The following is a 576,716-nucleotide window of genomic DNA, read 5'->3' as shown; positions in this document are numbered from 1 at the left end:
AAGCTACAATGTCATCTTTTGCTTTAGTCAAAATAGTGGTTTAGAATATTCCTTTCCACATACTCAAAGAATCTTGGTTTTCCTTTGGTCAGTTATTTAATGTAATCCTTTGGAAAAATTAAAACAGATACACCCCCCTCACCCACCCCCCCCGCCCACCACTGGAGTGGAACGTGCTGCCTGCCTCTGCCACCACCGATTCAGTGGCAGCTTTAATGTCGGCCCTGCCGCCTTGCTCTGCTTGCCATCTTTAAAATCAACAAATGCCAAAACATTATACTCTCCTGTCTCAGGCTAAGTGATCAGAGGAGCTACAATAACCGCCTGCAGTTATCTTTGTCACCTATCAATATCGCATTGTGTAGCAATGGAGCACACAAACATTGACTCAACTGTTCTTGGCTGAGATTTAAAAGCCATTGTTATAGGAACCGAAAAGCTCCCGCTCACACATTGGGTTTATAAAATATGAACAAAATGGTGTCACCTTTAGTGAAGGGATGTACAGCACCTTTGCAGTTGATTGTGACCAATTTCTTTTTTTTGTCATCATGATGTTGGAGTAATGCGGCCCACAGAAGTGTACTTGTGCAAGGTTATTTATTGTAATGTTACAGTGAGAGCCAGTCATTCTGGCAGTTGACCATGACATGTTCTCCAAGTAGCCTTTCTTTTGGCAGACACAATTAAAAGGATGACGTTGTAATTTGTAAAAAAGAACATTATGCTTCGGTTTCTAAAACTATATCCTGCTGGGCCTTCCTTTTCCTTCCAAACAGCAGAATAAAAAGAGCATTGACTGCAAGTCTCCTCCTAGCTGTTGCTAGCATTACTACAATATACTACATGGTGTGTACGTCAATTAGGCTTTTAAAGGTTCAGTACATATTAATGTTTGGCCTGATTCACAGCACGTCTTCCTATGGGATTGCGCCATTATAAAATGCTTGTGTGAATAGGGAACTTAATGTTCTCAATTGAAACGTAGCATTACATAGGCCCTCATTACGACCCTGGCGGAAAGGGGTTTACGCCGGCGTAAAGCATGGCGTACCTTTCCGCCTGACTACGAGTTCCCGTAGCGCCATGGTGATTTTTACGCCTGCTTTTTGCAGGCGGAAAAATCCATGGCGCTACGGGACTTGTTGTTAATTACGCCACCGTAATTTACGGTGGCGTAATTAACGCCTTCCCCACTCCCATTATACCCTATGGGGCAAAAATGGGAATGGGGAAGGGTAAATGGGGATTGGGGACTTACCGCCCCGCCAAGGTCGGAATGGGGCGGTAAGTCCGCCAACCACCATGGCAGAGTTGGCAGCTTAGCGCCATGGACCATGGTGCAAATTGCACCATGGTTCTCCGCCAGGGTCGTAATGAGGGCCATAGTGTTTAGATTCACTGATAGGTGATATAGTGTCAGACAAATGCACAAACATTGATTTGGACAAGTATCAGCAGGAGGCTCAACATATAAATCTGTCACTTGCTTTAGTCCACATATCTGCTGAAGACCAGGTAGAGGTCAGAGAATTAAGCTGGACATTAAACATGTATTAGCAACCCGCAGCGAGGGAGCCAGCCAATCAGGAGGCTTGGAACACAGCTGAATCTCCCAATGTTAGCTTGTGTTCCAAACCGCATGATGGCCGCTTCCTCCACTCCCGATCCCCTTTTATCTAATCCCCCTCCCCACTTACCTCATTGTGGCAGTGGCAAGTGCTTCCTCTTCGTCTTGTGAGGCTGCAATGGAAAAGGAAGAAGAGATCTGTACGGAGCCCCACCTTCCCTTTCCATGTCGGCCATCTTTGAAGAGTCTTTTTGTTCAGGGAACGGGACTCCGCGAGGCGACCCATTCACGGAACAAAAATACTTAACATTTTTAAATTAGCTCTGTCCCAGCCTAAGGCGTTAATCACCCATTCCAAGGACAGGGAAGGGTGGTTAACACGGTGTGCAGTCAAACAGTCAAAAACATTATGTTAAAAGACATAATGTCGAAAAAAAAATCGAATGTTTTATTTTTTTAATTATATGTTTTTTTACTCCCGGGTTCCGGGAGTAAAAAAAAAGTGTAAAACACAAACAAAATATATAAAAGGGGGGTTGGGGGTGTAACCCCCCCCATTTCGAACAAAAACTTTTTTTTCGACATGACTTTCGACATGTCATTCGATTTTATCACTATAAACCGGTTAACACCATAATCTGACCTCCCACTTATTGATCTCAAGTGATCCCAGGAGTTTTTTTAAAATTCATTTTCGTTTTGCATTCAGCTACATTATGTTCTATGATTAAAATGATGATATGCACCAGACGTTTCAATAAAACTGGCCTGCATGAACAGTTCACATGGGACAATTAGAGATCTGCTTATTAATGGTTTGATTTCACTGCAAGTGAGAGCCTCTACGTGAGTGCCATTTTAGATAAGCACGCGTCGAAAGACCAGAAACCCAAATGCAGATTTAAACAACAGACTGTGATGTAAAGTGGCACATCATACACATAGAATGCGCAGTGGTCTTCAGTAAGCCTTCAAGTACTCCCAGTGTGCGCAGATATGAGATGTGATGCATAGGTTGCACGAAGCAGTCTGAAACATCTATACTCTCATCTTGATGAATCAGGAGACCTAAATCCACCTCAGAGTTCTTCTAACAAGTCCTGTAAAAATGTATCAGACTATGTAGGTAACACAACTCACCCGCAAGGGCTGCCAATACAATGCGCGAGTGAGGGAGGTTACCAGAATGCTAGCATTTGCATTCCACCTTGTTTAATATGAGGCGGTATAAATAATCTGGTTCTCTGTACTGGGAATCACAGTATACCCACTCTTCTTGAAGACTCCTCTAAACTCCCAAATTGTATTGCACTGCAGCACCTTCTCACCATCGTCACACTTTTTTCACTCCCATGCTTCACTTTCTATGGCCTGGACACCGACCCCTTAGAAACAGACTCTCACACTCTCATAGCTCTCAACCATTTGTGTAGCAAAGTCGGGTGAAATCACCCGATTTCGTTTTTGGCGGGTGAGACGCCCATTGGAATGAATGGGCGTGCAGGAGGCTTGGCGGGTGAGTCAGCCCTTTACAAGGCGGGTGAAACCCGCCAAAAGCGTGTGAGTTGAGAGCTATGCACTCTACTGTATACTCCCAGGTAGTATCAGAACTATCTTACATTTTCCCTCTCTCTCCAATAACTTAACCTCCCAGCAATTTTGCAGATCCACCAGAGCAACCATGCAAAAGTCAGTGGTGCATGGTATGACTCCCAGTAACATAACATAACACAACTTATTGTGAAGGCGGATGCAGGGTTGAACCCCACCCAACCACAGCTGGAAAGCAACCACACCTCAAATATGCATCATCCACAAAGGCACAGTTTTTTGTTATTAAAGAAATTCTACTTCTGGAAGCAAAGCTGCAAATGGATGGACAGTGGCCCATCTCCTGAGCTCTGAAACCAGTTGGGACGGGAAGGCAGAGCCCAACCGTGTAAATGACAGAGGTAGGGAGAAAGACGCCTCGGCCGTGCTCACTGCCCGACAAGTGGCACTGTAGCTGCTGTGGGTGTGGCCAGTGGTCGAAGTGGGCGGGCGCGGTTGGGAGCAGTGCTCCTCTACTAATTACGTTTGACTGTTCCAATACTTTTATTTTAAAAAGAAACCGTTCCGGAATCAATTCATTTAAAAATAAAAGTGTAGCAAGAAATTGAAGCTTGCACTTTTGCTCCCTTTAACGGCAGGTACATGTGTTTGGGGGTCTGTATTGTGTGTCGGAGGGGGCGTGGTGATGGGGTTAGTGGGGAGCGGGGGCAGGTCAATACTGAACATTGTTCCACTACTTACTTTCGCACACTTCGACCACTGGGTGTGGCCCCCGGGAGAACAGAGGCTGGAAGGGAAGGCAGCAGGAGGCGGGGAAGGCGCTTGATCTCTGGCTCAGGACAGGTAGAGCTGAGAAGGACGGGGAGATGCAATACACGCACTCACACACTCCTCTGCTTTGCGTGTGCTTTTCATTTCCACTACTTAGCATGCAGCAGGATACACACGCCTCTGTGCTCTCAATGAACATGACAACAGCTGGGAGATTGGTGGCTCTGCCGCCAATCAGACGAATCTAAGAAGGACTTAAACCGATTATTAGTCCTTGTGTACTCTGCTAGCCAATTAGAGTCTACCAACTCTTTCACATTGTTAAGCATTTCACCGACCAAAAACATTACAGAAAATTGCACATTTTTCTAACAGACATTCTCCAGGCGTTGCAGAACTCTCTAAGCGAATAGCCACCTTTGCCATGTCAACCTGCAAACCTGGCAGATCTCCTACCACTTTATATTCTCCAATTCGGGGTTGTTCCAGAGAGCCAGTCTCCACCAGTCATCGTGATTGGACTGCAAGAGGCCCTTTCCTCTTCCACTTATTCGACCCTTTCACTGCCCTTATGTACACCCTGTTCAAATCATTGAGCTACCGGCAGTGAAACTAAGGAATGAGTGTATGAGTGTTGCTATTTATTGCCAGACCAAGTGTGCATGCTTAATTCTTTCATGCTGTAGGGTAGGTTTGCACTAGATTCGAAGTTAGAAATAGGGCTGTGGTGGTCCTCTCAAGCTGGGTCACACGTTATGCATTTGGACTTCTCGGTCCTAGGGCTTTAAATAAAGATGGAGCCATGTGAGGTTACAACCTTCCTTTATTTCCCTCTACATTATACTGGTCTTTCCCGGGCTCTCATAGCCCCTCCCCTTCCTCCCCTCTCCCCGTGCTGCCCCCTTCTGTCTGATCCTTAATGTTGTTCATCCTTTAAGGTCGTTTCTCTGCCATTCCACTTGGAACATCTCCCCCCTGTTTAACATCCTTTGTGGGGTTGATCTTCCTTTGATAGGTTCTGGGGGTCTCAGCTGTATTCTTCTTGGACTTCCCTTCTGTGGTTCCTCTTCACCTCCTCTTCTCTCCTGGGACCACTGTGTCGATTCCTGACCACCTCTTAAAGTATGGTCTTCACTCCTACGCTGTCCTGCCAGCTGCCCAACTTCTAGTGACCTGTCGATTTGTCCCGAGTTGGAGGGGGGTCAAGGTGCAGACCACTGGTCTCCCCTCTTCATCCTTGCTTCCAATTTCAATGATAAGCTCGTTCAAAGGTTCACCCTTGGCACGTTGGCCTCTTTGCCCTTCACTTGTTTCTTGGTTAGCACTGCTGTTCCTGTGCTCTTCCACTTCCGCATGTGTCAGTTGTTATTCCCCATTCCCTGATGCTTCTGCACATTCTCAGCTCTTTTCACCCGGGCACTGGATCTTAGTTGTCCTTCCCTGGCTATTGTATGTATTCCAGCCAGCCCTAGTCCTTCTGCTACTGGGGCCTTTCTTCTCTTGCCACATGGCATTCCTCTGCGGGTCATGTCATTCCGTGTACATGGAAGAGGGGTATCATTCCTTCTAGTTTCACCCTCCTGCATCCTCTCTTCACCCCCTTTTTCCTCCATCTTTAGGTTTCCACCCACTTGGGTTATCTCCTTTATTTCCGCTGTGTTTTGTTGGACCACAGGGTCGTCTGTGATATTCATGAGACATTTACGTTTCGTTGATGGCATCTCTTCCAGTATTTCCAGTTTGCTGTCCTTGACGTTCTCTGTCCTTTCTGTTGGTTCTACCATCTCCTGCTCCAGCTGTTGTTCGACTACCACTCTGGTAATCCCCTTCCTGCCTTCTTGTCCTCTTTCTGCTCCTTCCTCCTTTGTAACTATGGGTATACTGCATGAAGGCAGGCAGCTTCCCTCCTGCTATTGATCTCCTATTGTGATTTATAACGGATTTAGTGGGCATGCAGCAGATCTGTGTCGCAGCCACCCCTGTCTGCTGTGGTTCCTAGTTGTCCTGTCTTGTCAGGGTGCATGTCATTTTGAGGCCGTTCTTCTTCCACAGTACTGTTGACATACATAGGGGTCTTTGGGATTAGGTTGGTGTACCAGTGCACAGACAGAACTGTCACTTCACCAGGGAACTCAGATGTACCATGGTCTTCTGGGTGATAAGCCCCCCTGCTCTCGCCCCCACCCCGGGCACCACCATTTCTTTGTAACCCGTGTCCTCGAGGGTGTCTTGCAGCATCTTTCCTGTTACTTGCATCATAGCTTCCTTTCAACGTTTAATGAGCTCCCTCTCTTCTGCTTTACCTTTGTGGGATGCATTTGTCCCTGGTAGCCTTTCCTTTGGACCAAGCTTGCTCATCTTTCGTCTTTAGATCTGGTTTGGTCGTCTTTTTCGTCGGACTAATTCCCGGTGCTGAGCTCTGTTTTTCTCCATATTCAGCAGGGGTCATGCTCCTCCTGTTCATGTGGGTCTCTTCCTTTGACAATGACTTGTCCCTGGGAGATGTTCTGGGTGTGCGTGATACATTCAACCTCTTTCTCCTAGCCGTATCTCTTCCACGTGCTATTTTACGATGGGCCCGTTTCGTGGTGGTGGCTTGTTCTACTTCTATGGTCGGCTAGTGAGCTGATTTCCTTGGACTTTCGCCAGGATGAGTCCCCTTCCTCGTATGCTGTTGGTGGATGTCTTTCACTGTGCACTGCTCGGAGTGAGGGTGGATCTGTCTTCTGGTGTTTGTTTGGAGTATTGGTGGTTTCCTTGTGTTGTGCACTGCTTGGGGTGACAGTGGCCCTGCCTTCCGGTGTTGTTCCAGAACCTGCGCTCCTATTGACTCCATTGTGAGGTGTTTTTGGTGGCTGGTGGGTATGGAGTGCCTGTGGCGCGGGACCTTGCTCTGCAAGCTGGTCAGCAGGTCGCTGAGTTGCTGTGAGAATGGAACGGGCCATGTGAATTCTGATATACAGGTTCCCTTTCCTCTTGTCCAAGTGGTCGAAAGGGCTGTGGGTGCGCGCTTTTGTGTGGTTACCCTTGTAGTTTCCTTTGTTGATCTGGCTGTTAATGATTGGCAACCTTGTTTGGATGTGGCCTCCTCTGACACCATCTTGGCACTGTTGGTCCTCGTGCCGGTGCATTTTATTTTCTGCCCCCTGGTGTGAGCACTTGCACTCCTAGGGTAAGTGTGGCGTGTGGCATGTGTGTGCTTTGGCGGGAGTCTTTTTCTGTTGACTATAAAGAGGGGGGATTTCTCCCTTTGTCACCCCTGTTGTCGTTATCTCATGTGCCTATTAAATAGGTGAGGGAAATTTTACAGCAAATGCTTTCCGAATCTGCTAAGTAGTTGTCTTGAAACAGAAAACTTTAAGGGAGGCATTGTATGATGGAAGTCACACCTCCTGTAAATGAATCACAATCAGTGTTTCCCATGAACGGTAAATGGCTTACTGCACCTCCTCACAGCCCTGTGAAAGTTGACGTGACTTATTTGAGGACCTAATTCTATAGAGATGACGGACTAAGAAGTTAAACTTGGATGTATCTTGAGGTGTGCACACATTTGGGTCAGAAATGCTTCTTGGTTGTTATTTTTGAGTCGTCGGGTTGCATGGGGATTCTTCGAATCTTTCTGGTAGTACTCTGATGTTCTCTGTTCTTTTGTTTGTGGCTTCCGTATGGGCCAGTCTGCAGGCGGGTCTCCCCAACCTCCTCAATTATAGCCACGGTGGGGACCAGCAGGCGGCGCAGATGATGGATTACTTCTGTTGCCTTCCTTGCTGTGTCGTGTGTGGTAAGTAGTAGCAATCTTTCCATGGCAAAGCGCAGCCCACGCAAGTGATGGGGGTCAGGACCGTCGGGCAGTCTTAACACAGCCTATTGATTGTGGTGGTATGGTCCTGAAACTGACTGTTTTCCTAGATTTGGCTTTGCCTGAAACTCCGTTCTGCCCATCCCTTGCTTGTTGTAGCTGAGAAAGGCGAACCGAGCTCGTTGCTCTCCGTTCTTTTATCTTTCTCTGGTTGCTGCCCGCGGGTATGCTATGTCGCCCTTTGCAGGGCACAGAGAATGCGGCTCATTGACAGGGTTGTTGATTTGTGACATGTATGTCCGTCCTCATGCAGGCAGCGATAAGCAGGTGTTTTCGGGGTGTCAGGGATGGAGCAGAGATGGGGTTTAAGAGGGTCAGGATCCAGATTGCATATTCTTTTGGTACTGGGAGGGAAGGATGCTGGCTATGTGCATCTTCCCCCGTTTTTCTTTCCTTATGTTGCTACCGCCGGCTTCCGCAGAGGTCGGATACCCCCTTAGTGGTGGTCTTGGATTTTGGACGCCGGGATCGGCAGAGGGCCGAATAACCCATCTCTTGTACGCCGAGATCAGCAGAGCAGGGCTGACTACCGCGTTTTTGTTTTTGCTATCTTCACTTTTTAGGATGCTGGGATCGGCTGAGGGTGAAGTGCCCCTTGCTATTTTCACTTGTCCGGATGCCGGGATCGGCAGAGCATTATTCAAGACGCCGGTATCGTCGGAGGGAGGAGTGCGTGTTGCTATCTTCACTTGACAGGACAGCCGAATCGACGGGGGGAATCTCTGGGGGGTGGCTGGACTCCCTTGGACCCATGTGGGCATGCATGGGGCACATTTCTCCTCCTCACCAGTTGTTGTGGTCCTCTCCAGCTCAGTCTCATGTTATGCATTTTGACTGCTCGGGCCTAAGGCCGTAAATAAAGATGGAGCCATGAGAGGTTACAACCTTCCTTTTATTTCCCTCTACATTATACTGCTATTTCCTGGGCTCTAGTAGCCCCTTCTCTCCCTCCCTTCTCCTCTTGCTGACCCCTTCTGTCTGATCCTTAAGGTCGTTCATTCTTTAAGGTCGTTCTCTGCCATTCCACTTGCAACAAACGCCAATGTTGCCAGAAACGTTGTTCCCCATCTTCTAGGGCATGTGCAAAGCCAGGTCAATAGGTACAAAAATCAAACGACTATCACCAATAACCAGACATCTACGCCTGCCTGACTAAAGCATGTGACTGACTTGAATAACATAAGCAAGCTCTCCCACTTTTCCCTACGTCTATTCGGCCAATTGTGCAAGCAGCATTTGATGTTCTGAATGTTCACAATGACGAGGATGCATTATTGAACGTTATGAATCTAAGGGATCATGCATCAATATAGGCCGCTGCATCCTCCATTGTTATCTCGTTCTTTCTGTTCTAAGTGCCTAGCAATTGCATGTGGTTGGCAGCACTTTCTACCTTAAGGCAAGCATCTTGTTGAACACACTCCCCCCCATGCCCCTCACCCCCTCAGATCATGTAATGTTTATAAACGAATGAACATGTGGCTTTTTTGCTACACTAAAGGCCCGGAGATCTGTTGGATGCAGGAACATGCCATGTTATATTTTCCTTTTGTTGCTCTTTAGTTATTCTTTAACTCCAAGAATCCATTCATGGTAATAAAGTATACTAACAAAAAATTGCCAAAACATACCATAGTTCAGTAGTTTTGCATATTCCTATACTAGCTTACATTACACAACATATCAGTGATCGGCAAAACTGGATCCTTGTTCATAGAATTATTTGTATTAGAAGTTTGGTGTTTCTTTGAGTGGGTTAGAGTGCCAGGTTTCATTATTTTTAATTTATTTATTTATTTATTTATTTATTTATTTATTTATTTATTTATTTATTTATTGCATTTGTGTAGTGCCCACACCCAAGAGTGTCATAGCGCTTGTACCAGTACAGTGTGAAGAGTGTCAGAAAAAGGGTACACATACAGAGAGCGGCCAGGAAAAGATTTGGTGAGGATGAGAATGGAACATCAGTCATATTTGTTGAATGGCCAGTTTTTAGGAGTTTCATGAAGGTTCATCTTTGATACTTGCGGGGGAGGGAGTTCCAAAGGATGGGATTGGTGACGGTAAAGCTGGTGCAACCTGCTCGTTTCTTTTTTATCAGTCTAGGGAATGGAGACAGAGGGGGAGGAGGATGAACGTAGGGTGCGTTCAGTGTCTTTTCTGGAGTTACAGTGGTTGAGGTAGGAGGGTGCATCACTGTGGATGCAGCAATGCACGATTGTCAGGATTTTTAATATGATACAGGCTTTGATGGGTGCCAGTGGGCTTTTTGTCTGGTGTGAGAGATGTGTTCTGTGTATCCTCTGCCCCAAGCTGCTTTGAGCACATTGTTTTGCAGAAGATGAAGTTTGGATAGGTTCTTGGTAGAGGTACCCATAATTAGGGCATTGCTGTAGTCAAGTTTGCTGCCTATTATTGCTTTGGCGAGAGTTAGGCAGTTGTCAGGTGACAGAAAGGCCTGCTGAGATTGATAGGTTTGGTTGTGTAAGTGATGGAAGACGAGAGGGCATTAACATGTTTGTACATGTTGAGGTGAGAGTCCTGAAAAAACCCAAGTGTTTTTACATGGCTCGGGCCAGGGATGGTGTGCCATCTATAGTGAATGATGAGAATGGAGGATCCAGGTTTTTCAGGTGAAGGGTGGACCCCATGATGAGTAGTTTGGTCTTTTCATCGTTGAGGCAAAGGTGTTGACTGGCCATCCAGATCTGGATGATGGCATAGACCTGAGTGATAGTGGAGGAATGTTTGCTGTGATTGCTGTGATGTGTACGAGGAAGTTGAGCAGGAGATGCCCAGATTGTCTAGGAGGTCTAATAGGGGTACAGTGTATATGTTATAAAGAGTGGATGAGATGCAGGAGCCTTGAAGGATGCCATAGGGAACCTGAGTGAGATCAGCAGACGCTTTGTCGATAAATATTCTGGTTGGACGTCAGACGTGGCCTCTGGGGTGAAGTGGAACTTGGTGTTGAGGTGCTGACAGAGGTTTTCTTGGTCAACAAGAACAAAGGCAGCAGAGAGATTGAGATGTAGCTGGAAGGCTAGTTTGCCTGAGGCGTGGATGCTGTCTAGTTGTATTTTAAGAACCAGGACTGTTGTTTCAGTGTTGTTTTTGGGTATGAAGCCTGACGTCGGGGGATGAGCATGTTGTGGAGCTCGAGAAGGGATTGGAGTTGAGTATATGCTATGAGGTCAAGTATTTTGAGGATGAAGGTGACTGTGGTGATGGGGTAGTATTTGGTGGGCGGGTGCCATTGAGGGTGGGTTTCTTGAGCAGTAGGATGACCCAGGCTTCTTTAATGGATGAGGGAATATTTTCTGTGGTAAACAACGCATTGTCAAAGTCAGTAATGAAGAGGGTCAGAGCTTCAGAGCAGTGTTTATTGATGTATGCTGGGCAAATATCTCCTTTACAACTGGGTTTGAGAGGCTGGATCGTTTTGGTGACATCTGTGGGGGTGACTAAAAAGAATTGAAAGGAGGCTGAGATGGGCAGGCCCAAATGCGAGTCAGAGGGTTCGTAGGCGAAGGGGTCAACAAGTTGGGATTCTTTGGAGACGGTTGTAACTCTGAGCTCGCGTGATTTGTTGGAAAAAGCTGCGATGCACAAGTCTTTATCTTTAGGGAAATTGGAGGTGGATTGTGCTAGGTGCTCGAGCTCCTTGAGGATTTTGAAGAGCTCTTTGGCATTAGAGTTGACTTCTGAAATTCTGGAGTTATACATGTTGGACTTGTTGGAAATATTAGCAGATTTGTACGTTTTATGAAATGAAGTGAAGGCATCTTTGTTGGATGAAGTGGAATTCTTTCTCCAAAGATGTTTAAGAGCGTGTTTTTTTACCTTTAAATGGAATACAATACTTTGGAGCACCAATTCTTGTTGCCCCACGCTTTTTTAGGTGTCATAGTTTTGAAGGGGGCATGCAGATCCAAATCTTCTAGAAGCATGGAGTTGTAAAGATTGGCAATGACTTGTGGATTTCAGAGGCAGTGTGGGCTGTAAGTAACGATCCTGTCTATAGAGCGTCCTTTGATGTGAGTAGGAGAGGATACCAATTGGCTGAGGTACATCTCTGCAAGGATAGCTGTGAGGGTGGTGGATTTAGTATCAGAGGAGTTGTTAAAACCAAGATTGATGTCACTGAGAAGGATGATCTTGGTGGACGGTTGGATGAGGGGCTTTAGGAGATGGGGTATGTCAGATTCGGGGGCGCTTGAGTTGTTGGTGTGTCGGTATAGAAGAAGGAGGTTAAAGGTGTAAGCATTGATATGGGGATCCCTCTGATGGGTAGGATGGATCTGAGGATGGGGATACACATTCTCCTGGTTTGGAGAGCCGGTCGGATCTTAGGACTGTGTATTCGCTAAGAATGGCTAGGGAAAGGGCTAGGCCTGTTGTGTTGTCTAGCCAGGTTTCAGTGTTGGCTAGAATATCCAGGTGTTTTTCTTTGATGAGATTGTGGATGTCAGTGGCATGGGCACATAGGGAACGTGCGTTAAGGAGAGCGCACTTGAGGTGCAAGATGTTGGTGGGAGATGGGGGGTTGTGGGGCTGGAGAAGGGGGCGATGGGCTTGAATAGGTGGTTGGGAGTTTGTGGTGGCAGGAGAGGAGAGGAGGTGAGGTGCGAGAAGATAACCTTTCTTTCCTGAGTGATCCTGAGGGTGGTAAGTACCCACGTGGGTGGATTTCTGATGCGGGATTGGCAAGGGTGCATAGTTTGGATTTGGGGCTTTGTGCCTAGGCTTGGCTGGGATAGTTTGTGTTTAGTGGGCAAGTTAGAGGGTGGTCTGTGGTGGATGATGTGAACGGAGATGATGGTAAGTGGCAGGAGGAAGAATGTGGGATTTTGTAGAGGGCATGGAAGAGTGCATTGACGAAGAGGTGGGGGTGATACACTGGCATGCTGAGATGTAGGGGGGTGAAATTACAAGGGCTGAAGCAGAATGCATGTATTGGCTGGTAACTGTTGTACTGTGTCAGGGGCTTGACTGTAGATGGTGCTCAAGGAGGTTAAGGAAAGGGTTTGGTGGTTGGGAGGAGGAGGGGTGGTAGGAACCACGTTGGTGGTGAGTGGGGGCTGGAAGAGTAGGTAAGGCAGCAGAAGGTGTGCATCCGGCAGCTAGCTGTAGCTATGGCATTTTTACCTGAGGCCAGAAGTTGGGCGAAAGGCTGGTTGCAGGTGAGTAGAGAGCAGGTGAGAGGCAAAGGGGCTGCCTGGTGTGGATCGGGCTCAAGCTTAGTGATTTGACCACTGGGTAGGACGGAGGTTGGAGCGTGAGGCAAGGGTGGGCCGTGAGGATTGTAACCGTTCATGCCCAGACAGGAAGGGGCCTTATTTGAGGTGATTGCTGATGGGCCAGCTTTGCCTGTCGGTTGGTCTGAAGCTGCAGGATTAGTAGAGCGAGTGTGGTTGTCGATGGCGGCAGACTTGTTGGAATGGCACATGTGCTCCTGTGCACCCCATGTGTCTGAGATAGGATGCTCTTGGGGGTGTGGCATGGGGGAGCGAGGAAGTGATGTTTCCTCCGTGGGGGATGCAGTCTTCTGGGTAATATCTCAGACAGGCAGGGGACTCATTTGAGGGCCTTTCTGTTGGGCCAGCTTTGCCTGCCGGCAGGATATTAGATCAAATGACCTTTTTCTATTTCCCAAAAGGACAAAAGACTGATTTAGAAAGACAGCTCTGTGATTTTTCTAAATCGAGCTGTCAGCCCCTGCACTGCACACGAGTGCGTACAGTGGCTGGCGGGCATGGCGAGACAGAGAGGCCAACCTGGGGAGTCAGAGTTAAGTGTGTGTGTGTAAGAGAGAGAGTGTGTGTGTGCATGTGTGCCTGTAAGAGCTATAAAATGTGTGTATGCATAGTGGGGTGGGGGTGGCACAGAGCAAAGGGGAGCTTGGGGAGGTGAAACTCCCCTGAATTAAAATAAGTTGTTATGTCCCAAAGTACTCCAGTACACAGGATTGCAGAGTAAAGTTATTTATTACTTCTTTTTAGTAATAAGGTCAACGACCCCCGGGAGGGTTTCAACCACCGTCCACCGTCTCTCTCTCAACTCACTCTCCTCCTGGAACCTCGAACCCCCGGGGTCGAGATCCACATTCCAAGCGCATGCTAACCATGACAGTGACAGCATGTTTGCTTACTTGCTTGTATGATACACTGATATCCTAACACCACCATGACAGTGACAGCATGTTTGCTTACTTGCTTGTATGATACACTAATATCCTAACACCTCCTTCCTTTCTGACATTTTTGAAAACCATAAATATTCTTATGATGACTAACAGATGTTATTGATTAGATTGTGATAAAATCTTAGAACATAGAACATAACTAAATTTGAATATTGATGTACAGATGTGAAGAATCTAAAATAAGTTAACTTCCAATAGTGAAATTGAACTTGTATGTCAATGGTGGGGCGAATGACAGAACCTTATTTTTTCCATCATTCTCTTCCTCTGGAACATTTGATAATTGCTACTCTCTCCTTGTTCCAAATACCTCCACCTCTGACTAATACTGATGAACCTAAATCTTTTACCACTTGTTTGGGCTCAGAATACAACGATGCCCCTTTGCGTACCTTAGTCGGTAGCTTAATTTTTATCCAATCACCTTCATGAATCTTAAATTCTTTGCAACAATTTTTTAGATCATACCTTACCTTGGATTTAACTCCTGCCTCAAACATTCTACTCCTCACTCTTCCCACATCCACATCAACCATCCTAGATTTTTCCCATCCATCCGGGACATAAATGAGAATTGGGTTTCCTACCTCTCAACATCTCAAATGGTGTCAATCCTGTAACACTATGAGGCGTAATTCTGTACTGAAATGTCCTTTCCATTGCAGTTCTGAACCAATCCCCACCAGTTGCTACTGCAATTCTTATAGCTTCCATCAACGTCCTGTTGAAGCGTTCAACACATCCATTACTTTGGGGATGATAGAGAGACGTGTTTACCTGTTCAATACCATTCTTATCTAGAAAATCTTTGAACTCCTTGGATGTCAATTGAGACCCGTTATCCGATAAACATTTCCTGGGAAAACCTTCCCTCCAAAATAATTGTTCTAGAAATTTGGAAATACTGCTGCTAGATATATCTTTAAGTAAACAAATCTCTGGCCATTTGGACAATAAATCTATGACCACCAACAAGTAACTGTCACGAGTCCCTCCTATATTAAATGGTCCTAATAAATCTATTGCAATCTCATCCCATGGTACCCTCGGTGTTTCCCTAATGACCATGGGAGTTTTTTGTATTCTCAAGCCTTTGTTTCCCTCCAGACATTCTGTGCAATCCCTGACTTGCTCTTCAATCTCTTTGTCAATTCCAGGCCACCAGAACTCAGCTCTTATTATGCCTTTGGTCCTGGCTATACCTAAATGTCCTTCATGAGCTATCTCAATTACTTGTCTCCTCATACCCTGAGGAACTATCATCTGATGCCCTCTATATAGATACTTATCATTGATCCATAGATCTTCTTTAACTCTGGCAAATCCACCCATATCACCTCTGTAGTTCATCACTCCATTCTCTCTTACTAATGCTAATACTTTCTGATATTTTGAATCTTCACTACACGCTTTAACCCACTCATCTTCCTTTAAAGACTCATGCACCTGAAAAATTTCACATGTTTCTTCTTGATTTGTTTGCTCTACCCTGATGTGACCTTCTCTATGAACAGATCTTGACAAGGCATCTGCTACGACATTAACTTCACCTCTAATGTGAATCACTGTGAATTGCAAACCTTGAAGAGCTGTTACCCACTTCATTATGCGTCTTGATACACCTTCCAGTCCACCCTTAGTAAAAATGCCAACTAACGGTTTGTGATCAGTACAAATCTCAAATTTCCTTCCCCACAAAAACCTTTTGAATTTCTCAACACCCCAAATACAAGCGAGAGCTTCTTTCTCCACCACTGAATATCTGACTTCAGGATCTTTAAGTGATCTTGAAGCAAACGCTATGGTATGCAGCCCCTCTGAATCTTCTTGCATAAGCACTGCACCTATGCCATAGTCACTGGCATCTACAAAAAGTAGTGTGGGCTTCCCTTCTTCAAATGTCTTTAGAATGGGAGCTTCAACCATGGCCTTTTTTATCCTTTCAAATTCACACTTACACTCTTCACTCCATTTAAATGTCACACCTTTGCGCGTGAGCTTCCTCATGTATCTTGACATGTCTGACAGATTCTTGATGAATTTGCCATAGAATTCAACTAACCCTAAGAATGATAACACTTCTGCTTTGGATTTGGGCTCTTCCATTTTCCTTATAGCTTCGATAGCCTCCTCTTTAGGTTTGACTCCCTCAGCAGTGATTTCGTGGCCTAAATAAACCACTTTACTTGCTTTGAATGTACATTTTTCTGACGCTATCGTTAAACCGGCTTCTCCTAATATGTTTAGCACCCTCTTTAACCGCCTGTCATGTTCCTCCTCATCTCTGCCACAAACTAGAACATCATCTTGGTAGTACATTACTCCTTTCTCTCCACCTAGTAACTTGTACATAATACTCTGAAATACACTCGCCGCCGACACCAAACCAAACGGCATTCGTACACACCTAAATAAACCGTTGGGGGTAATAAATGCGGTTAGATCTCTGGAATCTGGATGCAACTCAATTTGGTGGTAAGCTGATTTGAGATCCAAAATTGAAAATACTTTAGATCCGGAAACACCAACCAGTAGATCATCTATCCTGGGTAGTGGAAATCTATCTGCTACTACCATACTGTTAAGATGTCTTAAGTCAATGCATATTCTCAAAGACCCAGAGGCTTTCCGAACTACTACTATGGGGCTCACCCATTCTGAAGATTCAATTCTTTCAATGACCCCTTCATCTTCCATTCTTTTTAACTCACTTTCTACACCCTCCTTAAGTGCCAGGGGAATGGTGCGTAATTTCGCAATCTTGGGAACTGCCCCTTTTTTTAATCTTATTTTGTGAACAAATCCCTTCATACATCCAAGTTTGTTTCCTTTCTCACTCACACTCTCACTGTTTACTGTTAAGACTTGTTCCGGATGACTTGCTTCAAGTCTGATTTTTAGTTCAGCTTGGTCACTCCACGATAATAACTCTCCTCCTTTGTTGGCAACATAAATATTCGTGGTGGCTTCTCTATCTTTAAACTGCAATTTGGCCTCAAAGTATCCTATTATTTCTATGGGTTTGTCACCATATGCATTCACCTTAATTTTGTTTTCTCTCAATGTACAGCACTTAAATCTCTCCTTCCATACCCGTACTCCTATTAGTGTGTAGTCCGCCCCACTATCCATAAGCATCAATATTTGTATCCCATTAACCAAAACCATGGCGTATGGCTTTTTCTTCTTCACTTGCCCATCAATGGCATTCACCATGAAAACTACCTCTCTGCCATTCTCAACATACTCATCCTCCGCATTATTTACATTGACATCAAAAACTTGACCTGAATTGGAATTAACATTTCTACAACATCTAGCTATGTGTCCACGTATACCACAATTATTGCATATGACGTGTGTTGCAAAACATTCCTTGTCCGATGCTACATGTGAGAAACTCCCACACCGGAAACACCTTCTTGATGAAACATCTCTATTTGTCACTGCTTCTTTTGGAAATCGGGAAAAATTAGTCTCACGTGAGAAATTCTTATTGTCTTTGACCCACACTTGGCGATTCCAACTTTTCCCCGCTGGAAGTCTACTCTCCTGTCGCTCCTCGCCTTTTTTCTCATACTGTATCTGTCTTTTTGAAAAACTTGAGCCCATCCTCGCCTTAACTTTTGATACTTTCTGAACTGTGCCCTCTGTTTCTTCCAGCTTGGATTTATCTGTGTTCATCTGATTGTCTGCTTGTAGTAGCTTTATGCATTTATCAGTGTGTTCCACCATCTTTGCGATCTCTATTGCTCTATCTAATGTAGGATCCTTCTCCTTCCAAAGCTCTTTCCTAATATTGTCATTGTTGCATTTGATCATTAATTGATCCCGTATGTGTTCGTCTTGACAGTGAGTAAATCTACACTTCACTGCTAAGCCCCTCAATGCTGTGATAAAGTCTTCTATGTTCTCTCCGTTCTTTTGTTCTCTGGTGGCAAATTTGTATCTCTCTAAAATAATGTTCTCCTCTATTTTGTAATGTTTGTCCAACTTGGTTAGTGCCTTCTCATATGGACCTGTGTCTGGTGCATCTGTAGGCTCTGGTAATTTCCTTAGCACTTCCTGGCCTGCTGTTCCTAAACAATGAAACAATAAGGCTTCTTTCCTTTCATTTGAATAATTAGGGCCAAATACTGCTAACGCGTATTTATGAAAACCTTCCTTCCAATCTGACCATCGTACTCTGGGTTCTCCAGGTGAAGGCAAGAAAAATACTGGGGCCGGAACATTTGCCATTGTAATCTAATACCAGGACTTATATATGTTATGCTGTGGTACGGTTTAATATTTCCCTCATTACAACCATTTAAATATCTGCGTTGTGAAAGCTATGCTGAAGAACTGTTTTTCAAATTTCCCACTTCAACCGTGTGAAGCCTTGTGAAATATGACTCACCCGCAATTTGTGCAGCGTAGCGCTGTGGATCTGGTGTTGGGTCACGTTCTCATTCAGTGTCCTGCGGTATAATACACTGCTTCCTTCTCGCCGGGTCGGTGAGTTGCTTTTAGATTAATCTGTTTCCGTATTACGTTTGCGATCACTGGCCCGCCTCCGTGTTTCTCTTGTTGCGTGAGGACGTCGGTTGTGGCGTCCGTTACGCCGTAGGGTCCTTTTCTCAAATAATAGTTGCGTCCTTGAAATTGTATTCCGAACGCTATCAGTGCGTATTCCGGAATGGCGTTGGGGCGCGCCTGCAGATATTTGAAAGTAAACTTCTTTGCACAATGTCACTTAGTGTGCTTGATTGAAGTGTCGTCGATGTCTGCGTCAAGTTGATTCCTTTCTTTTTATAGTAGTCCTGGTTAATGTATCATAGCTTCCTTCCTTTCCTGAATCGTGGCTATAAAGTTGTAGCTTGATACTGTGCCGGGGGTCGTCTTTGAAAATCCTTTATCCTCGTCGCCAGTTGTTATGTCCCAAAGTACTCCAGTACACAGGATTGCAGAGTAAAGTTATTTATTACTTCTTTTTAGTAATAAGGTCAACGACCCCCGGGAGGGTTTCAACCACCGTCCACCGTCTCTCTCTCAACTCACTCTCCTCCTGGAACCTCGAACCCCCGGGGTCGAGATCCACATTCCAAGCGCATGCTAACCATGACAGTGACAGCATGTTTGCTTACTTGCTTGTATGATACACTGATGTCCTAACACCACCATGACAGTGACAGCATGTTTGCTTACTTGCTTGTATGATACACTAATATCCTAACAGGGTGGCACAGAGCAAAGGGGAGCTTGGGGAGGTGAAACTCCCCTGAATTAAAATAAAAAGAAATAGCAGTGATGTACCTTTCCCGTTTTCTGGGGTTCGCAGGAAATCGACTGAAAAAAAAAAATCAGTCTTTTTGATATGGACTTCCAGAAAATGGTAAAATGGCATAGAACCACCGGTGGATGTTTGCGTCTGGAGTTTCCTGGCCTTAAAGCCAATCGGCAGCATCAGAGGACAGGGTTCTGGGATAAGCTGGACTGTGTTGTTCTGAAGCTGCAGGGTCAGCTGTCGTTGATAGCGCCGGCTATGTTGGAATGGAGCATGTGATTCTGTGCACCCCTATGTGGCCCAGATAGGCTGCTCTTGGAGGGGTGGCAGAGATCAGCCAGGGAAGGGGGGCTGCAGTCTTCCATGTGATCATATTGTGATCATGTTGGAGGAAAAGCATCACAACACTTTATATTGATCGGTTTGTAGATATCTCAGTGCATCAGCATGGACTTATTTTTACAAAGCTTCACTTGCAGTCAGCATGATTTGTAATTTTCACCTGGCCTCTAAAATGGCATTATTGTCCCATTACGCATATATCGCCTATTATAACTTTATTAGTATTTTGTATATATGCCCCAATGCTCTATTCACAAGGCTGTCATGACTGTACTGTACTGATGATCCCTAATATGGTGAAACCAGGTATGTAGTTGTCTTGACGGCCTTGCAAAATGTCTGTCTCATGTTGACTAAGCTATGTATAAAGTAGCACTGCCCTCTAAGACACTGACAAATTCCTGGAGAAAAAAGCCTGTATTTGTGATAATTTACATACCGACAAAGCCTTGCAGATGTGGATCAGAACTGGAGGTGAACTTCCACCATAGCTTTATTGGTATTTTCTATACATGTCCCAGTGCTCCAACGACAAGTCTGTCAGGACTATACTGCACTGATGATTCTTAATAAGGGTGAAACCAGGAATGTAGTTGTTGTACCAGCCTTGTAAAATGTCTGTCTTGGGTTGATTAAGATATGTATAAAATAGCACCGCCCTCTAAGCCAAAGACTATTTCCTGAAGTAAAAGGTTTAATTTGGTTAATTTGCATACCCACAATGCCTTGCTGATGGTGCTCAAAACTTGAGGTGAACTTCTATCTAGAGATGACTCCTAGGTGGTGTGTGGAATGTGCAAATGGGCTATTCTACTTTCACATTTCAGAAGAAAGTGTTTTTTTCAAGCATTTTAAACTCATCATAACTTTATTGGTGTTTTCTGTACATGTTGTAATGTTCCAACCACAAAGCTGTTAAGGAAAGCTGTTAAGAAACCAAGCTGCACCTCACTGAGGAAGCCCAGCAAGGCCGAAACATGTCTGAACATGGCAGTGGTTAGAGCTATGGAGAAACGGCTGGCAAAAGTAGAGGTATTTTGGGAGTTGTTGAGTATGTTACAAGCTATAAAGGAATGGAACGGCGATAGAAAATAAATTGTGTTGCGTATTAGATAGCAGCTGGAGAAATGCACAGTGGGTGGGATAGGGATTGAGTTGGCATGGATCCCCAGACACTTTGGGATTTTAGGAAATGAGTTGGTGGACAGCTGCGTATGAGACCAAGACTAGGGAGGAAGTGGATATAGACATCCCCTTAAGTGATTCTGAGGTCCAGGAGGTGGTGAAAAACAGAGTTAAGGGAGAATGGCATGTGGGATATGAGCAGGAAGGGGAGGCACTTGTACGCAGTACAAAGCAAGGTTCAGTGTAAAAGATGTGGGGGAATGCAGAGTTGGCACACAGAGAGGAAACTATTCTGAATCTGCTAAAACTGGGCCATGCAGGTTTCATAGGATGGAAGTTTAAGATGGGTAGAGTCACTTCTGCAAATTGTGAGGCATGCGGAAGCCCAGAAATGGTGGATCACTATATAATAGGATGCAAAAAGTTCTGATTGCAGAGGGAATTGCTAATAGCCAGGATGAGTAGCATTGGGGTGACAGTGAAGTGTATAGTTGAGTTGCTTCACCTCAAAAAGGGGTCAGATGATAAGCAGTGCAGGTTCCTCCTTCAATATGTTAGGGACACTGGGAAGTGGGAGGAGCTTTAGCAGATTTGCGTGACTGACAGGGGTGACTAACGGCAAACATCATCTCTCCAGATGGAAATTAAATTGCCAGCTCCCGCCCTTCAGGAGCCATCCCAAGAAGAAGAAGAAGAAGGCTGTTAAGACTCTATACTGCACTGATGATTCCTAACACGGGTGAAATCAGGTATCTATTTGTCTTGACAACCTTTAAAATGTTTGTCTCAGGTTGATTAAGCTATATATATATAAAGTAGCACTGCGTTTTAAGACAAAGACAATTTCCTGGAGAAATTGCTTGCATTTGGGATAATGTGCATACCCATGATGCCTGGATGATATGGCTCAGAACTGGAGGTGAATTACCAGTGATGGCTATTAGGTGGAGTTGTGAAATGTATAACTTGGACAAAATCACCTATCCTACTTTCACATTTCAGGTGAAAGTTTTGTTTGCCCCATCACTAATGCACAGACATACTTAAAGAAATATCTGTCTATTCAGCGGGTCATCAAAGGGGTCATAAGTGATGTCATAACTGATTTCTGATCTGATGTCATCACTGAAGAGGGAACTGGGACATGGAAAAAGGAGACAGATGATGGAGAACTCATACAAGGAAGAGAGAGGTGTTGATAATGTAACAGATTACTAATGGTGTACATGAGCTAGTAAGAGGCACATGGGGAAAATTCAATGGATTATTATTGGGGTACTTGGAAGAGGGACATGGGGGTAATGCAAAGGATTACTGATGGGGTACTAGGATGTAGAAGAGCCAGGTGGGCTAATGGAGTACTGGAATGAGGTAGTGAGAGGTAGATGTAATCGTGAACAGGGATGAGGAAGATGGAGAGGAGAAATGTGATAGATTAATAATGGTATTTTGTGGCAAGTAAAAGGGGGGTGTCAGTAACGCACCATATTACTAATAGTGTACTGGGACGAGGAAGAGAGAGGTGGCAGTAATATACTGGATTGCAAATGGGGTGCTTCGACGAGGATGAGAGATGCAGGTGTAGTGGAGTAGTGGGACGTGGAGGAGGAAGGTCGTAGTAATGTAACATAATTGTAATGGGTTAATGTCTTGAGGAAGAAGGAGGTTTCGGTTAAAACATCAGCTAACCATTGAGGCACTGGGCTGAGGGAGAGTTAGGAAGAGGGAGTTGGAGATAATTGGGTACTTGGACAATGAAGAGGATGTGTGGGTAATGGAGCACTGGGATGAGGAGGGTGGAAGGTAGAAGGGGTAATGGACTACTGGTACAAGGAAGAGCGAGATGGCAATAATGTTACTGCTGGTTATCAGGACAAGGAAGAGGGATATGGGGTAGTTCAATTGATTACTAATGGTGTACGCGGATGAGAAAGAGGTAGGTGCTGGCAATAAAACAGATTAACAATGGGGTACTGGGACAAGGAAGAGGGGGTTGAGGGTAATGGGGTACTGAAAAGAGGAAGATAGAGGTGGGGTAATGGAGAACTGGGATAAAGAAGAAGGAGGTGGAGGTAATGGAATGGATTATTAATGGGGTTCACAAACAAGAAAGAGGGATGTGGGGGTAATCAAATACTGGGATGGACTGGATTGAAACAGGGGTAATGACGTGCTTCTATGAGCCAGAGGGGGGTGGTGATAATGTAACAGATTACTAATGGGGTTCTGGGATGAGGAAGAGGGTTGTGGGGGTAATGCAACAAATTAATATTGGGGTACTAGGATGGGTAAGAGAGAGGTGGGGTTAATGGAGTCCCTGGATGAGGAAGAGAGATGTGGATGTAATGAAGTATTGCAACGAGAATGAGGGTGGTCGGGGTAATGTAATTACTAATAGGGTACTGGGATGAGGAAGAGAGGTTTGGGGGTTATGTAGTACTGCAATGAGGAGAGAGGCAGGGGTAATGGAGTACTGGAATGAGGAGGAGGAGGGAGGCTGGGGTAATGCAGTACTTGTAAGAGGAAGACGGAGGTGGCAGCAATGTAAAGGATTACCAATGGGGCTGGGACGAAGATGAGGGAGGTGGGGTTATGAAAAGCTCTTTACTTCTGATGTGCTGAGAAAATCGGGATCTTCCCTGTTAAATCATGTAACGCTTGTCCAATCAAAACAAAGGCTAATGAAAACATACTTCGACACCACTTGAGCTTCTGTGGCAGACGTCTTACATTGACATTAGCAAATTAAAGCTTTTAAAGCTAATCAAACACCTCCCAACACTAGCAGCCTCCTTATACCACAAAATGAATATTGTGAAGGTTTTTAAGAGAGAGGCTGTTTACAATGCCAGTACAATAACATAATGAGAAAACAACATGTTGTTTCTTAAAATATCCTTCCTTCTTGGAAAGGGCTGTGCTCTGACTAAAGATCGGTTTCTTCTGTGAACAACAAAGCAATCATTAATTGTATGTACTGGCCACTGATTGCTGGGTAGTGCTGTTAAAACCCACAATTGTTGCAGTAAGCAGAAACGCTAACAATGAACAGAAAATAGAAAATAACAAATGTAGCTTTAGACACTCCAGTTTGGCCCTCTCATTAGCTCCAAGGTCTGTCAAAACCCCACCAGCCCTGCTGAGGTCATCCATGTCCCCCACACCTCCTGGCATACAAAGGTACCCTCAACATGACACAACAATTCCTGCAACACACATGTATGACAATGTATCTCTCCAAAAACCAGGCCGTCCCCCATCTCAGGGACTGCCTCATTTGCTGCAGCTGACATTCTACTTTTAACCACCTCTTTTATAATGTCTGTGTTTTCTCTATGTCCATGTTGCTGTCGGCAATGGCTGGCCTGGCTCTAGCAAACATCCACATGGCAATTTAATTGTCACCTAGACAATGGCAACGGCATAGATTTAGACAGAGAGATATAAAGGGAGAAATAAAGTGCGGAGGTCAGAGATAGCAAGAGAAAGAGATAGGGTGAACACGAGAGAGGAGGAGAGAAGGAGAGAGAGAGAGAGAGAGAGAGAGAGAGAGAGAGAGAGAGAAAAAGAGAGAGAGAGAGAGAGAGAGAGAGAGAGAACGAGGGCGAGAGGGAGGGAGGAAGAGTGAGAGAGAAATAGAAAGAGATAGGAAGAATGAGAGAGGGAGGGAGAGAGAGAGAGAGAGAGAATTTTATTGACATTCAATACACAGGCCCTCATTTCGAGTTTGGAGGTAAGTACGTCCCTTACCGGCATGGCGCAAATAGCGTGTCCGAGCTGGCAGTAGCCTGCTAAAAGCGCACTATTACTAGTTCGCGGGCACAAGCTTTGTGCCATGCCGGTAAGGGACCTAGCGCCATGCCGCAAAAGGGCCCGAAAACCCCCCTACCGGCATGAATCGCACCAAAGACAATACTACCGCCATAGACCAACACGGCATTAGCAGTGACGGTAAATAGCGGTCACCGCTATTTATGGTCACTGTTAAATTGCAGAACCGGAAATAGCGTCATTGCACAGGAACGGGAAGGAGCACGGCGGCCATCTTTAAAAACACAATCCATTGCGAATCTCACCACACAGGACCCCTGGCACACTGGTGACCGACCAGAAATTACCTACAACCACCCAGGAATGCCCAAAGCACCAAAGAAGCGAGCTGCCCGCCTCCGAAAGGAGCGGTTCAGCCCAGATGAGCTGCAAATGCTTGTAAATACCCTACACAAGCATGCTGGGAATGTTTCTAGAAGCAACATGCGGAGGGAGGTGGTGCAGAAAAAAAAGAATTCTGGGCACTAGTATGCCAGAAGGTGAGCGGAGTGGGCAACACCCCCCGCACCGTAAAGGATTGCTGCAAAAGGTGGGATGACCTGCGGCTGAGGGTGCAGAGCATCCTTTCTGCGAACAGAAACCAGGCCTTTGAGACCGGATGAGGCCCAAGTTCGCCAATAAAACTCATGCAGTGGGAGGAGACATGTGCGGCCATGATAGGGGCCGAATCCATTGAAGGGGTCGGAGAAATGGAGTGTGGCGCAACATCATCCGCTGATGGAGGTGAGTGTCTAAAGTAAATACTGCTAAGGCAAATGTGATGAAAGTCACTGCTAACGTCTGGCCAAAGAGTCACGCCATGGTCAGCCACACCCCCCCCTGTAAATCATGCCGAAGCAAGTGAGACCCAAGCCAGTGCCAGGTGCAAGGCCGTAACGTACATGACACATACTACACAAAGTTGCTCATTCCATGAGGCACACAGGGTAGTTAGTGTAAACAGTGTGCAGGTTAGACAGTACAGTACCTGGCCAACGGTATTACCCAAATTGGTCGTTTACAATTGTTCGAATGAACAATTGACCGAATTTAAAGGGTCACAATTGACCTTTTCACAATTGACCGAATATATATATATATATATATATATATATATGTATATATATATATATATATATATATATGGGTTTTGGGGGGTTTGGCGTTGGGTGGGGGGTTGTGGGGGGTTTCCCCCCACATATATGGTACAATTGACCTTCACAATTCGGTCAATTGTGAAAAGGTTAATTGTCATTCGAGCAGTTGTAAAACGATCAATTCGTATACAACCTGGCCAACATGAGTGACACCGACATATGCATGCATTTACCACCCAAGTATGGAATGACGTGCTGTTCCCTACACAAATGCTGATTACCCAAAATTGTCTGAATGTTCTATCGTAGCCATGTATGAATGCTGGCTATCCAAACATCACTCATGCCGTCCCTCTCTTCCACCCCCACAGGCAGTGAGCATGACAGTGAGGAGCAGAAGAGCAACCGTCATAGCACATCAAGGGCCAAGGTAGGGGCCGCCTTCTCCCAGCGACAAAGACAACACTGGGACGTACACCACCAGCACCAGCAAGGCCCGTGGAAGGTGCACCACAACCACCCCCACCCCTGCCCCTCCCTGCACTGCCTGCAGACACCTGCGCAACGCCACAGTCCGAGGAGTCCAGTGTGGCTGGGGCGGTGGCAGCCACGGTCCCCCTCGAGGTTGAGGACAGCCCCAATGACATCTGGGGAGCAACTGAGGACGACACTGTGGAAGTCGTGCACACCCCTGAAGACTTCTCAAACTCCCAGGTATCCTTCAGTGACTCTGGTGAGAACGACACACTGGAGCAATCTGGCCAAGGACAGACACAGGGACATGGCAGTCCTGTGTACAGTCCCATTGAGGAAGCGCCAGCAGGACATGTCAGCCCGATCCCCAGCAGGGCCACTGCTTCATCCGCCGATGCACAGCGGGTTGATCAGCTCACTGCCCTGATAAAAGAATTCGTGCAGGACATTCGCCAGGCCAGGGAGGAGTGGCGTGCTGATTTGAGGGCACTGGGCCAGTCCATAACGGAAAACACTAACCGCCTCTGCGAGGTGCTCGGCCGCATAGTCGATGCTTTGGAGGCTGCTCATCCTGGCCAACAGCCTCAGCATGAGGACACACCCTCCATGAGCAACTCCACCCAGACCAGCCCGCTCCGTCAGTCGCTCCGTGCGCAGCGCCGATGGGACATGCCTCCCTCTGGCTCCGGGAGAGCAGAGTTACTATACTGGCAGCCACATATGGGCTACGTGGACCCTATGGGACCAGTGTGGGGTTGTTGGGGTTGTTGTGGTGGGAGGGAGAGGGTGTGTGGGGGAGTTGTGGGGGCAGGTGTAGGGGGGTGAGGGTGTGTGGGGGATTTGTGGGGGAGGGGGAGGTGGGTGAGGGTGTGTGGGGGAGTTATGGGGGGAGGGAGTGAGGGTGGTGAAGGGTTGGTTTTTCACATTGATATTTTCACTTTTAATACACCGGTTGTGTTACAAAAAAATAACCAGAGTGGACATTCATCATTGCGCATGTGTCATTTAATCTTGCACAGTGCATAGTGTACATGTATCCCCACACCCAGTGCCCTACATCCTAACATTATGTCACCCTCAGCTGATTTGTGTTTCAGAAATATTGTGCAATCAATGACTGCCGCACGGCACGTCCCTCCTGTGCATCAGCACCATGATGATGTCCTGCCACATCTTCCTCCTCCCCTTCATCATCATCAGGTGGTAGCAGTTCCATGTCAGGGGGCAGGGGCACGTTCCGACGGATGCACATATTGTGCAGCATTACACATGCCATGGTGATCTTGGCCACCTTCTCATGGCTGTAGAGGAGGGCCCCACCCGACCGGCTGAGGCAGTGAAATCGTGCCTTCAACAGGCCAAAGGTCTGCTCTATCACCACACGTGTACGGGTATGGGAATGATTGTAGTCCTCCTCCTCCCTGTTCTGTGGGTTTCGGACAGGGGTCATGAGCCACGGCTTCAAGGGATAGCCACCATCACCTGCATGAGAGTGGAATAAAGGTAAGTGTTTGCACATTCATGTAGGACAACTGTACTTGTCTCACATGGTAGTAGGTAATTTGTGCCCACACGCACATGTCCCTGGATGCATTGACCCCATTTCTGGCCCCGCTATGTGTCCTGTGCAATGGACTAATGGTGTGCGTTGCATCTTCAGGATGGGTCATGGTGTGCACTGACATCTTGTTGCACGTGCATTGTATATGCATACAGCAGTGTTGGTGGAAAATCAGTGATGAGTAGTGTTCTGTGGAATTTGGTAGTAGGGAGCGTTGGCTGCAGTCAGTTCTATATTGGGCATTCTGCACTGTTCAGTTCCATGGTAACATGCAGCACTCCTATGGGTGTGCCGAACCAGTGACACACTGTGGTATCCCTGGTCGACTCAGTTCAATGCATGTCCAGGGATGACTGTCCCGTGTGGTGATATGCTGAAGACAGCAACATAGTGCATATGCAGTGCATAGTGCAGGATGACCTTACGGTGTGTGAGGACTGCTGATGAGTGGTGCATGTGTTGTTGGATGTGGGCTGGTTACCTGTTAGTCATGTAGTGATAGGTGTCGGCCTTACTTCATCACTATGGGATTTGGTTGTCATGTACCATTTCAGTTGCTTTGGGGCACAGTGTTCGGTGATGTGCACATCGTGCACTGACATCAACATTCCCACCCAGGTGGAGTATGCATCCCCCCCATTCCCACCCAGGTGGAGTATGCATCCCGCCCCCATTCCCACCCAGGTGGAGTATGCACCGCCCCCATTCCCACCCAGGTGGAGTATGCACCCCCCCATTCCCACCCAGGTGGAGTATGCAGCCACCCACCTCACAACCCCAATGCACTGCCATGGCCCAGTCAGGCAACTCACCAAGCAGCCAGGCACGTCATCCAGCATGTCGCTCCATGTAGCGTGGTAGCGTGGAGTTCCACAGTACCAAAGAGTCATGAGTTGATCCTGGATATCAGGCACAGCAATGTGTGATGATCTTGCTGGCGTTGCATACCATCTGCACATTGATGGAGTGGTATTGCTTGCGGTTGCAATACACCACCTCCATGGCATGCGGGACCACCAACTCCACGTGGGTGCAGTCGAGGGCACGTACACAATTTGGCATGCCTGCCAGTGCATGGAAGGCAACTTTTGTATCGAATATCTCCTGGGGAGTCCGTGGTAGGGATATGTAGTCCCTTGTGTGCTTGAGGAGGGCTTCCAGCACTTGGTTCAGTATCCGGGAAAATAAGGGTTGTGATATGCCGTGCATGTGCCCCACTGTGTGCTGGTAGGTGCCTGTGGCAAGGAAGTGGAGCACAGACACTACCTTCAGTAGAGGGGGGATGGCGGTGCGTATTTCTATGAGGCTCACTATGTCGTTGTGTATCAGGTCCACTATGGTGGTGATGGTGTCACGGTCAAGCCGGTACAGGGTGTGGATCTGCTCACATGTTAGGTTGAAGGGGGTGGCTCTGATGCAAGGGATTGGTGGCTGCCAGCGTGGTAACGGTGGCTGCACTGGTGGGGCAAGCTGGGCCTGTCTCAACCTCCTTCTCCTACTGCGTCTCCTCTGTGGTGGCGGCTGTTGTTGTTGTTGAGGCATTGCAAGCAGGGCCTCCAGCTCCAGTAATGCTACTACTATTGGTATCCTCTTGGTGTGGGAGGGGTTGTGGTGTGTGAGTGTGCTCCTTTTGTACTGACCCTGACTCCATTGCCTCCACCTGTGCTGATTGTGTGCACCTGTGGCTCTTGGAAACACTGCTCAGGGTTCTTAACGGCTGGTCGGCAATGCCGGTATTAACACCATGCCAGTAAGCACTTTTTCGGCCTTCAGGAGGCTGTTTTTTGCATGTCCGCATCACTTGTGATCTTATCCTGTTCATGGCATGCCGCTAATGCCGGCATGGTGTGTATCGTGCACGCGCCCTGACTGCTATTTATGGCATCGTACTTCACGGTCCCGTAAATAGCGGTCTGGTTGGTCAGAATTGCCGGTAGCGGTAGGTGATGCCGATAATCCTTTACCGGCATCGTTTTTCCCTTACCTCCAACCTCGGAATGAACCCCACAGTGTTCAGCTAGCTTTTTAATGTTATATTGTTAAAAAAATTACGCTTCACAATATTTGAAACCCTGAATTTAGTGAAATGTTCTGCAAGAAGGTAGCCCAATAAGTGATATCAATATTGTATTTTCATTCAAAATTGTCATTCACAAGAACGTGCCATTGAGATTGTATAGGACATTGGTTTAGTTTGGTTCAGAGAGGCAAGCAAGAGGTGTATTTTTCCAAACAGGAAACCGATTATTGAAAGCAAAACATTGCAAACTGTTGGTTCCTAGCTCCATAACTATAGGAACATAGTACAAACAATACTTCGTGTTTGTGATTCTACAGGTGGAGGTTTACAGAAGAAATGTTTTGTTTAGCTTACAAACGACCGATTTTAAAACTATGCTGTCCTTGTTCGCTTCACTGCGCAGAAAACAATGAACATGTTTAAACTTACCGGCAGGTCCCTTACATTTTCTGTGAAGGTAGGATGCAGTTTAAAATAGGAGGTTGATTGGAATGGTTCACAGCTGTTGTCTTCAATGGCCTGTGCATAATGTGCAGCAGCCAACGGCTATTGGCATGGAGGGCTAATCATGTGCTGCGTTCTGATTATGCAAATTGATTGTAATGCTTAGAGAACAATGACCCTAATTGACCAACTTGTTATTCTGTGCTTTCCATTGGTAAGAGTTGAAATCCACAGCTCAAGAGAATCCTATCATTCCTGCCAATTATGAAAAATAAATCATGGATATTAAAATCATCCCTATAAATTATTGGATTTGAAACGACTGTGGTTTGTGACATAAATAAATATTCCTCAAAATGCACAGCTCAGCTAAATCAACTAGCCCACACAAATAAAGAACTACCACGTGCGCATGATGAAAAGGCTAGCAGCATTCTGCTAATGCTTCACACCATCTGACTGTATTTCTTTCCCTTTCCAAATAAAATCACACCTAAAGAACAAATAATGCTTCCTGCAAAATCCATTCCTGCTTGCAGGTACGCATCACAACAAACATTTAAGTTTGAGTTATTTTCATGAAAAGCACAAACAATATTTGCCTTAAAACTCTGACTTCCTGCTAATTGCACTTTTGTAAATGGAGCTGCTTTGGGATTTGCATCTGAACTCACTTTGCTCGGCCCACATTTCAGTGCAGTGTCCAATAAGGGCTGACAGAGTTCAGTGACACAAACCCAGCTCTCAAGGCCAGTGATGACTAATTCGCTGACCCAGTCAAACGCAAAGTACTCTCCACAAAACACAAAGGGGCTTATTTACATAGGCATTTTATAATGACACAAGCTCATTGAAAAACTCTTTGTAAAGGCGGAATCTCTGTGGCCTCTGCCAAAGCAATTGGTAGTTTTCTGCAACATAATATACAGTGTAGCCTGTAATATGTACCTGTAAGGGTAGAATAGATATGTAGTAAGAACATGTAAGAGGTGGGGATAGTGTAAGGTATATCTGCATACACGAATAGGTCTACATTGGACATGACAGATGGGTCCAATATAAGGTGAGGAATAGGATCATGGCTTTGACAATGCTTGTGCTGTCACAGAACACTCATGTCTTAGTTTTCCTTCACTCCGAGTTACAATGCTCCAGCTCAGCTAAGCTTCCAGCCTGGTTTGTCTGCAAGACTAGGTGTATTTCTGGGACTGGTGCAGAGCATGCTCTCATGGCGCCTTATGGAGACTGTAGTCCCATGAGAAGTGCATATCTAAAGGAGATACCTTGGTCTTGGGATGTCTGAGACTAGACCCGTAAGAGGCCTACAGGCAAACAGAACCTATTGTTTAGCAGTGAGGCGCTAGGCAGCCATATTTGTTGCTCCTGTGTGCTTATTGGATGAACACAGGGGAGATTGGGGTCAGCCTACAATCACTTCCGGTGCACGAGGTGTGACTGGGAGAAAGGAAGCAGAATGGACTACCCCTTCATGCTCAGACCTGTTCCTAGGGAGAGTGGACTCCGATAAAGTTGTTTACCTCCAACTCTGCTGTTTATATTCTGTCAAGTCTGACACAGACAACCAAAAGCATGTTAAAGCCATCATTTCAATCCAAGTGGTTTTATTCTGAAAGTTAATTTTGATAAGCACAGAAAACACAAATAAAAACAAACAGACATCCTCTTTAAAAGTGTCAAGAGTGCGCACGTTTCTACATTCTAATAGTATTTACCAGCTTCAGTCTAGGGACCTGTAAGGGCAATTGCTAAAAACTCCATCGATTAATGCATTTAAAGGCTCAAATTATGATACAGAAGTCGTATATTCAACTCCCTTCAACCATCTTGCATAGAGCAATAATTCAACTACTGAGGTTTCAGAACGTTCTTATTTTTTAGATTATGGAGATATTAGAGAAGCTCGACCCTCAAAGCAAGTACATTAACCCAGCTCTTCAGATCCGAAATGTAAACATTTCCCCTCTGCACATTTCAACACAGTTATATGCTGGGGAGACCCCCGCCGCGCCCCCGCTTAGTCCCCTCAAATTATGTATTACACTGACCCTTCACATCACATATAATTGCGCTGAAATGTGCACTAGCATTTTTCAGCATTTTCAGCATTTTCGGATTTGGTATTTTGGGCCGCAAACATTTACTGAATCCTCAAATTATATAAATGATATTTCATTGCTCTCAAATCTCGATTCCAACTCTCCATCCGTTCTTATCCTTCTGGATATTTCCTCTGCCTTTGAAGTGTCAATCAGGCCACTCTGACAAATAGGCTCTGTGAAACCCTTGGCATGGTTGACCTCATCCTCTCTGACTGACCTTCCCAGGATCAACTGGGCCCTTTTCTCTCCCCCATCACACATTCCACCTATGGTGTCCCTCAAGACTCTATTCCCTCACAGTGGCTCTTCAACATCTACCTTGCTCCTCATGCCCACCTGGCCTCCTCCTTCTCTCCTCCGTTCCAGTGTTATCCAGATGATACACAGCTCTCCTTTAAGCTTCCCTCTGCTGCCTCCTCTTCCTCCTCTCTCATCCCTCACTGTCTGGCCCTTATTCAGGGAACATTTTCCAATGGGGATTTGCCATTATAAAACACTTCTGTGAATTAGGCCCTCTGACTACTATTCAGGCTTCGTGTGCTGACAATAATCTCTGCCTTAATGCCAAAGACTGAGATCCTTCTCAATGGGACCCCAAGCTACCTCATTACCGCCCCTCTTGTGAGGCAAAAAAACCTTGGTGTCATCTTTAACACCTCTCTCTACTTCTCTCCTCACATCACAGACCTTGCCAGGAAGGCCCACTGTCACCTGCACCTCCTCAGAGGCATTCTCCCCTTCCTCACCTTCCCCCAGAAACTCAATGGCCCTCATTCCGAGTTTGGAGGTATGTAATGTACCTTTCTGGCATGGCGCAAATAGCGTGTCTGTGCTGGCACCAGTCCGCTAATAAAGGACTATTACCACTTTGCGGGCACGAGCTTTGCGCCATGCCGGTAAGGTACCTAGCGCCATGCCACAAAAGGCTCCCAAAAAGCTGTTACCGGCATGAAGCTAGGCGCAGATTACACTTCCGACATAGTGCAATGCATCATTAGCGGTGACCGTAAATAGCGGTGACTGTAATTAGCGGACACTGCCATTTACAGTCACTGCTAAATAGCGGAACCGGAAATAGCGTCATCGCACAGGAACGGGAAGGAGCACAGCGGCCATCTTGAAAAACACAATCCATTGCCATCCTCAGCACACAGGACCCCTGGGAGACTGCTGATCTACTGAAAAGTACCCCTTACAAGCCAAGAATGCCTAAAGCTCTGCAGAAGGGATCTGCCCACCTCCGAAAGGAGAGGTTTAACCAGGACGAACTGCAGATGCTTGTGGACACTTTGCATGAGCATTCTGGCACAGTCTTCAGCAGCAACATGAGGAGGGAGGCAGTGCTGTGTAAAAAGGAGATCTGGGCACTTGTTGCCCAGAAGGTTAGTGCAGTGGGCAACACACCCTGCACGGTTAAGGATTGCTGTAAGCGGTGGGATGATCTGCGCCTAAGGGTGCGCAACATATTATCGATAAATTGCACCCAGGCCATGGGAACCGGAGGAGGACCAAGTTCACCCATAAAGCTCACCCTGTGGGAGGACACATGTGCAAGCATGATTGGCCCTGAATCGATTGAAGGTGTAGGAGAAATTGAGTGTGGCGCCACGACATCTGCTGATGGAAGTGAGTGTCCAAAGTAAACACTGCTAAGCCAAATCTGATGAAAGTCAATGCCAATGTCTGTCGAAAGAGTCACGCCATGGTCGGCCACACACTCACTTCCTGTAAAGTATGCAGAAGCAAGTGAGACACATGCTGATGCCTGCTGCAAGGCCATATCGTACATGACACATACCACACAAAGTAGGAAATTCCACGAGGCACACAGCGTACATGACCAAAATAGAGAGCATGTCAGACAGCACTGTTCCTGGCCAACATGAGTGACACCGTCATATGGCTGCATTCACCACCCATGTATGAAATGATGTGCCCTTCCCACCACAAATGCCTATTACCCACAATTGTGTGGATGAGCAATTGTCCCAATGTATTTATGATGCCTATCCAAACATCACTCATGCCCTCCCTCTCTTCCACTCCCACAGGCAGTGAGCATGACAGCGAAGAGCAGGACACCACCTCTGCACAGGCCGCACCCAGTAAGAGGTACCAGGAGGACAGCAACCATCCGTCTACTTCCAGGGGACAAGCCAGGGGGCGCTGTGTCCCAGCAAGCAAGCCACCGCAGGGACACATAGCACCTGCACCACCAAGGCCTGTGGAGGGCACACCAGCCCCACCCCCCCACCCACTGTTCTGCCTAGAGACACCTGTCAGACACCCCATTCAGAGGAGTCCAGTGTGGCTGGGGAGGTGGCAGCCACGGCACCCCTCACAGTGGAAGACAGCCAGGATGACATCTGGGGCACCATTGAGGATGATAGAATGGATGTGGTCCACACCCTAACCCAAATTGCATCCCCCCAGGAATCTACGAGCGATACCGTTAACACCAACACCCCAGAGCAGTTTGCGCATGACGACACCCAGGGACCGATCAGTCCAGTATCCAGTGCCCACTGCAGTCATCTGGGAATTTGTAGAGGACAACTGTCAGGCCAGACTTGAGTGGCGTACAGAGTTGTCAGCACTGGGCCGGTCCTTTACAGACAGCACCAACTGCCTCTGCGAGGAGGTCTCGGCCCTCTGGCAGGTGCTAGGACACATCGCTGATGGAGTAGATCACAAGTGAGGCGGACATGCAAATAACGGCCTCATGAAGGCGGAAAAAGTGCCTACCGGCATGGCGTAAATACCGGCATCGCCGACCTGCCGTAAGGAGCCCTGAGCAGTATTCCCAACTGCCACAGGTGCACACAATAAGCACAGGTGGAGGCAATGGAGTCAGACCCAGTACAAAAGGAGCACACCCACACACCACACCCCCTCCCACACCAAGATGATACCAATAGTAGTAGCATTACTGGAGCTGGAGGACCTGCTTGCAATGCCTCAACATCAACAACAACAGCCGCCACCACAGAGGAGACACAGGGGGAGAATGAGGGTGAGAAAGGCCCAGCATGCCCCACCAGTGCAGCCACCGTTACCACGCTGGCAGCTCCCAATCCCTCGCATCAGAGCCACTCCCTTCAACCTAACCCCTGAGCAGATCCACACCCTGTACCGTGTGGACCGGGACACCATCACCACCATAGTGGACCTGATACACGACGACAAAGTGAGCCTCATTGAAATACGCACCGCCATCCCCCCTCTACTGAAGGTAGTGTCTGTGCTCCACTTCCCTGCCACAGGCACCTACCAGCACACAGTAGGGGAGATGCATGGCATATCACAACCCTTATTTTCCCGGATCCTGAACCAAGTGCTGGATGCCCTCCTAAAGCACACAAGGGACTACATATCCCTACCACGGACTCCCCAGGAGATATTTGATACAAAAGTTGCCTTCCATGCACTGGCATTTTTTGTAACCTTAGGGATAGCCTGTGGTCGGGCAGGACGTAAAGGCTGGAATGATATTTAGTACAGGGGGATAGTCCTGACCTCATACAGTTAAGCTACAGTAGTTTGCTGTAGTGAAAAATTCTAACACATCTACATATTATGTTTAATCCATCTTCATAAGTATGCATCATAGGAGGAAAGTACAAATCCAAATTCTGTAAAAACTGAAAAAAACTGTTGTTGAGACCTTTATTTACTTAGGTTGCATATTTCAGCGTAGATAATTCAATATTGATGGCTGAAATAATTACACATAGAAAGAATAAACAATCAACAATTAACCTGACCACCAGCTTGGTGAGTTTTGTAAACAATACTGGACATATATGTTAACAATGTATAGTGCATCTTTGCATAGCATTACATGTCCACTGGTGACAGGAGGTCACTAAATTAAGCCTGTTATAGTCCATACAGCGCAGAATTCAAAAAGTGACTTTTTAACAATGTGCCTACGTTTCCAAAACGGCACGTTTGCAGGATTAGTATAGGGTGTTACCTCAACACTCCTATACTAGTACTGTGTTATATTGCCTGTGTGCAATGTTACTAAATATTACTTCATATTTGTTAACCTAATAATGTCTTGTCACAGTTACAACCCATATTTGCACAGTACAATGTTATTTGCTTCAAGAAACCTAAAAATAGGCTATGCGACCTAAGTAAATAAAGGTCTCAACAACAGTTTTTCTCAGTTTTTCCAGAATTTGAATTTGTACTTTCCTCCTATGATGCATTCTTATGAAGATGGATTAAACATAATATGGAGATGTGTTAGAATTTTTTACTACAGCAAACTACTGTAGCTTAAATGTATGAGGTCAGGACTACCCCCCTGTACTAAATTCCATGCACTGGCAGGCATGCCAAATTCTGTGGGTGCCCTCAACTGCACCCACGTGGAGTTCTTGGTCCCGCATGCCATGGAGGTGGTGTACTGCAACCGCAAGCAATACCACTCCATCAATGTGCAGATGGTATGCGACGCCAGCAAGATCATCACACATTGTTGTGCCCGATATCCCGGATCAACTCATGACTCTTTGGTCCTGCTGAACTCCATGCTACCACGCTACATGGAGCGACATGCTGGACGTCGTACCTGGCTGCTTTGTAAGTAGGTGGACTGGCACATGGCATTGAAAAGGGGGGAGAGATGCACACACCACCATGCTGCCAATGTTGATGAGACTGCACGATGTGCACATCACCAAATTGTGCCCCAAACCATCACATACCGTACAAGACACAACAATCCAATATGAATGAAGTAAGGTCCACACCTATCACGACATGACTAACAGGAAACCATCCCACGACACGTGCACCACCTATCAGCGACCGTCACCCCTCCGTAATGCCATCCTGCACCATGCAGTGGATATGCACCATGTTGATGTCTCCACCATATCACCACACAGGACATGCATCCCTGGGAGTGCATCATACTGAACCTACTAGGGAATCCACAGTCCGGAACAGGGCCAGCACAATCACAGGCGTGCTGCATGTCACCATGGGAATGCCAATGCTGATTGCCCATTATTCCACAGACTACTGCCAAATCTCACAGGACACAATACCTCACTATTTTGACACTTACACAGCTGTATGCATACACCATGCATGTGCAACTAGACGTCAGTGCACACCATCATCATGAAGATGAAACCCACACCATTATACGATGGCACAGGATACATGGAGGGACAGTGAATTGCAGCAATGCATCCAGGGACATGTGCATATGGGCAACCATAAACTGCAGGCATGTGTGTCTAGTACAGCTGTCCTTCGTGATTCCCCTGACATTTACCTTCATTTTTATCTCATACAGGTGATAGTGGCTATCCCTTGAATCCATGGCTCCTCACTCCTGTCTCAAACCCACAGAACAGGCACGAGGAGGACTACAATCGTTCCAATAACCGTACACGTGTGGTCATCGAGCAGACCTTTGGCCTGTTGAAGGCACGATTTCGCTGCCTCAGCCGGTCGGGTGGGGCACTCCTCTACAGGCATGAAAAGGTGGCCAAGATCACCATGGCATGTATAATGCTGCACAATATGTGCATCCGCCGGAATGTGGCCCTGGCCCCTGACATTGAACTGCTACCACCTGATGATGATGAAGAGGAGGAGGAAGATGTGGCAGGATCTCATCACAGTGCAGATGCACAGGAGGGACGTGCTGTGTGGCAGTCATTGATCGCACAATATTTCTAACACACATGTCAGCAGAGGGTGACATAATGTTTGGACATAGGGCACTGGGTGTGGGGGTACTTGTACAGTATGCACTGTGAATGATTAAATGACACATGCGCAATGATGAATGTCCACTCAGGGCTTCTTTTTCACACAACTGGTGTATTGAATGTAACAATAGTAACGTAAGCGTCAAAACCCTCCACCACCCTCACCCCCTCCCCCCACAACTCCCCACACACCCTCACCCCGTCCGCCTCCCCCCACAACTCCCCCACACACCCTCACCCCCCTCCACCTCCCCCACAACTCCCCCACACACCCTCCCCCCTGCCCCTCCCCCCACACAGGTCCTATTGAGTCCATGAAGCCCACATGAGGCTGCCATTACATTCACTCGGCACTCCCAGAGCCAGGGGGTGGCATGCCCATCGGCGCAGTGCACGGACCGACCGGTGGAGCGGGCTGGTTTGGGTTGAACTACTGGAGGATCTACTCCGGTTTACGGCATGGCGCTAATGCCAGCATGGTGGGTCGCGTGCACGCGCCCAGCCCGATATTAACGGCATCATACTTTACGGTGCCGTTAATAGCGGTCTGGTTGGTCAGAATAGCCCGTAGCGGTAAGCGATGCCAGTAATCCTTTACCGGCATCGTTTTTCCCTTACCTCCAAACTCGGAATGAGGGCCAATGTCTCCAGAGCTCTGGTCCTCTCTGGGCTAGACTACTGCAACAACCTCTTCATCAGTTTTCCTTTATCTTCCCGTCGCCGCCATCAACTAATCCAGATTAGGACTGCAAGACGTATCCTTGACCTCAAGCCCAGGCACCGCATCTCTCCAGCCCTAAAACCTCTCCACTGGCTCCTGGTTGCTGCGAGGATCAGGTTCAAGACCCCCTGCATCATCCACAAGGCTTTCCTGGGCCTGGAACCTCACTACATCCAACTCTCTTCCTAAGTACCTCCCTGCTAGAGCCCTTCCATCTTCTACCTCCAACTCTCTGCAGATCAGATGCTTCTCTAAGCAGAGAGTGGTGGGTAGATCACTCTCCTCCGCAGGAGCCTCCCTCTAGTATGGTCTCCATACCTCTCTTAGGCTTGAGTTGGATCTCCTTAAATTCCAGAGGTTCCTCACGACCCTCCTTTTCTCTTCTTCCTTCCCTCTCCCCCTCCCCTGCTAGCACCCTGGTTCTGTCACAGTAACTGGCTAGCTGGTTCCCTCTGTATTCTACAGGACACCAGGCCCCCATCCTCGCACCTAGCACGTGGACCCTCACCTCCTGCACCCCATGAAATCCTTGACACTTGACCTCCTGGCCTCCCATTATCACTTACCTAGTCACAGTGGTCCTTTCCCCCACTCCTCATGCGCTTCCCCGCCTTCTCACTTGCACTTCTTCACTTTACACTGCACTTCCCTTCCCACACTTGCACTTGCCATTTCACACAGACCGGCACCCCCTCTCGCACTCGTGTCACTGCACTTGCACAATCCGAATGTCACAAGGCCTAGTAGGACTGTTAATGTTATCTTTCTCCCGTGCTCCCCCTTTATTGTTGTGTGGCGCCTTGAAACACCATTTGTTGTATCAGCGCCATACAAATATCCAAAAAATAAATAAAAATATATAAGATTCCCAATGTTATAATTTTGTTCAATGCAGCTTTTTTTCAAGATTATTATCCGCGAAACAAGTGGATTTAAATTGAGGATGACATTAATAGAGGTCACAACCTGTTCTTCTCGCAGAAACATTTTGGTCACTGTTCCTTCATTTAAAACCCAAAATGGATGTGAGAAATTAATTTTCCACCATAACAAAGTGTTCTGTGTTGGAAGATCCCACTAGCATTTCAACCAAGAGATAGCAAGAGATCATATCATAGCAAGGAATTTGCCTTCAATCAAAGTTATGGCCGAATTTCCAAGGTGTGCAACTAATTTACTTGCAAATCTCTGGGTTCCTTCATTAGCTTGTACCTTCATTTCAGCCAATTTTTCCACAGGATTCCAAACCAACTGAGTATAGAAGCGGGCACCTAAGCATTTGAAATAGAGTACTGATTCCAACACACTCCCATTTAAAAAAAATGTGTGCTTACTTATAAGGGTACATTTTGGACTCACTAGCATAGTATTTGACTTTGATACATTCCCACTCAGTTTCCTAGTCCCCATGAAGTACAGTTACCTATCAAAATCTCACAAACTGCTCGCCATAAGCACAGCAGCATTTGCATAGAGTAAAATAACCAATCTGAAGTCAAAATTATCCGAGCCACTTTCAGATCATTAAGATATAGACTAAACAGCAATGGTGCAATGCCATAGCCTTGAAGTACTGCAGAACTCAACTGGAAATAGTTTGCCATTGAGCCCACCATATCCGCTCAGGGTTTGAACTCAGCATATCTTTGTGAAAGGCAACTCAAGAAGTTGGTCTTCTTTCTTGTGTTTGTCAATACAGACAATCATCAAATCCATCTTATCAAAAGCTGTTGTGACGTAATGAACGCCACGAACATCATAACCTCTAGAGATACTTGTTCATGATCAGTTGAAAGTTCGTAACATTATCAGTAAGGGACTATACAGATGTCATAAAACATAACTTAAATCTTCTTCCTATAGCTAACAATATTTTTAAAGTGCAGTAGCATCTCTATTTCTGTTTAATTGCAATGGTCCATTTTTTTTCCCATTACAAATGGTGGTTGTTACGTATGCTCTTTATCTATCAAGCAACCTGTTTCCCATTATTCCTATTAATTCAAGTGACTAGTGAGGCGCATGTTTCAAGCAACACTCTATTATTGGACCTCACGTCTGCATTTTAATAAAAACACTTGCAGAGTACAATTATTTCTATGCCATTGCAGTGATCTGAATTTAAATGAATTTAGGTAAACGCAAATCTACGCTGAAAACACAAGATTGACTGCAATTCTAATTATACAAGTGTGAGCTCTATGTTGTTGCATTTGATTGATGGCCTGATATGGCTAAATTCGATCTGCCTAAGCATACATATATTTCTGTTTTGGCACTCGTCAAAATACTTTGGCGGGTCGGATTGCCTTTTCCTATCCCTCTTGTAAGCACCAGTATGCATTTGTTCAAATTTCTCTAGCTTGCATCAAGGGTAATAGTTTGTAATGCTTCTATCAACTCATCATATGGTACATTATTATATTTTGCTTTGTATTCCTCGGGTGAAAACTGTTAAAGTGTAAAATGGGTCTGAAACCTTTGGCTCTCCTGATTTTCTGGACTGCAACTTCCACTAGCCCTACTGAACGGGGACAGCCGACCCAGCCCTTTAAGACGAGTTAGCAATACTTTGAGATGAATGGGGATGCAGAAGATACTCAAACATCAATAATCAAAACAACTCAGGAAGTTGGCAAAATTGACTGTTTTAATATCAGTTATATAAAACAGGGAATACAACAGACATCAACGGACGTCTCACAGCATTGTCTCTCAGAGAAGTTTATAAAAAACATTTGTTTAATAACAAAAATGCGTCACTACTGACGTCTACCTAAGTACTTGCTAACGTCATCCTACATGGCAAACTACAAAAACCTAGTGGCAAATGCGATAGGCTTAAAGGGAACATATAGGTATACATTCCATACTAGTCTAAGAAGGTGATAGGCCCTTTAACGTCAGGCGGGAATACTAAGTCCACCCCTCAAACAGGTCACTATGAACGTCACTAAATACACAATGTCCCATTGCTTACACAAGCAATAGGGCTCTTAACTACATGGCCCCCTCTAATTGGTTGGCACCCTAACATCTGTCAGTACCTTTCCACTCATGCCAACAGCATGCAGGCTGGACTACCAGGTGCTGGTGAGCTGGTCATAACCATAGCTTCCCATCAATTAGCATATCATCTATCATCAACTCAGTGGTCTGCACGCCAATTAAGGCTTTGAACTTGGCCTTGGTGATGTTCCTTGCTCTGGAGAATTCAAGGGAGTGGAGGCACGCTCTGCCTCCGTGCGTAGGTGTGGTTTGTCATGTTTGTCCAGTTCCATCCCTCCACATGACGAAGACCACAAATTTGAGCTCTGGTGCATTTTTAAATACTCATATTTAATGAACCTCTGACGTCTTCCTTGTTTTCGTTCATGTCATCTGAACAGGAGTTTCATTCTTTCACACAATTGTAACTTCTGTCTGATCATCCCAGCCCGACACGACCTTAGCTTCTTGGGGCTGATCTAGCCTCGCCCTTATGAGATTCACTCCTATAATTCAATTGCTTTCTTTAACGGCAACACACTGGAAATGAGGCCTTCCTTTTCTTGTCCAGCTCTGCTATAATGTGTAGTGGAAGCATCCACACTTTACTTACTCCTATATATATATATATGTTGGTGCTTGCCACAATCTGTTCACTACAAAGCTAGCCTCAAGAATACTTTGTCTGCTTGCGTTTCTTTGCATCTGTACACGTGTAAAATACTTGATATCTTCATCGTTTCTGTAGCATAAGCCTCTTCATCTCGAGCCTGAGATGTCACTTATCTTTGATACTTTCTTGATGCCTTATGGACTATCCTCACTTTCTGTTCTCTGCATCTCTTCTAGGTGCATCAGTTATACTTTGCATGACGTCACCAATCTGCTCTTTTGCTCTCTTTTCATGCTTCTTCTGGGATTTCATTTAAATGGCCATCATACTGTCCTGAATGCAGGTATGGCTTTCTTAATGGGAACCTTGCTTCCAGGATTCTTCTTGGTATTGGTATTTTCACTGGTACTACACGTGATTCACACTCTGGTTTCCAACAAATAGGCAATATGGGCGAGATGCTTGAGGTGGGGGTACTTGGCTCCTTCTCTACACTACCCTGCATAGTCAATGGAAAGGATTCTGGAAGTTGCAGACCACTACCTTAAAAGGTGCTTTTTACAGCTGTCAGTTATCTATGAATTCAAATGTAGAGTTATGGGTCCTGGAGACCGAGTTAAAGGTCCGCGCAAAGCAAGGGCTTTTAACAAGGTTTGCGGGTTCATAACTCCAGGTATGGCCCAAGGGCAATGTCTATCAAGTTATTATGGCCTGCTCAAATTTGGGATTATGGTGTGTGTGAAAAAAAGCCAATCTGCATGGAGTGGTTGCTGGGAACTCCGTAATTCCCAGCAACCATGTAGAAACATGATTTCTATTTCTATTTTGTGTCGCAAAAGGCACTACAACCAAAAGTTTCACAGTGCTCAACCCAGACCACAATCAGAGATCATGTAAAAACCAATCTCTAGATTAGAACAGTTTGGTTTTCAGTTGTTTCCCAAAATATTATAAGATTCTGTTTTTTTACAAAGGTGAAGCAGAAGTCAGTTCCATAGTTTAGCTGGCAACACATCACTAGATGTACCAAATGCTCTCGAGTGCTTTGAGGCATGCATATCCATCAGTCAGCTATAATCAGACTGTTGTGGCATAGAGGATGCCAGCCACATAAAACGCTGCTTGGTTTTCAAGAGAGAAAAGCTGCAAAGAGCTTTATGGGCTAGAGTAAGTAATTTAAAAGAAATTCTGCTCTTGACGGGAAGCCAATGTCATCTCTGGAGTACAGGGGAGATAGGAGCAGATCTAGAGTGTTGATAATAGTCCTAGCCATGGGGTTCTGCAAGATCTGCAGCTTTTTAATAGAAGATGTGTTGGAGCCAGCATATAATGCATTTCAATAATCCAGTCTGGAGCCCACTAAGGCTCTGACCAATGAAGCACAATGTGGATCCGAAAGGAAAGGCCTAACTTGTCGGAGTAAAATTAGGAACAAGTTTGAATTTTTCAAAGTGATGTTCATTTGGGGAGCCATAGATAGACTATAATCGAAAGTCATGGCTAATGATTTAACTTTTTTTTAACTTGAATGATATGTTCCCCTAATTTGAAATCCAGATACGTAAGTAATGCCTTTGAAAGTGCTGGAAGGAGAGGTCAGAAACAGAATTTTAGCCTTGCCTTGTTTCAACCCAAGCCAGTTTTGGGCCATCCATGGATCGATACATTTAAAAATAGACTGAATGTGGTCATGATTGATGGCGGGTCTCTATCAAAGCAAAATACCAGTTGATTGTCAGCGTCGTTCTGAAATACTACTCCCAGTTCAATCAATAATTCATGAAGAGGTTTCATATAAATACTAAAAAGTGTAGGAGAGATGCACGTCCCCTGTGAAACCCCAAAGTTCACTGATCATGCTCTCGAATTTTGTGGGCCGACTATAACACATGATTTGTGGTTATTCAGGAATGATGATAGCCAATCAACTGCTGACTTGGATTCTCCAACCAACTTGCAGATAGATAGTGCTGATAGAGTAAAGAACAATTGTTAGTGTCAAACACAGCTAAGATGTCGAGGAATATCAGCAGACCCACCTGACCATGGTCCGTTATCTGCAGAAGAGAGTCCTTAATGTCCAGCAGGGAAGTTTCTGTGTCCCTACCCAGACAGAATCCAGATTGGTGATCACTCAGCAATTGATGAGGTTCCAGGTGAGCATGAAGTTAAAGAGCAGCGGTACAATACAGTATTTTAAGCAAGAAAGGAGAGTTAGTGTTAGGACAATAATTAGCACAGTGTTTGGGAGCCAATGATTCTTTCTTTAAAATAGATGTGACCCAAGTTTGTTTTATTATGGTGAGGACTATGCCCTCTCTGAATGAAGTGTTAACGATACGACAGATGATAGGCCCAAGTGAGTCTGGATAGTCCTTAATGATGTAAGCAAGACATGGAACATATGGTCATGTCATAGGAGTGAGAGAAGTAAGAGCCTTCTTGATATCTAATTCAGAGAAAGGGAGAAAATTAAACACTGGTAGAATTTGGTCTGGTGTATATTCAACTGGAGAGTTAGAGGGCCCTTGAAAAATATGGGTCGTATAAGCAGAGGATCTGATCTCTTATCTTTACTAGTTTATCATTGCAAAAAGTTTGACTTCTATTGGGCCAGGATGGAGAGCTAATCATCGCTAATGGAGGGATACAGCATTTTTCAAATTGTTTAAGACCTTGAACAGTTAGTTCCGAGAGTTAGCTGCAGCTCCAATCGGGTGGGCATAAAACAGTTTTTAGCCATAATATTAGCTAGTTTATATGCTGCTCTTGCTTGTTTAAGATTCTTGTTAGTGAACCAATTGGAGCCTCTTCTCCATCTGTGCTTTAGCCATCCAAGAGCCATTTCAAGAACCATACGTACAGGCAAAAAAAAGATTTTTGCCAAAATGTTTCATTTTGATCTTGTTGGTATTTAAAAGGGGGCCAATGAATTCATTATCTTCCTAATCTGGATGTTAAAGACGTCCATTTGGGACTAAGCACTGGAAGCTTTAACTTGATTAATGCCATGGAATGGAAGGCTTTGTCAAGGGAGCAGGCCGTAAGCTTATGTTTATCCAGATAAATGATATGATGTGGATGGCAAGGAGGCAAGTGACTTTGTAAACAGCTGGGCTGTGTCTCCCAGGTGCAACCTGACAAAGTAATGGGGGCCGGAAGGTGATATTAGGGGGATAGGCCGGGCTGCATATGCCCGGTTGTAGCCCGGAGAAGAGTAGGCCCGGCATCTGGCAGAGCCTAATTTAGGTAAGGAGTGGTGGTAGGGGGGATTAGGGATTTATGGTGCCCCAACTCGACACCCAGGTATGGCTCGGGCAAGAAGGGGAGTGGTGGGGGTAGCAGGGCTGTCAGCACAGTGCTCCCGTGATTAGAGGGAGCACTGTGCTATCTATCATGTGCGGCCGTGGTGCGGACGGCTGGGCTGTCAGTGTGGCACTCCTGTGATGAGAGTGAGCACTGCACTAGTGAGTCACGTGGCTCCGCCTCTCATTGGGCAGTTTGGGTGCCTTTTGTTTGATTTCCAATCTATACCAGCTCTTACGGCTCATTAATTGATGAATGCAGGAGTGCCATGTTACTCCCCCGGGTCAGAATATACCTTAACGAGGTGTACAGTGCTTGCACCTCTACACCTACACGTAGGCACTAAGGATGGGGGTCTGTGCTACTCAAACATGACATGACATCATGCAGAACTCAAGATAAGAATATGAGGTAATAGCACTTTAGTCCCTGCTTTTGGAAGATTGGAGTAACATTATTTATGGGCAGTAGAACGTAATTTTCATTTCTGGCGGGTGTATAGTTAGGCAAGTAAATATATATTACTTTAAAAAAATTAAGTGTGGGTGAAAATATCAGTGATCCGAGTTACTGCTGACAAAGATCAAACCTCTGCTTTGTTTCAGATTTTGGTCGCATCACACCTTATAATCCCTTCTTTCTCAACAGTGATTTTCAAAGCAGAGGATTTCTAAGAAGCAAGCCTGTTCACAGTGCACACCTTATAAAACCACAATAATTGAATAAGAATTGAGGAAGATTGATCTGGCCGCATTCATCAGTAAGGCACAACGGCGTTGCTAGGGTAGGGGGGGCTGAGGGGGCTACAGACCTGGGTCTTTTGGTTGTAGCCCTGGATAGAAGCTCAGGGGCTACAGCCAAAAGGATAGCCCGAGTCCCGACAGTCCTGGCATTAGTGTAGCCCAGATCATTTCCAGACCTGGAAACACCCCTGGTAAGGCAGTCTCTTTCGTTCAGAGAGTCCCATTTGTAAATATAGGTTTTCATCCAGCATTTATAAGTCATGAGTTTGCATGATCCCAGGTTGTACTTTATTCTTTAACCACAACAGTACTTAGTGCCTCATCACGAGTTGGGAGGTAACGCTATTACCGCCACATTTAAGGGTCTGCCCAATCATGAGTCTGGCAGCATTTACCCCCAGCTATAAGCTGAGGGTATATACACCAATATAACACCCATTTTCGGCACAATTAGCGCACGCTAATTGTGCCGAAAATGCTCCATAATGGGGAATGGGGGCTACCCATTACCGCCCAACCCTTGATCCGGCGGTAATAGCGCCAGACCGGTTGGCGGTAACACTATTAGCCCAGGTGGTATCCTGGCAGTAATACCGCTGGGATACCCCCCAACTCGTGATGAGGCTCTAAATGTTTTATCTCTGGGTGCCATTTTGTTTGGTTTTTCAGTAATGACAATATTTCTTTTAACGGGTATTAGGGAAAGCAGCTCGTAGTTTGTGGTGCATGGCATGTTTATTTTCCATTTTATTATCTTGTTTTACAAGAATGTATCTTGTTGCCTATTCCCTTTTGTTCTCAGTTTGCCGGAGCTGGTTGGGCTTTTGAGGGGGGTCTTGTAAGTTATTTCGAAAAGGTGTTGCAGTGGTCTCATCTGGCTTGCCTCCCGTGCATGGGCTTTCATCACACATCTGCACCCTGCTCTGTACTAAGACCCTGGTAGAAGTTCCAGAAGTTTGGATTTGTTTTTTTGTTAACTAATATGTCTTTGGTTCACTTGGTCACTGAGTTTTGGTATTCCGAGCTTTCTTCAGTAAACAAGCCATAAAGGATATGAGGCTTTTGCAGTTTACGTAAAGCTTCTTTTCTTGATTGATTATTGTGTAATCCCATTTCAAATGTTCAGATTCTTCAGCCTGGATATTTCTCCCTTTTCTCTCTCTAAGCATTGAATCAGTACTTATGATTGACAGTGCATGCCACCGATGCTGTCAGATTTCTCAGTGGGACTACAATCATTCACATTTCTCTTAGTGAGCTAATTGATTTGTGTCCAGCTAAAGTTCCATGGTTGTCCAACTCCAGCCCTTGAGAGAAAGGATTGTGATGGGTTTTCAGGATATCTCTCATTAATATTCATGAGGAAAAATGTGCATGCATTTAGAATCACTGTATGCACATTTTTCTCATGAATATTAATGAGGGGTATCTTGAAAACGTGACATGGATACGACCCTTGTGGCATGGAGTTGGACAACCCTGATTAACTGTAGTAGAGGTGTAACTGTCCAGAGATGTGCACCTGACACGCTTGGTACATGCAACATTCTGAGTGTTCTGTGTATTGTACAGAGAGGGATTAGGATTTAAAGTGAGTGGGGAACTTCTACTTCTCCGGAAACTCCCGGATCTTTATACCTCTCCCATCCGTCAGCCTCTTTCTTCTGCTTTGGCTCCTGACCAGCACAGCTTTGAAGCAGTTCTGGAAGAAAGGCATCTCTGGGGGCTTTCTTTGAGAGGTCTTTGCTAGTTTTGAACTCTGGACAATGCAAATGCACTCCCTGCCCACATGTGGTAGAGGGCTGATTCCAGCCCACTGCCTGCGTGGTGTCTGTGATGCAATCAATGGGCCTGATAGACATGCATGGAGTGGCTGGCTGCAAGATCTTCGCTCCCACAGCCAGCCTCTCCAACATCTTTTAAGCCACCTTTCGGAATCATAGATTTGCAAGATGAGATCTGCACACGAAGAGGTGTGAGGGCGAAGTCTCATAATTGTAATTTGGGCCTATAATATTTGTCCTCATGGAACAAGAACCGAGCAATATACATAGCCCACAATTTGCCGCAAATGCTTAGGCAATAGTTATGTCACTCTCCCCATATATATACGACTGAAACCTGTTATGGAAGTTGCAGAGTGTGCAAAAGGTTGTTGCTTTTTCTTGAGCTGCGAAGCACATTTATTAAATGCAGCAAAAACGTGTTTATGATTTGGAACTCCAAATTCAATAGTTAGTAACTTCATTGGCATTGTTTTATCCCATGGCCATTACTTTCCTTTTAATGCATTTGCTGCAGGCCTTTCAGCAACCGAATAGGTTTATAATGCAGTATAGGTCCTCAGCGCATGGACTGCTCATCTATGGGCTTGGATGTAAACTAAAGCATATCCGTTGGACTGGCTGCCTGGCTGTTGATTCACGTCATACATTTAATGTTGTTAAAAGGGTATGATCAGGGTCACATCTTTGACTTTCTTGGCCATCCTTTTCAGCCACAGTCCTCCTCACATGTAGACATGTAGCAATACTTATTGCGCACCTAGCTCGTGCTTTTCCTCAGACAGCCAATCCTGAATATGCCAGAACTGTAATCTAGGTCTGAAAACCTTTAGGAATCAGTAAATCTACCTACAGCCCAATAGCTTTAATGACTCTCCATATTCCAGGCTTCGAGGTGGCCCATGTGGTATGACCCTGCATCTAAGAATTCAATGTGGCAAAAACCCATCTAATGGGGTGTGGTCTAGTGTTATTCAGTCTTCCGTCCTTCCCTGAAGCCAATCTTTTGGGACTCATTTATCATGTACAGACTCAGAAGCTTGGCTCAAATTCTTTGAAAAATAATTAAACAAGGTCATCCTGTTAATGTTGATCGTGTGCTTGGGGTGAAAGCAGTAGCTGCCCAACTCACCACCGCAGTTCACCGCATTTGGTGAATGGCCATTTTACCACTTTTGTCTATTGTATTTTTTAGGGGCGGGAATATCGGGTAATGGTGCATTCCTAATTTAATTTTGATATGGTGGTGGGGCCTACGGGAGGCGTACAAGGGAGGCATGGGTGTCTTAGCCTACCATAAAAATATGCTGGAAATAAATGTGGTGAAATGGCTGCTACTGTGAGTTGTACCAGATCCGTTAAAGCTCATGAGATGACATGTTCCAAATAGTTTTCTTGTCTTTCTAGGACTTAAAGCACTTAGAAGTCCACACCAAGAGTTGGGGCACTATATTAAGCAAGTGCTGCAGAGCCAACAAGCAATTATGACAGCAACCATTCGTTTTCCATTGGAAGGGAATCATTTTGTACCTGAGCCCTCCTCAAACTACCTTTAGAATGGGAATTTGCACACTTTTTTCTTTCATTAATGCAGGGTAAGCACTGCTGCCTGACCTATCATACAGAGAATTAAATGCAAAAAACCTTGACTGCACATAGTAAATATCCTTCGGAGGGAGGAAGCAAACAATATGGAGCCTGAAATTGCAGCAAGTTGAGGGCTTCATTGTTTGCTCTAGCAGGGTTTATAGACTTGCTCTATCTGTTGTAAAAGTGATCACATGTCCATTATACTAACCCCTTTGCCTATTACAGAAGCTCTTCTCTGTCAGATATAATTGTGCAACAAAAAACCTTTGAAAGCTGACCTATTGTGGGGACCACTGGCACCATGCTGCCCTTGGTGGATCCAGAACAGCAGGTTGCTCATTTGTAACATCCTGCAGATCATAGCCGGCATGAAACCCACCTCCTGCCTGGGCGACAGCTGTCCGTCCATGCTCCTTATAGGTTGCCAGGATATTTTAGGTCCATGGGTCCGATTTATGAAATTCTCGTCAAAAAGGTTCTCCCCTGTTCCTATAAAACCATCCAGGACCACATTGACACCCTGCCCTGGCTGACTTCTGCAAAAACTCCTTCGACACTGGAGTCTTCCCTTCCCCCCTGAAGCACTCGCTTGTGAACACTCTTCTTAAGAAGCCCTCAGCCGACCCCCCATGCAAACTACCACCCAATCTCCATCACTCCTTTCATGGGCAAACTCCTGGAAAAGATGGTCATCTCCCATCTTAATCTTCATACTGAATTGGGTGGTTGTCTCCATGACCACCAGTCTGGCTTCGGAGCTGCCAGAAGCACGGAAACCGCTGTCCTGAACATCCATGAAAACCTGCTCTCCAACCTTGACTACAATACCCCCTGTCTCCTCATCTTACTTGATCTCTCTTCTGTCTTTGACATGGTCAACCACGCCATACTGCTCAACCGTCTCCGTGATAACCTGCGTATCACCTATCAGGCCCTGGCTTGGCTGACCTCTTTCCTCTGCGATCGACCCTTTCAGGTCCAACTTTGGGCCTTCCTCTCCTCTATCTCTACCTGTGGTATTCCGCAGGGGTCAAACCTCTCTCCCTGGCTGTTCAACTAATACCTGCACTTCTTGCCCACCGCATTGCCGCTCTCTGCCCCAAATTTCAATGCCATGCGGACGACACTCAGCTCATTTTCAGGCTCCCTTCCGCCATCTCATCTCCTTCTCTCATCTCTGACTGTTTGTCCACTATCCAGGAGTGGTGTGCCGCCAACGATCTCTGCCTTAATGCCAGTAAGACTGAGATTTTTCTCATCGGCTCACCTGCTCACTCCTTTCCTGTCACTCTCTGGCCGGCCTCTCTTGGCCCTCTTCCTTCTCCCACTTGTGAGGCTAAAAACCTTTGGGTCATCTTCGGCTCCACTCTCTCCTTCTCTCCTCACATCTCTGATGTCTCTAAGAAGTCACACTACCAACTGCACCTCCTCAGAGGTATTCTTCCTTTCCTCCCCTTCCCCCAGAGGCTCACTGTCTCCAGAGCTCTGGTTCCCTCTAGGCTAGACTACTGCAACAGCCTCTTTCTAGATCTGCCTGCTTCTACTCTCTGCCCTCTGCAACTCATCCAGACCAGGACTGTGAGACTTGTCCTTGGCCTCAAGCACAGGGATCGTATCTCTCCAGGACTGAAATCTCTGTACTGGCTCCCAGTGGCTGAGAAGATTAAGTTCAAAACCCTCTGCATTGTCCACATGGCCTTCTGGGGCCTGGGCCTCAATACCTCCAAATCTTGCTTCCTAAATATCTTCCTTCTCGAGCTCTTCGCTCATCCGCCTCCAACTCCCTCAGGGTCAGTCGCTTCTCCAAGCAACGAGTTGGTGGTAGATCTCCTTCTTCGGCTGGGGCCTACCTCTGGAACAGCCTCCCTGTCTCCCTGAAAATTGAGGGAACCATCTCTGGTTCCGGACCTCAAGACCTTCCTCTTTGCTTCTGCTTTCTCTCTCCTGCTCTCCCCTGCTAAATTCCTGACTGATACTGCACTGGTCTCCTGGCTACCCTCTGATCTCTTGCACATGTCCCCTCCCCCACCAGCTGCACACCTGCACTGCCTCTCAGGCAACTCCCGCACCTGGGGGCTGTTTCTGTATCTCTACAGTCCCCCCTGCACTTCACACTTGATGTCTGCATTTACCCCTGCACTTGCCACAAGCTGGCCGCACTTAACCTACTTTTTAATTAATTGTATTTATTCATTACTGTTGATCCTATGTATTGAACTTTCCCTTTCCCCCTCCCCTGCACTTGCGCGATCTCAATGTCACCTGGCCTAGTAAGATCGTTGTCTTTGGGCCTCATTACACGGAATGCGGTAAGGCTTTACCGGTACCGGTAAGGGCACCGGTACCGGTAAACCCTTACTGCCTTACTACGAGGTCCCTTTGTGGGACCCGACCTCAAAGGCTGGTTTTACCAGCCGTTAAGCAACGGGCCCGCAAAGGGACCTTGGTGCTAATTACGGTACCGCAATTTGCGGTAACGTAATTAGCTCCTTCCCCATTCCCATTGAGCCCTATCGGGGCAGAAATGGGAATGGGGAAGTGCCTTGGTGAATGGGGAATTACCGCCCCCGCTCACCTTGGAGTAGGGCGGTAATTCCGCCATCCACCAAGGCGGACATGGTAAAATACCGGCGGCAACCATAGCGCTAATAGCGCCATGGTTACTGCATACCGTGTAATGAGGCCCTTTGTCTTCCCACTGTTCCCCCTCCCTTACCGCATCATGCTTTGAAACACTTGTGTATAGGCGCGTTACAAACTGGTGATTCTCTCCTTTAGTGAAGGCCACGTCCCCTTTCTCCTTAAAGAGGCATGGATCACACCTTTATTGAAAACGAATAACCTTGCTTCTTGCAAAGAATTACCGCCCAATAACCAATGTGCCTTTCCATCTTAAGATCCTGGACCACGTGGCCTACCCTAAGTTCCAGAAATGTATTGAAAGTAGCAACATTCTGGGCCCATGGCAATCTGGCTTCAGAGCCAGACATGGCACTGAGACTGCCATGCTGGAGTTGAAATCCAATCTGTCTAGCATTGTGGACAGAGGCCAGCCAGCTCTTTTGATGTTGCTCGACTTTTCCACAGCCTTTGACCTGGTTGACTACTCATGGTTGGTGGCCAGGTTAGGGGCCCTAGTGGGTTGTTTGGGAGTTGCAGCACGGTGGGTCATGTCCTTCCTGGGGTCCCGCAATGCGAGAGTCGCCACTGATTATGCCAGTGGCTATCTCTTGCGAGGTTCCACAGCGTACCTGTATTTCACCCAACCTCTTTAATATTGACATCTTACCTTTTCTGACACTCCTTGATGACCTGGGTGTCCTTCACACCAATTATGCTGATGATACTCAGGTAGTCATGGAGCTCTCAGGTATCTATTCACAGGACGCCTTGGGTATTAATACCATGTATGCTACCATCCAGGTGTGGATAGCAGCCAATTGCCTTGCTTTGAAAACCGACATGACAGAGCTCTTCATCGTCACCTCTGGACCTAAGTTAAAAGAACTTGCTTCAGATTATAAAAGCTTCAGTATCGCTGAAAGCATTATCACTGTGGCAAAGAGTGTGAAGAACTTGGACGTTGTTCTGGATGCCGAGATTACGATGAGAAATCAAGTCGCTCACACTCAGGCTTCTTGTGGTTTCATTAATAAATTACTCAACCACATTTGCCCATTTATCTCGCCCAGGAACAGTTCTCTGTTGGCTTGAGCCCTGGTGAATTCTCGGCTGGACTATTGAAACAGTTAATTGACCGGTACATCTCAAGCAAACATCCCAGCTCTGCAAGTTACTCAAAATGGGGTGGCACAAGCTATCCTTGGCCTTCCAGGTGTGATCACATCACCAACACCAGGAGGAAGCATTGCCCATTAAACATTGCATTATGCATATAGTCCTGACCTGGACACACAAGTGCTGGATTCATGAGGCTCTCATAAACCTCATTGATCGCCTGATGTGGTACCAGCACACCTGCACTGTCAGTTCTCAGTACCAAGCCAGACTTCTCCAGCCTAGATTCAAGTTGTCTAAATTTGGGGGTGCTGGCTTTGATGTCCAGACTCCTGTAGCCTGGAATGCCCCCCTACGGCCCCTGACCTGATAAAGATTAAAAGCTAAAAAGACTTTAAAAAGAGTATCAAGATCTATCTCTTTAATTGTACACTTGGCTGAGTTTTACTCTCCTTGCTTAATTGACATCTGCTATATTTTTGGGTGTTTTGTTCGTTTGTCTTGTATTGTTTTCTGGTGTGCTCTGAGGCCTATGGGCATGCAGTGCTTTACAAAAGTTAAAATAAATAAACATGATTGCAATGGGGGGAGTGGGGTAGTCGACTGTACATCACAGGGCGCATGCCAGAGACATGTTCATGTCAAGTGAGCATGAATGGACCATTGAGACCCTGCAGGACCTCCCAGGAAATTAAATAAAGGCATTTAGTTGTGTGTATCTTATGTAATATGTTAGGAGGAAACCTGTGCAGTTCCCTCTGGGACCAGTGCAAAAGATTTAGGACTACAGGTGTTTGGCGGTGAACCCACTTGGTAGCAGTCTGTACCACACAGATTCACTTGGTAGCTGTGGCTGAGCAGTCAGACTTCCCTCAAGAAGAGTTGAGCAGTATGTGGAGTATACAATATAGGACAATTCTTCACAGTAAGACAAGCAAACCTGCAACAAGGCTTCAGTGTAAAGATATTAAGGTATTTATTTATAACGGAACATCTATAGAAAACACTATGGCACTATCACGGCAAAACACTTCAATTACAATTACTCTACGCAGAAGAAAATGATCAATCCCCCTAACAGTATTTCGACAAGTCTAGGTTCTACCGGTATCACTTATTTTCAAACAGAGGTGCCTACCTCAATCTAGATGGCACTCTAATATTAGTTAGGACGGGAGAGAAAAATAGGCAGGTTACGAAATCAACACAGTTCAATACTTCACGGATAAAATGCAAGGCAAGAAGGCAAGAACCACAACAGAGCATAAAGTTCAGAGGCCAGGCCCACTCGGAGAGAGGCAAGCCGATATGTTCCGAAAAGTCTCTAGTGGAAATGCATCCGAGTCTTTGTAGCAAATTGTTATCGGCAGATTGAACCAGTTCAGAACAATACGTGAGAAAAAGCTTGGAGGCGACCCAACGGAAAGGCGAGGATTAAGACACCTCACTCGAACCGATCGAAAGGGAAGCCAGGCGGACACGGTACCTTGTTGTGGAGAGACAGCTCCGGTGGGGGCAGTTGTTCCTGGTGGTGGATGCTCGACGGGTCTTTGCCAAGAGTAGAGATGATCTCGTCGTCGAAGAAAAGTGAAGTCCGGTTCACCACCAGGGAAGAGACCAGCCGCGGAGTGCTCCGTCACAAGGCACCACCTTTTGGTCGCGGTACAGGGGAAGTGGCTATCCGGTTGCCAGGGTGCTTCTGCACAGGCAATTCGACCACCGCGTCCTGAGGCGAAGAAAAAGCAAAGGGGACTGGTTGTTCCCACCAGTCAGGGGAAGAGACTCTCCGGCAGGGAGATCTCCTCTGTCGTCGGGAAGTGGTGAGTCGGTTCCGCAGGGCTCCACCGGAGGTGTCGTCGTGCAGGTCAGCTCAGCGTTACCCTCGTCGGATTCTTAGGTCCTGTGGCGACTTCTGAAGATCCAGTCCCAAAAGCCCTGCTTTTATGCAGAAAACCCCCATTCATTCAGCCTAGCTGTCAATCAACACTCGCTAAGTGGTAAGCGGGGAGGCTCACCACTTGGGCCAATCACTCCAGAGTGCGACCGGAGTTGGCAAGGCAACTCGGTCCAGGGTGCCTAAACCCCCTCCCACTCCCCTGTGGTAACCCAGACAGAATGGCACCACTTTGGAGGGTCTCTGTAGAGAGGCCCGCCAAAAGTGGAACAAAGGGATCAACCTTTGGTTTAGGAGTCACAGAGACGAACACAGACGCCATTTTAAAAACCGAGTTCTGGCAGAAAATACCATCCGATAAACTTATTTAAGATAAGTAGACCGGTGGTACGTTAGAGATTAACGAGGAAAAGTATCAATCTCCAACAATGGGACTAATACCATAGGGTTATGTCCGGGGTCGAACATAACAAGTAGTTTCCACTGCCACCATCCAAAACTCGACGAGGGGGGACGGGACAGTGCCCCCTCCAGTAACAGACCCAGGAGTAATCGAATTACCCCTACTAGCACGTCCACAATAAGATGGTTGGTACTAGTTCTGTTAGTAAATTTAGGTCTAGTAAAGCCAATGGTGACTTTACATGCCCAGGGAGAGAGTAGTCAGTCCCCGGGTATGGAGTCTATGGTGGAGGTCCGCTAGGACGCCACAGTGTTACGGCACGTAGGGTGCGGTGTAACACACATAGAAAAACATATGAGACCCTATGGAGTAAAAGACCCCATAGCCCATAGAACACATTGACATTCAAAGGAATTACACACATTCATGTCCAAGAGTGGGGGGAAAAGAGTCTCACTCTTGGCAGGATGGAAAAAACAAACTCCAGAAATCCAGCAAAGCCGCTGGGGGACTCACTAGGTTAGGAAATTCAGCCTAAACAGAGAATTCTCCCTAACATAATACAACTACACTTGGCTTTTAAAGTCATATTCACTTTTTACGATGACTATTGCGAACTTAAACTCTAAAGGTTTCCCAGTAGTTGTTATGCACGCTAAACATGCACTGTGCCATCAAAGGCTTCCACATCGATTTCCCATGACGAAGGCAGTATAACTTTATGCACACGTAGTGGTGTCCTGGGGACAAAGGGCTAACCATATATTGACGGCGTCTGTACAGAAACGATTCTACACTGTTTTAAGTTTCACGTCAGCCAATCCGGTGCCTCAGAACATGAGCATGAAAAACAGTGAAAGTCTGAGTTCTTTCCTGCCGATCAACGCCTTCCCCTCACTGCCTGTCCCTGCCTCCCTGCAGCTGCCGCCTGCACTCACACACTCCCACATTCGCCCTCGACATTCACGGCGAAGAGCCTTTGCCAAGAACGTTGCTTCACGCGGGCCTACTTTGGCTCGGGCTGGCGGGCAGTTAATGGCAAAGCCAGCCCACCTCTGCAAGGTTTAATGCTTCAAAATACCCTGAAATATAAATTCACTTTAACGAAAATTATGCAAACATTATAATTTCAATGCTTAATGAAATCCTTGTAGACCAGGGCAGTTCTTATTGCTGCATAAATACCCACCCCAAGTTATGGCACAAGGCAAAACTGTGGGTCATAGAATGGCGAAGGCAGGAGTCCCATTTTATAATGGCCCGCCCGATGGTCTACGAGGCTATTAGCACATTGTTCTAATGGCAATATAGGTAATCGAGTTGTGTTGGAGCAGTGCCATTGTTAGAAGTCAATCCCAGATATTTTTGTCTGCATTGTAAACAATCAGATTGGCTAGAAAGCAGTCAATAATAACTGCTGTGCGATCGGTATAACAATGATCAATTGTCAACCTCAATCTCATCATTGTGTGCACAGCTTCTAAAGCAGATATGTGGAAATCGAAAGCATATATTTTGACACAAATATTATTTGAAACTGCAGACTTTATCAGTCCTTGGCTAAAGCCTGTTACCTTTTCATGCATTGCAAATGACACAAAGCACACATGTTCTTGTTGACAGCAGGATACGAGTGCGAAGTGGCTGTCCAAGTTGGCAATTTTTAGGTTGTGTGATTTTTCTATTAAAGTGCAACCTGCAGTCCTCAGTCTCTAGGTATCTTCTAGCGCAAGTAGTTGAAAGATCATAAAGTTTAAAGGTGCCCTTTCCAGACTCAACATATCGTAAAGATGTACAAAGAAACATCTCCACAGGGGTGCTCCTAAAGATGAGCGGTATTGAGAGTAATACTCCACATAATGTACTCTCTTGCAGCCTACCTTGCCTGGTCTCGAAATGACACCCATTATTATGCACTTTCCCTTTTGAGTCATGGCCAATAAAATGTCTTTCATACCACGGTATGTCTTCCCACCACACTCCTTTGCTACCATGGTCCGTCCATGAGCTGGCTGTGCCTCCCAAAATCATCTAATGCCCAACATTTGTCATTCTTTGGATCTCAATTTCACGTTGCCATTTGAAAGCGATTCAAAAAGGGGAAACATAGTGGCTGACTTGCTGAGAATAGGACAACTTGATAAAATCCTCACACGAAAGGTAGCATTTGCTTCTCTCTTCAAAGCTTGTCGAGCTTCCTTCACGCTTGCTACTTCCTCTTTCACGTCTTACTTTCCGATTAAGAACGCTTCCAGAAAAGGCTTCTGCGGCACATATTCCTTTTTTGAGCCCTGAAAGGATCTCACATTTTATGTCAGTGAAAACGAACATCAAAATCTATCGAGTGATTTTTTCATGTTCTCCTTCATGGACGCAGACCTAAAATGTGAGAAGCATTTGAAAGATCAAACTATCACATGAATAACATGGCGGTCGTTGTGTTCAGGTCACATGTTTCTCTGGCCTGAATTGAGAGGTTGCTAACTCGTAAACACTGCCTAGAAAAAGGAATTTAAAAGCTGTTAAAAAAAGTATAATTGTATGCATAATTTGTATAATTGGCGTGTCTGTGCGTTTTGTTTTTTGTGCGCCGTGAGGCCTAAGGGAGGGTGGCACGTTATATGAATTAAATAATAATAATATAATCTCATTTTGAGTAAATATGACCGAGAAGAAATCATTTGTAACGTCCTTAATGCGTTCTTCCCTGATTTGACAAGCCCAATCTCTGACGGTGATGACCACTTCTTTGCCTTTAAGTGGAAACGCTGATTATGGGCCTCATCACGACTTGGGCGGTAACCCTTAAAATCGACGGTAGCGCTCATAGCGTCGATTTTAAGGGTCCATCGGATCACGACTCCTAATACCGCCGGCGGATTAACAGCCGGCGCAAGGACAGCCGGCTGTACAAGCGCCGGCCATAACAGCGCCAGGAACCCTTAGCGCTAAAACATCATCGATCAGGAGTCCGGCGTAAGCGCTATTAGCGCCATGAAAGCGGCGGATAATCCGCCGAAAATACCTCCAGCAAAAAGCTGGAGGTAACAGTACACAGGCCACAGCCATGAGGGCCCAGGTGTAAGCAATGCAATCCAGAGGCCTACAAAGGACCCACCCATGCACAGCACCCCCTCCCCAACACCATGCTGCCATTTGGAACCGGGAGCCTTGATGCCGACTACTACCTGCTGCGCCTGGAGCTACAGAGGCCAGTCAACCAGGCCAGCGCCCTGGGAGTGCAGGGGGCAGTGGGGATGAGGAGAAGGAGGAGGAGAGCAGCAGCAGCAAGATGCCCAGCCATCCCCAGGGTCAGGCCAACAATTTAGGCCCTAACTGATGGTCAGTTGGTGACAGAATATCTGCTGGACAGGGCAACCATCACCCAGTTGCTGGACACAATCCGGGGGACATATGCAGCCGCATATCCAGCAGCACGGCAGTACCTCCACTAGTGAATCTCGTGTCTGTGCTACTATCACTTGGGACTGGCAGCGACCACCATACCGTTGCCATGATGCATGGAATGGTCCAGTCCACATTCAGTGCCATGCTGGTACCGGTGCCTGATGCACTGTTGAATCATGTGAACGAACACATTGCATTGCCAGCCACACAGGCACAGGTGCACCAGCTGAAGGGTCAATCCCATGCCATTGCCCAAGTACCAAATGTAATAGAAGCCCTGGACTGCACACATGTGGCACTTGTACCACCCCAGGCACATGAGGCTGCCTACAGAAACCGGAAACAGTACCATTCCCTCAATGTGCAGGTGACATGTGGCCCTGACCTCACCTTCAGCCACTGCTGTGCCCGCTACCCAGGATCCACCCACGACTCCATGCTCCTACGCAACAGTACCCTGCCAGCGTACATGGCAAAACACATGTCTACTGGGTGAGTACAAATGTATACCACAAAGCATGTCAATCCACAACTGATGTTACCTGACACCGAATCCAACATTCCCAAAAGTCAGTAGCATCACAGCAGCATACACATACAAGCAGAAAGCACGATGAACCTTGGACATGTCCAACACAGCAGAACACACTCATGCAGGATGTAAGTCGTGTAGTGGCACCGTGACATATGGAATACCCACCACAACAAAGCCTCCAGTGTGAGTAGCACCATGTTTCCCAACACTGACACACTCCAGACATCCCACCGTGGCCACCCGACAGCAAAGAAATACCAAACCATCACCTGGCACATCCACGAATGCTCCACACATAAGTAAGCCGAGTGATGACAATGCACATCCCACAAACACTGTCCCCAAAATGGCCATGGGAATGCATTGAGAACAGTACAGAATAGTGAAGAGCAGCAAATGCAACTGTAGGCCAATGGATTAGCAATGACACATGAGGCAGCCACTTCTGTCAAGCAGAAGTAGATGGAAGGGCCCCCTCATCCTGCGACATGTGAATGAGTACTGTTACATATCGAAACATAGCCATACCAAGTTGAGACTACCCCATTGATTCAATCGTGCCCATAGGACAGCGCACTCCACAATGTCATAGGCCAAATGAGAAATATGGCAAAATCACACTGATGACAGGGCTCTGTACACCCACTGGATTTACCTTGTCCCCATACCGGCTTTCTCTCCCCTACAGATGACTCTGGATATCCCCAGTAGGCGTGGCTCATTACCCCTGTGCGTCACCCACACACGGCTGCGTAGCGGGCATACAACCTTGGCCATGCCCGTACACGGATCTGCGTGGAGAGGGCATTTGGACTTTTGAAGGCACGCTCCCGGTGCTTCGACTGCACAGGAGGTGCTATGATGTATGCTCCAGAAGAAGTCGTGAAATTTCACTGACATGTGCCATGCTGCACAACATCTGCTGTTGCAGATATGTGCCACTGCCCCCTGATGCTCATGTGCAGCCACCTGAGGATGGCAGTGAGGACGATGAAGTCCAGAAGGTGTAGCACATGCACAAAGGGTGGTCCTGAGGGAAGGGAGGTTGGCCAGACAGGGATTGATTGATGGATTCTTTTCAAAATGGGTAATAGGTAAATACAGAATATGTCACTTCTAAATTGAATTGCATTTGTAACAATCACCACTGTCCATGCATTGTGATTATTTTAACGTGATTTATTTTCCCCTCAAACAATCCCCCCTCCCCCCAGTGAACACACAACAATCCCCCCTCCCCCCAGTGAACACCCAACAATCCCCCCTCCCCCCAGTGAACACACAACAATCCCCCTTCCCCCCAGTGAACACCCAACAATCCCCCCTCCCCCCAGTGAACACAAAACAATCCCCCCTCCCCCCAGTGAACACCCAAAACTGTGCTGTTGCCTAATCAGTCCAACACCAATGATGCCATGCACCCCTATGATGGGCGCGGGCGCTTCCCTCTCCCAGGACCCTCCGGTGTGTGTGCCCTCAGGTGGCGCAAGGACCAGCGCCTTGGAGATGGGTCCAGTGAACCCTCTGTTGGTGTTGTTGAGGTCGAGGGCACGGAAGCACTGCCCATCATGTGTTGGCGCTTGAGGGCATTGGCCTCACGTTGTTGCTCTGCTAGGGCAGACACAGCCTCCGTTAATTCACGGACCCTCTGGCCAAAGCCTGTGAGGGCAGCGGTGCATTGTTGCACGACATGGCGCGTGCGTGCATTGTCCCGGGCAATGTACTTGCAACCATGCCAGATTGAGTTGCTCACAGCCTTGATATGGCGGCTCTGGACTTTGGCCATTGCTTCAACACGGGCCTGTTTGGCTTCAATTATGTCCAGGCAGCCCATTACTGCTGCCCCAGTGACAAGGCCCTCTCCTGGCGCGTCAGGTGGTGGACCGCGAATTGTGCGCTGTTGGGGGGGGGGGGGCTGCATGGTGACATGTCACCAGACCGGACTGGCCTGCTTGGCTTGCAACGATGGCCCTCAGGGCTCCCATATGACGGGGTGTCAACATTGGGCTGGGGTGTGCTGCAGCGGGGCACAGCCACATGCCGACTCACTGCCTGCTGTCTGCCAGTGCTTGGCCTTCCAGGGGCTGTGGATGCCCCTTCCCCATCACTGCCGCTGTGGGTGTGTGCTGCGGTGGCATGATGCTCACGTGAAGGTGTCACTCCCACATCCGGCTGCGAATCCAGCCTCTCTCCCTCAGCGTCGGGGATATGGAGTTAGGGTTCTGGTGAGCTGCCGGTAGCCTCCCTGCGGCCATGTGGCTGCCGCTGCTGCCTGGCGGGGCTGAGTTGGGATGAGGAGGGTGTTCCACAGTGTTCTCTCCCGTGGGTGCGGCCTCTGGGGGGGGTGCTGGTGGAGGCATGGTGTCGTGGGCGCATTGCTGGTGTGGCCTCATCATCATCATCAACGGCCTCTTTGGATCGAAGTGTGCCTGTGGGGGCACATAGGGGGTGGCTTGAGTACAATGCTACATACATTTGTGTGATGCAGGTCATGCCAACAAGTGTGAATGAAGACAGTGACAATGACGCATTCAACTTGCATTCTGTTCAGTCAACATGTGGGGCTTGTTGTGGATGTGCATGGAGGGACACAGCATGGCTAAGCGTGGTTGGGGTGGACTGTGCTCAGGCTTTTGTGGTTGTGTTGATGCACAGTACCACTCTACGTAGCTGTCCTATGGCTATGGAAGTCTATCCCCTGCCCCTGTCATTCATGCACTGCACGTACAGGGTCGTCTAGGCAGCACTGACGTTCTAGGGATGTGGCCCTCACTTGCGTGTGTATGCAGTGCCTCAGACACGTCTTCACTCTCATTCAGATGCATGTATTCGGGGATGGGACGCACCTGCCGTTGGATCAATGCCAGTCCCTGCCTCCGCTCCACCGATACCCTCAATGGTCTCAACATCAATGAGGCCCGTCAGTTTCTCCTCCCATAGTGTGAGGTCGGGGGGGGTGGGCCTCCTCCTGTGGCCCTGCTTTCACTCCTGTGCTGGGACAGGATGCCTCTCACCCGAACCCGCAGGTCATTGAGCCGCTTGCGGCAGTCTTCACCATCCCGGGGCAAGCGGCCAACTGCACTGACCCTTTGTGCCACACTTTTCCATGTTTGCCCTCTGCGCATTGCGCTTGTTTTGCGCTGCTGCAGCTCGTGGTGGTGAGTCAGTGCCTCATCCACAAGGACCTCAAGTTCTTGGTCGCTAAACTTAGGTTTTCTGACCCTATCCATGGCAGACTTGCCCCTGGTGCGCTCCTGACTCATTACTGCCTTCGGATGGAGCGGATGGCTTCCAGTGCCTGAGATATCCGACGGATTGTGATTTCCAAAATGGCCGCCGCTTTATTTCCCGTTCTGGCGTTGACACGTTTCCCGCGCGCTCATACGCGCGCTATGAGCGCCACCTGGCGGTAGCGCACAGTGCACCAGATTTAAGGGTTCGCGCTAATCGCGCTTACGCCTTGGACCGGGGCGCGTGCACGATTAGTCGTGATCTGGCGGATTATCCGCCGGGTGCCTTGGTGTTAGCGCTATTTAGGTCCGGCGGATAATCCGCCACATTTACCGCCCAAGTCGTGATGAGGCCCTATGTGTGTAGAGAGCAGCTTTCATATAACAAACCCAGCAGACATGTACACAAGAGAAGTGGTTTAGAAAACCTACTGTGGCTGCAGATGCTTCCGGCGCAGAAAACAGCCAAATTTCTTCTGTGCTTAGAGATTTGGTGGAAGTTTTCAAAGAAGCAGGCGTGCATCTTCCATCAAGATCCAAGGCTCAAAGCCTTTTGTGATACCCGTTTTAAAGCCACCCCTGTGCATTCCATCCATATCAGCGGAGAAAGCCTAAACGAAAGAAGACATTGGTGAACAGTTAACCACCAGGACAGAGGCACAGGCATCATCTGGTTGCCAGAGACATCAGTAGATCACTTATGTGCCTGTGTGCCTGAATCCTACAGTGTGATAGCATAATCCTTGAAGCAAAGAAGCTAACAAAGTGCTTTGTCTTGCATGGGAATTGTGCTTTGCACATTGGTATTAGGCAGCTCGTATGCAAGCTCCCGAGCTCTTAAACCTCATTTATGGAGAGTGAATTTGGATGCTCAATCCCCAGTGGTTTGAGGACCAGAGTAGAGTTTCATCTGCTGCAGACATTGGGCCTCATTACGAGTCCGGCGGTAAACTGCCGGTTTTTCCAGCTCGGTTACCGCCAGACTCGTATTACCATTCCGCCTCTGTGATTCCTGGAATTACCGGGGAATTACAACCCCGGTAACCCGGGAATTCCAGAGGCGAAATTTGGTAAATCCTCATTCCCATTGAGTCAGTTAGGACTCAATGGGAATGAGGACCATGGAAACACATGCACCATCTCGTGATGGTGCCAGTGTTTCCACGTCAGCCCGCAGGCGGGCGGCGTTAAACCCGCCAGGTCAGACCTGGCGGGAATGACACCTCCCGCCTGAAGAAATCGAGATCACGCGGTATGGAAACAACGGTGGCAGCTGTTTTACCACCACCGTTATTTCCATACCGAGTGACTCGTAATGGGGCCGACTGAGTTTCATTCCCACCAACATATGTCTCTTTTATCCATTGTGACCAGGGTGAGGTAAGAATTGATGTATTAACACTGTGTGACACTACACAACACGTATCTGCTTGGTATTAGGTAACCCACCTTTTGGTATAGGTCTGTACTACACAAGTTGGTAGCATGACTGAGCAAAATAATTATTTATTTATTTAACATCAATTTTTAAGTAAACGTTCTTTAAAAGGGCAAGATATGTAACAATCAAATATACTTTAAAATTATTTTCCAGAGTCAGCAAAAGTTGTTTGATACTCTTTAGAGATGCTTTTTACACGCTTCCTACACCCGGAGGTGACTTCATTCACAAGAACAGTAATGGCATTTATATATCACTAGTTATACTTTGCAGATCCCAAGGTTACAGAAAGGAAAAGGTTAAAGGAAGGAACAAGGTTAAACAGGTTCTCAAGGCATGTGAGTATACTTATATCTTCCAATGAAGTCTAGACAAGCCTTTCCCAGCAATAACAGTCTAAAAACAAGTTACCACCTATGAGGGTCAGAAATATCAAAGGCAATGGACTAGAAGAGTTTGCAGGGAGCCAGGACAGCCAAAGTCAATTGGAGCACAGTCTATGGAGCTGAAGCACTACTTAGTTAATAAAAGTCTTGCACAAAGTTAGAGAGTTTTGTAGAAATCACTTGGCGGGTCACAAGCTGTTACACTTGTGGAAAGCAGAGTTGGAATCAACTCTTAGGTAAGCCAATGCAAGTCTCAACTGAGCAAAGCACAGCTCAAAAAGACACTGAGGTAAGTACCCAAAGTCTAAACAGTACCTCTGGTTTGAAGAAGAGTGGTCCAGCTGGATTCTGTCCTGTTGGAGCGAAGCAGATCCTGAGTTCCTGAGCCTCAGACGTGGGGACAAGAGGGTGGACGTCTGGAGGACTCCTGCGGCAGTTATTGGGAGGTTGTCGGCAGCTACAGGCTCTTTTCAGATTAGCAGCACTTTTCAGTTTCAGCGCGCAGTAAATAGCACCGCTGCAGATCTCGGACCGGTTGGGCTTTGTTCACTCCTTGAGTCCTGCACTCTGGTGAGGGGACTCAAGCTCTGATCGTCCTGCTTCTGGAGGGTCCCTACGAGACTCCTGGAGCTTCTGGCCAGATGGCAGAAATTGCACTCAACTACGTATTTCTCGACTCCTGGTACTCGCTTCTTGCAGCAGCGAAGATGTACAGCCAATCAGAGAAGATGGTCCAGTGGAGCTCGTCTCTGGGTTAGTTGCTCCCACTTACCCAAGGGAAGAAGTCGTCCCTACCGGAGCTTTTCTTGTCGATCAGAAAAAGGAGTTTCAGCATAGCAGCAGGGCTTCACCAGGCAATTCAATGGTCCAGTAGGATGCAGCAAGCTTCGTTCACGATTTCTTCATCGGGTGTTTCTCCCAGTGGTCGACTCTGACTCTAGTCCCAAAACCCTTGCCTTTTAAGCAGGTTTCTCCCATTCACGCACAGCCTTGGCTGTCACTCCAACAGCAAGGTGGCTGTCCTGAGAGGACAGCCAGCCAGCCAATCAGAACTCCTAGAGACAAAGGACAGGGGAGTTTAGGGAGCTTCCTTAACATCCTGCCTTTTCAGACACTCTGGATGCAGAGGCGGGTCTCAGGACTGAAGCCTGCCAAAGGCAAAATGAACAAAGTGCTCTAACCTGGCTTGGCACACAGAGTAAAACCCAGGAAAGAACTCACAAACAGAAAATGGCAAAAAAAGAAGACCAGGGCCATTTTGACAAAATGGTCACCTAAGGGTGCTATACTGCAGTTGAGGATTCAGCCTGCGGTAGGAAAGCACAATGGTAGGACAATAAAACCACTGCCACCAGCCATTTAAAATAGTGAATGTAACATAAAAAAATTAACAGGCGAATGTAGGAAATGGGGCTACTACGTAACCCTCCAGCACTCCCCATAAAATGGGGTGTGCTGGACCCACAAAGAGAAAAGGTAAGTAAAGTCAATTTCACTTTGCTATTCTTGGGAACAGTAGTTCACACACGATAAGGTATTTAAACCTTATAAGTAATCTAAAGGATTTCTCTGTGACACTGCAGTGAAGTTGCTGTGTGTCATCATACAAAAAGTAGATGCCTATGTAAACTGCTGGACCGATTTGCGCCAAATATTGATATTGATATTTTAGTTCTATCATGCTCATACACAAGTGTTTCAGAGCACGACAAAGCAAGGGAGGGGCACAGGGGAGGACAAAATAACGATCTTACTAGGCCCAGTGAAATTGAGAATGCGCAAGTGCATGGGAGAGGGGGATGGGAAAAGTGCATGGAAGGGGAGAGAAGTGGAGAGTGCAGAGCAAAGGAGAAACAGATAAATAATTATAAATATATAATAAAGGCAACACACAGTGGTAGTGCGGCCAGAAATTGGCAAATGCTGGGTTTAAGGCAGCAGACAAGGTAGGTCTGATAAGTGCAGGAAGAAAAAAGGGGGGGCTGTATGGGTACAGATACAGACCCCAGTGCAAGGGGTGGCCCAGAGGTAGTGCGGGAGGGTAGCAGGGTGACCAGGTACCTGGGCCCAGAGGACAAAGGGTGGCCAGGTGCACGGTGCTAAGAGAGAACAGATCAGAAGGGGAGAGGGGGAGCGAAGGTAGAAGCAAAGAGGAAGGTCTTGAGGCGCTTACGAAACCAGAGATGGTTCTCCTCAAGTTTTAGAGTGGCAGGGAGGCTGTTCCAGAGGGAGGCCCCAGCCGAAGACAGAGATCTGCCCCCAGCTCGTTTCTTTGAAAAACGACTGACCCTGAGGGAGTTAGAGGTAGAGGATCGAAGAGCTCAAGAGGGGAGGTATTTGCGGAGGGATAGCTGAAGGTATTTAGGACACAGGCCCCAGAAAGCCTCGTGGACAATGTAGATAGTTTTGCATTTAATCCTTGCATGCACTTGGAGACAATGGAGAGATTTCAGAGCTGGAGAGATACGATCCCATGGCTTGAGGCCAAGGGCAAGTCTCGCAGCCCTGTTCTGGATTAGTTGCAGAGGGAGGAGAGTACAGCCAGATAGATTTAGAAAGAGGCTGTTACAATAGTCCAACCTAGAGAGAACCAGAGCTTGGGAGACCATGAACCTCTGGAGGAAGGAGCGGGAAGGCAGAGTACCTCTGAGGATATGTAGTTGAAAGTTTGACTTTTTAGAGACATCAGAGATGTGGGCGGAGAAGGAAAGTGTGGAGGATGCTCTCAGTCTGTTTCTCTTCCACCTCTACTCTCGGATGATCTCTCTTCTCTGTGGTGTTCCTCAAGGTTCTTCTCTGTCTCCCACTTTAATTAATTTATATATTCAACCTCTTTTGGCTATAATCCATGCTTTTGGCCTGCTATGTTATTCCTATGCAGATGATACCCAAATCATTGTGCAGTTGGATCTTACTAAATCTGATTCCGCAGGTCAACAAAAAAACTGCTTGCTAGCCATTGATGAGTGGATGGCGAGAAATTGGCTTAAGCTCAATGGTGAAAAAACTGAGGTGTTGGTGGTGGGTACGGCTACTCCCTCTTTGTTTTGGACCCCAGAGTTTTGCCCAGAGAGCCTTGGCTCTTTTCCTCAGCCAGTCTCGTCTGTGAAAGACCTAGTCGTCAAAATCTCGTCCTTTCTTTCTATGGCCGACCAGGTCTCTCTTGCATGCCAAAAAGCTCATTTTAAGCTGCAGACTCTCCAGAAAGTCCTACCTTGTATTCCTGCTAAGTTCCACGCCCCTGTTGTTTCCTCCTTAGTCATTAGCAATACTGACTATTGCAATGCCATCTACCTGACCCTTCCGAAACATCTTTTGCAGCGCCTCCAGCTACTGCAAAATGCGGCTGTCAGGGCTGTTCTTGGCCCTCCCTGGGGTGTTCACATGACCCCGCTGTTGCAGCATCTCCACTGACTCCCCATTGAGCAACATATTAGGTTCAAGGCATTGTGCATAGTGCACAAGGCCTTCTATGGATTAGGTGCCGAATTTCTTCAGAATAAATTTGGTCTGTATATACCTTCCAGACCTCTTTGTTCACAAGATCTGAAGACTATACGGCCCCCGAGGGTCAGGCTTGCACGTATGGGTGGGTGTGCGTTCGCGTGCTGCTGCAAAAGCCTAGAACAAGCTTCCTTTTCTTCTGCACAGTACTGAATATCACTCACTGTTTTGTCAAGCACTTAACACTTTCCTGTTTTAGTTTTTTCCTGTGGATTGGACGGATCTTCTTTAGCTTAGCGCCAAGATGCCTTTGGGCTTATGTTTCATTAAGATAAGATAAGATAGTGGGCCTCAAAACCCACCATGAACCGTGACCCCTACAAAATGCTGAGAGAATACTGGGGAGTGTGGGTCGAAGCCACCAAGAAAAGCTTACATTTCTCATGAGGCACATTTTGAGATGTTCAAGAACTCCCTCTGGCAGCCAAAGGGGCTGATTCATGGAATTATGTGCGCCGAAAAACGGGCTTTGTGCGCCATTCTGCCCGCAAATCCCTGTTTCACAAATGGGGATTTGCGAGCAGAATGGCGCACAAAGCCCGTTTTTCGGCGCACATAATTCCATGAATCAGCCCCAAAATATGCATAATACATCTCTATTCATGTTCAATAAGTTGAGCTAAAATACAATTTTTGACAAAAGTATATCATTATATTAAAACATTATGTAAACATGTTTGCTAATCCATAAGAAATAATAAATCAATATGAATATATTACATTAGTCATTTAAGTATGAGGCAAATCACATATTGATTACAAATAGAGGATCTTTTAAAGTGTACTAACTTGGTAATTGTTCTAAAATGTTTGTTGTGTTATATCGGTTTATGTTCAGATATTTGCAAAGAGCATTAACTCCATTGCTGTGGGCCTCCTTGCTGGCTTGTCATTTGTGGATGTGTAAATGAAGAAGTGAACGCAAAATCTGTGAACGTTGAATTTATTAAGGTTTGATCTGTATGCAGGCCTTCATTCATGTCAAAAAAGACTCAAGGATCAAGACCACGTTTCCTGGTTTACTGGTATGAGTTCTGATATCTGTTTCAAAGCCTGCAAGTCACAGGCTCAAGTCCTGGAAGCTACTCTTCCTTTTCAACCTTCTCGGTGGATATGTCTAGCTCAACTGAATTAGTAAAATATAAACACGCTTTGTTCCATTAACATGCTTGCAAAGTTGTATAATAGGGATTTCTTGTCAAAGCCATTTCAATGCTGGCAGGCAGAATACCCTTGGGATTTGGCTACTGGAAGGTCCAATTGGACTTTTCATACTCAAATCTGGTGAATGTGATTGAAGTATTGATTATCCATCTGAGATCGTAATTTGTTAGCGTTCATGTTTATTGTTCAGTGAATTACCTTGTTATTTAGATTTCTAAAAGATGCTGATGTTTCAAATAGCCAAAAAGCCAAGTAAAGGAAGCCATGACTCGTGCCTTTGGTGCAAATGTTGCTGGTTCACTTGTGTTAGCTACGTAGAATCTTAGATCTGGGAGCGCCTCTACCAAGAACAAGCACAGCCGAATAACCTGTTCTATGGGAAGGTGCCCTCTCCGGAGGGTCTACACCCACATTTCAGCTCAATGTACCTTTCACAGAGGAGCAGTATCCATTTGCATATCAGTCTGGTCCCACCCACTTATTCAGTCCAGCACCGAAATGCTAGGCAATTCTCCTCTGAACAAGAGTACCAATGGCAACCCCAGACACATGTTTTGGCCTTGTGGGCCTCATCAGTGAGGTGACGCTGTGCCTCTCCACAGGGAGAAGAGGTGTAGAATCTTCTTTATTTGCATCATTAAGGGGAGAAATGATATATGTGATAAATGCTTTTTACACTAGTCATAGAAAAATTATCATTATTATAATTACTATTATTACTAATAATAATAATAATAATATTACAGTACTCAATGAGTGTGTACCTAGCTTTGGGGGAGCAACAGAGCGCTTTACAATCATAGGGGGGAGAATACAGTGAGGGAAACAGAGAAAAAGAGAGCAGGGAGCTAACAGGGGAAGGTTGGGGGGCAATTGGCAGCATGGGATCTACAAGCAACCAAGGTAGGAGATAGTGGGGAACAGATCACTGAATCCCAGGTCGGTTGGGAAGTGCAAGGTGTGTGGAGCTAGGTTTTAGGGAGGGGCCATTCCTTGAAGAGGAAGGTCTTAAGCTCTTCCCTGAACTGTAGAAGCGATGGGGGAAAGTCTGATTTTGAGGGGGAGGAGGTTCCAGAGTCTTGGAAAATAGACAGAGAAGGCCTATCTTCTGGTTCTTTCCTTTCTGCACTATCCAGAGCTCAAGTCTGCACAATTCCTTACTTCTGGTGGATTGCAGGCTTCCAGAGATGTTGAGTTTCTCAGTGAGGTAGCTTTGGGACTTCAGGGTGACAGCCTTGCAGATGATGCAGCAGGATTTGAAGATAATGTAGGCTTGCAATGGGCAGTGGGAGCCAGTGCTGTTTGATGGGGATCTGGGTAATGTGGTCAAATTTACAGAGTCCTCTAATGAGTCTTGCTGCAGCAAGCAGGACACATCTCAGGGTTGCCTGGGTAGTGGCTGTAAGGCCTTTCAAAAGGGCATTGCCACCATATATGTAAGTTAGGACAAAGACTTAGACAGCAGATCTAAAGTTGTTTTCTGGAATGAAGTGTTTGATTTTCTACAGGAGAAAAGTTTGTACCAAGCCATTTTTTGTCTTCCTTGGTATGTGCTGTTTGAACGTGAGCTGACTGTCGAGGTTGAAACCAAGGGATTTGGCACAGGTGACCAGCTAAGGTGTGAAGCCCTTGAGGTTGACAGCAGAGAGCCAGACCTGGATTTCCAGGTGATCGGTGTTGTTGTTCAGCAATAGGAATTCAGTCTTGAAGGAGTTGAGCTTCAGGTAAGCACTGGACAACCAGGACTGGATCAATGTGAGGCAGGCCTTGTGCCTGTGGATGTCTTTGAATGAGGATATCTTGGGGTAGATCTGCGTGTCATCTGCATATTGGTAGATGTGGATGTTGTGTGGAGCGAGGGTGGTTCAGAGAGGTTCCATGTAAAGATTGGATGACACCACAGGTGATGGGTAGTTGGTGGTCTGAAAGAATCCATTTGTACAAACTGTTGGTGATTAGTAAGTTAGTATTTGAACCAGTTGAGGATTATCTCGCTTATCCCCATGCAGCGATGTTGATTGTCATTGAGTGTCTGGTGGTCTACTGTGTCAAGGAGAACTAGGAGGCAAGGATGGCCATCATTGAGGATTTGAAGGGCATTGTTGATCACCTTGATGGTAGCCATTTCTGCGCTGCATCTGGGTCTGATTCCAGATTGGCAGGACGGAAGCAGTTTATTGGCTTTGATGTGTTGGAGTAGTTGTGTGGCTAAAACAGCTAATACTCTTTGCATTGCACTCGGTTTTTCAGCATTATTTTCAGTTGTACTGTGCTGGTTTTCATGTGTACTCTAATCTAAAGCTCCTCTCTTAAGGCATTCAGACGAGGTTCCCCATGTAAAATGTCAGGATTGTTCCTTTCCCTAAGGCATGGTATTTGGCATAGTCAAAGCTGGAATCCTTGCATAGGATTATACATTGATGGGGTTGTTATGCACCAAAGTCTGTGTTTTACTGATTAAAAATGACAGAAAAAAATGGCCTGTCCCGGATCCAACTAAAATGGCCACCTGAGATTCTCTCTCTGCTCCAACCTGTCTTTGTTTGGAAATGTGCCCTTGTAACTTCTATGTTCCTCTTTTGAAATGTCTCTTGTTAAGCAGTGCAACATTCTGTGAGCCAAATGTTACCCACAGGTGTTGCCTGATTCAGTATTTATTAGGAACATAGTAGTTTGTTGTTTGGTGATTTGGCACCTCAGATGGGCCTGGAGACCTGTAGAATGCAGGTGGACCAAGTTGAAGTGATGCACAACACTTCTAAAATGGCACTGGGCAATGGCGCCCTTGTAAGGTAAAAGCTTGCCTACCCAGGTTCCCTCTAGGCAAGCATTAGAGGAAGTTGTGAGATAGCACATTTAATGTTTCTGTATTCATTTATGAGGTGTTTTATAATGTGCCACTAGTATACAAGGCACCTCGGAGCACATATTCCTTCTATTGAATGCTGTCTACGACGCAACTTAAATATAACTGAATAATCACTAATGGAGCTCTCCCTTTGTGACTACCAAAGCACCAATAATAATATGAAGGATATTAAAATATCAGCTTGCTGCTGAACTTACCTCCTGACAATCAGTGATAATCCTCCCACTCTGACCGATCAGACGTCATTTTATATATTCCTCTAGCTCACTGTTTATATTGCTAAGCTTACCATGTTGTGGTGATAAAACTTTTCTCAAGAATGTGTGCCTGCAGTAGGTGCAACATGCCTGTTACCCACTCTCTTTGCCGAATTTTGTTTGTGTATTTAAGAGTTACTGCATTAGTAATTACTGCTACTCGCCATATTCATCATAATAAGCTCTATGCTGGCGATTCAAACCACAACTTAAAGGTCATCACTTCTAACATCCCCTCCTATATGAATTGAACATTTTGCTAATTCACCATTAATCGGATACGTATCAATCCATCAGGTGCTACTGTTCTCAGTTCTTTAATTATGCTAGTCAGGGGTCCAATCCTAAAAAAAAGTGGGGGGACTCATTTCCATACCAATTGAATGTGGTGTCACCAGAAATTAGCATATCAAGGTTTCCTCTGATAAAATGGGGGGACTTCTGAAAAAAGTGGGGGGACTGTATCCTCGACTTCAGCCATGCTACTAGCGGAATGACCTGAAAAAAGTATGCAGAATCTGCCACTGAGGTGCACTTCACGGGCCAGATGTGACTCTCCTCCGTCTAACTCTGCCTGATCCAGTAATGGTTAGCATTCATACTGAATTAAAGCAATGACACTTTTTATGGAAGAAGTCAATATTAAATTGCAACAGCTAGATGAGAGATGAGCCTCCTTTGGGTTCATGATTGGTAAGAGAAGGAATAATGCGGAAGACAGTTCCAATAAGGGGATTGTTCTGGAGGAAGCTATCCTACACCTCCAACAGCACCAAAAATATCTGGGAAATCGTTGGCAGACAAAATAACTTCCTTGTCATGTGTCTGGCTGATGGAAAAAAGGTGACAACCTAGTTATATTCCTGGAAAACACGCTGCATCGGCTTTGGCGCCTTCCTTAGAACTAATGAAGCACTCAGTTTAAAAGTGTTTTAAAAGAGAGGGAATGTGCATTATTCTAAAATATTTCCTCTTTTACTTGGCACCGATGTCTTAATCTGTTTTATTAAGAGATGAATTTAGTGTTTTGTACCTAAAGACATATATTTGCGCCGAAAAAAACAGGATTTGTGCGACATTCTGCCTGCAAATCCCCATTTGTTAAACAGGGATTTGCGGGCAGAATGGCGCACAAATCCTGTTTTTTTCGGAGCAAATAATCCATGAATCAGGGCCTCAATGTCGAATAAAGTTTGTGATGATAATGAAAAAAAACACTAATGATGATGAAATATGGTTAAACAAATGCTGAGAGGAGATCATATCCCACAGCCCTAATCTTTATACTTCTGAATTTAACCATAACTCCAGATGACAATGAAAAAGGACAAAGAGGTCAAACAATTTAACTAGGATGGCCATAAAATATATATAGCACAAGATGCTGAGTAAACCCCTGAATGGCTCAGAAAGGCGTTGTTATCACTTTGCCCAGCTCTAAGACAGCTAAGTGCCCCTTATGGTCTTCTCCATTCGACACATGTAAAGTGACATTCAGAGGCAGTGCTCTCTTTTTAGAATTCTTTTTTATGTTTTCTATTATTAAATAATAATTAGATACGTGTTTAGGATATCTTTGCATGCTTTAATGATTATTTATATCGACTAAGGCTGGGAACCGAATGCTTAATAAACTGAAAAAATGACATTCATAGGCAATACTTTTGGTTTGAGATCCCTGCGAAACTGTAATTACACTGTAAGAAGTAGACTATGGGCACTTTTCGAACAGTGCAAGGATCCGTTGTATACAACTTCTGATGTTGAAACATCAGAAGTTGTATACAAACAGCCTCAGATGAGAAAAGTGATGTAGACCCACTGGCTGAACATTGCAGTTTGAACGTTTTTTCCCTCCCCTCTGCTCCTCTGCTCTTTTCACTGTTTTTATTATTCTCTTCTCCTCTCCCTTTGCCTTCGCTCTCACTCTCCTCCTCCCTCCCCTACTTTTTTCTGTGCACTTACTCTATCAGAATTGTCCCTGGACCTAGTATGATAGTAACAAATGTTTGTCTCCTCTCCCCCTTACTTGTTATCCCCTTGTCCCCCTCCAGCACTATCTGAAATGTCGTCAGGCCTAGTACGATAGTTGCTTATTTTGTTCCTCTCCCTCCTCTCTCCTCCGCTCTCCCTCACCTCGTGTAATTCTCAGCTCTAGCAGAAATGTTATCAGGCCTAGTACGTAGGCACCTGTCTGTTCCCATTTCCTTCCTTTCTGTGTTTTAGCACTTGCACTCTGAAATGTTGCTAGGCCAAGTACGATAATTAATTAAACATTCTTGTTCATGGCCTGTAAGCAGTCTCCAGATAAGATTTTGAGGTGGGAGTATTTTACTCACTGTTTTTAAACTTTGAGAGTAAATGTGATTTTAAGGGAGTAAAAATGACTTTTCTCCTTTGCAAGAGAGTAAAATGTATGTGACATCCAGCGAACATGTGCAAAAACTGTATGGAAATCATTACCATGCAGCAGTTTTCTGCATTGTCACAGAATACACCTTTCATTTGTTCTCTAAGGTCTAGCCATTTGATCTCTCCTGAACATATTTAAATGTTGAAATTGCAAACGACTAGCCAATTACATAGTAAAGCAATCATTAATTGTATTGTGTGTGTTTTGAGGTTCGATAGCAGAATTGTCTTTTGAGGTTTAACGAAAGACCTCATTTTCTGGAGCTATTACTACCTAACGGTAGGCTAATGTTATGATACTACAGTGCAGAGAGGCAAGGACTCCATGCTAAATTCTATATTTAATCTAAAGGTCAAATGGTTATTTATATAACGCTTTTGGCAAAGCGCTGTACTTAGAACATATTTATCACAATTATCACCAAACCAAAGTCAGTACTCCTTTATCGACCTCGAAAGGATGAGTGCTCAATTGGCTAAGCTATCTTAATGGCTAACATCCTTCAGAGGTCGGTTACCTGAGTATAGACTGAGGTATAATAATCACAGTACCTAGATGTTGGACGAACCATTCATGAAGCGCTACATAAAGTTAAATACCTATCTGGATTATCACAGGGACAGGTTTTGCTGAGTTTCTATTTCAATTACCAATGTAACTCTCATTTGTTTATTTTTGAACATCGCTTGCACTTCCTGGAGAGTCAAGTTTTGGATGTTTTAATTGTAGTCTTGAAGATTTGAGAGGCTAGAACATCTGTCATTGGTGTAATGACAATCACTCACCCTGGAGCAAAGACTCTGCTGCCACTGACCATTTATAGTAATGTCCCCCATTGACTGCAAGGTTGAATGGATGCAAACTATAATGTGCATAGTCCTCATTTTACACACTGTTTTTATTATTAGAGTGCAAATTAAATTACAAGTGCAAAAATGATGTGCCTCCGCATGATTATGCCCACAGCACCGGAACTCTGAAAAATACAATTGTGCAATACTGGTTTGCTTTCGCTGGGGAAAAGAAAAGCCTAATTTGTTACAAAATATTAATTCTCAATTGCAACTTAGTTTTCCAGCTTATTAATTATACAATCCTAAAATTCTAGGAAAATAAGTACGCACCATGCTCTGTCTGCTCCATGAGCATCAACCCAGAAACGGAACAGACAGAAACCATTCCTTTTATCACAGTGTGCAGTTTCTTTTTTTGAAAGGCTTGAAAGAAATACATTCTGTTTCAGAGGTGGCTTGCAATTACATCCATGTAGATAAAAATCAAAAGAAGCCTTCTGGTTTCTGTCAAGTAACCCGACCTTTGCGCTGCCCTCTGCTCTAAACCTGTGTGTAAATGTACACTGGAAAACAATAAAGCAGTCGAATTTACCAGATTTTCATGCGTAAAAAGGCCAGGTAACACCTTATCTGGAGCCCTGCCTGTAAGAATGTTTTGTATTTTCCCTTGTTCCCTCCTTTTTCATAAAGCGCTTTGAAATTATACGTGCTATTTAAATGAACTATCATATCATACATATCATTTCATAACTATAAACCGTACTCGCGCTCCTACCAATATTGAATTAAATAAGACGCAATATCCCATGAACTAATCTGTTGGAGAAGTGGGGATGGGCAACATGTGGCCTTTTCCAGCTCTACCTGGTATTGCTCTTACATTTTCTATCCAACCTGGCCACACACAAAAAGTGTCTATACTTGTTCCTTTACGGTCACATCGTTTGTTATTTTCTCTTTCTCTTTGTTGTATTATTTATCACATCCAGGTTCTATCCCTGTTTGTTCTCCTTCCCTGCCACATGTGTCCGTCCCCCTTCTCTCTTGTGATTCATAGCAAGGGTCAAGCATGGTTTGATTGTATAGATCTGTATGTTGTAGCATGATTAATTGCATAACCTGATTATCCGTTGCAATTATTAAATACGCTAGTTGATGTTTGATTGAATGTCATTAAAATGTAATCCAATTCAAGGACAAACAATGGTGGCTCACAAGGAAACATGTAAAACACTTAATGAAATGCATGTACAACATTTAACACTAAAACAGGCAGCTAAAATGAAAAAATAAACTATGGGTTGTTGATTTTTGTTCTGGTCTAGCTAATGGGAAATTGAATGGTTTCAAAATATTGATTAATACATCTCTAAAACATACCCAATCTGATGATAAATGATGGGTGCTTTTAAAAGAAAGTGTGATTTTATTATGATATCATTCATTATTACGTATGGGCCTAGAACCTCAGAGTCCGCCTTCTGGTCATCATTAAAGAAAGTCATATTGAAGTCTGACTTTCCCAATTTAACTCTTTGTTGGGATTTCAAGCACATGATTATCCTTTCATGGCTAGGAAATCCACATTCAAGTTTAACACAGATAGAACACATGGAGAATATGCACATTGTATTAATAATCTGGGGTTGGTATATTCCTCTAGAATGGCACTTCCCTCTGATTTTGAGTTTATATTTCACTCAGTTCCCCACCTCAGTCTATCGATGTTTGCAACCAAATCCCTAATACATGTTATTTCTCATGCACAAATTAAAAGCATTGTTTTGTCTCTCATTCCACCACGGATACATCTTTGGACAATCAAAAAGAATGTACCATGTCTTTCCTATGCAACCTTTGCAGCATGGGTCTTTACTGCAAAGCACTTGCATTAGAGTTTTCACGTTGATGCAAAAGCGGTGTGGGTCAGCATGGGCTCTGGGTGCAGGTGGCTAGTGGACGGGGAGTGGGTGGGTAAGGGGTGGGTGGGTTAGGAGTGGGGCGGCTCACTGACGATGCACAAACCGTAAAGATGGACAAGGAGGACGCTGCAGAGACAGATAAGTGAGCGGATGGTTGGGACGGTGGTCTGGTTTGGGAGAGTGAAGGAGGGGATCATTGATTACTACTGATAAGGCCATCATGAAGGTGTTCAGTGGTTTTGTAAATATCTCTAAGTCTGAGCACACTACAACTAAAACAGATATTGCAATTCTCTGTCAAGACCGGAGGTGCACATTATGCTTCTCTTTCTTTTATTAAACATATGAAAGAAGCTCAGCAGCAAGTATTTTATGCACCTGACTGCGAGCAAAGAGTATGCATAACAAAGGTGCATTAAAATATCAATAAAACATCAACAAAAGCTTTAGTCCATAAATGTCTCTGGAGAAACAAAACTCCTTTTCCCATGAGGCTTAACTGGAGTTCATGACAGGTCACCAACATGTGACACTGGTTCACCAATGGGCATCCAGCTGCCCTTCCAAATAGCCCTGTATGTGATGCAACTTCCTCTTTCTTTGCTGCTCACAGCAAGAGATAAGTACACTGCATATATACATTGTTAATATATTTCTAACATATTTATTATATATATATGAAGTTTTATTTCGATGTATTTAATCATCATTTTTTTGCATGATTAGCAACGTTATGCTAGCGTATTAAGATTATATACAAATCTTACGTTTGTATTCTGTGAGAGGATCGCTTGTTTATGTATGAGTTATCCGCCTTCGTGGAAGGTACGGTTCACCTCCCCGGCCCAGCTCAGGTCTTCCGAGGCGAGGCTTGGGGGGGCAACGCAGAGTGATACAGTGGCTGTGGTGACACCCTGTGGCCACTAGAGGGCGCTCCGGACATCAGGTCTCTTTCTCTGATGCAGACGCTCGCAGCTCGCATTTCCGTTCAGTTTTTCTAACAGAGTTGCGAGCGCGAGTGTCGGAAGCAGTTTCTCTCAACATTTTTACAGCATTTGGATACCATCTGTATATCTATGCAATACTATTTGCATATTAATAAAAAAAGATAAAGAAGAGGAAGAAAGAAGAAATCAGGAGGTTTAAATACAGCTGTGTTTACACACTCCCCCTCTTCCGGTGACTACAGTGGGCTTGAGAGAAGGCAGTCTATTGCCCACAAGAAAAAAAAAGTGTGAAAGGTGCATTGAAGATTTACTTTAATAATTATGGCAGCTCAGTAGTCCCCTGAGGCAGACCAGGAGTGGTCCGAGGATGAGGAGGACACCTATCAAATAGATGAAGTGGCTATGGCGCACAGCCTCAATGGGGTACTGGGATCTTCTGTGGAGACCAGCATCAAGAGAGCTGCTGCATAAATGCTCTTGACCATTCAGAAGCGCCTCGACAGTATGGAGGAGCACTTGCAGACAACTTCCCTGACAGGAAGGAAGAAGACGCAGGAAAGAAAGCAACTTTCTGATGGGGGATGAAATCAGGCCCGCAGGAGTAAATACTCTCAGACCCCCCCCCCCCCGAGCCAGCCAGAACTAGCCACAGCTGCAGTATCAGATGCCTTCTCTAGGCTTAAAAAAGCCTTTCTGACCAGGAAAGGAAAAGAAACCCCTACCAACGAAAGACCTCTCACCCCGAGGAAGACAACAGACCCTCGAGGCCAGAGGGATACCGACAGGGCACTGACGACGAGCAGGACAGGGGGAATCAAGATAACTATGACCAGACCCCCATCTCCTCGTACAAGGATGATCAGACCATAGGGTCAAGACCATCCACCTCTGGGATTGCGGCAGCCCCATCCCGAGAGAGGCAACCAGCAAACTTCCCTTGCTAGGAGGGATGATTACGCTGGAGAACCTAGTACATCCCAGATCTACGGACTGGAAACCATTGTCATGGACAACAGAATATATCAAGGCCAGACTACGTATGCCTCTGGATAAAGAAGTCTGAGCCAGACTCAGGGCAGAATGCCTTCACCCAGAGATACCAGGAAAAGTGGCTCTAACCCCAGAATTAGACCCCAAGATGATCACCTTCCTTGGGAAGAACGCAAAAGATCTGAGAAAAGGCATTGGCCGTGCCTGGAGATCCTGCCATGACAGGGTCCTGGACTTCACTGGTCCTCTCGCAAAAATAATGGACCTGACTGAAGCAGCTATTGAAACTGGCAATGCCATGGATCCCGTAATTCTTTCAGGTTGGGTTCATCGGGCACTCTGTTTTCTGGGAAACGCCAGCTGTGCCATCTCCGCTGAACGCTGGAAAGGGCATTCTACTAAAAATGGATTCCAAGCTGGGCAAGCTGGCAGATACAGAATCCGGCGCAGCAGCCCAGGGTTTGCTATTTGGGGACCCATTTATGAAGGAAATGGCCAAATTTGTCGGCACCTTTACCGCCTTGGATAAGGCTCAAGCATCCATTAAGAGAGTTTTTGCTTCCAAAATGTTTTCCCGGGCCGGACGAGGTAGGGTTTCGCTCCTCCGGCCGGTATTCATTCGATAGAAGACCTCAACAGTCAAGAGACCAGCGCTATACCTGGCAAGACCACTCAGATACCGTCTTTCCATTAAGAGGGCGAGGCAGAGGTTGTGGCTGGAGAAGAGCCGCCAGATATCCAGCTCAACAACAACCAACAGGTCAGTGTACGAATAGCAGAGCCAGCGCCGCAAATACCCATAGGAGGGAGATTAGCTCTCTTTGTGCCAGCATGGGATTTCTTATCGGGAGACGCCTGGGTCAGGGACGCAGTGTGAGGTTTGTGCCTAGAATTCTTTGCGCAACCCTTTCAAGCACATCGGCCTGCCCCAATAATTATGTCCGAAGCAGTCCAGCGTTAGACAGCAAAGTACGCAGTCTACATCATAAACAAGCAAATTCGCCCTTGCTCAGGCCAGGGGGGTTTCTTCCGTCCTATATTTTTAGTTCACAGTAAGCAAGAAGTACGCTTGAATCTCAGGGCTCTGAACGATTTCATAGTCTACGGCCATTTCAAGATGGAAGGGATAGACATGCTCAGAGACATCTTGAGACCAAACGACTGGCTCATTCGCCTGGATCTCAAGGACGCTTACCGCGCCATGCCCAAACACCAGTCACACATGAGTGATTTGAGGTTCTCCTGGAAGAACCAGGACTGGGAGTGCACAAGCTTGCCTTTCGGGCTCTCCTCAGCACCTTGGGCATTCACCAAGCTCCTAAAGCCCGTGGTAGTGCATCTAAGAGAGCAAGGTGTCAGACTCATAATCTATTTGGACAACATCATTTTCATGGTGCAGTCCCAGGCCTTGGTGAAACAGCAGGCTAGACTCGCCATAGATCTGTTACACAGTCTCGGTTTCCTCATAAATGGGGAGAAATCGATTCTGTGTCCATCCAGGAACCTAGAATTTCTAGGATGCATAGTGGATACACAGATGTCACAGTTCCGTCTCCCCGTGGCCAAAATTCATTCTACTCCTCGGGAGATTCACAGACTTCGGCAGAGGAACGTCATATCTCTCTGAGATTTAGCGAGAGTGATAGGTCTTCTATCCTCCTCCATCCAAGCAATATTTCCCGGTCCTCTTCACTACCGATAGTTATAAAGACTGAAGGGACAGCACCTCAGGCGCAGCCTTTCCTACTCCCAGCGTCTGACACTTTCGCCTCCGGCGAAAACAGAACTCATCTGGTGGCTGACGCACATAGAAGCCTGGAAGGGCAGAGCCATCTTCGGGTCCACCCCAGATATTGTTATCGAGTCAGACGCCAGTCGCTCCAGTTGGGGTGCGAGATGCGACACTGTTGCCACAGGAGGGACTTGGTCACCTCAGCGGCTGGAAATGCATATAAACTTTCTGGAGCTCCTCGCTGGCTCTTTCGTGGTGCCCTCATTTGCCAGAGGCAGAGTGTGTTGCTGTATTTTGCTGAAAATGGACAACATTTCAGCAGTGAGATACATTAATCACCTGGTTGGCACCAAATCAAGACCTCTAGCGGAGCTAGCCAAAGACTTTTGGCATTTTTGTCTGGAACATTGGATTTCTGTCACGGTGGAATACCTCCCAGGTCTCAGAAATGTAGTGGTGGACTGGCACTCCCGCCATTCCACCGATTACCATGACTGGAGGCTCAACAGAGATATATTTCTTCACCTCCAAAGTGTATGGGGCCCCATGTCCAGCAATCTTTTTGTCTCCCACCTCAACACTCAGCTCCCAAAGTTTTATGGCTGGAGACCGGATCCAGCAGCAATCGCATCAAATGCGTTTCTGCAACAGTGAAAGGAGGGGGTACTTTATGCCTCCCCCCATTTACCATGATAACGAGGACCCTGGCGAAGGCACATCAGGAGCGCTCAGAACTAGTCCTCATATCCTTGGTCTGGACATCTCAGACGTATCCAGTTCTTCTGGAAATTTCCTTGGATTTTCCAATCCTTCTACCCCAGTTTCTAGATCTGTTATTGGATCTGTTAGGACAATGTCACCCCCTTCACCTCAATGGGTCTCTGACCCTAGCAGCCTGGAGGATTTCAGGGCAAGATGGAGAGTTCCAGGGATGTAACTTAAGGCCATCAGTCTCATCGAGGAGAGCTGGGCCCCTGCTACCCTCAAAAGGTACTCCAACTCCTGGAGCACCTGGACAAGTTGGTGTCGGGACCGGGGGCTTCATCTGGTTTCAGCTCCGATAGAAGAAATTCAGAATTTTCTAACCTCTTTAGTCGAGAGAGGTCTCGCCTGTAGGATGGTCAATGCTTACTGCTAGGCGATCTCTGCAGGCCACAACCTAGTCCAAGGGGTCCCAGCAGGAGAGCATCACCTTGTTTGCAAACTACTCAAGGGCATTCGCCCTACGGCACCAGCTCCATCCCGTTATGACAAGCTCTGGGATGTGAACAAGGTACTCAACTTTTTCTTTCCTGGCCTCATAACGAAGAGTTATTCCGTACTGCGCTTTCCAGCAAGATGACTACATTGCTTTGCTTGGTCTCCTGCGGGAGGGTCTCAGATGTCAGAGCTCTCGATCTAGCAGGTAGGACCTTTTCGCCTGATGTCAAAGTGTTCCACATATACAGAAGAGCTAAATACAATTCCAGGGAAATTTCTTACCCCGCCTTTAGACAACAGCCCAAGCTTTGCCTGGTCAAGTGCTTAAAGGTTTATGAAAAGGTGACTGCGCCTCTTCGAACCTCTCCTAACGGACAGCTATTGATAGCACTGTGCAAACCCCACAAAGCAGTTTCAGTTCCAACATTGGTGTGCTGGGTGCATTTGTGGGATATTTTAACCCACTCAGCTGTGCTATGCTACATCACTTTACGGCATTGGTACAAGAAACAGCACAAAATGGCCACGCTGACTCCTGTGCGTACCAAGATCCCTAAACTGCGTTTTGTAACAACCAGAAAATGGCTGCACCGCCCTGCCAACACACATTTCAGGTGGGGTGGAACAGAGTACTCACTGCAGGAATGTGCCAATGTGCTCTGCAACATTTAACATAGAGTGGAGTGGAAGAGACAGCATTATTGTGCTGAAAACCCAAAATGCCTCTTTAAAATGACACTTTCCCAATCTAGTACATGCTTTCTCATGAACCACTGTGATTAAAGGGCCATGCAATGCCCAGGATCATTAATTGTTTCTCAGAGTAACTGGGCCTCATTTGAATGACAGTTCCTGTCAAAAGTATCTTTGGAAAAACAACCAGGGACTGTGTTTTCATTTTACTTTGCAAGTGTATCTAAAGAATCAGCTGTGAGAGAAAGACTCTAAACAGATGCCTGATACATGTAGCCATGCTGCAAACAACTCCAGCACCCAAGGAAAGAACTAGAGCTGCACAAAGTGTGTATTTGCTGCACATGAAAACCAAATTTAAAGAATTAAGTTAAACATGCTTATTCCTGAATGAAGAGCAAAAGTGCATTGTTGTGTAAAGGCATGCTCATTTAGAAATGTAAAAATATTTCTTGCTGGTAAAAGCACTCCTATAAACTATTTTGATTCCGTAGGTTTCAGTCAGGATTTAAAATGAGAAAATAAAAGCTAAACCCAGGATAAGTTGGCAAACTATTTTTTTTAAAAACTGCCCTGCCAGTTCTAGTCCTGAGAAAGGGTGACACCTCATAAACTGCTGGCACAGGAAAGGCTAATTGCTAGCTTGGAGGCTTTGAATACCAGGACAAAAGGGGAATTCCCCATCTCATCAGACATTCGTCTTTGCTCCAGGCTGAGACAATAGCAGGCTAAGACTCTCACCTTTCAAGTGGGAGGGGCAGTAAAACTTCAGTCAAGAGAGAGGCTCCTCATCCTGCTTCAAAGGAATTGACATTTGCTTACAGTTGGGGAAAAGAAAAAAAAATGATAAATGACAATAGACTTCCTGTTGGTTTTAAAAAGCCTATTTTGTAACTGAACTTTCAAGACATTTAACTTTGCATCAAGAATGAGGACAAATATGAAAGTTGGTAGTTTTAAGTTGGTAGTTTTAAATCTCATGTTATGCTTTTTCTGTGAAGACTTGGTAGAACTCACTACTGCATAAGGAACATAAATGGTAAAGAATGACAGATTGTGGGGGAAGTATTGATATTGCGCACATATCATTTTGTACACACATCATAGGGGTAAATGCACATCTATGTACAAAATTGGGAAATTTTAGGCCAAATCTTTCATGGTTAAAATTGCCAAAAGTAGCAGAAAGGCTAAACCAGGTCCCACAGATTTGGGGTTTGCATTGAAATATGACCCACAAAATATGTAACATATGTATCTTATTTTCTCAGAGGTTATCACTGTATAAATATATATTTGTGGTAAAATTAGATTTTGGTTCTAGGAGCTGGGGAGATTTCTAGACATTGTGAAAATAACAGCATAAACATGATATCCTTTTCTGTGATCCAATCTGAGAAGAGCAAGGGGGAAAGTATGCTCTTGCCCAATCCTAGCATTATGGGTGTGGGCAGTAAGCCTGCCCCTGCCATATACTTTAGTGATGTCATTTGGCATGATAAATAAAGGAACCTGACAACACACAAACACACTGATTCCTGACTTTCTTCCTGAATTCCTGTGTGGGGTCCTGTTCCTGATTTCTTCATCCTACCTTCATCCTGATCCCAGATTTCATTACAAAGCCAAGGCCTTTGCATTGTTGAACCCTTTTCAGCTAGCCCTCACATTCTAAAAATCCCAAAAACCCAAGGAAAGCATTCTGATCCAGCTGGCTTGCTACTACTACTAGATGCATGCCTGCAAACTCACCATCCCACTGATCTCCAGTCTCCGGTAATCAGAAGGACCAGTTCAGTGCAGTCCAGTGATCAGAACAGTCCAGATGATCCTGTCACGCTCTAGTTGCCCAGCTGTCCTTAGTTAGACTTGATCCATCTGATGAACAGAACCCTTGACGGTCCAAAATCCTAAATTAAAGTGGACTGTAAGTATTAATAGGAATCATAGTAAACCATAGCATACCCTGCCTTGCCTTTTCCTATCCCAATCTCTAAACCATCCTATCCTTACCTTAATAACTTATAACATTGTCAGAATCCTTCTTGCCATCCTGTCTTTGATTTATCTTGCTAAGCGCCATTTCTTTTGTCATTTTTATCTTGTGTATATCTTAAGTTACCCATCCTACTTCGAGTGATACGACTGGTTCTGCTGGGACGAGCACTGGGGATTTGGTGTTGAAGTCATGAATCAACTCCAGATCTTACTTTGTCCCTCCTTGATATTCTAGCCAGAATGCTCTAGTCATAGATTAAAACTATAGCAAATAGTTTCTTTTCTGTTTTCACTACCCGATTTTTCTAAAAACGCCTCTCATTTAACCTTGCATATCTTCATCAGTTTAATAGCTAGAGACTTCATATCAACTCTCGATTATACATAAGACCTATAGCTACATTCCAACCCAAATCAGTGTATTTCATCCGTTTTTCTTAAAAAAACGTTTGGTTAATGTGTAATTTTTGTTCTAAATTATTTTCAACCTTCCATTCAGATTCAAAGTGTTTACTTTTGCTCATACTATAGCTCATGATTGTTAGTTTCTTTCCAATGTTGCTCCCATAGAGATTTGTAGTGATTTAAGGATTTTTGCACACATTCATTGTTTTACACAGCCATTTCCGAAATGTAATTTTAAAAGTGTAAGATTTCAAATCTGTTTTTTTTTCTTGTTTGTGGAGGGAAGGATAGATTTGAATTCTATTTTCCATTCCTTATTCCTGATTACCTGCTGCTTCCTTATATATATTTAGAATTGTTTGTTTGGGGGTTGAGGAATATTGCAGGGGGAAATCCTAACTTAAATGCTATCTTTCCAAATAAGCCAAAAGTGTTGTTTTCACTGGTGTTTTCATTCTGTGTTTCTAAAAAGTGAATTTAAATAGATGACACACCTTCCTATTTGTTATTGTCCCCACATGGGTGATTGCTGCTCCCTATTAAAAGTATATGTTTGATTTTAATTTTAAATAAATAAATAAATATTAACTTTACCAACCAGCCTGATTCCTGGTCCATTGTGACCTGGATTATTTGAGAAGGGGTGTGATATGAGTGGTATATCACTCAGAATATTGAACCTATAGACATAATAAAATAAGCATTTCAGCTGTGCACTGCATACTAGGCTGATACCATTGATTGATTGATATTTTATTTCTATCGCGCCAATACACAAGTGTTTCAGAGCGCGACCAGGCAGGGAAAGGGAACAGGGGAGAAAAAAACAATGATCTTACTAGGCCCAGTGACATTGAGAACGTGCAAGTGCAGGGTAGAGGGAGAAGGGGGAGAAGTGCATGGAAGGGGGAACAAAAGGAGAGGAGGGTGCGGAGCGAGAAGGAAAAACAAACAAAAATAATAATAAAATAATAAATAAAAAGGCAACAAACAATGGGAGTGCAGCCAGCAAGTGGCAAGTGCTGGGTTTATGGCAGCAGGCTGTGTAGGTCTGAAAGTGCAGGAAGAAAAGGGGAGGGCTGTATGGGTACAGATACAGACCCCAGTGCAGGGGGTGGCCCGGAGGCAGTGCGTGTGGGTGGCAAGATGAGCAGGCACCTGGGCCCAGAGGACAGAGGGTGGCCAGGTGCATGGTGCCGAGGGAGAGCAGAATCAACAGTGGAGAAGGCAGAAGGTTTTGAGGTGCTTCCAGAACCAGAGATGGTTCTCCTCAAGTTTTTAGAGTGGCAGGGAGGCTGTTCCAGAGGGAGGCCCCAGCCAAAGACAGAGATCTACCCCCAGCTTGTTTCTTTGAGAAACGACTGACCCTGAGGGAGTTGGAGGTGGAGGATAGAGGAGCGGAGTGCTCGAGATGGGAGGTATTTGCAGAGGGATAGCTGAGGGTATGTTTGACCCAGGCCCCAGAAAGCCTTGTGGACAATGCAGAGGGTTTTGAATTTAATCCTTGCATCCACAGGGAGCCAATGGAGAGATTTCAGAGATGGAGAGATATGATCCCAGGGCTTGAGACCAAGGACAAGTCTCGCAGTCCTGTTTTGGATAAGGTGCATGGTGCCGAGCGAGAGCAGAATCAACAGTGGAGAAGGCAGAAGCAAAGAGGAAGGTTTTGAGGTGCTTCCGGAACCAGAGATGGTCCTCCTCAAGTTTTTAGAGTGACAGGGAGGCTGTTCCAGAGGGAGGCCCCAGCCAAAGACAGAGATCTACCCCCAGCTTGTTTCTTTGAGAAATGACTGACCCTGAGAGAGTTGGAGGTAGAGGATAGAGGAGCAGAGTGCTCGAGATGGGAGGTATTTGCAGAGGGATACCTGAGGGTATGTTGGACCCAGGCCCCAGAAAGCCTTGTGGACAATGCAGAGGGTTTTGAATTTAATCCTTGCATCCACAGGGAGCCAATGGAGAGATTTCAGAGATGGAGAGATATGATCCCAGGGCTTGAGACCAAGGACAAGTCTCGCAGTCCTGTTCTCGATAGGTTGTAAAGGGCGGAGAGTAGAGGCAGGTAGATTAAGAAAGAGGCTGTTGCAATAGTCCAGCTTAGAGAGAACTAGAGCTTGGGAGACAGTGAGCTTCTGGGGGAATGAGAGGAAAGGAAGAATACCTCTGAGGAGGTGCAGTAGGAGGTTTGACTTTTTTGATACATCAGCGATGTGGGCAGAGAAGGAGAGTGTGGAATCAAAGGTGACACCAAGGTTCTTGGCCTCGCAGGTGGGGATAGGAGGAGGGCCAAGGGAGGCTGGTCAGAGAGTGAGGGGAAAGGAAGGTGATGGTATGCCAATGACGAGGATATCTGTCTTGCTGGCATTAAGACAAAGATCGTTGGCGGCGCACCAATCTTGGATGGCATTTAGACCAGGGTGTATCGCCTGATTGAAATACTTAACACGTTGGACACTGTCACAAGCAGGAATAGATACTGATCACTTCGGCACCCACTCCGAGAGAGGGGCCATGGCTTCCAAAGCCTTTGAGGTCGGAGTCCGTTTAGAGGACATCATGAGACTGGCTGATTTTGTAGGTGAGTCAATCTTCAAGCAATTCTACCTGAAACCGGTAGAGCAACCTGCATCGATTGTGGTAAGTAAGCTTTAAACAAGCATAATATGAGCCGCCGCTCTTGACATAGAAGAAAGATTTTCCATAATAACTTACAAGAAAGTCTTAATTCTATTAAAGACACGGAGGCGAGCATTATCCCAACCAGCCAGAGAAATAGTGGCAGTAGACATGCTTGAAATCAGTCATTATTCGCATTGCTCTGGGGGGTAATTACCATTCTGCATGGCATGTGTATTTACTTATAACACACTGATTTCTCTCCCACCCTCGCAAGGGGAACTAGGGTTGTCATACACATCAAGTAACTCTGGTTATTTTCTTCCTTTCTCCTCAACATCGTCTACAGACAAGTCCGCCTGACCTCCGGATCGGCTCGTTTCTTTCTGCCCTCAGACGGTCCCAAGTTACAGTTTCATTCTGATGGTTTATGGACAGGCAAGTTCCCAGCCTCGAAAAAGGAAGTTACTTCACATACCGGGCTATTTGGAAGGGCAGCTGGATGCCCATTGGTGAACTAGTGTCACATTTTGGTGAACTGTCATGAACTCTAGTTAAGCCTCATGGGAAATTGAGGTTTTTTTTTTTCCAGAGACATTTATGGACTAAAGCTTTTGTTTCTGTTGATGTTTTATTAACATTTTAATGCACCTTTGTTATGCATACTCTTTGCTCGCAGTCAGGTGCATAGAATACTTGCTGCTGAGCTTCTTTCATATGTTTAATAAAAAAAAGAGAAGCATAATGCTCGCCTCCATGTCTTTAACAGAATTAAGACTTTCTTGTAATTTATTATGGAAATCGTTATTGTATTAAATAAACTCCATAGCAGTAACTTTAAAACTGACATCGTATCTCACTAGATTAAAAGTGCAATCCACAAGCCCTTAAAAGATCTTAAGAAATGTAAAGCAGCAGGTTCAGTAAGCCACTCATCAAACTATTACACACAGCTTGCTAAAGAACTATGGCCCGATCCATGGAAAAGTGCGCATTTATCCCACAAATTCCAACGACCCAGCGCGAGCCTGCGCAAATATGTTTTTCTGCATGCTCCAGGTATACATGGATCCAAACGCGCATTTCAAATTGACCCACAAATCAAAATGAGATGTGCAAGGAACGCCCCCAACACGCTCCCGCGCAAACCAAAAACCAAGCCATATCCCAACCTAAGCGCAAACATCCGCGTCCATCCCTGACCAGCCATTCAGCACCCCTGTGAAAATGTGTGACCTCCCTCGTAAGTCAGGGCCGCACCCCTGCGAAAACGCAGGAGAACCCTTGTGACTCAAGGTTTCACCCCTGCAAAAACGTGTGAGCTCCCTCATAAGTCAAAGCTGTACCCCTGTGAAAACGCGTGAGCTCCATTGTGAATCAAGGCTGTGCCCCTGCAAAAACATGGAAGCAACCTCCTAAATCAAGGCGGCACCCCAACAAAAACGCAGGTGCACCCTTGTAAGTCAAGAGTGCACCACCTGCAAAAATGGGAGCGTTTCCACATAGGTCAATGCTACACCCCTATGAAAACACGTGAGCTCCCTCGTAAATCAAGGCTGCACCCCCTGCGAAAACGCGAGCCCTCCCTTGTAAGTCAATGCAGCACCCCTGTGAAATGTGAGTACACCCCCCTACTCCCCAGGCACCCAGACTGCCACCATATACCCCTCAGGTTAAATGGCTGTATATCTGGTGATGCTCCACCTTCTAATACCTGGCATAGAGGCAATCAGACAGCGCTGATAGACTACATAAACACTGACACGAATCTATTTGCACTCTCTGGTAATTTTCAAATCATTCCTCAAACTTCTAGTGACCACAACCTTCTCTCTTTGACATGGCACTGGAACAACCTTAAAAACTCCAGGATCTCCCTGGCACATAACCTCACAGTTACTAATGCTAAGAACAGATTTAGATGGACCCCTAATTTATTAGAGGATCTGAATTGGCCTTTTAAGTATACTTCCCAAGTTTTATACCCAGAAATGAATATGTGTAATGATTCTTATGTTGCTGTATTGCACATTTTTAAAATTACACCCCATGTTAGCTCAAAGACATCCAGTACAAACACCCATACATTTGATTCTGATCTAGTGGTCAGGAACTCGCAATATCGAGCTGACCGGCGCGCCACGCAGAGTTTTCCTTTAGCTATGAGAGAATTAAAATTCAAAACTCTTAAATGCCAGTACAAAAACTGGATTAAATCCAGAACTGTGCTTATGTACCAACATGATGCTGAACACATGCTAGCTGCTCTAGCTTTAAAGAGCTCTGCCCTAATTTGGGGTCTTCTAAACAACGCTACAGGAGGCTCTCAGCAAAGAGCCCAAATCAATGCTGAGCCAGAAGAGGTTGTTCCGACCTCATATGACCCAAAGAATTGTCTTGGACTGGCTCCCTTTCAATCCGTTTTGACATAGAGGATATCCTCTATTACATCAATAAATTATCCTCCTCTCGAGCTCCTGGTCCTGACAGACTCTCTAACCACATGATAAAATCTCATCCTCATGCCTGGGCCAAGATTCTCTTGACAATATTCATCCAAACCATTCAGAGCCGTCAAATCCCTCCCTCTAAGTGTCTCGGGAGGATAGCTCAGGGGCAACATGTTCGCCTTGGAAGCAAGAGGACACGGAGCAACACAGGTTCGATCCCCAGGTCCGTGCTTAGAAACACATGGGTATTAAGCGTGTTATAAATATCATATCATATCTTGGAGACAATCCATTATAATTCCGATTTACAAAAAAGGGAACCATTTGGCACCAGAAAATTATAGGTGCATTGCTCTGTTGGATGTGCCTGGCAAACTCTTTGCCAGACTTATTCTCAGAGACTTGGCTTGCCACTACAGATCATCCTGACCCAAACCTAACTGGATTTGTGTCTGGGCACAACAGTAAACCTCCATACTCTTCACGCTATCAAATTACAAGATTGAAAAAAAAAAGATGCCTTTTTACATGGCTTTTATAGATTTTCAGGCCACGTTCCACTCGGTTGCTAAGAGATGTTGCTTGAAAAACTCAATAGAGCCGCTTGTCCTAGTCATTTGATATAATGGATCAGTCAACTCCATTCCAACACATCCATTAAATTTGGTTATCCTTAGATGGCAATCAGCTCCTATTGCCACATAAAGGGGACTAAAGCAAGGGTGCATCCTTGCTTCTACCCCTTTTAACTTTTTCATTGCAGACATGCAACATCGGTTTTTGAAGTTTTCTCTAACTCTCTGAAGTTGGGAGGGCAATGCATCCCCTGGCTGTTTTATGCGGATGACCATGTGCTTTTTGCTAAGACACCCAGGGGTTTACAGCCCTCCTAACACAACTGGGCGCTTATGCAAACTCTAACGTGCTGATAATCAATCAATCCAAATGCAAGATCCTAATTGACAGTGACAAGCGATTTCTCTCCAACCCTAAATGGCCACTCCAGCAGAGACCACACCAGGTTGTTAATGAGTACACATATTTAGGATTGCTCATTAGCAATCATGTTTCTGATTTGCCCTGTCTACAAAACCGCCAAACAAAATGTAAAACTGTTATATCCCAAGATAGGATCCTACAAGTCAAATATGGTAAATTTAGAGGGGGGGGGGGGCGCTGTTGAGCAGCCTGAAAATGGCTGCCTAGCTTTACAGCTCCGTGAGGTTTGGGCACATATCCGGCATCATCGGTGGTACGCGCTACAATCACCGCCCTTAAAGCATCTCAGATTGTTCCTGATACTCTGCCGAGGGTCCTGACTTGATTCCAGCCAGAACCGTGACTCCGGGAACCCGCTGAGACCGTCTGAAGTTTTTTGGGCCTGAACACTGACCCAGACCCCGGCGCTGCTGGAGGCCCAGCTGGGGGCTGCCCTTGCGGGCTGATCGCATCGTGCGCTGCATCACAGCGGCTCCATCCCTCCCTGCTCTTGTCATCTGCTCCTTGCACCGAGCCCGGCTGCCTTGGCTGGGCTTCCCCCTGCCTCCCCGTGTGCGGCCGAGGCTGTGCCTGGAGCCCGCGGCCGCCCCTCCTCTTCACCCTGTGGCGCTTTGCCTTGATCCTGCTGACCGAGGGAAGTCGGGCTGGTGCCGGTGAGGGCCCGATCACGGGGGCATTGCGCCTGACAGCCGGAGCCGCTTCAACTCCTCGCTTCTCGGGGACTGACGACCCCTGACCACTGCTGCTCCTGCGGCTGCCCCTCCTCCTGTGCCTTGATCCTGCTCGTCGTGGGAAGGTGAGCTGGTGCCTGTGGAGGCCCGCTCAAGAGGACATCGCACCTGGCAGCTGGAGCCGCATCAGCCCCTCGCTTCCTGGAGGCGGGCGGCCCCTGGATACTGCTGCCGCCGTGGGACAGGGTGGCACACCCTGCGTGTGGAGGCCCGAGATTGCGGTACAGGTGAGGAGCCGGGAGGGGGGCTGACACCTGTGGAACTCACCGGCGCTTCTCCACCCCGCACCATGGCCCCCATGCAGGTGCCCCCCTGGTCCTCCTCATCAACTGGTTGTGTTAGTGGGCTCTAGTCCTCTTGGCCCCTAAACGTCTCCTGGGCCCTCTGTGCGCCTACAGGGCTGCGGGCCGCACGCAGTCTGGCCACTTTCTCCCAGAACTACCTTGACCTGTGCCACTCCTTGGCTACCACATACCTCCCTGGAGGGCACCACATTGATTCCCCCTTCGGCGGACCTGTTGGGGCAGGCGCTGGAGTTATATGGCGACTGAAGCCTGGCTGTACTTTCAGGTCTGTGTATCCTAGCTGTGCTTTGGCTATCACCTAGGGGGATCACCTCAAAATCGCCTTCTTAGCGCTGGCTTGTTTGCTGGGCTGTCATCGTGCACCTTCTGCTGCGCATCTTACCCATCTGGTGCAACGTAACTCTTCACGGCCCTGGCATCCTCTGTACTGGAGATTTATTCATCCGACTGTCCTCAATGCCTCCATACCTCGGCCCAGTGGCTCACGTGGGTGGTTACAGAACATTGGGCCTAACTAGCATTGTCCCCGACCAGGCATTATCAGCAATCTATTCATTAGTGGACATCTTGTTCATCCCACCCAGGCTAACATCACACTGGCAGTGCTATATGGTGGTCCCTCTCTGCCCCGGCACCTCCCACATTGGGCGGTTGGGCGGTCTGTTGCTTTAGCTTTGCTTGCATAGCGGCCCTCCAACTACCTGGACCCCGAACGCATCGGCTGCCTCTTGCCGCCTCCACATCCCCTCAACTTCAACGACTCGCATCTGCTGGACGGTGGAACTTAACCCTATACCCCTGCTCCTCATATTGGGCCGGGCCCGACTGGTCGGGTCACCTCCTGTGTCGCATTAGCTATGTCCGGCAGATCCAGAGGGTCCAATAAGGTGGGCGCCATGGACAAATTTGCAAAGGCAACCCCACGTGCAGACCAGGGTGCTGCGACATCCGCCCAGGTTGATCTTGAATCCGACTCCCTCCCTGGAGCAGTGGCCCCTGACCTCACTGTCATGATGGAGTCAATGGCCAAGAACTTTGCCTCGTTTCATGAAAAACTGGACGATATTAATGCCAACGTTGCATCTCTGAAATCCCGAGTCGATCAGGCCGGAACAAGGATCACCGAGGCCGAAATCAGAATCGGGGCTAACGAAGATCAACTACACACTTTGCAGGATGCAGTGGCCACCTTGACTCATGACATGAAAGTGGTAAAGTCAAAGTGCGATGATCTTGAGTCCCGCTCTCGAAGGAACAACCTACGCATAGTAGGGGAAAATGCCTTGAAAATGCCCTGAAGGGGCGCACTCTACTTAAAGACCTACTGGGAGACCCTGCGCTATCCCCCTTCTTTACAGTCGAGCGAGCTCATCGGGCCCTGTCCCCGCGGCCCAAACCGGGAGACTTCCCCAGACCTATTATAGCCAGGATCCTCAATTACAGGGACCGGGACCTCATCCTACGCTTGGCACATGAAAAGGGAGACCTACGCCTTGACTTAAACACCATTCGGATTTTCCCCGACTTCTCCATTGGGGTGACGCAGGAGAGACGCCAATTCCTGGGAGCCAAGAAACTGCTACGTGAACGGAATGTCCCCTACGCGATCCTCTTCCTGGCCCGGCTCAAGATTACTTTCAGAGAAAAATTGTACTTTTTCACAGTGCCGGAGGAGGCTGTCAAATTTATAGAGACTCAGATACCACTGCCCAATCCCAATGGTAACCCTAGGGTCGATGACTAGGCTCATGCCACTTTGTAGTTCAACCCTCAGCTGACTAGTGCTTGTTTATTCATGTGTTGATAGCAATGCAGCCTTGTATACGCAGCCTTGTATACGCATTGAATACCTATGTCGATCACACTTGCATAGTTCACCTCCAGCGACCAGGGGTGGATCTTCGCCATGCATAATGTATGTTCAATGTACCGCTGGTAACCTATTGCCATTTCCATTTTGCCAAGTGTCCACCACACGGCAATAGCGCACACCACTGCGATTGCAATGTATATTCATGTTAATTTGAAGTTGCGTATTGGCCCCGGTTGGGCCATTAGTATTGCGGGCCCATGTTGAGAACCGCCTGTTGTCCCCCTTTTCGTGGGACTTTCTGGTTTTCTTGGATGGACAGAGGGGGCTCTCACTACCTGCTTGGATGGGAGGGTGCAGGAGGGCGGTGCTAGGGGTTTCTTTTGTATTATGGGAAAAGGCGGAGGCGGATTGGCAGATCACAGCGCATCGGGGGACCCTAATTAGGGTGGGTTCCACCCTGAATTTACCTTACGACAACGCTGGTGGGATGTCACTTAGGTCATCAACATGCCTGTAACAGTGATGTCCTGGAATATGCGTGGCTCAGGTAACATGGCGCATGTCGACAGGCAGTGGGGTGATATGGTTCTTCTTCAGGGAATGCTTTCCATGGGCTCTCCGGCTTTGGGTATACTCTTTAGATCATTGAGATGCCGGTGACGGTGATAACCTGGAATGTGCAGGGCCTGAGCAATTACACCAAGGCTCGTAAAATGATGGCATACGCCAGCAGACACGGCTGCAAGGTACTGCTACTGCAGGAGAAACATTCCACGGGCCCTCTGGCCAAAAGTATAGCGCCAACTTGGGGTCCACACAGATATTTCACTTCATATTCAACGCGTGCCAGAGTGGTATTAACGTTGATATACAAATAACTTAAGTTTGTCCTCCACAAGAGTTATATAGACCTCGAGGGAAGGTACATTGTGCTGCATTGCGCCATAGCCAACAGGGATTATTTGTTGGTGAATACCTATGGCCCTAATGTGGACTCTCCCGATTTTATTGACCAGGTGGTTTCTATACTACTAGGATACGTGGGGGTGCAGATCATCTGGGGTGGAGATATGAACTTTATATTTGACACCGCATTGGATAGAACTGGCACAGCCCCTAGGCCCCTGGCCAGCACAGCGCGTAGACTCCTGACCCACTACGCGACACTTGATATCAGGATGTGTGGAGGGCACTACACCCGCAGGCATGCGAGTACACTTACTACTCCTCGGTGCATGACAGCTCCTCCAAGATTGATGTGTTCCTAATGTCCGGCCCTATGCTGGGCAGGGTTGAGGAAACTCGTATACTTGCGTGCACACTGTCTGACCACTCTCCGATTGTGATGACCCTAGACCTGGGAATACCTTCCCCCACCCTCAATACATGGCGCTTTAAATTGGCCGCACTGCAGGACATTGTATTTAGAGCGGACATCCTCTCTGACATTCAATCCTACTTTGAGCACAACACGCCACGAGCCACCACCCTGTGGGTCCGTTGGGATGCTTTCAAGGCTTTCATTTGAGGGGCGTCCATCTCTAGAGAGTCGGGGGTCCTCAAAACTATAAGAGCCACGCTGCTCTGCACTGAAACTAAACTTCGGGACCTGGAGCGCACTCATCCGGCCTTGGTCGACCCGGGTGTCCTCTCCCAGATCAGTGAGGAGCTAAAGACCTTCAATGAACAAGCCAATAGGGAAGTGCAGTATTTCAGCCGCCCGCAGGCTGTGCGGAAATACGGCGAAGGGGACAGACCTGGCAAAACGCTTGCCGCCTTGGCGAGGGGTGAGTAGGGCCAATCCCAGATTACTTGCGTTAAGGATGGTCAGGGGACTATACAGTGGTCTGATCAACATATCCTTGAGATCTTTACATGCTTCTATTTGGAATTATACTCCCAACCCCCCGAACATAGTGACTCCCAGATGCAGGAGCTACTGGAGCAGATTCCCAGCACTGTCGTCTCCTCCGCAACGAGAGACCTATTGGATTCCCCCATTTCACTGGACGAGATAGTAGAGGCCATATCTAGTCTCCCCAAGGGGAAGGCGCCTGGCCCCGATGGGCTAACGGCTGAATTTTATCAGGAACATGTAGCAATATTGGCCCCCGAACTGCTCGGGGTCTGGGATGAGTCACTCCAATTGGGTTCCCTCCCCCCGTCATTACGAAAGGCCGTTATCACGGTTCTTCTCAAGCCCGGTAAGCCTAGCGACGACTGCGGATCATACCGGCTCCTCTCATTGATGAACTTGGATACTAAAATCTTTGCCAGGGTGATCGCAAACCGCTTCCTCCCTGTTATGTCATTTATGGTACACAATGACCAGTCAGGCTTTGTACCCGGTATGTCCACGTCCCATAATATAAGAAGGCTCCTCAACGTTATGTCACGAATCAATCAGGATGTGAGTGCGGTTGCGGTCACCCTGGACGCCCAGAAGGCCTTCGACATGGTGTCCTGGAAGTAAATGTGGCTCGTCCTTGAGACCATGGGTATTGGCCCCAGAATTATAGCATACATCAAGCTACTTTACACCTCCCCGGTTGCCAGGGTTCGTGTCAATTCCCGAACGTCCGCCCTGTTCCCTCTCTTCAGGGGCACCCGTCAGTGATGCCCATTCTCCCCAATCCTATACGCCCTGGCCATCGAACCCATTGCGGACTTTGTTAGGGAACGGCACGCATGTAAAGGGATACGACTTCAGGATACCCCTCAGATCATCACGCTCTACGCAGATGATGTCTTGCTGTTCGTTAGAGACCCAAACGCCCACCTTGACCCAATCCTGCATGACATCACCCGCATTGGTACATACTCTGGCTTCACCATCAATTATTCTAAGTCTGAACTCTTCCCTCTCACGAGCTCCACAGTCCAACCCGCCACGGAGTATCCTTTACGCTGGTCCCCTGACAGGATTAAATATCTGGGAATTCAGGTATCCCTGACCAAAGACGCCCTCCTAGCTGACCACTACCGGGCTGCAGCTGAACTGGCGGAATCCAAGATAGCGCGCTGGCGCACTCTTCCGTTATCACTACCGGGTAGACTATCACTGGTGAAAATGATGCTGCTCCCTAAACTGCTGTATGTGTTCACAAATGCCCCTCTATGGCCCGGCGGGAAGTACTTCGCAGATCTACATAAACTGTGTGCTCAGTTTCTATGGCACTCGGGAGCTGTGCATAAAAAATGGCTGGCCATGACTCTTCCGTATGACAAAGGTGGGTTCACCGCTCCGGATCTGACACGGTACTGGATCGCAGCGCAGGCAAAGTTTGCCTCCTACTGGTATCCTGGCCCCCCCAACCCCCATGTCAAGCTGGAAACCCTAGCTGCTTCACGCAACAACATAATGTCTTTGATCATACACCGACGATATGAACCAGACTCCACCATAGACCCGGTCCGAACCTCCTTGCTGGCCTGGGGGAGGTTATTTTCTGCGGGTGCCGAGGAACACCCATACTACAAGTGGCTCCCAGCTTGGTGGTTCCCAGGGCTGGAAGCCACAAGCGACATAGCCCTGGCACGACACAGGTAGGCCCTGGGATACCTAGCCTTAACAGACTTCTACCCAGATGGGCTGTTCATAACACCGCAGACATGGAAACTGGGCCACTCGGGATCACCAATGGAATTACTACAATACTACAGACTTTGCGCTGCCTTCCATGACGCATGGCCTGAATTCCCTAATGAACCTCCTGATTCCCCTGGGATTTCCTATATTGCCAACTCGGGTGGGGCCCGCGGGGTGGTGTCCTCCCTATACAAACTCCTCCTCACCGCTGAACCCGTTACAGCCCTCCAGGGCCCGGGATGACTGGGCGTCTGAATTTGATGTAGAACACACGGACCAACTATGGGGGAAAATGTGCTCCCACACTAATAATTCTCTCTGAACTTTCGATATCGCACCATCCAGTATAAATTGTTAAACAGGCTATACTACACCCCGCGTAGGATATCGAGATTTGGCCATTCTGACCCAAAGCTCTGCCCTCGCTGTGGTGTAGAGGAGGCGGGCCATTTGCATATGTTCTGGGGCTGCTCACGGCTAGCTGCATTTTGGGAGGAGATCCTGAAAACCCTGTCGGAAATTTGTGACACTGTTATAGAGCCTGACCCGCTGGGAGTACTGTTTGGGGAATGGGAGGCCGAGGGAGCCAGAGGGGAGGCTAAGTTCCTAAATGTGAGCTGTATAATTGCTAAAAAGTGCATTCTGCAGAACTGGAAGTGCTCTGCCCCTCCTACCTTCCAGAAATGGTTGAATATATTGACTTGGTCTCGGAACTGTGAGGAGGACTACCTCAATATCCTCTCGAACCGGTCTCGGCCTAAAAACATCTGGACTACCTTTAACAGCTATCTCAATGACCTGGATAATCCCCCCTCTGCAGATGACTCACCCTAATCATCTTCGCTATATGCCATTATACCGGATGCTCTGAGCTTCCGCATTTCCTACGCGGCCATCTCCCAGTGTCCTTATGTTCCACTGTACCTTGTTGTGTAATAATTGTGTCGTTTATTGCTGCTCTGATGCGTGTGTATGTCATTTGCCCCTGCCAACAAAAATAAAAGTAAAAAAAATATATATATATATATATGGTAAATTTACATTAAAACCTGTAATAACGTTTTATATGCAAAAATATATACTGATTCTTGTTTATGGTGCCAAAACTAGAACATTGCCCCCCGAGATATTTTGGTTAAGGATGGAGGGTCTCTTTTGGAGGACAGTTCTAAACGTTCCTAACTCTACTCCCATGTGTGCTATTAGACATGAACTAGGAGTTGCCTCATTAAATTTCATGTATATGTAGAAGCTTCTGTCAGCATACAGGAAATATCCCTTATATCCAAAGAAAAACTGTCTCATGAGTCCCATTTTGAATTATGTAATCACTTCTAAACATAAAAAAAATGCAAATTTGGAGAGAAAAATACAGGCCTCTCTGGAACTCATAGGTATCTCAGAGGTCATTCTACTCAGTAATCCAGAAAGAGCTAAAACTAAACTCTGGTTGTTTGACTGGATCACTACTAGAGTAAAATACACTAAATTGCATCTATTCAAGACACACCAATTCTTGACAAAAAGCTTTAATAAACCAGAACTTTACCTAATCAAATTTCCAGCACCCTCTCTGTGAAACCTATTTATGAGATTCCATTTAGATCTTTGGTATACTAAAAATGTTCTTGCAAGACGCAAGTAGATCAGCACACCTCAAAATATATGCAGGTTTTGTCTAAATGCAGATCAACGTCAAACCATCAGACATCTGATCTCTGAATGTCCTACTTTGCTCCATGAAAGAAACAAGCATTTTTTTAAATTCTTTTCCAACTACTGTGTCTTAACATCTGATATTTTGCGGGAAGCTATATTCAACTCTCAACATGTAATTAAGCAATATGACCCGAGCGGCGGGGGCATTACTGACTCAGGTAGTGCCCCGGGGCCCATAGTTACCTGAGTCAGTAATGCTCCCGCCGCAAGGGTCATATTGCTAGTACCCCGGCCCGCATTATATGCGAGACCGGTGCACTAAAAGCACTTTTTTCTGTCCAGAAAAGCCGCAGTGTTTCGGGACAGAAAAAAATAAAAATAAAAATACGACCAAGAAAATGGCCGCCGGCAAAGGGAAAACCAGTGTTCCCAGCGTGTCCGCTCCTGAAAAAAAAGAAGCAGAAGGTAAGTGGGGTTGGGAGGGCGGGATGGAGGGGAATGGGTGAGAAAAAAAAGAAAAAAAACATACCTTTGTCCCTGCCAGGGGACGATGGAAGCTTCCAGCTGTGTGGAGGCACAGAGTCTCCACACTGCTGAAGGCTGCCATCGTCCCCCACCAGGGATGCAGGAGCAAGAAGGTAAGTGGGGTGGGATGGGGTAGGGAGGAGGAAGGGAAGAAAAAAAAAAAAAGCTTAACCGAGTCCCCAGCGGCGGGCAGAGGCAGCCTCTCAGCCGTGGGGAGGCTCGGAGCGGGGATGGCCCCGCTTCGAGCCTCCTCACTGGGTGAGGGGCTGCCACGCCCCCCCGCCGAGGACAAGGCAGCTGGAGTCCCGCCGAGAATCAAAGGATTCTTGGCCGGGTAAGGACCCAGCGAGAGCCAATCAGAATGCGTGTTGCATTCTGCTTGACTCTCGCCGGGTACTAATGATGAATATAGCAGCCATTAGCTTTCTGCAGACTTTCAATTTATAATGAATTAATTTGGAGCAGCATAGTACTTTCTTTATCATAAACGTTTAGCACATCTTTATCTGGAATGTAAAGTTTTGATGAATGTAATTGTTTTTAACTCTTGAGGGAAACGTGTTATATTTTATATGAATTATGTTAAATGTGACATTTTGCACTGCTATTTCCTTTTGCCTTTCTAATTATTTTAATTTGTATTTGTAGCGCGCACCAGAGCCAGAGGCATCCGGGCGCGAAAACTTAATAGGCAAAGTTACAGAACTGAACAACATATGCAAAATATACAACATAGCGTGAATTACAGTATAGTACAAGAAATTGTATATATATAAGGTATATTATAATAGACATAATTAAGGAGGTAGGTAAAACCATAGTGTTACATAGACAATCATATTGGGCAGTTTATCATAGGAACATAAATTAAGCGAGACAGAGTTAGTGGAGGCAGATAACTCTAAGTGAATGCTACAGGCAGAAGGCTGAATCAGATTTGAGCGAGAAGCCATGATTTTGTTGTCAGTTTGAAGGAATTGAATGAGGGCTCAGATCAGATAGTGGACGGGAGAGTGTTCCAAAGCTTAATGACTTTGTTAAATGGAAGAATGCTATTTCCTTTTTCTTTTACTTTATTGCTAATATAATTATTTGAAAGGTTGGTTTTGTTCAGCTGAATCAAATTAAATGAAAAAAACAAAATAAACACCACCAGCTTGCCTCACCTCCAACACTACCCCAGGCACTACCCTGACAGTACCCCCCCTCCCCACAACGCACTCACCTCAGACACTACCCCTGGCAGCCCCCTCAAGTCCAGACACCACCCACCAGCCCCCCTCACCTCCAACACTACCCGAGGCAGCACCCTGACAGTACTCCCGACCCTCCCCACAACACCCTCTTGCCAAGGACTACCCCAGGCAGCCCCCTCAAGTCCAGACACCATCCACCAAGCCCCTCACCTCCGACACTACCCCATGCAGTCCCCTCAAGTTCAGACACTACTGGCCAGCCTCCCGCATCGCCGACATTACCCCAGGCAGCACCCTGGCAGTCTCCTACACAACCAGTCAAATGCATGGCTGCCTCACACTTGAACCTCTGAGGTGTGCCTCTAGCATGAAGCGCACCTCCAACATGTCCACCGCCAACACGATCAACAGGAAGCACTGAAGATCAATCCAGGTCCGGAGCATCCACTGTCATTCCCCGGCAGACCTGAATCTGCAGCCCCACAACCAAACAGCACTATATTGTACCAACAACACTGTGGCCACCTCATCCCCATGTGACAAGTGAATGCGATGGAAAGTGCCATGTGCATATTGGCCATGGGTAGTTGCAAAGACTTCAAAGCACAGCAACTGAATGTGTGCTGAGTACAGAAGTAAACAAAATCAAACATCAGCCTGATCCAGAAATAATGACCTGGCGTGTCACAGTATAAATGACCCAGGTGGAAGGGGTGGCAACGTCCCTGGCAGGGAGCACAACGTGACAGGCCTGTGCATGGGTGATGGAAGGGCAATCAGAGAATGCATGACTCACTGAGACAGGAAATGTGGGCTGCCATACAGTAAGAGCAAACATGGGACACAACTGAATCCCAGTGGCAAAGGGGGAGCAAGACATGAGAGCAGGCATTGGGTGACTGAACATGCTGGCGGGTGTGTGAGCATGACATGAGAGTGACACAGCAATGAAAAAGAAATGTGTGATGTGCCCAGGCCACCCATACACAGTGAGCCCACCTCTCACCACAGTATCCACAATGCCAAATACACACTACAGTCAATAGAGTGTGGGCAGATACATAATCAAAAGCATTCCATCCACCATCAGAGTTAAACAAAAAATTCTAAATATAGCCTCACATCACTGCAACCATACCCAGATGTACAGCATCTCACACTCACCAGAACCCTCATACCTAACCACACTGACACACTGATGCTAAACACACAGTGATGCTGCACATGTAAAGGAAAATGAAAAAATCCAGTGCAGTCTCCAGTCTCCTGATGGCCTCACCCCCACATGTCAGATACATGTGCATCTGCCCGCCCACAAACAGCACAGCAACAGTATCACACACACAGGCACGCCACAATACACATGACCTGCATTGAAGAGATGCGCAGGGTGAAATGTCAACAATCAAAGGTGCAGACACACAAATGAACTGCATGAATCGTGGAATGTAACCATATAAAACCTGTATTAAATAAAACGGAAGGAAGGTCAAAGAAGTCTGGGGTAAATAAGGAAAAAGGAAATTAACCCTATACCTAAAGAACTATATATGTGAAAAACAGGGAAGGAAAGTCATTGGACTCTGGGGAAAAAGAAAATACATCAATGAAACCTATACCTAAATAACTATATACAAAGGCAGCGGGTTAGTCCTCATCACCAGTCTCTCCCAACCTGTCAACCGGGGCTGATTGACATGCCACGGCCTCCTCCATCAGACGGGCCACCATTATTTTCCTGGAGGGCTTGCAGAGTGGACAGTATCTGTTGGTCGGTGTCTCGTGCCAACCTGCAAATGGCCTCCAGGATGGCAGCCCTCCTCCTGACCCGATGCAGCGCAACCTCAGCTCTGGCCATCATCACCAGCATCTCCCGTGCCCGCTGCCTCACTGCCAGCAGCTGCCTCTCATAGTCGCGGAACACAGAAGATATTGTGTTTAACGCACACACATGGTCGTCCTGCCCCAAGGTCGCCACCTGCCTCCTTGGTTTGGTATGCCCTGCACCAGTCCGCCTCCTCCTAGTTGCCACCTGCTGCCACTGTGCTCAGTGTTCTGCCAGCAGGGTCATGAGGCGGTACAGTTCATTGTGATAATGGGCGAGCATACCACGAGTAGCCTTCCCATCATCGTGTATGACTGCAGTCTGCCTTGTCAGGCCGGCCAGCAGGGGCAGCACCTGATCCCTGATGGACACATCAGCTGGCAAGGGGATGCTGGTCCAGGTGGAGGCATCCCAGAAGGCAAGCACTGCTAAATCCAATGGTCCAGGGACAGGATTTTGCACAGGCACCTGCATGGTGGCCTGTGCAGCCTACTGCCCCTGGGACAGGGTTGCAGCATGCACACCCACCTCGACACCCCCACCTGACCCCATGGGCTGGGCTGCAACTGCCACCACCTCAGCTCCCCCGCCGTCAACCGGGCTGACTACAGGGTGTCTTTCATCATGAATGGACCCTGTGTAACATCACCCTGTCCCACCACTGCTGAGGAGTTCCCTGCCACCTTCATCTCCTTGGACTGCCCCCCCAGCAGCCATGCCCGATGGTACAGGTGCTATCTCAGCCACATTGCTCTCTGAAGATGAGCTGTTACGGGGGAGTGGCTGGGGCCTGCACTTTTGTCTAGTGCAATGGTCCCCGCATCCATGCTCCACAGCACTGCCTCTGCCCACTGTGGTAAAGGAAACACAGAACAGAAACATCAGTGTGCTGCATCAAAGCTGGTGTGGCATCAACAACATTCAGAGGAACATGAATTGTGAAAGGCACAACCAGCCACATCCACACTCACACACATGGATATGCAATTCACATCCAAACAGAAACAACAACCCAGGCTCAATGTCAAGCACATTCATGACATATCCACATGTAAACACAGCACAATGAGGGCAGTGGACAGATACATACCAAGAGAAATGACATGCACCAAAGGGACAGTCTATGTGATCCAACTGCAACCTGATGCATATTCATGGGAGACATGCCACAGGGGCAAAGAGGTGAGTCCGGAGTAAACTTGTAGGATGGCCATTCAAGTAAACCATGTATGCACATATATGCTGGGCCACCACCATGGACACACTGTGGGCAAGACACACAGTGGATTCCTGGCCACCAGTAGTCAACCATGATTGTACCACTCACAGCATGGCCATGCCAACATCTGCGTGGGCTTCTCTCCACACAATCACATCAAACAACATGCCTTTGTCACAACTAGACCTGTGCGCATGCAACACATACATGCGTCATTTGCACAAGTACACGTGAGTATGCCATAGCCCCAAGAACAAACAAATGGCATGAACACACAAACAGCGCCATGACAGATCACATCAAAGTCGACAAAACTGGAATGCCCCAACTTGACTATGCCAAACATCCAAATGCATAGTCATACATTTCTATTGTCGGCACAACATCATGTCCATCATGCATGAACCTGAGATGGGTACCACATTCTCCTCTGACACCCTTTGCATCCAGGCATGCCTCAGCCACACGTGACATTGCATGTGTACACTTTGCCCAACTGTACAACAACACACTCTGCCAATACCAGCACATGTCCAATCAACAGATACCACACCTCACACATGGGGAGCATTGTCTGGGGCCTGCATGCTGCTGTCATTCGCTGAAACACACATGCTGCAAACAAAAGTGTGTCACTACAAACCTGCAGGCACATGCACAACAAAAACGCACCGTAGAGCACTGTAGCACATGCCTACTCACCAGCAGACTCCAGACATTGGGCCTCATTACAAATCACCCGGTATAGAAATAACGGTGGCGATAAACCCGCCGCCACTGTTGTTTCCATACCGGATGATCCCGAATCCTGCAGGCGGAGGTGTCATTCCCGCCAGGTATGACCTAGCGGGTTTAATACCGCCCGCCTGCAGGCGGACGAGGAACCAACGGCACCATCACAAGATGGTGCCGGTGTTTCCATGGTCCCCATTCCCTTTGAGTCCTATGCGACTCAATGGGAATGGGGATTTACCGAATTCCGCCTCCGGAATTTCTGGGTCACCGGGTTGTAATGCCCCGGTAATTCCGGGAATCACAGTGGCGGAATGGTAAAACGAGTCCAGTGGTAAACGAGCCGGAAAAACCGTCAGGTTACCGCCGGACTCGTAATGAGGCCCATTGTCTCCAATCACAGACCTGGGTATGCAGATCTGGGTAGAAGCTCACCAGGACCTGCATGTTGTTGGAGGAGAACTTGCACCTACCCACACGGTGCACCTCCATAGTTTCAGCTGCCTTTAGGCACACAGGGCCTTGGTGTGGGTCCTGGATTTCAGGTCCTCCCAGCACTTATGGACAGTCTTGATGCAGCAGACTGCCACCCGCTCTGCCTTCATGGCAGCTGTAATGTTCCCCAGATATGCTGCCGTCCTTCCTTGCCACGTTGCCTCACTAGGTCGAAGAGGCCCTCAAAATTCTCCAGTACCTTATCCACCAGGATGCCATCTTCCTTGGAGCTGAAGTTGACACCCCTCTGCCTCAATGCTGTGGGGTTGCTGCTCTGGTCGGAGGAAGATGGTGTGTACACGACAACCCCAGAGGCAGGTGTGGGTGGGCAAGGTAGTCGTGGAGATGGGATGAGGAGCAGTGGTGGTGGAATGGTACGGTGGGATTTCCGACACAGCAGCTGAGGTGGTTACAGGGCCGGAGACAGGAGCCCAGGCAATGGCTGGACAGCAGGCACTCCCAACACAGTGCAGATGGGCAGCAGGCACCCACACCGGACATGTAGCAGCAGATGGCAACGTGGGAGGCAGCGCAGGGCAGGAGGAGGCAGGTAAAGTGGCATGGAGGCAGGAGAGTGCGTCTTCCATGTGTAGCTCGAAAGGCAGCCGAAAACAGAGTGAAGGCCCGCAGTTTAATTTTGGGGTACATTTGAGCCCTGCTGGACCACACATCTACGTCGCCTTACTCATATTTCCCAGGACAATAACTTAGTGTGCCTTCCATTCATCCCTTACACCTGCAACATGAGTGGAAAGGTCCCAAGAGGGAAAGGGGGCAGACGGGTTCAGGGACGTGGTGAGGAAACATCTGCCCCCAGCCCCATGGGGTCAGGGACATGGTGTGGAGACATCTGCCCAGCCCCAGGGGGTCAGGGACATGGTGTGGAGACTTCTGCCCCAGCCCCAGGAGGACATGGCAGGCCCCAGTCCACAGGTGGCCCAGCACCCAGATGCTAACATGGTCCCAGCCAGACAAGGGCAACACCAGCACCCTGTGCCACTCAGGGCAGGAAGGAACACCCTACACAACGGGAAGAGGCTCAACCCCAAGACACAGCACAGGACACTGGCCCACAGAGGAAGAAGAACTTCGCTGATGAGAAGCTCATTGCCTACGTGACTGATCAACATCGTAACATGTGCCTGAATGCGGGGAGCACCCATACACCCGCACAATGTGTGGTGCATTGGCAGTTTATCATGGACCAGATCAACATCTTAGGCGTGGAGATGTGCACAGCTGAACGAGTTTTGAAGCACTTGAATTATCTCATCTGTCGGTCACCAGAGGATGAGCAGCTGAAATTGCATTAAGATGCCACAAGCCAATTCATCCTCCTTGAGCAGGTGCATGGCGTGGGAGGCCTTGAGAATTATGAGGACACATCTGATGTGTGGCTGTCAATGTACATCATATGTTTCACCAGTCATGCATGACCCACCTTATTGGTGTAGTGGCACAGCTGGCTGCAGTTGTATGACATCCCTGGATAATGCATGTTTTCTGAAGTATAGACTCATGTCACCTGGCCATCATACTGGGAGTACCCTGTGTGGCGGACATGTGTGGCACATGTCTGCGTGACAGTACACATCAACCATTGGGTACTCCCCTGTGGCATGGGCACCATGAGACACCTACAAGTTCTCTAGTGTGCTACATTCTTGTGGCGTGTCACTCTGCACTGCTAGACAGGTGCATGCGATCGATGTTGAACTATCACATCATGTCATGCTGAGTTGCATGTTCCATTTGACACCTGCTTCCATGGGATGCCTTGTCATGATGCATATCTGAGCTGTATGTCACTACACCTTGTGGTGTGCCCAGACTGAAGGTGCATAAGTGCCCACAGACAACAGCCCCGAGTTACATGCATGATGTTGTTGCTTATATTAATGAGTGTAGAAAGGGGTTATACCATCCACTATAAGGTGGACAAAAGTTGATGTTGGGCTGTAATGCAGAGGTTGGCATCCTTGCAAAAATCACTTGGCCGTAGACAGCATATTTGGTAGGTCATGCACATCATGAACTACAATGAGTGTGCATGGCTGCATTCCATTCTATGGATGTGCATGCCATGACATTTTTCTCATTGTGCTGTGCAGTTGCACAGACATTGGTTTGTCTGGGAACTGGAAACATGCACAGTTCCCCACACCTGTGTCATCTGTCTGGTAAGGTCAGACATGCCAGCTACACCGCACACCCAGATGTGGCATGATGGCTTTGTTGCAACATGTGTAATGTGATAGGTTCTGAGGCAGTGCTGGTACACAGTCTGAGCATTGTCGGATGATGTGCATATACAGGGACCACATTGCAAACAAGAACATCCATGCCAGAGTCATTGCTGTGGGGATTTATTGTTGCACATACATGGCACTCATGGACCTTGAATGACATTCATCACCATGTCCAAATACCGTGTCTCAGGATATGTTGTATGCACTTGACATTTGCACATACAGAGCCTCCCACCATCATGGCTGGAGCAGGAGCAGATGTAATGCAGATGACAAGCAGCTCTCAAACAATCCTCACTTCCCGGCTCCCCCTCATCCTCTCTCATACATTACTGTCTATCTGCTATACAGGCATGGTGTACTGGTACCAGTCTCTGCCTCAATGCCAGTGACACAGAGAGCCTACTCATTGTGACCCCCCTGCTCCCTATTTTTCTCCCACACTCTGGCTGCAGTCCATGGGCCCACTCCTCTCGCCCCCTCCTGTGGGTCAATGGGCCTTGTTGTTGTCATCTTTGAATCCTCTTTGTTTCTCTCTTCACTTCACGGACCTTGCCTAGAAGGCCCACTTTCAGCTGCACCTACTCAGAGGCATTTTCCCTTCCCTCACCTTCCCCCAGTATCTGAATGTCTCCAGTTCTCTGTCCCAATCCTAATGTGTGTGTCATGTGTGGACTGTGGTGGTGTCTGTGGATATGGGTGTTGACTGTTGCCATGTGATGTCCTTCAGAATTACAATGTCACATGTGCAGTTCTTTTATCTGGTATGTGTGGTGCCATGACAGTTGCATGACCCATCATTGTGCGTTTACACCACTTTTATATGTCAATGTGTCCACTGACGGCATGGACATGATCACGAGGGGGGTGAACACTGGTCAGCAAACGCCATGCATCCGTTGCTCACAGCTCATAGGGCCTCATTACGAGGTGGGCAGTAAGGGATTACCGACACTGGTAAGGGCACCAGTGCCGGTAATCCCTTACCGCCCTACTACGAGTTCCCTTTGCAGGTCCTTCCTTAATGCCTGGTTTTTTCAGGCGTTAAGGACGGGACCCGCAAAGGGACTCTAGAGCTAATAACTGTACCGCAATTTGCGGTACCGTTATTAGCGCCTTCCCCATTCCCATCGAGCCCTATGGGGGCTCAAATGGGAATGGGGAATGGCCCTGGTGAATGGGGAATTACTGGTCCCGCCAACCTTGGGATGGACCGGTGATTGCTCCATTCACCAGGGAGGAGTCGGAACGAGTTTGGAGGCAGCCATGGCACTAATAGCACCATGGCTAACTCCAACCTCGTAATGAGGCCCACAATGTGTGATACCTGCATGTACTGCCACTTGTTGTTTGACTGCACTTTGATGTAAATGTGCATTTGTGTCTCGTTGCACATGGCTCAATATGTCTTTCTCTGTCCATGTGCAGGTGAGGTTGCACCAGATTCAGAGGGGGAGGAAGAAGAGTTAGTGGTGCATCAGACCACCAAAGTGAGTATGTGGTGTTGTACCCATGAAAACCCACTGGTGCTCCAGACAAAGCTCAGTCGTGGTGCGTACTCTTTAGACCCTTCAGACTCTGATGCTGAACGAGATGTTTACGCCTCAAAGAGGGCGAAGTTGAGTGCTCCAATGTGCGGATCAGATGGGGCCCCTGAGTCTGCAGCGGTGCAGCTGGCTTCATAAGGCCAGTCAGTTGTGGGCCCCCATCTGTTGTGGTTACGGCTGCAAGGCCACCCTCCAATGAATTGGCATCAGGTCCTGAGGCTGATGTCCAAGTGAGGGTTGCAGACCTGCAGCCAGTGTCCAGTCATTTGTTTGAATGCAAAAGATTGAATGACAAAAATTTCGAAGCAAAAGGATCGAAAAACATTTTTTCGAATGCATTTTTTTTATGTTTCGGTTTTTTAATATTTAATATAGTTAAAAAATGTTTTTGTAAAGAAAACAGGGGGTTGTGGGGGAACCTCCTGAAAAAATAAAAAAAAATACAAAAATGCATTTGACCCTTTTTTCCCCAATCCTTTTGCCTCGTAAAAATGGCATTTGATCCTTTGTATTTTGACCCTTTCACCTATAACCCCTGCAGCCAATGACAGGGGCACCACAGCAACAGGTATGGTCCCTTGCATCAGGCCTCTGTGCACCACGCACACGTGGTGGACATGTGTAGGCCTGGGGAGACAGAGTGGGAGCAGCAGATGTTACGTGCCGCCATCTGACATGGTCATGGACAAGATGGCCAAGACCATGACCCCACCAGCAGCCCAGGTAGAGCAACAGCTGCAGGTCATCCACTCCTCATGTGGCTCCCACAGACTGTGCATGGAGGCAAACATCAAGGGCCACGGGCTGATCTAAGATGTCTGCAGGGGTCCCTGCATGCTGATGATCAGCCACACATGGAGGTCCTGAGACTTGAGATGCAGGCCATGAGGACTGCAATACATGACAAACTCACAGCCACAAGGACACTGATCCACGAGGAGATGGATGCCTTCAGGCAGACTCTCTCTGAGCAACTCAATGCATCATGGGTGAACGTCCATACAGACGCTGCAGCCATCTGTGAGGACATGCATGGAGCCCTCAACTCCCTTACTGTGCTTACCAGGCCTATGTACTGCATGCTAGGGCTCCAACACAACAGCCACCTGCAGATCAACCGCAGGATGGGGGTACCAGAACAGACCCGCCTTCCTGGTCCACCTTTGCTGTGCGGTCCTTGAATCCACGGAGGGGAATAATTATTTTATTTTTTTCCCACTCATGTGGATATTGACATGTACCCTACCCATTCCCCATCCAAGGTGGACTCCCCCATGTCCAGTCCAGGATGGACTTTTTCTTTTTTTTTTTTTTTTGGCCCTTGATTCAGCATGGACACTTTTTTGTTATTTTTTAATACCCCTGGCCTGGATGGTGGCATGTGTTTTTATTTCACCCTTTCCAAGGTGGAATATTTTTTTTTCATTGTGATGTGCAGTTGCCCTCTCAAAGGCATGATAAATTCAGTTGTGGACATGCAGTCATGCACAGTGATGTCAACTTCCTTGGTTTCCTTGAGGTCGACGGGATGGGCAGGTAACAATGGGTATATGAAATCTTGACACATCTGTGCTGTATGCATGATTGTGAACTATAGCTGTTGAAATGCAATGTCCCATGTTGTTACAGTGATCCTGATTCATCCGGTGGCTGCACTCCATGGAAGGTCCACCCTGCACCCTTTCACATCCCTACTTCCCATGCCCTCTGCCAGGCACTGGCCCTCCTTTCATGTATTTAGAGGTACAATTCTCGGTGGAGGTGATGAGGGAATAACATCATTCCAGCTTTGTCAGCAGGTAATCATGTGCACTGTCTATCGTGTGGTGTCTGTTTATTGGTCGCCATGGTCTTTGCTTGTATGGCACATTTCTATTAGTTGGGAGGGTAATCCATGAGTCACTTTCAGTGCTACGCGGATGATACCCAGCTCATTTTCAGGCTACCCTGGGCCTCCTCTTCCCCTTCCCTCATCTCTGACTGTCTCTCTGCTATCCAGGAATAGTGTGCCGCCAACGACCTCTGCCTTAATGCTAATAAGACTGAGATTCTACTTATCGGCACACCCACTCCCTCCTTCCCTGCAGCTCTCTGGCCGGCCTCCCTTGGCCCTCTTCCTGCGCCTACCTGCAAGGCAAAAAACCTTGGGGTCATCTCCGACTCCACACTCTCTTTCTCTCCTCACATATCTGATGTCTCTAAGAAGTCACACTACCAGCTACACCTCCTCAGAGGTATCCTTCCTTTCCTCTCCTTCCCCCAGAAGCTCACTGTCTCCAGAGCCCTGGTTCATTCGAAGCTGGACTACTGTAACAGCCTCTATCTAAATCTTCCTGCCTCTACTCTCCGCCCTTTGAAACTCATCTAGAACAGGACTGCTAGACTTGTCCTTGGCCTCAAGCTCAGGGACCGTATCTCTCCAGGACTGAAATCACTACACTGGCTCCCAGTGGCTGTGAGGATTAAGTTCAAAACCCTCTGCATTGTCCACAAGGCCTTCTGGGGCCTTGGGCCAAAATACCTTCAACTCTCTCTTCCGAAATATCTTCCTTATCGAGCTCCTCGCTCATCCACCTCCAACTACCTCAGGGTCAGCCGCTTCTCCAAGCAACGAGCTGGGGGTAGATCTCTCTCCGCAGCAGGGGCCTCCCTCTGGAACAGCCTTCCTGCCTCCCTGAAACTTGAGGAGGACCATCTCCGGTTCCGGAAGGACCTCAAAACCTTCCTCTTTGCCTCCACTTTCTCTCCCTCTCTCCCCTGCTAAAATCACTGAACCTGCACTGAATCTGCTACTGGGCCACTCACCGATCTCGGTCCTTGGCCCAGCCACTCTTCCCTGCACTGCCTACCTGCACTACGGGACTGTCTCTGTATCCTACAGCCTCTTCTCCCGGCACTTACCTTGCACTTGCCACCAGCTGGCCCTGTTATTTATCTTGTATTCTACTAACCATGTACTGCACTTTCCTTGCACTTGCCACCAGCTGGCCCTATTATTTATCTTGTATTCTACTAACCATGTACATCACTTTTCCCCCTCCCCCCTTCCCCTTGCACTTTTCCCAGTCCCCTCTACCCTTGCACTTGCGCGATCTGAATGACACCTGGCCTAGTAGGATCGTTGTCTGTCTCTCCTTGTTCCCCCCCTGCCTTGTCACGCCTTGAAACACTTGTGTATAGGCGCGTTACAAATGCCATATCATATCATATCATATCATGGTGAATGTCTCTCCAATTGCATGTGTGTATGTGCAGTTACACTTCTATGCGGGTGAATTGTTTTGGTGCATGTGTAACCCTGGCAAACTGCTTCTGTGTTACCCAGTGAGGCCACTTTTGTACAGTGTTTGTTTCTTTTGGTTATCTACACCGGGGTGTGTTGCATGTTTCTTGGTTTACATTACTTGTTCATCTCATCCAGCACTGTCAGTGAGTGCACATTGTGTGTGCACATTGTTCTGGCCATGCATTTGTAACATTGTTCACTCCATACAGCTTGTCTTCATCTGTTCTCCCCGTTTGAGTTGCAAGTACACCCTGGAATCCATGCACACTTTCTGGGACAGTCTCAAGGGGTGGAGTGAACAGCTGCATGTTGTCCTGTGTTCCATTTGCAGAGGTGTCCAACAGGAGTGAATGTTGGTTGGTGTGGGGTATAGGTAAGTGGTTGTAGGTACCTCTTCGCAGTGCTGTAGCATACATGGGTTTTTTTCTGATTTGCATGCCATGTTGGTTTTTGCCCGGTGGTTTGACGCTGATGACTGACCATTTACATGTGCCCATTCTTTGCCAGTCTGCCCTTCTCCGTCAAACCACTTTTGTCATTCATGGCCCACTATATGTGGTACTTTTCTATCTCTGTTACTTCAAAGGCTCTCTGACCAGGCTTCTTCTTGCAAAGGTGTTTATGTCTCTGTCTTCCTTGCTTGGATAATTTCTCTTTTCCCTCACCCACTGTGACGTAAGACATATCCATCCTCATCTCTGCTCCACCCAGTCTCCTCCTTGCAGTGCTTTTCACTTGTCCCTCTCTCTCTCTCTCTCTCTCTCGCGCTCCACTCCACTGCTAGGGAATCATCACTCTGTGTCCTGTCTCCCTCTTGCACTCTGTCATATTTTGACACTGGGTGGTCCATGCCTCTTTTCTTGTTCACTACAGGAGTGTCATGGATGACCAGTATCTTTATGTTGTTGCAATGCATGTCTTTGTGATTTTAAATTGTATTTCCAGGTGGGATGCAGTGGATGCAAGCCAGGTGGGTACCCTGTGCAGGTAAGTGAAGGGCCCTCAGGGTGTCACTTGTGTTGTGGTCTGTGGCAGGGAGTCTGGTACTGTGTGGGGTCCGTTTTCTTTTACTTGAACTGAGGTGAACGGGTCCAGCTTCATGGGTGCATGTGACACATGGTGATGGTAGGCTGGTGTGCCTATAGATGCTGTTTTATCAGGACAATTAGGGTGGCACTGGTTGTGGGTTCATAGTTGTGAGGGGGCTGTCACTGTAGGTCATTTGTTGGTGAGTTGTCATGTGACACATGATGATGGTTGTGGTGGTAAGTGTTTGCTTGCACTTTTCACATGTCTTGCTTGCCATATGGCATCCCATACAATTATTTTTCAATAGTCATGTCTACCCATGCATGAAGTCCAATTTTGGTCCTTCTTCCCCCTCTGGGGGCGCTGCCCCAAGACAAATCCACACACACAAAAGCATTGCTGGTCATTTGAGGGATGCCATGTTCTCCACAGACGCCAGGCACACACCATTGTCCAGGGGTTGTTGGTTGCCATGGTGAACATGTACCATACACCCACACATTTTATGAGGCTTGTTGACAGCTGCTGAGTGCATGTCAATGCTCCCTTCAGTTCAAAGGACAGTTGACCCAATTCAATCCAGTCCCTGTGAGTCTGCCTTCTCTTGCACTATCCTGTTGCCTGCTCCCTTTTGTGTGTCCTTGGCCTATGTTTCTCATTGCTTTCTCATGTCTATTTGTGTGTTTCATGCCAGTTGCCTCAGTGACCTGCCTTCCCATATGACAGCTGCCTCTGTGAAATGCTGCCTTCTGCAAGATCCTGTCTTCTGTACAATTGGTGATATTTTTCAATGGCATCTTCTTGGACTTTGCATCATCAGCTCCAGCGTTTACTGCACTGCCCCAGTGCCAAGTTAATGAGGGGATGTCATATTGTGGCCCTGGGAGTACCTCCAAGCTCTCAGTGGTCTCTTTTTGGGGGTACCTTCAGTGTCATACTGACTGTGGCCAGATGCAAGTGTTCAGAATGTCTCATCAGCATGATAATGGATAACTGTTACATGGTCCAATGCATGGCACTCGGGGGGTAAGGCAGTGCAGGTGTTGTGGGTGGGTAAGGTGTCACTGTGTGTAGTGTTCATGTTGCATTGGCGTTAGGTGGATGGATCTGGCTGCATGGGTGCTGGGACACATGGTGATGGGTGGCTGGTGAGTTAGTGTTTGCATTTGTTGCATGTCACTCAGGGGGGCACATGTAGCTGTATGTTTGGGTGCATGGAAGTGTTGCCTGCCCTCACATTGTTTTGTCTTTCTATACAGAGGAATTCTGCATGTTTCTGCATCCATTTTGCACTATGCCTTACTACTTGTGGTCTCTTGTGTGTGTGTTTTGGTGTCTACATGCAGAACAGTTGTTGTTGTCCATGTGGCGGTGGTCAGGGACTTAGTTGCTTGTGCTGTGTGCTTTTTAGTGTACTACATAGACCTGCTGGTTCAAGTTACTATGACTCTGTTGGTGATTTTTGCACAGCCATACAGATTAGGCGCATGATTCACAGGGTGTTTCCCTGTGGGTTTGCAGCATTATTTGACGCTTCTGTGAATCAGGCCCTTGGGGTGTTTGACCCACTTGTTCACACTTACAAATTGGCTTGGACTAAGTGGTAATTCTGATATGGGATGCTGAGTCTCCCTATTCACAGTATGTATTTAACATGTGGAATCTTGAGGCCCTGCTTTCACGCTGACAGCAACATGGATTGGTTTGAGCCTGTACTGCACGCAGCCCCACATGTGTACAATAGTATTTAGAGTGGCTGATTGGAATTAGTGAACATGTTGCTTTTGATCTCCATGAAAGACTAGGTGCTAAGAATTGAATGTTGCAATTGATGCATTTTTCTGTTCCAACATGTTTTTACTTGTTTATGTATTTTTCCCATTTGTACATTTGTTCTGCCTCCAGAATCATTTTACTCCCAACTTTGCAAAGTGGGAGTTGGATACTTCCACGTACAAATCTCTTTTGGTGCTCAGTTTTTGCATGTTGTTTTATGTCTAATGGATACACAAAATGTTGCCCTCCAAGAGGCACATTCTAAGGATGTTGTTGTGGGCATGGCGGATAGGCCCCAATTCATCATTGATTGGCACATGTGATGTGGCTTCAGTCTGTGTGCTCCACAGGGGCTGGATTTTATGTGAAGCATGATTGCACCAGCTGGGTGCATGCAGCCTCTCCACCTGCCCTTTGGCCAACCTTCAGCAAGGGTGGTGGGTGTGGGTGCGGGTGGTGTCCCACCTGCATTACCACTGGTACACCACGCTGTGTGGCAACATTGCGCAGTACATAAGCAGTCACTATGATTTTACATACTATCAGTGGGGCATATAGCAACACCCCACCAGAGTGGTCGAGGGAGCGGGACTGTGACTTGAGCCCTCTGAATGTGTGCTACTCTATTGCCCTGGTAGCTACATGTGCTGTATTATATCCCACCTCTGCTGGTGTTGTTTGATTCCGGATTGGTGTCATCATGAATGTTGACAGCGTGTAGGCACTGTCCTCTGTAAATGTGTACATGGTTGTCATTGTCATTGAGTGTCAGGGTCAGGGTATATTGTTCAGTGTGTCAAATGCATGAATGTGAATGACCCTTCATACTCACTGATGAGCCATGCATTTCAATGTTTTCCAGATGCCATGTCCCGGAGCAGTGGTGACTGGCGGAAGATGTAGCTATCATGTGTGCTGCCCAGGAAATTGGCATACACTTTCATGATGATTCCATTGGCATCACACACCACCTGCACATTAATGGAGTGCGAGTGCTTACGATTCTGGTAGATGTGCTCTGTCATTTGGGGTGGCCATAGTGCAACATGTGTGCAGTAAATTGCACATAGTACACAGGGGAAGTGTGCTACTGCCTAAAAATCCTGGATCACTGTCTGCATTTCCACCACGCTTCGGGGCATATATATGTGGAGTGCACATATGCACGTGCTGTTATGCATGACAATACCTGGTGTAGAAAGCGGGATTGGGTGGCCTGCGATATCCCACCAACTATTGCAGTGGTTCGCCGGAAGGGCCAAGTTGCAATGAAATGGAGTTCAGTGAGCACTTTTTCTATGGGGGTAAGGGCTTGGGAGCAGATGGTGGGTGATGCTAAGTCATCTTCCCACTCTGTGACAAGGTCATGGATTATATGGGGGGGGACCAGTACCTGGCTTATACCTAGTTATCCCGTATCCCTAACAGCGTGGTACGTGATGTGAAAATCCGAGCCCTGGGCATCCTCCTCCTGCAGGGTCCGTGCCCGATAGCTCCTACTATTGCTAGGTTCAGCATGGCTGTAGACACTGCTTTGGTGTGCATTGCGTGCTTTATTCGCATTGGTTCCTATGCGCATTGAAGTTTACGCCTGATATCATGTGGCAGATGGATCACAGGGTTTGCGTGAGTTTTTTAGCAACGCAACGTTCTGCATTGAAATCTATGAATACGGTTGGATTTGCATTGGAATGGGCATGCGATTGCTTGGCCGTGGACCGTCCCTTAATACGCCCACATTTTTACATGGTCTTCTTCATTCTGCAAGTTCCGTGCCTATTTGGGTCGCTGAGTGGGCTTGGACCACACTCTGCTTGGAGTTTCATGCAAGGCGCTCAACCACTCGCAGAGATGTGCCAGGCCTGCGTGAACTACACGCAAGTCCCGTAAAAGTCCAGCGCAGTCGGTTCCATGAATCGACGAATCAGGGCCCTAGTGCTTAATTTATTTCAGCTTAATGCCAATTTCACACCCGAGGGTAAATCCAGAGGATCCCTTCCAAAAGCCAGTTAATATACTTTCCTCATGAACTTCCCTAAATACAAATGTCCAATAAATAAATAAATAGGGTGCTGCTGCTGCAGGAAGGAGAGGAGCTCAAGAATGTTTTCAAACTTAAGCACAAAGTGATGCAGAGGATTCCTCCATTTCAAAATATACCAGCCCACCGTTATACTTTAACAAGCACAGGCATGGTTCCTACCTGATGATGCAACTGATCACCCTTTATGGTTAATGGAGGAAAAATAAACAATTTCTCATCTTTTTTACATGGCTAATTTTAAAACTCTCCTGCAACAAAATCAGGGGAAAGTAGTGCAGACTCAAGCCTAACACATCGGAGAAGGTTTTTTTTTAGCAGAAATTAAGAGCTACAAGAAAGGTAACTCATCTAATTTCAATTCCTCATTTACTAAAAAGGTCTGTTTTCAGATCCCTTTAGGACAGAGTACCACAACAGAAACCACTTCTTTCGAGGAAGAAGAGCAAGAGAGTCAAGGACTAGACACAGACAGGAGTACAAATGCAAGGCTAACCAGGTCAAGGACCAGGAATCTCAAGACCAAGCCAATTCTGAAAACTTAGTATGTAACTTGTCAAATAGAACACTTTCCATGTCTGAGTTATCTCTTCTGAATAAAGGTCTTTCTTTTGCACCGAGTAGCCAGTCTGACTTAATAGAATTTCAGATATATCTTTCTAAGTTTGTAAGAAAACTCAAACTCAAAAAATTCGTTCACAATCAGGTTATGACTTACCTCCATCAGAAAGACAGGAACCTGTGAGTGCCTTGACAATGTCAGACATTGAGAATACACAGTTGGTATTGTCTTTGAACTCAGACACATTACCGTCTTCGATATCTATACAACAAGAGCTGGGAGCGCATCAGAAGGCGGTAGGGGGTAGCCATGGCGCTAATAGCGCCATGGTTACCTCCTACCGTGTAATGAGGCTCTAAGACTTTTAGGAAAACTACGTCTGTTAATGTGACGTTACAAGCCAAAAGTTTCCGTAAGAGAACAGTTATTGCTAAAATCCCAGTTGGGGAATTTCATCGTGCAAAAAGAAATTGCAGTTTGCAGGCAGCTTATGAGCAGACGTGCAAACACATCAAGCAAAGTTTCAAGGAGCAGGGGTGTACGTCTCAGTGTATCCACAAGGCCCTATACAAGACCAATCTCCTTACAAGATATTCCATGTTGGATCAGACAGGTTCCAAGGCTGCTCAGGCTACTCAAGATGTCAATTTTATTACAAAGTATGTACAAGATAGTGACTTGTTATAAAAGCTACTGAACAAACATTGGCATCTTTTAAAACTGGATCCAGACTTAAGCTCATACATTACCAATAAACCAAAACCTATTTTTACCAAAAATAAGACCTTGAAGAATCAACTCAATCCCTTTCTTTGAACCCCAGCCTGATCAATGTAAATATTTGGGTTGGCTCAAAAGCAGCCCTTCTGGTTTCTATAAATGTGGCACGTGCAATTTGTGTCAATATGCACTCACACCAACAACCAAGTTCATATGCCATCATGGCTTGACAATCCACATACGTGACTTTATCAACTGTAAATCTAAATGTATTGTTTTTGCTATTCAATATGTTTGTCAAATACTATATGTTGGCAGCTCAATACGTGAACTCCGAATCAGGATACAAGAGCACCTCTCACACCATAATAAACAGGACCCGAAATTACTGTTGCGGTACATTGGCAAACCTACTACCAATGGGACAACAAAAAGGATATTCCCTTTTTTGGATTGCAGTAGGCACGCGCAAATGCGCATACGCCAGTTACTGTTACGTCAATTAGAGGTGCAGATGATTTGTAAAGTAAGATGCACAACACTCGGCTTCAATAAGGAATGTTTTTCTATGATAACTTTATTTGGCTGGAGATTCTATCAAGTACCTAGTATCTGTTTTGCCATTCAAAATTTGTTTTATTACAATGTATGCGGTCACAAGATTTAAGTAGGCATTAACAGAGAGAGTAAACTTTGACTCAGAATGAATTGGTTTTCTATAGACAATATTGTGAAATTCTATTTTAGATATGTTAGGGAAGGGCATTTTTGGTCTCCAATGCAGGAAATACCCATAGAGCATCAAAGGCTCATTCATCATGACCAGCGGTACTGTACATTTTGAAGGCACTGAAAATATTGTAAGGCTTTGAATATGAATAGAATTATGCATTTTTGTAACATATGGTTTTCTGTCATAAATTACCAATTTTAATTTAATCAATTCTTGAATAATAATGTACTAACTGGGTCATTAACGAAAATTACACAGACTCACATGAACTCATGGCATAAGGAGTATATCACGTGACTCATCTGAGACGTATGGGGGTATTCACTCCCAACACATAACAATTTTTCTCTTTCTGTAATGCATCTTTGACATGAGTGTCATCCTCTTCAATCCATTTATTAGATACAAATAGGGACAACGATGTGACCGTGAGTGGGACTTTTTTTCATGAATGAGGATATCCATGTGACTGAGAGTGGGCACAGGCCATTTTTCCATTAAGATCATGTTCTTTAATTGCACTGAATGTGGGTGCTAAACCTTTTAATAATTTGTTTACATTATACACGGTATTGGGTCACGTAATCACTAATGGACCAGGCGTAGGGGAACACAGTCATGTGATTGGACCTAATCACGTGACATGGCTCGCCAATCCAAAAAAGCAAATGGGAAATAGGGTCGTGAGAATTACTGCATTTGCGGAAGCACGAGTACACACACTATTCTGAAGAGGAAATATGGCGCCTTAGACGTTGTTCAAACGAATGAAAGGTAATGGAACTCAGGGAACCATCTGATGATATATTCGTTCTCTGAAGTGTTTCGATAATTTGGTAACGCAAATATCGGACACACACTCTAAACTATATAATCATTTATTTTAGGGAATCGACTCTGAGTATAATTTGTGATTATCCATAGATGCACACAATACAGGCACGCTAAAATGTTCTCAAGATACGTTTCTACTACGCATACTTTTGGTTGCAAGGAACAGACGATACAGCGGGTTGGACCGCATGTGGAATACCAACACTAAACACGGTAACTCAAATTTCTGAATTAGTCTGTGCACCCAATACCCCAGAGATTGCTTGACACTTATTTGGTTCTCTTGTGGTTTTACTTTTGCAGATTTAAGTATTGTGACAACGTTTTCTAGTTCTGCTACGTGCATCTCGTGGGTAGACCTTTCAGAAGATACAAATTTGCCTAAGAGTTTAAGCAGAAGGAACCTCTTGTCCTAACCAAAGGATATGTAATTCATGACATGACTCCCTTTTAAGTGGGATTATATTGTTCCCAAGCACCTATAGCTATAATATATATTTACCCCCTTTTCCTCGTTCAGGGTTTTTTTACCCCTCAAAAGGCACAAATCATGTGCTAACAGTCTAGTGAACTTACTCTACAATGAGGAGAGGTGATAACCTGTTATACGTTTGATTTGGAAGGGTGTGGGAACTACCGATATGTTCAGAATATGTGTAACCTGCCCCTGTCTAAGAGTAAGAGTAATAACAAAGGGAGCCTATGGTTAGATATCCTAAAGGAATGGAATTTGACTGTACTAAATGGTCGCACAAGAGAGGACATACCGGGAAAAGAATCCTGGCAGTGGGGAAAAAGTATTCTGTCCTTGATTATGTGGCCGTGTCAGAGTGTATCCTACCCCATGTCATGCAACTAAGTATTAGGCTGAATAATTTTAGTGATCACGGAACCCTCACGCTGTGTGTAGAGGGTGGTGGTGACACGGTGGAGGTTGGCTCCTGTGGAGAGTTGGTACCTAATCATGCAGGAAACAAGATTAGATGGACCCAGAGAAACATTGAAAAAATGCTCATTATGTCCTTCCCCAGTCATAAGACCATTAAACAACTAATGTGGGGTAAGAGCCCTGAGGAAATCGAATGTTGGATTACACACCTAACACATTCACTCTTTAAAGTTAACCCTACCCCGGGGATAAGCTGGAAGAGTGGGGGTACCCAAACCTTTGATGTAAATATAAGAGACCAGAAACGTGCTATGCGGCGAGCCCTAAGAGCCCTAAGAACGCAAATAACATCAAATTCTGAGGTGGGTACTTTCAATCTGGAGACCCTAGAGATAACACAAAAATATCGCAGCTCGCTAAGAAGGTACCGCCAGACAAAGAATTAAATGGCAAAAATTTGCAGAAGCCCTATGTAGTAAAAATAGCCGTAGGATCTGGCAAATATTGGCACGGACGGGGGAGAACAGAATTTGAAGGTCCTAAATCACATCCCGGGAGAAAAATGGTCTGAATACACCTCTAATACATTTTATAGAGAGAACATGCCAAACACTCAAAGTATCATGGGGGTTTCAAATTGGCCACTCCCCCTTAGCTATAAGAGTATAAAACAGATCATTTTGAATTTAAAAACCTCAAATGCTCCTGGGCCAAATGGATTAGCCAATGCGGTACTGAAGCAGGATCCACATAACTGGGCGCAGATATTGCTTACGCTATACGCTAGGATATGTAGATCCTGCCAAATTCCATCATCCTGGAAGAAATGTGTCCTTATACCAGTTTACAAAAAGGGGGAGCAAATTCTACCTGCCAACTACCGCCAACTCTCTATGCTAGATGTAACTAGCAACATTTTCAACACTTTGGTGCTCAAAGAGATTGAAAATTGGGTCACTGAAAGACAGATCTTGCACTACGCACAAACTGGCTTTAGGCCGGGGGCAGGCACTACCCATAACATCAGGGTCCTAGATCAGCTAATTAACAATACCATGAGTTGCAAGGACGCCATACTGTATATTGTCTTTGTAGACTTTACCAGTGCCTTTGACCTGGTGGGCCGCGACATCCTGTGGTCAAAGCTGAAATACATGGAGTGCCCAAGATGGATCCTAAACATACTGATAGCCCTGCATAGTGAAACCAGCACTAGGGTCCGCCTTAATGACTGGGGGGAGGTCTCAGAGGAAATCTGCACTAATATGCGAGTTAAGCAGGGGTGCGTTACTGCACCCATGCTGTATAACCTATATATAGCTGATCTGCTGGACCGTATGGCATCAAAGTCCAATTGTCCTCCCAAATTGAACATAACACCAATTACAGGAATGCTATATGCGGATGACTTGATCCTATTTGACCGTACAATGTCTGGCATCAAGAATTTACTTAATGAGCTACAGGTATACTCTTCACAGTTGGGCTTGGTTATAAACCTGGAAAAAACAAAAATAATGGCTATTGCAAGAAAAGGGCCAAAACGAACTGTTATTGATACTAACCTGGGAACAATTGCGGTGGTTGAGCAATATCCATACCTGGGTTTGGATTTCAAGGCTTTATCCGACTATGAAGCTATAATCAGAAACAAAAAACGGAGAGCAAAATTGCTCACCCTCCAGGCCTGCAGATTCGCAAAGGGGACTGCAGGTTTTAGTATGGCCGGTATTATGAAATTGTACCAACAATGCTTTGTACCCGCAATAGTATATGGCTTGGAGGCATTAGCCATGCAAGATCTAACTTGGCTCAATATTCTAGAGGGACACTATTGGCGCAGTGTTTTTGGCCTGGGACCTTCTTGCTCAGTACAATACCTAAGACTAGAACTGGGGTTAATCTCCCTGAGAGGGATGGCACTGCGTGCGCAAGGTTTCTTCTACTTGAACGTGTTAGCAAGTCCTGGTTGTGAATTGCTCAGGTTGGCAGGGCAAAGCTACGATTCAGAAAAACACCCCAGGGGTAGGTCATATAAAGACTTGCATGAATCATTATTTGAGGAGATTGACTGGCCTTATGAAAAGCTAAAACATTTACCATATATCCACCAGAAAAAAGCATTTCAAGATAAACTAAATAAGTGGGACTGGTGTATGAATACAGACCACTTAACTACGCTCAGTGGATACAAGGCAGTCTCTCACGTCTCCCACAGATATTTAAAAACTCAGGTGTACCTTTTGTTATCACCAGCACCTGAAGTTAGACGCTTCTTGTTGCAATTAAGAACTAACCAGCTACCGGTCCTTACCATTATTGGGCCAAGGTTGAACATCCCCCGAGCGGCCAGGATCTGTCGAATTTGCCAGGGGACAGGAGTACTAGAATCTGCTCCACATGTCCTAACACTCTGCCCAAAACTTGGTCCGACATATATGTGCGCATACGAAAAATTGGTCCATAATTACGAGGCGATAAAAGATGAAGCCTTTTGGTATGGCTGCCTGAATACAGTCTCTTTAAGTCTGCAGCTAGCTCTCTTTAGGGTATGGACCCATACAAAGCCCTTACTCCAGTTGTAAAGTCATACTTATCGGGAAGTCGATATACTGCTGATTTGGGACTGTGTGAATTTCATGGTCGGTTTAACGATCGTAACAATAGCATTATATTGCTTTTATGTTTTATATTGCAGTTTGTATGGCAGTTTATATCTTTTATGTTGGTGTTTGCTATGTGATGTACTCTGTATCTAATCGAAATTATTGCATATATATATTTTGTTTGAGATGTATATGTGATATGTATGAGTTGTGTAAAATGCAATTTTTGGATTGACCCACAATAAAGTATTTATTTATTTATTATACGTTTGAGTGAGTTAATGGATTTAGACAATGCATGTTTACTTGGTGACTTTTGGGAGCGCACCAAATCGGGGATGCTTATGGGGTGAACTTGCACCGACTATTCAGAAACTATACTTTAAACATTTCTAAATTTTGGTTAACTTGGTTACTGCACTGTATTGGGGACCGACCCCAACCCTGATACACAACAATGCTTTTGGTAATAATGGCATAAATATGCATGTTCTCACATATTTGAATGTCTGGTACCTATTGCGATTCTGATTACTTTTCTGTTGACATAACCATCATTGAGTATAACTAATCAGGTTTTGTGTTTTGTTTCTCCTCACCCTTGTTCCTGTCAATTTTTCTCAATGTTCCTCTGTGTTCACTGTTTCTTTTATTACTTGATATGTTTACCGTTTGTGTTTGGCATTGCTATAATGTACATGATTATTTTGATGCGGTTGAAAAATGTGTATTTTCCTTACCCTCTTTTCCCTCTGAAAAATGTTATTATTCGTTTGTTCTTCTATTATTTATCTTATTATTTTATTTTGTGATGCACATTGATTCCATTGGATATGGATTTAGTGGTATCATAACAAGCCCAGCCTTGAGAAAGACCGAAGGCGGTCGAAACATGTGTTGGCAAAAGATTGGGCTAAGATTTGAAAACAGAGAAAAATAAATCACAACTGTGATCCGCACACAGACTGTATAGTTGGATTTTTGTATCTGTTTCTTATACCAAACAGTTAGGACAGCGCATCTCCTGGAAACAACCAGCTTGTTTTGTATTTTCATCAGTAGGTTGGGGTGACCTAGAGATTCTCAGGACTGCAGCAGTCCGTGTATATCCTCTAAATTGGTAGCTTCTTGATCCATTTACCAGAGCGCTCATTTACCTGGTACCCCAATGTTTTGTGTAATTTTAAAGCATGTTATCTCCTTGGAGGTACATTTTCTGCATATCGCTTGGCTATCATTCATCAAAGAACTTATGACTTAGGAGACACAAACATAACCAATACTTCCAGCACTAACTGCATAACTGCTCTGAATAATTTCGAGGCAATATTCATCATGAATCATGAACAAGTTGAATTGAATAAATTGTCAAACCGCTCTCACATAATTTTGATAATTAATAAAATCTCATATTACCTTATATAGACTAAATATAGTCACAAACAGGCATTGATTACCAGGGCAAGATTCAATAATTTACCATTATGGGTAGTCATGAGTAAGGGCCTATAAATAACGATGTCCAAACAAATGAATTACGTTGTTTATTTGGTCATGGAGAATAGGAGGACATTTAGTACTATTTATTTTTTTGTCCAACTTTTTCCAATGTTAGGACTAAAACTATGAAGCAGTTATTACGTCAATTTGGCTTTAGACAGTATGGACCAGCCCTAACCTACTTACTATTGGTTAATTCTCCAGTGATAGCTTGGACATTGCTTACTTATTTGCAAAATGCCCTAAAAGGGAAGAATGCGCTAATGAATGTCTTGTAGTGATTCACTGTTTGTAACATTTAAATGAGATGATTTTATGTATTTTTATATTGTTTGTATATTTAAATATGATGTTGGCAATGACGTTTTATGCATTTGTACAACATTTTTTCTCTCTCTCTTCTAGAGAAAGGACTGGGAGAACAAAAATGAACAATGAGGTCATGTTTAAATTACTTCTCAGGACTCTTCATTACTTTGAATCCAAGTGTTTCTTGTTGCAGTCCATGCTCCTAAGACCCTCTGGGGTTCTACAACCATGGAGTCGATAGCTTGCCATCTAAAACAGGAAATCTTGGTAAGTCGGTAGAGAGATCGTCTCCTGGAGTGACGAGTAGCTTCACTTTAAAAAATAGCACAATTCAGTGAAGAATGTTGAGAAGAATCTTTTTTTTTTATTTTTAGGGGGCAAGCTAGTTGTTTGTTTCCAGGTAAGGACTCATGCAACAGAGCAAGTACTGGAATGGGGAAGTCCAGCATAATATTGCGCTTAGTTCAATAATGGGTATCTCATCCTGGATTCTATGATCTGTATAATCAAAATACCTTTAGCTATCCTCTGCAAATACCTCCCCTCTCGAGCTCTTCGCTCCTCTACCTCTAACTCCCTCAGGTTCAGCTGCTTTTCAAAGAAACGAGCTGGGGGTAGATCTCTATCTTCCGCTGGGGCCTCCCTCTGGAACAGCCTCCCTGCCACTCTAAAACTTGAGGAGAACCATCTCCGGTTCCGGAAGCACCTCAAAACCTTCCTCTTTGCTTCTGCCTTCGCTCCCCTTCTCCCCTGCTGATCTGCTCTCTTGGCACTGTGCACCTGGCCACAGTCTGTCCCCTGGGCCCAGGTACCTGCTCACCCTGCCACCTTCCTGCACTGCCTCCCGGCCACCCCTTGCAATGGGGACTGTATCTGTACCCATACAGCCCCCCCCCCATTTTTCTTCTTTTCTGCACTTATTCAGACTTACCCAGTCTGTTGCCTTAAACACAGCACTTGCCACTTGCTGGCTGCACTACCACAGCTTGCCTCAATTGTCTATTTATTTTATTTATCTGCGCTCCTTGGCTTATGCACGTTCCACTCTCCCCCTTCCATGCACTTTTTCCCTTTTCCCTTTCCCATGCACTTGCGCGTTCTCAATGTCACTGGGCCTAGTAAGATCGTTTTTATGCTGTGCTGTGTTCTCCCTTCTTCCCCTCCCTTGCCTAGTCGCGCTCTGAATCACTTGTGTACGAGCGCGATACAAATAAAATATCATTTCATATCATATCATATCATATATCATATCAAATAACTACTTATATGGCTTGTAAGGGGGGTGACAACGGTGACATCTCGGGGCACAATCATATATAATGAATGTCATCACAGGGATGGTCATCACAGGAAATAACACCACAGGAAACAGCATTGCAGGCATGTGCCTGTGGATGACTTGTTGGAAGACATCATTTGTGAAATGACACTCCAATTTCTTTCTCCAGAATTACATTTCATGTGTGTCAACCTGCAGGTGTTCCAAGTGTCCTGATGCAGGTAAACCCGCAAAATAGATCATGTATACCTAACGTGCAGTGTAGATTAGGTGGCTGAGGAATCTGTTGCAGAATTCTGCATGAAGCTGTAGGTCACAGGTTTGTAGCCTGAATATTTCAGCCATATTCCCCAGACCGCTGACATAATAAGCATGATTGAAAAGCAAACCAAAACCATATTAACATGACAAGGTATTTCTGATAACATCTTGTTGGTCAGATACTTCTCACACATTGTTTTTCGTTTGTGCACATTTCAGTGGCAAGTGAAGTGGATGGGGTGCAATCAGCAATTTAGATCAGCACCTTGTGTGTCCATTACTGGTAAATAACTGGGGTCAGTGGGCCCCTTTCTGATCCTAGTTATTCCAGAGTTCTCAAATTGGATCATAGATTAGCTCATTCCATTCCGGGTTTTACTTCGCATTCTGGGACACCTGACGCGTTTTATTCTGCGTAATTACCCTGAGCTTTTGTCTTTCTTCAGCAGGGATGTTGCTTCCCATGCACTGATCATGGCTTAATCTCCTGCATCTCATCTCCTTGCTAGCAGCACAAGTTCTGCTCTCAGGAAGAACGCTCTGAGGCTAACGCTCCATTTGATCAAGTTGTCTCCAGTAGTCTCTGTGCTTGATCCTATGCTACAGATCTCCCCCACCCTCCCCCCCCCATGTTTGTCCTGTTTGTTCATTACCAAATATGTGGGAATGTGTAAGGAGTGGGCACGCAATATAAATGTCATATTATGGGTCTTTTCTCTTGATGACTATGCTCCTCTAGGATTACCACATGAGGTTATTTGGGGGCTGCCATGTCACCTCCAAACTATTCTATGCTCATGTCAACTGATAAATGCGATTTATTTTCTGTCGTGTCCGGCAGGGACACGACAGAACCCTGCATGATGAGTAACCCTTGTCACGCCGGGCATTGGCCAATGAAGTTCGCACATGCTCGCGCATGCGCAAAGGGGTTCTGCCGTGTGAGGCAGAAAGGTAAAGTAGAATAAAGTGTTGAGAAATACGCTGCCTGGCTGTGTGTCCCTCATTGTGGTGCTGCTGTGCATGGGGGTGGCACACAGGGTCACATTCAAGCCGTCTGGTGACTGCAGATGGGAAAACTAGCGACGAGGATGGGATTTCAACAGTCCCTCTCATAGAGAAAGACAGAAGGGAGAAAAGGAGAAAATACAGTCAAGATTCCAGTAACAAAGTGCGCAACAAAGGGTGCCTGATTGCAGCAGAATGCCGGCGAGTGATGAAAGATACAGTTAGAGGCGAACAAGTGATGCATCTGATAAGGAAGGGCCTAGTGCAAATGCATTTTGCCGACCAGTCCCCTTTGACATGGGTGATCAACAAACCCTAGGACAGAGATGGGAGAGATGGCTGGGCAGATTCGAGAACTACATGGCCGCATATGATGAAAAGGCTCCAGGCATGTTTGCCAGGAGTTTACTTATCAACCTGGTTGGTGACGGCGTTGAGGGCCTCATCCCCACGTTCCCACCTGAAGACGTCAAAAGATATGAGGGGCTCATGGAGGCACTGTGTGCATACTTTGATCCTCAATGCAACATAGACCATGAGAGGCACACTTTCAATACAACCTGCCAAATGCCTGGTGAGTCCATGGATGCCTTTGCAAACTCGATTGCGCAAGTTTGTGGCTCATTGTGGCTTTCATACATTCTCAAATGATGAGGCCATCAGGAGAGGGTGCTTATCGTCCACATTCAAAAAGAAATTATTCCCGGAACGGTTTCCTCTCATCAGCATTCTACAAATGGCATGGACACAAGCTAGAGCAGACTCAGAAGCCACACAGAAGGAAACCAGCAAGGGACCAGTGAAAGAGCAAGCGTATTTCATCAGTCAAGGTGGCAGAAGCAACAACAGTGCTTGTGCACTGCAGAGAAGGTTTGGCTCTGTTGGAAAGTGTTACAGGTGTAGCCTGCCCTTTCCCCATGAGGAAGACACCCAATTCCCTGCTTTTGTACAGAAATGCACCAACTGTGGGTGGGAAAATCAAATGGCGAGAGTATGCAATGCACTGCTGAACAGGGCACAAGTTGGTGGTCCAAGCAGGATGCGACCGGAGCACAACCCATGTGCCCAAGGACCCCAGAGAGATACCTACGCGAGAAGAGACGTAGTCAGCCATGTTCGGCAAATCACTGGATGGTCACAATTGCCCCCTCCAGGGCAAGGGAGAAGTCATCATGAGTATGCAGATATGATGACTCATGTAGTGACTGTCCCAAAGGAGATATCAACATCAAAGTAGGGCAACACCCTGCCAAATTTGTCATTGATACAGAAGCCACCCTGAACATCATGTGCATCTCAGAGTTTCGTAAGATGGCACATCCACCGGATTTGGAACCATCAGACCAGAAAGTATTTAAGTGGGCGGTGCAGGGGGCAAGTCTGAAATCACGGGAAGTTCTTGATACAATTGAACTATAAAGGGAGAATGGCCATGGCAGAACTGCATGTTCTTCAAGGAGAGGTTCCCGGGAAATAACTTACTGGAACAACCCACAGCCCTTGAAATTAAGATTGTGGCGGTAATGTACATAATGCGGCATGAAATCATAGTGATGTGACAGTTTCTAGAACTTTTCAAAGGACTTGGGTGTTTGAAGGGAGAACCTGTGACCCTTCACATTGATGGCTGACAAATAAGGCGCACTATTGCCTTTAAGTGTACTTAACGCTTATCTAATGTAATATGAAGAAACAACTCAACACTATCACTAATAAAAGCAAATCCTGTATCGCATTAACTACAGTGTTAGAACGATTATTTCAACCATTGAAGCAAGATAGCCGGGAGAAAAACTTCTTTTATCCTTCACATTGATGGTTCAATACCTCCAGTGGCACAATATCCCTGGCTGATACCCATTCACCTGCAACCGCAAGGGGTTATGCTCAGGAAATTGCCCAGGTGAGACGCGGTACTGTACTGAGGAAGAAGGAGTGGAGGACGAAGTCCCTGAGATTTTCTTTGATTATTCCACATCTACCTCCCTTCTGCACAAAGAAGATCCCTTAATAAAATCCTATCTCCCCTACAACTCTGATAAACCAACTAGAAACCCAAACCCTGTTACCTTCAAAACCACAACTACCAGAATCCTTGTTTTCCTGTTTTCCACCCAGGTACTCCCCAACATTCATCTCCACATTCTTCTGGTTATTCTTTTCTAAACACCCAGTCTACTCTGACAAAACACTATTGTTCCCACGATCCCCCCTTGTTTATTTCAAGATAGTAACCCCGGTTATTCCTGTTTACTTCACAAACATTACCAATCTCACCCTTCTGAATTTACCAACCTCCCTAGGACGTAGAATATAATTCCTCATGACAAACCCCCATGCTTTTCACAAAAACACTTTCTTATCCTGTGGAAGACAGCAGACTAACTCTAGAGCCGTTTATCTGACATGTCCCGACAGCAGGATCAGGCAGAGTCAGGCAATTGACCAGAATCACACACAACTGGCAATCCTTTCCTTACCCCACAGGTATAAAAGGTGGAGCACAAAAGTACAGTATGAGCAAGACAAACTGCACAGTGAGACAGCTATCCATGCACAGCAATTCAAGAGGACTAGAAAGGTGGCGAGTATCGAAGGGGCGACAAGGAGTGAAGCGACCTTGCCCTTTTCCACCCAGACCCGCAAAACCTCTGCTGAAGGAAACATAAAACCGCAAACAATAGCCCAAGTGTGTTGCAGCAGATGTCAACCATACACATAGCATGCCTATGCTGATAAGCAGGACAGAGGGAGACACCTGCTAATGTGGTACTGGCCTTGCCTCCAGATAAAGTGAAAAGCCAAGCAGTTCATCACAGGCGGTGAGTTGAAGGGCAACCGATAAAGAAACCGAACTGTGTTCAATGCAAATCGCAAACTGGCACGTTGAGGAAAGTTCAAAGAACTGTAAATTGTTTAGGGAAGACCAGCTGCATAATGGATCATCACCATGTGGGTGTTGACTCGAGAGACTGGTTAATTCCATGTTGATTGAAACTACTGATACCAGACGGCTGTAGGAGAGGGAATCGTACAGAAATGTTGACCTGGGAATTGCAACGGCCGAAAATGCAGACTTTTATTTTTTGTTAACCCCCATTACACCACATATATATGTGGGGGGGTTTAGAGTATAATATTAATATGGGGGCCTGCGGAGGGGGGGTCTCCCCCGCATATATATATGTCATGTAAAGGGTTAAAAAAAAAGTCGGAATTTTCAGCTGTCGCAATAATCACATAGATCCTAGGAGAGCTGCAGAGAAAGGTCAAAACACCCTTGAACTGTGATCACTCGTGTTTGTCTATTCTTGATACCATGTCATCCTTACAAGAGACATCGATCCAGGAGGCCGACAGGGAAATCAAGAGATGTGGAAGCAAGAAATAAAAGCCTTCAGACAAGTGAAAGATGAACTCTCAGTCACAATGGAAGGCCTGGCGGTTTGTGCGGGAGGTGGATCATCATACCCACAGGTCTGAGACGGCAAGTAGTGGGCCTGGCACATGAAGGGCATTAAGGCATGGTCGCCACTAAACAGCAGCTAAGAGACACCATGTGGTTCACAGGCATCGACATGATGGTAAAAGAGACTGTAAAAAAATGCCACCTGTGCCAGTGGACATCGAAGCCCAGTAATCCAGAACCACTCAGTGTCGGAACTGCCAGAAGCACTGTGGACCCATGTGGCGGTTGATTTCTTTGGGCCATTTGGTGGAGGAAAGCATTGGATGGTGCTCATGAACGAATTCTCCTTGTTCCCCCTTGTACAGATGATTTCGTCCACGCCAGCCAGCACAATAGTCCCAGAACTAGACATAATATTCTCTGCGTGGGGCATTCCTGACACGCTAAAGTCTGACAATGGGCCTCCATTTAGCACTGCAGAGTTTGCCTGCTTCATGCGTCACATGGGCATACGTCACCAGAAAATCACGCCATTGTGGCCACAGGCTAACGGAATGATCGAGAAATGAATGGGGAGTTTGAAGAAAGTACTTCAGCAAAACAAGCTGAGCCCAATGTCACTGAACCAAGCCGTATGCAGCATGCGCCGGGGATACCGAAACTTGCCACATGGGACAACGGGAAAATGCCCCTCTGAGTTGCTGTTCCAAAGAAAGGTGAAGACTAGACTGCCCCATAGAGCGGATCTTCGAGACCTTGCAAAGCTACAGGTGGAGGACGCAAACAAGAAACGTGAGATGAAAAGGTATGCCGACAAGAAGCAGGGAGCCCAGTCAGCCATGCTGCAACCGGGGACAAGGTCCTCATGTGTCAGAAACAAGAACGGAAATCAGAGTCAAGATTTGATCCTGGTCATCTAGTTATTAGGCAGATCAAGGGACCTATGGTGACAGCCCAATCCCCGGGCTAGGTGATCACACGAAATGTGTCATCGTTCATGCTCTACCGATAGGCAGAGAAGGAGCTGGATGAAGAGAAGATGGGAGAGAAAGCTTGTTGAGAAAGAGCTGAGAGTGATGATGCGGTGGTGACTGACAGTGAAGCACCTGTGGGGTGAACCATGAGATTAAGGCGATGTATTAAACGGCCTGTGAGAATGAAAGAAGAAATGTGAGGTGAACTGGGACTAATAGGACTTTATTTTGCCTGGGGGTGATGTTGTGTCCGGCAGGGACACAATTAACCCGGCGTGATGAGCAACCCTTGTGACGCAGAGCATTGGCCAATGGGGTATGCGCATGTTCGTACATACGTGAAGGGATTCTGCCGTGTGAGGCAGTAAGGGAAATTAGAATAAACAGTTTTGAGATATGCTCCGTGGCTCTGTGTCCCTCATTTTGGTATCACTGCGCGTGGGGGAGGGGGCACACAGGGTCACATTCAAGCTGTCCGGTGACTGAAGACAGGAAGCTTTAATTCATATGCCAGGTCAGTTTTACAATAAGGCATTTCATTGTAAGTGACTCAGGGCCTCATCACGAGTTGGGCAGCATCCCGGCTGTAATACCGCCCAACTGTAATAGGGTTAGTGCCCACCAGTCCGGCGGTATTACAGCCCGATAATGGTTTGGGAGTTAACTGTAAATCCTCCTTCCCCATTGGGCCCATCGGACCCAATGGGGAATATTCGGCACTAATACCGCGCTAATACAGTCGGCGGTAATACAGGCCGCTAAATGGGATTTTCACCCCCAGAAAAAAGCTGTAGGTAAAACAGCCCATTTAGCACCCAGCTCTTGATGAGGGCCTCAGAGTGCCAGGTTGTGCCGTATTGACCCTTAAACCTAAAAATGGGCATGTATGAAGGGAGCTGCTAGCTCCAAAATGAAACTTTATTTGAAGCGACATAAATAATTATATCGTAACAACTGGTTTTCAATATTAAGATGTGGCAGCATTCTTTGCATACATGTATAGAAATCATTTGCTTGCAATGCACAGAAATGTCCCATCTCACACGATTTTAAGAGATCACAGGGAAATATTGTCTAAATCAGAAAATAAAATGAAAAAATGCAATTTTCCCTCATGACTGCCATCTAGGTATTAGTAAAAGGGTTTCCTTAATGGCACGGAACACTCACATTGCCATGTTTCTTATTTCCTCATCTCTCCTAAAGGTGACACTGAGGGGGCAGGCGCCAGGCAGGAGATTGGGTGACTGGCGCTTATTTTTCCTGAAAGGGTTGGGGTGGGAATGCCTAGAATTCAGCATTATAGAATGATGTTTAGACACTGGAGGGTCCATATGAAATTACCAGCCATGTTTTGGACACAGCAATCCCGTCACTAGCCTACAGGCGCCTTCATGTTTCCATGTTGCCAATCCTGCAGCGAGACAAGGGGGAACCCACTTGTGGCACATCTGTGTAGGCTCTCATAAGTATTTAAAAGGTTTGACAGAGGGTCACAATAATGAGTTCTGCATTGGCCTATATAGGGCAGTCAGAATAAGGGTAAAGCTATAGACCTATTATGCTCTTCAGGTAGAGTGTAGTTCAGGAGACAGTTCTCGCTACACATTGATGCCAAGTGCTGCTGGATGCCGATTCATGGAATTATTTGCGTGGAAAATCAGGGATTTGCGTGCCATTCTGCATTCAAAACCTGTTCTTCGATTCATGGAATCGACTGCGCAGCACTTTTTCCTAACTTGCATGGACTTCGCTCAGGTTCGCCACATCTCTGCGAGTGGTCAGTGCATGCTCAGAGGACGGAGTAGGGGGCAGAACTCAGAAAATTAGAAATAACAAGGGAAAAAGTGGGCGTCATGAGGGATGGGCTGCAGGAAGTCCATAGCATGCCCACAAATGCGCACAACAAGGCGTATTCATGGATGTGACCCTGCAACCTCCCACCTGCAAAATGCCTTGGCATAACCCTCCATCTCTCTGCCACCCAAAGGTAGGCGTAAGTACACTTGCACATAGCAATCGCACAGCAGAGGTGGGTTTGCAGGTTAGATTTAGGGGTGTGTGTACACAGTCAGGGATCCCATCGGCCTTACGCGTGGGTGTACGCAGTGTAGTGTGGAGCAGGAATGGTTTACGGGTATTCACAAAAAGATTTACTGAGTTTTACCTGAGTTATGATACATCGTACTCATGTTGTGGGGATGCCAGGAACAGTAACGCCGGACCCCATGCAGGGTCCTTGAGATGCAGGCCCGCTTGTGGGGGACCCCTGGCACTGTTTGAAGGGTGAATCTATTCGCACCCAGGAGAGCACGCAAAGGTATCTCTACTGGCTGTTTTTGCTTTGTGTAGGGGCATGTAGGGGGGCATTCCATCCGCGACTTGCGTGTACAGTTACTTTGCGCAGAAAATTCTATGAATACTCAGGACGTGCAGTTTTTATCTGTATGCAGGCTCGCGCAATCACGTTCTCAGCACGCAGCCCCTGCAAGATTAATGTGCTCTTTTCCATGAATTGGCCCCACAGTAGCAGCATGTGAGCACAATGGGCAAATTTATACAAGAAAATGCAATTCTATTGCACAAGCGTTCCCATAGGCACATCACACCAAAGTCTATGTTCAGGTTTTCTGATACTGTGTGTATGGTGATTCTCACGGGAGTCCGCGGCACAAGGAAATTGTGATTTGTCTCCACTTTTTTGGAAAATAGCTAAAAGATAACTTATTTGAAAAGTTTTTACTCTCAGACTAGTGTATAACAACGTGTTTTCCCCTCTGATGAGGTGTAGCGTCTTGCACGGAAGAAACGTATGCAGCAAGATGTGAACATTCTCCAACCTAATATGGAGCGATTATTGAAGCCTCTTTGAAAGGCATTGAAGCTGAGTGGGTACGTGCAGAGTCGAAAGAGAAAACTCGAACCGTCATAGATGAAAGATTGGGTGGCCTGAGGTGAAACATTGGGGGTCTACATCAGACAATATAGGTATGTACCTTCTCAAATAAAAGATGGGTGTTCTGAGGTGAAAGGTTGGGTCTCTGCAGCAGAAAACATAGGCTTGTGCAGGTGAACCCATGCTTTGCCATATGAAAGCTTAGACCTTCTCATATAAAAGATAGGTCTTCTGAGGTAAAAGGTTGGGGCTATGCAGGAGAAAACATAGGCTTTTAAAGGTGAAACCATGCCTTGCCATGTGAAAGTTTGCACCTTCTAAGATAACAGATGGCTGCTCTGAGGTGAAAAGTTGGGGCTATGCAGGAGAAAATGTAGGTTCCTGCAGGTGAAACCATGCCTTGTCATATGGAAGCTTAGACCTCAGATAAATTATGGGTGCTATGAGGTGAAAGGTTGGGACTCTGCAGCAGAAAACTTAGGCTTCTGCAGGTGAAACCATGTCTTGCCATATGAAAGCTTAGGCCTCAGTTAAAATATAGTTGTTCGGGGGTGAAAGGTTGTGGCTCTGCAGCAGAAAACACAGGCTTCTGCAGGTGAAACCATGCCTTGCCATATGAAATCTTAGACCTTCTCAGATAAAAGATGGCTGTTTTGAGGTGAAAGGTTTGGGCTATGCAGGAGAAAATGTAGGTTCCTGCAGGTGAAACCATGCCTTGTCATATGGAAGCTTAGACCTCAGATAAATTATGGGTGCTATGAGGTGAAAGGTTGGGGCTCTGCAGCAGAAGACATAGGCTTGTGCAAGTGAAACCATGCCTTGTCATGTGAATTCTTGGACCTTCTCAGATGAAAATCTTTCTTTGTCTGCAATGGTTTAGTGCTGCAGATCTAATCAGCTGTGCTTTCATTTTTCATACACACTTCCTAGATGTCAAACCATAAATGTCCACAGCACAAACAAACTGCAACCGAATGAAACAGAACATCCCAACTGATTGAATACAAAACTAAGAACAAGCACAAAAGGCTTCTCTTCAGGGTGCAAACAATTTGCATAGAGAGGAATCTCTTAATATAGTGAACCACACAACACATGAAAAGTACTTGTGAGTAGGCTGCTCTCTTCTGCATTCTTGTCATCGCTTCTGAACACCAGCTCAGGTGCTGCTGTTCCCCTGCAGCATTCATTGGGCTTCGCCCTCAATGCTCACTAGGGTCACTTCACTGGATTTTCTGATGTTTCAGAATGCCATCCTTGGTTGTGCTGTCCCCATCCTGCATGCACTGTCCTGCCCCTTCACTACGCCAGAGACACACTTTATATTTCTAAATAGCATCAAGAATAAATCATATTGCTAGTTCATTAACACAATATATTGCAGCTTGTAGCTATTGCGAATATCGTCATTTGCAACTTAACTGTACACAATGGGAGACGTATGCATTTGCTGAAGTAAAGAATTAGAGTGCACACCATGCTGCACACATAATGCACGCCACTTCATCTGTGAAGAAGGGTTAGCAGGGTGCAGTTTGGTTGGCAACAAGTGTTCTCCCTCCTTTTCGCTCTCTCTTTCCAGTGCTGTTGCAAGGATTTTTGACACTTTAGGCAAACGACGAAATCACCACCCGCAACTAGAGTCTGGCACGTGCCAAAAATCGTGTGCAGTGTAAATACCTTACCTACTCTTTGAGCTTCCCTCTGTTAACATAGCTATTGCATGTGTCCCAACAGCCATTGTGGGAATGCTTGGACTTCAAGCTTCCTCACGTCAAACAGATGCAGCATAGACCAAATTAGTTATTGTTAATGTTATTGTTATTTTGCATTTATATAGCGCTTTATATACCATTGGTATGGTCTGAAGGCGCTGGTAGGTTGAACGCCCTTGGGAACCGAAGTTCATATCAGTAGAGAGAGTAGAGAGAGTCAAAAAGGGTGCGTGTGAGCACCGGGTATGTGTGCAGCTCGTGCGGTATCCGTGTAATATCTGCATTCTAGCGGTAGGTGTGCTGGTTGAGAGGTCAGGAGTATGTGTTAATTCTGTCAGGATTTATCCAGATCGGATGTGGCTGCGTTAGGTCTGAGGAGAACGCCTGGTTGGGGTGTGTGTTACCAGCAGTGATTACTTAGAATGATGTGGAGTGAGCGGCGAGTGTTGGTATGAGAACAGTTATACCGAATGGTGTCATAGAATCACTGTGTTCTAGTTGAGTGGTGATATAAGGAGAGAGTAAGCGTGGTGGTGGGATAAGATGGGTTATATGCCCTTTCAGATATTCTCTGCATTCCAAATCATACTATATACGTCGCATGCTCCAGTCCGTTCCATGCACTCCTATCCACTCCATGCATCCCAGTCAGCTCCATGTATTTCGGTCACGCATTCATGCATTCCGGCTTGCCGCGGGCGTTCGAGTTTGCTCCGTGTGCTCCAGTTCACCATGCGTACTCCAGTCATTGTGGGTTATATGCTCTTTAAGCGTTCTCTGCATTCCAAACGATACTTTATACGTCACGCAATTCTATGCGCTTCAGTCCATTCCATGCCCTCCTATCCACTCTTGTCTGCCCCACGCGTGCACTCTTGTCTGCCTCAAGCATGTACTTGTCTGTCCCATGGATGCATACCTGTCTGCCTCACGTATGCACTCATGTCTGCCCTATGCATGCACTCCTGTATGCCCCATGCTCTACGCATTTGGCAGCTCTACGTGTTCATCCATTCTACGCACTCATCAGTATGCAGTCCGTGCTTGTTCGTTCTACGTACTCATCCGCTCTATGCAACATGTCCGTTCACTCTTGGCACTCGTTCGCTCTAGGCACTCGTTCGCTCCGGCATTCATCCGCTTTATCCCCTCACATGTGCTAGCAATTCACCTGTTTTACGCACTTATCCTTCTATGCACTCATCCTCTCTACGCGCACACCTCCTCTACGCACACACCTCCTCTGCGCACTCACCCCCTCTACGCACTCACCCCCTCTATGCACTCACCCCCTCTACCCACTCACCCCCTCTACCCACTCACCCCCTCTATCCACTCACCCCCTCTACCCACGCAACCCCTCTACGCACTCAACCCCTCTACGCACTCAACCCCTCTACACACTCAACCCCTCTACGCACTCAACCCCTCTATGCGCTCAACCCCTCTACGCGCTCAACCCCTCTACGCACTCACCACCTCTATGCACTCACCCTCTCTATGTACTCACCCCCTCTATGCACTCACCCCCTCTATGCACTCACCCCCTCTATAACCACTCATCCCTTCTACACACTCATCCCTTCGACGCACTCATCCCTTCTACGCACTCATCCCCTCTACGCACTCATCCTCTCTACGCATTCTTCCTCTCTAAGCACTCAACCCCTCTATGCAATTCAACCCCCTTTACGCACTCATCCCCACTACGCACTCATCCCTCTACGCATTCATCCCTTCTACGCACTTATCTGATCCCCGCACTCATTTGCTCCCCGCACTCATCTGCTCCCCGTACTCATCTGCTTTAAGCACTCGTGCCTTTCACGCATTCAGCATCAATATCGTGTCCTATAAATTCATCTCTACACTCATCTGTTCTATTCCTTCATCCGTTCTGTACACTCATTCACTCTGTACACTTATCCACTCATACGCTCTAACACTCATCCGCTTTATCCACTCATCCACTCTATTCACTCATCTGCCGTATCCACTCATCCGCCCTATTCACTCATTCTCTCATCCGCTCTGTCCACTTGTCCGTTCTATCCTCTCATCTACTCTATTCACTCATCCGCCCTATCCATTCATCCGCCTATCCACTCATTCTCTCATCCGATCTATCCACTTGTCCGTTCTATCCTCTCTTCCACTCTATCCACTCATCCACTCTATCCACTCATCCACACTATCCTCTCATCCGGTCTATCCGCTCATCTGCTCTATCTGCTCATCCGCTCTATCCGCTCATCCGCTCTATCCACTCATCCGCTCTATCCACTCACCCCCTCTACACACTCACCCCCTCTATGCACTCACCCCCTCTACGCACTCACCTCCTCTACCACCCAACCCCTCGACGCACTCAACCCCTCTATGCACTGAACCCCTCGATGCACTCACCCCCATGACGCACTCACCCCCATGTCACACTGACCCCCACGACGCCCTCACACCCTCTACGCACTAACCCCTCTACGCACTCACCCCCTCTATGCATTCACCCCCTCTACACATTCACCCCCTCTACATACTCGCCCCCTCAACGCACTCACGCTCTATACGCACTCATCTCTTCTACGCACTCATCCCTTCTACTCACTCATGCCTTCTACGAACTCATCCTCTACGCTTTCTTCCTCTCTACGCACTCATCCCTCCTACGCACTCATCCCTCCTACGCACTCAACCCCTCTATGCAATTCAACCCCCTTTACGCACTCATCCCCACTACGCACTCATCCCCACTACACATTCATCCCTTCTACGCACTTATCTGATCCCCGCACTCATTTGCTCCCCGCACTCATCTGCTCCCCTTAGTCATCTGCTTTAAGCACTCGTGCCTTTCACGCATTCAACAGCGATATTCTGTCTTCTATACTATATTCATCTCTACACTCATCTGTTCTATACCTTCATCCGTTCTGTACACTCATTCACTCTGTACACTTATCCACTCATACGCTCTATCTACTCACCCGCTTTATCCACTCATCCACTCTATACACTTATCCACTCATACGTTCTAACACTCATCCGCTTTATCCACTCATCCACTCTATTCACTCATCTGCCCTATCCACTCATTCTCTCATCTGTTCTATCCACTTGTCCGTTCTATCCTCTCATCCACTCTATTCGCTCAGCTGCTCTCTCCATTCATCCGCCCTATCCACTCATTCTCTCATCCGTTCTATCCACTTGTCTGTTCTATCCGCTCATCCACTCTGTCCTCTCATCCACTCTGTCCACTCATCCACACTATCCACTCATCCACACTATCCACTCATCCGGTCTATCCACTCATCTAGTCTATCTACTCATCCGGTCTATCCGCTCATCCGGTCTATCCGCTCATCCGGTCTATTCGCTCTATCCGCTCAATACGCTCATCCTCTCTATACGCTCCTCTGCTCTATATGCTCCTCCGTTCTATAAGCTCCTCCGCTCTATACACTTCTCCGCACTATACACTCCTCCGCTCTATACACTCCTGCGTTCTATACACACCTGCGTTCTATACACTCCTCCGCTCTATACACTCCTCCGCTCTAAACACTCCTCCGCTCTATACACTCCTCCACTCTATACACTTCTCCGCTTTGTACACTCCTCTGCTTTGTAAACTCCTCCGCTCTATACGCTCATCCGCTTTGTACATTCGCTAGGTCTACACATTCTTCACACTTCCATATTCATGTGTTATCCATATTGATGTGCTCTACATACTCACCAGGTTCACATACTCGTCTTTTCTCCACACTTATCCCGTATACGCTCATCCGTTCTGGACATTCATCTGTTTTACGCACTTCTGCGTTCTACTTGCTTCCCTGTATTACGCGCTCATCCGCTCTACACGCTTGTCCATTATACACATCCAGCCGCTCTACACACTCATCCACTCAATATGTTCATCCATTCCATACACTCATCCGGTCTACATATTCATTCGATTCCTACATTCATTCAAACTATATAGTTATCTGTTCTAAGTAATTCATCCACGCCATTCATTTTGTTCACTCCGCATGCATTCTATCCATTTCGGGAGTTTAAATCTCTTTCCTGTTCCCGTATGATTTACTCTTATTAACCATTTCAATGCTTTGATCTACTTTATTAATTTAATTCTGTTTGCCCTTCTAGTTTACATTGGAGGTCGTTAGCTGTCAGTTTCTCGCATCAGGTTGTTTGATGGATTGGTGTCATTGAGTTGCTGTTGGTCTGTTTGGGTTAGTTTGGTACGGGTTGGTTTTAGGGGAAGAGCCAGGTTTTCAGCAGTTTTCGGAAAGCCATTAAATCCTCAGTCTGGCGGATGAGGGTGGGAGTGAGTTCCATAGCGTGGGGGCCATGGCTGAGAATGATGATCCGCCTAACCTAATTGAGTTTGTCTTCGGAATGACCAGGAGGCCGGCTGAGCTTGATTTTAAGGTGCGTGGGGGGTTATAGGGTTTTAGCTTGTCTTGAAGATATTGAGGTCCGGTTTTATGCAGTACTCGATGGGAGATGCACAAGGTTTTGAAAGTCACCCTGCGGGCTACTGGAAGCCAGTGCAGTGTTTTAAGGGCTGGGGAGATGTGGTCTCTTGGGCCAAGCGCAAGAAGCAATTTGGCTGCCGCGTTTTGTGCCCTTTGGAGTTTATTCAGTTGGTACACGTGGACTCCGAGGTATAGAGGGTTTGCGTAGTCCAGTCTTGATATAACGATTGATTGGACCGCTAAGAGTCTGTTGAGAAAGGAGAGATATGGAAAGATGCGCCTAAGGGTTTTAAGGTGGTAGTGGCAGGACTTTGAGACGTTGTTGACTTGGCGCGAGAGTGTTAGGTCAGAGTCAAGGGTGCATCCAAGATTTTTCACTGAGTTGGAGGGGGTCGGAGACTTGCCCATGGTGGATGGCCAGGGTAGTGGTTGTGGAAGAAATTCCAGGTTGCCACATACCATGATTTCCGTTTTGGAGGGGTTTAACAGGAGGTGGCTTTGGGTCATCCAGAGTTCTATGTCAAGGAGGCAGGAGGCCAGGTCAGATCTGCAGTTGGGTTTTGAGTTCAGGAGTTTTAGAATTAGTTGAGTGTCATCGGCGTAGTTGTAGCACAGGATGTTGTGCAAACAAATTATTGGTGGGAGGGTGATCAAGTAGAGATTGAACAGGAGGGCGGATAGGCATGCTCCTTGTGGGACTCCTGTATCGACTGGTCGGGCTTGGGGGGTATAGTTGGAGAGTATTGTTATTTGGTACCGATCCTTGAGGAATGAAGCTATCCATTTAAGAGCGGTTCCACGAATTCCTAGGGAGTGGAGGCGGTCTAGGAGGATTGGGTGATTGATTGTGTCGAAGGCGGCGGATAGGTCAAGAAGGATTAGTGCCGCGCATCCCGCGGAGTCTGCAGTCATTTTAAAGTCATCCTAAATTGAGGTTAGGGTGGTTTCAGTTCTTTGACGGGCTCTGAAACCTAATTGAGCGGGGTCTAGGAGATTGTTGGCTTCGACAAAGGCATTTAGTTGGGAGTAGGCAGTTCGGTCAATGAGTTTGGCAAGGGTGTTTGAGATGGGGCGGTAGTTTTTGGGCTCAAGAGGGTCGAGCAAAGGTTTTTTAATTAGAGGTTTGACATAAGCCGTTTTGAATACGTCGGGAAAGATACCAGAGGAAAGGGAGGCATTTATGATGGATCTTGCGTGTTCAACTGCGCAGGTGGAAATGAACATTTCTTTGAGGGTTGTGACTGGGCAAGGGTCCAATGGCGAGTCATATGTTTTGCGGGCAGATAGAAGTTTGTGAAATTGCTCTGATGATATTGGACTAAAGGATTCAAACGTTGGTTGCGTAATGGTTGCATCTGGTGGGGTGGCGGTATGGGGGGAGAATTGCTTGGAGGATGTAAGGGAGCTAGGTTGGTGGCTAGAGTATTTGTTCTTTTGAGAGCCGTGGTGAAGAAGTGGAGGGAGAGTGAGTCGCACAGTGATTGTGAGGTAGTCGGGACGGTCGTGTTGCAAGCCGGATGGGTGAATTCGGAGATGATTTTGTGGAGTTCTTTGCTTGGGTTTTTGCAGTTTTGGATTCAGGAGTTGTAGTGGGCTTTTTTTGCTTTCCGGATTTCAGCCTTGTACTGATAAAGGTGTTGGGTCAAGGTGGCCCTATTCACCTGGGTTTTGTCTTTCTGCCATTTGCGTTCTAGGTATTTATATAGTTGTTTAGTGATCTTCAACTCAGGAGTGAACCATCTGCGGAAGAGGCCACGGCGGGTTGATGGTTTGCAAGGGGGTGGGAGCCGCATCAGAGATGCATTGAGCCATGAGTCAAAGGCATCAGGGGTTAGTTGTTTGTTGAGTAGGCAGGTAGGTGGTGGAGACTGGAGGAGTGTGTCGGCTAGGTCCCGTGACGATTATTAGTTTTCTCCAGCATTTGCGTAGATTCGGAGGTTCAGATTCGAGTACGGGAAGGCAGTCGGGTGAGTGAATGGTGAACGAGAGAATGAAGTGATCGGGGGGCTTTAAATGAATCAGGGTGTTGGAGCTAAATATGGCATCAAGATCGTGTCCTTTATAGTGAGTCGGGCCGTTTGTGTGGGGTTGGAGGTTAATTGCGTCCAAACCGTCGACCAGAGAGTGTGTTATAGGGTTGGTGGGGATGTCGAGCCATATGTTGAAGTCTCCAAGAAGGGTGAGGTTGGGGTGGTTTAGTTGAAGGGTGGCAATAGAGTCGCAGAGGTTATTTGCAAAATGTCTATCGTAGCCAGGGGGTCTGTAGATTATTAGGAATCTGTGTGAGAGTGACAGGGAGAGGGATAGTCTAAAAAGGAGGGATTCGCAGGATGGAATGGAAGGTTGGCTGTCGATGATTGAGGCGTGGAAGAGAGACTTCAAGACGAATGCTATTCCTCCTCCTCTAGAAGGACGGTTCAGTGGGATGAGGGAGTTTTCGGGGGGGAAGGCTTCACTGGCGATTGGGGCGAAGTCGTCCGAGAACCAAGTTTCGGTGATGAAAACAGATCTGGTTTGTCCGAGGTGAGGAGGTCAAAGATGCAGTATCTGTTTTTTGCTGCGGAACGGGCATTAAATAGGATGCAGTTCACATCGGGAGGCGAGGTTGGTCTCGGAGCAGGAGCGGAAGGTGGTGGTGGCGGAGGGAGAGGAAGCTGGGGAGGGAGAGGGGTAGGGAGGGAGATGATCGATGGGAATAGTGGGCGAGCAGCGGAGTTGGGGGGTTTCGGGTGGGAATGGGTGGCTGCGTGAGTTGGGAAGCTCAGGATTGGCTCGGGGGATTTGATGGTAGGGTGTGGGTGGTTAGGACTTTCAGTTGTAGTTGAAGAGAAGTCGAGGGAGAGGGGTTTCAGGCAGGGTGAAGCTATGGGGGAAGGAGGTGATTGGGGTACAAAGGTTGCGGGTCGAGACAGGGGAGGCAAGGAGTGCTGAGAGATTGAGGGGGACCAGGTACGGTTCCTCTTTAGTTTCTTTATTGCGATTGGAGTGTGGGAGAGGGTAGGAGGGTCTGAGGGGGAGAGGGATGCGGCTTCAGTTCTTGCTAAGGCTAGGCATGCAGTTTTTAGGGAGGGGAAATGGTGTGTTCGGGGAGCGGAGGCGGTGGGGGTTTGTGGGCAAGGCAGGGGGATGCTTGCAGGGCGGGGTGTGCTCGCTATGATAGTGAGGGGAGCGGGCATGGTTAATGTGGGCTGATCGGTGGTGATGTTCGGGGGGAGTGTTCTTAGGATGGTTGGCTCGCCATCGTGCCCCTCTGGCTTGGTGTTTGGAGAGGCGGATGGTAGGAACTGCAAAGGAGGGTGGGATGATTTGGGAAGGGGGACACGGGAGGGGAGGCAGTTCGGGGAGTGAGGGTAGATTATGGTGGTAATTTCTGACGGACTCTGGAGGAGTGGGTGCACTCATGCCTAGTACAAGCTTTTAGGTGTAGTCTCAAGTGCAACTTACAGTTTATTGGATTTTATAAGTTACACTGTTTCACTGGCTGTGAGTAGTCTTGTACTCAAGGTTCCAAGAAGTCGTGTGATATTATTCACTTATTCTAGGTTTTAGTGTACTATTTGTACTAGCTTGCAGATATTAGGCCATTTGAGATATAGCTAGATCCTAGGATATTCTAACTGGGCGGCCTATTTAGTTGTAGCTACAGCACAGTTACGCTGTTGGGTAGGCTTTCTTCTAGTAAGCTGTAATACAGGTAAGCTTATTATTATTTTGGGCGGAGATTGAGAGGGCTTTCTTATTGTAGTTCTAAATTCAATTGGGGCACGCTATTGGCACACTTCCAAGTTCAATTTGTACAGAGATGATATTAGGCTATTAGGAGCACTTCTAGCTTCAACTGTATACAGAGATGAAATTAGGCTATTAGGTACTATTAAGTAGATAGTAAAATTCAAATACCTTATTGTCGTTCTGAATTCAGTAGATAGTAAAATTCTAATACCTTATTATCGTTCTGAATTCAGTGGGGACACGCAATTGGCACACTTCCAAGTTCAAATTGTACAGAGATGATATTAGGCTATTAGGAGCACTTTTAGCTTCAACTGTATTTGGGAGGGCTTACTTATTGTAGTTTTAAATTCAGTGGGGGCACGCTATTGGAACACTTCCAAGTTCCATTTGTACAGAGGTGATATTAGGCTATTAGGAGCACTTCTAGCTTCAACTGTATACAGAGATGAAATTAGGCTATTAGGTACTATTAAGTAGATAGTAAAATTCAAATACCTTATTGTCGTTCTGAATTCAGTAGATAGTAAAATTCTAATACCTTATTATCGTTCTGAATTCAGCGGGGACACGCAATTGGCACACTTCCAAGTTCAAATTGTACAGAGATGATATTAGGCTATTAGGAGCACTTTTAGCTTCAACTGTATTTGGGAGGGCTTACTTATTGTAGTTTTAAATTCAGTGGGGGCACGCTATTGGAACACTTCCAAGTTCCATTTGTACAGAGGTGATATTAGGATATTAGGAGCACTTCTAGCTTCAACAGTATGCAGAGATGAAATTAGGCTATTAGGTACTATTAAGTAGATAGTAAATTCTAATACCTTTTTGTAGTTCTGAATTCAGTGGTGATACGCAATTGGCATACTTCCAAATTCAATTTGTACAGAGATGATATTAGGCTATTAGGAGCACTTCTAGCTTCAACTGTATACAGAGATCATATTAGGCTATTAGGTACTATTAGGTAGAATAGTAGATTCTAATACCTTTATACAGGGAGGGTATTAGGCATGATTCTAAGGTCACTTCGCACATTAGGGTTATTAGGGAGATTAGTCGGTTCAACTAGGCACGGACGGAATTAGATTATTCGGTTATTGGGCGCACTTCTAAATTTGACTTTCGTAGGGAGGCTATTGGGCACACTTCTAAATTCACAGAGAGGCTATTAGGCACACTTCTAAATTCACAGAGAGGTTATTGGGTACACTTCTAAATCTGGCTTTCCACAGAGAGGCTATTGGGCACACTTCTAAATTCACAGAGCGGCTACTGGGCACACTTCTAGATTCAGCGAGGCTTTTGGGCAACTTCTAAATTCAGTTTCTAAATGCACATTTCTAGAATCACAGAGAGGCTATTGGGTGCACTTGTAAAATTCAGCTTCCAAATGCACTTCTAAGTTTAACTTTCACAGAGATGCTAAGGGCGCAATTCTAAATTCAACTTCAAAATTCAACTGTCACCGGTATGCTATTATGCGTACATCTAAATTCAGCTTTCACAGAGAGGCTGTTGGGTGCACTTCAAAGTTCAGTTTCCCCATAGAAGCTAATGGGCACAATTCTGAATTCACAGGGAGGCAATTGGGCACACTTCTAAAATTTGCAGAGAGGTTATTGGGTACATTTCTAAATTCAACTTTTCACAGAGAGGCTATTGGGCCTACTTCTTAATTCACAGAGAGGCTATTGGGCACACTTCTAAATTCAACTTCTAAATGTGCTTCTAAATTCAACTTTTCATAGAGATGCTATTGGGCGCACTTCTAAATTCAACTTTTCACAGAGAGGCTATTGGACATATTTCTAGAATCACAGAGAGGCTGTTGGGCACACCTTTAAGTTCAGTTTCCACCTAGAAGCTATTGAGCACACTTCTGAATTCACAGGGAGTCTATTGGGCACACTTCTAATTCATGGAGAGGCAATTGGGCACACTTCTAAATTCAAATTTCATAGAGAGGCTATTGGGCACACTTCTAAATGCAACTTTCACAGAGATGCAATTGGGCACACTTCTAAATTCAACTTTCACAGAGAGGCTATTGGGCACACTTCTAAATTCAGATTTCACGGAGAGGCTATTGGGCACACTCCTAAATTCAAATTTCACAGAGAGGCTATTGGGCACACTTCTAAATTCAACTTTCACGGAGAGGTTATTGGGCACACTCCTAAATTCAACTTTCACAGAGAGGCTATTGGGCACACTTCTAAATTCAGTTTTGCACAGAGAGGCTATTGGGCACACTTCTAAATGCAACTTTCACAGAGAGGCTATTGTGGAAATCGAAATAATATTGTACCTCCTATCGCATTGTTTGAATGTATGTTGGCCTACGCCAAGTTGTCTAAAAACATCGTGTACATAGATTCCGCGGCAAGGTCTTGACCTTAATGTATTGTGCAAATCGCCATCTTGGATTAAGCCGCCATTTTAGGTACTCTTGCAGTGTGACATTTCGAGTGGGATTCTGGCCGTTGTGACCTCCGCACACATGAATAAGTAATATGCCCGCAGGCCACTTGTTGGAGTCGCGAACTGAGACCTTGTCCTATCCCTGACCTATGTGTAAATGAACAACTGTATCAGCGGAACCGATCAAATTGCATACATTATGGGATTGACCTGGCAACGAACCCTAGGCCTGGTCCAAAGAATGGTTAACCCGCGAGGGGGTTGGCCAAGGCTGGATAAAAAGTATAAAAACCCGTGTATCCCAATGTACGCTCTCTCACACTAACACGGCGAACTACCGTTGATGGTTCGTCCTGTTACTCTGGGGGCCGAATAGCTATCCGTATGTCAATTGACTTTTGGTAATTGTTGTAACTTTGAATAAAACGCTTTGTATGTCCTTTGTAACCTGTGTTGGTGTGTTTCCTTTGGGCTTCCCGGCCTCATATCAATTTTTCTGTTTCCACAGTTGGCGCCTGAATAGGGACCCTCAAGATTGATGCCGGATCATTGAAGGTTGACGCAGACTATCGAACCGGGATCGGACGGTGTGATTCTGCGGGCCCGACCGATCGAGACGTGATACCTCGGCAGCGCTGCACGATCCGATCCTTGGACGATAGTCGTGTGATCTGACACGGCATCTTGACGAGGGTCCAATTTTGAGGCGGCAGATTTGCCGAAACCACCAAACGCAAGGTAATATTCGTTAGGTAAGTTCTTTGTGAACCGTACGGTCCTCCTTAGGTTTGGCCAGGTGCAGTCGTGACCCGGCTCTTAATTTAACCCTGACACTTTCAATTTGGCGTATTGTATCTGCAGACACAATTATTGGACCAGGTAACACCAATTTTTTGAGAAATGCCTGGGAAATTGTCTAGCTGTTTTAGGGCTCTGTTCCGCAGCGATCGGCAATCATTGGAATTTAGCCGCCCGGCACCACAGGAGGGGTCGCCGGCGTGTACTATGTACTGTAAGTATGGCATTGGAAGTATAGTATTTAATGATATTTGGCACAGACAGACCAGACATGCCTCCGAATTTCAGTGGCCAATCAACGGTAGTTTTGAGATCCCCCGTATTGAATACTTAGAATCAATCTTGTTAAAGAAAAAGGCTAGACCAGCAGCCTTTGATGTGTTACAAAATTGGAAGAAAGAAGCATTGCAGCAGCTTAAAAGTAGGATAAACATGCACATTGTCATAAAACAAACGCTGAAAAGGCATTATTGTATGATAAAGAAAAGCGGTCAGAATCAGATAAAAATATGGATAGAGCCTTTTCACTCGGGATCCAGAAAATGTATCCCTCTAAAGATTTCCATGTGTCTAAGGAATTTATTGAGAAATTATTAAATGAACGCAGGCCCGATGCCTCAGCGCCACCTCCGTATGCTCCTGTTTTGGGCACTCTCCCCATTCCTGCTGTTGTTCCTGTTGCTATTCCTGTTCCCCCTGTACAGCCTATTGTTCCTAGTCCTTTGGTTGTCATTCCTCCGCCTATCGCACCAGCCCTTCCCCCTGCACCTGCACCTTTGTTAAATTTACCTATACCTCCGCTCCCGAGTGGCCCCGTATTGATTGGAGTCGATCCCGGTGCAGGGTCAAAGATTGTGACTCATAGTACTGTTTCTGCAGATAGGAAACAGGAATTGTTTGCATGGGCTAAGCATTGCATGGAGAAAGGTGATCAAGCTAATGTTTTTTTTACATTATCTAATTTGAATAGTTTTCCCGAGAAAAATGATTTTATCAAAGGTTTGGGGACTCATTTGTGTGTGATGTGGGGTAGATTACAAAATTCGGATCTTCCACAAGGGGTGAGAGATCTGAATACTTTGGCACTTTCGAGGGACACAGAGCAGAAAGTATATGGACATGTTGAAAGATTGTTTGAGTTTAGGAAAGACTTTGAAAAATCACAAGATGAGGATGATGAAGACGATAGAATATATGTACAGAAACGGTTCCTCCCGTGCCGTAGAGCGACACCTGAGGAAGTACAAATTTGTACCAAAGATGCGGTTCGATGGATCTCGGATTCATCGATACCGCCAGACGAAGTGTATGACACGTATAGTCAGTATACAGTAGAGATGCAAAGAAAAGTAATTCAGGTGATGGTACAGCACCTGCAAGAGGAATGTGTAAGGAAGAAGGTTAGTTGCCCCATAGAACTATTGGGGATTTGTAAAAGGGCTTTTTCGCCCGACACTTCTACAGCTGCATTAGCGCTCGACCTGGCTCTATTGCTTAGTAAGCGGCCAGAGGTACCTATATCTCAGTTGCCTATGAGAAAGGTTCCTCCGACCTTTGTCCCAAAAGTTGAGATCCCCGCCAACGCGGCGACTGGTGTCCCCGCGGTGGATATCCCTGCATATTATGTATCGCAATTCGTTCACGTCCCGTTTTCAGGACAGGAAGTGAACACAATTAGACAATCAGTTCCCGATATTAGGAAAAACCCGACGGGGTTTTACAAAGAAATAGAGTCCGTTCTACAGTCCTCTGTGTTCACCTTGAGTGACATTGACTTGTTATTTCCTGTACTCCTACCCGTAGATGTATGGAAACAGGTTCGGACAATAGACGATGTGCCGGGGCTGGGAGATACGTGGGCAAATATGATTAGAATTGATGGAGAAAGACCAGCTGGTGAGAAACTGCCACAGGTAATACTTACTTTACCTGATAAGATTGTCACTAAACTAAAAGCTATAATTCCAGAAAAAAGGATTATTTGGGGCAAGCTTACGGCCTGTGTTCAAGGGAAAACTGAAGGCGCCACTGAATTTTTCAATAGATTCGAGCAGGTATTTTCTGACTTCAGTGGACAGGATTTAGGTACAGAGTCGGGGAAGAGGTTGTTTGTGGACAAATTTGTACGTGGATTGTTACCTGACATCCAGTCACAAATTATGTCCTCTGAGAGCGCTTGGCAGGCAAAATCTCAATCTGAGGTTTTGCACATGGCTCAGTATTATGAGAACCATGTTAATAATGAGAAGGAAAAAATTGAAAAGAGAAAGGGAGATTTGAAAACCAAAGTATTATTACAGCAAATTATTAGAAACCCCAGAGGAGGCACGACACAGACTAGAGGTCAGTACGTTCCAAAAGGAAATGCTCCTCTGAGTACTGTGAATATTAATCAATGCGCTTATTGCCGCCAGGAAGGTCATTGGCGAGCACAGTGCCCTGTCCTTCGCCAGAGGTCAAACAGTGCGTTTGGGGGTATGGGTAGACGACCTAGGGGCCGCCCTGGAGCAGGGGGCCCTGACAGAGGTCAGCTTTTACAGGATTCTCAGCAACCTTTTTCACGGGAAAATCAGACCTCGAGTATGGACTCGAGAAACATATTTGATCACCCTTCTGCTGCCTACCTTTCTGAAAGCTTCCTTCTGACGAGGCTCCGTATTATTAGGATTGCCCGAAGCAGGGTTTGGAACCTTTGCCTATTCCTGTTAATCAAAAAGCCCCCTACGTTGAATTATTAGAGGGGAATAGGAAACACCAGTTTTTGATTGACACTGGAGCACAGAAGTGCTCAATTGATCATTCCAGGGTTCCAAACATCCCACTGTCAGGGCAAACAAATGTTTCCGTAGGGTTTTCTGGTGTACCAACTGTCTGTCCGGTTTCTATGCCGGTATCCGTTTCTTTGGGTCCCTTTATAGACCATTGTCCTTTTCTTCTCACTTCAAACTGTGGAGAGAATTTATTGGGGTTGAATTTGTTAAAGAAATTGAACGCAGTAATTCATTGTTCTTCGGATGGAGTACGGCTAACGGTTTCACCACAGCAACTTCCTAATTCTCAGTTCTTGATTCGACCTTTACCTCCCGAGTGCAGCATTGTCCCGGAATGTTTGTGGGCGGTGGACGACAATGATGTCGGAGTGTTACAGATTGAGCCCGTTAAAATAGTCCTGAAACATGGGGTGAAACTGCCACGCATCCCGCAGTATAAAATATCAGTAGAAGGTGAACGTGCTTTGAAATGCATTGTCTCCGATTTTGTACATCGTGGGGTGATCGAGGAGATTACAGGTAGTTTGTGTAACAGTCCGATCTTACCTGTATATAAGAAAGGCGACAATGCAATTCCATACCGGTTTATAATTGATCTTCGTGCTATTAACCGAGTGGTCGCCCCACAATTTCCAATTGTGCCTGATGTGACGACGATATTAACAATGATCCCTGCTTCGGCTACGCACTTCAGCGTTGTGGATCTAAAAAACGCTTTCTTTAGTATCCCTATACATAAAGAAAGCAGATATTTGTTTGCGTTCACCTTGGGGGGACGCTCATTTACATTTACAAGGGCACCTCAAGGGTATACTGAAAGTCCCAGCATTTATAGTAGAGCTTTCAAAGAGCAGCTCGACACTCTTGAATTGCCACCTACTTGCACGCTGCTTCAATATGTTGACGATTTACTTTTTGCCGCAGATTCTGAGAAGGCCTGTAAAGAAGGCACTATACTGTTGCTTGTTCATCTAGCTAAAAATGGTCACAAAGCTTTGCTTAAAAAAATTCAATATTGTTGTCAGGAGGTTGCCTATCTAGACTACCTCCTGTCAAAGGAGGGGAGAAGATTGACACCTGAAAGAATAAAACACATTTCTGGCATGTCTGTTCCAAAAACACAGAAGGAAGTCAGAGCCCTGATAGGGATGGCGTCCTACTGTAGGTTGTGGATCCCGAATTTTGCACTAGTGGTAAAACCGATGTTGGCTTTGACGAAGAAGGGCATTTCTCTGCCACTGCCATGGGAATCGGAACATCAATGATCATTTGAGCTTCTCAAAACCGCGCTATGTTCGGCACCGGTTCTGGGTACTCCAAATTATGACAAGGCCTTTCTGTTGTTTGTGCATGAATGAGATGGATGTGCTTTGGCTGTGTTAACACAGGAACACGGAGGGAAGAATAGGCCGTGGGGCTACTACTCCTCCGCCCTTGATCCTGTCGCATGCGCTTTGACAAGATGTTTGCGCGCTGTTGCTGCTGCTGCCGCGTCTGTAAAACAGAGTGAGGGAATGGTCCTAGGCCATGATCTGATTTTGATGGTACCTCACTCTGTTGATATCCTATTGAACAAAACCCAAACGCAACACCTCACGGTTAACAAGGTATGAACTAATTCTGTTTGCCCCTCACATTCAAATTAAGAGGTGTTGTGTTCTCAATCCGGCTGAACTCTTACCTTTCCCGCAAAACACTGTTTGCGGTGACGAAGAATCACATGACTGCCTGTATACCACCGAGCAAGAAACGAAGGGCAGGATAGATCTCATAGATACTCCTTTGGATAATGCGGAAGGGGAGCTGTTTTGTGATGGCTCCTGCTTCAAACTTTCGAATGGTACATCTACAGCTGCTTATGCAGTTACTACATTGAGCAAAATTGTTGAAACTAAGAGAATTTCGCATAACTCCGCGCAGGCCGCAGAGATTATAGCGTTGACCCGAGCTTGTGAACTTTCCCAAGGGCGAAGAGTAAATATATATACCGATAGCCAGTACGCATTTGGGGTGGCTCACAACTTCGGAAAACTTTGGTCGGAAAGAGGGTTCCTGACCTCACATGGGACCAAGATTCAGCATGGCCCTTTGATAGTGCAATTACTTTCGGCTCTCTCACTCCCTAAACGGTTAGCGATCATGAAATGTGCAGCACATCGCAAGGTCATAGATGATGTGGGCAGAGGGAACGCTTTTGCGGATTTGATAGCCAGACAAACGGCCACAGACCTTAGCACGGACATGTATACCTCGAGGGAAATGAGAGACGTTTGCATAATGGATGAAGGTATTGGGTCTGTGCGAGATATTCAGACTGATGCCACGATGGAAGAATCTAGAAAGTGGGCTGAAGGAATGGGGAAACTGGATGACGAAGGGTGTTGGGTGGATAAATCCGAAGGGAAATGGTTGCTTCCTGATTCTTATGTATTGGCGATGGTTACGATGGCACACGGTCCTACGCATGTGTGTGCCCAGCAGATCACGAAAATGTTAGAACAGGTTTGGGTGAATGACAAAATTCTGGAAACTGCAAAGAGGCACGTCCAGAACTGCATGATCTGCCTACAGCACAATGTGGGTAAAGGGACAGTGACTCCAAGGGGAAGTTTCGGGCCCCCCTCTATCCCTTTTGAGGTCATTCACTTTAATTTTATTGAGATGCAACGATGCAATAATCTAAAATATGTTCTTGTCATTATTTGTGCCTTTAGTAAATGGGTCGAGGCTTTCCCCGTCAAAGATGCTACCGCCATGACCACTGCAAAGATTATGGTAAAAGAATTCTTTCCTCGATTTGGGCTCCCGAGGATAATCTGGTCGGACAATGGTCCTCACTTTATCGCAGCAGTAATTTTGCAAATATGTACAGCCCTAGGTATTGAGAAACGATTTAATTCAGCTAGGCATCCTCAAAGTGCTGGGTTGGTAGAAAGACACAACAGTATTTTAAAGAATAAACTTGCAAAAACATGTGCTGATACCAAACTGAAATGGCCAGATGCTTTGCCTATTGTGTTATTAGCTATGCGTACCACACCTCAGACTAGAACTGGGCTTTCTCCATTTGAAGTAGTAATGGGGAGGCCTGCTAACATTTGGGGTCTCCCGAAACCTAAAGCCCTGAGGGAGGTGGAGAATGTATTGCTTGTAGACTACTGTAACCAGTTAACTAAAAATCTGTATTTCATTTACCACCAGGTGAATTCTGCTTTACCTGTACGGTTCACGGGCCCAGGACACGATATACAGCCTGGAAGTTGGGTCCTCATGAAGGCCTACGAGAGGTCTTCCTGTCTCGCGCCTCGCTGGCGGGGACCCCACCAGGTATTATTGGTCACCAGGACAGCAGTGCGGGTGGCTGGAAAGAAGAACTGGATTCACGCGACGCACGTCAAGAAACTTCCTCACCCGACGCCACACGCTACAGATGAAGCAGAACCCCTCGCTGATGCTACAGTCTCTGATCTTGGAGTAGCAAACAGCGCTGTGAGTGCGTCGGGGAAGGTCTCTGAGCCTGAGAAGTTTGGGGAACAGTCCATCTCGTCTCCACACTCTCTTGAAAAATCACTTCGGAAAACACTGTTTCGAGCTCTGCGACTTCCGTCGCCACCGACACGTCGCTTCCCTCAGGAAGTGACGATACTTTGCTTCTGGACCAGACAAATTTGGGTACCATCAGGTACAACCTTCGACCACGGAAATAGAACTACGGCACAAGTGTCGTACATCTGGAAAAGGAAGTGATCGGAAAATTGTTTTGTTTTATTGAACAAAAAGGGATTCTGCTGGCTAGGGTTGGGAAGGACTAAGAAATCACGCGATCGTAGTGTCGCCAGCAACGAACATTGGGGCCGTCGATCAAGGAACTACGATGCCTGCCACCTTCACTGCTGCTCCCCGCACTGGACTTTTAGATAAGGGGTGACCAAATCGAACAATGAACAATGTGCCTGGGCCCCGAAAACGTACTGTTGTGTTTTGATTTTGATTATTGTTATTTTTGCAACTGCTGCTGTAGGACTTTGGTATTTCGAAGAAGTCTATCCTTTGAAACCTTTATTACCGACCAAAATCGTACCAACCGTTTTGACTCCCTCTGTACACCTTCACACTCTGTCCCCTAGAGAATCCCAACATACACAGAAGTATCATAATAACACTCTGATGATAGTAATGAATGCTACTCATGCCATTTTTAATAAGAGTAATTGTTGGATTTGTACTCACTTACCGCAACATGGGAACAAGGGACTGGGATGGTATATACATCCTCTACCTTTAACGACTTCTTGCTATGCCTCTCTTAGAGCACTATTCTTTGGCCGATGGAATGATAGCATCTCAGGGAACTTTGATGGAACTAATTTAAATGATTTCGAGAAACGTGAATTGACTCACCTGGGATGCTCGCTTTTCGCAAATAGAAGTAAACCTAACGTTGCTTCTATTAGGCCGTCTGACAAACTATCTCTTCCTTTTCAAACTCTGATTTCCTTTAAAATGGCTCCGATAGGCAATAAGGACGCTGTACCTCCTTCTTATTCTGTAAATCATAGTCCCGATTCGGTTCCCTTCTGTGTACAGAGAAATGGCACTAGGCCAATGGGAGATTTTGAAACTTGTAAAAATATTGTAAATGTGACTGGGGAAAACAGGCCTCTGTATGTAGGAGGGCCTGTTTATTTTGTTTGTGGTAGTTTAGCATTTCCCTGGTTGCCCAAGGATTGGCAGGGAACCTGTTATTTAGGAATATTGTTACCCGGGGTATTTGTAGCTAGTACCTTGGAGGTTTCTAAGGCTCGACCGCGGCGAGACAACAATGGAGATACCCCTGGGCAAGTATTGGGGGACATAGCTAAATCGGTTGTGCCCTTTTGGGGACAAATAGCAAACTCAGAGAACATTAGGGGATTAGCAAGGGTATTGGAGAGAACGATCAACCGGACCACGGACATACTCTACAATATGACTTTAGAGCAAAAGGCGATAAGATTGGTAGCACTTCAAAATCGGACGGCATTAGATGTCATCTTGGCAGAACGAGGTGGAGTATGCAAATTTCGTACCAGACTCCTCACAAACAATTTTTAAAGCAATTCAGAACTTGCATACTCTCAGTTCTGAAGTCCATATCTCTGTAGGAGACTGGAACCTTAGTACTTTGGGATTCTCTGCGATCTTGGGGTTGGAAGGTGCTTTCCGTCATTCTGGTTATTTTAGGGATTCTGTTATTCCTTTGTTGTTGTTTTCATTGCCTCCCAAGTATATGTGGAATGATAGGGGGGTGTTGTGCTCAAGCAGTGAGCGCAATAGGGCATAAAATATATACCCCAGATACAGCATCTAAAGAATTCATGTTACAAGAGGTTCTTATGAACGACCTTAAGGCTATAGACATTACAGACAATGATGCGGAACCTATGGATGATAATACATGGAGTCATTTTCGAAAGTATTAGGGATGATGTTTAGCACTTGGCATAGGCCAAAAGGAGGGTCTGTGGAAATCGAAATAATATTGTACCTCCTATCGCATTGTTTGAATGTATGTTGGCCTACGCCAAGTTGTCTAAAAACATCGTGTACATAGATTCCGCGGCAAGGTCTTGACCTTAATGTATTGTGCAAACCGCCATCTTGGATTAAGCCGCCATTTTAGGTACTCTTGCAGTGTGGAAGTCATCCTGAACAACAAAATGGAGGCCGAATCACATTTCGAGTGGGATTCTGGCCGTTGTGACCTCCGCACACATGAATAAGTAATATGCCCGCAGGCCACTTGTTGGGGTCGCAAACTGAGACCTTGTCCTATCCCTGACCTATGTGTAAATGAACAACTGTATCAGCGGAACTGATCAAATTGCATACATTATGGGATTGACCTGGCAACGAACCCTAGTCCTGGTCCAAAGAATGGTTAACCCGCGAGGGGGTTGGCCAAGGCTGGATAAAAAGTATAAAAACCTGTGTATCCCAATGTACGCTCTCTCACACTAACACGGCGAACTACCGTTGATGGTTCGTCCTGTTATTCTGAGGGCCGAATAGCTATCCGTATGTCAATTGACTTTTGGTAATTTTTGTAACTTTGAATAAAGCGCTTTATATGTATTTTGTAACCTGTGTTGGTGTGTTTCCTTTGGGCTTCCCGGCCTCATATCAATTTTTCTGTTTCCACACTATTGGGCATACTTCTAAATGCAACTTTCACAGAGAGGCTATTGGACACACTTCTAAATTCAACTTTCTCAGAGGGGCTATTGGGCACACTTCTAAATTCAGCTTTCACAAAGAGGCTATTGTGCACACTCATAAATTCAACTTTCACAGAGAGGCTATTGGGCACACTTCTAAATTCAGTTTTGCACAGAGAGGCTATTGGGCACACTTCTAAATGCAACTTTCACAGAGAGGCTATTGGGCACACTTCTAAATTCAACTTTCACAGAGAGGCTATTGGGCACACTTCTAAATTCAACTTTCACAGAGAGGCTGTTGGGCACACTTCTAAATTCAACTTTCACAGAGAGGCTATTGGGCACACTTCTAAATCCAACTTTCACAGAGAGGCTTGGGCACACTTCTAAATTCAACTTTCACAGAGAGGCTATTGGGCACGCTTCTAAATTCAACTTTCACAGATAGGCTATTGGGCACACTTCTAAAGTCAGCTTTCACAAAGAGGCTATTCGGCACACTCCTAAATTCAACTTTCACAGAGAGGCTATTGGGCAAACTTCTAAATTCAGTTTTGCACAGAGAGGCTATTGGGCACACTTCTAAATGCAACTTTCACAGAGAGGCTATTGGGCACACTTCTAAATGCAGCTTTCACAGAGAGGCTATTGGGCACACTTCTAACTGCAACTTTCACAGAGAGGCTATTGGGCACACTTCTAAATGCAACTTTCACAGAGAGGCTATTGGGCACACTTCTAAATTCAACTTTCACAGAGAGGCTATTGGGCACACTTCTAAATTCAGTTTTGCACAGAGAGGCTATTGGGCACACTTCTAAATGCAACTTTTACAGAGAGGCTATTGGGCACACTTCTACATGCAACTTTCACAGAGAGGCTATTGGGCACACTTCTAAATTCAACTTTCGCAGAGAGGCTATTGGGCACACTTCTAAATTCAACTTTCACAGAGAGGCTATTGGGCACACTTCTAAATTCAACTTTCACAGAGAGGCTATTGGGCACACTTCTAAATTCAGTTTTGCACAGAGAGGCTATTGGGCACACTTCTAAATGCAACTTTCACAGAGAGGCTATTGGGCACACTTCTAAATTCAACTTACACAGAGAGGCTACTGGGCACAGTTCTAAATTCAGTTTTGTACAGAGAGGCTGCTCGGCGCACTTCTAAATTCAACTTTCACAGAGAGGCTATTGGGCACACTTCTACATTCAACTTTCACAGAGAGGCTATTGGGCACAGTTCTAAATTCAACGTTCACAGAGATGCTATTGGGCACACTTCTAAATTCAGTTTTGCACAGAGAGGCTATTGGACACACTTCTAAATGCAACTTTCACAGAAAGGCTATTGGGCACACTTCTAAATTCAACTTTCACAGAGAGGCTATTGGGCACACTTCTAAATGCAACTTTCACAGAGAGGCTATTGGGCACACTTCTAAATTCAACTTTCACAGAGAGGCTATTGGGCACACATCTAAATTCAACTTTCACAGGGAGGCTATTGGGCACACTTCTAAATTCAACTTTCACAGAGAGGCTATTGGGCACACTTCTAAATTCAGTTTTGCACAGGTATAGGACAGGGTTTCTAAATGCAATTATGTCACAGATATAACACGTTTACAATGGTGCATGCTTCCCCCACATAGAAAGGTTCTAGTGTGGGCCTCAGCTGAAGTAGATGCACTCATATGGAACAGGCACACAGACGACTCTTACGCAAAAGTTAAAACTCCAGACTTTAGAGAAGGCCCTCTGTCCCAGGGTTCTGAATGTGCTTTGCTCACTGACCACATATGGCACGCCGTGCCTCCAAATGAATGCCACAGTCCATGTGGGGCCTCAGGAAACGAGGCTAAAGCACAGCCTGTGTGTTTTTTCTTCCAGTGATGAAGTAGAAGTCACCCATACACTGCCACGAATGGCCTCACAAGGAACGCAGAGAAGACACATTCACACATGGCATTGTGTGGGAGTTCCACATACCTCTAGCACTTACAGTACAAGTATGTGCACACACCCAACACCATAGTGCCATTGCACCACATCTGCTGAAATGTCTATACATATCTCCTTAATGTGTGTTCCTTCAGTTGTATAGAGTGAAGTTCACACATGGTAACATGGGGCTTATACTGCATTTATTTCACATAGCAATCATATATATATATATATATATATATTACTGTGTACATATTTGTGGGTTTTTTGTTAGTTTTAGCTATTCACCACCGCCTCAAGGTAGATAACCGAATTGAAAACGCATGTGAGCCAACGCTATCTGATCTGTACTAATACTTGATTAAAAAAAGTAAAGTTTCTCCAAAGAGTAAGAGCACAGATGGAGGAGCACAGAAAAGATATTTAAGTTATCTATTTTTGTGGGGAAAACTACTCGGTTTCGTATAGTGTATGAACGATTTTCTGAGTGTTTTGTTGTCCGAAAATATTTCAGGGTTTTATCTGGCAATTTTATTAATTTAACTTAATTCACGTAAAATTAAGTAGAGGCTAAATGGGCCACTGTCAACCACTGTGGAGGCTTTGTAATTCCCCTTTCAGGTGTGTTTTGCGTGCATGAGCTGTGAAACGTGGCTCATTCAGAAGCTGGCCTAAGCGTCATGAGATGCGTGGTAGCCGGCAGTTAGTCAACGCTGTCTCTAGAGCAATTTGCAGTCTAGTACACAAACTGGCCGATTCATGGAATTAATGTGCGCCGAAAAAACGGCGCACGCGTGCGAAAACGTGCGATTCGCAATGAAATAGCGAAAATCGCAGTGCAAGTGCGATTATCGCACAGAAAACATCGCACATCTATTCATGGAAGTCCGTGCACGCGCAAAATGTGGGATGTGCGCTGAAAAAGTGCGCGGCGCACGCTGGCGCACAGGTCATCGAACGCCGTGCGATAAGGCCACAGCGAATTCGCACATAGCGCGGCGCACATAACAAAAGTAGGCGTAACATGGGGCGTCACACGCAGAATAGGGAACAACTCGTGAAAATGTGGGCGTCACGGAGGAAGTACAGGAGGCAAGTGCGCAGAACGCCCACACGCTCGCCTACAACACGTATTCATGGAATCAAATAGGGAAAAACAGCGCACGGCCAAAGACGCGCACAGGCCCATACATGTCCGCCACACGAAAGCAGGCGGTAGCGTCCCTGCGCAGGAAAAAAATGTGCGCCAAAGTTCTACACGCGCGAGAAGGCCCACACGCGATCGGGCCTGGGGGAGCGTGTGCGTGTATCTCAGAGGTGCGTGAGAAGTTTCACACGCGATCGCGCCTGGGGGAGCGTGTGCGTGTATTTCAGAGGTGCGCAAGAAGTTCCACACGCGATTGGCCTGGGCACGTGTATTTCAGAGGTGCGCGAGAAGTTCCACACGCGATTGGCCTGGGCGCATGTATTTCAGAGGTGTGCGAGAAGTTCCACACGCGATTGGCCTGGGCGCGTGTATTTCAGAGGTGCGCGAGAAGTTCCACATGCGATTGGCCTGGGCGCGTGTATTTCAGGGGTGCGCGAGAAGTTCCACACGCGATTGGCCTGGGCGCATGTATTTCAGAGGTGCGCGAGAAGTGCCACACGCGATCGGGTCTGGGGGAGCGTGTGCGTGTATTTCAGAGGTGCGCGAGAAGTTTCACACGCGATTGGCCTGGGCGCGTGTATTTCAGAGGTGCGCGAGAAGTTCCACACGCGATTGGGCCTGGGGGAGCGTGTGCGTGTATTTCAGAGGTGCGCGAGAAGTTCCACACGCGATTGGGCTTGGGGGAGCGTGTGCGTGTATTACAGAGGTGCGCGAGAAGTTCCACACGCGATTAGCCTGGGCGCATGTATTTCAGGGGCTCGCGGGTGGTTTTACAAGCAATCAGGCCTGGGGGAGCGGGGTATGTGTATTTCTGTGGCTTGCGGGTGGTTTCACACGTGATCGGGCCTGGGGGAGCAGGGTACGTGTATTTCTGGGGCTTTTGGGTGGTTTCACACGCGATCGGGCCTGGGGGAGCAGGGTACGTGTATTTCTGGGGCTTGCGGGTGGTTTCACACGCGATCGGGCCTGGGGGAGCAGGGTACCACTCACCCGTCTGCCTTGCGTGTAGAAGAATGCATAGCCAACACCCACCCGCTGTGAAGTGATAGCGTGTGAACCCCAAAGCCTGCAAAACACACGCACCGCACCCCACGAAAAGCAACGCCCGTGCGCGATACGTCACAGACGCGCATACGCGCTAAGGGCCTTTGGTCCAATGGAATCGCGTATGCGTGCTTACACGCTTACGCGCTAAGGGCCTTTCCTCGAATTACACGCTGACGTGCAGAATTTTCACGTGCCAAATCACTCCGTATCAAGCTGGCCACGCGTAAGCACACGGAAGACCACGCTCCTGCCCAGAAGGCCGAACTACTGCCCACCAGAGCCCCGAGCACGCTCCCACCTGCCATCTGCTGCTGCCTGACTGCCTGCTGCCCACGTGCCCTGCCATTTGCTGCCTGCACATCAGCCAGGGGTGCTGTTGCTGTGACCACCCCTGCTGGAACCGAAGACTCCCGACTGGGATTCCATCGCTCCACAGCCCAGCCCCAGGACCCAGTTGCCCATCCACTCCTGCCTCTGGGGTTGTCATGTCGGGCACTGCAACATCTGGCACCACTGACAACCCCCGGCCAGAGAGGCAGAGGGGCACCAGCTTCAGTGCCACCGAAGTTGGTGTCCTGGTGGAGCAACTCCTAGGGCAGTATGATGCCCTCTTTGGAAGTTCCCGCGCCGACAAGGAAGGACGGACTCGGATCTGGACTGACATCGTGACTGCCATCAACGCGGAGGTGGTGGCAGTCCGCGACTTCCAACATGTCAAGAAGCGCTGGGAGGACTTCAGGTCCAGGACCCTGAACAAGGCCCGGCGCCTCTTGAAGGCAGCGGATGCCAAGGGGCGCCGGGGCCACTTGTCAGAAGATCAGATGAGGGTCCTGGAACGCATATCCCCAGCGCTCCATGTCCAGGTCCTTGAGAGGCAGACCCGTCTGGAGTCGAGCGGTAAGTGTACATGCATCCTGATTGTGAGCTGTGCGTGTGGTGATGTTTCAGTAGTGTGCAGGTTGCACATCTGTTTGTATGGGGTCGAGTATGGGTGGGGGTGTACAGAGCCATGGGGCTAACACATGCGAGGGCTGTAATGTGTGAGACATGGATGGTGCTTGTGTGTGTAGGCTTGCATGCCAAATGCAGTTGTGTGGGCACACATGTTTGGATGAATGTGTATGTAAGTAGACATGTCCGTGATGTCACGCATGTATGTTGTTTTCAGCTGCATGTATCAGCACTGTGTACATGTGCATTTGTGTGTATTTGACAAGGGTGCAACAGTGAAGCAACATGGATGCATGTGACAGCGGGATGTGGAAGCCTGATTGGCAGATGTGACATGGATGCCCATCTGAACACTGCGACACTTGGCAGAGGTGTACACATGCATGCAAGTGTGGTGGTGTGTGTACATGTGTGGTGCACTTCCTGTGTTGCATGTGATGTCTGGCTCAGCTTTGCCTGCTCATGCTGTTGTATGGGTATGGATGGTGCTGGCAGTTGCGATATGGCTGTGGTATGGCTCATGTGTGTGAGTTGAAATGACATGTGTGTTGGGGATTGTGATGGCATGTCTGAGGTTTGCCAATGCCACTCATGTACAACTGTCATGTGTGTATGTGTCCATTGTCCAGTGCCCTGATGCCTGTGTTTTATTTCTCCCTGTCTGCAGCGTCAACTGATGAAGAGATGAAGAGGGCGGAGAAGGTGCTGTGGAGCACAGCGGCGGGGATCCCACGCCAGCCGGAGACGCAAGGCCCGGCTCCCCTCCCATGTTGCCATCTCGTCGGGGAGTGAGGAGTCTGGTGCCGCGTCCCAGGCCGCAGCTGCCGGGGGGAGGTCCAAGAGGCGGAGGTTGGAGTTGGACTCCTCGGCAGCAGAAGGGGCAGCTGTGACCCCACACGGCCCAACGGGGGAAGATGGCACAGAGTCATCCAGGTTGGTGGGGGGTTTGGTGGAGGAGGAGGCCGTGCAAGCAACAGAGACGGGGTCTGGAGGTGGGGATCCCACTGGTGCTAGTGGTGCAGTGCAGGACCAGGGACAGGAGGCAGCACAGGCCGCCGCGGAGGTGCCTGTGTGCAATCCTGTACCTGATCCTGTCCCTGCATCATCTTGCACCAGCAGGGATGCCTATGTCCAGACCCGTTTTCAGGCAGGGGATGAGCAAATGACAACTGGCCTTCCTCTGCCTGCGGACGTGGCTATCCGGGTCCGGGTTGAGCCTGTCCTGACTGGTGTGGCGTTGCGTCAACGGGCCATGCGAGGTGACCTGCAGTCTTTTCATGAGGAGACTGCACGTCATCTCGAATGGCTCATTGACCACGTCAGCCTGCTGGGACAGGTCACCCAGGCCGGATTCCTCCGTTTGATGGGGCTTGCTACGAACCCCTCCTCAACTGAACCCCCTACGCGCCAGTCGTCCTCCGTGCCATCTTCCCACCCATCAGTCACCTGGGTCCCCTGTGGAGCTGCCTCTGACGGTGCGGCCAGGCTGGTGGAGGAGGCATCCCTGCCACAGTCGGGAGTCGGACGTCCAACAGGGGTGGCCACATCAACGACTGCACCCCAGCCGGCGGAGGATGTGCAGGCAGTGGGAGGCAGTGCACGGGCAGAGGCACAGCAGCAGCAGCAACGTGGTGGGAGCCATGAAGGCTCGGGGCCTTCAACATCGGAGGGGCAGGCATCGGCCGGAGGGCAGGAGGACCCAGGACAGAGAGTGTCTTCCGTGTGGCAGGGGTTGGGCCACGCCATAGATGCGGAGCGGCAGCGGGCAGAAGAGGCACGGCTCACAATGGTCAGGGCCTGAGGCGGGCCGAGTGCCTTGAGGCAATCCGCAGGGGGTTGGAGGTGGACACGTCGACGGCCCTGCGGACCCTCGGGGCCATGGAGGAGGACCGCCTCCGGGACATTGAGCAGGAGTTCGATGATGCCCTGGCCCGTGACATCCAAAAGTGAGCCGTCAGACTAGCCCGCTGCACTTGTACATAGTTATGTAGGTAGTGTTAGGTTTCCTTTGTTTTTTTATTTATTTTGGACCTTTTGGACATTGGCCACATTTTTGTATATAGTTTATTTTATTAGTTAGTGTTGTTAGATAGGTTTCATTTCTTTTGTTGGGATAATGGACCCTGGCTTGTCGTCTGTACATAGTTCACTGTTGGATTTAATTTTTCTTTCACAATTTACCCATGGAGCAATGGCTTTCAATTAATATTTCCCATTAGATTTGCTTTTGTGGACAGTGACTTTGGACACCATTACTTTGGATTATGATTTTTGGTTTTGCTTTTTTTCACGGACATGCTTCTTTTCATATTTGTACATTCCCATTTCTGTTTCTTTATTTTTGAATCTATTTATGTTTCCTTTAATACATATTTTTTTATCGAACTTCAATGTGTAGTATCATCTCATTGGTTTCATGCATATCATGATATGGGTTTTGAGATTCACTGACACCCATTGGGTGTATGTGAGGGACATGTGTTTGTTTCGAAACTTGCAATTGGTGTTCTGTCATGTAATTGTCATTTCTGAGTGGGTGGATGCAATACTCGGGTGGGTGTTTTGCATTTGGAGGCTGACCATAGGGACCAAGGATCTAGATTGTGATGACATGTTGGCTGGGGAACATGAGTTGGGGCCTGCTGGCAGGTGCCCCACAGTGCTGGGGGGTGGGGGTGGTGGGAGACATGGGTGGGGGCCTGGTGGAGGGTGCCCCTGCACTGCTGGGGGGTGGGGGTGGTGGGAGACATGGGTGGGGGCCTGGTGGAGGGTGCCCCTGCACTGCTGGGGGGTGGGAGTGGTGGGAGACATGGGTGGGGGCCTGGTGGAGGGTGCCCCTGCACTGCTGGGGGGTGGGGGTGGTGGGGAACATGAGTTGGACATGGGTGGGGGCCTGCTGGCAGGTGTCCCACAGTGCAGGGGGGTGGGGGTGGTGGGGACATGAGTTGGACATGGGTGGGGGCCTGCGGCAGGTGCCCCACAGTGCTGGGGGGTGGGGGTGGTGGGAGACATGGGTGGGGGCCTGGTGGAGGGTGCCCCTGCACTGCTGGGGGGGGTGGTGGGGACATGAGTGGGACATGAGTGGGGGCCTGCTGGCAGGTGCACCGCAATGCTGGGGGTGGGGGCACAAGGGGACATGAGTGGGACATGAGTGGTGGCCTGCTGGCAGGTGCCCCGCAATTTTGGGGGTGTGGGTGCAAGGGGACATGAGTTGGTGATCATTAGTGCAAGGAGACATGTGCCTTTGCTGGGGGCATGCACATGTTCGGTGGGCTGCCTGCGGGACATGACCAGGGATGCAGGGTAGTCCCCTGTGGTGTGGGCTGCCTGCAGGGGCCGTGGAGGGTGTACAGGGAACACCTGGGAGGACCCACACTGCCAAATCACATGTAGGACTCCCCGGCACCCCTGAAATACACGTACCCTGCTGAAATCGCGTGTGAAACTTTCCGCGCACCCCTGGAATACACGCGCCCAGGGCAATCGCGTGTGGAACTTCTCGCGCACCTCTGAAATACACGCGCCCAGGCCAATCGCGTGTGGAACTTCTCGCGCACCTCTGGAATACACGCGCCCAGGGCAATCGCGTGTGGAACTTCTCGCGCACCTCTGAAATACACGCACCCAGGCCAATCGCGTGTGGAACTCCTTGCGCACCCCTGAAATACACGCACCCAGGCCAATCGCGTGTGGAACTTCTCGCGCACCCCTGAAATACCCGCACGCAGCCCAATCACGTGTGAAACTTCCCGCGCACCCCTGAAATATACGCGCCCAGGGCAATCGCGTGTGGAACTTCTTGCGCACCTCTGAAATACACGCGCCCAGGCCAATCGCGTGTGGAACTTCTCGCGCACCTCTGGAATACACGCGCCCAGGGCAATCGTGTGTGGAACTTCTCGCGCACCTCTGAAATACACGCGCCCAGGCCAATCATGTGTGGACTTCTCGCGCACCTCTGGAATACACGCGCCCAGGGCAATCGCGTGTGGAACTTCTCGCGCACCTCTGAAATACACGCACCCAGACCAATCGCGTGTGGAACTTCTCGCGCACCCCTGAAATACACGCGCCCAGGCCAATCGCATGTGCAACTTCTCGCGCACCCCTGAAATACACGCACCCAGGCCAATCGCGTGTGAAACTTCTCGCTCACCTCTGGTATACACGCACATGCTCCCCCAGGCCAGATCGCGTGTGGAACTTCTCGCGCACCTCTGAAATACACGAACACACGCTCCCCCAGGCCAATCGCGTGTGGAACTTCTCGCTCACCCCTGAAATACACCCGCCCAGGCCAATCACGTGTGGAACTTCTCGCGCACCTCTGTAATACACGCACCCAGGCCAATCGCGTGTGGAACTTCTCGCGCACCCCTGAAATACACGCGCCCAGGCCAATAGTGTGTGGAACTTCTCGCGCACCTCTGAAATACACGCGCCCAGGCCAATCGCGTGTGGAACTTCTCGCGCACCCCTGAAATACACGCGCCCAGGCCAATCGCGTGTGGAACTTCTCGCGCACCCCTGAAATACACGCACACGCTCCCCCAGGCCCGATCGCGTGTAGAACTTCTCGCGCACCCCTGAAATACACGCACACGCTCCCCCAGGCCTGATCGCATGTGAGACTTCTCGCGCACCCCTGAAATACACGCACACGCTCCCCTAGGCCAGTTCGCGTGTGAAACTTTTCGCGCACGCGTGTTCCCGACACCCGTAATACGTGTTCCCCGCTTTGCGTTTGCTGTTTGCCAGTCCGGTAAACTGGTACAGGGTTGGCGCAGCCCTTTGCGATGGTTTTGCGATCTTGATGGCTTTTCCTTGCGCGAGGGCGTTCTTGGGGGCGTAACTGGCGCTGCTGCAGGGTCGCTGTGCCTGTCTGCGCCACGTCTGCTTTTGGAGGCGAGAATCCATGAATACGCTGTGCGCGGAAATTGATTTTATCGCACGCGGCTGGCGCAGACATTCGCACGGGCACGCTGTGCGCCATCACGCGTGCGACACTTTTGTGAGGAATTCCATGAATCGGCCTGATAGTGTCATCCTCCTCCTGATTATAGACCTACATGGTACAGCACAAAGGACTGCTTTCCAAAATATCAGAACATTCAAAGCAAGACTTATATGACATGGGGCTACATAAGCAGTTATACAAACTACATGCATTATTCACCGAGTGGAATACTATGATGGATTTTTCATGGGTGATCATGTTTTACCTGAGGCGTGCCTATGACAAAACCCTGAGTATTGGGTGGTTGGTGATCTATTACGCCTGCCCCCCCTTTCTAATATACTCTTGAGAGTGGTGGCTGTGGGGCAAGTCCATTTGAAACACTGTGTGGGTGCACGTAGACCACTCACTTAAGAATCTGACAGTAATGTGTCACATCGAAAATGACCATTGCAGGCATTTTCACAGCACTCATTTGGGTGGGAGTGCCTTGCCAGCACTCTGCCAGGAATCCCAGTTTGTAGACCAGGTTTTTAGGACATTGGTCTTAAGCTGTTTTTCGTGTGGATTTAATTCCTTTATCCAACGTAACTACTACTTAACGCTACTTACTTAACGCTTAGCAAGTATGATGTCATCCTGTTACAGGAAACGTGGGTGACCACTTGCCCAGTATTTCATGTTTTTTTGCTGAATCACAAACCAGCAAAAAAGGGACTACGGGGTCGACCATGGAAGGGATGTTAACGGCCATTTCCATTTAAAAACATAGCTCCTTCAAAAATTGGAATTGTAGGTCCGAGGCTGTCCTGGTAACTGGAATGAAAGATACAAATAACAACAATCTGTCCCATACCCTGTTTATAAATATCTATTGCAATCCAATGCGGGCTGTGATGGATGCATTAATAGGTGACATTGAAAATATCTTATTTGAATGGCAGCATAAATTCCCTTCTAACCCAATAATTGTGGGTGGGGATTTCAATTACGAATGCAATGCCACTGAAAGTGAGTCTGTGCCACTTGATGACAACTGTGAGACTATGGTGCAAGCAAGTGACAAATCTAAGAGGAGTTCACAGGGCAGTATCTGGTCTGGTGGGATACCTTGTCAGATGACAATAAGCACACTTTCACTCGGCCAGAAAACCTTTCCCTGCTTCTAGCTAAATTAGAAATCCCGGTGAAGGAGAAGAGTATACATTTTGGGGGTTTCATTATGAGCCATCGCTACGTCTTTGATATCGAAATAAATTATTAAAAAAGGAATTGGGGAACTATATAAAATCCCTGACCGTCACAAACCCTAGATCATCTAGGGCAAAAATAACACAGGGTAAAAAACTCTGGAGACAGGCGTATTGTAGTTGGTTAAAAACGCACAGACTGCAGATGTACATTGGTAACAATCAGACACTATTTGTAAAACTGGTAAACAAGAATACTAGGTTCATTTGAAGGATTCTAAATGGGACGGACCGCTTCCAGGCAGATCTGCAGTCATGCTCTGTGTCGGAGGATATTTGGGTGGAGTACATATCAGAAATATTCAAAGCTGGAGAGGGCTACACAACGTCTGATGAAGGGAGTGGGATGCAGGCTGCTGTATGGAATTTTCCATTTGACAAACTGGACATAGAAATAATAATTGGTGCCTTAAACAACTCTAGAGCATGTGGCCCAGATGGACTGTCCAACTTGACATATAGGGAAAACCCAACATTATGGTCTGAAATATTATGCAGACTCTTCACACACATTGCGGAACATGGTCCTTGTCCGAGCTCCTGGCAGAGCGCCCTGATTGTACCTATATTTAAAAGAGGTGATAGCGTTGAGCCACGTAATTGCCGCCCAATTGCGCTAATAGATTGTGCAGCTAAGATCTTTGCTAAATTAATATGAAAAGATCTAACCAGCTGGGCCAACTCTATTAGGGTATTGAGCCCCCTTCAAACAGGTTTCCGGAAAGGGGTGGGGACCACCTTGAGTGCGCTGGCTCTTCATGCCTACTCCTCGGACAGATACGGGGAGTATGGGAAAGTAATGTGTATAGCAGTAATTGACCTTGAAGCTGCCTTTGACAATATCGATATAAACAAACTGTGGAGCAAACTCATAAAAGGGGTATTGATAAGTGTTTATTACGTATGGTGCAGCTTTTCTATTCCAACAACACGGTTAAAGTAAGATTGAACAGTCAGGGTGATTTATTCCTGGGCAATTTCTATGACTAAGGGAGTTCGCCAGGGATGTGTCGTGGCCGCCACCTTGTTTAAGCTTTATCTTGCGGATTTGTCGGAAGTAAATAAGATGTGGAAGTGTTACTCACTGAAATGGAAAGGTGTGGGGCAAATATAATTGCCTACGCAGATGACCTTGTTCTGTTGGATTACACAGAGGCAGGCCTGCAGCCATTACAAGAGGGTTATGAAAATAAATTGGCTAGTAATAAACTCACAATGTATTCCACCAAATCCTTTGTTATGGCCTTTACAAACCGGCGTAAAAGGAAAACCTTCACTTGGAAGCTAAATGAGCTACCGGTATCTAGGGCCACGACTATAACCTATTTGGGCTTTCCATTTTCTTCTAGAGCTCAATTTAGCACACAGTGTATTTCTCTCATGTGTGCATTTTCTCTCTTTCATTAATTGAGATGTATAAGTTCAAAATAACCGCCATGATATTATACGGGTGCAAACTGATTCCTTTTAAGAACAGGACATTTCTAGATGCACTAGAAGGAAACATTTGGAAAGCAGTGCTGGGGTTTCCGAAGTCGACCCTGATTAGTGTAATTTGACTGGAATTGGGCATGACCGCATAATGGGCCCAGTATATAAAAAGACGTCTGGTTCTGTCACACAAGATAAAGATGGCAGAAGAACCTAATCTGGGGTATTATCTGCATGATTGCTTAACAAATAGCCCTCACTCATTACCTTTCTTGAGTAAATTTAACAAACGCTGTTTGGTCTTTGAAGAACTAATGGTGTGGAAAGCTATAGATTCTGACTATGTAAGGAAAAAGAGTATACTCCGGTGGGATAAAATCATGGATGGGGCAGACTTGGAAAGATTAAAACTATTCAAAGGAAAACAAATCTATTATGCCCCCAGGATGAAACTAATACAGTGTCTGGCCAAATTCCTGTCACAGAAGAGTAGGGATTGCTACTTTAAATTCGATCTTAATGCTTTTCCAAAAATTAGTTGTTTTTGGCCCTAGTCTTGCCCTCCCAGTGGAAATACGAGGGTGTAGAGCATGTGGACAGGTTCGATTGGAATCATTATCCAATCTAGTATTGGAATGTCTGTGTTTCCTGAGTGAGAGAATCGGGCTGCTAGGCCCTTGTTTGCACTAAACCACATCAGTTGTGACGTCCTCACTCTGTGATAGGCTCCTGATGACCTCAAACTAGACACTGATACTCGGTCTGACTAAACCACTGGGAGCAATTTTCAATGAGCTGGGAAAGATCCTTCATCAGGGAGAATGTAATCCGTGAGAAACTTGGGATGGTGAATGGTAAAACATGAATGCATTTTGATTTACTCCTACTGTGGATGACTAAGTCTGGTCAAGTTTTGTATTGTGTATATTTTATGGGTTTTAATATAAAATAATGTAGTGTAAACGTTTAGTGTAAAATGACACTAAAAATGTTTTTTTAACATTTAGAAATAGACACATGTGATGTAATATTGGCTCTGACACCATCAGCATACAGCTACCTGCTGGTATAGGACTGATGGTCGCAACACATGAAAAGTGGTGGAACAAAGGAGCCAGCATTTCTGCTGCACTTTGAATTAATAAAATTAAAGAAACATTTAAAAGATAAAAGCTTCTTGGGCGTTTTTTTAAACAAAGCTGTACTTCCAGATCGGGTACTCGATTTCCGCATTTCTTCATGCACCCACTTCTCCAAATCAGAAGCATTGTGCTGTAGTTGGCTGAATGGCGCTCTGCACATCTATTAATTTGCCTGCTGCTGAATGGGGTTTAAGATAAACTGCACATATTCTTGCCATTCACTCTGTGGTACTGGGAACAGTTTGCTACCTTAGTACCGAACACATTGCTCATGCTATTGATGGCTCTATGTGCCTGGGACTTAACGATCCGGTAGATTAAGTACATGTTTCATCAGGCAGGGTTCAAACACCTGCTGCTGAGCAATGAACCAGGCACCCTGACCTGCAGCACCTCTGGCTCCAAAAGAAGGCTGCAGTGGATCAGAGGGAGAGATGAAGCAGCAGAAAGTAAACAGAGCTCTCAATGCAGGGACGTCATTTGGGGGTCGCCAGAGGTCGCAAGAGCGACCGCTGGCGATTGGCCAGCGACCCCTGTCAATCTCTTGCGACCTCTGGCCATTGACCAATCAGAGGAGGAGGGGGCGTGGCCACAGCGTGCTGCGACGCTTGTGTTGGCCTCCATTTTATTTATTGCACGTGCGAAATCGTCTCGCTGCTGAGGCTGAGTTTGTTGTGTCCAGGCGGACCAGGCAGGCTGCAGTGCATCCACGTCGATCCATCCCTGAAGAGGAGGCCAGGCCAGTGACTTCGTTCGAGCAGGTGAGTCAGTGAGTCGAGTGGTGGTCGCCGCCGACGGCAGGCAGCACCAAATTCATTTCACTGACGTGCAAATATTTGCCGGCGGCGGCTTGCAAGCTGCCGCCGGCACATATTCGCAATGTAGTAAAATTAATTCAGTGCCGTCGTGCCGACGGCAGGCAGCACCAAATTAATTTTACTAACGTGCAAATATGTGCCGGTGGCAGCTTGCACGCTGCCGCCGGCACATATTTGCACGTTAGTAAAATTAATTTGGTGCCGACGGCAGCCGCAGCACCAAAGCGGTCTGTGCTTCGCCGTCCTCCCCAGGGCCTGAGCCACTGGCATCGCTGTGGTGCCTTGCCGCACCTCTCTCCCCCAAGCAGGAGGGCACTGTGATGTGGCAGGGCCAGGGCGTCTCTGTTTTTTTCTCCCCCGGAGGAGCAGCCTTTCGTTCTCCGAACAAAAAAAGAAGAAACAAAGAAATCGGGAGTCCTGATTTCTTTGTTTCTTCTTTTTATGTTTTGCATGTGCGGTGGGACCACCTGCCGCACACATTCTATGTCCCATCGACACTTATCTCTGTATTATATCTGTGCCTAGCAAATCATTTAAAAAATATTCATTCTTAAAGCGGAAAGCATGTCTGTTCATGCACTCACTCATGTATCCATGCACGAAATGCATGCATTCAATCATCCGTTCACACACGCATGCTTGAATAACCCATTAATTATTTCTCAAAATTCACACACATCACTATATCCTGGTGCGCGACCTGTTCTTAGAGCTCAGCCGCCCTGATGCGCAAATGTGACACAGCAGAAGGACTTTACCATGGACCCTTCACGGGGATGTCTCATTTGACAGGTGGCTGGGACCCTTTCCAGTGACTGCTGGCCCAAAGGGCATTCATTCGGTGCTTGCAGTTTTACTTTTTTTTTAGTAGACAAAACAAAAACGTTTTTTTAAAGCTTTTTCTTCGTGAAAAGTTGCACAGGACTGTTTAGAGACCATTTCTTCACTAGCATTTGAAAAAACAAGTTAGCTATTCAAAAAACATATATAAAACTATTCAGAAGAAACATTAAAACGTGCCACTTTTGGCACAAGTTCAACGTTTTAAATGTCATTGGAGGTGGGAGTTTTCATATAATGAGAATTGTGCGCAGAAGTGATGCCGCTCTCCATTCGCCTTCCGGTGATGAAAAGATCAATGAAATGGGGAATTTGCACTTTAATGACTGTGTTGGATGGCAATGCTATCTCTACAGTTTCAGTGACAGCTGATAGACACTGCCCACCTTTGCGGTTGTGCTCGCAGCGATGACACATCTCGGAGCGATGACAGATCATGTGAGTGACAACGCCGTCTAAGTGACGGGCATGGAAAAGTTTCAGTAAGTTTCCGTAACACAGCTTATTTACGCTGTTGGTACTCTTGATCAGAGGAGAATTGCCTAGCATTTCGGTGCTGGACTGCCCCATTGCAGGACAAAGACTGATATGTTTGGGATATTTCTTCTCTGTGAAAGATAGTGAGCTAAAGACTCTGGGTAAGGCTCTTGTAACCAGGACTCATGTCTGACAGAGAGTCTCCCAGGACCCCCCTTGTTATCTGCATATTTAAAGTAACTTTGGGTCTCACCCTAAGTTACTAGGGGAATCCAGACGTGGACCCCTTGCTCACTATTCTTAGAGAGGCACAGCTACACCCTACTGATGAGGTTCAACCAGACCGAAACACGTGTCTGGGGTTGCTGTTGGTACTCTTGTTCAGAGGAGAATTGCCTAGCATTTCGGTGCTGGACTGCCCCAGGGCAGGACAAAGACTGATATGTTTGGGATATTTCTCCTCTGTGAAAGATGGTGAGCTAAAGAATCTGGGTAAGTCTCTCACAACCAGGACTAATGTCTGGCAGAGGGACTCCTAGGACCCCCTTGTTTTTTGCATATTTAAGTACCTTTCGGTCTCACCCTAAGTTACTAGGGGAATCCAGACTTGGACCCCTTGCTCACTATTCTTAGAGAGGCACAGCTCCACCGTAATGATGAGGTCCAACCATACACGTGTCTGGGGTTGCTGTTGGTACTCTTGTTCAGAGGAGAATTGCCTAGCATTTCCTGCTGGACTGCCCCAGGGCAGGGCATAGACTGACATGTTTTAGATATTTCTCCTGTGTGAAAGATAGTGGGCAAGGCTGCCTTACCAGGACTAATGTCTAGCAGATGATTCCCAGGAACTCCCTTGTTTTTTGCATCAATTGGGGTGTTTCATGTGTGGACCGGCAGAACGGAGTGTAAATTCTCCATTCTTACCACATTTTTCGGACTTTTTTAAATTTAAAAAAACACAAAAAGCATGATTTCAACCCATTATTATAAACAAATACTAAGGGGGAAGCACTACCCAAAACATTATTGGATTAATGCAGGTGCTCTCCCTCAGGTCAATCCAAGGAGAGGCTTCACTCCAGCCACTTTAGAAATGCCATACATACTCCCCCTTCTAAGATATACCCTCCCCTGTGCGTCATAAGGGCAGCAACTGAGGCTTGCAGACAAAGACAGGGCGCCTTGGGCTAAGTCAGTTAAGAGCCCAGGTCGTCAGGTCCCCTATGTGACATTTCATTGTTACTTGCCTCACCACCGAGCAGTCTCGTTTGAACACCTGGGCTTTCAAGAGTTTCCGGAAGGTCAGGTGTATTGGTCGTCCCTTCGATTGGACGCTGAGAGCTATTGGGGGTCTGATCCTCAGAGAACAAACTCCCTCGTAGAGAGAGTAAGCCTGACGAGCATAGATAAGAGACATGAGCTCACTGTGTGGGCAGGCCGACGGCGTGCAACATGAGCTCCTTTCGGTCCCCGCCCAGCGCAGCGCTTAGAAGAGCCCTGCATGAAGCGCTACGTAAATGGCCAACAGTAACATGAAGCAGTGAGAGAGAGGGGTGTGTGTTCAGTATACTTCGTTCAAGCCATTGATATCCTTTTAAGTACGTGCATCCGTTAGCAAATGCACACGGTATGATGTGATTGGTTATTTATAACGCACTTAACACCCGAGGTTTCTAAGCGCGGACCCGGGATCGAAGCTCTGGTGCTCCTTGTTGTCTTGCTTCCAAGGCGAGCAAGTTGCCCCTGGTATGTTGTTATTGTGGGCGTTTTCTCTTCGCTGGGTGTATCGGTACAAATAGTGCAGCTCTTGATCTCGTAGGCTCGTATCATGAAAGAAGGTTCGCTTTCTCTGCGATGCAGCTTAGCTATGCGAGTAATGACCCGATGGGCGGACGATATAACAGATTAATGACACTGGAATGTTGCCAAACAAGTGTAAAGACTGGAGTGTTGCTCCTACCTGGACAAGAACGTGCACAGCGCAGCTCTTAACTTGCCAAACCTATAAGGAGGATCCTACAGCGAGACGATGCTGGCCCACTAGGGGCCTTCCTTGCCGGAGGAGCCAGCCGTTGTCGGCGTCGGCTGCCCTCATTCCGTCTCGGTGCTGTGCCTGAAGTGCAAGCTCACACATCTTCCAGGGTCGGATAATTGGGGAATCGGCCGTTCGGCCCGTGGCCGAAACAATTGGAGGCTCTGGAGGCCCTGGCTGGGCCGGTTTCATTAGTCACCTGGGGCCGGTTTTGAGGTGTATACTGTAACTCGTGTTACTTTCAGCACGTTACGCACATTGTTTCACTGTCTGCAGGCTGCGGCCCTCCAGCAGCCAGGTCGCAGAGCGGATGGATTCATCAAAGAAAGTTAACACCTAAGTGTTACCTTTCCTTTGATGAATGCTTCATAGCTAGGTTGTGCTGGTACTGGCAGTGCCCCAGCCATCCGCTGCGCCAGCGCCAACGTGGTGCCAATCAGGATGCCGAGGCAGCGGCTCCTATTGGTTTTCACATCATTATAATAGTAACAGGTGCACTTGCAACAAATTGTTCTGGGCAGGGGGTAGGGGTGGGTCTGGGCCGGTGCTGAGGTTAGTGAGGCAGGCTGAGCTTGTGCCTCTCGCTCTCTCAGCTCGTGCTGATCAAGTAAGTTTGCTGCTTTGGGTTGAGAGGGTTCTCCTGAGGCTGACCCTTGGGGCTGGAGCAGGGGCCCAGGGCTTGCCTCTTACCTGTTGTTTCTAGGCCACTACCGCAGGCTGCTGCGGAAGCCAGTCATGCGCCTAGCCGGCCTTGACGCAGCACCAAATGTCCAGTCATGCACATGGTGTGGGGTGAGCCTGGGGCTTGGGATTCGGCCACTTGAAGTCACACAACCCACCCAGCACGAGGCAGAAGCAAGGACACAAGGAGTGGTGACTTAAGACAAGAGCAGATTGTGTCACTCACTGGACATGTGATATTGCACTGTTTCTATATATACCTTACTTACTAATTCTGAGGTGCTTGGTTTTCTTCACATTATGGCAGCAGGGGCCCATTTTCCTCATTGAAAGCATCCCCTACAATCACAACATATGTGGCTCTTTGCTACAAAACGGTGATGTCTTCAGTCTGCTTTGACTCACCACCAATGAGGTGCATGGCAATGATGAGTTACAATTTTTTGATCTGCTGCTTTAACTATTATAGTTTAGCTAAATTTGAGGCACTTTGCTCTTGTTTTTACAGTGCTACTTGTGGTAATTAATCCTGTTTCTGAACACACTCTTTCTGGGGCCAGTTCGCTACATTAGGCTTCCCATTGCCACTCAAATAACGGAGAAACTGAATGTACACTTTCCTTCTCACCATTTTTGAGCGTGCATAGCATAGGCTAGCAGCTGTAGCTGTTTCAATTTAGGAGTTCCAATAGGTCCCCTTAGAGTTTGGCAGACTATATGATAATGATGCCAGCCTCAGTTTTTAACTGATGTGTTTTTTAACACTTGTTACGTCAGTAATAATGTCTTAGAGTGTACTTATAAGTTGCAAAAAGCACAGCGCAATAAAGCCACATGACAACATGTAAATACTTATAGCAATGTTAAGCCAAAATAATATTATTTTGGCTTTCATTTTCACATCCTGAACGATGAACTATGAGTCCCAGAATGCAAGATAATGCCAACCTGAAAAATCTAGTTATCTTCACTGTGTTTTCAGTGATTTAAAACATGCAATGAATGAAGCTGTGTAATAACAAAGATAGATGTGCAAATTATTTGTCCCAAACTTCCAGCTTCTTGTTATACATGATGTTGAAACAACTTGATTAGCAACTTTATAGTTTTGCATATTAAGAAAGTAGACATCATGGATATAACATCTTTTTGAATGGGTGCTAGGAACAGAAACCTAGGCATATAAAGAGTGTTGGTGAGTGTGGGAGTAATGCAAAATGGAGCCAGGATTTTTTCCCCCATAAAATATGGGGAATGGACTGATGAGGCTTTTGGTACTGAAGTTTGTATCACTCGGTAATGCACTGTATGTCTTGAACACATTTTGAACTAATCTTTTGGCAGCCAAAGTAACACAAGCAAAAGTCATTAAAAACTGAGGATGCCATACATGTTTTCTGGTGAAATATTCTCCCTCTCCCCTTTTATCCTGGCTTTCCCCTATCCCTGTGCCCGCCTATCCGTCCCTGTCCCCCCAGAATGTGATTTCGCTCTGTAGTCCTGTTGAAATAACAGGGCAGATCCACATAAAGAGGGGATTGGGGTTCATACACTTCACGTGGCAACACGGACCTTGACACTGCTACATATGATGATCCATTCTTGTATGAAATGTCACAATACACTGATATTGTAACCATTTTTTTCTTAATGCACTGAGGGATAATGCTTTATGAGGCCACTTCCTGTGATGTCATGGTGGGGGCATGGTCTAATGACATCACTTCCTGTTGGGGGTGTGCTCTAATGACATCACTTCCTGTGGGGGTGTGGTCAAATGACATCACTTCCTGTGATGTCACTCTTGGGGGTGTGGCACTGTGATGTCACTTCCGCTACCCCTGGCATTTTGGTGAAATGACGTCCCTGTCTCAATGGAGCATTATTACTTTTATTTTCATGTTTTTTTATTGATTTTATTTATTGTATTTGGTTAAATATAAACCTTTACAATGATGATATAAAAAATGTCACAAATACATCTAAAACTTATATCAACAATTCATCGTCCTCATTTTAAAATGCTATATACAACAATTCCTTCCAGGAAAGAAAAATTAAGTAAACTTCACATCTTTTACCTTACATAACAACTAAATTACAATAATTAACAAAATAAAACAATAAAGATTCTTCACTCACTTACATATAAATGTACAGAAAGCAAGATAGCATTAATTATCACACGTTAGACAAGTTATAAAACAATAATGCTACTTACACAAACACCGATTCCATAAGGAATCCCTACATAATTCAGAACCTGTCTGCAAGTAATGTTGAAAAGAATTAACCCTTAAGACCTCAAAATGTTCACAAAACATCACTAAGTCTTTAAGGGTTTCAACTTCACTTTCGTTCTTACAGAAACAACAACCACCTGTCTGATTGAACCCTTCTTTCCTTTCCCAGAATTGTACACGTTCATTTATTGGGAATTGGTTTAGTTTGTAACGTAGAAATAAATTGCGTGCAAACATACATGGAAATTGGAATATATGCCTCGGTTGATCGCCCCATTTCCTTGTGATTTTGCAAATTCATAATATGCTTTATATCCGCCAATTCTGTCTGACTGCATACACCAATAGAACCTTTGAAACTTCTGTTTACTGCTAGGAAGACCTGCAGCTAATTCCTCGTGTGATACCATAATCAAATCCTAAATTGCATTCATTTTCACCGTAAATTTAGACAACAAATTCAAGGATCCTGCCTGAATCATACATTTAAGGACCTCATATAGAGAATTGCTTGGTGGAAATACCATCTAAGCGTACTTGTTAAGAAGGCGCCAGTGCCACTTCACTGATAAAGGAAGTAGGCCTAGTTCAAGGCATATAATGTCATTGCAAATTACGGGAGATACGCCTAAAACCTTTTTCCACATAGTTCCTTGCAAGATATCCAATATTTCATTAATCTCAACATTGCATATATCCAAAATATATAAAATAGAAGGTTCGATTTTTAACAAATAAAACTGGATAATCGGAAGCAATGAAAATGCACAATATTTTTTGTTTATGATTCTCATTTGAGACGTTAGGGGTTTACATTTATCAATCAACAGCTCTTTCCGCCACTTCTTAGAGTATTGATCAGATAATGTATATCCCAAATACCTCAATGATTGCACAAGTTCAATTCTTTCTCAAGCTACTGACCATTCCAACCTTTTAACTCTTTTTCTTTCCAACTGAGAAAATAACGATTCGTGATTTTGCTTGGTTCACTGTTAGGTTATGCGATTCCACAAATCCAGCTAAAAGGTTCAATTTGGTTTGTAGACCAAAAGGAGTTTTATCAATGATTAATAGATCATCTGCAAACCCAAGCCAATTTATTTTTAAATAGCTAAATTTTGCTGTGAAAATAATGGCATCATTCCAATGCTTTCAACATTCGAAATATATAAATTGAAAAGAACAGCTGCCAAAGTACAACCTTGTTTGAGCCCAATTTCCATCGATATTGGTTCAGTTAGAGCTCCCCCTTATTTAACTGTACTCTATAGGAGGTAGAAGAGTGAAGTAGTGTAATGAGTGCCACTAAATGAAGTGGAAAACCTAATTGCAGCAGCTTTTCCCACAAAATCTCCCTAATTACAGTGTCAAAGGCTGAACTTAAGTCCAGAGCCGCCATATAGATTGCACCTGATTGTGAACACTTTGGGCCTCATTACGACCCTGGCAGTACAGAGTGAACGGCGCCGTAAAAGGTGCCGGAGCCATTCTCTCCGTCCGGCCGCATTACGAGGTCCCTTGCGGGACCCATGAAGAAACGCCCAGGCGTGCTTACCGGGTCCCGCGAGGGGAAGAGGGAGCAAACAACGGGCCATCTCGTAATAGCCCGTTGTTTGCTCCCTCTCCCATTCCCATTCAGCCCTATCGGGGCTGAAATGGGAATGGGAATGGGGAAGGACCGTGTCCGGGTCCTTGGAGGGAGGAATTACCCGGCCTTCCGAACTCGGAATGGCCCGGTAAGTCCTCATTCCGAGGACCCGGACCCCGACGCGATTTCAGCGGCAGCCATGCCGCCAATAGCGGCATGGTTACCGCCAAACTCATAATGAGGGCCTTTGTCTGACACTGAAGCAGGGACACGATTGTTGCATTCACAGTGCACCCCATCAATTTTCTAAAACCTGTTTGAAATCTTGACAATATGTTATGCTTATTCATAAACTCCTGTAAATCCTTCAAAATCAGTTGAGAAAAAAACTTTTGATGAAGCATCGGTCAAGGCAATTGGTCTAAAGTTGGAAGGGTCACAGACCAAACCTTTTTTATAAATAAGAACAATAATTGCTGAGCACCAGGTTGTAGCAATCTGCCTAGTCAAAAAGATGTTATCAAATGTATGCTTAAGAATCATTGCCCAAAAGTCCAGATCCGCTTTTAATATACAAGGCGGAATCCCATTGGACCCAATTGCCCTTGACTCATTAATTTTTGCTATAGCACATGCTATGTCGTCAATTGTCCATGGGGACTTTTCCAATATTGCTTTTGCATAATCCATTTGACTTTTTGTCTCAAATTGACCTGGCATTTTATATTTCTGCTTAATATATTCCATCCATACCGGGGCCAGGATAGCTGGTTCCTTCATCCCTTCAGTTCCACTATTTAAAATTCTCAGTATCGTCCAGGTCTGCCGATTATCATGTTTCAACAGATGATGCATCATACGTTGATTTTCAGGTAACATTACCAGCCCCTTTAGTCCCATTATTTTATTTGTATGTGCTAGTATTATATGCTTTTTCTCTAAGCAAAGTACCGAAGCACCAAGCTGCATGTTACCCATTTGGCGAAGCTTATGTTTTTTTTCAATTTTAGACTGGTGTATCACTAGATTAAAGGCATGCCTATGCAAATTCACTTTATATACACACTTGGGAATTTAAAGCAAAACTATTGAGATGATCCTGTAACCTAGATGTCATCAATCTTTCCAATAGAGCACTGGAGGAGAAATCAAGATCTCATTTGGCCCAAAAGATCGGGTCAGTACTAATTCTACACATCAACTGATGACAAGTAGCCGGACTCCTTCTAATGGACAACAGTGGTCTATCCATTTCCATTAATTCAAGCATTGGATTTTCCCTAATATACCAGTTGGGTAACAGCAAGCCTATTGAAATTGCAAAATGATCCCCCAGTCCAAAATCATTAATTTCAACAGGTTTGCTTTCTTTAAAAAGAGATGTAGACAAGACAAAGTGATCTCGATAAGATCGTAGACCTCCACGTATCCAGGTAAAAGGAGAAAGCTGTGTTTTAGGAGGTACCAACTGAATGTCTCAGCTCAAAAAACTCGACCCATCTCTGCCCATTCCTTACAGACAAGGGCTGAATATATACAGACCCAGGTTCCCCACTGAACAGTGCTTGATAACATGTGGAGTTGAATTTGCCACCAACCACTATACCAAACTTATAAGATTGTAGAAGACTGTAATAAGTATGTTGATGGCATATAGGTTCTTAGAAAGTTCTTATTATTGTTAAAAAAATCGCACTATTTTCTCACAAGTTCTTATAAGCTATTTATAAGAATCTAAGACATTTTTTGTATGGGTTTCCCTGCCATTAAAGTTGTGACAAGGCAAGCACAATTGTGTATACCTCTGTGAATCAGGGTTTTGCACTCACTAGAGCTCATTACACAGCCTCTGTCTCAGTCCACGTCTGGTGCAATGTGTCTGGAACACAGTGCAGGCACAGGAAAATGTGTGCACACGCCATCAATTGTGCGCACGCAAAGCGCCCGATTCATGGAATTACTTGCGCAGAAAATAGGGAACTTGCGCCCCAAACGGCATGCGTAATCCCGTTCGTCGATTCATGGAATCGACTGTACTTTTTCCTAACTTGCGTGGACTTCGTGCAGGCTTGACATGTCTCTGCGAGCGGTCGAGTGCCTTCCGCAAGATACCCTGCAGAGCGTGGGTGAGGCTTGTGCAGAGGGCGGAGGAGGAAAAATGGGGAAGAACAAGGGAAAAGGTGGGCGTTACCGGGGATGGGCCACCGGCAGTCCCTAGCATGCCCACAAATGCGCACAACATAGCGTATTAATGGGGGTGACCGTGAAACCTCTTGCCTGCGAAATGCCCACGCAAATCCCTTCATCTCTCCGCCACCCGAAGGCAGGCATAAGTACACTTGCGCATAGGAATCGCAGCACAGCGGTGGGTTTGCATGTCAAATTTAGGGGTGCGTGTTCACAACCGGGGGTTCTCATCAGCATTAGGGGTGCGCGTACGCAGTGTAGTGTGGTACAGGAATGGTTTACGAGGGTTCACACGCAGATTTTCCGAGTTTTACCTGAGTTACGATACATCGTATGCATGTTGGCGGAGTGCCGGTAACAGTTACGGAGGACCCCGCGCGGGTTCCCCAAGATGCAGGGCTGCTTATGGGAGACCACATGCACAGTTTGAAGGGTGTGTGTATTCCCGCCCGAGGGAGCATGCAAACGTAGCTGTTCTGGCTGTTTTTCCTTTGTGTGGGGGAGTTTCGGGGGCATTCCGGCCGCGACTTGCGTATACGGTTACTTTGGGCAGGAAATACCAGGAATACACGGGGCACGCATTTTTTATTCTTGCGTGCAGGCTCGCTCAGTGTCGTTCTCGGCACGCAGACTTTGCGGGAGAAATGCACACTTTTCCATCAATCTGCATCAAAATCTCTTGTGGTAGCTACAGGCACAAGTGCTGCCTACTTCCTAGCTTGCATTAACACTTTGCATACAGAAGTTGAAATCCATTTGGAAAATGGTTTCAGATTTCGCTTTCTGAAATCTAGACTTACATGCGACATACGAGCCTTTGAACTGAATTGCAGGTAGCCTCTGTCTTAAAAAGTTGGAATGTTGCTTTTGCTTAGGAGTTGTCACGAACTTTAGGGACTGGAAGATATCCTTTGTATGTTGTCCATCCTGTGATGTTGTCCATTTGATCAACATTTGTGTTGATTCACATTATAATAGAATGAAAGCGACGCAGAGACCATGAACATGTAACTTTGAGTTCTCTGTTCTATGACGCCATACATTTGATCAGCATTCCTATTGTTTCATCACATAATGGAATGCAAGGGGCACAAAGAAAATGACCATAAAAACCTCCAGTTCCCTTTCAGAGAAGGTTCCTGACATTTAAAGCTTCATGAAATGACAGAAATAGAAACGTTCGTGGAGATCAAAACATATACATTCCAAATAAGAAAGGTGCGGGACTTGGGTAGCCGGTGCTCTGCTTAGCACAGCGTTTAGTGAAACATGTCCCGTTGGTGGGGTGTTTAGGGTTCCTGGAAGTCAGGAGGATCGGCGAAACCCTTGAGGCTCCCAAAAAGAGAGATTTATCAGCTGACCAAATCCACATTAGATTCAGCCATAAAGCAATGGTTCATGTTATTGTTATTATTATTGTGATTATTACAGCGCACACCTACTTCAGAAACAACGGAGCCCTGCTAGGCCATACCGCAAAATATCCTTCCTGAAACATTGTGTCATTTTAAATGTCACTTTCACGTCAGCATATAACTCCACCAACTCTCAAAGAGTATTAGAAAACATATACATTCATTTGTAGATCCAGAACGACTGAGTAATGCCCCAATACGACGTGCTTACCTAAGTCAGGTTGTGTAAATCAATTCAACTGGCAAGCTCCCACCAGCCGATCGTTCCTTGCTTTTACGTGGAAAAAGAGTAAAAGTCAGGAGCAACATGTACCCCTCACCGCCGCCTTGTGGCGTTGCTCCGCACAGGCGGTTCAGGTACACTCAGCTACGTCCGAGGCTGGTGCATGAAAGGGGCTGGCCATGATGCTGTGGCGCAGCGGAGGGCAACGCAGTGACACACACGGTGGCAGTGGCAACGGGGAGCTCGTTGGATCTGAGTTCTCATGCAGGAGAAAGTGCGCTGACGTCTCGCAGGTCTTCTGCGCCCATCCCCTCCTGAATGGCTTTGCAAGGGGAGGCGGGAACGCACGGCATCACCCAGGTTTACGGCCCAGTCTAGGGTTCCAGGAAGCGGGAGCCCTTTATCAATTTCACAGAGGATCCTTGTTACTGGGAGAAAGCAGCACCCTCCTCCCGCCCAGCATTCACACGGTATAAAGCCTGGGTGTGCCATGTATTTATTGCGTGGATTTATTTGTGTACTCGAAGGCCCCCTGGCTCACAAAACACTGCACCTTTCAAAGGAAAATAAAACCCAGGTATTAGGTCATATAAGAGCCAGTTTACCTATAATTATAGATTAGAGGCCATCAAGACGGGCATTGGCCAAGTAAACAGTGGTGGCTTTGCCACAGGCTTTATGAGTCAGCTCATAACACTACATACTACATGAGTGGGAGGGGAAGGGGGTAGCATGTTAACAGTGGTGGCTTTGCCACAGGCTTTATGAGTCAGCTCATAACACTACATACTACATGAGCGGGAGGGGAAGGGGGTAGCATGTTAACAGTGGTGGCTTTGCCGCAGGCTTTATGAGTCAGCTCATAACACTACATACTACATGAGCGGGAGGGGAAGGGGGTAGCATGTTAACAGTGGTGGCTTTGCCACAGGCTTTATGAGTCAGCTCATAACACTACATACTACATGAGCGGGAGGGGAAGGGGGTAGCATGTTAACAGTGGTGGCTTTGCCACAGGCTTTATGAGTCAGCTCATAACACTACATACTACATGAGCGGGAGGGGAAGGGGGTAGCATGTTAACAGTGGTGGCTTTGCCGCAGGCTTTATGAGTCAGCTCATAACACTACATACTACATGAGTGGGAGGGGAAGGGGGTAGCATGTTAACAGTGGTGGCTTTGCCACAGGCTTTATGAGTCAGCTCATAACACTACATACTACATGAGCGGGAGGGGAAGGGGGTAGCATGTTAACAGTGGTGGCTTTGCCACAGGCTTTATGAGTCAGCTCATAACACTACATACTACATGAGTGGGAGGGGAAGGGGGTAGCATGTTAACAGTGGTGGCTTTGCCACAGGCTTCATGAGTCAGCTCATAACACTACATACTACATGAGTGGGAGGGGAAGGGGGTAGCATGTTAACAGTGGTGGCTTTGCCACAGGCTTTATGAGTCAGCTCATAACACTACATACTACATGAGCGGGAGGGGAAGGGGGTAGCATGTTAACAGTGGTGGCTTTGCCACAGGCTTTATGAGTCAGCTCATAACACTACATACTACATGAGTGGGAGGGGAAGGGGGTAGCATGTTAACAGTGGTGGCTTTGCCACAGGCTTTATGAGTCTGCTCATAACACTACATACTACATGAGTGGGAGGGGAAGGGGGTAGCATGTTCAAATCTCTGGGCATGTGTTAATAAGTGCCCATGTGTCTAGTGATTGTTTAGAAAATACGATTTGTAGCATAGGCATTGTATTGTGTTGTGGGCATGAGCTTAAAAAGTCGTGCTATCATCTATACAAATATGAACATTTGACTTGTTTAACTATCGAAATGAATTGTGAGGAATAACACATTAGAAATATGACACATTTAAAAAAACACTTTTCTTAGGTGATCGGTTTTTCGTAAACCTGTAGCGATGTGTCAATGTGCATTGTACATTGACATAAAATAAATGAATTTCTTTTGCATTCTGTAGTATGTTTCCATTCTGTTGCAAACGTTGCATCTGACTTCGGAATGACAAGCAGCCTACGGGTTTGTTTGCATCCTGTTGCTTGAGGTCATGGATTTATAATGTGCAACGCACAACTATGAGTCCCAACCATAGCACAATGCAAAGGGAAACTACAGGTCGGGACCGTCCTCTAAAACGTGAGCAACCCAGGGGCCTGTCCCTCCGAGAGACCAACATGAACGTTACACAGAGGTCTTTGGGGGGGGCGGGGTGCGGGGGGTGGAGGGAGCGGGCTCATTAACTCAGAGAGCAGTTTTTTTTCCCCATTACTCCATTCTTCACATAATTCTATATGTAATTTCATATATACCTACAAGTGTTAACCGATCACGCCTAATTATTCTAAAATCCATGGTCCTTAGAACCATTTACAATCATTTGAAGTGCATTTCGCGACAAGCTTACATTACAATACAGTTCCGTTTTTTAGTGCACACGTTGAAATGGAAATCGAAATATCCATTCATGCCAGCATGCTCCATAATTCGGGATATTCTTGCCCATTCTGGGAGTTGTAGTTTAGCTTGTCGCATTATAAACCCAGGACTGCGCGCCCCAGAATACAAAGGGAAAACAGGACTGGACAATCACACGCTGATTGGATCGGATCATCTTGGCAAGGATGTGAGACTGTTTCCAATCCAGGCCCTGGCCGGAGTAAACAGAACGCTTGAAGATAATGTAGAATAATTTTAAAACACCTGGATCCTGCTTAACAATCTTCTAATTTCTTGGAAAGAGTTTGTAAGAATGTGTTCAGGAAGCCCTGTTGTTTTATTCCACCTTCCACGTGCATTTCTATGGCAACATAGCACGTGGAGAATTCGAAAGGTGTGGGGTAATTACCACACATATATCAACAACATAGGTTAATGCTTTATAATATTTCTGTTAAGAAACAATAATGTGTTTGTTGTGTGGGTAACACGCAATGGCACAACAATGTCATGCGCGCAACATTTATAGTGTATTACATGCAGTGCCATCTTCACCACTTTTGGGGCCCTGGGCACGGGCATCTTTGGGGCCCCCTCCACCAAACCAAAGGAATTAAGTGATCAAAAATATCTGGTCGCACCCCCTCATACTGATCACAACCTATAGGTTGATATGCTGCTGTCGAAATAAGCATGTTTACTCCCTTTAAGTCGCCTTACCCTCTTCATTCTTGCTCTAATCACAATAATAAACAAGTATCATTTGAAGGCCAACATTAGCAGTCTACGAAGAGGTTACTTCGGTTCTGGTAAAGATACAGGATACTTTTTATCAATAGCACCCAGGAAGGTATGCAGCCTGTAGTATTAATGCAGGACCTATGTAAACGGTACATGTGACCCAGAATAGACAGATCATGATATAGAGTGCTTTATAAATGCCAAATAACATAACATAACAGAGAACTCACATTAGCTGCCTCACAGAATGCAAAAGTGCTCAAGCATGTATAGAGGAGACCAATTGGAAGGAAGGCGAAATCTACACATACCATGGCATGGATAATGGATGCAGATTAGAAGCTACCAGGAAGGTGTCTGTATCCAGACAGACTGAGATAAGAAGTGGGATATGGGTTTCAAATAGTTTTGTTATTGGAGATCAAAGGAACAAGTGCTGTGGTGTGCAATATATCAATGCTCACTATTATAGTGGAAGGAACACCATAGCCTGTGAACCTATGAGTGAGACTTTTATGACAATCATACCCTGCGAACGAAATCACTCTGAAGGGCTGACAATTTTGAAAGGTTTAGGGACTGGCAATTTTGAGAGGTTAGGCAATACAAGATTACATGAGATTCCAAGGATCCCACATTGGTTAAGGAGTGGATTTGCACTCTGCAATTTCTGCATTTGAACACTTTCTTTTCCAGTTCTTATAATGAACTAAAACAATCTCATTTTATAAATCTGTATTAGAAAGTACACAAATCACATTACCAAACATGACCATTTGTAAAAACAAAATATTATAGAAGGGTGTTATGCAAAATGGGAATGATTCTACCTTCATTCTCTCCATAATAAAGGGAAGTATAGAAGTACTGGCATACCAATTGATGTGATTTAACACATTTAACCTGGGTTTTTCTTTTGTATTTTAAAGCTTTAAATACTTCCAAAACAATGGCTTGTGACATTGTCATTCATAAACGTGCATAAAAAACTTTGACTTTTACAAAAAAGCAAACTGTGTTTTCTGTCCAACGAGCAGACCTTAAAATATGCTTGTCCGAGGCCTGCAGCATCTGGTCTGCTCTCTTCTGTCTAAGGCCTATATAAGAAGATAGATCAAGTAATGGGCTAAACAATGCCATTGCATGCAAGAAGGCAAAATTCACATAAGACAATGCAGTAATGTAAAATATATTAGATGATTTGACCTAGATCACTGTATCGTCTGCTGACAAAGCCAGGATACAAGAAGGAACGCTTTTGTTCCACAGTCTTGAATTTGGATACTTATTCACCTCTTGGACTAACAGTTTATGCTCATCGTTGGAGGTGATTGCCTGGGTTTTATCAACACCCCATCTGAACAAACCAATTTCTAGACCTTCCCCATACAGATTATATGTTCGCTTTTATAGCCACCCCTATCTGGTGCGGGTACATTGCTGATAATAGCACCTGTTGTGCAATAAAACCAAGTACATATGCAGGCAGGTTTATAACCTTCAAACATAGGAAAGGCTTAGCCAGCTTTGCTGGAATGTGCTATTCTTATCTTGCACACTAACACATATCTCTGCAATGAGTGCTTGATACACTGAGCTAATTTCTAAACGATTGTGCCATTTAATTTATCAATATGCATTTCAACTTTAGATAATGCACATGAGAAACATAATTCCCACAGGAAGGAAAGAATTCCACAGAGGTGCGCCGATACCACAGTGAACACAGAAGCCATTACATGAGGACTTGATCAAGGCAGAATGTACTTGTCAAAACAGACAGGCAATGGGCTTAGAACCTCAGTAGCATGCCATACAGTATCCTGAAACGTGCTATTTAAAACTGTGGAATCTTACTTCTTTAGATCAGGCCCCCTTGTGCCCCGTTTGCCCTCCCATAAAACGTCTCTGATTACATGCTGTACAGTCGTGTAATTTCTGTCTTTCACCAGAAACATTCAGACATCGCGAAAACAATTGACAACCATTACGTTAAATTCATGGCTCATTTTTAACATAGATTGTTCCACCTTCCAAACACGCATTAAAAGGACAGATTATTATCTACACCTTCCTGTTAAAGCACCAGCCACCTTCCCCACAAAAAATAAAAATACATAACACACGAAGGCAGGCAATAAATGCAGTCATGTAGATATCTTCCAACCTAAATTAAGCATCAAGACTCATTACAAAGCAAAACCTCAGGAATCTGACCAACATGACATGCTGATCCCAATGAAAACAAACACCAACACACTAATGAAAACAGCTGGTGAGCTTTATGCCCAAGTGTGTCCCCATCGCCAGCTAATACAAAAGGCACAACATATTTCATGATGTGTCATGCAAACACTCCTAAAAAGAGCAGTCTAAGAGTGAGGACAAGGAGGGAAAAGGGATGTATGTACCTCTATGTCAATACAATGTCCCCTACGCTCTATTCATTGAATACTGTTACTTTTGCCTCACACTAGGTGGCTATTATGAGCCAGAATTGTGCAGCTTGAAGTACTGCTGGCATTTCGAGGCATGCGCTTCGAGGGACCCCAGGTGAGATTGGCTCAATGCAATGAAGGCTTGTATCCAACAAATCAAATAGGCATGACCACCTGATGTGTAGTCTATATTTCGGTAGTGGAAGACATGCTTGGTCCCTCAACTCCAGGTTGGCTGCCTTCAGTGCCTTGGTGCTATTGGGAGAGATGTGACATGCTGTCACTTGGCATATACTTGAAGGAATGATTAGTCAATACATTCAGGCTTATTGTTAGTTTCTGGATGTCACACATGTTGGTGAATGGTGTTGACATTACAATGGGGTATCTATGACCAGGGTCAGAGCAACCCCTAGACAATTTAGTTGACTTCCTTGGTCAACACAATTTCTAGGGGGACTTTCGGGGATACAAATGAAGTACACATAATTTATGTCAGGCCAATGGCTGCTTGAATTATGTAGTGCTCTGAGTAAAAGGAGTAGGGGTGAGACACTGGGCACTCACACATAAAAGTAGTGGCTGCTAGAGAAGATTCCTCCAGACTCCACTGATGTGGTCAGACTTTTCATCTGCAGTGGTTACTATCGTAGGGAAATGTATGCGAAAGAAACTTAGGGCCCGATTTTTGGAAATATTTGCAGGGAAAATAGGGGATTTGCATGCCAATCTGCACACAAATCCCTGTTGGTCGATTCATGGAACCAATTGCACAGGACTTTCCTGGGACTTGCATGGAGTTTGCGCAGGACTGGCACGTCTCTGTGAGTCGACGAGTGCCTTGCGCGAGACTCCACACAGAGTGTGGGCTGGGCCTACGCATTGACTAAAATAGGGGGTGGAACATGAAGCATGAGGAAGCACACGCAGAAATGTGGACGTGTTGAGGGATGGTACACAGCCAAGCAATCGCACACCCATAGCTGCACAAATGTAACCGTCTTCATAGATTTCTACTCTGAACGTCGGGTCACAAAAAAGCCCATGCAAATCCTGGAACTCAAACGCCACATGATAGCAGGCATAAATGTTAATGCGCATAGGAACAAATGCGTATAAAGCATGCAATACACACCAAACAAACGTTAACAGCCATGATGAATCCAACAGCCACCCAAACACACTGTCTACACCAGGTACAACGTAGGCACATATGTATGCCCCGAACACCAGCATGCAGGATTTCTATGCAGTGGCACGCTTCCCCCGTATACTAGGTGCTATAGAGGGAACACATGTAGTGCTACGGCCACCCCGATTGACAGAGCACATCGACAGGAACAGAAAGCACTGGCACTCCCACTCCATTAATGTGCAGGTAGTGTGTGATGCCAAGGGAATGATTATGGAAGTCTATGTTAATTTCTCAGGCAGTACACATGGCAGCTACATCTTCCGCATTTCACCACTGCACCGGGCCCTGGTATCTAGAAAACATGGCAATGCAAGGCTCATTGGTAAGTGTAAATGCTCATGAACATGCATGTATGTCACACACTGAACAATAGACTCTATCAATAAATCACAACAATAACCTAGTACACATTAACAGGGGACTGTGCTTACCCGCTGTCTACCTTCATGATGACACCCATCAAGACCACCAGCTGAGGTGAGGTACAATACTGCAAATGTAGCCACACGCGGCACAATGGCGTGCACATTCGGAGTGCAAAAGTCACGGTTCCACTCCCTTAACCACTCTGGTGGGGTGTTGCTACATGCACTACCAGTAGTCTGTAGAATACTTGTGGCTGCATGTGTCCTGCACAATGTTGCCACACAGCGCAGTGTATCAGTGGACATGCAAGTGAGACACCAGCCCCACCCACAGACACCACCCTTGCCCTTGGTTGGCCAAAGGGCACATGGAGAGTCTGAACACACACAGATGGTGCAATCATACTTCACATAAATACCAGCATCTGTGGAGAACACACAGAGAAGCCACATCCCAGGTGCCATTCAATGATGAATTGTGGCCTATCCTCTGTGCCCACAACAACGCCATGAGAATGTGCCACCGAGAGTGCAAAATTGTGTGTGTCCATTAGACATAAAACGACATGCGCAAGGCAAAGCCCCAGAAAAGACTTGTAAGTGGAAGTATACAACTACCACGTATGAAGTGAAATCCTTCTGGAGGCTCAACAACTGTAAACATGGCAAAAATATATCAACTAGTGCAAATATGCTACAGAAAAATGCATGAACTAGGCAACATACAAATCGTAATACCTAGCTATTCATGGACACCAATATCAATACTTCCACACATTCCTAGATGCAAACCATAATCGTAATGAAGACCTTTTGGACCATTTGAACTACAGGCACACACATATCCATATTTCTGTGAGTGTGAACGCAGGGGTGAAAGATTAAAGATGTGACATACATACTGGGAATAGGGATCCATTGCACTCCATATACAAAAACAGAATAAGGGCCAATTTGTAACTGAGCAAAAGTGTTTGACACACCCCAAGGGCCACATTCACAGGAGCGTCAAATAATGGTGCAATCACACATGAAAACAGCCTGTGACTCATGCAGCCTAATCTACATGGCAGTGCACGACTGAACAACAAAGGCATATCAACTTGACACAACAGTGTCCATGTAGTATACCTAAAAGCATATATATCATAAAAGAAGGATAAGATGGTAAACTTTCTCTACTTGAAACCCTCTTTCTCCCCCATCAATTAGAAACCTCTGAAAGATTTTCCAGGCACTACAAGTCTTGACAACATAGACTGCGTGCAACATTCCGAATTTCGAAAAACATTCTTGTTTTATTCAAAATATAAAACATAAAAACTACCCTCACCTAACACAGTGTAAATACTACCACTAAAACCTACAAAATCTAAAAAGCTAAGCTTCAAATTAAACACGTACCCAAGACACAAACGAAATCACATTTCACAATACATAGAAAAAACCTAAATGTGTCAATAAAACAACATATAATCCCAACATGTTTCTGTTCTTCAAAGCCCCTTTCGGGCGAACATTCTTCAGGGGAAACTTTAAAACATCCACAATTCTTCTCAACACCATGTTGAATGGGTAGTTTCAGGCAAATAGCCTGCAACGAAAAGAAAAGAGGAAACTAATCAGACCCACAGGGGAGGGGGTATTACCAAATGTAAAAGTGGAAACGGCTCAAAAAAGGGGAGCAGCTCCACAGCAAGGTCTAAAAATCAAATCAGACCACTTAGATTTACCTTAATATGGTGAACCTTCAATGCACGTCCGTAAATGACTGATAAGCTACTTTTTCTTCATTGAAAAACCAAAACTCTTCAAAAGGCGTCCCAATTCGCCGAGATATCGTCACACCTAAGGTAGACACATCAAACTACCAATGAGCCATCCATACTGTCACAGCTACAGGTCATTACAGAATAACAGTCAAGAATGTTACAAATATGACAGAAATTACCTTCACGCAAGTGAAGAAACCCACAACGTGGGGCACAGGGAAGAACTCCCGTGTTCAGACAACCGAATACAGACATCAACAATGTTACAGTAAGCAGGTATGTACAAGGAGAGGTCAAGGAACAAGGTGAGCGAGGTACATGCTCCTGCATAGTCATAGGAAAGTTATATACAGTTATGTACAGTGTGACATATCAGGTCAAGCAGTTAGTGTAGTTAGCTGTCATTGGCTCTCAGCCACCTAGTTAGGTTCTGTCTAAACTTGGCGAAAGGCTGAGGTTCTCTGATGTCATGGGGGAGGGAGTTCCATGAATGCACAGCCTTAACAGGGAGAGTTTGAAGCGCAGAACTTGGAGGCAGTTTGCGTTGGCTGTTTTAGTTGGTCTGGAAGAGGTTCTTTAACATAACCTTTCCATGAGGTAGGGTGGAGCTTTATTATTGAGGCATTTGTGGGTGAGGGAGGCGATCTTGAGGTGAATTTTATCAACGGTGGAGAGCCATTTATATTCTCTTCTTATGGAGGATATATGCTCATTTCTGTTAATCTTGAGTGCTGGTCTCAAGGCATTGTTCTGGAGGATTTGAATTTTGTGGATGGTCTGTTTATTTACCCCAATGTAGAGTCCATTACAATAATCCAATTTGGATAGTATCAAGGCTCTGGCAAGTGTAATGCAGCTGTCCGTAGAGAGGAATTGTTTACTCGCTCTGATAACTTTGCATGTGTATGCTGTGGCAGAGGCTAGAGAGTTAACTTTTTTGGTAAAGTTCATGGTGGCGTCTAGGTAGAATCCTAGGGTTTTCACTTTGTTAGCTACTTTTAGGTTGTTCCCATCAATAATGAAGTTGGCTTAATCAGGGCTGAGTTTGGATATATAGGTAGGGGTGCCTAGGATGATAAGCTCAGTTTTATCATCATTCAGGCATAGGCCGTGTGTGGCCATCCATGCCTGAACAATGCTATAGATTCTGTTCACTAGGGCCAGGTCCTTGGTGTAAACTCCCGAGAGCGGGAGGAAGATCTTGGTATCGTCTGCGTAGTTGGTGTAGGCGATACCCAGATGATCCATTTCATCAAAGACGGGCTTTGTGAAAACATTGTAGAGGGTGGGTGACACACAGGATCCTTGTGGTACACTGCATGTTGTGGGGATAGGATCTGCTGAGGCTGATGGAGCGAAGACTCTCATAGTCTGGTTACTCAGAAATGACTTGATCCATGTTATAGCCTCTTTTGAGAAGTGGGCTGCAGAGTCGAGGTGACTACATAGGACTGTGTGGTCAACTAAGTCGAATGCTGCTGATAGGTCCAGAACGAGGAGTAGGGCTGCTTGGCCATTATCTCTGCATTCGTCTATTTGGGCCTTAAGATCTATTAGAGCTGTCTCAGTCCCATGTTGCGGGCGGAATCCTGATTGACGGGTTCCAAGTAGGTGGTTGGACTCTAGGAAATTTTGTATTTGCATGTAAGCCACTTTATCTAGGATTTTTAGAAGAAAGGGCACAGTCGTGATGGGCCTGAAATTAGTGGGAATGGCCGGGTCGAGGGTTTGCTTCTTTAATAGTGGCAGTACCCAGGACTCTTTTAGGTTGTTCGGTACTGAGCCTGTGGTAAAGGAGGTGTTGATAAGTTTGGTTATAAATGGCGATAGTTCTCTCGCAGCATCCTTGCTAAGTTGTGCTGGACATTGGTCGCCTTTGCAGTTAGACGGTTTAAGTCCCAGGATGACCTTTTCTACCTCTATGGTCGATACCTTAGAAAAGCCGAATCGGGCTTCTTGATTAGGCTGTGGTGGTGGCGCTAAGCTCTGAGGGATGTGAGGCATTAGGGATGCCTTATTGAGAGCAATTTTAGTGAATAAATTAGCTACTTTATTTGTTAAGGCAATTTGTATACTGGAGCACCATTTTTTGTCCTTGGTGCAGTTTTCTTGAGGTACAACAGGAGTTTCCAATTCTTTCAGAATGCTAAACAGTTCTTTGACACTAGATTTTGAATTAGATATTCTAGTATTGTAGGTTTCTTGTTTGGGTAATAGTATTTCTTTCTTGTATTGGGAGGAGGCTTTGGAAAGGTTGAGTTTATTTTCGACTGATGGGGAGAGTCTCCAAATAGTTTCAAGTTTTCTTTTGGTCAGCCTGAGATTTTTTAGATGAGGCGTGAACCATGAGTTGAGGTGTTTTTTCGGTTTGCTATTTCTTAGTTTGAGCGGAGCTATGTGGTCGAGGGCTGAGTTCATAGCTTCATTATACTGTTCAACTAACAGATTGGGGTCCACAATGTCTGGTAGTGAGTTCAATTTAGTTATTATGACGTGCATCAGATTTTCTGCTGTCATGAGTATTTTGTTCCTCGTGGGCAAGGGTGTGGCAAGTGAGGACAAGGCAGTAGCAGGGTTGGTCGTCACTGTGAATAGTAGCAGGTGGTGGTCAGTCCAGTAACATGTGCCCCCCTGAGGTGCATGCTACAAATGTATAGAATAACTCACCAGCCACCCATTGCTATGTCTCCTGGCACACATGTAGCCACATCCACCCACCTCAGGCCAAGGCAAAATGAGCAACACACAGTAACACCTTACCCACCCACAACCCCTACACTGCCCACACACCCCTGAGTGCCATGCAGTGAATTAACATGTTACACTTAACCATCATCAGGCTGATGGTACATTCTCAACACATGAATTTGGGCACAGTCATCATGACAGTGAGAGGACCCCCCAAAAAGAGGACACTGAGAGGATGGAAACCCAGGAACACCTTCATAGTATTGTCAATGCCATGATATGCCATCCATTCACAACATGGCAGTGTGAAAATGCAGTAAACACTTTCAGGGCAGCCGATGATGCTAAGCCCAAGAAGAAGTGAACAAAAAATCTCATCAATTGCACAGAAGACAGGATCTTGCAGAAGACAGCACTTCACAGAAGCAGCTGTCAGACTCCAAGACAGGTCACTCATGCAACTGGCATGAAACACTCAGACATGAGAAAGCAATGGTAAACAGAGGCAAACGATAAACACACACAAAAGGTAGTATGCAACAGGAAAGTGCAAGGAAAGGCAGACTTCACCAGTAATGGATTGAAATGGGTGAAATGTGCATTGAACTGAAGTTAACATTGAAATGCACCCAACAGCTGTCAACACGCCTCATAATAAGTGACGGTGCACCCTGCATGGTATATGGTCACCATGGCGACCAACAAAGAATGGGCAATCATGTGTGCCTGGTGTCTGTGGAGTACATTGCATCCCAACAATGTGCAGCAATGCTGGTACGTGTGTGGATTTGTCTTGGGACTGTACCATGAGAAGCAGAAGAAGTACCAAGGTTGGACTGCCTGTGTGGGTAGGAATTACTATTCAAAAATCTTTGTACGGGAAGCCATGTGACAGCCAAGACACATGTGTAAAGTGCAAGTAAACACCACCATTACCTCAAAGACTTGTCACAGCACACAAACAGCAGTGGCAGCCACCCTCATGACAACTCACCAACTAGGGCCCTACATTGATAGCCACCCCCAACTAGGATCCCGCAACCAGTGCCACCATGATTATCTGGAAAAAAACAGCATGCATACACAAACCAGCCTAACAGCACCATGTGTCAAATGCACCCACAAAGCTGGACCCGTTAACCCCAAAACAAGTAAAATAACAGTGACCCCGCACAGTGCCAGACTTCATGCCACAAAACACAACACAAATCACACCCTGAGTGCCCTTCACTTACCTACACATGTTATCCATCTGGCTTGCATCCACTGCATCCCACCTGCAAATACATTTCAAAATCGCAAAGACATGCATTGCAACAACTTCCAGATACTGGCCATTGTGGAGGGTTTTGACCCATGTGGAATCATTAGACGGGGTAAATATGGGGATTAAGCTGTCGCTGCCCATCATTTTACCCCAGAACAAAAATAAATCATTGGAGTGCGTAAAGATGGGGATGCGCTGTCGCCGCCCATCATTTCATCCCAGAATCCAGGAGAGCTGCGCAGTTGTGCGCACACCAAAATGGTTACCTAACTTGCCACCACCAGTGTAAAGAAAGGTCTTTGTTAACAAAATCCACTGTTACTGATGTCAAAAAGTTGCTGAAATCGTGACTCATTGGACCACTTTAAAGATTCAACCCTTTTGTGGGGTTCCACATAACCATTTTACTGTAAGGAGCCCCATCAAAACAATGTTAAGCAAGGATTTACTACCATGTAAGAACCATTCCTGTTTAGAATGCATTAATCCAAGAAAATCCCAAAATTGCATGCAGTACCAACAAAATCCTCAAGGGGGCGCTGGCGGTCTAAACTCTGACAGGAGAACTGAGTGCAGTAGCTGACAAAGGGATTTGACTTAGCTGACTTCAAAGGCTGCATTTTAATTAAAAATTAGCCACATGCTGTTCCCAGAGGCCTGAAGCCTGGGAAACCCTCTCACCTCCAGAGCTTCACACCAGGAGTTAGAATCTCACATGACCTCTTGATTGATAGAAGGCAGACTGGCTGGGAGCTTCCCAGAGACCACACAATGGCCCCTTTCCTCTGAAAGGAATATGTTGATTTTGACTGTTTAATGTCAACAAAGCCCTGCCTGCCCAGAGGACTGACCCACCCAAGTCTTGGAGGCGGACTCCAACACTCTGAGAACTGAATTGAAAGAAAAATATATATTTTACAAAAACACTGATAACTCTTTGTAATCAAATGACAGAAATGTATAACTTTGAGAGCTTTAATTTAAAAAATGTACCTTTAATTCAAGCCCAAACTCCAATTTGTGTGATGTTCTGGGGCAAAACCCCATTGTTTATTAATATTACAGACTCCCTGTTTCAGCTAGACAAACGAAAATGCATTGGTATGTGGGTAGATATGTGAGGAACAGTTGTATAAAATTTAATGAAGATCCAATGTTGTTCAGCACATGAAAAAGTGCTAGAAGTTGCCATTTTTGAATGCAAGCTCCTAGAAACAGCAGATTTGGACAGAGACATGGCTAAATTCAGCCACACCATGTATATGTAATTTCAAGCAACTGTGTAACTGTGAAATATGTCTTTTATTATCAAATATAGAATGTGTGCAATCTGACAGAGGAGTGTCCTATCTGCAAGCCATAAAATGACATCCCTCTGACTCACAGTTCATTCCCCAATCAAATGATAAATGGAAGTTTGACCAATTAGAAGCTGAGAGAGAGGTAGGGTCAGTGATGCTAGAACACACCCACATTCTAAACACATAAAAGCAGACAGACAGGACAGATAGGGACCTTCAATTCCATTTGCTGCAATGCGCTCTGCCGGACCATACAACATCCAGAGATCCAGACTTTACCTCGATCAAACCTCCAGAGAGCCAAACTAGAGACTTCAATCTATCCAGAACTAGAGACCAGACCAGAGGGAGAAAGCAGTGCTGTACCCAGAGAGAAAGCAGTGCTGTGCCCAGAGAGAGACCCGAGTCCAGTCCAAAACCCTGACCAGATCCGTGATGAGGCCCATTTAATTCAAGAATATAGTGTGAGTACCCAGCAGAACTGTGTAGAACCAATCTCTTAGTTTAAATTCATCTAATTCAATCTATTTAACCTAAGTAGAACTGCAGCTTAGCAATTGTGTTATTCTGCCATCATTTTTAAAGCTGAAAAAGTGTGCGTTTAAAATTTGCAAAAACCAAAAACGACCTCTAGTAAATCGGTCATATCTCCGCAACCGTTTGGGCTAGAGACTTGCAATAACTTTCATTCGGAAGCTGAGATCCTAGGCTTTCCTAGGACCCCAAAACGATAGAGATAGTCCTTGCGGTTCCTCTGTAATAGCGCTCGGCGCATCCGCGAATTTTGCCGCGATTTGCAAATTTCTTCACATGTAAAAACTGCTGCTGCTTGCCTTCCATTTGCCAGAAATTCGTTTAACCTGCTAACTATCCCTGCATCATTGCTAGTGTGAGCCTGGACTAATATTAACTAGATACCACTCACCCTGAACCTCTGAAAAGGGAATTAAAAGCATTTTAGCATATTTTTTAATTCATTGCCAGCACATATCAAAGCAATTTGGGCCTGTGTTTTCAAACTTCTGTCGTGTAAGCTTGCTGGGGTGAACTGATTTACATTGATTGCATTTCTGAGAACTGTGTGTTTTCCTTCCACTTCCTTGCCTTGCATCAAAGGGGGGGAGGGGATTGCCAGAGAAAAGTGATCACATTGTTTGGTTGAAATCATATTGAGTATTTTCTGTACTGCATTCATTGAATATTGCATCCACCTGAGCTTACATAAAGCATCCTCTACCACATTATACTTTTGTTCCTATTTACCAGTGTGCTACCTTATCCATTTCATGTCAACTCATTAGTGATTATAAGAAGTGTGCTAGTGCCAGATTCTCCATTGTTAATCTTTATCATATCAGATTAAGGGTGATCTTCAATTATTAATTTATTATAAAGTGGGATATATATACCTATTGTTTAAATTATCAAATAAACCTTTTAACTTGCAAACCAGAACTACTTCTTGGCTCAGTGGGGTCAGGGGGATTCCAAGAGAGGGGTGTTATATAGGGGTAGTCATCCAGAACGCATGAACTGGACCTAAAGATATATCAATAAGGGTTTTCATTCAGTATTCTAGACTAGGCGTTAACTTAGCTGTAGTGCTGAATTGAATCCTCTTACAAATTGGGGGCTCGTCCGGGACGTTGGGTTAGATTTACCATTTGTGCAGCTTAATACAGTGTGCTAACTGACGGGATACATACATTCAGTCGGATCACCACGCTGCATTACGCTGTGAAGCATTCCTCAAAAGGGACACTCCAAGAAAAGTTCTGTTCTGCAAAAATAAAATACAAACTTCTGTAAGTCAGGACAGAGACCAATCTCTAGAATGACGACCTTAGTAGACATGAAAATAGCCAGAGAGCACCTCTTGCATAAGCTATTTGTGAGAGGTGAATGGACCGAACAGGGCCAGGATGTGTGGTTGCAGGCCATCACACAACAGGTCACTGAAACAGGGTCAGATATATATAGAGATCAGGGTCCCTTACATGTGGCCCTGAGTGAACTATATATGGCTCCTAAAGCCAAAGAGGAACACAATAAAATCGCCAGGATAGCAGCATACCTGTACCTATATATGGGAGACATGCAGGATAGATGTGCTGAAAGCCAAAATCTGGCAAATAGGCAACAGATGGTGTTAGAGAAGGTCCAATCTGACCTGGTCTCTTCTGAGCAGAGGCTGCAGAGGAGCCAGGAGTCAGAAAATGACAGCAGACTGTACATCACTAAAATAAAGGAGGATATGGATGTGCTGCAAAAGGAAAAGTCAGAACAGGATACCAGATTTCTGGCCTTGCAGAAGGAACACCAAGAAGGTTTGGACTCCCTACTGCAAAGCCAGAAAAAGCTGGAGCAACAACTAGACTTCAACAGGGTATGTGCTGAGCAGGTAGTCACCCTGCAAGGCCACCTAGATAGAGTGAAGGCAGAGAGCAACAAACTAATTCTGAAAGACCTGGATACCCAGGCAGAGTTTGATCAGGAGCGCCAGAATGCTGGTGCCTTCCAAAGGCAAAGGGACGACCTGGCAGCACAGATGCAGGCTCTCAGTCAGGAAAGGGATACCTTAGGCCAGGAAGTCTGCCATTTAAAAAGAAAAATGGAAGAAAATCACCTGACCCACCAGGGGGTGGGTGACCTCCAAAAAGAAAACCAGAACTTGGTAGAGCACACCAGAAGGGTGGAAGATGCTCTAGCAAGAAAGGAGCAGGCCAATAGGGACATTGCCCAGGAGGTAAACCTCCTGCAGCAAAGACTGGCCCAGTTCTCCAGGACCAACCAGGAAGCACAGAGGGAGAATGAGGCCCTCTGTCAACACAATGATAGGCTCCAGCAACAGGTAGCGATGCAGGAGAAACTGATAGAGTCGAGTAAGGCCTTAACAGAGGAACTGAAGGCACAAATGCAGGCTCTTGCATTGCAACAGGGAGCAGGGGCGGATAGAGATGAGGTTCGCTGGGAAATGGAAACTCCGGAGCATAACCTCAGGAGCCCTAGTACCAGAGGCCCTCATACTTCTCAGTCCCTGGACTCTGCCACCCCCATGTCCCCTGGTGCACATGAGCACAGGGCCACAGGGATGGCAGATTACTATCCAGCTAAAAGTATGGGGCTCATAGGCCAGTACCACTCAGGAATGGAGGGGTGGGCATCCGGGTATGGGCACCCAAGTACAGTACAGTTCAGTGGGGAACCCCAGGAGAGTAGGCCCATTAAGGGCATCCTGAAAACCTCTGCCCAGTTAGGTCAGTGGAGGGGGTACCCATCAAATCCTGGCAGCAAGGAGGAATCTGAAGACTCCTCTGAACTGCGCAGGACACAGGAGACCAGGTCCCCACATTCTGCCAGCCATTCCCAGGCTCGCAGAATCCGGGAAAACCTGGAAGATCAGACGGGAACCTCTGGGAGCAGTGCCTCTGAGTCCGAGGATGAATGGACAAGGGTTACCCGAACCAAAAAGGCCAATAAGGCAAAAAGGGCCTTGCTTAAGGACCCCTTAAAGCAGATTAAGGCGATCAGGAGCGTCATCACGCCTTACCATAAGAACGCTAAGTATTCTGTTTGGGAGCACTTAGAGTTGTTTGAACAAATGATGGAGACTTTCCATTTGAAGGACAGCCAAAGCTGTATTCAATATGTAAAGTGGACATTCTCCCCGGAATACTCCAGTTTCTTTGCGGGGCTGGAGGATCAAAATCATTTAAGATGGTCCACATATACGGCGGCCATCCTGAAACATTTTTCTGTTCACAGAAATCCTCAAGAGGCTCGCAAGGCAGCCTACAATTTGCAATGTGGGGAGGATCAGGCCCCACAAGAATTTGTGCAGGAGTTAAAGCGTGCTTTTGCACAGACCACAAGAAGGGTGCGCACAGACAGTCGAGAATTCGTTAATACATTTTTTCATGCCTTGCCCAAATACATCATGACCCAGCTCGTGAGGGATTTTCACGAGAAAAGATCCTTAGACTGGGTCATTGAACAGGCTACCCGGATCTATGAGGTGCAGAAACCGGTAGATAGCAAAAGTAATGCCCAGAAAAACCCCAAAGCCAACACCACCCCTGCTGCTGCCAAGGTGGCAGAGGTAAAGGTCACCCCCGTTTTAGATTTGGAGATGGGGGGGCTTAAAACCTACCTGCACCTAATAATGCTAGGCCCAGAAGGTCCTCGGGCCAGTCACAGACAGGGAGCCAAGGAGGCAGCCCCACAAATGGGGTCCCTCGCTCTCCTGATTATGTAAGTCCCCGTTACAAGGGAAATCGACCCATCCTGGGTTATGTGTGGACTCCTCCAGCCCAAGGGGGGGGATCCAGCCAAGCACCTAACCCAGGGAACTTCCCTCCAAACTTCCCACAGGAGGGCAGAAATTTACCAAACCCTGGGCAGAACTTTTTCCCCAGATATCCACCCGACTTTCAGCCCCAAAACCATCCATCCTTCTTTCCCCAATTCCCTGAACCCAGACCACTGAATCCGGGAGAGGGGAGGCCAAGGGTGGAGGGGTACCCAAATCTTCCCAACCCGGGGTATTACCAGAGGAGGGACAGCTACCCTTCCCGGGATCAGCCCAGGGGAGAAAACAGGGCCCCGTATCAGCCTGAGCGGGTTTCCCAGTTAGAGCGCCAGGTTCAAAACATGGCGCGGGACCTGGGTCACATACTGAGGGCTCAGCAGAACCCTCAGATGGGCGTGCCGGCACAGAACGCACCCAACTCTGGACCTGGGGCTCCAGAACAATGACGGGGGCAGCACCCCGATAACTCACCGGTTCCCAGGGAGGAGGCACAAAGGGAAGGGGGGTGTAAAGCCTTGGAGGAAGCTTCCTTCCTCACTTGTAAACAGCCCCTGGAAACCCAGGAACCGGAAACAAAATCTCTTGCCCCTGAAAGTCTGCCTCCTAAGGAGCAGAGGGGGGGTAGGAGAAACAAAAGACCCAAACGGACTCAGTTTGAGGAGGAGGTACAGATCTTCCAATTTGAGGGAGAGGGATCCTCAGAGGATCCTGGGAAAAGGATCTTCTCCTTCAGAGAGGGGGGAACTCCTCCCAAAGAAAAATGGGTCCCTAGGAATGCAAATCCAGACTGGGGAGATGTGGAGACTGAGCTACCGCCGCCCACCATCTCATCCCAGAACCAACAGCAAGAAAATCCCCGGGTTCAAACCCATACTGGGGACTGCCTCCAAAAAGGGGGGGGCGGCCCAGAACTGGAACCAGGGGAACCCACAATGGCTCTGATCTCCAGTTGCCAAATTTTTCTTTCAGATTCCCAAGACTCTCCACAGAATTCTGCCCAAATCTCTTCGCTAGCAATGTCCAAAACCAGAAAGTTAGCCCACCAGTTGTCCAAAAATGTACATTATCTGTGCCCCCTTGAGGAGAAGGAGGGAAGATATTATGCCCCGGTACAAGTACAGGGGCAGGGTACAATCTCGGCACTGGTGGACACTGGATCTCAAGCTACCCTTCTGTCCAGAAGGGCCTTTGACGAACTGAATGCAGGAAGGGGAGAGAATTACCAAATTCCTCTCACCTCTCTTCCGGGACAACTACAGAACTTTGACGGGAAGGAAATTCCCGTTGAGGGGACTGCAGACTTGGACATTAAAATTGGGCGACATAAGTTGAAACACCCGGTCATAGTTGTGAGCCCGGAGGGCACCCCTTGTTTACTAGGGAATGACCTCCTGAGAAGGTTGTCACCCCTAATAGATTGTGTAAACAAGGTCCTCTGGACCCAGACTAGCCGACCAATAAAATTAAAACAGAGTGTCAACCATGTTAGTTTAAACGGCACATGCCACATGGTTGAACAAAAATCTGACCAAGTAGAATTTCACTTCCAGAACAACCAGATTCCAGACGTGACAGTAATAGCAGTAGGACAACAGACTAGTGATGGGGGGTCCTCTCTATTTCTGAAAATCAACCTTCCTTCCAGTTTAAGGTGGTATTCCACGCTGGAAGGAAACACTCTGAAATTCTATACCAATCCACAATCTGAAACTCCCACTCCTATAGTCCAGAAAGATGTGAAATCAGCTCAGAGCCTGGCTGATATTCAGCAAATTGGAGAGCAGTTGTTCATCCCTGTTCAGTTAAATGATGGGAAGGACTCTGTTCTCGCTCGAGTGTGTGTGAACAACGGTAAGAGCTTCATCAGCGAAGCCATGTTCCGCCAACTCCCAAAAGATCCAGCCATTCCCACCTTCAAACTGATAGACAAATGGGAAATGGATCTGGAAGCACCTAATTCCAAACATCTCCTGCCAAGCAGGTGTATGCTCAAAATCTCCATTGGCAACAAGAGCATAGTCCACAATTGTTGGGTCGTGCGAGACGTCCCCGCCGCCTTTTACTTAGGCAGTGACATTCTCAATCGCTTTGCCATTAGTTTGGACCTAATAAACTTCAAAGCTTGGTCCCGATTAGCGGATAATCCCATGGGCTTTGATGATCCAGAAAAAGCATTTAGGTCAGCTCAATTGCTACCTTATGCAGTTGAAATTCAGGTTAAAGAGGAAGTCACCATCCCAGAAAGGACCCGACAATTCTCCCTGGAAGTGAAAGTTAAAAGGGGACAAGAGTTGAAAAACCCTGATGCTTACATACATCTAAATGCTTCTCTCCAACAGCAAGGGTTGGGGGTAAACCCAACTCCATTAGTCAACATAGAACATGACACCATTCTAATAGAGGTGGATAACAGCGACTTAAAGAGTATTACTCTAGCCGCAGGCACCATTATTGGAATGGCGGTTGATGACCGACATTTTTCCATCGACTTAGTAAATGAACTGTTAGGACCAATCCCCAAGGACTGTTTTGACAGTGACAGTGATGACAATACAACACCAGACAGGATTTTTACCCGGCATGGGGGGAGATTCCTGGTGTACACTTCTTGCCCTTATGGTAAGGAAGATGTGACTTGTGACTTCAGGAGGGATGAGGTGATTTTCCAGGTTCATGAAGGCTGCCTTTCCCACCTGAAGCCTCCGGTCCAAATCAGCACTCTGACCAGGGACTTCTCCACCCAGCTGGAGGAGGCCGCTGAAATAGCCAAACCAGAAGTCTTTCCAGGCTTCAGGCAGATGGTGGAAGAGAGAGTCAACCTAGCTGATGCCTGTGTGACTCTGGAACAAAAGCAAAAGTTGAAACAAGTTTTCTTGGATTTCCAAGATCTCTTTGCGGTAGACTCATATGACTGTGGTCGCACTGACATCCACACAACCACAATCCCCACAGACCCTGGCATGACTCCTGTGTTTGTGAAGCAATATCGCTTGCCTCTCGCATCAATGGAGTCCCTTACTGAAATAATTAAGAACCTTGAGACCCGGGGAATAATCCGTCCAGTCCACAGCACCTTCAATAATCCGGTGCTGGGAATATTGAAGTCAAACGGCCAGTGGAGACTCTGCGCCGACCTCAGGGAGCTCAACAAACGGGTCCATACTTCCCGATGGCCTCTGCCCTACATTGACCAAGGGCTGGCCCAGATCCAGGGGTCACAGGTATTCACTGCAATAGACCTGACCAATGGATACTGGACTGTGCCTGTCAGTAGGGAGGACCAATACAAGCTGGCTTTTACCTTTGGGGGCCAGCAGTGCACCTGGACCCGGACTCCCTTCGGATACCTCAACTCCGGCAATGAATTCAACATTTTTCTACACAAGGTCATGCCTGACTTGGGTGCAAGGGGTAACCTGGCTTATGTAGATGATGTCCTCATCAAAAGTTCATCTGTGGAGGAACACATAGCGGAGATCCGTTATGTTCTGACACAGTTGAGGGCCGCCGGAGCAAAACTTTCCTTTCAGAAAGCACAGTGGTGTAGAACCCGTGTTAATTTCTTGGGGCATGAGGAAGCACTTCAGAAACTGAAAGACCCCACAACTCTGCGGGAACTAAGGAGCCTCCTTGGACTGACTAATTACAGCAGAAAGTTCATTGAGGGCTACGCAGAGATCACCAGACCCCTGATTCATCTCCTGAAGGGGGGGGTCAAGTGGGAATGGGGTCCAGAACAAGCCGAGGCGGTAAAACAACTCAAGAGAAGCCTCTCACAAGCGCCTTGCCTAGCTTACCCTGTCAGAAACAAGGAGTTCTTCCTGGAGACAGGGTTCTCTAATAGGTGCTTGACGGCAGTATTATATCAAAAGCATGACAAGGTCAATAAAGTAATCTCCTATGCGAGCAAAACTTTATCCTCTGTGGAGGAAAAATTCAACGATTGTGAGAAAGCACTCCTGGCAACGGTGTGGGCATTGAAGAATTACCGCCCGTTTATCCAGGAGGAACACATCATAGTGGAGACTCCACACCAGCCTCTGCAATATCTCCAAAGTGACAGAATCCGGGCCGGAAATGTGAGTAATTCCCGAATTACTTCCTGGATTCTGTCAATGCAAGGCTTTCCTGTGGAGGTCAGATATGGCCAAAACAAGAAGAGTCCCCTCGCGCAAGGTCTGGCTGACTTGCATGATTGTGCCAGAGAAAACTGTCTCGAGGACGAAAGTCTAAAAATAAAGGACAACATGGAGGCATACCTGAATTCCCCCCACAAAGTCTTTGAAGAGGACAAGTGTGAGGGAATGCCCACTGTCTATGTGGATGGATGCTCTTACCATGTTGACAACCACGGGGAGAAAGAACTGGTGGCTGGCGTAGGGAATGCATGGGTGAATGAGTCCCCAGAACCCTCCGCTGGATACAAAATTGGTCCCCGAAGTAGTCAGGTGGCAGAATTGATGGCTGTGCATCAGGCCATCCTCACTGCTGTCCAGCATCAACTCCGCGAACTGGTCATAATCACAGATTCGGATTATGTACGGAACGGGTTCGTGGAGCACCTGGTTAATTGGAAAACCAGAGGCATGTTATGTGCTAACAACAAACCCTTGAAACATGGGAAGTTGATCCAAAACATTGATGATCTGGTCACCTCGAATGAGATGACCATCTATTGGAAGAAGATCAAGGGTCATTCCAAAGTAGAGGGACCAGACAAAACTGGAAATGACTTAGCTGATCAGCTGGCCAAAACCGGGGCCATCCAAGGGGATCTAATTGAGATTGAGTCCCTGTTGGGGGAAATCCAGGTCACTGCTATCACTAGGTCCCAGACAAATGCTCACAACGACCTTTCAATTGCACAATGGAGTAAGGAGACCCCTGATGCTGATTTGATTACCGCTCAGAAGGGGGATCCAGTTATTGGTAAATTTTACCAGCACCTTGAGGACCCTGAGAACTTTCCCCTGACGGATACCGATTACATTGGGAAAGAGGACCTAAGAGTGTTGATGAAATGTCCAAAAATGTTCCGAATCCAAGACGGTTTGCTGGTAAGGAAATCCAAAGCTGGCCACGACCAGTGGGTGGTTCCTACCTCATTCCGAAGCCTGATGTTAAGTCACGCCCATGATGCAGCCACCGCCGGTCATAGGGGGTTTCACACAACATTGGAAATCTTAAGAGAGGTTGCATACTGGCCACACATGGGGCAGGACCTCGACCAATACTTGAAGGGGTGTCTTGTGTGTGCACAATTTCAGCCATCATCCCTCACGCACCGGGCGCCTTTACAAAAGAGGGGAATGACACTGCCATGGTCAGATTTACAAATCGACTTTGTAGGCCCTGTGATTCGCTCGGCTAGGGGGAATAAGTACATGTTGACTGTGACATGCTTGTTTACCAAGTGGGTGGAATGTCTCCCAGCCCCAAAGTGCAAGGCAGAAACGGCAGCTGCCTTGATGATTAACCACATCTTTTCCCGTTTTGGTCTACCTCAAAGGATTGAGTCAGACAGAGGTAGCCACTTCACCAGTGAAGTAATGACAAAGATGTGGGAGATACTGGGGGTCAAGAGAAAGCTGCATATTGCTTATAGACCAGCTTCCTCTGGGGCAGTAGAGAGATATAACCGGACAATTGTGAGCATATTAAAGAAGTTTGTGGCAGATTCTGGGCCAAGTTGGGATATCCGATTACCTCTGGTCCTAATGGCCATCAGATCTACCCCTTCATCTGCAACCAAAATGTCACCATTTGAGTTGATGACTGGGCGCAAGATGGTGCTTCCTCAGCATTTGCTCTACAGGACCCAAGAGCAGACACTGATAAATGCCTCCACTACTCATGAGTATGTGGAGAATTTAAGGAAACACCTCCAACATGCTTTTGCTTATGCTCAGCGGAATCTAGAAAGATCAGCTGATAGCATGAAGACCCATTATGACCTGAAAACTTCCAGGAAGGAATATCAGGTGGGAGACCGGTTCTATCTATACAACTTCCAAAGGAACCAGGCCAAGCAGCGCAAATTTTTGCCTACATGGAAAGGACCCTTTGAGATCATCGACAAGATCTCCCCTGTGGCCTACAAGATCCGCATCCCCAAAGGCGGTTCGGCAGAGGGGGAAGACAAGTGGGTCCACATAAACCAGTTGAAATGTTGCCATCCCAGGCACACTCTGCAACAACTGGAGGAATCCTCTGGAATCCTAGCGGGTACTGTCTCAGACTAATTCAGTTCCAATCATAAAACATACCACATCTAGTCTCTAAAATATTGTGATTTGCATGAAACTGTCTCTTAGTTATACTGTTTTTTTATCAAAATAAGAATTTAATGTTTCGTTATGATGAAATGCATATGCCGCCCCACTATCTCAACAGTGGTGGAAAGACGTCTATGAGTAGGTATTGCCGCTCTTCCTTTGTCGTCCTAGGAGAAAGAAAACCGGGAGACGGGCCAAGGAGGACGATCCGGAGACCGGGAGCAGAGACGCAACGGGCCCGGGGTACCGCCCAATCTTCCCATCAGGACCGGCGAGGAGAACTGATCGATCTGACCGGATGGAGAGGAAGATGCTGAACTGTGCCATCTACAGAATTGGAAGAAGATAATGTGGACATACCAGCGCCAGGGTTCAAAACCTCCCTTGCAACCGACTCCCCCTCGACTCAAGTCAAAGCGCAGTCGGGCGGGGGGGTTTGTGGAGGGTTTTGACCCATGTGGAATCATTAGACGGGGTAAATATGGGGATTAAGCTGTCGCTGCCCATCATTTTACCCCAGAACAAAAATAAATCATTGGAGTGCGTAAAGATGGGGATGCGCTGTCGCCGCCCATCATTTCATCCCAGAATCCAGGAGAGCTGCGCAGTTGTGCGCACACCAAAATGGTTACCTAACTTGCCACCACCAGTGTAAAGAAAGGTCTTTGTTAACAAAATCCACTGTTACTGATGTCAAAAAGTTGCTGAAATCGTGACTCATTGGACCACTTTAAAGATTCAACCCTTTTGTGGGGTTCCACATAACCATTTTACTGTAAGGAGCCCCATCAAAACAATGTTAAGCAAGGATTTACTACCATGTAAGAACCATTCCTGTTTAGAATGCATTAATCCAAGAAAATCCCAAAATTGCATGCAGTACCAACAAAATCCTCAAGGGGGCGCTGGCGGTCTAAACTCTGACAGGAGAACTGAGTGCAGTAGCTGACAAAGGGATTTGACTTAGCTGACTTCAAAGGCTGCATTTTAATTAAAAATTAGCCACATGCTGTTCCCAGAGGCCTGAAGCCTGGGAAACCCTCTCACCTCCAGAGCTTCACACCAGGAGTTAGAATCTCACATGACCTCTTGATTGATAGAAGGCAGACTGGCTGGGAGCTTCCCAGAGACCACACAATGGCCCCTTTCCTCTGAAAGGAATATGTTGATTTTGACTGTTTAATGTCAACAAAGCCCTGCCTGCCCAGAGGACTGACCCACCCAAGTCTTGGAGGCGGACTCCAACACTCTGAGAACTGAATTGAAAGAAAAATATATATTTTACAAAAACACTGATAACTCTTTGTAATCAAATGACAGAAATGTATAACTTTGAGAGCTTTAATTTAAAAAATGTACCTTTAATTCAAGCCCAAACTCCAATTTGTGTGATGTTCTGGGGCAAAACCCCATTGTTTATTAATATTACAGACTCCCTGTTTCAGCTAGACAAACGAAAATGCATTGGTATGTGGGTAGATATGTGAGGAACAGTTGTATAAAATTTAATGAAGATCCAATGTTGTTCAGCACATGAAAAAGTGCTAGAAGTTGCCATTTTTGAATGCAAGCTCCTAGAAACAGCAGATTTGGACAGAGACATGGCTAAATTCAGCCACACCATGTATATGTAATTTCAAGCAACTGTGTAACTGTGAAATATGTCTTTTATTATCAAATATAGAATGTGTGCAATCTGACAGAGGAGTGTCCTATCTGCAAGCCATAAAATGACATCCCTCTGACTCACAGTTCATTCCCCAATCAAATGATAAATGGAAGTTTGACCAATTAGAAGCTGAGAGAGAGGTAGGGTCAGTGATGCTAGAACACACCCACATTCTAAACACATAAAAGCAGACAGACAGGACAGATAGGGACCTTCAATTCCATTTGCTGCAACACGCTCTGCCGGACCATACAACATCCAGAGATCCAGACTTTACCTCCATCAAACCTCCAGAGAGCCAAACTAGAGACTTCAATCTATCCAGAACTAGAGACCAGACCAGAGGGAGAAAGCAGTGCTGTACCCAGAGAGAAAGCAGTGCTGTGCCCAGAGAGAGACCCGAGTCCAGTCCAAAACCCTGACCAGATCCGTGATGAGGCCCATTTAATTCAAGAATATAGTGTGAGTACCCAGCAGAACTGTGTAGAACCAATCTCTTAGTTTAAATTCATCTAATTCAATCTATTTAACCTAAGTAGAACTGCAGCTTAGCAATTGTGTTATTCTGCCATCATTTTTAAAGCTGAAAAAGTGTGCGTTTAAAATTTGCAAAAACCAAAAACGACCTCTAGTAAATCGGTCATATCTCCGCAACCGTTTGGGCTAGAGACTTGCAATAACTTTCATTTGGAAGCTGAGATCCTAGGCTTTCCTAGGACCCCAAAACGATAGAGATAGTCCTTGCGGTTCCTCTGTAAAAGTGCTCGGCGCATCCGCGAATTTTGCCGCGATTTGCAAATTTCTTCACATGTAAAAACTGCTGCTGCTTGCCTTCCATTTGCCAGAAATTCGTTTAACCTGCTAACTATCCCTGCATCATTGCTAGTGTGAGCCTGGACTAATATTAACTAGATACCACTCACCCTGAACCTCTGAAAAGGGAATTAAAAGCATTTTAGCATATTTTTTAATTCATTGCCAGCACATATCAAAGCAATTTGGGCCTGTGTTTTCAAACTTCTGTCGTGTAAGCTTGCTGGGGTGAACTGATTTACATTGATTGCATTTCTGAGAACTGTGTGTTTTCCTTCCACTTCCTTGCCTTGCATCAAAGGGGGGAGGGGATTGCCAGAGAAAAGTGATCACATTGTTTGGTTGAAATCATATTGAGTATTTTCTGTACTGCATTCATTGAATATTGCATTCACCTGAGCTTACATAAAGCATCCTCTACCACATTATACTTTTGTTCCTATTTACCAGTGTGCTACCTTATCCATTTCATGTCAACTCATTAGTGATTATAAGAAGTGTGCTAGTGCCAGATTCTCCATTGTTAATCTTTATCATATCAGATTAAGGGTGATCTTCAATTATTAATTTATTATAAAGTGGGATATATATACCTATTGTTTAAATTATCAAATAAACCTTTTAACTTGCAAAACAGAACTACTTCTTGGCTCAGTGGGGTCAGGGGGATTCCAAGAGAGGGGTGTTATATAGGGGTAGTCATCCAGAACGCATGAACTGGACCTAAAGATATATCAATAAGGGTTTTCATTCAGTATTCTAGACTAGGCGTTAACTTAGCTGTAGTGCTGAATTGAATCCTCTTACACCATCCATGACAACTCGTAAGGAACAAAAAGTAGGCATGCACCACCCAGTGTAAAAGGATCACAGAGTGCAAGATAGAGACAGGACACAGAGTGACGATTGACGAGCAGTGGAGTGGAGCAGGAGAGAGTGAGAGAGAGGCACGGGAAAAACATTGCAAGGATGAGACTGTCTGGAGCGGAGATGAGGACGGACATGTCTGACATCACAGTGTGTGAGGGCATAGATAATCCACCCTAAGGAAGAAGATGGAGACATGAACACCTCTTTAAGTAGCATCTTAGTTGAAGAGCACGGAAGGAACCTAGATGGACAAGAACCACATGTAGTGGTACATGAAGGACAAAAGTGGGTGATGGAAAAGGGCAAACTGGCAAAGAATGGGCAAATGTGAAAGGTAATTCATTAGCTCTACATCAGAAAAAACACCAGCAACACCCATCATGACATGCAAATCACAAAAAGACCCATGTACGCTACACCCCTACAAACAAGGCACTCCAAATATATAGCCACACCCTACACCAACCAACATACACCCCGGTACTACAACACTGCAAATGGACCTCTGGACAACATGCAGCTGTTCCCTCATCCCCCACCACACCACACACCCTGATTGAGACTGTCTGAGAAAGTGTGGATGGATTCCAGGGTGCACTTGCAACTCACATGGGGAGAACAGATGAAGACAAGCTGTGGGGTGTGGACAATCTTACACATGCATGGGTCCCCAATGTGGGAATGCAGTGTTCACTCACTGACAGTTGAAGATAACATGAAGAAGGAATAAAAACCAAAGAACGTGGAACACACCCTGGTGCAGATAACCAACATAATCAAACACTGTAAGAAAAGTCTCATCATTGTGTAACACAAAAGCAGTCAGTCAGTCAGTGAACACATGCACATATTTGTCCTACCCGATATGCATCAAGTGTGACAAACATGTCCTGTGGAGTCAATGCACACAAAAGACTGAATGATTATCCATATTCTTCATCATGAAGCACTGCATCAGAGGATGATGATACATGAGAATCAATGGGCCGCATTATAAAGCTGGCGGTAAGGCACCGGCACTGTTCATACTGTGCCGCCGAATTACGAGTTCTGCTCGCGGGTGCCAGACATCCCGCCAGGTCTGACCTGGTGGGCTGTGCGGCACCTGCAAACAGAACTCGTAATTGCACCAGCACCATTATCAACGGTACCGGTGCAACCATGCTCCCTCCTTCTCTGGGGCAGAATGGGGATCGGGAGCCCACATATACCGCCACCCGCAAATGGGCAATTCCCGGCCCATTCAACTTGTAATGGGCCGGTTATTGCCCAATTGCGGGTGGCGGTGCCGGTAGTGAGTTTGGCGGTAGCCGTGCCTGTAAAACAGGCACGGCTACCGCCAAACTCATAATGAGGCCCAATGTGCGTGGCAGGCACACGTTGAACAGTGGCATGCCTGGGCAGGTCATGAAAGTGTAGAAGGGAGTGGATTGGGAAGTGGCACAGGTCAAAGAGAAGTGTGCACAGGGAGTACACCTGCAGGGCACGGTAGTAAAAATGGGGACAAGGGGAGTAGACAGGTGGCAGTAAGGACACATCATCATGGTTGGTTATGCAGATGCACAGTGAATGCATGCCATTAATCAGTACGTGCATTCAGACTAAATTAAACACTGCCAATGGGTAAAGTGTGTATAGTGCTGTCCATTCACTTCCTATTATGGCATTGTAGAGGAGGTCCCAAGGACGACCTGCTCTCAAACCGCCCATTTTGAAGTACCAGGAATGTTCACGCCGAAATATGTGACGTATGATGCGCAAATAAACTAGCAGAGCGCTGCAGTGGGGCTCTGCCCAGTGCCTATCGGACTGACAGTACCTATTGAAGTACCTGCACATAAGAAACCTCGGACAGTAAGGTACCCATTGAGGAAACCATATCGACAAGTGAGACAAAACTGACGATTGCCAAAACACAATGCCTGAAGAAGCCAAGAAAGTCCTAAAGGAAGACGAATGTTGATGTCACAAGAACCCGGACTGACTCACATATAGAAGATAAGACAACCTGCGAATGACGAAAAGAGACGAAACACCATTGATAAGGGACATCATGAACCTAAAGTGAAATACTGATGTCAATGGTATGAAGCTCATGCCATGAGCACAATGAAGATATTCAGCCAGTTTACATGTGTAAATATGCTTGGAACCGCAAAAAACTAAGAAAATCGTGTGCCTTGCTATGCTTAGTAGTAAGATAGATTGCGGCAAGCGCCACCTATACATATCTACCTCAAAGAGGAGCATTCTATATAAGTATACTTCCACTATGCACAAGAGCAGAATCAACCAAAGGTTACTAAAGGCCTCAGGAGAAGAACCCATCAGCACGTAAATAGAAAACTAAAGACAGAGAGAAACTCAGACGCATGCAAATCGTGCCAAGAAGCCAAGGTCGTATCGGTTGAAACAGACCAACAGTAGATAGAATTAATGAAGCAAAGAACAGAGTATCCTGTTCAGAGAGGTCAAAATAAGCCGCAGAAGGCAGGCGGTGGGCAAAACAAAATCAAATACACAAATTGCATGGAGAATGAGACAATTTCACTGTGTCTGAATCACATGACCAGCCAAGCAAGAAGAGATGACACTTTCTCACCTACGCGTAGCCTTGTGCCATGCATGGATATCTGAACTTTTCCATACAGAGAGGCACTCTCAAGGCCAACCACAAAGAAATAATTGACACATGACCACTGAGGTGATGATTGATTGTAGCAATAATTGGAGGAAGGCTGGGGGAGCAGATGAGCACCCTGCACCTGGCTGGCTATTCTGCACGCCGCTAAGCTAGTGAAACGTATTAGTGTGGTTGGTGCCAACCCAATAATAGTGGACCAAGTAATCTAGGGTCCTATAGTTAAAATTAGTAGAACCAATGAGAGGTCGTACTTTTAGTGACGTCCACAGTAGCCATTTTGAAGGAAGGGCTTAGATGCCCCACCTCACACTGTTAATCCAATCCCCTCACTCGGTTACCATATACAGATATAGCACCTATGTTAAAGTTACATTCCTATAACCAATAGAATTTCATGCAACATTTTAAGCGTTACACGTCAGTGATGACAAATTTTTAGTATAAAAGATGTGTTTTTTATGAAGTTTATTGGAGTTGTTGAAGCGAGAAGGATGCTCAAGCAATAGCTGATGTTCATGAACTCCCCGTTTTTTGTACTTATCATTGAGTTGTCATTATTGATTTGATGCTAGAGTATTAACCTGCATCCCCATCCAGCTCACGGGTGCTGCTACTCATTATAAAGTGCTATGGTGCAACCCCCAGCTTTATGGGCTGGTTGGGGTCTTAGTGCACACTTGGTAGCAGAGGATGGTTTATCGATTATCGATTAGACAAGACACCCATTGACCGTCCACATAAAGTAACTGTAGGTCCTCTGCAATATCACAAGTCCTTTGCCACCCGGCTGAGTAAAACCGAGAGGCTCTCCTTAGATAGTGGTTAGATTAAAAAGTGTACAATCTGCAGGTTGAGGTCTGAAGGAACCTGTGCTTCACCCACAAACCCCTTCCCACTTCTACGAGCAGCAGACAGGAAGAAAAGCAGGAGAGGCGGTCATCAAAACGGTGATCCCAAGGATCCAGAGAGGAAAACATGCAAACGGTGAGTGAAAAAGACTGAACGCTTTGGCAAAAAGTTGCATGCCTTAGAACAAGTAAGGGAAGGTAACGATGGGAGGCGGGACAAAAATAAAGAGTAGAATGTATTTATATAAGGGGAAGGAAATAACGACTAGAGGGTGACCGAGCAATACATACAGGATACCGGGAGGATGCCCGAGCATAGAGGAGGATACCAGGAGGATACCTGAGCAGAGAGAGGATACGCCCAAATACCTATGCTTTAATACAGCGGTTAGAAGAAGCCTGCATTGAAAGTCCTGAGCAAAATAGGACGAAATAGGAGACCAAAATGGTTAAAGACATTTTTGAAAGGAATGGGCTTACTCTCCATGTTGGGGTAAATCATAGGGGCAGGAGATATGTGTAGCCGGCTGGAGTCTGTCTAGTCTGACACGTCTGTTTTATGTTTTTTTCTTTTCTCATCCCTTTCTCTTTTTCTTTCCTTTTTCTCTCTGACGTCATAAAAATAAGACATTTTAGAGGAATTAGCACAATAATTACATGATTGTTTATCTAAAACGAAGGATTATACCCGCTAACGGAACTTAAAGCAGCCAGGGTATATAGTAACCCAGCATATGAGTCATTTATGCAAAGTAGTGACAAAATCCCAGACAAAATCCCCCCTCCAAAGTCCTGAGGGATGAGGAGAGGCGCAAGAAAGAAAAAGGAGATCAAGCGCAAGTAACTCCATCTATAGATACGAATAGAGAGGGCAAAAGATGGAAAGGAGATGAGGATAGAACTGATGAGATAACATTCACACAGAACGAATGGATGGGAGGTCATATTCTATTGAAACTCGATGGTAAGGGCATTGAGGATGTGAGACAAAAGGGAGAGCCAGACGATTTACAAAGAAAAGAGAAGGAAAAGGAAAAAGGATTGAGAGATGAAAGGATCAGGAAAAAAGATAGGCAGAGACGAGAGCAGTTGTATCACGAGGAGCAAGAAAGGAAACATGATCACAAGCAAAGAGCAGCTAATGATCAGGACAGGCAGGAACAGCGGAGAATAGAAGAAGAAAAACAAAAGATAGGGGAGAAAAGAATAAAAAGATGAAGGGATGAGGAAATACAAAGGGCAAATTAACGTAGAGATGCAAAGAAACGGGAAGAAGATAGAGTCAGGGAGGAAGCGAGAAAGCGCAGAGAATTCGATGATGGCATAGAACGTAAGCGAAGACAGAGAGCGTGTGATCTTGACTATCTGGAAAGAGAGGTTAAAAACCCGATCCAGTAGTAGATTGGGAAGACATAGAAGAATTCTTTCCTGAGTACGATTCAGTACCAGGCACGTCTAGGGCAAATATCGAGGATGACTTCAACACCAGGAGCATCAGAGAAATGATCAATAGAATATGATGAAATGGGGCTAGAACAAGTACCCCAAGGGAGAGGAGAGGACGAGCGTCTTGAGAGCACTCAGCTGTACGATACTGAGGAGGCCTCTTGAAGTAATAGAAATAGAGAGCTGTCCCTAGATAGGTTGACACTAAAAAGGAACGAGGAAGATAAGAGGAGTTGCATGAGTTGGGCACAGGCAATATCAGATGCAGAAAGAGAGGAATGTGAGCAAAAGAAAGAAGGGAGTTGACGGGAAAAACACTTCTCCGGAGGAAAAGAGATAAGATGGTCAGATTCTAGCGAGTCTGCCCCTAAGGCATCAGAGTCAGCCACACAGTCAGACCGACATGAAGGAGTATTTTACGGTCAGAGGGTGGTGTCTCCACCATCCTATGTGAGACGATTAAGGACATTGCCAGGTCAATGGCGATGCAGGACTATCATCCCTGCAGTGGATAGAATAATGATGAGAGAGGAAAAGGAGTGCCACATATTACAATTCCCGTTGCTCGAGAAAGAAGGAATGAGGCCACAGTATATTCCATGGCCACACATGGATCGGGAAAATCTGAAAAATAAGCTTCCAATGTTAGCAACGGGAGCTCTAAAATGGATACATGAGCTAGAAAAAATGACGGGTGGGAACACATTGGCTATTGGAGATATTAAGGGTCCTTTAATTGCCATATTTGGTGATCGAGCTGAGGATGTGTGGACACGTGCACGTTACCCTGGCGTGACTACAGTTAATACTGCACATGATGGGGCTCCATTTAACAATTGCAAAGCCACGGTATGGAAAGCATTACGATTACTATACCTGGATACATCTGACATGGGAGCCAGAATGACACAAAAAATGAAGGAGTCAGAGGATACTTTGCTTTACATTCAGAATTTCCAGACGCTTGAGTATTGGAAATGTGTGAATCTTGGGGGAAATCCATACCTGTGCTTTACCATGTATTATGCAAAGGGCTGCCAAATCAGGTACAGAAGCAGCTCAAGAAATTGGTAGAAATTGATGCCAAACCGTGGTCTGAAATCCAGTTGACCATAGCTCGTTATTGCAGATTGCTGCAGGAGAAAAATTGCAAAAAAAGGCTACATCAAAAGCCGGAGAGGCAAATTTAGTGCAGAAAAAACTGTCAAAGCATGACATTGAAGGGGCAATGATAACTAGCACAGACGGATCGAACATACAGCAGGTCAATATTCAACAGCAGGTTAATCAGGGCATTAATGGGTTTTACCCCAGAGGGAGAGGCTTTCAAGGAAGACAATGGCAGAGTAATCAGGGAGGTTTTCAACACATGCAAAACATGCAAAATGTCAATCGGGATATATCAAATGGGCAAATAATCAGACCACCACCAATATGTTGGACGTGTGGGATGACAGGGCATCTAGCACGCACATTTAGAAGTGAAGGCATGGTGCAAAACGACCAAGGAACAAGAATTGGGATGGTGAATCCACCTGTGTTTTTACAGCAAGGAGGAAATGGAGTTGCACAGAATCACACATTGCAACAGCAAGCGCCAGGAGCACAGCAAAGCTTGCAACCTCAGAACTTGATACGTTTTCCAAAAGGACAGTCTCAACAGTCGCTGATGCAACTGTCACAGACAACAAGTGCAGGACAGGCATTGAACTCTTGAATGAGAGCTAACACTGGTGATGGGGGAAGTCCATTCACGCAGCATGGGACAAAGTTATATATGGACTAACACAGCTCACTGGGAAACCTGATGTGTTCTATCCTATCAGTGACACCTAACCCTCACGAGGAACCAAGGGTAGATGTCATTATACAAGGGTAGATGTCATTATAGGGGATAAAGAATATTTCTTCTAGTAGACACAGGTACAACATGCTTGTGTATATGTGAAGGCAAGTTTTCCTTGTCCGGCGATGCCATGAATACTCAGGGCTTCACTGGATATAGTGATGTTCCTTTTACAGATGAACTTCCAGTCTCTATAGGAGAATGTGATATGAATGTGTCACTGATATATTCAAGACAACCCCCAGTAAATATCTTGGGACGAAACCTAATGACGAAGTTAAACATGACAATCTCATTCACGGAGAAGGGCATAGTATGTTCAACTCCTGGAATGCATTATTTGAACGTATGCAAGATGATTAGAGCATACGCGGGACAAACAGCTTTGAGAGCTATCCCTTTTGAGCCCGAAATATTTGCATATGGAGTAAGTGTGTTAATGGCAGGGCTACCAGGCCTTGCAGGCAAAACCACGAGGACCCCAGATGAATTTCTATTTAGGTCAAGAATAACTATGCACGAGGAAAAGGGACAAGTATTTCCCTTGGCAATACACACAGCCATAGTGAGAGGGAAAATGGCACTGATCAATGATTGCGATGATGAAGGCAGACAATGGTGCACAGTAATCGCCATGGAGGAAGGGTACGCATTGACTGGCATCACCAATGATGATCTGTTTGACTAACAAACAGATGGGGAGGAAACAACAGTTGAGGTAAATCACATTTTTTGGGTGAGGATGATCAAAAGAGAAGTGCCCTAGAGAATGATGCTGGCACAGAAACATCCTGAATATTTTGATGACGACTTGGCCCAGGTGCCTGTCTACTGTGGACCAAAGGCCCCTATGACATAGGCTTATTGAAAGGAGTTGGAGAAGTGAGGATTAAATTGAAACCAGGAGCAATTTTGCCAAAGGCACGACAGTATCCCATGTCTAGGGAAGCAGATGAAGGAATTTTCAAGACAATTTCCGCTATGATAGAACAGGGCATCTTCGTGACGTCAGAGTCCTCATGCAACACTGCGGTTTATCCAATTAAAAAATTAAAGGGAGGATCGTGGAGACTAATTCAAGATTTACGCACAACAAATGAGATTGTAGAGGCCAAGTTCCCTCTAGTCCCTAACCCGGCCACAATCCTATCTAATATACCTGTTGAGGCACAAAATTTCAAGGTGATTGACTTGAAAAATGCATTTTTCTCAATCCCATTGCACAAAGACTCACAAGATTTGATGTCATTTACATTCAGACAGATGTGTCTGAAAAGTACAAGGTTACCCCAGGGGTACTGTGAGTCTCCTTCAATTTTCAACAGAGTATGGAGTATTTTAATCCACGCCAGTGCATCACACTGCACCCCTTTGCCAATGGGGAAAGGAAATTGGCAAGAATGGAGGCCATAACTCTGGTGCGCACTAAGTCTGCAAAATTGCGCAGAGTTCATAACCTACCAGGAGAGCTGCATACCCTGCCACATACACCGGCAAAGTGGTGTAAAAGCAGGAATCACTGCTGACATCTGCCATCTGTCATCACTGCTGTCATCTGTCACTGGAAACAAGCCCACAGCATGGCTAAAATCCAAAAATTCCCCTAAATACAGTTTCCTAATCAGTGGCAATCTTCAAAGTGCTGTTTTGGTGCAAAAATCAGTTATTTTCCCCAGAGAATTATTGAAAGGAAAGTGTGCTGGAATCATGGATCCTCCAGGCAGTCAGAGGAATCCAGGCATCACAGCCTAAAGAAATTGGCTGTAAAACTCAGATTAAATGTGTTTTCGTTGTCCTGAAAAATGCAAAATCCACTATTTCAAGCATGTTGGTGAAGGGCTAATTCTTTTAATATGTTTAAATCCTTCATACACTGTGCTTATAGTTTATATTTGAAATGAAAATACTTTAATGTCCAAGAGACCAGTCTGGGGCCAATCCACATGTGAATTCTGATCTGACAGTGCCTGGCCTGGGAAAACTGACATCTCCGTTTGACACTCCCTTGAGAACAGGAAGGCTAATGGCTGTTAATGGTTTACGCATAACCCCAGCAAACCACTCAATGGGGCTGCATTAGACATTCGTCTGCTGACTGACCAAAGAACAAAGGACATGCTGAGAATTGGTCTCTGCAAGGAGGAGCAGGATGTGGGGGAGGTTTCTCAGTGAACTACAAAGGACTGGCCATCTGCTCACTTTGGAAGTAAGAAAGAAAAAACATGGACTGGATGTTGAATGGAAATTACTTGTTTTGGCCTCAGAACTTTATGACATTCAACATGACAACCAAAATAAATAGACAAGTGAAAAATACAAACTTATAAATCTGAACTAATGCTAGACAGTTGAAGATGTGGTAGGAGTTCTTACTACATAAAGAACCAAATATGCACTAAAACACCGATTGTGGCAAAACTATTAATGTTGCAAGCTTAAAATTGTATTTACACGATCCACTGATCAGCGCCCAGAGGTGTATCAAATTCGAAATTATTAATCCAAAGTGTTATGGGTAAAATTGATAAAAATCCATAGAATTACCAATATAGTTCTCACAACGATGGAAATTGAATGTAAATGTAGACAATAAATTTGAAAAATATATGTCGAATTTTATGAGGGTACAGAATGGTATAAATGTATATTTGTGCAAAAGTATGTTTTGAGTAAAAATCTAGGTGGCAGTTCCTAAATGACAGCTCTGTTTAGGCTGCCAACCAAAACAAAGTGCACGCCTGTAGCCACTCACAGACATGGGGGTATGTTTTGAAGTTCTGCCCACGTCATTAAATTTGTAATGGATAAATATAGGAAGGGCACTACACATAACGATACTGCTTCCAGAACACACTGCTTCCTGAACCCATCCAGATGTCCGCACAGCACGTTATTGCAGAAATTTTCAACTTGTAGCTGACTCCAGAATTCTTTGAAAGATCCAGATTTCTTTGCAGAATCCAGATTCTAGCATTGCAAAATTATTGCTAGCCTGACCCATTGCAAAAATCCCAAACTTGAAGGGACTTAAGTTTAATTCAGCTTGGCTGGCTACCATTAGGCTTGCCTGCTGAAAACTTGCATCCGACAATCTACCATGTCCACTAACCAGAAGGGGCCCTTCCAAATCCAGTCTCAGGTGAAGTCCAAACTTGACCAGAACCGCGCTGCTGATCCAAATCCCCACAGAGGTGCCTGTTTGTCGGTAGATATGCCCAATCCAATGACCAGAACTGACGGTCCAATTTAATTACAAAGGACTGTCAGTATGAATAGGAAGAACAGTGACCCCTAATATATCTAAATTGTATGATCCCAATCTCAAACCCATCCCATCTTTAATTCAGAACCATAGTATTGTTAAAACTATCCTTGCGCTGACTTTTCTCTCATCTGTGTTGCTAAACTATAACTATTGATTTAATTAAGAAAAGTAATTCCCAAACCAAACGGAAACTAGAGTTTCACGCATGAAGAGTTATGATCGGCCGTGAATAACTGATTCCTGTGTGGAATTCTCTTTTTTGTAGTCCTTAATATAGTATAAGAAAACCTATCTGTCATTTTTAAACCCGAATTTCTGTTTTCCATTTTCGCGCCTATTTTGCAAAAACGCCTTTCACGAAAACCTCTATAACTCCTTCAGTTTTAAAGATAGAAATACAATTTCACCTCTCAATGATACCTAACATCCTCAACTAAAAACCACATTGCGGAAAATGTAATTGACCCATTTTTCGCCAATATCGCATAAGTAAAAGTTTGTCTCGAATTTGCAAAGTTCAAAAATGTACACGTGTCTTTGTACCATTTCACAGTGCTTTTTCCATCCCATCCTGATCTGAAGTGTGTATTGTTGTTGATATTATCGCTCATGTATGTTAGAACCTGATTAGTGTTGCTTTCTGTAGAACTTGTCTCCATTTAAGCATTTTGCACCTTTTGCAGTATTTCACTAAGCCATTTTTCACGTGTCATTTCAAAGTGTCATTTGCCAAATAAGGTTTTCTCTCTTGTTTGGGAGGAAGGATTGCCTATAACTCTAGACATTGTATTTCATTCCTAAAAACCTGCTGACTACTCACATTGGTGTAGGATTGCTCATTTGTATTTAAACAAAACTTTGCAGGGGAAACATTAACCTAAACGCTATCTGTGTGCAAAACAAACTGTTCTTTTTCCCTGTGTTTTCTATTTCGCCTCCTTATAAGAGAATTCAATTGCTTGGCTTATTTCTGAATTGTATTGTCACCCTCTTGGTGATTGCTGCCCCATATACATATATATCTCTAGTAAACTTATGTGATTTGAATAAATAAATAATTAACTAAATATTTACCCTTACAAACTAGCCTGATTCCTGGTTCAGTGTGACCGGGGGGTCTCATGAGAAGGGTGTGATATGAGTGGTATATCGTTCAGAATATTGAACTAAAAGATAAAAACAAATAAGGGTTTCATATGTGCACTACATGCTGGGCGAGAATTGGGTGTGTGCCAGTTTGAAATCACTTACAGCTTGGACTCTCGGTGCCGGGATCCTGAATTTGACATGCCACTTGTGACAGCCTAATACAGCATACTAGCTGGCGGGGTACATACACCTTGTTGGGTTGGCATACTGTACTACACTGTACAAGCACCACTCAAAAGAAATACTCAAAGGAATTGGGCCTGTTTGCAAAGGTAGAGAAGCAGAGAATCAGAGAAAGAAGCTGGACAGTATATCACCAAACTCCAAGAAGATCTGGCTCTCTTACAGCAAGAGAATTGCGAACAAAATACTCAAGTACAGACACTGCAAAAAGAGTGTCAGGAAAGGTTTGACTCTTTACAACAGAGTCAACAAAAGCTGGTGCTACAATTAACTTTTAATAGAGTTTGCGAAGAAAAGGTGGTCATCATACAGGACCAGATAGACAAATTAAAAGAGGAAAATAATATATTAATCATCAAAGACATCCACTCTCAAGAGGAGTTTAATGAGGAACACCAAAAAGCTAGTGCATTTAATAAACAGAAGGACGACCTGGCTGCACAGAGGGGCGCTCTAACTCAGGAGAGGGACGCCTTAGGCCAGAAAGTCAGCCAATTAATAAGTTGGAGGAAAGAAAGCTGGCCCTTCAGGAGTTTGGTGAAATAAAAACTGATTATGAAAAGCTTCTAGAGCACACCATGCGGGTGGAGGATGCTTTGGAAAAGAATACTCAGAACAATAAGGACCAAACTCAGGAGGTGAGTCTCCTGCAGCATAAATTGGCCCGGTATTTCCAATCTAGGCAGGAAGCACAGAGAGACAATGAGGCTCTCTGTGAAAAGAATGACAGGCGCCACAAAAAGATAGCTGTGCAAGAACAAATCAGAGAGACCAGTAAGGCCTTAATAGAAGAGCAAAAGGGTCAGATTTTGGCATGTCATTAGGGAACAGGGGCTGAAAGAGATGAGGTAAGATGGGAAAGAGAAACCCCTGAGCATAACCTTAGGACCCCTGGCATCAGGGTCTTTAATCCCTTCAGTCGTATGGACTCTGCCACCCTCACGTCCACTGCTCATATGAACCAAGGGCCACAGGGATGGTAGACTTCAGCACCATGGGAAATATGGGACTGACAGATCAGCGCCTCCCAGAAATGGATGGGTGGGCATCTATGTACAGATTCCCAATTATTGGGCCGGCCTCTCTGATCAGGAAGACTCCAGTGAGGGGAGAATCAGAGAATTGGATCCTCAAAAATATCATCTACCAAGGGATCAGACAGTCACATTTGGAGGGGAATTCCAGGAAACTAGGCCCACAAAGAGCATCTTAAAAACCTCTTCCCAGCTAGGCCCGTGGGGGGGGGGAGTACTCAGCCAATCCTGGGAGCAAGGGAGAATCAGAAGACTCTTCTGAGTGCCATAGGTCTCAATAGACTAGGCCCCCATATTCTGCAAGCCATTCCCAAGCCCGCAGAATCAGGGAGAGCCTAGACGATCAGACAGCCAGTGGCAGTGACTCTGAGTCAGAGAATATGAGTGGACAAGGGTGACCAAAACTAAAAAGGCCAACAAAATTAAGAGGGCCCTACTGAAAGATCCCTTGAAGCAAATCAAGGCCATTAGGAGCGTCATAACGCCCTTTAATAAAAATGCCAAATATTCAGTTTGGGAGCACCTCGAGTTGTATGAACAAATGATGGATACTTTCCACCTGAAGGATAGCCAAAGTTGCATTCAATATGTCAAGTGGACATTTTCCCCTGAATACTCCAGCTTCTTTGTGGGGCTGGAGAATCAGAACCACTCAAGATGGTCCACCTATAGGGTGGCCATTTTAAGGAAATTTCTCAAAACATAGAAACCCTCAAGAGGCCCTTAAGGTGGCCTACAATCTGCAATGCGGGAAGACCAGGCCCCACAAGAATTTGTACAACAGCTGAAACATGCCTTTGCACAGACCACCAGGAGGGTGCGCACAGACAGTAGGGAGTTCATCAATACCTTCTTTCATGAACTCCCTAAATACATTATGACCCAGCTGGTGAGGGACTTTCATGAGAAGAGATCACTAGACTGGGTCAGTAGAAAATAAAAATGTCAATAAAAGCCCAAAACCAACCAACACCCCTGCTGCTGCTAAGGTGGTGGAGGTGAAGGTTGCCCCCATGTTAGATCTGGAGATGGGGGGGCTTAAAAACATTCCTGTGCAAAATCCTCCTAACCAAAGACCCAGAAGGCCCTCGGGCCAATCCCAAACAGGTAGTCAGGGAGGTAGCCCCATAAATGGGACCCCTAACTCCCCTGACTATATCAGCCCCCATTACAAGGGCAGCAAACCCATCCTAGGCTATGTGTGGACTCCCCCAGCCCAAGGGGGCGATCCAACCAGGCAGCTGCCAACCCAGGAAACTTCCCTCCTAACTTTGCCCAGGAGGGAAGTAATCCCCCAAATGCAGGGTTGAGTTTCTTTCCCCGGTATCCGCCAAACATCAACCCCCAAAACAACCCTTCTTTCTTTCCCCACTTTCCTGAACTCAGACAGCCCAATCCGGAAGAGCGGAGGACAGTGGTGGAGGGGTACCACAACTATTCCAACCAAGGGTATTATGGGAGAAGGGACAGTTACCCTTCACGTGATCAACCTAGGGTAGACCAGAGAACCCCGTACCAGCCAGAGCGGGTGTCCCAACTGGAGCGCCAGGTCCAGACCTTGGCACAGGATCTGGGTCGCATGTTGAGGGCTCAGCAGAACCCTCGGATGAACATGGCGGCCCAGAACCCCTCAAATCAAGGGTCTGGTACTCCAGAGCAATGACGGGGAGAGAACCCCGATAACCTACCAGTTCCCAGGGAGGAGGCAGAGTGGGAAGGGGGGGTGTAAAGCCTTAGAGGAAGCTTCCTTCCCCACTTGTGAAAAGCCCCTGGAAACCCAGGAACTGGAACCAGAATCTCCTGCCCCCGAAAGTCTGCCACCTAAGGAACAGTGGGTGGTTAGGAGAAATAAAGGGCGTAAAAAGACCCATTTTGTGGAGGAGGTTAGAATCTTCCAATTTTAAGGAGAGGGGTCCTCAGAGGATTCTGGGAAAAGGATCTTCTTTACCAAGTTACAACCGCACAGAATTGAACCCCAAAATGACCAGCAAGAAAATCACCTGGCCCAAACCAATTCTGGTGACTGCATCCAAAAAGGGGGAGGGCAGCACAGAATCAGAACCAGGGGATCCCAAAACTCCCCCCATATCCAACTATCACATTTTTCTTACAGGTTCCCAAGATCCCAAACATAATCCTGCCCAAATCACCCCTTTGTCAGAATCCAGAGCAAAGAAATAACCCACCAATTGGCCCAAAATGTGCATTCTCTTTGCCCCATTGAGGAAAAGGAGGGAAGATTTTATGCCCCAGTACAAATACAGGGGCAATGTACATTTTTGGCACTGGTGGACACCGGATCCCAAGCCACCCTTCTGTCAAAAAGGGCCTTTGATCAGCTGAATTCGGGAAGAGGGGATAAAAACCAAATCCCTCTCACACCTCACACCTCTTCCTAGACAACTTCAGAACTTTGATGGGAAGGAAATTCCTGTCGAGGGTACTGCGGATTTGAACATTAAAATTGGTCAACACAAGGTGAAGCACCCGGTCATAGTTGTGACTCCAGAGGGCACACCATGTTTACTAGGGAATGACATCCTGCATAGATTGTCCCCCCTCATAGATTGTGTAAACAAGGTCCTCTGGACCTAGACTAACCGACCAATAAAATTAAAACATAGTGTCAACCATGTTAGTTTAATTGGCACATGCCGCATGGTTGAAAAAAAACCTGACCAAATTGAATTCCATTTCCAAAACCACCAAATCCCTGACATGATAGTAATTGCAGTAGGAAGTCCTCTCTATTTCTGAAAATCAACCTTCCTTCCAGTCTCAAGTGGCATTCCACACTGGAAGGGAATACTCTGAAATTCTATACAAATTCACAATCAGGAAATCCCACTCCTATAGTTCGAAATTATGATAAATCAGCTCAAAGCTTGGCTGACATTCAGAAAATTGGAGAGCAGTCGTTCATCCCCATCCAGTTAAAAGGGGGGAAGGAATCTGTTCTCGCCCGAGTGTGCGTGAACAACGAGAAGAGCTTCATCAGCGAGACCATGCTCTGAAAACTCCCCAAAGATACAGCCATTCACACATTTAAATTGTTAGACAAATGGGAAATTGACCTGGAAACACCCAATTCCAAACATCTCCTGCCTAGCAGGTGTATGCTAATGATTTCTATAGGCAACAAGAGCATATTTGATAATTGATGGGTCGTGCAAGATGTCCCTGCTGCATTTTATTTAGGCAGTGACATTCTCAATCGCTTTGCCATTAGTTTGGACCTAATAAACTTCAAAGTCTGGTCCCGATTAGTGGGTAATCCCATGGACTTTGATGACCCAGAGAAAGCATTTCGGTCAGCTCAACTGCTGCCATGTGCAGTAGAAATTCAGATTGGAGAGGAAGTCACCATCCCAGAACGGACCCGACAATTCTCACTTAAAGTAAAAATTAAAAGAGGACAGAAACTGAAAAATCCTGACACATATGTTCACCTCAATGCCCTTTTCCAACAGCAAGGGTGGGGGTTATACCCAACACCACTAGTCATTACAGAACACAACAACATTCCAATAGAGGTGGATAACAGCGACCATAGGAGTATCACTCTGGGCGCAGGCATCATTATTGGAATGGCTGTTGATGACTGACATTTTTCCATAGATTTAGGTAACGAACTGGTAGGACCAATCCACAATGACTGTTTTGACAGTGATAACGACAATGACACAACAACAGACGGGATCTTCACCCGGTAAGGGGGGAATTTCCTGGTGTACTCTTCCTGCCCTTATGGTAAGGAAGAGGTGACCTGTGACTTCAGGAGGGATGAGGTGATCTTTCAAGTCCACCAGGACTGCCTTCCCCACCTGAAGCCATCAGTCCAAGTCAATACTTTGACCAGGGACTTCTCCACCCAGCTGGAGGTGGCCACTGAGATAGCCAAACCAGAAGTCTTTCCGGGCTTCGGGCAGATGGTTGAAGAGAGAGTCAACCTAGCTGATGCCTGTGAGACTCTGGAGCAAAAGCAAAAATTGAAACAAGTTTTCTTATATTTTCAAGATCTTTTTGCGGTGGACTCATATGACTGTGGTCGCACCGACATCCACACAACAACAATTCCCATGGACCCTGGCATGACTCCAGTGTTTGTGAAGCAATATCGCTTGCCTCTCGCATCAATGGAGTCCCTTAATGAAATCATTAAGAACCTTTAGTCCCGTGGGATAATTCGTCCAGTCCACAGCTCCTTCAATAATCCGGTGCTGGGGATTCTGAAACCAAACAGCCAGTGGAGACTCTGTGCTGACCTAAGGGAGCTCAACAAATGGGTCCACACTTATCGATTGCCTCTTCCCTACATTGACCAAGGGCTGGCCCAGATACAGGGGTCAAAGGTATACACTGACATTGACCTGACCAATGGGTTCTGGACTGTACCTGTCAGTAGGGAGGACCAATACAAGCTGGCCTTTACCTTCGGGGGCAGCAGTACACTTGGACCCTGACTCCCTTTAGATACATAAACTCCGGCAATGAATTTAATATCTTTCTGCATCAGCATCTGGGGTCTCCTTACTCCATTGGGCACAATGAACTCTCAACTGCCTAATGGAGTAAGGAGACCCCAGATGCAGATTTGATTATGACTCAAAGTTTTATAAACACATTGAGGACCCTGAGAACTTTCCCCTGACGGATACCGATTACATTGGGAAAGAGGACCTCAGAGTGTTGATGAAATGTCCAAAAATGTTCTGAATCCAAGATGGTTTGTTGGTGAGGAGATCCATATCTGGCCATGACCAGTGGCTGGTCCCTACCTCAATCCGAAGCCTGATGCTAAGTCACGTCCATGTTCATTGGGGGTTTCATACAACATTAGAAATCTTGCAAGATGTTGCATACTGGCCACACATGGGGCAGGACCTCGACCAATACTTGAAGGGGTGTCTTGTGTGTGCACAATTTCAGCCAACATCACTCACACACTGTGCTCCCTTCCAAAAGAGAGGGATGACACTTCCTTGGTCAGATTTGCAAGTCGATTTTATCGGGCCTGTGATTCGCTTCTCTAGGGGGAATAAGTACATGTTGACCGTAACATGCTTGTTTACTAAATGGGAGGACTGTCTCCCGGACCCAAATTGCAAGGCAGAAACAGCAGCTGCCCTGATGATCAATCACATATTCTTGCGTGTTGGACTACCCCAAAGGATTGAGTCAGACCGAGGTAGACACTTCACTAGCGAAGTGATGACAAAGATGTGGAAGATATTTGGGGAAAAAAGGAAACTACACATTGCCTACCGGCTGTCCTCTAGGGGTGGAGTTCAGAGGTACAATAAAACTATTGTGAGCATATAAAAAAGGTTTGTGGCAGATTCTGGGCCAAGTTGGGACATTCGATTACCCCTTGTCCTGATGGCCTTCAGATCTACCCCTTCTTCTGCAACAAAAATGTCTCCATTTGAGCTGATGACTGGATGAAGGATGGTGCTACCCCAGCATCTGCTCTACAGGACCCAGGAGCATACCTTGATAAATGCCTCCACAACTCATGAGTATGTTGAGAATCTGAGAAAACACCTTCAACATGCTTTTGCCTATGCTGAGCGTAATCTAGAAAGATCTGCAGACAGTATGTAGACCCACTATGATCTTAAGACAACTAAAAAGGAATATCAAGTAGGAGACCGGGTCTACTTGTACAATTTCCAAAGGAACCAAAACACAGAGCGCAAATTCCTCCCCACTTGGCAGGGTCCTTTTGAAATTGTGGACAGAATCTCACCAGTCGCCTACAGAATCTGCATCCTCAAGGGCAGTTTGACAGAAAGGGAAGACAAGTGGGTCCACATAACCCAGCTAAAGAGTTGCCACCCCAGGCATACTTTGCGGCAGATAGAAGGGTTTACCGGAAACCCAGAGGGGGAAATTCCAGACACCTAGTAAAATTATTAAATGTTCATTGATTATACCTTAGAAAATGAGTAAAGGATCTCTGAATAATAGAGGGGGAATATTGCCAATTGTTAAGGAATGCACGTGTCTTTCTCACTGCTGACATCCCCGAAGATGTGTACACAGTAGTGGGAACATTTCCATAACCATGCTATGTTCTGTCTTCTAGTATTTGAATTAAGAATCATCCCAAGAATCACCAAGGAGGACTCCTCGGGGACCGGCTCCACGCCCCCAGCCAGAACCAGCAAGGAGAGCGTGTTGCATCTATCGCTGAGAGGAGAAAAAAACAGATTTTTCCACATGGATGGAAAGAAAAATAATACCACTTGCCCAACTACCCCATGACTGGATGTCACAAGGGAGTTGGGGGGTATGTGAAGTATTTTATCCATGCCACTGTGCCATACTGCACCCCTTTGCCAATGGGGAAAGGAAATTGCCAAGAATGGAGGCAATAACCCCGGTGCGCACTAAGTCTGCAAAATTGCACAGAGTTCATAACCCACCAAAAGAGCTGCAGGCCCTGCCACATACACCAGCAAAGTGGTGTAAAAGAAGGAATCACTGCTGACATCTGTGATCTGTCATCACTGCTGGCATCTCTCATCTGTCACTGGAACAAGCTCACAGAATGGCTAAAATCTGAAAATTCCCCTAAATACAGTTTCCTAATCAGTGGCAATTTTCAAAGTGCTGTTTTGGTGCTAAATTCAGTTATTTTTCCCAGTGAATTATTGAAAGTAAAGTGTGCTGGAACCATGGATCCTCCAGGCAGTCAGAGGAATCCATGCATCACAGCCTGACAGCTGCCTAAAGAAATTGGCTGTAAAACTCAGCTTAAATGTATTTTCTTTGTCCTGGAAAATTGCAAAATCCACTATTTCAAGCATGTTGGTGAATGGCTAATTCTTTTAATATCTTTAAATCCTTCATACACTGTGCTTATATTTTATATTTGAAATGAAAATACTTTAATGTCCAAGAGCCCAGTCTGGAGCCAATCCAAATGTGAATTCTGATCTGACTGTGCCTGGGGATTAGGGGGATTTAACAGCGGGAACACAGACTGGGAACAGCATAGACGTGCACCATACGCGTTACCATTATTTACAGGTATTACAATATACAGTTATTTGAAGTGTGTGGGAAAACTGACATCTCCGTTTGACATTCCCTTGAGAACAGGAAGGCTAATGGCTGTTAATGGCTCACGCATAATCCCACCAAGCCACTCAATGGGGCTGCATTAGACATTTGTCTGTTGACTGACCAAAGAACAAAGGACATGCTGAGAATTGGCCTCTGCAAGGAGGAGCAGGATGTGGGGGAGGTTTCTCAGTGAACTTCAAAGGATTGGCCATCTGCTCACTTTGGAAGTAAGAAAAAAAACCTGGACTGGATTTTGAATGGAAATTACTTGTTTTGGCCTCAGAACTTTATGACATTTAACCTGACAGCCAAAATAAGTAGACACGTGAAAAATACAAACCTATAAATCTGAACTCATGCTAGACTGTTGAAGATGTGGTAGGAGTTCTTACCAGATAAGGAACCAAAGATACACTAAAACACTGATGGTGGCAAAACTATTAATATTGCAATCTTAAAATTGTATGTACACGATCCACTGATCAGCGCCCAGAGGTGTATCAAATTAGAAATGATTAATCCAAAGTGTTATGGGTAAAATTGATAAAAATCCATAGAATGACCAATACAGCTCTCACAAAGATGGAAATTGAATGCAAATGTAAATAATCAAATGTGAAAAATATGTCTCTAATTTTATGAGGGTACATAATGGTAGAAATGTACATTTGTGCAAAAGCATGTTTTTGGTAAAAATCCAGGTGGGAGTTCCTAAAGCCTGTCATAAAATTACAGCTCTGTTTAGGCTGCCAACCAAAACAAAGCACACGCCTGTAGCCACTCACAGACATAGGGGTGTGTTTTGAAGTTCTGCCCACGCCATAACATTTGTAATGGATAAATATAGGAAGGGCACTACTCCAGAACACACTGCTTCCAGAACACACTGCTTCCAGAACCCATCCAGATGTCTGCGCAGCACCTTATTGCAGACCTTTTCAACTTGTAGCTGACTCCACAATTGTTTGAAAGATCCAGATTTCTTTGCAGAATCCAGATTTTAGCATTGCAAAATTATTGCTATCCTAACCCCATTGCAAAAATCCCTACTTGAAGGGACCTAAGTTTAATTCAGCTTGGCTGGATACCATTAGGCTTGCCTGCTGAATACTTGCATCGGCTATCTACCGTGTCCAGTAACCAGAAGAGGCCCTTCCAAATCCAGTCTGATATAGCCAACAAGGAACTGGCCCTTCCAAATCCAGTCTGAGGTGAAGTCCAAACTTGACCAGAACCGAGCTGCTGATCCAAATCCCCCCAGAGGTGCCTGTTTGCCAGTAGACTTGCCCAATCCAATACCAGAACTGACGGTCCAATTTAATTACAAAGGACTGTAAGTATGAATAGGAAGAGCAGTGACCCCTAATATATGTAAATTGTATGATCCCAAACTCAAACCCATCCGATCTCTAATTCAGAACCATAGTATTGTTAAAACTATCCTTGCGCTGACTTTTCTCTCATCTGTGTTACTAAACCAGAACTCCTTATTGATTTGATTAAGAAAAGTAATTCCCAAACCAAACGGAAACTACAGTGTCACGCATGAATGGTTATGATCAGGTGTGAATAACCGATTCCTGTGTGGCATTCTCTTTTTTGTAGTCCTTAATATAGTATAAAAAAAACCTATGTGTCATTTTTAAACCCGAATTTCTGTTTTCCATTTTCGCGCCTATTTTGCAAAAAGGCCTTTCACGAAAATCTCTATTACTCCTTCATTTTTAAAGATGGAAACGAAATTTCGACTCTCACTGATACCTAACATCCTCAGCTACATCCTCATCTAAAAACCGCATTGTGGAACAAAGTATTTGACGCGTTTGTCGCCAATATCGCATAAGTGAAAGTTTGCTGCAAATTTGCAAAGTTCAATAATGTACACGTGTCTTTGTAACATTTCAAAGTGCTTTTTCCATCCCATCCTGATCTGAAGTGTGTATTTTTGTTGATATTATCGCTCATGTATGTTAGGACCTGATTAGTGTTGCTTTCTGTAGAACTTGTCTCCATTTAAGCATTTTGCACCTTTTGCAGTATTTCACAGGTATTACCCGAATTGTTTGTTTACAATTGTTCGAATAATAGGGGTCCTAATTGACCTTCTGCACAATTGACCATATGGTCATTTTAATATATATTATGGGTTGGGTTGGTGTAATAATAATATAAGGGGGTTGGGAGGGGGGTTGGGGTCGGGGTTGGATTGGGTGGGGTGCTGCGGGGGGTTTCCCCCTGCATATATATCCTAATTGACCATTTAAATTTGGTCAATTGTGCAGAAGATCAATTGTTATTCGAACAACTGACATTCGAACAATTCGTATACAACCATTTCACGAAGCCATTTTTCACCTGTCATTTCAAAGTGCTATTTGCCAAATGAGGTTTTCTCGCTTGTTTGGGAGGGAGGATTTCCTGTAACTCTAGACATTGTATTTCATTCCTAAAAACCTGCTGACTACTCACATTGGTGTAGGATTGCTCGTTTGTATTTAAACAAAACTTTGCAGGGGGAACATTAACCTAAACGCTATCTGTGTGCAAATCAAACTGTTCTTTTTTCCTGGGTTTTCTATTTTGCCTCCTTATAAGTGAATTCAATTGCTTGGCTTATTTCTGAATTGTATTGTCACCCTCTGGGTGATTGCTGCCCCATATATATAGTAAACTTATGCGTGATTTGAATAAATAAATAATTAACTAAATATTTACCCTTACAAACTAGCCTGATTCCTAGTTCCTGGGGACTCAGGAGAAGGGTGTGATATGAGTGGTATATCGTTCAGAATATTTTACTTATAGATAAAAATAAATAAGGGTTTCATATGTGCACTACATGCTGGGCGAGACTTGGGTGTGTGCCAGATTGAAATCACTTACAAGAGTCCTGCAGATGGACTTAAGCAATGTTGCATTAGAGAGTATTGTCTTGCAATATGTGGATGACATCTTAATTTGCGGCACGACAGAGGAAATATGCATACACAATTCTATTCAGCTATTGACTATATTGGCTGAGAAAGGATATAAAATTGACAAAGAAAAGTTACAATTTTGTCAGCAAGAAGTTCTGTACATAGGTCAGCTGATCTTGCATGAGTGGAAAAGGGGTACCCCTGAAAGGGTTGAGGCTATACTGAACACAGCCCAGCCACACGTGATAAAACAGATGCAGAGTTTTCTAGGTCTTTACAATTATGTCAGGGCATGGGTCTTTGACTACAGCTCATATACCAAGCCCTTGTTACAGGTCCTGAAGAAGGCACAGGTGACGAAATAAAAAATGGAGTGTTCTGAGACCATAGAAGAAGGGTTTACTAAACTCAAGAAAGCCATTTGCAGAGCACCAGTTTTAGGGATTCCTAATTATGCATAGGAATTATATTTGTTTTCACACACGAATGTCAGTGTTATGACGGCAGTACTCACACAAAGAACCACATTGGGGTACAAGACCCTGGCATACTACAGTGGGAATTCGGACCCAGTGATGGGAGGCCACTTCCCTTTGCGAACAAAGTTTAGCTGCCGCAGCGTTCACCGTAGAAAAAGCTACAACCTTTGTGATGGGATGCTCCATGATGTTGTTCATGGAGCAAGCACTATTACCATTCTAGAGAAACCAAAGGGCACATTGACATCATAGAGAGCTTCTTCATATGAAGTGTTCATTTTGAATCCATCAATTAAGATAATTCCATGTAAGATAGTGAACCCGCTATGTTCATAGCAGAGCCAGTCACTGAAGGAGAGCCGATCCATGACTGTGCAAATTATGAGGAATTCTATGATGAATTTCCCTGAGTGAAAGAAAATGCATTAGCAGAAGAAGAAATTGTCTTCATTGACGGTTCTTTGAGAATATATAAAAATGACGGGCAGAGATATTCAGGCACTGCTGTGGTAAAGCACACAGCAAATGGAGAATTTTGTGTACTCATTAGTGCATGATTACCATCTCACTATTCGCACAGGCTGCAGAATTATTGGTGTTGATCCTCGCTATCGAGAGTCACGCAGACCAGAAAGTGACGGTGTACAGTGACTCTGCCTATGTGACATCTACAGTGCACGAAGGCCTAGCGTGCTGGAAAAGGAGAGGCTACCTTCGAGCGGACGGCATGCCAGTGCAGCACGCAGACCTATTGGACAGGCTCATTAAGGCACTACAGCTCTCAGTGGGCATAGCGGTCGTGAAAAGCACTACCCACACGAAGGGGAAATATTTTGTCTCACGAGGAAATCAAGCAGCAGACACAGAGTTCAAGTGAATGGCATCCAATGGCGAAACCATAATGGATGTGGAAATAACTGATGTAAATGAAAAAATTATTGTTGCACGAAGTGAACCTGAGGGTTATAGTAAGATGGAACTCCAAGGTATACCAAACTTAGTGAAACACATTGCATTTTTTATGGTGAACTGTATAATCTGCCAACAGTTCACGGCTGGGCATACACTTAGAGTAATTAGAGGAGTCATCCCAAGGCCCAATGGACCGTTTCAGCAGTCGAATGCCGATTATGTCGATATGATTCAAGTATATAATGGGTACAGGTATCTAATTGTTGTGGTGTGTCCATTCTCTAGATGGATAGAAGCAGGTCCATGTACACACCCCGACTCTACCTGTGCGGCCACATTTCTGGTGAGAGACGTATTTCCCAGGTGGGGAGTATGTGAGGTCATCAGGTCAGATAATGGTCCTCACTTTGTTAATGCATGATTTGAGCAAATCAGCTTGCTGCTTGGTATAAAACACAAGTTCTCGTCGGCATATCACCCACAAGGTAATGGGTAATGCGAGAAATGCAACGGCTTGTTAAAGGAAAGGATAGCCAAGTTGAAGCTTACTCTAAAGAATGGATGGCTACACTGCCTTCCATTGGCACTGTACGCACTCAGAAACCAGCCTGGTTCTGACCATCATCTTACGCCGCACTGAATAGCAACAGGCAGAAGGATGCACACTCCACTGACACCCCAAGAGTTAGATGTGATGCCCAGCCAACAGGAGAAATCTTAGGGTTTGAAATGCAAAATTACTTGAATTGCATGACATCTTGTCTTACTGTAATTTCAGGACAGCTGCAGTGACGACAAAAAGTGTGCAGGGCAGCACAGAACACAGAAAGAGATATACAGCAAACTCCATTCAGAGTTTATGTGTACCATCAATCTTCCCTGGTGAAGAATCACACGAGAAAGAAGTGGGTCGAGGCAAGGTTCAATGGACCCTTCACAGTGGAAGACATCACTCTCTCTGCAGTCAAGCTACAAGGGAGAAGAGCTTGGATCTTCCTGGGTGACATCAAGCCATACATCGGAGAAGGGCCCTTGCCCGCACCCCAACGCGTAGAGACTACAGATGACGGGGAAGAACTGCAGAACGTGCAGACAACATCCATGACGAGGAAGAAAAACGCATGACCAGCAAAGCAAAGGCAAAGATCTTTTGTGCAAGGTTGTGGCTTAATTTTGGACATCTCCCCTATGCAATAAAGGGATTAAGGACATAAAACACGGACACTCTGTGCATCCTAGTTGCAGGGTGAAGAAGATAATTGCATGCATAAGCCGCAACATAACTTATTAACTTTGTACTTTGGACTGAGGCACACTGAAGTCTTGATAAATAAAGGATGTGCCGATTTTTTGATCACGGACACACGAATTGGAAGAAAATACAGTATCCAGACTCTTTCCAAACAGGAGCATTGTTTGGACTCACTTATGGTGTCCCATAGCAGCGACATTACTAAAGACGTTCTGAACTATTTTGACCTAGTCTTGAGGTCATACCCGTCACTAGTGGAAAGGCTCACTAGCATCACTGAATTTCTTCAAGACCCTGAAAACAAAAAGACAATAAGAAGGTTGCTCACCGTGATCGCCGAGCAGTTCCTCCTGCTTCCGGAACAGACTGTGAGCTTGTGTATTTTGAACATGTACAGTGAAAAAGGACTTGTTGAACTTATTTCCTTAATCAAGATTTTTTGAATATAGAAAAGGGAACTGTATCCAGAGACAATAGACAATCCATTATCCAGGCAAAGGAGGACATTTGTTCCAATACCTGCAACCTACAAGCAGAGACATCAGAATCTAGAGATATTGTTGCATAGAATATATTAACATTAGTCTTTTTTCCCTTAGATGATAGAAATGGTAAATCAAAACAGCAGCATCATCATCCCTCAGGAGGAGAGACGTACTTATTGTTCCAGAACTAAGTGTTGCTGCCTAACCTACAGAGGCATAATGTATGTATACATTGTAGTCATCGTTGTTTTATTGTCACGGACAATTTGAACTGCATTTTTCATAGGTGAACAAAGTGTTCCGATTCCAGTGCACCCACCTAATAATGTACACATGGCACACACAAAAGCACCCAGGCTCTTTATAGTGATCCCAGTTCTTAGAAGGTCTGCAAAGGAGTGAGTGAACTTCAAATGGATGTGATTAGCAATGACACACATGCAGTGACAAGCAAGTTGAAAAGCCAGAGACAGGGTCGGCAAAGTAAGAATGAAAGAAGGTTACTGACAACCACACAAATGCACACACACCAGGTCTAGTATCAATAATTGCAGAACCACAGGCCGACAATGAGAAGCTATCCTACAAGAGAAATGAAAAACAAATGGAAAAAGCTGAACTGTTAAAGAGACAAAATGAGTTGGAGAAGAAGCCAACTGAGACAGCATTGATAAGCACCCCTGATCCATCACTGAAAAGGGCAAGTGCAAGTCCAGCCAAAATCTCATGAGCACAGTTGAGAGCAGAATCAATATGGCCATCCATAGCCAGAGCCAGGTAAAGGCAAAAGGAAAAAGAAAGAATTGCCAGGCTTTTGCCTACTCAATTGGTACAGAGGAAGAGGCCTGAACCATGGATTGAGGTACCTGAGAATCCGCCAGCAAGAAGAACCCATACAGAGGTGTTCACGGACCTGGTTATAGCAAACTACATGAAGACCTTGAGGATCAAGAGAAGCATACAAGGAGATGACAGTGAACTAAATGACTACTTGGACAACACAGCACACTTGGGAAATAACATAGGGTACCAGCATATGAAAGAAGTTGGAACACGGAATTCAGAAGAGAAATGCTTTGTTTGTGCACTCCTACCTTACAGTATGGGGAAGTCAAAGATCTTCGTAGCTGTGGAAATTAATGTCCAGAAAGCACACTGTCTATCACACGTAGCAATGTGCAAGACCAGAGGCCAGTTCATAGGAAGTGATTCCTCACTGAAATGGGCAACTGAAGCTACTGATCCAAATGAAAACGATTGTGGCCAGGAAATAAAGACAAGGAACAATGGAAAGACAAATCACATTGTGATCAGATACGAGAAGCCTGGAGTTAAAGGAGTGGAGATCAGAAGAGAGGCAAATCAAAAACTAAACGTCCATGGAAAAACTCCAGAAGGAGCCAGAAAATGGAAGAACAGAGGTCAAAGGCAAATCTGGGGAACAGTGCTGTTACCAGACAGATGGGAGAAAGGAGTAGTGATCTGCAGAGCATGGATGGTCTTCGGTCTCTACGAACCCACCATCAACATAGTGCAAAATGGATGCAAGCCATTATGGCCAAAACCTGCTAAATTATTGACATGGGTCGAAGACAGGGGAGGACCCTTGCCGATAGTGCCATTGGCAAACCCAAAATTCTGCTTCAGGAATAATGGCACAAGAAAAATGGGGGAGAATCAAAACTGTGGATGAGTTTTTGATGCTCCAGGAAAGGTACATGGTACCGAAGTGATCATGGATCATTATTGGGTGTGTGGATCCAAAGCACATATCAGACTGCCGAGAAACTGGGGAGGTATATGCACAATAGTGAATGTCCATGTTCCAGCATTGGTGATTCCAGAAAGTGATCTGAATATTGACAGTTTCCCGAAAGCAGATGCTCACCTGAGGAAAATGAGATCTGTGGAAATGATGAATAGAATAAAGGGGGAGAATTACTTTTCGGCTAAATCGGAAGAAGCTTTTCATGCAATCGCGTATGAACACAGACTGTTCAGCCTGACCTCATCAGTGTTCATGACAATTTATATGCCACAAGTTCAAGTTGGAGCAAATACTAAATGGTTGCAGGTAACCACATGGGAGTTACTGCAAACCATCAACATGACCATAAAAGGATTCAACGCAATCAAAGAAGAGTTAAGGGCAAACCGACTAATGACTCTCCAAAACAGATATGTCTTTGACATGATCACAGTTATGGATGGAGGTGTTTGTGCAAAAATTGGAGAATCATGTTGCACATTTATATCTTCTCATGACGAAGAAAATGGAATTTTGACAGAGGCCACAGGTATGCTGACAAAACTACAGAATCAAATGATTGATGAAACTAATTAAGTAGACGATGACAGTTGGTTTGGAGCACTATACCCATGGGTTCCACGATGGATGGCAGATGCATTCAAACTCCTAGGAGCTCTGCTAGTGATGGTACTGCTCGGATTCTGTGTTATCAAGATAATAATCTCTCAGTGCCAGAAAACTGTGAAAACGGTCATAGGGATGAAGATCATGATTGATGTCGAACCAGGATGGAAGCCCAAAGACCTGACTGCTGAAGAAATAAGAGACTTTGTGAAAGCTAGCATTCATGCTCCAGATGGAACCAAGTTTTGGTATCCAAAGAAACACAGAAATTATGTGGGAAGATGGATCTATTGCAGCCCAAATAGACAATGTCAACTAATGATATGGAACAAAGACAAACACGTGAGAACAGCAGGAAACTTGAAGAGAGTCGTAAAAATATGGACCCCAAAGAGACATTTCTTCAGACCTTCATGTGTGGACCCAGAAGATGAAGTAAAAGTGGATACAGAGGATGCAGGAAAGATGGATACAAAAGAAGAAGTGAAAGCGGTCGATGAATTGCTCAGAGTGGGAGTGTAGAGGAGGTCCCAAGCACGACCCGCACTGAAACCGCCCATTTTGAAGTACCAGGAACGTTCACGCAGAAATATGTGACATATGATGAGCAAATAAACCAGCAGAGAGCTGCAGTGGGGCTCTGCCCAGTACCTATCAGACTGACAGCACCTATTGAAGTAGCTGCACATAAGAAACCTTGGACAGTAAGGTACCCATTGAGGAAACCATATCGACAAATGAGACAAACTGACAATTGCCAAAACACAATGCCTGAAGAAGCCAGGAACCACAAGAAAGCTAATCGTGCGGATTGCTATGCTTAGTAGTAGGATAGATTGTGGCACGTAAATCGAAAACTAAAGACAGAGAGAAACTCAGAGGCATGCAAATCGTGCCAAGAAGCCAAGGTCATATCGGCTGAAACAGACTAACAGTAGATACACTTAATGAAGCAAAGAACAGAGTATCCTGTTCAGAGAGGTCAAGATAAACCGCAGAAGGCAGGTAGTGGGCAAAATCAAATCAAATACACAAATTGCAAGGAAAATGAGACAATTTCACGGTGCCTGAATCACATGACCAGCCAATCGAGAAGAGATGAAGCTTTCACACCTACGCATAGCCTTGTGCCATGCACGGATATCTGAACTTTTCCAGACAGAGATGCAGTCTCAAGGCCAACCACAAAGAAATAATTGACACATGACCACTGAGGTGAGGATTGATTCAAGCAATAATTGGAGGAAGGCTGGGGTTGCAGACAAGCACCCTGCACCTGGCCGGCTATTGTACATGCTGCTAAGCTACTGGAAATGTATGAGTGGGGTTGGTCCCAACCCATTCATAGTGGACCAAGTAATCTAGGGTCCTATAGTTAGTAGAACCAATCAGACGTTGTACTTTTAGTGATGTCCACAGTATCCATTTTGAAGGAAGGGCTTAGATGCCCCACCTGACGCTGTTTATCCAATGCCCTCACTCCGTTACCATATACAGATATAGAATCTAAATTAAAGTTACCTTCCTATAACCAATATAATTGCATGCAACATTTTAAGCATTGCATGTCAGGGATGATGAGTTTTTAGGATAAAAGATGTGTTTTTTTTGAAGTTCGTTGGAGTTGTTGAAGCGAGAAGGAAGATCAAGCAATAGCTAATGTTCATGAACTTCCCTTTTTTGTACTTGTCATTAAACGGACTACCTTTGCCAAACCATTCAGTTGTCATTATTGACTTGATGCTAGAGTATTAATCTGCATCCCCATCCATCTCCCGGGTGCTGCCACTCATCTTAAAGTGATATTGGGCAACCCCCAGCTTTATGGGCCGGTTGGGGTCCTAGTGCACAGCATCATTTATCGAAGTTCATCCACACAAACAATGCACACAGACAGAAGTGTAACTGCCCATACACACATGCATGTGTACAGACACATATCCGCAGAGACAGTACCAAAGACACAAGGTTAATCCACCAGTATGTCAAGATGTATAATGCATGCAAATATCATGGTGATCAATAACACTGACACAACATGCACAACATTGCGCATGCTTACCTGCTGACTGAGCTGGCATGATCTGATTCCCTCATCACCTCTACCAGGAACTGTGCCTCCATATGCATGAGAGGAGAGCCAGTGCCTAGCAGAGGGGATGGGGACTAGGGATGTAAAAGAGTGCAGTCACTGCATGATTCTGTAGCGCTGCAAAAACATGAGACAATGCATTGCAACATCTGTATTTCACAATCATGCATACAGCACACATGGATTAAGATTCATTCAACTCAATGTTACCTGCATATGCCCTCCCTTTGACCATAAGGCAACCCTGGCAGCTGACGTCACTGTGCATGGCTGCTTGTCCACAACTGCATTCATCATGCCCCCGAGAGTGCAACTGCACATCTCAATGGAGCCAAAAAAAAACAAACAAATAAAATCCATCTGGAAAGGACAAAGCAAAAACACATGCCAATATCAGGGCCAGGAGAATAGAAAAAAAACAACACAAAATATATAAACTCTGGCCATGAACAACAAATAAAAAGAAATGTCCATCATGAACAGGGGGCGGGGTACCACCCTGGAGAGTGGAGAGGTAGGGTGTATGTCAATGACTCATGGGCCCCATCTGATCCACTCATTGGACCACTCACCTTTGCCCTCTTTGAGGTATGCACATCAGGTTCAGCATCAAAGCCAGATGAGTCAGAAGAGTTTGAGGAGTCTGCAGCACGACTCAGAATGGTCTGGAGCACCAGTGGGTTCTCACGGCCTACCACACCACGTCCCACACTTGTGGTGTGACACACCATTAACTCTTCCTGCTCCTCCTCCTCTGCATCTGTTGCATCCTCACCTGCACATGTACAGACATATTGCGCCATGTTCAAATAAGATAACAATGCACATATGCTTCAAGGTGCACTCTAACAACAAATGGCAGGACACACATACACATACACACACATACACATCCGACATTGTGCAGTCACTCACTTTCTTCAGTAAGCAAGAGATGCATTCTTAAGTAAGCAAGAGATGACCCCCCACCCATCATGTCCATGTCCATGCAAGTATTGGACACATTGACATTCAACAGTGGGGTAAACACACAATGAGGGGCATGCAACTTTCAATTTGCCACACATACCAGGGAAAAGTAATGCACAGCCAACAATCCATATCCAAAGACACCACCACGGTCAACACATGATACACTAATCAGGTCTAGGACAGGGAATTGGAGTGAATGAGGACCGGCAGGAAGGTGGGGAAAGGATAAAAGCCCATGAGTAGATACAGCTGAAAGTAGGCCTTGTAGTCAAGTTCTGTGAAGAGCAGAGAGACGGAGAGTGGATTGGAAAATGTAAACAAGGTCCACTAATGCACAAGAGGGGGTGGGGAGTGGCCTCATGGAGCGGGGCCAGAGTGTCGGAGGCTAAGAGGGAACAGGTGTCACAATGAGTAGGCTCTCTGTGTCACTGTAATTGAGACATTGGGGATGTGGTCTGTGGGCACTTATGCAACTTCACTCTGGCAACAAAACAAGGTGCGTTGACAGACAGCTTAGATGTGCATTGTGACAAGGCAACCCATAGGAGCAGGTGACAAATGGAACATGCAAATCTGCTTGCCATGCCGTGAAACTTTGTTTGCATGCACCTGACTAGTAGTGTAGCATGACACACAACACGAAAGTAGCATTCAACAATATATTTTGGTGTCTCATGGTGCCCATGTACTAGGGGAGTGCCCTGTGGGGGATGTATACTGTCACACAGAATTGTCCTACTAATGGCCTACTCCCATTGCGATGGCCTGACATGATCTGGAGCTCCTCATCAGTGAAGTTCCTCTTCCTCTGCAGGCCAGTGTCCTGTGCCGTATGTTGGGGTTGAGCCTTTTCCTGCTGTGCAGGGTGTCCCTTCCTGCCACGAATGGCAATGGTGTTGGTGCTGGCCCTGTCTGGCTGGAACCACGTTGGTGTCCAGGTGCCGAGGCTGCCTGTGCACTGGGTCCTGCCATGACCTGTTGGGGCTGGGGCAAATGTCACCACACCGCGTCCGGACCTCCTGGTGCTGGGGCAGGTGTCTCCACACCACGTCCCCAACACCCTGGTGCTGAGGTAGGTTTCTCTACACCACATCCCAGACCCCCAAGGGCTGGGGCAGATGTTTCATCACCATGTCCCTGACCTCATCTGCTCCCTTTCCCTCTTGGGGCCTTTCCACTCAGTTCACAGGTGTGAGTGTAAGGGGTCAATGGAAGGCACGCCAAGTTATTGTCATGGGCAAAATTGTTAAGGAACAAGTCTACGTGATGTGCAATGTAGATGTGTGGTCCAGCAATGCTCAAATGTCCCCGAAAATGACAAAAAATGTGGTTCGCAATATGCAGTGGCACCCAGGAAAACAAAAATTGCTTACGCGTTACCCGGAAAGATTACAGAAAATGAAAAAGCGATACACAATACTCAGTAGTACCCCAAACACAAAAATGACGTACGTGATACTGGAAAGCTTCTGTTAGGTCAGAATAAGTGGTACGTGATACACAGAGGCACCCAGAGACACAGAAATTGCATAAGCGACACACCGTATGCCTCAAAAAGTTCACAAAAATATGCACATATGCGCAGAGTCAATCCCCCCAAAGAAAAATGGGTATGCGGTACATGAGGGAAAGGATTTTGTAACACTACAGAATGCTTTTACGTAACTCGTCAGGATTGTAACCTTCTCGTGCACAACTATGGATGCGTGTCACGTGACTAATATCACCTAGTCATTGACATGAGCCACATAGGCGTGACGCATAGGTGCGCAGCATAATCACACGCAGGACATACCTTACATGTAAAGGGCCTTTAATCTGCTATCAGCTGCTGCAGATGCAAGACGCACACCACTGTTCCTCCTGCCTTCCTGCTTCTGCATTTGCCTCTGCTGGCTCTGCTTTGCCTCAGTCACTCCTATAGTGCTGCTGACTGCTCAAGAGTGAGTGCCTGCCTGCAACCTGCACTATCTTCATGTGCCAGCTGCCCCACTTTTTCCTGGACTCCTGTGTTGGGCCTACGACCACCTCCTCTGTACCTGCCAGGCCTTCCACCTCTGCCAACACCACTGAGTCTCCACAACACTGACCCAGGACCCTGGAAGCCCATTCCTGCCTCTGGCTTTTCATGTCTGCCCCATCCACGTCAAATGGGGCGAGGAGCACCCCCACGTTGAGGTACAGGGCTGTCAACTTCACCAACAATGAGTTTAGCAACCTGGTGGATCGAGTCTTGGACACCTATGATGCCCTCTTCAACCCAGCCATGCAGCTGGGCACCACCGCAAGGCAAAGGATCTGGGACGACATCACGTTTGCCATCAACTTGGCGGGCGTTACGGTCTGGCTCAAGGAGATGGTCCAGAAACGTTGGGGCAACCTCAAGACCCGTAGCCATATCCAGGCGGTAGCAGCCCTCTCCACGGAACCCACCATGGAGGTGTACCATGCTGGCTTCCACCGGTTCAGCCAGATGCAGCTGCAGGCACTTGAGAGGTTCTATCTGAACCTCCACTCCCGGATCTTGGCCTGGAAATATAATCTGGATGCCCCTGGTGATTACCTGTGTGCGACAATGCTCTAGGGCATACGTGTGGCATTCATGTTTGCAGATGCCACATCCTATTTGTGGCTTGTCTGTGTTGTGAGATTCAGCTGATTACTGACTCATGCCAATTCAAGCCATTTGTGGCATTAGATATATGCTGGCATTTGCGTGAGGATCAGCAAATTTTGCATTCCTGGCTTCTTGTTGTTGTGCACATGCAGTCTCTGAGCATGGAGCAAGTGCCTGGACATGTCAGATGTGGCCATGTAATATTGTGGGCATGTGAGTGACGTGCATGATGTCAGAGTCTATGTGTGGCACAACTGACAGTGCATCCATGCAGGCACATCTCATGATTGTGGCACATGATGCGTGTGTGTGTGGAGTTCATGTATTTGGGCTTCTGGGCCTGGGATGTGACCTATCATTCCACTACATTTGTCAAACAAGTGTATGCATGTACATAAAACATATGTATGGTTGGCCAACTGATATGTGCAATTTATTCATAGATATGTGTGGCGCCACACGTTGCTTGCTTGCAGGTCATGCTGTTGCATGTTGGCATTGGTGACTGTATATGTGGGAATGTGCCCCGGTGCTGTCCCCATGACCATGGCTGTCATTCTTGTGTTGGTTGGTCATTTCTATGGTGGGGTTGCCTGTTTTAGATGATGTGTTGTTGGGCACTGTACAATGCGCTTTGTTCACATGTGCATGGGTCATGACTGTTATTGACCCTTCACACTGCATTCATGCAACATTTGTAATGCAGTTTGGCAGGGCACATATATATGTGTGTGCATTGTGTGTCAATGTTTTTCTCCTAATTTTTGACAGTTGCTGCAGCTCATGAAGAGGGCAGAGACATAGTTGTGGATCATAAAGGCAGGGACACATCCACCAGACAAAAACGCACACCGCGGCCAGCCTGACTTGAGCCAACCTCTTCCAAGGGCGAGCTGCTGGCGGTACGTCCCAGGTGATTGTTGTGGAGGGGGACTCCTCAGTGGCTGTGGGCCAAGGTGAAGAGACAGAGAGGCCATCCAGGGAGGAAGGTTCTCTGGACTCACCCAGGGAGATTGGGGTGGCCGTGGAGGAGTAGGAAGATGAAGGCCAGAGCGCAGGGTCGGGTGGGGGCATCCAGGATGGTGTTTAGACTGTACCGCTGGGGCTGGGACAGGGACAGGAGGATGGGCAGTGCACTGTGGAGGGAGATGAGCAACTTCCTGTTCCTAATCCATCTGATGGAGCTCTGACCACTGTCGTAGATGCCTCCATCCAATCCGGCGCCCTTTTTGGGGCCACTGAGCTTTCACATGCCATGCTGGCTGGGACTGCAAGGCGGACAGGCTCCATTCGTAATGATGTGAGAGTGATTTTTGAACTGCTCTCATATCATCACCGTTGGATGTTTGTCTTCATGGCCCAGTTGGCACGTGTGCTGCTTTCAGGTGATCTGTGTGCACTGGTGCATTCACCTGCCCCCTCCTCCACTGCCTCCTCTGTGTCCCAGTCGTCCTCCGGGGGGCCTTCCTTGCCAGTTCCCATCACATCTCCCTCTACTCCTGTTCTACCCACACCACCCAATCTGGTGGTCAGCTCCTCCCTGCCTAAGGTAGAAGTCCAGAAAAGTACAGTAGAGGTGGTCGCTGTGCCTGCCCAGGCACCTACACAGGAACCGGAATCAGTGGGGCAGCTGGCACATCAGGACAATGCTGGTACTGTATCCCCCCCCATCGTGCTACATCCAGATGGCGGGGGTGCATGCACAGGGTATGCTTGGCCAGACAGCAGCACTATAGGTGTGTTCAGATGCAATCAACACAGGGCCCTACTACATCGGGGAGGTAAGCTACGCAGTGAGGTTCAGACACCTGGCAGGAGGAGTGCTGCATCTTTAAGCAATTGTGTGTCAGGATGGATTTGAGGATGCACCTGATGGAAGAGAGGCAGTGGGCGAGGATGGCATGGGTTGCCAGGCCACATCAGAGGTGGTCGATAGGAGAACACTGAGGCGGGTTGACATCCTGAAGGAGGCTTGCAGGATGTGGGGGAAGAGGAGAGGAGGATGAGGGACAGCCTGCAAGCCATCCAGGATCGGATAATGGCCCACCTCCAAGTGGAGGATGACGAATGCGACTCTGCCCTGGAGGACGTATTGGCAGAGTATTGAGCCTTATGCCTATGTAAATTGTTATTTGTGTTATTTTTAATGTTTTCCCTTGGACATTTCCCCCTTTCCACATAGTAGTATTGGATCGTGTAAATATTGTTAATACATTTTCCCGTTATTCATCACACGGTTTGCTTTGATTTTGCTGTGCATTTGTTATGTGACTCTCACATGGATTGGGGCAAAAAGGTGGAGGTGTGGCATACACTCATCAATTATGCAGGTGGTGGTGCGCCTCACAATGCATGGACACCCACCAACACACATCAGCTACCATACAGTGTGTGCTCTCATGTCATGCTGCATATCTGCCACTGTAATGCTTCTTCAACACACCTGAGTTTGGTTATATGTGGCGGAACACATCATCCATCTGATTGGCCCACACACTCTCAGACTTCCTTTGCATCACCCCAAAACATGCCTGGTCAATTTATGTTAGTTGCACGGGCTTTGAATGCAGTGCTTTCCTGCCTCAGTCCCTTGATTCGTTGATTGTTGTTTTCTAATATTCCCTGACATTAGATGTGACTCTGTCCCATCAGTGATGTTTTGGACTACTGTCTTCCTACGTCATTCACTTATGGCACTTTGAGACAATTGCAATGGCACATGTGCAAAATAATATGTCACATTGCATCACATTGCTTTACTGTGTGACTTGTACATGGTGCTTTCACTATGCAGCTGCTGCTAAATTCATCTATCCTTTTGCTTTGCCACTGCCTGTGATATACCACAGAGTCCTGTGATGAGCTACAAATATTTGATTCTGCATCTGTGCACCCAGTTGGTGGGTGTATGGGTGGGTATGTGGCTAGTGTGCTTCATGTTAGTGGCAGGGTGGAGGAATTGAGCTGAATTGTTGTTCAATATTGCACTGGTATGGGCGTCAGGTGGCAGGGCGAGGCTGATTTGGTGTCAGAGGTGAGGGCGCTGGTGGGTGGTGTCAGAACCTTAGGGGCTGCCTGGGGTAGTGTCAGAGATGAGGTGGCCTGGTGGGTGGTGTGAGGACTTGAAGGGGTTGCCTGGGGTAGTGTCGGAGTTGAGGTGGCCTGGTGGGTGGTGTGAGGACTTGAGGGGGCTGCCTGGGGTAGTTTCAAAGGTAAGGGAGGCTGGTGGGTGGTGTGAGGGCTGCCTCAGGTATTGGCGGAGGTCAGTGGGGCTGGTGGGGGGTATGAGGGCGGCCTGGGGGTAGTGTCAGAGGTCAGGGGGGCTGGTGGGTGGTGTGAGGATGTGTGGGGGCTGCCTGGGGTAGTGTCAGAGGTCAGGGGGGCTGGTGGGTGGTGTGAGGACTTGAGGGGGCTACCTGGTCTGGTGTCAGAGGTCAGGGGGGCTGGTGGGTGGTGTGAGGACTTGAGGGGGCTACCTGGTCTGGTGTCAGAAGTCAGGGGGGCTGGTGGGTGGTGTGAGGGCTGCCCGAGGTAGTGTCAGAGGTGATGGAGGCTGGTGGGTGGTGTGAGGGCTGCCTGGGGTATTGGAAGAGATCAGGGGGCAGGTGGGTGGTGTGAGGGCGGCCTGGGGTAGTGTCAGATGTGAGGGGGCTGGTGGGTACTTTGAGGGCTGCCTGGGGTATTGGCAGAGGTCCTGGGGGCTGGTGGATGGTGTGAGGGCTGCCTGGGGGGTCGTTCCAGAGGTGACAGGGGGCTTTGGGTGGTGTGAGGACTTCAGGGGCCTGCCTGGGGTAGTGTCAAAGGTGAGGGGTGCTGGTGGATGATTTCAGGACTTGAGGGGACTGCCTGGAATAGTGTCAGCGGTGAGGGGGGCTGGTGGAAGGTGTGAGGACTTGAGGGGGTTGCTTGGGGTAGTGTCAGAGGTGAGGTGGGCTGGTGGGTGGTGTGAGGACTTGAGGTGGCTGCCTGGTGTAGTGTTAGTGGTGAGGTAGCCTGATGAGTGGTGTGAGGACCTGAGGGGGTTGGCTGGGGTAGTGTTGAGGTGAGATGGCTTGGTGGGCATTGGTGAGGGAGGCTGGTGGGTGGTGTCAGGACTTGAGGCAGGCTGCCTGGGGTAGTGTCGGAGGTGATGGGGGAATGTGGGTGGTGTGAGGGCTGCCTGGGGTAGTGTCAGAGGTGAGGGGGTCTGATGGGTGGTGTGAGGGGTGCATGGGGTATTGGCATTAGTTAGGGGGTCAGTGGTGGATGTGAGGTTTGCCTGGAGTAGTGTTGGAGGTGGGGAGGGCTGGTGGGTGGTGTGAGGGCTGCCTGGGGGTAGTATCGGAAGTGAGGGTGCTGGTGGGTGTATGAGGGCTTGAGGCGGCTTCCTTGGGTAGTGTCAGAGGTGAGAGGGCTGGTGGGTGGTATCAGGACTTGAGGGTATTCCTGGGGTAGTGTCAGAGATGAGATGGCCAGGTGGGTGGTGTCAGAGGTGAGGGGGCTGGTGGGTGGTGACAGGACTTGCGGGTCTTCCTGGGGTAGTGTCAGAGATGAGGTGGCTAGGTGGGTGGTGTGAGGACTTGAGGGGGCTGCCTACGGTAGTGTCAGAGGTGAGGGGGGCTGGTGGGTGGAGTGAGAGCTGCCTGAGGTGTTGGCAGAGGTGAATGGGGCTGGTGGGTGGTATGAGGGCTACCTGGGGTAGTGGTGGAGGTGAGGGGGTCTGTTGGGTGGTGTGAGGACTCGAGGGGGCTGTCTGGGGTAGTGTTGGGGTGAGGTGGGTTGGTGGGCATTGGTGAGGGAGGCTGGTGGGTGGTGTCAGGACTTGAGGGGGGCTGCCTGGGGTAGTGTCAGAGGTGAGGGGGGAATGTGGGTGGTGTGAGGGCTGCTTAGGGTATTGGCCGAGGTCAGGGGGGCTGGTGGGTGTTGTGAGGGCTGCCTGGGGGTAGTATCAGAGGTGAGGGTGCTGGTGGGTGGTGTGAGGACTTGAGGGGGCTGCCTTGGGTAGTGTCAGAGGTGAGGGGGCGGGTGGGTGGTGTCAGGACTTGAGGGTCTTCCTGGGGTAATGTCAGAGATGAGATCACCAGGCGGGAGGTGTCAGAGGTGAAGAGGCTGGTGGGTGGTGTCTGGACTTGAGGGTCTTCCTGTGGTAGTGTCAGAGATGAGGTGGCCAGGTGGGTCGTGTGAGGACTGGAGCAGGCTGGCTAGGGTAGAGTCAGAAGCGAGGTGGCCTGGAGAATGGCGTGAGGATTTGAGGGTGCTGCCTGGGGTAGTGTCAGAGGTGAGGGGGGCAGGTGGGTGGTGTGAGGGCTGCCTGGGGTAGTGTCAGATGTGAGGGGACTAGTGGGTGGTGTGATGCTGCCTGGGGTATTGGCAGAGGTCCATGGGCTAGTGCATGGTGTGAGGGCTGGCTGGGGGTAGTTTCAGAGGTGACAGGGGGGTGTTGGGTGGTGTGAGGACTTGTGAGGCCTGCCTGATGTAGTGTCAGAGTTGAGGGGTGCTGGTGGATGCTTTCCAGGCTTGAGGGGACTGCCTGGAATAGTGTCAGAGGTGAGGGGAGCTGGTGGAAGGTGTGAGGACTTGAGGGGGTTGCCTGGGGTAGTGTCAGAGGTGAAGTGGGCTGGTGTGAGGACTTGAGGTGGCTGCCTGGGGTAGTGTCAGTGGTGAGGGACCCTGGTGAGTGGAGTGAGGACTTGAGGGGGTTTGTTGGGGTAGTGTTGAGGTGAAGGGGGAATGTGGGTGGTGAGGGCTGCCTGGGGTAGTGTCAAAGGTGAGGGGTTCTGATGGGTGTTGTGAGGGCTGCCTGGGGTATTGGTGCAAGTTAGGGGGGGTCGGTGGTGGATGTGAGGTCTGCCTGGGTAAGTGTCAGAGGTGAGGGGGCTGGTGGGTGGTGTGAGGGCTGCCTGGGGTATTGGCAGAGGCCAGGGGGGCTGGTGGGTGTTGTGAGGGCTACCTGGGGGTAGTATTGGAGGTGAGGGTGCTAGCGGGTGGTGTGAGGACTTGAGGGGGCTGCCTTGGGTAGTATCAGAGGTGAGGGGGCTGGTGGGTGGTGTCAGGACTTGAGGGTCTTCCTGGGGTAGTATCAGAGATGAGGTGGCCAGGTGGGTGGTGTCAGAGGTGAGGGGGCTGGTGGGTGGTGTCAGGACTTGAGGGTCTACCTGGTGTAGTGTCAGAAATGAGGTGGCCAGGTGGGTGGTGTGAGGACTTGAGGGGGCTGCCTAGGGTAGTGTCAGAGGTGAGGTGGCCTGGTGGGTGGCGTGAGGACTTGAGGGTGCTGCCTGGGGTAGCGTCAGAGGTGAGGGGGGCTGGTGGGTGGAGTGAGAGCTGCCTGGGGTTTTGGCAGAGGTGAGAGGGGGTTGGTGGGTGGTATGAGTGCTGCCTGGCCATAGTGTCGGAGGTGATGGGGTATGTTGGGTTGTGTGAGGACTCCAGGGGGCTGTGTGGGGTAATGTTGGAAGAGAGGGGGGGTTGTTGGGTAGTCTGAGGACTTGCAGGGGCTGCCTGGGGTTGTTTCGCAGGTGAAGGGTGCTGTTGAGTGGTGTGGGGACTGCTTGGGGTAGTGTCAGAGGTCAGGGCAGCTGGTAGGTGGTGTGAGGGCTGCCTGGGTTATTGGCAGAGGTCAGGGGGGCTGGTGGGTGGTGTGAAGGCTGCATGAGGTATTGGTGGAGGACAGGGTGGCTGGTGGGTGATGTGAGGGCTGCCAGGGGGTAGTGGTGAAGGTGAGGGGGGATGGCGGGTGGTGTGGGGACTTGAGGGGGGTGCCTGGGGTAGTGTCAGAGGTCAGAGAGTCTGGTGGGTGGTGTGAGGACTTCCTGGGGTATTTGTAGAGGTCAGGGAGGCTGGTGGCTGGTATCTGCACTGAGGGGGCTGATGTGCTGTCGGGATATGTGATATGATATGATATGGCATTTATAACATGCCTATACACAAGTGTTTCAAGGCAACACAAGGCAAGGGGGAAAACAGAGGGAGGACAACACATAACAATCTTACTAGGCTTAGAGACATTCATATTGCTCAAGTGCAGGGGCACGGGGAGGGGAGAAGTGCTGGGGGTGGGAGGATGGAGAAGTGCAGGCCTACGGAAACAACAGGAACACCAAGTAGTGCAGGCAATGGGTGGCAAGTGCGTGTGCTCAGAAGTGCGGATGAGTGTCTAATAAGTGCAGGAGAGGGGACTGTAGGATTACAGATACAGTCCACAAGTGCAGGGGGTGCCAAGAGACAGAGCAGGTTTGTAGGTGGACAGGCAGGGACCTGGGCCCAGATTCAGAGGGTGGCCAGGTGACCAGAGCATGGATCAGACAGGAGATCAGCAGGAGAGAGGACGAGAGAAGGCAGAAGTGAAGAGGAAGGTCTTGAGGTGCTTCCGGAACCGGAGATGTTTCTGCTCAAGTTTCAGATAGGGATGGAGGCTGTTCCACAGGGAGGCACCAGATGAAGAAAGAGATTGTGTGCGGTTTGAGTAGGGGGGACGGTTAGCAGGGGTGCACCCATAACTTATGTGGTACCTCGCGCAGAGTAGCTGGGGTGTAGCAGTTACTTATGTGGAACCACGCGTAGAGTGGCTGGGGTGCAGCCGTTACTTACGTTGGACCTCACGCAGAGTAGCTAGGGTGCAGCCGTTACCTATGTGTGACCTTGCGCAGAGTGGCTGGGGTGCAGCCATTATTTACGTGGGACCTCGCACACAATAGCTGGGGTGCAGCTGTTGCCTACGTGGAACATTACGAAGTGTGGCTGGAGTGCAGCCGTTACTTACGTGCGACCTTGTGCAGAGTAGCTGGGATGCTGGATGTTGTGTTAGAGGTCGACTCAGAGGTTTGCACAAAGGTTGGTCTTCGGCTATGTTTTTGGTTTGCTTGGGGGCGTGTTGTGGGCATTCCTTGAGCAGCTCAGTTCCCTTTGCGTGTCAGCTGGAAATGCGTGTTTGGATCCATGTATATCTGGAGCGCACAGATTTACTTATGCGCCCAGGATAGGGCAATGCTGTTCTCGGCACGCCGTCCTTGCAGGATTAATGCACCCTTTCCTCTTTTCCGTCTGCCGTCCGCCGCAGAGTCATGCCACTCCTGCAAGGTAAGGAGTCTGGTACCCACCCACTCCATCCCAACCAATGCCCTACCTCTAGACTTCTTCGAATACGTGCAGGCACTCATGAGGCCACATTCAATTCCCAGCCACAAGCCACAAGCGCCCATAACGCTCGTCTACGGTCCCGAATCTAGATCCCAGCACTGTATGTAAAAACGCTTCCTGTAATCCCCCAAAGCTCTCACAAAGTAACAACCGCAGCCCCAATCACATCAAACACTAACGAGGAGGACCTCAAACCCACACCCATGGCCCACGCCACCAAGACCAGAACTCTGCATCTCTCCTCCCCCTTTTTAAACCGCAATGTACAGAATGCTACCTTACTTGTGTCTGCCACCCCTGAAAATGGGACCCCCAATGCAAATATTATAATGCCACAATCTTCTATCCCCATTTGTATTGTGAATGTACCGAATGCTGCCTTACCTGTGTCCGCCACCCCTGAAAATGGGACCCCCAATGCAAATATTGAAAGGCCACAATCTTCTACCCCTATTTGTGTTGTGAATGTACCAAATGCTACCTTACCTGTGTCTGCCACCCCTGAAAATGGAACCCCCAATCCAAATATTAAAATGCCACAATCTTCTACCGCCATTTGTAATGTGAATGTACTGAATGCTACCTTACCTGTGTCTGCCACCCCTGAAAATGGGTACACTGCAAGATAGGCCTACCTGAAGTTAAAATCCCAGGCCTTCTTCAGTGGGAAAGACAGAGGCCCAAACACAGAAAGACAGGAAGCAGACTGTAGAGGGAAGCTGACCCCATCTTGCTGACTCATGCTCAACTGTCCCTGATGGGGAGAATAAAACCAGTCCTTAAGATGGTGCCCACCTGTCTGTGAGACTCCAAAAGAAACAACAATCTAAATATAATATTAAGTGGAAATAATCCTGAGGAGATCCATACTCTAAAGGGGAATAGATTAAACCATAGCCCCTGCCATGTTTAAGTACTAAGCGGTTGGGGTTTATAACTTGACTATACATCCTGAGAAGTTAGAGAATATTTAAAAGCGTAGGTGCTTCTAGAAATATATATTTCAAAGATTAGGCCCTATGGTGTGTATACGGGGTGATCTCCTGGCTCCTTCTCTGTGTAATGATCAAACACAGAAGAGTATTCTGTGAGCCAAACGGATGCAGCACTGTTTATATACCTAGACGTATAAGCTAGCTAAAGTTATGTCCTGGATACATCACCAGGCAGATACATGGTATTGAGATGATTTGCCCAAGACAAGAGGGAAAGGGGGATTAACTGCTACCAATTTTTTCACCTTTAAGTTGTGCATTGAAAATGAGAAAGAGACACGTTTACACAGTAATGCAGTAGACTTACCATTAGGGAATCTAGCAAACAGGCATTTTAAAAAGACATTTTCCTCTCCATAGGTGATTTAAATGCAGGAATGTCAAGTATAAAGTATTCATGTTGAATTTTCTAAAATGCTGTTTAAAAATCTGACATGCCCGTGGAGTGAGGGGGGATGTATCCATTTTCAATAAAGGGGAAGTAGAGAGACATAGACAGACAGGGAAATTCTGATTCAATTTTGATTTATCAAATTAAAGCTGTATCCGTTGTCCTCATTCATTTTTCAATCCATAATGGATGGGCGCTCAGGGTAAACCAAATGTATAGGTGGTGACGTGACAAGTAAACGAAGTATAAAAAAAGTGAGTCCACCAGTGTATTGATCATTCCTCTTGAAGTTGGAATTTCATAGACGCATAATTTGTTTATGTTTAAATTGATTCAATTATTTCTCTTTTATTACTAAATAGATATTCTGTGCAACCCTGCATGTTTCTTGCTCTGAAATTGGAGGGGGGCTTTAGGGAATCAATATTGTTAAATTGGGGGTACCAGGTTCATTAATAAAACATTATTAAATAAATTTGATTTACAATGAACATTTGCTTTGGTAATATTACACTTTAGGTCCATAGTTTTTGGCACCGTCGTTAGCATGTTATGCAACATGCTGCCCAGGAACCTCCATGTTCTCACGTACAGTTTTAGTAGTATTGTGATAGTGAAATTGCTCCAGAAATGTGTTTTGCAAATTGAACCAAAACATTGTGATGTAAATGTATGTAAATCTAACCTTTTTTTATTATAATACTAGTGTACAGGCCTGTGTACACGGGCCAAAGAACAGGTTTTCATTAACACAGTAGGATCACAATGTAACCTAAGCCAACAGCTCCCTCTAGTGGTGGCAACAGACAAAGCTATGCATATTGGACCACTGTATTTCCTAAGGCAATAGCTCCCTCTAGCAGAGTGCATTCGGGCAGCATCCACTGTTCATGAAGGCTTTGGATAAACATACATCAGGCCTTTTGTTATATAGGATAAACACTACATAAAACACACACTTAAAAAAACCCTTTTAAACGTACCAATAATACCAAGTTGGTTATTTTCGAATTGAATGGCGCTTTAGGTGGGTTCTATTGAGTGGAATTTCCTTAATATTTGAGCAGAATAGAATAGAGCAGCAAGATTGTTCTTTGACTAAGCACTTTGGGTGTACAGGTATTAAGGCAGCCCAGCTGTGAGAGTTAGCAGGGAGAGGCCATCACATATAGGAAATACTTAGCCATCAGACACATGCCAAAGCAGAACTAGTGCATACGATGGTAGCATATGAGGTTAGGAGGTGGTGTGTTTCAATTAAGGATCGGTGGACAGTCATAAACAGGAGGAGGTCGGGTTGCACCACCCCGGGGAAGGTGTAGGTGACAATGGGAAAATGTGGTCACAGTAAACGGACAGGTGGTGATATACAGGAACAGAAACAGGAACACGTACAGGTTCACTTGTTACCAAGCGCCAATGCGCATTACCTTTTGCCACAAATGGTCGACAACAGGTGCAAGCAACATAAGGGTGCATGGCTCATTGTGTCAATAAACCCAAGGACCAAGGACACTTCCCTATTATTCGTGTTTCTCGCCCCATCTCCCATTTGAAAGTGATGGTGGGGCACTCACCTCCTTGGGGCCACCTTGCCATAGTGGAGGCGACACTCACATCCAGGGAGTCAGCAGTGAATGCCAGAGTGGTGATACCTGAAGCAGAATGCACGGACAAGCAGCAGTTGAAGTCAGTGCGTGCCTCCTGCCATCACATCTGAGCCACCAGAGAGATTGCCTTTCTCCACAGATAACAGAAGTGACAGAGGAAGCTGCGCAGTCCCTCCACACATAAGCTGGCAAAGAGTGTACGTGCTGCAGTGGAGTCATTGTCAGTACCGTTCCACATCAGTGGGTGAAATCCTCAGAACTCCAGGGTCTAGTTTGAACATTCAGCCTGCGGGTCCGATCCAGGCTGTGAGTGTAGCTAGATCAGTCTGCAGGGTCCAGGCTGTCAGTGCGTGCGCTCAGTCTATAGGTCCAGGCAGGGCTGGTCTTAGGGCAGGGCCACCCGGGCGATGGCCTGGGGTGCCATTAAACCCCTGCTACACCAGCTCTGGGGCGTCTTTCAATTGAAATTAAATGCGCCCGCTCTTGAACAGGAGTTAAGATGGGGTGGAAACTCCTGGGTTAAGCAGAAAGGACAGGCTGGGAAATCCGACGCCCAAAAATTGAAGAATTTGACAAAGACCTTCATTGACAATCCGAATAAAACAGGGACAGCTATGAATATAAAAAAAACAAAATCTCCACGCTCTCATCCTCCTCAAGCATGACAACAGGTTAAAAGGAAAAATACATCACAACTGACGTCTCATCACATTCTTGATTACAAAAACCTATGGGGTAAATGTATTGGTTAGGGGAATCATCTGTGTATGAGATCCATAGGGGTTGGTGTTTTCATTGGTCATGCATCTGATGGCTGCGCCTGAGACCATTGCCTACATTGATACAGGTAAATACATGTCATCTCTACCCTTCTGGATTGGCCCATGCAACAACTGTGAGGCAGCTTATTGGAGGATGCGGATTGGTTGGCATTGACTTCACCATACTTTGCATATTTGGAAGGTTATCAGCACATGAGCAACAATGATAGCCAGGGTGAGTGGTACCAAGGTACTGCTTTTCCCAATTAGGATACCATTGCTCATTCTCTAGGCCACAAGCCAGGACATTTAACTTTGAACTTAGTATCGTCTTGTATCTTTGTCCTGAGATCTCAAGGGGAGTGAAGACCTCAGCCTGTCTGTCCCTGAAGCTAATGAACAGCTATTATTCTCCAACTATAAGACACGTGTGTGGAGACCATGTTTGGGATTATTCTGCTCAGCGTTTACTAGGATTTTAGCCCTTATTAACTCGAGTGTCTTTACCCTTCCTGGCCACCAGAGACTTGTTTGGGCTACTTTCTTCTCAATATCAACCCTTGATTAATGAGAACATGACCTTCTAAGACTGTTTGTTTCTTTGCTTAATCCAAGAGGAATGTTTCTCACGCTTGATAACTGTTATCTTCAGTTTTCTTGGGTACCAATCCAAACCTCCCTTTCCACTGCAACCTTTGCAAGTGTTATGCAGCTATTGTTTCATCTTTTCGGGTCTGAATTTCCTGCTAATTCATTGAATCAGGTCTCCCTGCAGTTTAGAGGTTTCTTGATGCTTCCCATTCACTCGAACGTGGCTGCGCCATCCATCATATCCAGAATGACCCCTCATTTTTGTTGCATTTTGCCTTAAGCAAGCTTTATGTGTATTCTTATGCATCTTGCCTTTCAGTGTAGAAATGGAATATATGTTTTCCAGTGTCTATTGGATGCAGGTAACATTCTTCATGTCTAAGTGCAGTTTGACCTATTGTTCGCATATCTCCATTTTTTTCTGCATATCTGCTTTGTGTCTTATGCATCTAAGTGTTTCAGTTTTAGCAGTGATGTCATTTGCTTTCATCATTTTGCTTACAGCATGTACATATTCACCAGATCCACCATAGGTGTCAGATTAATCTCCTCTCCGATGCCTCAATGGGTAGTGTCTTTCGTATCTGTGGTTTGACGGTGCAGAGGAGGCAGACAACATGAACGATGCACTCCTCTTGTTTATATAATATCGAGAATGGGAGGGGCTGACGAAATGAGTGACAAATTAATTTGCCTCTCATCACTGGTGCCAGGCTTTACAGCGCAGGAGCGGACACAATTAATAACAATAGGGATCAGGTGAGTGATTAACTCCCGGCTCCGGCACGGGAGCAGGGAGTTAATAACAAACTTGAAGGTGCCCCCTGCTGGCATTGGCCAGGGGCAGGCAGGGTGGGCACATTTTTTTCTCTGCCTAGGGCGCCGCCGCCGCTAAGTTGTGTGGTGAGTGTGGCATGTTTGGGACTCTACCTGTAGCACCCTCTGCTCAGTTCTCCCTTGTTACACAGCAGCGGCAGGGTCTAGGAAAGCAGGCCAAATATAGCCCAACTCCCTCTGGCTTTGAAAAGAGAGATCACTACACGGCCTCCAGACACTTGAGATGGTACAGTACTCCTGACTGGGTTGTCCCTGACCTGTTTAGTTCTCATAGGAGCTTATTGGTCAAGCATTTTGGAGTGATGGAGATAGGTAGATAGCTTGCAGGGCAGGAAGGGTCAAGCAGACTGCTTTTCTAAGAGTGGGTGCACAAGGGAGTGCTTGAGGGGATGCGGGAAAGAGCCTGTGGAGAAGCAGTGATTACAGAAGTCAGCCAATGCAGGGGCAAGGGAGGGGATGTTGCCCTTTAAAGTTCTGGAAGAGCATGGGAGCACCTGTTTGGAGGAGACTTTCATAGAGCGCACTACTCTAGAGACCTCATGTTTGCTTTGCATTCTCATCATATCCAGTCCATCACCCATGCAAATTAAATTCCCACTCTTCATTCACACAGCACACAGGCACACAGGCACACATCACCCATTTTGTATGGAAACAATCTAAAAAAAGTGACCATTTTCTGCTCGGAAGACTATCTCACCTGTGGTGTACACACATTTCACAATATCGGGTCTTTCAGGTTATAGCACATTTTAACAACAAAGGCTGCATCAATGACTAAAGATTTTATTTTCTAATTGCCTGCATCATTACCTGCCGCTCAATGCAACTCTCAGACACACATATCAGGTTCCCATTCACTGCATGTCTCCTCTGCCCTTAGCTTTGACTTCATTAGCTGGGAGCTGCTAAATGAATTTCATATTTCTGAATTGTAAATAAAACCGCTGGAGCTTCTTGGAAGTGGATTTTGATGAGTTGCGGTTCAGGGGGCTGTGTCAGCAGTTTGGGCACGGAAACTCTTAAATGTACAAAGTTCTTCTACGCCAGGAAAATCAATACTGCAATATTGTAGGATAAGTTTAAAGCAAAAAGGAAAGTCATGTTAGATATTTAATCCTTGGCGTTGAACGCATTTTATTCAAATTTGTTTTGTGGCTTGCCTTTCTATTTGTTCCTATTAAAACTACTTTAAAAAAAAATATTGGCTAATTCTTACTTATTCACAAGAAAAAAGAAGAAAAAAACAACCATTTACATTACATACATCCTCCTATTTAAACCAAAGAAAAGCATCACACTGTTTTTAAGAAAGAAAAGCAATGTTAAAACAAACAACGAGAAAAAAAGGGGGAGGCATAAAGAAACCATGTGAAAGTCAAATCACAAAGAGATTAAAAAACGGGCAAGTCAGGGTTCATCAACTTTTACATTGTCCTCTGTTAAAACCAGGCCATCTGTGCCTATCATTAAATCTGAAGCAGCACAAAAGCTTTCATGAATAGCTCCATTCCCTTCCCCGAATCCTCCACTTTTGTTCACGTGACATTCAGCAACTAATTACTAATCACTTCAGGGTCTGCTATCCCACATTCCACCAATTTCATCACCACTATGGTAAGACGTTGTCTTTCCCCCAGCAATATCCAGTCCCACCATTTTCTCACTGACATTGTTGGCGATTCTGGAGCGAGCGACTTCAACCTTTCCTGGTGCAATTTTGTCAATGTTCTACAGGAAGTGGCGAGGTGGAGAAGTGTTTCCACCATTCCTATGGTCCTACAATGCCTACATTGGGCATCTTGTGGTATAATCATCCTTCTCGATAACTGTACCTCTTTGGTGGCCAAGATGTTTAGATGACATCTAAGTGGGAGGTCCCTGTATTGTGGAGAAGGAAATTACAAGAGATATATGGGGGAATCACTAAGACCCCTGCGTTCTCTATCAACACTTGGTCTCAATATGTCCATGTTTCTCCTATTACATGTTTCGATACAATCAGTCTCCTGAAATTCTTTCTTCACCTTCTGTGGGTTTCAGATAAGGCCATTAATCTCAAGCCCCCTCTCATTCAGAATTGCCTCTATCTTTCCTCTCCACCTAGTTAACCCCTGATCAAGGTTGGTATTCTCTAATTTGAAGATATCAAATGGTGCCATCATTTCTGCTAACCTACATTTCCTGTACAGAGTTATCGACTTCCAAAGCATTATTGACTCCAGTGACTGCAGTCGAAGTTCATGCCTGAGCGTTGTCTTGGCCAGGAAACAGAGTCTTAGAATACTGCGCCAAAATAGACCCTCCAATACGGCACATACTTTTCAATGCATACTAAGCATTGTCTCTGATCCATATGTCAACACTGGTATCACTTTCTTCCAATAGAATGTTAAGATTGGTGATAAGGAGCATTTACAATATTTATAGATAATCACCTTCCCTTGAGTCGCCAAGTTCGTGGGCTTCAGTCTGAGCTCTCTTGTCTATGTTTTTCTTGATGGTAACCCCTAGATATACCATGGTTTCCACCACATCAAGGGCCTTATTCTTAACATTCCAATTCAAACCCCTTTTGGATTTCCCATACGCAGAGTTCGATTTTCTAACATTGATTCTCATTTCATGAGCCACAAGATATTCACTGAACTTGTTGACCCTTCTCTGGAGTCCTACTGGGGTGAGCCCCTTTGTTTCAGAATGCCAAGTGTAAAAAGATTGAGAGATGTTCCAACACCTTTTACAAATCCAGACTGCCTTGGATCTAGTCTCCCAGTGTTGCTGACCCATGCTTCGAGATCTCGTCTCTCCAGTGAATCAAGAACGCTGATCGGCAATAATTCCAAGGATCACTTCTTGCAAATTGGGATTATAATGGCTTCACGCCATGTCATTGGAAGGCACTTTGACTGAAACATTTGATAAAAAATGGACATTTCCAAATTCCCCCCAGCCACCACGTTATATTTAAGCATTTTATTTGAAATGCCATCAGGGCCTGCCACCCTTGAGGTTGCTGAGTCTTCTTATCATCCGCTCTAACTCCTCTCTATCCACCTTGATGGTCCAATTACGGCAGCACTCTTTCAGGACGATATCCCTCTGGGACCTAGGACCAGCAAACAGGGCAGAGTAATGGGCAATCCACGATTCCCCGTTAACTTGACCAAGCATATAGCATGATCTAAATTGACCGCCATTGTTTAATAATTCCCAGAGGTTACGTGGATTAGGTTACGTGGATTATTTTTGCACTCTGCTTCCAGCATAACCTCGGCATCGCTCTGGGCTCTTAAACTTCTAGTAGCTACATGCCAGTTTCGGAACTTCTGTTTATGCTATCATACTAGTTCAAGTATATTCAGATTTCGAAAGGACTTGATTGTTCTAATATCCGCTCGACGTTCTTTCCTCGCCCTAATGTCCCTTGGGTCATAGGCATGTTTAGAACTGATATCTCTGTTTTTATTATGTCTGGATGGCACCGTATAATCTTTGGGAAGTCACAAGTAGTCAGGACTAGATGAATTTCTTTTAATAGCTTCCACATATAGGCCGGTAATGGCATTGATCTCTTTCCTTCCCATCCTTATATGATTTTTGGACTGAATTACCTCTACCTGAGTCATCTCAGTCCAGGGGCCTAATTTCCAACAGCCCGTTAGAGAGATAGCTACCAGGTCGTGGTCACTTAGGGTCTGCTTGATTATTTCAAATTTCGTGACTCTCTCTGCTATGTTTGCCAACATGAAGCAGTATAGCAGTATAAGGCTCTGCTCCAGGTGCAGGCTCCCGGTATGTCGCCTACTGTCTGTCCATTTAACATAAATAGACCACGTGAATTCCTTTGCTGAAAACAATGCAACACTCTACCAGATAGCTCACACTCTCTCTGGGGCACACATTCAAATCTCCTCATAGAATAATGCTCGTTGGGGCACTTTCACACTGGATTTTATTGATCCCATCCATAATTAATTTATCAAAATTCAGAGAGAGAGAGAGAGAGAGAGAGAGAGAGAGAGAGAGAGAGCTTTATAATCTGGCTGTAAGGGCTTAGGTTTTCTTGACTCATCACTGTGAAACCAGCATCTACTTTTATCAGGGTTGGAATTCCCGAATAGGGCCGGGCCAGGATACCCTTGCCTGCAGGTTTTAAATGAGGTTCATAACCATCACAGGAGGGAGATGTTCAAAGCCAGGCATAGTACTGGCCCAGGTCATTAGGCTTTTTGTTAAATAATGGTTTAAATCCATGCGTGTTCCACGAGCCAATGCGAATATCAGGCTCCTCAGTAGTAGGGACAGTGTACTTGTTGTTCTTAGTGGCCAGAGCTCCAGCTAACCAATCCCAATTTGTTTGCACCACTCCATTCACTTCGCTATTAATACTACATCTTCCAGAGCAAAGCCTTGTTCAATATTTGCAATATGGTCGATGCCACGTGAAAGGTCAGTTTGCTAATGCCACCTAAACAGCAGTCCATAGCTACAGAGAAACCAAGAGCATTGACTAAAAGGACAGACACTTTTTTTACAAAACCTTTTATGAAGAAGACACAGCTGACATTATCAGGGTCAGGTGACCATGCTAAACTAGGGATGAAGATAAACATCATGATCAGGGTGGAAACCAAGTTTACGGAAAGCGAAGGAAAAGGGAGGACATACAGAAAGGGCAGAGGGCCAAACTACACAGGACCAGAGAGATGGAGAATCCCAAAAACCATAACCTATGTTTTGTGAGAATAAAGCTTTAGAGAACTGCAAGCCATCCTTTTTGAAACTTCAGATATAAAATGCTGAAACTGATTGGAGGACGCCTGCAAATTCCCATTCAGTTGAATGGGAACCTGAGTTCCGGCTGCATTGGAAAAAAGGTTGAATCCACAGGATTCCATTAAAACTGGTGGGGCTGAACATATATATTAAACAAAAGAGGAGAAATGGAAGAACATCGAGGAACAACACAAGTGGGATGAAAGGAAGAGGGGCTATATGGCACAGGAGAACGTGATTTTTGGAAGTTAGTAAGGAAAGAAGAAAAACAGTTTACTATGGTGCTCGAGATTCCCGCCCCACAGATACAATTGATTAAGATGCAATGGTCAACCATGTTGAAGGCTGCAGAGAGATCAAGAAAAACAAGAGCTGTAGGTATCTTATTGTCAGAGGAAAAGCTAAGATCACCCACCACTGCCGTAAAAAACATGTTTAGTGCCCCAGCCACGGCAAAACCGAGCCTGGCATGTATATAAAATGTAATGAGATCCTAGAAAGTCATGCAGTTGCAATTTGACTCATGATTCCAGAATATTTGCAGGGCCAGGAAGAAGGGAGAATGGTAGGAATTTAATGTCTTGAATATGAAATTGAGATCACAGAATTTCCTCACTGGTTCCTTCGCCATTATTTTGGTAGGGCAGTCATAATTTGACATGTTGAATATATTCTTTGCACTTTTTGCATCAATCTTGCTTATTTCATTTTCAGACCATTAGAACTCGTTGGAGCTGTCCCATTGATGTTTTACAATTGTAAGAAAGAATATGTACAACTTGTCAAAGTAAGATCGCAATAACAAAATAATGGCAAAATAACTTGTGAGAAGACCACACCGTCTACATACACATTTTCACATACGCCTCCGCAACCTCAACATATTGTCAGCATCATAAATGCAATTTGTATATATACCCATACTATGGCATATGAGGGTGGAGGAGGGGAAGACGGTTAATTTTCTATTTTGCTGGTGGGGACATAGAAAGAGTCACACTCTCAGTTGCTTGTCATTTTTGGGCTGTGTTGTGTGAGTCCTAGGTGCATGCATGTATTGGCATTTCGCTTTTGATGTAGGTTTTATGAGTTTGCCACTCGAGTGTGTGTTTGAAAATTGTGGTTTGTACATGTTGTTGTCTATGTTTCTTGTATGTCCCAACAGGCAAGTAATACCCAGTTGATACATACTGGGATCCCTTGCAAATCACACAACTGGCATTAGTGATATCTCCATGTCGTGGAATGTCAACATATTTCCATGCGCACAAGCAGATGTTCCCACTAGGTATACCCTGGGTAATAAATAGCTGCTGGTGTACATGTTTGTGAATAGTAGCCTAGTGAAATATTGCCCTTTGTTTGCCAGATGTTACAGGACTTGGTTTACCTGCAATCACATTGAATAACAGTTTTGATGATGTGTAAATCCTACTTATTTTGAAATTAAAATGGTTAACGTAGGGCCCAGCTGTTGTACCATTTGCAATTTGTTTCCACAATTGTATTAGTTATTTGGACATGGTTAACATTATGGAAAGGGTTGATATTATCACATTAAATATGCTTGTGTTTATCATGTTGTGAGATTATCAATGGACGCACTTTTATGGAACTATAATAAATGCGTTGGTGTTTCCTGTATATAACATGCCTATTCTAACATGGTAAACGTTCATTCAGGACACATTCCTATCGTTGAAGATCTATGTGGGCGGAACAATGCCACTCTAAGTCAATTTAGTTGTCTTCATTCGGGAAGGTGTTTCTGTGCAGCAAGAATGTAGAAGGGGGGCCATGTCAGATGCTGTTACTATAATTGAGTCTTGAGGGGAGGGGGCAATCACTACAATCACTCTGTGTGGTAACATGAAGTCGTGGAGGAGTTTTGTTTTGCAGTGATTAAAAAAAAGCAGGAGTTGGCTAACACATTTATTTGGGGGCTGAGTGGGTGGTCAGCAGAACAGTTATGCTGATGCTTTTGACTGATTGGGAGAGGGTATGGATGGAGAAAAACAGGCCAGATAGAGGGCTAGACATCATTATGTGTGTGTTGGGGTGTGGTGGAATAAGAACAGTTGTGTGGTTTCGCTCCTTCATCTGGGCCAAACTCTCCCACGCACAAATACAACTTATTCCCTGAAAGCTCTTGGATCATGCATTCCACCACACACAGCTGCAATTGCTTCTCCATCCAATAATATGCACCTCCAAACTGCCAAAACTATGTCAGAACATCTGAGCACACTTTGCCTTCAGCATAGACACCCAAATCCTCTATTATTGGGGGGCTTGGTAAGGAGCATCTGCCTTGTGTTGCTGTTGGGTTTGAGCTAATAATTATACATCAGTTCATGGATGACAAACTTGCAGAGGTGGAACTAGTTTGAGGTGGAGTAAAATTTTTTACGCCATCTGATCACGATCCGGGTGTTGTTATCTTAGGTATATAAAGTGAAACCAAATAAGCGAGTTAAAGAAGAGGGGAGAAAGCTAGGAGACTTGGGAAGTGCTAAAAGTGAGGGGTAGAGGCATATACTGGAAAGTTTGAATAGCAAAGATCTGGGATCTTATGGACCACAATGAAATGATGCAGGAGAGTGCAGAGTGAACCCCAGAACAACTGAGGCAGGGGAGTAGAACATGGTGGTCAACTGTGACAAACACAGCCAACCCGCCAAGCAGTACAGGGGGCTGACTCCTCTGTCAAGTGTCTAAAGGCCTATTTTATTTATATTTGCATTTATATCACCGCACAAAACCCTCAGGCATCTAGGCGCTAGTTGCAGAAAGGACATAGTACAGTTTGTAGAGTGCAAGAACAAGCATATTGGTTACAGTCGAAATAGGTGTCTGTGTACAAACTGACAAAGCCTCACCTCATGTTACATGGTGCTACTTCAGGGGTGCAAGCAAGAATGCAAGCCAAAATCGGTAAATGGTTACAAACTAGCAGAACTTCACAATGTTACAAGGGTCTGCATCAGGTATGGAAGTATAGGTTGGATATAGCAACATTGGACTGGGTGCGCAGTCTGGCAATCCTCACCTCATGGAACCGGGTGCTGCTTATGGTAAGCAAACAGACAGGACAGGTTTCATATGCAACAGGATGCTGCCAGGACAAATCAAGTAAAGCATAGTCACAAACGAGTGTGCATGTAGCTCAAGGCTGCCAATCTGGGCAGATATGTTGACGTTGCTGATAGTGTTTACAGTCTTATAAAATGGGGCCACAGAAGTCAGCAGGCGAATATGCACGAGGAAGGAGAGAGCTGAAGGAACGGCTGCATATGGGTGGTCGCCAGCAAGGGTCCCACAAATGAATTGAATATCAACTCAGTGAAGGAGCCAGGCGTGGTTGTGAAGAGGCTCGAGGCTGACCGCATAGGCACTGACAAAGTGCAGTGTACAACCCGTGGGACGTGCAAGGAGCCAGGGATGGATACCTGGGCTGCAGGTTAGAGGGGATGCAGAGACGAGACGTCAATGAAGTAAGAATGTGGCAGGAAATGTCGTGGGGAGTTAAAGGGGGCCCACCAGAGACAACGGAAGAGAAGGAGTTTGAGCGGGGCTGCGCAAAGGGATCCCAGCACAAGGACATGTTTGGCTCGGAATGACGGGTGTTGGTTTGAGAAGGAGACTGCTGGCCAAGATCATTGGAACTTAGCTGGGGGTTGGAATCGCAGCCCTGCATGATGGTGCATTGGAGTTGCGGCAAGGATAGGCAAATCAATGTAAACAGGTGACTCGGGGGGCACAAGTGCACACGGGAGAAGGGAGCAGCGAGGTGCAGGTGCACCCATACCGTGTGTTGAGAGATTACAGTCGTGCAGGTGTGTAGGAGCATAAATTGAAGTATCGGCGCCAAAGGTCATGGACTGGGCAGCTGCCATGGCTCACTTAGCCTTGGGCCTGTGGTCGGGGCCGACTTTGCCTGCTGGCTCGGGCAGGGCTCCTTCATAGGTGGGGAGGCCAACCAATTGGTACTATCGGAGACAGGCTCAGGGTCTGTGGAAAGGCTGCTGGAAGCCTGGCAGACATCCTTAGGAGGTTTTCAACCTTGTAGTGTGCAACGGTGTTGACAAAGGACATGAGTGGCACTGGAACTTCCAGTGGATCTTGAACCCCTCCAGTGGAGATGCAGGATGAACAGGACATGATAGGCTCGAATAGCTTTGTGCCTGGGCCTTTGGTCGATGCCAGCTTCGCCTGCCAGATCGGGCAGGGCTCCTTCATGTATGTCATCCATAATGGAGATAATCACAGATTCAGTTTCCTATCACTGTTGGAAGGAAGTCTGATTGCAATTTCATCTAAAAGGTTGTTGGCCTCGAAGTACGTAAGGAGCTGGAGGGTCACTTTCTTTACAGGGCATTGGGGTGGGAAGCAGAGATTTGCAATTGGGTAATGCTTCTTGTAATGATGGAGCCAGGAAAGGCCTTTTCTTGGGTCGAAAGTGACTAAAGTCTGCTTGAATAGGAACAGTGCAGCACCAGAGGGAAGTGAAAAGTTGAGGGGGAGATGCAGCCTACTGTGGAGGCATTAGGACATCTACTTGAATATGGAGCTAGACGGAATTCCAGTGAAGATCCTGAGATTTTGGAAGAGAAGAGAATATGATTAATTCATGATCTCAGAGAAGGTTAAATAGGGGGATTTGGGAGTTGTGGGTAGAAGCCGGGAAGTGTGGGGCTGTCCTGAAAGTGGGCCTGCAGAAATGCTTTAGTGAGGGAGATACTGTGGAAAATGGTGGGCATTTTGTTAATGAAAGAACCTGAACACTCTTACAAAAGGCAATATGGGGGTGCATGGAGGTTGAGTGTTCAGACACAAGAAGAGCTCTTTAGAGGTGCTGTTCAGATTCAAAGATCCTCGAATTGAAGTCAGCCTTCTTGCATTTCAGATCAGTTTTGTGCAGGTTTCTGAGTGATAGAGGTAGGCACCTTATGCATGGGAGTTGTAGGTCTGACACCAGGCTAATTTCAGAGAGGCGTTTACATGTTTGTAGTTAAGGATTGATTTAGAAAACCACTTGGTCACGTTTTCTTGATGGAGAGTTTGATCTCTTTGTAAGGGACATTGTGTCCAGAATCGTGTCGAGGATGTTACTAAGGGTAGCCCACCAGGAGTGAGAGTTAGGATCAAGAGGGGCATTGGCAGCACAATTACAAAGGGGAGGAGCTAAGGGGCAGGAGGATGTTTTCTTCCATTTCATGAACAAGATGAAGTTAGGAGACGGGATTGCGATCAGCTGGCTACTGAGAGGTGGAAGTTAAAGGGGATGCTAAAGTTATGGGATGTGGTGCATAGTTGGAGATTGAGGAATTGGTGTACATAATGGTATGATCTTTTGAGTGAATGAGGTCAAAGATCTGGTATTTGAGTCTAAGGGCATTCTGTTTTTAGGTAAACAGACTGTACAAAGAAATATTGTGGTTGTCAACACAGATTTCGGAGACTACAAGGATGTAGGAGACAGTGTTGGGCACCATTGTCTGCAAATGTGGAGTTGAAAGTTGAGTGGGGATTCAATAATTGGTTAACAATGAGGAGGCGGAAGGAGAAGGTGTTGGAAGGAAAGTATCTGATTAACATGCTTTCAAGAAATATGTTTAGGGATAGGCTGTCAAGGTGTTTTTCAGTCAAAAGGCTATGGATTTGTGTATTGTGTTTAGCAGAGGAGAGGGTGTTGAGTAAAATTGGAATCGGTGGTATCGGGGAATGAGGAAGTATATATGTATTGGGGTGTGGTGTGGTGGAATATGAACAGTCGTGTTGTTTCTCTCCTTCATCTAGGCCAAACTCTCTCATGCACAAATACCAATTACTCCCTAAAATCTCTTGGATCATGCATTCCACCACACACAGTTGCAATTGCTTCTTCTTCCAATCGTATGCACCTCCAAACTGCCAAAACTATGGGCCTCATCACAAGGTTGGCGGTATCTTGGCAGTAATTGCGCCAGAATACCGCCAACAAAAATAGCACTACCGCTACTCGGTCCCACGCTATTAACGCCGGATCACGAGTAGTGGTAAAGTGGTAAATCCTCATTCTCCATTGGACCCAATGTTTTTTTTTTGGTACTATTACCCCCAGTGCAATTAGCGCTGCACTAATAGCGCTGAAATAGCCCTTTGCTTTTGAATTTAACCACACTAGAATTGTACTAACATGCTGCCTGCTGCTTTAGAATTTAGCCACAGTACAATTGTATTGAATTAGTTAACAACGATTTTAAATGTATTCACACTAGAATTGTACTAACTTGGTTCCCACCACTTTTGAATTCAGCCATACTAGAATGTACTGATTTAGCTAACACCACTTTTAAAATTTTACAATGTGTACACTAAAATTGTATTGAGTTAGTGAACGCAGCTTTTCAATTAAGCCACACTAAAACTATACCGATTTGGCGGCTGCTGCTTTTGAATTTACACACACTGGAACCGTACAGATTTGGCAGCCACTGCTTTTGCATTTCCCACACTAGAACTGTACTGATTTGGCATCTGCTTCTTTTGAATTTAGCCACACTAGTATTTTGAATTTAGCCACAATATAATTGTACTGATTTTCTTTATTGCCGCTTTTGAATTTAGCCACACTAGAATTTAATGAGTTAGTTAGCACTGCTTTTGAGTTTCGCCACATTAGAACTGTACCCCACTGCTTTTTAATTTAGCCACACTAGAATAATAATGATTTAGTTTATGTTGCTTTTGAATTTAGCCACACTAGAACTGTACGGATTTGGCAGCCACCGCTTTTGCATTTAGCCACACGAGAAATGTACTGATTTGGCATCTGCTCCTTTTGAATTCAGCCACACTAGAAATTGTACTGAGTTAGCTAACGCTGCTTTTGAATTTAGACACACTAGATCTCTACTGATTTGGTATCCGCTGCATTTGAACTTAGCCACAGTAGAATTGTACTTATTTAGTTAACAATGCTTTTGAACTTAGCCACACTAGAATTGTACCTTAGTAAATGCTACTTTTGAATTGTAATCACTTTGTTCCCACTGCTTTTGAATTTAGCCACACTAGAACTGTAATGAGTTACTTAATACTGCTTTTGAATTTAGCCACACTAGAATTGTACTAACGCTGCTTTTGAATTTAGACACACTAGATCTGTACTGATTTGGCATCCGCTGCATTCACATTTAGCCACACTAGAATTGTACAAAATTTGTTCCCACTGCTTTTGAATTTAGCCACGATAGAATTGTACTGATTAAGTTTAATGCTGCTCTTGAATTTAGCCACACTAGAATTGTAATGAGTTAGTTAACACTGCTTTGAATTGAGCCACATTAGAACTGTACCCACTGCATTTTAATTTAGCCACACTACAATCATAATGATTTAGTCTATGCTGCTTTTGGATTTAGCCACACTAGAATTGTACTGAGCTAGTTAATTCTGCTTTTGAATTTAGCCACACTAGAACTGTACTGATTTAGTTAATGCAGCTTTTGAATTTAACCACACTAGAAATCTACTGAGCTAGTAAACACTGCTTTTGAATTTAGCCACACTAGAACCACACTGACTTGATTCACACTGCTCTTGAATCTAGGAACACTAGAAAGGCAATTATTTGGTACCCCTTGCTTTTGCTTTTAGCCACACTAGAACTGTAGTGACTTGGTCTCCGCTGCTTTTGAATTTAGCCTCACTGGAATTGCCCTGATTTAGTTAATGCTGCTTTTGAAATTAACCACACTAGAAATGTACTTAGTTAGTTAATGCTGCTTTCAAATTTAGCCACACTAGTACTTTACTGATTTGGCATCTGCTGCTTTTGAATTTCACAACACTAGAACTGTAACCCGCTGCTTTTGAAGTTAGCCACACTAGAACCACACTGCTTTGATTCACTCTGCTCTTGAATTTAATAACACTAGAACTGCACTGATTTGGTTCGCCTTGCTTTAGAATTCAGCCACACTAGAATTGTACTAACTTGGTTCCTGCTGCATTTGAGTTTAGCCACAATAGAATTGTACTATTTTAGTTAACACCACTTTTGAATTTATTCACACTAGCATTGTTCTAACTTGGTCCTCATCACTTTTTAATGTAGCCACACTAGAATTGTACTGATTTAGCTAACATCACTTTGGAATTTAGCCACACTAGAATGGTACAGATTTAGTTAACACTGCTTTCTAATTCAGCCACACTAGAACTGTAATGATTTTGTCAACTCTGATTTTGAATTTAGCCACACTAAAATTGTATTGAGTTAGTGAACGCAGCTTTTGAATCTAGCCACACTAAAACTATGATGATTTGGCATCTGCTGCTTTTGAATTTAGCCGCACTAGAATTGTAATTATTTAGTTTACGCTGCTTTCGGATTTAGCCACATTAGAATTGTACTGATTTAGTCAACACAGCTTTTGAATTTAACCACACTTGAAATGTACTGCGTTAGTTAACACTGCTTTTGAATTTAGCTACACTAGAAGTGTACTGATTTGATGTCTTCTGCTTTTGAATTTAGCCACACTAGAATCGTACTGACTTGATTCACGCTGCTCTTGAATGTAGCCACACTAGATATGCACTGATTTAGATCCCCTTGTTGTTGTATTTAGCTACACTAGAATTGCACCTACTTGGTTCCCACCACTTTTGAATTTAGCCACATTAGAACGATGCAAATTTAGTTAACGCTGCTTTTGAATTTAGCCACACTAGAATGGTACTATCTTGGTTCCCGCTGCTCTGAATTTAGCCAAACTAGAATTGTAATGATATGTGCAATGATGTTTTTGAATTTAGCCACACTAGAATTGCATTGAGTTAGTAAACGCTGCTTTTGAATTTAGCCACACAAAAACTGTATGGATTTGGCATCCGGTGCTGTTGAATTTACTCACAATAGCACTGTAGTGATTTGGCATCCACTCCTTTTGAATTTAGCTACACTAATATTGTACTGATTTAGATGTCTAGACTTTGTTTATATGTGCTTGTACAAATCATAAACCTGGCCAAAAGCAAACACGGTACAATACAGAATGAAGAACTGACAATAAAACTACTCAACATCCCAGAAATGACCTGAAACCAACTACCCACCCCACTTCTCCTTTCCACATCCTCACACCTCTCGAGTACTACACAAGCCCAGAGGGCTAGTGAAACAACCCATCAAAGACATAAAAACCGGATACCCATCTCAAATTCATCCTACAAACCCAATACATACAGACAACAAGAAAACAAACAACTCGGACACTGGACGCCATGCTTAAAGAGACAAAAAGCACAGTGCACATAACAAAGCACACCTAGAAAGCACACACACACACACACACACACATGCACGCACGCACGCACACACACACACACACACACACACACACCCCCCACTCCCCCGGTTCCCCTGGTTTTGTACACTTCAGCAGATGATTATAACCTCTAATCTATCCCTCTCTCCCTCACTAACCAACATACCCACTTTTCTTACAGAGTCACACAAGTGCCTGGAGACAATGTAAATGGGAGCAGTGTGTGGAATACATCAACATAACATAACATATTCCTTTCTTTTTATCTCCTCAGTCCCGTGGACCGAAGCACTGTGTCACAGGGTCACAGGTTTGTCTGCAAATTGTACTCTGCTCCCCTGCAATGGAGAAGTCTATATTACTGGAATAAATAGGCACGTAAACATATGTAAACACACTTTGTTCCTTGCCTTTTTACATATTTATGTTCTGTGGTAGTGCTGGGCATTGGGGTAACACTTTGTCTATTCTCCTGTCCCTGTTTTACCATTATGTCAAGTGCAGAAGTCATGCCTTCCCTACAAGGGTTCATGATCCCCGTTCTCATTAAGTGCTTCTCATGACCAATTGCGTAACAGCGGGTTTACACCCTTCCAATTTGAAACTTCTTGTCACTGATGTACACAATGGGGTGAATATTTTTTAATTGAAATAATGGCCATATTTTGGCATTTGGATATTTGACCATACACATCAAGAACAGTGAAAGTTTTAATCCCATCGCAATGTCATACATAACATTGGTGTTGCTCAGAATATACACACTAAACCATGCAGAATCAAATATTTAATGTGAACATAACATTCACTACACTCATAATATTCATAATTTGTTTATTGTATATGTGAAGAAAAGCTGAACTATATTCTGTCTTTACATGTTAAAAAGAAATGTATGATATATTTCTGTAGGTCTGATACCAGTGGATGCCAGTTGACCTTTATTAAAGACTTATGCAGCATTAACCATAGCACAACCATCTATTTTCAGATAAGGAACATATATCATTAACCATACTGGGACAAATACAGAAAAATAGGGAAATTCTTCAAGCAACCATGGTCTCAAAAGCAATAGTAATCTCCAAAGTGCAGATTTAAATTGATGGGTGGTGACCCACTGTAAAAGCAATGGCTTTTAATAAGCAGGTGGCTCAAGGGTCGCGCAGCAAATCAACCAAATGCTTGAATCACAACTCATCCACAAAGTGAGGACCTGCAAACAATCCTTTTCTTGTAACGGATGGACTCTCTGGAACTTCATCTCGGTGTCGGCTTGGAATGCCCCCACAATTCTCCAATTCTTCAAATCTCTCAAAATATGGATTTTTCAACAACACCTAAGCAAGGACTAATTCCAATGGATGGATGCACATACTAATGCACAGACCTCAACTCCCAGTACTGCGCTAGTGTTAAATGATGCAACTCTGTACAGCATTCCACTGCTCTCAAATTAGATCTGCACATTAAACAATAAAATAAAATTAGTCACAATTAATGTTGGAATCATGTGAATCAGAAACCATGTAAAGCTTGGAACAAAAGAAGGAAACACTACTAGTCAAGTAAGCTGCTATTTTATGTTGATACTAATAAAATATCTATTAATTAACTGAAAACGTAATGACTTTTCTATACCACATGGCTTATAATCTATGATATTTAAAACTCATCCCTCTAAACTAACACTTTCAAAGCAACTTGCAGCTTCGAAAAGGTTGCATTTAAATGGTCCAATTAATTAGAAATATATGAATAACTTTGAAACTGTATGTTTCAGTGAATTATAACGTACATATTCGGATTTGTAATAAAATGAATGATTAAACATTAGAACATGTATCTTTATATAATTAATCAATATTAATAAAGCTACACTGCTGTGAAATACAGTATTCAAAGATACTGTGTTCGAATCAGCATATGCTTCCGAAAAATAATGCTATTTGATATAATTTTATATAGACACAATTTAAGTTATTTAATACATATGTTAATATCATTCTGCACACCCTCCCAAAAGGTGGGGGCGATATAGAGTTTATAAACTCCTCCTGTTGATATTCTAAACCTTTAGACTAATGGGAGCCAGAAGGTGTGCCTTAGTAAAATCAAGCCAATCAGGGAGCCCATCCAGTAGACTATTGATGTGTAAGATTACATTTATGTGGGAGTTGCAAGAGAAATAAAAAGCACACACATTTGGGAAGAGTAGAGCCTCACTTTATTTCTACAAGAAGACCTCACAGACAAATTACCCAAGGAATTCCATGCCAAATAAGCAACAGGGAGATTGGGCATGTTCTTCCACAACCTAGGAGGATTCATTTTCAGAACCAGAATGGAGACAATGCTGGGAGACCTTGTTATGGGGATTCAAGGGCTGAGAAAGGGAATCAAGTGGCATGCGGTCCAGTAATTATTCTGCTCCATTTAGGACAGAAGGGGAATAACTCTAATCCTGGCACCCAATGGGGTCAATCTCTAATGCTGATTCCTGTCCAAAGAGATTTCTATCTAACAACTAAAAACATAATTGAACTGATGCCCAGTTTGTATATTCAGATATTTACCTAGAAAAAGACTACTGGAAGGGAAGTCCATTTTCATTTCCATATAAAATAAATAATTTAATTTCATTGTGTTTGATGGACACTAGAGTCTACGTTTGAGTGTGTACTATTAAAAAGGCCTATTGATGTCACAGATTAACTAAGGAATTCAAATACTGGTTGCCATGTAGTAGTCTTAGTCAATTCATGTTCCTAATTAAACTCTCTTGTTCTAGTACTCAAAATATTTCTGAAGGGCTCTATATTTTTTTATTTTTTATTATTTGTTTTGGTTTATTTATAAACCTTTACAAAACAGACATTGTTTAATGCTTTTACAAATACACATGTTAAAATGAAGTCAATTGAGAATGTCATTAATCAATACAATATACCAGAGCAAAAGCTTTTTTGCAACTTAAATCTCAAACCTAAAACAATTTCAAACTAAATTACATTTATCCCAATAGTTTTCAAGAAAATTAAACATCCTCAAAGAGACTGACTAAAAAACCGCATAACAAAATCAGGTATAACAAAAAAATAATCACATTCCTTAGAAAACCTTCGCTCATGTCACTCAAACAATACGAAATTCAGTTTGTCTCAGTAATTTCATGGTGAGCTAGACCTCCTAAAAGAGTTATATTTTAAAAAAAAAACCTTAACAAAAAAAACAGATCTCAGATAACCACATTCCTTAATTACCTTAGCTCAAATCGCACACATTTCGGAAGAAGGTGATCACCCGAAGTTTTAACCTAATGGAATTGTCATGTAACATTCTTTGCCATATGAAGTCTCTGTCCACATCATAAATTGAATTTACAAATTGAGCCTTATTCTTTGGGACTTAAGTCCTGAACAGAACAACAGAATATGTTGCAGGGTTTCCACTTCTCCCTCCTTATTACAAAATCTACACCAAGGCTAGTCATCTGAATTACACTGTCTAATACTTTTGATTTGATTAATTTGTAGAACGTTGAATCGAAACGCATGTAATCATTACGCATGCGTTTACTGGGCTATTGGGTCAGGTATCCTTCTATAGCTGGAAACCACTTCCATGCGGAACATGCGTATTTTTACAGTTTGGATTCTAAAATGTTGAGCTTAGTTTTCTGCCAGTCAAATCCCATAAAAGGGCTCTATGTAGGAAATAGGATCAAAAGGATCCAATGATTCATACATTTTCTCCTTCCTGCTTGCTGTTCACTTGAAAACAAAAACATTTTAGACTTTTCTTATACGTGGCCTTAATTAGATGCAGAAATCATTTGGAATACAGCCTTTCAATATTACCTCAGTAAAATGTCCTCATCTATAACTTATCAATTATTTCTGCTGATGAAATCAAAATGTTCCAATTCGGATTCACCATGCAAAGCTGGTGTGAAGTAGAATAGTGAGACATTCTTTCAACTCAAAATATCAATGTGATTATGATTCAAATTCTAATGCTCTTTACCTTTATGGTTGCCTTTATTTATTGAAGTATGTTAATTGTGTTTTATCCAAGTTTACTACATGATATTTTCAAATGTTGATAAGTGTGTGCTTATCATTAAAATTGTTAAAGTAGAAAGATTCAGTATTTAGAAAAGTCATTCACTCATAATATTTTATGGATGGATGTGTATTTGAAGGAGCAATGTTATTTTTATATTCTATGTTTGATATTCATTGGTGAGATGACAAATAGGTAGGTTGTATTATGTTGTAGTTTATTTCATGAAAACACCAATTAATTTGTAGCATCAATTGTTGTTTAGTTGGGACCACCTGCATTTAAGTGTGTGTATTCTTTTGAAATAAAAATAGAATGTTCTAATTCAAACCCACCTGTTTCCTGTCCCAGATTGCAGGGTGGTATTGTTCCACTGTCATTATTAGACCTGTGTTATTCTCATCTGTCAAATTACCTCAGTTACAAAGGTGAAGTGCACTCTATTTCAAGGTAGTTTGTTAAATTATCCTAAGGGTTGTCATACAATCCAATGTGTTGATATTCAACAGGTGGCATTTAAGGTGTCTTTGTTTTTTGTGTGTTGTTCAGCGTACAGTGGTGGCATTCAGGCCCATGCATGTAAGTATAATTCTGTAGGGTGGTAAGAATATTTTGTTCAGAGACATGAACAAAACAGGATTGAGATGACCCACTTACTGACACAGCACACTAAACTCCAGGGGATGTTTAGCTACGTCTTTTTACTTGATAATTCTGTGATAAAGGCTTCTTCCAAACGTGATCTCTCCTGTGAATCTGTCTCTTCAGAGATTTATTTTCTGGTGCTTTACCGTAAAGTCATGTGGCTATTTGGTAGGTGTATTGGGTCCCAGTCCAATTAATGCAAGGAGTCAGTGGATGCGGCTGTGGTGTTGAGCGCACATGCTGAGGCTCAGTGGTGCGCACACCCACTGTGCGGCTTGCTGGACAGTCTCTGCAAGGCCACCCCATCCTTTCCCCTGCCTGCCAGGAGCATCCATATCCCCTCTGAGGTTGTGGTGGGAGCTTGGGCAAGAGATGATGTGAGGCATCCTGGTGGAGGGGCCTTGCGTTGGGGTCCCTTTGCTGGTATCTCATCTTTTCACAGCTGGTGGCAGACTTGCTGACTGCCTTCCTTCCTCCCGCTCCTGCGTTGCTGTGTGCAGTGTCATGAACAGACCGCATAGCGTGGAGAATTTTGAAGAGTTTATCTTAAGGTATTAAGGCAGGCAAGTGGCATGTGGTAGAGGGCATGCAGCATTTATGATTGTTTAGGCTGTGAGCATGTGTATTTTGATACAAGCTGCATAAGTGGGGATTTTAATATATTCTATACATATAATATATTGTGACTTTTCTCTCCTACTCTTTTTACCCGAGAAGGAAATTTAAGATCATTCTAACTGTCTGGGGTTTCACCTGATTGAAGCACTTTCAAAAAGAGAATGCAAGATGCCATTATGCAAAAAATACTCCTAAGTGTTCAGTTGCTCATATGAATGAGGCGGCAGCTGAATCTCCTACCGAGTCTGCACATCGCAAGATTTTGAGGAGATCGAAAGACACTGGGCCTCATCACGACCCAGGCGGTAAGGGGTTTACGGCGCCGTAAACAGCGCCGACCCTTACCGCCTGAGTACGAGGTCCCTTAGCGCCATGGCGAATTTAACACCTGCTTTTAGCAGGTGTTAAAATCCATGGCGCTAAGGGACCATGGAGTTAATTACGCCACCGTAATTTACGGTGGCGTAATTAACGCCTTCCCCACTCCCATTATGCCCTATGGGGCAAAAATGGGAATGGGAAAGGGTAAATGGGGATTGGGGACTTACCGCCCCGCCAAGGTCCGAATGGGGCGGTAAGTCCGCCAACCACCATGGCGTAAACGTAGTTTACGCCATGGTGGTAAAGTCACGGCCCAGGCGGTAACTTACCGCCTGGGTCGTGATGAGGCCCACTCTCAAGGATTTCAAAATCCTAGGGAAAGTAAACAGGTTCAATTAGCCCGTACCGCGTTCGCTCCCCCATAGCTTACAGGGAGTCGGCTCTCTGAGGTGCTGGAAAGGAGTGCAAGAAGCAGACATCTATTGATGGAATTGAGAGTGGGAGATAGGGAGGTTCCCTGGATTGCTTCAAAAGAGATATTCTCCAAATGCCAGCATGCGATGAAGAAAACCAGTGAGGACTCTGTTCTCCCAGTGACCTAGTATCTTCTGTGATCATCCCATTGCAGCCTCTAATCAGGGCGGGAAAGAGCTTTCAAAGCACCCTGGCAGACCTTCAGGATAGTTCATCAACACAGGCTGAGATGATTTGTGAATTAACTCTACAAGCTGGCAACTCACAAAGGAGCGTATTATATCTAATCTCAATCAGAGTGATAACATAATAGAGTTATGCCAGTGGCTTGAATCTGTTGATAAGCAAAGGTTCAAGGTCCATCAGGGAACAGTTGACAAGTGTTCTGGGAGGAAGCCAGCAGTACTGCAGTGGTTAGCGCTGAAACAGAAAAATGGCAGGCTAAGTTGCCAGGATAATTTTCCCAACAATTTTACTGCCACCAATAGCAAAAACTCCTTGTGGATTTGTACTACACATAGGATACTCAGGACTCCCATTCCAAGGGACATCCACATGGGAAAATCTCAAATGCCGTCTATTACAGACAAGAATTCAAGAGGTGTTCTACTGGGCAAAAGGAATTTTATCATCACAAATGTGGAAATGCCAGTTAGAAATTAGCCAAGAGAAACCCTAAGGATTTAAGTATTAGACTGGCTACACCAGAAAGTAGGGAGCGGTGCATAAGATTGCATCAGCTGAGAGTTCTTCGTAGGGTACAGATTGATGAATGGAGCTCACTTAGTAATAGAGAGTGCACAGTTGTAGGATGTGGAAAAAGTCATCTTCTCCTTTTTCTGAGCGTATGTAAAAGTCTGTTGAATGTGCCATCCACCTTCAACATCATGGTTAATTATGCAGAGAACATAAAGCCTATGCAGCGTTTTGAGTCAACAAACCATTGCCATTACTCATTAAGCAATTGCTTCTTATACTTGTAGTCCAGATTTTCTCATGAACAAAAGGACTAAAGATCCAGTGCATATGTTGAATTTGTTTTATGAGCTACTGGGGGTCATTACGACCCTGGCGTTAAGGGTTTAACAGCGCCGTAAAAGGTGTTGGCGCCGTTAAACCCTTAACGCCTGATTACGAGGTCTCCTTGCGGGACCCGACCTTAACGGCTGGTTTTACCAGCCGTTAAAGTAGGGTGCCACAAAGGGACCTCGGTGCTAATTACGGTACGCAATTTGCGGTATCGTACTTAGCGCCTTCCCCAGTCCCATTGAGCCCTATGGGGCAAAAATGGGAATGGGGAAGGGCCATGGTGAAATGGGGAAATAACACCCCGCCAACCTTGGAATGGGGCGGTATTTCCCCATTTCACCATGGCAGACTCGTTACAACACCGGCACCAACCATGGTGCTAATAGCGCCATGGTTTAGCGCCGGGGTTGTAATGAGGGCCTGTCTTTAATGTTCTGGTGTTTGCAATTGCTTGAGATTGTGATGAATTTCCCCTTTGCTCCTGGACTTGTTTGTTTTTCTTGCTTTTTTATTTTGGTTTTCATGTATTCAGTTTTAATTTGTTTGTTTTTTTGCTCTTTGTATTTCTGTTTGGCTTGTTGTGTTATTATTTGTTAGTGCCTCGATGCCTACGGGCTAGTTTGGTACTATACACATATCAAATAAATAAAGTGGTTGCTCATTTTAAAATGTATTGCATTCCCAGCATAGTCATCATCGGTATCTGAATCTGAGGTAAATTACTTGGCTGCAGGCAATCTGTGTTTAATTACTCTGTTAAGTGATCTTCTTGTCTTGGATCTGTATTTCTGACAACTATACATCCTCTACTAGGGGTAACTTATGATTTTGGTGTAGAGTCTGGCTGCTCACATAGGCTTTCCTCAGGCCTAACGCAGCCAGAACCCACTCTGGGTGTCCACCCACCAGACTGCACACATCCAACTGATATCCTCAGCATCACCTATCGCTAGGAAGCAGCTACCATCCGGCCAATTACACCAGCTGCACACATACCCGGTGCACCCACGCACCTTACGACTCCATTTCTCTCTACTGACCTGAACTACGGTTCCCGAGGGCGTTCAACTGACCAGCGCTTTGAGTTCATACCAATGATATATAAAGTGCTATATAAATGCCAAGTAACATAACATAATATAACATAACCTGTGATGCACCGCCTCTTCCTGGAGCCAAATCACCAGAGTCTGGGTAGGTGGTGATGTACCAGGTGTGGATTAAAATCTCACTTGTCCCCATATGTGTTTTTCAATACACTTTCTCCAGGCTGCAGGAACTGCAACATTTGGTCATTATGTTTCTTATTTCTACAGACATCCATGTTTGCAGCGTCCTGGGCACACTGATGGACTTGATCTAATTTCTGACAGAGATTCGGTATGCTCTTTAGATAATTGTGAATGCTGTAATGAGAAAGTAAAGCAGTCTTTAAAACACATAGGGCCAGATTCATGGAATTATCTGCACGGAAAATCTGGACTTTGCATGCCAAATTGAGAGCGAAATCCCGTTTGTCGATTCATTGATTCCACAGCACAGCACTTTTTCTTAATTTGCAGGGGTTATGCGCTGGCCCGGCACGTCAATGCGAGAGGCTGAGTGCCTTGTTCAGCACACCACAGAGAGCGTAGGCGTGGCTTGTGCAGAGGGCATGTTAGAACACAGGAAATGAGTAAGAACAAGTCAAAAAGTGGGCATTACGAGGAACGGCCCACAGGCAGTCCATCGCACGGCCACTATTGTGTGGAATGATACATATTGAGGGATTCGAGCGAGCAACCCCTCAGCGGGGAAATGGCTACGCAAAGCCCTCATACTATCCACCACCCGAAGGCGGGCATGCAGACACTTGAGAATTGGATTCACAGTACAGAGGTAAGATCAGGTGTCGGATTTAGGGGTGCGTGTACGAAACCGTGGTTCCGGTCTGACTTAGGGTTGTGCGTACGCAGTGTAGCAGGCTGCAGGAATGGTTTATGGGGGTTCACACGCATATTTTCCAAGTTTTACTAGAGTTTCGATAAATCATGTTGTCATGTTGCCGGTAACAGATATGGGGGACCCGCCCAGGGTCCCCGGGATGCATGCTTGCTTGTGGGGTACCCCACGCTTTGTTTGAAGGGCGCATGTATTCATGATGCCTGGGGGAGCACACAAAGGTAGCTGTTCTGGCAGTTTTTGCTTTGCATGGTGGCGTGTTGGGGCGTTCCTGCTGCGACTTGCGTATACGGTTACTTTGCGCAAATAATTCCATGAATACGCAGAGCACACAGAATAAATTCTGCAAGCAGGCTCACGCAGTGCCCTTCTTGGAGGCGCAGTTTTTGCAGGATATATATGCCCAATATTCCATATATCAAGCCCATAATGGTCGATTGCAGGTTAACTTGCAACATGAGAATGTGTTTTCTCAGTCGTTTCGTATATAGGATAGACTGGTTATCATCAAACACTTTTTGGGATAGATTAATAGCTGGACAACATCGGTTTCATAAAAATTAAATGAATTAATTTAAATATGTGATTTGAAAGAAAGTAATGTATTTTTTCAAATGTACTAGTGTTCTCTTTTTTCCTTTTTCTTTATCGTGTATTTCCATTTCCAAAAAAATGTGAAAATCTTTTTCAGTTAGATCACAATAAAAAAAAGGAAAAAAAAGAAATTGTGAATTCTGGTTCCACTGGTGGTGACCCCATAACAAAAAGCAACTGCAACCCTTGCATCTCACACACATATGAATAAATGTAGAAAGTAACTTTTTGCATCATTCTTTGTATACTTTTAATTGTGTCCTAATGATGCAATGGGCTGGCTTGAGTAAGGTTTCAGCATGTCCAGGAGAGAGCAGTTGAATAGATCAGTCTGATCAGTCCTATGGGGGTGATATGATGAGGTTCTGGTTTTGCAGATTCCCACTAGATTCAGTATCATATCTGAGCTTTTCCCTAAAAAACTGGGGGTAAACCTATTGACTTACAAATATAGGCATACAAACAATTGTGTAGCGCTAATTCACACAGATAATATGTTAAACCTGAAAATTCGGTTCAAATAGTTTGAGTAACATGATTAATTTGTATTTACTCTCCATATGACATTAGCAAAGGATTTTAAATATGGTAGCATTCGATTTCAATCAGAATTACGAGCACAGCATTAAAACACATTTCACCATTATGTGCATACTAGTTATCCCAAAAGATGGCCGACAGGATCATGGCAATAAAGAAAGGACTGTGTTGTTGCCATGACGCCTGCCGACAACACTAACTTTGAGGTCATTCAAAAGCAGGTACTCTGAGTAAATGCAGGGTGCTCTATAAGGCTTGGTAGTACAGACCTGCATGTTAAGCGTTCTTCATTCATTTTAGACGTGTACTAGCCAGTACAAGAGCGTTCGCCGCAACATACGGCTTTTACAATGTAACGCGTGAGATAAAAGCAACGCATGTATGTGTTTAGATACAACGAGAACAGACAGCCTGCACAATGTCCGTAATAGGTCCAAATGCATCTGCAACAATACAGCAAGAGCGCCAGGCCCATAAAGTGGATCGCGCATGTATAATAACAAATAAGAGACTATACAGTCTGTGCAATTTCCATAAGGGGAAATGTGCATGGATAAAATGCTGCGAATTAACCAAATCTTAGCTAGCAACAAACCATTTAAAGCAATGGGTAATTAGAACTATCTCTTCCTTCAGGGAATTAACCTGGTTACTACGCGAAGAAAAGACAGCAATTTATCCATCACGCTATATCAAGCAAACAGGTAACACCTTTACATAAAAGAGCAAATGGTGTTGTGTTTTTTGTTTTTTGTTTCTTTGGGTTTTGGTTATTGGTACCCTGTGTCCTTGCTGACACACACAATTCATAGTCAAGTAATGCATAACTTATCACTCGTAATTGAGGTTTACAAACTGCACAAACAGTGCTGAGTAAAATCAAAGAATGAGCTTGAGATATTATGGAAGTCAGCTATCTTTGATAGGAGTTCAAAAACATGTCAATAGCAAATAAATATGATTTTTAAAAAGTATTGGAATTAAATAGCAGTCAAATATAATGTTTCTTATTTATTTTTTTTCTTTTCTTATTTCTTTGCATATCTTTTACCACAATTATCCTCCCCTTCACCCATCCCTTGTCATCTCTGTCTCTTAACAAACTTGTAATATTAACAATATTTTTGTTGGCACAATGCTGAATGAAATGTTTATTATTTTTACATTGATCATTTATGATGTTTATTTTACAATGCATCGTGTTTAATTGTTCATTTACCTAACAGTCCTGGTTTGAAAAGGGCACTTTTGTGGTGCCGAAACACGTGTTACCATGAAGGGCAAATATTAACTTTGTAAATAAACCTTAATTTTGGAAATACCATTTGACTCAATCTGGCGCATTTGTACGAAGGAGAGTTACAACACTATATTATTTCTCTGTAGAGGTGGGGGTGTGTACCTCTATCTCTCCTACCAAATGCAACACTTTTACTAATGTTACAAGAGTTTAACATCAGGCCGCAGAATGTGAAAGTCGACGTCAAACCACCCCATTTCTTGTGTTCATTTGTCAAACGGAACGCCGACACACAAATGCTTGATAGACCAGCAAAATGGTGGAATATTTACTTAAAAGAGACGAGGAGTCTAAGAATCTGTTCACAGCATGAGGGAGTAATGTGCATGCATTTACGAATACCACCACAAAACCAAGATCTCAGGTACAAATTTATCAAGTTAGAAGGAGCTTCCAAGAAAGAAATTGATAAATACTGGGAGATTATATCACTCAAGAATTATTTTACTAATCAGAAAATACCCAGAGGTTTGCGAATCCTGATTTTTCCCAACTTTAATAGTGACAACGATAAGGATCTTGCTGAACAGTGGGAACAGAATCTGACTACAAGCTCCAGAAACATGTTAGAGCTTCTTATTGAGCCTTCCACGAGTGAGCATAAGAAAATCACCACACTGATAGAAGCAATCAAGAAAGAAATTGTCGAAATGAAGTCCTTGGAAGTCACGAAAGAAAAAAAATATTTAAAATTACATGAGATCCTAAACGACTATCAGGATGAAATAAAACTCAGAAAATTGCGGAGGTTTTTTAGAGATGAGCGAGACTATCGTGAAGACAGAGTGTATACTTTTCAAGAAAAGTACAACAAGTATACCAAACCCATATCTAAGACCAGTACACCCAATACCTCATCTGGACCTTCGGATGCTGAGGATACATCACCAGCATCAGAGAACGCAGATGGGATAATTCCCATTCTGGAAAAATCAGGTTTCATCAACCAAATCCGCAGATATAAGAAAGGCAACAGAGATATTCCCACCAAGCAAGTCCGTTTTCGTCTTCCTATCATCTCTCAGAGTGGTCCACCTATACCAGGAGGAGAGGAAGGAGTGGGGAAGGGAAACATATGAAATCCAGACGCACAAGACGAATTCAGAAGACTACCATGAGCAAACACAAGAGATGCAAGGAACCGCAAATAAACAACTTGGTACTCAATCTATCCGACAAAGAACTTACCAGTGAAGAAGTTGCCGTACTCAACAAAGGACTATCATTTGCTCCTACATGCAGATTCAATCTTATTGACTTACAGATAGACTTATTAGAATATATCCGAAAATTGAAACTCAAGAAGTTTTTTGCCACACAGATACAGAAGCCTGTGTCAGGGTCACCACAAGTACAGGAAAGCCGTTTAACCATGCACAACATTGAAAATATACATCTCCTAAGGGCCCTTGAGGAGCCAGAGACTTATGAAATTACCCACACGCTGAAAGTACTCAAAGTGGTACCAGGATCCATGACGGATGTAGAACTCAAGACGAGATCAAAATTTATACCGCAGTCGGCACCTGAGAATGTTATCGATGTATTTCATAAGGCAGTTCTCAATGACATCCAACAATTAGCCCACAAAAACAAAACCAATAGAAAGACCCCTTGCAACCTGAATTCATCTGAAAAAAGCGCATTGGAAGACCTAAAGAAAGACAGAAAAATATAGTAATAAAAGAGGTGGATAGAGGGGGCAATATTATAGTCATGAATTGGCAGGACTATCTAATCATGGCACACCAACACCTATTAACCCCAGACTGCTACGAGAAGCTACCATCCAATCCGCAGACAAATATTGTTTCCGAATTACAACAAATGATCAATCATTGGCAGCAACAAGGCAACATAACAGATGAAGAGAAAAAATACCTGTACATCCAACATCCACGCATGCCAATGATATATTTCTTGCCGAAGGTGCACAAAGCTTACCAACATATACCGCAAGGAAGACCAATTGTAAGTGGCAATGGAGGAGCCACAGAAAACATATCTGAATACATTGATAACCTTCTAAGTCCAGAGGTACCGAAATTAAAGGCATATTTGAAAGGTACTGCTCATACAATACAGATCCTGAACGACATTCAGTGGAAACCAGAATACATCCTTGCATCGCTTGATGTTCGAGCACTGTATACATCAATTCAACACCATTTAAACATTCAAACTATAGATTATGTGTACAAAGATATCAGCACATCACATTTTCAGCAAATACATATGCTAAAAGAAATGTTTAAAGCAACACTTGAATTAAATGTGTTCATGTTCGATGGCAAATACTACCACCAATGCCAGGGAGTGGCAATGGGTACAAAATACGTCCCGGCACTAGCCAATTTATTTATGGGGATGCTGGAAGACGACATAGTCTACACTGGCAGTCAATATAGCGAGCATGTGGTTGTGTGGCCCCGCTATATTGATGATATCCTCCTGATCTGGAGAGGAGAAAAGGAACAACTAGAGCAGTTCATAGAATGGATCAATAACAACAAATATGGAATCCAGTTTACCTCAGAAATTAACACCATAACAATACATTTTTTGGATCTCACAATCTACACAAAAATAACCAAATATACACCAAAACGTTCCGAAAACCAACAGAAGTGAATTCCACACTGTTTGCAACAAGTTGCCATCTACAAAGGGTCAAAGATAACATCCCAGCAGGATAATGTATGCGTGCAAGACGCAACTGTTAAGAACAATCACAGTATGAAAAAGAATGTGATCTACCTTTATCAAGATTCAAGCAAAAAGGCTACAAGATCAAACACATCAACAAAGCAGCGGACAAAGCTTCAGCGATGAAACAGTCAGAAACTCTATGCAAAAAACAAGTCAGAGTGCTTCAATCTGAAAATGTGAGATTCATCTCATCATATTTGTATGACCACTCCAAGATCAGGCAAATATTAAACCGAAATCGGTACGTATTACAATTAGACCCACACCTAACGTCTTTCACTTAAAAGAAACCACAAATCGTGTTCACAAGAGCAAAAACATTAAGGAACTTTTTCATTCCCTCACTGCTTCCGAGCACCAGCGAGAGACAACCATCAAACTGGCTAACACCAGACACTTTTGGAGTCAGAAAATGTGGGACATCTTCCATGTGTCCATATGCCCATGCACCAGCAACGAAGTTTCAAGATGACTGTGGAAACCATATGAACATTAAACAGAACATTAACTGCAGGACGAAGTATGTAGTGTATGCCATAATATGTGTTTGCATAAAATATGTATCAGAAGCATGATTCGCCAACTCCAGACACGAATCCGACTGGCACTTATTACAACTAGATCCACACCTAACATCTTTCACTCAAAAGAAACCACAAATCGTGTTCACAAGAGCAAAAATATTAAGGAACTTTGTCAGTCCCTCACTGCTTCTGAGCACCAGCGAGAGACAACCATCAAACTGGCTAACACCAGATACTTTTGGATCAGAAAATGTGGGACATCTTCCATGTGTCCATATGCCCATGCACGAGCACCATGTTTCCAGATGACTGTGGAAACCATATGAACATTAAACAGAACATTAACTGCAGGACGAAGCATGTAGTGTATGCCATAATATGTGTTTGCCATAAAATATGTATCGGAAACATGATTCGCCAACTCCGGACACAAATTCGTGAACATTTAGCTGGTATTGGCAGTCAAAATCAGACTTTACAATTAGCCGTACACTGGCAACAAGATCACCAAATGGCAGACAAAAAAGATATCAGATTCATCGGTTTGAAACATGAAAAGCTTGGCAGGAGAGGTGTAAATCTCGAAATGGCACTGCGACAATCAGAAGCCAGACTTATTTGTCACTTTCAAGCCCTGAAATTGGGTTTGAATACCCATAGTGAAATGTACTGTTTTTTATGAGTATATTGAATGGACAATGTGGAATCAATTACAATTTCAACATATCCCATCATACAAACATTATATGGGCAATGGAGACACACGTCCACATACATGACATAAGATACGTCATCACACTATTCACACAACCAATTATGTATCAGGGTTGATTTTTTTTTAATATTATGCCATTGTATTATTTTCAAGAATGCAAATATGCAAGGCATCATAAAAGGCCATAGAAATAAGGCACCATCTAAAATGTACCCTATTTCAACACATGAGGATGAGGAAATTGTAATGATCGCTGGTACCTTGGTCATATATTTCATATCTTAGCTTTTCCCTAAAAATCTGGGGGTAAACCTATTGAGTTACAAATATAGGCCTACGAACAATTGTGCAGCGCTAATTCACACAGATAATATGTTAAATTACTCAACGTGAAAATTCGGTTCAAATAGTTTGAGTAACGTGATTGACTTGTATTTACTCTCCATATGAAATTAGCAAATGATTTTAAATATGGTAGCATTCAATTTCAATCATAATTATGAGCACAGCATTAAAACATGTTTCACCATTATGTTGCATACTATTTATCCCAAAATATGGCTGACAGGATCATGGCAACAAAGAAAGGACTGCATTGTTGCCATGACGCCTGCCGACAACACTAACTTCGAGGTCATTCAAAAGCAGAAACTCCGAGTGAATGCAGGTTGCTCTATAAGGCTTGGGAGCCCAGACCTACATGGTAAGCGTTCTTCATTCATTTTAGATGTGTACTAGCCAGTACAAGAGCGTTCGCTGCAACATACGGCTTTTACAATGTAACGCACGAGATAAAAGCAACGCGTGTATGCGTTTAGATACAACGAGAACAGACAGCCTGCACAATGTCCGTAATAGGTCCAAATGCATCTGCAACAATACAGCAAGAGCGCCAGGCCCGTAAAGAGGATCGCGCATGTATAATAACAAATAAGAGAATATACAGTCTGTGCAATTTCCATAAGGGGAAATGTGCATGGATAAAATGCAGCGAATTAAACCAATCTTAGCTAGCAACAAACCATTTACAGCAATGGGTAATTAGATCTATGTCTTCCTTCAGGGATTTAACCCCGTTACTACGCCAAGAACAGACGGCAATTTATCCATCATGCTATATCAAGCAAACAGGTAACACCTTTGCATAAAAGAGCGAATGGTGTTGTGTTTTTGTTTTTTATTTCTTTGGGTTTTGGTTATTGGTACCCTGTGTCCTTGCTGACACACACAATTCATAGTCAAGTAATGCATAAATTATCACTCGTAATTGAGGTTTACAAACTGCACAAACAGTGCTGAGTAAAATCAAAGAATGAGCTTGAGATATTACGGAAGTCAGCTATCTTTGATAGGAGTTCAAAAACATGTCAATAGCAAAGAAATATAATTTGCAAAAAGTATTGGAATTAAATAGCAGTCAAATATAATGTTTCTTATTAATTTTTATTTTGTCTTTTCTTTTTTTCTGTGCATATCTTTTACCACAATTATCCCCCCTTCACCCATCCCTTGTCATCTCTGTCTCTTAACAAACTTGTGATATTAACAATATTTTTGTTGGCACAATGCTGAATGAAATGTTTATTATTTTTACATTGATCATTTATGATGTTTATTTTACAATGCATCGTGTTTAATTGTTCCTTTACCTAACAGCCCTGGTTTGAAAAGGCACTTTTGTGTTGCCGAAACACGTGTTACCATGAAGGGCAAATATTAACTTTGTAGATAAACCTTAATTTTGGAGATACCATTTGACTCATTCAGGCACATTTGTCCGAAGGAGTGTTACAATACTGTGGGCCTCATTACACGGAAGGCGGTAAGGGTTAACGGTCACTGGTAATGGTACCAGTGACCGTTAACCCTTACCGCCTTACTACGAGGTCCCTTTGCGGGTTGGTACTTAAACACCTGCTTTTTAGCAGGCGTTAAAAACCAACCCGCAAAGGGACCAGGGTGCTAATTACGGTACCGCAATTTGCGGTACCGTAATTAGCACCTTCCCCATTCCCATTACGCCCTATGGGGCAAAAATGGGAATGGGGAAGGGCAATGGGGGAAGGGGAAATTACTGCCCCGCCAACCTTGGAATAGGGCGGTAATTCCCCTTTCCTCCAAGGCAGTGCCGGTATTTTACCGGCATGGACCAAGGTGCTATTAGCACCTTGGTCCACCGCCTACTGTGTAATAAGGCCCTATATTATTTCAATACATATTTGAGTCAATTGTTGCCAGTGTGCATTATGAAATGATCTCCTCAGAGGTGCTCATGAAAGTACTTTTTGACAGTCCATTTCAAGGCCAATAATTAGTTTGTGCACAGAGCAGTTTGCCTCAGGTTCAGTCCTACACAGACAAATGTGCCAGGGTTTAGCTCAGTCTCCTAGTACATTGCAGCTGGTAATCTATCCAGGCCGCCATTGACATGGAGGATGTTAGGTTGTGGCACATCTGTGTCGGACAGGATTGGTGCTTCATTTAGAGTTTGCATTATATTGGATTGGCCACACAATATTTGGTTTCTAGTGATCCTGACTTGCAGGATTGTCCATCCATCGCTAATAGAGTGAAATATAAATATTTTTGGTCCATTACTTCTGCCTCACGAATGAGGCAGAATATAGAGCTTCGAATGGCAACTTATGATTTATAACTTCTGCCTCACAAATGAGGCACAATATAGATCTTCGAATGGCAACTTAGTTTATACTTGAGGCCTTTCATAATGTCCTGAAACATTTGTTAACCAATTAAAATCTGTGATAAATCGTAATAAAAGGTGTACTATTCAGCCTCAGAATAAGCACACAAATTTGAAATTAATATTCGTAATGAAAAAAAGAGCTTTAAGAAGGGATCTTAGATTAATACTATCCCATAATCAGGTAGTAACGACTGTTGTGACCCTAATCAAGTAAAGGAAGATACACGGAGCGAAGGCATCATTTACTGTGTGCAGTACAGACTAATAATCATAAACTGTTTATGCAGATACTAAGATTTCAGACTGATGCTCCGCTTGTTCTGTCAATCGTTAGTAGGGAAAAATGGGCTCAGCATGTGGAACTTACTTTGGGTAGAACTCCCATGTCCTCATTTAGTGTAAGATCCTTCTAACGCCCGTTGGTATTTTTCACAATCCTTGTGTGATTTGACCAAAATGATAAGGGACCTTAAAAATGTGTGGGTGTCTAGCCCGGATGGCACAAGTAATGCCCTTGTCAAAATGGACTCCAATTGATGGACTATCAGTGGTGTTTCAGCTTGGACCGCGGATGTTTCAGCAGTCTTGGAGCAATTACCAGCTTCTAATAAGGTCCAGATTTCTTCATTTTATACTGTTGAGTACACAAAAGAAATGTTAGTAGATTTATTAATTGAAATCGAGTGAGAAGAATCAGACAAGGTCTCATAAAATTCATCTAAGACTATCAATGGTTCATCTTTTGGGTCTATTATTATGTCACTCGATGCAATTGGAGTGATAAAACCTGTAGGTTTATCAAGACGATTCTTTGGACCTCATCACGATGAGCGTGAAAGGTCCCCATTGAGCCCAAGGGGGAATGGGGCATTCCCGAATGGGCTCAGTGGGGAATGGGGAATTCCAAATCCGCCAAACCCGTGATCCGGCGCTAATAGCTCCGGTGGGTTTGGTGGTAGGGCAGATAGCGCCAGCGCTATTAGCGCCGGCGTTACCGCCCAACTCGTGATGAGGCCCTTTGTCAATTGAGTTGATGTATCTCGATCAATCACAGCTAGTAATGAGTCAAGTGGTTCATCCTCTGGGTGCAAGGAGGTTTCACGCCCTTGTTCTGGTCTATTCAGTACTTCTTTACTTTGCGACCTTGCTTCAACAGAATCTTTGTTTGGTAGATTTGCAACATGGGCCTCATTACGACCCTGGCGCAAAGTGAAAAACGATGGCGGTAAACGATTAGCGCCATCGTTTTCCGCTAGGGCCGATTACGACCTGTGACCGTTAACTACGATGCCATTAGCGGCATCGTAGTTAACGCCGCCGCTACTGCACCAAGGACGCGCGCACGCGACCACCCACACCGTAATTACCACCATGGCAGAAAGGTACGCGAATCACGACCCAAGCGGACATGCACCTAACGCCATCACCCAGCCCGTTAAGTACCTTACCGCCATGGTGCTAATTACGCCATCGCGAACCAACCGTAAAGGGACATGTTAAGTGAATCCAGCTGCCACAGGTGCACAGAATCAGCACAGGTGGAGGCAATACAGACCAGGAAGTACAAAAAGAGCACACCCAAACCCTTCCCACACCCAGTCACACTCCACAATGTTACCAATTGGACTAGCAATGTTGGGGCTGGAGGACCTGATAGCAATGCAAGTGCTACTACAACAACAACAACAACAACAACAACAACAGGCTGCACAGAGGAGACGCAGCAGGAGAAGGAGGGCAAGGCAGGCCCAGCAAGCCCCAACAGCACAGCCAGTGCCACCACGCAGGCAGCCCCCAATCCCACGCATCAGAGCCAGTCCATTCAACCTCACCACTGAGCAGATCCACACCCTGTACCGACTGGACCGGGACACCATCACCACCATTGTGGACATGATACACAACGACATTGTCAGCATGATTGAAACACCCACCGCCACCCCCCCCCCCTACTGAAGGTATTGTCCGTGCTCCACTTCCTGGCCACAGGCAGCTACCAGCACACAGTGGGGCACTTGCATGGCATATCACAACCATTATTTTCGCGTACACTGATGCAAGTGCTGGATGCCCTCCTCAAGCACACAGATGACCACATCTCATTACCACGGTCTGCCCAGGAGATTGCTAACACCAAAGTGGGTTTCCATGCACTAGCTGGCATACCTGGTTGCATTGGTGCCATCGACTGCACCCATGTGGAATTGACGGTCCCACATGCCCTGGAGGTACCGTACCGCAACCGTAAACTATTTCACTCAATCAACGTGCAAATGGTCTGTGACCCCAACAGGATCTTCACACATTGTTGTGCCCGATTCCCTGGAGGAACCCATGATTCAATGTTCCTGCGTAACTCCACAATACCACGCTACATGGAGCAACATGCAGGGCCCAGATCCTGGCTACTCGGTGAGTCACATGTCATGAGCATTGAAATGTGAAGTGGGTGGGTGATTGACATACCAATGCAGGGGGGGAATGATGCATACTTCACCTGGCTGCGACTAGCAGTAGCCAGAACATACCCTGAGGCAGCACTTACGTCATCTGACACCTGTATACGTGAGGCCTGACCTAAGCAGCCCTAACATGTGAATGAAGGTGTCTCCCAACCATGACACAACCATCTGCAAGTGCATTGACCATACTGTGACCACATTGACTACAACGAAATGCACGTACATGCACGTCACCAACAGCATCTACTGAAAGGCCTGTCCCCCATGACTGTGCCCAAAGGAGGCACATGATGGACTGGAACATCAATGCACCACAACACAGACAGCAAGGCCCACAAACTGTCCCTATTGAAAACAGTCCTGTTCACTGGGGTCATAATGAAGCAGTCAGCAATGTTGCTTTCATGTGAGTGTAACCCTCACAGGACACGTGCCAGGTCACCTACAGAAACAGCCTGAACGGACACAGTGGATGGGCACTCACAAGGCACTTGTCACCCCTGCATACATTGTGTCTTGGCATTCAAAACAGCACATGAAAGCCATGGACATATAGCGGTTGCATAGTGTGAATCCAGTAGCGCCAATGAAAGTGGTGCAAAGTAACTGTTGAATGCAAGTCATGGTGGCACATCATGTTCGTCAATCAATCTCATCCCTGACACATACATTCTTGCCCACATACAGGTGATGCAGGCTATCCCCTGAAGAGGTGGCTCCTTACACCAGTCCGGAACCCACAGAACCAGCATGAGGAGGACTTCAACCGTGCCCATGCCCGTACGCGTGTGTTGATCGAGCAAGCTTTTGGCCTACTGAAGGCACGTTTCCGCTGCATCAGCAGGTCTGGCGGGGCACTCCTGTACCGCCATGAGAAGGTTGCGAAGATCGTCATGGCATGTGTCATGCTACACAATATGTGCGTCAGGAGGAATGTGCCCCTGCCCCCTGACGCAGAACTGCAACCACCTGACGATGAGGATGATGAGGGTGGGGATGGGGCAGCACCTCAAGGAGGCAGCGATGCACAGGAGGGGCGTGTAATGCGTCAGAATCTCATTGACCAATGCTTCTAGCACACACGGCGCGTGCGTGTAACATGGAGACGGCACTTGGGGCACTGTGTGTGTGCGGGATATGCAACTGTGGACTGTACAACAATGAAGCACATATACGCAATAAAAATGTCCACACATTTCATTAGTGGCAAAAAGAAAATGTGTATTTCAATAGTGAATTCTTGTGACACACCCCCTCCCCCTCCCCCTCCCCCCTGAACACCCCAACACACCCCCTCCCCCTCCCCCTCCCCCCTGAACACCCCAACGCACCCCCTCCCCCCTGCCCCCTCCCCCCTGAACACCCCAACACACCCCCTCCCCCCTGCCCCTTCCCCCCTGAACACCCCAACACACCCCCTACCCCCTCCCCCCTGGAATCCCTACAAAGGTGCGGTAGTGTCTGTGCAGCAGGGTGTGCAGTAGTCCTGCTCAACTGTCAAGCCACTAATGTGAATCCCCTCCCCTGGCCCCCGGGGCACCCCTGCCCGTGCTGCGTAGATTGCACCCTGATCTGCGGATGGGGCTGCTCTGTGCCGAGCTGGTTGATGAGGAGGGTCCGGCCTGCACATCTGGACGCATGTCCCTGATGGTCTGAATAAGTTCTGTGAGGACCTTGCGCACAGCCGCGAGTTCCATGCATATGTCCTTTGTGGAGGACTCAATGGCAGCTGTGACTCGGTCTGCCGACCTCTCCGTGGCATCCTTTGCCCCCCCACACTGTGCAACATGTTCGTTGAGGAGGGCGGATAGCTGCTGCTGGCGGGTAACTATATCTTCAAGGGTCTGCTGGTTCTGCTGGGCCATGCCCAGTGGCATTTGCATGTCCATTGGGCTGCTCACCTCAGGCTGGGGGGATGGGGTGGCTGGCCAATCCTCAGCCTCCGACTGCCCCTGTGTGGCATCCGCCTGCAGGGGGCTTAGGGATGTGCAGGGGGAATGTGGCTGGGCAGTGGGCCTTTCCTCATTGATGACCTCGATGCTGCCTGCCTCACTGTCGGAGGTTTCCGCTATGGCAGCGATTTCACGCAGGGTGTTGCTTGCAGCAGAGCCGGTCCCTTCAGTGGGCACGACTAGTGACATGTGCGGTGCTGCTGCTGGGTCTGTGTTTGCTGTTGTGGGGGCTGGCACTTGCCTGTCCTCTTCCCCAGGCAGGGTTTGTGGCTGCTGGTGTGTTTCCTTTAGGACGGCTGAGGTGGATGCCTGTGGCCTGGCCCTCTTGGTGGATCTGGATGCAGTGTTGTCCTCTTCCTGGAGGTCTGTGTCAGAACCTGTGGTGGAGCAAAGGAGGGATAGTGTTATTGATGGGTCTGTGGACATTGGCCGTGCATTGTGAGGGATGACATCTATACAGTGGGTACATGCAGCACATTTCAGGCAGGGGCATACAGGTTTTGTGCCTTTTGTGTGAAGGTAGCATGGTGGTATGTGTGTGCCAGCAGTTAGGGTGTGCATGCTGCATGTGTACAGGGTGGATTCTGGATGTGTCTGTGGACATTCACCTGCCGATGTGTTGCATATGCACTATGGGGCTACATGGTACTTCACATGATAGGACTTTGTTGAGTTTAGCATGGCTTGCTCTGGCCACCTACCTGCATCTCCTGAGGTCGGCACTCCTCTCTCCATCCCTCCGACACCTTGGATGCTCTCCATCCCGATGGTGGATGCACATATTTCCTCCCATGCTTGCAGCTTTATGGGCGATTCGGATCCACCCACAGTTGACGTGGCTAGGTTCCGGTTAGCTGAGATTATGCTTCGGACACGGAGCCTCAAGACGTCCCAGCGCTTTCTGCACTGCTGGGCAGTGCGGGGTACGGCCCCCACTGCACTCACACGCTGTGCCACTAGGGCCCATATGGCCCTCTTTTTCGCTATTGCCGTCCTTGTCATCTGCGTTGAGAATACAGCTGCAGCATTATCTTGCAGGGTCTCTGCGAGCATGGTTAGTTCCTCCTTTGAGAAACGGTCTTGGCGCTGCCGGTCACATGCTTTTTTTACGACTTTGGCCATTTTTACTTGGGTAATTGGGTGGGTGATGGGTGTGGATAGGTGTCAGGGTTGGATCAGGTATGGTTGTGGAGGATGGCAATGGATTGTGTTTTTAAAGATGGCCGCCGTGCAGTTTCCCGTTCCGCCACGATGACGCTATTTCCGGTTCCGCCTATTTACGGTGACCGCTAATTATGGTGACCGCTAATTGCGGTCGCCGCTATGGTGTGTGTGGCGGTAGTGCTCCTTGCGCGGCGTGCGATGGCGGTAAGGGCCGTTTTTGGGCCATTTACGCCATGCCGTACTTTACATTAACGCCATGGCGTAATGCACGTGCCCGATGGGTCGGAATATGCCGCACTTTACGCCATCGAACCACGGCGTAAACGTTAATTACGCCATGGCGGTAATGTTCGGTACTTACCGCCAGGGTCGTAATGAGGCCCCTAGTCTTTTTTATTATTATCATTTCTTTTTGTTGTTTTCAGTACAGGTTGTGACTGTTGCTTTTGATCAACCTGGAGTTTTCTTAAGAAGGCTCGAGAGTCTGTCTGATGTTTTTTTGGAGATTTTTTCTTTGACAACGATTGATTTCCCAGATGTCCTTGTTTGGTTAAATCGAAGATATCAAAGGGAGTGCATAGTGGAGGTTCAGCCGTAGCAAGGCTTGATGATAATGGTACATCCAATGACTTTAATGGGTGTACTTGGTTTTCATATTGAGTAGTTTGGTCTGTTTTAGTTATGTCTGCTTGTACTGATTTCTCTGTTTGGGGTTGCGTTATAAGCTGGTCTGGTTTGATGATTGATTGAAGATGCTTTTTGGCTTTGTCATCCATGAGTTTCTTTGTAATTGTTGTCAACGTATCTGTCAAGTTTTGTTTGTCGACCCGATCAATTCTTGCAATTTCTGCGAGGCGGCTTTGCCATATCCTAGTGGCTTCTGCCTCGTAATTTAAGCTTTCTTGTATAGTACCTATAAAGCCTTCTAAGTTAGTTTGTTTTGTCAGAATCATAGCTAATAAGGTGGCTTGATCTTTTGTGGTGTCTACCATTGCTTCTTGGATCTTAAGAAATTGTACCATTGCTAGTGATAGGACTGCAACTAACGTATTCTGAAGATCAAGCATTGTAGTAGGAATTCTTTCAGGGATCTCTGGGGTGTTAACAGTTATTTCATCCTTTTTGGGTTGAAGAGAAGATTCTAACTCAGGCTGTTTATTGCCAACCAATGTGGGCTTTAGTTGTTGGTCGTATTTGGGGGAAGTTTTTGGGACCAGGTAGCTTTCTTTATTTACAATTGGCGTAGATGTGTTAATTGTTACATCAGATTTCTTATTATGAAGATCTCCAAAGATTTATTTTCTTTGTTCCTGGGAATCCATGATTGCGTCTATTTCTGTTATGTCACGAGAGAGACGAGCTACATGGCTTTCCAATTGTTTGTTTGTATTTCCTTGTGGGGAGACTGGGAAATAATACATTGACTGCCATTGTTGTTTGGCTGTTCGTGCACTTTGTTGCAAAGATGGGGTATAGGAAGGTCCACATGCACATTTGAATGAGTACTTTCTGATTGGAAGTGAGATTGTACTGGTAGGGTGAGCTCTCATTTTGGTGCAGGGGGTGGTGCTTTGAAGGCAGGTTAGATAATATGTCTAGGCAGCGAAGTCCATTTTCTCTCTTGTTACAACATGTCGGAGGGATCTTGGGACCTAGGAGAGGTCGACATGGCACTATCACAACTAGATGGAGGTTGTGTACCTTCAAGATGTAAATGGGGTATATCGGGCTGTGGAACTTGGATCAGTGGCCTGGTTGCTGGAGATTTCTTCTTTTCAGTCTTTGGTGTTGATTTCAATGAGGATAGGCCTTGATTTCCTATAAAACAGAGTGAAAGAGTTCTGTCCGTAGAAAGTGCCGTATTAGGCTTGTCCTCATTCTTCCTCTTCGCAGTAACATGCGCTGAAGCAGTCATGGTTGCTATTTTCATGACTGTATTGGATGGGTATTGTGAAGGATTTATATGTAAATCTGTGAGATTAGTGTATTTTGGGACATTTGCTGATGTCTCTTCAAGTTTCTCTTGCAAGCGAGTACAAGGTTTGATAGGGTCCATTATACTTTAAGGAAGTAGTTAGTTTAAGTCGTAGTTAGTGGTAGAACTCTATGGCATGGAATTGTATGGCCTAAGGTTGGTTGATACTAAGGACTTAGTCACTTACCGCGTAACCAGCCGTAAACAGCAGAAATCAATAGTTGAACGGCGCTCTTGACTCCACGGTGGGCTTAATGCCGCAAGGGCAGCCGGGTCGGGGTTTTATGCCGACTTCCTGGGGCGTGGCTTGAAGGTGTCACGTGACTCGCAGCTCGAGTCTATTGATGGCCACGCTCGCTTCAACTGCTGTGGCTCCAGCCAACAGACTAACGCGAGTTGGAGCGTGGCAATGAAGTAAGCAAGATGTTCGAGTGGGGGATAGAATTAAAGTTTAAATCCCAGCCAATGCAGGCACAGCAGCAGAACAGCAGAAAACAGTAGTTGAACGGCGCCTTTGACTCCATGGCGGGCTTGATGGACTATTGCTTTGTTTAAACTTTTTAAGCATAACAGTCTTATGGTAATGGTTCCCCTACATGGTGAGGAAGTGTCTGGTACTGATCTATAAAAAGGGCCCCTAGCATGAGCCTAGAAATTACCATTTTATAGCCATGCTTGATGCGCCAGCAAAGATATTTGCAAAGGTACTCTTTGTTAAATTGAATACAGAGCATAAAATTATACCTAAGTTCCAAACTGGTTCACTAAGGGGGCAGGAACTGACATAACTACACTCATGGGGTTAATATAATATTCTTGGATAGTGAAACAGCAATATACCTATACCTTGTTCATTGATTTCACTGCTGCCTTTGATCTCTGGGGAAAGACTATGGTTCAAGTTGTATAGTTAAAGCATACCATCAGGTCTTCTCAGATTGATCATTGTGTTATATACATTAACCAAGGTTAAGATCAGAATATCAAATACTGGAGCTACAAACAAATCATTTGACAAAAGGGTGGGCTTAAAGCAAGGGTGTATTTTGGCCCCAATGTTATTTTGCCCGACACACTGTGCAGCACCTCCATTAATCCCCCACATCTGGGTGAAATCAGGATCCCATGCATGGGATATGCTGAGGATTTGGTTTTGTTAGATAATGCTCCTAGAGGTTTGCAATGTTCACTTGGATTGCTACACAAATATGTGGAACTAAACAGACTTATGATCAACGTGACAAAAACAAAATCAATGGTTTTCTGACCTGGACCCAATCGCATTAATAAGCAATAGGCAAACAAATTAATAAGCAATGCTCTTTGAGATTGGGAGACCAAATCCCAAATAAATTACATATAAATACCTGAGCTATGTCCTTGATCCTAGCTTAACATGGGACTTACACTTAATGGAGCTAAAGGTGAAAGTATGACAGTTAACAGGGGTTATACACCACTTTGCTAAATGATATGCTGGCTATTCAATGATCTCATTAATCCAGCTATATAAATGTACAATTTGCCCAGTTATCTTTTACGGTATTGAGATTTGTCATTATGATGGAAACTCAATCTTTCAAATCTATACTACAACTGTCTGTTGATATGTCTGCAGATTATATATTTTTCGAGTTTCATTCGAATTCCATCACTTCTAGCATTCTGATCAATAACTTAAATTTCTATATGAAGGTGATGATTGCCCCAGTTGAGTCTCTGCTCGATCTACACTGCCGAATGTTACAGTGTATGATTATTGGGAGTCGAAATATTTATATATTCATCAATTGTATAGAGAGCTCCAACCTTGGCTTGGCTGGTGTGTATGGGAATGGCTGAGAAGATACCACTACTATCAAAAATTATGTCTCAACACAAAAGATTTAAATATGAATTCTTTAAGGAACAAGGTCTGGTAAACCTTGCAACTAAGCCTCTTTCTAATGAAGATCTTAATCAGCATTCCAATAGAACATGCTTAGTTCATTATGTGATTGCTTATTCTTTTAACGGGATTACTAATAGATATCTGCATATAAAGTTTTATTTGGTCACCACTTATGTTGTAGAAGGTGGAAGAAGATGTTGTTGTCATTGTAAATTATGCAGCGATACTGCAATGGAGACAGCAGAGGCGCTGCTAGAGGGAGGCTGGCAGGGCTATAGACCTGGGTCTTTTGGTTGTACCCACAGATAGAAGCTCAGGGCCTACGACCAAAAGGTTAGCTAGACCTGACACCCGACAGTCTTGACATTAGGGTAGCCCCGGATCCTTTTCAGACGTAGCAACAACCCTGGGAGACAGTAAAACTCCTGCTGTTAGAAGCTTGAAACACATTAAGATCCTTTTTGCTTCTAGCTTTTGGCATTTCTTCTGAAAACCCAAATTAAAACATGATTTGGTTTAATTATTGCAAAGGTAATAATGTGGGTTTAATTTACCACATTACAAGAATGTAGATGAATATTGAGACAATTTTAAAGATTCTTACTGGATGCTATAATGTTATTTGTATTCTCTCGTTGAGTGTTTTAATTCATGATAATAAGAAAACGTTGTATGTATTTATAAGCTGCCATATGATGAATGTTAATGGAAATGTGCTATGCAAAAAGCTATCATATAGTTGAAGTGTATTATACAAATAAATAATAAATTAAATAAAAAATAGAGTTTGGATTATGTTTTCAGAGGCTTGCTGACATGGAGTACTATACCACTCTATGAAAGATCCCATGATGCAGTAGCTGGGTTCTGTTGGGTATTTCGTGTATATTTGGGGCCTAGCAGTATTTTCCTACCACCAAAAACAAAAATAGTTTAGTAACAACCACTCCTTGTATTTAGATTGGGTTTGGTATTATAGTGGTAAAGTAGCTATGCATTATTTCAGTACACAGATACATTCAGTTGTATACATTTCGTTGTTGTATAGTGATGAGCATACTTTCTTTGTTTTACTTGTGGCCCCAACATACAAAACCCCTTTCTTTTGTTTAGACTGTTCTTGTGATCTCTCGAGGCCTCAGGCTTCTACATTATTCAATAACACCATATTTTCATATGGAGTGCCACTTATGGCTGTTATCACTGATTTATCTACACCAGCGAGCTATGCTTCCATAAAGTATTCACAATAACATGTGGTATTGTCACTAATTTATTTACATTAGTGAGACTATGTTTCCATGGAGTATTCACAATAACATGTGGTATTATCACTAATTTATTTACATTAGTGAAACTATTTCCAGAGGCCTCTCTCTCTCTGCTGATTCATGTACGCCCAGCAGACTATCGGATTGTGTTCCACTAAGAAGCCACACACATATATACACTGAGTGGAACCACGCACACAGCTATTTGTAATTACTCATAACATAACTTTTTCCACATAGGATGCTTGGCATATATTACCTAATATCCTCCCCTTTTATCATGTGACATGGGCTAACTGCACCAGAGAAAACAGAAGCAAAAAGAAGCCTTTACACAGGTTGTGATTTACATCAGTTTCATTTCAAAAATCATACATTACCAGCTTTGCGAAGCAGTCTTTTCGAAAATAAACATACGAGAAACAATTTCAACATACATGGCATTTCATTAGATTCTTTGCAACAATAAAGAAAACAATGCATCAGTGGACTTGCATTTAGATGGCAACTTTAGAGTGTAGCATTTAAATACAGTGCTTTTTCAATGGAAGTTATCGCTACGCTGCCTGCCTGAAATAGATTTCATTCACACACCGCACTCTCACTTTGTATCAGATAATTACCAGCAACTTGTAGTTGTTCAGCACGCGAAATCTCTGAGCTGGTCACTTTCTTGAGATGGCTCAGGGCTTCCTTTTAGAGCACCCCAGCGAGAACATGCAGAAGAACATGCAGTTCCAATCTGCAATCTTCTATTCTCAAGCCGGTGCTTATCGACTAGAATCCCCAGCCTGTGAAGGTCAACAGTGCACTGGAACGATGCCTCTCAGCCAGGCAACCCCACAGCCACTTCAGCCAAGTCCTCACCAAAGCTATGCGAAATGGACACTTCCTTTCTTCCTCCCCGAGGTGTACCAAGAAACCTCTGTAACAACCCCTAACGTGACGCCTGTCCAATAAAAATCCATCATGTTACACCCTCCTTCTTGAAACAATAGCTCACTTTTACAGTAAGCAACTGTAACAAAATTGATTTCCTGCTTATTCGAGTTTTGTTTCCTGAGCAAGGACCGTGAAAAGCACAGAGAAAAAGAGAGAAAAAAAATCTGAATGCTCGTTTAGAGTGAGCCTCAGTCTGCCACATTTTGCACATGGAGAACACATTACAATATTAAGAAGTTAAAATTGTGTTAGTACTTGTTAATTATATTAGTTCATTAATTATCTAATGTGTCTCGTGCAATAGAGGCATTTCAGGTGAGAAAAGAAAAAAAAGTGGTGTGCTTTTTAAATGAGAAAATGGGTATGTTTTTGCCCTGTGTAGCCTGTCTTCATTTACATGTCCATATGTTACACCATTAAAAATTATGTGCTTTTACAATGTGTAACCTGTCTTCATTTGCATGTCCATATGTTACACTGGCAACACATGGCTTGCTGTACCGCATTATAGCAATACATTGATCCCATGCAGTGGCGCTGCACTCCAAAACACACTAAATAATCCTACAGTTCCCTCCAAAAGAGATAGTTTTGGCACCTTTGTGGCATCATGGATAGCTTTTGGTCATGTCAGTGAGTAGTTGGCTGGTCATGGCAAAGTTGGTAAAATATTGCCTGTAATTTTTATAGAAAACAGAGTAAACCTTGGCATTTTTGTAGGCTCTGGAGAAATAACATCTGTGAAGATAATGTACTTGACACTAGTGCAGCTAAGCTGGCTTTTGTCAATGGAGACTTTGAGATATAGTGCCATTGGGCGGTTGAGTACTTCCATCAGCCACTCATGATGTTCTTTCAGGATTCCCCTAAAATGCTGACATCTTTGTGTTTGGTCGCTTAAACAACACACTACGTGTAATTCCTTTAATGTTGTCTATGTCATTGTCTGCCCATGCAATAAATCTTACATTGGTAAGACAGCTAGACCCATTAAAACTAGAATTTCGGAGCACAAATCTAGAATCCGGACTAGCACTCACAATGCTCCACTAGTGGCCCACTTCTTGGAATTGGGCCACAGCTGCGATGAACTTAAATGGTGGGTATTGGAACGAGTCCAAGGTACTGATCGCCTTAACATAGCATCTAAATTAGCACAAAGGGAGCAGTGGTGGATGTACCACACTGATAGTTATCACACTGGACTCAACCATCAAGAAGAATGGCTCCAATGCGCTATCTGAGAGCCTTTCCTGGGACTGCGTTTTTTGTTTTCATTTCTGTTTCGATTGGACTTAGTGAATGGGCTTTTTCTGCCAATGGCATCGGAGTCTTTTCTTTTCATTTCATTATTATTTTCATATTTATTTCATTTATTATTTTTTCACTTATCTTTTTCCTAATGATAGGACTATGACATCCATGTCACATGACAATCGCCAGCTTCGGGTTTTCATTGCACCTATTGAAGAATGCAATTTTACTTGCATGACAGTTGTGGCCTCCATTGTGCCTATTTGAGCATTCTGTCTCCCTCTCTTTGGGGCTTTCTTTCTCTTTTTTCTCCCGTCCATTCATCTTGCATGCACTGTCTCCTTAAGGACGTGACTTTCTAGTCCGCGTCATGTGATCTTTGACGGTAGTCACATGGGACGTCGAGACGTTATTTTAGACAGTTTGAGTAGCTCCCTCATTTGACTTCTGGTAATTAAGCCGAAGCCACTGGAGGAACTTACGTATTTAACAGCAGTCAGTTGAGTCTGGCTTGCACAGCGGCTACAGCCTCATAGGAGGACCACATCGTAGACAGGTAAGAGCGGGAGGCTCTACTTAGTCGCTTTCGGTTTCTTCTGGCGTTCGTGTGCTAGTCCTCTCTCTGTTTTCTTTAACCCCGGGATGGGTTTCTTTTCTTTCTCTTTTTTTCTTTTGCAGGGTACGGACCTTATTGGGTCTTTAGGTGGCCCCATCTTTTCGCGTTCTAGCGAACCGCGCATTGCACCCTGACAAGAATTCGAGGATGTATTGTCTAGACCCACTTATATTCTGGAGGAGTTCTTTTTCAAATTGAAGGTATGGGTCGCACTTTTCTATATTTTTACATTGAACTATTTGGTTGGCTTGCACTCTGCTTTTGAGCTTTTTGACCGACGGGATGACAGTGTGAGCTTGAAATTTCTTTAGGCTCCCCTCTCCCGTATTGCCTGGCTGGATTGACTTAACCGCATATTCACGGCATAATAGGCAGGGACGATCAGGCCCCTGGTATTCTCCCTAGATTGATCGGGAGCTGCTCACTTCTAGTTCTTCCCTAGAATAGATTGTGGGGCTATCCCTGGAGTTAACACAGATGGGAATATGACTTTTTACTGCACGGATAGGGTCATGTATGGGGGTGCTTGATCAGGTCAAGGGATCATTTTATTGAGTGATTTTAATGCTCAAATAAATAAAAAATTATCTATTGTCCTAATTAGCTCTTTCTCTTTTCTTCTTTCTCTGATGTATATCTTTTTATAAATGCTAGTTTTGAGTGCCACTAAGATGGAGAAGTATCTTATCATTGTGAATTACGGAAGATCTACATGAAGAAAAATGTCTGCATGGAATAATTTTAAAACCATTTCCATATTGCTTGTAACTAAGTGCTTTGTGTTTTGAGATATGTGAAGAAATGACATGTTCAAATTGTACAATTAATTATCTAATCTGTCCTGTCCTGAGGAAGACGACTGTCAGGCCTTCTCTCTCCTGCTAGGGCAGGAGATAGACTGCTTAGACTGTGTTATTTAGTCGTCGAAACCACCTGTGTTTGATACCAGTACAGCCCATGAAATGGTTGGTCGCTGTACGAGGTACGGGTTGTTGACTATCATGGTCAGATTGGAGACAAGTATTGCTTCTGTTTTAGTAAGCCATGACGCGACTATACTTGTCTGTTTTCTATAACAATTTATTGGATTGAGTAGGGGACAACTTTTTTCACCTCGCAGGAGATGCTGAGTGTTCAGTCTTGCCTGGACGAGTGTCCTCTTCTTTTTGGTTTTTCTTTTGGTTTTTCTTTTTCTTTTTGGTTTTTCTTTTTGGGAAAAAAAATTTTTTTCTTTTTGTTTTTTCTAGTTATTTTCAAACTACCATTATAATTTTTTCAGTGTATTTATTCCAATATGCTAGGAATACTATCATGTTAATATGCACTTTAATAGGAAATGTGGAGTATTGATGGTATGTTTTTATGCTGTTTTTATTGTAATTTCAGCACTATGTATGATATAATTGAATATGTGTCTATTAAAGATTGATGAATTTTTACTTTCCTTGACCTGATCTATCCCCCCACTTGACTCCTGTGCTTGTTGCAGTTTATCCCGGCGATTTGTTCTCCGGTTGCATGCATGTGAACCCCTCTCCCCTCTTGGTACATATTGTTTTGGTTCTCCCCTGGGTTCATGTGGTCGGGGACGCCTATTCTTTGATTTGACATCTTTGTGGTAGGCAAGGATCTCAGACAGGTTCATAACCACTACGGTTGTCTCCATCAGCTGCTGGAAGGTTGATAGTGTACTAAGAATGCAATGAGGCAAATAATAGAGGGAAGACCAATGTTGTTTTCTCCTGATCTTCTTGGTGCACTGGTATCTGGTAGTATCCACTTCTAAGATCGAGGGTATTTAGACACTTGCTTCTAATAAGGTAGTCCAAACTGCATCCATTCTCTGTGCTATGCACTCATACATTACGACATTGTGGCTATTCATCTTGAAGTAATCAATGCAAATTCAGATATAGTTGTTCCATGTGTGTTTAGCAAGATGGGCAAGGCATGTGGATGTTTGGATTGTTGGATGATTCCATATTGGAGTAAATCATCAAGATGGTATTGCACGTCTTCTACATCTCTTGGTACCAGACAATGGAGCTGCCAAGGGGAAGGGGTGTCTGATGTGTATGCAGTGTTCTACTCCAGAGGCTTCTCCCAAGTCCCAGTCTCAGATGGAAAATACTTCCATTATAGAGACAAGCTCCCACCTCATCATGTTCTCCTCTATCTCAGTAAGATGTAAGTGTCCACAGCTTGAGTTGGCCAAATGCAATGATAATTGACTGGCATGCTGAATCTTAGAGGACAGTGGTGGTCAAATAACACTGACCTAATCTCACTCTTCCTCTAGGTGAATTGTGTGGTATTTAATATTAGGGATAGGGACACATATGTTCCTGTGCCCCACTGCTTTATCAGTAAACAAAGTCTTCTGGACAAACAGAACTCTTAGTTGGGACTCCTGTTCAGGGCCCTTTATAACAAGACACCATGTGTGTTGGGTGATGACGACTTAATCTCTTTTAGCTAGCGTCACTGTTGTGTTGCCAGGTATGGCGCTTTTTCCATGTTGAGCAGTGATGTCATCATCAATGGATCCACTGGACTGAACCCTGTGTTTCTGGTCACATCTGAGATATACGTTTTGGCACAGTGAGTGCATCGTTAATGTTTTGGCATAGTTAAGTTCGCCCAGGTGCCAAGAACTGAGGAGTTGGTGCCTAGTTATATTGGTGCATCAAATCAGTGTTTGTGGTAGAACATATGAGTTTTAGGCTGCTGTGATTGATTCCCACTGATGTTGCTTCTTGAGATAAGTGGAGTCTTGCCCAAAAGTAGCCACCGCACTTTCAGGTTATAACCCCTACATCAAGCAGTTTGAACAAAGTGATGGGTTAAAATGGTAGGACGCTGAGGTAAGTCTTGCAGTAAGTCTCATAGATGATTGTTACTAGGGAGCCACTGTCATCAATCAAGTTCCCCATAATAATGTCGTACTTTATACATGAACAACTTGCCATCCTGAAGAGAGTGGTGACAAACCATGTATACCATTGGTTCAGGATCCACTCACTCGATACAAAACTGTGCTGCAGAATCCAATCCTCAGCCAATGTTACCATAAACTATTGGGAAGAGGAGGCACACTCAAGACACTGCAGCTGAAGTATTTCAGTGCATTCATTGCCTAGAAATCTATCTCGGGACAACAGTAATTCTACCCTTTCAACATGCTTAGGCTGTGCCTTTTTTCCTTTTCTTGATAAAGTGGAACAAGTGCAGCACGTTGTCAAGCAGCAAATCCATTATTTCTTTCCTGCTTTTCCCAATAAACCAATGCCTGGTACTTTTTGAAACTTCTCTCCTATTATGGTAGTGGATATATTTTTTCAATCGTTGAAACTCAGGGCTCCATCTAAGCAGTGCTACCATGGCCTGCTTCCTGCTTGAAAGAGTCCACACACAAACAGAACATTGCAACATCTCTCTCACCAGCAGTATTGTTCCTACCTCAATTGAATTGTCCACCATTACATATGCTAGTCTAAAAGAGGCCTGCTGACCACTTCATCGAGAACATCCTCTTCCTGGTCCAAATTCTTGCAAAGGATCATGACTACTGAATTCTTGTCACATTGCATCACGGTGTCCTTCTTGAACACCAATCTCAAATACAGAAACAAACTTCTGTGCATGGTGCAGCAAATTATTGAATCTTTAGAAAAGAACTCTCCAGTTATCGTAATTACTTTGGACTTCTCAATGGTTACTGGTCCAGTTATCCATGCACAGTTTACTTGTAAATTCCACAATGCCGTTGAGCTTGACAGTGAAGCTCTTGGATGGATCAATGAACAACAACCCCCAAGAGTGCACTTGCCATGTAAATATTGGGATTGCGCCGCCCCCATTGTCAGGATCATCAGTGGCATTCCTCAAGGCTCTGTCTGCTCACCGTGGCTCTCTGATATGTATTTCAGCCCTGTGGTCAAATTGATTGACTACTTTATGCCCCACTTTTAGGCCTATGTAGAAGATTAGCAAACCCTCATTGAAACTCTACCTAAGGACAAATAAAACAACCTGATTTCCATGTTCTTCCACAAACTGTGAGATTCGACAATTGAAAATGATCTCTGTTTGAATCCTTCCAAAACTGGAATCATTTTCTTTGGCTCTGATAACCTGCTCTATCTTTCATTCAGATGTACTCTGACATAAATTAAGAAATTATATTTGATAAAAAAAGTCCCCCACACTGTTCAATTAATATTCACCTTAACTCTCACTTCAAAGTAGTTGAACTACAATTTGTAACATTATACAACTCCACAATTAAGTAAATATAGTAAGTAGTCTTGGCATGCATTTCTCCATTGATGAAGGGCACCAAAGGGGTGGCTCAATCAATTCTTCAGCAAATCTGTCCAGGATGTTGGTTTGGCTGTGTAGTAGTGGTAGCTTGACACTTGATCAGTGGGTTCAAGTGTTGATTCCTAGGTATTGTAGTGGCAGTCATGACAGGAGCAGAGCTGAACATGTGGTGGGTTACAGCTGATCTAGAGTAAGGCCCTGGATGACATTTCCTAACAGGGATTGATTATATGAATACAGAGAAGTAAAACACTCTTCAACCTTGTAGTAATTGATTTCCTGGTTTCACTGGCATGTGGAATGTCCCCTGGTGGATCAATAGTGAAAACATCTCCAGTGTGGCAGTAAAATGTGTGAACAGCAGGAAGATGCAAAGTACTTGCACTCTAGGAAAATGCTGTCTGTCGTGGTCACATGAAGATGGTGCTGATCCGCTCTTTCTGTCCAACATGGAGGTAGCAGTGTCTTTGGCAGCAAGATGTAGTGGCAGCTGTTTCATGGCCGATTGTTGATCCCCAACATGTCTCCTCATATCCCTTTTGAGCCTGGCAGCATTGTCTTTTTTATTGTATCAGATAACAGAGCGCACTGTTGCGCTTTACTGCACACTCTATGGTGCACATCTCTGTTGATAGCTCTTGAATGAGTGTGGGTTGAAAGGGCTTTCTTTAGCTAAAGTTGTCGCATCATTAGTTGGGGAAACCTGACCCTTGTAATATTTGCTATTGAAGAAAAATCCTTAATTTGTCAGGGTGCAGCCACCAACATACTGCCAACACCATTGCAACAGAGAAGGGAGATAGAGTAAAAGGAGGCCAGCAAGCTGACTTTGTGGTTCTCATGACAACTGGAAATGTTGCGGCATAATCTGCCAACACACAAAGTGGATAATTCATGCAATCAAGCGCAGAAGTGGCGCACACGGCTGGCGCACAGAGTGCGCGTGTGCCAGCCACGTGCGCCAAAACCAATTTTGGCGCACAGCGTATTCATGGATACTTACTTTCATAACCAGCCGTGGCGCAGCAACCCTGCAGCAGCACCAGTTACACCCCAGACCCTGCCCCGTGTGCCTAAAAACATCTGCACAAATCCCCTACATGGCACAAAGGCCAGTGGACCAACATACAGCCCCCCAAACTACGAAAATGCGCTAAATACGCCAAACAGCCCACACGCAAGAACACAATCGAGTGGAAAACTCCCTGTGCACCCCTCGGAATACCCGTACCCCGCTCGCGCCAGTCAAATCGCGTGGAAAACTCCCTGTGCACACCTCAGAAAAATACACCTACCTCGCTCGCGCCAGGCCAATCGTGTGGAAAACTCCATGCGCACCCCTCGGAATACGCGTACCCCGCTTGCGCCAGGCCAATCGTGTGGAAAACTCCCCACGCGCCCCTCAGAATATGCATACACCGCTCGCTCCAGGATAATCGTGTGGAATACTCCCCGCACACCCCTCGGAATACGCGTACCCCACTCGTGCCAGGCAAATCATGTGGATAAAGTCCCCCCTGTGGTGTGTGCTGGCTGTGGGGTATCTGCAGGGGTGATGGGCTGCCTGCGGGGCATGGTCAGGGTGGATGGGCTGCCTGCGGGTCATGGTCTGGGCTGATGGGCTGCCTGCGGGTCATGGTCAGGGTGGATGGGCTGCCTGCAGGGCACAGTCTGGGGTGAGGGCTGCCTGTGGGTCATGGTCTGGGGTGATGGGCTGCATGCGAGTCATGGTCTGGGGTGATGGGCTGCCTGCGGGTCATGGTCTAGGGTCTTGAGCTGCCTGCGGGTCATGGTCTGGGGTGATGGGCTGCCTGTGGGTCATGGTGGATGTGCTGCCTGCGGGGCATGGGGAGGGTGGATGGGCTGCCTGCACATAATCCGGGGGTGCGCGTGCAGTTTTACACGCGATTAGCCTGGCGCGAGCAGGGTACGCGTATTCCGGGGGTGCGCATGGAGTTTTACACACGATTGGCTTGGCGCGAGTGCGGTACGCGTATTCTGGGGGTGCGCGGGGAGTTTTACATGCGATTGGCCAGGTGCGAGCAGGGTACGCATATTCCAGGGGTGCGCCTGCAGTTTCACACGTGATTTCCTGGCACGAGCGGCGTACGCGTATTCCGGGGTTGCGTGGGGAGTAATACACACGATTTGGCAGTGTGGGCCCTCCCGGGTGTGCCCTCACCCCTCCCCATGCCCTGCAGGCAGCCCACACAAAAGGGGACCACCCCACACCTCTGGCCATGCCCCGCAGGCAGCCCATGACCCCAGACCATGACTCGCAGGCAGCCCATCACCCCAGACCACGACCCGCAGGCATGCCAAATGGCACCATGCACTTGGGAGCCCCGACACATGTCCCTCCACCCCCAGTGATGGGCACCTGCCAGCAGGCCCCGACTCATGTTCCCTACCCCATTCCAGTGAGGGCACCTGCCAGCCGGCCCCAACTCATGTCCCCCATCCCACCCCCAGTGAGGGCACCTGCCAGCAGGCCCCAACTCATGTCCCCAACCGCACCCCCAGTGACGGGCACCTGCCAGCAGGCCCCGACTCATGTCCCCCACCCCACCCCTAGTGACAAACACTATAAAATAGCTTGTTTTATAATTATAACAACATTTGGATTTTGGTATTTGGAAAATGCTCATCCGCTTGATGTCCTGTTACCGACTGCAAGTTTTCCCACTGTGTCTCCACCTTATGTGCATTTGCACATTCGTCGTCCCTGAGACCTCCAACATAGAGGTGGTTATCATAATAACACTCTTTTAATGATTATGAATGCCAACATGCCATTCTGAATAAAATGAATTGCTGGGTGTGTTCGCATTTGCCACAACATGGGCAAAAGGGACTGGGCTGGTATATAGATCCTCTCCCTCTAACTACTGCTTGCTATGCTTCGCTCAGGGCATTATTCTTTGGCCGATGGAATGATAGTGTTACGGGGAATTTTGATGGGACAAATCTTAACGAATTTGAAAAGCGAGTTTTAACACCTTTAGGATGTTCTTTGTTTGCAAATAGGAGCAAGATGAATGTTGCTTTTATTAGGCCTTCTGACAGACTCTCTAGAAATGTTCAGTCATTGATTACCTTGAAAATGGCTCCTGTAGGTAATAGGGATGCCATGCCTCCTTCCTACATAATCAACCATAGTCCAAACTCTGTTCCATTATGCATACAAAGAGAGGGTTCCCAACAAATGGGTACATTTGAGGGATGTACACATGCTGCCGTACTAACCAGTGAGGAAAGACCTCTGTACGTAGGAGATCCTATTTACTTTGTTTGCGTTGATGAGGCATATCCATGGTTACCCAGAGATTGGGAGGGTACTTGTTATTTGGGCATATTGTTGCCAGGAGTATATGTCGCCACCACTGCTGTAGTCTCTAAAACTTGTCCTAGGCGGAATGAGAATCGTGACAGTCCTTCGCAAATTCTGGGTGATGTTGCCAAATCCTTCGTGCCGTTCTGGGGACAAATAATACATTCACAAGATATTAGAAAATTGGCAAGAGTGTTAGAGAAAACCATCAATGAGACCACTGACATCCTGTAAAATATGACGCTAGAGCAAAAGGCTATTAGATTAGTGGCTCTCCAAAATAGGATGGTGCTAGACATCATTCTAGCCAAGACTGGTGGGGTATGCAAAATGGAGGGATCTGCGTGTTGTGTCTTTGTACCTGATTCCTCCCCCACTATATTTAAGGCAATCAAGAATGTACATGTCTTAAGTACTGAAGGACACATTCCAGAGGGAAACTGGGATATTAGTACATGGTTCTGGCACTTGTTGCGATCTTGCGGTTGGAAAATCTTTGCAGTCTTAATGGTAATTCTTGGCATTATACTGTTTTACTGTTGTTGCATACAATGTCTACCTGTCATGTGTTCTATGATATGAGGAAGTTGTGCACATGAAATAGGTACACTAGAACCTAAAACACATATGCCCAAGAAAATTTCAAATGCCTTAGTAATGCAGGATGTTACCATCAAGGAGTTAATGGTGATTGATGTCTTCGATAATAGTGGTTTGGGATGTTCAGACGATGATACATGATCTTCGGACGATGCTAATGTTTAACGCTCTTGGTTTAGACCTGATAACGAACATTGGACTAAGCACATTCGCATCGCACTGAAAATCGCATTTGAATGAACCTGAATAATGCTGACTACACCACCATTTTAGAATCATCCGCCATTTTGTTTAACTCCTGATTCTGCCTCATGTTAAACTTTGTGATTTCGGCTCCAGCAGAGAAAAAATAAACTTTGCACTGTGTCAACGCAGATAAACATGTTGTGGCTGCTGAAAGTGGATTGTTTGTCCTGCACTAAGAAACCTTGGAGCTAAACTAGAGTTGAACTGAAAAGTAATTTCGATGTTGTCTGTACCAATAGCGTCATCCGCGTTCAAACAGTGGAAAGAATGTTGAATATCTGAAACCGTGTGCCTTTGCAGGAATCTGTGTGTATGTTCCTTGAAACTGGATTAACTTTAAGCTTGGAAACAAATGTTACCATTGTATCATACTTGCAGAAAAACATGTCTAGTGTTTGAGGCAAACATTGAACAATATATAGTTATTTTTATCTGTATTAGTATGTGAACAGGCTGTGAACCCTAATGAATATGTAACTTGAAGATGGGCTGGACGATGTGTCCAGGATTATGAAAGAAAAGTATAAATATGCTTGCTTTGTAAATGTCCAGCACTCTCTCATCTCACGGTGTCCGTTACCACACATTGGGAGGTGTTGAGAGACCAGACAGCTGTTCTGCAGAATAAAAGTGTACTTGTACCATTGTACTCGTGACTGGCGTATTTCTATTGAGTGGTATTTAGCCTCCATATTTCTTTAATCTTTCAGGGGCATACCATCAGGTTTTCTCAGATTGATCATTGTGTTATATACATTAACCAAGGTTAAGATCAGAATATCAAATACTGGAGCTACAAAACATCATTTGATAACAGGGTGGGCTTAAAGCAAAGGTGTATTTTGGCTTCAATATTATTTAATTTGTACTTGGCATATTTGCAGACGTTCTTTGCAGCACCTCCATTAATCCCCCGCATCTGGGTGAAATCAGAATCCCATGCATGGGATATGCTGAGGATTTGGTTTTGTTAGATAATACTCCTAGAGGTTTTCAATATTCACTTGGATTGCTACATAAATATGTGGAACTAAACAGACTTTTGATCAACGTGACAAAAACAAACTCAATGGTATTCTGACCTGGAACCAATTGCATTAATAAGCAATAGGCAAACAAATTAATAAGCAATGCTCTTTGAGATTGGGAGACCAAATCCCATAGAAATTACATATAAATACCTGGGCTATGTCCTTGATCCTAGCTTAACATGGGACTTACACTTAATGGAGCTAAAGGTGAACATATGACAGTTAACAGGGGTTATACACCACTTTGCTAAATGATATGCTGGCTATTCAATGATCTCATTAATCCAGCTATATAAATGTACAATTTGCCCAGTTATCTTTTACGGTATTGAGATTTGTCATTACAATGGAAACTCAATGTTTAAAATCTATACTACAACTGCCTGTTGATATGTCTGCAGAATATATATTTTTCGAGTTTCATTCAAATTCCATCACTTCTAGAATTCTGATCAATAACCTAAATTTAAATATGAAGGTGATGAATGCCCCAGTTGAGTCTCTGCTCGATCTTCACTGCCGAATGTTACAGTGTACGATTATTGGGAGTCGAAATATATATATTCATCAATTGTATAGAGAGCCCCAACATTGGCTTGGCTGGTGTGTATGGGAATGGCTGAGAAGATACCACTACTATCAAAAATTATGTCTCAACACAAAAGATTTAACTGTGAATTCTTTAAGGAACAAGGTCTGGTGAACCTTGCAAGTAAGCCTCTTTCTAATGAAGATCTCAATCAGCATTCCAATAGAACATGCTTAGTTAATTATGTGATTGCTTATTCTTTTAGCTGGAATATTAATAGATATCTGCATATAAAATGTAATTTGGTCACCACTTATGAAGTAGAAGGTGGAAGAAGATGTCGTCGTAGTTGTAGATTATGCAGGAATGCTGCAACGGAGACAGCAGAGGCGTTGCTAGAGGGAGGCTGGCAGGGCTATAGACCTGGGTCTTTAGGTTGTACCCACGGATTGAAGCTCACGGGCTACAACCAAAAGGTTAGCTAGACCTGACACCCGACAGTCTTGACATTAGGGTAGCCCCGGATCTTTTTCAGACGTAGCAACAACCCTGGGATACAGTAAAACACATGCTGTTAGAATGTGAAGCTTGCTACACATTAAGCTCCTCTTTGCTTCTAGCTTGTGGCATTTCTTCTGAAAACCCAAATTAGAGCATTATTTGGTTTAATTATTGCAAAGGTAATCATGTGGGTTTCATTTACCACATTACAAGAATGTGGATGAAGATTGAGACCATTTTTAAGATTCTTACTGGATGCTATGATGTTATTTGTATTATCTCGTTGAGTATTTTAATTCATGATAATATGTAAACATTGTATGTATTTATTTATAAGCTGCCATATGATGGATGTTAATGGAAATGTGTTATGCAAAAAGCTATCATATAGTTGAAGTGTATTAACAAATAAATAAACAATTAAATAACAAAAATAGAGTCTGGATTATGTTTTCAAAGATTTGCTGACATGGAGTACTATATCACTCTATGAAAGATCCCATGATGTAGTCACTGGGTTACCTCCAAGAGAGATAGTTTTGGCACCTTTATGGCATCATGGATAGCTTTTGGTCATGTCAGTGAGTAGTTGGCTGGTCATGGCAAATTTGATAAAACATTGCCTGTAATTTTTTACAGAAAACCGAGTAAACCTGGGCATTTTTGTAGGATCTGGAAGAATAACATCTGTGAAGATAATGTACTTGACATTATTGCAGCTAAGCTGGCTTTTGTCAATTGAGACGTTGAGACCTTGTGCCATCAGACAGTTGAGTACTTCCATCAGCCACTCATGATGTTCTCACAGGATTCCCCTAAAATGATGACATCTTTGCGGTAGGCAAGGATCTCAGATAGGTTCATAACCCGTACGGTTTTCTCCATCAGCTACTGGAAGGTTTATGTACTAAAAATGCAATGAGGCAAATAATAGAGGGCAAATTAATGTTGTTTTCTCCTGATCTTCTTGGTGGACTGGTATCTGGTTTTATCCACTTCTAAGATCGAGGGTAAACTTCATCCATTCTCTCTGCCATGTACTCATACACTACGACATTGTGGCAATTCATCTTAAAGTAATTAATGCAAATTCAGATATAGTTATTCCATGTGTGTTTAACAAGATGGGCGAGGCATATGAATGTTGGATTCTTGGATGATTCCACATATTGGAGTAAATCATCGAGAGGGTATTGCACGTCTTCTACATCTCTTGGTACCAGACAATGGAGCTGCCAAGGGGAAGGGGTGTCTGATGTGTATGCAGTGTTCTACTCCAGAGGCTTCTCCCAAGTCCCAGTCTCAGATGGAAAATATATCCATTATAGAGGCAAGTTCCCACCTCATCATGTTCTCCTCTATCTCAGTAAAATGTGAGTGTCCACAGCTTGAGTTGGCCAAATGCAATGATAATTGACTGGCATGCTGAATCTTAGAGGACAGTGGTGGTCAAATAACACTGACCTAATCTCACTCTTCCTCTAGGTGAATTGTGTGGTATTTAATATTAGTGATAGGGACACAGATGTTCGTGGCCCCCACTGCTTTATCAGTAAACAAAGTCTTCTGGACAAACAGAACTCCTAGTTGTGACTCCTGTTCAGGGGCCTTTATAACAAGACACTATTGGGTGATGACGACGTAATCTCTTTTAGCTACCTTCACTGTTGTGTCACCAGGTATGGCGCTTTTTCCATGTTGAGCAGTGAAGTCATCATCAATGGATCCACCGGACTGAACCCTGTGTTTCAGGTCACATCTGAGATATACGTTTTGGCACAGTGAGTGCATCGTTAATGTTTTGGCATCGTTAAGTCCACCAATCTGCTGTCAGAGTCTGCCAAGGATGCCAAGAACTGAGGAGTTGGTGCCTAGTTCTATTGTTGCATCAAAGCAGTGTTTGTGGTAGAACATATGAGTTTTAGGGTGCTGTTATTCATTCCCACTGCTGTTGTTTGTTGAGATAAGTGAAGTCTTGCTCAAAAGTAGCCAACGCATTTTCAGGTTGCAAATCGTACATCAAGCAGGTTGAACAAAGTGATGGGTTAAAATGGTAGGTCGCTGAGGTCAGTCTTGCAGTAGGAATTATAGATGATTGTTACTAGGGGGCCACTGTCATCAATCAAGTTCCCTATCAAAATGTCGTACTTTATCCATGAAAAACTTGCCATCCTGAAGAGAGTGGTGAGAAACCATGAATATCATTGGCTGGGGATCCACTCACCCGATACAAAACTGTGCTGCAGAATCTTCAGCCAATGTTACCATAAACTATTGGGAAGAGGAGGCACACTCAAGACACAACAACTGAAGTATTTCAGTGCATTCAGTGCTTAGAAATCTATCTCGGATCAACAGTAATCCTACCCTTTCAACATGCTTAGGCAGTGCCTTTTTTCCTTTTCTTGATTAAGTGGAACAACTGCAGCGCACTGTCACGCAGCAAATCCTTTCTTTCTTTCCTGCTTATCCCAATAAACCAGTGCCTGGTTCTTCTTTAAACTTCTCTCCTACTATGGTAGTGGGTATATTTTCTCAATCGTTGAAACTCAAGGCTCCATCTAAGCAGTGCTACCCATGGCCTGCTCTCTGCTTGAACGAGTTCACTCAGAAAAAGAACATTTCAACATCTCTCTCCCCGGCAGTATTGTTCCTACCTCCATTGAATTGTCCACCATTACATATGCTAGTCTAAAAGAGCCCTGCTGACCACTTCATCGAGAACATCACCTTCCTGGTCCGAATTCTTGCAAAGGATCATGACTACTGAATTCTTGTCATATTGCATCACAGTGTCCTTCATGAAAACCAATCTCAAATACAGAAACACACTTTTGTGCATGGGGCAGCAAATTATTGAAGCTTTAGAAAAGAACACTCCAGTTTTCTTAACCACTTTGGAGTTCTCAATGGTTCCTGGTGCAGTTATCCATGCACAGCTTACTTGTAAACTCCACAATGCTGTTGAGCTTGACAGTGAAGCTCTTAGTTGGATCAACAACTACCTCCAAGAGTGCACTTGCCATGTCAATATTTGTATTTCACCTCCCCCACTGACATCATCATCTGTGGCATTCCTCAAGGCTATGCCTGCTCACCGTGGCTCTCTGATATGTATTTCAGCCCTGTGGTCAAATTGATTGACTACTTTATGCCCCACTTTTAGGCCCTGTAGAAGATTAGCAAACCTCCATTGAAACTCTGCCTGAGGACAAATAAAACAACCTGATTTCCATGTTCTTCCACAAACTGTGAGATTCGACAATTGGAAATAATCTCTGAATCCTTCCAAAACTGGAATCATTTTCTTTGGCTCTGATAACCTGCTCTATCTTTCATTCAGATGTACTCTGACAGAATTACGGGATTCTATTTGATAAAAATTTGCCACACACTGTTCAATTAATCTTAACCTTAACTCTCTTCTCCTCACTTCCCTGCACTTCAAAGTAGTTGAACTACAATTTGTAACATTATACAACTCCAAAATGATGTAAATATTGTAAGTAAAGTCTTGACATGTCTTTCTTCATTGATAAAGGGCACCAAAGGGATGGCTTAATCAGTTCTTCAACAAATGTTTCCAGGATGTTGGTTTGGCTGTGTATTAGTGGTAGCTTGACACTGTTCAGTGGGCTCTTAGCCCACAGCATGGAGGTCAGTTTCAAGGCACAATTCAAGTGTTGATTCCTAGGTATTGTAGTAACAGGAGCAGAGCTCAACACATGGGAGGTTACAGCTGCTCTAGAGACAGGTCCTGGATGTTATTTCCTAACAGGGTTTGATTATCTGAATACAGAGAAGTGAAACACTCTTCAACCTTGTTCTAACTGGTTTCCTAGTTTCACTGCCATGTGGAATGTCCCCTGGTGGCTGAGTAGTGACAAAATCTCCAGTGTGGCAGTAAAATGTGTGAACAGCAGGAAGATGCAAAGTACTTGGACTCTAGGAAACTGCTGTCTGTCGTGCTCCCATGAAGATGGCGCTGATCCGCTCTCTCTGTCAAACATGGAGGTAGGAGTGTCATTGGCAGCAAGATGTAGTGGCAGTTGTTTCATGGCCTATTGTAGATCCCCAACATGTCTCCTCAGATCCCATTTGAGCCTGGCAGCATTGTCTTTTTTATTGTATCAGATAGCAGAGTGCACTGTTGCGCTTTACTGCACACTCTAGGGTGCACATCTCTGTTGATAGCTCTTGAATGAGTGTGGGTTGAAAGTGCTGTCTTTACCAAAAGTTGTAGCATCATTAGTTGGGGAACCTGACCCTTTTAATATTTGCTGTTGAAGGAAAGTCCTTAATTTGTCAGAGTGCAGCCACCAACATACTGCCAACACCATTGAAACAGAGAAGGGAGATAGGAGTAAAAGGAGGCCAGAAAGCTGACTTTGTAGTTGGCATGACAACTGAAAATGTTGTGGCATAATCTGCCAACACACTACATGTTCTTTTTTGTTGCTTTAAACCAATGTTGTTGTGTAACCCAAGAGAAGGAGGACGCGTACGCACGGAGGGTCTGGTTGCACAACTTTATTAACCAAACTCCTTTTACTCACTGGCGCTTTCGCGCCTTACCCAACATTCCCCAACTTCCCCTCACAACGTCATCTGAGGCCCGCCTCTGCGCGGGCGGGGTTACTGTTAACCCTGTAGTGGCCAGGTAACATCACCCCCCGGACAATATGTCCACACATCAGCTTAGCACTCCTCGACCAGGCATGCTGGTTTCTTGATTGTCCGGCGTGGCCTCCCGCCTTGAGCTTTTGGCTCCATCATATTCTGTGATTCGGCGCCATGCTCCATCCCTCCTGGATCATCTTCAGGTGGGGTCCACAGGTCATCTCTCGGAACCCACAGCTCTGGGGTAACAGGTCTCCCTGGCTCTTCGGGAGCCTCTCTCTTGACATAGTGCTTGAACTGCTGGCAGTTCCTCGTGATGGCTTTGTCTTGGTTTTGAGCTGTGACCATCGTCCCCTTTATTTCCGTGACCCTCATGGGGCTCGGGGCAAATCGCGGGTCTGTCTTGCGTATCATTGGTTGTTGTACCAGAACTTCATCACATATTTGAAAGTCTTTTTGCGTCGCCTTGCGCCTGGCATCGGTGTCCCGCTTAGCCCTCTCTTTCCCTTCTGCGTCTCTTCGGAGTACCTCGCTATCCATAGGCTCTGTAACAGTTGGGTTCTGTGGGATGCGGGTGCGTACTTCATAGCGAAACATGAGCTCCGCGGGCGTCTTGTTCATGGCCTCGTGTGGCGTGTTACGTCGTCTCTGAGGAGACGACACAGCGCTTGGTGTGTGTTGACTGCTTCCACCTTTGCTCTCTGGATTGTCTTTTTGATCGACGCCATAAACCGCTCTGCCATACAATTTGCTTGCGGATAGCGGGGGGTGATTTTCATGTGATTGAACCCTAGGTGCTTTGCCAGTGTCCCAAACTCGTGCCCGCAGAATGGTGGACCATTGTCGGACTTGATTACTTTGGGGATCCCCCATTCGCTAAGTATTTCTTCTAGCACTGCCGCTACATGTGGAAAAGCTGTGGAGGCGACGGTCTTTACTACTGGAAAGCGTGAGTGTTCGTCTATCAGGAGTAGGAATTAGTCTCCTGATTCTGTGGGTCTTAGAAATCCATATCCACTTTCCCATGGGTGATCAGGTATCTGTGTGTGCTGTAAAGGGGCTGGGGTTTTAGCGGGTGCTGTACATTGGCAGGCGTGACAGTTCTTCACCCATTCATCGACTGCGGCATCTAGGAATGGAAACCAGACATGGCATCTTAGTTGTTTTTTGTATTTTCAGCCCCCCTGTGCCCTTCGTGCGCAGTCCAAACAACCTCGTTCCTTAGCGTGGCAGGGATGACGAGTCGGCACCCTCTGAGTAGGATGTTGTTATCTTTCACAGCGAGTTCATTGTGTACTCTGGCCAGTCTTTCAATTTCCAGTTTGCTCACCCCCGGGTGGGCCAGCATGGCTCTCCGGTAGTCTCTCCATTTGCTGGCAGTTGTAAGGCTGATCGCGAGGGCGGTTGTGGGGTCTGCGGCGGATGCAGCAGCGACTGTCTCAAGCGACAGAGCTGGTGGCAGCGAGTTAGATGCGATGTAATGCACGTATGCAATTTCCCCTTTTCATGTGACTGGGGCCCCGACCAGGTGTCGCGACAAGTAGTCGGCAGGGTTTAGTTCTCCCCCGGTTCGGTGAATAATGTCATAGTCATAATCCTGGAGGCGTATGCCCCAACGCTCGATCCTCGGTGTGAGGGTTGCCAAACAGGGAAAGGAGGGCCTGGTGATCCATAATTAAAGTAAATTTTTTTCCAATTAGGAAGATGTGAAAATGTTCACAGTCCCAGACAGTGACCAGATGTTCTTTTTCTGCCTGAGAGTAGGCCATTTCCAGCGTTGACAGTGCTCTGCTTGCGTACGCCACCTCGTGCCTGCGGTTGACATCTGCACCACTGGTTTGAGCCAGAACGGCTCCGAGGCTAACTGGAGTGGCGTCTACGATTACTTCCGTGTGCCACAATGGGTTGAAGTAAGCAAGGTGATGGGCTTCCGTAAGGGCATGCTTGATGTCCAAGAAGGATTGATGACATGCTGGTGACCATGCAAACACAGCTTCTTTCTGCAAAAGTTTCCAGAGTGGCTCCATGAGGGAAGCATAATGAGGTATATACCTCGCGCAATATCCAGCCATGCCCAAGAAGGAGCAGACATCTGCAACCTGTAGTGGTTCGCTGAGATTGGTGATAGTGTCGACTTTTTCCGGGTCTGGCATCATCCCTTCGCTGGAAAAAATGTGTCAGAAAAACGTAAGCTTCGTTTTGCTGAACCGGCATTTGGCGATGTTCAGCGTGAGGCCAGCAGCTTGTAGTGCCTCGCAGGTGGCGTAGAGTGCTCTGTCATGAGCCTCCTTAGATGACCCAAAGATGAGGATGTTGTCACTGTTGTTCAGGGCACCTCGTATGGGTCTGATGATTTGGCGAATTGTCTCCTGAAAAATATCGGCGGCGGACGAGATCCCGAAGTTTAACCTCTGGTATCTAAACAAACCATCATGCGTTGCAAAGGTCGTGATTGCTCTGGAATCGGGGTACAACTCCAGTTGATGGTAACCCTGGATTAGGTCGAGTTTTGAGAACATCTGGGCGTTGTTTAGCTGTACGATCATGTCTTCAATGCACGGGCCTGGATGTCTTTCGCGTTGGATGGCAGTGTTGGCCACTCTCATGTTCACACATAGGCGTACCTTGCCCCCTTCCTTGGGAACGATCACGAGGGGGGACACCCACGGTGTTGGCCCTGTCGCTAGTTCGATGATGTCATCGTCGAGTAGCTGTTGGAGTGCCTTCGACACCGCTTCCTGCAGGTGGAAACCAACCCTCCTGGGATATTGTGGTACTGGTCTTACAGTGGGGTCTATGTGTAGTCTGATGGGGACCTTTGAGTTTCCCCAGACCCAAACATATATTTGGAAATTTCTGTGTGATGTCCTCCTGCGTGATGAGCTGCTGGGGTTGCCTGCACGCGATTGTCTTAATGAGACCCTTCAGACTCTGTTTGTCCGATGTTGCGGTGATGGTGTCGCCGATTCTTACGTGTATTTCAATCAGCCCCAGGCGGGAAGCAGTGTGGTAACTGAGTAGGCACCGACTTCTTGTCAGTGAACGAATGACATGGATGGTGGTGTCTACCTGCCGTCCGTTGAGGAGGAGGCGGCGCGTGAAGTGTCCAATTGTCTGCAGCGGGGTGCTGGCTCCCCACTGGAAGATCCGCGAATGTGACAGCTCCAGCGTTGGTGGGTTTGTCATTTTGGTATAGTCCTGTTAGCCCATAATGTTGACTGTGGCGTCCGAGTCCACCATGAACTGGAAAATGTTATTTTCCATTTTGATGGGGATTTTGGGAGCTTCTCTGGCCTCCTCATTGTCGAGTATGAGGTTAACATATTCGTCTTGATTGTGTTGGTCGTAGTATGTGCTGTAGTGGGTCGCCTGGGTGTCCTGGTAATAACCCTCATCACCGTATTCTTCTGGCGGATTATCATATTCGTCAGTTAAGTAACGTGGTTGGTCTGTGTGTTCGGGAATGTGTGGGTAGTAATACCCTTGGAGCTCGTCAATGGCTCTGACAAATCGCTGTGGGGTTTGCTGGTAGTACCGTGGCTGTCTGTATTTTGGTGGTGGTGGCCGAAAAGGTGTCCTGGTGGGCATTTGTGGGCATGACGGAGGAAATGGTATCCCCTCCCTGCACACTGAGTGAATATGTCCTTCTCTCCCACAATTAGAGCACTGTTGTGATAGAGCTGGGCATGATCCAGAGTGTGGAAAAGCCATTCCGCACCGGTAGCATTGTCTCTGTTGGCGCGGTACTTGTGAGGTTGGTGTTCTGTAGGGCTGCTTTCCTCTGCCACCTTGGCGAGTTGGCTGTACGGCCGCTACGAGTTCAGTCGTGTCTTGCTTGGGGTTGCTGGTGCTGCCCATGGAGGCAACTTGAGCATCTACCCTCTCATATATGCAGGCGAGCTCAGTGACTTCTGAAATGGTGAGCGGCTTCTTCAATAATTGTTTTTTGAGTGCAGGCGAGAGGCAGCCCTCTATGACCCTTAACCTTATTGCTTCTTCAAGGGAATAAGCATCAGACTGGCAATGTTCCCCTTTCACCCTTAGGCGAGTTATGAACTCATCCACTGTCTCGTGTGGTTTTTGTGTGCACTGGTTGAATAGGTATCTTTCATAGTCCCAAATCACTTCAATGATGAGGAGTCTATCCAGTGATTTGATTAGATTTGCAAAGTTGTTCTGTTCGGCCGCAGAGATTGTCTTTACAATAGTCTTGATCTCGCCCCCCACCAGGTTGAGGAAAATGTCTCTAATGTTGGGGGAGTCGCCATCTCCTGACCCTCTTACAAAATGCTGAAAATCCTCCATCCATTCAGTCCATATAGGTCCTTTCGTGGCCTGGGGTGTCATTGTGTAAGGCGGTGGCATCCGTAATTGTGTTGACTTCGATGCGCAGGCAGGCTGGGGTGACGGAGGGTTGCTCATCTTGTGGTATGAGTGGGGTCTCAGACGTCACTTTGGCAGGTGAGCGCGCAGCAATGCACTGCTTGTGGTGCTCAGAGTTGGAAAAAAAAAGTACTGGACCACTGGAGGGTGATGGTGGAGGTAGGAGAGGCTGCCTGGACTGGCGAACGCTGGTGGGGCTTATGATCAGGCTCTCAAGGACCTTATAGGTTCTACTCACCGGTGTGTGCGTAGAGATTTGGTGGTGGTGGTGGCAGGATGTTGGTATCTCCCACAGCTGGGCGATTGAAAAGTCAGGCAGCTCTCTTAATTTTGGAACCAAAAACTGAGCCAGTGGAATGCTCAGTTTGTGAGGGAGGAAACGTTAACATGAGCGTGTGGCCCTGGAGGGAGAACGCCGTTGGTCTGGGCCAGGATGCGGCCTCCGTGCACTCACGGTTCCCGCAGCTGAAGGAGGAGGTGGGGCCAGCAGATTGCCTGGGCCCTCGTCGAACGTTGCGGCCGGGCCGCCTGCAACTTCTCGTGGCATGTGTTAGCGGAAGGAGGAGTAGGCTCAGCCGGCTGCTGGGTCGGTGCGTGCACTCTCCAGGTGCACGATTTCCCAGGCTGCGGAGGAGGAGGCTTGGCAGGTTGCCAAAGGTGAGGGTACCGTACGCGTGTGCTGGTGTTTGCAGCGCCGGGCAAAGGAGGAGGAGGAAGCTCGGTGGAGTGCCGAGGGAGGGCTTGAGTGGCTGCAGCTTCGGGCAAAGGCGAAGGACTCCGGCGTATGCTGGAGCGATCCTCGTCGCCAATGTTGTGTAATCCAAGGGAAGGAGGACGCATACGCACGGAGAGTCTGGTTGCACAACTTTATTAACCAAACTCCTTTTACTCACTGGTGCTTTCGCGCCATACCCAACATTCCCCAACTTCCCCTCACAACGTCATCTGAGGCCCACCTCAGCACGGGCAGGGTTACTGTTAACACTGCAATGGCCAGGTAACAAATGTAATCCAATAATGGGTTGTTTAACTTATTTCTCCCAATTAGGAGTACTGCAACACGTCACGTGTGTGTGTCAGTTTCAAAGCTGGGGCTGTATAGTGACCTTCTTTTCAGAGTCATTGCGGGCTGGGCTATATTTGGGCTACTTTCCTGGCCCTGTTAGGCTACAGGTGGGTTTCCCTTTCTGGGTACTATTACAATACAAGCATTGTTTTTTGTAGAGGTGCAGTACCAATGCCAACATACAGAGAGATATGAGAGGACCTCTGTATGTTGTAAGTGGTACTGCACCTCTACATAAAATAATGCCCGCAATGTAATGGAATCATTATTTTTTTGAGAGGTGCAGAACCACTGATAATATACAGAGGTCTTCATAAGAAATCTAAGAGGACTTCTGTATGTTGTCATTGGCATTGCACCTCTCCAAAAAATAATGCCATACAGAGATATCAAGTATTGTTTTTTGGAGCGATGCAGTACCATTGCCAACATTCATAGATCATCATAAGAAATATGAGAGTGCCTCTGTATGTTGTCAGTGGCACTGCACCTCTACAAACAATAATGCCATGCAGAGGTCCTCCTAATAATTCAACAATTTCGTTCAAGAACCTCTGTATTTTGTCAGTGGTACTGAACATCTCCAAAAAAATACTTCTTAAATAATGCAATGTAATTCAAGCATTATTTTTGGGCGACATGCAGTACCACTGACAACATACAGAGGTCCTCAAAAGAAATCTGAGAGGACCTGTGTATGTTGTCTGTGGTACTGCACCTATTACAAAATGCTTGTTATGCAATGTAATGTTCAGATGCCAGGGTTTTCATAGCTCCCTTACATTTTCATTGTTTGCAAAACGTGTGTGCTCTGAGTGTGTTGTGTACATTGTTCAAGCACTTCTATCTCTGTTTGATCTTCATTGTTTACCAGAAAAGCATTTGGGTATTGATTCCAAACCCTCGTGAGTGGACTGTTTTGAAAGTGTGCAGGGGTAGCAATGATGTTGGCATCTCCTTCTTGGGCTGAGACGACTACTGACTCTCCTGCACCAGGACTTGGTGGTGAATGTTGAGTTGTCAGGTTCCATGCCCCCAGCTGACAGGAGGGAAACCTCATACCCAGGCAAAGAAGTGACAGTAAAATCTTGATCCCCATGGCAGAATGTTAGGTAGGTGTCCCTGTTATTATTCACCCTTCCTCTGGTGGATCTAGATATTGAGTCAGTACTAGCACCTTATGTGAGGGCATATCTAGGGGCATCCCTTCTACCAGAAATCATTGTAAAGAAGTCCCTATTGAGGAAAACCCAGATCGCTTGATACAAAAGCTTGAACGTCTAATTAGACAGGACATTTTCTAAAAACTTCACGCAACCACACTTGTGCAATACTATAAAACAGAACGTATCCCTAGAGGAGTTAGGGTATATCTGAGACCGACACTGTGCAAGGAAAACAAGGAATTTGTAACTAGGTGGGAGCATATTTTAAATAAATGCGCTTTGGTTTTAATTTTATTAACAATTGAGGAATTAGCTAAATCAGTGAATAATTTACAACAAGAAATAGACGAAGTATCAACTCAACTTTCCAAATTGAAAACAAAAACTGAGCTAGAAAAAATCTTAGAAGATACTAATACCAAACTCGAAGGATGTAAGAGAGATATAGAACAACGCAAGATCAGGAAATTTAGAAGAGATACTCTTGACTACGCGAGAGATATTGTCTACACCTGGCAAGAATTTTACTCCAGCAACAGGACTCCAGAGAACAGACCACCAAGACAACCTCACCCGACAAATAACAATACTAATAGTAGTGAAGCTACAAGTGGAGAATTAGAAGAAAAACCAACTACAAATTTGGAGACTCCGGATTCACAAGCTACGGAAGAACCAACAGCAGGACCGCCATCACGCACTCCACAAATACCTTTTTTAGGAGTCACAAGACCAGAAGAGGAAAAAAGAAAGCTTCAGCAGAAAAAGAAATAAATCAAACCTTGTTATCAACATCTCCTCTAAACCACTGTCTACAACACAACTGGATACACTGAATTTAGGGATCTTGTTTATACCTAACCCCAATACCTCTTTTTTTGAGGAGGAAGTCAACCTCTTCAAATTAATACGCAAAATGGAACTGAAAGTGTTTTTCAACAACATTGAGGACAACCTTAATCCAACAACTACACACAGATACTTAGAATTTAAGAACAAAAGTACCTTTCACCCACAAGTGAATCATCCATTAATTAATCTATTCAAACAGAAGACCACCAAAGATCTAAGATGGCTAAAATACGAACCACCTAAAACCAGGAACATCCGTAAACATCAACTACTAGTGATTAAACAACTGGCAGAAGACAACACCCTAACCCTAAAACAAGCAGACAAAGATGGAGCCCTGGTACTCATGGATACTACTCTATATAACACAGGATGCTTGAAACTCCTTAATGACACCAGGACCTATCTACCATTAGATGGTGACCCTATCTGTAGGATCAAGAATCTAATCAAGAATGTAGTAGACAAAGCAACGGATATGAACTGGATTAGCAAGAAAACAGCTGATTTCCTTACTCAGAAACATCCTCTTACCCCCGTTTTCTACGGTCTACCCAAAATTCATAAAAACAAAGAGGATCCTCCTTTTCGACCGATTGTTACAGGAACAGATAGTGTGTTTCAACCACTAGCAATTTATCTTGATACTGCACTACAGCCTTTTGTACAAAAAACCAATACTTACCTGAAGGACACGACTCATTTCTTGAGCATAATTAATACACTTAATTTAACAGAGGAAGAACTTATTCTATTTACCATGGACGTAAATAGTCTATATACCTCAATCCCTCACCAAGAAGGTATAGAAGCCATGGAATGGTTTTTACTCTTGAATCCAGAAGTAAAGATACAAAAGATTTTTGCCATAGAACTAATAAACTTCATCCTCTATAACAACTATTTTAGATACAATGGTCAATTTTATTTGAAAGTCTCAGGAACATCGATGGGCTCATCGGTGGCCCCATCTTATGCAAATATCTTTATGCACCAATTTGAGACCAAATTTTTACTAGAAAACCCACAATGGAGAAACAAAGTGAAATGCTGGCGACGATATATAGATGATATCTTCGGTATCTGGCATGGCACAGAAAGGGAATTAACAGAATTTTGGGAAACCCTGAACAGCTACAATGATAGGATCGGATTTACAATAGAGATTGGTAGACCAAATGTCAATTTCCTGGATGTAACCATTGAACGATCAGGGATATCACTTAAGACTAAGATATACAGAAAACCAACAGATGTCAACAGTTGCCTTCATCATAGCAGCTTTCAACCAAAACATTTAATAGAAAACTTGCCTTATAGTCAATTACTAAGACTCAAGAGGATAACATCAGACCAAGACACACTCCAAAATGAATATGACATCATGAAACAGAGATTCCTAAAAAGAGGGTACTCAGCAGAAACATTGGATAAAGCAATTGTAAGGACTAATTTGCAAGAAAGAGAAGAGTTCCTCCAAGGTAACACGAGGAAAGAAACCAAGAGTTTAATACACACGCTAAGGTACTCGAGTCATCAGAGTTTCCAAGTAAAACGAATCATTCACAAAAATTGGGACCTCATAAGAACAGACAACACCCTAAAAGAACTCTTTCCGGATGCCCCCATGATGGCATACAAACGGGGAAGAAATATCCGAGATCAACTCATTAGAGCAGAAAAACCAAAAAAGACATCACAAACTACTTTGAATAAACAGAAAACAGGAACATTTGCCTGCCTACATTGCCAACTGCAATAACATCATAAAAGGAGACCATGTGAGACATCCCAATACAGGAAAAAAATAACTTTGAGACAATACGCCACATGCGATACAAAAAATGTTATTTATGCAATCCGCTGTCCCTGTGGGATGTATTATGTAGGAAAAACAAACCGGGAAGCAAAAGAAAGCTGGACAGAACACAAGTCCAGTATAAGAACAAAGAATGTTAAGTCACCGGTCTACAGACACTATCAAGACCAAAAACACAACATCTCACAAATGAGAATGGTGATCTTGAAGTAATCCACCCACTACCTAGAGGAGGTGATCTACCAAAACTTTTAGCTCAAAGAGAACTCTACTGGATACAAAAACTAGATGCAATGTTCTATCTGGGGATGAATGAGGAGTACTACTTAGGTCCATTTCTGTAGACACACCTCAGAGCGTGGCCCAGGGATCTCTTGTTTTTATAATGACTATTTAAGTTTTGATAAAAATTAGATTTTCTACTATATCATTTATATACCTAATTACATTTTCCTCTAAATTGATAAAACTGAACCTTATGAGGGTAAATGAAAATTGAACGTAAACATGACAAGGTGATAAAAATGTACACCCCTTGGTGGGTCAGCAAAAAGGTTTTATGTACAGTTGATACACACACAATATTGTTGATTTGTTTTAATGTACTGGTGCCTTATGGTTTAATGACAAACAGCTTTTTATAAGTTTTACCTTTACTTCCTACATGCATTTTTCCAATTTTATCCATTTTACTAGTCCATCTAATTATGTATCTATCTTTTCCACCATTTGGATACTTACCTACTTTTTATCTATTCCTCTTCCTATTATCCCCATGGTATTTATTCATTTTGAGAACAATTTTTTCCCCTCCTTCAAACTCCTCCAATTAGTCATCTGTTAGACTCTGAAGTAATCCCCGTCGTTCGCGCGAATGTGCGAACGATAATCAACAAAATGGTCGTGAAGTGACGCCATAACGCACATCCGCGGATGACGTCACCCGCGAGCAATTGTTTTGCCTGCCAACATCCTCACAGGCTGTATATATATTTACTTCTCTTCAGTCATCTGTTAGACTCTGATGTAACCCCCGTCGTTCTCACGCATGCGCGAAACGACTATAAACATACAAAATGGCCGTGACGTGACGTTACCACACGCATGCGCGGATGACATCACCCGTGAGCATAAATACTCGATCCGCTTCCCCACTCAAATGGAGGCGGATGGAGATGTTCCTGTTACAGCCACATCCAACATCTTCTGGATAATCCAACTCTTCTTTGTAAGTAGACCTGGCAAACCATTTATCATCTGCTTAGCCACCTTGAGCCCTCCAGCTCGTATGGCTTTATCTCACCTTTCCTCTGGTAATTATTATTTTGTTTTTTCAGCCTTTAGAGAGGGACCACCTACCATCCCCAGTATCTTCACACAGAGATGCAGTAGATGCCTGTCTGTGGAACCATTTATTACTGTTACAAGTAAGTGTATGACCACTAAGCTGTCCATTCTGGCCAAGCTATTTCACTATTTAATTCTATTCTTCATTATAGGTTAGGAAGCACTAGGATTCTCCACCTCACTACCAATCAGTTTGAAGTGTAATTGCCCACACTGGGAAACCACTTTTTGCTTGTTAAGTAAGAACCCTAATATCTACCTTAGAGAAATTGCTAACAATAATAACTATTTGATTACTTACCTTTGCATGTTCTATCCACGAAAAGTTAAGTTTGTCATTCACCTATGTAGGCACCTAGCATTAGCCATTAACTATAATGATGTTTCCCTTTGTTAAATAATGACTACTGATATTGAGCTAAAAGAATGCAGTAATGATTAATACAGCAAGAACACATGATGTGCTTTTCCTTAGTTAAAAAAGTTTTTGTTTTGCCTTATATGCACACATGAATATTAAGTATTGGAATTAACTATTAACACTGTATCATCAATCTATTTTCTCTCTAGAGATTAATCATTGTATAAAGAAAACAGAACATTTTTGCCCCTGATGAAGAGTGAAAGTAATACTCGAAACGCGTTGGGCCAGATCAAATATTGAATGTTCCTTTGTTTTAATTGCAATAAATAACTGTTTTTTTGATAAACAGATGAATTGTCAAAGATTAATTTGGGCATCTCAAAAGAAAAAAAATCTCCTGCTAATGCAAGGAGAATAGAATCACTACAATTACCTCTCCTATAAATCAAATAAGGGAAATTTTAGTACCTTAAAATCACATACAGGCCTAGGCCCATGTTGATAGTGTGCAGGGGACGTGGGTTTCCTTAATTAGGAAACCATTTGTTCTAGGTGAATGTTGAGTTGTCAGGTTCCATGCCCCCAGCTGAGAGGAGGGAAACCTCATACCCAGGCAAAGAAGTGGCAGTAAAATCTTGATCCCCATGGCAGAATGTTAGGTAGGTGTCCCTGTTATTATTCACCCTTCCTCTGGTGGATCTAGATATTGAGTAAGGACTAGCACCTTATGTGTGGGCATATCTAGGGGCATCCCTTCTACCAGAAATCATTGTTCCGCGTCACCCTTTCAGTCTTTACCCAGCAAAGGACTCATTGATGCTGCATGCTCTACTTTTAACAGCATAACAATAATACACAGCCAGCTTGGTAGATGATAGTAGTTGGTGCCTTCATGGTCTTCAATTGTTCTGCTGCGCTGTTTTTGTTTACAATTTAACACATGTAAGATGTGCTTTTTCTATTCTAATATTCATGAAAATCCCCCTGTGTCTTCCCGCCTCCTCCATTTATCCCTCACCCTCTCAATTTTACCGAATTGTTACTTATTCTCAAAACCAAAAAAGACCATGTTAAAAAAGGGAGAGGATTGTATTGTATTCCGTAAAAATGTATACCACCTAAGCATGTGGAGATACTACTTAATGATGCTAGTGCCTCAACCTACAGTTAATGGGATCACAGCAATAACCCCTTAAGCCTAAGCAAAGCAGAATTGACAATAGTAACGCACCAATACATGTAACATGATCTAGTCTAGTGGATAAGGCAGCAAAGAACAATAGGGTACTTGTTAAAAATACATCTATCTTTCCTCATCCACATCCTTCAGGAAAAATAGAGATAATGGGAGCATTACGTAATAAAACAGTGCAAAGGTGAAGAAAAAACTATGCTTGGTGGGAAACATTCCTATGTCTATTTTACAGGCTTGTCTGCTCGGTATTATGATTGGATATGATATGGTTGGTTATTTATAATGCACTTAATACCAAGAGGTTTCTAAGCGTGGACCTGGGGACCGAACCTGTGTTGCTCCATCTTGTCTTGCTTCACAAGGCGAGCATGTTGCCCCTAAGCTATCCTCCTGATAGCATAATTGACCTGAAAACATTTGACCTAAAAAATTTGATCGAATTATTTTGACCTTTTTTTCTATCAAATTTAATTAAATATATATATGGGGTGGGTAAGGGTATAGATTAGGTTGAGGGGAAGTAGGGATGGCGGGGGTCTTTTAGACTGAAAAAAAGGTCAGATAAATTCGATCAAATGTGATTAGGTCAAATAAACCCAAACCGTCTGCTCTAGAATGTGTCTGAACCATAAACAGTCTAATTGTGCAGAGACAAACATTGACCGGCTTATTGATATTGATTGTTTTGCTACCCGTGCAAGTTATGTTGCTCTTGCTTGAATGAAGCATCTCAATGAGTTGGAGGATTGGCTCCAGGGCTTTAAGTGGGCTGAGGCTGGCCGGGGCGGAGCCCTGTAAGTCTTCAAAAAGTGCTCCCGAGCTGGGGGTCTCCCCCCAACTAGCCCTAGAGGCCCAAACACCCCAGGCAGCCCTGACCCACATGGTTAAATGGCTGCCTGCGCGGTTGGAGCTTCTAATTAGAAATAATTGAGAAGCCCCGACCTCGAAGGCAACCCTTTAACCACAGGTCTATGTTGAGTTAAGTGGTGGCAGAGAGGTTTGATGCCTCTCGCAAGGAAACACATGTAGAAGCGCCACACATCTTTTGGTGCACTCTCTCCTTGAGCCGGTGATTAACAAAACAAAAAGAGGAGGTGCACCAATGAACCCAGCCCCTCTAGCTTGTCTAGGACTACCCCCCCCCCAAAACCTCTATCTCTCCACCCGTCCACTTAGGCTACGTCCCCTCGCTAGAGCCCCCCCTCCAACTCCCTGCCCCAAAATCTCGCCCCACTTAAAGCACTGATTGGCTCCCACAGCAGGCAGTTGGGAACTGTGTTTCTCAGGTCTCTAGCTGTTTATGACGTGTTCTCTTGTTCAAGATGGATGATATGCAGGAGAACAGGATGTCGTTTCCCTTGTCTCGCCATCTCTGGTTGTCCACTGGCTCTGGCGTGGCTTGAGCTAAAAAGGGGTGTCTTTTAATCAAAGTGTGAACCACGCTGGGCCTAGTTGTAAGCAGAACTTCCCTGACATGACCGCTCAGTCTCACCATTTTCCTCCATATTATTATTTTTAGCGCCTCAGGCTCATCGCCTCGGGTCTTGTCCCTTCTGCTACAATATCACTTGGGAGTCTGCACAGCATATTTTTTCCCTCTAGTGGACAAGTCTATTGCCACTCAAATTAATACCTTTGAAAACAAACAATATGGATTGCCTTTTCACATGTTCATGTGCCATGCCAGTGCAGCTCACTGTGGGACAGAACCCAGAAAGAGACTCAGCATTTCTCTGTATGCTCCTGTCCAACCCGTGTTCAGCATTCCCATATCCGGTGTTGTGCACGTTCCCCATATCCATCACATTTCACCACCCCGGTCCTCATGACATGTTTCTGATTATTGGGCGAAGGATGTATTTGGGTCAGTTTGGAGTAAAAGAATTTGAGCTTTCGCACATTTTCCATTCCATTTCATCCCTTTGGGTTTGATTGCAGCATACGTGGACATTCTATCACCCAGCATGCACTTCCCAGTAATTCAGTGCAATATTCTTATCACTCTTATCACTCATCCATCACGCTTTCCCACCCCCCCCCCACAAAAAAACTCTGCATAGAGGAGTGCACACTTCACTATTACCAACATGCTTGTCTTCCCTAGCAGCCTGGGCAATGTGTTGCCCCAGAACAGGGCTACACAAAGCGCATACTCAAGTAAACTGAACTATTCCCCCCAAAGTTATCTGGGTACACCCTGCCGCCACCAGTTAACCTGAGTAGGCAACTGCAGTAGAGGGACGGCATTTGCAAATGGGTGATACATATGCCGACCATTTCCCACAGGGGCCCCGCTAAGCGCTTAAGAAGGACCCTGTCTCCCCAAAATCATTGAGATCACACATCCCGCTTGCAGGACCCAATGACTGCTTTGGCAGCAGCTTTTGGATATTATTCCCCGCAAGGCATCTACAGATGGAAGGCCACCCACACACGGGGGGCCTTCGGAAGCGCCCCGTTATCCCTTCTGTTGAAGGAATAACTGCCTGAATGTCCACAAATGCCTGGGCATGAGTGTGCATTTGGAGCTGAGGGGCCTGGCGCTGAGCAGTGCAAATCTTTAGGCCCACAGGTGCCTAGCATGTGGTGCAGCATCCGGAGCGACTCCGTCTCCACACTCAGAGCAGTGAGCTCAGCTGGCCATTCTGTGGTCTAAAGTGCTGTACCAGGTATTACCGTGAAATGATCGGAAACAAATACATACAGAGAAATGACTGAATTTCTTTTTGTCGAGTTGGTTTAATAATGTGGGCGGAGACCACCCGCTGCCCCCCCTTCCACCTACCTTAACCTATCCCCTCACCCCACCCCACATCTATTTTTAATAAAAATTAAAAAAGTTCCTAAAGAATTCGACCCAGAAAATTGGGTCATTTCTCATTAGGTATTTTTTTATTCGTTCATTTCTGCAGATACCCTGCCACTCCAGAAGAAAAGAGCCACTTGGTGCTGGCCACAGCCCAGGACTTTTTATTTTTTTGGGTTATCAAGGGAGACCACAGAGTCGCAGTTGCGACCCCTGGCGACCGCTAAATGACGTTCCTGCAGCCAACACACCTCCAGCCCCAATATACACCTGCCAGTCACCACATACAGCCAATCTGCAACCAAGCCACCAAACATCCCAACGCCACACTGAGGTCTCTTCAATTCTTGAGCTCTGCTGCGACCGTTGTTTTGAACCAAAGTACAGTTCCACAAAGTCAAAACAAAGACAACTGTCCACTATTTAAAATCCCTCAATAACGGTTGGATGGAAAGTGGAATCCCCTTACTGCCCAGCAGCCCATCAGAAGCTAGCAATCTCCCCTCTTGTCCCCTTTACTCTTCACCCATGTGCGACACTTGATCACACTGCTTCCGAGTGGGGCTCGGTACACCTTTCCATTAGCCTTTAATTCCTCTGTTCATACTCTATCGACAGACCAGCAGGTTTGGTTGCACATTACATACTGCTTTCCATCGACTGTTGTCATCCTCTCTTTGTCTCCCCCATTCACCTTTGATTCGGACGTCATGCATAATGGAGGTCATGGCATCCCCAGGCATTACTCGTCTTGTCCGGGGAGATCTGGGCCCGATTCATGGAATTATTCACACACAAAATATGGTACTTTTGAATCAAACTGCTTGTCAATTCATGGAACCAACTGCGCAGGACTTTTCCAGGACATGCGTAGAGTTTGTGTAGGCTCGGCATGGCTCTTTGAGCAACTGAGCACCTTGCGAGAGACTCCACAAAGTAGGGGTGGGCGGGAGTGTGGCCTATGTAGGGGTGGGAGTGAAATAAGGGGTGGTACACACAAAATGGGGAAGAACAAGCCAGAAAGTGGACGTTACGAGGGATGGAGCGCAGACAGTCCATAGCACAAAGACAAATGCGCATGACACAGCGTATTGATGGATGTGACTGCGCAACCTCTCGCCTGCCAAATGCCCACACAGTTCCCTCGAAATCTCTGCCACCTGGAAGCAGGAGTATGGACTTGTGCTGAGGGATCGCAACTCTGGAGGTGAGTTTGCATGTCAGATTTAGGGGTGCGTGCATGCAAACAGGGTCCTGATCACACTTAGGGGTGCCCATACACAGTGTAGAGGGGTGCAGGAACTGTTTATGGGTGTACGAACGCAGCCCGACTGGGAAAATAAATGCTTTATGTGAAACTGTACGCATGTCCTCGGGGTGCAGGGGACAGTTACGGGGGACCCTGCGGAGGATCCCCGAGATGCAGGTCCGCCTGCGGGGGACCCCATGCAGGGGTGGACTGGCCTATAGAGAACTCTAGGGATTTCCCGGTGGGCCTCTTTTGTGTGGTATTTCCAAATTTTCTCATAGGAAAAAAGTTGGAAATGTGTCATATGGGACCACTTTGAAAATTATTTCCAGGGCCTCTTTTGGCCCCCAGTAATTATTTTCAGGGTCTCTTTTAGTTCCCAGTCCACCCTTGACCCCATGCACTGTTTGAAGGGTGCATGCATTCGCACACAGGGGGTGTACGCAAAGGTAGATGTTCTTGCTGTATTTTCTTCGCATGGTGCCGTGTTGGGGGCGTTCCAGCCCCAACTTTCATATACGGTCACTTTGTGCAGACAATCGTGGGGTGCACATTTTTTCCTTTTGCGCACAGGCTCGCGCAGTGTCAATCTCGGCGCGCAGCATTTGCGGGCTGAGTGCACTCTTTTCCATGAATTGGGCAAACCCACATCTTAAACGGCTTCCATACTTCAAGGGTCCCTCAAAAACATATGCAGCGCGTAATGCAACTGTTGTAAATGTTGTGATGTCATGTGGAGTGTTGATGTATGAGTGTTGGAATGTGTGACTGAAGGTTCCAGCCCTTGTTAGTTGGTGAACCCCCGCCTGGGTGATGGGCTGCCAGTGTTAATGTCCTTTAGTGTCCTTTATGTAACTTAAATGACTGCCTGTAAAGATACCTGTGAATGTGTTAATAAACCTGGCAAGTCAACCATAAGATGGTATGCGAGTCACTTCGTAACAATGGCGACGAGTCGGTCTTTCTGACAAGGAACCTGTGTGCTGATGCTGGACAACCTGCTGCGGGGGTGCAGGAAGAAGGAAGAGGACAATACTGCCCCCAAAACAAGACAAGTAAGGCCCATCACCCAGGGCACAGTCAAGGGGGGAGGAGGAGAGGCCCATTCGATGTGGGACCCTCGAATTTCCCATTGGTTCATAAGAAAGAACTGGGCCTGGAACTGATCACTGAAAACGGGGAGAGCTAGGTCCCGGGCCCGAGGAGAGAAGCAGGGCCATGATGTGAAGGGAAGCTCAAGAAGGGAGCTGGGCCCTGAGGGTGGAGAAGGGAAACCGTCCCATAAGGTGAAGGAAGTGGGAAGCCGCAGCTGCGCCCATAAGTTATAAAGGAGCACATTTTGGAAAGAGTTAAGAGCCCATTGATATTGATGTGCGTTGCAAATGAACCTGCAGTGCTGGCATGTGAGTAGAAACTGAAGCTGAAGTGCTGGCATGTGAGCAGAAACTGAAGCGCTGATGCTGTTTACTGAGAAACATAGCCCTTTCTGAATAGAAAACTGTGACCACAGCGCTCTGCTATTATTAGGTGATGGTTTGTCAGCTGGAGATGTGAGCACTTTGTATGCCTTTGTAGCAATGATGATGTCACTGGAGGGCCCTGGAGAGTTGGCGATCGGAGAGAATGTTCTTGACAAGGATTCGGTATCCGTTTGAGCTGCAGTCGCTGTCAATACGCGGCACAGTTAGCAGAGGCACGGAAGGCTAACTATAGAGAAAAGCACCTAAAGAAGCGTGCAACGTGATGAGAACGTTTTTGGAAACTGAAACCAAGGCGGTGACGTATCGCATGAGAAGGAGCTGGAAGAGATGCGCCGTGAAAGGTGACTTAAACAAATCCTTATGTGTGGAAAGAGACGGTGCCAAAATAAGGGCTTCTTAAGTTTTGATGCGAAGCGTCGCCCGTTAGAAAAAGGGGAAGTGTCCATAAAAGAAGCAAGAACATAGAAGCGTTCAGCAAGTCCAGTCCCACTGGATTTAAGTTCCGGACAGCCGCGCATCGTGCGGCAGATACATAGGTCAGCGCTACGTGGCCGTTGCTACGGGGGGTTGGCAGTGGCAAGGATTTACAAGGAGTTTTCCACCGAAGGAAGAAACGGTGGTGAACGGTGATACTGCTGTAGAGTTCTGTGCAAGCAAGTACAGGAAGAGAAAATAAATATGTGTATCCTTTTCATGGTTTTGAAGCATAGTTTTAAAAAGGAAATTGAAAAATGTATAGTGTTGACATGTAGCAGTCCCAAGGGGTCAAGAATCTTATGAATTCCTAAAGAGATACAAGATGAGTAAGAGTGAGTGCAAATGTATCAAAAACGTGATGTTAGATTTAACTAGATTTAACAAATTGAGGAATTTGCAGGTAAAGCCAAGGACTGGCTATGGACGTTTAGGGGCATTTTTGTAGGTTACTGCGTGAGAGCGGTTTGGTTATGGATGAAGGTAGATGTAACCAAATTTGAGGAATTTGCAGGTAAACAAGGACTGGCTATGGACACTAAGGATGTATTGGTAGGGCACAGCAGTAGGTTGCTTGAAGGCAACATGGACTTTTAGGAATTCCTAGAATGTTATTGTACCTGATTTGATGATTGTCGGTCCAAACGTTATAAGTTATGCATATGGAATGTTACAATGCAAATGAATTTTAACTGACTCTGTTATGATATAGTCAAAGTTACCATGAAGTGTGGTGTGAGTCAGAGAAGATGTAAGATGGGTAGCGCCCATAGTGTGTATAGTGTGTGGGAGAGTGCCACAATGGTGTTAGAAAGAGGTAGCGCCTCCGGTGTTAGTGTGAAACTTGGCTAGCATTGTAAGTGCGTGAGTGTCACTGATGGTGAGTGTGCCAAGCTGACATGTTAAACCTACCATATGCTGAGATGGGTTGTGATCTCAGCATAGTTTTAGGTTTGGTATGGGTGCATCTGTGGTAGGGGCGTACATGGGTTAACGGTATACGGTGGATTGTGGTGGTAGCGCCACCACTTCTGTGTGGAAGTGTCTGCAATAATTCAGTTGCATGGTGAGGCCACGTATATTTGTGCATGGTGGTAGCGCCACCTTTACAGTGAGGGCGTGACTGTGATATAGTCATGCAGGGTAAATAGCTATTCTGAGTGGTAGTGACTCCATCCAGACAAGCTGCGACTTTGAGTACAGTCCTGTTTGAGTCATAGCTATTGTGCTGGGTGGTAGCGCCCCCAGTTGGTTGGAGTGTGACCGTTATTACAGTCACACATGGGTAAAGAGGTATGTGTGCGGCTGGTAGCGCCCCCGGTGTTTGCAGGATAATGTCTATTGGTGATGGGCCTGAAAGGTCACACATGTGCCTCTAACTTGTGGTCTTGTACCACTAAGGTTTTTCTTTCATTGCGCGCAGGCGGTTGTTTCTGGCTGCCCTGCGTGCCCATTTAAGACTCGCCCCATCTTTCAGGGTCCAGAGTGTACTAGTATTTTGTTGTTGGTCCCGGTGTGCCTGGCCAGTACACTGGGAGTAAGATGAGTGTCAGAGCGTTGTGCACATGGGTGTGCCTGCCCTGGTCATACAAGTCTGTGTGGATGAGGTGTGTTGGTATGAGTGGAGGTGTGTCCCGTGGTGTTTTGCATGTTGTGATTAGTTGCAAGCAGGGGTGATGTGTTGTGTGTAGTGCCTAGTGTGTGCAGTGTGTTAATGTAAAGGGGGGAGATATGTTGTATATGTCTTGCCTGGCTGAGCAGGAATGTTGTGAAGTCATGTGGAGTGTATGAGTGTGGGAATGTGTGGGAATGTGTGACTGAAGGTTCCAGCCCTGGTCAGTTGGTGAACCCCCTGCCTGGGTGATGGGCTGCCAGTGTTAATGTCCTTGAGTGTCCTTTATGTAACTTAAATGACTGCCTGTAAAGATACCTGTGAAGGTGTTAATAAACCTGGCAAGTCAACCATAAGATGGTATGCGAGTCACTTCATAACAGCAACTGCTTAAAATTAATTTGTAACGTAATAAGTTATGTAGTTTTGCCTACAATAAACAACAAAATACTGCCTCACCATTTTCACCCTATATCTTTATCAGCCCCCTCACTTGATCCACCAGCCGAATTATCACCCACATTGAGCAGAAATAAATATTTCTCCATCTTCCTGTGCTCATATTCCCAGCCCTTTCCAAACACACTTAGCTTACTTGTCATTTTTTCAAAACAGGGAAAAAGCATGCTGTTATGTGAACAACAATTGCGGTTTACCAAAAAGTGATCACATTTTCGTGCATCAAACTAGCGAACATTAAAGAGGAACCAGCTTTGTAACGTTTGAAAAACAGATTCACTTTGTGATTTATTTTACATTGCCGAAGGCACAGATTAAGAAGCCAACTGGGGGATTTGAAATGCTAATAAATCTGTCCAACTGCGAAGGGCCCAGACATTAACATGTAACAGGAGCTGAAATGTGTCATAGAAAAGATGAACTCCTGTTGCCAACTCTGCTGTAACTCTTGATAAAATAGTTGCCTATTAGAAACAAAGTGGAAGCAACAGAAGTACCAACTGCCCAACAATGTGCCCGATTCTTAGGGTAACACGGCAACCCAGGTTTAAGTGGACTGGGCTTGATTGTGCATATTTGTCGAGGCATCCCAACACTTTTCAGGAGAGAAAGGACACGTCTCAAGTTCAGCGAGAGGATTGAACAGGTGTGCACTCAATTTTACATGGATCACTCTCTGTGCCGCTACATTGGATGACAGGTGAGATTGCAATGGTCTTCAAAGTGGGTGGGTGGCCCCACTAAGGGGCAATGACTGTCCGGGGCGACCCCAAACTCTTTAAAAAGAGATTACGATGACTGTTTTTAATAGAAAATATGAGAAGTAGACAATCTGATCATATTTTAAAGATCCTGGAACCCCCCTCACCCTGGATATCCGGTTGGCCCCCTGGGTGGGCAACTTATAGGTGGGGGTGTAGCCCAGAAATAACATTTTTACTCCAGGAGGCTCAGTATGATAAGGCTTGAAGACCACTGGATTAGAGTCTGGTGGAAGGATACCTCCTTAAATCCACCACTGTTCGCCTCCCTCACCTTTATTGCAAATGAGACAGCAGCAGGTCCTTGGGCCAGCATATGCAGTAGACAACTGGTTGCTGCTGCTGTGAGTCCAGGGCTGGTGCAAGGCACTGACTTGGGAGGGTTCATGCCCTCCCACATTGAGGAAGTTGAAGGCAAAAGGCCGTGACTCTAGGTCCGGGGCACTGATAGGAAAGATGCGCTAAAGCAACAGACTGTGAAATCTCTCACCCCTGAAAGTCGAGTGTTTACATTTAAAAATCGATAATAGTCAACTGAAACAAAGGTCGGCAGAGGACAGGAACCTGTCCTGCCCAAACCAAGTCCATGATGACCAAGTCGACATAATGGCTCTGCTCAACTTGTGGGTGCCTCTTTGTGAAACTAAATAGCCTCTGAATTGGGGTGAAAGACGGATCTAATAGACCAACTGAAGGCATAATAGATATTCCGTGGGAAACAGCATAATGGGTCAATGCACTTACTGCAGCTATCAACACTTCCTGCTGAGATGCTGATGCAGGTTGGCTTAGGGTGCCCTGCTTGATTCTCACTACATGCGTGTGTCAACATTGACCCTTACGCTTCACTTTCTTCGCATTTTCTTCAGGTATTTTGGGAGCAAAAAGGCAGCTTACGTGTGAGGGATACCAAGGCCAGAGTGGGGAAGGAAAAGGCACAAATTATAGTGGGCATGCATGGACATGGAGAGGCACTGGCCAATGGGTGAACACTCATGACTCCACCCGCAACCCACTTTTTAAAACTGTGCTCCACCTTCCTCCCCCAAAATGTTGAGTCTGGCTCCGCCCCTGGTTGTGACATATCTGATGTCCTCTGGAATATTGGTATTCCTGAAAGGAGGGTTCCGGGGCAGAGCCAAGTGTCACGTATACGCAAATTCCTGATGTCTGCGGGTTAAGGCGCAAAACAAATAAATAAATACATAAAAGAATAGCAGCTATGATGTAAGGAGAAGACTATGATGTAATGAGAATCACTCTCGCCAATACTTGTACATTTTGAGATATTAGGCTCTGCTGTGGGCTAAGTGTCACCCAGCGGGCTTCAACTGTAGAGATGGCGGAGCAGCAATCAATCGGAAGTAAAGGGGACGCCATTACAATTCATACATTTGGAAATATGAAATGACGGCTCTAACACAATTCCTGCTGCTAGTGCAAAGATCAATGCTGCCTGCAAGCTAAACTTTGCAGAACCTGTCCCATGGGCACGGTTCTGAAACTGTACCATTCAAAGATGATAAGATAGCACTGCCCAGTTTTTTTAATTTTTGAATGAAGTGCTTCAGTAAGAGGAAGGGCACTGCTTGGCATATTGCCCAGACCTACATAGTGGGTTCTACTACTGCAGGGCAGTCAGATAAAACATAGAGCTTCACCGCCAGGGGCAGCACAGGCCACCAAATTGGCCCTAGTAATAGCAATGGAGATGGTGCAGGAAGGAGAACATTGCATCTCATCTGAGGTGGCATGCATGTTTGCCCCCCCCCGCTGGTATACATTGGAATGCATGCCCATTATTTCCCCATTCCCAATCTTTCTGCTCGCTACTTCCTCTTAACCGTTCAGCGCGGGCAGAGAATGATCCCTGTGCATTGATTACGGAGTGGAGCTTGATATATGCTACAAGGAAAATTGAACTCGGGAACGACAGCATGTCTCCCTTATCTTCCTTACATGAATGCATGGGGGTTTATAATATGCATTTTATTTTCCTACTTTTTCATGTCATAAATTATTAATTGCTTTTCTTCATCTTGCCGGCATGTCCTTGGAAATGAAGCTTTGCCTTAATGGGCCTGCCCCGGTTAGAGGAATCCAATGTAATCATGCTGTAGCAAGAGATCAAAATATAAATACGTGAAAGTGATGAATAATAACAAGGCATTAAAGCATATTGGTTATTTATTGCCAGTGGGATGCAGGAAAACATTAGCACGTGACAGCTGTATTAATCAAAGATGAAGGGGAGCCTTGCAGTCACCTTTCCGCTCGCCAAGGTGGCGACCGTCCTCTCTAGGGCATGATGAGTTTAATCACTCACACGGATGATCAAGACTTTGAGAAAAGCTATGCTTCATGTGTGATCTTATGGCTTCACACAGATTGAGCACGCCTTAAGATTCTCAGTAGCAAAGATCCAGCAGTGCGGGAGCCATTTTGTTTTCTGTGACAGGCATTTCTGGGCACAGCCCATGGACTGGCTTAACATGGCAGCTAAAGCTATAACCTTGTGAAACTGTAGAAATTCCTTTTGCTAGAAATGTGCTGAGCACATTATCCTTTTGACAGGTAGAAGACAATGAACTGTGACACCCAGTTTGGAAATCAGGATTTATTTGATTTTGGTCTCAGTTCCACTACATTGAAGGTCCAGATTCATGGAAAAGAGCACATTAATCCCGCAAGGGCCACACGCAGATAACGACACTGTGTGAGCCTGTGCAAATAAGTAAATCTGTGCGCTCTGCATATTCATGGTTCCAAACGTGCATTTCTAGCCGATACGCAAAGGGAATGGAGCTGCGTGAGGAACGCCCACAACACGCCCCCACATAAACCATAAACCAAGCCATAGCCCGACCGAAGCGAAACTCTGCGTCCACCCCTGATCCACCATCCAGCACCACTGCAAAAACACCAGGCACCCTCATAAGCAGCCAGCACCCCAGCGAAAATGGGAGAGCTTCCTCGTAAGTCGAGGCTGTACCCCCAACAAATACATGCAGGCTCCCTCGTAAGCTAAGGTGACACCGCTGTGAAAATGCGAAAACTTCCTCGTATGTCAAGGCTGCACCCCCAATGAAAAGGCACAGGATCCATCTTAAGCTAAGGTGGTACCCCTGTAAAAACGAGAGAACTTCCTTGTAAGTCGAGGCTGCACCCCCAATGAAAACACGCTGGCTCCCTCGTAAGCTAAGGTGGCACCCCTGCGAAAATGCAAGAACTTCCTTGTAAATCGAGGCTGCACCCCCAACAAAAACGCGTGGGCTCCCTCGCTTGTTAAGTCATCCCTGCAAAATTGCAAGTCCTACACCCTAGGCACCCAATCTGCCGGCATATATCCTTACTGCACATCAACCCTTCAAGTCCAGACACCACCCATCAGCCCCCTCACCTCCGATATTACCCCAGGCAGCGCCCTGACAGTACACTCCCCTGCCCACACTGCCCTCAGCTCTGACACTACCCCAGGAAGCCCCCTCAAGTCCAGACACCATCCGCCATTCCCCCTCACCTTCGACACTACCCCAGGAAGCCCCTTCAAGTCCAGACACCACCCACCAGCCCCCCTCAGCTCCAACACTACCCAAGACAGCCCCCTCAAGTCCAGAAACTACCCACCACCCCCCCTCATCTCTAACACTACCCCAGGCAGCCCCTTCAAGTCCAGACACCACCAACCAGCCCCCCTCACCTGTGACACTACCCCAGGCAGCCCCCTCAAGTCCAGAAACTACCCACCAGCCCCCCTCACCTCTAACACTACCCCAGGCAGCCCCTTCAAGTCCAGACACCACCAACCAGCCCCCCTCACCTCTGACACTTCCCCAGGCAGCCCCCTCGCAGTACACACCCCTCCCCACTGCGCCCCCAGCTCCAACACTATCCCAGACGGCCCCTTCAAGTCCAGACACCACCCACCAGCCCCTCTCACCTCTGACACTACCCCAGGCAGCCCACTGAAAGTACACTCCGCTCTCCACACTGCCTTCATCTCCAACACTAATCTCCCACATATGCAGTTCAATGTATGGCTGCAACTCACCTGAATCTCTGTGGTCTGCCTCCACTATGAAGCACACCCCCAACTTGTCCACTGCCAACACGATCAACAGGATGCACTGAAGACCAATCCTGGAACTGAGCATCCACTGTCACTCCCTGGCACACCGAAATCTTCAGCACCCAAGCCAGACAGCACTACATTGCACAAACAACACTGTGGCCACCCCATCCACATGTGACACGTGAATGCAATGTAAAGTGTCATGTGAATGTTGGCCTCTGCCACAACCCTTCCTGCATGCATGCAACACATACATGCATCAATTACACAGGCACATGTTGCATGCCATAGCCACAAGCACATTCACATGGCATGCACACACATCACTCCGAGTGCACAAGCAGCGCCATGACCAATCACATCACAGTCCCGGAAACTGCAATGCCCAAACGTGACTGCGCCAAACATCCAAATGCACGTGTGATCTCCAGACATGAGTGATGCATATTCACACATTGCTATTGTTGCCAAAACCACATGAGCAGCATGCATGCACATGACATTCCCAACACTACCTCAACTGTCACACTTGCCATCCAGGTACGTCTCAGACACAAGACACATTGCATGTGCACAGTTTGCAAAAATATACTACAGCACACAGTGCAAATTACAGTGCCAATCTGCACATGTCTGATTTCCCACATGGGGAGCATTGTCTGGGGCATGCATGCAGATGTTGGTCAATGAATCATACATGCTGAAAAGGTAAGGGCGTCACTGAAAACATGCAAGCACATGCACAACTCACATGCACCGTAGAGCAGTACAACACATGCCTACTCAGCAGCTGCCTCCAGAAATTGTTGCAAATCGCAGACCTGGGCATGCAGCTCCAGGTAGAACCTCGCCAGAACCCGCATGTTGTTGGTGGATACCCTGCACCTGCGCACAGTGCATGTCTGCGGTTGGAGCGGCCTTCAGAAAGCGCCGGACCTTGACGTGGGTCCTAGGTTTGCGGTCCTCCCAGCGCTTATGGACAGTCTTGTAGTAGCAGACTTCCACCCCTTCATGTTGATAGCAGCCATTATGTCCGCCCAGATTTGGAGACGTCCTATCTTGCCGCATTGCATCGCTGGGTCAAAGACGGCATCATGGTTCTTCAGGACCTCATCCACTAGGATGTCAGCTACTTCTGTACTAAAGTTGACAGTCCTCTGCCTCGTTGCCATGGGGTTGCCACTCTGGTCGAGAAAGATGGTGCAGACATGGCAACCCCTGAGGGAGGTATGGGTGGGTAGGCTTGTCATGGAGGTGGGCTGTGGAGCAGTGGTGGTGGTATGTCAAAATGGGAGTCCAATACAGCAGCTGAGGTTGTCACAGGGCCGGAGAAAGGAGCATAGGCAATGGCTGGACAGCAGGCACCCACCATGCAGTGCAGTTGGGCAGCAGGCATGCATACTGGACATGCAGCAGCAGATGGCAACGTGGGAGGCAGCACACGGCAGGAGGAGGCAGGCAAAATGGTACGTAGGCAGGAGATTGGGTCTTCTGTGTTTCACTACGAAGGCAGCCAAGAACAGAGAAAAGGCCCTCAGTGCGTAATTTACGTGACACACGATACGTGCAGTGTGACTACGCGGTTCACTGCATTGACGGGGATACATAAGGATGAGTAAACGCATCACTGGCTGTGTGCATGAAGGATCAAAGATGGAGTATTGTCGTTTCCACATATTTTGGGGGGTCATGCAATCCATTCACTTCAGGTAGCGTACTGTTTATTTTTGGTGGGGGGGTGTGTCTCTGCGCACACACACATTTTTTCTATCCCCATTTTGAGGCACACGGTCTGTCGGGTACACACTTTTCCTATTTGTGATTGCCAATGTGTATTACGTATCTCTTTTTCTCAATTTTGGGAGCTTTCCGGTTGTCGAATGCACACTTCTTGTGTTATTGGGTGCCGCTGCGTATTATGTACCTCTTTTTTCTTTTTTGCAAGCTTTCCAGGTGTTGCGTATGCACGTTTGGTGTTATTGGGTGTCACTGCGTATCGCGTACTGCATATTTTTCCTGTTTTGGGTACATTTGAACCGTGCTGGACCACACATCTATGTCGTACATCACATAGACTGTTCCCTGGCTCACATTGCCCAGAATAATAATTTGGTGTGCCTCCCATTCATCCCTTACACCTGTGACATGAGTGGAAAGGCCCCAAAAGGAGAAGAGGGCAACAGGGGTGGGGTGGGGGTGATGGTGGTGAAACACCTGTCCCAGATCCAGGTGGTCGGGGAACTGGTGGTGAAACACCTGCCCCAGTCACAGGTGGTCGGGGAAGTGGTGGTGAAACACCTGCCCAGCCCCAGGAGGACATGGCAGGCCCCAGTCAATAGGTGGCCCAGCACCTAGCTGACAACGTGGTTCCAGCCAGACAGGGGTAGCTCCAACCTCCCCTGCCACTTGTGGCAGGAAGGAATGGCCTGCACAGCAGGTAGAGGCTCAACCCCAAGACACGGCCCCGGACACAGTTCTGCACAGGAAGAAGAACTTCTCTGATGACAAGCTCCAGATCCTCAGTGACTATGTGAACGATCACCATCATGACATGTGCCTGTATGCGGGGAGCACATGTACAGTCACACAACTTATGGTGCATTGGCAGCATGTCATGAAACAGATAAATGCCTTAGGTGTGGAGATGTGCACAGCAGAACAGGTCATGAAGCAATGGAATTATCGCACCTGTTGCACAAAGCACAAGCTGAGTGTCAACCTGACCACTGCACTGGCAACTGGAGGGGGGTCACCAGAGGAGGATCAGCTGACACTGCATGAAGAGGCCACAAGCCAATATATCCTCATTGAGCAGGTTCAAGGGGTGGGAGGCCTGGAGAATTATGGGAACACATCAGGTGAGTGTCATTGCACCTCCTATGTTTTGCCAATCACGCATCACCCACATCAATCGTGTATTGATTGGCACATCTGGCAGCATGTGTTTGTCAGTCCTGGGTAAAGCATGTCCTGTGACATACATACTCATTTCAACTGGCCATCATACTGGGCGTAGCCCATGTGGCAGCCATTAGTGGCACATGTCTGTGTGACAGGATACATCCCCCACAGGGTACTCCCCTGGCACTTGTCAAACATGTGACACATAGAAGTAGTGTTCATTGATACATTCCTGTTGCGTTTCACTCTGCAGTGCTAGACTGGTTCATGCATACAAAGTATCACTTACACGCCATGTCATGCAGAGTTGCATGTTCCATTTGTCAACTGATCCTATGGGTTTCCTTGTCACAATGTATATCTGAGCTGTCTGTCAACACACATTGTCATGTTCCCAGAGTGTAGTTGCACGAGTGTGCACACACCACATACACATTGACTCAATTCCAGTGCCACAGAGAGCCTACTCATTGTGATGCATGCTCCCTCTTACCCTCCCAAACTCTGTTCTCACTCCATGTGGCCACTGCTCTCACCCTCTTGTGGATTGGTGGACCTTGATCACATCACCCAATCCACTCTTCATCTCACTGCACTTCAGGGACCTTGACCAGAAGTCACACTTTCAGGTGTACCTACTCATGGGCTTCTTCCCTTTCCATGCTTTCCTGCAGTTGCTCATTATCTCCTGTTCCCTGTCTTAAACCTGATTAGTGTGTCATGTGTTGACTGTGGTGTTGTCTGTGGATATGGATGTCTGACTCTTCCCATGTGATGTCATTGTACATAAAATGTCACAAATGCATTACTTTCCCCCTGGTATGTGTGGCGACTTGACAGTTGAATGTCCCCTCATTGTGCATTTACAACACTGTTGAATGTCAATGTGCCCAGTGCTGGCAGGGACATGAGGGGGGCACTTGTCAGCAAATTCCATGAATCTGTTGCTTAGTGGACCAAATGTGTGAATGTGCAATGTCTGATAGGTGCATTTCATGCCATTTCTTGTTACAGTACTCCTTGGACCATATGTACATTGTTGTCTCTTTTGACATTTATCAATATGTCTTTCTCTGTGCATGTGCAGGTGAGGATGCACCAGATGTCTATGCTAATCTGTATATCTGTATACTCACCATGTATGCCTGTAACAAGTAAGAATTCTTAGCGCCACGATGCCCCCGGGCAGATGTGCGCTCTACAAATCCAAATAAATAAAAAAAATAAAAAGATGCAGGGAAGGAGAAGGATGAAGAATCATTTGTGCGGCAGACCACTACTGGGAGACATGGTGTGGTAGGCCGTGAGAACCCAATGGTGCTGCAGACCATCCTGAGTCATGCTGCAGGCTCTTCGTACTCTTTTGACTCGGATGTCTCTGATGCTGAACTGGATGTGCATGCCTCAAAGAGGGCAAAGGTGATTGCCCCAATGGGTGGATCAGTCAGGGCCTGTGAGTCTGTGGTGGGGCGGCTGGCTTCACAAGGCCAGTCAGTGGTGGAACTCCATCTGTGATGATTACGACTGCAAGACCAACCTCTTCTGAATTGATATTGGGTCCTGGGCCTGATGTCCAAGGTAGGGATGCAGACCTGCAGCCAACAACGGGGGCATCACAGCAAAGGACATTGTCCCTTGCATCAAGCCGCTTTGGGACCCGCACACATGGGGGACATGTGCAGGCTTGGGAGAAAGAGAGGGAGCAGCAGATGTTGTGTGCCGCCCTCCGACATGGATGTGTGTTGGATAAGATATCTGAGAGCATGGATACGATTACCAAATCCATGACCCTGCCAGCGGCCTGGGTAGAGCAACAGCTGGAGGTCATGCAGTCCTCATGCCACTCCCACAGACTGCGCAGGAGGCCAACATCGAGGACCGACGGGCTGATCTGGGGTGTCTGCACTCTTCCCTGCATGCAGCCGCTCAGGCTCACAGAGAGGCCTTGAGGCTTGAGATGGAGGCCCAGAGGACTGCACTGCGTGCAGAACAAACAGCCACAAGGAGACTGATCCAAAATTAGGTGGTTGCCTTTAGGCAGTCACTCTCAGAGGAACTCTGTGCATCACGGGGCGGCTGCACATACAGACTCTGTTGCCTTCTGTGATGCAATGCATACAGACATCACCAACCTAACTGCGCTGGTGCATTCATCAGTGTCACACATGGCTGCCGCCTCTGAAGACCTGGTCTTGGCACTGCGTGGTTTGCCTCCAACAACACCCCTACCTGCAGATCAATCGCAGGATGGGGGTCCCAGCACAGACATGCCTCCTGGTTTACCGTTGCCGTGAGGTCCATGAGCCCATGGAGGGTTTTTCATCTTTTTTTCATAAAATAATGTTTAAATGTTTACCTTTCGAGCATCCATTGTGCATCCCCCCCGTCCATGATGGACAATCTTCCTTATATTTGTATTTTTTATAGCCATGGCCAGTTTTTTCTTTGTATGTGTCTTGAACACTGTTTTCTTTAATTTCAAGACCCCTGGACCACGTGTTGGCATGTGTTGTTGTTCATCCCTTTCCAAGGTGGAATCTTTTTCTATTTTCTTTTTGATTTTTTACCATTTCCCTTGAGTTGTCCAGTTGCCCTCTCAAGGCCATGACGTATGCAGTTCGTGGACGTACAGCCATGCATAGTGACATCAATTGTCATAGTTGCATCGTAGTGGACAGGATGGCATGTGCAGGTAACATTGGGTTGAGTGAATATTGACACATGTTTACTGCGTGTATGGTACTGTACTATGGCTGTTATAATGCCTTCTGCCATGTTGTTACAGTGGCAGTGGTCCGGAATGAGGCAGGGATTGTACTCCCAGGGGAGACCCTCCTGAGTTTCCTTTTGAAATCCCAAATCCCTGTGCCCTCTGACAGGCACTGGACCTCCTGAATCCATGTTGGGAGGCAGCGATCCCGGTGGAGGTGATGCAGGAATCACTTCATGCTGGCTCAGTCAGCAGGTAAACATGTGCACTTTCTTGCATGTTCTGCCTGTGTAATTGTTCTCCATGGTTTCTGCGTGCAGTACACATCTTGAGCAGCTGGTGGTGTTCACCTTGTGTCGCAGTGAATGTCTCTGCTGATGTGTGTCTAGACACATGCATGTGTGTGTATGTGCATTTGCACTTCTATGCCAGTGTATTGTTTCTGCGGATGCACTCATGATGTTGACAGTATATTTGGAAGTGATTGTGCAGCACTATTGTCACTTTCGTCATTGTCAGTGTTTTGTTCAGTGTGGATGCACGTACTCCTTGGCCACATGCATTATTGGTGCTTCTGCACTCTGAGGGTTTCTGTCCTCCAATACTTGGTATACTGACTGTGGTGATGTCTCCTTACTGCCACCCTTCTGCTCCCCCAGTCCCTATATGTGCCCTGCAGGCGTTCTCCCTGTGCACACTACTCTTTGTCTCTTGCCAATTCAAAATCCACTTCCTTCTCCGCTTACATGTCCCTCACAGCCAGACACTGGTCTAAATGTCCCATTCACATTGATAGACATGTATGCACAACCTACACTGCAGCGCTTCATGACATGGGCACTGGTGACTCTGTTGTGGATAGTTGTGTGTATTGACACATCAGTACATGTTTATCACACTTGACGCATGTTGGTTTGACAGATATGCACATGTGTACCCCTGACTGACTGCTTCTGTGTTACCCTTTATGGTGACTTTTTGTGTGCGCTTTTGACTGCTGGTTACCATCACTGGTGTGTATTACATGTTTTTTGGTTTTAATGTTTACTTCATGTTTACCACAACAGTCTGTAGTTGTACATTGCATCAACACAATGTAGTTTCATGCATCCCTGACATCCTCCACTTCCCACCACTTGTCTTTATCTTGTGTCCCTGGGTCAGGTTCAAGTGAGCCCCGGAATCCATTCATGATTACTGGGGCAGTCTCACTCATGGGGTGTGGTGTGTTGGGGGTGAATGTACAACTGTATGTCCATTTGCTGTGTTGTCCAGCAGGTATATGCTTTCAGTGCCTTAGTTGCATGGAAGTGGGGTACATGTGTCTTGCTGTGGCATGGTGGTTTTTTGCTTTGGTTTGTGTGAGATTGGGCTACTGATTGACCCTACACATGTGCCTATTATTTGCCAGTCTTCCTTTCACTGCCCACCACGTTTGTCCTTCATTGCCTCTACATGGGGATATTTTCCTTCTATGTGCCTTCCGTGATCTCATGCCATGATGGTACTTCCAGAGGTATTCATTTCACTATTGTCCTCCTTAGGTAGACTTCTATGTGCCCACACCCAGAGTGATGTTGGTGATGTCCATCCCCGTCTCCACTCCAAACAGTGGTTCCTTGCTATGGTGTTCACTTGTCCCTCCCTCACTCTCTCTCTCTGTTGTGTTACTCCACACTCCTAGGCAATTCTCAATATGTGTCCTGTCTCCCTTTGTGCACCTTGTGGTCCTTCTGCACTGGGTGGTCTATGCCTGTATTCTGACTCCCTAAACGCTTGTCATGGATGTCCACTGTCTTTAAGTTGTTGCAATGCATGTCTTTACAATTTGAGGATGAGTTTCCCGGTGGGATGCAGTGTATGCACGCCAGGTGAGTACCAGGTGCATGTAAGTGAAGGGCACTCATGGTGTTACTCGTGGTGTGGTGTTTAGCAGGAAGTCGGACACTGTGTGCATTCACTTTTGTTTAGCTTGTTTTGTGTGGCATGGGCCCAAGTTCGTGTGTGAATGTGTCACATGGTGTTCTTATGCTCATGTGTCTGTGCATTCTGTTTTTGCACTCATATCATGGTGCTACAGTTTGCAGGATCATAGCTGTGTGTGGGCGATCTCTGTAGGGCCTTTCTTGTTTAGTTGTCAGGAGGGTGGCAGTGCCAGCTGTTTGTGGGCTGTGACACATGTTGATGGTTGTGGTGGTGTGTTTCCTTGCACTTTTCACATGTGTATTTCCTGACACATGGCATCCCATACAATGATTCACGAATATTGATTCATGTACACGGAAGACACTATTTAGCCTTTCTTGGTCAGGGTTCATGTTTGGGATACTATGTTGTCAGACACTAGGCACACTACATTGAGCAGGGTTTGATGTTTCCCATGCATGTGCCATGCATGGTGCACCATGAGGATTACAGCAGCATGTTGCCAGCTGCTGGGTGCATGTCAATGCTACCTTTGATTAAATGCACATTTAACCCGATGCAATCGAGTCTCAGTGAAGTCTACTCTGCATTACCTTGCACTTTGCTGTTGCCTGCTTACTTTTTTGTGCATTTGTCTTTTGTCCCTGTTTCTCCTTGCTTTCTCATGTCTGCTTATGTGTTTAATGCCAGTTACCTTGGTGCCCAGCCTTACGGTCTGACATTTGCCTCAGTGAAATGCTGCCTTCTACTAGATCCTGCCTTCAGTGCAATTAGTGACTATTGGGGTTCAGACGTTCTTGGGCTTTGCATCATCGGCTCCCCTGCCAGTGTCCACTGTACTGTCCCAGTGCTACGCTTATGATGGCATGACATGTCATGGCATAGGAACTACTGCCAGGGTGATCCAGCCTTTTATCCATTTCAGTGATGCACTTTTTGTGGGTCTGATCATTGTCATGATTACTGTTGCCAAATGCATGTTTTGAGTATGCCCCATCAGCTTGATAATGGGCTAGGTGTGACATGGCCACTCACTGCATGGCGCTCGGGGGTTCAGGCAGTGTGTGGGTTGCGAGTGGGTGTATGTCAGTGTGTGTATTTTGTGTGTTGGATTTGCATGCAGTGTGCAGATCTGGCTGCATGTGTGCCAGGACACATGTTGATGGTCAGCATGTGAGTTGTTTGCATTTTGTGTGTTTCACTCAGGGGGGCAAATATTGCTGTATGTTTGGGTGCATGGATGTTGTCACTGCGCTCACATTGATTTGTCTTTCTCTGCAGATCCATTCATCATGATGTCATGGGTGATGGGATTGAGGAGGTACTTACAGTTGTATGCATACACAGGAAACAGGTAAGATGTGCATTTCTCTTGCAGTGCACTTTTGTTGCTCTTTTGTTGTTCATATTCAACATGACTACTTTGATGTGACTGAGTATTGTGTGCATTGTTGTGGTCAGGGAATGGGTTGGCCAGTGAACGTGTTTTTGTTGTGTAACACACATTGTGGTTCTAGGACTTTCCTTGCATGGGTTAATTGGCTTCAAGATAGTACTATGCCTTACTACTTGTGGTCTCAATTGTGTGGTTTGGTGTCTACATGCAGTACAGTTGTTGTCTTTGTGAGAGTCATCACAGAGTTTGTTTTTAGTGATGTGTTGTTTTTGGTGTGCTACATGTACACTGTTCTTTGCAGTTGCTCTGACTGTGTTGGTGAATGGGGCAATGCCATGCTGTTCATGGTCATGACACACTGTTGATTTTGCTAAGGAATGGCTATGCTACTTGCTGCATCTGTGATTGTGGCCTTTTGGGTGTGTCAACCACTTTGTCTCACTTGTCAATTGTGTCCTGTTCAGTGGGTTTATTGATATGAGGTGCATTGTCTCCAAATTGGCTGTATATATGTCAGATGTGGATCCTGACACCACTGCTTTTGCGCTCAGAGCAACAGGAATACATTTGTGCCTGTCATGCACATTCTCACACAGATGTGCAATCTTATTTCATTGGGCTTATGGGGATTGGTGGAAATGCTACCTTTGCAGACCATGAATGCCTAGCTGCTCATAATTGATAGTTGCCAAGTTGATGAATGTATCTGTTCAAACACATATTTTGGGTGGTATTATTTTGGACATTAGTGATGTTTTTGTGCCTCAGGAGTGGTTTCACTCCATGCTCGTGTTGGTTGTGGTATATTCCCACTTATGTGTCTTTCAATTGGCCACACTTTGTGCATGTTGTTTTATGTCTAATGGATTCACACAAATTTGCCCTCCCAGGGGCACATTCTCATGGTGTTTTTGTGGGCACAGAGGATTGGCCCATGTTCATCATTGAATGGCACCTGGGATGTGACTTGATCGTGTGCTCTCTACAGCGGCAGGATTTTACGTAAAGTAGGATTGCACCATCTGGCTACATGCAGCCTCTCCACCTGCACTTTGGCCAGCCATGTGCAAAGGTCATGCCTGTGGGTGAGGGCGGTGGCACACCAGCATGTCCACTAGGACGCCACACCATGGGGCGACATTGTGCAGGACACATGCTGCCACAATGATCCTGCACACAACTAGAGGTGCATATAGCAACACACCACTAGAGTGGTCAAGGGAGCGGAAACTTGACTTAAGCATTCCGAATGTGTGCTCCACTATGCCCCTAGTCACTACATGGACAGTATTATACCTTACCTCAGCAGGTGTGGCGGTATTCCGCGTGAGCGTCATATTGAATGTGCTCAGCGGGCAGGCACTGTCCCCTGTAAATGTGTACATGGTTGTCATTAACATTTGTTGGCAGTGTCTATTGGTCAGTGTGCAACATGCATGCATGTGTCCGTTCATACTCACCAATGACCCATGCAGACCTGCTGTCATGCTTCGGTGTAGTGGTGACATCCAGAATAAATAACTGTTCTGTGTGCTTGTTGGACAGTTTTCGCACACTTCAGTTATGATGCCCTTGGCATCGCACACAACCTGAACATTGATTGAGTGCCAATGTTTGCAGATGCAGTATATGTGCTTTGTCAATCTGGAGGGATGTGGCGCAACATGGGTGCAATCTATTGCACCATGCACTCGTGGGAAGTGCGCCACAGCATAGAAGTCCTGCATTACTATTTGCCTTTCTGCTGGTGTTCTTGGCATATAGATATGCCAGCGCACACAAGGTAGTGCAGTTATGCACGCCAGAACCTGGTGTAGACAGGGTGACTGTGTGGCCTGGGAGATACCGCATACTATGGCAGTGGTCCGCTGGCAGGATTAAGTTACCATGAAATGTAAGGCAGTGAGCACTTTTTGTGGGGGCCTTGGAGCACATGATGGGTGATACCAGCCCATCTTCCCACTCCCTGACCAGGTCTAGGATGATATGCGGGGGAACCTGTACCTGCCGTCGACTTGGTCATCTGGCATCCCGAAAAGGGTGGTACGTGGCTTAAAGATCTGGGCCCTTGCCATCCTCCTCCTGTGGTGTGCAAGCACGATCGCCCCAACAAATGCTGGATTCATTGTGGCTGGATACGTTTAGTTTGGTGTGTATTGTGTGCTTTATAATCATTTGATATGATGCACTTTGACGTTTATGCCTGCTATCAGGTGGTAGGAGTATCCTAGGATTTGCGTGAACTATTTCGGGGCCAGTCGTTCAGAGTTCAAATCTATGAATACGCATATATTTGCGCTGGTATGGGAGTGCAATTGCTTGACGGTGGACAAGTCCCTCAACACGCCCACATTTTCATGTGTTATTCCTAATTATGTATGTTCTGCTCCCTATTTTGGATGCTCCATAGGCCAGGCACAGACTCTACTTGTACTCTTGTGCAAGGCGGTCCGCCACTTTCAGAGACGTGCTGAGCCACTGCGAACTCCATGCAAGTCTTGGAAAAGTTCCACACATTCGATTCCATGAATCGACAAATGTGATTTTGCACGCAGTTTGGCATGCAAGTACACTATTTTCCATGCAAATAATTCCATGAACCAGGCCCTCAGTCTCTGAGGATGACTGTCAGTGCTTTAAGTGGGATACAAAATTGAGGGCGGCTCTAACAAGATGCATGGCTCAGCCTAAGAATTTTAAGTACATAAGAAACCTTTAAAAGATGTGGAGAATATGCACCTACAGAATTTGTCTAACAGATCTTTCATGGTTGGCATTAAGAAGAGTAAAATCAATACTAAAAGCTCTGTTAAATATAATTAATCAGCAAGCAAAATATAGACTGACATAAAACGTATTAAATAAAAAAGGAAATCACACGAAAATAGGCCAGCAGAGGTCCCATTCCTTCATTTCTTTTGGAGGAAATCCATGATTCTTATTTATTACTACATTGTATCAAATCAGCCTATGCCAAGACTTAAATAGGAACATTGCCAAAAAACATGCTCTCAATGTTATATTTTACAAGAGGACAAAACAAATAATGTAACACAATATGGGTGAAAATGATCGTGTAATTCTTTTTTTTTAAACAACTATGTTTAGTAGGTTGTACAGTTGGATCCGCATTACAGAAATAAATTGCATAATACGGTAACATGAAATGCTTTGCCCATGATAAAAAGTCGTATAGCTTTCCCTCTCTCCCTCCCAACCCCGCAACAAACCCGCCCCCATAAGAGTTAAAGAACCTTGCAGGAAAAGTTCAGAAAGTTTAGGTTTAAATGTCAATGATGGGAACTCCCGATCATATTCCAGGAAAGGTATCCACATGTCCACAAATTGGTGTAGGAGTCCATCCTTGGCTGCCATGACTTTCTCTGCCACCAGGATATCCCAAATCTTGACCCGCCATAGAGTTAATAATGGCATTCAGGGGGTTTCCAGCAGCGGGCAACCGTGATCTGTGCCACCAGCAACAGTTGTGTTGTTAGTTTAGCAGCCCTCCCAGATTTGGGGTACACTTCTCTTACGGGAGCGCCCAGGAGGAGAACCTGAGGCTTCAAAGGGAGTCTGATGTGAGTGATGGCCTTTATTATAGAGACAATACTGTCCCAAAAGGAGTTGACAAGTGGGCAAACCCACCACATATGGAAATAAGACCCTTGTGCTCCACATTTGCACCAGCACAGCGGTTCCAATGTTGCTTGCATATGATGTAGCTGTACTGGGGAGTAGTACGGACAAAATAAACGCTTCAGAGCACATTCATTATTGGTGACACATCTGGAGGAAGAGTGATTTCTAGTCCATATGTCCAGCCAGGATTGGTCCTCCAGTGATTGGCCTAGGTCAACCTCCCAGTGGCACATATAAGGTGGGCGCCCAGCCAGTATTTCATTACGAAGGAGTTTGTGTAAACTGGAGACGCTAACAGCCTTTGTGCCCCCCTGAACTGTAAGCTCCAATTGGCTCAGATCAGGTGTAGCCCCTTGTCTAACCAACGGCTGGGTGATACAGTGGTGCAACTGTACATATGAAAATCTATCTGATTCAGAAAGCTGAAATATTATTTTACACTTATCAAAGGTGTGTGGCTTGTTGTCTCTGACAGCTGCGATAAGGTTTGTAGGTCCCCTCACCTCCATTTTCTAAAGGCCCCTGGTTGCATTCCAGCAGAGGAAGTTGGGTTATGAAAGATTGAGGATAAAGGGCCGACCACCCTTGGGATCTTTTTTTGTCATAGTGCCCAGTCCCATGTCCACTCTGTAACCCTGGCAGAGGTAAGCAACTCGCTCCAATGCTTCTGTGCCAAGCAGGGAACAAAGTGCAAGAGACATAGAGGGAGTAGGAGTCTAGCCTGTTCAATGATAACACACTTGGGAGGGGGATCAAGGGACATCCATTGCAAGAGATGTGAGAGTTGTGCCACCACTAAGTATTTGTCGAGGTCAGGAGCTTTAAACCCCCCAACAGGGAACCTCCCAACATGACCTTTTTGAGAATTCTAACCCTCTTACCTTGCCAGATAAATCACAACATTTTACATTGCAAGCGGCCAAGGAATCTATGTGGGATTTCGACGTGCAAAGATAAAGGAATCAAGGAAGCAAATTGATTTTAATGGCTGTGATTCGTCCCATCAAGGAGATTTCCTGAGTCGTCCACCTCTTTAAGTCTGCCTTCAATACTTTAAATAAAGGTGGGAAGTTGGCTCCGAATAGTTCGAGTGGGGAATTGGGGTTCCAGACCCCCAAATATTCAATCCATTTTTCCTCCTATTCGATAGAACAGGCGGAATGCAGAGAGCTGACTTCGTCCATGGAAAGTCCCATCCCCAATGCCACCGATTTGGTGTAATTTATTTCAAAGCCTGCAACCCGACTGAAATAGTTTAATTCCCTAAGGGCGTGGAGAAGGGAAGATGGGACCTTGGTCAATGTGAGTAAAACATCATTGGCGTAAAGAGATATTTTGTGCTGAGAGTCTTGAATTTTGACTCCTTCAATAGAGGAATTGTGTCGTATTCATTGAACAAGGGGTTCCATAGTCAGGACAAACAGTAACAGGGAAAGAGGGCAGCCCTGATGTGTCCCGCAAGTAAGGGGAATGGGGGGTGTGTGTTCCTGATTCACCCTTAAAGAAGTATTGGGTGAAACATAATTGGCCACGATCATTCACCAGAAGAGAGGACCAAATTGAATGTTGTCCCCCATTTTCCTCCCAAGAACAAATCCTGTTTCATCTGAGTCTATCAGTTTGGGAAAATCGGAACTAGCCAATTGGCTAACACCTTACAATAAATATTTGCATCAATGTTTAAAAGAGAGATTGGCCTATACGAAGCACATGCCATGGGATCATTATTCGGTTTCACTATCAGAATGGTAGTGGAGGCTTGCATAGAGGAGTTCAGAGAACCTGTCTCCCTAAGGAGTTAACATGAAAAAAGCAGCAAAAGACACCACTAGCTGGCCACCTCAACCACACATCAGTTGTAGGTAACCTACTCAACAAATGATATTAAATATCATCAAATTACATATTCTACCAAAGGCATACTTTAATTCATATATCACAAACAAATTGATCACATAAAAACACATAAAACACTAATAATTGCGAGCGTTGATTGAAGGACGACACTGGGAACAAGAAAATGAAAATCACTTTTTGCTGTTTCTATATCAAATGCAGATGTGAGTGATGTGCATTTTATGGTTACCTTATGTTAGTAACAGTGACTTAAACCATGTGCAGATTTTTACAAAACATGGGTTAACAGTGTCAACACTCTGATGTGTTTCTGGGGCAAGGAACAGCACTCCAGTAGACTACATTTTACTAGTGATGTCCCAGGACCCGTCTTCAGGACGCAGGAAATTAGTGAGAAAGGTCAACTATACTTGATGCAGGGAACCTGTACATCATTGTTAGGGCCTAAAAACAATAGAAATGACTCAATTAAGAGATCATCTAAAAAGCCTTTTGTGTAGTCACAGAGTGCCAAATGCACTGTGAAAGACGAATAGGGGTCCTAGTAACCTTGTATTCATTTCTTTAAGGTTTGGAGGGCAGATTGATTTAGACTTTAATGAGAACAATAGCATGGGTTCAGCATCTGGAAGAATCCACAACTATAAATAAACATATAGAACAAAGTGCACATGGATATTAGCTAAATCTGTATCCATATGATCAAGCAACTAAAATTAGTTTCTTTGGACAGTATATGTAAGCAATTACTGTCTCTAGTAGATGAAGAAGACAAGAATTCCATGTATGGAGTGCATTAGATTGGCCCTCACTAAGAATTTTTTCTTATGTAATAACATCTATTACCAACAACGACATGGAACCTCCATGGGGGCAACATTTGCGCCGGACTTAGCCAACCTCTATATTGCCCACTACGAAGAAAATGTCATCTTTGCTGGCACTAATCCCTTCCATGGACAGATTACGTTGTGACATCGTTATATCGATGACATGTTTATGCTGTGGAATGGCAGTTAAGAAGACCTATTGAGTTTTCTGACATGGTTGAATAGACAAGCACCAACTAGTAAATTCACCATGACCTCTGACACACACAGTATTGCATTTATAGACATCAAGATCTTTAAAAAAGAAGGTCACATGTTGGGCACCACACTGTATAAAAAGCCTACTGATAAGAATATATATTAATATACTTTGGACAGTATATTTATGCAATTACCGTCTCTAGTAGATGAAGAAGACAAAAATTCCCTCTATGGAGTGCATTAGAATGGCCCTCACTAAGAATGTTTTCTTATGTAATAACATCTATCACCAACAATGACATGGAACATCCATAGGGCAACATTTGCCCCGGACTTAGCCAACCTCTATATGGACCACTAAAAAGAAGATGTCATCTTTGCTGGCACTAATCCCTTCCATGGACAGATTACATTGTGGAATCGTTATATCGACGACGTGTTAATGTTGTGGAATGGCAGTCAAGAAGATCTATTGAGTTTTCTAACATGGTTGAATAGACAAGCACCGACTATTAAATTCACCATGACCTCTAACACACACAGTATTGCATTTCTAGACCTCAAGATCTTTAAAAAGGAGGGTCACACGTTGGGCACCACACTGTATAAAAAGCCTACTGATAAGAACACACTCTTATTATACAGTAGTTTCCATCCAGAGAGCCTCCGGGAAAATTTGCCCTATGGGCAATTTCTCAGGATCCGCCGTAACTGTAGTGAGATTGAGGATTTCAAAACAAACTGTCACAAATTGAGTCTCAAATTACAGAACCGATAATATCCTTGTAACATCATAAAAAAATCTATGAAACGAGCATGCAATACAAATCGGGAAACCACTCTGAATAAAGAAACACGACCACAAGAAGAGAGAATTACATGTATCTCTTCTTCTTCACCTATAAGTAATGACCTGAGAAGGATCATACTTAAGAATTGGAAAACTGTTCAAATAGATGACTTTAGACCAAATTGTCCTAGATTTGCATTCAAGAGGATGCCAAATCTTCATGACAAATTGGTACACACCTATCTTGTGAACAAAATTGTAACATCTGCCCAGCCCCAACTATGAGACTTACCACCTGTGCAGGGGTATTTTAAATGCGGACAATGTTCCGCTTGCCACCTTACGAGCTATATGAAACATATTGATTTGAAAGGCCATCTTTGGAAATATAGGCGCTTCTCTAACTGTCTCACTAAATGGGTAGTTTATGGGATAAGATGCCCTTGTGGTCTTCTATATGTGGCCAAAACAATAATACCAGTTAAGCTAGGGATAGGCGAACATCGCTCAGCGATCCACAATGAGACAGCGGATAAGCCACTTGTTGCCCATTTCAAAGAGGCCAAACATACTTGCGAAGATATTTTATGGTTTGTGATACAAACAACAAAGACCCATCCACGAGGGGGGTGACAGAGATCTGTCACTTAAAAAGCTACAACAGAAGTGGATTTATAATCTTAAAACTGTCCAGACCGGATTAAACATAGCGGTGGAATGGAATTTATTTGTTCACTAACATTCCTTGGCACATGGAAATATATGGTAATCTATCCACACTGTGGGTAATGCACACCGTAACGGGATGCACTGCTGATGTGGAGTTTATTGGACAGTTGCTGGTGCACCACAAGACAACTGTGGACATCCATGCAGTTAAAATATTTTTTTTCTCAGAGCACATCCTGATCTTGTTGAGGTAACATCCTGCTCTATTAGGTCTGTGGAAGTGGACATCCACCTCTTTGCACTCTAATGACAAGTGTCTCTGCTCTTGCATCACAATGGTAACAACGTGTGGTTCTGCAATTAATATAAACCTACAGGGGGAGATATGTAGTTTATTCCCTTGTATTATATTACATATACAAATAGTTGTTACAATTGTTTGACATATCCACACGTTCACAGTATACAGTACTAATCCTTCAGGCATTCTCGATGGATCGATCACCATGGCAATTAGTTTCTCCTTCGTAATCCTGCTCGCGGGATCTGTTGACATGTAATTACACTCCCTTAAGATGGTGTTGTTACTGTTCTATGGCCCCAATTAGTTTCACTAACAATGGCCGAGATTTGTTATTTAAAACTCTGTTTTTGCTGTCTTGCACACCATCCCGGACATGAACATAGATGAGTGGCCCCTTTTAAACATTCACGTACTGCAGATGTAGTCCCTCATTTATTTCTAAATTTCGTTCCGGATACGAGGACGGCTAACGGTGCCTGGAGGTAAGTGTTTGGCTCCATAAGCCCCCTGCCGGGCGCCCCGCCTTTTTTGCTCCTCTCTCTGTACTTGTTTGGGACTAAATGGGATGTATTAATGGGTGCCATTTTTCATGCAGGTTCGCCTACACAGACTTACGATTGGGCATTTCCAGGCGCGAGACAATCATACATTACCTGATCTTGTCTATAATGTGGATTTACTGACACGTGGACAGCAAGTAAGTGTCCGTGTGATACGGACTTCATATTTATTTGTGTCTTTTGTCCACAATGTAACAAATGTTGCTAGCACACAATATGTCCCTTGTTGTGCTTTTACAGGACATGCCGATGTATTATGGGTAATGCAGTCCACACCATGTTTCCCTTGAAGGAACGTGATCCTTTGTATTCTTCAATAGAAGCAATTCTTGTCTTCTTCATCTACTAGAGACGGTAATTGCTTAAATATACTGTCCAAAGAAACTAATTTTAGTTGTTTGATCATACAGATACAGATTTAGTTAATATCCATATGCACTTTGTTCTATATGTTTATTTATAGTTGCAGATTCTTCCAGATGCCGAACCCATGCTATTGTTCTCATTAAAGTCTAAATCAATCTCCCCTCCACACCTTAAAGAAATTAATGCAAGATTAGTAGGACCCCTACTCTTCTTTCACAGTGCGTTTGGCATTCTGTGACTACACACAATGCTTTTTAGATGATCTCTTAATTGAGTCTTTTCTATTGTTTTTAGGTCCTAATAATGATGTACAGGTTCCGTGCATCGAGTATAGTTGACCTTTCTCACTAATTTCCTGCGTCCTTAAGACGGGTCCTGGGACATCACTAGTAAAATTTTGTCCACTGGAGTGCTGTTCCTTGCCCCAGGAACACATCAGAGTGTCGACGCTAGTAACCCATATTTTGTACAAATCTGCCCATGGCTTAAGTCACTGTTACTAACATTACGTAACCATAAAATGCACATCAGTCACATCAGCATTTCATATAGAAACAGCCGAAAGTGATTTTCATTTTCTTATTCCATGTGTTGTTCTTCAATCAACGCTCACAATTATTAGTGTTTTATGCGTTTTTATGTGATCAATTTGTTTCTGATATATGAATTAAAATAGGCTTTTTGATATTATGCCTTTGGTAGAATATGTAATTTGATGATATACAATATCATTTGTTGTGTAGGGTACCTACAACTGATGTGTGGTTGAGGTGGGTAGCTAGTGGTGTCTTTTGCTGCTTTTTGTCATGTTTACTCCTCAAACACCACATCCCCCTTTAAAAAAAGAGGAACCCCCTGTTTGCTCAAATCGTTTTTTGTTCCATAAAGGAGTTGAAATGTGCTGTTAAAGGGGCCAAAAGTTGGGCTTTGAAAATCTTATAAAATCTTGTTGAAAAACCGTCAGGGCTTGGGGTTCGAGGTTTCAGAGATCTTATAACTGCATCTACTTCCTCCACCTGTATTGGAGCATCTAGGGCTGCATCTTCTTCTGAAGACAGATGCGGTAAAGAGGCTTTTTCAATATATGTGCTTCTGCTCTCCTAAGGAGCTGGGGGCTGCCCACATTGTTTCAATAAAATGGGTCTTTGCTTCCGAGGTTTTTGCATGTTCCCCATATTGTATTGACCTTTTCTGGTCCCGGAGGCCAATGATTATATTATGTCTCTTAGTTCTGGCCAGTTTCCTTGCCAATAACTGATTGGCCGTATTGCCCTTAGCATAGTATCCTTGCTTGGTTACAGATAGATAATGTGCAATTTCTTCCACACAAAGGCCTCCAATTTGCTTCTGGCAATATGTAAAGATCGATGGAGTTTCGGAGCCCACCCATTTTTACATTTCCCCTCAATCTCTAGTATGTCTTGCTCCAGCTGGGAGCAAGCCTGTTGCTTGTGTTTATAGTAAGCCGCTGTGTGGGCTATTAGTTCCCACCTTATTACCTCTTTCATGGCATCCCATGTGGTTGCTGTTGGTGTGTGTTTGGGAGGGTTTTCTCAGAAATAATTCTGGATGGCTTTAGCGGTAGCATCCCTGAGGGACATATTGTGTAAAATTGGGTCATATAACTGCCATTGTGGTCTAAGCCTCAGGGCAGTATCACAAACCATGATGTTTAAAAGGACTGGAGCATGATCGGATAGCACCAATGGACACCCCATCAACAAATGACATATTCTGGTGGGAAGCTAAAAGCATATCTATACGGAAGGAGGATCGATGAACATGGGAGAAGAATGTGTAGTCCTGTTCCCCTGCATGTAGTACCCTTCAGGTGTCTACCACCACCAAGGCCTTGAAAAAGTTGAGAATACCCAACGCAATCTTAAAAACTTTCAGTGTGGGTTCATGTGGTTTGTCAAGCGACGAATCACGAACCCCATTAAAGTCCCCATTAAATGACCTTCTAGAAAGGGGAGAATAATAGCTTCCAGATGTTTGAAACATTGATCTTGGCCTTCATTAGGGGCATACATCGAGACCAGCGAGTACAATTGTCCCAACATCATACCTTTAACAGCGACTTACTGTCCCTCTGGGTCTCAAATGACGTCAGTACTTTAAGTCGAGTGTCTTTCACCAATGAAATGGCTGTTCTGCCCGTCTTTGTGCCACTGGAGGCCAAATATTGTCTAGGGAAATCTCTGTTCCGGAGATGGGCGAAGTCCGGAGCGAGTAGATTTGTTTCCTGCAGGAAGATCACTGTACCATTTAATTCTTTTAAACGTCAGAAGATAGATCGGCATTTTGCTGAAGAATGTAATCACTTCACATCGAGTGATATGAATTTCAGCTTCTGATGGGCAGTTAGGGTCAAGCTTGGGTCAGCATCTTACACAGGGAAGGCGGGAACCAAATATGGATCTACTACCATTGAAATTTTAAGAGATCGTGATTCCATGTGACAATCATAGTTTTGATCGAACAAACAAACTAAAAAACAACAGTTCAAAACTTAACTGATTAATGCAGGGTATACCACCCCTTCAGCCTCCAAGTGAAACCTCACTATTGGCAGGGCATAGGCCACATGAAGCCCATAATGATATCTTGTAACACCTCCATTTGGTATATCCTTAACTTTTCCCCTTCATTAAAAGGATCCTGCAGCATAGCCGTCTCCGTTCAATCAAGTGCGTGGAGGGAATTTCCCTAACCTGCCTCCTTTGGCTCCCTTGGAGACCCCTGACCACATGTTACTTCTTAATTTGGAGGCCCCAATACCGCCAGGATTGTGGGAGTCATGTGTACCACTCTTGTTGACTTTTTCCTGTGGGGATTGGATTCCCAATGATTTCCCCAGCTTCTTCCAGCATTTGATAGTGCAGACTGTCCCTTTGAACGTGAACTGAAAGTATGCAGGGAAGAGCCATCGCTACCTGGTTTTTTGCTGTTGCAGAAACAGCATCAGGGGGCAGAGATATCTCAGTTTCTGGATTGTCATGGTTGCCAGGTTCTGGTAGATTTGGAGTGCCGTGCCTTGATAGGTTATCTCGCCTTGTGTGTACCCTGCCGCCATGATCTCCTGTTTCGTGGTGAATAAATTGATATGTGTGATCACATCAGGTGGGGTATTTGATGACAGTCGAAAGCACAACCTTTTATCGGTCCAGGAGGAGAAGTGACTTGTCTATCTCCGGCAGAAGAGCTTGGGAAAAACCTCCTATGTACTCATTCAGGTGTTAGTCTGGGATTGAGGAGGAAACCCCCCTGATTCATAGATTGTTCCTGAGGGCCCTATTTTCCATTTCCTCCTGTGTGGACTTAAGGGCTTCCTTCCTAACTTCCAGAGACTGGAGCCTGTGTTGAAGATCGGCCATCGTGGAGGAATGAACTAGCACCTGATTCTCTGTTTCTCCCAGTCCTTGTTCTACCTCCAAATACCCTCTGGTCTGAAGGCCTGGTTGTCCTCCTTGGTAACTAACTGTCTCAAAGGGTGATCTGGGGGTTGAGGGAGCGATTTCGCTGTTTCTGCTTTTTCCCCTTGTCTGATGCCAACAGCATTGTAGAAAAATGTACATTTGGTCTCTTTCTGGCTTAGTGACTGTATTTTATTGGTCCCTGTCGCCAGCAGCCAAGCAACTGAGCCTGTGAGCATCTTGTGATGTGCAGCACTAACTCTGTGTTATCTAACTAGCATCATCAGGAAATTCTGCTGTCTGCGTCCCACACTGGACACTGGATGTTCGCTGTGCCATTTGCTTTAATCTTGGATGTAGCCACCCCGTCCTGCAGACATGAGGACTCCCATAACTCCTGGCACAGCGCTGTCCCTCAACGCTGTCCCTCACGTTCGCAGTGCATTCTGTAATGAGCGGGCACTTACTATTGCTGCTTCCAACGAGGTCTCGGTTTTCGCTTCAGGCTCTCGATTTCCAGTCCTGTGGAAGGCAGCAGTTCCCTCAGAACCATGGTTAATTCCTCAGAGAGAGTTGCATATGATCAAATGGGCGGGCGGATGCCATCTTGGGATCACTCAGTAGCTCCTGTGTTGCAGTCTTCCCACTGCAGCATGGTTTCCCGGCTGAATCAAGCGTCGCTGAGACAGCCCCGGCTTCCCTGTCACTCGTCAGCCACAACCGCACATTTACAGGCTGCACGGCGGTGGTTAGAAGTGTTAGTTTTTGATCCAACTCTGGGCTACATGTAAAGGCTATCAGCAACGCGTCCGCATAGCCGGCGTTGCTAGCTATGCCCCTGATGGTGTAATTCCAATTCTGATATTGAGATATGTTGGTAAAGAGCAGTGGTGTCACTCCCCTATTCATTTAATGATAGCGTAAGGAAATCCCATCAGGGAGTCCCAGCCGAGCTCCGGCTGGAGGATAAGTAGCCCTGGCCCACTTAAAGCCATGATGTAAATGCACTTAGGACTAAGCATGCATACAGCTCCACACTAACAGACATCCCTACTCTGAAATCCAGTTCCTAATCTTCTAAGTTGTGTGAGACACTACTCATATGAGAGGGGATTCAGCGTCTCCAGGAATGAGAATCAGAATAGCTCTCAGAGTCCATTGGAGGGACAGATGTTGCAGCCATTTTATCATCATATGCACATTTTTAGGTAGTCAAAATGATGTATGGTTACGTAGACTTTAAAGTTAGGGTGAGTGTTGCGAAAAATGAAATAAGCAGTAAGCCCTCCGGATATTATGTACTTTGTGATTCAAGCATGCAACCAATGTATTAGAGACATATTTGTCAAATATAATGCTCTGTGGCCATTCTAATATTCCCAAAATGTTTGTTGATTGTATGAACGGTCATTGATGCCATTTGTCCAGATCCCCTTTATAACCAGGGTATTTTGAAAGAGTACACTAGGGGTGTAGCAGATTGTTCATCATGGTATGAAAACGTTTGATCAGGTGCTAATTAATTTATTTATTCTAGGTTTTGATAATGTGCTACGATCGTTTAGAGAAGTGTAACACTGCTATCACGACAACAATTTGCACTCAAAGTGATAATTGCAAATGAACATTGTAACATTTAAAAAAAAGAACCAGTTTAAAATGCTAGCAGAATTAATATCCTTTTCTAATAGCTTGTTTTGCCGAGAATGCACACAATTTTCTCTCTCAAACTGTTCTCTTTTCTTGAAAAGGGTTGGACGCAGATTGAAACAGAGGATCTGTTTCTTGACTTTGCATACTGGCCACTGCATGGTGGCGCTGGCGAACCTGGAAATGTGTCACAGTGTGCACAAATACTAATAACAGACCTTGTATCCATGACCTCTATTTCTGTACTAGGTCTGTTACAGCCCCTGCACCTTTGCAGAGCCTGGACTTGTCCCCCGCAGATCCTCACATATGGACAATATGCCATCAGTGGGATGGTGATACTGCCGCAGTACACGAGCAATGACAATGCCTCATTACCGGGCACTGGTAAGGAGACCGGTGACTGGTAAGGAGACTGGTAAGGAGACCGGTGCCGGTAATCCCCTACCGCCCTATTCCGAGGTACCTTGGCGGGGACCGTAAGGAACGTGTGGTCAGACCACACGTCCCTTACGGGTCCCGCTAAGGGACCAGGTCGCTAATGACAGGCTTGCACGTCGCGAGCCCGTTATTAGCGCCCTCCCCATTCCCATTGAGCCCTATGGTGGCTCAAATGGGAATGGGGAATGGCATGTTCAATGGGGACTTACCGGTCCCGCCAGGGTTGGACCAGACCGGTAAGTCCCCATTGAACTACACCGGTGCCGGACCCGTTATTGGTGGCAGTCATGACGCAAATAGCGACATGGCTACCACCAATCTCGTAATGAGGCCCAATGTTTGGCTCCAAATGTAATGCAAGCGCCCTCTGTGAATGCCTCTGATCCTCCTGCTCTCATTCTACTTTTAACTATAAAAAGATATATGTGTTTTTCTATGTTCGCACTGCTTTAGCAACAGCTGGGTTGGCACTGGCGATCATGCACCTGACAAAGAGAAAAGGGAGAGGGAGAGCGACAGTGACATAGAGTGAGACAGAGACAGAAAGAGGGAGATAGGGGGAGTTGTAGGGAGAGAGAGACAGAGAGCACAGAGAGTACACAGAGAGAGATAGGGAGAGATAGAGAGAGAGAGCACCGAGAGTACAGAGAGAGATAGGGAAAGAGAGAGAGAGAGAGAGAGAGCACCGAGAGTACACAGAGAGAGAGAGATAGAGAGAGAGAGAGAGAGAGAGAGAGAGCGAGAGAGAGCACCGAGAGTACACAGAGAGAGATAGGGAGAGATAGAGAGAGAGAGTACCGAGAGTACACAGAGAGAGATAGGGAGAGATAGAGAGAGAAAGCACCGAGAGTACAGAGAGAGAGATAGGGAGAGATAGGGAGAGATAGAGAGAGAGAGAGCACTGAGAGTACACAGAGAGAGATAGGGAGAGATAGAGAGAGAGAGCACAGAGAGTACAGAGAGAGAGATAGAGAGAGAGAGAGAGAGAGAGAGCACCGAGAGTACACAGAGAGAGATAGAAAGAGGAAGAGAGCAAGAGCTAGAAAGAGAGAGTGTCATATTTTACTTTCCATTTTATAACGTGCCAAATTGCAGCACTGTCCTTTCAAAGTAAATGTTAGTGACACTTGTTGTGAAATCGTGTGTTTCCTTACCAACAGACTTCCTAGTGTAGCCTTTACATCGAAATTGGTGCGGGTTTTGTAGTACTATAATGGTAACAAGCCTGCATTTTTTTTTACCCCAGGTATACTAACCTAAGGTATACATGGATTAGAACCCTACTCAAAAAGCACGAGATCAGAGACCAGAGATTTCGAGGTTGCTTTTTGGTTTCTTAAAGCATGTGATGATAAGGAAACCTCTGTTGCCCTTGCACATTATGTATATGTAGCGTTTAGAATAAGGTAGGCACTTGGACACCCCAGCTGAGATCATAGCTCTTCAGCCCCTATGATGGACTTTTATTTCATGCGTGATGATTTTCTATGTTGAAGTTTTATCAGTTTTATTTGAGTATTTTAAACATTGTAAATGTTGGATATACTTTGACTTTGTGATCACCTGCTTCTGATATTGCACGATTATACCTATTGATGTTGGCTGCCTTTTATTTTGTCTTGTGCTTTGATGGCTTGTAGCTGAATAAAGTTATGAAAACTCGTCTGCTGATGAAAGTTTGCTTTTCTGGAGCAGAGCACTTCCTAAACAAATTCAAGTTGATTATTTCTGCACAGACAATACAGGTTCTATGATAATTCCCACGGGACGTTTTCACCAGAGCCTGGTGCCCCGTGCTCGGTTTCGGCACTGAGGGTAACCATCATTAACTTTGTGCAACGCTTCCCTTGCTGCCTGCAAGGCAGGGGACACCTGCATAACCCCTGTACCCCCCCCCAGTCTGTTGCTTCTTCAGGGGGGGGCAGGCCACGACCCCCAGACTGCTGACCCACCATTCTGTTCCCGTTGTAAAATGTATACATACACACACATGCACCCCACACACACATACATACATAAACACATACACATTCCCCTACCCTTCCCTAAACCCCCTCCTTGCCTCTTTGTCTGCACCGCCGCCATCCGACCCGCTTCAGGGTTACAAAGTAAGCTCATGCGTTGTTCCCTGACAGACCATCGTTCGATGAAAGGAAAGACCTGTCTGAGAAATGTTTTCCAACTAAGTGGGCAGCTCGGGCAATACAATCCTATAACATAATCCTTTACAAGACACACATCAATGGCGTATTGACGGGGAGGAATAGAGAAGGGGGGCATTTGCCTTCCACAGCTCCACCTCGCTGAAGACCTACTATGCTGGCCCTGTGGGAATGGTACAGTTTCAAATGGTGATAATGGGAACGGTTTTGAAAAGCTTTGCTTGCAAGCAGAATTGATCTTTACATTACAAGGAGTAATAGTTTTGGAACTATCATCTAATATTTCCCAATGTATGTACTGTAATGACTTCCCTGTTACGTCACATTAATTGTGTCTCTGCTATCCATACAGCTGAAGATAGGCTTTCTCTTACTGCTCGCTCGATGACTGAAAGCAGAGCGAGCAGGCTATCTCAAAATGTATTACTACTGTCAGAAGTTATGTTATGCTATTTTATGTTGAGTTACACAATGCAACTCTACCACCCAGGAGCAATCTCCAAGCGCTCAAATGGTGAGCTGATGTTTTCATTGCATCATATCTGCTATTCAGTTGAGATTATGTATCTTGTGTTCTTCAGTTTTTCATAGGATCCCTATTTCGGGGAAGTAAATATTCAAGCGAATACCAGATATGGCCCAAGAACAAAAATCAGGTGAACTTCAACATCTGGCTTCCTGGGTTCTCCGGGACTTACCTGACCCGGTAAGAACAGTGAAAAAATCAACTGCCAGGCTGATCATGTAGCACCCGCAGTGACATTAATTGTGTGGTGATAATGCTGCTAGTGGATAAGCTCTGCAAATCTCCCCAGTGAATCCCCAGAGTCTCAATTGCGGATTTGGGTGAATCTGCAGGAACCTGCAGAATAATTGTGCCATATGAATTTCTCTCAGGTTTGGACGAGATCGGGAAGCCTGTAGACGGAATCAGACTTTGAGCAAGGATTCACCCAAGAGTGCCACAGTAACATTGGGTTTGGGTATTCTTGCATGGATTCGAGTGAGTTGTTCAGCAGAAAACAAATTCGGAAGCCTACATAGTGAACCAGCAACTTCCTTTTTCCTTTTTGGGCTGAGTTTGGATGCATGAAGTTGAGACAGAAATGTTCCGTGCCAAGAGTTTTAGAAAGAGACATTTTTGAGGGTGTAGAGAGGCAGATATACACGTAATCTCTAGTGCCCACCCCTCACCTCCATCGTGTTGGAAGAACAGCTAGAAAGCACTGTGCATGACACCAGGTATTATCCCACTACTGCATAGAAGATATGAGAGAAGTTCAGACAACCATATTGAATGTACTCTCACACCGATGTGGAAGAAGGATGTATGCATACCCCATTGGACATAGAAAAGCTATTAGTGAAGTGAGGCAAGAGTAAAGTGACGTCATAAAGAGAAGACACAAGGTTGCACTGAAATTATATAAGAATACTTAAAGAATGAAGATGTAATTGAAGTTAGAAAGTAAACATTCATGCAAATACGAAGAAATCTTATACACTAAGGAAATAAGTGAGAAGAGAATCAGTAGATGTATATATGCAGAAACGCAAGCTGGATGAGACATATAGAAGGTTACTGCAGTAGAAAATATAACACGAGTAAAGTGGCCATGATGAAAAGATGGATGTTGGTTTCTTGTAATAGTAAGTGAGAAACCTGAAGGAGACATACCAGAGCTGCTGAAGGTGCTGGAAAACAGCTTTGTGTGATGAACAAAGAATATCTGTTTGGCTTGGGATCAAGGATGCCACATCAAGAGGTAATTACAAGGCACAAGGGGAGTCAATGAGGATAAGCTACATATGCACAACATATTGCTCTTAGATTAAGACAAGGAGAGAACATTTGCAAATGCTGAGTATTGAATAATCAAAGATGCAGAAATCATATGTAAGATAGAGCAACCGAGTCTCCAGAGACGAAGAGGAGTAATAGCACCCAGTATAATTGAATTAAATAGCACTAAGTAAAAGGTTAGAATGCACAAAATCATAGTCGCCTCACACGTGGTGCAAGATTAGAAAACAAGGCCTATTCATTAAGCTTCAGACGAACATAGTGATGTACCTACACTCCCTTAAAATTCCCAAGGAATACAACCGTAAGCTAGGTCAACTACAAAGAAGAAGCCTTGGTTCAGGGCCTAACCGATGACAGATAGTAGGCTAATTGGCCAAGTGGACAGTGATCTGACATTGTTCTCTGCACCTGGGTTTCATTTTGCTTGCATGCTTCTAACAAGCTAAATGTCCACGGTTGGGAGAGAATGCCAACCAATCCTGAGGGCCTATGCAGCAATGAACCATACATTGTTGCAGGGGCCAATTCGCTGCTAATATTCTCCTATTAATCTGTATTATATAAAGTTAGAAGTGGTTCAAGGCGTGTTTACAAGATGAAGGCAGCCAATTATGTACTAACACCTAAATGAAATATAGGTATATATGTTCCCTTAACCAATCCCTCCTTGCAATAGGTTTTTACTGTTTGCCACGTAGGGTGACATCATAGCTGATGTACATCGTGGTATAAAAACTTTGTGTAATTGAAATGTAATTGAGAGTGAGTGAGCTGAAATCTGTTTGGTTACCAGGTTTCCCTACTTTATTGGGATGATAATAAAGTAGTATTTTTGCCATATTCTTTGAGTCTGTCCGGTTATTTGGGTCTGAGATTGTTTATTGGTAATTTCATCTGGCACTTGGAACGCTCCAGGTGCTACTGCACAAGGGGTTATGCAGACTTTATCTTTACTTTGGCAACTGTGTGTGCTATTTTGGGATTTTAAAACTGTTTTTAGCTGGGAAATAATTTATTTTCCTTACTTTAGGAGCCAGGCAGTTATTTGGGAAGACATTTCCTGTGGGGATTCTTCTCTTTTCTGTTCTGATTTTATTTTTTTAAATGTTGTTTAGGAGAACATTGTTTGGGGAAAATGACAGGGATGCAGGGGGAAGAATCTGATGTGGTATTGTCAGTGCAGGAGGATTAGAGTGATCTGGATGCACTGCTGAAAACTGATCTCTTAACCTCCAACTTGGAATCTGAAGAAGAGGAGCAAGAATGCCTGAGAATTCTCAGGCTGATGACCACATACAATCTGCCTTCTCCAGCAGATGATGCTGCTGCAGAAGTTGTTGGTGGGCTTGGTGGTGATAATGATGGTGTCAGGGGTGGTGGTGGGAACAGTGTGTGTGTCCACCCCGGCAGGAGTGGAGAGATGTATACATTAATTTTGGGTGGCCCCCACAAAATCTCAGTGTGTGTCCCCACTCCTGCATGACAGGAGAGACAAACAATATTCAGTGTGTACCCCCGACCCCTGTGAGAGAGAGGGGAGATGTAAAATTACATATTTGCAGCCACCCTGGCTAGAGAGGAGAGACATAAAATGTCAGTGTGTGCCTGAAACACCTGGAGGAGAGGAGAGACATAAAAATGCAGTATGTGCCCCCAGCCTTGCAAGAAAGGAGAAATATAAACATTTAGAGGGTAATTCATAGAATTTCGCAGAAAAGTGTCGCAAGCGGCTGGCGCAGAGTGTCCGCGTGCGATTGTCTGCGCCAGGCACGTGCGCTAAAACCGATTTCCGCGCACAGCGTATTCATGGATTTTAGGCTCCCAAACCAGCCGTGGCGCAGAGTATCGCAGCGACCCTGCAGCAGCGCCAGTAACGCCCCCAAGAACGCCCTCGCGCAAGGAAAAGCCATCAAAATCGCTAAATCATCGCAAAGGGCTGCGCCAACCCTGGACCAGTTTACAGGGCTGCCAAACAAGGAACGCAAAGCGGGTAACGTTCATATCAGGGGTACGCGGGAAGTTTTACACGCGATTAGCCAGGGTACGTGTATTACAGGGGTACGCGGGAAGTTTAACACGCGATTGGCCAGGGTACGTGTATTAGAGGGGTACGCGTGAAGTTTTACACGCGATTAGCCAGGGCACGTGTATTACAGGGGTACGCGGGAATTATCACACGCGATTTGGCTGGGTAGGTGTATTACAGGGGTACACGGGAAGTTTTACACGCGATTTGGCTGGGTGGGTCCTCACAGGTGTTCCCTGTACACCCTCCACGGCCCCTGCAGGCAGCCCACAAAACAGGGGACTACCCTGCACACCTGCTCATGTCCCCCTGCACCCCCACCCCCCAGCCACCAGGGGCAGCCTCCACCAGGCCCCCACCCATGTCTACCACCACCCCCACCCCCCAGCCACCAGGGGCAGCCTCCACCAGGCCCCCACCCATGTCTACCACCCCACCCCCACCCCCCAGCAGTGCAGGGGCACCCTCCACCAGGCCCCCACTCATGTCCCCTATCACCCCCACCCCCCAGCCACCAGGGGCACCCTCACCCAGGCCCCCACCCATGTCTACCACCACCCCCACCCCCCAGCCACCAGGGGCAGCCTCCACCAGGCCCCCACCCATGTCTACCACCACCCCCGCCCCCCAGCCACCAGGGGCAGCCTCCACCAGGCCCCCGCCCATGTCTACCACCACCCCCGCCCCCCAGCCACCAGGGGCAGCCTCCACCAGGCCCCCACCCATGTCTACCACCCCACCCCCACCCCCCAGCAGTGCAGGGGCACCCTCCACCAGGCCCCCACTCATGTCCCCTTGCACCCCCACCCCCCAGCCACCAGGGGCAGCCTCCACCAGGCCCCCACTCATGTCTCCCTGCACCCCCATCCCCCAGCCACCAGGGGCAGCCTCCACCAGGCCCCCACTCATGTCTACCACCCCACCCCCACCCCCCAGCCACCAGGGGAAGCCTCCACCAGGCGCCCACCCATGTCCCCCTGCACCCCCACCCCCCAGCCACCAGGGGAAGCCTCCACCAGGCCCCCACCCATGTCTACCACCCTTCCCACCCCCCAGCAGTGCAGGGGCACCCTCCACCAGGCCCCCACTCATGTCTCCCAGCGTGCTACGTGTATTTCAGGGGTGCGCGGGAAGTCCCACTCGCGAATAGCCTGGGCCCGTGTATTTCAGGGGTGCGCGGGAAGTTCCACACGCGAATAGCCTGGGCGCATGCATTTCAGGGGTGCGCGGGAAGTTTTACACGCGACTTCAGCAGGGTACGTGTATTTCAGGTATGCGCGGGAATTCTCACACGCGATTTGGCTTGGTACGTGTATTACAGGGGTGCGCGGGAATTATCACACGCGATTTGGCTGGGTATGTGTATTACAGGGGTGCGTGGGAAGTTACACACGCGATTAGGCTGGGTGGGTCCTCACAGGTGTTCCCTGTACACCCTCCACGGCCCCTGCAGGCAGCCCACAAAACAGGGGACTACCCTGCACACCTGCTCATGTCCCCCTGCACCCCCACCCCCCAGCCACCAGGGGCAGCCTCCACCAGGCCCCCACCCATGTCTACCACCACCCCCACCCCCCAGCCACCAGGGACAGCCTCCACCAGGCCCCCACCCATGTCTACCACCCCACCCCCACCCCCCAGCAGTGCAGGGGCACCCTCCACCAGGCCCCCACTCATGTCCCCTATCACCCCCACCCCCCAGCCACCAGGGGCAGCCTCCACCAGGCCCCCACTCATGTCTCCCTGCACCCCCATACCCCAGCCACCAGGGGCAGCCTCCACCAGGCCCCCACTCATGTCTCCCACCACCCCCACACCCCAGCCACCAGGGGCACCCTCCACCAGGCCCCCACTCATGTCTCCCACCACCCCCAACCCCCAGCAGTGCAGGGGCAGCCTCCACCAGGCCCCCACTCATGTCCCCTATCACCCCCAACCCCCAGCCACCAGGGGCAGCCTCCACCAGGCCCCCACTCATGTCCCCCTGCACCCCCACCCCCCAGCCACCAGGGGCAGCCTCCACCAGGCCCCCACTCATGTCCCCCTGCACCCCCACCCCCCAGCCACCAGGGGCAGCCTCCACCAGGCCCCCACTCATGTCTACCACCCCACCCCCACCCCCCAGGGGAAGCCTCCACCAGGCCCCCACCCATGTCTACCACCACCCCCGCCCCCCAGCCACCAGGGGCAGCCTCCACCAGGCCCCCACTCATGTCTCCCTGCACCCCCATACCCCAGCCACCAGGGGCAGCCTCCACCAGGCCCCCACTCATGTCCCCTATCACCCCCACCCCCCAGCAGTGCAGGGGCAGCAGGCAGTCAGGCAGCAGCAGGTGGGAGCGTGCTCGGGCTCTGGGGGGCAGTAGTTCGGCCTTCCGGGCAGGAGCGTGGTATTCCGTGTGCGTACGCGTGGCCAGCTTGGTACGGAGTGATTTTGCACGTGAAAATCCTGCACGTCAGCGTGAAAACTGAGGAAAGGCCCTCAGCGCGTAAGCGGGTCTCTGACGTGACCCGCACAGGTGTTTCCCACACAGCACGTGATGACAGAGCACACGTGGAAAGACTGCACGTCAGAGTGTAATCGCGTGTGATTGGTGGAAATGGCCCTACACGCAGAAGTGACAAAGCGTGTGATTGGTGGAAATGGCCCTACACGCAGAAGTGACAAAGCGTGTGATTGGTGGAAATGGCCCTACACGCAGAAGTGACAAAGCGTGTAATTGGTGGAAATGGCCCTACACGCAGAAGTGACAAAGCATGTAATAGGTGGAAATGGCCCTAGCGCGTACACGCCGCGTAAGTGACGCTGGACGTGTGGGCCTGTACAAAAGGTACGTGTAGAACACGTTTTCCTTGTACGTGCTTTTCGTGGAGAGCGAGTGGGTGAATTCTGTACTTCTTGTCGTTTCACACGCGATTTACTTCACGGCGTTTCTAGTTCGTATTCCCTGTTACCTCTGACAGCTTTTTCTCTTTTTTCTCTTTTACTGGTTTACCTGGGCCTGTTCCCTCAAACAGTGTTCCCTTCTACTGTTGTCCTGTCTCCTCAGACAGCGGACAAATCTTCTTTTGGCGGGGGTGTTGCCAACCAAACGTGCTCCTTTTACACACTCGTTTACCAGGCAGACGGTGAGTCACGCACGTATCTAACATCTGTGCTTGCCCCGTGTGTAGCCTACCCCTTCAGAGGTCATTCTAGGCTGCGTGTGACACGCATACGTTCATTCTTGTGTTTCTGGGTGCCACAGCGTAGTGCAGGTTTTTCTTTCTGCACACGTGGTCTAGGAGGGGTTGCGTGCACGTCATCTCCCTTTTTTGGGCCTCCTGTGCGTTGCGTGACCCGTCATCTTTCCCCAGGGGTTACATTCAGCCTTGCTAGACCACTAGGGTACAATTACCATCTGGTACCCAACCCCTTTGACCCCCAATTGCCCAGGACAATAGTCTACATCCACTCCCATACGCACATTAACATCAGTGCCATGGCTGGGAGGCGAGGATTCCGTAAGGGTGGCAAAGGTGGAAGAGCCACAAGTGGTAGCCGTGGTGGATCCGGTAGGGGACGTGGTCGTAACTTGCAGGGTGAGCCTGTCCCCCCATGTGTGGAGGACCAGTCACGGGCACCCATAATCCCCCCCCTTCCCCCCTCCCATTGAGGCTGATGTGGCTGACACCATCCATGCTCAGCCCTTGTTGGACCAGCCCATTGTGGCACCAGACCTGGCTGACTCCATGGCTGACTTCCAGGTCAGCAGGGCTACGACACGTGCGCTGGTGCACGTTGATGCCATCATGCCACGTGGATCTGGGGCAGCAAGGAGGCAGGAAGGAGAGGCTGCAGGGGCAGCTGCGGCTCCATCCACCCCAGCCCTCACACACCCAGCCAGGACAGTGTCGGTCCTAGTCCATGCTGCTGACATTCCCCCTGACACCATCACACTAGAGCTAATGCCTGCACCAACTCCCATGCTGAGTGTGCAATCCCACACTCCTGATACAGAGTCCACCAGGGCTCCTGCCCCTAGTGTCCAGAGCGGCGCAGGACACTCAGGATCACACTCAGGATCACCACCACCTTCCAAGCGGAAGAGGAAGAGTGCTCGTCCGGCACAGGCTGATGCCCCAGACACGGCTACACAGTCCGGCCCGTCCAGGAAGCCCAGCTTCACGGATGACGAACTGAATGCACTTGTCGAGTATGACAACGAGATGGTCATTGTTGCAGGATCCAAGACCACACCTGCACAACGCCAGGCACACTGGCAGACCGTTGCGGACATCGTAAGTGCCCTTGGAATCGTGAGGCGCACAGCCAATGATTGCTATAAGCGCTGGAATGACCTAAAGCGCAGGGCAAAGAGTAAGCTGGCCTCAAGTCATGCCGCAACTCTAGTGACTGGAGGTGGGTCTCCAGTAGTAGACATGGAACTCACTCCACATGAGTCAGTCGCTGGGACCTACGTCACGGAGGAACAGATCCAAGGCGTGGGAGATCTGGCTGATTACGAGGCATTGTCCGGTGAGTGCACATGCATGTGTGTGTCATCCATGTGCATGGTGTGTGTGTGAGGGCTTCTGTTCGGGTGCCAGGTGAGAGTGTGTGCGCCTGAGTCGTATGGGTCAGCCATGTGCTTCATGCAATCCTTCCTGCGCAGCTGCATTTGGCCATAGCAGTATCCCTTCTGCCAACAGTAGACATCTAGCCCAACTGCACGCCAGTTGCCCTTGAAGTGTCACCTTGCCACAACATATTTGCTTCTTTTTCACTGTTCATTCAGTCAGTTCATTTGCATTCCACCACTTTCACTAGGCATGTCGCTGTCCACGAGTCACATGTCTGACATGGGTATGGTAAAGTGGAGTGACTTTGTTACCTGGATATCATTTGTACACACATGTCCCTGTGCAATTGGACCATTTCAGACTGGCAGCTCCAGGTGAAAAATCTGACCTGTTAGAATTAGAAAAGCAATTACATGCGGGAACTGGACTGAATGAATAGGTGCTGCCCTCCTCTCCATCTTCACTCAATAGCAATGGTACATGCCATCTGTGTGATGGCATGTGTGTTTCACCTGCCAATCACAGGCCAATGTGTGATGCCACTGCCAGGCAGCATGCAGAAAATGTGTTCATCTTCCATCTTGGTGTCATCAGTGTGTGCCATTTGCCTGCACTTCATACGCAGTGAGGGTGCATGCATTGGAGGGTTTTAGTCATGTGGGACATGTGTCAATCAAGTACTGGTTCTCTTGCTTCTCAGCCCTCAATGTGTGCCATGGTGCTAATGCCTGTTTCCATTTCTTTGTTTTCATGTCTTTGCAGGGGAAGACGCACCTGATACTGCTGGGGTTGTGGAGATGGTGCAGACCCAGGAGGGGTCCGAGGGCCGACCAACCACCAGTGAGGGACGTGGTGTGGTGGTGGGGTAGAACCCACAAGTGCTGCAGGTCGTGCTCTCAAGGGGTGTCTCTGGCTGCACCTCCCCCGAGCTGTACTCAGGTGTTGATTCGGATGAGACCTACGTGCCGTCGCAGGCGAGTGTTCCAGGAAGGGATTCTGTTCTGTCTCACCCACCTGCACCAGGGTCAGAACCCTCCATGGGGATGTCAGTGTTGGCAGCTACGCCTTCGGTGGTTACGGATGCAGGGTCACACTCCGCGACATCTGATCCTGTTCCTGGGCCAGCAGATCAGAGGGGGAATGCAGTCCTGCAGCCTCAGGCAGTGCCGGCACAGCAAGGCGCAGTTCGCCTTGCCCCAGACAGGTGTGGTGCCCGCCGACGTGGTGGCCGTACGCCACCCGGCAATACCGCATGGGAGCAATCCATTTACGATATGGCAACCCAACAGGCTGCATCATCCGAGATGATGGCTCAGGCCATGGATAGGGTGGCCACTTCCATTGTCCCCCCAGAAAGGCTGATGGAGCGACTAGAGCAGGCAACCGACTCCATCTGCCAGTCACACAGGGAGGACATGTTGGGGTCCAACAGGGACAGGCGGGCGGCACTGGCGACTCTGCAGGAGGCCATCTCCATTGAGTCCCAGGGCCACAGGGAAGCCCTGAGGCAGGAGCTCCTTCACCTCAGGACGACTCTTGTTGAGCTTGAGGCTTCAACACACCAAAGGACAGAACAGCAGCTGGAGCGTCTCACCCGTACGCTCTCAGCTGAGATGCAGGCAACGAGGGCGGAGGTCCGGGCATCCCGTGAGTTGTTGCATGGGGACCTCCGCACACTCATCCTCCAGAACCAGACCTACCACACCCGCATGCTTGCAGCCATGGAGGAGCAGACTAGGGCCTTGCGTGGGCTGCCTCCCATAGTGCAACCACCTCCGGATGCAGCTGCACAGGGTGATAATAGCGACAGCAGTGATACTCCCACAATAGGGTAGCCGTGTGGGCCATGAGCCCATGGAGGTGTTTTATCTTCCCAGGATCCACGCAGGTGGGTTCTGGTGTGCATCCTGTCCTCGGACCTCCTGGGTGGCCTCCCCAACCCCCCTGGCCCATCAATGGCCATTTTTGATTGTTTCTTATTTTTATTTTGATTTCTTTTATTCCCAATTTTTTTGGGACGATCTGTTGGCTTCCGTGGTTCCTGTGGGCATACGCTGCATTGTGGCTGGGCACATGCAGGCTTGTAATGTATTTGGTTCAGATGCTTGGGTTTGAGTCACACACACCCCTCCTGCTTCCCGTTTCCATGGGCTTGCAAAGGGTGTGCCCAAGTGACAGTGAATTACACAGTGACGTTGGACTCCCATGAGCTGTGTGGGCAGTCTGTAGTCAATACTGTGTATACATTCCTAGTGCATATTGCTGTTGTGTTGTACACTGCATGTTGCATTGATGTGTAACTCTTCTTCTGTGTCTACCTCCCAATTTGCAGGTCCCTTCCTCATGTCCACACAAGGACCTCTAGTCTGGAGATGGGGTCCATGTTGGCAGCAGTGCACCTACAACTCTACATGGCGACAACACTGCACAGTTGGTAGTGGTGGGAGTGCAGGCATTTCCAGGTGGTGAGACTACTAATATGTAACATTTGTGATGTCATGTTAATGGTACTACGTGCTCAAGTATGTTGTTGGTCCGGCATTGCTGTGAGCATTTCAGGTGTTGCAGGTTTCTAATAGTGCCACTGTACATAGTGAGACTGATGTCATGTTGTGGGGATTACTTTGTTTACCTGCAATTAGCATGACATGGCACGGTGTGTCGTGTGGCGGTGCTGGGGTTGGGTTGGCTGACATGGCACTGTCCTCTTGTTGCATTTTGCAAGTGGGTATTCATTTTAGCTGCTTCAATGTGTAACTTCACAAAACTGCATTGGTGGTGTCTGTGTGGGTAGGGATGCACACATTGTGACACTTCCAGGTGAACAATCTCAGGCTGACATGGTATTCCCGGTTCATTATCCAGACATTCAGGATCAGTGTCAGGTTGAGTCATCATTGATTGTCAGATGGAATGTGCCAGGGCAGTGTGCACTCCACAGGGGTGTGATTTCTATGTGAAGTAATTAGCCACTAGCTGTGTACGGGCTGCCTCCCCCCGTGCCCTTTCCCCTCCCATGCGCAGCGGCTGTGCATGTGGTTGGGGATGTGGGGCCACCACCATGTCCACGGCCAGGCCCCGGCGTGTTGCAACGTTGTGCAGGACACATGCTGCCACTATGATCCTGCACACTACTGGGGGAGCGTATAACAGCTGCCCGCCAGAACGGTCAAGGGAGCGAAAGCGTGACTTTAGCACTCCGAATGTGCGCTCCACTATGCCCCTGGTTGTAATGTGGGCTGTGTTATATCTTACCTGGGGTGGCGTGGTGGGGTTCCGAATTGGCGTCATCATGTGGGGGCTGAGAGGGTAGGCACTGTCCCCTGTGGAGGTGGTGATTGGTATCATTGGTGGGGTTGTGACCTTGCTCAGTATCCAACATGCATGCATGTGCAGTGGCATACATACTCACCAAGCAGCCATGTATCGCCATGCCGCCCAGCTTCTAGGTCCCGGCTTAGGGTGGACATTCGGTAAATGAAGCTGTCGTGGGTGGAGCCGGGATAGTTGGCATATACTGAGGTGATGATTCCCTTGGCATTACATGCTACCTGCACGTTGATGGAATGCCAGTGCTTGCGGTTCCTATAGATGTGCTCAGATGCCCTGGGGGGACGTAGAGCCACATGGGTGCAGTCGATGGCACCTAGCACTTTGGGGAATCGTGCCACAGCGTAAAAATCCAGGGCGGCAGCATGCCTTTCTGCAGGTGTTCTGGGCAGGTATATGTGCCTGCGGACTGATGGGCGTGCAGTGATGATGTTCAAGACCTGGTGTAGGCAGCGTGACTGGGTGGCCTGTGACACCCCACCCACTATGGCACTTGTCCGCTGAAATGATCCAGTGGCTAAGAAGTGCAGTACATTGAGGACCTTCTCCAGGGGGCTGAGTGCTTGGGAGCACAGGGTGGGTGATGTGAGGTCATCCTCCCACTCACTCACCAGGTCCAGTATAATGTGTGGTGGAAACCTGTACCTCCCATACACCTGGTCATCAGGCATCCCGAAAAGGCTGGTTCTGGGTGTGAATATTCTGGCCCTGACTATCCTCCTCCTCCTCCTTTGGTAGCCCACTGCCACTGCTGCTAGGAACGGTATGTTCATCCTGGCGTCTGAGCTTGTTATTGTTAAAGTCCGCAAATTTATGCTTTGCGCGTGTTCTAGGCGAGCGTGTGACCCGCGCACCCCTGGAATCCAGTTCCCAGTCCAATAGCGTGTGGAAATTCACACGCACCACGGGATACAGCGTGTGACCCGCGCACCCCTGGAATCCAGTTCCCAGTCCAATAGCGTGTGGAAATTCACACGCACCACAAGATACAGCGTGTGACCCGCGCACCCCTGGAATCCAGTTCCCAGTCCAATAGCGTGTGGAAATTCACACGCACCACGGGATACAGCGTGTGACCCGCGCACCCCTGGAATCCAGTTCCCAGTCCAATAGCGTGTGGAAATTCACACGCACCACGGGATACAGCGTGTGACCCGCGCACCCCTGGAATCCAGTTCCCAGTCCAATAGCGTGTGGAAATTCACACGCACCACGGGATACAGGTTCGCTGACGTACTTGCGTGTGTAAGTGCCCGCACACCCATTAAATACACGTACATAGGCCAATCGCGTGTACGCGCACTTTTGTCCAATTACACGCGATGACACTCTGACGTGCAGTATCTCCACGTGTGCCCCGTCATCACGTGCTGAGTGGGGAACACCCGTGCGGGTCACGTCACAGACGCGCTTACGCGCTGAGGGACTCTGGTCCAATAGAATCGCGTATGCGTGCTGACGCGCTTACGCGCTAAGGGCCTTTCCTCGGATTTCACGCTGACGTGCAGGATTTTCACGTGCCAAATCACTCCGTATCAAGCTGGCCACGTGAAAACACACGGAAGACCACGCTCCTGCCCAGGAGGCCGAGTTACTGCCCCCCAGTTCCCCGAGCAGCCTCCCACGTGCCATCTGCTGCTGCCTGCCTGCCTGCCTGCTGCCACCGTGCCCTGCCATTTGGTGCCTGCACATCAGCCATCTGCAGGGGTCCAGTTGCTGTGTCCACCCCTGCTGGAACTGAAGACTCCCGACTGGGATTACATCGCTCCACAGCCCAGCCCCAGGACCCAGTTGCCCACCCACACCTGCCTCTGGGGTTGCCATGTCGGGCACTTCCACATCTGGCACCAGTGGCAACCCCAGGCCAGAGTGGCAGAGGGGCACCAGCTTCACTGTCACCGAAGTTGGTGTCCTGGTGGAGCATGTCCTGGGGCAGTATGATGCCCTCTTTGGATCGTCCCGCGCCAGCAAGGAAGGACGGCAGAGGATCTGGGCCGACTGTGTGGTTGCCATCAACGCGGAGGGGGTGGCAACCTGCGACGTCCTGAAGATCAAGAAGCGCTGGGAGGACTTGAGGTCCAGGACCCTTGTGAAGGCCCGGCGCCTCGTGGAGGGGGGCCGGGGCCGCATGAGTTCCATCCAGATGAGGGTCCTGGAACGCGTACGCCCAGCGCTCCACGCCCAGATCCTTGAGAGGGAGGCCCGTCTGGAGTTGAGCGGTAAGTGTCCATGCATTACTGTGTGAGACAGGGCATGTTGCGGTGTGCTGGTTCTATGATACTTGCCTGTATGTGTGCCATAGGCCATGTATGCATGTATGTGTGCAGGGACATCATGGTAATGCATGTGCGACCAGTGATGTGTGATGCACATGGTTGTTGCATGTGTTGAAATGCCGCATGGGGAGCCCTATGCAGATTTTGAATATGAGAGCATGCCAGTCTCTGTACCTGGACATGGGTGGGGGTGAGGGATGGGTGCTGATGCCAGGTACATATATGGTAGCCATGTCTGTGTGCCTGACCTGCGTGTCTGTGACTTGTGCATGCCATGGATGCATGACACATGTATGTGACAATGCACAGATTCAGTAAAGCAGCCAAATTACCCTTGTATCCGCTGTGTTTGGTGTGTTTGGGGCCAGATGGATGTGACTGAGGTGAAGTGTGTGCATGTGATAGGCATGAGCCATGATGCATGTGAGTTACATATCATTGAATGTTTCAAGAGTCCATTGGACATGCATGGAAATGTCCATGGCATGCACCATGCCTGTTACTGTGTGTGTTTTGCCTGGACTGACCCATGTGTTGTGGAGGGACATGATGGAAGTGTACTTTGACAGTGGTGCTCATCTGCTATTGCTTCCTGTCTAGGGGACCATTGTACAGTGCCCTGATGCTTGTGTTCTTTGTCTCCCTCTACGCAGCGGCTAGTGAAGAAGAGGGCGGAGACGGCACTGTGGAGCAAGGCGGCGGGGATGCCCCCACGGCTGCAGCGGAAGGGGTGGGTGAGCCCCCACAGGGGCCTGCTACCGTGGGAGACGGTGAGGAGCCATCCAGGTTGGTGGTTTGCACAGAGGAGGAGGAGGCCGCCACTGGGGCACACATGGGGCCTGGTGGGGGCATCCCTGCTGGTGCAAGTGGTGCAGTCCAGGGCCAGGGGCAGGAGGCAGCACAGGTCACCGTGGAGGGGCCTGTGCATGTCGCTGTCCCTGACCCTGTGAGTGCACCACCATGCACCAGCAGGAATGCCCCGTCCCAGGCCTGTCCGCAGGTAGAGGGGATGTCCATGTCACCTGACTCCCCTCCACCTGCGGACGTGGGAACCCCTGGCCGTGCAGAGAAGGTCCTGATTGGGGTCGCGATGCGCACGGCTGTGATTCGTGATGCCGTGCGTGCTTCCCGGGAGGAGCACGCACGTCATCACGAAGTGCACCGTGCCGACGTGGCCCAATTGGGATCGGCCATGTTCGGGGGTTTCCTGCATGTGTTGGCCAATGTGGCGGCCCTCTCCTCCTCTGTGCAGGCTATCCACCAGTCGTTCTCCTTGCCGTCTTCCAGCCCAGATGCCACCAGGGCCCCCTGTGGACCTGCCCCGACCAATGCAGCCAGCTCGGTGGGGATCCCATCCCTGCCACAGTCGGGAGTCAGAGATCCAGCAGGGGTGGACACCACAGCAACTGGACCCCAGCAGATGGAGGATGTGACGGCATCATCGGGCAGGGCACGTGCACGACGGCGTCGGTGGTTACCATCAGCCTGGATGCCGTCGTGCTGGCACAGGCAGTTGCGTCGGAGGCAGCAGCAGGCTCAACGTGGGAGGCATCATGGCTCGGGGCCATCAACATCAGGGGTGCAGGCATCGGCCGGAGGGCAGGAGAACCCTGGAATGGGAGTGGCTTCCGTGTGGGAGCGGTTGTGCCAGCGGATAGGTGCGGAGCGGCAGCGGGCAGAGGAGGAACGGCTCACGATGGTCAGGGCGGAGGGCGCTGAGGCGGGCTGAGTGCCTCGAGGGTCTTCGCAGGGAGTTTGAGCTTGACACTGCGTTATCCCTGCGGGACCTCAGGGCCAGGGAACATGCCCGCCTCCAAGCCATTGACCAGGAGTTCGATGATGCCCTGGCCCATGACAACAACCAGTGAGCCGTCCGAATAGCCCGCTGCCTTTGTATATAGTTGTATAGTTAGGGTTAGGTTTCCTTTGTTTTTTTGATTTTTTTTTGGTTGCGATTGGACAATGCACCACTTTTTTGTATATAGTTCAGTTTTTAGTTAGTAGTCATAGTTAGGTTTAATTTGGTTGGGCTCATGGACCCAGGATGATCTTCTTCATGGTTCTTCATTGGCTTATTTTAATTTTTCAGATTATTTTCTTGGACATTCATCTTGTTTTGTTTGATTTGCTTTGTGTTTTTTCTTATTTCATTTCCATTCTACTTGCTGTTCAATACATATTTTTTTTGATTCTTCAATGTGTCGTATCATCTCATTGCTTTCAGGCATGTCATGTTGGGTGTTTTGTCATTCACTTGCAGCCATTGTGTGTGACAGACATGTGTTCAATTGCATTATTTAAATTGGGGGTGTAACATGTAATTGCCTTTGATATGTGGGTGGGTGTGATAGTTGGTTGGGCCTTTTGGCAGGGGAGGATGGGCATTATGGACATGATTGGGGAATGTTGGGACCCAGGTGCAGGGGGGCATGGATTGGACATGGGTGGGGGCCTGCTGGCAGGTGCCCCACAGTGCTGGGGGGTGGGGGTGGTGGGGGACATGAGTTGGACATGGGTGGGGGCCTGCTGGCAGGTGCCCCACAGTGCTGGGGGGGTGGGGGTGGTGGGAGACATGGGTGGGGGCCTGGTGGAGGCTGCCCCTGGTGACTGGGGGGGTGGGGGTGCTGGGAGACATGAGTGGGGGCCTGGTGGAGGGTGCCCCTGGTGGCTGGGGGGTAGGGGTGGTGGGTGACATGAGTGGGGGCCTGGTGGAGGCTGCCCCTGCACTGCTGGGGGGTGGGGGTGGTGGGTGACATGAGTGGGGGCCTGGTGGAGGCTGCCCCTGCACTGCTGGGGGGTGGGGGTGGTGGGTGACATGAGTGGGGGCCTGGTGGAGGGTGCCCCTGGTGGCTGGGGGGTGGGGGTGGTGGGAGACATGAGTGGGGGCCTGGTGGAGGGTGACCCTGCACTGCTGGGGTTTGGGGGTGGTGGGAGACATGAGTGGGGGCCTGGTGGAGGGTGCCCCTGGTGGCTGGGGGGTGGGGGTGGTGGGAGACATGAGTGGGGGCCTGGTGGAGGGTGACCCTGCACTGCTGGGGTTTGGGGGTGGTGGGAGACATGAGTGGGGGCCTGGTGGAGGGTGCCCCTGGTGGCTGGGGGGTGGGGGTGGTGGGAGACATGAGTGGGGGCCTGGTGGAGGGTGACCCTGGTGGCTGGGGGGTGGGGGTGGTGGGTGACATGAGTGGGGGCCTGGTGAAGGCTGCCCCTGGTGGCTGGGGGGTGGGGGTGGTGGGAGACATGAGTGGGGGCCTGGTGGAGGGTGACCCTGCACTGCTGGGGTTTGGGGGTGGTGGGAGACATGAGTGGGGGCCTGGTGGAGGGTGCCCCTGGTGGCTGGGGGGTGGGGGTGGTGGGTGACATGAGTGGGGGCCTGGTGGAGGGTGACCCTGCACTGCTGGGGTGTGGGGGTGGTGGGTGACATGAGTGGGGGCCTGGTGGAGGGTGCCCCTGGTGGCTGGGGTGTGGGGGTGGTGGGAGACATGAGTGGGGGCCTGGTGGAGGGTGCCCCTGGTGGCTGGGGGGTGGGGGTGGTGGGAGACATGAGTGGGGGCCTGGTGGAGGGTGACCCTGCACTGCTGGGGTTTGGGGGTGGTGGGAGACATGAGTGGGGGCCTGGTGGAGGGTGCCCCTGGTGGCTGGGGGGTGGGGGTGGTGGGTGACATGAGTGGGGGCCTGGTGGAGGGTGACCCTGCACTGCTGGGGTTTGGGGGTGGTGGGAGACATGAGTGGGGGCCTGGTGGAGGGTGCCCCTGGTGGCTGGGGGGTGGGGGTGGTGGGTGACATGAGTGGGGGCCTGGTGGAGGCTGCCCCTGCACTGCTGGGGTGTGGGGGTGGTGGGTGACATGAGTGGGGGCCTGGTGGAGGGTGCCCCTGGTGGCTGGGGTGTGGGGGTGGTGGGAGACATGAGTGGGGGCCTGGTGGAGGGTGCCCCTGGTGGCTGGGGGGTGGGGGTGGTGGGAGACATGAGTGGGGGCCTGGTGGAGGCTGCCCCTGCACTGCTGGGGTTTGGGGGTGGTGGGAGACATGAGTGGGGGCCTGGTGGAGGGTGCCCCTGGTGGCTGGGGGGTGGGGGTGGTGGGAGACATGAGTGGGGGCCTGGTGGAGGGTGACCCTGCACTGCTGGGGTTTGGGGGTGGTGGGAGACATGAGTGGGGGCCTGGTGGAGGGTGCCCCTGGTGGCTGGGGGGTGGGGGTGGTGGGTGACATGAGTGGGGGCCTGGTGGAGGGTGCCCCTGGTGGCTGGGGGGTGGGGGTGGTGGGAGACATGAGTGGGGGCCTGGTGGAGGGTGACCCTGCACTGCTGGGGTTTGGGGGTGGTGGGAGACATGAGTGGGGGCCTGGTGGAGGGTGCCCCTGGTGGCTGGGGGGTGGGGGTGGTGGGAGACATGAGTGGGGGCCTGGTGGAGGGTGACCCTGCACTGCTGGGGTTTGTTGGAGGTGGTGGGAGACATGAGTGGGGGCCTGGTGGAGGGTGCCCCTGGTGGCTGGGGGGTGGGGGTGGTGGGTGACATGAGTGGGGGCCTGGTGGAGGGTGCCCCTGGTGGCTGGGGGGTGGGGGTGGTGGGAGACATGAGTGGGGGCCTGGTGGAGGGTGACCCTGCACTGCTGGGGTTTGGGGGTGGTGGGAGACATGAGTGGGGGCCTGGTGGAGGGTGCCCCTGGTGGCTGGGGGGTGGGGGTGGTGGGTGACATGAGTGGGGGCCTGGTGGAGGGTGACCCTGCACTGCTGGGGTTTGGGGGTGGTGGGAGACATGAGTGGGGGCCTGGTGGAGGGTGCCCCTGGTGGCTGGGGGGTGGGGGTGGTGGGTGACATGAGTGGGGGCCTGGTGTAGGCTGCCCCTGGTGGCTGGGGGGTGGGGGTGGTGGGAGACATGAGTGGGGGCCTGGTGGAGGGTGACCCTGCACTGCTGGGGTTTGGGGGTGGTGGGAGACATGAGTGGGGGCCTGGTGGAGGGTGCCCCTGGTGGCTGGGGGGTGGGGGTGGTGGGTGACATGAGTGGGGGCCTGGTGGAGGGTGACCCTGCACTGCTGGGGTTTGGGGGTGGTGGGAGACATGAGTGGGGGCCTGGTGGAGGGTGCCCCTGGTGGCTGGGGGGTGGGGGTGGTGGGAGACATGAGTGGGGGCCTGGTGGAGGGTGACCCTGCACTGCTGGGGTTTGGGGGTGGTGGGAGACATGAGTGGGGGCCTGGTGGAGGGTGCCCCTGGTGGCTGGGGGGTGGGGTTGGTGGGTGACATGAGTGGGGGCCTGGTGGAGGGTGCCCCTGGTGGCTGGGGGGTGGGGGTGGTGGGTGACATGAGTGGGGGCCTGGTGGAGGCTGCCCCTGGTGGCTGGGGGGTGGGGGTGGTGGGAGACATGAGTGGGGGCCTGGTGGAGGGTGACCCTGCACTGCTGGGGTTTGGGGGTGGTGGGAGACATGAGTGGGGGCCTGGTGGAGGGTGCCCCTGGTGGCTGGGGGGTGGGGGTGGTGGGTGACATGAGTGGGGGCCTGGTGGAGGGTGACCCTGCACTGCTGGGGTTTGGGGGTGGTGGGAGACATGAGTGGGGGCCTGGTGGAGGGTGCCCCTGGTGGCTGGGGGGTGGGGGTGGTGGGAGACATGAGTTGGACATGGGTGGGGGCCTGCTGGCAGGTGCCCCACAGTGCTGGGGGGTGGGGGTGGTGGGGGACATGAGTTGGACATGGGTGGGGGCCTGCTGGCAGGTGCCCCACAGTGCTGGGGGGTGGGGGTGCAAGGGGACATGAGTTGGTGTTCATTAGTTCAAGGAGACATGTGCCTTTGCTGGGGGGCATGCCCATGGTGGGTGGGCTGCCTGCGGGACATGACCAGGGATGCAGGGTAGTCCCCTGTGGTGTGGGCTGCCTGCAGGGGCCGTGGAGGGTGTACAGGGTACACCTGGGAGGACCCACACTGTCAAATCACATGTGGAACTTCCCGCGCACCCCTGAAATACACGCGCCCAGGCTATTCGCGTGTGGAACTTCCCGCGCACCCCTGAAATACACGCGCCCAGGCTATTCGCGTGTGGAACTTCCCGCGCACCCCTGAAATACACGCGCCCAGGCTATTCGCGTGTGGAACTTCACGCGCACCCCTGAAATACACGCGCCCCCAGGCTATTCGCCTGTGGAACTTCCCGCGCACCCCTGAAATACACGCGCCCAGGCTATTCGCGTGTGGAACTTCCCGCGCACCCCTGAAATACACGCGCCCAGGCTATTCGCGTGTGGAACTTCCCGCGCACCCCTGAAATACACGCACCCAGGCTATTCGCGTGTGGAACTTCCCGCGCACCCCTGAAATACACGCGCCCAGGCTATTCGCGTGTGGAACTTCACGCGCACCCCTGGAATACACGCGCCCCCAGGCTATTCGCGTGTGGAACTTCCCGCGCACCCTTGAAATACACGCGCCCAGGCTATTCGCGTGTGGAACTTCACGCGCACCCCTGGAATACACGTAGCCCGCTCCCCCAGGCCCGATCGCGTGAGGAACTTCACGCGAACCCCTGTAATACACGTAGCCCGCTACCCCAGGCCCGATTGCGTGAGGAACTTCACGCGAACCCCTGTAATACACGTAGCCTGCTCCCCCAGGCCCGATCGCGTGTGAAACTTCACGCGAACCCCTGGAATACACGTAGCACGCTCCCCCAGGCCCGATTGTGTGAGGAACTTCACGCGAACCCCTGTAATACACGTAGCCCGCTCCCCCAGGCCCGATCGCGTGAATAACTTCACGCGAACCCCTGTGATGCACGTACCCTGCTGAAATCGCGTGTTAGACTTCCCGCGCACCCCGGTATACACGCACACGTATTTTTTGTCAGCGGGTGTCCGTGTTTGTGGGTACCCCTTTGCACGTCATTTTTCCTGGAGGGCCACAGTATGGGACATTCATCATGGCAGTATATAGGTGCTATTTGTTGGCGCACCTTTTGGCGCACATTTCTTACAGCCGCAGAGACGCTACCGCCTGCTTTCTTGTGGCGGTCGTGTTTGTGCCTGTGCGCTGGTTTGAGCGTGCGCTTTTTTGCCCTATTCTATTCCATGAATACGTGTTGTAGGCGAGCGTGTGGGCGTTCCACGCACTTGTGCCCTGTACTTCCCCCGTGACGCCCACGTTTTGGCAAGTTGTTCCCCATTCCGAGTGTTACGCCCGTGTTCCGCCTACTTTTGTTGCGTGCGCCGCGCTATGTGCGAATTTCGCTGTGGCCTGTGCGATTTTCGCTGTGACCTGGCGCACGCTGTTAGATGGCCTGTGCGCCAACGTGCGCCGCGCACTTTTTTATCGCACATCCGCTGGTTTTCTCGCGCACGGCCTTCCATGAATCGACGTGCGCTGCTTTTCGTGCGATTTTCGCAATTGCACTGCGATTTTCGCTATTCCACTGCGATTCGCACGTTTTTGCCCACTTGCGCCGCGCTAATTATTCCATGAATCGGCCTGTTAGTCTTTGCGTCCACTACTGTAAAGATAGGCGAGATGTACAATGTCAGTGTTTTCCCCCCAACATTTTGTATGTTTGGTCACCCTCCATCACCACCACAAAACAATAAAATTCTCAGAGCATGAACTAGAAATGTCAATAAAAAGTACAGTAACTGCCACCCACTGCACAGGATGCAAAGCTGACTGGGAGACAGGTCATCATCTAACTCTACTAAGATCTGCTGTTGTCTTTGAGGATCATGTCACTGTGCTTATGAAAGCAACACTATCTTGCCATGGTCAACTGGAATATGGTGCTCATTCATTTTAATGACTGTCAGTTGTTCAACATAAGCTACAGCGTCTTCTCCTGTGGTTTTAGATAATAGCGTCAGCAGCACTTAAAAGTGCTTTGATTGTACACTAGCTGGGGGTAGCGTAAGATGCTAATGGCTACATGGGGAAGTGTTACTGTTCATAAAGGCTGCTTGGAGAACCAATACTTTAGTGGATAGTCATCCTTGCCAAGCTGGCGTATCACTCAAACATGCATCCAACATCTGTGTAGCTGTAGGCCCACTATCACTACCTGTTGCTCTCCCAGCCCCAGGCAAATACAAAAATGCTGAATCTGGAAGTAAGTCCCACAAGAGTGTATGTGTGAGAGTTGGGCACACCACATATGGTGCCACTACACCAGACACAGTTTCAGTGGATTGAGCGCACCAGACAAAGACATACTTCATACTGGCTGCTGTGGATGGTCAGTTGTTGATTTTGTTGTCAACTGTTCTTTAAACCTCAGCTCTGCTATCAAGTGATCTTGCAGTCTTGCCCATTCCAGGTATGTCTTCTGTAGGTGTAGTCCTACTGCCTACAGTGTGGAATCCAGGCACTTTAACCTTAAAATGGGGATCAACAAATGAGTGCAAGAACTCAAGGTTTTCTTTCGCCCCGTTTATAAGTGGGTCATTCTGAAAGATTCAAAAGTAGGAACAGATCGCCACCTGTTCCTGAGTGTGCTCACTCATTACTCTCCCTCTGGAGTTCAAACATAGTTCAAATACTTTTAGTTCACAGCAGGTATATAGTGTTCCACTTTATACCGAATAGAAACAAATCGGACGTTGTGTTAATTCTCAAAACACAACTTCTGTTTCATTATTTGCCTGACAGATCAGTGCCCAATTTTATTTTTGCCAATGCATTTCGGACTTGCGTCCATCTTCAGGGCTTTCAGGCACTGTGCATCCATTATTATTAACCAATATTCATTCCACATTAGCATGTTCATAAACCATATCCATAATATCGATCAAGAGTTGACTGTTTTCAGCACACATACATGTTTGTAATCCACAACAGGTTCCCAGTTATTCAAATAAACATTAATGGCATATACCAATTGGTGATTGAAATCTATATGTAAGACGAGAAAAAAATAAATTAAAAAACAAAAGAGTCTGATTTAATTACTTGTAACTATTTGCATGGTCTAAAATCTATGACAGGTGTTGCATAGATACCTGTAGGCGTGATATATCCGGTGTGACCACAATTGTTCAAATCATACTGTTATTGTCCTAAATAGGTTAACCAAAAAGAAAGAAACCAGGTGTGCTTTATTACTCGCATATGTGAGAAATAAATGGAGGGAGAAGAGAGCAGACTCTCTACTTACCGGCTTGTGATTCTATTGCTCTCATTCTGTCTGTAAGACTAACAAACATGGCCTGGCTACGATCTGCATTAATGTAACTAAATGCGGCCAAGGTGACATGCAATGTCGCTCACTTCGATCTGCTACTGCACGACTGACATGAAGGAGCTGCTCAAAGGAGCCACTGTTCAATGTTATTCCAATGTGTAAGTGTGGATTAAAGCGATCTGGTAATACATCAAATTTGTCATGCAGTTAAGTCTAGAAAAAACGAAGATTACGCAATCCGTTTTTTCAGATTGTTCAGGAGGCTATGCGCAGGCGCATGTACGTGGTGTTGTCATTCCAGCCTGATGATCGAATTACCATTGCGCGCATGCGTTGTCTACGCACTATCGTAGTGTCTTACTTAGACCCCCTGATCAAGGGTCGTAGGAGTTATTTTTACATGTATTACTGCATTCCGTGTGCAAGCCCCAATAGCTTGATTATTGCTATGGTCAATAACCAGTATTAATTGCAATACCGATAATAAGTATCACAGTAATACGCCAATATTTCAAACAATAGATGCCTGTTAGTAATATTCAGGACCACTAATCCATAAACTGATACGTATTCTGGTACGCATATTGGCAATGCAGTTAATTGCCTTACGTCCTACATGGATGTGAAATCCAATGTGGGATGTACTGTGCAGCCAGAACACGGACCATCTGTAATAGAGAAAGCTAGATGCCTCCCAGTGGTGTCAAAATCATTACAGTAAATAATATGTGCTTGCTATATAAGGTGTAACAGTCTGCATCCACCAACTGTGTATTCTTCAAGCATCGTCATAATGAGACAGTAGTTCCCACTCAGATAAATCACACATAGAGTTCAAACTTAAATCAGGATGCAATCTCTCACCATAATTAGCTCTCATGATTATAAGATCCAGTACAATTCTTGTTGATTCAACCATCTTCCCACGTCCTCATGTGCATTATGTTGTCTGATTACCTCCTAAACCTGTATTCTTATCTGACTCATACTGTGTTTCATCTGGTCCCAATGTCTGGCTACAGGTGAGTTCAAATTCTTAGTTCTTATTCAGGATCTGTGTTCAGTCCAACGTTGTTTGCCAGGTCTCTTGGATTGGCCAACATAGTAAATTCTGCATGGCATTTGATCCCATATATGATATTGGGTGTATTGCATGTTGCATAACTCTTGAGTTTTATCTTTTCACCAGTGCGAGGATGGTTGATGGTGTCACCCTTTGTTATCAAATTACAGTTATTACAATGCAGGTAAGGGAAAGTACCTTTCCTAGTAGTTTCCAGTTTCTTCATTCCTGGTGTCGTCTTAACTAATCTGCCTCTCAGATGTGCACTTCTTTGTAAGCAAACGTAGGTAGCTCTTTGAATAGATGTTCAACTCATTTGTCAGCGTACACCAGTTCTTTTTGATGACAGACTTAATTTTGTTGCTTTGTAAAGAGTAACATGAGACATAAACCATAGATGTTGCATTTGTTTCCTTGACTGTTGTTCTGCTGATAGTTGTTTCTAGGTGTTCCTTAGCCATAGCTATTTCTGATGGTTTGTATCTGTGTTCTTAAAATCTTTTGCTCATGTTCCCAATTTCTTTCTCGTATGTTACAGGATCATTCAATATGCGTTTTACTCTCATCATTTGGCTGCATGGTAAATTCCTGATCAAACTTGTTTGATGAAAACTTAAACGATGAAGCAAATTATTGCGGTCTGTTTCCTTTCTGTATATATTAGTATTGTATCCTTGTTCGTGAACCTGGATCGAGACATCTAGGAAATGTATGTTTGTTCATGAGCTTTCATGGGTAACTTGAATGTGCTTGTCTTCCTTTCATCCCTTCTCCCCAAGGAGGACCCCCCTGTGGGGCTAGGGAGGTGAGCCCATTCCACAAGACCCTTTCTAGGGGTCGAGGCAATTAGGACCTCACTGCAAGAGATTCCCCCTTTGGGAAAATTGACTCAACTTTTTGTGAGGAACTCCCTGGTCCATCTACCATAGCCGCATACATGGGACTACCTGATGGAACAATAATGTGGCATATTTATTGTTGGCTGAAGGCAATGCAAAAAGAAATCCATTTGCATATTTAACTCTGATGAGTGGGAGAGAAGGAGGAGATCCTGGTGCGCAGGGGAAGAACCCTGTTATCATTACGCCTTGTGGTGGTAGAGCAAAGGCAAGTCGCAGAGCCCGCGTCTTTCAACAAGGAAGAGAATGCAAGTACGAGACGCCGGTGGCCCAGCGTTTGCAGATGCAAGAAAGGCATTGTGAGGAAGGAAGGAGGAACAAGCTATGCGGTGGTGGCATGACCACAAGTATAGTCTGGTGGGCAGGATGCCCAAAGAACGACACCGATTTCACTGGTACGGGAAGCATGGAAGGCTTCGAACTGCCAGTGTGATTGCAGAGCAGTAATTCAATGAGGAACCGGGAACAGGAATCCAACAAGTGAGACGAACAAGAAAGCACACACATGTGCCAAATCTATTAATCTTTCTCGCAATCCCACAGGAACAACCTTTCCTGATCAGTAAAGTGTCTAATTTTCAATGTTCAACTCATCACAAACCTCCCAATATGCTCTGACATCCACTATCAACCTATCTTTCACCAGCCATTCCGCTTGCATTCCTTCAATCCACTCTTCCCTACCTATAACACCATTGCTGGTTAAAAACATCTGCTCACACCATTCTTCATACCATTCCTCCGCTCCACCTTCCTCCTTTCCATTTTCTCATGATAAATAGCCAGTTCATTATACTTTCCTGCAATTACTTCCACACTAAATAAATGGCATTGCATTCTAGCCACCCATCCCGCCAAGCTTCTTGATACTTCTAATTCTTTGGATTCAAATGTTGCTTTTAAGGGACAATGATATGTGCGCAAAATAAAATCGGACCCCCACACAAATGTTCAAAATGTGTAAACCGCCCATTGACAATGTCAGGTGAGGACAAAGGCAGTGAATATGGCAAGGGAAATGTGCACAAGATCACACAGTGAATAGCTTTGAATCAAACAACATGCACACAGGAACCAAGACACATCTATACTAAAACTAAGGAGTGCAAATAAAGTGTGACAATAATACAAATATATGAAAAGGAATGTGGGGTAAGCACTTAGGAGCTCCTTATGATTACAAGAAAAGTCGGCAAGTTCCTTACCCACAATTGCTGTTGCAGGTACTGACAGCGCTAAGCCCACGTACAGGGCAAGCAACAACAGGATCTAAAGGTTTACAAGTGTTTCAAACCTTTTTGTAAACCTTTGGTTTACATTGTGTTTACACATAAGTAAACATTGTAGTTATGCAAGTCAATTTGGACTTAATGTTCCAGAGATTTGTAAACCCTAAGTTTGCCATGGTTTACAAATCATGGATACTTTGTAAACCTAATGTACACGCAATGTTTCATGCACAACTGGACATTTCATTTACAAAGAAGACTTATTTGTAAACCTTTGCAAACCTAGCGTGCACCTCAAATTTGTCAAGATTGTAAACATTTGGTTTACACCATTTACTATTGTTTGTAAACCTAGTGTACACTTCAAAACTGCCATTATTAGTAAACATTTGGTTTACCAAATTTACACTGTTTGTAAACCTTTGCAAATGCTGTTTAGTTCAGTCTTTTGGGTGCACTTTTACTTCATTACATAGTAATGTTGTATACCCCTTAAAACACAATGGGCCTCATTCCGAGTATGGCGGTAAGGGATAGCGGCCACCGGTAACGAGACCGGTGGCGGTGATCCCTTACCGCCATACTCCGAGTTCCCTTTGCGCCCTCGCCCTTAACGCCTGCTTTGAGCAGGTGTTAAAGTCGAGGGCGCAAAGGGGCCTCCAAGCCAATAACGGTGACCGTAATGAACGGTCACCGTTATTTGCATCTTCCCCATTCCCATTGAGCCCTACGGGGGCTCATTTGGGAATGGGGAAGAGCCTTGGTGAATGGGGAATTACCGCCCCGCCAACCTTGGAATGGGGCGGTAATTCCGCCATCCACCAAGGCGCTGCCGGTCCGGGTACGGCGTCAACCAAGGCGTTAATAGCACCATTGGTTAGCACCGTACTCGGAATGAGGCCCAATGTTTTAAAGGTTGTGTTTTAGGAGTTTACTAACGAAACCTTGTAAATACAGACCTGGAATGTACTGCAATAGCTGTTCTCCCCTCTATGCAGTGACTTAAATAAGGCACATATGATTTGATGAAGATTGTGCATCACTGGCAGCACACCTAAAAAATGTTATACAAATATATATTTAAAGCCTCTCAACCATGTGATTGCATGCCAACATTACACTGCAGACATCACATAAGATGTAGATTCATACAAAAACATGTAAAACAATAGCAGGGATCGAAATTGCAAGGAGCTAAGAGTTATTTAGCTCCTGGTTATAGCCAAGGAGCGTCTGGTTACCTCGAAACCAAGAGCTACTAGGAGCTTCTTCCGACACCCCAGGCAAGTGGTGCTATACAAATACGGTAATGTAATATTAACTGTGTAGGTTTGGGTATGTTTATATAAGAGAATCATGGACACACTTAAGAGACATTTAAAGCATATTGGATAATATATAAATGGACAATAAGCTAGAGTTGTGTCTTACGCAAAGGTTACATTTGCTGTGCTCTATGCACTAGTTCTTTGTTCACCCCGGCGTAGCTCGTGCCTAATTGGTGATGTCAGATAAAAGGGGGTTGAATTTTGCTCCTGGTCAAGAAATCCTAATTTTGTCCCCTGCAATTATAACCACCAATTTTCTCCAGGATGCTAGTCTCTTGCTACACCACACCTACATCACCTACATGTCTTATGAATTGTTGGTTAATCTTCCAGTTATGGCTCTTTACTTGTCTTTTATCTAAATTCACAAGTCGCTCAAATGTCATAAATGTCCACAGTGTGCCAGAGTACCAAAAATAACTTTAACAGGGCAGACTAATGTAAGCAACAGCTACAAATCATGGGTTTAAAAGTTAAAGAAACTGTTGTATGCTGACCATTAGGAATATAGTGGCCACTGGCAAATGTAATATAAAAAACACTGATGAAGCCAGATGAGGTCCTACAGCACATAGAAGAGAACTAAAGGGTGAAGGTAAGATATGCTATATTGGAAACCCGCAATAAAAGCATTTTGAAAAACAAGGTCCTATATTTAGTCATGTCCATCATGTGCTTCTCCTAGCCTGTAAAGTACTGTTATTCACCTCAACCCTGCTTCGATGCAGAGCACCAACTCTCACCTCCCAGAGGTTTAATCAAAATCACAATTCTAATCCCAGACAGTATCCAACATGATTTCACATCTTTTGATTGGAGCAGGGATAATCTGACTAAAACGCAAGCAACTTACAAGGCACATGTGTTCAAAACAGAATAATGGCAATTACAATGTGCATGACTGTCTTCAAGCAGTACAAATTAAGCCTTCCAGGTATTGGGGCATGTTGAATGTGGTCATTAAAAGTATAGAAACAAACCTATGGGCAGTTAGATGCATCTGCTCTGCCTATTCCCTGCTGCAGCACCAATATCATCATCTTAGCTTCTACATTAGCCACTGATTACAAGAGTTTATAAGATTGTAATATGAACCACTTACAAAGCAAAAATAGCTAAACATTCCCTCTTGAGTTTTAAAGTGTAGATAGTATTCAATAGTTTTTCAGAAGAATATTTCCTGTTGGAAACCAACATCATTTGTGGCATAAAAGGCATTAGACATGGCAATTTGGCCAAGATCAGAGTTTTGTCAAGTAGGGACTTAAAAATAAAGTCTGCTAATTCTCCAGTTTATTGAGGCATGCCACTATTCCTCCAGAACCAGCTGTCTACAATGTGTTCCAAGTTTGGACTCCCCATTGTGAAGGTGTTACTTCTCTATGCCCTCAACATGGACCTATGGTTCCCTTAGCCACTTTGTGAAGCCCTGTATCCCCCTTGTGTACGTGGGTATGAAATTAGCATGTATAAATGACCACATACGCATGCATAACTCAAATTCTAAAAAAGCAAAATGAGGACCATTAGCTAATTGTGACTTACTGCTAATAATGAAAAGGAAGGAAGAAAGAGAAAAAGAAAAGGGAGAAAGAGAAAAAGGGAGAAAGAGAAATGCAACCATTAGCACAGAGTGGCTGAACGCTTATAGCGAGCGCCTCCTCCATGGCAGATTGTAAGAAAGTAGGCTAACCATTAGCAATGAGTGGCAGACTGCTTGGAGCGAGCGCCTCCACAGTGCCTCTGATTCAAAGAAAGGAAGAAGATGACCATTAGAATAGTGTGAGACTGCTTTAAGACCGATATTTATTTGGGATCCAAGGGAGCAGAGGGAGGACAGAGAATCTCAAGTTGGAGGTGCAAGAGATTTGCATAAGGACGGCACAAACAAGACCGAGCTTTAAATGCTGATCTAAACATGTTCACAGTTTGGAACAGTGGTGGAGTTTACATCACGCAGACATTCATCACCAACATAAGTCTGTGTGGTGCTGCTTTTCCCTCGGACATGATCAGAATTCCAGAAACCTGACTCATGCTTGCAAAACACAGAAGGCAAAAACCCTGGCGTGCAACTAGATTTCATCTATTTCCAAGTACCCATCCTTACACTAGCAGTTGTGTAGTACTCTTACCGGGAAGCTGGAATGGCATAGAAGTAACTCTTGGTACACAGACTGGGTAAAGGCAATCTGGCTTGCAACTCAAGTCATCTGACTATCTACTACCTGTTATTACCAGCAATGAAGTTATGAGATTGTGACTGGGGACATGTTCCTACTAATCAAAATAAAGATTTGATGGACAGGAGCACCTAGGAGCAGCTCCAAGGTATCTGGCATTACCTAGTATACAGGAAACATATCTGGAGAACTAGCAACTAGTACATGGCATGCCACTAATGTAACATTTGAGATCCAATCTATTGTCTATTATATATGCCCGATTGTAATGTGATTGGAATTGTGTTTGATAATGTTTTTCTTTTTGTTATGGTGCGATTGTTTTGTGGAAAGTTTATTTTAAGCTATACACTAGGTTTTATTATTAATATGCTGCATTTTACTTTAAAATGTCTTATATGTGTCTTAATGCTCCTTTATACACATTCCCAAAACTAGTTATTTTCACATAGGTATATTTAAATGGCAACGGTTCGACTAGGGAGTCAACTGTAGCTCCTGGTATTACTTGGTGTCAACCTAACTGGGCTCTTTGAATCTACAAGCATGAGATAAATAGCTCCCAGCAATTTCACTTGCTGCATTCCATTTGAGGAGGACAAAAGAGAACGAAATGCTCATTCCTACACATTTTCATGCAAAATACACTATGTATGCATTGCTTATTTATATAGCCCTTATACATCAAATGGTGTTTCAAGGTGCCACGAGACAAAAAAGTGTGTGGGGGGGGGAAGACAGGGAAGAAAACAACAATAATGGTCCTACTAGGCCTTGTGCCATTCGGATTGTGCAAGTGCAGTAACAAGGAGTGCAGGGAAGACGAGAGTGGGGAGGGGTGCAGTTAGGGGGAAGCACTGACAAATGCTGCCTGCAAACAGAGGAAGACAGAAAGAATCTAGGAAGCAGAAATCACAATTAAGCACATTAAATTCAAAATCCAGGGATAAGGAACAAGAAATAGAAACTAGAAACTAGGCACAAAGCTAAGAACCAGGAACAAGGGACCAGCCACAAACAGGAACACTGCATCAATGACCAGCGCTGGACTGAAGCAAACTGAGGCTTTTAAAGCTGCTTAACGAGCACACGCCTCAGGTGTGCTGTTTGCTGCACCTGCAGCCACAGGTGTTGCCTATCCTCCACCAAACCTTGTCCTGCAAGGGTGGAGATGAAGCAGTGGGCCAGACATTCTGAGAAGCATAGTCATTTGATTAAAGCAGCATGCTGGCTGCCAAAAACCTGGAATGGATCCGGAAGGGAAGTAGCTTGGAAAATAAGGATTTAGCGCTCCCAATTCATCACAGCACTGTAGCATAAGGTTCGGAAGGAAAGTTCAGGAGGGAATAAACTCCAAATCATGCCCCCAAGCGGTGGGAACGGGAACGAAGGGAGCGAATCGTGACAGACAAGCCAATGTTTCTTTTTCAATTATGGAATACCTCTTTTCATGAACTTTTAAAACACGGGACGCATGTATGATCACTTTTTCTCCTTCTCTTTTGCTCCTCAGAGATAACACCACTCCTAACCCCATATCACTCGCATCAACAGAAATGACTGAAGTCCTCCATGTGTCAAACCAGCCAAATCCATTTCTTCTTTTATCTTCCGGAACTCACTTTCACATCTCCAATTCCACTGAAAATACACCGCCTTCCCCAACAGCTTTCTCATCTCCACAACTTCTCGTTGCAAAATTATTCACACATTTTCGATTGAATTTTACCATACCTAAAAAGGTATACAACTTGCCCCTATTCTTAGGTGTTTCAATCTTGGTTATACCGTCTACCATTACCTATTTTCGCTGAACTCCTTCCTTTGACACCTCACGACCTCAAGCACACCTCAAGCCCACTGAAGCTGGTAGGTAACTTCAAAGCATATTTATTGTGAAAAGTAGGCAGAACCAAGATGCAATGACAGCGCCCCCACACATACCTTCTATTTCATCCACCACTCTGCTCACCACATTGGACCACTCACCTTCTTCCATTCCAGTCCTCTGCAACACTCTTCTTTCAACCTTCAAACATCCTTGCCCAACTCAAATACACTCTCACACTCAACTATATACAGCACAAATCCATTGAATATTTTGCCTTTGGTTTTGGAGGCCTTCAAGTCACCATTAGGGGGATATGTATGGCCAGAACCCTGGGGGTGCATAAAACCCTTCAGGGGTCAATAATGGATGTTGAACAGGATGTTAAGAGGTTGGAGTGTGAAATACTGATGGGGAACTAAAGCGGAGACATCCTGTCCAGGGAACTTTGCAGATATTAGGAGCTTCAGGAGTCGCTAAATAAATTTGAATATAATCAACACGCTGTGTGTATTCATGGCAAAGGGGACAAGGAAGTCATTTGGCATGGTTACTCAGATGGGAAGTGCCTAGATTCACCCAAACCCAGATGTGTGATAGAGTAGGAGCTTTAGTCTCTTCTCAAGAAGGGATCAATGCAGTAGTCCAAGATTATTCCAAAACCTTGTATTCATGTACAAACACCTATGAAAAGAAAGAGGCCTTGGATTTATTAGAACAGGTGCAAGTACCTCAATTGTCAGATTATGTTAGGGCTGCATTAAAAACAGCAATAGGGGAATGCAAGATCCAATGTGCTAGCCATTCTCTGCTCTGCTTAAAGGCAAGACACCGGGGTCTGATGGACACCTATTTGAATTTTACACAACCTACATTGATCTACTGGCACCCAAGATGCAGAAAGTATATAGTTAGGCTCTGCATGTCAGAGTTGTTCTGGATTTATTGCATGAAGCCACAATCATTGTGTTACTCAAACCCCAGAAATATCTTAGGTATTGTAGATCTTATTGTCCAATTTCATTCATTAACATAGATGCCAACATATTAGGTAAAATAATAGCGTTGTGGACATTCAATATAGTACCTAAACTGGTGCACCCTGATCATTGTGGCTTTGCTGGGGGTGAAACACTTCTATGAATCTATGGCATCTGCATTGTGTCATGTAAAAAGTTAAGGACTCAGGGAGGAACTAGCGATAATGTCCCTTGATGCTGTTAAGGCCTTCAATTTGCTTGAATGGCCTTGGCTATTTGAAATGTTACGAAAATATGTATTGGGACTGACCATACTGCAATTAATCTGTTTACTGCACCATGGACCAATGGCAATGTCAAAGATGGGTAGTCTGACCTCTACTACATGGACACTGGATAGGGGCACCAGTCTGGGTTGCCTGGTATCTCTGATGCTATTTGTCCTGCCATTGGAACCAATGGCTGCTTATTTTAGGAAGTGTATGTCTGAGGAGGGTATATGGGTCGATGGATACACACATACAATTTCCTTATTCGCTGATGATGCCTTGTTGTACGTGTGTAATCCTTTACACAATATTCCGATTATTCTGGAGGTGCTAGATAATTTGGGGGGATTTTCTGGGTTCTGGATAAATAAGGATAAATCCACACTTTTTCCCCTTGGCACAGACTTCGGGATACATTTCCGGATTGGGTGGTGCAATGGGAATATGAATCATTCAAGTTTCCGGGTGATTCGATTTTTCATGAAATTGAGGACACATTTTTGTATAACACAAGTAGGGCATTGACATGGATTGGAGGTGTGATAACATTTTGGCAGAAATTACCTCTCTCTCTAATGGGCAGAATAGCATTATGCAAAATGATAGTCCTCCCAAGACAGTTGTATTTCTTCAAAAATATCCCTTATATGATACAACATGTCTTCTTTCAGATGTTTGATGTCAAAATTACTGAATTACTCTTGGGCACAGGTAGGGTAGAGTGTCGTATCCACGCTGCTGAGGCCTTACCAGGAATGTGGCTTTCCCTTCTGGACTACAAACTGTATGCCCTCGCCCCCAGTTACAAAATTAACAACGCTGGACTGATTCACCTGAAGGTGAGGTTTGTATGCTATTGAGGAGTCTTCCAGAACATTGTCAAGAAATTGAGCTAATATTGGACTTAATGGGGTTCTAGAGGGAACACATGTATAGTTCAAGTAGTACGGATGGCATGGAAGAGATTCTGGCCAAATACTGATTCACTGAACTTTTTCACCCTTATTTACCTATCGGATTTGACAAGATCCTATTTGGATATTTAGGGATTTGAGTCTTTCCACCTTGCAGTCTCATGATTATAGTTCGTAGGGACCTTTTAGGGAGGGTTTTTTACTCTCCTTCAATCGATGGGGCAGAGGAATGTGACGTGCCACAAGGACATTATTTTGCCAGAGGGGGGGGAGAGAATGGGCAAGTTGTGGTTGATTATACCAGATGAGCCACAATCCACCCCTTTGCTGCAGGAGTTCTTTTCGAAAGAGGATGGGAGAGGAGCACTTTCATAGATTTATAAAGTATTGTTGCATGGGAAGCCGACCCCTGCCCTTGTGATCAAAGGTAAATGCGAAAATGATCTGGGCTATGCAATATCTGAGTGGGAATGGCTTGTGATGTGTGAACATATTAAAAAGGGGTCCTGAAGCACCATGCTCAAGTTGATCCAGTTTAATTTCCTTCACAGAGTCCTTCACAGAGTCTAGATGACTCTGGCTAGGATGTATGTCATTGCCCCGGAGCTGCCCTACGCATGTCTCAGAGATAATCACCATTCAGTGGGCTACTCGCAGTTTGGTTTGGGAGTGCCCTGGGATCCAATGCTATTGGAAGGTGGTGATAGACAGGATCAACACATTACTTTATGGGTCCTATCTATGTGATCCGTCCTTGTAATTGCTGAGTAAATTATCAGGTAACAAGAAAGAGAAACAAAGGTCAAAGATTGCCCACTTTCTATTGATATTAGCTTAAAGGAGGATAACAATATCGTGGAAAAATCCCAGGGGCCCTCTTATCCCACAATGGGCTTCAAATTTTAAAAGATGGGGTTTAGCTGATTCAGAACTACTACATCAGGATAAAGATGCAGACATGGAGGAAGGTATATTGTTAGATATGGGGGGTCAACTGTTAAATGCTCCCATGCCCTTTTCAGATTTAAAACCGCCTGTAAGAATACCTAATTTCCTGGGGGTTGTATTGGGGGGCTCATATCAGGGAGCTAGTGAGGCAGATGTTTCTGGGTAACTGTCACTTCAGTTTGTTGCTGACAGGTGTGAGATAGCATGCTGGTATTTACAGACCCGACTGATTGGGGGTTAAGGTCTTGATCAGTGGAAGGTCTGCATTAACACGTTTTTCGGTGGCATTATGCAGCCGCGTTTGTGAAATGTATTATAAGAAGGAATAATGTACATGTCGCCAATACTGTATATGCTCAGACACCATGCTGGTTTGTTTGTTTTCTTTTGTCATTTTGAAAATCAATAAAAACATTTTTTGTAAGTAACCTTCTACATCAGAAAGTTCAACAACTGAACAAATATCACAACTAAATGTCTGTATTACTGACAGTAGTAAAAGCATTTTATGCGTTGTTACTAGCAAAAACACAAAAGCAGCATCCCAAAAATATCTACTCTGTAACAATTACATTTGGCAAATTAAGACCTTGGATTTGGGACTACTTTGAAACACCTGAATCAAATATATGCGAAATGTAACATAAGTAATTTGCACCATCTGCAAATCAAAATTAAAAAGGGGTAACATTCAAAAATATAATTTAGGAAATTCTAAAATGTTAGCATATATGAAAAATAAACATGGCTGGGCTGATTTACAAAGCTAAATAATTGGCTTAGTGAGACTAAATTTACTAAGCTCAAAAAGAAAATAGTGTAAGTAGAACTTAATAGTATAATTTACAGAAAAAATAAACATGTACATAAAAGTATTCATATTATCCCATGAAGAATCTTTTATTGGTATTTTTCAAAAATGTATTATACATACAATGTAATTGGAATTTTACACATTTTTTATTTGGTATTTTCCATTGTACTCTTTTTGAAAAGGTTCTTATTAAAATGTGACTTATGGGGCAGATTAAAGGGGTGATGTTGAAGCTGCCAAAAAAAATATATTTACATTTTTACAAATATAGATAATTTCAATTTTACACAACTACATAAAAACAATTACAACAAAATATCATATATATCAATTAAATACATTATAAATCATCATTTTCAAAATAAAATAGTAATTTCAAACATTTTACATACACGTTTACAACCTATATTATTTCTATGTGAACAACATGTAAGTACACTTTTGCATAATTACTCAATTTCTGGCGATTTCTGCAATGAAACTCACACAAAATTGAACAAGTACATAAAAGTATTCATATTATAATGTCAAGAACGTTTAATTGGTATTTTTCAAAAATCTATTATACATAATTAAAATGCAATTGGAATTTTTGAACTTTAATATTTGGTATTTTCAATTTTACTCTTTTTCAAAGGTTCTTATTAAAATGTGAGTTAAGGAGTGCCTTTCAAGGGTGATGTGGAAGCCATCACAAAAATGTAATTCCCTATTTCACAAATATAAGTATTTTACATTTTACACAACTACATAAAAAACACAATTTCATCAACAATTCATATAGTTCAGGTGAATCCATTATAACAGTAATTTTCAAAATAAAATAGTTCACAACATATATTATTTGAATATTAATAAAATGTAAGTCAACTTTTACATATTGCCTCAATTAATGGGAATTTACGTAATGATACCCAGAGTAAATTTAACAAATACATTCAAGTATTCATATAATTACATCAAGAACCTTTAATGGACGTTTTTCACAAAGTGACTATACATAAATCAAAAGTAATTTGAATATTTAAAATTTAAAATTTAAAGCCTGATTCATGGATGACTTGCGCCAACAAAACGGGATTTGGGCGCCATTCTGCCTGCAAATCCCCATTTGTTAAACAGGGATTTGCGGGCAGAATGGCGCACAAATCCCATATTTTACGGCACAAATAATCCATGAATCAGGGCATTAATATTTTTGATTGGACTCTTTTTCAAAGGTTCTTAATAAAATTGGAGGCAAGGGACTGTGTTAAGGGCTGATTTGGAGGATGTCACCAAAAATATTTCCATTTTCAAAAATATGAATAATTTAAATTTTACACAAGTACATCAAAAACACAATTGCAACACAAAATCATCTATTTCAATTAAATACATTATAATACATTCAAATCTTCAAAGTCAAATAGGACTTTAAAAACATTTTTCATACACATTCATAACATATATTATTTTATTGTTAATACATGTAAGTCTTCTTTTACACACTTCCTAAATTTCTAGCAACTTTTGTAATGCCATACAGAAAAAAATTTACAAGTGCATAAAAGTATTCATTTAATAATTTGAATAACCTTTACATGGTATATTTTAAAAAGGTATTATACAAAAAGAAAATGTAATTGGAATTTAAAAAATGGCAAATTTGGTATTTTCAATTGGATTTATGTTCAAAGGTTCATAAGAAAATCAGAGGTAGGGGATGACTTTAAAGGGTGGTGTGGAGGCTGTCACAAAAATTATGCTTGCATTTTTGCAAACATAAATTATTAAAATGTTACACTACTGCATCAAAATAACACAATGACAACAAACATTCATTTATTTCAATTAAATACATTATAACACATTTATACATTAAATATTACTTTCAAACATTTTACAAACAATTTAAAAAAAAACTTAAAAACACAGGAAATTATTTGAAACCATTTTGTTAGGGTTAAACCAATAGAAGTTTACAAGCAAAAGAAAGCATAATGTTAAGATAACAACATACACATATATATCATCAATACATGAAAAAATATTATATTTAAATCAAATATCATGGTAACCTTAACTCACCTATAAACATAAAAACATCAAATATTATTATATGATAAATATGATTACATGCATACAAACCAATATTTTTTTATAAAGTACAAGTATAAAAAGATAATTAAATGTACACCGTGATACATCATCAAAAAACTATAACATATTTTTTATAATACAAAAATACTCCATAATTAAAAACATATCCATATAATGACTATAATCACTTCTATTTAAATATAAATACACAGCACAAATACATAGCACATATACATAACAAAGTAACTTTAACATCTATATAAAAAACACTACAAGCATACACATTTCAATTTTAAAATGTGAATTAAAAAAATAAACAAACTACCTTTTAAAATTACAAATATATAATGTATTAACAATAAACATACATTGCAACATACAGTACACATAAACCCAAAACATGCACTAAAAACAAAACAAAACAATTACAATATAAGGCACACTAATTAGTAACCTTTATTTCAACTGATAATATATACACAACGTACACAATTTACAAACTTTGAATCCTTTAAATTATAATATTAGTGCTTTACGTAAACACATATACAAGCATCCATTTTTGATTAAAAAGAGTTCCTAAATAATGTAAAATGTAATAGTAACAAAAGCAGACCAAATGTAATACACATTAAAAGCATAAACCAAGAAAAATTGTTTCTAATTTTTATCCAGCACAAGCAAATATTTCTAAAAGAAATGACATCACCTTCACATTAAAAAATGTCACAACCCAAGTGAAATATTGTACACCTGTGTTTAACCTTAAATCTTTTGCAAAGATTTGTTTCCAAATAATATATATCTATTTATCATCACACATTTACACACTACACTTGGCTTTGTGGGCACTTCATAATGTAGTAATGGACATAACTGTTTTACAGTTACACAGCTGTACTCTACCTCTACTTTCCCATTGTGTTCATGTACTAAAACATCTGTGAGAATGCCGAAGAGAGGGTGCCTTAGATAAAGGCATCCCTGGTATGTCAAAACCAGTGTTAGCTCAAGTTGGGCCCAGTGTAAATCAGTGTTGTCTTCCCAAAAAAAGTGGTTTGATAAATTGATGGCCACATTCTATTAGTGGAGGATAGCCTACACCATGATGTTAAAGCTGGCAACATGTATAACCCCCTTGTGTGAAAGCAGACAAATGTGGATTCAACTGGTGCTACTGATGATATCTCAATTGCACTGAATGACTCTTCCCTCTCACTGACTTTGGCTTACAGCGTAGCAACAAATATTACCATCACTGAGATTTCTAGTTTACATTGCTAGTGCGAACACTGAGGAAGTTTCTGAGGATATCTAACTGAGTCTGCCAAATGAATCATGCAACTGACATTAAAGCGAGCCTCACCACGATTGAGCATGCAGGTGGGAGTTGCAGAATGAAACTTAATACTGCTAAAGGAATACTATTCCATTTTAAAAATAAATGTGTTAAATAATTGGAATAAAGGGGAAACTCTATTGTCAATCTTGATGCTGAGGCTTCTAAACCAAACTCCTTGTTTCCAATACCCGTGCAGTTTTATCTAAGCTACCTATAACGCTTAACACAGTAGATATCCACATCTTTAAATTACTCTCTATTAAGGAAAATACTATCCGGAATTAGGGGGAAAGATTGCTTGCAATGGAACAGATTATTGGTAACCGCCTTCCAATGATCCCCAAGAAGCAAAATTAATCAGGAGGATTTCAGATATCTAGCCGTAATCATAATCAAAGTAAAGAGAACATAACTTCACATTTGACTCAGGGAAGATATGAATGAATCTCTGGATTGCCTTCTGGATCTATTGTTAATTAGCATGTGCAGATGTTTATTGACCTCCTCTCAGCCAATCAAAATGTTCAGAGTGCAGGGAATAACTACTGGTATTGACTGCATTCTGAACATTCTGACTTCAAAAGCAGACACAGAAACAACAATGCAATTTACAGTTAAGATGTCTTTCATCAAGACACTTCCTCTCTGGGAGGACTTTTTTGTTTGCTGCAACATCCAATTTATCTCACCAAAGAGAAATCTAAAACATAAGAAAATGATTACACTTTCTTAGAAATAAACTGTTTAGGTTTATGTGAAACCTAATGCATGTTCATGTTAAACTTGGTCCAGTTTAAACAAGTTTACAATTAAAATAATTAGCTCATGAAGACAGCCTTGTTGTTTAAATACTACAATATAAATTACATGTGATGTTCTAACTCAGTTTGCCTGTTAACTTTACTCACTATTAAAGTAACATTTTTGGGAACAGCCTAGATGGCCCGAATTATATTCCGGCCAAACTTGGAGATGTGCCGTGCAGTGGATGGGGTATGCGGACGATATCGTTGTGTTGTAGATGACGCCAGGCAGTCTGCAGACAGCTCTTGGATACCTACAATCTTACTCAAATGCCAATTCCTTGAAAGTGAGCACTTCTAAGAGTAAGATCAATAAGCCACCTAGAAAAGCCCCCAGTTGGAATTGGCGGATGGGTGGAGAGCTAGTGGAAGAGGTCTCTTACTACACATACTTGGGCATTACCCTCAAAGGTAAGCTTAGAGGCGTGAGGCACCTGGACCAAATGAGGATAAAGACTGTGCTGAGTTTGAGTGCTTTTAGTTCCTTCTCACATTAGGCATGTGGTCACTCGGTCGGGATTCTGATGCAGCTTTATTGCCTGAAAATCCTACCTACTATCATGTATGCCTCCGAAATCTGTGCTTTATGTAGCCTAAAGAAATTTGACATCTTGCTGATATATGAAAGAGTGGCATTAAGTTGTTTAACTGTCTATTGGAAATTAGTCTACACCAAGGAACCTTCCCTACTGAGCTGGTTGTCAGCTGTCATACCCCACAAAACACAATTCATGCAGACATGTGTACTTGCCCAGATCAAGTGGGTGGCAAATAAATGGCATGCAGGATCACACAGGGATGCTTTATCGCAATCTCTTTCATCCTATAACAAACTATGAAGACCATTTTGATGATAAAGAGTGTCGAACAGCTGACTGTTAATCTTGCAACAAGTCAATGCTGGAAGGTATATTGCTTATTTCACAACGCGGGGGGAATGACCCACATACATATGTCACTTTTTTGGCAACAACTTGGTATGGAATTACCTGAAATTGAAATTCAACTGTGTTAAACATTGGAAATAGTTGGAGCATGGTCCTCCATACCGAGGTTAGAACGTTTCTGCCGCCTGTGTGGAGAACTGCATTTGGAATAAGTCTTCTGACTGAATTCCCTTACTTAAATGAAATGTGTGTGGGGGTCCTGAGAGCAGCTGGTGTTGATGTTTGCATAAGAGCAGAGAACCTGTGGCATATCTTCCTGTCTGGACATCAAAAGCCATGTATTATACATGTAACAACCTTTTGGTTAAGGATTTTAAATATTCTCCAGATTTGATATGCCACGAGAGAATCAGTATTGTCTCAAGAGGTATAACATGCTACTTGATATTTATTCACTGACGGACCCCATGATATTTTAGAGATTTGTGAAAGAAGGGATTTAGTGGGCGGGGGGTGCTGTTGCGCACGCACATGATGGCTGCCTAGCTGTTGAGCTCTGATCCGGACACACTCCTTATTTGTGAAAAATCCTGTTTAGGAGCCACCCTGACAAGTGACTCATCATAGTATTAGGTTGTAAAGTGTTGGAGACCTCCTGGCAAAACAATCAAGAAATTCCGGCGACATTTGGCTGAGAAATCTGTATTGTAAGAATTGGGCGAAGGTGGCGTGTTGCTGAGGATGGCCATAGGTACCACAGGGAAATCACTTTAGCCCGCAGGCAGAGCCACGCCCTGGGACCGCGCAAGTGGAGGAGCCCAGAAAGTTTGCTAATGCGCGAACGAGCATGATGTGACCTCCCCTCTTGTGCGGTGCAGCTACGATAACACTCCTGCGGCCCTCGTGTGTGGAGGCTGTGCTGGAAAGGCTTTTTAACATCCTGAGGGGTAGGAGCAGCGTGCTGACACCGGCTGAGGCGTTTATGTTTTTATTGCCTGCTGAGGACAAAACTGGAGTTAGACCATGCACAAGACGCTTGGACCCACAGAAACAACTGGGCCAAAACAGCTGCGTGGCCGTGTTGTGGTCGGTCACGTCTGCACCCCTGACTCCAAAGTTTTGAGGGGGCTGCTGCAGCAGTGACTGGGAGAGAGATTCAGGCCCAACGGCGCGCACTGGACTCATTTGTGCCAGTCCTCCCCAGCCCGCTGTTGACCCTAAGCATAGAGGATGACACAGGCCTGCTGAGCACCGCAATCGCAGAGGTGGATAGGCGTCGCCCCATCCCCCACTTGAACCTCAAAGACCAGCTTGCTTCGTAGCTGTACATACGGCGGGCGCAGGGCCTGTTGTCCTGCCCACAACCATGCGCCACACGTGGCAGAAGCTCACGGCCCCGACTTGGGACAAGAACCCTGCAGCAAGCGACCCAACTTGAATCCTCTCAACAGGAGGAGAATATCAGACTACAACAAGCCGGTAAGGCTAGCAAACCTCTTGATCACTATATCTGGCGGGAATGAGCAAAATACAGAGTATTTAACTTATAAGGACACAGTAACTTAACGCCTTGCCCGCATTGACGGACATCAGGCATAACAATCGTATTTGCTGAAACGTGGGAGGCCACAGTCCATTTCTCTCTCTAAACTGGGGATAATACTGAGCGGTCACTGACACTCGTACTCCTCAACATCAACTGCTTAAGCCCGACGACCGCTAATTGGTTACATTGCCGCGCCCAACATCCAACGCCCAACATCCAATAACAGCCACCGAACACGGAGTGGCACACGCGTGGGCCGAGGACGAAGACACGTGGTGAGGCTACTCACTGGTATTGCGAATGCAGTAGGAGTAGGGGATATCCTGCCCATACTTCTGCATTGGTACAGTAACTCGACAGCCTGTGGCAGGAGAAACGATTTTCTGCTCTCAAGTATGTGCCCTTGCCCACGTTGACTACAAACTCTGCGTGGCCCCGGTAGCATAAAACTCAGGACACGATCGGAGATGCACTAGCATTCACTGATAGACAACAGTTCCGAGCTTGATATGAGGAAAGCATGGATGAGGAGCGCTGCATACATATAGGTGTTTGATCCAGAGATGCAGTGAATATCCTTGGGCGTGGGGTAGCACAATCCATCCTTTCAAACAGTGTGCAGCAGAGAAGGTATACTAAAGAACAATAAGTTGCCCAATCTTGACTGGCTGAAACACTACTAGCCGGCTCTACACATCGCTGCGCCACAGGCAACGTGCCGGATCAAGCGGGGGGCCGATTAAGGGATATTATGACTGAACCTCATGAATATATCCAATAGATACATCATAATCGGCTGAATAGCGGCTCTTCACCCTGTGGATAACATTGCCTGAAAGCATTTCAAGCCACGCCCTGAACTCGGATACACCGATACACAGGTGAGGAGTTGAATTAGAGCCGACCCATCCTGTGGTTGGCCCTGTGAGTACCAGGCTGACACCATAAGTCTTGGTCCATACATAGGACCCTACACCAGTGCTAGAGCCCTACGCTTTGACAACCCAGTGCCTGCTACCAGGCTGCGCTATGGGGTGGCTGCGGAAGACAGAACTTATCCTTACTATACCAAGCCAGACGCGTTGCGGAGAAGGTCCATATGGAGGACAACGCACAAACAAGCTCTGTCGCATTAAGCACTCAACTAGTGGGCACATATCCATCATTGCATAACTTGGCCTCTCCCACCGTGCAGTGTGCAGGACGGCACATGCACAGCAACCCTTTGACAATGACAAAAGGCTGTGGCACCAGGAGGAAAGGCCCAATGGACTCGCCCAAGAACACTCATACCCCAGCCACTACTGCACCAACAACCGGAGACGACCTGACAACGTCCACAAATACCTCAAGGGACGATCATCTCCTTGCCACCATGCAGAGAGGATTTCTATCCATTAATATAAAACTAGATGATATTGTTTCCACCATTGGGTCACTCAAGGCACGCCTGGATAAGGAAAGCGCTGCAGTGACGGAAACAGAGACCAGGATAAGTGCTAATGAAGACACAATTGGCCAAAACAGCCTCAACATTGCTCTGCTAAAGGGAGAGGTCACCAAGATGTCAAGCAAATGCGACAACCTTGAATCCAGATCAGGAAGAAATAACATTCATATAGTTGGAGTGGCAGAATCCTCTTGCAAAGGACCCATGGAGATGTACATCGAGGCCCTCCTGAAATCCCTATTTGGGGCTACATTGTTCTTGGACCATTTCCTTGTGGAAAGGGCCCACAGCACACTGGCCCCAACGACCAAACCCGGGAGCGCCTCCTCATACCATCATTGCCAAGCTGCTCAATTACAGAGACAAAGATGCAGTCCTCTTTGCTGCAGGTGTGCAGGCTCAAAGAAGATCCTACGAACAAGTTGAAAGGCAACTCTGACTGCAGTATGTCCCATATGCTCTAATCTTTCCGGCTAAATTGCAGATACAGTATGGCGGCAGAGCTAACTTCTTTGAGAATCCAGCTGCGCCAATGGACTACATCGAAGCCTCAATTCCACTACCGTCACATGACCGCAGAGAGGACCAGAATAGAATCCCCCGACCCCACGAGGAGAGGAGAGACTCGGCAGATTGACTGTTGCTGATTGCAATATCCTTTGAATGTGTTAGGGGGAGAGGTTTCAGGGAGGCACCAAACTAAACTGAAAGGTTGTACCGGAACGGCAGCATACGCACCTCCGGATGTTTCTAAAAGTTCAAAGGGGAATGTCATCATTGTGTTTCGGTTGATGTTGCAGGTGGGGGAGGTGGGTGGACTTTACGATGGTCAACCATTTATTTTCCTGCGAGAAGGGGGGCATGGGTGAGGGTTGGGGCCGAGTTGGGGATGTTAAAAGTTTTAAAATTAAAAGTCATGTTGCTATGAACAGTACTGAACTTAGATATGCATGTAAAACATATGATAAGCACTGTGATCACAAATGGCACATAACACTCACACGGGCAACGGGCTGACAGTTAGGTTGCTCTCTTGGAATGTACTGGGTGTCAACAACCGGGGTAAGGCCAGAAAAGTAGCTGCATACGTGACAAGGCACAACCCACAGATATTGATGTTCCAGGACACTCATGCATTGAAGAAAGAAAATTTGGACTTCAACGTGCGCTGGGGCCCACTCCGATATTGTATGGCATATTCTGCACAGTCTAGGGGGTCCTTACCCTTATCCATCCATGGCAAGGTTTCCGGTATACAAATTGTAAAATAGACCCTGTGGGACGGTTTGTGTTGGTGTGGGGGGAATTAGCTGGTCACTCTATGGTCCTGGTCAATACATATGGCTGAATGCAGACGACCCAGAATTCTATGGGGCTGTGTTGGACATGCTCATCCCTTTGAACGAGACTTTAGTACTCTGCGGTGGAGATTTCAACACAATTCTCCACACAACAGTGGACAGGTCATCCACTGCCCTCTGCACGCTCACGAAGGCTGCACCTCTCTACATCAGATATTGCTGCAGACACCTTTGATAGACGCTTGGCGTATGCTTCACCCAATAGACAAACAATATATGTACTATTCCACGGTCTATGATTCAGAGTCTTGGATCGACTATTGGCTCCTCACCACCTCGCTTGCAAATGCGGTGTTGGCATGCGACATCCACCCACGCACACTCTCAGATAATTCCCCGGTCTCCCTATGCCTTGAACTCCGCAATGTCCGCCCGCACGCTAAGCGCTAGAGGATGCCCTCTGCCATCTTCAGCGATCCTTATGTGTCCGAGTCCCTACATATAGAAATTGAAGAGTTCTTTGATATTAATGAAGGCTCTGTTAGCTCCTATGCAAAACTATGGGAAACATTCAAGGTGTGGGTTTGTGGTATCCTTATGGCCAAGACCACCAGGGGGCTGCTCAAATCAGTCAGGAAGGAATTGGGTCAGGCGGAGTCCCAACTGCTGAAACTTGACAGAGTTATAGTGTTACTCACAATAAAGATACCCTTGCAGACATTCATAAACTACTGAGTGAATTTCACAAACTGGCTGATAGATTCAATATATGGCTGCCCCAGCAAGGGCCCGTAGGTACGGTGAGGGCAATAAAGGGGTTAAATCCCTGGCCAACATGCTGAAAGCGGAAAGCTATCACAACCTTATTGCAATTATTCAAACAATACAAGGGGAGGTGGTGAACCAGGAGGTAGAAATAAATGCTACATTTACCGTTTTACACAGCACTATACTCTAATCATGATGAGAGATCTGCTGAAGAAACATCATAATATCTACATAGACTTGGTGTAACGCTCACCTGATTCCCGCAGAGGCGCCGGTCTTGACTGGGTGAATGCCGTATCTTCAAAGGTGATGTGTAACACACGGTTGGCTCTTTGGGCTGGACCTCTGTGCACTGTATGTCTGACTCGAAGAGTAAGATGTCTGCAGATAGAAAATATGGGATTAATGAACTGGGGTTATTGGGTGCCTCTCTCCTCTTCTCTTTCTCTTCTCCTGTAGAACCCCAAAGGTTAACGCCCTCACCTTAGGTAAGTGAACGCCGAGCTCTCCATCTGCCTCGGGGCAGGGTGCCGTAACCAGTTTCTTCACTGGATAAGGGTGCAGGCCTCTTGTACTCAGAGGACTGCTGTCCGTCGTTAACTGCACGAACGGTAAGTTCTGGGCACTTCAAATGTCTTAAAAGTCTTTTGTAATGATATCTCTTGTTTTGCAGGGTTCCGGCGATGGCGGATGGCGGGCTGAAGAGAATTGAGGATCGAACCCGCGTGAGGAATAGAAGCGCCTGGAAGCACGTAAGTAAGCGCTTGTAGCCTGCTTCACGATGCGCACTAACTGTCCTTGGTGACAGCCGATGGACCAGGTAAGAGATGCGCTGCCACTGAAGACCGTAGTGCTAACCTGTTCTTTCTTTGTCTTTACAGGTGCTGCTGAAGACTGGATTCCAGGATGATAAGCCTTTGTTCCCTTAGGCCCAGGATCAGAAGCTGAAGACACGATGAGCGTTCTGCTGCAGAGAATGCAGAATAACGCAAAGCAAGATTCATCCATCGGGTGTGGTTTAAATAGCCTCCTGTAGTGCTTAGGTGTCTCCTTCCACAGCCTCGCCTAGGTAAGAAAAGAGTTCCTGCTTTCCAGAAGAGTTCCAGTGTTCTGAACCTAGGGAGTGGCTCCTGCCCCACCCAACAGGAAAAGTAGTCCCAAACAGAAGAGGATCAGGGGCTCAACTGGCAGGTAAGTAAGCAGCATGGTCTGCTGCAGGTAAGTCCACCCAAGCATTATGAGCCCGGCGCTTCCAGCGCTGGGACTGGGCATCTTTATGAGCCTGGTGCCACTGGCGCCAGGACAGGGTCCAAAAGTTCCCAATTGGGACTGGCTGGCACTCGGAACCGGGGTTATGGGTCTGCTTCCAAGGGAGTTGGGCAAGTCCTGATCTTTTGGAAGCAGAGATCATGACAGCACCCCCCCCTCAAGGCCCCTCCCAAACCGGGCTTCTCCGGGGATTTTGGCTTGTTAGGAAATGTTCGATGAAATCTTTTGATTAGACGAGGCGCGTGGACATATTCTGCAGGTTCCCAGGATCTTTCTTGGGGACCGTAGCCTTTCCAGTCAATCAGGTAAAATAGTTTAGATTTGGAGATCTTGGAATCCAGGATGCTTTTGACTTCAAACTCGAGTTCTCCGTCAACTAGAATAGGTTTTGGAGATTTAGTTAGTCGGGTTTGAGGTTGCACGGGTTTTAATAGAGAGACGTGGAAGACCGGATGTATCTTCATGTGAGGGGGCAAGTCCAACTTGACCGCTACTGGATTTACTATGGTAGTGATGGAATAGGGACCAAGGTATCTTGGGTTGAATGTGCGTGGTCCTTTTAGAGGTAGATATTTGGTGGATAACCAGACTTGATCTCCTACTTGATACTGGGGGGCTTCCTTCCGATGTTGGTCTGCTCCTTTCTTGTATTGTTCTTTAGCCCTTTGAAGGTGAGAAACGGCTTCCTTAAAGGCTTGGGTGATTGTAGAATGCAGGTGGTCTACTGCTGGTGTTCCAAGATCTTGGAGTGGATCTAACTCCGAGGTTCGAGGATGACTACCGTATAAAAGAAAAAACGGGGTCTTCCCAGTTCCCGAGTGGACAGAATTATTGTAGGCATATTCGGCTATCCAAAGGATATCTTTCCAAGTTTTTTCAGTTTGTTGTAGCATGCAGCGCAAATACTGTTCCAGAGTTTGATTGGTCCTCTCGGTTTGTCCGTCGGTTTGAGGGTGGTGGCTGGTCGAAAGTCTCACATCAATTTGAGCCGACCGACAGCAACTTCGCCAAAAATGAGAAATAAATTGACTCCCTCGATCCGAAATTAGAACTGAAGGAAAACCATGCAGTCGGACGATGTTTTCGAGAAATTCTCGGGCCAGAGTTGCTGCTGTTGGTAAGCCTTTGAGTAGAATGAAATGCGCCATCTTGGAGAATAGGTCCACGATTACTAGGATCGTATTGTATCCGGAGCATGGAGGTAGATCGGTGATGAAGTCCATAGAAAGCGTATGCCAAGGGCGAGGTGGGATGTCAATAGGGCGTAAGAGGCTGGCTGGTTTTTCCTTTTGACTCTTGTTTTGGGCGCATACTCCACAGGACATTATAAAGTCTCTGATATCTTTTTTCCAAGACGGCCACCAGAGGTAGCGCTTGATCCTTTCCGAGGTTTTGGCCATACCGGGATGTCCTTCCATTAAAGAATCGTGATAACAAGAGATTACCTTTTTCTGTAAATCTGTGCTGGGCAGGTATAACCGTTCTTGGAAATATAATAGGTTGTCCTTCACCGTAAAGTCCTTTCCCTGCAGATGCCAATTCTGTATGTCTGCTGGAGTTACCAGTAGCCTGGCTTTATCCTTAACTTCCTCTATGGATTGTGTGGCGATTACACCCAGAATTCTTTGTTCGGGAATGATAGGTACAGGTTTAGGATTGATCAAATGTTCTTCCACTCCCATCCGAGAAAGGGCATCAGCTTTACCATTTTTTGTACCAGGTCGATAGGTAATTATGAAGTCAAACTCGGCAAAGAATAGTGCCCAACGGAGTTGCCTAGAGGATTGAGCTTTTGCGGTTTTCAAATATTGCAGGTTTCGGTGATCTGTAATCACAGTAACGGTGTGTCGGGCCCCCAGAAGATAATGCCGCCAAGCCTTAAAGGCGGACTTGATAGCTAGAAGTTCCTTATCAGCAATAGTGTAATTGATTTCAGGAGGCGAGAATTTGCGGGACCAAAATGCCACGGGATGCAACTGATTGGTTACTGGGCCCTTTTGTGATAGAACTGCCCCCATGGCAAGGCTCGAAGCATCAGTTTCAACGATGTAGGGGAGTTCTGGGCGAGGATGTTTTAAGATCGGTGCAGAGATAAATCTAGTCTTCAAATTCTGGAAAGCTTGTTCCGCCTCGGTAGACCATTCAAAACGTTTGTTTTTCTTTAACAAGGCGGTAATGGGCTGGACTATTCGAGAGAATTCAGGGATAAACCTGCGGTAAAAGTTAGCGAAGCCTAACATGCTTTGAACACCTTTTACGGAGGATGGCGATGGCCATTTGAGAATTGCATCGACCTTCTTTGAATCCATACGCACTCGTTAGGTGATAATATGAATCCCAAGAATTCAACTTCAGTCACGTTGAAAACACATTTTTCCAATTTAGCGAAAAGTTTGTGTTGACGCAATCTCTCGAGGACCATTTTCACATGTTTCCGATGTTCAGTTTCCGATGAAGAATAAACAAGGATGTCGTCAATCTAAACAACAACACACACATCTATGAGCTCTCTGAGGACATCGTTCATAAAATATTGAAAGGCGGCCGGGGCATTGCAAAGTCCGAAGGGCATGACCTGATATTCAAATAGCCCATACTTGGTGCGGAAGGCCGTCTTCCATTCATCGCCCTCTTTTACTCGTACCAAGTGGTAGGCTCCTCTAAGATCCAGCTTTGTATATATGCATGCTTTTCTGACTTGGTCCAGGAGTTCAGGGATCAAAGGTAACGGATATCTATTCTTAACGGTGATCTGGTTCAGGGCGCGATAATCTTTACAAGTTCTAAGGTCCCCTTCTTTTTTTGGAACGAAGAACAAAGCTGAGGAAGCAGGGGACTTGGAAGGACGAATAAACCCATTCGCTAGGTATTGATCCAGGTATTGTCGGAGGTGAAGATTCTCAGGCTCGGTGAGGGCATAAATTCTACTACAAGGAGGAGTAGATCCAGGTATCAGGTCTATCTGGCAGTCATAAGACCTATGAGGAGGTAGAGAGTTAGCCTGATCCTTCCGGAAAACATCTTGGAATTCTAGGTATTCAGGAGGTAACTGGGGAGCCTCCGAAGAAATTGCTGCCAGTGCAACACCAGGTCGAGGGTGACAAGTAGAGACACATTCTGGAAACTGAACCGTTCTTGCTCGCCAATCGATCTGAGGATTGTGCTTTTTTAACCAAGGAATTCCTAGAATAATCTGGAACTGAGGGGCCTTGATCACATCGAACACGATCTTCTCATGGTGTCCATCTTGACTTATTAGCGTCACTTCTTGGGTGGTATGCGTTACTGGTCCGGAGGCTATCTCCGTACCATCCACCGTAGTAATGACGTCCTTTACAGCCTTTGGACAAAGAGTCATATTCATCCTCAAAACCATTTCATGATCCACATAATTGCCGATGGCACCGCTGTCGACGTAAGCTTCAATCGCATGTAATCGATCCGGATGTTCAGGGCTAATGAGGACCATAGGTATCACGAAATGCGAGGTCACGGAACTGGTTTTAACGCTCGGCAAGAGGACCTCTATTCTTGTCGGGCGAGGTCGTTTCCCTGCTCAGAGTTTGTGACCCTGGTAACTGCAGCTCCTACTGCCTTCTTGGCTGGTTTCACCGGACAGTCTCGAAGAAAGTGCCCCGAGTTTCCGAAATAGAGGCATAATTGCAGCTGTTTTCTCCTTTCCCGCTCCTTTTGTGTTAGTGGTCCTTTCAGGCCCCCTATTTGCATGGGTTCCCCGGAGTCTACTCCTTTGGTAGGAGTTGGTGATTTGGAAAATACTCGAGCATCAAACTTGGAACGATCGGCCTTCCTGTTCTGCAGTCTGTGGTCAATTTGAACGACTAAGTCAATATACTCCGAACAGTCTTGCGGGGGATTCACTACTTGGGCTAACACATCTTTGAGCTCTCCACGTAAACCTCTATAAAACAGCGTAATCCTTTTGTCCTCAGGCCATCGAGTTTCCACTATCAGTCTGTTGAAAGACGCAATATAAGCCAAAAGGTCTTGATTACCCTGTCGCAATGAAAGGAGCTCATTGTCCAAGGCCTGCCCCTGTGAATGTCTTGCAAACAGTTTTTCCATACTGAGCTGAAAAGCTTGAAAATCATGGAGAACAGGATCATCTTGATGAACTAGAGGGATCGACCAGTCTGCCGCATTGCCACTAAGGTACGAAAGCACGAAAGCTACCTTAGCTTGATCAGTTGGAAAGGCTGCTGGCCGGCATAAGAAGTGCAACCGGCACTGATTAATAAATACTGCAAACCTCTTTGGGTCACCAGAAAATCGTTCGGGCGGAGCCAGAGGTACATTCCCAGGTAGGTTGATCTGCACTGGGTTCGTAGAGGATGTTGAAGGAAGATTTGCCCCTGATGCGGGTAACGGAGTTTGTCCGGCTTGTGACTGTAGCAATTGTCTAGCGAGATCGTCTGTTCGCTCCTTGGAAATAATCAGTTCCCTTCTTAGAGCATTCGTTTCCTGACGGGCTGCATGCACTTCTGCTCTTAGTTCCCCAAGTAACTGGGCTAGCTGGTCGGTATCCGAGGTTTCCATAGCGCCTGGGTGGGAGTTTTGCGGTGGGCTTTGCGTTCTGTAACGCTCACCTGATTCCCGCAGAGGCGCCGGTCTTGACTGGGTGAATGCCGTATCTTCAAAGGTGATGTGTAACACACGGTTGGCTCTTTGGGCTGGACCTCTGTGCACTGTATGTCTGACTCGAAGAGTAAGATGTCTGCAGATAGAAAATATGGGATTAATGAACTGGGGTTATTGGGTGCCTCTCTCCTCTTCCCTTTCTCTTCTCCTGTAGAACCCCAAAGGTTAACGCCCTCACCTTAGGTAAGTGAACGCCGAGCTCTCCATCTGCCTCGGGGCAGGGTGCCGTAACCAGTTTCTTCACTGGATAAGGGTGCAGGCCTCTTGACCTCAGAGGACTGCTGTCCGTCGTTAACTGCACGAACGGTAAGTTCTGGGCACTTCAAATGTCTTAAAAGTCTTTTGTAATGATATCTCTTGTTTTGCAGGGTTCCGGCGATGGCGGATGGCGGGCTGAAGAGAATTGAGGATCGAACCCGCGTGAGGAATAGAAGCGCCTGGAAGCACGTAAGTAAGCGCTTGTAGCCTGCTTCACGATGCGCACTAACTGTCCCTTTTATCTTGCAGGTACAAGTTCGGAGCTCTAGAGAAGCTGAAGGGTGCTGGAATACCCACTGGATTCGGCGTGGAAAGGAGAAATGGCACGTGAGTAATAAAGTTGCCCAATGTCTTTAAACGCACCTTCTTTTGTCTTTCAGATGCGGGATGCAGCGCCGAAGACCTCCGGAGCGTGCGAAGAGCTGGTAAGCTTTTGTCTTTCAGATGCCGGAATGCAGTGCGAAGACCTCCGGAGCATGCGAAGAGTAGGTAAGCCTTTGTCTTTCAGATGCCGGAATGCAGCGCGAGGCGTTGGTGACAGCCGATGGACCAGGTAAGAGATGCGCTGCCACTGAAGACCGTAGTGCTAACCTGTTCTTTCTTTGTCTTTACAGGTGCTGCTGAAGACTGGATTCCAGGATGATAAGCCTTTGTTCCCTTAGGCCCAGGATCAGAAGCTGAAGACACGATGAGCGTTCTGCTGCAGAGAATGCAGAATAACGCAAAGCAAGATTCATCCATCGGGTGTGGTTTAAATAGCCTCCTGTAGTGCTTAGGTGTCTCCTTCCACAGCCTCGCCTAGGTAAGAAAAGAGTTCCTGCTTTCCAGAAGAGTTCCAGTGTTCTGAACCTAGGGAGTGGCTCCTGCCCCACCCAACAGGAAAAGTAGTCCCAAACAGAAGAGGATCAGGGGCTCAACTGGCAGGTAAGTAAGCAGCATGGTCTGCTGCAGGTAAGTCCACCAAAGCATTATGAGCCCGGCGCTTCCAGCGCTGGGACTGGGCATCTTTATGAGCCTGGTGCCACTGGCGCCAGGACAGGGTCCAAAAGGTCCCAATTGGGACTGGCTGGCACTCGGAACCGGGGTTATGGGTCTGCTTCCAAGGGAGTTGGGCAAGTCCTGATCTTTTGGAAGCAGAGATCATGACACTTGGGCTCCCTGTGCTCTTGCCTGAGGCCAGATCCAGGTTAGCACTGCCGATTATGATACATTAGTACCCAACGGTCCGTAAGTGCCTGCGGTTGTTCCTGGCGGGGGGCGTGGTAGCCCTTAGCCAATGAGGAGTCTCGAAATGGGGCAATCCCCCCTCCGGTCTTCCCCAAGGCTAGAGGCTGCCTATTTTTTTTCCTCCACCCCCCTCTCCTGCAAACTATCCCCTCCCTGCCCTCCGAACCCCGCTTACTTTCTTTATTCTTTTTCTCAGGAGCGAACGCACTGGGAACACTTCTGTTCCCAGCGTGTCTGCTCCCGATGGCCGCCATGGAAAGGGAAAACGGACTATGTTTTCCATTTCCCAGCGGCCATTTTATTTGACCTGTGTTTTATGTTTTCTGTTTCGAAATGCGGCAGTTGGTGGAGCCGTGCTGGAGCGGCGGCATTGCTGCACGAGACTTCAAACTTTAATACTTGACGGATCAGGTCCAATTTGCCAAACACTGGTATGATCCAGACGATACTGGCACGATACTGACACACATATCCCCATAGAGAAATATGCAGCATCCCCCCACCAATGTCATTTTCAGCACTTGCCACAAAGACCTCTGCAGGTTCGACCCCATCAGCATCATCGTTCATGCATGGGCCAGGATATACAAAAGAATTGGTGTAGAAATACCCTATGACCCGGAAGCCCCATTATGGCGCTTCCCTGGTATCTTCCCCACATTTGACAAGGCACTGCAGAGAACGTGCAAACCAGAAAAACAACTAAAGATGCAGGATACGTTTCCAGAGGGTACCTACGTGAGCCTTAGTGACTTTCTGGACACTGTTGGGGGGGGGCAGCTTAAACTGCTTCAATATAACTGCATGAGGGCCGCGTTTGGTGATAGATGGCCGTCGTTTCCAGAAGAGCCCACTACGCGTGAGTTTATACGTGCAATTACAACCGGGAATAGGGTAAAGAAGGGAGTTTCTAATTTGTATACCCCGGTACAAATGGAATAGGCCAACATTACGTAACCCAAAATTACCAACCTCGCCAAAAGGCCTAAAACACACACCACGAAAAGTTCAAACTGCCAAAAGTTCGAACTTTTTGTGGTGTGCGTTTAGGTCTTTTGGTGAGGTCAGTCAAAACATTTTTTTTTCAAAAAGGGGGGCTCACACAACTGAAAAAAAGCTGGGGACTGCGGGGGTGTCCTCTGCAACTATACAGTATAGTGAGCAGCGGTTGCAGGGGACACCCACACAGCACACCCAACCAAAAAAAAAAAAAGAATAAAAATCCAGTAGCTACTGGGGCGTCCACCGCAACACCCCGCTCACTATACTAGACAGTATAGTATAGTATATCGAGCAGGGGTTGCGGGGGAAACCCCTGCAGCTGCCCGAATTAAAAAAGGACCCTGCAGCACCGGTTCCCGATCACAGAAGTGAAATGGAAACGGCTCCGCAGGGATACAGCGCGTCGGAATGAAAGGTAAGTAGGGGGTGAGGGTGTGTTGGGCGTTTGTTGATGGTGGGGGCTTGTGGGGGGTGTGGGTCGGAGTGTGTGTTTGTATGTATTTGGGGTTGTTTTACAATCGATGACCAGATGGGAAATGTACGAACATTTTTGTATTCTGTACATTTCTCATGCAGTCATTTCCGTAGCAGATTATTTACCCGTGGTAAAATCATACAGATCCGTACTAAGACATTTCAAATCCCTGAATAGCATAAAAACAAACATTGGAATCAGACTTTGGTATAACATTGGGCGAGGAACAATGGCTCAGATACTGCCAATTGACAAAATCTGTGTCTTTAAATGCTGGCCTACGCCTGATCCAGTTCAACATTCTCAATCAACTCCATTATACTCCTGTCAAGATGGCCAAGTTCACAGAGACCTGCTCCGGGGAGTGCTTGAAATGTGGCAAACCTAATTCAAATGCTTTTCATATGTACTGGGCATGTCCTTTGATTGCTGTGTTCGGGAGTTATGTTGCAGAGATCCTCGAGAAAATAACATCAATCCTGGCATCACTATCTCCACTGAAATATTTGTTCAGAGACATAGGTAAGGTGGCTGAAACCACCAGGCGCCTTTTTCAACGTGGCATGTGTTGTTGCAAAACATTGTATATTGAAATGTTTGAAAGCCACAAATGCACCCCGAATGGACGATTTCCTCAGTGAACTGACATTTGTTAACGAATGTGAAAACCAATATGTATTGACTATGCCGGTAACAAGCCACCCCAGGACATTTGGGCACCTTTTAGAGGCAATCTATGTGATATGTTATCCGAAAGTGACTTTTCTGAAATGACCACGCCATGATCTATTGCTTTTCCTCTGTATGATGTTGTACCTTTACTGCACTGAAGTTGATTTAATTGTATCATATGAATACCGATGTGACAGTAAAGAAAGTAAAGAAAAAATGAAAAGAAGGGATTTAGTTTTAGAGTATTAAAAATTGATCATCTGTTAACTATGTAATACTAAATAAAAGAAACTTTAAAAAAAGTTAATTTTTTTTACTTTGCCAATAAAACTTCAAAACATGTATTGCTCGGTCGGCCACAAGGGGGCGCAGAGATGCACTAGCCTTTCTGTACAGCTCTCACCACGTCGTGTGTTAAGGGGTCCCAAGCCCTCCCTGTATCACCAACATTGCTTCAGAGGTGTACCCCGTGGGTTTGGTAGACCCCAAAGAGTGCTACTAGAAAAAACAGGGGCAATTGGCCGGCCAGCGCCAGAGATGTGGGCAGTTTATCTTGGCTGCAGTGGGGGTGGTAGTGTGGACTGGGGCCTTGAGGAAGACAAGGAGGAGGTGCGACGATTGTACCCTCCCATCCCGATCCAGTGATAGGAGTGGTCTGGAGAGTCCTAGGGGAAGATCCGGTGCAGCTGATGCACAAGAATACCCAACGCGATACCCCGGGCGAGAAGTAGTGCAGAGACCTGGTCCAGCAACAGGTTCTGCAAGGCCTGCAAGGCCTGAAGGGTGCTTGAATAGAAGTAGGAGGACCGCTCTTGAGGCTGAACCACAGGTGCCGGTGTCTGGCACAGGGGCCGTCAGGCGGCACAGTGGAGGGCGGCCCTGCTGCACAACGGAGCAAGGCTGGAGGAAGGAAGCAGCGGCAAACAGGCACAGCTGCCGGCCCCGGCGGCGAGGGATACACAGGTGTGTGGCACTGCAATGACAGACCGGGGCTGTGGTAAAATTTAACCCAACCGCCCTAATTGCTCAGAGAGTCCCAGGCGCCCTAGAGGTTGGGGCTCTTTGGGTGCATTTTGGTTCCCTGACACCCCCCTGCATAGGGGAAGGGAGAGATGCCAGCTCTCTCGTCCCAAGGACGCTGAGCCACATGCACGGGGCAATGGATACATCCGGTGCAGGAGCTTGGCCATTAGTGGGAACTCCAGGCCAAAGCGGCTCCTCTGGCAGACTATTTAAATCCAGGAATCTAGGATGACAGACTGGCATGGTGGGGAGCAGCTCTCCCTTGGACTTCCCTCTGTAACATTTTATGTGCAGGCAGTCTGGCAGAGGGCTACCTGTGCTGTAGTGGCTGTGCTCTAAGATAAAGTTTGTAACCCAGCATAACCTGAACTTTCTCTGGGGGTCCCGGTTCCTCTGTACGCGCTGCCAGGGTGGATCCGGCCATCTCCGGAGGCATCACACACCTGTGTCATGCAGGGCCCAAGTCTACAGCCCGGTAAGGGGTCGGTGTGAGGCTCGGTGCCCTCCACTGGCGGGGCAGCACTCCGGAAGACGGGTTTGACGGGGGGTGTCTGTTGGCCCATGACCTTCCTGAAGAGAACACTGCCAGAGGCGGGAGCCCGACAGGCCAGAATGAGCTGGAAAGACTCTCGTCAAAGATACAGGTTTGTGGCCAAACCCTCGACCCAGTGTGAAGAGTCCCTTACGACGGCCCAGACAGTGGTGGAGGCAGTAGATGGGATGTACACTAGAAGGACATAGCAGCCCTTATTAAGGAGATCAGGGGAATTTGCACCGACATTGGCTAGAGGATAGATGGTCGTGACAGGAAGGTTGAAGCAATCGATAACAGGTTGACAGGGCTGGAGGCCAACCAATCCTCAGTGGATGTCTTGAAAACCCAATTGGATATGCGTATTTCAGAACTGGTGAGAGAACAGGAGATTACTTTGAACGAGGATGAATTTCAAAATCGAGAGAGACATTTTGGGGCTTTCCGCAGAGAGAAGGGGAGACAGAAGGTGACCTCATCAAGTCCATTGACAAATTGATCAAGAAAATATTCAATGATGAGGTCACTACGCTTCCTACCATTGACACGACCCACCGAGCGGCGTAAGACCGGACTCTAACAAATGGGGGTAGGGTGATAGGGTTTTATTTTGGGGCTGGTTGTCCAATGCTACATTATGACATTGTTGTGTTATCTAAGGTCAATGGATCACAGGTGACAATGGCACGCTTAGAAATGGCAGATTCTCGAATGAGGACCTGGTATTGGTTGGTGGAGCACGAAATGTCTTGGAGGGGATGCAATGATTGAGAAAACTATCTCCCTCTGGGTTCGATACCTTAATGTACGGGGTTAAATTCTCCTGTTAAATGCTCTCTCACAGTTCGGGAGTTCCATCGACTCATGCTAGACATAATGTATGTTTAGGAGACACACTGGAGTAAGGGGAAAGAACCGGCATTGAAATCTAGAAGCATAGATAAGGTATATAGCACTTCGAGCATCTCTAAACACCCCAAGGGGGGTGGCTATCATAATTGCAAACAAGCTAGGTATGAAGGTGGACAGGGAACTCAAGGACCCTGAGGGGCATTTTCTCTTCTTGAGGGGGAAGGTGAGGGGCCTGGAGCTTATGGTGGGGTCTGTTTATTGCCCGAATGATGGCCAAACCCAGTTCTGGGTCCGAGTTATGGAGTGACTTCATCGTTTTTATTTAATTTATTTATTTATTCGCATTTTTTGAGTGTACAGCAGACCGAAGGCATTGTGGCGCTTGTTACAGTGTTGTTTATACTTAATTACATACAATTCAAGTCCGTCGGAGTTACACTGGACGATATTATTCTTTTGTTAAATACATACATAGCGAAACAGGTAACTGGGAGAGCAAGGTTAGTTGAAGAGAGCAGTTTTGAGTTTTTTGTGGAAGGAGAAGAGAGATGTTTCCGCTCTGAGGTCAGTGGGGAGAGAGTTCCAAAGCTTAGGTGCGAGGAAGGGGAAGCCTATACCTCCTGCCTTTGTCCTATTGATGCGAGGTATCGTTAGTTGATTGGTGGATTGTAATCTGGTCGGTCTGGTGGATTGAGATCTACATACGGTGTCAGATAGGTATGAGGGTGCTGAGAGGTTGATGCATTTTTGAGTGGTTGTGAGAATTTTGAAGGAGATGCGGTCCTTGACTGGGAGCCAGTGAGCTGTCTTCCTAGCTTGTGTGATGTGTTCTCTTTTCGGAATGCTGAGGGCTGCCCTAAGAGCGTTGTTTTGAGTTGTTTGGAGCCTAGATAGGTTTTTTTGGAGGTGCCGGCTAGGAGCGCATTACAGTAATCTAGTTTGGCTCCTATGGTTGCTCTAGCGATGGAGAGGCACTTATCCTTAGTTGGGAATGGTTTTATTGCGTTGATGAGTTTAGTACTCAGTGCGGAGGCTGAGACTATGGCGCTGACGTGTTTGTCCATAGATAGTGTAGCATCTATGTGAACCCCCAGTGTTTTAACTGAAGATAATACTGGGATGACACAGTTATCTATGTTGAAATTGAGGTACAGCGTGTTGAGGTTGGAGAGTGTGAATTTCTGGCCTAGAATGAGGATTTCGGTCTTGTCCCCATTCAGGCAGAGGCTGTTAGTAGCCATCCACGCTTGTATGGTGGACTAGATTTGCTGTAGGGTAGTGGCGTCTTGATGATAATGCCATGTCAGGGGAAGGAGAACCTGCGTGCCATTAGCATAATTTGTGTATGTGATCCCAAGTGCGTCCAGTTTATCAAAGAGAGGCTTGGAAAAAAGATTATAGCGCGTGGGGGCCGTACATGAGCCTTGTGGGACACCGCAGTGGATGATGGGGGTGCCGCATGAGCTGTGTTTGAGAACACTTTCATAGCTCTGCCCTATAGGAAAGAGGACACCCAGGACGCTGCGTCCTTAGAGAGGTGTGCTGTATGCGTCAGATGACTGGTAAGAGTGATGTATTCTACCAGATCAAACGCTGCTGAAAGGTCAAGGAGAAGGAGGAGAGCAGGCTTGCCTTTGTCAAGGATGTTAGTGATTTCGTTGTTTAGGTCTAGAAGGGCGGTTTCAGTTCCGTGCCCCTTGCGGAACCCAGATTGTCTTTTTCCTAGCATCGCATTCGATTCAAGGTATAGTTTAATCTGTTTGTGGACGGCCTTGTCTAGTATTTTCAGGAGGAATGGAACTGTTGTTATGAGTCGGTAGTTATTGGGGTTAGCTGGGTCTAGCGTTGTTTTTTTTTAAAAGAGGGCGCACCCAGGCCTCTTTAAGACTGTCTGGGACTATGCGCGTTTTGAATGAGGCATTGATGAATGCCATGAGAAGAAGGGCGAGCGGTTCTGCGCAGTCCATGAGGATTTTTGGAGGGCACACATCACCCTTACATTGTGAAGGTTTGAGGTGTCTCAGGATGTCAATGACATCGGCTTTGGAGATTTTGGATAATGTGGTTGTGTCTGTACATGAGGGCTTTGCTTAGGTACAGTTTTGTAGTGGTGAGATATCTTGTTTTGGAGGAGGTTTATTTTTGCAAGCATGGCTGATTGTATGCCTGTGCACCATGCTTCATCTTTGACGATCTCATCAGGGCATGTGGGTGGTACAGTTAATTCTTTAAAGATACTGAAGAGTTCTTAAGAGTGGGAGTTGGCAGAGGAGATACAGTGGTTTTAGGCTTCAGATTTAGCAATGAAGATGGCGTCTTAGTATTTTTTGGCTATGGATTTGAAGTTATCGTTTGTGGAGTCACAAGGATTGCACTGCCAGTTTTTGAGCGCTTGGCGTTTGTCTTTGCGCAGAGTCTGGTGTTCCTCTGTGAACCAGGAATTGAAGTGGAAGGATTTTGTCTCTTTTTTGTTTTCCAGTGGGGCAACTCTGTTGACAGCCATGGAAATGGTGTCTTTGAATATTTCTGTGAGGATGTTAGGGTCTGAGGAGAACGGGGGCGCTAGACATGGCAGATTAAGGTGTGCACTGACGTTGTCCGCAGTGAGTTTTTTTAGCACTTTTGGCTAAGGTTGCCGGTGCTGTGGTAGGCACTTTAGTGCATAGTGAGACTGGGATGTCGAATTGGAGAAAGTTGTGGTCTGTCCAAGGGAGGCTAGTATTGGAAGTGATGGCTGTGTTACAATTATGGTCTATGATCCAATCTAGGATGCGTCCTTTTGCGTGAGTAGGCGAGGTGATTTTTTGTGAGAAGCCTAGGTCGAGGAGGTCTTTGGCTAGAGAGATAGCAGTTTTGTCCTTGAGGTTGTTGAATCCTAGGTTAAGGTCTCCTATAAGTAGTGATTTAGTGGATTTCTTAATATTGTTTCCTAGGAGGTGATTGACTTGACCTATGAAATTGGTGGTGGGGCAAGGTGGTCGGTATATGATATGAATATTTATTATACTGTTTGGTGAGAGTGCTAGTTTGACTGATAGAATGTCAACATTCCCTTCCTCTTGGTGGGGTATGGTTCTGATAGATAGTGTTTCTTTGTGAATAAGGGCTACCCCCCCCTCCTCATTTGGCGATCCTGTCTTGTCTAAGGATGGCATACCCTTGCGGTAAGGCTAATGTGATGGCTGGGTGGAGGGGCATCTAATAGGCAGGGGGGTTTCAATATCCTCTTGGAACCTGTGGCAGACCGCATGAGTGTGCCAGGTTCCATTCCCTCTTAGCTTAGTTTCGGGTTGCTCAGGCTCTCGCTTTGGACAGATGAACAAGAAGTTGGGGATGGTGGATGCCTACGCAATGGTACAGGGATGGTCCCACCTTTCACCTACTACTCTCATGTTCATAACTCTCACTCGAGGATCGATTATATTATATTAGACAAGGGGCTTCAGGGGCAGGTCACTGACACACGGACTGAACCCATTCTGTGGTCTAACCACTACCTGGTTAAGACAGTGATATGGGACTGGAGGGGTTGGGAGCATGGGGACAGGTGGAGGTGTGACGATCTCCTCCTTAAATGTTACGTTATGTTATGTTATTTTGCTTATAAAGCACCAATTCCCTAGGGCATCCAGGTGCTGAACAGAGATACAGAGCAATGAGGAGGAGTATTCCGACATCTCAGGTTTCTTTACATAAACAGCCTAGTCTTCAATTATTTCCTAAAGGCAAGATGGCTTTCTTCCTTCCGAAGGGATTCTGGCAACTCATTCCAGGCCTGTGCTAACAGAACCGGGAAAGAGCGGCCGTTTCCCCAGGCTCTTTTAAATCGATTTACTCTGAGGAGACCTGCCTTGGCTGAGTGAAGGTTCCTAATAGGTTGATGGATTACTACCTTCTCTTTGAGATATTAAGGGGCAGTCCTGAAGATGTACTTGTGTCCTAAGGTTAGCAACTTGAAAAGAACTCTTGCTGCCACTGGTAGCCAATGCAACTCTCTCTGGGAAATTGACACTGGTTCTCTCTGCGCCATCTGATAGATTATGCGCACCACTTCGTTTTGGATTTTCTGCAGTTTTTGTATAGCATCCTTGCTGGCACCTGCCAGCAGGGAGTTACAGTAATCCAAGCGCGGTAATATAATAGCACGTGCCAGTTTTGCACGGTTATTCTTGGTAACCATGGGACCAACCAATTTCAATACTCTAAGGTAATAATTGGTATTCCTTACAATATAGTCCACATGGGCGTCCGAATTCAGGTTAACCACCATGTATGTACCTAGAGTCTTCAATTTAGTAGCTATTAAAATCCTGCTACCCTCAATCAGAAAACTGGAGAAGACCTGGTCTAGGCTCTCCCTAGCCTGTTTGGACCAATAGATCATCAACTCAGTTTTCCCAGCGTTTTAACACAACCAATTCGTCAACATCCCATTTTTTATAACCAGATAGATATTATTTAACCTCTCCTGGTCCTCAGCATAGTTCTCACTAATTTCCATTGATAGCTGAAAATCATCAGCATAATTAGGGAAGAAAAAGCCCAGTCTCTCTAACTCCAAACACAAAGGTTGAATGCATATATTAAAGAGCGATGGAGACAAACATGCCCCCTGTGGGACTCCGCAGTCAATGGGTTCTGAGTCCGACGATGCATCTCCCCAATACACCTGTGATCTGAGAAAGCCCCTGCAACCACCAATCTCTCCAGCAAGATTTTATGGTCCAGTAGATTGAAGGCTGCTGATAAATCAAGCAAGATCAGCAGCCCTGATCCACTCCTTTCCAACACTGTCAGCATCTGTGTCTGTAGGTCCATCAAGGCACTTTCTGTGCCATAGGAGCAGCGAAAACCTGATTGCTTCTTGTGCAGGGTGCCTGTGGCCTCAATATATTGTTGGAGCTGCATTGTAGCAGCTCTAGAAATAACAAGGTGTTGGAAATAGGCCGCAAATGTGCTGCATCATTAGGATCCAGACCCTGTTTCTTCAAAAGTGGGATCACTGCAACATATTTGATAGTTTGAGGTATAGCATAATATTTGAAGGAGGCATTTACAAATCTACACAGATAAGGAGCTAAAATGCCATAATGTCGCAGGATGACCTTAGATGGCAATAGATCCCCTGGACAGGTAGTAGGGTGCATGGTCTTAAGAATATCTTCGATTTCTGTAATTGTTATGGTTGAAAGGCTAAAGAGAGGGGGAGACACCACCTGATTTTACTCCCTGGGATCAGAGTGTGTTTCAACGCCCATCATGTCTTTTTGCTAATTTTTTGTAATATCCTCCACTGTTACGAGCTTCAGCCTGTCCAGCTCTTTACTGATTTTAGCCTGAGCAAGCAGAGGCTTGTCTGTAAAAGCCCTTTGTTGGGTTTATATTTTGATTTAGAACTTTAGGTTATTCCCATGTTCTAAACAATTTAAAAAGTTCCTTTGTTTGATTTCCTGCCCTGCTTATTTGTTGATTGTAATGGTTACGTTTTGCTTCTATGATCTTATCTTTATATTCTTCTCCCTACATTTCCATTCTTCTTTATTTTTAGGATTTTTATCTTTTAGCCAGGCATACTACGCCTGTCTTTTATTTGTCTTTAGCTGGGCCAATTCTGGGAGGAACCACTTTTGGTGATTGGAGAATCCCTTACACTTCTCGGCTTCATCGGAGCAAGCCTGTAAAGCAGAGTTGTCATGTCTCTATTATAGTTCTCTATAAGAACATCAGGGTGGTCCAGCTCGTTTGTTTACGCCATCAGGGAATTAATACATCCCGCAAGATTATCAGATGTAATAGCCGATAGTTTCTCCGTAATACCTTATGCGGCTGCTCATGTTGCTGCCTAAAAGGTGTAGGTAGTCGGATCTGACACATAAGGGATGAGTGATCTGACCACACACAGGGAGTGGTAGTAACACCTGTCAGTGTGATATTCTTGCTGACCACCCAATTAAAAATATTTCCCTTTCTGTGCGTATGTTCGTAATTATGAACGACAATGTTTCTCTTGTTCAAATGCCTCTCTAATTCCAGTGCTTTCCTATCTCTGGGGTCCCCTCTCCAAAGGTTTAAATCACCCAGAAGCATTACAGGAGTATTTGTTTTTTGCATGGAGGATAGAAAATTAGTAAGATCTTCATTGAACGGGGGGGGGGGCCCTCCTGGTGGCCTATAGAGTGCTACAAAGTTGATGGTGAAATTGTGATTGGGGATAATCTTTGTATGTAATATATCACACCCTTCACATTCTACTTCTAACTTTACCGCATACGTCCCGAGTTTTTTTTACATATAATAGCAACTCCATCCCCTTGACCTGTATCACGATTTTTCCCAAAAAAGACATAGCCAGGGGGGGTCACTTATGACAGGGCCATATGCATCTGAGAGCTATGTCTCTGTTATACATATTATGTGCACGTCTTTTTCCACAATCAAGTCATGGACATCCAAAGTTGGTTTTACTAACGACCTGGTGTAAAGCAAAGCGAGATTCAGGGACTTAGTAGGGGGCAGCTCCGTAAGTGGTTTATTCAATTGCAACACATTCTTTTACCTTGTAGGCGTGGCTTTGATAAAGTTACCCAGATTTGTTTGAGGACGTGCATGAGGCTGATCTGCTATTGAGTTCCTCTGCCTTAGTAATTCTTGTGCCTCCTCAGACTGAATTGCAAGGCCTTCCCTCTTGTGGGCCTTGTAAGCAACCTCACGGGTGGGAGAAGCTTCAGCAGTAACCCGATGTGAGCAATACACATTATCAATTTGTACAGTCTGCTGTATTAGGCTTGGTCTGGTTGTCCCAGTGGTGTGCCCTTCCACCACCAGGAGCGGCGCCTCTTTCATCTGCATTAACTGGGTTTCCCTCCAACGGTCCTTGTTAGTGTCTGCGTAGTGTGGGACAGCCTTGACAGCAGAGTTCGAGGTTATAGAGGAACTGGTAATAGATATTACCCCTGCTTGTGTATTTAGCACGGTTGCTTTATGCATATCACCATCCTCTCCTCAGTCCGTCCTACTTTCCCACGTCATGATAATGCAGTTGGAGTTTAACTTCCTTCTGGCAGCATTAATCGCATCTAGAACTTTGGCAATTCCCATTGTAACTGAAAAATAACAGCAAGTCTTTTAGCACTTACACGTCCCAACACTGACCGGCACATACCGGCTAGTCTCATTCGCCCCGGCGCCTTCACGCCTGTAATGCGGATTTGCAGTTCAATGGACTGCAAAACCGCTGGGAAGTGTAGATTTCCCAGCTAAGATGCATCTAATACAAGTCGCCACCAAATGCATACAAGCAATCTTGTCTAAACAAATGCTCTTACACACAGCAAGATGATTATATAAAACCCACAACTAGTACTAAAAGAAATTCATGAGATATATATGAAACAGCACTGGGATAATACCTTAAAATGCACTTCTGATACAAACAGCTTCAAATGGAGTAAAACATCAATCTTATTGTATAAAAGATAAGGAGGTGGCACAGACGGTCTTGCAAAACATTCAGGAATACTTCCTACAGAACCTACTGAACGACAATGGGGAGGTGGACCGTATGTATGGGATGCATTTAAAGCCACTATTAGGGGGGAGGTCATGCGACTGGGAGCCTGGAAAAAGAGGAAATGAGAGAAGCGGTAAGCAGACCTGAGAGTGGAAATAAGTGCTCTGCAGCCGGAGTGGATGCTGCCACGCCCCTATCGGCAGAGGAGTGGGAACGTCTGAAAGGGTATACAGGCCATTTGAAGTAGCTTTTGCTCTATCAAACGGAAAGGAAACTGTGGTTCCTTAAACAGAAGTATCATGAGAAAGGGGAGAAGGCAGACAGTATTCTCGCCTGAAGGCTGAGGGAACAAGGGAAGTCTAGAAGGGTGGAAGTCCTGCAATCTACCCAGGGACGAGCGACTTACGTGGATGAGGAGATAGGGGCGAATTTCTGGGTCTTTTATGAGAAGCTCCATACAGCGGACTATGAGGAGGCTGAATCACGGGTGGAATTGTTCCTGGGTACTTTGCCCATCCCTAATTATCATGGTAGACATATGCTTTCCTTGTTGCCCCAATCACGGAGACAGAATTGAGCTATACGATAGGACAGATGAGGAGAGGTACTTCCCCAGGGGAGGACGACTTTACTACACACTTTTACAAGATTTTTCGCTCAACTTTAGCACTGTTTATGGTGAAATTGTTCAAATGGGTCCTTGAAGCAGGGGAATCTACCAGACTCCATGTCGGGGGCCATTGTTGTGGTACTCCCCAAGGCAGGTAAGGATCCCACCCACTGTCAGTCCTACTACCCGAATTTCCCTGCTCAACTCAGACATTAGCATCCTGGCAAAACTCCTGGGGAATAGATTGGAGAAGTGGGCTTTATTAAGGGCCAGCAGAGGGCCGGCAACGTGTGGAAAACAATTGCTCTGACTCACCACGTTCAGGTACACGACCTGGATGCATGTCTGGTGTTTATCGACTCTGAAAAGGCCTTTGACCGGGTGGAGCGGACGTACATGGCCAAGGTGCTGAAGAACATGGGGTTCTGCCCCAACTTTTGTAGGTGGGTAGAATTGATATATAGGTCCCCGACAGGAAGGGTGTAGGTTGACTGTATGCTCTCCTCTCCGTTCCAGCTATCCATGTGCACAAGGCTTTCACCCCTCATCTACGCGCTGTCCATGGAATCTCTGGTGGTCAACATTAGAGAAAACCCAGAGATTAGGGGAGTCTGATGTGGGGAGGTGACATTTATATTGTCCCTGTTTGCAGACAACATCCTGGTGTACTTAGTCAATGTCCACCAATCACTCCCAGCTATATTGACACAGATAGGTTTTTGGCTCCTTCTCGGGACTGAAGGTTAACATGGCTAAATCCAGTGTTATAGTCTTGGGTACTGAGGGAACCGACTGATGTGCGGGGGACTCCATTGGGAGCATGAGAGTGGAACCAGAGGGGATTACGTACCTTGGGGTTTGTGTGCGGAGAGTTCTTCAGTCGTTGACGCGATTAAACTTTACCCCCCTCTTCGCAGTGATCAAGGCAGACTTAATCCAGTAGGCCCCTTGATGCTTTCCTGGTATGATACAATGACGTCCATTAAAATGAACTTATTGCAGCGGCTGGTGTACCTGTTCACAGCAATACAAACAACGTTACCGGAGGGATTCTTTAAGGACTTAAATACCATGGTCTCCGAGTTTATCTGGCATGGGAACAAGCCACAAGCTAGGAGGGTGATCCTGACCTTACCAAGAGATTATCGGGGATTTGGGTTCCCAGATTTGCATCTGTATTATAAATCGACCCAATTGTGGGTGCTATTAGAACACCTGAGGGATGACTTGGGGACTTATTGGTTATACATTGAGGATGTGGTCTTGCAGCCGAAGAAAGTTAGAGATTTTCTATGGTCGCCCCCCCCAATAGGGTCCCTGACCTGGTGAAAACTCACCCGTCTCTGGGAGTGCCATGGTCCATTTGGAGGGGGCGCAACTGATAGGCTTTCCTCATGGCCTTCCCCGCTGAGCTCCCTGTGGCTCCCTCTCCTAGTCCTAGGTAAGAGTACATGCTTAGCAGTGGTCGGACGCTGGGATGTAGAGGACGGGGCAATTATTTGAGAATGGGACCTTCAAGGACTTTAAAGAAGTACAGGCCATGCCGGGGTGAGGTCTGGTGGGTTGTTTCTATATTTGAATATCTCTGTTTGAAGGGGTTCTTGATGGACTCACGTTGGGAGGGGAAATTGGCACGTCCCTTGATGCCTTTCGAACAGGTGTTGAGCGGAGCAACCTCTAAAAAGGGGATGGTCTCTAAATTGTACAGAGTCTTGGTGACAGCTGAGCTGAAAAGGAGACAACAAGCCAACAATATAAGGAATTGTGGTCCACCCGTACTGGGCATGACATTTCTGAGAGCGTTTGGGAGAAAGTGTACAACATCATGTTCCATGGCAAGCTCTTTACCCCGACGATACAACATAATTTACAGAGGCTTCCTAGGTGGCACCTGGACCCCCTTAGATTATCGAAAATGTATAGAGATACATCCCCTCGCTGTCCCTGGGCGTGTGAGAAGTGGGCTCTCTACATCACATGCGGTGATCTTGCTCTAAGATCCAGATTTATTGGAAGTATCCCCTCAACTTGGTTGAGGATGTGATAGATGTCCCACTAGCGTTGGACCCAATGCTTGTACTGCTGGGAGCCGCTGAGGCTCATGAGGGTAGGGGGAGACTGCCCAGGATGGGGGAGGCCTTGATATGGGTAGGTATGCTGACAGTGGCCTAGAAATGGAAAAGTAGGGTCACTCCTACAAAGTCTGAATGGATGACCAAGGTTTGGGACATATTCCTGATGGAAAAACTAAGAGTGATGGTTAATGATGTCATGGGGTCCTTCCACCAGTATTGGGGCATGTTTGTCCTGAAACATGGGTATGAGGGGCTAGCCTGGTGGCTTCGGTTGGTGAGCCAAGGAGAAGGGGGTGCCGGGGATGGTGGCGGATTGAACAGAGTCAGGAATGCAGAATAATGGTTATTGACAATTGTTTATAATCGGTTGGCTGTTGGCAAAAGTGCCCGATGTGGGGTATGGGGGTGATGGACACCCACTCCATTGGAGGGGGGGAGTGAAGAGACTCACCAAGGGCACCTGCAAGTAGACCTGTGGAACGTTTCGTGTTTTGTTTGATCAGTGGAGTTCTTGTTGGGTTGGTGCGGTGGGAGGGAGGAAAATGGGGCGGGCAGTGGGGTTGGGTTATTGATATTTGTGAGGTATGGAAATACCACTCTGTGTTGTAACCCTTGCAAAAATGTTAATAAAACTTGCATTTAAAAATAAAAATGTATTGCTACTATCAATATGTGGTAGTATCTGTATAGACCTCAGGAGGGGTCATTATCGCTTGGGATAATGACCCTTCCCCCAATATATGATCCTTGGCTTTGCCTCGAGCCACAACTTGGTTGCAGGTCATTATCCTGTGATAATGATCCCTCCCTTGGTCTACAAGGATATATTTTCCATTTTCACTGCCTAATAACACAGTTAACCTCGGATATACCTTGATTGATAGTAGTCTAATGGCACCACATGAGCACAGGATATTACCTGAGAACAAGAAGTGGTCTTCGGAATAAATCCCACACTAACCAAACCTGTACCTACCTCTACTCCTGGTTTGATGGATAGACTTTCCTTGGCACGAGGAGCCAATTCACTAATGCTTGCATTAGTTGATGTCCTAGGATTGATTAGCATAAATAATAAAGACACAAGTCCTCTCATAAGAAAAGCAGCTCATTGGGTAACTAAGAATGTTTAATCTTTTGTAATTTCTCGACGTGATATTTTAATGGTCTGTAGTGTAAATTTGATTGGTCCACTGTCAGCTGTTAAGGGGACATGGTTGTTCTATCTTTCGCATCATCTAGAATTGTTAACTCCATAAACAATGTTGAGTCTCTCCGGGTTGTTGAATTCAATAATCAAAATATGGCCATTAACTAACATCAAACCACTTAAAAGGCAAGTCTAAACAGAAGGTAGAAAGGCACAGTCATTTTGAAACAGAAAAGAAGACATATGAGAATTGACTGGATAGCTCCAATATGCAATTATGGAATCAAGATTGAAAGAAAAAAGAAAATTTGGAAAAATATTTTAAAAGTTTACTTTTGCCAAAAATCCACATGACTTTGTGTGCATTTTACCACGCTGCCCTTCATACATATGCTGCAACCTCAAAGTTGAATTCCTAGCAGCACATAGGCATTTTGATTCCTGCTGCCTACTTTCTCTGTGTTTTCTTGGGTGAATCCAAGATGGCGGCCGCATTCTCTGCGTGCTGAAGGCATTGTGGCTGGCCTTCCAGTTCTCCTCCTGTGCTCCCTTTGGGCACCGGAGTGCTTTTGCTAACCGACTGGGGACCGGTAGGCTTGTAGCCGGCCCCCTCATCTAAGGGCCACTTCTAAGAGCCCTGTCTGCTCGCTGTCTGGCCGGGTCTGTGGGTCCTCCACTACACCCTCCCCCCACTTCCCAGAACCCACGGCAAGAAATGAACTTCTGAACACTCTTCTGAAGGTCAGCACCTTCTACTAGCTTTCTATTCCCTCCCCCACATTGTACGGTCGTTGGACCTCTCACTTTACCTCATCTGCCCTTTGTCTAATCTAGCCCTGCCAGGAACTGAATGTGTCACCTGCGCTGTCTTAAAATCATTGAATTTAGCCTGTCTAGAGCTGCTGCATTCAACTGCGCTGTTTCAAAATCGAATTTAACCTGTCTAGTGCTGCTGCATTCAACTGCGCTGTTTTAAAATCAAATTTAGCCTGTCTAGTGTTGCTGCATTCAAATGCGTTGGTTTAAAATCGTATTTAGCCTGTCTAGTGCTTCTGCATTCACTATTTTAAAATCATATTTAGCCTGTCTAGTGCTTCTGCATTCAAGTGCACTATTTAAAATCGAATTTAGCCTGTCTAATGTTGCTGCATTCAACTGCCCTGCTGGATAAATGATTTTTAGCTGTGCTTTGTGGCTGTCTGTGTTCCCACAAGGCACAACTCCCTCTGTCCCCCCACCTCCAAGTGCATTCCTGCTTTCAGCCCTGGTAGTGTCTCCACTTCTACCTACCATGTTGCTATATATCTCTCCTATCCTCTCCAACTACTTCACTATCACCTATCCTTCTCCAATCACTAAATCAGGTCGGAAGAAACTTAAGAAGGACACTCTGGCCTCCAACCCAGGCCTTCCTATGTCAAGGCATCTGCCAGAGAGACTGTCACTGACATCCTCTTCTTCGTTAACTCACCTGAGCTATGGACTCGCTGCATGGTCAGCTTTCTCTCTCCTATTGCCTCTTCTCCCATTAATGGTGGCACTCACTGGGAGGTCCTCCTCAACCTCTTCAACATCTCCAGAGTCATCATTAATGTCTATTTCAACAGAACCATCATGGTTCAGGGTCCTCAACCCAACCTTCTTCTCTTCAACAGGCTCCCCTCGCCTTGCTAATCTTACCTCCCCTTCTGGCCAGACTCGCTTGCCCACTGTGACTGCATCCTCCTCTACACAGTCCCCCTTACCCACTATGCCTTCCTCTGAACAGGCACCTGAGCCCTGCCCTTCTGTCCCGGCTCCCTTGTGAGCCTTGACTCTTCCTCCTTCCACTACTATCCCTCTGGCCATCTTGCCACCCTCTGGGTGGGGGAGACCACTGACCCTTGCACCCCCCTTGGAAGACCTTTAAAGATGGCAAACTGGTCCACATTGCCACCCTTAACATGCGCTCCACTGTAAAACACTCAACTGATAACTGCAACCTCCTAGAACTCATGGATCTTGATGTACTCACCATCACTTAGACATGGTTCAAAGACAGCTCTGTCACAAGCTTTGACACTCTCCTCCCTGAAGGCTACAAAATCCTTTCTGCACACAGGCTAAAGAAGGCAGGTGGAGGAGTAGCGCTGATATTCTGTGAATGGATTCCTGTGTCCACTATCCCTACTCAGGCCTATTCCTCCTTCGAGTGCCTAGTCTGCAGGCTCTCACTCTCTCCTAATTTTTCTCTCCTCATGGCCACCTTCTATCGGCCTCCTGGACCGCTTACTCTCTTCATTTCTGAAAGGGCAGACCTAGCCTCCTCTCTACTCTCCTCCTCCTCTCAACTCCTCCTGCTAGGTGACCTCAACATCCATCAGACCTTTCCGCAACCTATCTGACTCTCTCTCCCTCTCGATTCTTACTCCACTCACTCCGCCGGCCACACATTGGATGCTCTCATCTCCACTGAACTCCCAATCTCTATCCCTCTCACTACCTCTCTCTCTTGGACCAATCACTCTCTTCTATCAACTTTCTTGAAGCTCTCCTCTCCTTTGGCAGCAACACACCTGGCACAACCACTCGGTTTCAAAGTCACCAAAGACCATGAAAAAAGTGACAGTGGCCGCATTTGCCTCCACCTACTCTCCTCCTCCCACTCCTGTGGCTGACTCCCATCCTGACACAACCCTCACTATCCCTAATCTCTCTATCTCCAACACTCCTGTTATCCTTGCCCCTGTCATGAGGGTCTGACTGAAGCCTTCCAAAAAGTGCAACTCTTGGTACGACTCTGACGTGGCTGCCCTTAAATGCAAGTGTGGAATTCTTCTGGTGGGCCATCTGATAAACTGGCTTGCAGTCTCCTTCAAAGGCAATATAGACTCTGCATCCGCTTAAAGAAAAGAGCAGGCTATTCAAGCCTGCATCTCTGGCATCAAACAACACAGCTGAACTTTTCAAAGACTGCAAGGAATTGGCCAATCCTGCAGCAGCCTCCTCCTCTGTCACTCCCACACAGGACCTCTGCTCGTCCCTGGCAGCACACTTCACCACTAAAACCCAAGACATCCTCTCCGCCCTTCCTCACACACCACTTCACACAACAGCACTGGTGCCTCCTTTAGCCCCACCTCCACTTCCATGTTCCTCTCTCTCTCCCGTCACACCCGATGAGGTCGCCAGACAGTCCGGTCTATGAAAGCCTCATCAAAGCAAGTGAACCCTTGCCCTTCAAAAACCAGCAAGGACAACATTGACTGCCTTGCACCAGCCTTGGCTGACGTTTTCAAGCTCTACTTTTCCACTCTCAAGCACTCTCTTGTGCACCCTCTGCTCAAGAAACCTTCTGCTGACCCCTCCATTCCTTCAAACTACCGCCCAATCTCTATCACTCCTTTCCTGGGAAAACTCCTGGAGAAGCTAGCTATCCCTTAGCTAAATCTCCACACTGAAGCAATCAGTTGTTTCAACGACCATCAGTCTGGCTTTACAGCATCCAGAGTCACGGAAACTGCTCTTCTGAAAATCTGTGACGACATGCTCTCAAATCTTGACACTAACACTCCCTCTGTCCTCATTCTACTTGATCTCTTCTCCGGCTTTGACATGGTTAACCACAACATCCTGATCTCACGGCTTCGTGACACTGTGGGAATCACAGGTCATGCTCTGGCCTGGTTAACCTTGTTTCTCTCCAACTGCCCATCCCAGGACGAACTTGGTGCCTTTCTCTCGACTATCACCCTCTCATCCTAGGGCATTCCCCAGGGTTCTAACATATCCCCCTGATTTTCCAACGTCTACATGGCCACCCTTGAATGTGTGATTGCTACTTTCACCTCTAATTTCCAGTGTTACCCAGATGACATGCAACTATCCTTCAGGCTACCCTCGGCCGTCTCCTCCTCCTCACTCATACCTGACTGTCCGCTATTCAGGTTTGGTGTACTGCAAACAACCTCTGTCTCAATGCCTGTAAAACTGAGATTGTTTGCATTGGGACCCCTGCTCCCGCTTTTCCCCTCTCACTTTGGATGACCTCCCTTGGCTCTGCGCCGACCCCCACCTGTGTGGTCAAAAACCTTGGGATAATCTTCGACTCCACTCTCTCCTACTCCTCACACATTTCTGACATCTCAAAAAGTCTAACTATCACCTACACCTTCTCAGAGGCAATCTACCTTTTCTCACTTTCCCCCAGTGGCTGATTGTCTCCAGGGTACTTGTTCTCTCTAGGCCGGACTAGGACTACTGCAACAGCCTCTTCCCCAACCTCCCTGCTTCTGCCCTGCGTCCTCTGCAACTCATCCAGAACAGAACCACAAGACTTATCATTGGCCTCAAGCCCAGGGACCGCATCTCTACGGCACTGAAATCCCTCCACTGGCTCCCCGTGGCTGCAAGGATCAAATTCAAGACCCTCTGTATTATCCACAAGGCTTTGTGTGGCCTTGGACCTACTTACCTTCAAAGTTGCCTTCCTAAATACTGTCCCTCCAGAGCCCTCCGCTCATCTACCTCCAACCTTCTGCGAGTGAGCAGGTACTCCAAGCAAAGATTTGGAGGGAGATCCCTTTCCTCAGCAGGCACTTCCCACTGGAACAGCCTCCCTGCCACCCTCTGTATTGAGCCTGATATTCTTTACTTCCGGAAACCCCTCAAGACCTTCCTTTTCTCCTCTTCCTTCTCTCTCACCCACTAACCTAGTTCTCTACTCTTCCCTCTCTCCCTCCTTCCATACAGCTCACTGACTGGCACCTGGTGTACCCCAGAGTCTCAAAGGTCTCAGGCACCCTTGCCAGTGCTTCTGCACTTGCCTCAGGGCCCTGCACCCACCCACTCACAGCACTTGCAATAAATCCTGAGAGTTCTACGCACTTCCCAAGTCTCTGATGACTGGGTGCACTTGGTCCCCTGCCCCTCTCTCATCCTGCCTACACTTGCACTACAGCTCTGCCTGTAGATCTTTCTGTTCTTCCTTGTCTTACCCCTTAATGTGCACTTGAAAAAAACACAGCATTGCCGTCAGGCCTATTTGTTGTATCTTAACTGTTAAATGTACCATATCCACTTAATCTGCCTGTGCAGACCATTATCGCTTCAGAAATTCAAGGGCTCTGAGCGACTGTTGTTTTTTCCCCGGTGTTCCCACCCTCCTTGAGCACTTCAAAACACTTGACTGTCTATAGGCGCTTTATAAACAATACCATACCATACCAATACCAAAAACAAAGGTTTTAGGTATTAATATTAACGAACAAGCCAAGTCACTGAACAAGGACTGATCCACTGTGATGTTACATGAGGAAGAGACTGTATATGATATAATCCCTTTAGACTTTTACATGCGAACTGAAAATAGAAATACTAATCTGAATGGAGGAAACTGTATGATGACCCGACCCTTAACACCACAAATTCAGTTGCTTTCTAATAAATTACCCCTGATAAGGGCTATTAATGCAGATTTATGCATTGAAACATTGATGGACTGCGATCAAAGCATCAAAAGTCAGAAATTAAAGTTTTATTATGGCCCGTGATTTGACACTTTTACAGGAAAGCTGCACATCACTTGAGAGCTTTGTTAAGCTTGTAAAGGACCTTACGTAAAATATTAGAGGAAGAAATTCCAGTTGTTTATGTATCTGAGTTTATACTAAGTTGGACTTGTAATGTAATGAGTTTCCCTTTTTCTCTTTTCAGCCCGTAGTATGTGTAATGTTACAATTTGTACCTTTTATAACACAACGGGTAAGGATTCTTTCTCAAATATCGCCCTTTTAGGACAAATTAGGAAGGATCATTTAATAAGCCCTGATGGAATGGATATTTTGGTCTTGGCAGGTGATTTTAAGTTCTGCAAGAGAACTGCAAGGATGTATAACTCAGGAATAAACATGGGAGAGACAAATAGCAACTCATAAGGCGTTTTACCCTCACATTGGGAAAGGTGAGGTAGGTTTATGCTACACTGAACGAAAGGTACATGATTTACCCAATTACCTCCAGAAGAGATGATGCACCGAATCAAGGTTTGCTTTATTATCCCCATTTAATTGTGGCCGGAAATGGGAGTGAGAAGTGCAGGGTACAATCCCAGCTTGACAGCCTATCTTAAGGCTTTGCCAGAAAAGACTGACCCATTGTCAACTTGGAATAATCAGTGCTGTTATAGCTACTAAGGACAGAAACCCTTTATGAACTCCTTACAATAAGTTTTCTTCTGGAGAATTAGCCAGGTAAATCTTGAGCACTAGTTCACCATGACCAGCAAATATTTGTACTTGTTGATGGGTGTGAAGGAACCTATGAGATCCATATACATGCATTCAAATTGTACTCTCACCCTTCCTAGTGTTTTCTCTGGTGGTTTGCAGGAATTGTCCACAGTTGCTTGCATACACACGGAGCAATTTTCTATCTACTGCTGTACTTCTTTACAAAGCCCTGGCCAACGATATGTGTCTTGCAAGAGTCGTGAAGTATTGCCGACATGCCAAAGTGGATTCTGGGTACACTTACATGTCCTACAGAGATCAGTTTCAATCTATCCTACTATTGGGTAGTACCCTGCCAACGGGGTCTTCTTTTGACCCAAGGATAGTGACCATCACTGTATTCTCTTTTATAGCATAGGTATAAGTAATGGGGAACCCTGGTGTGTTAGGACTATTTGCACCCAAACATGCTTTTATGTCCTCATCTATGCATGTAGCAAAGTGTAGCAAAGTGTGTTAATGCTGCCATTCCTACAGCCTGCTGTCCTGGAGACTGATCGGCAAGCATATTGCCTGCTCTGTCCACGTAGTTCTCTGTCTGTGTGCTTTTGCGTGCATAACCCGGCTGTGAGGTCTAGCCTTCTTGATGCCCCATACCTCTTGCCAAAATTGTTTTGACAATATGTCTTTGCCTTCGGAATCTCTTAATGAGTTGGCTTGCCACCATGATAGGTCAAAATTATAACCCCTTACTACATGGTCTGAATCAAGACACAATTAAAATGGGCTTCTGCGGACTGACTTTTTGACAGTGCAGTGAGACCTTGTAACTCACCAACCTGAGCTGATGTATCCCTTAAATGTTTTGTTTGGGTATCCAAGTTTTCAAACTTATGTTTATGGTTGAATCACTATTTTACAGCAGAACAGGAAGTAGAATATGGAACAGCACTCCCATCACAGTATATTAAATTCGCAAACATCCAAAGTGGAATGTCTTGAACTGCTACACCTTCCTCTGTTTTTAAAGACCATTCCAGTTACTACATTTGTAACAGTTTTGGTTTGTAATGATATTTTATATCCGATGCTGTCTGCGTCGAGAATCATTTTGCCCATCTATTTTTTTATTTTTTTATTTTTTTATTTTCTTGTTCATTTATAACATGCTTAATACCAGCACGTGGTTTCTAAGCGTGGGATCACGATTCAAACCTGTGTTATGCTGTGTTTTCTTGCTTCCAAGACAAACGTGTTGCCCCTGAGCTATCCTTACTCCCCTTCCTAGAGTGTAGTGCCTTTGCATTTACAATACTAGAGTGAGTAGCCGCTTCTAATTACACTAATGGTGTATTCAAGTACATGATTTTGGTTGCGGCTAGTGTGCGTTCCTTCTGCAGTATTATTTGAACAGTAGCCAGAATCTTCTCTACTGGAGCAAACAGCTGCTCTGGAATTGTATAGACATGTGAATGGTATGCTGTAGGTTCTGTATCTCCATGATTACATACTGCATATATAAAATCATGTGGACCAGGAAACAATGTCACTACTATGTCCTCATTCATGTTTTTATCCTAAGGAGGCCTACATTAAGTCATTTGTTGGTATACATGGTGTAAAATGCATATGTGATCCCCCCTCCAGTCTGATAGACAGATGGTGGGTTTCAACAAGTCATGTTGTGGTTTCACTAATGCTGCATATTCTTCAATGTGTGAACATCCAAAATTCAAGTATGGCATTTAACTACTTAAGTGTACATGGGCTTTGGAAGTGTGCAAGTCCCCTTTCCTCATCAGATAATGAAAACCTCCAAAATATGATTTCTCTATGAGCTATTTTTGATTTATTAAAACTGAAAATGTAGCCTTTATCTGCTCGTTCATCAACTGTACAGTATATGTCATCTACACATGCCCAGCATGGCTGTATGCCTTCTAAGAGGGAGAATAGCCTTGTGCTATTAGCCAATCACTTGGTTGTTTAGTCACTGGTATTATCCTGTGAGTCTAGTTTAGTGCTTTTGTCGTTGCCCATTCCCAAAGCTGTAGTTTGCTTGCTTTCTCCTTTCTTCTCCTCGCTCTTGGTGGGCCTTTGCTCTCCCTTGGCTGTTTAGCCCTGTGTCTTCTCTTTCTGTGAAGCAGAAGAAGGATAATCTTCATCTCAGTATCTTTGTGCTTGCCTAAGCTGTGACCTATCCCGTAGCTGATAGGTACTTTTCTCACCACTTCTGCCTTGGTTGGATCTTCTGCCCCAACCACCCTCTAGCCTGGGGCCTGTACTATCTCTCTCTACAGATACGGTTCTACTATGAAAGATCTCCTTCTCTTCCTCTCCTATAGAGGGCATACTGGAAGCATGTGTCCTTCCAGTTCTACCTCTAACTGGGAAGGTGTTTCTGCCTGGTTCCTGTCTGGTACCCACAGTGCTGATAGGTGGTGCCCTTCTAGTGTGCTTAATCTCACTTAACTATTTCTTTGTCCCTTCCATGGAGCGTCTACCCAGGTGATCCTTACCTAGGAACCAGTAAATTGCTTTCACTATTTGATCAAACAGGAGTTTCCGTTCCTGTTCACTGGGCAGCACCACTAGACGCCTGAAGACTCTAGTCTCACAAATTCTCCTTTTATTAATGGCATGAGTACTCCCTCTACCATGGGATAATTGCCTTAAACAATTGCTAGTCTTAAACTCATCATTTCTTCTGCTCCCTGTGAGTTCAGTATCTCTCCCAGAATGGAGGTTAGTGCTGTAATTCATTGCAGGTATAACCAATGATACATTGAAACACAGCTGTCACACTGTTCCACTGATGGATTCCAACCTGTTGGCATAATGATTGCTGAAGCCCTCTGCTTCTACTGGGGAGAGATCTGAGAGTAGGCAGCCTCGAGCTGGCTCAATTTAGTGGAATACCATCTAGGGATTTCTCCTGCCTTTTCCTCCTGCCTAGTGGGGCAGCTGCCCAATAAGGCTTTGAAGATCTGGAAGGGCAGTGGTCCTTCATCCCCTGCTATTACCAGTCTAGGTGCTGCTGGTGCAGCCCCCAGAGCTCTGTACTCTACTACTTGAGCATGGACAGTGTCAACATATCTCCTCAGGAGTTCATCCTGTGATAATGATCCCTCCCTTGGTCTACAAGGATATATTTTGCATTTTCAGTGCCTAATAACACAGTTAACCTCGGATATACCTTGATTGATAGTATTACCTGAGAACAAGAAGTGGTCTTCGGAATAAATCCCTCACTAACCAAACCTGTACCTACCTCTGCTCCTGGTTTGATGGATAGACTTTTCTTGGCACGAGGAGCCAATTCACTAATGCTTGCATTAGTTGATGTCCTAGGATTGATTAGCATAAATAATAAAGACACAAGTCCTCTCATAAGAAAAGCAGCTCATTGGGTAACTAAGAATGTTTAATCTTTTGTAATTTCTCAACGTGATATTTTAATGGTCTGTAGCGTAAATTTGATTGGTCCACTGTCAGCTGTTAAGGGGACATGGTTGTTCTATCTTTCGCATCATCTAGAATTGTTAACTCCATAAACAATGTTGAGTCTCTCCGGGTTGTTGAATTCAATAAACATCAAAATATGGCCATTAACTAACATCAAACCACTTAAAAGGCAAGTCTAAACAGAAGGTAGAAAGGCACAGTCATTTTGAAACAGAAAAGAAGACATATGAGAATTGACTGGATTGCTCCAATATGCAATTATGGAATCAAGATTGAAAGCAAAAAAGAAAATTTTGAAAAATATTTTAAAAGTTTACTTTTGCCAAAAATCCACATGACTTTGTGCGCATTTTACCACGCTGCCCTTCATACATATGCTGCAACCTCAAAGTTGAATTCCTAGCAGCACGTAGGCATATTGTTTCCTGCTGCCTACTTTCTCTGTGTTTTCTTGGGTGAATCCAAGATGGCGGCCGCATTCTCTGCGTGCTGAAGGCATTGTGGCTGGCCTTCCAGTTCTCCTCCTGTGCTCCAATTGGGCACCGGAGTGCTTTTGCTAACTGACTGGGGACCGGTAGGCTTGTAGCCGGCCCCCTCATCTAAGGGTCACTTCTAAGAGCCCTGTCTGCTCGCTGTCTGGCCGGGTCTGTGGGTCCTCCACTACACCCTCCCCCCACTTCCCAGAACCCACGGCAAGAAATGAACTTCTGAACACTCTTCTGAAGGTCAGCACCTTCTACTAGCTTTCTATTCCCTCCCCCACATTGTACGGTCGTTGGACCTCTCACTTTACCTCATCTGCCCTTTGTCTAATCTAGCCCTGCCAGGAACTGAATGTGTCACCTGCGCTGTCTTAAAATAATTGAATTTAGCCAGTCTAGTGCTGCTGCATTCAACTGCACTGTTTCAAAATCGAATTTAGCCTGTCTAGTGCTGCTGCATTCAACTGCGCTGTTTTAAAGTCGAATTTAGCCTGTCTATTGTTGCTGCATTCAAATGCGTTGTTTTAAAATCGTATTTAGCCTGTCTAGTGCTTCTGCATTCACTATTTTAAAATCATATTTAGCCTGTCTAGTGCTTCTGCATTCAACTGCACTATTTAAATTCCAATTTAGCCTGTCTAATGTTGCTGCATTCAACTGCCCTGCTGGATTAATGATTTTAAGCTGTGCTTTGTGGCTGTCTGTGTTCCCACAAGGCACAACTCCCTCTGTCCCCCCACCTCCAAGTGCTTTCCTGCTTTCAGCCCTGCTGGTGTCTCCACTTCTACCTACCATGTCGCTATATATCTCTCCTATCCTCTCCAACTACTTCACTATCACCTATCCTTCTCCAATCACTAAATCAGGTCGGAAGAAACTTAAGAAGGACACTCTGGCCTCCAACCCAGGCCTTCCTATGTCAAGGCATCCGCCAGAGAGACTGTCACTGACATCCTCTTCTTCGTTAACTCACCTGAGCTATGGACTCGCTGCATGGTCAGCTTTCTCTCTCCTATTGCCTTTTCTCCATTAATGGTGGCACTCACTGGGAGGTCCTCCTCAACCTCTTCAACATCTCCAGAGTCATCATTAATGTCTATTTCAACAGAACCATCATGGTTCAGGGTCCTCAACCCTACCTTCTTCTCTTCAACAGGCTCCCCCCTCGCCTTGCTAATCTTACCTCCCCTTCTGGCCAGACTCGCTTGCCCACTGTGCCTGCATCCTCCTCTACACAGTCCCCCTTACCCACTATGCCTTCCTCTGCACAGGCACCTGAGCCCTGCCCTACTGTCCCGGCTCCCTTGTCAGCCTTGACTCTTCCTCCTTCCACTACTATCCCTCTGGCCATCTTGCCACCCTCTGGGTGGGAGGGACCACTGTCCCTTGCACCCCCCGTGGAAGACCTTTAAAGATGGCAAACTGGTCAACATTGCCACCCTTAACATGCGCTCCACTGTAAAACACTCAACTGATAACTGCAACCTCCTAGAACTCATGGATCTTGATGTGCTCACCATCACTTAGACATGGTTCAAAGACAGCTCTGTCACAAGCTTTGACACTCTCCTCCCTGAAGGCTACAAAATCCTTTTTGCACACAGTCTAAAGAAGGCAGGTGGAGGAGTAGCGCTGATATTCTGTGAATGGATTCCTGTGTCCACTATCCCTACTCAGGCCTATTCCTCCTTCGAGTGCCTAGTCTGCAGGCTCTCACTCTCTCCTAATTTTTCTCTCCTCATGGCCACCTTCTATCGGCCTCCTGGACCGCTTACTCTCTTCATTTCTGAAAGGGCAGACCTAGCCTCCTCTCTACTCTCCTCCTCCTCTCAACTCCTCCTGCTAGGTGACCTCAACATCCATCAGACCTTTCCGCAACCTATCTGACTCTCTCTCCCTCTCGATTCTTACTCCACTCACTCCGCCGGCCACACATTGGATGCTCTCATCTCCACTGACCTCCCACTCTCTATCCCTCTCACTACCTCTCTCTCTTGGACCAACCACTCTCTTCTATCAACTTCTATCAAGCTCTCCTCTCCTTTGGCAGCAACACACCTGGCACAACCACTCGGTTTCAAAGTCACCAAAGACCATGAAAAAAGTGACAGTCGCCGCATTTGCCTCCACCTACTCTCCTCCTCCCACTCCTGTGGCTGACTCCCATCCTGACACAACCCTCACTATCCCTAATCTCTCTATCTCCAACACTCCTGATATCCTTGGCCCTGTCATGAGGGTCTGACTGAAGCCTTCCAAAAAGTGCAACTCTTGGTACGACTCTGACGTGGCTTCCCTTAAACGCAAGTGTGGAATTCTTCTGGTGGGCCATCTGATAAACTGGCCTGCAGTTTCCTTCAAAGGCAATATAGACTCTGCATCCGCTCAAAGAAAAGAGTCTTTATTCAAGCCTGCATCTCTGTGGCATCAAACAACACAGCTGAACTTTTCAAAGTCTGCAAGGAATTGGCCAATCCTGCAGCAGCGTCCTCCTCTGTCACTCCCACCCAGGACCTCTGCTCGTCCCTGGCAGCACACTTCACCACTAAAACCCAAGACATCCTCTCCGCCCTTCCTCCCACACCACTTCACACAACAGCACTGGTGCCTCCTTTAGCCCCACCTCCACTTCCATGTTCCTCTCTCTCTCCCGTCACACCCGATGAGGTCGCCAGACAGTCCGGTCTATGAAAGCCTCATCCAAGCAAGTGGACCCTTGCCCTTCAAAAACCAGCAAGGACAACATTGACTGCCTTGCACCAGCCTTGGCTGACGTTTGCAACCTCTCCTTTTCCACTCTCAAGCACTCTCTTGTGCACCCTCTGATCAAGAAACCTTCTGCTGACCCCTCCATTCCTTCAAACTACCGCCCAATCTCTATCACTCCTTTCCTGGGCAAACTCCTGGAGAAGCTAGCTATCCCTTAGCTAAACCTCCACAAAGAAGCAATCAGTTGTTTCAACGACCATCAGTCTGGCTTTAGAGCATCCAGAGTCACGGAAACTGCTCTTCTGAAAATCTGTGAAGACATGCTCTCAAATCTTGACACTAACACTCCCTCTGTCCTCATTCTACTTGATCTCTTCTCCGGCTTTGACATGGTTAACCACAACATCCTGCTCTCACGGCTTCGTGACACTGTGGGAATCACAGGTCATGCTCTGGCCTGGTTAACCTTGTTTCTCTCCAACCGCCCATCCCAGGATGAACTTGGTGCCTTTCTCTCGACTATCACCCTCTCATCCTACGGCATTCCCCAGGGTTCTAACATATCCCCCTGGTTTTCCAACGTCTACATAGCAACCCTGGAATGTGTGATTACTACTTTCACCTCTAATTTCCAGTGTTACGCAGATTACATGCAACTATCCTTCAGGCTACCCTCGGCCGTCTCCTCCTCCTCACTCATACCTGACTGTCCGCTATTCAGGCTTGGTGTACTGCAAACAACCTCTGTCTCAATGCCTGTAAAACTGAGATTGTTTGCATTGGGACCCCTGCTCCCGCTTTTCCCCTCTCACTTTGGATGACCTCCCTTGGCCCTGCGCCGACCCCCACTTGTGTGGTCAAAAACCTTGGGATCATCTTCGACTCCACACTCTCCTACTCCTCACACATTTCTGACATCTCAAAAAGTCTAACTATCACCTACACCTTCTCAGAGGGAATCTACCTTTTCTCACTTTCCCCCAGTGGCTCATTGTCTCCAGGGTACTTGTTCTCTCTAGGCCGGACTACTGCAACAGCCTCTTCCCCAACCTCCCTGCTTCTGCCCTGCGCCCTCTGCAACTCATCCAGAACAGAACCACAAGACTTATCCTTGGCCTCAAGCCCAGGGACCGCACCTCTACGGCACTGAAATCCCTCCACTGGCTCCCCGTGGCTGCAAGGATCAAATTCAAGACCCTCTGTATTGTCCACAAGGCTTTGTGTGGCCTTGGACCTACTTACCTTCAAAGTTGCCTTCCTAAATACTGTCCCTCCAGAGCCCTCCGTTCATCTACCTCCAACCATCTGCGAGTGAGCAGGTACTCCAAGCAAAGATTTGGAGGGAGATCCCTTTCCTCAGCAGGCACCTCCCGCTGGAACAGCCTCCCTGCCACCCTCTGTATTGAGCCTGATATTCTTTACTTCTGGAAACACCTCAAGACCTTCCTTTTCTCCTCTTCCTTCTCTCTCACCCACTAACCTAGTTCTCTACTCTTCCCTCTCTCCCTCCTTCCATACAGCTCACTGACCGGCACCTGGTGTACCCCAGAGTCTCAAAGGTCCAGGCACCGTTGCCAGTGCTTCTGCACTTGCCTCAGGGCCCTGCACCCACCCACTCACTGCACTTGCAATAAATCCTGAGAGTTCTACGCACTTCCCAAGTCTCTGCTGACTGGGTGCACTTGGTCCCCTGCCCCTCTCTCATCCTGCCTACACTTGCACTACAGCTCTGCCTGTAGATCTTTCTGTTCTTCCTTGTCTTACCCCTTAATGTGCACTTGAAAAAAAACACAGCATCGCTGTCAGGCCTATTTGTTGTATCTTAACTGTTAAATGTACCATATCCACTTAATCTGCCTGTGCAGACCATTATCGCTTCAGAAATTCAAGGGCTCTGAGCGACTGTTGTTTTTTCCCCTGTGTTCCCACCCTCCTTGAGCACTTCAAAACACTTGACTGTCCATAGGCGCTTTATAAACAATACCATACCATACCAATACCAAAAACAAAGGTTTTAGGTATTAATATTAACGAACAAGCGAAGTCACTGAACAAGGACTGATCCACTTTGATGTTACATGAGGAAGAGACTGTATATGATATAATCCCTTTAGACTTTAACATGCGAACTGAAAATGGGAGTACTAACCTGAATGGAGGAAACTGTTTGATGACCCGACCCTTAAGACCACAAATTCAGTTGCTTTCTAATAAATGACCCCTGATAAGGGCTATTAATGCAGATTTATGCGTTGAAACATTGATGGACTACGATTAAAGCATCAAAAGTCAGAAATTAAAGTTTTATTTTGGCCCGTGATTTGACACTTTTACAGGAAAGCTGCACATCACTTGAGAGCTTTGTTAAGCTTGTAAAGGACCTTACGTAAAATATTAGAGGAAGAAATTCCAATTGTTTATGTATCTGAGTTTATACTAAGTTGAACTTGTAATGTAATGAATTTCCCTTTTTCTCTTTTCAGCCCGTAGTATGTGTAATGTTACAATTTGTACCTTTGATAACACAACGGGTAAGGATTCCTTCTCAAATATCGCACTTTTAGGGCAAATTAGGATGGATCATTTAATAAGCCCTGATGGAATGGATATTTTGGTCTTGGCAGGTGATTTTAAGTTCTGCAAGAGAACTGCAAGGATGTATAACTCAGGAATAAACATGGGAGAGACAAATAGCAACTCATAAGGCGTTTTATCCTCACACTGGGAAAGGTGAGGTAAGTTTATGCTACACTGAACTAAAGGTACATGATTTACCCAATTACCTCCAGAAGAGATGATGCACCGAATCAAGGTTTGCTTTATTATCCCCATTTAATTGTGGCCGGAAATGGGAGTGAGAAGTGCAGGGTACAATCCCAGCTTGACAGCCTCTCTTAAGGCTTTGCCAGAAAAGACTGACCCATTGTCAACTTGGAATAATCAGGGCTGTTATAGCTACTAAGGACAGAAACCCTTTATGAACTCCTTACAATACGTTTTCTTCTGGAGAATTAGCCAGGTAAATCCTGAGCACTAGTTCACCATGACCAGCAAATATTTGTACTTGTTGATGGGTGTGAAGGGACCTATGAGATCCATATACATGCATTCAAATTGTACTGTCACCCTTCCTAGTGTTTTCTCTGGCGGTTTTCAGGAATTGTCCACAGTTGCTTGCATACATACGGAGCAATTTTCTATCTACTGCTGTACTTCTTTACAAAGCCCTGGCCACCGATATGTGTCTTGCAAGAGTCGTGAAGTATTGCCGACATCCCAAAGTGGATTCTGGGTACACTTACATGTCCTGCAGAGATCAGTTTCAATCTATCCTACTTATTGGGTAGTACCCTGTCAACAGGGCCTTCTTTTGACCCAAGGATAGTGACCATCACTGTATTCTCTTTTATAGCATAGGTATAAGTAATGGGGAACCCTGGCGGGTTAGGACTATTTGCACCCAAACATGCTTTTATGTCCTCATCTATGCATGTAGCAAAGTGTAGCAAAGTGTGTTAATGCTGCCATTCCTACAGCCTGATGTCCTGGAGACTGATCGGCAAGCATATTGCCTGCTCTGTACACGTAGTTGTCTGTCTGTGTGCTTTCGCGTGCATAACCCGGATGTGAGGTCTAGCCTTCTTGATGCCCCATACCTCTTGCCAAAATTGTTTTGACAATATGTCTTTGCCTTCAGAATCTCTTAATTAGTTGGCTTGCCACCATGATAGGTCAAAATTATAACCCCTTACTACATGGTCTGAATCAAGACACAATTAAAATGGGCTTCTGCGGACTGACTTTTTGACAGTACAGTGAGGCCTTGTAACTCACCAACCTGAGCTGATGTATCCCCTAAATGTTTTGTTTGGGTATCCAAGTTTTCAAACTTATGTTTATGGTTGAATCACTATTTTACAGCAGAACAGGAAGTAGAATATGGAACAGCACTCCCATCACAGTATATTACATTTGCAAACATCCAAAGTGGAATGTCTTGAACTGCTGCACCTTTCTCTGTTTTTAAAGACCATTCCAGTTACTACATTTGTAACAGTTTTGGTTTGTAATGATATTTTATATATGATGCTGTCTGCGTCGAGAATCATTTTGCCCATCTATTTTTTTATTTTTTTATTTTTTTCATTTTCTTGTTCATTTATAACATGCTTAATACCAGCACGTGGTTTCTAAGCGTGGGATCACGATTCAAACCTGTGTTGTGCTGTGTTTTCTTTCTTCCAAGACAAACGTGTTGCCCCTGAGCTATCCTTGCTCCCCTTCCTAGACTGTAGTACCTTTGCATTTACAATACTATAGTGGGTAGCTGCTTCTAATTATACTAATGGTGTATTCAAGTACATGATTTTGGTTTGAGGCTAGTGTGCGTTCCTTCTGCAGTATTATTTGAACAGTAGCCAGAATCTTCTCTACTGGAGCAAACAGCTGCTCTGGAATTGTCTAGACATGTGAATGGTATGCTGTAGGTTCTGTATCTCCATGATTACATACTGCATATATAAAATCATTTGGACCAGGAAACAATGTCACTACTATGTCCTCATTCATGTTTTTATCCTAAGGAGGCCTACTTTAAGTCATTTGTTGGTATACATGGTGTAAAATGCATATGTGCTCCCCGCTCCAGTCTGATAGACGGAAGGTGGGCTTCAACAAGTCATGTTGTGGTTTCACTAATGTTGCATATTCTTCAATGTGTGAACATCCAAAATTCAAGTATGGCGTTTAACTACTGAAGTGTACATGGGCTTTGGAAGTGTGCAAGTCCCCTTTCCTCATCAGATAATGAAAACCTCCAAAATATGATTTCTCTATGAGCTATTTTTGATTTATTAAAACTGAAAATGTAGCCTTTATCTGCTAGTTCATCAACTGTACAGTATATGTCATCTACACATGTCCAGCATGGCTGTATGCCTTCTAAGAAGAAGAATGGCCTTGTGCTATTAGCCAATCACTTGGTTGTTTTGTCACTGGTATTATCCTGTGAGTCTAGTTTAGTGCTTTTGTCATTGCCCATTCCCAAAGCTGTAGTTTGCTTGCTTTCTCCTTTCTTCGCCTCCCTCTTGGTGGGCCTCTGCTCTCCCTTGGGAGTTTATCCCTGTGTCTTCTCTTTCTGTGAAGCAGAAGAAGGATAATCTTCATCTCAGTATCTTTGTGGTTGCCTAAGCTGTGACCTATCCCATAGCTGATAGGTACTTTTCTCACCACTTCTGCCTTGGTTGGATCTTCTGCCCCAACCACCCTCTTGCCTGGGGCCTGTACTATATCTCTCTACAGATACGGTTCTACTATGAAAGATCTCCTTCTCTTCCTCTCCTATAGAGGGCATACTGGAAGCATGTGTCCTTCCAGTTCTACCTCTAGCTGGGAAGGTGTTTCTGCCTGGTTCCTGTCTGGTACCCACAGTGCTGGTAGGTGGTGCCCTTCTAGTGTGCTTAATCTCACTTAACTATTTCTTTGTCCCTTCCATGGAGCGTCTACCCAGGTGATCCTTACCTAGGAACCAGTAAGTTGCTTTCACTATTTGATCAAACAGGAGTTTCCGTTCCTGTTCACTGGGCCACACCACTAGACGCCTGAAGACTTCTAGTCTCACCAATTCTCTTTTTATTAATGGCATGAGTACTCCCTCTACCATGGGATAATTGCCTTAAGCAATTGCTAGTATTAAACTCATCATTGCTTCTGCTCCCTGGGAGTTCAGTATCTCTCACAGAATGGAGGTTAGTGCTGTAATTGAAGGAGTCCCTATTCATTGCAGGTATAACCAATGATACATTGAAACACAGCTGTCACACTGTTCCACTGGTGGATTCCAACCTGTTGGCATTATGACTGCTGAAGCCTTCTCCTTCTACTGGGGAGAGATCTGAGAGTAGGCGGCCTCAAGCTGGCTCAATTTAGTGGAATACCATCTAGGGATTTCCTCCTGCCTTTTCCTCCTGCCTAGTGGGGTAGATGCCCAATAAGGCTTTGAAGATCTGGAAGGGCAGTGGTCCTTCATCCCCTGCTATTACCAGTCTAGGTGCTGCTGGTGCAGCCCCCAGAGCTCTGTACTCTACTACTTGAGCATGGACAGTGTCAACATATCTCCTCAGGAGTTCATAGTCAACCCTGGTATACGGGTTATGTGCCCCCTTATCTGGGTGGAACCTAAGAATGTGCCCTAAGGTTAAAGCTTCCATAGCAAAAGGACCATGTCTATCCCTGGTAATGGGATACGTCAAACCCCCATCAAACCAGTTCTGGTGTTCTACCTGCTGCCAACTTAACCTATAATATAGGATTATAAACATGTTCCCTTGCCTGACACCAGGTGTCTTCATATATGTAAACCGGGCTTCCCCTGGCAATGCTCCAGGAACATTCAATTGTCACTGTAAAATTAGTGTTAACATCTTTAACACCTCCTTAGAGGTATTGGGACATCAACATGTGGTGTAACCATTCCAGTTTCTCTTAGCTTGATAGCTATTGAGAGTATTTGCTTAAAACAAAACCCTGCTCTTCACTAGAGTGTGTTTTAAGATCTTCATATTAAATATTCTTCAGAAGCTAAGTCGTAAAATAGGAAGAATATTTTAGGGTGTAGAATTGTTTAAGCAGTCATGTCCGAACTAGGGTGTCAAAATGACGTGATTCTTATCACCTGTACCTCTCAGATCCTTTCCTCCACCCCAAGGGGAGTGTTCTAGACCCCCGACTAGGGGTGCTGGTAGGAGTAGAGGTACAGAAAAGCATATACCTGTCACTGTGCATCAGAAGAGAGAGTAGGCAATAACACCCTGCAGTGGGCAACTACCCTTAGTCATCCACACAAGACAGATTTACTAATGTCACAAATATTTTATCGATGGTCCACTGCTCAAACCGTTCTACTACCCATTTTGTATTAAAACATGCACCATATACAATATGTCAAAATACAGTACTTCAGATAGATGCCCCATTCATAATACATATCCTCAAATGTTTCTGACTTGATTCTCAGTAATGAACAGTCAATAAATGCCCTTACGTTCACATGTATAGTTTAATTATTTTTATTGCTACTAATATTGTAACTGCACATAACACACTTAATATGCAAAACGTTATCAATGTATATGTAGCTATCATTGTCATTTCTTCTTTGTCTACTAAAGACCAACCAACTTTTTCAGACGCATAATAGCCACTTAAAAAATAACTGTCTACATAATTAAATCTCACTAGGCAACCTCATATAATTAAATGTCCTTCCAATACCTCTCCTCTTTCCCAATGGGATATTAAGTATGGGTAAAACAATCCCTCATACTCACTGCTGTCCTAAGAGGGTAGGGAGATGAGAGCTGTAGGCTAGATTTAAGACAAATAAGACACAGTCTTATATTTGTACGAAGCAGTTTGAATAGCACTTACCACCTTGTATCGAATTAGATGACCTCTTTTGATTATTTGACAGTATGTTGTGAAATAGACCAAAACGTGATCTTGTGAAATGAAAATGTATCTAAGAGTTGAATACATAGATTGACTTCTCTTTTAGAACACATTGGAATAGTACATATTTAATCACGCATGATTTAGAAAGTACTTTACTATATTAGTAATGATATGATTTTTTCTGTAATTTCCTTCTAGATGTGATTAATATTGTTGAATATTCCCCTGAAGAAGAGATGAATTTCTCAAAAACGTGTTGGGCCACTTATGAATTATTGAAAAATAAAAATACTTATGAAGAAATATCTTCACGTTATGTGCTGATATTCATCATTGAATACCATAAAATTATTATTTGTTTACTATATAATTGAACAAGTATTGTGAAGTCTCTATACACTCACAGAGTGTATAAAATGTAACTTAACAGTTTGGCTCATTCTACGAGCTTGTGAAAGTGTGCAGTGGACGGGAGTTCCTCCATTAGGAACTTACTTTGTTAGCTGTAGGCTAGATGCCTGGAGTCTTGTGGTCTGCACAATACAAGAGTAATCTAAACATGTCAAATCCATTTGGAAAAACCACCTATCAAAATCACTATGGTCTCTGGCAAAAAGCAACCAAAATAGGTTAAAAAAATGCCTTCAAAAGATTTAGGGTCTGATGCACTGAAGCCTTTTATAATGGTGCAAGCCTATTGAAACATGCCCTGTGAATCAATCCCTTCGTGTCAATTGGGATTGATCATGGTGCAACCAATATTCAGTTGTGAATACAACATCTACATAGGTGGTGACTAATTGCCATAGGTTGGCATTCTTCACTGTGCAGCTCAGTCCAACATTTTGTAGTTCTGCCTAAAAATAGTAAGTCTGCTCAAAAAGCAAAAAGTAAAGTCTTTCTGACACTAAGAAGCCAACAAATGCAAATTCAGAGGCTTCGAAATCCAAGCATAGAAAGGAGGGATATCCCCCCTCCCCTCTCCATTGGGTTACATTGGGGGAGTGGATTCAGTCTTATCCTGGGTTTAAGTCTTCTCCTGGGAAGTCTTTCAGCTTCTGTCTGCCTCCTCCAGCTCTGCAAACAGCTTGCTATCCCGGTGTGTGTCTGCCCCCAACATAAGTCAGCTTTTTATAACAGTGGAGTGTTGTTTACTTAAGCTGTCCCCTTCCTCATTAGCAAGATTATGAATGATCTCTTACTCAAGGTCTTAGCAAGTTGCTGAATAACAGCCCTTAACAAATTGACCATTTATCAGTCCTTAGCAAGTCGCTAAATTATCGGTCTGTAGCAAGGCTTTGTAGCCCTTTGTAAGGTTTGTAGCCATTTGGATATTGTTATTGTTTACAGGAACATTCAGTAATATTTTTTTTATTGTTGAATTTAATCAAATAATTGATTTTTTTTACAGAATATTCAGTTTTCATTTTCTTTGTCGTCGTTTTGTCACTCTAGTTGGAGTCTTGCGCTTCAAAGAATTTTTGATGTTGTTGGGGTAAAAGGAGAGGAAAAGGAAAAGGGCAATAAGGGGAGAAGGAAAAGTCTTAGTTGGCAAAGTCTTAGTAGATTTTGTTTCATTTCGAATCAAGTTTTTCCACTAATTGTTGAAGGATCTTGAATGTCGCTAGTTGCCAAGACGTTCGGTCTCCGCTGATCATCTTTTTCCACCATATCTCTTTGTCAGTTGTTGAAGATTGTCGAAGAAGGTGTTTCATGTAGGGAAGCCGAATCTCCTTCATATTTGGGCACGGCAATAATAAGTGGCGAATGGTCTCCGTTTCTTTGTCACAGAATCTGCAGATGTTAGTCAGTGAATGATCTCTGATGTGACGTATTTCATTGGTGTCTAGAAGGTTTAGTCTTGCTCTCAGTATAAGGTTACATGTCAATCGACTGGGAAATTATTTGATGTAGTTCTGGAGGTCATTTAGTTTCTTCCATGCCTAAGGCAAATGAGAAGCAAGTTTATAGTTGGATGCTGCGTCGAGAGTGCGGATCCAATCCATCTCTTTTACTTTTTTGGTTATCCTTGTCAGGTTATTGATCAAGTCATCTTCTGTACATTCAATAGATTTTAGTAAAGCTTGATTTTCTTTTTTCCATCGGTTTAGCATTTTGCAGCTTGCGGTTTGGATTTCTTTGTGCACTAGACCGTGGAGAAAGGAACAGTTTGGAAGAATACATTTTCTGTAGAGCATCAGCATGTTGCAGTCAACCGTGCCCTGAAGGGAAAGCAAACTGAGTTCTCGACATATCAGTGCGACAGGAGTTGAATCTGGTATGCCAAAAACCGTCCTCCAAAAGTAGGCCTCTAGTTTGGCCCAGAGAATCTTGGGTAGGCACAGCATAGCCTCAGAACCATACGTCATGATGGGAACCGCTTTTAGTTTATAGAAGTTCAGTAAAGGAATGGTAGAAAATTTGCCAAATTTTCTATCTATTGCTTCGCCTTTTGTTGCCAAGCTTCGGATTTTGTTAAACAAAGATTCTTGCATGGCCAAGTCTTTTGCTGAGTTGTCCAGGGTTATGCCCAAGTATTTGAAATTTTTGACTTTTTCAATTTTGATTTTATCTAGAGACCAGTTGAATTTTTCCAGTTTTTTGCTGAAGTGTTCCGTCACCATGATTTTAGTCTTGTCGATGTTAATTTCTAGATTGTTTCCAATACAAAATTGGTGCAAGTTGGCCAGTTGGCGCTGAAGGCCTATAGGCGTGAGATCTAATAGGATAAGATCATCCACGTACAGTAGTCTGCTGATGTTTGTTTGCGCATGTTTAGGCGGGAAGGATCTAATCAGGGCCTCTGAGTAGTGATAGTCTCCCATATAGTCATATTTGCAAAAACAAACGGGACAATTGGAACACATCCAAGAACGTTGGAGTACAGCCCAGACATATTGTTATTGCAATGTACTTTTGTTCCACTACAATAGATTAGTCTGGCTGACAGTCTAGACATTCAAGCTGAACAGGAAACTCATAATTGTTCATATATGTTCATGGCCTGAATATATTTCAATGCATTTCACTATATACTTGTTAATAGGCTACACGGCTTGGGATATCTCTCAATTATCATGCGCTAAACCTGGCTAAAACTGAAATTACATAACCATTCATAACATTTCAAGTGATATGAAGTCTCGAAAAAAAAAGTTTCAAATGTAAACATGAGAAAAGTAGAATATTGTATTAAATATTTCTGGGAAAAGTATAACCGTAATCGTTCTTTCATCTATAATGGGATGCCATTTTAAGAGAAACAATCTTTTAACATAATTAAGTTGCATTCCTTAGCAGTGATAACCAAGTGGCAAAGCAGCCATTATCAAATGACCAAGGAGTGCAATTTGAAATGACCATATTAACTTTTCTTAACCAATTATTGTTTTACATTTCCAGGGTTGGGTGATGAATTCACCCTGAGTACCAGTAACCAATACCTATAAGATACATTAATTAAATGTAAAATGGAGATTGCACAGTGGACAACCATCTGGGAATGGAACCGTAATCCTTTGCTGTCCGTGAAGGTCCCACAGTCACATGATCTTCTAATGAATAGGAATTGTTTTATTTCTCCATACTTCAATAAGGCAGGTGATGGTTGATTCAGATTTCTGCTGTCGCCAAAAAAAAAGAAAAATATCATATGAAGCATATTCAATTGATCTAGGAGCAGGTAGACATTTTCTGGAAAGGAGCATGAAGAACAATTACCTGAATGGCAAAGGTCACCTTGTCACTGTCTTGGCAATTGATATTATAACAAAAACACATTGAAAGATGTGTTGTACTCTCATGCAGTCACTATAACAACCATCCCAACGAATTGGTCAACCTTATATCAGATCACAGACAATAGATGGCGGAATGATATCTCTAACAATCTTAGATTGGAATGGAACTTAATTGTGAGTCAAAAGCGATTGATTATATTTGAAGAGGTCTGAAATCCAAAGACATATTATTATGGGAAGGAAGAGTGAGGCAGTTTCTCACCCATCCTCGGGTACTGTTTATACTGCGTTAAACTGGAAATCACTTAAATTACATCTGCAACCTCCACTTCATTTTCTTCTGTGACTTTTAGGATTCACGTGACTTTGCCTTGTTTGTTCTCTGCTCCTATTTTTCTTTGATTGCAAAATTCCTGTTTATTTCATCCTTCAGCCAAAGCCAAATCTCCTAAGACATCAGGCCCTCTCCCCAGCTGGAGAATATTGCTGTCTGGTTTGTTGCCATCTTTTTTATTGTCTATACATCTTTTTTCACCAGAAATGTGACCCACTTGGGTTGAAGTCACACGTTAGGCAGCCTAACACGCCAATAACTGTCCAAGCAGCACAGAACAGCTGCCTGACATGACATGATGTCAGGGAACCGGTACCAGTAAACCCTTACCGCCTTACTGCGAGGTCCCTTTGCGGGACCCAACCTTAACGGAAAGGGGCCTCGTAGTAAGGCGGTAAGGGTTTACCGGTACCGGTGTCCTTACCGGTACCGGTAAACCCTTACTGCCTACCGTGTAATGAGGCCCTAAGTGTGGGGAAAAGAGTAAGATCGATTGCTTGCCTTTTCTATACATGAGAGTGGAGTATGTCCATTAATCCTCATATGACACCACCTTTGTTGTTAATTGTACATTGTGTGGTCCCCAGGTGTCAGTGAGTAACGGTGCACTGCCATCCCTTGTTTCAATAAATCATATACAGCACATTTGTATGTATTACTCAATGTATTTGTCATGTGAGCATATAGTCATGCCTGCTAAGAGTAACTTAAATTATCTAAACCTAGTTTTGATGTTTGCCCTGGTGCGAAATGACTTGCACTAGAGGAATGTTTCAGTAATATTGACCCTGATACTCAACATGAGCTTCACTGTCCAACTGGCAGCTTCCACAGGAGGTGATTGTGACGTATTTAAATACTATTACAAATTACCTGTGTTTTGGTAGAGACAGTATGAGAACCGAAAGCAGCATAGTTGGCTTAAAATAAGGGGTGGGAGTAGAAGAAAGGATTGCTGCGGGCTACCTGGGCACCTCTCCTACTTGGAGGAATTGAAGGTGCCTTGGGGATCAGGCTCTCTCCTTACTCCCTATCACTTTGTTATCACAAAATACCCAAAATAAGTAAAATATGGAGGAACCATGATCTGTTGTACTGCATGCATCAACATTGGACACTGGACTGCACATTCTTATGCCAACAAATCTGAGGGACATAACTTTGAATATGATTATTAACTCATAACTGATTCTGGGGGACTGTGTGAGTCTTTTACACTATGTTAGGGAGAATTCTCAAGAATGTGCTAATTTCCCTTACCTTTTGAGACCCCCAGCAACTTTGCTGGATTTCTAGGATTTTATTTTTTTACGTGGGAAGAGTGTGAGCCTTTTTTTCCCACTCTTCATTGATGTGTGTTTTACTTTTGTGTTCTTTTGGTTATGGAGTTTTAAAACAACTCGAGAGACATCATCTATTTCTGTGTGTTACACAGCACCTTCAGTGCAGTGGCACAGTGATGCCTTTCAGACCTCCCAAGGTTTAAATACCTTCTCTGGGACTGACTACTGTCTCCCAGAGCATGTAAAGTTAAATTGACTTTACTAGTCTCTTTAAATTAACAGACCCAGCACACACTATCTTCCTATAGAGTGCTGGAGGGGTTGCCTAGCTTCCCCTGAGTCAAAACACTCATGCAACAGTCAAATGTTACCCTTTGTTACTTTAAATGGCTGGAGCAGTGGTTTAGATTAAACTACCATGATTTTTCCCAACCGCGAACAACAGTAGCTAAAAATCGGATCAGCCATGTTTTTGAATATGGCGCTGAAGAACTATCTCTAAAAAAAGACTCTGGTCAACTTTTTTTGCCATTTCTTTTAGGAAAGGTCCTTCTCTGCGCGCCAAACCAAGTTTGGTCCCTTTGTTTGTTGGCCTTTGGCGGGCTTCAGTGCTGAAGCCCTGCTCTGGTGCCTGAGTGTCTGGGATGGACAGGATGTGAGGGAGGTGCCCGTAACTCCCTGTGCTTAGTCTCCTAGGAGACCTGAATGCACTCTGGTGTGATTGGCTGGCTGTCTGTCCGGCAAGGACAGCCACCCTGCTGTGTGAGTGACAGCCAGGCTGGAATGAATGGGTTAAAAACTGTTTAAAAGCAGGTCTCTGGGACTTGCAAAGCAGAGTCGAACACTGGAACGAAAGAACCGAAGACGAGCTGAAGGAAGAGGACCGCTGCAACTCCTGGACGACCGGTGGAGCCCTGCTGCAGGTCCGAATTGCCTGAAACTCCATCGACTGAGAAGCCCTTCAAGGTGGTTAACTTGTTCCCTTGAGTTTGGTGGGAACAACCAGCTTGCAAGCCACGTGGACACCATCCCCATCCTGGTCGAATTTTCTTCAGGGTGCTGTTGAAAACCGGATAGCCAGGGGAAAGTAAACAAGCTTGTGGACTTTAAGACACTCACACCTTAATCCAACGTTTTGCCAAGCTTTTGGCCTCATCCCTGGGCAGAGCAGGAACCTCCCGACGTCCTCCTTCTTGTCCCCATGACTGAAGCTCAGGAACAGCGAGATCTGTTCCAACTGCCAGGAACAACTGCCTCAGCTACAGCTCTTCTTCACTTTAAAGGTAATGTGCAAACGCGGTCTGGAAATCTTTTGGGCCACTGTGAAAGTTTGTGAAACTTTCCTGACTTCGAAGGCTTGTCCTTCCCTAAACATTTGTCTAACTTTTTCACCTCACCAAATTCTTCTAAACTCTGTGGCAAAGACTTAACCGTTTACTACCAGAAATGTGCTATCGTATACAAAGAATCTGAACCATTGACTTTGGCCCAGGCCTATGAACTGAATTGCTGGTTGTAGTTTACTGAAACTCTTTGCCCTGCCTATGAAAGTATTTGGGTTGTTTATTCTCATAACCTTGCCTTTTTACCCCTTTGTAAAGTATCTGAAGTGCCATTTTACTCCCACTTCAGGGGAGCTGAACTTGTTCAGTAACTTATTGGTTGTGTGTAGTATATTAGTATATGATATTGAGCTGCTCTTGCTAGTGTAATGTTTTCAAACTGACTGTGCAAATAGATGTATATTCTTTTACCAAGAAACCTTGAGTAAGTGTTTGTTTGAATCACTGTATTTGTTTGTCCTATGTGTAACTTGTTCTACTGCTCACTCAACTCTTGAGATAAGTCTGGCTGCTCAGCCACTGCTGCCACATAACTGTGTAGTACAGGCTTGTACCAAAGGTGAATTTATACTGACACTTGTAGTCTTAATTTCCTGTAGTGTTCCCCAAGGGCACTGCAGGTGATTCTGCCTAACACTGGTGTACAGTGGTGAGGATAAAGTATACGTGTTACATTTAGAGTGCTACTCTTACCTTTGTTCAAATAACCGTCACAAGGCTAAGCAACACTAGAGAAGCAATTGTTTTATCATGACTGATATGGAAAGCTACAGACAGGAGACCCTAGTCACTTTAACAGTTGATCAATTAAGAGATATGCGTAAAGCTAGGAATATCACTGTAAAAGGCAAAAAGGTTGAATTGATAGAAAAGTTGTTAGAATACCAAAGTCTGAGGAGTGGGTCTGAAACCCCTATGCCTGCAGCAAATGTGGAAAATGTTAATGAGGATGATAATGTTTCTGAGCCCAGCTCAAATGTTATGGACGAGTTAGATGAGGCAGAAGAGTCTCACAATGTAGACCCTGTTTTACCTCTACCTGCTCATAGGGCTCAGCCTTTGACCACAGGGACCCCATCAGGTCCAACACTTAGGGCCTCATTACGAGTTTGGGGGTAGCCATACCCTTAATAAGGGCATGGCTACCCCCAAACTCAGATCCGGGTCCGGGTTCCCTGAATGGGGAAATTCAGGGAACCCGGACCCGGTCCATCCCCATTCCCATTAGAGCCCCCATAGGGCTCAATGGGAATGGGGAGCATGCTAACAACAGGCCTGTTAATGACGGGCTCGTTGTTAGCATGCTGGGCTGCTCGTGGGACCCGCTATGGACGTCTGGTAAAACCAGGCATCCTGAGCGGGTCCAGCGAGCGGACCAAGTAATAGGGCGGTTGGGAGTTAACGGCTCCGGCACCTTTACCGGTGCCGTTAACCCCTTACCGCCCTCCTCATAATAAGGCCCTTAGTCTTGAATTTGTCTCTTTGGAAAGAATGAAACTTGAGTTAGAACTTAAAAGAATCCAAGCTCACACTGAAAGCAAACATCAAGAACTTAAACTCAGAGAAATGGAGTTGAACCATGCACTTGAAATGAAAAAGTTGTCTCTTAAAACGGGTTCTCTCCCAGAGTCTTCTAGGTCTTCCAGTCCAAAGAGGCCTCACATGCCCAAAAATGAAGTCAGTATGTATGAGGTTAAGCTTGATATTTTGGATTGGCTGGCTGCTTTTGAATATAACCATGGGATTCAAGACAATACAGGGAATCAGCTGATTCCTTGGCGTTTTTCTAGGCTACCTCCTTTTGCAACTGATGTGGTAATGGAGTTGGGGGATATAGACAGAAAGGAGTATGACACTGTGAAGCTAGCTTTGATAGCTAGGTTTGGGAAGACCCCTTCTCAGTATTTTAAGAGGTTTAGAACCCTCAAAAAAGCATTATAGCACCCCTCTGGGTACCTGGGTGACTGAATGTTTGTAAAACTTAGATAGATTGGTTAAGGGTTACAGGGTTAACACTTATGATGGTATGATAAATCTGTTTCTGTTGAAATCTATTTATAATGACTGCTCTCCTGTGCTGACACAGCACTTGGCTGACTCTAAGGAAATTGATCCAAAGAAGTTAGCAAGGGCTGCTGACTTGTGGGTTGCCAACAGGGCTACTCACAAGGATTCTGGGGCAACTCAGAAGAAGGATGAGGGAAAGCAGCGCAAGAAAGATAACAAAGAGAATTCCAATACCTCCACTCCAAAAGAGGGCCCCAAACATAACAAGGGTAAGCCACAAGCGAAGCCGAATCAGGCTAGTGTACCTCCCACTGCCAAACCAGAAGGAGGTCAGAACAAACCCCCATTCATAAAGACATTTGGAAAATGTTATACTTGTGGGTCAACTGACCATGTGAAAGGGGATCTCAGATGTAAGGGTAAACCTTCAGGGATCCACACTGTCTCCTTAGCCTTCTCCCCAGAGGATGAAGTACCAATGGCAAGTGGAAACTTACACTTACTGGCCGAGGAACCCATGAAAGTCTCAGGCAGTGTTTCATTAGTATCCCTGGGTCTGTGGGAACAGCAGAACTTAGATGTTTACAATTCCATTCCAGACAATACTAAAGAGTATTACAAAGACAGTGTTGTTGTGAATGGTCAGGAGACCCCTGCCATTAGAGACACTGCGTCCAGCATAACTGTAGTTGATGATTCATTTTTCAAGGTAGAAGATGTTGCTAAGGCACCTAAATACCTAACTAAGCTTGCTGAAGGCCCTGTCCCAATGCCAATGCTTCCACAGTTACCAGCTCTCATCAAGTGCAATGACATGATTGTCAAGATACCTGTAAGTGTGCAGAGTGAAGTATCTGGAAGAGTCCTGTTGGGGAATTGCTTAAACACTCTTGGAGTTGTATCAAGCATCCCCAAGCCTCCCAGCAAAAGGAAACAGGAGCAGACTAGGAAGGCCAGAGAGAGTACCTTGAAAGGCTCTCAAGAGGAGATTATAGATGAAACTATAACTCCCAGTCCACAGGAATTACTGACTGCAATTTCAAGAAGAAGGAGGAAAAGGGGAAACATAAAACCTCCAGGAAGAAACCAGCCAGCACTCCTGTGCTACCAACAAGGACATACCTGAGAGGACTGTCCAAAGTCACACCTGTGACTCCTCTACCAGCTGAGGCTGAGTGTGTGGAACAACCTTGTGTGGTTGAATCAGCTGCTGAGGAATCAGAGCTGGAAGAGGACCTTGCTTCTGTTGGAGATCTGGATCCTGCAGACCATCCTGAGCTGCAGTCTTTACTGGCAGAAGGTGGACCCTGTAGGGCAGAAATTAGCAGAGGTCAAAGAGAGTGTCCTACTCTTGAAGGTCTTCACCAACAGTCAGCTTCCCAGCAGACTACAGTTCCTACAGTTAGCCCATGAGATACCTTTGGCTGGTCACTTAAGTTTTAAGAAGACCAAGGAAAGGCTCTGTTTATATTTCTACTGGCCTAAGTTGTGGTCTGATGTAGATATGTTCTGTAGGAGCTGCCACACTTGCCAAATCTCTGGCAAGAGTGGAGCTAAGAATGTGGCACCCTTGGTGCTTCTCCCAGTGGTGGGAGTCCCTTTTGAGAGGGTAGGAGTCGACATTGTTGGTCCGTTAGACCCTCCAACATCTTCAGGAAACAGGTTTAACCTGGTGTAGTAGACCATGCTACTAGGTATCTTGAAGCCAAACCTATGAGGGCTGTTTCAGGTCAGGCTGTTGCTAAGGCCCTACGTGGTATTTTTTTTACCAAGGTAGGTTTACCTAAGGAAGTTATCTCTGACAGGGGACCCAATGTTATGTCCCACTACATGCAGGCCATGTGGAAAAACTGTGGAGTAACTTACAAGTTCTCCACTGCCTACCATCCTCAGACAAATGGATTGATAGAGAGGTTCAAGCGTACAATGAAGAGCATGATAGGTGCTTTAGAGGAACTCATTAGAAGAAAGTGGGACCTTCTACGGCCATGCCTTCTATTTGCTTATAGAGAAGTCCCTCAGGAGGTAGTTGGATTTAGTCCCTTTGAACTTCTGTATGGCCATCCAGTTACAGGCCCCTTGGCCCTGAATAAGGAGGGGTTGGAGAGTGTTCCTTCCCCCAAGCCGGTGAGAGTCACTGACTATGTGATAGGTCTCCGGAGGAGAATGTCACACATGATGGCAGAAGCATCAGATAAGTTGAAAGCAGGTCAGGCTCTGGTGAAGCATTAGCATGACCAGAAGGCCAACATAGTTGAGTTTTCTCAAGACCAGCTAGTTCCAGTTATGGTACCTACAGGGCAGAGGGCCTTACAGGACAAGTGGATAGGACCCTTCAAAGTTGTGGGTAAACTTGGAGAGGTCAAATATCTGGTGGACTTAGGCAATCCTAAGGAGGCTTCCAGAGTCTTTCACACCAACCATCTAAAAGCTTATGTCCCAAAACCAGAAGTGGGAGCTTTGCTTCTAGCTTCAGCCCAGGAGGAGGTGGAGAGTGAACCTCTACCTGACCTACTCAGAGGCCAGCCTTTAGATGAGAACATAGAAGGAGTTTATCTACCTTCTAATTTGGCACAACAGGATGAGTGCAAGTTTCTGTTAAATCAGTCTGCCTCCCTGTTTTCACTATCACCAGGATTGACCGCTTGGGACCAGCATGATATTCTCACTGGTGACTGTTTACCTGTTAAAAGCAGAGGTTACAGGATGTCAGATAATGTAAGATCCCACATAAAGCAGGAGGTCAACAAGATGCCTGATATCGGGGTAATATAGCCCTCTACAAGTCCATGGTCTAGTCCAGTTGTTCTAGTACCAAAGGCACGATGCAAGGCATTGAGATTCTGTGTGGAGTATAGAGCTCTTAATGCAGTCACCAAGACTGACTACCACCCTTTACCAAGGACAGATGAACTGGTGGATAAACTTGGTTCAGCCAAGTACCTCAGTACATTCGATCTCACTTCAGGCTATTGGCAAATAGCACTGACAGACCATGCCAAGGAGAAAACTGCATTCTCAACCCCAGCAGGCCTCTACCAGTGTAAGGTTATGCCTTTGGACTAAAGAATGCACCTGCAACATTCCAAAAGATGGTTAATCAAGTTCTGAATGGGTTGGATGACTTCTGCATGGCATACTTGGATGACTTTGCAGTGTTCAGCCCTACTTGGAAAGAACATGTTGACCACTTAGGATATGTTTTGCAGGCTCTTGAGCAGGCCCATCTGACCATAAAGGCGAGTAAGTGTCAAATTGGTCAGAGTAAAGTGGTCTACCTAGGACATGAGGTAGGAGGAGGTGAAATCAGGCCATTGCCTATCAATGTACAAGCTGTACAAAATTGGGCCACCTCTACTACTCAAAAGTGAGAGCCTTCCTAGGCCTCGCTGGTTACTATAGGAACTTCATAGAGAACTATGGGACCATAGCTTATCCCTTGAATGTGATTTCCTCACCCACATTTCCTAAAATGTTCAGGTGTAATGAGGAGTGCTCTCAAGCATTTGAAGAATTTAAGAAAGCCCTTTGTCAAGCTCCAGTCCTAAGAGCTCCTGACTATAACCAAACCTTCATTGTGCAGACAGATGCTTCAAATACAGGTATAGGTGCAGTTCTGAGTCAGCTGTATGAAAAAGGTAGGGAGCACCCCATTTGCTTCATCAGCAGGAAGCTGAAGGAACCTGAGACAAGGTGGGCAACCATTGAAAGAGAATGTTATGCTATTGTGTGGTCACTGAAGAAGTTTAGACCATACTTGTATGGATCTACTTTTGTGATTCAGACTGACCACCAACCTTTGAGATGGTTGATGCCAATGAAAGGGGAAAACCCTAAACTACTGAGATGGTAAATCAACCTGCAAGGGTCTGACTTTACCATTGAACACAGGTCTATGTGTCATCACCAAAATGGTGATGGTCTCTCCGCGATGTTGACCGACTGGAGTAAGGACATTCATCCAGGAATGGATTCAGTCCTCCTGTCCCTTAGTCTGGGGGTCACGAGTGTTAGGGAGAATTCTCAAGAATGTGCTAATTTCCCTTACCTTTTGAGACTGCCAGCAACTTTGCTGGATTTCTAGGATTTTTTTTCCCACTCTTCAATGTATTTTGATGTGTGCTTTACTTTTGTGTTCTTTTGGTTATGGAGTTTTAACACAACTCCAGAGGCATCATATTTTTCTGTGTGTCACACAGCACCTTCAGTGCAGTGGCACAGGGATGTCTTTCAGACTTCCCAAGGTTTAAATACCTTCTCTGGGACTGGCTACTGTCTCCCAGAGCATGTAAAGTTACATTGACTTTACTAGTCTCTTTGCATTTACAGACCCAGCACACCCTATCTTCCTATATAGTGCTGGAGAGGTTGCCTAGCTTCCCCTGAGTCAAAACACTCATGTAACAATGAAATGTTATCCTTTCCTACTTTAAATGGCTGGTGGCAGTGGTTTAGATCAAACTACCATGATTTTTCCCGACCGCGAACAACTTTTTGGAAAGGTCCTTCTTGTGTTTGTCTCTGCACGCCAAACCACGTTTGGTCCCTTTGTTCGTTGGCCTTTGGCGGGCTTCAGTGCTGAAGCTCTCCTCTGCATCCTGAGTGTCTGGGATGGACAGGATGTGAGGGAGGTACCCAAAAGTCACTGGGCCTCATTACGACCCTGGCGCTAAGGGGTCTGCGCCAGCGTTAGCTGCGCGGACCCCTTACCGCCAACTACGAGTTCCTGGAGCGCCATGGTCATTTTTCCGCCCGCTTTTTGCGGGCGGAAAAATCCATGGCGCTCTGGGACCTTGGTGTTAATTACGCCACCGTATTTTACGGTGGCGTAATTAACTCCTTCCCCACTCCCATTGAGCCCTATGGGGCCGAAATGGGAATGGGGAAGGGTAAATGGGTCAATGGGGACTTACCGCCCCGCCGACCTCGGAATGGGGCGGTAAGTCCGCCATCCGCCATGGCGTAAAGGGACTTTGCGCCATGGCCGGAAAGTCCGTCGCTGGCGGAAAAAATCCGCCAGGGTCGTAATGAGGGCCACTGTGCTTAATCTCCTAGGAGACCTGAATGCACTCTGGTGTGATTGGCTGGCTGTCTGTCCGGCAAGGACAGCCACCCTTGTGAGTGACAGACAGGCTGGTATGAATGGGGGAAAACTGTTTAAAAGCAGGTCTCTGGGACTTAGAAAGCAGAGTCGAACGAAAGAACCGAAGACGAGCTGAAGGAAGAGGACTGCTGCAACTCCTGGACGACTGGTGAAGCCCTGCTGCAGGTCCAAATTGCCTGAAACTCCATCGACTGAGAAGCCCTTCAAGGTTAACTTCTTCCCTTGAATTTGGTGGGAACAACCAACTCGCAAGCCACCTGGACACTGTCCCCATCCTGGTCGAATTTTCTTCAGAGTACGGTTGAAAACCGGATAGCCAGGGGGAAGGAAACCAGCTCATGGACTTTAAGGCACTCACACCTTAAACCAACGTTTTGCCAAGCTTGTGGCCTCATCTCTGGGCAGTGCAGGAACCTCCCGACATCCTCCTTCTTGTCCCAACGACTGAAGCTCAGGAAAAGCGAGATCTGCTCGAACTGCCAGGACAACTGCCTCAGCTGTAGCTCTTCTTCACTTTAAAGGTACTCTGCAAACGCGGTCTGGAAATCTTTTTGGCCACGTGGAAAGTTTGTGAAACTTTCCCGACTCCGAAGGCTTGTCCTTCCCTAAACATTTGTCTAACTTTTTGCCAAGCCAAATTCTTCTAAACTCTGTGGAAAAGACTTAACCATTTACTACCAAAACTGTGGTATCCTGTACAAAGACTATGAACCATTGACTTTGGCCCAGGCCTATGAACTGAATTGCTGGTTGTAGTTTACCGAAACCCTTTGCCCTGCCTATGAAAATATTTGGGCTGTTTATTCTTATACCCTTGTCTTTTTACCTCTTTGTAAATTATCTGAAGTGCCATTTTGCTCCCACTTCATGGGAGCTGAACTTGTTCAGTAACTTATTGGTTGTGTATTTGTAGCATATTAGTATATGATATTGAGCTGCTCTTGCTAGTGTAATGTTTTCAAATTGACTGTGTAAATAAATGTATATTCTTTTACCAAGAAAAATTGAGTAAGTGTTGGTTTGAATCACTGGGCCTCATTACAAGTACACCGGTCCGGAGTTAGCGCCGGCGGTAAAAATATACCGGCACCGTTTCAACGTCCTCCCAATCATGACCCGCGGCCCTGGAAATAGCATCTCCTCAAACCGCCACCACGCAGTTAAGGGTCCCGTAAAGTCCACCTGCACGGAAACCCTTCCGTTACCGGCAACACGAAACACCGCGAGCATCACAACTAGCGCGGACATGGAAACACCACCAGAAAAATGGCGTTAAAACTGTGATCTCGGTGGCGGTACCGCCGCCACCGCGAACATGACGTTAAACAGTGCCTGCTCAACAGAATCAGGGCACAGGTGCACGAAATCAGCCCAGCTGGACCCAGCAGCACACTGGGAGCCCACAAAAGGGCCACACCCAGCCCAACACAACACAGAACCATGCAGGCAGCAGCTCTAGTAGCACTTGGACTGGGCCTACTCAACCAACAGGCAGCACTGCACATGATGGCAGTAATGGTGCAGAGGAGGAGGCGGAGGCGGAGGAGGCGCAGGCGCCAACCAGCCTACCCTGCACCTATGGCAAACCCCATTGTGCAGCTGCCACTACCCCGCAGGCAGCCTGCAATACCAGGCATCAGGGCCTCACCCTGGAACCTTACCCCAGGACAGATCCACACACTATACCAGCTGGACCGCCCAACAATCCTGTACATCACTGCCATGATTGAGGACGACATCAGCAGCCACATAGACACCCCCACTGCCACCCCCCCCCTCCTGAAGGTTGTGTCTGTGCTGCATTTCCTTGGAACTGGCACCTATCAACACACGGTTGGTGAGCTGCACGGCATATCACAACCCTGTTTCTGAAAAATCCTGGTACAGGGACTGGATGCCCTTTTGTGCCATGTGTCGGAACACATAGCCCTACCCCGTACCCTACCCGAGGTCATTGCCACAAAGTTGGCCTTCCATGCCATAGCAGGCATGCCAAATTCAATAGGTGCACTTGACTGCACCCACATTGAGCTGACAGTACCACGTGCAATTGAGATGGTGTTCCGCAATAGGAAAAAGTATGACTCACTGAATGTACAGATGGTATGTGATGCCACGCTACTGATTACACACTGCTGCGCACGTTTCCCAGGCTCAACCCATGACTCAATGGTACTGCAGAATTCCACGCTGCCACGGTACATGGAACGCAATGCCGGACAAAGCACATGGCTATTGGGTGAGTACAGCTGACAATGCTCTGACCCTGTTGAAGCGTTATGTATGTGTCCAGGCCAATGAGCAATGTGAGTGTGCCGCTGGACCGCACATGCATCACCCCCCCTCCCATCTACCAAATAGACAGCGGATACCAAACATCACAAAGGAAGACATGACAGGTCACCACAGTGTGCCTGTACACACCCTGCCACAGCCCATCCTGTCACTGTTCCATACACCTTGTGCCACTGCAGACACCCACCCACACATGGAACACTGCCCTCCCAATGCACGAGATGCCTGTAAATGAGACATCGTGCATTGACTACTTCAGTACAGTGGAGTCACTCTGCCATGTGTGCACATCACTGCACTACGACATATTCACAATCCAATGTCACCCGCAGGGCACACTACACATGCACATAAATGTGTAGGCCAATATCCAGTTGGGGACATCCACTGTGATGCCCAATGAACACTTCAAACCACTGCATGGCACATATGCATGAATGAACAATGATACAAGATAGTACAGCATCAGATTAAGACATGATACCACAAACACTGACATGTCCCCCCATCTTCATCCCATGTAAGTGATGCTGGATATGCACTCACGCCATGGATGATGACACCTGTACGGAGACCAAAGAACAGGCATGAAGAGGCATACAATAGGGCACATGTCCGCACACGTGGAATGATTGAGAGGACATTCGGACTGCTGAAGGCCCGTTTCCGCTGTCTGAGCAGATCTGGGGGATCACTGCTGTACAGCCCAGTGAAGACGGGTAAAATCACGCTCGTATGTGCCATGCTGCACAATCTGTGCCTGCGCAGGAACATCCCAATGCCCCCAGATGCAGATGAAGAAGATGGGGATGGAGATGGGGATGGGGATGGAGATGGGGATGGGGATGGGATGGCACCACCTCCCCCTGGGGGTGCACTTGATGGCCAAAGAGCACGGGATGAGCTGATTCGCATTTACTTTTGAGACACAGCACATTCACAGCAATGCATAGAGTGATGACAATAAATGATTTGTTGTACTGCAAATGAAATGATAGATGTCCACACATGTATGTTTTGCTTTCAAATGATGATATATTGATGAATTCACAACAGGGAAGGAGGTGAAATGGTTAGGGAAGCTGTACACCCGAGCCCACCCACCACCCAAACGTACCCACCCCCACCCAGGCCCCAATGTTCAAACACCCAAAACAACCTCCCCCACCACCCAAACGTAACCACCCCCACCCAGGCCCCAATGTTCAAACACCCAAAACAACCTCCCCCACCACCCAAGTGTACCCACCCCTCACACCCTTCAAGTCCATGTGTGTCCTGCAGTGCCCCCCACACATATCATCACTTCAGTGTGCGCTTCTGTGCCTGTGCATCCTTGCCCGAGAGCCCCGTTAGCTAACTTGAGCGCCTCCTTGGACTGGCAGTAGTGGAGCTTGATGGGGTGGTGGTATTTGATGGCACAGAATCCGGCATGGATGGCATCCATGCAAGATTTGCCTGTTGTCCAATCAACATGGCCTCAATGAGCCTGGAGGTGTTGTCATTACCCTCCCGCACATGGCGTGCCAGGGTAACTATTGTGCTTGCAAAGCGTCCAATAGACCTTGAGAGGCGACGCACTGACGTGCTATAGCGCTCCCTCTGCAGCCTAGATTTGTCAAGATGCCTCTCCACCAGCTGGGTGACGGTTGCCTGCTGCTCCTCCATCCGCTGCATGCGGGAATTCAGCTCTGCCATGGATGGGGTCGGTGACCTCATGGGACTTCTGAATGAAGTGGGGCTAAACTCCAGCTGATGGAAGGAACCCAGGTCATCAAATGTGGGCGTCTCCCCCTGTGGCCCAGTATCAGAGTGCTCTACCGGGGTACTGTTGTCACTACAGGCCGCCTCCTACGCAGTGCAGCTGCCTTCTGTGTTGGTTTGGGTGGGCATGGTGGGTTCCCGTGTCACCTGTCTTGCCTCAGGCAACGTGGAGATGGTGGGGATGTCGGTGGTGGTGGCCGGCACATCTGTTGCAGTTGGTAGTGGGGGCTGGGATGCCGAACTGCTGGCAGCATCCTCTTGTGTGGGGGCGGTGGCTTGGGCACGTGCCGGTGCTGATTGCCTGGCCTATTGTGCAGTGTCACTGTCACTGGACACGGCTATGGGGACACAGAGGACATGCAATTAGTGTTGTGGTGGTGGCTGATGGGTGCATCACATGCATCATACAGGTTGGTCATTGTATAGTGTTTGTTACATGCATCTGATTGCTGGGGGTATGCATTGTTGTGATATTGGGTGCCATACGGATCTTAATGGGTCCTTTGGGCTAGTCATGCCCTGCTGTGGGGGGGAGGGGTTATTAACGGGTCCTTTGGGCCAGTCATGCACTGCCTGGGGGGGGTTATTAACGGGTCCTTTGGGCCAGTCATGCACTGCCTGGGGGGGTTATTAACGGGTCCTTTGGGCCAGTCATGCACTGCCTGGGGGGGGGTTTAATGGGTCCTTTGGCACTGTAATGCCATCAACATATTCTCATATGGCATTCATGTTTGACCACTTACCATCATCTGCAGGTGGGCTCACTCCTGCCTCAGCCTCCCCGATCGAATGAATGCCCTCATGGTGGAGGACACTGCTGCAACGCTCCTCCCATGCTTGCAGCCTCAGTGGGGAAGGGGGTCCTCCACCTGTCCCACTGCTGCGTTGGCGGTGTGTGGAGATGAGGTTACGAACCCTCAGCCTGAGGTCGTCCCACCGCTTGTAGCAGTCCTTGATGCTCCTCACTGTCACGCCCACAGCGGTGCACTTGCGTGCTGCTTCTGCCTACACTTCCTTCCTCTGCTGCTGTGTGGCACGCCGTTGATCGGCACTGAACAGCATCTCTGCATGCTCGACTATGTGCTCCACGAGCACAGTTAGCTCGGCCTCACTGAAGCGCTGTTTGCGCTGCCTCTGCACTGGAATCCTGGCAGACTTGCTGGTGGTCCCTTTTGGCTTCTCACAGTATGGATTGTGCTTGTGCTGAGTCTGGATGGCAATGGATTGTGCTTTATATGATGGCCGCCTCTCTGTTTCCGGTTTTTGGCGATTATGGTATTTCCGGTTCCGTTTCCTTGGCGACAGAGGCGGACACGGGTTTTGCGCTACTTGTGGCAGCGCTATGTCCATTTCCGTGGCTTTTTCCGTGACGGCGGTAACAACGTTTCTGCGTCTGTGTGGTGCGCGCGACCAAAGCACGTAATCGGACGGTCTTTCCTCAACCTTGCGGACACAGAAACTTTATTACCGCCATCACGGAATCACCGCGATCCGAAGCTGCCAGGTTGTAATGAGGCCCACTGTCTTTGTTGGTCCTATGTGTAACTTGTTCTACTGCTCACTCAACTCTTCAGATAAGTCTGGCTGCTCAGCCACTGCTACCACATAACTGTGTACTACAGGCTTGTAGCAAAGGTGAATTTGTACTGGCACATGTAGTCTTAATTGCCTGTAGTGTTCCCCAAGGGTTCTGCAGGTGATTCTGCCTAAAACTCTACAGTTGAGTCCATGCTTCTCTATGTATTGTGGCAAATGTTCTTTATAGATTAGGTTTATGAACTGTTTTCTGTAATCTTAAATTATGAAACAGTTCAGGGCATGTTATCTGACAAGTTACTCTGTTAACACTAGTTGTGGTTTGTTGTTGGTTTCATTAGTACAACTAGTTTGTAAACACAATTAGCATGTGGAAATCATTACTGACCTTGTCTGAGCCAATTGGAATGCTTGGAATGCAGACACAGTCAATAACAACTGTTATTGACTACATTCGGTGCCTTCTGATTTCAGAAGCAGTCGGGGAAATAGCTGATAGGATTTCTCTGCATTTCTCTGCATTTATCTGCACCTGAACATGCCAGACAACATCTAATACATTTACATTACACCCATTACATGCTAATGTTAAAATCAATCCAGTTCAGTAAAGTTTACAATTAAAATGCGTACATTATAGAGACAGCAATGTTATTTAAATACTACAAAATAAAACCATGTTTAATTGATTAACACTTTTTATCCACTCACTATTAAATTAGTCTTTTTTCCCCACCCAACCACAACTTCATAACATATATTGATGGTACAACTATATGCAAATAGCCTGATAAGTCTCAGGAGGGGTCATTATCAACGGATAATGACCTACCCTCAAGTATTGACTGAAATCAAATGGCTATATTATTAAACTGCTATTGTTTTGCAGGGGATGTCACTTAAAAGATTCAGACCCTATCAAAAGGGGGGACATTCCTCCTTCCAATTGTATGCAGCACTCTGGGAGGCTTCCACCCACTTATTTGGTGTTCCATCATGATATTGTTTGCCTCAAGCCTTTGTTGTTTGAAAAGATCAATATAACACATGCCTCTGGTCAAATTACTAAGGACAGAACATTCAAATGTGATGAGAAAATGAGATCCAACCTGCCTCCTAAGAGGTATTCTATTTCTGTGACTGATGATAATAAAGATAAAAAGGATATGGTGGAGTGGCTGGTTGTCTCAATGGAAAGGACACAATATCACACAAATTCTGTTTGTCATATGTGAAATTGTTCAGAACCCTCAGAGAGCGAACCAAATCAATAAGAGACTACATCAGCAAGAATGATATCTGATTAATTTACTGGACACAATATACTCCTGAGATTTGAATGAGGAATTTAGCTTAAACCATTTTCTGTAAAGTCTTATGCTTGATAACAATAAGATTAAACTTATCTATCACACTATAATATGTATTAACTATGCCTACATTTGTACATAATCATCTGTGATGGAAGCAAGACCACTCTTAGAGTTTGTATTAGAGATTAACAAGCAATTTTGCTAGATTGTGAATGGTTATTAATGGGGGTTTCTGCCCAATATTAATCTTAGTTATACCTATATTATTTCTTTTCAAATCATACTTGACTATAACTCTTGATTGTAACTCTTTATTTACACTTATTATATTTTACTTCTCACTCCCCTTATACTCATTATTAAGACCATGTAAGTGATGATGTCAGTAGACCTCTTTTTGTGTTACCCCCTGCTAGGAATGTTTTCTCTTTTTAGCAACTTTCCCTCAATTTTTATGGACCCCCCCCCCAAACCCTTTGCTTTGATTTTTTAATCTTACCTGAACTTTTCCAGTGAAGTGAAGGCTTCTGCTTCACTCCACTGATATTTGCTAATTTGTTATGGGGAATCTGACTAGCCCTTCAGGTTGTCAGTATTGGGAAACCATGTTTCCCTCAGTCTTTTGACTATGTTATCACTTTTGGTAACTGTGTATCATTGCATACAGCATTTTACAATGCAGTGTATTGGGGTGTACTATTTGCTAGACTAGACTAACAATCAGAGGATTTCTTGGTTACTAGAGACGTGCCGAAGGACAAACTGGTGACAGCAGTGGCTTTTTCTGATTTTTTGGGTTATTTGTTTTAGCCTTACAACATTTCCCGCATTTCACTACTGACTGTGGCTACTGTCCTAACATGGTTGTGCCTCAAGGTCTTTTGTTTGGTCCTTGGCCATCTTGTCACTAAACTTTCTTCCTGACCTTCAAGGACAGGACAGTCCTTATATGGACTTCCAGTGCCCAAGAAAGGGGTGCTTTTTCGCGTGCTACTGCAGTGCCATGTGTGTTGCAATCCATGAAGTGGTTTGGGACTGTCTGGCCCCAATCCACAAATTAGTTTTGGTGTGTCTGAGTGGTTTCATGATTGTCACGATCAGTGGTCCTTATTGGACCACTGCTGGGGTGTATGTGTGGAGCAGCTCTTAGATTGGCTGTGGGAGCTTCGACTCTTACCTGTCATTTTGGATAAGAAGAGATGCCCTGCACCATGTGCCATAGAGATCCGGGATGGTCCTGGAGGAGCCCAGTATCCTGTCCAGCAACCAGATGAGTGAGGAGACCGGAGACCGATTGGAAGAAGGCCTGGTGACCAACGTCTGCTGCTGTCCTGGGAGAGCCCTGCCTGGCTGGTGATCTCCGGAAGTCCTGTGAAGTAATTTTGACCCTTGGGGTCGTGGAAACAATCGCCCTCAATGTCAGCACGGTATCCTACGAAGAAGAGCCACCAAAAGTGCCCCTGGAACTCCCAGGGGCTGGCCAGCTCTGAGTTTGGACTACCATTCTGCTGATGTTGCCATTCTGCATTGGGTCCCGGAACTTTCGGGACCGACAGCATGTGCTACTGGAGTAGTCCTTGCCAAATTTTGTGGTTCCTGAGTCAACAAGACTAGAGTTAGGAGGTGAAGTCCGACCACGACAAGTGTGTACCCCTGCATTGCCATGCATCGGTGGCTGTCATCCAAAACAACCTGCCTGCATCCAGTCCTGTGCTAAGAGGGGCCCTGCATCGAGTTCTTCTGTATTCTCCATCTTGAAGACCTAGCACCAGCAAAGGTCGCTGACTGGAGAAATGCTCAAACCTGCAACCACAGGGCACTGAGGACCAGAACTGATGATGGGAAACACAATGATGGCCCTCTTCTGATGACCTGCCAAGTTCCAAGAAGAATCGAAGTTTGGCCAGTGAGTTACAGTGGTACTTACTGCCCTCTACATCCCCCTTTTAAAAGTTTGATACATTTTTGAATTTGTTTAACAGTTTGGCTTTGCTATTGCTTGGTCGGGTAAGCATTCCGAAAGTCAGGAACGGTTTTGTTATGATATATGATATGGCATTTATAACGCGTCAATACGCAAGTGTTTCAAGGTCGTGACGAGGCAAGGGAGGGGGAACAGAGGGAAGACACGACAACGATCGTACTAGGCCAGGTGACATTGAGATTGGGCAAGTGCAAGGGAAGGGGGAAAGGGAAAAGGGCAGGGGCCAAGGGGGAGAGGGCAGTGCAATACATAGGATCAACAGTAAAAAATAGATAAAATAAATAACAACAATAGGTAAAAAGTGCGGGAAGCTTGTGGCAAGTTCAGGGGTAAGTGCAGACATCAAGTGTCAAGAGCTGGTAGGGAACTGTAGGGATCCTGAAACAGCCCCAACTGGAGGGGTTGCCCGAGAGGCAGTGCAGGTGTGCACTGGTGGGGGAGGGGACTTGGGCCCATGATCAGAGGGTAGCCAGGTGACAAGTGCAGTTTCAGTCAGGAGTTCAGCAGGGGAGAGGAGGGGAGAAAGCAGAAGCAAAGAGGATGGTCTTGAGGTGCTTCCGGAACCAGAGATGGTTCTCCTCAAGTTTCAGGGAGGCAGAGAGGCTGTTCAATTGGGAGGCCCCATCCAAAGAAAGAGATCTACCAGCAACTCGTTGCTTGGAGAAGCGACTGACCCTGATGGAGTTTGAGGCGGATGAGCAAAGAGCTCAAGAAGGAAGTAATTTAGGATGAGAGAGTTGAAGGTATTGAGGCCCCCGGACCCAGAAGGCCTTGTGGACAATGCAGAGGGTTTTGAACTTAATCCTTGCAGCCACAGGTAGCAAGTGCAGAGATTTCAGTCCTGGAGAGATACGATCCCTGGGCTTGAGGCCAAGGACAAGCCTCGCAGTCCTGTTCTGTATGAGTTGCAGAGGGTGGAGAGTAGAAGCAGGCAGATTTAGAAAGAGGCTGTTGCAGTAGTTCAGCCAGAGCTCTGGAGACAGTGAGCTTCTGGTGGAAGGAGCTGACTGCAAAAGAGTGTCTACTAGCTCTTGGAACAATTCCCAGGTCCCCAGGACCCCTACCTTATATGTTTCCCACTTCACAAATTTCCTCTGAACTTTGCTGAACTCTTAGGCATACGGCCCCATTCAATATAGGGATGGACTGTTGAAGTGAGGTTTTTGTGGTTACTGGGATCTGACATTGTTATATGATTTACTTCCCTTACCTTTCAGATGTGTTGTAGTATATCTGGAGTTATTTCACTGTCCAGGTGATTTTAAATATTTGTGTTATATTAGTTTGTGTGATAGCATTACCTGCTTATAGTAATTATTCATTGTGTGTGTTTGCCATATAATAAATGTTATTTTTTTATAGTTAATTGCTGAATGGTTATTCTTGTCTACTTACCTTTTGGACTCATTTTGGATCCCTTACTAGGCTCACCAGTCGTCAGACTTAGCCTTGTTTACTTGCCTTGCTACCTCGAACTGGTTTGGCTACTTGGCTACAGCTCCCAAAGTTGTCCATGTCACAATTATAGTTTGGCTTCCTATACATCTGTCGACCAGGTCAAAGTATGGAAAACCAGTCCTAACACCCCATTTCTCGAGATAGCCTTTCATTATATAATGCTTGTTTTCACTCTCCATTAATGCGACATTGGTAGTGACACTGCTTGACCCCGTATTTATAAAATCACATGAGATTACAACATCATCATGTTATGAAAGAATAATGTCATTAGATATCTGCACTCTTTTCACCATTTCTATGATATGGTGACCTTTCTCTACTTACCCTCAAAAAGATTCTTTTTTTTTTATTGAATAAATTGTTTTAGTTGACTTTACAACTTTTTCAATTATTTGCATTCAGGTTTCCTTTCACGATTGTAAATTAGTTATTCACACTATATTTAGGCACAATAAATAGCATTAAACAATTAAACTTCATTAACAAATATACACATTATGGTAAAATAATCAAACTATTAGATGACACAATTTTCAAACAGACTTTCCTTAAAAAGAAAATATACGATTTGATAAACATTGAATGTAAAAACGTTTTAAAATTGCTTTCAAAATGAGCATGAATAATTGTTACAGTACTTAAGAAAGGGAGACTGTTTTATTGTACCTAAATGTTGAGCCCGTCCAATTGTGACACCTTGTAACTAACTGACATCAGACTGAGTGGTGTCCAATAGTCATAATTAACCAAGTGGTAACAGATTAAGTTCTTTCAGAAATTGTATGGTATCTATAATCAGTGGTGCGTTGGAAGTGTTGAATATTGCATCCCATAGTTCATTCTTGGTTAGTGACAATCTATATTTCAAATGTTTATAGAGATACCGAGTTCTAATGTCTAGCAACGATGGGCAGTCAACTAGAAGATGTCTTGTTGTTTCAATAGAATCAGCTTCTTTACAATAAGTACATGTCCTGCATAAATTCAATGGATGGCTGTAAGAAGCTAATTTGTCTTTTGTAGGCAGCAAATTAAACCGAAACTGCAAGAATGCATCAGCATACTTCCTATCAGGAAATTTAATTAGATATTGTGGTAATACGTTGACAGCTCGCAAATGGAAAGCACCTTTTTTGAATGCTTGATACGCCTTAATTTTCTCAATAGTCTTGATCCAGTCACTTCTCCAAAGTTTCAGTTTGGCCTCATCAGGAAATTCGAGTAGTTGATCTAATGAGATGTTGGCTTCATGAAGTAATGACAGACAACAATTTTTCCATTCTAAGAGTGGTTTGAACAAAGGCTTTTCAAGAACTTTTTTAAGTACAGGAAATAAATTCATGTTTGTATCAGTAGAAATTAGGCATTTTCTATATAAGGCCAAAATGAGCCAGGAGACTGAAGCATTTAACGATGTAAGACCCAATTCAAATCTAATGAGGGCAATCGGAGTACCTACAGGTATCGGCAAAATATGTTTCCAAAACAAGCCCTCAATAAAGTCCCACTTGACGGCTTTGGGATTAATTTTAGTTTGGCTTCCATAAATCACTGTTGGCACAACCTTTTGTGAGTAAAATATCCTAGCCGGGATAATAGAGAATTTCCCATAATTATTTTGTAGAGCTTTACCTTGAATAGCAAGTAACCTCATTTTAGCCGCAATCTCATCTTGATAAGGTTTGTCAAGAGGATGTGTATTCAAATGAATACCTAGATATTTATATTCTTGAACATGATCTAAATTGCAGTTTCCTAATTTACAGTTAAAACTGCTTTTAGCTGATGAGCGACCATGCTGCAGAATGAGTATATTGGATTTGGAAGTGCTCATTGTTAGTTCATTTTTCGTGGCATATTCTGATAATGCCAGGAGCTTCCTCTGTAATCCAATCGGTGTTCTGTCAATTAATTCAAGGTCATCTGCATATAATAGATACAATATTTCATGGTCATCTAGTTTTGGTGGAAAGGAACGAGTAGAATTGAAAGCAGTACAGATATCATTAATATAGAAATTATATAAAATCGAAGCAAATGGACATCCTTGTATTAGGCCATAATTTTTTTCCGATTGGCTCCGATAGCAATCCATTTGATGAAAGTTTAATTCTTATGGTAGTTTCAGAGTACAAATTAAGAATTAAAAACCTAATGTATAGAGGGCATTCCGTGTCTCTGAGTTTCTGCCATAAAACTTGTCTTGACACAGAGTCAAATGCTTGTTTAAAATCTATAAAAGCAATAAAAACTGGTTGTTATGTTAAAATTGCTTGGTGTTTTATAATTGATAAAATAAATAAGTTTAATGAGGTGCCGATTCCTGGAACAAAACTTTATTGATTGATATCAAAAAGATGTTGTTTGTTCAGCCATGTAGAAAGATCCCCGAGTACCAGTTTTGCAAAAAGTTTCCCCGGAGCGTCAAGGAGCGCTATAGGTCTGTAGTTAGCCGGGTCAGATCTATTTCCTTTTTTAAATATGGGAATAATTATGGCTTGTTGCCAGGATGGAGGAATTTGGTCAGATTCTATAACTCTCGTAAAAATAGATTTTACCACGTTTGCCCACAACTCAGGATTTCTTTTTAGTATTGCATTAATGAGCAAGTCAGGACCCGGGGCTCTTGATATACTTAATTATTTTATTATTAATAAAATATCTAATTCATCAAATACAAGGTCTGCTAGGCATGGATTGCATATGAGCTCTGGATTGCGAATTTGATCTACTTTTTGTAATAACAATTGAAAATGACTAGACCATACAGATTCAGCTATAGGGTTCAGCAAAATGGTTCTATGAGCATTACGAGGCATATTGTTAATTACTTTCTAAATCTCACCAGTTGATTTGGAAATTCATGCTTTTAGCCTAGTTTCAGCTCGCTCTTGATTGTAATTGGACAGGAGTTGTATGGTTCTATTTTTATAATGGCTTTTTATTTGGTTCCTACATGACTTGCATACCTTAGCTGCTGGAGTTCTTAACTCCTGCCTCATTTCTTTCTTTAGATTTGAAATTTGTATTAAACGTGGGTATTTATGTACATGGGTTATACGAGGCAGTATAGTTGCTTCTTGGTTGGGAATTTGGATACAGTCACTATAAAAGACATTAGGAGCTGTAGAATCATAATGGTATGTTTCAAGAATTTTTTTTTTTAGTTTTGCTATCTGGGTAGGATACCATTTGAGATGATTGCCTTCATTATTTATGTCTAGTGTAAGGTTGTAGTGGTCGTGATTTCCGACCTCATGAGGCAACCAAGATACTTCTAGGATATTATGGTCACTGAGTTTGGTAGGTATCACCTCAAATGACACTATTAATGAGTTTGCCTCAGTTGAAATGAAGACATGGGCCCTCATTAGGACTCCGGCGCTAAACCATGGTGCTATTAGCACCATGGTTCATGCCGGAGTCCGCCATGGAGAAAGGGGGAATTACCACCCCATTCCAAGGTTGGCGGGGCGGTTATTCCCCCTTTCTCCCATTCCCATTTTTGCCCCATAGGGCTCAAGGGGAATGGGGAAGGCGGCAATTACGGTACCGCAAATTGCGGTACCGTAATTGCCATCAAGGTCCCTTTGCGGGTCCCTACTTTAACGGCTGGTCCAGACCAGCCGTTAAGGTCGGGAGCCGCAAAGGGACCTCATAGTAAGGCGTTAAGGGGTTAACGGCGCCACAGCCTTTTACGGCGCCGTTAACCCCTTAACGCCGGGGTCGTAATGACCCCCATAGTCTAATATAGACTCGCTACTATTTCGCTTCCACGTCGGCTTTGGTGGCAAATCTGTTGCCGATGATCCATTTATCATAGAAAGTTTTCTTCTAGCTGCTAATTTATACCATTTATAAGCTCTTGAATTGTATTTCATGTTTGTGAGCATACAATTGAGGTTAAAATCCCCTGCAATGATCACTGTTTTGATATTGGGATTCATTAGTGATTGATTTAAAAGGTTTTCAATTTCATCTATAAATCGTGGCTCAGAAGGGGATAGAGGATTCCAATAAATATTTAACAGCAAAAAGGATGGAAAACATGGAGGATAGATGTTAGTAGTGGATAATTCAACTGCCTGAATCCCAATGTCAGGCTTTAAAGGACAGTTGGCAGTCATTACGGACTGCAACAAGGAGACCAGCAGCAGGACGTTCTTTCGTGGGTTTAGAGTCCGGAACAATGTTGAGTTGATGATTTGCCCAACATGGGGTGGTTTGGAGCCAGGTTTCCTTTAAAAGGACTATATCATACTTATTTAAATTTGATGCATTAGTGACAAGCAGATGAGAAAACCCTCTAGTGTTCCATGACGCTAGGGAGCAGTTATGTAGTACTTTTGTAAATTTAGTCTAGTGATTTAGAGGGCCCAAACGATTATTTTTCTCGTTTTTTAGCCACTCCCATTTAGATGGAGGGGGCCCTTTACTTGCACATGTATCGGGTTTACATGAGCAACAAGTTGCTTCATTGTTATGTGTTTGTTTCACATTAGAGTTTGGATTCTTGGAGACAGATTCCTCAATCTTAGGAGGAGGACAAAACGCTTCTATATGTAACCCTCTGTTGTATATTTCTTGTCTTTCTTTCCATATTACATTTTTGACAATTATCGAACTTACATTAATCGCACTAACATCCTGCTGCGCTGGTATTGGGTACCATAGTGAAGCAATATCATTTGAGTTTATTTGTGATAATGCTGGAATTGAGTTTAAGATTAATAAAATAGTAGTGCAATTTGGAAATGGGTTGGAGTGTATTCTATCAAGCATTGTTACTTTTATACATTCTTCCTTTAAAGTTGGAGGGTTAGGAAAATAGATTTCAGGTCTATACTCATCATGGATAACATCTTCCGAAATATTAGGCAAGGTTTTCGATATATATCTCAGTTTCAAGGAAAATGTTGACTCAAATCTATCGACTGAATGAGAGTTTGAGGATGTGTATTGTTGGATGACATCTACATGGGCACTTTGATCAGTTAAGAGAGGAGTGACTATGCGATCGGATTTTTCAATCAGACTCTGAGCATTAGTCTGTAAGACTTTCCATCTTTGATCCAGAGTCTTGAAAGTTGTGGAGTTTGCATCAAAACTTACACGAAAATGTGGCATCACCTGTTGTGTTTCTTTAGTGTGATATTGTGCAAACCATGATGTACCACCTCGGTGATTGAATCATTTGGATACACTGACATGTTCATAAGTTCCTCTTGGATGCCATTCATATCAGATTTATTTAATTCTTCATTTTCAATATATGTTGGTTGGATAAGGATAAGCTTCTTGCCTTTGGAGATGTCCAAGTCTGATGGAAGTGCAGAGTAGGCAGCTCTTGACGGAGAAGGACAAGTTTCCTTGTGGTCCAATTTTAGGACAGATAACTCATGAGACGATTGGTTGCCAGAGGCCAGATTTGCAATACATTTTTTAGTTTGGGATTTTTCTTTTTTTTTGTTTTTTGGAGATTTTTTAGATGGTCTTTGTTCAATATCTGCATTACGACCAGAATAATTCAATTTTTGGGACGTACGTTTCCTGTTTCCTCGCCTCCTTCTTTTGGAGATTTGCACTGGCTTCTAAAACACCTCAAATAGAGGTCTTTCAATAATTTTTTACGCCTGGGGAATTTGGAATAGTTTCGCTAATGTTGGTAACCGGAGGCGAATCAAGATATGGCTGCAAGTTTCCAATCGCTTCTTCCGCTTCTTCCGCTTGGAGGACTCTCCAAAGGTCTTATAGAATGAAGCTCAGCACTTTCCACAGGTGCAACTAGATTATTTTTAAGGGCCGCAAGAAGAAGCAAAGAGTCATGTTGAGACGCTGATCTAAGATCCAATACTTCAAATAATTTGACTAGTGAGAATATACTTGTGTTAATGGCTGTTAGAGCAGCATCAAGTGCAGGATTAGTAATTGAAGGAAATCCAAATGATGGATGCGCTATTGGTTTAGAGAAGGGTGCAACTAAAGATGATTGTGATTCATTCGGTGAGATAATATCCTCTGGGGCATCAGTAGTGTAAAGTTCAGGAGTTTTGGAGTGTGGAGAAGTGTTGGGAGCATTTACAGCAGCCCTCAGTGTTCGTAGTGACTCTGTGCAATTTGGAACCGGTGATTGCGTGGAGGAAGAGAGGGGTAAGGAGAATGGAAAAGGGGCATTGTACGCATCAGAAGAATTTGCAGCAACATGTTCCAGAGACAATGGGCCTCATTACGACCCAGGCGCTAATAGGTTAACGGCGTTGTAAAAGGCTGCGGCGCCGTTAACCTATTAGCGCCTAATTACGGGGTCCCTTTGCGGGATCCGAACTTAATGGCTGGTGTGGGGATTTACCGCCCCACTCACCTTGGAATGGGGCGGTAAATCCGCCATCCACCATGGTGTAAACAGAGTTTACACCATGGTGGTAAAGTAGGGAACTTACCGCCTGGGTTGTAATGAGGCCCATGGTCTTCCGCCAGGGTCGTAATGAGGCCCAATGTTTTTTTTTTGGTGCGGGGTTAACTACATCTGAATATAGAACCTTTGGATTGGAGCACTGAGGAGGTTGCACAAGGGCACTTTGCTACGGTTCCACACAGAACTCCGGAAAATAGGAGTATGAAAGTGGGCAGTATCTGAAGGACTAGACGAGAGAGATGTGCAGCGTTGCATTCTTCTATCTGACAAGTGTGACAGTTGATTATCTAGATTTCTAAACTGCTGTTCAAGAAGCGCAATATTAGCCGGAATTTTGTTCAAAGGGTGGGTGCATGCAGTTTGTAACTCAAGTTGATCTGAGTTCACCAAAAATTGGCGAATATCAGGTGAAAACCCAAAGTTTTTTTGATAAGGAATTCCGGACTTTGCAGCGCCCATATTAATTGGAGATTTATTTAAACTTTTGCGTGTTAACAGGCTCGGAACGTGAGGCATGCCTGCAGTCAGGCGGTTCATGGTCTCGCAAATATGTTGTGGCTCTATTGTTTGCGTGAGACGTAAGGAAGATAGGGCTTGGAATTAGGTAAATTATACCCAGAACAGAAGAAAATGGAATTTAGTATTCAAACTTTTTAATGGAAATCAGAAGGAGCGAACAAGAAAAAGAAAGAGAACCAGTTAAGAGATTACCACCAGAGTTTCCCGCGGACTCGCTGTGCCGCGGTGCAGAGGTCTGCAGTCGGTACTCTTCAGGGTACTCAGCTGGGTGTGCGCACGCAGGTGCGCGCATGTCCTGGTTTTTGTAAGGAAAACGCCAAGGGGGCGTGGTCTATTTTCCTGAAAGTAGAAAAATTGATGTATTACTATTAAATCAAAGTTGTAGTTGTAGTAGTTGAAAAGTAATAGTCCAGTAGTGAGTCCAAGTAAGTACCAAGGCAGCAAACAGAGTCGGCACAATGATAATCCAAGATAGGCGGTGGAGCACAGGAAGCAGAGCGGTGTTGGGGGCTGCTCCGGATCACCGGGCAGCCCCATGCTCGGGTCGGGTGGCACCCGACAACACACACTCTTCGGCGGCGCACATGCCGCATACTCAGGGGTGGGGGTTCCGCCCACCCCGCTCCAGAGCACCGGAGCCCCGCACACGTGGCCAGGTCCACCTGGCCACCGCGGCCCCGGCTCTGGGGGCACCCAGGCCGGGGTCGCATCCCCAACCCGCCTCACATGGCTGGGGGACCCACAGGGACGGCGTTGCCCGGCAGGGGCACCGTCCGGACGGCGTTGCCCGGCAGGGGCACCGTCCTCAAGCTGGGCCCCGACCTTGGGCCCAGCACACGTGGCGAGGCACCCCCCAGCACCAACACAACACACACACGCGGAGTCAGGTTCACTCGTGACTGCCGAGCCAGAAGCGGCTCGGACCTTTTATTAGGTTGGTCACATGGGTAACCATGTGACCACACAACTCCGTGGAATGTACCATGGCCCCTCACAGGGGTGCCATGCAACAAGCGGGGTGCAGACGGTGCAGTCAGTACTCTGCAGGGTACTCAGCTGGGTGCGCACGCGCAGGTGCACGCACGTGCTGGTTTTTGTAAGGGTGCAGACGGTGCAGTCAGTACTCTGCAGGGTACTCAGCTGGGTGCGCACGCGCAGGTGCACGCACGTCCTGGTTTTTGTAAGGCAAACGCCAATGGGGGCGTGGTCTATTTTCCAAGGCAGCAAGATGATAATCCAAGATAGGCGCTGGAGCACAGGAAACAGAGCGTGGTGCAGACGGCGCGCAATACATTTCTAAATGCCTGTCTTTGTTTCCTATTAATGTAATGTTGATAGTCACATTATTAAATTCTGCACGTACTTAACATCACATGACCTCACAATGCCATCGCATTATTATGTATTAGTACACCATTCACACTTTCTATTACGCATGCTTTTTGAAGTAGCTTCTCAATTTCCTCATCGGAACGCACTTCAATGTGACAGCAAATATTTTTAACATTAACCAGAAGAAAGCCTTGGCTATATTTCACAACAGGTAAAATAGACTTTCAATTGTAGTTTTCTTCTTAAACACTAACATTGGTTACAATCCATTCTCTTTTCAACCTATGAGACTACGTTTTATTTGGCTTTTCGCATAGAGTAATCTATGATGTCTACAGAAATGTTTGAATCAGTATTTATCCTGTCTTTTCTTTAATTTGTTTTACAGTTTTTAATTCGTATTGCTCCTTTACATTTGTATACTTTAAATCACGTTTAGGTTATCTGAATCTATACAAGTAATTTCAGCAAGAACACGTTCATTCTACTTTTGAGCGCATTACAAATATTAATATTTTGGAACATCCCCCTATGATGCATTGAAGTAGATCGTACTTAAATCAATTAAACGTGGACACCTGTGTTGTGCATCTCTTGCTTTGCATAATACATTCTTTCAGGCCGATTCATGTAATTAATGTGCGCCGAAAAAACGGCGCACGCCTGCAAAAACGTGCGATTCGCAGTGAAATAGCGATTATCGCACAGAAAACATCGCACATCAATTCATGGAAGTCCGTGCACGCGCAAAATGTGGGATGTGCACTGAAAAAGTGCGCGGTGCACGCTGGCGCACGCTGGCGCACAGGTCATCGAACGCCGTGCGATAAGGCCACAGCGAATTCGTACATAGCGCGGCGCACATAACAAAAGTAGGCGTAACACGGGGCGTCACACGCAGAATGGGGAACAACTCGTGAAAATGTGGGCGCCACGGGGGAAGTACAGGAGGCAAGTGCGCAGAACGCCCACACGCTCGCCTACAACACGTATTCATGGAATCGAATAGGGAAAAACAGCGCACGCCCAAAGACGCGCACAGGCCCATACATGTCCGCCACACGAAAGCAGGCGGTTGCGTCCCTGCGCAGGAAAAAAAATGTGCACCAAAGTCCTACACGCGCGAGAAGGCCCACACGCGATCGGGCCTGGGGGAGCGTGTGAGTGTCTTTCAGAGGTGCGCGAGAAGTCTCACACGCGATCGGGCCTGGGGGAGCGTGTGCATGTATTCCAGAGGTGCGCGAGAAGTTCCACACGCGATTGGCCTGGGCGCGTGTATTTCAGAGGTGCGCGAGAAGATCCACACGCGATTGGCCTGGGCGTGTGTATTTCAGAGTTGCGTGAGAAGTTCCACACGCGATTGGCCTGGGCACGTGTATTTCAGAGGTGCGCGAGAAGTTCCACACGAGATTGGCCTGTGCGCGTATATTTCAGGGGTGCGCGAGAAGTTCCACACGCAATCGGGCCTGGGGGAGCGTGTGCGTGTATTTCAGGGGTGCGCGAGAAGTTCCACACGCGATTGGCCTGGGCGCGTGTATTTCAGAGGTTCGCGAGAAGTTCCGCACGCGATTGGCCTGGGCGCGTGTATTTCAGGGGTGCGCGAGAAGTTTCTCACACGCGATTGGCCTGGGCACGTGTATTTCAGGGGCTCGCGGGTGTTTTTACACGCGATCGGGCCTGGGGGAGCGGGGTATGTGTATTTCAGGGGCTCGCGGGTGTTTTTACACGCGACCGGGCCTGGGGGAGCAGGGTACGTGTGTTTCAGGGGCTCGATCGGGCCTGGGGGAGCGGGGTACGTGTATTTCAGGGGATCGCGGGTGGTTTTACATGTGATCGGGCCTGGGGGAGCAGGATACCACTCACTGTCTGCCTTGCGTGTAGAAGAACGCGTAGCCAACACCCACCCGCTGTGAAGTAATAGCATGTGAACCCCAACGCCTGCAAGACACACGCACCGCACCCCACGAAAAGCAACACGTGCGCGATACGTCACGCATACGCGCTAAGGGCCTTTGGTCCAATGGAATCACGTATGCGTGCTGACGCGCTTACGCGCTAATAAGGGCCTTTCCTCGATTCACACGCTGACGTGCAGAATTTTCACGTGCCAAATCCCTCCGTATCAAGCTGGCCACGCGTAAGCACACGGAAGACCACGCTCCTGCCCAGAAGGCCGAACTGCTGCCCCCCAGAGCCCTGAGTACGTTCCTACCTGCCATCTGCTGCTGCCTGACTGCCTGCTGCCCACGTGCCCTGCCATTTGCTGCCTGCACATCAGCCAGGGGTGCTGTTGCTGTGACCACCCCTGCTGGAACCGAAAACTCCCAACTGGGATTCCATCGCTCCACAGCCCAGCCCCAGGACCCAGTTGCCCACCCACTCCTGCCTCTGGGGTTGTCATGTCGGGCACGGCAACATCTGGCACCACTGACAACCCCCGGCCAGAGAGGCAGAGAGGCACCAGCTTCAGTGCCACCGAAGTTGGTGTCCTGGTGGAGCAAGTCCTGGGGCAGTGTGATGCCCTCTTCGGAAGTTCCCACGCCGACAAGGAAGGACGGACTCGGATCTGGACTGACATCATGACTGCCATCAACGCGGAGGGGGTGGCAGTCCGCGACTTCCAACATGTCAAGAAGCGCTGGGAGGACTTCAGGTCCAGGACCCTGAACAAGGCCCCGCGCCTCTTGAAGGCAGCGGATGCCAAGGGGCGCCGGGGCCACTTGTCAGAAGTTCAGATGAGGGTCCTGGAACGCATATCCCCAGCGCTCCACGTCCAGGTCCTTGAGAGGCAGACCCGTCTGGAGTCGAGCGGTGAGTGTACATGCATCCTGATTGTGAGCAGTGCGTGTGGTGATTATTCAGTAGTGTGCATGTTGCACATCTGTTTGCATGGGGTCGAGTATGGGTGGGGGTGTACAGGGCTGTGGGGCTAACACATGCGAGGGCTGTAATGTGTGAGACATGGATGGTGCTTGTGTGTGTAGGCTTGCATGCCAGATGCAGTTGTGTGGTCACACATGTTTGGATGAATGTGTATGTAAGTAGACATGTCCGTGATGTCACGCATGTATGTTGTTTTCAGCTGCATGTATCAGCACTGTGTACATGTGCATTTGTGTGTATTTGCCAAGGGTGCAACAGTGATGGAACATGGATGCATGTGACAGCGGGATGTGGAAGCCTGATTGGCAGATGTGACATGGATGCCCATTTGTACACTGCGACACTTGGCAGAGGTGTACACATGCATGCAAATGTGGTGGTGTGTGTACATGTGTGGTGCACTTCCTGTGTTGCATGTGATGTCTGGCTCAGCTTTGCCTGCTCATGCTGTTGTATGGGTATGGATGGTGCCGGCAGTTGCGATATGGCTGTGGTATGGCTCATGTGTGCGAGTTGAAATGACATGTGTGTTGGGGATTGTGATGGCATGTCTGAGGTTTGCCAATGCCACTCATGTACAACTGTCATGTGTGTATGTGTCCATTGTACAGTGCCCTGATGCCTGTGTTTTATTTCTCCCTGTCTGCAGCGTCAACCGATGAAGAGGGCGGAGAAGGTGCTGTGGAGCACAGCGGCGGGGATCCCACCGCCAGCCGGAGACGCAAGGCCCGGCTCCCCTCCCATGTTGTCATCTCGTCGGGGAGTAAGGAGTCCGGTGCCGCATCCCAGGCCGCAGCTGCCGGCAGGAGGTCCAAGAGGCAGAGGTTGGAGTTGGACTTCTCGGCAGCAGAAGGGGCAGCTGGGACCCCACAGGGCCCAACGGGGGAAGATGGCACGGAGTCATCCAGGTTGGTGGGGGGTTTGGTGGAGGAGGAGGCCGTGCAAGCAACAGAGACGGGGTCTGGAGGTGGGGATCCCACTGGTGCTAGTGGTGCAGTGCAGGACCAGGAGGCAGCACAGGCCGCCGCAGAGGTGCCTGTGTGCAATCCTGTCCCTGATCCTGTCCCTGCATCATCTTGCACCAGCAGGGATGCCTACGTCCAGAAACGTTTTCAGGCAGGGGATGAGCAAACGACAACTGGCCTTCCTCTGCCTGCGGACGTGGCTATCCGGGTCCGGGTTGAGCCTGTCCTGACTGGTGTGGCGTTGCGTCAACGGGCCATGCGAGGTGACCTGCAGTCTTTTCATGAGGAGACTGCACGTCATCTCGAATGGCTCGTTGACCACGTCAGCCTGCTGGGACAGGTCACCCAGGCCAGATTCCTCCGTTTGATGGGGCTTGCTACGACCCCCTCCTCAACTGAACCCCCTACGCGCCAGTCATCCTCCGTGCCATCTTCCCACCCATCAGTCACCTGGGTGCCCTGTGGAGCTGCCTCTGACCGTGCGGCCAGGCTGGTGGAGGAGGCATCCCTGCCACAGTCGGGAGTCGGACGTCCGGCAGGGGTGGCCACATCAACGACTGCACCCCAGCCAGCGAAGGATGTGCAGGCAGCAGGAGGTAGTGCACGGGCAGAGGCACAGCAGCCGCAGCAACGTGGTGGGAGCCATGAAGGCTCGTGGCCTTCAACATCGGAGGGGCAGGCATCGGCCGGAGGTCAGGAGGACCCAGGACAGAGAGTGTCATCCGTGTGGCAGCGGTTGGGCCACGCCAAAGATGCGGAGAGGCAGCGGGCGGAAGAGGCACGGCTCACAATGGTCAGGGCGGAGAACTCCATGTGGAGGGCCCTGAGGCGGGCCGAGTGCCTCGAGGCAATCCGCAGGGGGTTGGAGGTGGACACGTCGACGGCCCTGCGGACCCTCGGGGCCATGGAGGAGGACCGCCTCCGGGACATTGAGCAGGAGTTCGATGATGCCCTGGGCCGGGACATCCAAAAGTGAGCCGTCAGACTAGCCCGCTCCCCTTGTACATAGTTATGTAGGTAGTGTTAGGATTCCTTTGTTTTTTGATTTACTTTGGACCTTTTGGACATTGGCCACATTTTTGTATATAGTTTATTTTATTAGTTAGTGTTGTTAGATAGGTTTCATTTCTTTTGTTGGGATAATGGACCCTGGCTTGTTCGTCTGTACATAGTTCACTGTTGGATTTTATTTTTCTTTCACAATTTACCCATGGAGCAATGGCTTTCAATTATTACTTCCCATTGGATTTTCTTTTGTGAACAGTGACTTTGGACACCATTACTTTGGATTATGATTTTTGGTTTTGCTTTTTTTCACGGACATGCTTCTTTTCATTTTTGTACATTCCCATTTCTGTTTCTTTATTTTTTAATCTATTTATGTTTCCTTTAATACATATTTTTTTTATCGAACTTCAATGTGTAGTATCATCTCATTGGTTTCATGCATATCATGATATGGGTTTTGAGATTCACTGACACCCATTGGGTGTATGTGAGGGACATGTGTTTGTTTCGAAACTTGCAATTGGTGTTCTGTCATGTATTTGCCATTTCTGAGTGGGTGGATGCAATACTCGGGTGGGTATTTTGCATTTGGAGGCTGACCATAGTGACCAGGGATCTAGATTGTGATGACATGTTTTCTGGGGAACATGAGTTGGGGCCTGCTGGCAGGTGCCCCACAGTGCTGGGGGGTGGGGGTGGTGGGGAACATGAGTTGGACATGGGTGGGGGCCTGCTGGCAGGTGCCCCACAGTGCTAGGGGGTGGGGGTGGTGGGGAACATGAGTTGGACATGGGTGGGGGCCTGCTGGCAGGTGCCCCACAGTGCTGGGGGTTGGGGGTGCAAGGGGACATGAGTTGGTGATCATTAGTGCAAGGAGACATGTGCCTTTGCTGGGGGGCATGCCCATGTTGGGCGGGCTGCCTGCGGGACATGACCAGGGATGCAGGGTAGACCCTTTGGTGTGGGCTGCCTGCAGGGGCTGTGGAGGGTGTACAGGGAACACCTGGGAGGACCCACACTGCCAAATCACATGTAGGACTCCCCGGCACCCCTGAAATACACGTACCCTGCTGAATTCGCGTGTGGAACTTCTCGCGCACCCCTGAAATACACACGCCCAGGCCAATCGCGTGTGGAACTTCTCGCGCACCCCTGAAATACACGCGTCCAGGCCAATCGCATGTGGAACTTCTCGCGCACCCCTGAAATACACGCGCCCAGGCCAATCGGGTGTGGAACTTCTCTAGCACCCCTGAAATACACGCGCCCAGGCCAATCGCGTGTGAAACTTCCCGCGCACCCCTGAAATACACGCGCCCAGGCCAATCGCATGTGGAACTTCTCGCGCACCCCTGAAATACACGCGCCCAGGCCAATCGGGTGTGGAACTTCTCTAGCACCCCTGAAATACACGCGCCCAGGCCAATCACGTGTGAAACTTCCCGCGCACCCCTGAAATACACGCGCCCAGGCCAATCGCATGTGGAACTTCTCGCGCACCTCTGAAATACACGCACACGCTCCCCCAGGCCAATCGCGTGTGAATCTTCTCACGCACGCGTGTTCCCGACACCCGCAATACACGTACCCCGCTTTGCGTTTGCTGTTTGCCAGTCCGGTGAACTGGTACAGTGTTGGCGCAGCCCTTTGCGATGGTTTTGCGATCTTGATGGCTTTTCCTTGCGCGAGGGCGTTCTTGTGGGCGTAACTGGCGCTGCTGCAGGGTCGCTGCGCCACTCTGCGCCACGTCTGCTTTTGGAGGCGAGAATCCATGAATACGCTGTGCGCGGAAATTGATTTTATCGCACGAGGCTGGCGCAGACATTCGCACGGGCACGCTGTGCGCCAGCCGCGTGCGACACTTTTGTGAGGAATTAGATGAATCGGCCTGTTTATTGTTAAGTGTTTCTAATTGAATTATAGATGCTCCAAGTTTCATTTTCAGTGTTAAATTACTCGACTGACTCCGGAAACGTGTAGAGCCTCTTTGCATTTAACCGAATCATTTCTAAACTATGTATATATTGAGTTATTCATTAATGTAACATTCGATTTTGAAATCACACTTGTTGATGTAAATAAATGTAAATGTGTTTATTTATGTTTAGTCATCAACAGCTAATTACACTGTTAAATAATTAAATAACGTGTCCTGCATTGTTCACTGGTTATTCCTGGCTTTTAATGTGTCCTGGGTTCCGGGGTATCGTCATACCGATACCACTACTAGTGCCAGTGGAGGCCTTTCTGGCCCCACACCCTAAAATCATAATTGAATGTTATTAATACATAAAAAAAAAACAAATCCAGAGAAGCCGAATTACACCTGGTGTGCAGTGGAGCGTCATTGTCATCTTTCTTACTAAGGTTGTCTCAATGGGCCATCAGTTGCCTCAATCAATATTTTATATAGGAATCAATGTACACTACAGTGGTTCCAGACTAAGGGCCTCATTACACGGTAGGCGGTAGGGGTTTACCGGTACCGGTGAGGGCACCGGTATCAGTAAAGCCCTACCGCCTTATTACGAGTTCCCTTTATGGGACCCGACTTTAATGGCTGGTTTTACCAGCCGTTAAAGTAGGGTGTCGCAAAGGGACCTCGGAGCTAATTACGGTACCGCAATTTGCGATACCGTAATTAGCACTTTCCCCATACCCATTATGCCCTATGGGGGCAAAAATGGGAATGGGGAAGAGCCTTGGTGAATGGGGAATTACCGCCCCCGCTCACCTTGGAGTAGGGCAGTAATTCCGTCATCCACCAAGGCGGACACAGTAAAATACCGGCGGCAACCATGGCGCTAATAGCGCCATGGTTACCGCCTACCATTTAATGAGGCCCTAAATCACTTATCCCTTTTTTTGTGGCATCATGTGCTTCCCAGACTTCCAGGGTAGGTTTCATTAGTGTTTTTTAAACATTAGCATGGATACATTGGGCCTCATTCCGAGTACGGCGCTAACCAATGGCGCTATTAACGCCTTGGTTGATGCCGTACCCGGACCGGCAGCGCCTTGGTGGATGGCGGAATTACCGCCCCATTCCAAGGTTGGCGGGGCGGTAATTCCCCAATCCCCATTTACCCTTCCCCATTCCCATTCTTGCCCCATAGGGCATAATGGGAGTGGGGAAGGCGTTAATTACGCCACCGTAAATTACGGTGGCGTAATTAACATCAAGGTCCCTTAGCGCCATGGTTTTTAACACCTGCTAAAAGCAGGTGTTAAAACCACCATGGCGCAAAGGGAACTCGGAGTATGGCGGTAAGGGATTACCGCCACAGCTCTCGTTAGCGGTGGCCGCTATCCCTTACCGCCATACTCGGAATGAGGCCCATTGCCTTTGGTGCTCCCTTTCTTCAGTTAGATACTCGACTGAATAAGACCTCTATTATGTTCAACCAGAAGAGGGAGAGGATTATTATGTGTTCAGAAACGTTTGTAAAATAACCCAGAAGAGCATAGTTGTTGGCAATGAAACTAGGAGCTTGAGGTGGGATTTCTTGGGGAATCCTGTTAAGGGTACTGGGTGCAGAATTAGGTAGTTCCGAGGACACTACCTTGATAGATTCAAGCATGTATTGAGTGAAAGGCAACTCAGTGATGTGGTAAATGCAGCATTCCTCCTTTATCACTAAATCCTGTGATTGCTAAAGCTAATAGAACACAGGACCAGGGCCTCACAGTTAAAACGTATTGAAGGCTCTTCATCATTAAAAGAAATCACAGCATTGGGCCTCATTATGAGTGAGGCGGTCTGGAAATAAAGGTGCTGGTAGTAATGTTTTGGTACCCTTCCCGGATCCCCCACACTCTGACTCTGCAGGCGGGGGCTGTTACGCCTGGCAGGTCTGACCTGCTGGGTGCAACAGTACCTGCCCACAGAGTTGTCACAGAAGGACCGGAACTGTTAACAATGGTGCCAGTGCTTCGGTGAACCCATTCCCATGGAGTCCTATGGGATTCCACAGGAATGGGGATTTACCAAATCCGCCGTCTAACTTCCCTCTCTGCGGGGACTTGTAATGTCCCGGTGGTACTGGGAAGTCAGTCCTCGTAATGAGGCCCATTGTTTACTTTTATTGTTTTGTAACAAGGAATGGACGCATTGGGTAGGGATTACTTTTTGTGGAGTAGCTCCTAATGTTTAAAATATCAAGAATGTGTGCAAGCAAGATACACTGGCAAGAAAAAAAAATTGTCTGACGTATTATGGGCTGTGGATGATTATGAATTACCCCTGTGTCTAGTAACGCATCAACTGTTGCATTGGAGATAAAGAGAAACTGGAATGATAAAGAAATATTCTACAATGTAATCAGTACTCCACTGGACAATATCATCTTGGATATGCTGTGGATAGCTTTGCATAGTCTGCAAGAAGTATTGTAATTCATAGGAAAATGTACACATGTGTTTCTCTGAAGAAAAAGGATTTGTGAGAAGGAGTATACCCAGAAAATATTTGGAAGAACATTTGAATGGGTCAGTGTGATGAATCAACTACTGGGGCACCAGTGGTCCAGGGATGAATATCAGTTTTGAAACCATCAATCAGCCCCACACCGCTAGTACACCAGAAGGGATCTGAACAGATTGGAAACACAAGCAAATTATAAACCTCCTTGTCTAATTTTGGTAACGTGGATGGAACTGCAGGCTTATCTCCACAAGGTTGTGGTTTGTTGACTAGTTGCAACGCAGAAAAAATAAATATATTACCCAATGATAAAAGGGACTGTCTAGTGTTTGTTGTATGGAATATCTCCTTTATTATTATCACAACAGACAGTCCTAGCACACTACAAAATACAACCCACCCTGTAAAGCAATGCAGAGGACAGACAGTTTCAAAGAAGGAAAGGGATGCACTCTGGATACTGACAGGAAGGTAGTCAGTGTAGTAATTAATCACAATAGTTCAGTGATACTTGGTTTCAAGTAAAAGGGAGCAATGGGTTGTAAAATGTCACTTTGGGCCTTCGGAGAAGGACCAGGCGGACAGAACCACAATGTATTTTGTACTGTAGGAGTTCTTGGTGCTCAACAGGATAAATCGGTTTCAGGGTGCTTTGCAGATCCTGCGACAACGTTCACGATGGGAGACAGCTGCGGGTATCAGGCGGCAGGCAGTTTGGCGAGCAATGCTGGACGGATGGCTGCAGCCTGGCCTGCATGTCGGCACAGTATCAGGAATCATTGTCTTAGTGCTGCTCAGCAGTTCTGAAGCACTGGTCAAGGTGTCTCGGTTGCAACTCGAGGGGCTCGACTGACTCGAAAATTTCCTTTAAGCTGGACGATGGTAGATGCTTGTTGATGCACTCCTCCTAACTTCTTCACTGGGCTTGTGTGATTCTTTAAGGCAGATGGGCAAAAGCTGAGGAGAGTGTTGCGGGCAACTGCCTTGTCCTTATTTTGGTTTGGTTTGGTTTGGTTCAGCGACTCGCTGGCACTTCCCACCTAGGCAGCTTGCTGCAGAGCCTAGCAGGGCATGGTGTGTGCTGACGTTCCCTGGAAGATGCTTACGGGAGGGATCTTGCTTTCCTATCCTGGCCCTGCTTCACTGGTGGAAGATGTCAGGCAGACTGTACCTTTAGCCAGGGTCCAATGATGAGTTCTTCCTTCTGTTTCTGCTGAAGCCTTCAGATGATCTGCCAAAGAGGGGCTTGGCCCTCTTTTAAAGCCAAATGGACCAAAGGGATTGGTGTAGCCTAAGCCTACCTTAATTAACCAATCCTGGGTCCCCACCAACAATGTCCTGTACTCTATGCTTGGCGTCATTACCACAGTGCTTTGCAACAGAAAGGGTAAAGCGGTGAAAACATGTGATACTAAGTTCCACCCATCTTCCTGTCTGTTGTGGATCAAAGGGTCTCTCTGGTTAATGGCGATCTATGCGGTTCCTGATTAAAGCTGTAGGTCTCCCTTGAAGCTGCAGCAAGACCAGGCTGTCTGGCTCTGTCGAATCACATACTCGTACTTTCTGAATGGGGTCCCCTTGCCGGGATGACTGCTGTAAACACTCTGTCCTAGACATGACATTTCACTGTCAATCGATAAAGAGCCTGCAAGCTGGTTTCAGGTTGACACAGTGCAATGGTGTTGGGGTTTCCTCTCTCCTTTGTTAGCGTCTGCAGCCAGGCCCCATGTGGCCTGTTTGAATTAAACTCTGATTAGTATGTGAATGCTGCCACCAGCTGCATGGCTCAACAAAAGGACATGATGCTGTCATGGACCCTTTGTTAGTTACTTAGACTGGCCATGGTAGGGTGAAGGTTTGGCCCTTCCCCTTTTGGAGATGCATCTTGTACTCCACCTGTCAAATCCCAACTGAATATCACAGGGGGGACTGTGCCTGTAGGCTGTGTCCACCCAGAGTACACAGGTCTATGCGTATGTCATGTGGCGAGCATAGGAACATGTATGCGGATTAGTCGCACACATTTTCCAAAGGACGATCTGCCATCATTCAATTTCATTTAACATTTAAAAAAAAGCCCAGGCGAACGCACACCCACATGGCGGATGGTCGAATTCCTCAGCGAGCGCCAGCGGTTCACAAAGTCACAGATTATCATGACCATTTTCAGTGGTTTGACCATTAAATATAAGACTTCTTACCATACCTATGACTATTAGTTTTGACACTGAGTTATTTGCTAGAATATTAATAATTACTAAAAGAGCAATTTTGCCAAAGACCGTAAAATAGATTGGGCCTCATTACGACCCTGGCGGAAGACCATGGTGCTATTAGCACCATGGTCCATGCCGGTAAGTTACCGACTCCGCCATGGAGAAACGGGGAATTACCACCCCATTACAAGGTTGGCGGGACGGTAATTCCCCCTTCCTCCATGGCCCTTCCCTATTCCCATTTTTGCCCCATAGGGCTCAATGGGAATGGGGAAGGCGCTAAGTACGGTGCCGCAAATTGCGGCACCGTAATTAGCACCAAGGTCCCTTTGCGGGTCCCTACTTTAACGGCTGGTCTACACCAGCCGTTAAGGTCGGGTCCCGCAAAGGGACCTCGTAATTAGGTGCTAATAGGTTAACGGCGCCGCAGCCTTTTACGGCGCCGTTAACCCATTAGAGCCTGGGTCATAATGAGGCCCATTGTTTCTTAAATACAACTATTACCACTAAGAGAAATTGGTAATTAATGTATCATCATCAGAAGGATGAAAGGCAGAGGTAACCTTGCTAGGGGTTGTTAATGTTTAGAGCTTTTAAAATCACAAGAAAATTTGAAAAATATTTCACTCATGCAGAGACTATTGAGTATGCACTTTATAGCTATCAAGAATGATCATTCATTCTGTTTAATAAGATACTTGTTGGATCAACGATTGGAGGATTGAAATCTTTTCAAAAACCTGTGACACTCAATAAAAGTGATGATTGGAAGAATGTTTGCAAGTTCGATATGGAACCTTTTGTTTACAAGGATGTGTATTTTGGCTTACATCATGGTCTGACGGTTATTCTGCCCTTTCTAAAGGTGGTATCCCAGCGCGTGTTGGACACAGTATTTACTTGATCTTAATGTTCTCGAAGAAATTAGAGTAACACCAATGTCGTATTGAGTTGAGATGTTAGATGCTACATTAAAGAAGGGTAAATAAATTCTATGTAAAACATCACAGCTTCTGTGCTACCCGATTGTTACTGGGAATAACTTCTTGGAGAAATCCAAGTGTTGCAGGAATGACTAAGTCCATAAAATGTGAAGGAGAGACAAAGTCCCCTTGGTTTTGTCAGTTTGTAATAGAATTGTAGTGCTGACTACACCGCAGAAATGTTATCCTTCAACCAGAAAAGATGTTTAGTTTTTTTCAGATAAAAGCTAAGGAGAGCTTGCCAAAGATTGGACAAGACTTTCTGATCTGTGATGCTACTGCAAAACCCAGGTCAACAATTAAGCAATATAACCCGAGCGTCGGGGGCATTACCGACTCAGGTAATGCCCCGGGTCCCATAGGTAAGGCCCCGAGCGAAGCGAGGGCCTTACCGAAGGCCCCGGGGCATTTTCAGAGTCTGTAATGCCCCCAACACGAGGGTTATATTGCTATTAGTACCCCGGCCCGCAACAATTGCTTGCTAAAAGCTTTTTTTTTGTCCCGAAACGCCGCCGACATGGAAAGGGAAAACGGAGTCCGTTTTCCCTTTCCATGGCGGTCATCGGGAGCGGACGCGCTGGGAACACAAGTGTTCCCAGTGCGTCCGCTCCTCAAAAAGGATCAAAAAGAAGGTAAGGGGGTTTGGGAGGGCGGGAGTGGGAAGGGGGGAGAGAAAACCAAAAGCTCAGCTGCGGGGAGGCTCGGAGCGGGGATGGCTCTGCTTCAAGCTTCCTCATTGGCTGAGGGGCTGCCACGCCCCCCGCCTGGCACAAAGGCCGTGGAATCCCGACAGAGGGATTCCCGGCCGGGTAAGGACCCAGCGAGAGCCAATCAGAATGCGTGTTGCATTCTGCTTCGCTCTCGCCGGATACTTATAGGCATTATCTTTGTCTTTTTTCAGTATGAGGGTAGTAGGCTTATCACAGGTTCATTCAGACATGAAGGGACACAGAGCTGCATTCAGAATGTAATGATACAAGGTATGAGCAATGCATGTTGGTATGTCATCATTGGTGGCATGACATGGCAGAATTAAAATAGTGAAATATGGCAGTCATACTCAAGCTCCTTGAATGTTTTTCTTTTCATGATTCAATGTCCCTACTTCATGCCAGATGAGTAAAACCAGGACCGGTCTGTATGATTTGTCACATCACTTATAAGAGTCAAACACAAGATTGGAATCAGTAAAAGCAATGTTGTTCAAGTGCTTTCGTTCAGTGGGTGTTTTAGATTTGTATGCTGAGGTGAAGCACTTGCCTTTACAAGGAGATTTTTCAGAGCTCATGCGTATGGAGATTGAGAACTATTAAACCTTGTATAATGTTCGGTGAAATGGCAATCAACGCAGGGGGATAGCTCAGAAGCAGCGTGTTTGTCTTGAAAGTAAGACAACAATGAGAAAAAACGGTTTTAATCCCAGTCCCGCGCTCAGAGACCAGTCTCCGGTATTAGGCACGTTATAACAGATTAATTAATTAATTACATTTTAATGTAGTAACTATATTTGAAGAAACCACTAAAAGGAGTTCTAACGTAGACACATGATAGCCTCATATGAGTTAGGTTGGAGGACAAACTGTCATCCACCTGGTAGCCCTTTGGTGCCTGTGGCCACTGCTCAGAGAGCAAGTAGAGTATTGCAACAGCTCCCATTAATTAACGGACAATCGTATAACATAATCTTGGATGTTGTATCAGATCAACGGGTTGTGAATGATTATTTCTTTAAAATGTTTCACTACATTATTTGGAAATTTGACTTTGCCGGGCGGCGGCTGGCCCTGGCATGGAATGCCTTCAGTGTAAGTAAATGTTTGAAATACTTAATCGTTGCTTCTCCTTTTGAGGGTAATCTATAGTGATCTTGTGATTGATTTGCCTTATTGAATACAATAATAGGTCACCTGATTCCAGTACGTTTCTACAATTCTGTGTCTAAGAAACTAGGATGATGCCAATAGCCAGACCACCTACCCACGTCCTATGGCTGTAGGTGGCAAGTCAGTCACAGGCGGACACAGGTTCTGGTTAATTATGCAGTGTGAGCAGCAGTGCACCAGTAGGAATTAGTTGTTGCCTTGAGGGAGTCCCCCAGTGGTTTGACTCATGGTTAAGATTGCAGCAGTATGAATAGAAAGGCATAGCATTGCTGATCTGTATGCAGCCCCATTCAAAATGGTCATTCTGAGTAGAAGCGCATGGAGGTTTCCCTGGTACTGTGGTGTGAGCATGGGTGCAGAGGTTTGCTGCCACAGAGGATGCTGAGTTATAAAAAATAGTTCATAGAAAGAATTGTAAAACAATGTATTTAGGGTGCTGCATGGGTGGGCAGACCTAGCTAGGATTGTGGGGTTTATTTTCCTTGTTATAATAACCCACTAGAACACACACACACGTCTAACAAGGTCAGGGTTGGATCATAAAAAGATGCCCTTAGCCGTCAGAGGTGTTTCCTTCCCGCCCCCCAAGGACCCTACATGATTTTGTAAAATGTTTTAATAACATTGTATTCATTTTTCATCACTATGAGGGGGGTTTGAAAACATCTACGAATTTAGAAACGTAATCAAAGCCTAAAGCCCATTGTTTAGAGCATTGTGGTAGATAGCAGACTCTGCCTTTCTTAAACCCTCCCCTTGGACTTGTATAAACCAACTGGTTAAACCTTGGTGTGTCCAACCACAAAAACTGTTTTAAAAAAGTGAATGAAATTGAGTCAATCAAAAATTCATTGATAATAGATCAATCTGAAAAGTGTCTCTAGCACTTTCAGGCGTTTCACTCAGAATTACCTCTAGACTTCAAAAACCTTCCTTTATTCAATGCATTTAATACTTAGGACAGTCTGGAGCGTTGCTTGCCAATGGCTGACATTCAAGCAGACACAAACGTGTTGCTGGCAATGAGGTGCCAGAACAGACTTCACACGTTCCTTACCTCCTGACTGATTCTGATTTCTGTTAGAAGAACCTCTCTTTGGTAACTGCCTATTCTCCATGTACACCGGTATTAGCAAGTATTTGGCTCACCGTCACATTCTTTTGTATTCGCCCTGGTAGGTATATCGGCTTTAGGCAGAACAAAAGATGTGCTCTCTATATCCAACAGGAGCCTTGAGATCCTATTGCCTTATTGCATATGTGGCAACAGGCAGAAAATACTAATCTTCCAGATCTGGATAAAATGTGGGGCAATACACACATTATTTGTGTTCCCTTGCCAATGTTTTGTGCACACGTAAGCGAACCGAACCCACAGCCCTGCAGATGCATTAATTCATGGAGTAAATCTGCCTTTGCAGATGGCTTTGCTTGGCCAGATTCACTTTTGTGAATCATCCCACGTGAACAATTTGGGCATGGGTGTTCCAGTGCACCCCGATTTACAAAGGGATTCCCTTTGATAAGTGCCAGGGCCTGTCCAGCTTCTGGTCTCTCTGGTCAAAAGCCAGGAGTAGTGGAAAGGTCATTGTGGCCAGAAGTCTGCACACAATTTGGCAGCATTTGTCAGCTTAGCATGAGTGTTTCTCTTTTTTCACATTTCCACCTCTGAGACACAGTTATAAAAGTGACACTCGCATTCATAGTGATTGGCACCTAAAGGCACACCACTTCAAACGCTGTCATTGAAGCCATGTGGCTAGGGGGCTACATCCCAACCGCATAACAATCGCTGTCCAATCCATAGCTGAGTGTCACGCAGATGCCCTCGGCTCGTGCTTCCTTATCCACTCAAGTCCCAGTTTTGAATCAGTGACTTGCATCTGGGAAAATATGAGGACAAAATGTGGAGTTGAGGTTGCACCTGGCTTCTCATGTTACTCAGATTCCCTTGTGAATCTGCCCCAATCTTTATATTTGCTAGGCCATTGCAACTTCCTTATGGACATAATTCATTTGCATGGCAGATATGTTATGACCAACAACTCCTCACTTGTGCATTCGTAATATTTATCATGATACAATAAAACAATCCGTGCTTGAGCACATCACCAACATATCAATGATAACAATCAGCATTGTTCATGCATGTACATGCACACACATGTCTTTATTTGCATAGCATCCTGGCAAATACAACCCCTGCACCCATGATGCAAGAACAGATTTGTAGCTGTCACCTTGGAGTGCACCACCTGGCGTGAACCTGCCATAGGATGCCGATGCTATGCTAACTTGTTATTCAGCACCTCAATGCTTTCATCAATTGTTATTCAGCACCTCGGTCCTTTCATCAATTGTTATTCAGCACCTCAATGCTTTCATCAACCCACCTTTGAATAACTGAATCTTAAGTTTTAGATCAGAGTTCAGAGGTAGGTGGAAGCTGGAAATTAACCAGGTAGAGTTCTTTGGTGGCCGGGGGGGGGGGTGGGGGGGGAGAGATGTATTGCATGTTCAATTAAATGCTTTAGATATATAAAGAAAGTACGCCAACACAAAAATAAGAACACAAATCAAAGATATTTCATAAATAGCTGAAAAGGTGACGTCACAATCATTTGTGTTCTTAAAATAGTGCTTCGTGCTGGATGTCTTCTGCATCGGGGCTGATTCGGAGGTGCGTGTAAAGGAAAAAAGTTGTCTTCCATGAAGGAGGAACACGTTCCTTACAAACACCATATTCTGATAATGAAAGAAAGTGCTGCAGGGGCCTCAGCTTTAGCATTGGCCTGAGCTATGGCTTGACAACAGCCCTAGCAAACACCAGGAACGCAGGGCAGCCACATGGAGAGGAACCTCTTCCCAGCAACACTGGTTTAATATGTGGCACCTTTGAGGTGCCATCCTCAAACTGCACTGGACAGTTTTTCCCTTAATAAATATAGCATTTCTTAGACTGCAGTAGCACTTTTCTAGTTTAATGAAAGTTTAAAAAAATGTTCTTAAATTAGAAAAGTGTCATGTCTGTCTTGTAAGAAGTGCTTGTAATGCCACGGGAACACATGTTTCCCCCACAACGTGAGATTTTAGCAGCTTTTGCTGCTGGAAAGCACAACATCTCCCCTCAAATACTACCACCCTCTTCAGAATGGTGATGCTGGAAACTGGAGGGGAGAATGTCGTATTTCCACACTCTTTTTGATCCTGAGCTCAGAATTGTCTGTCTGTGCTGTAATAACAGGTGTAACACTTATCCCAATTTAATGGTACTCAATTGATTAACCTTGGAAGAATTAAGCAATTAATATGCCCTGTGTGGGATCCGAACATGCAAAATGCTTCAGATGAGAGACCAGTGCTTAACTCATGAGCTATCCACCCAGATGTTTAGTGATGATCCTTTACTAAACCAATACCATCTTGAGAAATGCCCTTAACAGCAAGAGTCCATTTAGCTATACTACAGCGTTAATGCCCGGGTACAGAGGTGGAAATGGCCATACCGGCCCTCCAGTCTCAGGCTGGCCCGAATTCAGCGAGGGCCTCCACAATCCTGTGTGTTTGCCTTCTACTTGACTGTTCCCTTTTCTGCAGGTGCTAATTTCAGAACCAAAAGAAATAACACAATATAGGCAAAAAAGGGACTTCACACATACTGAACTATCAGATATATGGTGCAGTGTTTATGTTTAAGTGTGTATATTTGTATGTCATATATACCAACATTATCCATTGCATTCAGTAGATGGAAGTCTAGTCCTGGTTTTAGCTTGCATTCTGGCTCTATAGTATTGCATTTATATTGGGGAAATCCAGGACTAAAAGTCCCAAAATGCAAAGTTAAAACCAGGGCTGTATTTGTACCCCTCAAATGGAATGGATAAAACTTTTGATCACGTCCCTCAACTTCTCCAGACTTTTCTACTGCTCCTCCCTTTTCTTCGGACTCCCCTCCTCTCACCTCTCCCCACTAAAATCTATCTATTACTCTGCCATCCGCTCCCTCTGCCTTCTCTCACCTCTTGATTCCATCTCCTCTTCTCTCACCTCTCTAGGTTGGCTTTCTTTTCACTCGCAGCTTAAATTCAAGTTCCTCTGTCTTGTCTTCAAATCCCTCCATGGTCTTGCCCTTCTGCCTTTCCTCCCTTCTTACTCTCTACTCCCCCTCTCGTTCTCTTCGATCTGCTGATCTTTTCCTACTCTCCCCTCTTCCGCCTCCCTGAGCCTCCTCCCGCTCTTTTGAACTCCTTGCTCCGTTCCACTGGAACCGCCTCCCCCTACCCATCCGCTCTTCTCCCTCCTACCCTACCTTTCGCTGTTCTCTAAAATCTTATCTTTTCCATTCCACCCCTAACACCTCTCACTTCCTCTTCTACTTCTCTCTGCCCTTGCCTCACCTCCTACTTCTCCACCTCTACACCCTCTCCTCCGCTCTACTTCCCTTTTATCCTAACTCCCATCTTACTTAGTCTTATTCTTCCCTCTCATCTTCCTCACACCCTCTTGCCTCCCATCATACTTCCGCTGACATCTCCTCTCCTCCCTCCCACGCCCTCTTATTCCTTTGTCCCTCTCCACTCCCTCCTCACCAATAATGTTAATTGTTCCTTAAACCGTTTTCAATTTGTGTTTCAATTATGACCTTTTGTTTATTGTCTCTCCCCTCCCCCTATTCCTTTGTCTCTCTCCACTCCCTCCTCACCTCATCAATAATGTAAATTGTTCCTTATACTGTTTTCGAGTTGTGATTCAATTACCATCTTATGCTTGTTGTATTTCTTCTAGTTCTTATGTAAAGCACTTTGGATTCAAGTGCTATATAAATTCAATAAAATACAAATATGGTATATGTATGCGTGTGTGTGTCTTTCTATAGTTGTGTATAGTTACGCAAGAGGGTGTTTTAGCCAGTGGTCAAAGTCGGCGGGAACGGTCGGGAACGGTGCTCCTCTACTTTTTTAAATTAAGCTTTACTGTTCCTATACTTTTATTTGAAAAAGAAAACGTTCCGGAATGATTTCGGTGTAAAATAAAAGTGTAGGAAGCAGTGGAAACTTGCACTTTCACTGCACTGTACTGAACGTTCCTTTAAACAGTAGGCACATGTGTTTGGGAGTTTGTATTGTGTGTGGCAGGTGGCGCAGCGATGGGATTTTAGTGAGCGGGGGCAGGCCAGTAGGGAACATAGCTCCACTACTTCTTTTCGTACACTTCGAGCACTGGTTTTAGCAGATTCAACTAAGACCCATGATTTTATTCTCAAAAAAAGCTCCAAATATGAAAGCCTTTTCACAACAGCACTTCAAAAACCTCAGAGTGTTGTTCTGCGCTATTTAATTTTCTTGTTTGTGGGATTTGTACGTGAACCATTTGACAGCTGCAAATTATCTTAAACGACTTTGATAAAAAATAAAAGCGAGTGTGTAGTGGAGCTGCTTGGATGCCAGAAATGTGGACGTCTGAAAAGTATGGTGAATATCAAAGGAACGTTTATGTATTGTGCAGTTGGTGAGATAACATTTGAAAATAATATGTAGGGATATTCTCGCTAATCATTGAATGAATATGATTATTTGAACCCATAATTAATGTTGACAACATTTGCATTTTGCAGAAACGACATGGCAGTCACTTTAGTAGTTCCCCTACTTATGCTGCATAATGTCTGACAAAGAAGCTGCCTTTTGACAAAATGTATAAGATAGAGGATACACATTGGACCAGAATCTGTGAGTGCAACTCTCTGCCCTAGATTTCGACATATCTAATCCCTGATACACGGAGGGGTCTTGGGGTGTGACATGGCCGTTGGCTGTAAAGTGCGTTGAGATCCTATTTCCTTATTGTATGTGTTGCGCTACAGACAGAAAATACACATTTTTCAGATCTGGGAAAAAAATGTGGGGTGTTCCACAATACTCAGTCTGTCCCTCTTTTCGGTCTCCCGCGCATTGTCGAGATTTGAATATGTGTTGGCATCCCAAGATGAAGTGGTTGAGGAGGCGAGGCCAGTCTCCTGCATACCTGAATTCAATGGGGGCAGATTCTCAAAAAGTAGGGAACACGAAAGGATCACAGAGAACGTGCTACTTTCAGGAATGCACGGGTCACCTTATTCTCAAAGGTGACATGCACATTTCAGAAGGAGCTGTACATTAGTGCAAAGATGTGCTTTCCAGCGCCCTTGCATACACTTGTGTCACCAGTGCACCCCCCACACTAATATATGAATGGTTCATAGTGACCATGTGGTTGCTGCAAACCCCGTTTGGGGTTTGCAAAAGCAAGTGTGACTGCCACAGTTTAAACTGTGGCTGTCACACTTAAAGTAAAACGTGTAACCTGGTGAGAAATGACCCTGTCATAATCCCCCTTCCCCCACCCGTACCTGTTACAAACATGCGCAGGAGGATGACCTAATTTCTGTGCATTCAAAAATGCTTCCTGTTTTTGTGAATTCAGGGAGCGCTTTTAAATGCACAGAGAGACCCACTGATTTGGCAATGGGGTGAAAAACGGTATCTGAGCGTATCTATGGTGCAATCATTCAGACGTCCTTTGTGGATTGCGCATCTCATCACTTGCACCAAAAAAAGCACTGCAAATCTGCTCCAATGGGCGCATTTCTAGAGAAAAGACTTAAAGGGCTGCTCAGTGCACATGCCTGCATTCATGAGGTAAAGGAAATAGACATGAATGTCTGCCGTGGATTAAAACGGGGATATCCCATGGCCATTATCATTACCTCCCCCCACACTGCCCCGCCCGCCTGGATTTTGTACGTGGACTGATTCGCAGAAGGGAATCTGATCATGCAAAAACATTTTGCAAGGCAAATTCACATGCAGAATGCAGTTGTCATCAGGGGTGGACTGGGAACCAAAAGAGGCCCTGGAAATAATGTTCAAAGTGGCCCCATATTACACATTTTCCGCAAGCCCAACCCTTTTCCTTTGAGAAAATGTGGAAATACAATACATTACCATACAGAAGAGGCCCAGGGTGCAGAGGCCGAGCGGGCAATCTCCAGAGTTCCCTAGAGGCCAGTCCGCCCCTTCCAGCAAGGCTTTGCAGGCGGTAGGTAATAGCCCACTCCCATCCTGTATCTATTAAGCCACCTATTTGGCATCCCTTTAAACCGGTCGGATAGCACAGTGAGCTAAGCACTCGCCCTTGATATTTGTGTGCATCCTGCTGTGGCAAGTTCGAATCCCGGCAGGATCAACTCCAAGCTCTACAAGTTAAGTACCGCTCTGTGGGACAACAATGTCTTCTGGTATTCAGCGTTTCAGCGCTCCGAGAGCTATGCGTGTGTAGTGCTATATAAGCAATGCATTATTGTGATCATGGCAGGTGCACGTGTGTAATGATGAGTGGGAGCAGTCCATTTCTCTGGCACCTTACAGCTCGCTCGGAGGGCCCCGTTACAGCATAAACCTTGCTTTTAAACTTAATAGAATAGTTTGCATTGTGTGCGATTGGTTGCCATAAAAACAATGTGTTCACTTTTTTGCACAACAGCACTTTTTATTCACGTCCTGCCTAACTGGGAAGATCGCTCGGGGCAAGGCGCTAACCTTTGGAAAAGGATGATTTTGTACAACATGGGTTTGAGCGCTTAGAGGCTAGGAGAATGCGCTACATAAATAATAAAAAAAGATACATTGCAGTGTTAAACAATGACTAAAAGACTTTTCTTGTGAGGTTTGAAATAATCAGCCAGTCCTGGCTGTTAGGCTCACATCATATGCATTCTGGTCATTGTAGGCACAACTTTATAATGTTGAAAACTAGATATGTACAAGAAAGCTAAATGGCACACACTCAAGATCATAGGATTTAAGAGCGATAACAGTATGTTAGGTGAGAAAAGTGTGCAGTGTATTATCTACGCTACTAGCTCAAGAGGGCTTTCCCATTTGTAATTTGGGCTATTGGGTGTCGCTTGCACCACCTATAAGCCGTAACTATTTCATTGGAGTACAGCTAGGGAGGAATTACTTAATTGGAGCTGTAAACATGCTACTGGTGTAATAAAAATATCTTACCAAGTCTGCCTTCAGCCACTCGATTCATAAGCACTCTGTGTGTCCTTCACGGAAGCCCTGTTAAAAACAAGCATTGGCAAAGCCAACATTTTTGGCTTGTGCATAGGTTTGAAGCTTTTGCCAGCACTGCTATTAGATGGCACTGCTATTAGATGCCCAGATACTCGAGCCATTTTGTACCTGCTCCCAACAATGGGTCATTAATACCACTACGGCGGTGCCTGGGAAAGGCCTACAGAAAAAGGCCAAACGGTTGGCATTGCCAATGCTTGCTTAAAAGGTTGCTGGAAAGGCCCTCTTTACACCGTTGCTAATGCCCCTGTAGTATCTCTTGCTCAGAAGTCGTGGTGCAGAAATGGCATCCCGACACAAAGGTCAGCTTCCATTGAAAGGAATAGGCAGGAATGTTTCCTGTTGGGATTCTTTTTCGTGAGAAAGAAGGACTCTCGGAGGCTAAGTGGTGGCAATCTGCACCCTCAAGCGTATGGGTGTTGAATGGACTCTCCTGGCTCCTTGCTTTTGGATTTAAAAGGGGGCACAATGAGTATCAAACAGGGAAAAGGAGTGCTTTCACAAATGTGCATGGGTGCTGCTTTAGACAGTAGTTTCCTATGCTGGCAGCTTGGCATTGAGCATGGGCATCCGGTTTTATAGCGCAGTACCCTACGCTACATAGAGCCACCTGGCCAGTGCTTCACAGCATCAGGCTGCCCCCTTACCTTGCTGGAGTGATGCCCCAGAAAGACAATGGTGGGCCACTTTAGGAGTATTATGATTGCAACTCCTCGGAGATCACCATGGACACCGGTCTGCCTGCTCCCGTTCCCAAACCCTGACTTTACCAGCCATCCATGGACAGATGTCTGGCCTGTTGGCTGCCTTTCATGTTTTATGATGGAGAAAATAAAGCTACAATCACACTTCTTTTGCTTAACATGTTTTTATAAGGATTTATATTTAAGAAGGTTGGTTTATGTGATTTGTTTATTTATGTAATCTTTTAAAAAATGATATAATGTTAGGCCTGGATAACACTGCTTTAACACACATCAGTATTCACTGGAGATGGTTAGATATGTGGTTAAGTGCCTAAATTGCAGACTCAGACCAAATCCCAGCTTCACCACTTACCCAAAGTGTGTGAGCCTGGGTTTGCAGTACAAGGCATGTTTTAGAGTTTCACCCTTAGTGCTATATTGTCTGAAAACTACCTTGGAAAGAGCATACATAATGAGTGAGGTGGGGAGTGTTCCATTTAAGTAATAATGCTGCATACTGATGTTTGTACTGAGTGGTAATGGCCAGAATAAAGGGGCATAGTTATTAGCATCACATTCTAAACGCCCCGGGAGCTACAGGTGGGGTAATAGATGGAACACATGGGGCTCTGCAAGATTGCAACAGGTGGATCCTGTTTATGTCAAAACATGGAAAGTAGGCCACCATGCATTTGGGAGCCAAGGTCCCAAGCGGATTCCCTCTTCCATTTCCAGGGCGCAGCAAGGGTGCGTCGGGGGTATTGGAAAGGGGCGGGTATGGGATGGAAAAGTCCACGGCGAGCCCCTTTCGGCATGGCAACAGTTGCACGACAGCCAATTTGCAACCTCTCATTCAGCGACCGTGTGATTTGGGCGCAGCTGCTGATATTTAATCGCACTTGCACCAAATGGGCGCATAACTCCGACATGTATAATAAGCAATGGCAATGCCAACAGTTTGGGCTTTTGTATCAGCAAAGGCACTTGCCAGGCACACCCGTGGTGGTATTAATTGATGGTAGCAGGTTCAAAATGGTGCAAGTACCTGAGCATCTAACAGCAGTGCCCGGCAAATGACTAATACTTATTCACAAACCAAAACTGCTGGCTTTGATGGTAAGGTTTCTGGTTATGCTTAAACCTTGCACGTAAATCCCACAGCTTGAGTCTTTCACTTTGGAATTTCTGAAACGCTACATTATAAGCCGCTGATAGGTTCCTCTCAGGTGTAAGCACTTAGTATTTGTGGTAGGGCTCTGCACACATTGCGAACAAACCCATCTCTTTTTTTAAATAAACCACCATCTTTACAGAGCGTGTGCACAAGTTCCAGCACACATCTCTCCCACCAGCTTATGTTGACACACTCTGACAAATTAGTCAGAAAACCAGTCAGGACGAGTGCTCTACAAATCCCCTGGGGTAACATAACATGATGGGTTAAACCACTGCCTATGGGCAACGCTGTAGCATTTAAACACCCTTAGGCTGCCTCCAGTTGAAGGAACGCTCAACCAACATAGCGCTATGTGCGCAAAAACCTGTGTCTGGGCGCTTCCTCTGCTAATCATCTTTGATTTGCGGAGCGGACAGTGAAGATTGTAAACCTTCCTGCAGCCCGACAGCCTACATTACTAAAAAAAAAAAACAATACATCTGACATAAATAACTATTGAGACCTTATATGGTCAGTGCGGTGAGTACCTTGCACTAACAGAGGGATAGTGACATTTATAAATACTATGATTATATAAATGGATAGTGTCCCACCTCAGGCAGTTCTGCATATTTTCAGGCAACCGCGCTTTACATTCTGGAACTTGTAGTTTTGTTTATCACCATAATATTTACAAAACAAGCGTTAGTGAACCCGGTTAGAAAAACAATATTGTCATTTGTTGTTGGTGAATATGCTCCTGGGCAGGCCCCCCAGTGAGTACATCCACAAGCGTGGGTGGGGGAGAAAATCGGGCGGCGGGGGTGAGTTGGGAGGGAGGGAATCGTTGAGTTGAATGTCTTCCTTCGAGACCACTTATCCATTCCCTTGTGATGCTGCATTCTGGGACTGGCGAATGAGCAAACCACCACACACTGTAGCCTTTTCATACCTAATGTGTCCCGCAATAAAACAGCACAACTTGAGTGCTGCTATACCAACATCAGCGTTTTCAGGAGTACAAATGCTTTCCCCTGTTAGCAACGAAATCCCTAAGAATGCCAGTTAGGCCCACACAGGCTGACCATGAAGACAGTCACTGGAAGACACCCGTTTGTGCACCCACCTACTAATGGAAGTTAATTTATATAGTGACTACGGAACTTAAGGGAGAGGCAGGCCATGGGAGTTATTTACTCGAGGAATGAGATCCTCGAGCAAAAGATCACACAATCTCGAGATAAAATTCCTTCAATGATAGTGATATCATTGCAACGTTCAGCGTCTTGCTTACTTGACAGTCAATGGACATCGATCTTGCGGCTTGCAAAGGCCTCATGCTGCCCGGGTCAGCTGCCTGCAGCCTGCCCTGCTGACCTGCCTGCTGCCAATGTGTGCACTGTGCGCAGCCTGGGCTGTAGCAGGGCACGTGCAGTTCCAATCCGGTGCCCAGATAGGAGGCCCTCATGCGCAGGCGCGGGCCCAGCCCGGCTGCTGGGAAGAGAAAAAAGAATCCAGCGCCTGCCTCTGTCGGTGGTGGCAGCCAACTCAAGGCAAAGCACCCAGGCGGAGCCTAGGCAAAACCCCCCGATGTGCTTAATGTTATGTTCATCTGTATCCTTCCGCTCAAAAAGAGGCCCTACAGGCCAGAGGCCTACCAGGGATTGTCCCGGTATCCCGGTGGGGCAGTCCAGCCCTGGTTGTCATGCAGGAGGACAACATATTTTTGTGAATCTGCTTCAGTGTCTGCTTCTTGTAGATTATAAGTGGCTCTAAATTTTGATAATCCCTTTGCTCCACTGTTGGGATGCAAGTCCAACACCCCAAACATGAGAGAAAGTACCGGTTTAGGAAGTTCTTATAGTACGGAGAGTGGGCCATTTGTAGTGTCATTGTGCATGGCCACTTTGCCACGTGTTAGCTGTATAGTATAAGGTGCAGATGCATTTCTGAGAGCATACTATGAAGAAATGTAGGCAGGTGGCACGTAGTATGCACCACACGTAGAGGGAAGGCCAGGTGGGACAGCAAAGTAGTAGCTGAGTAGAGTTTGTGTACATTTCACAGGCAGTGAGAAGTCCAAGAGGCACCTCCTGTGGTTGAAAAGCTTTTATGAAGTGAAATAGACAAGTAGGAATAGCCTATTTAACGAATGAATAAGGAAACCTATAGGTGTTTGTGTTAACAGAGAGTAGAGCTTTTTGCTAACATGGAAAAGTCCATATTAGAGATTTCCGCTTTTGTGTTATTTAGATGACTAGGGCACGGGAAATATTCCGTTTTCAACAGAGGATTAGGCTTCATCCGGGTTTGTCTTAGCTAGTGCACAGATATGGCCAGTGTCCTTGGAAGTGCCGTGAAATGCTGCTCAATGAGTGGTTGAACGAAGTAGGATCCCATGCTTTGAACAATGGATGATTTTATAAGTAATATTTCAAACCCCTAGCTAGCATTTCAGAAGAGAAAGGACACAGGTTGATGAGAACGTGGTATTCTGAAGTGCGGCCAGAGGTAGTTGAATGGGGTGTGACTATACTGCTCCCAATGAAGGAATGGTCATTCAGTTGGTGCTGAAGAAACACGGAAAACAAAGCTCATTTATTCACGAAAATATTCTCATTTGATTGGTATCCCAGTAGTGTTTTTTATAAGATCCCTCATTCCCATGCAAAGAAGAGAAGGATGTGCTCTGGAGATGCAACATGTTTTCAAACAGAAGTCGCAATGTAAGCTATCAGCTATCAGCTGTACAGCCACAAGGGTGATATTCATCGGGGAGTGCCAAGTGTTACAGTAGCACGGGAATGGGATCAGGTATTTGATTTTATTGCCACACTGTCTACACTTCACAGGGGGATTGGTTGAAAGTGAGGGGTGAGGCACATCATGAGACACTCAATGGTGGGTTGATCAATGGGAGAGGGGTCCGAAAGCAACAAATGAACCTTAGGCTATGGGCCAATGAGGACAAATAACTCTAGGTGACGCAGACATTAGGTCACTGTCAGAGGGATGGAACTGGTCTCGTCACAAGGATAGGTTTGGGCCACTTGGCCTAACAGATGCATGATTTTCTGTATGGCATTATTAGCATTAGCCAATAAGATCACTGTGTTTCTGTTTTTTCATGTCTTGCAACACTGTCATCTCTTTCCTTATGGCTCTTTCCTACATATACACCGCCATTTAATGAGGATGTGTTGAATGAAGCCTGTCTTTTTTACTGGCTGAGATTGCATGTAATAACATTTGTTTTTCTTGCTATTCATGCACTCATTTTTGCTCCTTGGATTAATGTTACTCGCACCAGGTTTTGGGCCTTCCCTACACTACTAACAAGGGTCATAATGCCACCTCCTTGAAGCATATGCCAAGACAAACAAACATTCCATTCCACAAAACTTGATAATGTCCAATCCAGATAACCTACTAAACGTACCCATCAGAAGGACCCGGGACTAATAATTTGCATTTTAAAACACAAGCACAGCTGGCACACCTATGCAAACTGGTTTGATTGATACCTCTTCATCATCTGAACAGATACTTAGTACCAACAGTATTTTTGCAAACAAAGCCAGTAGCATGCTTCTCACCATAAAAACGTACATATTGACAACTCAGTAATGATACTCAATGGGATTCTCCACCAGGTTTCAAAATCACTTATAAAGAGAAACTGGTGAACAAGATGGGGTGGTGGTACAGCAGTGTGCACTGATGAGTTAACTTTAAAAAGATCCATCTCACATCATTCAAGCATCGTTCAAGTGTGTGGCCACTTGATGTGTTTTGAATTACAAAACACATGCTTCTTAATAGTAGTGATCTCCCACACCCTCAGATATGGCATCTTATTGAATTAACTTCTCAACAGCCCAAGGAACAGAGACAGGTTTGGCCCAACAGATTAACTAGAAGCACTGGGTCTCAACCAACTATGAAAGCTTCCATACATAATCTTAGCCATAATCTCCACATAGTGTGTAAAATAAAATGGATCTAACTCAGCTAACAGTCAAGTCCCAACAATCGGCTGACCATTCGTCTATCATCCACCACCTTCCTGAAGTGAAGCAGCATCCAATCCCCGAAAGCAAGCCCCATCCCGACCCCCCCCACACCTCACGTCCTAACATGAATCAGGAGCATGCCAGATAAGTTATGCGAGTTGAGATCTGTGGGCACAAAAGTGTGACAGCAAAGTGCCCTTACATCTCTGTGCCCAGAAAGGTGTCGTACATTCTCTATGTGTGTTTAGTTTTCTTAATGTATGATTATAATTAGATAAAAGTGAATATAGGTAAGGTACCCATCAAGAAATATACTACTTCTAGGACAACTTAAATTTAACTGACAGTCTTGGAACAGTTCTCACATCATGTCTCGGGAGAATAACTCAGGTGCAACGTGCTCATCTTAGAAGCAAGTTGACATGGAGCAACACAGGTTTGATCCCCGGGTCCGCGCTTAGAAACTTCTGGGTATTAAGCGCATTATAAATAACCTATCATATCATATCATCATGCACACACTTATTCTTGGAAAAGAGCCAATAGGGCAGCATTGTTGTGTTCAACTGTGGAGCGCAAGATGGTGGACTCTGTTTGGCACAGCTAGTATGCTTCGCAATGCCTCAACTCCCTTTATACTCACTGTTTGTAGAGGAGATTGCTATTATGATTTCTGTTTCTGCTCTCCTTTTGTTTCTCCTCATCCTTCTCCTTCCTCAATACCTGAGGACCAGGAAGGGTCTTTTTTACAAGCTGATGTGAGTAGGAGATGGCCTGGTGCTTGTTCTGATTGGTGTACAATTCTGTCGGCAGCACAGTGCTGAGGTTATGGAGTCTTTATTATGTGGATGTCTTGGCAGCAATGCTGGCTTTGGGATGCTGCTTTGTCGCTAGGTAAAAGACTGAAGTCATCTGTATTTATCTACCACAAGTGTGGTTGGGTTTCTAAAGCTAAGTATGGCCACTCCCTTTTTTGTGGTCTCTGTGATTGCTTTTCTGTTTTTTGGCTTATGGAAATATGCTTTTCATCATTCTGGTACTATGGGAGAAAATTGAAAGTGAGACAGAGACTTGCGGTATCAGAGCACAAAATGCTGAAATGGTATGTTGCTGTATTTATATATGGGGTTCTTTTTCTTCAACCGTGTATTGAAAGTGTTTTACTTTAATGCATTGAAACATAATGTACGTTACCAAATCTGCAAACAAGTAATATGGAGCCTGTAAAATGAAGAGCAATACTTCATATAAATCTATAATAACACTGTTTCCTGTAAATAGTGTGGTGCAAAATGTGAGAAAGCAAAGAGCAGTTGCCTGTTTCGATGTCATCCAGAAAAAGTTAAGTATAAGTAGAGAAAGAGAACCTAGTTTCTAACAATGAAAGGTTTACTTTAAAAACCACACCAGCCAATGTATTCACCTGTAATTTCATAAATCATCATGCCATTTAAACTCAATTGAAGCACAATGTTGTACAAGATTTTACTTTCATTCTGCAATGTATTTTATTAAAAGCATGTGAAATGTCAAATGTAAAAAGAGCTTCGTTTTCCAAAAGTAATGCGATTTTACTAGAGTACTATCATTTTGAGAACATACGTCAAAAACATGGTTCTGACGCAACTGTACATGAAGAGAAGCATATTTTAAATGTATCAAATGCCCATATTTACATGATACATTTTTAGAATTTATAGAGGGAATACATTTCTTTTTAATCAGTATGGACAGGTAGCAATTCAAATTTTAGTTTTACAACTCTTGTTTTGCTGGTTCTTCAGTGAATTTGATACAAGCTAAACTTCTATTCAACCTATGTGTGAACAAATTACTGAAAAGGGGAGGGGTATGACCCCAGTGGATTAGCTCAGCCATATAGAGGAAAACAGCCCTATTTATCTTTCATCAAGTGAACACAATGAACCCCATAAAAAAAAAGGATCATGTGCCCAGGGCTAATAAAAATAGCTTATATATACATATTTTCAATCCAGTAGAGCCAAATAAATTGTCATCTAGTTGGTAAAGATCTGAGTTGGTCACACGATGAACAGGGCTGCTTTCCAATCCTAAGGCTTCAAAGGAATAATATTGCACTTAAAAATGTCAACTCTGAACTCTGCCTCCCTATAAAGTTCACTGTGGAACTGTCAGCCACTCATGTTATTAATTAGCTTCATAAAATCACCTCTGGGAGCTGCTCACATGATTCATTATGGTGAAAAAAGTCTTGGCATGCCCAGTTCAACAAGAATAAAGTTGGGTATTTAAATTAGCATTATACGGTGCATTAAAAACAATTGTGGGCATATCTATACAATGCAGAGGTTTAGCATAAAAATGACAAGTGTTATGAAATGGGGACAGTGCCTCCTACAAAACAGAATTAAATGCAATGTATTGCTATTTATTCATCATTCAAAATATATAAATATTAATAATTCAATCAAATCTAATCATTGCAGAAATTCAAGTCCAATATTCTTGAATTTGGCTTGATCATGCACATCTAAAAATGTATATTTGATTGATGGGAAACATCTGTACTCGAAGATATGGAATAAAATATGATTCTGATTCAATATTTTCCAGCTCCACCCCTGTCACAAATGCAAAAATATGATCAATCTATGAAATTAATCACATTCTTTGGGAGTGCCAACCTGTTAAGCAAGCCAATAGAAAGATTTCCCAAATGAGAAATTGTGAAGCATATATGAAATTGTGGGAAAATGAGTGCATATATGTTAAAACCCATATGAAGTGGGCAGAGAGCTCTGGGATTTTGAAGACTGGAGAAAAGGAACCTCTGTCCAACTGGATGTTTGCTGAGTTGGGATAAGATCTGATAATGGAAGATTCCATGGACCGTCTCCAAAAAGAAGCTCGAATAAGATTTTACTTGAAGCAGACCTGATTCCCATAGGTGGATAAAGTGGAGAGCAGAGGGCCTCGCTGAATGGGGAGATTACGTAGAGGCAGTGAGGGTGCATGCTGGCTCCTTGCTTTAAAAGAAGTATTTAAAGTGAGTATAAAAAAATCCCACGTCTTTTGCACTAATTTATCTGCTAGGTCCCTGGAGTTGGTGGAACTGGGGAGGAATTCCACTAGAGGGAACTGATTCCAAATATGATTGTTTAGCATTTTAGTGTACAATGCAGCTTGCTTTCTTATTATATTCAAACACAAGTGGGATTTGATTTGGTGTAGAAGAAATAGAACTTGTCTGATAAGCCCTAACTAAGTGAATGCAAGTAGAATGTTGAAGCATGCTAGTGTAAAATGAAGCCTGCGTTCTGCTAGAAGCCAAAGAAAGGGTAGTTTTAAACTGGAACCCTAGAGTCTTTCTGTGCTGGTGAACATTCACTTGCAACCAACGCCAATTAAATTAAACACTGAGCATTTTCACAGTTATAGCCAATAACTGGTGCTATGAACTGAGGTGCACGCTTCAAAGCCTGACTGAGAATTCATAAATCAACACGTGTAAAAGCCTAGTCATTTAAAAGGGTATATTGGGATGAACGATAGCTTAGGTGAACCACTTCCATTCCCAAAGAGAATGATGCAATGCCAAATGCACTCTCTAATTTGTGCAATGACCTTGTCTTGAAGTGAGAGGACCCTTAAATAGATACACCCAAATCAACCAAGATCATTGCAGGGAGAGTTGATGTACTTTCAGAAAACCATAATTATGTGATGCTACATACACTCAAGCCCGTAGATTTTGATGCAACCCACCAGAGCTTGTATTTCATTTGAATGCAAATGCTAGGAACCCACTGCACCAGATCAACACCTAAGGGGGATTGATTAAAATGTACATGCTCATATTGATGTAACTTTTCTCTGATACCAATACTTTTAATTGATATTGTAGAAAATAAAGTGTTCTGAAGAATCTGTCATTTATTAAAAGAAAGTCAGTAGTATGACTATGCTGTGCAAAATATTGAAACACACTAGCTGAAAAGTGGCAATGCAAAGATTTAAGTACATTGTGCTGTTTAGAAGTGTCATCACATTACTGTGGAACAGAGTTATATATATATAATTAATGTGAATGATTGTGTGTGCTCTAGACTTAAGGGCCTCATCATGAGTTTGGTCATAGCCCTTAAATGCACCTTAACAGGGTTACCGCTGCATTTATCCTCCGTTCAATCTCGAACCCGACTTGTTTAACCCTAGCATTTAGCTGGGGGTAAACATGCTGGGAAAATGCCCATTTTCGGTGCAATTACCACCAGTATTGGAACCAATGGGGAATGGGGAGTAACGTTTAGCACCCAATCTGTGATCTGACAGTAATACTGCCGGACGGGTGGGCACTAATGCAAATAAAGGTAACCGGTATCCCAGTCGGGATACAGCCCAACTCGTGATGAGGCCCTCAGTGAAAATTCTGCAGGCAGGTTGATTTTTTCTGTAAACAAGCTGTTTATATGTGTAAGTTATGATGTGGTGACTTCACCAGCACAAAACTAGGGGACCACATTTTCATCTATCTGATGTAACTGCCTGTGATGTTCTTTTCTCCATTGTTTTCAGTATCGATGAGGGTGGTAGTGGAAAAAGGAAAGGATAAAGTGTTCTTCTTCATGAAGACCTGAGATAGTACAAGAAAGCAATGAAGGAAAAGGGAAGGCAATACAAAAGGATACACAATTGATGAAAATGGAAGAAGCAAATGTACAAATTAATCGAACAATAAGCAAATAAACAGGAAAGAAATGTGAAACCAGTGCAAAAAAGGACTAAATGGTGTTTTTTCTTCTGACAAGTTCTTCAAAATTAATAATGACCTCTGTCATCTGCTTGTGTGTTGGTGGAAAATGTATTTATTTTTGCTCTTGGAGAAGAGCACTCTGTCTGAGTGATTGCTTGTAGTTAAAGCACATTATGCTCCTTATTTAACAGTCAAGTCATACTCTCTGCACCCTGGGGACTTTTGATTGGATTTTCTATCCATCTCTGAATCTATTCACTCACAATGTACATGCTCTCTATTTGTTCTGAAGAGATGAGAGCTGAGATCTGCTCACTAATGGTCAAAGACTACTTAATCAAATCCCTGGTTAAGGCCAGAGTACAATATCAACTACTACAAACATACCTTCCCCAATATCTTCTCAACTCAGTGCTTTATTGATGCCCTAAAAGGATATTCGAAATGAGATGCATTCAAGAAATTAAATATGTAGTGGTACGAGGACAGGATGAGACATTAAATGGAGATGTGTGCAGTGGAGGGGACGGGCAGAGAACCAGCTGAGTGGTACTTCTTAGGTTCGGGGCTCAGATCTGCAACCTCCTGCTTTGTTGATTGCAGCTGAGGATATCGTCATTTCTGAATCTCTTGGGAAGGGTGTGGATTTTTATTTTTGGTTCAGGATCAGAGGAAGCAGCAAGAGATGCCTGGGATGGAGGGTGGTGGAGAAACTATTCCTTATTTAAACAATGTAATTATTTCAAAATATCTATCTCATTTATTCCAGACATTGCAAGAGGTAGTGATAGGCAGTGGGGAGTTGGAGTTTCATGTGGGGACGTGGACACCTCTATGAAGCATCTTGGAGCTATATCAAGGAAAACATCTCTCTCGGATATGGAACATACTCAACACTTACATTCACCTCCTGCTTGAAAGAGTCCAATGCGGTAAGCATTATGGAAGAAGGTAGCCGAGGAAAGGGCACACAACTGAAGCCGAGGGCCAAGTTCAACAGCTTGAGATGCTTATGATCATAATGTAAGGCCTCTGGTGCTCATTTTGTGTTCGTATTTATTTGACGATCAGGGATGACAATGGGTTTACAATTTTGGTTCATACATTGCTTACAATAACACATTTACAGATGGAAGAGGCATTACCCATATGGGTGCTTGTACAATACCACAAAGATGAAAACAAGTGATAAGCCATTTTATGAGAGTGTGAACAATGTTGGACCTAAAAGAAACAAATATAAGAAACATGTGACTTACAAAGGTAGTATTAACCTGGGGGGAGGTAGGACAAGTACTTTAAACTAAAGAGGAGTAGTTTACAACTATACACAATTACATTCTTATGTGGCACTAGAGAGGCATTGGAGTTAGGTTGGGTGGATGGGGAAGAGGGCAGAGAAATCTCCCTCTTTACTAAGTAAGTGAAGTTTAAGGTGACCTTTGAAGAGATCCACTGTCAGGCTGGCTTTGATTGTGATAGGTAGCAGGTTACAATGCAGCAGTGCAAGAAGGGAGAAAGAGTGGAAGCAAGATGAGGAATGGCACATGGCACAGTGAGGTTGAGTGCAGAGGTGGAGTGAAAGAAAGAAGATGGCGAATAGACAGAGACACATGTACTGAGGAGCAAGAAGTCCACTGATAGCTTTGTGGACTATGATAACAAACTTGAAAAGTCAGAGGCTGTGTATGGAGAGTTGTTAGGGAATTTTACAAAGGTCCACCTTAGGTAGGACTAGAGAAGACTCACACTTACATGTACAGGTTCCAATTCTTAGATTTGGCCTGAAGTACTCAAAATGTTTGGAAGCAATGGCTGAGTAGCAAGGCCTATTCTAGGAAGGAAGAGGCTGTAGGTAAGCACACAGGACTCAGAGCATGCATGGTAGTTCAAAGATACATAGACCCACCATTAGTTTATATACAAATAGCATTTTATATACACACCAAGGTTAAGGCTGTTAAGCAAAGTAAGTAGTATACACAGTAAAATCACAGTCAATGAACAACAGAATAAGAGGTTTTATCCTTTAAATCAAACTATAATAAATGGTTGTATCCTTTAAATCCAAATGTGATAAAAGAAGACACACTGTAAATCAAAGTAGGAATAACGCAATGTTAAAACTCTTCTAATAGGTAAGCAAACGTTTCGAACATGCTGGTAACTTAAATTACCCCCTGCTTAACCAGGTTTCAGAAGTCCAACCCTATACTCAGTGTTACAGACAGAGTCAAGCAGAGCACTGGTGGTCCAGTGAACAAGGTTAAGGAGGAAGGATGCAGGTGAGTAGTTGTTACAGTAAAGTTAAATGAGTAGTCTTTTTGTTTTCAACTAAGCACAATAGTTTTTACAAATATAGGCCCAACGGACTGGTCACCACAAGGGGACCTAGGGTGCCCTAGAGAGGGGTGCAATTTACAGCTTAACTCCACCCCTCCCAAAAGCACAAAATCACAAAGCAAGACCAAACCAAGGTAAGTAGCAAGGCTTGCAACAGGACCCTTTCAGTGGAGAATTTTCTGCAGAGGTTTGGGCCACCAGCTTAGGCGACAGATGTCCCGGTTCGGGTTTCTTGGCCTGGAAGGCTAAAGAAGGTCTTTTGGAGGGTGCAGCCAGCTGCACTCGAACAGTGGGATACCCAGCAGTGGATTTGCATGTCACAGGTGTGTTGGAGCCTTTCACAGAATCTGCATGCAGATGTAGAAAGTTACAGGATAAGTGAAAAAGGGGATACATTGTGTCCCCTCAGCACTCCCCATAAGGTGGGGTGTGCTGATTCCAAAAAATAGAGGTCGAGGGGATAAAAAGGATCCCCCTGTCCTGAAATCAGAATATTATCATAGACAATTAAAAAGGAAAGCTCAAGGAGCTTCCCAGGAACACTGCACATAAAGTGCTGTGTGCTGCAATAACAAATCACAGATGCCATACAGTTGAAGTAAAATATAACTCCAAAAGAGAGTATCCAAAAGAGATATACAATGTTCCCAAACAAAGAGTAAAAGCCTGAGTGAGTGTGGCAAAAGTGTCTCACTCACTCAGTAGAGTTAAATAAAAAAAAAACAAGAGTCCAGCTAGATGTGCTGGGTGACTCTCAGATGAGGAAAATATTACATACAATGAAATTATACTCTAACAAGAGCCAACCAGCATGGTATGGGTAGGTGGATGTGGGGAGGGGGGATCTGTGTAGGTTATAAGGAGTGCAGGTAGCTAATAGGATGACTTTGTCTAGAGGAAAAGAGGAGTAGAGAGGAAGGTCCATGACTAGGCTTAGAGTTTTCTTAGAGTGGTGAGTAAGACATTGATTAATTTTAAGAGGGTTGAGGCAATCAACAGAGGCAGTGGTTGTGATGAATTATAGCAATCAGAGGTCACTATCAAAGTGAACCACAAGGGTGGGACCCTTGGGGAAGGGACCAAGAAGCTTAGGCGGGAAGGAGATAGGAGGAGGAAGGGATGACATTTGAAGCCAGCAGAAAGATTACTTATTTTTGAGATCAACATGGGCTAGCCATGGCCATGCAGTGATGGGTTTCAGTGAGACAGTTGGTAACCCATTCCAAAATGGCTGGGGTGATGGAAGGAAAGGAGAGGAAGATTTGAGTGCCATCAGCAAAGTACTGTTAGTGAAATTCAAAGGATGAGAGAAGTCTACAGAGGGCAGAGGTAGATAGGGTAAAGATAGGGTGAAAACCAGAGCTCCAAGGACTAATCCTTAGGGGACGCTGACAGGGAGAGGGGAAGGGTCCGAGATTTGTGATTGTTACAAGTTTTCAATGAATCAACCTTCCAGGTAGGAGGCAATCTCAGTGAGAGCTTTGCCAAACCCAGGATCCTGGGGAGTGAGTAGGAGAGGGGAGTGGACAACCTTGTTGAAAGTTGCATAGACTACAGAGGGGTGCAAAAGGATGAACCTAGAAGAGAATTTTGAGTAGCGAGCATCAGAGAGATAGTTAGAGACATGCATGAGTGCCGTTTGCAGATTGAAATGACACTAGTGATCCAGTTGAAGGCCACCCACTCAAGCACATTTGAATAATTGGGAAAGAGAGAAACTGAGCAACATATTACAGAGATGTTTGGTTGAGCAGAGGAATTCTTCAGAAAGAGTAGGACAGTTGCAGATTTCAAAGAGGCAGGAAAGAGCCTCCAAGATGGTGTTGGCCAAAGGGTGTCATCATTTCAGAGAGAAGTTCGGAGAAAGCATGGCCAAGGGTGGAGGTATGAATAGGGGAGAGAGACAGAAGAGAGGTCCTCACATCATCAAGATAAGTGACAAAGGAGTCATGCTTGCATTTCCTCTTGGTTACTGAAGAGTGTACAAGAGGAATAGAGGAAATGAGATGTTAAAGTAAACAAAGGATTGATCAGAGGGAGAGGGGTCGATGGCAAGGTCAGATGGGGAGAGTGAAGTAGGGAGAAAGGCAAGGTCATGGGAGTTCCCACCAGAGTGAATAGGCTCATCTTAGAGGGAGTCGAATATTTTCTAGAGTCTGTGATTATTTTCAGGGCAAAACTGCAAATATGGAGTTTCAGAACAATTGTACAACAACCTGCCACCGCTCTTTCAGTACTGTTGTACTTACTTCATAGCCGCTCACCCTGACAGGGGCCAGCACACAAGTGCCATTATATATACATTCCTGCATGTGTTAAACATTCTATATCATTTTCCTTCTGACCGCAGCCCAACTTTGTTCCACAATATGATTGAAGTCTATATGTGGTATTATAGCCCACAAATCTTAAGTCTGTGGACATTCAACGCTTAAAACATATTCTGTAAATGCCTAGCTAGATGTGTATACATCGACAGATAGTTCCACTGCTCTCAGTGACCAAGATGATCTAGTCCAGGAAATGTTTGCAAACAACTTCTGGCCAGTTTGAAAAGTGACAGTGGTAAGTTATTAATTTGGGACAAAGCAAGCATGTTTGTGTATGATAAGAGTTTCTGCGTTTCTTAAAACAATGCAAGATACTTCTTTGAAGTGCTATAAGGTACGAGTTCTAAACATCAATAGGTCTAGCACATTTACATCGTTTACTAAGGAGAAGTGACATATCATCACCATTAGTGTGTTATGATGATGTGACAAGTTGACATAATCACATGGATGGCAGTAGGAAGGACTGTGTATCTGTTTGTGTGTGTGCTCAGACATGCCTTGATAATTATTAAAGCTCAGGAGAAAAGCTACACACCTTCAACAGGCTGCAGGTATGTGTGTGTGTGTGTTTGTGTGTGTGTGTGTGTGTGTGTGTGTGCGCTTCGGTGTGTTATCACAAAACCAAGAAGAATGGGAGGCAGACTCAAAATTAGGTTCTTAAAAAAGGTTTATAGGGATACTGAGAGTTTGGGGCCACAGTGAGAAGGGTTAACATACAAAACCTGCAATAAGAACATATTGGGTTCTTTTTTTCTGATCTCATTCAATCTGTGGGTTTTAATAGTTAACAACTCTGGTTCTCTTCCTAATGTATATGAATGTTTCTAAGTCACTCACAGTCTAGGGTTTGTTTTGAAGTGTCCCTGCACTTCTTTCTTGACTCTGTTGGCTGTTGGTTCTGGTCCTCTCTTTTCCATCCTTCGTTCTTGGTAAGACTCTTTGACCTTGGTAATTAGAGCCCTACTTGCGCTTGCATACTGAGACTTTGCAAAAGCAGCACTGTGATGAAATAGCGGTGAGAAAAATCCAGAAACGTACCACCAAGAGGCTAACAACCTTGCTCTCTCTACAATTGGGGTACTGATGCCCTGTCTCAGTGTCCTGACTGTAATCCTGACATCGAACCCTTGTCTACCTCCTCGATGAGTTACAACAGTTGTGTGCTTAAGTGGATCTCTCCTGCACCTCCTGCCATCTCCTGTTCTCTCCGTCTCACCTCTTGCTCATAGGCATGCTCAACACCTTGCCACATACTCATACCTCCACCCTTCCTTAATTCACTTCTCTGGGGACTGGGCTTTGTCTAATCTCTCTACTCCCTTTCTTCTCCTTTCATCTTGGCCCCCTCCTTAATTCCACCTTCAACTTTCTCTCTGCTATTTCTCATCTCTTTCTCCTCATTGTACTCTCCACCTGCCTTTGTGTATCTTCTCCGAACCCACTCCTTAATACTTTCCTCCTCCACCTCCTCCTTTTCTTTCTGGTTTCCTTCAAACTTCACTTTAATATTCCGCTTCATTCCTCCCTCAGTGTTTCCTCCTCTCATCTCATCAACTTATTTTCTCTCTTCACCTCTCCTTTGTCCTTTTTGCTCTGCCACAACCATCTTTTGCCTCCGCCTCCAAGGTATGTGGCCCACTGCTTGGCACCCAACTCCCACATCCGTGCCAAAATGTTTGTCTCTTTTAAAGGAAGCTGGCCCCTGCCATTGGGCCATTGTCCTCCCTATTTGTATTAGCTGTAGTCACTCACCATGTCTTAAATATGATTTGATCAGTGAGATTGGTTTACTGACGTCACCTATGGGTAATGGGCATATTTTAGACTTGGTAACCATCCTAGATTTGGAGAATTCTGCTTGCGTGTCATGTAATGGACCAACATCATTTTAGTTCTCCGGGATCTCTGGCAGCTGCAAAGTTGTTACTGCAGGAGACCTCGGTGAGACTCCCACTTGCCTTTGAAGACCTTTAGACTGATTTGTGTTTCTCTATGCCGACTCGGATTAAAACTACCCTAATAGGGGGCTCCAGCATTTAGGGAGGTTCTTAGAACCTGGATGTCAGTCTCTTAACAGGACAATGACTGCATGTACGAAATCTAGGTGCAGTCTCCTGAGAACGGTTTGGGGCACAATTGGGTAGTCCATGGAATGGGTCCTGTCCCACCTCTAGGTCTGTGCCCACCCCGTCCATCACCCAGAGGCACAGGCAGGGGAATTTGTCACTGTGCGTGTGTGTGCACGCATGTGTGTGTGTTTGTGTACACACACCACTCTGCACTGCAATGTGTATGGCTCAAGTGGGCCAGGTGTTTGATTAGCATATAATACATTCACTCTAAACAAAGTACCTCTGTTTGACAAGCTGGAGCACCATCACATTGAAAGCAATAGATCAACCATCATGTAAATGACATGAGCTGGACAGCATTTCCAAATTGGCCATTCACTCATATGAACCAATATCCAACTTTCATGTGCACGATTCTATTCTCTTGGACCACATGCAATGTCCATTCCAAGGCTTTCCTGAAGGGTTTCATGTCAGGAGAAGGGCATGGGATCAGGAATGGCTGCCTATACCTTATTCTCCCACAACATGCATCATTCAGTGCGTGCAGGAATCCAGCCATGTAGCTGGACACACGTCTCACTCCTCAAAAGGGAAGATATCAGTGTGATGTACACGACAGATAGAAAGGTGACACCAACATATTCTGTCTGTACAACAACTATGGCCCGTGAAATAGAGCCGTTATTGTGCAGCAACAATACCAATTCGTTTTCCATACATTAAAGGTCTATCTGTGTGCTTGCAGATGCTAGTAGGGGTGAGCATTCAACCCCTGAACCCCATTCAGCTGACAGTATTACTTCAACTCGCTCGACTGCACCACAAGGCAATGGTGGGGTGGGTAGCGTTGACAACTGCATGTGTGCTGCAGGATGTCTCACCACCTAGACTCTGCCACCAATGACAGCAGTAAGAAGCACATAGACCATGCTCAGCAACACTCAGCCGACATTCATCAGGTCCATGCTAGGAGGTGAGATGAAGCAGAAACTGATGCAAAAACATCTCATTCATGTAGTCCCAAATATTGACTAGACAGTACGTTGCAACTGTACCATGGAAGATGAGAAGAGTGTTTACCTGCTAGCATCTCATGGTCAAATAGGGGTGCATACTATGGCTGTTGAAATACAGTACTACAAATTGGAATTTTGCCATTTTGGAATCAACCTGCCATCCTCTGTAGGGTCAGAGCTGTTTTTTTTTTATCATGCACAGCCGTTCTCCAAGCAGGACAGCAGAATGGTCATTCAATAACTGGTTGGCCCCAAGGAAATGTATCTGCATCTATGATGTTAAGCAGTCCAGTTGGATGACAATGGGGGATAGTCGAAAGGTCAACTTGCCACACAACAGAGGGGAGGTGTTTTGTCAAGGGTAGCACTGTCAGCAGTCATTCCCAAAATATGACTGTTAAAGTGATGAGCGTTGTGGGGTAAGGAGAAGGTTAGGAGGGTGGCTATTGTGCAATGAGGGTGGTGGTGTGGTTTAAAGAAGGGGGTAACATATCTTTTAGGCAGATAATTACGATGGCAAGGGGTATGAGCAGGAGAAAACAGCTGTTTACTTTGTTGGGAGGGATTTCTCAGCCTGATTGTTCATTGTCTTCACAAGTAAAGGTGTTCATGCGCAAAGAGATGGCAATTCACGATGGCCATGTGTATTTCCTCCACGTGGAATGTTCTATTTATGTGAAACATCCTGTTATCAGTCTGAAATCGATGCTGACTGAAGCATATCTTAATAGTGGACCAGAAATGCTTTCTGATGTGCATCATAATCAAGAGGCAGCGGTGCCTCATCCAGAAAGGGCAGTGGGGCAGTACCTTGCTACCAATAACAGAGGAGCCAGGGATGGCGGGTCCATTGTCACCTGAAGACTCTGTTCGCAGCAGTAAGCAGTCTAGATAAAGCTCCTGAGCGTGCATAAGTTGTGGGGAAATCTGATTTCCCATTTGCATGGTGTACCCCAGCCCCGCATGCCCATTAGCCCATCAGAGGTGTTTTCCTTTCTTTGTCTTGCAACGCCTAATTGCCATGCTGGCTTCGGTTGTTACATGCCTTCTTTAATTTACGTGGCTTTCCTGTACGACCCCCACTCATCACTTCCCCCATGGGAGCCCTGGATGCAGGACATAAAACTTAGGGAAAGGTCTCAATTGATACCGCTCTCTGCTACTTGCTTGTTCAAGATATCCTGGAGTTCTAGATTTGGCAGTATCCTGGGGCATCTTGGATAGGTAAGTATAAAAATGTGGGTTTGTGTATGTGTGTGTATGAATGGATGTGTATGTATATGTGTGTATGTGTTAATGTGAGGGGTTGCATGTGTGTATGTCTAGTAGTAGCATGGTGTTGTGTATGTGTGTGTTTGTGTGTGGTGCACGTGTGTGTGTATGTGTGTGTGTGTGTGTGTGCATGTGAATGTGTTTGGATGTGTGTGCACATGTATGTGATTGAATGCAAGGTGTGTGTTCTTGCAGAGGTTAAGTGAGTAGAGTGAAGGAGGAAACAGGTTGCAGATGTTTGAGGAGATGGCTAATGGGGAGAATCTAGGTGCAGAAAATGAGACAATGGGCCTCATTACGAGGGTGCCGGTCTGGAAATATCAGTGCCGGTCACTCCGTACCAGCACCTTTTTCCGGACCGGCATACTCTGAGTCGCGATGCCGCTAACTCCGTCACCACAAGTGACCTACCATATCCGGCAGCACTGTGAAGGGAATCTGCAGAAGGATGCATTGCTGTGTCTGAGACACCGGCATGGCCGTAGTATGTGCACATTCCGAGTACCAAGTTCACAGAAACACGGGCATGAAAGTGCTGGTACCACCGTGATGACTGCACCGGGAACATCAACATCATGGACCAGGTATTAAACAGCATCAGGTGTGCAGAAACAGACCACAGGATGCCAAAATCAGCCCAGGTGGCCACCATGAGCACTGGAAAAGCACAAAAGCACCACTCCCACACCCCATACCTCTTCCAACACTACCATGCTTGCAGCAGCAGTAGTAGTAATGGAGCTAGAGACCGTGCATACAGGGATACAACTTGAAGAGGCAGAGAGGCAGAGGAGGCGGCAGAGGCGCAGGAGGAGAAGGAGGGTCTTCATGGCCATGCTAAACAATGGGCAGCAGGTAGCACCCCGCAGCCAGCCACCAATACCACACATAAGGAAGACACCCCTCACCCTCAGTGAAACCCATATCTACACCCTGTACTGGCTAGACAGGGACACCATCACATCCATAGTGGACCTGATCCACAATGATCTCATCAGCCTCATCCTGTCAATGGTTTTGACCCATGTTGAATCAATAGACTGGGTAGATGTGGGGATGAGCTGTCGCCGCCCATTATTCTATCCCAGGACAAACTAAATCAATAGACTGGGTGGATGTGGGGATGAGCTATCGCCGCCCACATTCACGCCAGAATAGGAGAACTGCGCAGTTGGCACGAGACCACTCCAAAGATACAACCTTCTTGTGGGGGGTTCCACATCACCACTCTACTGTAAGGATGCCATCAAAACAATGTTAAGCAAGGGTCCTATACTATCAAGCAAAAGACCACTCTATTGAAATGCAGTAATTCATGACAACTCAAAAATGGATGCAGTACCGACAAACTCCACAAGGTGGCGCTAGCGGTCTAAACTCTGACAGGGAAACTGTATTTAGGAGTTGCAAGAGGGGCAGGGACTTCAAAGCTTGTTAGTTAATTGGAAATCTAGCCACCTGCTGTTCCCAGAGGCCAAGAGGCTGGGAAACCTTAACACCTCAGAGATTCCCACACTAGGAGGCAGGATATCACATGACCCTGTTGATTGATTGAGGAGAGACTTCCAGGCAGCCTGCTGGAGCCCACACAAAAGGCTCTTTCTGTTGAATGGGGTATGTTAATTTTGAGTGTTTCCTGTCAACAGCCCTCTGCCAGCAAGGAGAGACATGTGATCACTGACCCACCCAGACTTCTGGGGGCGGACCCAAACACTTGGGGGGTTGAATTGCAACAAATATATATTTTATAGAAACAGTGATAATTTATTGTAACCAAATGACAGGAATGTACAACTTTGAGCGTCTTAGTTTGAAAAATGCCCTCACGATTTGAGTCCAAACTCCAATTTGTACCATGTTCTGGGGCCAAACCCCGCTAATTATGATTATTGTAGACAATGTGTTTAAGCTAGAGACATGGAAAGTTACTGGGATATATGTGGAAGGGAAATGTATCTTTGTATACATTTTGATGAAAAACCCATGGTGCAAAACCCACTAAAATCGAAAATAAGTTGCCATTTTTGAATGCAAGCTCCTAGAAATGCCAGAGTCGGGACAGGGACTATCTTTAGTAATATATGATGTGTGTATGTGATGTCAAACAACTGTGTAACTGGCAAATATGTATTTGGATCAGGAATAGATTTGTGTGCACATTGACCAGGGGAGTGTCATTTCTGCAGGTCATAAAAATGACATCACTCTGACACACTATCCCTTCCCAAATCAGGGACCAAAGAATCTATTGACCTATCAAATCAAGAGAGGGGCAGGCTTAGGGATGCTAGCCTCTCCACCCACTTTTTAAAACACATAAAAAGAGACTGCTGGGACAGGTAGAGACATTCAATTCCATTTGCTGCGGAGCATGCTGACCGACAACTTCACATCCAGAGATCCAGACTTCAAATCCATCAATCTCCAGAACCTGTGGCAGAAATGAACTCCAGAATTTGTAGCAGAGAGGCCTGAATCCACCAGCTGAATCCTCTTCAGCAGGCCTCAAAACCAACCAAACTATTCAACAGCCGGGCGAGCTGTTTGAATTTTCGCCAAGAATTTTTGCAAGAACCTGTAGCAGTATCCGGAAAGCAGTGCTGTATCCGGAACCCGAGAGAACCACAAACCAGACCGGTGTGAGCAGATCCGGTGCTTGACAGACCCAGAGAGCAGAGCTGACCCAGATAGCCGGGACTTCAGAACCACCCGCCGGAAGTCCCGTCCAACCTGACCAGACCGTGACGAGGCCTATTTCAAATTGATATTGTGAGTACCTAGCAGAACTTTGCAGAACCAATCTCTTAGTTAAAATAATCTAATCCAATCTATTTTAACCTAGGTAGAACTGCCTCCTAGAAATTGTGTCATCTGTCATTTTTAAAGCTGCACAACTGTCACCTGTCAATTCTGCAGCTGTAAGCTGTCACCTGTCATTTTGAGTTTTACTTTAAATCCGAAAATCTACCTTTATTAAATCGTCCGTATCTCTTGAACCGTTTGGGCTAGGAACGAAATATAACTTTCATCTGAAAGCTTAGAATCTAGCCTTTCCAACGAACCGACTTCCTACTCCCTATACTTTTTCCGTAATCGCGAGACACGCACTCGCGAAATTTACCGCGATTTGCGATTTTGGCTCAATTTCTCCACTTGTCAAAATAGCAGCTCCATTCTTTCTTTTGTTAAAATCCGTTTGCAACCAAGTAATAACTCATAGAGCATTGCTAAAGTGAGCCTGAACTAATACCAACACGCATCTCCCACTCACCCTAAATCTCTAGAGGGAATTAAAATCAGTTGGCACATTTTCCCATCCATTGCCATCGCATTTAAAAAGCATTTTGGGCCTGTGTTTCAAACTCCTACCTGTTTCCTCAAAGCTTACTGGGGGGGAACTGAATTTCGTATTGTATTTGATTGCATTCCTGAGAACTGTGTGCTCCTCTTTCCATCTCCTTCCATTTCTTACATTGAATATGGGAGGGGGGTGAATTGCCAGAGAAAAAGTGATTATCTTATGCTAAAATCATATCAAGTATTTCTGTACTGCATTTTATTCCTCATTGCATTTCCTTGAAACCATAAAGCATTTTCAGCTACCTCATCCTCTATACTACTCCTAAGTAACCAAATCAGTGTACCCCTGTAACATTATCCATTGTTGATCACGGTCATATTCTGAAGTGTGATATCAGTTATCAATTTATTATAAAGTGTGATAGATATATATTGTTGAATTGTCCAAATAAACCTTTTAATTTGCAAAACAAACCTACTTCTTGGGTCAGTGGGGTCAGGGGGATTCTAAGAGGGGGGTGTTATACAAGGGTTGTCATCCAGAGTACTGAACTGGATATAAAAATACATCAATAAGGGTTTTCCTCAGCATCCCAGACTAGGCATTGACTTAGCTGTAGTGTTGATTGAATATCGCTTACAAAAGTGGGGGCTCGGAGCCGGGATATTCTGGGTTAGATTTACCACTTGTGCAGATTAATACAGTGTGCCAACTGACCAGATACACATATCCGGTTAGATCACCACGCTGTTTTACACTGTGAAAGCATCCCTCAAAGGAACGCTCTAAGGAAACGGTCTGTTTTGCAAAATAAAATACAAACTTCTGTAAATCAGGAAGGAACTCAAATTCCAGAATGACGACCTTGGTAGATATGAAAATAGCCAGAGAGCACTTCTTACATAAACTATTTGTGAGAGGTGAGTGGACTCATCAGGACCAAACGGTCTGGTTGCAGGCAATCGCGCAACAGGTCACTGAGACAGGGTCAGATACATGGAGAGATCAGAGTCCACTACATGTGGCCCTGAGTGAATTATACATGGCTCCTAAAGTTAAAGATGAGCACGACAAGATGGTTAGGATGGCGGCATATTTGTATCTATATATGGGAGCCATGCAGGACAAATGTGCTGAAGGCCAAGATCTGGCAGATAGGCAACAGATGGCGTTAGAAAAGGCCCAATCTGACCTGGTCTCTTCTGAGCAGAGGCTGCAGAGGAGCCAGGAGTCAGAAAATGATAGTAGGCAGTATATCATTAAAATAAAAGAGGACATGGATATACTGCAACAGGAAAAGACAGACCAGGATACCAGAATTCTGGCTTTGCAGAAGGAGCACCAAGACAGTTTGGACTCCTTACTGCAGAGCCAGAAAAAGCTGGAGCAACAGATCAATTTCAACAGGGCATGCACAGAGCAGGTAGCCACCCTGCAAATCCAACTAGATAGAGAGAAAGAGGAAAGCAATAAATTGATTTTGAAAGACCTGGATACCCAGGCAGAGTTTGATGAAGAACGCCAGAAAGCCGGTGCCTTCCCAAGGCAAAGGGACGACCTGGCATCACAGATACAGGCTCTTAGTCAGGAAAGGGATACCTTAGGCCAGGAAGTCTGCCACTTAAAAAGGAAAATGGAAGAAAATCACCTGGCCCTCCAGGGACTGGGAGACCTCCAAAAAGAACACCAGAACTTGTTAGAGCACACCAGGAGGGTGGAGGATGCTCTGGCAAGAAAGGAGCAGGCCAATAGGGACACAGCTCAGGAGGTAACCCTCCTGCAGCAAAGACTGGCCCAGTACTCCAGGACCAATCAGGAGGCACAGAGAGAGAATGAGGCTCTCTGCCAGCACAATGATAGGCTCCAGCAACAGGTAGCCATGCAGGAGAGACTGATAGAGTCTAGTAAGGCCTTAACTGAGGAACTGAAAGCGCAGGCTCTTGCATTGCAACAGGAAGCAGGGGCGGATAGAGATGAGGTTCGCTGGGATAGAGAAACTCCTGAGCATAACCTCAGGAGCCCTAGTACCAGAGGCCTTCATCTCTCCCAGTCCCTGGACTCTGCCACCCCCATGTCCCCTCGCGCACATGAGCCCAGGGCCACGGGGATGGCAGATTACTATCCAGCTAGAAGTATGGGGCTCATAGGCCAGTACCTCCCAGGAATGGATGGGCGGGCATCCGGGCATGGGCACCCAAGCACAGTGCAATTTAGTGGGGAACCCCAGGAGAGTAGGCCCACTAAGGGTATCCTGAAAACCTCTGCCCAGTTAGGTCAGTGGGGGGGATACCCAGCAAATCCTGGTAGCAAGGAGGGATCTGAAGACTCCTCTGAGCATCACAGGACACAGGAGACCAGGTCCCCACATTCTGCCAGCCATTCCCAGGCTCGCAGAATCCGGGAAAACCTGGAAGATCAAACGGGCACCTCTGGGAGCAGCGCTTCTGAGTCGGAGGATGAATGGACCAGGGTTACCCGAACCAAAAAGGACAATAAGGCAAAAAGGGCCTTGCTTAAGGACCCATTGAAACATATAAAGGCAATAAGGAGTGTCATCACGCCTTATCATAAGAACGCCAAGTATTCTGTTTGGGAACACTTGGAGCTCTATGAGCAAATGATGGAGACTTTCCATTTGAAGGACAGCCAAAGCTGTATTCAATATGTAAAGTGGACCTTCTCACCAGAATACTCTAGTTTCTTTGCGGGGCTGGAGGATCAAAACCATTCAAGGTGGTCCACATACAGGGCGGCCATCTTGAAACATTTTTCTGTGCACAGAAATCCTCAAGAGGCTCGCAAGACAGCCTACAATTTGCAATGTGGGGAGGATCAGGCCCCACAAGAGTTTGTGCAAGAATTAAAGCGTGCTTTTGCGCAGACCACCAGAAGGGTGCGCACGGATAGCAGAGAATTTATCAATACGTTTTCCATACCTTACCCAAATACATAATGACCCAGCTAGTGAGAGATTTTCATGAGAAAAGATCTTTAGACTGGGTCATTGAACAGGCTACCCGGATCTATGAGGTGCAGAAGCCCATCGAAAATAAAAATAATGCGCCGAAAAACCCCAAAACCAACAGCACCCCTGCTGCTGCCAAGGTGGCAGAGGTAAAGGTTGCCCCCGTTTTAGATTTGGAGATGGGGGGGCCTAAAAACCTGCCTGCACCAAATAATTCACAGCCCAGAAGGCCCTCGGGCCAGTCACAGACAGGGAGTCGAGGAGGTAGTCCCACAAATGGGGTCCCCCGCTCCCCTGACTATGTAAGTCGCAGCTACAAGGGAAACCGACCAATCCTGGGTTATGTGTGGACTCCTCCAGCCCAAGGGAGGGGATCCAGCCAAGCACCTTACCCGGGGAACTTCCCTCCTAACTTCCCCCAGGAGGGCAGAAATTCACCAAATCCTGGGCAGAACTTTTTCCCCAGGTATCCACCCAATTTCCAGCCCCAAAATCATCCATCCTTCTTTCCCCAATTCCCTGAGCCCAGACAACCTAATCCGGGAGAGGGGAGGCCAAGGGTGGAGGGGTACCAAAATCTTCCCAACCAGGGGTACTACCAGAGAAGGGATAGCTACCCTTCCCAGGATCAGCCCAGGGGAGAAAATAGAGCCCCGTATCAGCCTGAGCGGGTTTCACAACTTGAGCGCCAGGTCCAAAATATGGCACGGGATCTGGGTCACATACTGAGGGCTCAACAGAACCCTCAGATGAGCATGCCACCGCAGAAAGCCCCAAACTCTGGACCTGGTGCCCCAGAACAATGACGGGGGCAGCACCCCGATAACCCACCGGTTCCCAGGGAGGAGGCTTCCTTCCCAAATTGTAAACAGCCCCTGGAAAACCAGGAACCGGAAACAAAATCTCCTGCCCCTGAAAGCCTGCCTCCAAAAGAGCAGAGGGGGGGTAGGAGAAACAAAGGACCCAAACAGGCCCAGTTTGTGGAGGAGGTACAGATCTTCCAATTTGAGGGAGAGGGATCCTCAGAGGATCCTGGGGAAAGGACCTTCTCCTTTAGAGATGGGGGAACTCCTCCCAAGGAAAACTGGGTCCCCAGGGATGCCAATTCAGACTGGGGAGATGTGGAGACTGAGCTACCGCCGCCCATCATCTCATCCCAGAACCGACAATACCAAAATCCCCTGGTTCAAACCCATCCTGATGACTGCCTCCAAAAAGGGAGGGGCGGCCCAGAACCCGAAACCATTTCCAGTTGCCAACTTTTTCTTTCAGATTCCCCAGGCTCTCCACAGAATTCTGCCCAAATCTCTTCGCTAGCAATGTCCAAAACCAGAAAGTTAGCCCACCAGCTGTCCAAAAATGTGCATTATCTGTGCCCCCTTGAGGAGAAGGAGGGAAGATACTATGCCCCGGTACAAGTACAGGGGCAGGGTACAATTGCGGCACTGGTGGACACTGGATCTCAAGCTACCCTTCTGTCCAGAAGGGCCTTTGACGAACTGAATGCAGGAAGGGGAGAGAATGACCGTATTCCTCTCACCTCTCTTCCTGGACAACTGCAGAACTTTGACGGGAAGGAAATTCTTGTCGAAGGGACTGCAGATTTGGACATCAAAATTGGGCGACACAAGGTGAAACACCCAGTCATAGTAGTGACTCCAGAGGGCACCCCTTGTTTACTAGGGAATGACCTCCTGAGAAGGTTGTCACCCCTAATAGATTGCGTAAACAAGGTCCTCTGGACCCAGACTAGCCGACCAATAAAATTAAAACAGAGTGTCAACCATGTTAGTTTATACGGCACCTGCCACATGGTTGAACAGAAATCTGACCAAGTAGAATTTCACTTCCAGAACAACCAAATTCCAGACGTGACAGTAATAGCAGTAGGACAACAGACTAGTGGTGGGGGGTCCTCTCTATTTCTGAAAATCAACCTTCCTTCCAGTTTAAGGTGGTATTCCACACTGGAAGGAAACACTCTGAAATTCTTTACCAATCCACAATCAGACACTCCCACTCCTATAGTGCAGAAAGATGTGAAATCAGCTCAGAGCCTGGCTGATATTCAGCAAATTGGAGAGCAGTTGTTCATCCCTGTTCAGTTAAATGATGGGAAGGACTCTGTTCTCGCTCGAGTGCGTGTGAACAACGGTAAGAGCTTCATCAGCAAAGCCATGTTCCGCCAACTCCCACAAGATCCAGCCATTCCCACATTTAAACTGATAGACAAATGGATAATGGACCTGGAAGCACCTAATTCCAAACATCTCCTGCCAAGCAGATGTATGCTCAAAATCTCCATTGGCAACAAGAGCATAGTCCATAATTATTGGGTCGTGCGAGACGTCACTGCCGCCTTTTACTTAGGCAGTGACATTCTCAATCGCTTTGCCATTAGTTTGGACCTAATAAACTTCAAAGCTTGGTCCCGATTAGCAGATAATCCCATGGGCTTTGATGATTCAGAAAAAGCATTTAGGTCAGCTCAATTGCTACCTTATGCAGTTGAAATTCAGATTAAAGAGGAAGTCACCATCCCAGAAAGGACCCGACAATTCTCCCTGGAAGTGAAAGTTAAAAGAGGACAAAAATTGAAAAACCCTGATGCTTATATTCATCTAAATGCTTCTCTCCAACAGCAAGGGTTAGGGGTAAACCCAACACCATTAGTCAACATAGAACATGACACCATTCCAATAGAGGTGGATAACAGCGACTTAAAGAGTATTACTCTAGCCGCAGGCACCATTATTGGAATGGCAGTTGATGACCGACATTTCTCCATTGATTTAGGAAATGAACTGTTAGGACCGATCCCCAAGGACTGTTTTGACAGTGACAATGAGGACAATACAACACCAGACAGGATTTTCACCCGGCATGGGGGGAACTTCCTGGTGTACACTTCTTGCCCTTATGGTAAGGAAGATGTGACTTGTGACTTCAGGAGGGATGAGATGATTTTCCAGGTCCATGAGGGCTGCCTTTCCCACCTGAAGCCTCCAGTCCAAATCAGCACTCTGACCAGGGACTTCTCCACCCAGCTGGAGGAGGCCCCTGAGATAGCCAAACCAGAAGTCTTTCCAGGCTTCAGGCAGATGGTGGAAGAGAGAGTCAACCTAGCTGATGCCTGTGTGACTCTGGAACAGAAGCAAAAGTTGAAACAAGTTTTCTTGGATTTCCAAGATCTCTTTGCGGTAGACTCATATGACTGTGGTCGCACCGACATCCACAAAACAACAATTCCCACGGACCCTGGAATGACTCCAGTGTTTGTGAAGCAATATCGTTTGCTTCTCGCATCCATGGAGTCCCTTACTGAAATAATTAAGAACCTTGAGTCCCGGGGAATAATCCGTCCAGTACACAGCACCTTCAATAATCCGGTGCTGGGAATATTGAAGCCAAACGGCCAGTGGAGACTCTGTGCCGACCTTAGGGAGCTCAACAAACGGGTCCATACTTCCCGATGGCTTCTGCCCTACATTGACCAAGGGCTGGCCCAGATCCAGGGGTCACAGGTATTCACTGCAATAGACCTGACCAATGGATACTGGACCGTGCCTGTCAGTAGGGAGGACCAATACAATCTGGCTTTTACCTTTGGGGGCCAGCAGTACACATGGACCCGGACTCCCTTCGGATACCTCAACTCCGGCAATGAATTCAACATTTTCCTACATAAGGCCATGCCCGACCCGGGTGCGAGGGGTAACCTGGCTTATGTAGATGATGTCCTCATCAAAAGTTCATCTGTGGAGGAACACATAGCGGAGATCCGTTATGTTCTGACACAGTTGAGGGCCGCCGGAGCAAAACTTTCCTTTCAGAAAGCACAGTGGTGTAGAACCCGTGTTCATTTCTTGGGGCATGAGATTACTCCTCAGGGTCTCTGTCCCCAAGAAAAGAAAGTGGAAGCACTTCAGAAACTGAAAGACCCCACAACTCTGCGGGAACTAAGGAGCCTCCTTGGACTGACTAATTACAGCAGCAAGTTCATTGAAGGCTACGCAGAGATCACTAGACCCCTGATTCATCTCTTGAAGGGGGGGGTCAAGTGGGAATGGTGTCCAGAACAATCCGAGGCAGTAAGACAACTCAAGAGAAGCCACTCACAAGCACCTTGCCTAGCTTACCCTGTCAGAAACAAGGAGTTATTCCTGGAGACAGGGTTCTCTAATACGTGCTTGACGGCAGTATTATACCAAAAGCATGACAAGGTCAATAAAGTAATCTCCTATGCGAGCAAAACTTTATCCTCTGTGGAGGAAAAATTCAACGATTGTGAGAAGGCACTCCTGGCAACGGTGTGGGCATTGAAGAATTACCGCCCGTTTATCCAGGGGGAACACATCATATTGGCGACTCCACACCAGCCTCTGCAATATCTCCAAAGTGACAGAATCCGGGCCGGAAATGTGAGTAATTCCCGAATTACTTCCTGGATTCTGTCAATGCAAGGCTTTCCTGTGGAGGTCAGATATGGCCAAAACAAGAAGAGTCCCCTCGCGCAAGGTCTGGCTGACTTGCATGATTGTGCCAGAGAAAACTGTCTCGAGGACGAAAGTCTAAAAATCAAGGACAACATGGAGGCATACCTTAATTTCCCACACAAAGTCTTTGAAGAAGACAAGTGTGAGGGAATGCCCACTGTCTATGTGGATGGATGCTCGTATCATGTTGACAACAACGGGGAGAAAGAACTGGTGGCCGGCGTAGGGAATGCATGGGTAAAGGAGTCCCTGAACCCTCCACTGGATACAAAATTGTACCCCGAAGTAGTCAGGTGGCAGAGTTGATGGCTGTGCATCAGGCCATCCTCACTTCCGTCCAACATAAACTCCACGAACTGGTCATAATCACAGATTCAGATTATGTACGGAACGGGTTCGTGGAACACCTGGTTAATTGGAAAACCAGAGGCATGTTATGTGCTAATAACAAACCCCTGAAACATGGGAAGCTAATCCAAAATATTGATGATCTGGTCACATCGAATGGGATGGCCATCTACTGGAAAAAGATCAAGGGTCATTCCAAAGTAGAGGGACCAGACAAAACTGGAAATGACGTAGCTGATCAGCTGGCCAAAACCGGGGCCATCCAAGGGGATCTAATAGAAATAGAGTCCCTGTTGGGGGAAATCCAGGTCACTGCTATCACTAGGTCCCAGACAAATGCTCACAATGATCTTTCAACTGCACAATGGAGTAAGGAGACCCCTGATGCTGATTTAATTACAGCTCAGAAGGGGGATCCAATTATTGGTAAGTTTTTCCAACATCTTGAGGACCCTGAGAACTTTCCCCTGACGGATACCGATTACATTGGGAAAGAGGACCTAAGAGTGTTGATGAAATGTCCAAAAATGTTCCAAATCCAAGACGGTTTGCTGGTAAGGAAATCCAAAGCTGGCCACGATCAGTGGGTGGTTCCTACCTCATTCCGAAGCCTGATGTTAAGTCACGCCCATGATGCGGCCACCGCCGGTCATAGGGGGTTTCACACAACACTGGACATCTTAAGAGAGGTTGCATACTGGCCAGACATGGGGCAGGACCTCGACCAATACTTGAAGGGGTGTCTTGTGTGTGCACAATTTCAGCCATCATCCGTCACGCACCGTGCACCTCTCCAAAAGAGGGGGATGACACTGCCATGGTCAGATTTGCAAATCGACTTTGTAGGCCCTGTAATTCGCTCATATAGAGGAAACAAGTACATGTTGACCGTTACATGCTTGTTTACCAAGTGGGTAGAATGTCTCCCAGCCCCAAACTGCAAGGCAGAAACAGCAGCTGCCCTGATGATTAACCACATCTTTTCCCGTTTTGGTCTACCTCAAAGGATTGAGTCAGACAGGGGTAGCCACTTCTCCAGTGAAGTAATGACAAAGATGTGGGAGATACTGGGGGTCAAAAGGAAGTTACATATTGCTTACAGGCCAGCTTCTTCTGGAGCAGTAAAGAGATACAACCGAACCATTGTGAGCATATTAAAAACGTTTGTGGCAGATTCTGGGCCAAGTTGGGATATCCGATTACCTCTGGTCCTAATGGCCATCAGATCTACCCCTTCATCTGCAACTAAAATGTCACCATTTGAGTTGATGACTGGACGCAAGATGGTGCTTCCCCAGCATTTGCTCTACAGAACCCAAGAGCAGACACTGATAAATGCCTCCACAACTCATGAGTATGTGGAGAATTTAAGGAAACACCTTCAACATGCTTTTGCCTATGCTCAGCGGAATCTAGAAAGATCAGCCAAGAGCACGAAGACCCACTATGATTTAAAAACTACCCGAAAGGAATATAAGGTGGGTGATCGGGTCTATCTATACAATTTCCAAAGGAACCAGGCCAAACAGCGAAAATTCTTGCCTACATGGAAGGGACCGTTTGAAATTATAGACAAGATCTCCCCTGTTGCCTACAAGATCCGCATCCCCAAAGGCGGTTTGGCGGAAGGGGAAGACAAGTGGGTACATATAAATCAGCTAAAGTGTTGCCATCCCAGGCACACTCTGCAACAACTGGAGGAGTCCTCTGCAATACCAGAGGGGACCGCTCCAGAGTAATTCAATTCCAACCCTAAAATATCCCACATATAGTCTCTAAAATATTATGATTTGAAAAAAAAATGTATTATAATTGTATATTGTTTTTGTTAAAATAAGAACGCAAATGTTTTGACTATAAAATGTATATGCCACCCCACTATATCAATGGTGGTAAAGAAATGTCTACGAATATGTATTGCTGCTTTCCTTTGTCGTCCTACGAGAAAGAAAACCTGGAGACTGGCCAAGGAGGACGACTGGGGACCGGGAGCAGAGACCCGAGGGGCCTGGGGCACCGCCCAATATTCCCATCAGGACCGGCGAGGAGAACCGATCGATCCAACTGGGTGGAGGAAAAGATGCTGAACTGTGCCATCTACAGAATTGGAAGAAGATAATGCAGACATACCAGCGCAAGGGCTCAAAGCCTTCTTTGCACCCGACTTCCCCTCGACTTGAATCAAAGCGCAGTCGGGCGGGGGGATTTGTCAAGTGTTTTGACCCAGGTTGAATCAATAGACTGGGTAGATTTGGGGATTAGCTGTCGCCGCCCATTATTCTATCCCAGGACAAACTAAATCAATAGACTGGGTGGATATGGGGATGAGCTATTGCCGCCCACATTCACGCCAGAATAGGAGTACTGCGCAGTTGGCACGAGACCACTCCAAAGATACAACCTTCTTGTGGGGGGTTCCACATCACCACTCTACTGTAAGGATGTCATCAAAACAATGTTAAGCAAGGGTCCTATACTATCAAGCAAAAGACCACTCTAATGAAATGCAGTAATTCAAGACAACTCAAAAATGGATGCAGTACCGACAAATTCCCCAAGGTGGCGCTAGCAGTCTAAACTCTGACAGGGAAACTGTATTTAGGAGTTGCAAGAGGGGCAGGGACTTCAAAGCTTTTTAGTTAATTGGAAATCTAGCCACCTGCTGTTCCCAGAGGCCAAGAGGCTGGGAAACCTTAACACCTCAGAGATTCCCACACTAGGAGGCAGGATATCACATGACCCTGTTGATTGATTGAGGAGAGACTTCCAGGCAGCCTGCTGGAGCCCACACAAAAGGCTCTTTCTGTTGAATGGGGTATGTTAATTGTGAGTGTTTCCTGTCAACAGCCCTCTGCCAGCAAGGAGAGACATGTGATCACTGACCCGCCCAGACTTCTGGAGGTGGACCCAAACACTTGGGGGTTGAATTGCAACACATATATATTTTATTGAAACAGTGATAATTTATTGTAACCAAAGACAGGAATGTACAACTTTGAGAGTGTTAGTTTGAAAAATGCCCTCACGATTTGAGTCCAAACTCCAATTTGTACCATGTTCTGGGGCCAAACCCCGCTAATTATGATTATTGTAGACAATGTGTTTAAGCTAGAGACATGGAAAGTTACTGGGATATATGTGGAATGGAAATGTACCTTTGTATAAATTTTGATGAAAAACCCATGTTGCAAAACCCACTAAAACCGAAAATAAGTTGCCATTTTTAAATTGCAAGCTCCTAGAAACGCCAGAGTCGGGACAGGGACTATCTTTAGTAATATATGATGTGTGTATGTGATGTCAAACAACTGTGTACCTGGGAAATATGTATTTGGATCAGGAATAGATTTTTGTGCACATTGACCAGGGGAGTGTCATTTCTGCAGGTCATAAAAATGACATCACTCTGACACACTATCCCTTCCCAAATCAGGGACAAAAGAATCTATTGACCTATCAAATCAAGAGAGGGGCAGGCCTAGGGATCCTAGCCTCTCCACCTACTTTTTAAAACACATAAAAAGAGACTGCTGGGACAGGTAGAGACATTCAATTCCATTTGCTGCGGAGCATGCTGACCGATGACTTAACATCCAGAGATCCAGACTTCAAATCCATCCATCTCCAGAACCTGTGGCAGAAATTAACTCCAGAATTTGTATCAGAGAGGCCTGAATCAACCAGCTGAATCCTCTTCAGCAGGCCTCAAAACCAACCAAACTATTCAACAGCCGGGCGAGCTGTTTGAATTTTTGCCAAGAATTTTTGCAAGAACCTGTAGCAGTATCCAGAAAGCAGTGCTGTATCCGGAACCCGAGAGAACCACAAACCAGACCGTTGTGAGCAGATCCGGTACTTGACAGACCCAGAGATCAGAGCTGACCCAGATAGCCGGGACTTCAGAACCACCCGCCGGAAGTCCCGTTCAACCTGACCAGACCGTCACAAGGCCTATTTCAAATTGATATTGTGAGTACCTAGCAGAACTGTGCAGAACCAATCTCTTAGTTAAAATAATCTAATCCAAACTATTTTAACCTAAGTAGAACTGCCTCCTAGAAATTGTGTCATCTGTCATTTTTAAAGCTGCACAACTGTCACCTGTCAATTCTGCAGCTGCAAGCTGTCACCTGTCATTTTGAGTTTTACTTTAAATCCGAAAATCTACCTTTATTAAATCGTCCGTATCTCTTGAACCATTTGGGCTAGGAACGGAATATAACTTTCATCTGAAAGCTTAGAATCTAGGCTTTCCAACGAATCTAGAACCGATTTCCTACTTTCTATACTTTTTCCGTAATCGCGAGACACGCACTCGCGAAATTTACCGCGATTTGCGATTGTAGCTCAATTTCTCCACTTGTCAAAATAGCAGCTCCATTCTTTATTTTGTTAAAATCCGTTTGCAACCTGGTAATAACTCATAGAGCATTGCTAAAGTGAGCCTGAACTAATACCAACACGCATCTCCCACTCACCCTGAATCTCTAGAGGGAATTAAAATCAGTTGGCACATTTTCCCATCCATTGCCATCACATTTAAAAAGCATTTTGGACCTGTGTTTCAAACTCCTACCTGTTTCCTCTAAGCTTGCTGGGGGGAACTGAATTTCGTATTGTATTTGATTGCATTCCTGAGAACTGTGTGCTCCTCTTTCCATCTCCTTCCATTTCTTACATTGAATAGGGGAGGGGGGTGAATTGCCAGAGAAAAAGTGATTATCTTATCTTTTGCTAAAATCATATCAAGTATTTCTGTATTGCATTTTATATCTCATTGCATTTCCTTGAAACCATAGAGCATTTTCAGCTACCTCATCCTCTATACTACTCCTAAGTAACCAAATCAGTGTACCCCTGTAACATTATCCATTGTTGATCACGGTCATATTCTGAAGTGTGATATCAGTTATCAATTTATTATAAAGTGTGATAGATATATATTGTTGAATTGTCCAAATAAACCTTTTAATTTGTAAAACAAACCTACTTCTTGGCTCAGTGGGGTCAGGGGGATTCTATGAGGGGGGTGTTATACAAGGGTTGTCATCCAGAGTACTGAACTGGATATAAAAATACATCAATAAGGGTTTTCCTCAGCATCCCAGACTAGGCATTGACTTAGCTGTAGTGTTGATTGAATATCGCTTACAATCCAAATCTGTACTGCCATCCCCGCCTTGCTCAAGGTAGTGTCTGTGCTACACTTCCTTGCCACCAGCACCTACCAACAAACACTGTGGGTAAACTGCATGTCCTATCCCAACCGAGGGTCCTCTTCCAGGTTCTTGATGCCCTCCTGTGGCATGTTTCTGATCTCATAGGCTTACCCAGTACACCTGACCTGGTCAATGCCATGAAAATTGCATTCCATGCCCTTGCCGGCATGCCCAATGTGATTGGTGCATTGGACTGTATACATGTGGAGCTGGTGGCCAGGCATGCCACTGAGACAGTGTACAGGAACCGTAAACTATACAACTCCTTCGATGTGAAGATGGTGTGTGATGCACACCACCTTATCACCCATTGCTGTGCAAGATTTCTGACATCAACCCATGATTCGATGGTGCTGAGGAACTCCACGCTGCCAGGGTACATCACACGTCACAGCAGAGAGCGTAACTGGCTGTTGTGTGAGTGTAATTACCAAAGCATGTGCACTGTCGAATTGGGGGGGCATAACACACCGAGCGTACATGGCTGTTGGGTGAGTGTAATTACCAAAGCATGTGCACTGTGGAATTGGGGTGGGAGCATAACACACCTGGGCGTACTTGGCTGTTGGGTCAGTGTAATTACCAAAGCATGTGCACTGTGGGAATGGGGGGGGCATAACACAACAGAGTGTTCCTGGCTGCTAGGTGAGTGTAATTACCAAAGCATGTGCACTGTGGAATTGAGGGGGGGGGGGGGCAACACACCCGAGCGTGGTATCCAGTCATATTTTCGAAAACACATTTTCGCCATGCCATTTTGTTGACACAAAAACGCCGGAATTTTTTTTCCCGAATGTATTATATTTTATTTTATGTTTTATTTATTTTTTCGTTAGTAAAAAAAAGTGTCAATAAAAAAACAGGGGCTTGGAGGGGCCCCCATTAAAAAAATTAAAAAAAACCATTCAACATTTTTTTCCCTGCATTTTCGTGTCGACAAAATGGCATTTCGAAAATGTGCCATTCGGAAATGTCACTATAAACCCCTGAGCTTACCTAGCTGTTGGGTGAGTGTAGATAACAAAACATGAACACTATGGAATTGTGGGGGGATAACACACCCGAGCGTACCTGGCTGTTCGGTGAGTGCAATTACCAAACCATGTACACTGTGGAATTGGGGATGGGCATGACTCTCTACAGTGCATGTGTGCAAAGGAAAGTCAGACACACAAATTTCATGCATAAGTCAAAGGGCATGACTGGTGTGTGTGAAATGGCCAGTGGGAGCATGCACATTCATAATAACAGCAAATCTTGACTATCTCATGAAATGCACTACAGATACCAGAATGCATCACACAAATGGGCCAAACCCCTGCAAAAATACACTGTGCACACCACCCACTGCCTGCAGCACAGATAAATCATTCAAATGCAGCCCACCACCCCACCTCCTAACCACAATCGTACCCCCCAACAGGTAGGCAGTACACCTGCCTGTTGTAAGTGCACATACCCATATGCATGTGACATAAACGGCAAAAAAAGAGCAGGACATATGAATGGATAGGGGATATGACCATCAACCGACATGCAAATTAAACACACATTAGAAAATGCATTTATCAAAGTTGTCTGCGGCATAGGCATAGGGTCATAGGGCAAGGTGGGTGTGAATGGACGATGGGAAAGTAACAGCAAACCACCCATCCACCACGAATAGGGACCAAGCGTATTGGCTGCATGCCAATCATTATCCTGCCATCACCTTCTTAAAAAATTAAAATCGTTAAATGCTACCTTACCGTGTATACATGCACATTAGTCATTTAGCATGATTCATAGATGCACTTCAACAAATGCCATGCAGCATATCATGAAATAAAAAAATCAAGTATGACTGCACACATGTAGCCATTCCCTAAATAAGAGCAATTGCAATATGTGCACGTAAACAAACATTAGCTTCTGTAACATGTATGCCTACCAGGCCTGTGGTGCCCGGCAGGGTCATACCTGTCGGATACACCAGCTGAGTCATGCAGATTAGTATTTAGGTGGACCAGAAACAAGTCCCCTGGTAAGGCCACCGGCACACTTTCACCCAGACAAGAAAAAATTACATTCAGACCATGCCATTCAATTGACATTGATGAATGCAGACAGTAAGGCGTCAGTTCACAGATACAATGCCTAATTATAGGAGAAATGCGGACACAGAAATTTAACTTGACAATGCACATAGTTCCAGGGTCATCTTTGACATATGCTACGTTTTATGAAAATGTCATGTATTAACTTGCATTTGTAAGTGACCAATATACAGACTGTACCAACATGATACTGGTACCGCAATGTTTTTGCACCCTTTCTGTCCCTCAAGTACAGGTTATGCTGGGTAACCCTTGATGTCATGGCTGATGACCCCCATGAGGCAACCACAGAACCAGTACGAGCAGGGACATAACCGTACACACATCAGGACACGCTGAACTATTGAGCATACATTTGGCTTGTTAAAGGCAAGGTTCCGCTTCCTGAGCAGATCGGGGGGGGGGGCACTGATGTACAGCCCTGTGAAGGTGGGCAAGATAGTCCTGACCTGTGCCCCTGCCCCCGAACATGGACTTGCACTCACCTGATGCTGTGGATGATCATGAGGATGATAATGACACTGATGAGGAAGTGCCATTGGTACATCTCACGGGTGCCATGGATGGGTGTGATGCATGCAATGCCCTGATTAAACACTATTTCTGAGCACATCACACATGCATGTGACCTAGTCCAGCTACCGCACTGATCACTGTACTGGAAATTGAACACTCACTGACACTAAAATATGAATGTCCAGGCATGATTTCAATGCAACACCAAGTGTAATGTGAATAATGAAATGCAAAACAAACGTGGAACTACACCCACCACCCAAACTATCCCTCCCCACTCCCTGCTGTCCCCATCTATCCCTCCCCATTGCCCCTCACCAACTATTCCTACCCACTCCCCCTCCCCAAATATTCCTCCCACAACCTCTCCCCAACTATCCCTCCCACGCCCCCTCCCCAACTATCTATCCCCACTCACCCTCGCCAATTATCCCTCAACAACTCGTGTCACCACGTTCATGAAGTCCCTGCCAAAGACACATCCAGGGCACAGGTTTCATGTTGGCCTATTTGTGTGCACACTTGCCATCTGGCATTCATCTGTGTGGAGTGGCAGACAGGCAGACAGAACAATGCCGCCGGCTAATGGGCACAGGACCTGTGGGTGTGGAGCTGGTGGGTGGCATGTGTGCCTGCTCAGTGGGCCGTCTCTCAAGGAACGCCTGAAGGCACAATGCCATGGTCTCGGCTATGGAGGACATAATACTCTTGCATACCCTCCTGGCCATCTGGATGATGGCAGTTGTGGCAGTGCAAGGGCACGTGCATTGCACCGGATACTGGCCTGGACACTTTCCAGCATCAACTGTGCCTCTTGTAGGTGATGCTGCACTAGGGCAGTAATGGCATCCTGACGTTTCTCAATGCGCATGAGTCGGCCGTCCATTTCCCTGACTCTGGGGAAGGACAGGTGTTGTGGGATCATTGGATCCATCAGGCTGAATACTGCAGGCTCACAGCTACTGTGGTCGCTGGTCTCCCCTTTGTTGTCTCCAGCATTGTCAGCTATGTCCTCTGCACTAGATTGCTGGCCACGTGCATGTGGCTGCTGTGCTGGTGGTGGTGGTACTACAGCAGTTGGGGCTCATGGGATGGCCACAGCTGTGGTCACTGTGTCAATATGGGCTGACGGGATGGCTGCAGCTGTGGTCACTGTGAAAATTGGGGCTGGTGGTTTGGCTGCAACTGTGTTCACTGTGGCGATTGGGGCTGGAGGGATGGCTGCAGCTGTGGTCACTTTGGTGATTGGGGCTGGCGGCATGGCTGCAGCTGTGGTCAATGTTAGGGAGAATTCTCCAGAATGGCTAATTTCCCTTACCTAATGAGTCCCTCAGCAGCTTTGCTGGATTTATAGGATTTGTTTTTTTCACCTGGTAAGAGTGTGAGCCTTTTTTCCCACTCTTACATGTTTTTTGCTGTGTGTGTGTAACATTTTTGTGTTCATAGGCTTGTGGGATGTTTTTACCCATGCATCCAAGCCCTACCACAGAACTGTGCATTACTGGCATTGAAAACATCATGATGGCCAGAGCTCCCCAGGAAATGCACAGGGAAAACATGAAAAATAGGTTGCCATCCATTTTTGCCTCTGTTAATGTTAATACAAGAGACCATTGGCAGGCCCTATCCTTTGGCTACACACAGAGCAAAAACCAGTGCAAAGAAATATGGTGCTGTTCAAAATCTGAAATGTATTAATTCAAGACAGCTCCCAAAAAGGGGTGCAGTACCGGCGCTCAGCATTAACCGGCGCTAGCGGTCTAAACTCTGACAGGAGGCCTGTCTTTCAGGAGCTGAAAGGAACCTGAGTTAGCTGGAAACTTCAAAGCCTTGCTGGTTAATGAGAATTCTTAACACCTACTGTTCCCAGGCCCCACATCAGAAGGCAGTCTGATCTAATTAAAAGTTCAAGAGGCCTCTGTCCACAGGAAGCATTCACACCTGCCCTTACCAGCAACACCACAAGGAGATCACAGGTTTCTGTTAACCATATGCAGAGTGGCACCCTGCTCTGCTGACCTCAGTCAACACAATAGACTCTTCAGCTGAATAGGATATGCTGATTTGAGGTGTAATTGTCAACAGTTGCTCTGGGGGAAGGAAAGACATTTGATCTCCGAGTCAAGCCAAGCTCCTGGGGGCGGACCCAGACTCAGATGTGAATTCCATTAAGGGCAAATGTATGTTTTATTTAATTGCTTATACAATATTGTATTACGCTTACAGAAATGTACAATTTGGAGATTCTTTATATGAAAAATGTTCCTACAAATTGAGACTAAGTTCAACTCTGTTTTATGTTCTGAGACCGAACCCCGGAATTTATGAATATTGTGGGTACGGTGTTTATGCTAGAGACATGATAACTTATATTAATATGCTCAGGGAGAGGGTGAAGGTCTGTGTAAATTTTGAGGAAAAACCAATATGGCGAAAGTCACTAAAAAGCAAAAAATGTTGTTGTTTCTAAACCCAAGCTCGTAGAAACATGTGCCTGGAACCAAACTGTACCTTAAGCAATCTGTGATGTGTATGTGTAATTTCAATGACGTGTGTATCTGGGAAACCTGTTAGTTATGAAAAATTAATTTTCTAAGTAAAAGCAAAGGGGCGTTTCTTCAATAGATTCTAAAATGTAGCAACACTCTGACTCACAACTTTGTTCTCCAGTGAGAGCACAGAAAACCCTTTAACCTATCAGGATCCTCAGAAGGTTGGGCATAGAAAATCAGCCTTCCCACCCACTTTCAAAAGACATAAAAAGACTCACTGAAACCCAGGTAGGGACTGCTCTTTCCACTTTCTTGCGAAGCACTTTGCCGGACGACTTCAAATCCAGACAATATTCAGAAACCAGAACTTAGAAAACTAGACTCCAGATTCCAGAACGTTGTAGCAGAGAGGCCTAGTCCACAAGCCGAATCCTTCACAGGCCTCAGAATCGAGCAACCTAACCAAACTATTCAACAGCCGGGCGAGCTGTGTGATTCTGGCTAGAACCCTGTGCCAAGAACTTTTGCCAAAACCACAGACCAGACCAGACCGCTGTGCAGTGCCAAGAACTTTTGCCAGAACCAGATATCCAGACCAGCAGAGCAGAGAGAACCGCAGCTAAACCTGTTGACCAGATCTGTGACGAGGCCCATTCCTTCCAATATTAGGAGTGAGTATCCAGCCAGAGCTGTGCAAAACCAATCTCTTAGTTTAAAATAATCTAATTCAAACCAGTTCAACCTATTTAGAACTGCATAGAAATTGTGTGTCCATTCTGTGATTTCAAACCTGTCAAAGTGTCATTTGCCATTCTGAATCATTATTTCATTTCTGAAATCTACCCCCACAAAATCGTCCGTATCTTTTGAACCATACGTGCTACGAACAATATTTTACTTTCATTTCTTATACTTTCTTTCTACTCCTTATAGTTTTTCCGAAATCGTGCTTTACGCACTAGGAAAAAGTGCTGCGAATTGCAATTTGACTCAAACTTCTTCACCTGTCAAAAATAGCTGTCTTTTGCTTCCATTGCTGAAATTGGTTTTCAACCTGATAATCCCTCATGAATCATTGCTAGTGTTGACCTGAACTAATTCAAAGTAGCTGTCACCCACCCTGAATCTCCTATAGGGAATTAAAATCATTTTTAGCATATTTTCACTTCTTTGCAAATCACATTTAAAGTATTTTTGCCTGTGTTTTAAAATCATCCCTGTTGCTCTAAGCTTGCAAGGGGGGAACTGAATTGGTATTGCATTTGATTGTATTCCTGAACATTTTGTGCTCCCCTTCCATCTCCTTATATTGCATAGGGGGGGAGTGAATTGTCAAAAGAAAAAGTGATTATATTATCTCTTTTTGAAACCATATCAGTTTATCCCTGTGCGGCATTCTTTTCCATCATTGCATTTCCTTGAAACCATAAAGTATTCTCAGCCACCTTATCCTTTCTATACCAACTCCTAAGTGATTAAAAAAGTGTGCTAGTGTAATATTATCCATTGTTGATCACTGTCATATTCATAAGTGTGCTATCAAATATTAATTTATTCATAAAAGTTTGATATATATATATATTGTTTAATTTTTCAAATAAATCTTTTAATTTGCAAACAAACCTACTTCTTGGCTCAGTGAGGTCAGGGGGATTCAAAGAGAGGGGCGTTATACAAGGGTTTATCATCCAGATTCATGAACTAGACATAGAAATATATAAATAAGGGCTGTCATTGGGCATCCCAGACTAAGCACTGACTTAGTTGGAGTACTGAATTGAAGTCACTTAACAGAGTGGGGGCTCGAGCCGGACGTCTGGATTAGAACTACCACTTGTGCAGCTTAATACAGTGTGATAACTGACAGGATACATAAATCCTATTGGATCACCACGCGGTGTTACACTGTAAAATCACCCCTCAAAAGAAGGACGCTCTAAGGAGATGGTCTGTTTTGCAAAATAAAATACAAACTTCTGTAAGTCAGGAAGGAAATCAATTTCCAGAATGACAACATTGGTAGATATGAAGATAGCTAGAGAGCACCTCTTACATAAACTGTTTGTGAGAGGTGAATGGTCTGAACAGGAGCAGAATGTGTGGCTGCAGGCTATCACACAACAGGTCAATGCGACTGGGTTAGACAGCTGGAAAGATCAGGGTCCCTTACACGTGGCCCTGAGCGAACTATACATGGCCCCTAAGGCCAAAGATGAGCACAACAAGATTGTTAGGATAGCGGCATATTTGTATTTATATATGGGAGCCATACAGGACAAATGTGCTGAAGGCCAAGATCTGGCAAATAGGCAACAGATGGCATTAGAGAAGGCCCGATCTGACCTGGTCTCTTCTGAGCAGAGGCTGCCCAGGAGCCAGGAGTCAGAAAATGAGAGTATATAGTATCTCATTAAAATCAAAGAGGATATGGGTATCCTGCAACAGGAAAAGTCTGACCAGGATACCAGATTTCTGGCCTTGCAGAATGAGTACCAAGACGGTTTGGACTCCCTACTGCAGAGCCAGAAAAAGCTGGAGCAACAACTAGACTTCAATAGGCCATGCGCAGAGCAGGTAGTCACCCTGCAAAGCCACCTAGATAGGGAGAAGGCAGAGAGCAACAAACTGATTCTGAAAGACCTGGATACCCAGACAGAATTTGAGGAGGAGCGCCAGAAAGCTGGTGCCTTTCAAAGACAGAGGGACGACCTGGCGGCACAGATGCAGGCTCACAGTCAGGAAAGGGACACTTTAGGCCAGGAAGTCTGCCAATTAAAAGGAAAAATTGAAGAAAATCACTTGGCCCTCCAGGGATTGGGTGACCTCCAAAAAGAGCATCTGAACTTGTTAGAGCACACCAGGAGGGTGGAAGATGCTCTGGCAATAAAGGAACAGGCCAGTAGCGATGGGACCCAGGAGGTAAACCTCCTGCAGCAAAGACTTGCCCAGTACTCCAGGACCAACCAGGAGGCACAGAGAGAAAATGAGGCTGTCTTTCAGCACAATGATAGGCTCCAGCAAAAGGTAGCCATGCAGGAGAGGAGAGACTGATAGAGTCTAGTAAGGCCTTAACTGAGGAACTGAAAGCACAGGCTCTTGCATGGCAACAGGGAGCAGGGGCTGATAGAGATGAGGTTCGCTGGGAAAGGGAAACACCTGAGCATAACTTCAGGAGCCCTAGTACCAGAGGCCTTCACCTCTCCCGGTCCCTGGACTCTGCCACCCCATGTCCCCTGGTGCACATGAGCACAGGGCCATAGGGATGGCAGATTACCATCCAGCCAAAAGTATGGGGCTCATAGGCCAGTACCACCCAGGAATGGATGGGTGGGCATCCGGTATGGGCACCTAAGTACAGTGCAATTTAGTTGGGAACCCCAGGGGAGTAGGCCCAATAAGGGCATCCTAAAAACCTCTGCCCAGTTAGGTCAGTGGGGGGGTACCCATCAAATCCTGGCAGCAAGGTGGGATCTGAAGACTCCTCTGAGCTTCACAGGACACAGGAGACCAGGTCCCCACATTCTGCCAGTCGTTCCCAGGCTCGCAGAATCTGGGAAAACCTGGAAGATCAGACGGGAACCTCTGGGAGCAGTGCCTCTGAGTCAGAGGATGAATGGACTAGGGTTACCCGAACCAAAAAGGCCAATAAGGCAAAAAGGGCCTTGATTAAGGACACCTTAAAACAGATTAAGGCAATAAGGATTGTCATCACCCCTTATCACAAGAACGCCAAGTATTCTGTTTGGGAACACTTGGAGCTTTACGAGCAAATGATGGAGACTTTCCATTTGAAAGACAGCAGTAGTTCCATGCAGTACGTCAAATGGACATTCTCCCCAGAATACTCCAGTTTCTTTGCAGGGCTGGAGGACCAAAACCATTCAAGATGATCCACATATAGGGCGGCCATTTTGAAACATTTTTCTGTTCACCGGAATCCCCAAGAGGTTCGCAAGGCAGCCTACAATTTGCAATGTGGGGAGGATCAGGCCCCACAAGAATTTGTGCAGGAATTGAAGTGTGTCGTTGTGCAGACTACCAGAAGGGTGCACACGGACAGTAAAGAGTTTGTAAATACGTTTTTCCATGCTTTCCCCAAATATATCATGACCCAGCTAGTGAGAGATTTTCACGAGAAAAGATCACTAGAACAGACCACCCGAATCTATGAGGTGCAGAAGCCCATAGAAAATAAAAATAACGCCCAGAAAAGTCCCAAACCGACCAGCACCCCTGCTGCTGCCAAGGTGGCAGAGGTAAAGGTTGCACCCATTTTAGATTTGGAGATGGGGGACCTAAATACCTGCCTGCACTGAATAATTCTCAGCCCAGAAGGCCCTCGGGCCAGTCACAGACAGGGAGTCAAGGAGGTAGTCCCACAAATGGGATCCCTCATTCCCCTGATTATGTAAGTCCCCGTTACAAGGGAAACTGACCCATCCTGGGGTATGTGTGGACTCCTCCGGCCCAAGGGGGGATCCAGCCAAGCACCTAACCCAGGGACCTCCCCTCCTAACTTCCCACAAGAGGACAGGAATTCCCCAAATACTGGGCAGAACATTTTCCCCAGGTATCCACCCAACTTCCAGCCCCAAAATCATCCATCCTTCTTTCCACAATTCCCTGAGTCCAGACAACCAAATCCAGGAGAGGGGAGGCCAAGGGTGGAAGGGTACCCAAATCTTCCCAACCAGGGGTACTACCAGAGAAGGGATAGCTACCCTTCCTGGGATCAGTCCAGGGGAGAAAACAGAACCCTGTATCAGCCTGAGCGTGTTTCAAGTTAGAGCGCCAGGTCCAAAATGTGGCACGGGATCTGGGTCACATGCTGAGGGCTCAAGAGAACCCTCAGATGAGCATGCCGGCGCAGAATGCCCCAAACTCTGGGCCTGGTGCTCCAGAACAATGACAAGGGCAGCACCCCGATAACCCACCGGTTCCCAGGGAGGAGGCACAAGGGGAAGGGGGGTGTAAAGCCTTGGAGGAATCTTCCTTCCCAACTTGTCAACAGCCCATTGAATCCCAGGAACTAGAAACAAAATCTCCTACCCCTGAAAGTCTGCCACCCAAGGAGCAGAGAGGAGGTAGGAGAAACAAAGGACCCAAACAGACCCATTTTGTGGAGGAGGTACAGCTCTTCCAATTTGAGGGAGAGGGATCCTCAGAGGATCCTGGGAAAAGGATCTTCTCCTTCAGATATGGGGGAACTCCTCCCAAATAAAAATGGGTCCCAAGGGATCCAAATCCAGACTGGGTCGATGTGGGGACTGAGCTAGCGCAGCCCATCATCTCATCCCAGAACCAACAGCATCAAAATCCCCTGGTTTAAACCCATCCTGGTGACTGCCTCCAAAAAGGGGGGAGCGGCCCAGAACCAGAACCAGGGGAACCCACAACGGCTCTGATTTCCAGTTGCCAACTTTTTCTTGCAGATTCCCATGACTCTCCACAGAATCCTGCCCAGATCTCTTCTCTCGCAATGTCCAAAACTATTAGCCCACCAGTTGTCCAAAAATGTGCATTATCTGTGCCCCCTTGAGGAGAAGGAGGGAAGATGCTATGCCCCGGTACAAGTGCAGGGGCAGGGTACAATTTTGGCACTGGTGGACACTGGATCCCAAGCTACTCTGCTGTCCAGAAGGGCCTTTGATGAACTAAATGCAGGAAGAGGGGAGAATTACCATATTCCTCTCACCTCTCTTCCTGGACAACTTCAGAACTTTGACGGGAAGGAAATTCCCATCGAGTGGACTGCAGATTTGGACATCAAAATTGGGCGACACAAGGTGAAACACCCGATCATAGTAGTGACTCCAGAGGGCACCCCTTATTTACTAGGGAATGTCCTCCTGAGAAGGTTGTCACCCCTAATAGATTGCGTAAACAAGGTCCTCAGACTAGCCGACCAATAAAACTAAAACAGAGTGTCAACCATGTTAGTTTAAACGGCACCTGCTACATGGTTGAACAAAAATCTGACCAAGTAGAATTTCACTTCCAGAACAACCACATTCCAGACGTGACAGTAATAGCAGTAGGACAACAGACTGGTGATGGGGGGTCCTCTCTATTTCTGAACATCAACTTTCCTTCCAGTTTAAGGTGGTATTCCACACTGGAAGGAAACACTCTGAAATTCTTTACTAATCCACAATCAGACATTCCCACTCCAATAGTTCCGAAAGATGTGAAATCAGCTCAGAGCCTGGATGATATTCAGCAAATTGGAGAGCAGTTGTTCATCCCTGTTCAGTTAAATGATGGGAAGGACTCTGTTCTCGCCCGAGTGTCTGTGAACAAAGGTAAGAGCTTCATCAGCGAAGCCATGTGCCGCCAACTCCCAAAAGATCCAGCCATTCCCACATTCAAACTGATAGACAAATGAGAAATGGATCTGGAAACATACACCAAGCAGGTGTATGCTCAAAGTCTCCATTGGCAACAAGAGCATAGTCCATAATTGTTGGGTCATGCGAGACGTCACTGCCGCCTTTTACTTAGGCAGTGATATTCTCAATCGCTTTGCCAGTAGTTTGGACCTAATAAACTTCAAAGCTTGGTCCCGATTAGCGGATAATCCCATGGGCTTTGATGATCCAGAAAAAGCATTTAGGTCAGCTCAATTGCTACCTTATGCAGTCAAAATTCAGATTAAAGAGGAAGTCACCATCCCAGAAAGGACCCGACAATTCTCCCTGGAAGTGAAAGTTAAAAGAGGACAAAAATTGAAAAACAATGATGCTTATATTCATCTAAATGCTGCTCTCCAACAGCAAGGTTTGGGGGTAAACCCAACACCACTAGTCAATATAGAACATGACACCATTCCTATATAGGTGGATAACAGCGACTTAAAGAGTATCACTCTATCCGCAGGCACCATTATTGGAATGGCGGTTGATGACCGACATTTTTCCATTGATTTAGGAAATGAACTGTTAGGACCAATCCCCAAGGACTGTTTTGACAGTGACAGTGATAACAATACAACACCAGACAGGATCTTTTCCCGGCATGGGGGGAACTTCCTGGTGTACACTTCCTGCCCTTATGGTAAGGAAGATGTGACTTGTGACTTCAGAAGGGATGAGGTGATTTTCCAGGTCCATGAGGGCTGCCTTTCCCACCTGAAGCTTCCAGTCCAAATCAGCATTCTGACCAGGGACTTCTCCACCCAGCTGGAGGAGGCCGCTGAGATAGCAAAACCAGAAGTCTTTCCAGGCTTCAGGTAGATGGTGGAAGAGAGTCAACCTAGCTGATGCCTGTGTGACTCTGGAACAGTAGCAAAAGTTGAAACAAGTTTTCTTGGATTTTCAAGATCTCTTTTTGCGGTAGACTCATATGACTGTGGTCGCACCGACATCCACACAACAACAATTCCCACGGACCCTGGCATGACTCCAGTGTTTGTGAAGCAATATCGCTTGCCTCTCGCATCCATGACGTCCCTTACTGAAATAATTAAGAAACTTGAGTCCCGGGTAATAATCCGTCCAGTCCACAGCACCTTCAATAATCCAGTGCTGGGAATATTGAAGCCAAACGGCCAGTGGAGACTCTGCACTGACCTTAGGGAGCTCAACAAACGGGTCCATACTTCCCGATGGCTTCTTCCCTACATTGACCAAAGGCTGGCCCATATCCAGGGATCACAGGTATTCACTGCAATAGACCTGATGCTGGATACTGGACTGTGCCTGTCAGTAGGGAGGACCAATACAAGCTGGCTTTTACCTTTGGGGGCCAGCAGTACACATGGACCCGAACTCCCTTCGGATACCTCAACTCTGGCAATGAATTCAACATTTTCCTACACAAGGCCATGCCCGACCTGGGTGCAAGGGGTAACCTGGCTTATGTAGATGTTGTCCTCATCAAAAGTTCATCTGTGGAGGAAAACATAGCGGATATCCGTTATGTTCTGACACAGTTGAAGGCCGCTGGAGCAAAACTTTCCTTTCAGAAAGCGCAGTGGTGTAGAACCCGTGATAATTTCTTGGGGCATGAGATTACTCCTCAGGGTCTCTGTCCCAAGGATAAGAAAGTGGAAGCACTTCAGAAACTGAAAGACCCCACAACTCTGCGGGAACTAAGGAGCCTCCTTGGACTGACTATTTACAGCAGAAAGTTCTTTGAGGGCTACGCAGAGATCACCAGACCCTGATTCATCTCCTGAAGGGGAGGGCAAGTAGGAAAGGGGTCCAGAACAATCCGAGGCAGTAAGACAGCTCAAAAGAAGCCTCCCACAAGCGCCCTGCCTAGCTTACCCTGTCAGAAACAAGGAGTTTTTCTTGGAGACAGGGTTCTCTAATACATGCTCGACTGCAGTATTATTTCAAAAGCATGACAAGGTCAATAAGGTAATCTCCTATGCGTGCAAAACTTTATCCTCGGTGGAGGAAAAATTCAACGATTGTGAGAAGGCACTCCTGGCAACAGTGTGGGCATTGAAGAATTACCGCCCGTTTATCCAGGGGGAACACATCATAGTGGAGACTCCACACCAGCTTCTGCAATATCTCCAAAGTGACAGAATCTGGGCCGGAAATGTGAGTAATTCCCGAATTACTTCCTGGATTCTGTCAATGCAAGGCTTTCCTGTGGAGGTCAGATATGGCCAAAACAAGAAGAGTCCCCTCGCGCAAGGTCTGGCTGACTTGCATGATTGTGCCAGAGAAAACTGTCTTGAGGACGAAAGTCTAAAAATCAAGGACAACATGGAGGCATACCTTAATTCCCCACACAAAGTCTATGATGAAGACAAGTGTGAGGGAATGCCCACTGTCTATGTGGACGGATGCTCTTACCATGTTGACAACAACAGGGAAAAAGAACTAGTGGCCGGCGTAGGTAATGCATGGGTGAATGAGTCCCCAGAACCCTCCATTGGGTACAAAATTGGTCCCCGAAGTAGTCAGGTGGAAGAGTTGATGGCTGTGCATCAGGCCATCCTCACTGCTGTCCAACATCAACTCCACGAACTGGTCATAATCACAGACTCGGATTATGTACGGAACGGGTTCGTGGAGCACCTGGTTAATTGGAAAACCAGAGGCATGTTATGTGCTATTAACAAACTCTTGAAACATGGGAAGTTAATTCAAAACATTGATGATCTGGTCACCGTGAATGGGATGACCATGTACTGGAAGAAGATCAAGGGACACTCCAAAGTAGACAGTCCAGAAAAAAATGGAAATTACTTAGCTGATCAGCTGGCCAAAACCGGGGCCATCCAAGGGGATCTAATAGGGATTGAGTCCCTGTTGGGGGAAATCCAGGTCACTACTATCACTAGGTCCCAGACAAATGCTCACAATGATCTTTCAACTGCACAATGGAGTAAGGAGACCCTAGATGCTGATTTGATTACGGCTCAGAAGGGGGATCCAATAATTGGTAAGTTTTACCAACACATTGAGGACCCTGAGAACTTTCCCCTGACGGATACCAATTACATTGGGAAAGAGGACCTTAGAGTGTTGATGAAATGTCTAAAAATGCTCCGAATCCAAGACAGTTTGTTGGTAAGGAAATCCCAAGCTGGCCATGATCAGTGGGTGGTCCCTACCTCATTTCAAAGCCTGATGTTAAGTCACGCCCATGATGCGGCCACCGCCGGTCATAGGGGGTTTCATACAACACTTGAGATCTTAAGAGAGGTTGCATACTGGCCACACATGGGGCATGACCTCGATCAATACTTGAAGGGGTGTCTTATGTGTGCACAATTTCAGCCAACATCCCTCACACACCGTGCGCCTCTCCAAACGAGGGGGATGACACTGCCATGGTCAGATTTGCAAGTCGACTTCATAGGCCCCGTGATTCGCTCCTCTAAGGGAAATAAGTACACGTTGACGGTGACATGCTTATTTACTAAATGGGCGGAATGTCTCCCGGCCCCAAACTACAAGGCAGAAACAGCAGCTGCCCTGATGATCAACCACATCTTTTCGCATTTTGGTCTACCCCAAAGGATTGAGTCAGACAGAGGTAGCCATTTTACCAGTGAAGTAATGACTAAGATGTGGGAGATACTGGGGGTTAATAGGAAGCTACACATTGCTTACCGGCCAGCCTCTTCTGGTGCAGTAGAACGTTACAACTTAACCATTGTGAGCATATTAAAAAAGTTTGTGGCAGATTCTGGGCCAAGTTGGGATATCCGATTACCTCTGGTCCTAATGGCCATCAGATCTACCCCTTAATCTGCAACCAAAATGTCACCATTTGAGCTGATGACTGGACGCAGGATGCTGCTTCCCCAGCATTTGCTCTACAGGACCCAAGAGCAAACCTTGATCAATGCCTCCACAACGCATGAGTATATTGAAAATTTAAGGAAACACCTCCAACATGCTTTTGGCTATGCTCAGCGAAACCTAGAAAGATCAGCCGATAGCATGAAGACTCACTATGATTTGAAGACTACTAGGAAAGAATACAATGTAGGGGACCGGGTTTATCTATACAATTTCCAAAGGAACCAGGCCAAACAGTGGAAATTTCTGCCTATATGGAAGGGACCTTTTGAAATTGTAGACAAGATCTCCCCAGTCGCCTACAAGATCTGCATCCCCAAAGGCAGTTTGGCGGACGGGGAAGACAAGTCGGTCCATATAAATCAGCTAAAGTGTTGCCATCCCAGGCACATTCTGCAGCAACTGGAGGAATCCTCTGCAATCACAGAGGGGGCCGCTCCAGAGTAACACAAGTCCAACCCTAAAATATTCCACATATAGCCTATAAAATCCTATGATTCTTGAATGCAAATGTCTCCTGATGTATAAAATGTATATGTTCGCCCCACCATTAATAGTGGTGGGGAAATGTCTACGAATATGTTTCTGCCGCTTTGCTTTGTCATCCTAGGAGTGATAAATCATGGACACTGACCAAGGAGGATGACCCAAGGACCGGGGGCAAAGATCCGAGGGGCCCGGGGTACCGCCCAATACTCCCATCAGGACCGGCAAGGAGAACTGATCGATCCACCCTGATGGAGGAAAAGATGCTGAACTTTGCCATCGGCGGAATCGGAAGAAGATGAGGCGAACATCCCAGATCTTGCGAGTTCCATCAGTGAAAAATCAGAATAGCCATCGCAAGAGGGGGCGCTTGTGGAATGTTTTTACCCATGCATCCAAGCCCTACCACAGAATTGTGCATTACAGGCATTGAAAACATCATGATGGCCAGAACTCCCCAGGAAATGCACAAGGAAAACATGAAAAATAGGTTGCCATCCATTTTTGCCTCTGTTAATGTTCATTCAAGAGACCATTGCCAGGCCCTATCCTTTGGCTACACACAGAGCAAAAACCAGTGCAAAGAAATATGGTGCTGTTCAAAATCTGAAATGTATTAATTCAAGACAGCTCCCAAAAAGGGGTGCAGTACCGGCGCTCGACACTAACTGGCGCTAGCGGTCTAAACTCTGACAGGAGGCCTGTCTTTCAGGAGCTGACAAGGAACCTGAGTTAGCTGGAAACTTCAAAGCCTTGCAGGTTAATGAGAATTCTTAACACCTACTGTTACCAGGCCCCACATCAGAAGGCAGTCTGATCTAATTAAAAGATAAAGAGGCCTCTGTCCACAGGAAGTATTCACACCTGCCCTTACCAGCAACAGCACAAGGAGATCACAGGTTTCTGTTAACCATATGCAGAGTGGCACCGTGCTCTGCCGACCTCAGTCAACACAATAGACTCTTCAGCTGAATATGAAATGCTGATTGGAGGTGTAATTGTCAACAGTTGCTCTGGGGGAAGGAAAGACATTTGATCTCTGAGTCAAGCCAAGCTCCTGGGGGCGGACCCAGACTCAGATGTGAATTCCATTAAGGGCAAATGTATGCTTTATTTAATTGCTTATAAAATTTTGTATTAAGCAATTTGGAGATTCTTTATATGAAAAATGTTCCTACAAATTGAGACTAAATTCAACTCTGTGTGATGTACTGAGACCGAACCCCGGGATTTATGAATATTGGTGGTATGATGTTTATGCTAGAGACATGATAACTTATAGTAATATGCTCAGGGAGAGGGTGCAGTTCTGTGTAAATTATGAGGAGAAACCAATATGGCGAAAGTCACTAAAAAGCGAAAAATGTTGTCGTTTCTAAACCCAAGCTCGTAGAAACATGTGCCTGGAAGCAAACTGTACCTTAAGCAATCTGTGATGTGTACATGTAATTTCAACGACGTGTGTATCTGGGAAACCTGTTAGTTATGAAAAATTCATTTTCTAAGTAAAAGCAAAGGGGCTTTTCTTCAATAGATTGTAAAATGTATCAACACTCTGACTCACAACTCTGTTCTGCAGTGAGAGCACAGAAAATCCTTTAACCTATCAGGATCCCACTGAAACCCAGGTAGGGACTGCTCTTTCCACTTTCTTGCGAAGCACTTTGCCGGACGACTTCAAATCCAGACAATATTCAGAGACCAGAACTTAGAAAACCAGACTCCAGATTCCAGAACTTTGTAGCAGAGAGGCCTAGTCCACAAGCCGAATCCTTCAGAGGCCTCAGAATCCAGCAACCTAACCAAACTATTCAACAGCTGGGCGAGCTGTGTGGCTCTGGCTAGAACCCTGTGCCAAGAACTTTTGCCAAAACCAGAGACCAGACCAGACCGCTGTGCAGTGCCAAGAACTTTTGCCAGAACCAGAGATCCAGACCAGCAGAGCAGAGAGAACCGCAGCTAAACCTGTTGACCGGATCTGTGACGAGGCCCATTCCTTCTAAAATTAGGAGTGAGTATCCAGCCAGAACTGTGAAAAACCAATCTCTTAGTTTAAAATAATCTAATTCAAACCAGTTATACCTATTTAGAACTGCATAGAAACCGTGTGTCCATTCTGTGATTTCAAACCTGTCAAAGTGTCATTTGCCATTCTGAATCATTATTTCATTTCTGAAATCTACCCCCACAAAATTGCCTGTATTTTTTGAACCATACGTGCTAGGAACGAGATTTAACTTTCATTTCTTATACTTTCTTTCTACTCCTTATAGTTTTTCCATAATCGCGCTTTACGCACTCGGAAAAAGTGCAGCGAATTGCAATTTGACTCAAACTTCTTCACCTGTCAAAAATAGCTGGCTTTTGCTTCCATTGCTGAAATTCGTTTTCAACCTGATAATCCCTCATGAATCATTGCTAGTGTTGACCTGAACTAATTCAAAGTAGCTGTCACCCACCCTGAATCTCCTATAGGGAATTAAAATAATTTTTAAGCTTGCTAGGGGGGAACTGAATTGGTATTGCATTTGATTGTATTCCTGAAAATTGTGTGCTCCCCTTCCATCTCCTTATATTGCATCGGGGGGGGAGTGAATTGTCAAAAGAAAAGTGATTATATTATCTCTTGTTGAACCATATCAGTTTATCCCTGTGCTGCTTTCTTTTCCATCATTGCAGTTCCTTGAAACCATAAAGTTTTCTCAGCTACCTTATCCTTTCTATGCCAACTCCTAAGTGATTAAAAAAGTGTGCTAGTGTAATATTATCCATTGTTGATCACTGTCACATTCATAAGTGTGCTATCAAATATTAATTCATTCATAAAAGTGATATATATATATATATATATTGTTTAATTTTTCAAATAAATCTTTTAATTTGCAAACAAACCTACTTTTTGGCTCAGTGAGGTCAGGGGGATTCAAAGAGAGGGGCGTTATACAAGGGTTTATCATCCAGATTCATGAACTAGTCATAACAATATATAAATAAGGGGTTTCATTGGGCATCCCAGACTAGGCACTGACTTAGTTGGAGTACTGAATTGAAGTCACTTAACAGACTGTGGAGCCTCACCTACTCCACAGGCATCATCTTTTTACTGTGTGTTACACAGCACCTTCAGTGCAGTGACACAAGGTTGTCTTTTAGACTTCCCAACTCAGACTCCATTTTTTGCGACTGACTACTGTCTCCCAGAACATGTAAAGTTGCCATTGACTTTATTAGTCTCTTTAAATCCACAGACCCCGTACAAACTATCTTACATAGAGTACTGGAAAGGGTTAATACTTATCCCTTTTGGTCTGTTTCTCTTGGAGCACTGTTTCGCTCCCTTTTCATCAAGACTTGGCTGGTGGCAGCGGTAACTACCCTATTTTTCCTACCGCGGTTATCTTAAATAACTTTGGTATTGTTTTAGGCTTTCTTGGTAGCCTTGAACTTAAACCCGGTAGACCATATACTTTTTTATACGGTTCTCTTTGGGGTTTTTTGCCATTTCTTTTTGAAAATGTCTTTCTCGTGTTTTACTCTGCGTGCCAAACCAGGTTTGGTTCCTTTGTTCGCCGTCCTTTCGTGGGATTCTACACAGAAGCCCTCCTTAGGCGCCTGAAAGTCTGGGTAGGCAGGATGTGAGGGAGAGGTTTTAGCACCCCCTGCCATGGATTCCCTTGGTAACCCAAGTCGCACTCCTGTTTGATTGGCTAGGTGACTGTCCCACCAGGACATCCACCCTGCTGTGTGATTGACAGCCAGGCTGCTGTGAACGGGGGAAAACTGCATAAAAAGCAGGTCTCTGGGGTTGGAAAGGCATAGTCACCACTGGAACGAAAGAACCAATGAGGAGCTGACAGAAGAGGACCCCTACAATGACTGAACCGCCTGGTGAAGCCCTGCTGCAGGTCCGAATCTTCAGACTCCAATGACTGAGAAGATCTACCAGGAATCTTCTTTCCCTGAGCTGGTGAGGCCAACCAGTTCACCCAAACTGCAAGCCAGGACTCCCTCCTCTGGTCGAATTTGTTGTACAGAGCTACAGTGAACCGGATAGCCAGGAAGGTCGGACCTTGCTTGGGTTTTAAGGAGCGCACCTTTTATTTGTTGCTTTTCTCTGCTGCTGGTTTCTTCCATAGGCAGTGCAGGACCTCCAGTCTTCCTACTTCATGTCAGTCCGACAGTTGCTTCAAGAACTGTGAGCCTGCAGGAGCTGCCAGGAACGTCCGCCTCAGCTACAGCTTCTTCTCCATTTAAAGGTACTGTGCAAATCCGGTTGTTCGTTTCATCCAGCCACGATGAAGGTGTGTGAAACCTTTCGTTAATCCGAGGGCATGTCCTTCTCCATTCGTTAAGCTAACTTTTCTGCCGACCAGCTTCGTCCAGAACTCTTGGCAAAGACTTAACCCCGAACTACCCTGAACTGTGTGATTTTAAACAAAAGACTCTGACCCATTGGGCCTCATTACGACCCAGGCGGTAAGTTACCGCCTGGGTCGTACCTTTACCACCATGGCGTAAACTATGTTTACGCCATGGTGGTTGGCGGACTTACCGCCCCATTCCGAGGTTGGCGGGGCGGTAAGTCCCCAATCCCCATTTACCCTTCCCCGTTCCCATTTTTGCCCCATAGGGCATAATGGGAGTGGGGAAGTCGTTAATTACGCCACCGTAAATTACGGTGGCGTAATTAACAACAAGGTCCCTTAGCGCCATGGATTTTAACACCTGCTAAAAGCAGGTGTTAAATCCTCCATGGCGCTAAGGGACCTCGGAATCAGGCGGTAAGGGTCGGCGCTGTTTACGCCGCCGTAAACCCCTTACCGCCTGGGTCCTAATGAGGCCCATTGACTTTGGGCCAGGCCCTGTTTGAATCTGATTTCCTCACTGTAGTTCCTTTTTCTAGATTGCCCTGCTTACTTACTTGTTGGCGTTACTCAATTTCTGCCTAACTTTGTCTTTCCCTCCCTTTCAAATTTCTGGAGTACCATTTTGCTCACACTTCATGTTTTGAGCCTAACTTGTCCAGCATCTATTGGGAGTGGTGTGGTATATTAAGAGTGTGATTTTTCAACTGCTTTACTTTAGTGAAATGTTTTACAACTGATGTGTAAATAAATGTATATTCTTTTACTCAGAAACCTTGAGTCAGTGTTTGTTTGAATCATAGTAATTGCTGTCCTTTGTGTAACTATTGATACTGCTCACTTACTCTTGAGATAAGTCTGGCTGCTCAGCCATTGCTACCACTTTAATGTGTAGTACAGGCTTGTACCAAAGGTGAATGTGTACTGTCACTTGTAGTCTTAATTGTGTGTGGTGTTCCCAAAGGGTACTGCATATAATTCTGCCTAACAATCACTGTGGCGAGTGGGACTGGTGGGAGGGCCACAGCTGTGGTCACGTTGGTGACTGGAGCTTGTGGGATTGCCGCAGATGTGGTCACTGTGGTGGTTGGAGCTTGGGGGATGGCCGCAGCTGTGGTCACTGTGGCAGTTGTGCCAGTGGAGGCTGCGGTGTCCTGGATGGTGGTGGTGGTCTGTGGTGTCCGGCAGCAGCAGCGGCTGGTGCCCTTTGAGGTGCTTGCATTGCTCACTTCACTGTCAGAAAGGCATGTTGTCAGTGAGCAGTGTGGATTAACGAAGCACAGTTACATGCATTAAGTTGGTCATGGCGTGCTGTGTCGGGGACATGGCCTGGCACATGGCATGGTGCACATATGCTTGTGTTATGCGTACTGAGGATGATGTGTGATGTGTGTACATGGTAAAGTACTGTGCTGGGGATACTGTTGTGGTGTACTATCACTTGCTGGGTACGGTGTTAGGGGGGGGCTGTTCCCGCTGTGTGATGTCGGGGTGGGGAGGGGTGTGGTATGGATGGGGCAAGCATGGGCATGCGGCCTGTACCAGTTACAGGGACAGTTGTGCATATGTGCTCAGGGGTCTGGCTGGTAGGGATGAGGGGGGCACATGTTGACTTAGTGTGCAACAGTGATCATGTGTGGGTGGAGATGGGGCTCAGCAGTGCTGTGATTTGGTGCCAGTGGAAGCACGGCAGACACACATGCAGTACTCTGTGGATGCAGTACTCTGTGGCAGGGTAGTGTGTGTCTGGGTGGGAGCAGATGCATGTTCAGTTGGCAGTAAAGGGTGCCAGTGCGGAGTTCAAGGTGTATTTCTGGCATGGGTCATTGTTTGGTGGCCAGGGTGTATGTCCATGTATGTACCCAGAATGTGTTTTCTGTTGGGTTTGGGGGATGCAGGTTGGTTTAGGGTTTATGGATGCTGCAAATCCCATTTCTGTGATATGTTGGTACAGTGGTGGGAGCACGGTGGCCAGGGAAGTTGTTTATTACATTGGGGTTATGTGTACTCATCGGCCTGTTCAGGTGTCCCAGCTCCGGCCTCCGCAGCATCAACCCCTTCAATGGACTCCAGGTGCAACACACTGCTGCACCTCTCCTCCCAGGGCATCCGGCGTATTGGTGATGCACTACCACCACCTGTGGCCATGCCCTGTCTCCGCCGGGCACAGAGGAGGTTGCATACCCTCAGGCACAGGTCGTCCCAGCACTTGTGGCAGTCTTGCTTTGCATGTGGTGTTATCCCGACTCCCGACACCTTCTGGGCCACCTCCTCCCACATGCTCTTATTGTGCAGCTGGGTTTGCCTGTGCTGGTCATTGCTGAAGAGCTCTGGTGCATGCTGGACAATGGTGTCCGCAAGCATTTTGAGCTTAGGCTCACAGAAGCATGGCTTGCGCTTGCGGGTCTCACACACTCTAAATGACATGCTACTGGTGTAATATGTCTAGTCAGGAGGGGTTGACGTCGCCTGTGCATTGAGCATTGCAATGGATTGTGTTTTTCCAGTTTTGGTAATTGCGGTACTGCAGTTTCCAGTGGTAATGGGTCCGGTATCGTGATGCCAGAATTGGAGGCACCGGCATCGAGGACAGCAGTGTTGTCAATTTTTAGGACTTTTGATGGTGTTTCCGTGATGCCTGTACCGCCGTTCCCGGTATGCCGGAATGCACATAGTCGCCAACCCGTTATGATCCGGTGTTTCCAGAATCACGGGTTGCCAGAAATGGAGGCATCCGCATGAAAGTAACTGGGAAATTTTACCGGCTATCTCGTAATGAGGCCCAATGAGTTACATAATAATGATGGCATGTGTTTGCCAGTATGCAAATAATTTCTTACAGTGCCAGTATTTCCAGTATCCTGCATATACAACATTCATGTGTTAATACATTGGCAATATTGTCCTTTTTGAGCATAGGCACCTTGAGTGTGTTCTTACAGTGGCAGTACTGACTGTATTAAACATAGCTAATGTAACTGTTCTTCTTACAGTGGCCACAGTGGAAAATGTTGACCCAGCCAGCATGAATACATCTTATTACATTGGCATGATCAGGCACAGATTACATGCATATATTATTACAGTGACGGGGTAACATATGAAACATTTTATGTGTGAACTTTATGGCTTTTTAACCAAACGCTAATAAAAAGTCTGCTATAAAATGTACCATTTTCACTCATTATTTTAAAAATGTTCAATGGAATAGAACCTCCCAAACCACCTTGGTCAGCTTGGACTCCCTCACTACACTCAATCACACTCATTGCTGATAAATATTTACACCACGTCCATTTCCATTAAAAAATTCACCAGCCACTGCAAGCGGTTCCTCAAAGAGCACACCCCTCCACGCAGTTATGTTGTGCAGCATGGTTGACCTCGGGCACAAATGCAGAGTCATAACATTTGAGTAATTCACGGCTGCACCCCCTCACCAGGCCACTTGTCCCGTGATTTTGTTGTTCACTTTGTGTATCTGTGCGCCCTGATGCCTGCGCGCTCCTGCGCCTTATAAACCTATAAATACAAATAAAATAAAGAGTGTCGTCAGAAGAGGTTAGACATCTAAAAATTGACTACAATTTTCCAAATGTGGGCTTCATGATGCACAGTGTCGTCATGCTGTGGACCCTGATACACTTCCTTTTCTGTTCCCTCTATGCATTGATGATGGGCTTCATGAGGTATGGGCTCGGTGGGTGTCCTTCGTCACATGATGATGCAAGTGTTAATAATGAGCTAGTGAACATTTTGACATGTGGAAGTCTTTCATTATTTGTGCATCATTCAAATGTCTACATAAAGAAGAGCTAGGAGTTGCCATATTGTTTTGCTTCCATATCTGTTGAGCGAGGCAGCCATATGCGTGCAATTGTGCTGATGCTGCCTGCATTACTTGTGACTTGTGTGATGTTGGAACAGGGTACCCACTGATCCATGTACACATGAAGGTCCACACATGAGCCATGTGTCAGCATGCTTGTGCAATCAGTGCAACATATGATATTTGACATGGCATGCAATGCAAAGTAGGCCTTGTTGGTGTAGCATGTTTTTGTTGATGCCACATTCGGTGCATTGATATGTTCCATCTTTTGGGATTTTATTGATGATACAGCTTTGTAAAGATAGAGATAGAGGTCTAGCTGAAAGATGCCCGCTCATTGTGCTAATGTGCACTGAAATTAATCATTGACCAGGATGCGAAGGGAGTCAGTGAGTTCTATGAGAGGAGGCACTGTGTCATCCTTTTGTGTTTGGATGTTCATGCCCTCTAGAATTACTGGATTACCCCTTTCTAGAGGTGATAAACTCCCTCAAGAGTGATCCGTGACATGTTGCCTGTCAGTGGATCAAACAGCTAGCTGCAATATGTTTCAGGTCACTTCTGGAAGAGTGATTCAGGGCCCTTGAACCTCCACTTCTCCCTGTGGCTGTGTTATATAGAGTAATGTCCTGTCAGCGCTCTGACGTTGCAACCTCAGAACACAGGAAAAGCAATAAAGGACCCGACTGCCCGCCTAAACGGGACAGCCGGGAGTACGTGTTACACTGATGTGTGTGTGCCTCATTTCACCTCCTCTCAGAGCGTGTCTGGCAAGGCCTTGCCTCCAGGAGCCAGGGAGAGCCGGTCCCCCAACACCACACTAGCAACGAGGACGGTGGTCCCGGGCCTCTTCTGCCGTGCCCCGCACCAGCTCTCTGTGCCACAGAGCATGAAAGCACAAGCTGAGGGATTCCCAGCAGATCAGGGAATATGCAGTGCCAGACCGCAGTATCAAGCGCGGCACCAGCATGCAACGAGCGCACAGTGATATCAGCATCCCCTGCTGCATACGTGGGAGGGAAAGCAGCTGCAGACAACACCCCCACCCTGGGTGCCAACACCAAAGCCCTCAACTCGGCAAAATCAAGAGGTGAGAAGCAGCGATCACTGACCACAGTGCCCCCTAGTAGCGAGAAAAAAATGAAAATCACAGAACGTTAAAGCAAAACAAGAAGCTAAAGAAAAAAGCAATTAAACATCTTTTACAAAGAACAAAACCATAGCA

General features: G+C 45.9%; 1 long non-coding RNA gene across 1 annotated transcript; it reads left to right on the top strand.

The window, feature by feature from the left end:
- Positions 1–289,470: 289,470 nt before the first annotated feature.
- On the top strand, positions 289,471–526,060 carry LOC138568975 (uncharacterized). Its single transcript, XR_011303032.1, has 3 exons — positions 289,471–289,528; positions 395,908–395,949; positions 525,895–526,060. It is a non-coding gene; the product is annotated as an uncharacterized lncRNA (long non-coding RNA).
- The last annotated feature ends 50,656 nt before the right edge of the window (positions 526,061–576,716 follow it).

Source organism: Ambystoma mexicanum, chromosome 2q (assembly GCF_040938575.1).
Source record: "Ambystoma mexicanum isolate Mex_15411 chromosome 2q, UKY_AmexF1_1, whole genome shotgun sequence".
In the NCBI taxonomy this organism is placed as follows: Eukaryota; Metazoa; Chordata; class Amphibia; order Caudata; family Ambystomatidae; genus Ambystoma; species Ambystoma mexicanum.
This window is presented reverse-complemented; position numbering and strand designations above follow the sequence as displayed.